The sequence below is a fragment of the Pagrus major genome, chromosome 3, assembly GCF_040436345.1.
Source record: "Pagrus major chromosome 3, Pma_NU_1.0".
Taxonomy (NCBI): Eukaryota; Metazoa; Chordata; class Actinopteri; order Spariformes; family Sparidae; genus Pagrus; species Pagrus major.
The window spans coordinates 13,363,265-13,939,980 of record NC_133217.1 but is presented as its reverse complement, the minus strand read 5'-3'; the positions used below and the strand labels follow the sequence as shown (position 1 = coordinate 13,939,980).

The window sequence follows — 576,716 nt, the reverse complement described above, 5'->3', positions numbered from 1 at the left end:
AGAGGGAGAGAGAGAGAAAATGAGTATTGCTTATGTAAAAGCAGCCAAATCCAGGTCAGACTGTAGATTCTTCATTAGGCGCTGCTTCCCTTTTTTGCCACTCAAATGAAGATTCACGTATACTGAAGACCTGCACTGCAAATATGGAACTGTAGCCATACATCTCATTAATGTCCATCCTAATTGGTGGTGAAATGATTAGCTGATCAGTCAATCCACCAATTATTCAACGCTTTTGATAGATTAATTGGCTGATTGAAGCCATTCATCATGCAACAATGCCAACCAGTCGCAGCTTAAAGCTTCTCAAATGTGAAATTTCTGCTTGTCTCTGATCATTTTCAATTCAAAATACTTTGTTTGTTCCTCAAGGGGTAGTTTGAGACAGGCTTGATTGTAAATAACACATCAAAAACACATAGGCAAATAATTTACATACATAACCTTAAAATACAAACATGGCAATGTTAGAAAGAGATGAAAAAAGACATAAAACATCTGGTCTGCTCCCACAGGTCGCCACATGAGCAGCGCCCCATCTGCATGTTGTCCCTGCAAAATGAATATCTGGGTGTGCAACTGATGGTCGGACAACACAGGCAGACAGACTGTAATATCAATTGATTAATCCTTGATTAAAAAAAAAGATTTATCAATAATGAAGACAAGCCTGAGTTGCAGCCCTCATCCTAACAGAGCACTGCCTGTGATTCTGCTGCGACTCTTTCAAATGCAGATTGAGTCTTTCGACCACAGTCTGGTGTCTTCCTGAGGCTAACACACTGCCCTTTACTTTACCTCTCAGCCCTTATTTGGGACTCTCTCACTTCTCAACACCCTGTTATCACATGGAGATCTTTAATTATAAAAGCAGTACTCTGCTTCACTAAGTGAACAAGAAAACCACAGGTTGACAGCACAGGCACTCCATATCTGTTGCATTTATTGGCCTTTTTTTGCAGGGTATCTCAAAATGCTGTGGAGAGACATGCCCTCCCATGTTTTATCCCGATTGGAACGTAGTCCTATACTGTTCACTTATTATGTTTACACTAAGTTCACTTCAACAAAAATACTTGGTTAGGTTTAAAACAACATGTTTGGATTAAAATACACTCTTTATACATCTTTTTCTGTGATTGGTCATCCTCACTGATGGTCCTGGAGCAATATTAATTATGATGTTGTAGGAGCAACGCCAACACAGCATCATCAGAATGCACACCATTGCTCGGTTGCTTTGGGTAAACACTTCTGTCTCTCTATGTCACTATTTTCAAATGTATTCAAAAGTGGAAAAGAAGAATGTAGTAGTGTGTACTATTGTGATCGTTTGGTAAAATGATATGAAAAAGACAATTTAAGAATGGTTAATGTGGTGTCAGAATCTTAGTTAGCTAGCATACATTCCTTGCATTAGCTTGTGAGTAGTCCACACATTCTAAGCATTTTCCACTCGGTAGTTGTGCATAAAGTGAGGATCCGTTAATATTCCCATCGGTTGATGGGGCATATATTATTGTAACATGGTACCAATAATAGCATTTCACTTCAGCCAGGACATGCATGGAAAGGCAAAAGTTCATAACGTGTTCTGAAATACTTTACAATTTTGATGCTTTGAATAAGTTTATTCAGTGCAAAGGTGGTAGTAAGAAGCAGATGCTACGCAGGAATGAATATGTGAAAAGCCAAGATAATAAGCACTAATGATATAACACTTGAGTCTGATTGGCGATAAACCTTAAAAAATTCAGGCATTGTATGAATAACGCATGAACATTTTAATTTGAATGTGACTACTTAGTAACTAATTTCATTGCTGTAGCCCTAAATGAGCACAGTATCATCAAGCGTCGTCTCTTGACGTCCTCATGAGAATTCCATCTTTCTCCCCTGAGAGCAGGCGTGACTTCAAGTCATCCTCTTGGTACCTCTCCAGCGTGTATTTATGTTGGTGAGATGGGGTATAACTGTGTTTATGACGCTATAAAGTCTTTTTGGCCAAAGCCCTCGCTGCCCACGGCGTGTCTTTAGGTCCGTCATAAAGCTAGAATGGGCTCTGCCCTTGGAAAGGTACAGTGAGCATTAGAGTGTGTGCGTGTGTGCACCCTCTTGTATATGTTAAGTTGATCATTACAGGAGCTCGAGGTCCAGCAGCTATCTTTACGGCTACAAACATCATTTGCACTTGCAGAAGTGCTTGCATATCAAACCCAGTGCCTATATAGTGAGAATGTCTTATCATAGTGTATTAACAGAGACTTCTCAATATCCTCCTACAATATAACTTGATATTTTTAATCGCAAAGTGTAATGGATTCCAGTGCTGACACGTCAAAATAGCAGAAAAACTTTTTTGCAGTCAATCCATCTATCTGCTTAGTATGCTCCCGACATATTTTCACCAAATACCACTAAAGTCATTACTTTGAAATCATAACGTCGGCCCTTTTATAGCTGCATAGGTCCCCTGGATGATGAGTTTTCAGAACATATAGAGCTGACTTGAGATGCGCAGCCAGGGACTGCATTATATAATGTACTGCAGGGATTATTTGAGTGGTTTTTGTGTACATTTTGATATTTATTTTGCTGCTGTGAAAACCTGACACTGGAATCCATTATACATAGCTGTCATTTCTTGCAGCAACAACCACCTTTGCAGACCTGAAGTGGCTTGTTATTTGACAGTCAGAGAGATTTTTTTGTGGCATACAGAGCTCTAAAGAGGACCCACTGCCTATGTAGATTCACCCCCTCCTAACCAAGTCAGGGATGCTTTTTCATGCTTTTACCTGTTAAAAAACACCACTCATCTTTACAGAAGACACCATTATCTACACCAGAGATCCTGAGACGGCAGTCATTTGATTGACAGCTCATTTGAACAGAATTGAGTGTCTATGCCCACCCTAGAGCCTACAACAGCCAACAAGTTATCATGTAGACAAGTGACCCACTCTTTCTTATTTCTCCTCTCTCCTGAGCCACTTACACACCAGCCTCTGGATGATTGAAAACACAATGAATCTTAGTTTCAGGTGATTATACACTAATGAAAACATAATTATGAATCTTACATAATCCATTTCTGCCAATAGATCCCCCTAAATCCTACACGCTGCACCTCTATGATAGCAGCTTACACAATTGTGCTGTCACGGGACTTTTATTTACTTTCAATTTTCTCTTTAAATGTCAAAATGAAACTTAAATCAAAGCGAATACACTATGCAAGTTTTTCTTTATGTCTGCTACCTGAATTGTTTCCTCCTCATCTTCTGTTACACAGTGGAACAACAGCGAAAAGGTCTTGCTGCTGTCAGAGAGTGTGTGTGTCTCTAAGATAGCATTTCAGGTTAATGACTGCTCATAGCTCACCAGCTCCACACAGGAGTCACAGTGTCAGGGAGCATTTCAACGTGTGAAAAGGAGCGAATGCTTGGACACACACATACACACTCACACACACACAGCACAGTAAGAGGGGGCAATGAAATGAAAGTGAACAAGGGGCGGCCCGGTAAAGTCGAGCAGACAAACAAGAAACTGTCAAAAGGATCAATTGGACTTTCAAGCATCTTCACAAGCACAAGTTGGTGCGGCTGTATGAATAGATGAAAAACTAACAGCCAGCACCTGCAGTCTAAACCGTGTGTGTCTCCAATTGCGTGTGCATCACAGTGTTTCCATGTAATGTACGTCAGGCTTGCCGCAAGCAGTCAGTTTCAGGTTGGTCTCATTACCAAGGTAATTCCTCCGGAGCAACAGCTCTGTAATGGCAGGAGATGGTAATGATCCTTTAATAGCCCTCCTCATTGCCCACTGGCCAGATCCTAAAACCCGATTTGCCTACTGTGCTCCCACTGAGCCAGGAAGATGAATAGAAAACTAACTATCATTATATCTGCCATAGAAATCATATCAGAACACCCATAATCTACTTCTCAGCTCCCTCCTTTTTGTCTCAATTTCAGTCTATACATCTCTTCTCCATGCAGCTTCACTCAACTCAGCTCACTTTTGATGCTCACTTTTCATTCTTTTTCTTGTCTTTTGTCTCTTTGTATCAAGGCTCAGTTTTCCATTTCTATACTTCAAAAGCAGTCAGTAGATTGAAGTCTTTTTTTAGTGGCATGTGGATGTAATGAGGGATGACCGAATGCGAGTTGAGAAAGCAGAGCAACTAAAACCACACTGAACTTGTGGTGCTATGCACCGGAAGGCTAGGCTAAGTTGCATAGCGCATGTTAGTAAATGGGCAAGCATGTCTTTGTGTGTTTCGGGCTAAGAAGGCCCAGTTCAATGCTTAGGATTGATAAGGATTCCGTTATCACCTCTCAAAGTTTCAAAGAAAACAATGGTAAATGTGGAAATTGATTGTGTGATTGTGCCAGCGCGGGCGTGTGCGTGTCCGACACCCCTGTTATCTGAAGTGAGAAAATCGAGAAAAGGCCAAAACTCCACACTAATCTCCTCCACATATGGTTGGGTTTCTCACATATCCTTGATAAGATTTATAGGGATTAGTTTGTCCCCCAAAATAGTCGGAGTGTGGAAAAATGGCTGTCTGGAGGGTCCTTTAATCTCTTAGCCATCGGCGCTGTTGACACGGCAGGCCGATACTGAGGAAGTGAGACCATTCCTCTGTTTGAATCGGAAAAACATCACTGTCCAGGAATTGGGCCTGCGTAGTTCAACAAGCTGTGAATGAATAGTATAAAGAACACATGCATGTGGCTGTAGTTGTGTTGTCCCTTGGGTGGCTCATCATTTGCTGGACAATCTTCCTCTGCCTCTCTCTCTGTCACTATGTTCGTCTAAATAATTCAGCCCGAATCCAGGCCAGTCTTTAATCAGATGTCAGTGCTTCCCCACACTGACGGCTGCTCAACACATTATCATAATCATCCGTATCTTCAGACTTGCCAGCTGCTTAAGTCTTGGGACACTATTCCCTTTTTAACTTAACTGATGCTTTACATGTTGTATGATATATCCGTGGCATCACTGGTGTTAATGCTTTTCAACTCTGTTAATCTGAGTAAAGCGACTGAGTCTGTCTCTAAACTACCCTTTTCACACCAGCCTGACAGTTGTTCAACTGACCTTGCAAAATTGTTACATAACAGTTTTTTTTTCTGCAGAAGCTTCAACAGTGTCCAAAGTGTGATTTTAATGCTGCAAACAGCAAAAAACAAAAACGCTGTATGAGATTTACAAAATAATGTCTTACTCTATTGAATGGTATACAGCCAAGTAAATCCAAGACTTAGAATATTATTTCATCAAAATAATAAAGTACAGTTGAACCAATATTGTTTTTTTCTGGTTAATACTGATATTGATATTGGAAATTAAAAAACCCTGATGATGATATGTTAGCTATAATCATTTAACAATAAACATGTATTTTTAATAAGGATCCTTTAAATTGTGACTACGGTATGCACTTGTGTTTTCAGTGTTCTCCTGTGGACAAACTATGGAACACTGTTTCTAAATCACTTCAAACATACTGTACAGCGCAATGTCTTGTTATTTATCATCTGACGTTCACACCATACACTCTGTAGCTGATCAACTTTAATCTGCCATGGACCACCTAAATAAACAGTTGCAGTCAGGGTCTAACAATCAATTTAATCCAGAAGACTTCGACTTAACATGAAATTCAGCCCATTTAAGAGAAGAACTTTTATACACATTAAAGCCCTTTTCACACCAAGAATGGATTTTCATCCTAAAAATCTGCATGAAAATGTATAAAAACTGATTTTATGGGTTCTTATCAACGTGTGTATACCACTGCAGAACAATTGTGCGGGAGGAACAAATATTCGGACGGACCACGATGTCAGCGTAGTGAAAATGGAACACGGTGCGCATATGTGGAAAAACTGAGATGATTTTTGCATCCCACAGGTAGAAAAATGGTGGAAATGGCTTTAACCTGGTCAAATGGATCTACGTAAGGGCTTTAAACTGTAGGTACTGGAGGCCTGTGCAAACTGATATAGTAGAAGTAGCCGAGTAATCTACCAACGGTGTGAAACTCGAGGTGTTAAGGTTCAAAGTTCATTCTTGATCAGAAAAATCTGCAAAAAAAACTCACCTCAGTGTACATTTCTGGCGCTTTTGATCAGATCATTGATGGTATGCTATGAATTATAGCAAATGCACATATTGGAGCAGACATTAGTGTTCAAGGAAAAACAAAAAAAAGAAAAGGCCCACAATTCCACATCCCTCTGCTGATGAAGATCATGTGAAATGATCGAAAGCTGCAGAACTAAATGCACCTTGAGGTGAGATTGTTTTGGTTAACACATTTGTCTTCAACCAAGATCGTTCGTCAGTCCTTATCTAAAGATATGCAGTCTTTAACATAACCTCCCACATTTATTGATACACATAATTGTCCATGAAGATGGTCGATATGTGCATTTTTTAAAGTTAATAACTTGACATTGACATTGATATACCAATGCAATATGCTGTAGCTTTGAAGCATTTAAGTGGAACCTCTGTACCTGCTTTGTATATCTCTAATCTATCGTAGCTACTGTACTGTTCTGTACTGTAGATGTCAGTCGGAAAGCTTGTATGGTACTGGCTGCAGATACAGCTAGCTCGCTAACGAGATAAAATGGCACCAAATTCACCATGGCTACGCTGCCTGAGGCAAGGAGAAGGCAGTGATGGAATTGAAATCTTATCAGTCGGCTCCATAGGGGATACAGTGCACATAGGGGTATGCAGACAGGTCGGGTGAAGTGATTTGTCAGGGGCAACATCTCCTGAAAACAGATTTGTTTGAGGGTGTCAATGTGCAATCTGTTGCACATGCCTTTTGTGTGTGCGTGTGTGTGTGTGCGCAGGCTTGGAAAGCTCAGCGGTATGCAGTTTCACCACAGTTGCTTGGCAGCTTCTCTCCTCTTTTAATTAGAGAAAAAGCTTCTGCAACAAGGGTCACAACGGATGGAGTGAGAGAGAGAGAGCGAGAGAGAGAGAGTTTTTGCATTGTAAACTAACCAGGCTCGTTCAGCCAGAAGAGATGCAAGAATCCCTGAAGGTTAGTTTTCACCTAATTTGGAAGCAACTCAAAGCTTTCAGAACAAAGAAAATGAAAAAAATCAACATCTTACTTACAGTATAAACTGTGTTTACCTCTGGCCCCTTGCTCCTTTTAACAAAGACTCTGGGCATGTTTACACCTTGCACAAGAAAGTTTTTTTCTGACTGTATATAAAAGCAAAGAGCATTGGAGAACGAACATCAGGCTGTATGAAAAATTGATGGTGGAGCCATATGTGGACCTGTATAGGTAAAGTTAAGGTAAAACATTAATGGGCAAAACTAGGTTACCATTAGTGATAGTGCCCTGTTTACTATAGCATGAACACAGCTGCTTGTATGGTATTTATGAGCGTGTTGTTTGGCCAAACATTAAGTGAACTCAGAAACCTGCAATTTGCCGCCCACACGCTGCTCAGTTTTAACCTGGAACATTGCTTTAGTTCCTCACTATTTGATGAACCCATTCATGTGCCGTAGCCCCCACTCCTTTGTTTTCCTTGGTGGCTTATCTACAGCATCAGCGTGACGCCTCCTATTTGCTCTCTGATGTCCTAAATTAAACACAATGGAGTTGCTCAGATAGCGTTAGCATCATTAGCAGCGGAATAATTACTGTGCACAATAGGCTGCACTGGTCTTTAGTGGCATTGTAACTGCTAGTTTGCTGTTCTTTTTTTGTTCAACCCCGCTCCTCTATGAGTCATCTCCCACCTCCTGTTTGCAACTTTTTGTTTTTCCTCAGTTCATGCTATTTTTCATACATCTCTCATCTCCTGCGTGCCGCTTCAAATCCCAAATAGTCTCCAGTTTCTCTAGGCTCCAGCTATTTCTCTCTGTATGTCATCCAGTCTGAGGAATTAAGTCTCTGTCCCTCTGTTACTCTCCCTCTCTCTTCCTTTGCCTTTTCTTTTTTTTTCTGCTCCCTGCCGTCCACTTTCATTGTCCGCCCGGTGCTCTGTAGCTCTTTTTCCGTGTTTCAGGTGTAAAAATTGGATGACATGTGGTAAGTTGTGGATTAAAGTGAATGTCAATCACCTTCTTTTTTATCCTCTCTCCCCCAGGCGATGCTCCCTGGTGGCTTTATGTACCTGCAGGGATTTTCCATTTCTCTCTATCTTTCTCTTTGTCTTCCTGCCTTTCTTCCATAACCTTGTTCACATACACCACACCACATGCTAATTGCATTCCTTAAATAACTGTTGCTCACACACCAAGTCAATTTCTGACCCATCCTCTTTTTTTCCCCCACTTCATCCCACTTGACTCTTCCTAGGATCCACATCTCATTTGTCTTTCCCTTTTTTCTGTCAATACCCATCCGTCTGTGGCCCTCTACAATTCCCTCCTTCACTTCCTGTCTTGTTATACCTGAGACCTGTGAAAACTAGAAGATGAAAATCTCCCATCCCTTTTACGTGATAAAATCACACAGAGCTGTGGCTGCAGCCAAATCCACTAAGCTCGTGAAGGGGAAAAAGAGCTTTGAGGAAGAAGAAGATTGGCAGAATGAGGAGAGAGAGGAGTGGTAAATTAAAGACGAGCCCCTTCTTTATCTGTTTGCACCCTAGGAAGCAGACTACTACAGAAATGGCTGATCACATAAACTGGCCTCAAAATGGCTAACAATTTCATTAGCACCTAAGAGAAGGCAGTTAGATCCAATGGCTGGAAGGTGTGATCTTATTAAAGTAGGTTTGGTCCTTTATTTTGTAAGTCGGTGGGCAGACTTAGGCAGATTTTTGGTAATAATGTGACCAGATGTGTCGCTGGGGCACCTCAGTTTAGATGAGGTCGACTTAAGTGTTTGTGGGTGTGTTAGGGGCCAACAGGAATCAAATCAGATCAATTTCTTTTAAAATTAGAGCAATCACCACCACAATATGCTGACGTTACCATTTGGAAGAGGAGACACCAGACAGGCTGCCAGTAACTGGAAACTGATCTGATGTTGCCAAGATGGAATTCTGGGCAGTGCTTAAAAATATAAATGCTTAGCCTATTTTTAAAATAGTCTGACTCACCGGACGTAGACTGTTGGTGTATAGCCTGTCAATGGACACCTAATTCAGGGGGGCATAAGATATTTCCCTCTTCCTTCCACAATGTGCTTGTTAAGGTTGGGTAGGTTTCTACAGTTTCACTCAGTCTTATTTTATTAATTATTTAGATGCAAAACTTTAGTATAAGAAAAGTTAAGTTGGAATGTTGAGAAATTAAAACACGATGTGTCACAGTTGACATGATGGACTGTAGTGCTGCTGTCATTCATGGGCTCTCATAACATTTCCTCTTGGGAATCCTCTTCGGAGCTGAGTCATGTGCGACAGCCGGTTTTGAAATCCAGTATGTCCGTTCCGGTGTTAAGCCTCAGTCAAAAAACTTTAGAAAATGTTTTAATTGGTCCAACTCCACTGCTTGTTGCTGTTTTCAAAATCCCTATGTAAAAAAACAACCTCCAAGCTAAGCAACCGCTGAAACGCTGAAATTGGCAAGTTACTTTAACACCGATCTGGGTGATAAATGAGTTTCCCCTGACAATATTTTGCAGGGGCATCGTGGCTGCATCCTAGGTTTAACAGTGCCCAGGACAATTGTGATTGGTTTAAAGAAATACAAAGATGCCAGAAGATTTTTTTATTTATTTATTTATTTTTCTCCAGGACTGAGCGCTGTGGAAGTAGGGCTGGCAATGCAAGACTAATTTTAGACTGCATGTCTGATTGTTGTGAAAATAAGGCTGGCAAGGTGAGCTTGTAATAGTTTTGATGCTTTCCCCCATTCAAAAATGTTTACGACACACTACTTTGGGAAAAGCTGTTCAATTCATGATGTTTCTGCAACCAGAATTCCGTTCAGCTACCACACTCCTGATGAGTTGCGCTATATACTGTAAACTTGGAGAGCTGAAGTCTATGTGCTCGGTGCAGGGAAAACCACTGGGGTGTTTGTACTTGTTTGTCAGAGCCTTGTGCTGGATCTGCAAGAATTACTGAGGATTCCACATTGGATTAGGCATCCATAATGGATGTGCTGGATGTTTTCAAAATGCTGCCCTATCAATTAGAGGCTGCAGAGAGAACACGGAGATAGCCCATGCGTCAGACGGCCATGAGGATTTAAAAAACGGGTAGATCCTCATACGTCTGGAAACAGTTACTGTATTTTCTTTTAAAAAAGATCTGCAACAATGGCAAATGGGAAGTCACTTACATTATGCAAAAAGGGCTCTGCTCGGGGATAAGCATCAAGGATTCTGCTGAGAGAACAAATCCCCCTTAACAAACAACATACATGAACATGACATCCGAGTCAAGCGCAGCACGTGTAGAGGAGGTTGGGGGTGTGGAGGGAGCTGTGGCAACAAACAAAATGGGAATGGGTGTGTGTGAGAAGTGTCAGGTTATAATCGCCATGCTCTGCTTCGGCATTAATATGATTCGAGGCGACTCGTCAGCAGGTAGCCATCTGCTGATGAATGAGCCAGTGATTGTGAAGCGTGAATGATGCCAATCAACTGAGGCAAGCACACCCGCCAGGGCTCCGCCTGAACTAACACAATGCTCTATCTGTAGTATCTAAATATACTGATGAGATGCTTGGTGGGTTAGGGTTAACCATAACTTTTTTCATGATGTAAATAACTGGATCCAAGCAAAGAGAGTCATTTTTATTATATGTATGCTGTTCCATTTTCGTCCCCGTTCCACCCGCTTGCGGAAATCAGTACACTTCACGATCAGATTTGGTCATTTACATTTCCTGAATGAGGCCCAATAGGTTCCCCCTGGTCCGCAGAAGACCCTTTCCATGACCAACACTTGAGAGTTGTACGACCAAACTGATAAAGAGTTCTCCCATTTTGACCTAAAATCAGTTTTTATAAACTTGTATACAAATTCTTCCGATGAAAATCAGTGCTTGGTGAGAAAAGGCTTTTACTGTGTTTTACTCAGTTGAAAGGGTGACAGCCTTGCACTGCCTTCTCTCTATAGTCTAAGTTACTCTCACCCAGATGCGCTTTCAAGGACCAAAAATTGGCACAATTGATTTTATTTGTAGTCGGTGGTGCAGACTTAATTCGGCTGGTACGTTTTAAAAGTACCGAGTTCGGTACCCAACCCCAGAGGACATAACTGAACCAATCAGTCCATATACCAGTGTGTTTATCCTTTTCCACAACAGGTTTATATTAGTGTATCTCCAATCCCACAGCAATTAACAGCTCCTATACACAGTAGAAATAGTTGAGAGGTGTCTACACATCATATCCTGTAGGTGCATTGACAGTGCACATATCTGGGGCTAAAGATTATTGTGGTTTATTGTAATATATTGCTACAGTGTGTTACTGGCCTTGTATGTATAGTGTCAATATGCTAGTACAATGAACTTTGCCAGTGATATACTTGACTGGCAGTGTGCCAGCTCCACAAGTGCCCACTTATCGTGGAGGTCCTTTCCTTCTTGCAGAAGGGTTCAGGTCAAACAGCCATTACCAATACCTGAGGGCAATTCACTTCACGTTTTGCCTATGTAGCACTTTGATCTAAACCAAATCACATTAGGCAACCATTAGGGCAGTAAATATGGACCGGTGTGGATATCAGTGAAGAGAGGCAGGGATAATCTGCACATCAACCCTTCCAGCAGACACATCAGTCTCACTTTTTTAAAATGTTTTTCACAGTTGCTTTATTTTATTTTTTTTCTCCACTCTGATCCAAAATAAATTTGATAGGTGACATCAATACAGCTGACACTGGGCAGGAAATGAGCAGCTGAACCTTGTGAAACTTATCAAGTCAGTTTGAAGGATGGAGTGAAGAAAAAAGGATGCCGGCTTCGGTATTTGGACACATCCTTGGTTTATTGCCCTGCTACAGTCTTTTCCATCCAAGGAATCTGTCTGCGCAACTTTGTTTACCCAACACTTTTATTTTTTTCCCAGTGTTGGCCCTGATAAGATGTGTGATGTAGAAGTACCGAACTTTGAGAAACTTATTTTCTATGATAGTTAAAAGGAAGGAAATTGCTTCAATGTTATTGTCTGGGGATACAACAGTGACTCAGCAACAAATACATTTAAAAAAGAACGAATTTGCATCATTGCTGGCACTGCATTTTAATTCTTAGAAGAAGAAGACTTAGAAGACCAAATCTGCAATATCCTCTGATACCATTTGGATGTGTATACCACTGGCTGGCTTAAAATCTTGTATTTGTGCAGCAGATCTTGGTTTAGAGAGGCTAACGAGACAGCAACCAAAAAGGTAGCAAACATTCAGCGCATCACACAGTTCATTTAATTAACTGGGGTAGTGGGTTATGCTGATTTTGACTTCAGGGGTAAAATGTTCCTTTATATGTTTTATGGCCATATTTAATGGGTAGTTAAGATAAGGTATAAAAAGGTCAGACTTTTTCAAAGGGAGTTGAAGTGAACTTTTAAAAATGATGAAAAAAGAAAGGGGGGAGAAGATGGTGGGGGGTGCAGGGGGTGGGAGACGGAGAAGTAGAGTAATGTATCATGCTGGCAGAGGTCAGGCAAGAGCAGGCTATGTAATTAGCTATAGAGGAGCTTGGTAATCATGCAACTAATACAGTGTTTCAGCAGATAATTAGTCACACTACTGTACCAGGATGTCTCATACACATACTGTATATATATAATTATTTGGTGCTGGGAGATATAGTTTATGCATATGCTCTAAAATCAAAGCAGCCCTATGTGTATGTGCAAACTGGTGCATGTGGGAGTTCACATTATCTTTACATACACACATTTACAGCAACAAAGCAAACACAAATAACTTCCCACCCCCACCATCCCTTTTTGTTTTCCTTTGGTTCCACGCCTTCTTCCTTCCGTCTGCGGTGCGTCTCCCTCCATCCAGCCGCCTCCTCGATGCGTTCGCAACACCCCCAGAGAGGGGGCTAATGAGGGCTAACGATGGGAACGCATGCTGCTGTTTCCCTTTCATTAACGGGTCCACACTTGCGCACCAAACACAGCTTTTCATCATCAGCAGTCTGCTATCAAGCGTCGGCTCCTCTTCTCCCTCCATCTATCACCTCCCCACTCTGTCTCTCACCCTTCACCTCTTTCATTGCTCAAATGGAGTGGCTTTTTATCCGCTTTCCTCAATCTATACTTATCTTCCTCGTCTCTCTTTGGGCTTTCTTTTACGACCACCCCCCTCTATGAATACTAACAGGTTTTAATGTGGTCCTTATTACGGCTCCATGTCATTTCAGTGGGCAGACAGAAAGTTTGTGAACCAACACATCTTCAATCGGACCGATGCCTAGAGACAACAGCTGCTAAAAATAGCCTGATTTAACATTTTACACACTATTTTTTTTTATCTATTACATACCTGTGCTTATTAAGGCATACAGTATGTCTACAGGGTCATGTCACTCCAACAGGTCTAGTTTTCTTTCACTGCTTGTGTCTTTCATGGCATGGAGGCTGCAAGTCATCTCACCTGGAGATACTTACTATGGTAAAGCGTTGTGTATCTCTGAATGTCTTTGGAGCAGGTTTAGTTAATGATTATATTATTTAAACCTTGATACTGCTCAGCCTTGCTTGTTTTTGTAAACAACCGATATGTTCACATTTTGTACATGTCATACGCTAACAGAGTTGGTGAGAAGCCAGTGACCACAGTTTAAGACTGTGAAAATACTGGATATCTTTGATGGTACGTTGGGATCTCAAGCCATGGTTGTGGCAGGCACTTTAAGCAAAAACATGATTTTTTCCAAACCCTTACCAAGTGGTTTTTGTCCCAAAACCTAACCAGACATTGAGCACAGTATTCTCACAACATAAAGAATCTATGTTGTAACATAAAGAAACGTAAAGCATTCAGGAGAACATTTTTTATTGAACTTAAAAGGTGCCATATTCTGGTCCACTGTCTAGCTCTATACTACATATAGGATTAGCTGATCTAAAATGCCTCTTTAAAGCAACATTATGTAGAAATTGGTATTTTGTGCAATTTGTCTTATAACTATAAGACTCTCCAACTCCTTTTCCTTGATGCGTATCACAGTATACGGTTATGCAAAAGAGGAGAGCAACCTGAGCCAAAACAGTTAAGAGAAGATGGACAGAAACAACCATGGTGTGCAACAGCTACCTATCTATTGCCTGGCTCTTCCTCACCATTTCATATGCCTCTGCATCATGAGACACATGGCTCATGTTCCATATCTGTACAAAAGACACATTTATGAGCTACCAGGAAAATGAATAAAACATGAAAGCCAGCACACAGGCAGCTGTGGCAGCTCACGGTGGCTTCTTGGCAAAGCTTAGGGAAGAGACAGCACTTCATGTTTGATACATGTTTGGCACAAAGAGCTTACTCTATTAACCTAACAGAACATCTCAGGGATTTTCGAAGCAGGTGTATCCTCAGCCCAGCATTGTATATTTTAATATTTGTCTGCAGAACTGGTAGATGCTAGGGCTGCTAATCAACACTATATTTCTAGAAAAGGAACAGTGGGTACTGGAGCTTAGTTACTGACTGTTTTTTGTGGACTTGAAATACCTTAAAGGACCTTCCACAGTATAGAAAAGTGTGGTCACTTATTTTTTTGTTCTGTAGACTTTTAAAGAACGTAAATTGTTGAGGAGGTTGCTGTGAGATAATGGATTAGCTGGGGTTTTGTTTTGCTACTACACTCAAATTCTCCGTGTCTGAGGGACTGGGAGTGTTTCCAGGTTTCTGTACAGGATTGGTGTCTAGCAGATGTGTGGATACAACCCTGATCACCACTGGGCTGCCAGTAGCCACACCAGCATCCACTCTGGCTGACGGTCATTGATGATTTCAATTTTGCTGTGTGATGCCTTTACGCTCGGCACAGTGCTGGGAATAGATTTCTTGCCTGTTGCACTTGCTGTTGTTTTTGGCTCAAATCGATTTGGTAAGCGAGATATAATGAGATCGCATCTCGCTTCGTTATCATTTCCCGGGAGGAGCGGCTCCTTCGCATGACAGCCATTTCTCCCGTCGACTCCTGCTGTCTGCTCTCCAGTCTTGCTCCTCTTTCTTCCTCATGGCCATTCTAACAGACTCTGCCTTTTTTTTCTACCTCCCTATTCTCTGCTCCTTTTTCCCTCGAGTGTGCATGCAACTGCAACTCTTTTTTTTTTTTTTTTTTTTGGTTTATTCTCTTTCATTAAAATTATCTTTCTCAAACAAATGTGGCAATTAAAACTTTCTCATTAAAATCTGTTTCTGTCTCGGCCCCTGAGGGCTTCAGGAGGAGGAGGTGGAGGTTCCCTGTTGCTATGGCAGCTCCTTACTGACCTGCTTTGTCTGTGGAGTTGCAGGTCAAGTGGCTGGAGCAACACGGTAAGAGGTTCCCATACCACTCGACTCCTGCAGATCCTATACAGCGTTAGTGGCATTTAACCGCTTACTCTCTGCCTCCACTATTCTTTAGTGTTTGCTTTTGTAGAAAACAACTTTTTGCCTGAAGGTAAAACAATAAATATATTGTATATTATCAGATTAGGAAAAATTAATCAAATTATTTGAAATTAATTAGCAAAAAGGGTCCAAATTTTCTGGTTCCAGCTTAACAAGTGTGAGGGTTCACTGCTTTTCCAATTGTCACAACATTATAAAAAAGGCAGACAGGAAACAAAACAAATATTTTAAAGACTGTCAAACATTTTGTGCTATTTTGTGACCTTTTATAATGAGAAAATAATCAATGGATTAGTTGCAGCCTTCACAGAAAAACAATTTGTTATTCATCTTATGATATATAATGCCTTATAACATGAATCTGCGGCTTCAAAAATTATGAAAAAAACCTCCCAAAATGTCATATCCTGCATTGATTATATGAGTCTGCATGAATAAACAGTGGGAAAACTAATAGTGCACATGAACAGTGACAGCAACCATGACTAAACAGACAATAAACACCACCTACAAAAACTAATCACCTAGTCAGACATACAGTTGTAGGGATCTCTAATAGTTGCTAACAAGTTTGGCTGCCCTTATAGTGCCCAGTTTAAACAGGCACTGGTCGAGGTACAATGATGGTATGTATTTCCGTAAAGATGAATCACAAACACATGGAGATCATGTTTGCTTATTTCCTCTCAATTTACACTAAGAAAACAGGTTGTGTGTCAAGGACACAGCCATAAGACTTTTCCACATACTACTTTTGCATACTCTCAACCTAACATTTTGTCTTGTCTCTTTTGAACTCCAAATTTCAGAGGAGGCATGAATCTCATTACAGATCATAAGTACAAAATCAAGAAACGAGAATTAATCAAACAAAGCAGCGAACCACCAGGGAACACTACAAAGAGCATGCACTGTATACTGTGGCAGCATACAACCACTGGTGAGCAGATTTGGTTAATTATCTGGGCCAAGCTGTGAAATAAAACTTTTTGAAAGTAAATATTGTTGATTTCTTCAAAAGAACGCTCAACAGAAAAGACAAGAAACTTACTGAAATACAATCTTTCAAGAATATTCAAGTTGCAAAGTATAAAAATATACGTGTGTTGAATTGTAAGATGTGCTTTTAGAGAGCTCAATCCAAAATGTACAAGTGACTAAGTATACCTCAGAAGACCACAGTGGGAGGTTCAACTGATAAACAGAGAACAGTTTTGTTTACTGTGATAAACAAATGAGAACAAACGATCAGTTTTGTGCTACGAGACTTTTAAAAGCCTTTACAAAGTACTGAGAATGACACGTGGGTGTGCTGCAAATGACACAGTAGTATGACACATAGTATACAGGTATCTACAGGTGAAAGGGTTACGTGCACACTTGCAAACAGAGGAAATGGAGGTTAAGGGTCTCTGTAAGCTCCATAGCCCTCACACAGTGCGACTTCCCTCCACTCTGGAGCTGTCCAAGGTACCTGCACATGTCACGAGCAGCTTCAGGTCACTGCCCGTGGTGCTGAAAGGTCAGGATCCATCTATGTATGCTACTGTCCTTGTTCACATCTGAGTCACAGCAGAAGTTAAGCCTGACAGTATGAATATAATTCTCCCGAGATGTGTCCTCCGCAACTTCCTTGTTGTTGGGTTCCCAAACATTCCAACATAAACTCTTCCAGTCAGGAATAATAACAGTCTTTTTGATCAGGAGCTTTAATTTTTAAAGTGTTATGTATGGCAGACGGAAACTGCCGGATCAAAAATAAAAATATAAATAAATAAATAGCTTAATAAATAAATCAATGTGCCATTAAATGCAGCAAATATCATTTTAAAAATGAATGTAGGCATTAATTTACATATAAAATGTAACCTCCATATTTTTTACCTTTGTATCCCCTTTTGATTTACCTTTCCAGTTATCATTTGTTTACATTCATTTTTTAAACAATGTATTTATGTATTATTTTTCCTTTGTGCTTTCTCCCAATTTATTATCTACACACTTGCTTATATCTGCATCTTTGCTAAACTTCAGACAACGTACGCTGCACAAATTAATATTTCTATATTAGCGCCAGATTAAACAACTCCTTGTGTTACGCATCAGCTGCAACCCCACTTTTATTGGCCATGTTTCCAACAACTGCAGGCAGCTGTTTGTAGCAAAAAAAGCCCTGATAACCCTGCTGCAAGCTACTTGCCATGCACAAAACACCAGACAAATGACTACCAAAATACAGAGGTAGTTGGTGGAGACTAAAGCAGAGCTAGAAGGTGAGTGAATATTGGAATTAATTTTGTCAGGTGGCCAGACCATCTTGAATAAAATGCTAATGTTGCTCTTTACTTTTTGCCTTTGCTTACACCAGAGTCAGAGAACTATTCACAGAACAAGTTTTTCTTATAATTTAAATAAATAACAGATATTAACAAGTTTTATTTAGATGAAACTTGTAAAAAATGACATTATCTTTACTGGTCACTCAACCCTAGCTAACATGTTTCCTAACAAATCATTATGATGATAAGTCCCATGTTACTTGAACACAAACACCTGTTAAGTGTGATGTGAACTTGAGTCTGAAAGGTACATTTCTTGCAGCCTCACAAGAAAGCATTATTCTGGCCTTTATGGCACTGCTTCTCCCTCCTACACAATCCCTTGCACAATGGCTTTCATATCAAAACACAGGCATACTGTACAGTCATCACATTTCTGTTATGATTTGCTTCTGCGCTGTGTTGCTGCAAACGCGGTGAGTTTGAGCTGGTGATTTGCTCATCATTTCGTGTCCTGGTCTGTTCCTTTGAATTCTGGGAGATTTGAAAGCATCGGCAAAGCCTTGAACACAGAAGCTGAAAATTCACTTTGATAAACATATATCTTTAGGCTAGATTAAAACAGAAAGCAACAAACCCGGCACATCGGGTGTCAGAGCGCAGCTCTTTTGAACATCCTCCAGTGGGAGTCATAATAAGCAGCCACCCCAACTTTCTGCATTTTGATTTCTCTCCTCACACTGTTGACACAGAAAGTTGGACACATTAAGGCTCGTCGGAGGAGCACAGCTTGTTACATTGCCATTTTCCTGCCGTATTGGGGTATCAGAGCAGATTACCTGAACGTAAGGATTTAGAATTGCTAAAACGAATTTTGTACAGACTCAACATCGTGACAAGGGAGAATAAATGAAGAGACAGCAGGCAAGAGAAGACAGCGAGAGAGAGAATTTTCCCTCATGAAGGTTTTTTCTGATTTGGCTTATTCTGGGAAACAAATGAAGGGAAATGATGACAGGGAGGCAGTTAGAGATGAGCTGTTTTTCTCTCTCCTCTCCTCCTGCACGTTTAGCCTGTTGGCACCTTGCACTTTTGACACACTCAGTTTTATTGCCATATTGTGCATGAATGAGCACAACGTCTGAGTATGTCGAGCATTCTCTGAGTATGCAGGGGCGTACGGGTGAATACGGAGCAGGGGTTTGGTTTGAATCATCCTGTTGTGTCTTGTGGGGATGCTTCATCAAAGATCATCAGCAGTCAGGCCTCATTCCTCTCCTCATCCTATGTCTGTGCTTTGCCTCCTTTCCATTCTTCGCCTCCACTTCCTGTTGCCTCGTTGTCTGCACCACATGCTGTGTGATGAAAGGCCAATCAAGTGGAAAAAGAGGATCCTGACATGGAAATAAAGTGCTGCACATCTCCACTTATCTTCCTGCTCTCAAAGCCAGTGAAGTAAAACTTGTATCCCACTCATGTGAAGAGAAAATATGTGAGAGAGAAAATGTAGATAGCCTGAGTGTAGCAGAATAGACTAGAATACAACTCTATAGCACCATTTACAACTCGCTTGAAACTTGTTTTCTATAATTTATGAGCTATGCTATACGGAGTACAGAAAGATTATAATGCATCACTGATGTCAGGCCCTCGGTGGTAAAATGCGCGCCTGCGCATCCGTGCAGGAATGAGTGCGTTTTGTATGTGTGTCTGTTACATGGCGGGTGAGTAGGTAAAGATGAATAAGGACCATTAAAGCAGCCAAGGATGTCTGCAAGGCTCCCCACCACGAGAGGCAATGGGTCCTCCCTCAGGACGGTCTTTAAATGTCAAACCCTCATGGCCCGTCTCCCCGTTCAGGGTTCCCTCCTATATCGTGTGATATTGCAGCAATAATTCCCATCATGGCTCAATTTGTGTCTCTATACCCTTGTAATAATCCTCAGCCTCTCTCAGTCATTTGAGGATACACTGTGGCGGTGCTACACTTCCTCGGTTGGATATCGGAAAAGTCTGACATTTCCCTCGGTGCATGTTTTCCACCAAATCAGAAAATCATTTGAAGAAATCAAATGAAAATAATTCCTATCTCACATTCAGGCCACATGCAATGACTTAATAGTTATCCATGGACCAGTGTCACTGTTGTATGCACTTTCATTGACTGGGTGGCATTTTGCCATGACATTCAAAAAGCCAATATTTGTCATGGAGAAAAAACACACAGATAAATGTTGAACTAATACTGTTAATAGGAAGTCAATGCCAACCATGAGGGATGTTATATCAGTGATTGGGATATTTTGCTTACAGCAAGAGTTCAATAAACACGCCCTTATTCAGTGTTGCCTGCAGCTTTTGAGTGTTTGCATCGATGTAATATGTGCCAACAAATCAATCTTGCTAAATCCATTAGTTTCTTTATTCCTCCCTCTGACAGTCATGAAGAAATGCTGTGCTCTGGTCAGTGATTAGTGATGTGCTGCAACATACCAAACACTGATCAATCAATCACTTCCTGGCCTTTTTTCCACCACGTTCCCTCAACCCAAGTAAAAATGTCATCCAGCATGAAAAATGCCAAAATTCTTGCTTCAAGGACATTTATGAGTGTGTGTGAGTGTCGTCATTAGACCATAAATGGCATTCAGCAGGGTTTCTGTCTTTGGGCGTTCTAGGCAGGGTAAAATTGCTAAAATGCTTGAAAAGTTTAATTAAATTGAATTATGGGGTAGTTGTGATGTGAGGTCACAACAGTGTCACCATTAGAAGTTGGACACTGACTTCACAGGGCTGCATAATGAGTTAGCATACTGAAACGAACCAGGGAATTGCTCCACTAACTCATGAACAGTCGTGCACCACCACCCGCAGATGTGAAAGAGTCCGTCAAAGCTGTCCAGTCCAGGCCAGGTGAGGTTAGCACTCCCGGTATTTTCAGTTCCTTTAAGTATTAGTCTTGACCTCATACTCCCTTTGAAACCCAGAGGCTTCCTTACTTGAATGCTACCCAATTAGTCATGGGATTTACAGGGCTACATTGCTAGTCCTCGTTCACTGTCAGAACTACAGCATTCATACATTTCTTGCAAATACTTTTTGTCTGTCTTGCACTTGTGGCTTTCAGCAGCATAGTGTGAATGCCTCTCAATTATAATTACATTTTTGGTGACATGCCCTCTTAGCACTTCTTACATATACTTTTAGAATTAAATTGCCTCATAGAACTGACTTTTCTCTCATTCACAACCGCACAAGGTTACATAAGCTTCAATTTTGCAAATGAAGGGCTCTGCAGTCAAGTTAGCACCAGTACGTTAAATGCAACATCTGATTAGACCTTCAAAACAAAGGCTCTGCAGTCGAGTTAGCAACAATACGTAATATACAAAACTACTTGGTAAGGTTTAGGAAAAGATCATACTTTGGGTTAAAATAAGTATATTCAGTCACGTAACATAACTCACCTTACACAACCTGCCTGACATCACTCACGTAACGTGCATGATCTCAGTTACGTTATTTACGTACATTAACTTACTGACGTTACATGAATTTAAAGCAAACTACACTTGGTCAAAAACGGGACGTGAACCTCCGTCTCCGGAGGGAAAGTCCTGTGAACGTCTCCCCCAGTCACTCCCTAATTTGGACTTTTCTAGGTCTTTACACAACGGCACAAGAGGGGAGTTTCAAGAAGTGACGCCAGAAGGGTACCTACAGCTTCACCTGGAAGCAGTCGGCCACTGACCAGGCTGCTGTGTTTGACCTGTTGGGAGTGAGAACAGGCTGAACACAACATAACGTCATGAAACACGATGAGACATGACAAAGCATGACGTGACATAGGTAACGCACATCATGACGCAAACAACCTTTCCTGTCACTTATATAAGGGAAATGAAGTAAAATTGAAAAGTCATGAGTCACAGTCATTAAATCTGTAATTCAGTGGCATTTGACTGTATTCCATGTACTTTCTACATCACTTTCTATTCATCCTCGCTGTGTGAACAGAGCTGCATTTCTTTTCCATGGGATATAACACTATTGTTGCCCAGTGGGCAAGATTTTGAAGGCTAGTTTAACAGCCCCTTTATTTCACAGTGAACCCGTCTTTCCCTGCAGGATATTAGCTTTTAAAGCCCTCAAGAGTGTTCTGCCTACCTGCCACACACACACACACACACACACACTATGGTCTTTGTTGTGAAAGGTAGGGAGAGGTGTGTTTTTTATTACACTCTTCATTCACAAATGACTGTTTCCCTTTTAATAATTCACTGCAACTCTATTTGTGGTGTGGAGATATCTTCCATCAGCTGCCGGCGAATGCATCTCCAGTATATCTCAAGTGTGTGTGATGGTGTTGCTGTATTGAAGTCATGCTCCTGTTCTCAAGACCTGCTCCAACCAGCCATGAATGGCTCCGAGGCAGCCTCTCAGAGCATGAACGATGCTCGCTATAGGGTGCATTAAGACGTTCCACATTTATGATCCATGAACTTCCCCACAGCAAAGTGTGTGATAAAAATAATAAATAAATAAAAGTGGGAGCAGGTGGAAAAAAAAGCTTGGGCACAAGCCTGGCTGCCTTTCATGATCAATGTGTTTTTGTTCAATAGGAACACTGGATGAAACCAAACAAATTTTTGTTAGCGAGGGCCATTCAAGTGGATATCTTCAGTGGAGGGAAAATAATGAGATACATTTCATTTCAGAGTTACTGTGCTTGTCAGAATCAGCGAAGTCTTTCAAAAGAGCTGCGTAGCTTAATGTCCTCATAATGCCCATTTGATGTTCAGTAGCGCTGTCAGGATGCGCCAGCGGTGCCGGCTACCAGTTTTCATTCAAAGTCTACAAAATGCAAAGATCAAAGCATTACTAATTTGAACAAATGGTCGGTTTGTTTTCACGCTATTTGTTCACATGCAGGGATCAATATGAAAGTGCAAACCACACTCGTAGTCATTTGTTATCCCCCTGCCAATCTGGAGTCAATATTTAACAGATATCAATAATTACAACCTTTGGAAATGTTCAGACGTCTGCCTGGACAATTACTGCAGGCTGCAGGAGAAGAAGCTTCAATAACACTTTTGCTCTCTATCAACTCATTATTCTTACACCACGCTGCACCATTGATTGTATTGACTTGCATGTTTTCTACATTTTGAACACCATATAAGAGCGTTTATAAAATTCTGATAGCCCGAGTTAAGGCTATTTTACTTTTATTGACTAAATATTAAAAAGAAAAGAAAAACACAGCTGGGAGGGCTCTTTAGTCTCAACCGACTTGATGTATAGACACAGGTAGATTTTTGGTTTCTGCTATAAATCTGAAGCCTTTGTCTGCCATTGTTTTACAAGAGTAATAGCATAGTCTTTTGTTAAGTGGAATTAGGGAAAAGTCTAAAGCGCCTTACCCAGACAGAGGGTGGCGAGCCATAATCTGTCAGTCTTTACAGGGCACACCCATGTGCACATAGTGGATTTTTCTTCTATTATCTCTCCTCTGCTTATCTACATAATTCATGTTAGTGCTTCAGTATTGAGGAAAGCTAGTGAATGCTCGGGAAAGAGGGCAGGTTCCCATGACAGCTTTCCAATATCTTCAACCTGTTTAATCTTGCAGCAAGTTTAGGCACCCACTAAAGTTTTATGCTTCTTAGATCTCTGTTAAAAGTGTTGTAAAAGAAAGCTGCAACAAAAAGAGGAAGAGACTTAAATCCACTGGCGGAATATAAGACAATACATTCAGTCAAGTGCCGTACTTTTAATACACATTTGAGGCACTTGGCGTTTGCTTCATTGTTTCCATTTTATGCTACTTTTGACTTTTACTCCACTACATTTCAGAGAGAATATATATAAAACCCTTTACTTCTATCTGACAGCTAGTTTTCACATTAAGATTTTACATGAAGATCATAAGCTGGTGAAATACAATGTATAAAAGATCAGACCAGTGGTTCCAAAACTTCTCGATTTGAATTTTGTTAGTTCCACCATAACCCCTTTATAACTTCTCAAATGTTTTCATTTAAATTAGAGCCTAAGAGGAAACATATATTTCATTAGAAACAGAAAAAATATAAAGATAGTCAAAAACAGTATCAATATTTCTGTAACAATTTTTTTGTGATCATCTCCTGACACATCAGATTTATCTTCTGACTCACTGGATGGAGCGTGACCCCTTGGTTGGAAGCCACTACACTGAAGGTTTTATTGATAACTTTCATTCTCCCCTCTTCCATTCCATTCACCGCTGCTGTTTGAATCATCTGACCCCACAAGTGGTCGCCATGCAAGCTAACATTAAACTACTAACACTAGCTAGCTAACGTTATGGCAGTACAGTATGCTGGGAGCATACTGGTTTTTTTTATTGTTTTGTTTTCTTTGTTTTTTTTCACAAACTGGCAACTACCAAGACTCTTGACCACATGATACTATCGGCTGACAAACCTTTTTAGAAGCTGGAACCAATTGTCAAAATTCTTACACTGGGAAAAAACAAAACAATCCTTTTGGATCCAACTATTTTAAAAAAATGATTCATTCACAATCATAATAATGTTTAAAGAAAAAGTGATTTTTTTTTACATTTTTATTCTGCACATTTCTACAAGCTCTGTAGATGTATTATTTTTTAAAAAGGATTTGTTTACAAGAGAAAGTTATCAATAAGACTTACTGTATAAGGGTGAAGGTATAACTCACTTCAGTCAGCTACTATAGTAAAATGCAGCATTGTACTGCAATGTATGAATGTGATATAACCCTATACTGCATCCCATTGCCCTCAGGCAACAGAAAACCTTTTTTCTCTTACTCCTACCTCAACAATTTGTTTTTCATTCCATCTCTTCAGAGCAGTATTGTGCTCAATGAATGGCCTATATATTATGAATACATACACTGAGATTCACAGGTGATGGATAAAGCAATGTTCTGTGATTGAAATAAGCCAAAACAAACAGTTAAATAGATCATTATGGTGACCAAAACTGTGCTTGCTGCACTATACAAATATTTATAAGAAATACTAAATGAAAACAAATGCAAATAGTGCTTATTTCTAATGTAGCTCACTTAACAATGTTCTGAAATCATCTCACTTTCCATGACATTTTACCCTTATACCACAGAGATGCCCTGAGGCAACACAAAAATCCCATGGTGAGGAAGGAAAGGTGACGGTTTTGATCATTGATACATTATCAGAGAGTCTCTGTCTTCTGAAGAATAGGATGATTTCCTTTTTTTACAAAAAGCATAACTTTTCTGCCGAGGAATATCATTATATATCAGTGGCAAGGGGACTTTTCCTGCAAAACAAGTGCTTTGCATTGTTACTTAAAGTACATATCACTTATAATACTTATGTACTTTTACTTAAGTAGCATTTTGAATGCAGGATCCTTACTTGTAATGGAGTATTTTACATCGTGCTATTGGTACTTTTACTTAAGTAAAGATGTGATCACTTCTTTATTAGTTCGATCAGATTTGTATGTGCGTCATTTTACTGCATCAGCATAGAAAATGAATCAGGAGAATAGACGACAAAAGAGAATGTGAGCACATTAAGATTAAAAAGAGAGTAAAAAGTTAGTCACAGTTGAGGCAGAGCAACAGAGCAACTCAGTGTGGTGCATCGTGAAGCAGAGTAATCTGAATTTCTGATGATGACTTTGGTTCTCGGGGGTGTGGGGGGGGGAGCTACAGCAGCAAAGCTAGTCATCTGCAGAAGACAGCAGCAAGGCAGTAGATCAGTGGGTGGAGCGGGGTGGAGAGGGTGGTGCACGGGAGCGCTCAGTGCGGTGGGGGGAGAAAAACATAAGGGGTGGAGAGGTGAAGTCGGGGTTCGGGCTGGCACACGTGTGTGTGTGTGTGCTCTCTGCCCTCAGCCCTCTCACCCCTCAGTCTCAGTGTGGGTGATTAGCCTGAGCAGGTGCAGGGGATGGTGACCCCTCTCTAACTGCATTTTGCCCGTAGTTACAGGTGCAGGGAGGAGGTACATATTACTTAGGCAGCAATGTTTAATAAATGAGCCAGTCTGACATGCTGTGTTTAGGAAATTGATTGCCTTACACTGACACAATGTTATTTGTTCGTTAGGTCTACAAACAATTATTGAATGAATGATGTCATGTTATTTGATGTTTTAGATGATTGTTTAGAGGTAAGTGTAATTAAACTGAATAATAATAGTATGTTCTCATGCTGGAAAGGTTTTTAGTTGACTGCTTAATAATTTGACATGAATGTGGTAATTAATTCAGTCTGAAGGACAAATGAATAAAAAAACAAAAACAAAAACAAACATATGGCCTGTAGTTTAGTGAACTAATTGACCAAGCTTTATTAAATACAAATGACAGTAAGAATATATGTGTTGTTTTTTTGTTATTTATGTATTAATTGTTGATGGACACAAGATTTGTATTCATGCAAAAACTTGAAATGATGTAGCAACTTAATGTTGTTACTAGATTTAGAATTTATCTAGTTTTGTTAAATTTGTTTATTTTTTTAATCACATTTTATCTTTGGATTTCTTATATTGTATATGTTCTACAGTATATAATATGTATTATATGTTTATCTCACATTGTTATAACAACAACATTTTTTGTGAAAAAAAACAAAAAACTAGTTGCACATATAAAAAGATTGTATTGATGCCTTATACTTGTTAGTTCACGCCTAGAATTACCCTCACCGCATATCCACTGGCTAAATGGGTCACCGGGGAAAAAAAAGAAAAGTGGACTGAATAATTTTTTGCTAATGTACAGTAGTTCTTACTGTGACTGTTAAAGGGCTAAGGTCAGTATGATGCACTGCTCAGCTTGTGAAAAAAAACTGTCTTCAGTGGCTCTGTCAAATCTGAAAAACTCAACATCCCAATGATGTCACAGCAAACTGTGGAGTTCAATGAAGTGTGTTTCTACTAGACAGGTCTTATACAGGCCATCTAGTAACATGATGGAAAGTGAAGGATCCAGGGTCTTTTGTGGCATGGCCTGCTTGGGACTAAATGTTTCAATAGCTCAGCCTCTGCTGCTGCAATTTTAAAGCACTCTTTTATTTTATTTTTATTTTCTATGTTTGCTGCTTCCATAAAGTCCCCAGCTTTGTGGAAGTGCAATAATAAATTCCTAGAGTGCCTCTTTAACGCATGCTATTCTGGTTCATTGAGTATCCTCACTAAACTCCATAATAGAAACAGATTATTAAACAACAGAAAAAGTGGTCATTACCAAATAGTTAATTTAAACAATAGCAGAAAGACAGATGTGGGAAACATTGTGCTGCTACAGCGTAGAACAGGCACCTCACCAGACAGCAGCAGCTTTAATTTAGATGAGCCAAACCTGCTGAGGGGAGATTCTGCAGAGCCTGTGTCAGTTCAAATGCTGTAAATCTGCCTGATTGGAAAGATTTCTGTAATTCAGGCCATTCAGGTGCAAATCCAGTCGGACTGGAGTTAGTTCAGAAGTTGTGGAAAAACTAACTGATTTCAGAAAACAAAATGTTTTAACTACTTAACCTCTCAAAGCAGAACAGCGTCTAACTTACATTTAACTAATTTTATCTTCAGACAGACAAGGATGATTGTTGAGAGACGATCCCATGATGATCCCATCGCTTCTTAGAAAATTTGCTTGATATTTCCATTTGCTGATAATAGCATGCAGTGGTATTTTATAATGAGTATATTACATAATGGCCTATATGCAATGTCCCAGAGTTACGAACACCCATTAGGCGTAAGATCATCCAAACATCGTCATAAAGCTTCCTCTTCTTGTATATACTTACCTTTGACCTTGATATTCAGTGACCTTCTTAAGAGCGGTGTTTTAGCCTTGAGAGGACTGTTAACAGTATACATGAAAGTGGAAATAAAAATGAAAGGCCCTTGTGTTTGAATGGAGAAAAATATCAGACTTCAATATTTATGCATGTCTCTAAGGCTTTCTCAAGAGTATTAACAAGTGTGCGTGTATACTTCAAATAGCACCGTGTACTGTGCTGCTTCGGTGTGTTTTTTGATAGAAAACCAATAGAAAAACAAATGGCCTAAGATACATTTTACTGTGCATCAATATAATAACATAAGATAGGTAAAAATTCAGCGGATGTGAACAGCAACACTGCATATTTATGTGGGGCAGTGGCTTGTATTCAACATAAGGTTTTGCAGGATCACTTACGCTCTCTTTTCAGAGTCCTCTAAAATACTGCAGGTTTTTCCCCCACGTGGAAAAGCATGGCTAACAAGCGAGAGGAGAGAAACCGTGGTTCATCCAAGGACTGGAATCCTCTGGGAGAGTAATTACGCGGATCGGGTAAAACAGGATTGTGGGAATACATTTAGGAATGTCTCAGACTAAAAAGAAAGGAGAGGGGAGAGGGTATTGTAAAGGGACAACAGAGCGAGTCACGTGTGCTGCAAATGAATCAAAAGTCAGTCTAATCCAACCGAGAGTTGAGAAACATTTAGGCGAACTGCCAGAGTGACAATCAACCATCATTAAATGAGCCTAAATTATGCATAGGAGTGCTTTTAAGAAACTGTTTTGACAGCTCTGTCAGAAATGGACTGAAAAAAGCAGAATCATTTTAACCCCATTTTTTTAGAAGCGCTAAAAGTACTGCTGCTTGATAAATGAGGGTTATGCAATGGCAGTGAAGTTTTGCCAATGGAGATGTTCATACATGTTGACAAAGTATCCAGTTTCATTAATCCCAGTGGAGATAGATTTGATGCCCCGCGCTCTTTAATGAGAGAATAGGCACAGTGATGTGGCGACGTGAATGAGGGAGACGATCTATGGGCGCTAACACGACATGGCTTTAAGTAGGGCGACGGGATGGGGAGAGCTGACTTTAAAGAGATCATTCTGATAAATAGACTTGATGAGGCTGGATGGTTGAGTGTTCTCTCCACGGGGTAAGCGAGCTGAGCCGTCATGGTGGTAGTTCTGCAGCTCTGATGAAGTGGAAGGGATTATGACATTAAGTTGGGAAAGCGTCTCTGATTTGGAGGGAGGTTTGGTGCAGCTGCAGCGTGAAGTATGTGTGTTCCTTCTGATTCACAGTAGGGACAGACCAATATTATGGTTTGATAGTGACCTTTTGATTTAATGCTGAGCAATGGCTAGAGAGATGATAGAGGTTAGTGTTTGACCATCGATGCACAAAAAAAAAGCCTAGTGAGTGGCTCCAAGAGGCTGCGTTACATTTTGATTTCGATACTGTATGTCTTGTGGGCAAGGGGGATTTTTGCTCCGATGATTGTGTTATAAGGGATGCCAGGAGGTCACCGGAAACATTAGCATTCATCCTCTGGGAATAATAAATATTCAAGGCAAAGTTCTTCGAAATAGATTGAATAGTTTGTGAGAAATCTAACTCCTTGGTCAAAAGGTCAACCAAAATGTTGAAAAATCTCCCACAATAACGCAATAACACCCATGAGCGCTCTTTCATTAGGTATTGCGTGACTGTTACAAAAACAATTCAATGGAGCAATTAATGTTCTGCCACCTCTGTTCAACGCTTCAATTAGGCAACTAAAACTAGTTAAAAGTTAAAGTTAGCCATTGATTGTCATGCTGGAGCCAGAGTAGGTGGACCCAAATGCAAACACAAAAAGGCAGGCAGGTAACAGAACTAAAGACAAGCTTTTATAAAGAAAGCTGTTCTGCATTAAGTCCAAAATACAAGAAACAAAAAGGCAGGCGGCATAAAAACAAAAACAAGGGGGAACACTGGCAGGAACACTTGTAGGAACAAAAGGAACAGGAGGAGACACAGGGACGACATGAGGAAACAGAACAGACAAACTGACAAAAAGAGAGGGGAAGACAAGGACTAGATTTAAAACTAAACTAATGAAGAGCTGGCTGACTGGGAACATGGCAGTGCTAACGAGGCTGATGTGGAGTGGACAATCAGGCCGGGGAGGAACACAGGAGGGAAACAGAACACTAGGAACACAGGTAAGAAGGAAGTAGAAAGTCCCAACAAGACACAAGAGGATATAACGACAAAATAAAACAGGAAATCACTCAGAAAAAAATGAAACCATGACACTGATGACTGGTGGAGGTGGGAGATCTCCAGTGTCAAAGTCGGCTGATTCCAATATGTCCACCCTCTGGACTTGTGAACTTAGCCCACGCAGAATTTAGTCAGACATACTATGATGTGTTCACTGTCATCCCATCAGGTCTGCGAGTGTGTGAGACCGCAAGGCTATATACGTAAGCCACACATTGACGGGCTTTAACATCACAATAATAAAATGCATTTTGGTTATCTCTAGAGCCTTTACTAATACTCATTTCTGTATTACAGTGTGGTCCAGGCAGTGCCCTTGACTAAGGCACTGGCAAAGATGCCTCAGTTTTGTGTATGAGCACGTCATTTTTTATACTTAGCTCAGACTGGTTTTCTGACGTAGCCGCCTTACTACGCACAATGAACTTGCTCATTTCCTGTTGCTGTTTACCAGTCTTTTTTTGTCTTATTTTTTCTTGTGAAATGCATTGTTCAATCATATCTGTATCTGCACTGGAGCTGATCTCCCCTAGTAGTACACAACTCAGTTTTTCCACATAAAGTTAGGCTTTTCTCAGCTTTCCCCTGAAGTGCCGCTGGGCACCTTTTAAATCTCTGTAGCTCAGTGGGTGGTGGTGGACTGCAACACCAGGTCCCATTCACAATGAAATGCAGCCTGTCACTGTGTTTTGAGTCTGTATGTGTGAACATTTATTTAGCGGTTTTGAGGCCAATTAATTCCATTCATTCAGCCATTTATTTTTAGTGTGTGGGAAGCTTTGGTTCTTCAATCAGTTCAATACTGTGAGGACAGAAGTCTGGCAGATGGCTAGGTTGTATTATTTGTACGGTATTTAAGTGTTTACTAATCCAAGACAGGGTTCAATATCCTGTTCAGGCCCAAATCCTGTTGTTTAGAATGAAACGCTGATTCTTTGAATGACAACAATCAGATTCAAAGCTGAATATCAGTATCAAATATAAGCAAGACCAATTATGGAGTTAACAGTTAAATCTAAGCCGAAATACAACTGCATAGTCGACAGGTTGTCATTCCCAACGGCAGCTTTAAGCTTCAAAATAACGCTCTACCTACCACTTTGGCATCAGTTTTGGATGTGGAAGTCTTTGCGGTAAAGTTAGAAATAATACATATGCAACGTCCCATTAGACTTTCAAAATAAAGCTTGCTGACAAACATTTCAGATATTATGACATGTTATGACTTTTGGACTGGTTATTAACATGTCAAAAGGTCAGTTTAGTTTAGTTTAGGAAAAGATCATGCTGTGGATTAAAATAACGAAGTTGAGTTCTACGTTTTAAGTGACGTCACTGAATTTAGTTATTTAAATACAAAGCATGATGTACGTACCTTAAAACAAATCAATATTGGCTCTCTGACACAAATGGGACTCAAACCACATTCTCAGGTGGGAAAGTCCTGTGTATGATCCATACAACCACACCGGCCACCCCCTGGTTAGGACTCCCACTCTTCTGCACAAGAAGAGGGCCACGCAAGAAGTGATGCTAGAGTGCTACCTACAGCATCATACTTTGGAAACCTGAGGCCACTAAACAGATGGCTGTATTTGACATGTTGGTAGTGAGAATGGGCTGGTGTTGCTCAAGCCTGACTTCCCATATATAATACTAATTGTGCTGAAATTGTGTCCATCAGTTGAATAGTCACTGAGAAAGAAGATAATCTGCAACTATTTAAATAACTCAGTAATAATTTAAGTCATGTCGCCAATGCCACATATTGGTAGTAGTTTCTGCTTCTCTGCCTTATATTATTAACAAAATATCTTTGGGTTTTGTGTGTGCGTCTCTGTGTGTGTATTAGTGAGACAAAATCTATTTGGAGGAGTCACCTTCAACTCGTAGAAATTGTGATGGAATTTTTTTTCACTTACAACATTATATAAACCCAATGATTAATTTAAAAAAAAGAATTATGGGTCAGCAGATTGATGGAAATAATCATTAGTTGCAGCTCTAAATACAAAACTATCCTGGTAATAAATACTGTATAGACATAAAGTATCATTCAAATGTCACCATAGAATGACAGACTGGTGCAGGCATGTCCCCTGAGAGTTTCAACATCATTCATTGGCAATCATGCTGAGTTAATTGCCATTAACCTGCTTTCTGTTTGCAGTGTAACCCACAGGCATTCTCTGCAGCGATAGTCATCCCAGGCAGACGTCTAACGGCCAACATGGGACTCTCCTGGTGTGTAATTGCTTTGCAATTAGCGCCCACTGTGGGCTATACGCTCCGGTGCTTTGAGGTAACAGCTATCAGGTCACATAGGAAAACGTGGGGCCCAACTTGGTTTTTACAAGTTTTAACTGCCGACAAATGCAGGAGAAACGGGGTGTGAAAAAGAACAGTAAAACAGTAAATAGAGTAAATCCACTCTTTTTTCTTGTGCTGTGCAATCCATTAAGGACTTTATGGGAGAATCTTTCATGGTGATTTCTTGATAGTAACTGTTCATAAACTGTGTCTTAGGAGGTTTTTTTTTTTCATTTATAAAGCCTCCATGACAACAGTAAAGGATAGGTTCATCCAAAAATATAAATTCAGTTATTATTCACTCATCCCCATGCTGATGGAAAGTCGGGTGAAGTTTCATAGTCCACAAAACATTTCTGGAGCTTTACAGCAAAATAGTGTTCCAGCTATCATAACTGAAGTAGATGGGGACTTGTTTTAAAAGTCTCCAGAAGTCTTAAGATCCCAAATTGATCTGATAAGACATTGTTTAGACGTTGCTCTTTCATAAGCCGAAATCTCAGCTCGGTGAGGGAGCGTTAGCGGGCATCTCATCTGACATGTCCCCTTCTACTTCAGTTGTTTAGGAGAACTGTTTTGCTGTGAAGCTCTAGAAATGTTTTGTGGAGAAAGAAACTTCACCCAACTTTCCATCGACAATATGGTGAGTAGATAATGAATGACATTTTTTGGGTGAACTGATCCTTTAATGATACAGTCATGCATGGATACTAAGGGAGCTCAAACACAAGGACATTAATGAATGACTGCATGGCAGACTTCAGCTACAGGAGAAAAAATGTTGGTTATTGCTAAATTAATGCTCAGTATGTGTGGTTTTCTTGTATCATAAAAGTATGTTAAAATCTTCAAAAAACTTCCTAACCATATGTGACAAACAGCTGCTCTTCAGTAGGGAGTTTGCAGAAATGTTATCATTCAGATTTAATGACACAAATGTCAGCGGGGCAGGAGGGACAGGCATTAGCAAATGCTATTAAGACAATACAAACAGATGGAAAACTGTCTGCCTTTCCATTTGAAACTTCACCATTAATCTTGACATTTAAATGAATGCTACTTTAGTGTAAATGAGAGTGGTTAACAACCAGTTGTAAATGTCCTTCCAATTGTTCAAAATGTTTTGATGAATATCATATCTGAGGATCATATCTGCAAAAAAAAACCTGATTAAACTTTAGCACAAAGACAGTAGAAGCCCAGAGCCCAGCAGGAAAAAAACGATTCGAATCCCAATCTCGTCAGGTGTTCAATCTGGCTAAATGAAGATGTGAAGTGCAGAATAGGCATCCGGCAGTTCAATCACCTAACACCCAGCCCTATCTCTAGCTTCGCCACTCTCAGAGAACATCTCTTGGAGGGAAGCTGACGATGTGAGTTTGCATCTGTGTGTGTCGGTGGGGAAGGATAAGAAGACTGAAGCAGCTATTCTCTCGGCGGACGCCATGTCTCCTTTCAGCGGCTTGACACTCAAAGAGGTCTCTCCTCTCTCTTTCCCCCTTGACACCCTCCATCTCTCGAACAACACGGACGACATGTGCAAATCCCAAAACACAGTTCCATTAAAACCTTTTGGCTGCTGACAAGGCCCCAGAAGATGGTTGACATGTGCTGCCTTCGGGGAGCAAGGCAGGGTTTTAGTCATGTCACCCTATCTCTCTCCTTTAAGTGAGAAATAACACTGAGAAACTGGCTGGCTGATGCTTTGTGAGACTCACTCTCATGTGTGCATACTAAGGGAACCCTCCAGTCTCACCGGTAATTGTTAACCCTCGTGAAACGATCTGTGACATACATAGCATGCATTCATCAAAATGCATATATGCTGCAAGACTGATTCAACTGACAGCTTTATTGTATGCATACTATTAGTACAAAATAATAAAATAAATCTGATAAAATCAGTTTATCATACATCTGAATGTATTTGATATTTTTGACGTGCTGAATTACATCCAAGTGAAAATGGATTTCTTACGTACACAGCTGTCATAACAACATGGGGGAAACAATAGGTGCCTATGAAAATGTTATTTGCCATGGAAGCCTGCATTAAATTAAAGACATGCTGTGTGATAAACAATCGAATCTTTCACAGAGTATTAAACAGTCAATCAAGATCTTTCTTTTTATAGTTCGTTCATGAGGCTGGCTGACTGAAATGTATTAATTCAGAAAAACATGAGCAGACATGACAATGAATAAATATCAGTGCATTATGTAAAAAAATGGAAAAGTACTATGCAGAAGACAAATGCTAAAAGAGCATCCAAATAATTAAGATTATTCAAAAGTATTTATACTTAGTTTGTACTACGAAAGCAAAACCATGCAAGAGTCACATGTAAAAATACACTTGTCTGAGCAGCCTAAACCACAGAACGGGTCATGATCTTATGGGTTTGTGTACAAATAGCATGCCACCGCTACAGTTTACAGTAGTCAATAGGGTGGTGTAGTGATGACGTATTTCTGTAGACTAATCCGTAAATTAGCATCGCCCTGGTTCCCTTGAACAATTGGATTTTCCATTGGATTTTGGAATATCGCAGAAAAAAAGCTCTGTGACAAACACGTTTATGATACCTGCACGTTTTGTTCAGCAAGATAATCTTCACAGATAAACACCACTTTTATGATTTTGAAGCCTAAATTAAATTGCTCAAAGTAAAAAGCTAATGTTAGGCTATGAACAGACTACACTGCAGTTGCATGATTTAAACGTCACCACTACTAAGCGTCTTACTACACAATTATTGTACGCATTTTCTGTAAAATTGATCAACCCACGAGTTGCTAAGTTAGAGTTATAATAATTTGTGACTAAGGTCGAAGTGCTTGTTTTTGCCACTGACGGGCTGAGGTTGATATTCTAAGTGTCCATGTAAATATAGGCCTTGGTTCTAAAATATCAGAATTCCCCTTTAAGGCAATGGCATGTTACATCTGCCATTTGGTGAGACCAGACTGAATGGGACAAAGGTAATTAGTCTGGGTAAATTTTAGTTTATTCATCTTTAGGTTGCATTTCCCGGTGCTGAGTTTTAGGTGCATCAACATCTTTCACAAAATGAACTCAACTCAACAACAAGTGCTTTATAAGAACTGCAGAAACATGTTTCATCAAGGAGAAGGTGTGTGTATGGGAGGCTATCCATCATGACAGAATCACCCCAGAAGCAGCAACACATCATACATCTCTCATGTGAGCAGTAAACAATACGTCACATCAACAGGAAACAAGTGTGGTTCTGTTAATGCGGTGGTGACATTGCCAGTCCCATTCATTCTGTTACCTGCCAAGTGCTCGTTCCCCTAGGATTGAGACTGTAATAGCAGACAGGGCCGGTCGTCATTAAGCCTGTTCCTCTTCCATGAGTCCAGTCATAACATTAAAGGTGTGATTAAGAAGTGCCTCAAGAACATGACAGGAAGAAAATTGGTTGGAATAAATCAGCCAAAACTTCATTTACATGAAGTAAATTTTCACACGCACCATAACCTGGCTGGTCTGGATGACCAGATTAAAGTAATACTAAGATTAAAGTATTCACATGGTTTTAGGAAGCCAATTTCCACAATAATCTGAGTTTACACCAGTAAGTATATATGATAGTTTACAGCCTAGTGCACAATTTCAATTCTCCACACAGAGCTCGCTTCAGCCATACTGTGTGCCGAGGCATGATCATATGGATTTCTTCTGCAGCTCCAAAACAATGGATACTGCTTGAACTTGATGTTATAATCCTGCTTGTATACAGGACCAAATAGTGACTAATTTCACTGTATGTCATTGTAGTTTAATTACAGAAAATCAAAGCTTAAATAATGTAAATGTAAACAGTCAAACAACAGAAAAAGACTGTAAAATGTCTGGAGAATAAACAACAGCAAGAAAATGTTTTGATGGAGACGGCAGTAATGTATGCTGAAATACCCCAAAAGCAGTGTGCATCAACCCAATTTTGGCACAAACTGAAGCTCATGACTTCCCAAATTTGTCGCCATCCAACAAAGCAACACTTTGTTTGAAGCCTGCAGCAGCCTTTAGGTGTGTCATTTTTCACTTTGAACAAAAAAGCATCAAGTTTCCGCGCTGTACATTAGGCTACTTCACTAGAGGAGAAATTTGCCTTGCAAATGCATATGGGTTATTTCCTGCTGATGTGCTGTCTCTAGGATTTATTTTTGCAACAAATCACTTGAGATCTGTGGAATTCTGCTGTGGTTAACTATTTTCCAAGTCAGGTTATTCCTCCCACTTGTGCATTCTCTGGATTTGTTACATTTGTGAAAAGGGCACATTACACTCTGCATTATTCCTAGTTTTAGTCATTTATTTGATTACTCAACACAAAGACACTGGGGCCTGTCTGTTTGGTTTCATTTGCTGATTTTTTTTCTTTGTTGTATATCTCCTCTTTGCCAGAAAGCAAATTGATTGTATGAATCAGTGTGAGACCGTTCACATTCGCTGGCAACTAGCTTTTTCAAAATGAGTTACTGCTTCATGAGTCGACATTACAGTGTGTGAGTTAAAGTTCATGTGCACCCACTGAGTGGAACTTGCTCTGAGCGGCATAACTCATTCTTATCCGCAATAGGATCACTTCCTCTATGGAGAACTACCCATCTATTACGGGTTTGTGAAAAGCCACACTTTTTTAAAGAAAGAGGAGCTGTGTTGAATTAGGAGCGCTGACAATGCTCCTAATTTGCATCCAGCAAATGGGCTCCCTGTCATTCAGCCAAGAACAAAGTGCATGGTATAAGACTGCTCCGACCTAAACTCAGTTTGCCAAGTGAAAAACACACAAATGTGCGCGCAAGCACACACACAAACATGTACGCATACACGTCATGATACCAAGATACAAGGATTGTAACACTTACCAGTGTTTGGGCAAATTAATTTATGTAATTAAAAACCAGACCAACTTCATTTATCCTCTTTTGTCTGCAGTAGTAAATTAACCTTAAACACACACAGTCTGAAAAAATCTGGAGGAGAATATATCAGCAAAGAGAATATATCAGCAAAGTGTAATCTGGCAGTGCTCTATTCCACACAGGCTTCACTCTTTAATGGGGGTGTCTGGCCTTCAGGCGCTCGTGTCTGCAAAAACCCTAAATTTGCATCTATCTATTCAGCCAATCAGGATGAGTCTAATGAAGCCTCTGAGGGGATGCTCCTTGTAAAAGGGCAGCCGTGACTTTGCTCCTTGTGCACTTTTCCTCAACTCTGCAGTGGTGGCAGTAGAGTCACAGATGAAGAGTCGACTGATTGATATGATATGGTCTAAATGGCCTGTCTCGGGTTTTCTCCCATTAGTGGGTTAACCTTAGATAATGAAAATAAAGTTAAAGTAAAACATGTTCATGTGTATGCAAGAATTTTTTTTAAATCTGTTTTGTTTTTCAGTTTAGAGTTTCCTGTTTATTTTGCAGAATTCATCCTCATGTGTCTTGTGATTTTCCACTTCCTATCTGTGTTTTTTTCCCGCCTTGTTTCTGTGTACACCTGTGTTTCATTTGTTCAGTAGCTCTTGTGTATTTAATTCCGTCTTTTTCTCTCTCTCTCTCTTTGGCAGTTCATCTGTCCCCTGCATCTCCTGCGATCCCGTATCTGTTACCCGGTCCTTATGTTTTCCCTGTGTTCCTGATTTGTTCCCCATGGCTTTTTTGTCCCCCGTTTTTGTAATAATCTTGTATTTTGTTGGATTCTTCATGTTGCCTTTTTGTTGCCAGCTTTTGTTTGCCTGCCTTTTGTTACTTGTCTTTTGGATATTTGGACTTTGGATACCAGCTTATCATTAAAGCTTGCTTTTGCTTCTTAACCTGCCTGTCATGGTGTCTGGATTTGAGTCCTCACCTTTTGCAAACTATAACAGAAATAAGTTTTCAGATGTGACTTTTTGCAGTAACTAGCAAATAAATAGTCATGAAACAAAATAAATTAAAAACAGGAGATTAAATTCAGCTCAAATTCCTTTACAAAGACATCAACATGAATCAACTCAACATATACATTTATTCTGGTGTAGACGATACTCTGCCGAAACACACTGAGTAAAGATTCACCCAGCAGTCTCTTCTGCTGATGATTAGAATGGGATGCAGTCCTTTCCTCTCACTCCCATGTAGGAAGAGGAACAACAACACAATACCTCCCTCTCTCCTGAATCCCTTGCCAAATAAAAAGGCAAATAAAAATCCATCTGATGGATTGATGAGCTATGAATTTGCCTGGAGCATCTGCGAGGGGTACAAGGGTGAGTTGCCAGCTGATGACACAGCGACGCATTAAGACTGAAGCACTTGGACGATAAAACGCAGTCACCGCGCCGTAGTCAGACTGCAACCATTCGCTGCAAGTTTTGTCGGAGTCAATTGACTTTTACACCCACTGATTTCTCATCTCAATCTTTGAAGTGGGTGGCAAAAGAGTAGGAGGAGGAGGGCCAAGACATCATCAGCCTCTCCTTACCTGCACCTCCTTTCATATACTCACAGAGAGGGGCTAATTATAATCCTTATCTCCCCACTGCCACTTTAAAGTGCCCCCATTGAGAGCTACCCATTGATACACAAATCAGTGATTGAAAAAGGGGCAGCCGCTATTTTCACTCATTTTTATAAAAAAAAAAAAGATATGACAGTATGCTGATGATATTATCCTTTTTCTCGTTCATGCATATCCAGATTAAGTGGGAGGTGACGCGGTGGCTGTCAGCGCTCTGTTTTTGAAAGCAGTTTTCATATTTACCCATCAAAACACTGAAAACATCGCCAGTAATGAGCTGTTCCTCCCTCCCAAGAATAAAGACCCCAGCTGTCTCAGAGAGCAGCACGTCCTCCACTCGTGCCTGCCTACTGTATAGTGGGCTGATGTGCGGATGATAATGCCATCACGAGGATTAGTGTCTCTGCGGAGAGCGGTCTCGCTGCTGTTGTCTCACACCCATCACTTCCACTCCCCGTCTCAAGTTAAAACAAAGCCTCACCATGAAACAGATGACTCATATCTTGTTTTCTTTGATATAAGACTTGACTCGGTGACACTGACAGAACCAGGTCTCAGCGTGCTGGTTGTATTTGAATGCATACATTTGCAGTCTACCTATGCACAGACATTTGCATTGAAAGAACCCTTCCTTTATTTCAAAACTGTTCCTTAGGTTGATTCCTGTGTGGATGCAGGGTAAAAGCACAGGCTCCTTTTGTTCCCTTTATGTTGCTTTGATTTTCTAAGAGATTATTTTCAGCATTCTTTTCTTGGATTTTACTTCTTAGCAATATTTTACCCCAAAGGGATGCAACATTATCAGATGGCTGTCTTTTCAGAGTAGGTGCAGGGAATTGAGTTAGACGTTTCAAAGACAAAAAAAAGTGCCTTTGTTACAGAAAATTCTCTTTGAGATCATAATGCAGATATGCTCTAAATTAGAAATGGTGTTTTTATGAAACTAAGCAATTGTATAACCAATAGAGACGTTATTTTTTATGGTCCCTCTTTCCATCTCTCCTCCTCTGATGACTGATTAGTGTTTTATCTAGTCCTGTTAGTTGGCTGCAATAGCAGAGTGGATGCCACTATCTGCCTGTCCCTCCAATCCCCAGCCTGCTGCCCCGCTCCTTCCTCTGTCTTGTCATGCCTTATTAATGTCTCTTTCTCTGACACAGCTCCTCGTGCACAGATTAGATGTAATTAACCTTTTAAAAGTAGAATGCCGACCGGCCATTACCTGTTTACACCTCTGCTATAGCACTAACTCTAGCTGTGTATTCTGACTCCCCTCCCTCATCTGTGATACACATTTTCTCCCTCATTTCCAGCTCTCCTTTAGCCACCACATTAACCCTCTCTCTCCATCTCTCTGTCTGTCTCTAGCCCCTGTTTCTCTCTGGCTCTACCTCGGCATGTATTTTTCATGTGTCCCTCACATGTCGGCCTCAAGCTGCAAGGCAGACGAACCTGGCCGAAACAAGCACAGAAACCGCAAAGAACACGAGATGATGGAGAAGGACACACCGCAGGATAAGTGTGCCAAAATAGGATTAATAGGAGTAAAAAATGGGAGTAATTCCTGAAACTGTTGCTCGACCTAAGGAGGACGAACACGGACCAAAAAACATAAACTCTGAACTCCCAGCTTGACCTTGCAACAAATGGAGTCTCACAGCCCAAGCACGAGTGACGGGGACAGAGATAATGCAGTATCGGACATCCTAACGATGGTTATTTTATTCATAATGGTGGCGTATATCACCTGTGACCACAGTGACACATTTCGCATTTCGGAGGAGCGAGTAGAGATTGAGGCGTCAGGGAGGGGATGACTTATGGGTCGGTCTGACAGGAGCTAATCATACTAGTCTCATACAACAACATGCAGGATGATAAAATAGAGGAGGGGAGGAGGGGAGGGGAGAGTCTTCATCCTTACAGATACACTAAGGATTGACCTTCAGAATAGACTCAATTAATTACGCAGACTCTTAAGCGTCTCCGTCGATTCACGGGGTGTTACTCCTTAATTAGAATAATAAGGCAATTAATAACAACATGGCTAAGGTCACTGCCCATACAATGGTGGACTACCATTTAACACCGTCTGAAAGGGTCGGGGTATGTGTGCATGCGTTGGTGAGGGGCTCCAGTATGCATATAAAATCTGCCCTCTCTCATCCCCATGTAGCCACTCATCCGCCCACCACTGCCACCACCACCCCCTTTTCTTCAAGCATCCCATTTCGCCCCCTGTAGCTGAAAGACAGAGTGCCCTTGCAAGGTAATTATATTAGGTTTGGTGATAGGGGATCATAAAACTTAAAGCACTCTAATACCTGGGAATTGGCTTTGGGTCTGGCCGTGAGTCATGCTGTTGTGTTTGATGTTGTATCAGGCCCGCGTTCCTCGCCCTGTTTGCCTCTTGTAAATTGCGCCATCATGCAAAAATAAATAGGCGGGCAAACAAATAGTCTTAAATCAGCATCCTTAGCTTTGTAGCATGTGCCGCCTTGCTTATTTACAAGTTGAGTCCCCGGACCACTGGTCAGGGTGATAATATTGAACTTTATGGCGACATAAAGCCTCCTCGCCTGCCTCCCTGCCAGCACCTCTTCCTGTTGTCCTCCTGAACCTTCCTCCCTCCTCCTCCCACATTCCTCACCTGAGCCTCTCTCCTGGGCCAGCAGGTCATAATAGCAGAGAGAAATCCTCCTCCCCAGTCCAAGAAGGGGGAGGGGGGATCAATAACTGCTCAAATTATCCTTCAGCTGCAATTAAAGTATAGCACAACAGCCCTCTGCCAGGCTCCCTGTCCCTCACCCTATTCTCCGCACACCCTGCGGACGCCATCCTCGTGTCCCATACCGACCTCCTCTAACCCTCTAATGCCTTCGCTGGCTGCCTTCCTCCACACACACACACACACTGACACACCTCCGACTAAGTGGTCCATGGCGGCCTGTGCACACCAAGGGTGATGGTTGAGTAATGACTATGGATTACTTCATTATACCTCCCCTAACAGGCTGGCGGGGTGCTTACATGGGGCTGCCTTTAACAAGCTGAATGGAGGGAGGGCACTGGCAAAGAGAGGAAACACTCCCAATGCTCATCCATGCTGCTGTCATGGATGTTAAACACCAATGCTTCCAACATATATAGTCTTTCTCTGTGTCTCCTGTTAAACACTTTTTCTGTTGCCTCTAATTGTAAAGTTTTTCATCAAAGTGGAAACGCAGGCAAAGATTCATTGTTAATCAAACGTTATCGCCTGTCATAATAATCCCTTCCTGTTATCTATTCGAACCTTCATCACAGGTCCAATAGTCCGCGTGACAGAGATGTGACATTGATCAATATCTTATCATCTGCGAGCAGACAGTAGCTGCTTCACCTTCCAATCAGGAGGAAGATGAGGGAGTGAGTGATTTGCCTTTTGCGACAAATTACTTTCTGTTTGTGGTTTCTGATTAAAGAGGTAATAATCAAGGAGTCCCATTGAAAGAGCATATACCGCACAACTGGGAGGACTTGTCTAATTTTTATTAATTTATTATTCAACTGATGTCCTGCTATTTTCCAATTAGTTGAACAAGCTCTCATTGGTTCGACTCCTTGTGAATGTGTGCTCGTCTGCCTAATCACCAGTCAATAGTTCTGACAGATGCTGTGCAGCCACAGCACAAAAAATAATGGCACAATATCCCATATACATGTGTAATTACATATTAATTATATAATACAACTCTCATTTAATATTAAAGGCACACTTTGAAATTAAAATACATTCTTAAATGTATTTCAAAATGTGCTTAAGAAGCAGCTGGAGCACTGAGACCTTCCCAGCCTCTGAGATCAGGTTGTTAAGATGTTTCTGGAAAAGCTATATGCAGGAGGATATTACATTCTGCCCTTGATCTGCCTTTATGGCCAAGTTCCTCCTCTCAACCCTCTCTCATCAAAGCAGAAGTCTATGTGTTTTCCTGCAGAATGTTGTACCCTGGACAAATTATGACGCAGATTTGTGTTTTGGGGCTATATTGAAGCCTGGATGGCCAGGTTTTCAATAGGTTTGTTCTAGAGAAACGGATGGAAGGGAAGCTCATGATGGGAAACCCCCACTGCTCAGTATGGAAAGAACAAGGATTTGAACACTGGTGAATAGGCAACCAGTGGAGAATGCAACCTGACAAAATTCCTTGAGAAGAAAAAGCAGGTTGTGATCATTTGCTGACATACTCTTGTACCTCCTCTGGCACTCACAACTATGGGAGTTGTTAAGTTACACAGATGTCATCTGCTGAATGGGGAGCTCTGAACAAAACAATCCATGGATGCACAGAATGCACTAACCAAGCTCTCACTTGTTTGACTTTGTGGAAATGAAAACGATACGACTGCAATAATGTGCATCTTATGTTCTTACATACGTATGCTGGTGACTGTAAACACCCTGACTGAGGCCTATGATTTAGACATTGTCGAATAATAATAATCATGTCTTGACTGTCTTGACTGTAAATCTGTATCCTCTCTAAGTGCAACATCAGGAATATATATTTATATATTGTGTGTTCCACAAGAGTAAAGTAATTAAATCAGGGGAGACTTATTAAAAGTGAACAAGTACTTACGGTGCACAGTTAAAATAAAATTTGGGGTTTGAGTCTTTGATTAGACTTCATTGTGGCGTCATGAAGCTGAAGGAGTCTAGACACTGGTGGTGCTGGTGGTGAATCAATGAAGAGAATGGATTGGATCTGAACGGATGTGAAGATGAGCGGGCTTCTGCATAAACTGGCTGCTGCAGGTGACTGGGGTGGAGGAGGGTTGCGACAATTCGCACTCAAATGACAGTTGACAGAAGAACAGATTTAAAGTTTGCCAGCAGTGATGTGATTGGCTGATTGAGTTCATAGCGATATTTGGTTGGTTTAACTGAAAGAATAAACACCTATAGTCAGCCCATTATGACGGAGGAGGGAGAAATGTAAATGAGTAGCATTGTGTCATTTCTCACATGCAGCTTCTGACTGCTATGAAAAGCGTGTTTGTAAAGCAAAGAGTCGAAAAAGATGTTTACCCAGGTTTGACCTCTGTAAATCTGTTGAGGTTTATTCACCGAAGCTGCCCATCACAGTGACATTCAGCCAGTAAAAATGATCTCTGCTAGAAGACAGAAAAATATAACATGGTCACCCCAGGGGTCTGCTGTTACCACTCGTCACAACTGGATATAATAAAACAATCTGCCGTGTTCATTCATGGAAATGTTAGCATATGAAAAGGAAGCTGAATTGCTTGTTTTTTCATGTTCCTTTCCCACAGTTGTAGAATTCTCCACTAAAATGCACTTTATCCACACAAAGTGGTTCAGCTCTTCATTCTTGTTAACACACCTTCAACTCTTGGCCCTGGCTTTTCCTACATTTTTTTCCCCATCAAATCCTCGATGAGAGCACAAACCATCATCAGTTTTAGCGCGACATATCTGTTTTACGAACTGTGCTTCTGTCGACTCTCTGTCAGCTCTACAGTAACGTTACCTTCACCTCCAGTGCTTTATCATCCTTAAGTTAAGTGACTTAATTTTTCTCAGTTAGCTTTGTATATATTTTTAAGAGCACTGTGTTTTTGGCATTTGTCAGCTAGTCACTTAGCCTAGCTACTAAAATAAAGAAAGGCACCGTCATGCTTATGAATAATGAGGCTGGAGTTTTAATGCCCTTCTTTTGCAAGACAGTGTACATCAGTCACTTTAATTTTCTTGCAGCTCCTCCAAGCACCAAGAGTAAAAAAACCTAGCATTAGCCAAGCCAAAACAAGCTAACGTCGGTGATACACAGTGGGTTATTAGCTGATGTGGGGAAATGTAACTTAAGACATTGAGGTATTAATCAAAATATTCAAAAAACTTATATAGAAAAATAATAAATAAATACTATTAATATGCACTGTGCAAGTAGAGAGTTGCAATGCATAAATGAGCAACCTAACCTACCTACAGTCTTTCTTGTATTGGCGTCACAGTTTGTGTGTGTGTGGAGATATTTAAGTATTCTTAATGAAGGAAAATCTTCTGATCCCTTGGATGGATCACCGAGGTTATTCACACACTATGTCCCACAATGCCGCATCAAAGTTCAAAGAGGATTAATTGTGGTGACTGGGGAGGCCTAGACAGGCATTTCATTTCTTCCTGGTTCTTACGAAATCCCTCTTTAATGATTTTCAGTTTATGTCAGCATTATCATCTTTTAATATGGAAATACTGTGCAGAAACGTGGCGTTTTCACCTAAGTTGAACCGGATTTGTAAAAACACACCGGCTCATTCCTCAGCTGTCATCCAGTTGCGCCGCAATACTGAACCTACTGACTCCGTCATGGATCCACCGACGTGTCTGACTTTGGCTTAGAGTAACTGTGAGTGAAAGTTTCCTTTGGCTATCTTGAAGCATCAAGCCGTAAAAAGTAAAGGGAAAACAACATCTCAGTGCGTCCTTGGTGTGTTGCTCACACTTCCTGCATCTTTATGATTTGTTTTAGGATGCAATAATCTGTCAATGGCATCTCTGTCATAGATGCCAGCTTTATGAAAGTTATGATATACATTTGTTAATTTGGTCACAGAAGTAATGGCTGTTTATTCAATTCTGTACTAACAGTATGTTTAGCAACTATCCTTGAATGACTCCATGTAGCCCTTTCAGTTCGATTTAGATTGATCACAGCTCTTGGACCACTGATGATTTGCAGTCTGCTTTCCTTTTCGCTGGTTGACAATTTGTCCTCATTGGAATTGTTATTGCCTCATGTTTCTTAAAAATGGCATTACTCAATAAGAGCAGTTCATACATTTCTCTCAAGTATCAGCGGGGTAAACAGATGTTTCAGAATGCCACAGAAAGTACTTCAGAAACTTGAAGAAAAAAACTCATCAGTATTAACCTGTTATTTTACTTTTAACATAATTCTATAACACAGCACTTTACCATTAATCAACCATCCAAAGCATCTTAAAGAGGAGTTCCGATACTTTAAACCACCTCCATGTTTGCATATTGAGGTTGTAAATGAGTAATTATACAAACAAATGTGTAACTAGTCCAGTAGATCACCTGTCAGTTGTCAGACGGGCTGTAATGGCAGCCATATAATCCTCGAAGGCAACTTGGCGAACAGTCTCTGATCGTTATTCTAAGTGTATGAAGACATTACGGAAATGATTCCAGATTAGACTAAGAATAAGTTTAACCAGAAACAGCCACTGTGTCTCTTATCAAGTACACCAGACTCAATTCACAGAAACAGTCATTTTATCATCGTAAAACAGACTTCATTCAAAATCAACAGAAACAGTGAAATGGCCTTGGTTCTCCTTTCAACTGTTCCAAAAATCCACCCACCCACTCTGGTTTGGATGAAAGAAATTCAAGTCAGAGAGTGGACATCAGAGAAGCAGCAGGGGAAAACAGTAGAGCTACAACAGAGCAAAAACAAGCATTTTTGACAGTTGAGGTTGCCCCCAAGGATTACATGGCAGCCATTGCAGCCCCTGTCATGGCTGCTGGCTGAGGCAATTGACTGGACCACTTCCCAAACTTTTTGTACCCTTTAAACATTTAGTCACCAAAATATGGAAAAATAGGACTTGGGTCTTAAAATACTAGAATTCCCTTTCAGTAACAGGTCAGTTGGTTGCAGTTTCTACTTGCATTGCATTGTGGGGAAGTTTCGGTAGCAAATCCGCCATAGCACCCGGACATGCTGGACCGCCTCAGGACCTTACGGAAAGGAAGAAGGACAGGAAAAACAGGGAGAGAGTACAGAGTGGCGGATGGGGTGCAGAATACAAGAAAAAAAACAAAGGACGGGGTTAGGAGGATATTTATAGGAGAGCCGGAAGAGGCGGGGATGAGGTGTGGTCATGCTCCTGAAACTCTGCTAGATAGCTTCAAGTCAGAAGAATTTCATAGATGGCTGCTTATTAATCAGACAGCACAAGGAACTCATTTTAATTTCTACATATCTAAGTTAATGTGTAATTTATCAGTGAATTCATGAATCATAATGATAGTCTTGACAGTGTAAATCTTTTACACTCTGTGGAAGTCAAGTGGTAATTCAGCAGTGCAGATTCAAAATGTGCAGCGAGGTTATTTTCAAGATAGTAACTGGATTCAAAATTAAGTGCAGAAGATGCTGTAGCTTATTGCTTTTTTCCAATATGTGTTACTGTTAATCTGTTTACCTCAAATTTATATTAAGAAGAAAAATTCAGACTGAAAAAAATGGAAGGGGATCTACAGTCCAGGTGGTATAAATGGGGCTGAGAGAGCAGAGGTAAAGCAGCTCGTGGAAACAACTTTCTATCTGCTGCTGGATCTAATGCTCTACCAACACCATTGAGGGTTTAAGAGGCCAGAATGTGTTCAGTCAGAAAGGGCTCTATGCTCACGTTGAGCTTCTCACTGATTTCCCTGTGCTCGCCATAGAGGAGGGTGGTGGAGCCATCGTGGATCTATTCAAGACCAAACCCACCAAGTCAAGGAACTTCTCTCTCTGGGGGAAGATGTTGAGATGTCATTTTGTGTTTTCCAGCTTCTGATGGCTCACCTCACAAGACCGATCCCTCTGAAAGGACAATCTATAACTGCAACTCCTTGTCTGATACTGCTTGGTATGTTAACATCATCAGATAGGCAAGCAACACAATTTTCTATTAAAGCACAATACAAAAACCAAGATATATTCTAATCTCCTTTGTTATAGGAAAACAGTGAGGTTTTTCAGTCAGAGTAATGCTCAACACATGAAGAATTTACTCGCAAGAACAATAAATTCCATGTCAATATTTCTGTGACTTACAACGTGGAGCAAGCCAGCATCTGACTATCATCACAGCATCACATGCTCTTTGTCCATACCATACAATTCATTAAATATGCATTTCTGTTGCATGATGTAAACAACGGCTGTATGTGTCCCCTGTGCCTTTTCCCCTTCCATACTGTGTGCTACATTTTGATTGCTCAAAGAGGTGCACCTGGCCTGGGAGAGGAAGTGCGTAAAAGCTCCTGTGCCAAAATCAGAAGGGAGAGGCTTCTGGATTGGAGACTGTACGTCTTGATGCCTCTCAGCCTGGGGTTTTGTACTGCTGTTGTGCTTTAACTGAGCGTCTTCTTGGCAGTCTTGATTTAGTATCTTGGTTGTTTGTCTTTATGTTAATAAGTCCAGTGTTGTGGAGTGTTGTTTGCACTATTAGACCACCAAAAACAAAAGCACATACCTCTCAACTGTGCACTGGAGATCAGACTGGAGATGACTCAAGAAAAATATGGCGATTATCCTTCAGCCAGCTGCCGCCTTAGTAGTTAAATGAGTTGGTATTGTATAGATAACTCCTCATTTCAACTCCAAAGATCAACCATTCCTGGTCTATGTACAGCTTTTAATGTGAACAAAAGGAATAGGTATAAACTTCAGCTCATAAAGGTGTGCTGCAGCGCTGCGTCATGCTCGCAAATTCAGTATCTAATGGCCTTGTACTTTTATTGCACTATTTTCAGCAATAAACCAAAGACATTTTGAGGGAGAAGGTTTTGTCTCAGGTTTTTGTGTCTTGCATGTGTGCGTCACGGTTGGCTGACTGCTGACCCGTACAAACTATGGTTCAGTTCAGGGGTCAGGGCTGGGTGAAGGACTGGATGTCCGAGAGCACGGTGGAAGCAGAAGAGACGTATTTTCGTCCTTCAGTGAAAAAGGAAAGAATGTTCTTTAGAGGTCAGAAAATCATTCCACCATGGAAGCTGTGGGAGGATGAGATGATGGAAACAAGCACAGCGATGGATGGTAGCTGGTGTGTCGAGCACAGGGACTGGGCTGGCTTGCTTGTTTGAGGTCATGATCTGGTGTTATTGAGCTACTGTGCCCTTGATTTGTTTCACAGGCTCACATGAGTGTTTTTGGACTTGGAGCAGCCTCTGGGAATGACTGGAGATGGAAGTGCAGCAAAGTGAGAGAATTTAGGGAAGGTGGAGACAAAACCTGGCTGCAGATGATCTGTAAGAATTTACAGTGAGAGTGAATGATGAGAGGCAGGTAAAATGGAAGATCCCAGGTGCTTGGTTACTTATTCTGCAAAGCATCTCAGCATCTACTCCATGGATTGGCACCATTTTTTAAGCAGACATTAATGGTTCCCTGATGATGTCTTCCAAAGACTTTGGTGATTTGGTGAATGTAAAAGTCAGAGGACTTTTTTCTTTAATGCCACCAGGAATTTAGCACTTTAAGTTCAGAGTGAAATTCCTGCATCACTATAGGATGGATTACCATGAAAGCTGGTTCACACATGTCTTAACTCCTAATTTCCATCATTCATGAGAAGCAATCCAAAAGACTTTGACCCACACTATTTCGTCTAATGCCATCCTCAGGTCTAAATTTCTGTTTGTCTGACACTTTGATTTCTAGCAAATTCCTGCAAACTAATGACATTGCCACCAGTCTCAGCTGGCGGGTCTCTGACTTGTAAATAGTGTTCGTGTTCACATCTACAACTGGGAAACTGATTTTTTCGAAAGCTTTGATTTATCTGACTTGGCATTAGATAATACAGAAGTGCCTGAAAACCACACAAATATGGATGCCTTGAATGAGCCAAACACCAATGCAATTAAAATAAATGTAATGGATATGGTGTCAGTTGCCAATTCACAGTATTTTACTGCTCACATGACAGTAATTATACAACTGCCTTGATCATGTGAACAAGGAATGAACTGAGATCCTAAACATTACACTTATTAAATATTAACATGCTATCATGATTTTAATGAGCATGTTAGCATGTTGTTAGCATTTAACTCAAAGCACCTCTGTGCTAACTACACGCTCAGAGAGGCATTATCAAAGTTATAGACTTTCTGTCTGTTTCATTTTTAAAGGCTATTTTGTCCACTTAGCCACCACCAGCATGTCTGTGTTGTATAAGAGCGTGGAGCAATCCAATTACGTTTGCAGTTGCTTGTGTGCATGCTAACATCATGCACTGTGTTTATCTGTATTCCTCTCTTACCAAAGCACTTGGAAAATTCTCTTAATGCGCTCCATTAATCAGATCAGCTTGTGAACTCACACAGCAGTAACTCAACAGGCAAGTAGATTGGTGTGGAAGTTATACAACATGTGTCACGTGACAGGTCTAATGTGTTTACCACATGATGTGCTTTTGTGCTGTTAATGTCAAATTGCTCTCAGTACTCCATCCCCAATTACACAGTACCAGAACACTGGCGTGAGGCATTGATCGGGCACATCTGAGTGTGTCTTAGCCACATGAAATTAGAGCAGAGTGGGAGCTTAATACTGATGCATCAGGGGACTTTATTCATGTCGAGGTTTTTGGACACATGCACACACACCAGCAACAATATTACAGAGCTGCTCACAAATATTTTCTTTGGAGCTCGGTCTTAGTGACTGTTTTCCACCAAAACTGCAACAATCTGAATTCCATCCATTGGTAAAAACATTGTTTTTCTAAACGTACTACAAGAAACTTTTGACTGGTTATGAAACAATATCGATTCAATACTGATGCCTCTACAGTATGTGACCTATATAAGCAAACAAGACCATCAGCGAGAAAATTGGCTATTTCTGCATAAATACTGTATGATAGTTATTCTTAAAGCTGTTTACCTGGTCAAATTCTGATTTATCCAGGTGGATAGGTCATTAGATAAAAACTGTTTTTCATGGCGGAGTGCTGAGGATGATTTGTGGGGTCTCACAGCTTGAGGAAAGAAGCTACTCTGTAGTCTGATTGCACAGTGCGACACTAAAACAAAGTTTTCTTTCTTTCATCGTTGTCAATAATTGTCAAGTTCCTTATAGTAGCTTTTCAGTGCAGAATTAAATCCTGAAGAATAAGTTTGTAAATGAAAAATAATAAAATCATATAGTGCAGCTTATTGGTGAGCTGACTAACAGTTTTGAGTATCAGGCATCAGTATGTCATTGATACTGTTTCATAACCCCTTAAAAGCTCCTTGTAGTATGTTTAGGCGTATGTTGTGTCTGCACAAGTTCAAACTGTATTTTAACGTATTCATGGATGAAATCAGTTCCCTCTGCGATGTTGCATTTGAATGTTTATGCTGTTCAGACTTTATTTTCCCCTCTCACTAACAGCTTGAAACTCCCCCGGTGTACTCACTTTTTAAGCTCTTCCTCCCCCCGGCCCTCTCAGACTCCCATTATCCTTCTTTACCCTTCTCCATGAACATGTCTGAGTATGTGTTTCTGCGCCAGTTAAATGATTTACTCTCTCCAGCGGCGAGGTCTCTCAAGATTGGCCCTCCTCCATGCATGACCACATGTCCAGTCCATTCAACATCTCTCTGTCCAGCGACTGAAGAAATGCTGTACAAGCGTTTCGCTTTATTTTCACAAAGCATTTTTACTGCCAACAAAATCGCTGCGAGTATAATTTCATGTTCGTCATCGATCTTGGCTGAGCAGGGGATTGAAGTCTCCAATGCTACTGTGTCCAATGGAGAGCCTACACGGGCTTCCCTTGCTGTAAAACATTTCATTGGTCAGTGGACGTAATCTGTGGCACTTTTGCCCTTCGAGCCATTGTCCTCAATGCTTTGTCTCTGATGCAATCACAGTAAAGGTTGGGTGTTCCACTACACGTGTTCATTGTGTTTTATGATGGCGTTGATCGCTTGCAAAGTGGTTCATTCTCCACAGGTGACTGGTGCTCGGTCAAATAGAGCTGCTACCTCACTACAGTGCAGCGTGTTGTGTGAGTGCATGTGTGTGCCAGTACATGTGTTTGTTGCCATGAATTTAAACATACTTCCAATAATTCCTTCTGGCCAAGGTCACTTTGGCATGAACCCAGGTATATGGTACATCTAATGCTAATGATTTCCTTTTAAGGCTCGCGGTATGCTGGATGCAACCTTCCTGTAATGTGCTGCAATGTGATGAGTTTCCGGGGAGAGTTTGTAGAGGGCGAGGGGATGCAGTGGAAATACAAAATGCATATTCTCCTGCACCGCATAGCCAGACGCTACATGCATTTATATGGGTGTTGTTGAATATAGCCATTAGTTTACTTTAGGTTTAGAATAAATATGAATTCAGGTCAGACCAATGTATGGCCTCAATCTCCCCTCTTGGGGCTTGGTGTCCCCGAGCAATCATCACATGTGTAGAACATTCATACGGTATTATTTAGATGAACTGTTTTCATTAAATCTGGCTTGACTTGCATTCTTATGAATGCATATTATATGTGATGTTGCCGGTGATACATTACCCTCAATGCTAAATGTGCATTCCAAGAATATTCTTGCAAAAACAAAGTTTCCAACTGGCATGCACCAATTTAATTACATAAATCTGCCATGTGATTCCTGTCACCTGTTTGTTTGTCGCCCCCACAATGAAGGCAGCGAATAGGAGATCACTTCATACTTGACTGAACACCGAGAGCCTTTTGTAATTAATGGTCTGGTTGCCATTAATTACCTCTACAAATCTTAACATCGCTCATCCTGAAAAAAGAACAAGAACTTCCAAGTTATTTAATGTGATCAATGATGTTCAGTCATCAGCACTCTTTAAACAGCACCAGTTGGCTCGAGACGAACCGACTTCGAACAGGAGATACAAACATCCCAACGTCGTGATGGGGGATGTGAGTGCCAACAAAAGCTGTAACAGATTGGTTTCTTTGCTAAATTGGTGCCATGCGTATCATATTAGGCCAATCAATCAACCTCAATGATGCAGATAATTAGAACATAAATGTATCAAGGTGCAGAGATGCCTGTTCGGGTGTAAAGCAGCATTACGGTAGTGTTAATGCAGTTAACTCCTCCTCTCCATCTCTCTTTCTGTCTCTCTATCTTTCCTGTGCCTGCCCATCTCTTTTCTGGCTGCATCCTTCCACCTAAACTGTTGCTGCATGCTTCTACTCCTCCGTCATCCTCTTCAATCACCAGCCAGGGCGCCTTTTAAAAGATGGAGGATGGGAATGTATCTGTGTGCACCGTTTTTTTTTTTTTTTTGAATGAGTGAACGAGAGAGGAAAAGAGACAGTAGCAGGCAGACAGATCTCTCTTGCTGATGCTGATCTTCCAAGTCTTATTTATGATTCATTGACCCCCCAGTGCTAATGCATTATATATCCAGCTCCGTCAATGAGAAAACTGCATTATTAATTTTGGTATCGTACACAAAAATGTTAACAGTTTGCTGCACATTTTCTTTCCTCCTATAACGTACAGAATCATCAGTCATTTTGTCCACCAAAGCTAACGCAGCATTTTGCGGTATGTCATTAAAATGCCATCCTCCTTCAGAAGGAATTTGGTATTCACTAAGTAACTTACCCCAAAAAATATTCGATAATATATTCTGCACGCGTTCAAATGTTGACAACTATGATATGAAACTTCTAGGACTTACAAATGCAGATGCAAGTTCACTGACCCAGCCCATTCCTAATCCTATAATGACCTGAAAATTATGATCCAGGACCCATCATCTGTGCAAGTGTGGGAGCATAATTTTGCATCATTGCATAAAAAAAAGAAAATGCATTTACTTACAACTAAATCCTGCTTTCGAGCAAAATACTCAGAAATAGACAGACACACAGACAGGCAGACACACATACACAAACATATTCTCCCTCTTCACTGTGAAGGCAGGGCCAATTATGCACTTCATGATCTGTGGTCAAGGCGCTTCTCAGACAATCACCCTAATGAGTTGGGCCGTCTCCAAATACAGAGAGCTCCATCACTTGGGGTGTCCACTTGTGAATCTGTGTGGTGTGTGTGTGTGTGTGTGTGTGTGTGTGTGTGTGTGTGTGTGTGTGTCTGAGAAAGAAGACTATGGCTGCAGATCAACAGAAACAGCTTGAAACTCATTCTGTAGGTTCCCCGTAGAAGGCGTTTATTTGCCTCTGATGACAACTTTCATTTTCAAAACAGATTTGAAAATGAAAGTTTACCTTTACACCAGTTGTCATCACGGGTTTGCAAACCGACACTGCTTCTTGAAAAATTATCATCAGAATGTGAGGAATTTGCAATTTTGACATTATGATCTCCACGTGTTGTGTTGCGGAGATATCTGCTGAAGTTAGCATGCTAACTAGCTAGCCCCGTCCCGCTCCAAAGCTTCTGTGCTAGCAATGTAAAAACTAACACTCTCCTGGTCCTTGAGCTCACAGTCGCAACTGCTAGCTGCACGGCTAACTGAGCTAACTGGCTAATGGCAGCTGCAGCTAGCAGCAGTTAGCATTTACTCTGGTGGTATATTGCCCCTTATTTGTTTTGAAAATGAATTTGACAGGTGGCCAATTCTAACATATTGCACATGTTAACTTATCTGATCAATAAGTTATCACTCCAGGATATAGGAATGCACAGAAGGAGATGTAAGATTTGCAGTTCTAGCTTTATTGTAATTGCATATCCTGTTTGGGTATTAATGCGTTAGCACCTCTGAAGAGAAGAGCAGCAGGACATCATTAAATGATTCATTGTCATCTAGACCACAACTGGGTAGAAACAATGATTTTTGTGTTTTCCTGTTTTCCCTCCTCAAAGAATGAGGAGACTATAAAAAGCTTTCAACTTGCTGTTAAATCACTGCTCCTGCAACCTTACATACTCATATTCTCTCCACATACTCGTTATCCAGGGCTTTGAGACGAGTAAAAGAGCCGACGTGTTTGTTTAATGAATATTTCATTTTTCAGTTAAATGGAGAAGCCATCAAGAAGGCATCGACAAAGTGCTGTAAAATACAAGTAGATGTGTGTACCTCCCATCCAGAACAGGAACGGCTGTAAACAGGAAAACATCACTGCAAAAATAAAATACTCAAAACACCAACATTTTACAGTACACTCACTCCTGGGTGATAAAAGCTACTGTCTAGCTTTAATGTTTTGTGTCCTTTCGGATGTCAATTGCATTTTAGTCTTGCAAGGCAAGTCCCTTGTGGTCTCATCACTCAGTGGTCTCATCACTCACTGTGGGGTAGCAAGGCTCAGTAGAATTTTGCCTGGGTTAGCAGCATTTTTGATCGATATCGTTGGAAGTCAATCATGATTACAACTGACCATTCACTAAACCCTTTCCTCAAATAGCGAATGTCCAGTCACAGCTTATCAATGGCAAGTCTTTATGACAGGCCCATCAAACTTCTCATACTAAAACAGTTGGCAGAGCGACACTTGGCATTCCAAGAGTTTGGAGGGTCTTTGTCTTTATCAAGCCTTTACAAAACCGAAAATACAACAGAAAAAGTGTCAGGAAAAATTTATAACATAACATAAGATGCGATTGTTGGCATGTTTCAAAGTACCTACAGCAGTAACCTAGCATTTCTTCCATGGTTTAAGCTACAATATGCAGAAATTGGTATTTTGCTCATAATCAGGGCATAATCCTGTTCTGGCAGGATCTGGGAGCTACCAGATTTAGACCGACACCTATTTGATAGGATCCAGCACCTCCTTTGTCACTATCAAATAAATGCTGTATAATATATAATGTTATCTTTCCCGTCCTTTTATTTCCCACTGAAGTTTCTCAAAAATCGCTTGTGTGTCTAGATTTCCAGGCATTTTAAATGTGATTTAAAAAGAGTGTTAACATCACGCACTGATACCAGGAGCATAATTAACTGTGCATGAGACGCGAACTAAGCTGGCATGCTGTTTATGCAGTTTAGTGTCTAAATATTTTGGCAGATGATCACTGTAAACCCCCCAAGTATGTTGGGCGTGTGAAATGATGAAATGAGTGTGGTTAATTTAAGATGTGTGTGCGTAGGTGTGAGTCTGCAATGTTGTCCGTGGTCCTGGAATGGACTGGAGGCGATCGATCAGACGGACAGACAAATCACATCATCTAGTTTGGTTTCAATGGTTCCCCCATTGAAGCAGTCCACAAACAGAAAAAGGGGGGAGAACGCTTGCAAACGGTAACTATAATCAGCTGTTCTTCTTCTTCCTGCTGATTTTAAGTGATTATTATGAATGCTCTGATTAATGAGTGTAAATAAATAATGCTCGGTTTGTTTTACAACAGTTTCAGTTTTGTTAACTGCAAGCCCCCAGGCGTTGTCCAATGTGCTCCAGGCACTGTGCATTTTTGATGTGTTCCCTGACTTTTTCACTCCCCCTCACCCTGAACTGCACCCTGTCTGCATTCTGGGACCTTTATAGTTACAAATTAGGCACTGTTCATAAAATTGTTATGGTTTCACAAAACTCGAAGCAAAAAATGCATATTCTGCCATTTTTTGACATGTGGCAGACAGAGTTTACTTTCTGGTCTCTTCACCTCTGTCACGAAGGCCGTCCGCCCACTGAAGTCAGTGCAGTAAAAAAGCAACCCAACTACTACTTTCACCAAACACATCAGTCTGCATCCTTAAAGTGACACATGCTGTTTAAAAATACAAACAATGAGTCATACATCTCACCTGGGTCTAGCTTGTCCAAGTGAAAGAGGTACAACTTGATAAGGTTTTATTTTTCTTACTAGTTGTCTCACCTGTTGTCTCTCTCCCTGCTTTCTCCTCAGTGTGCCGGCGAGCCTCTCGGTTTCTCCGAACTCCACATATGTGGCACACTGCAGTCATTAGAGTGTCTCTTATTTTTATGGATTATCTTTAGTACAGTAATTACCTGGTAATCTTGCTGTATACTATACATTGTATTAAACAGGTTTCAGTAAAATATCTTGGCCTTAGATTCCCACCTAAAATGGTTGAGAAAGTGTTCAAAAAGCAAACTCACATACATTTAGATTTATGGTAGCAGCCTACCATTTCATGCTGCTAGCAGCTTCATGCACTCTATGATCTTTTCACATTTAAGTTGTTGAGTAAACCTCTTGGTCACAAGCTGCTTCTACAACAACCAAGTCGTTTATGATGATATACAATTTATATGTTTCATTTAGCAGTGTTAACACCACCAATCCTCTGGTGCTCCAAGCTTCCAGTCCGGTCTAAGCAGAGCCAGCTACTGTAGCTATACGGCTAACTGAGCTAACTAACAAGTGGCAACTACACTCAGCAGCAGTTAGCGATTTCTTTAGGTCCATCAGAAACTCAGATCACAGAGAATTTAGGCATAGCCGCCAGCAGAAGGACAACTACTGTATAAACATTTCTCTGTAAATTATTCACATATAGCTGTAGGCTAGTTGGTAGTTTGTGACTTAGTGCGGGATGCACTTTTTGCTGGAGATCTTACCTGCTCACTCAAGTTACATTGAGCACGAACATGCATTCGGGGCGCAGAGTGACTGAATAATATATTTGGACAGGAAGTGAATAAGATCTCATCATTGTCATGTTCTTAAATAGATAGTCTGATCGTTTCATGTTGTTTTTGTGGTGTTTGCTGTCAGCAGTCAGATTTCAGAACAGCCTGCTGAAGTACGTTAACCTGACAGTGCCGTCATCTCCAGTAGAGACAGCATCACACCAACTCTGTTAAATAGTTAAACAGCTAAGATTTCTCTTTGGTTGGGCTGAAATAAATGTACCTCATACTTGGGCATTTTGAATACCCTTTGACAAATAAGAGCACAACATTTTGAACTGTGTGATGCAATGATCTCAGTTTCTTACACATGGATGGTGCAGCTGTTAGCAGATGGATGTTATTGGGCTAAAACTTCCTATAATGTCTCCTATCTCCAACTGTATAATTTCTGTAAGTCTACTCACCAATACCCTGGTCAAAATGTTGCAAGACATTTGCTGGGAGCTTTGGAAACCAATGTCTGGATTTTCTTCCATTTTGCCATGAGTACTGACAAAGTCCTGGCCATCTGCTCTGCTGAAATATTTAGTCATGTTCTGTTGTAACATCCCTCTCCTGGGCTCCGTAACAATGTGGAAATACCAAGGGGTGACGTGGTGGCAGTTTGCGAGGAAAAGGGCACTGCTGCATCCGCATCTGTGCATAATAACATGCTGATGTAACACACAGGTGTAAGGAGGAAAAAATACCAGGGTTAAAGTTATTGAATGCTCCCCCTCCCCTAAACAATCCCCACCGAGGTCCCCTTAGGCAAGGCACTGTACCTCCACCTGCTCCTGTTAGTATTGTGCCAGCCAGGCGCACATGAGTATGACTGCATATATTTGAGGTAGAGTGTTGATGGCAAAGAATTTCAGTGTTGAGCTCGTCTGACGTGGGAAGAAAATGTAAAAAAAAAAAAAAAAAAAAAAAAAGAGAAAGCTCAATATGATATCATTACATGCTGTGTACAACTACTGTGCAACATGAGTGATCAACAGGCCTGTTAATGAAACGATTCCAGGGTCAGAACTGATTCACGCAGCAGTGTGCCCGCTGTGTTTATGCATGAGTGGCTCTATCCACTCAGGCTTGTGTGTTTGTGTCTGTGTGTGTGGCTGTAACATGGATCTAATAAGCACCCTGGTGCTGGCATTTGAACTTGGTGTCGTGATTATTTTCAGAAAACATTCACAAAAGAAAACCAAATTATTCCATTCTTACCAAACCTCGATAATAACAGCAATAAGGTAATATAATAAAATAGGTATTTATAATCAATAATAGGTCAATCATATAAATACAGTACAGTTTCAGACACCAGTTTTGTATGGTGTGCAAGTACTCTACTGCCCAACACAACTTTGCAAAATTGCATGTTATTGGTAATTAGCAACAGGTTTGTGTCTTTAAAAATGATAATTTTTAAGGTTTAATTATAGGTGCTGCAAGCTGTAGTTAGTGATTTGTGCTTCCAATTCATTAAGGGCCTCAGCTGCAAACAGGTATGCAGAGCAGCCCAGACGTTATTACATTATTTCCTGGCACTAGTCTCTACCGGAAACCACGGGCACTCCGAGGCCAGAGAGTGACAATATCAGCAAAGCTTCTCATCAGGTTTTATGCAGTGTGAAAGTCCTCATCACTACAGACCATAGTCACATGGTGGCCATTTTCCTCTGACGTCACGCTCAGGGTGGGAAGCTCAATGGCTGGGATAATGTCATGCTGCTGTAAGATTATAATTATAGCTCAAAATATTAGTATTAATATGGCATTAATAAAGGTCGTTATGCAGTAGTAGTCTCTCGACCAGTGAGATGACCTCATAGTCACTACAATAACACAGTGAAAAACCCCTTCCCGATCAGGTAAGAGTGTGTCTATTAACACACATATTAATTCAAGGGAAGTAATTCATTATAATTTATGTAAAGCATTTGCAAAATGTGTTCAGTGACCAGCTAAACAGCTAAAATATCATCAGATCTGATGCACACCTTTGAAAAACAATACACTAAACATGAATTCCAAGTTTTGTTCAGGTGGAGGAGAAGTTTCCACACCAAAACTGCTCACCAAAAATTTGGTTGAATGCAGCAACTTCTTCTTTTTCTGCCTGTTGTACACAATGAGTCAAAGGCATCTGACCCTCAGTGTCTCCAACAAGGACCTCCATCCTATACAAAGTGCCTCAGGGTCTAAAATTCTTTCCATAGATTTTAAAAAAATAAATTCACAAGTTCACATCAGCTGCAAAGGTTTCAGAGGTCAGATGCGCTTGTTTGTTTGCCTCGTTCAAATGGTTGTTATATACACGGACCCGACAGTCGCTGTGATGTGTATTGAATGGAAAAAGGTGGCAAGAGGAGCCAGGCAGATCTACCAGAGAGACAGCCGGGGAGATGAATGAGAGACGTATTGCTTCCCAGATTAGGTTTGTTTTCCAATCATCTTCTGGCCATATACCATATTGATTAAAACCTAATAACCTCATAAGACGCTCTCCTCCACCTTTCTCATCCTCCTGCCACCCTTCCCTCCTTCCCACCTCCCCCCTCCTCCTCTTCCTCCTCCTCCTCCTCCTCCTCCTCTTCTTTCTTCTCACTGTCCCCAAAGAGAAACGACTCGCCCGGCTCCCCTCTTCACTATTAAAGAAGCGCTGACAGCAAATCACTCTTCCTGACCTCAAAGTTGAGCCTTTAATTTTGATGATATCTATCAATCATGACAAGGATATCAAATAAAAAAAAGGATTGGCTGGGTTATATATCCGACCCGCGATTAAAAGATATTACCTTGCAACACACACATCAATCTGGGGAGAGTGTCAAGCGGACAAGAGGGTTAGGAGGGGAAAACAATCTGGCAAGTTGACGACATTAGCTTTGATTGGTGCAACATTTGGCTGACAAAGCTTTGCATTTATTTAGGAGTAATCGCCTGCCGTATAACTCATATTTTAAACATTGATGCCTGCTTAAAGTTTCATGAAGGTGAATATAACCTTGTGGTTCATTGCATCCTGCCTCAGCGCTTTCTTTTTGCAATTGTTACTCTGCTAGCCTTACATGAGGCATGACTCAGTGTTTACCCTGTCGCCATTTCACAGGTGTCATTCTGCAGATACTCTCGCTGCCCATATCCCCCCCCCATCAAACAGTCCATGATGGGTCTTAAAGCATCGCTTAAAACTTTGACTCCTCCCATCAGCGCTCTTCACACCGTCTTCAAGGCCTCCTCCATCTGCACACAAACATCGTGACGGCCCATCACACTTCAGGAGCCTGATGACTGGATGAAAAAGAAAACAGTATTAGAAGGTGTGACACACACACACACACACACACGTGTGTACAGACATACAGACACAGAGGAAAATGAGCATAACCTTCCTGTGGGCTATATTTTACTGCTGATGGACCACTATTGGTTTTATGGCCTCTAATCATGAGTGATGTTCAGATTTCTCCCTTTGCTTCCTGTTGGCCCTTCATTCTCTTTATGTCTCTGTTTCTCTCTCTCCTATTAAGATCTCCTGCTCTCCATCTTTGTTACTCCCACTTTAATATCCAATAAGAACACTACAGAGAAGACTGTTGACAATGACTACGAAGAGAACACACGCATCCACACGTCCACCTCTGCCTCATACGTGACATTTGAGAACCTACGCTCAATTTCTTGGGATCATTTAATTTCCTTTTTCATTCCATGCCTTGGTTACAAGAAAACAAGTCTTGGTATATTAACCTTATTAGTGGTATTTGCATTCTAATTAAATGGGAATTTACTAGCCCAGCAGGGGGGATTAAGGAGCATGAGGACTACTGGGGCATGTGGCAGACGGCAACCTTTAACAAGGCGCTCGCTTTCATGTTGTAATGATACAGTGGTTGGTTGCCTTTGTAGAAATGCCCTGCTTCCTTCCATCTATCCACATTTGCCAAGCAATTTCTTCCTGTTTAACAGTTTCACAGTAGGGGTGTCACATAACCAAAGCCTTAGGTATGCCAGGGTCCCTGTTTCTCATATTGTTTGCCACCAAAAATCTAATCAAAATGTGCTTAATTTACAGCTACAGGAAACTTAAAAGCATTAATCTTATCGGACGCCACCTGTACACTCGAGAGTTGACTGTAAAACGTTTGTAGTTTCTTCAATGCAAGGGGCCGCATTGTTGGTGTTGTTTAACAATCTGAACAGCCCAGTTTTAGTAAAAGACTCATTGGTTTAAATGTGCCAAAACACTGCACAGTAGTTTAAAAGGTCCACTTAATAAGAAAAGTTCATTTTATAGTCTCATTGCCCAACTCGTGAAATACTGATGCTTTGGGTTTCCGAAGTCGTCAAATAATGACACTGTGGGATCAGGACCCAAAGTGTCTGAAGTGGACCTTTAAGTAAAAAGGAACTTTACTGCCCTGGTTATCACAGCAGCAATCATGTTATATTCTGTTCATGTCACACATCAGAAACTGCATTGATTCAAGCTAGGCTTCAGTCACACAGCCATAGGTACGCTAAGCAGTGCTCAGCAGTCAGCAGTAATCTGTTATAGTTATGTCACCTAGATGCAATTTCTTTGCTGTCTCAGCAGGAGTTGGACCAGAGATGTGAGACAAACATGGAGAAACATCTGCTCGCTCTGGGTTTTGCTAGCTTTGAGTAAGGGCTGGAGGGTCCTCATCAAAAAAGAAAGAATACTAGCTGGTAGGGGTGTAAATCAACAGTTTCATCACATTACGATATATCGATTCTTTAAAAAATGATATGATATTGGCCAAAATCACAAAGTTTGCCAGGGGCCTGCGATCAGTATGAAACTATATCATCTGTCCAATAAAGAGAATCAGTTACAGAAGAAGCTGCCACCACTTTCTTTTCTACTTCTGACCATAAAAGAAAATAACACATAAATAATTGTTAAAGGCGAGGTGCAGTTAAGTTTACTTTGAACTGACTCCACTAACAAACATAAAACATGTCAAGGATTTATTAGCTTATTTCAAAACAAAGGCAAAACCCAAAGATGATGATATGGATCGATGATGGATCGATCTTTTTTGCATTGATGGTATTAGATCGTTAATCTAACAGATATATGGATCTGGATCGATGGATCGTCCCTACTAGTTGGGCTGATAAATGTAGAGCCATGAAAGAAATGTTAATTGACTGTTTGCAACACCCTGAGCACATTGCCTTTTACTGACTGTAAAAGCAATAACACCACTAAGTACTCAACAGCAAACACTCAAGCTTGCAAGGACTGCTTTGGCGTAGCTCTCAGTATTAATACACTGTCACTATTATTAAATATAATTCTGAAAATCTGGCAAGTATCTTGAATACACTCTTAGTAAATATAACTGTTCTTATAAATAACTCAGGATGTTGTGACTGTGATGGCTGGTGGAGAAAGCAGCATGTTGAGGCGAGGGGAGATTCTTCATGTTGTCCTTCTCTGTGGTTCATTTCAGTTTCTCTCCAGCCCAAATGTCAGTCTTGCGTACATTTGGCCCCATATTGACTCTTTGCTATTTTGTTTCACTGGTTCTGTCAGGCCTGTCTTGCTGGTCATTTTCAGGCTGAGTGGATCACTGTATCTGTCTCCCTGATGTCCCTTGCTTGCCTCCCTGTAGAAATTTAGCTGACTTTAAAGAGACGAGAGGAGATCTGAATTGATTTGTTCTTGCGGACTGTCTTATTCTCTCAGTTTCTCTTCTACTCTCCTCGCTTTCCGTGTCTTGTCCTCTTTTGTTGTCTCTCTTGTGTAGTCAGTAGTCGTCTTTCCGTGTCTTCTCTTTTTTCCTGCTTTGTTAGCATTTTTTCCCTTTCAAACAAAAGAACAGAAACACAAAAGATGAGGGCGGACACAGTTCACCGTGGGCTTCCCGGGGCTCCTACTACAGTCAGAGTCGCTGCAAGTGTTTGTGGCTGAAGATGGCATGCAGTGTTTCTTGAAGTGAAGCAGTTATAGAATCAGACAGGAAGCTCACACTTAAACTCTTAAGAGGTCAGAGAACATAAGTGAGGTGAGCGTCAGATCAATGTGATCAATAGGAGCCAATGATTGCTTGGAATGAGTCCGCCTCACCTGATAAGTCAAGGACAAATGCATGACTTCGCTGCAGCTAACCTGATTCCACTGTGGAAAGGAATGATTTAAGATATATACAGAAGCTAGAGTATGCTACAATAACATATAAAGAAATATAAATCAGGCATTCAAGGCAACGGCTTGTGTGATTTCTTCTTTCCGCCTTCATTTGCAAGGTCTTGATGGGATTAGACAGTAGCCTGTTTGCCTTGGTTCACATATTTGACATGTCTCCTTTGTCCTCTCTTCTTAGTCCTGTTTTCTACGCCCGCTCAGCCCATATTGTCCTCCATAACTGCTAGCAAAGCCCATTTCAGACCTTGTGGATTGCTAAGCCTTCCATTTGGCTGCCTTTAGACCTTTGAGAACTGACATTCAATATGTAGTTCATCCACATGTGCTCATGCCTACACCATTGCTCAACAATTCATATTCACATACATATACAGGTAAAAATGTGCACAAGCATGCACACCTGGACCTCTAAATTTGCTGCACATGCTGTAACTGTCACCACTTGCCTTTTGGGAAAGTTGTGACCACAGAATAAGCTTCAGTATACTTAAAAAGTATTATTTGACTGACCAAATTTCTCTACTCTGACCCTGTTAATAAAACATATTTCTGAGACCAAAGTTTCCCTGCTGCAGACCTGCAATGAACATTTTCATGAGCCTTTTCTCTTACCAGCTGGGATAGCAACAGCCGGTAATGGTTTTGGTAATGTGTGTGTGTGTGTGTGTGTGTGTGTGTGTGTGTGTGTGTGTGTGTGTGTGTGTGTGTGTGTGTGATCATTAGAGTGAGGCTTGGGCCACATTATTCTGTCCAAACCTGATAAAGTCCAACAGAGTATGAATTAAGCCTGGCCAGAACGCAACAAGCGTGGTGCTGTTTTTATTTATTTATTTATTTTTTCAACTTGAGCTCAATGCAGGTAATGTAACCTCTTACGCGGTTGTTAAGATGGTTGTACATATGTAGACATATATTTAAAAAATCTAAAAGAACCTCTGGTCTAAAACTTTTGTCCAATATTTATGTATTTATTTATTCATTTTTTAAACACACAATGCTTTACTTTTCTTATAAGTACATGACTTACCAACTGCGTTTGGATACCAAAATATAAATAGATCATAATAATAATCATGTGGCATTTAAGTAATTTTGTTTGTTTAGCAAATGTCAAAATGTGTGTATAGGGGGCCCCTGAAAAAATAGTCTGCCTTGAGTAATCTGTCCATTTAATCTGGCCCTGCTGAGTACTCACGGCTCAGAATGCAGTCATGTTGACGGACTTCGTGGCTGGTGTGATCCCATCCCAAGATTGTCTCTAGTTAACTGTTAATATGATCTTTAGCTTGACTCAAATGTTCTTTGCCCAGTCTTAACCAAATTGTAGTTCTCAAGAACAGACTCGGTAGAAAGTGCGAATTTCGGCAATGGATGTAAAAGAAAAATGTTGTAATTTAACATCTGTGCCACATCAAGGTACTGATTACTTATTTCAGCCAGTCTCCCTCTTCAAGAATTCTTGTAGCATCCATGTGTTTGTTTCTCAGGCTTCCCGTCCCTTTTTCTCCACCTTTGTTTTCTGTGATTGTCCTGCTGTTACTCACTCACACTTGAATAGCGACCTGTTATTTATCTGCCTGCTCTCCAACCTAATGTCAAACCATGACATTAAATAACAAATCATTGATTTAAAAGAAAGAAAGACACGCGCGACGTGCAGTGAACCCCCCAACATTCTTGTTTGGAGCATGAAATAGCATCAAAATTGCTCTCACACAGAGCTATTTAGATACCGAACAAAAAAGCATCCCCTCTAAAACTGTTAGAAGAAATTTAGTGTGCTTGAGAGAGGCGTAATTGCACAGTGCAGTCAAAAACCTTTGGAGAGAAAAACCTGGAAGAGGAGTAGGGTTTCGTTATTTGCATGAGATTTTTAAGGATCATAGTTAGACTGTGTGTGTGTATGGGCGATATAATGATAGGGAGAAGTACAGCAATGAGAAAGAGGGTGAAAAAATGCTACCAAACCTTTTCCTCTCCAAGAACATGATTATTTTTTGAGGGTGGGAACTCGAAATGGAAGAGCTATGGAGGCACTGGGCCATGAAATTTTCATTTGCTCCTAAAGTTTTTTTTTTTTCTCTGCAAGGTTTCATCATGCAGAATGTATCATGCTCACAAACCAAGGCGGACCAGCGGGCGTCAAGGCTTCGCATAACAATAACACCAACATCCGTACTTGCCTGCTCTTCTGAAAATTCATTTCGACAAGTGGTCCACACTGCAGTTCTCATACAGGACCCACTATGTAACATGTACAAGTGAATGCATCATATCAAAAATAACCTCATCTTGAACTCATTTACCTTCTTCCTCACAGTTGTTTGCAGCCATTCTTCCTCTATCCCCCTCTCTCTGTGCCGTTGATAAACATATTCACTTTTCAAGTTTTCCATTTCAGCAGCTTTGCCTGTCTGGTAACTCTTCAAAGAGGTATGGCTTCTTTGTCCCCGCTTTAACGTTATCTGTTCCTCCCTTTGTGTTTGATCTGTTGCTGTTTGGAGGAGGCCATTCACGACCCACATCCACATTTTTTATTTTTTTTTACAAAATGTATCACGACCCTAGCCACTGAGACCTTGTGCTTGCCAAGGTGAAAAGAATGGCAAGTTGATTTAAAAATAAATAGGCGTTCTTTCTTTCATACTTCTTTTCTATGCACCTCTTTGATCTTGTGATGGCGCGTGGTGGATGAGTTGGCCTTGGCGATGACTACTCTGTTAGTTACCTGCAAAAAAAATAGGGTACAGATTTAGTGGTACCAAGTGATAATTAGACTACATCTGGCTGTAATCTAAAGATGAATTATTTCTTATGTAAGCACTCCACTGAAGGACACTAACGAATAGTAATGAGGACAGAGAGCACCATGTTGCTATGTGTGCACATGCAAGTGTGCGTTCATCCACGCAACAGTAACACGATACATTTATTAGGAAGAAAGAAACGGTGCAAGGTGAATGCTCTCATGTTGCTGCCCTCCTGCAAGTATACCAGCCAAACAGTTTCAGTGTCAAATGAAAATACATGTGTATGTGGTACTCATGTTGAATAAATTAGTTATTTGAGACATACCCAAATAACCTTGTCCCCCGAATCAGATAAAGGTTTCCGGAAATTGTTGGGCGATCATGCTTGACGAGAGGCTTCACTGTTGCATGGAGCTTTAGTGCCCTCAGATTGTCAGGGTTGGCAGTCTTGGAGAGTCTTTTCCAACTGCTGTGTAAAAACACTGCTCAGCTTCCTTAGGAAAACCTACTATACGCCAAGGTCCTAAGGAAAACTGACTAACACCCAATCCCAATACACCCCTTAGCCCTACCCCTCTGATTAGCGCCTTCCCGTATAGGGGTACAGTATCCCAATTCTTGTTGGGACATGAGGGGAAGGGTGAATGATGTTTTTCAGAGGCAAACTTCAAACTGAGGGTGATGTAACTGCACTTTCAATGTAATATGGTCATTGTCTTTATAACAAACATAAGACCATTGTGACCAGTCTCATGATGTCCCCTAGCTAGCTCACTAACATTACATTGTTATTGCTGATTTAGGCATAACAGTCCCACGTTTTTACGTATTTCAACGTTGCACCCCCCATGTTGCATATTGTTTTGTAGATCTGAAGAAGGCTAACGACCATGTTCACCTAATTATTATGACCCAAATGAGGCAGGTCAGGTATTTTAATGAGAATAGAGAGACTTACTTCCAGACATCCAGTGCCATGGTTGTAAACAGAGAGTTAAGAGCAGCTTAGATGAAGTTTTTCTGCAAGATTCATGGCTGTTGTCACCTTCACTGTTCTAGAGACAATGATTCGTAAGAATTTCTGCTTCACATTGTGAGAATTCAGTTGGGGTAGTTTTCACACTCATAAAAATGCTTGCTACTTACCATCCCCCTTGAAATGTTCTGAGCGCCACCAAGGAGAATCAGGGGTACACCTAAATGCTGAAGATACTCTTGCAGCTGGCCTGAGGTTACTTGGTGTCTCCCAGGAGGCGCTCAAGGAATTAGCTGGGGGAAAATGACATTTGGGCTGTACCTTCCTGGCACCTTGGCCGTGATCAGAATAAGTACATGAGTTGGCTGGATAATGGCTAAAATGACTGGCATGAGTTGTTCTATCCTAGACATTTTAGATCAACATCAAACTGTTAATTGAAGCTTAGAAACAATCAATATTACAACTTCACTCTGCGAAGTCTTAAGTAGCAATGGTGGCTTCAGCAATTTAGAGTGTCTCAAGTTATACAGACGGTCTCTTGTTTTCAGGTCTACCAAGACAGATCGTTTGCTGAATTAAAAGCACTGTTCCATCCCAATTTTAAATGGGTTCACACAACTAAAAACCAACACTCATTGAAAGAAAAATGTCAAGAAATGAGAAACCCAGAGGATATCAGTGCTGATAAAATAACCCACAATTAACATGAATTTTAACAAAAAAAAAACTTGTAATCATGTTTGGCACATGCAGACAATGCATCAGTGGAGGATGGTGCAGAGGAGTGGGAACATCACATTTGTCATCAGACAGGAGTCAAAGCAGTGAAAAACACTTTCATTAACCCAATTACCATCAGAGGCCATATTACAATGGTGAGGTTCACTCATTAAGTCATTGCCAACATGTTTTGATTACTTACCCTGTCTCTTTTCTCTCTTTATCTCTCTCCCTTGTGCTTTTTACTCTCTCTCTCTCTCTTTCTCGTACTCTCACTCTCTCAGAGAAAATGCATCTTATTATGCAAAGGCCAAGCTGTAGAATTAGCAAGGTAATAGATGTGATCCGCTTGCTAACCTCAGCCAGCAGTCATGCACAGAATTTCAAAGAGGGTCTTACACACAAGTGAGCTGCATATTGCTGTGTAGGGCTCGTCGTCACTCTGGTGAGAGCAAGCGTGAGTGTGTGTGTGTGTGTGTGTGCTAGGGTGTTGTGCTCAGCCACATATGTGTCCAACATCTGTTGCCATGGGACACAATTTAGAGGTCGGGGTCTGAGCAAATGTCATCTCTAACTAGAAAAGACATACCTGGGACGTTTTTTTGGAGGTGTACATTTGTGTCAATATGCTAGCCTCTGTTCATACTTATGTTTTGCACTGAACCATTGAATGTATTAAATCTTTAAACCTTCAATCTTTCCCTAAGGCCCAACCCCCAACCGCCCCAAAAAAGTCAGAACTGGTAAGATGTCTTAACTTTGGAGGATTTTCGTCAGCTCTCAGTCCACATGAGGTCATTCGCTAAGTGCAAGAATGTAAATGCGGGAATACACACACATGGTGGAGTAAGTTACATCCCCAGACAGAATGAAAGTCAATTGCGCTGGCTGCAGTGGCAGCTGTGTAGGCTGACAGGCACTCTTGCCCAGCTGGAGTGACATTGCTCCTTTCAGTTGCATATCAAATTCAAGGCTAGATTCTGATCAGCTGAGGGCTTGTACTCAATCTGCATAAAAGGCATTTCAAGCCATCGCAATGTGACTTTCGATGTGTGTGCGTGCGTGCATGGCGTGGTGTGTGCCATGCTGGTGAGCGTGTAAATGTGCATCTCTGTATGGCTGAAATGTTGGCTGTCTGTCTGTGTGAGTGTGTTTGCATGCGTCTGTGTCTGCCTGTGTGTCTTCCAAAAATGCTGATTTGCACGCTCGAAGGGAGCAGATTTTCATATATTTAAGGGCAGGCACGTTGCTAAGCTATGACAGGCTGAGGGCACTGATGCATTAGAAAAGCCTGTGTAAACCATAAGCTGACGGATAGTGAGAAAACACACAACTCACAGCTGTATTACACTCATCCCGTTTCCTGTCTTCACCTTGCTTTTTTCTTCTTAATTCTTTTGTTTTGCTTCCTTTTGCTATCTATCTATCTATCTATCTATCTATCTATCTATCTATCTATCTATCTATCTATCTGTCTATCTGTCTGTCTTTTGCCTGTTGATGTGTTATCTAGCTATAAGCAAGCTACCAGCTAGCCACTTATCTAGCTGCTAGCTCTCTAGCTATCTTTGTGGCTAGCTATCTGCCTGTCGACCTGTCAGCCTGCCTGTGTGTCTCCCTATCTAGCTATTGGCAAGCTACCTTCTGGCTAGTTATCTAGCTGCTAGCTATATAGCTTTCTTTTGTTAAGTCATCCAGCTCTCAAAGACTTCAAAACGATTATAAAAAGGAGAAATGGTTCCCCACCTCCATTCAAATATCTTCTTATCTTGCTCTTTTACTCAGTCATAGGACTTAAAATACACATTTGGTACTCTATTCTTGTTCAGAGGAACAAGTTTTGGAATTGGCTGAATAATGCATGGCGTAAAAACCTGAGCTATGAGACAGACGGGAAGGAGGGCGAACAGGGAACAGCACCGGGCCTTCTCCTTCCATTTGAGTCACCATGGGGCCCTTTCACCTTTTCTAAGCCATTTCTAAGCCAAGACCATGTGCAAACTAATCGTTTCCTAAATATTACTAATGGTGTGAGTTGAATAGTCACAGAATGGACACACTAAGAAAACAGGGAGCAGGAAATGTGCAGCCATAAAAAGAAATGATAGTGGAGGAAAGGGGAGTGGTGGGGAATTGAAATCTGGAGAACGCTGAACCTACGGATTGTTATCTGCAGACTGTAGACGGATGGAGGGGCAGACAGGAGGGGAGACTTTCTGCATGATGAAGCTTTGAACACCTATTGTTGGTTTTGGAGCAAGCAAAAGGAGTGATATGAGGACAAGCCAGAAAGATAAAGAGAGAGAGAGAAAGGGAGAAATGCAGAATGTGAGAAATGTCAGCTCTCCAGAGAATACTTGGCCTTGGCAACTCCTGAGCAATGCAGAACTCGTGTTTTGTTGTTTTACAGTAAAAGTTGCATTAAGTGGCTCGCAAAAAAGTACAAGACGACAAAACAAACCAAGTGCTCACAGTAACAGATGAACCAGTGACCTGAAAGTGACTGAAAACTGCACAGATCTGCAGGCTGGGAGGATGATTTTCACTGGGCTCAACCGTTCTAGCAAACCTTTCACATTACAGGCAACCATTAGTTTCAGTGTTAGTATTAAAATACGGCTGGATGGAGCTTTAGATTCCTGTATTTAGCAGTCACCAGTGTGTGTGGACTAGCACAGCTTGCTTCCAGAAGTAAACAACTCACCGCTACAGTGAAATCTCATTTTAAATGTCATCAAAACTGCTGCACTGTAAAAAGCTTGATGTCTTTTTTATCCACAGATCATCAAAAACAAGCTAAATTGTTTTTGCAGTTATCAGCCGTCTAATAATTAATGTCACACCTGGACAAAAAATGGAAAGGACATTTTTAGCGAACCCCGGGGGATTTCAAGGTCAATCAATTGGCCGACTCACCTCTCATGTCCAGGCTGAAATACCTCAACAACTATTGATGGATTGCCATGAAATTTTGTACATACATTTATAGTTCCCTGAGGATGAAGCCAACTGACTTTGGCGAACCTCTGACTTTTCCTCTAGCATCAACATTTGTGGTTTTGAGTGAAATGTGTCAACAAGTATTAGAAGGACCGCCATAAAATTCGGTACAAACATCCATGTCTCCTGCAGGATGGCTCGTAATAACTCTGGCGATCCTTCAACTTTCAGCTGTCCAATATCATGGTGAATGAATAAATGCCTGCAAGGCTGATGACATCAGCTTTTACATCATCGTTATACCTGCTTCACATCAGCATGTCAGCATTAGATGTTAGCATTTAGCTCAAAGCACCACTGGGCCTGAGTACAGCCTCAGAGCTGGGAGCATGGCTGTAGACTCCGTAGTCTTGATGTTTGAAATCCTTACACTCCATCTAAACAAATCTCTCCTCTTGCCTGCAAATGCAGATCCCCAAATTATGGATTACAAATGTTTATTTTCAGCACGAGCTAGCAATTGCTTTATGCTACTACACTCTTACAAATACCGAGTTGAGGTCGGACCACATGGTGCTTTACTCTTACATTGTCTCCCAAAGCCTGCATCACAAACAATGTCAGATTAGTGTTTTTACACTGAATAACATCCACACTCACATGGACCACTACCTTAATCCATCCAATCTGAATATTTAATGCTTTCATAGTCAGTGAAACATTCAGTTGTGCTGTGACACTAGACAGTGCATCACACAAAATCAGCCAGTGGATTAGTCCGCTGTAATACAGTGCAAATGAATATGTGTCCACTTAAGATGCTGAAGTATCACTTGGCGAGCCAGTGATGAAGAGTGGATTTGATTTTTGTTCTCTTTACGTGACCCTGTTTTCCCCCAGAAGCAGGGCATTGTCCCTGTCCTCCCTCCCATCCCTCTGTCGCACCAGGAAAAAACTTGGCCCAACCTGCAGGCGAGTGTACAGCAAAGGCCGTGAAACCATCCATCTATATCCATTCTCTCTCTCTCACTCCCTAAATGTGTGACAGAGGTCACCTTGGAACCAGACACTTTGTAAATGTACAGCAGAGGAGGTAGACACACATACACACAAGCACTCAGCCCTCGTTCTGTCCTTGTCCATCGCTAACCCTTCCTGTCTCTGTATCCTCAGAAATCCTTTCCTCTCTTCCTGCCTCTGACCTCCTCTGTCACTGACTTCCACTTTAACCTCCTCCTTGCTCATCTCTCTTCTCCCTGCCTCTAATGCCAGACAAGTAATGTCACACAGAGAACACTGGGAATTCCCCACGAAGCACAAGCTACAACTACAGCCGTGTTTCCATCTAGTTAAAGCATTAAAGATACATTATGTAGAAATTCTGCATTAAGATGTGTAAAAATGACTCCAGATTTTTTTTATATATATTTTGCTGAGTTTTATGTTTACAGTACATAATCCCAAATATTTACAACAATGTTCAAACTCAAAGAAATCCATGTTTACTCATGGTAGCAGTGCTTGTCATTTGGTCACCCGTGGCTACTTCTGGATAAGGAAAATGGTCACGACAGCTAAAGATTTTGATCAGCAGTGGTGGTTGTTACTACTCATGCAGTGTTTATCTGCCCCAAACAGCCTGTTTACTTTACTGTACATTCCCCATAAGGTAACCTTAGTGAGCAACGGCACAATTCAGCTCTCGGCAGGGGTGCCACGATTTAGAAAATCAATGAAAATGGGCCTTCTATTTCGACAATCGAAATCAATTGCAGTATCGATGATCGACTCAGAGGGACTTCATGGTGCACAGCTTAAATTCTGAAATCTACATCGCTTCCTACAGAAAAGGATATGTGCACCGAAAGGGATGCCAAGATGCAATCAAATGACAGTTGTTAGTTCAAGTGTACCAATAGCATAGCTGTCAGTGCTGAAAAAAATCAAATCAAAAATGTAATTGTGACCTTAAAATGGAAAATGAAATCAAATAGTGAATTTGTAGGATTGTGCACCACTAGCATTCACCAGGTTTTCTCTCTTCTTTTCCCCTCTCTCCTATCTGTAATGCTACATTCATTAAGTACATTTCCCCTCCAGCTCCATTTAGCAGTCAGATTGATAAACAGGAATGGAGATAAATCCACTCTTTAGTCCCAAAAGTTAAAAAGTAATCTCTGAGCTCTTCTCCCGTCGGTAAACGGCTCTGGATCATAGCAGAATCCGGTGTGGCCCCAGATATTTGTTTCTCCAGAAGGTCTGGCCAGCTCTGCACCCGAGTTTCTTTAAATTGTGCAGATTCAATCAACTGTTGAATAAAAATACTTTGATGGAAACATAGTTTATGACTAACACAAGTACCACTTTTAGTACTACTTATACTACCATTTCTACGACTATACAACCATCACTCCTACTGCCACAACAACTCCTGCCGGTGGTTCTATGACTACTTCTATAGTATCTACCACTGGCATTTCATCTCACCAGCTCACTGTGGGAATTGCTTCTATTATCATTTCAGCCATCCACTAACCAAATAGCACTTAATATTAACATAATATTATCATTTGTTGTGTAGACAGGCTGTTGTTAAACCAATTCTAACAAAGCTCTGAAGCCTCCCATTGTTTAATCTGTGGAAAACTTTTAATATGAAGCAGCAGAAGTCGCAGCTCTGACGTGGCTGTAGGAGAGCAATCAGGAGACACTGACGCAAATGTTTGTGAGATGATTAACATGGTGAGACATTTAAACAGTTTGTTGTTCTCTAGTCAGCAGCACGACTATATTTTAATCAGGAGAGATTTATTACGAGTGAGTTTTTATTGACACGTGCACAATAAAGAAATGCGCATAGTCTCCTTCATGACGTCATTGCATTTTAAGGGGGTAATGAAGCTGTGCATGATGTGGATACCTCCCTAATGGAGTCTAGACACTGGTGGTGCTGATTGGATGAAAAGCATGTCAGAGATCTGGGTGGATGTGAAGAGGAGCAGGGTTCTGGTGAGCTCAGACTTGGGGCACAAGAGGTAAATGGCGGTGGAGGAAGGTTGCAAAGCAATGAACTGTAATGACAGCTGACAGCAGCAGAGAAGAGAACAGATTTATAGTTTGGCAGCAATGATATGATTGGCTTAAGGAGATTGTCACATAATCTGGTTGGTTAAAACTGAAACATAGTCATCTTATCATGGCAGATAGAGAAGAGAGAAGAGAGATAGTCTCGCTAAGCCTCATGTGTTGCGACTCGTATTAGTGCAAGACACTGAAGGAGAAGCGATTAGTTGATTAATTAATTAGCGAAGCAACAGAAAATTAGTAGTCAACAATTTTCCAAAAATGAGTTCATTGCTTTTGTTAATTAGCAATCAGACATGCCAAACAATTTCTGGTTCCAGCGTCTCAGATGTGAGGATTTGCTGCTTTTCTCAGTCTGACAAAAACAGAGTTTAAGAGACAGAGTTTTGGACTCTTAGTCTAACAAATTAAGATATTTGAAGGTGTTATCTTCGGTTCTGAAAAATTGAGACAGACCATTTGGGCACCGGTCGACCCAGATACCAAGTAGATCCGCAGCAGGGCAGGTCAGTGTAGTTAGCCCCAAAAAGTGAGCTGGAATGACAATCTGACTACTTGACTACCAAAACCACTAGTCGACACTGTGCACTGTTGCAGACAAATCATTCATCTGAGATTTTAGCACACAGTGCAGTAACAGATGACATCATAATGCATCACAGCAGGCTATTTAGAGCTTTTGAGATGGCCTTCTAACAGAAGGCGGACATAACTTTAGTTCTTGTTGAACATGTATTTGTTTGAACAGGTTTTACTGTCATAAACAGAACTGAAGGTCTTTAGAGAAGGAAAGACTCCCACTTCCCCTGCAAAGAAGCTGTCGCGTTGACACTGCAGTCGAACAGTATCTCCAGCTCAGGCAAACTTGCTTGAGGTTCAGTCCAATCAGATAACGTCTCATTTGTAAACATCCTCTCAGAGTCAATCGAGGACTCTACTATTTCACCTACCCCCGGGTTGGTGCATTAGTTAATCCTTTAATTGCTGCATTTAAGACCTTTTCCGACCAGAATTGATCATTGTTATTGGGTGACAAATACATGATGAATATTGTGCAATTTATTGACTATTTGACTAATATATGGGATTAGTCAATGACATGACATGCAGAAGTTGTGAATACTGCAGGGAAGACTACAAAAACCTCTGTTGGTATCATTGGTATTACTTCACTCTCACAAGAGACATTTGCAACAATTTACAGGGACATGTTATATTTAAAATGTCAATGTAATGTAAGGACCTCCACATCCATCACTGCTCCTGATCACTTTGCATTTAAATCCAACCCTGTTTCCACCTTTAGGCTTTGATTCGACTCTTGCAGGGGAAGAAATTTGTTATTGTCACTCCCCAGTCTCCCTATTTGCAGGCTCAAATGTGTGCCGCAGGGAGTGACAAGGTCACCTTGGGTACTTTGGGTAGAAAAGTTCCCTAACGCATTTTCCTCTCAGTTAACCTTTGTTTAATCCTGGGTCAAGAGGGAATGCCCTGTCTGCTACTAATTTACCCAGAATGACACAACGGTGGACCCTCGTGACTGACAGCTGCTGTTCTCCAGATGGTCTAACTATTAGACACTTTATATTGTTAGTGCTCTTTTTTAGATAAATACAGAAAACTCCAATAGTAGTTTGATACTAGCATGCTTATTGTTGCTGTGTTTAATTCCTTGTCCATTTTTTTTCTCTGTTGTTCTAACTCAGATCAAACATGCTCTAATACTGTAATAAATTGAATCATTGACCTCTTGATTAATTGGTCGATTGTGTTGCAAAGAAAAGGACTGCAAACACAGCAAGTCTTCAAAGGTCATATGTGCACCTGTACAAGCACGCACAAACACACACACACACACACCGCACCCCAGGATCTTCCCGAGAAGGACAGATGCCCTTATTCAGCATCAGTTAACAGGCGATGTGTGAAGACATTTAGAGCAGCACATTTAACATCCCCACCTTGTCTCTCACCCTATCCAGAGTTGTTTATCTTCCGCCCTTGATAAAGTGAAGGGCCCATTGTCTGTGTGTGTGCGCAGGCGTCGTGTGCGTGCGTGCCATGAACAATCAGTTGAAACATTTCCCACAGTCCCAAACCAGATCAATTGACCTTCCACAGACATGTGAACAATGAAGAGTGATGGACAAAATGGGAAAGAGGATCAGCACTGTGGAACTGTGGAAGGAACAACAGGGAAAGGGAGGATGGCGGGCTAATATGCAGAGAGTAGAAGCACTGGAGAGGGATCATGACTCGGGAAAGATGACAGGTAAGGCTGTCTAAATGTGATAAGCAGGCTGAGCTGCTCCCGCTGCTGGGTTAAAGTCTGCACCAAAAGCTCGGCTTATTACTTATGAGTCATCATTTATGATATTTATAACCATGTAAAAAGTTAAATTCATGCCTTAGAAACACCAATTCACACTTCATCTTTAATTAGACTGCTAGAAACTTAAAGGCACTTTATCTGCATTTAAGATTCTTGGTCAGCTGTGGGGTGAAAGTTTAAATAGATTGGACTTCAAGATGTAAAATACTAACAACTCCCAAATGGGCACTAAGGAGCAAGATTTAATTTAGAATGGGGTTTCTGGCCACCTGGAAAAAAGTCCAATTTTCTATCTCTTTAAGCTTTAAGTGGCTACAGCTCCGGAGGGAAATATTCTGTCATTTTCATGCTAAATGCTATGTTTACCAGCTAGTCGCTAACTTAACCTTTCTGTGCTGAGCTGGTGATATTCAGTGGTTGAAACTTGTTATACATCTTCATAAGGCCGAGGGGAGCTGCATATTGGGGGTGATAATTCTGTGTAGGTTCATCACGACAGGAGACCATTTTTGTCATATTGTATTGAATGGCAGAGTGAAAACATTGTTTCTGTAAAAATAATTGTCGTAGTGCTTTGAGCATTTGAGTTTTGTCTGGCGCTCTTTTAATTTTGTCATCTTGTTGCGCACTCTTCTTTTGCAAAGGTATAATGGTTTTGCGACTAGAGAATTGGTGCAACCGAATGCTTATCTCGATGAAAAAACTCCAAGTAACAGTAGTGGATGGAAAGAAGCATTCCTTCACATTTTCTATTGCAGATTTTTTCAAAATTCACATGAAATTTGTGATACATGTGGATGGAAACCCATGCTCACGACAATACTGAAATGCAAATGTTTAGCAGATAGGATATAATGTTATCATGTTCATCATCTCATTTTGTTATTTACACTGAACACAAAGTTGAACTGAAGTCAGAGTATCATTCGTTAATTTGATATTCAATTGAGAACTTAAAATCAGAAAACGTTATTTCATTATTTGTTAATGAATGTGATACAAAAAACAATGCTTTGTTTTTCGTACTTTTTATCTCAATGCTCAGATTAAAAATAAGTAATTAAAAAATGGGCCACGGGCCAAATTTGGTTTTAGAAAGGTTAATTTCTTTGATTTGTTTATTGTGGCTTTATTGGCTCACACAGTATGTCTGGCTCATAAACTGCTCTGTTTACGGCAGTTCATGAGCTATGGCTTTGCAGGTAAACACACCAATCTCTGAGGCCCTTCTCCCGGTCTTCTACTGCTCCTCTCAGAGTCACTAATCCTCCAGAGCCGCTCTTTGCTACAACTGCAGTGTCTCTGGGTTTGTTAGTTAGAACGGACAGGCCGGATGATGGAAGAGGGCAGCCCACCTCCGCCGACCGGCCTGTTCGCTGTGGTGGTGTGGCAACTGGCTAATTATCGGCTGTATCAGCTCTGCCACTGGCTGATTGTTTTGTTAAGCTTTTTTGTCTGGATTAGAAAGGCAGCGTGAACCAACTGACCAGCCTACAGGCAGACAAAGCCACATGATTTGTGTGTGTGAAAATGGTTAAAGCCAATGCAAAGCAACTCCCACTGATAATGTATAGATAGCTTCAGGAAAAGGGCCAAGTTGAATCCTGTAGATTTATTTTAAGAAAGAGAGTAAGTCAGTTACAACAGTGAGAAGAGAAGGAAACCAAACCAGTGAAGAAGGCAGGGGGTGAAGAAATAGGGCTAGGGGAATATGAACCAAACCAGTGCCAGTCCCCAGAAAAGAGCATTTTTCAAACAAACCCTGAAGACAGTCAGATCTCTGCGCCCTCTCTGGAATCCCTCTAAATCTTCCCCAAATCCGACCTTAAAAGAAACTTTGAGGAAGTGTCGGCTGAGCTATGACCGTCTTATTTATCCCACGACTGCTCAATCCCTACAGGCCACGTGCTCCCGGAGCTGCTGAGTGTCTTTCCTATCAACAGCTGAAGAGCCAGGTCTGTGAGTTTAGGCAGATAGTTTATAATGTCTTTGTCAGAGTTACATACCGCAATGACACATCAGATGAATGCACAGGTGTTAAGTTCAAGAATCCATATTATATAAAGATGTGAGAATGTTGTATTACATAATAAAAACTTGTCCTTTTTAGAAATGTAATTTTCCCAAACAAACAACACCACTGTTCAAAAAGAGAAGTAATCCTTTAATGGAAAACACATCTTGCTGCTACCAACTGACACTTCCATGAAAAGCTTTTTATGTCAACAAATAAGAAGGTTTTGAATCTTGATATATTGGAAGTTGAATGACCCAGGTGTCTCTAGCTGTCTAACTGGATTGCAAGCACAAAGAACAGCTTCTTGTCATCTATAGCTTCTTGTTCTTCTCTCACCTCATTTTCCTCTCAAACTCAGACAAAAAGTTTCTCTGTTTTTTTTTCCAGTTCAGTCGGATGTGTTCTGGCAGGGTGGTCTTTCTCTGCCCTCCAGGTACTGGGCTCTTGTTTCTTTCATTCTTTGTTGTCTACGCATTTTTCTACATGATAATATGTACGCTTTCTTCATTCCCTGGCTTGCATGGTGAAAAAAGTACATGGTACATTTTACATATCCCCGTCACTATTGTGTATAGTGTTGCACTGTTTAAAATCATGCAAACAGTGGTAAATTGTTCAAATGCTCATTGTAAAGAATTGCAGCTTTCACTGTTAGATTAATGATGCAATAACCCATAAAATGCATTTTAATGTTGTTGTTAGTTGAACTACTCTACGTGCAATTGGGTAGTTTAAATTTTAACAATGCGTTATATTTTATGAGCTTATCGTGTATGCATAAAAAATCTGTCTTCAGCAAAATACCTACAGCCATTTTCCTTCTGGGTGTAGTGGAGCAAAAATGATATATCACAACATGTATATCACAATCCCATTTGTGATATTTTGTGGTCTTATTCTCAGATATGTTGGTTAATCTCTGCTATGCACCGTGATTACATTCTGTCATGTCGAGTTAGTAACAAGTCAAACTAAAAAAAAAACACGACTTAACAACATAACAATCCTCAGCAATGTCAGTCAGCAATTTCACTCAAGAGACCAGCAAATCAGTCCTTAAATCACAACGAACCAAACTCTCTTCTTTTAATTAAAAAAATCAGCACCAACTGCAACTCTCAGTTTGTTATTTTTCTTCTTTTGTGTCTGCATTTTCTGTATAAAACCAATCAAACTGCTTCCAGTGTTCAGTTCATCAAAAAAGAACACATGCACTAAATTTCCATTTCATCAAGAACGTTTCCATCCTTCTGCTCAACAATACTTGTTTTTAACAAGAAGAAGGAAAAAAAAGAGAAACTGATTTGTGAAAAACTCGAACACAAAAGCGCGTTATTGGCTGCAGCCGAGTCGGTTCGACTGTTCAATCAGTTTGTCAGGCAGGGTTTCAAGTGGCTCCCTCACTGTGGTGGTTTGGTGCATTTTTGTAGCTATTCAGGTGAAGTGAGGTCATTGGTAAGTTAACCAGAGATTTGACTACTTGCAACACTTATCTAACTTTGATTTCTACAGCTGACAATTTATTTCTATTGACTTAATGTGAAGTTGTGCTGACCACTGCTGCAAACTTTTTTCTGTTGTCATTTTTGGCCATATCTGTGACATTTAAAGATATACGGTAAAACACTGTTGTCCGGTGAAAGGTAGTAAAAGTGTTCAAGTGTCTTAATGAGATATGAAAGCATCAAACATGCCATTTAGATTAATTAAATGGACACATTTTAAAAAAAAATCATGAAACCATCTATGAATGGAGAGACTGTCATGGGTATATGAAGTTGTGTAATTTGTGCCAGTTTGTTCCTAGTAGTGGGAGAACGTGTGGGTGAACGAATCAGTATTCACCCATGGGCTCAGTGCTTGGTTTCAAATGATGATCCCAGACAACCAACAGGTGCTTCGCTAAAACACCAAGAGCATCACAAAGCTGGTACACTACGCAGTGACTGCCGTCTCCAGCTGTGAAGGTGTTGCTGACACCCAGCAGGGTGTCGTGACAGAGGTGCTCAGAGAGCTGCAGATTAACAAACCTGCGTCATAATGGCTGCTGAGGTCAAAACATCGGTCTTCGGAAAAAAAAAATCCCTCCTCAGTGTCGCACTCCAGTAAAAAAAAGATTTTTAAATGAATCTTTTTAATACATCCGATCCCTCGTATGATTTATGCAATGTCCCCTTTTTACATCATTTTGCTTTTATGACTGGGGATTGAGGTCATCGGGCAATAGATGGTCTGAATGACTTAATGACTGATCTGAAAAGGAAGCAATGAAACACTAAACTCCTGAGTCTATAAAACACTAGTATTTAAGACTGTTTCTGTTGTAAAGTGAAGTGGAATTCTGATTAAAATGACCAGCTGAGCATCAATCTAAAATTATCAAGAGTTATACATTCCTCTTTGGCTCTGCTTTATGGTGAAATTCAGGATGCAGTCATGATGAAGGATGAGTCACTTCAGTTCCCAAAGAAGCTGCAGTGGTGGCCGGTGCAATTCTCAAAAGAATGAGTTCATGCTGCAAAGGAAATTTCGCCAACCCTGATTTCATCTCAAAAAAAGAAAAAAGAAAAAAAAAGCATAATTGCAAACAATTATAAGTGATGAAAGTGCCTTGATGCTGGACAGTGCCCACAATGCTTACACTTAAGCGACATTTAACTTGTCACATTCACACCACAAACTATATTGCTGAAGCAGGAGTTAGATCCAGTTGTACACGGTGTGTTTCCAAACCCTTTTGAAGCCGCCTGCGTGCATTTTATTGAATAATAAAGTCCATCAGTGATTGTCTGCTCTCCATCAAAAGCTCAACTCGCTTTAAAAATTTTATGACACATTGTGGCGTTGCTTTCACACAGACTACTCCAGTCAATTCATTGTATCCATAACAGCCCACATTTCACTCAAACACTGTCTGTGCTTTGACGTTTCATTCTATCATATGAAGCACTCTATATAGCAAACAGCTCAATTGCCTTTATTGTTTACCAGGCAAGCTACAGCTACAGAGTAATACAGTGAGATCAAGTTTGAGTGCTGCCTTATAGTCTGGTCATATGTTCCAAGGCCGGATGTCAGCCCTGGTGGTTGTTGTGTAATGTTCACATCCGTGAATGCAGCATTAACAGATGGAACCAGTTCAAGTGCACTTCATGGGTACAAGTGAGTCATCTGAGGCAAAGCTGAAAGAATCTCCAGTGTGTAGAAATTGTTGATTGTTTGATTGCACTCACACCCTGTAATGAGTTTTTTCTGCTAATCAAAGAGGAAAAAAAATAAAATGCTATGTTGAAAATAAACTTTAAACACCAAATTAACTTGATCTTTAGCTCCTGTTTTTCACTGGAGCATAACAACCCAATCACTAGAATAACTGTTGGCAACATATCTTTCTACAAACCATGGATATGTTGCATTTCTTTATGCTGCAGTGTTTTTTTTTTTAGGTTTCATATTCAATTTTATTTTATTTCCACCACAAACATGACTGGCGATGTCTCGACTTCCCATCAAAAATATCTGTTCTTTGTCACCAAAAACACGGCTGGCCTCCACCATCCCCTCCACCTCCCGATTTGAAAGTCAGGTCATAAACAGAGTTATTGTTGAAATGTCAATATGGTGCATTGGCAGGTAGTGTGAACAAAAAGCAGTTCACAAAAATGTTAAATACCAGCGTTTTATTCTGGCGGCTTGGCTGAACAAAACTAGACTCAAGAGATGCACATGAATATGAATGGTTGGGTTTATGCCCTCCATTGTGCACTCCGTCTGCAATCCTGCCTGTGTCATTTTATGGTCCTACAGTTGGAAAGAAGTCATGAACTCCACACTGCTTTGTGCAATAGAGGAACATCAATGTCATCAGTCAATTTACACACTATTAACAAAAGCTGGACAAATACTGCAGCTGCTGTGTCAGCATTTACTATTGACATTATCTCTCACTAGTGAAGTCAGTCTTCCTCATGTCTACAGTCTGTTTGTTTATGTTGTGTAAATGGCCAATGTACATAATGACCTGCATCTAGCAGCTCATTAAGGAATCACATTGTAACCTCGGGCTCCGACACACATGATTTCTGCACACATTTGACTGCTGCGCTCGAGGGGTGATGCATAGGCTGCTCAGGAGCTAACAAAGTCAAATATTCTTTGAAATCATGAGTCACATCCCACATCTGTTCTCTGGGTGTTTCCAGACAGTCACCAAAGTGTCTTTATCCTCTCACATCTTCATAATGTGTGCTGTATCAGGGGCATAATTAGCATGTGAAACACAGTACTCACGAGTCATTAAACAATATTCTAATCAGGGTGGTTTAATAATACAATGTGCTGTATGTTTTGACAGGGTGTCAAGATTTTATATAAAAAGTGAAATAAAACATTTGTGATACTGCAGTGAAACTCTTGCTCAGATGCAGAAAAAAAATAAAAATCCTACATAAATGGGTTGTTTTTTTCCCCTGGTGATACATGTATCATCACAGTGCTGCGATGTGTCAAGACAAAATTTAGGTCAGCCACTCAGGGTGAGACACTTTGCTCTTTTATACCTTAGGGATGTTAAACTTTGCCAGACTTTACATTACTTAAAAAAAACGGTGCCTATTCTTTAAACTGAGCACTGTGCAGCTGAGAGGAGAAACACAAGAAATGCACAAAAAAGTACCTCCTGTCATAATCCACAAGATTCTTCTTCATGTATTTACTTGCACGACATCTTTGGTGCTCAACGCTGCGGTATTTTCTTACTACTTCTCCCAGAGATCAAACTAAAAGTAGAGCCGCTCTGATCTCTCGACGCCAAACTCACCACCACATTCTGGTAACACACTCTGTTCTTGATGATCACAGGTGATGTGACCGAATGCAGACTGAGCTGCATAATGACATGTCTGCATCTTCTACATCTTGTCACCAAACTTCTTCGCCTGTGCACGGTTCCATCTTTTTTCACCGACCAAAACTGACTTGCTAAACAAAGTCGCTCTTCCGGTATTGTTTACTCAGTTGATGAAGGTTTCCTGTTAATTAGATGTAACATCAGTGCGTGTTTCCAGGGCCATTCGTATTTACAGTATCAAGCTTTATCAAAGGTGTAAGAGAATATTTTCTGTGCACGCAAAGTTTCAGACAACCTCCCAACCAAAAGGGCAGCTGTGATAATTTCTACAGCTGCTTAGCAACAAACGTCAAGATGGGTCATAACCTGCTTTCATTTTCAACTTTTATGATTATTATTCTAATAAGGACATGCTCGAAAAATTCTTTGGTCATTCTACTCTTAAACTCAGCACTTCCTGTGAGCCAACACAGGCTGTGTTCTAACCACTTACCCTTCAAATATATCTCCCTTTACAAATGTAAAGGCGTTCCTCAACTGGCTAAAGATCGGTGATACAGAATGTCAATGGTCTTGCACAAACTGAAGATCAAGGTGAATGCTTTTCATACCTCTTTTTTTTTATTTTCACATGATGTTCAGGTTTTTATATGAAAAGAAATGCACTATTCACAGTGACATAAGTACTACTGAGTTTCTGTGGACATTGTGGCATTGACATTTTCGCAGTTACATAACGTGACATTTATGCCTACACATTTATATTTGACTGAGAAAGCGCCAGTGTTCACATGATGTGTTGAGGGACCCAAAAACAACAATTTACACCCGAGCCCATCAGTGCCACGTTACACCGCTGACTATACGTCACTGTCGTAAACGCACCCCAGGATTGTGTAGAACATGTACTTCTTTCATATACACAATCCAAACCCCCCCCGCCAATCATAAATCACAGGCACATCTGGGAGCAATGATTGATTTCATCGCTGAATAAAAGGCAGAATCAGTCTCTCTATTCCTCAGAACCCCTGCACTTTTTCTTGCTGTGCTCGCACTGCCAATCCTGTGAAGCTACATAGTAGACAGCAGCGGGGTGTGCGTCTGTGTGTTTGTGCATTTCTGTGTGTACGTCAGTGGGAGTAATGAAGCAGAGGATGGGGCTGACATGAAGTCTATCAGAAGGTGTCAGTTTGGGTTAATCCTGACGTTATCCTGTCTGTATACACTATGCATCACACACACACATACACACTAAAAGTATAAATGCACCAAGCTTATGAATACAACCATACACGCACACACACACACCTATGCCTTCTGCACACACTCCCTCACATCTGATAAGTTTGACATGAGAGTAATTGAGGAGGCCACTGTCAATTAACACAATTTTACTATCTCCCTGAGAGCAGCTAACCTGTCACTGCTTCCATCATCACAACTACAACAGAGTTAATCACCATTCCTGTGCCATGCTAAGTTTATTTTTGTTCTCTCAGGGAACGTGCTGCAAAAGTCTTTAAGAGGCTCTCAGTGATACATGGTCTTAAATACAATGTGCTCCAAGTGTTAGGAGATTTGGAAAGTTATAGGGGATGTTGTTAATCTCAGAAACAGCCAGTAAAACTGCTTGTTACACTTTGAATGTGTGGCTAGTAATGTGTATATTGTCCTCTATTATTGTGTGGATGAAAACATTTTTGATTCTCAATATCCTAAATATTATTTCCTGGTTTTAAAAGACAAGCATTATTGAATATTTTTCATACTTTTTCAAAAGCATGGTGAACAATGCATCGTAAAAACAAACTCTTACAATGTGTCGTCTGACCAAGTCAGAGGGCAAAGGTGTTTGTGGCGAGGGTTGGGCCGATTTAAAAAAAATTCAAACCTGTTTGATATAAGGTCTTAGAGCGGACCGGTAATACTGAATTTGACCACTAAATGTTGCACAAGACGCAGACGCGCTCAAGAGGAATACATAAATACATAGTAATACATAATACATACAATAAGAATCCAGCTAGGTGAAACTGGAGAAAAGATGGCAGCAAGGTACAAGTTATATGATGCTAGTTCTCTCCTCTTGACGTTACACCTGACATTACTAATGCCGGTTCAGTCGGTCGGCACAAAATCAAACCGGTTGGAGCTCCTACACCAGACCAGACTAATCAATAACCTACACAACCCTATTTGTAGCTGCTCTGAAGGATGGGTGGAAAGCCATTTGTCATGGAGAGGGGCAAGGTGCAATAATCATCCAAATATGGGGATAACAGCACACACTTCCAGACATTGTCTCATGAAAGGCAGTCACAGTGTTTCAGTCTGATGAACACACACAAAGTGAAATAGCTGTGTAAAGGATGAAAAAAGGAGCTTGAGAGAGAAGCTCTACCCTAGCTTACTTTCCCACCTCACTGCACTTATTGAAAAAGTTGCAAAAATTGCCAAAATTGACATCCAAGGGGTGTTTGAGGAGGGGGCTTCTGAAGTTCTTCTCTGCCATATCTGTCAGCATCAGCTCAAAGCTTTTCCTATAAAGTTTCACGTCTTCAGGAGGCAAAGTTGTTTCTTAATACTGTTTGGAACGATAGTTTTAAGCAAACCCTACTCTAACAAGACTAAAAAGTGCATTTGTTAGGATACATATTTGCACAAGTAAGTACTTATAGTGTGGCTCAGTTATGTGTTTTTACAATGTTGGCAATGTACGTTTCGGCAAAACCACGCATATGTTGCAACTACATTTCTTTGTGTTGCTACGTTTGTTTGGGTTAAATTTTCAATTCTACGTTGTGACAACGCTGTGCTTAAGATCTGGTTAGGTTAAGGCACAAATGGCACTTGGTCAGGTTTAGAAAAATATCTTGTTTTTGCTTTAAATACCTAGTTTTGTCGCCACAAACACACACAGCTGGAAAACATCCCGACTGGTGTCAGAAATGTTATAATGGTACATATGACACGTACAAATTTGAACATATCCGTTGTTTGCAGCAAAATTAACTACCTAAATTTTATTCTGGTGACTGGGCTTGATTTTAACCCTTAATGCATGAGTGTTTTCAAACACAAGGAAGATATATCATTGCCATTTCTAACATTTTCACAGCCATTATATTTTTATTATGATACACTATACTATCTTAGACACTAGGCTAATATGACTTCTCATAGACTGGCACAGATATTAATCAATCAAGCAACAAGCTTACTGTCATTGGAACATGGTTGTAGACACAGCATGCACATCTCTACTGCTTTGTGGTTGAGTGTGGACAGATGTGGCATCTCCTTAAGTGGGTATGTTTCTGAAGACCTGGCACCTCTTTCTTATTCTCCAGCTGTGGCCAAAACAGCCAGAGGCCAAGGTTTTCCAGAAAAGTTTGATAGATCGTTCTGTTTCCCAAGTTAGAGATTTGGACAGGAAAACTACTTTTGTGTTGAAAGCAGCAAGGGCGAGGCCAGTGAGGTAACTATATAAGGTTCCTGCGTCAGTTATATCTTCTCTTGGATGGTAAGTAGACCGAGCTAGCTTTGTAATTCTTGTGCTCCAGTTTTGAATTATCTGATTCCCAATGTTACACAAAAAAGATCAGTAGCCTCAGTTAAAAAGTCTCTTTAGTGCTGCAGTCATCAAAACCCTCCAATATCAAAGAAACTTATGAATGATCCTCAGAGAAAAACACTAGAAAAACAGAGCTTTTATTCATTTTTGACCTCTTTGCACGAGAACAAACAAATAGTTTGAAGAGCACTGGTGAGTGATTAATTGATTGAAATGAATCGACAAGACACAGTGTGCTATAGTCTCAGGTCATCCAACTGCATTTATTTGTCTGCTACAGCACACATATCTGCTCTGTGAATCATTTGTCTTCTCCTTTGAGAAAAAAAGAAAATCAGAAAGTTGCTGGTGTGGTCCTTACTCTTCAATATCATTAACAACACTCTGTCTGCCGATGACATGGCGGCTCCAGCTTGAGTTTGTTTACTTTGTCTCTCATACCCTACCATCCACTGTCAATCAAACACCAACACAGACACTTCCCTCCAGCCAGCTGAGACTACAAGGTACATCACTTATATTTCCCCAAACACTTGTTTTCTTCCTTTTAATAATAAAAATAGTTAAAAGTTATTGGTTTAAAGACCACAAAGGAGGTCTATGGCACAGAGGAATAAGGGGTTTGTTGTCAATAAGAAAAACATAGACTATCGTCAGCCTTATCTTAAAAATTCAGCCATGCAGAACGTGTCTGTTATAAAGTCTTAAAAAGTTCTTTCTTCTTCCTCCAAAATGCATCTGCTACCAACGGCCTCGGTCTCTCTTCCTCTCTTCTTCTCTGTGCCCTGCGGCCCTTCCCCACTTGGGTCGACATTTCCCAGCAGTGCTTGATGTATATCTGACCTTTGATGTTGTCGCTGCGTGTCCCAGAGCCTGAGGCCCAATTAAAGCTAACAACCCCTGAGGCCCTCCCACCCTCCCTCGAAACCCACTCCTTGTCTCTTCCGCCTCTTTTTGCCTCACCCATTACTTTTCCTCTCTTACATACTTCCTCTCGACTCGTCCCCTCTCGCCCTCTCGCCGCTGTGCACCTCTGCTCCCTCCTCTCCCCCTCATTTATGATTCTCCCCTCCCTCTCTGTTATCCCTCATCTCTCCCCTCTTTTATTTGCAGTGCAGCCCTAACACGAGAGTGCCTCTCTTGCCTTGCAGTCTCATCTCCTTTCTCTATTGTCACATGGCAATCTATCATTTATGGGCACAGAGATTCTGCTTTCCCTCCCATTTGGGTAATAGTAGTGCTGGAAACCTCAGAACTCCAATTTCAACATATTGCTCATTTCCTGACTTGATACACGGTCCGCTTCATGTGGAGGCAATATCCAGTCCTCATTTATTCCATTTAAAACGCATTCGCTAATTTCAACAAGCGCAGATGTTGTAGAGTTCCACAGCAAATTCACTGTGATGACTTATGGATCTAATTAATCAGTGTTTGTGAGAGTGTGATTTTCTCTTGTTGATCAGTGGCCATCATCGCTTTTATGGAGAACTTCAAAACAAACAGGATATTACATGCACACATACTGTCTAAATGCTAAAAATACAATGAAGTAATTTTTTAAAGCGCAAGTTAATACTATATCCATTTTACTACCGCACTACTTCTTCTTTCTATGTCAGTGTACAAACAGGAGACCAGTTTTCACTTTACTTCATCCCTTTCTTGCTTTACAGGCACTTTTCATGTTGTATATCGTCAGAAAACCAATGAATATATTATCAGTCAACAATTTACTGATACATTCAGTATCAACATTTTGCACCCCGCCAGGTATGCTAATGTTTTCTTATTACGTTGATTAAAAATGTAATTCGCCACTATGTTTATGTTGAAACATATTTCCTGTTCCTGATTAGTTAAATGTGAGCGTGGGCAGATATTTCCTCTAACTATTGGGACAATAGAGAGCAGTTCCTGAAGGGAACACCAAAGGTGTCCTTTAAAGTACTGTTGTTTTAAATGTTTACAGAGGAAACGCTGAAGACTATTATTAAACGATACCAGATAATGGAACAGTAAATATCTATTAGGGTTGTATGAGCATGTAAGACACGCCTGATAAATACCAATATTGTGGCTGCATTGACACACAAGATTCAACTGTGAGGTAATCGACCAGACAACATGCAGTCTGGTCATAACAGTAAATGTGTTTTGTTCTATTGAGTAGTAGAAGTAAATAAACAATAGCTTAAAAAGTAGCTACTTAATGGAGTTCAGCCACCACCACCAACAAACTCCAAGAACCTTCTCCACTCCGCACTAATGTGTGCAGGGCTGCTGAATTGGTAGGCAGTGGACCAAACCACTTCGATGCGTAGGGAGGAAACTATCTTTAAAAACACTTTGCGTCTCTAATTAGAACAAGTGTGATATTATTTAAAATTATGTTTACAATGATATAGACTATTGAGGGGGACAACTCTGTTTCTCTATTTGGATTATTTGGACATCTTGGCACTAAGTAGAGCGCATACCTCCGCCAAGGCGCCAAAAGTCCCCTTTAATTCAATAAAGCCTAATCCAATATCAAACTGGATAGCTCTGTATTAAAATTTGAAACCACTCGTAACTGCTTGACCATAATTTAAGCTCACCAGATCTATAACAGCCAACCACTAAGATGACAAAACAATGCAGATTGAATCATAATCTCCATTTTGTTGTAAAGAGAATAATAGATTTTTAATAGGATCTGCATCAAATGTATTCACTTGTAGATACCAGCCACCTCAACATGCCTGATTGTTGACATTGTTAAAGAAAGTGGGAAAAAAATTGGATCTGTCCCTTTATCCAGATCTGCGTGTCATGGAAATTTGTTCAGTAGTTTTTGTTTCACCTTTTACTTGATTTATTTCTAATATATGCTGTTAAATGTCTTCTGTCATATACCTTACATACATTCAAGCTGAATCTGGCTTCTATGTGCGTCACTCTGTTCATTTCCACAAGGGAGCGACTGAATGTAAGATAATCTCCCACATTTCTGATTCTGGCCAGAGGAGGGCGACTGCTGGCACTGAGCGTCAGGTCTACCTCCACCAGGTCCTGACCTGCTGTCCGCCTCGCTGTTCAATAATGCATGCAGACTGGTGACCTCGCCGACTCCCCCTGACAGTCATGACGCTGTATCTAGCAATCACTTGTTCTGGCAATGGTCTACATGGGGAGAGAAGGTCAATGCATATGGCAGCAGACATGTAAATGTGTAGGGGTCGCTGAGGATATAGGTTGTGTAAGAGATAAGGGTCTTCACTGAGTCAGACAGCTACAGAGATAAAGTGCTATATTTACATCGTAGATGTGCAGTACGGTATGCTACATTCACCAAGAACAATTCACCAAGCATGGGCTTAAGGCTTACAGAAGAAGTTAAAAGTTCAGACTTTGTTTCCTGTCTTTCACTCGTACATTTTCCCTGCTTTTCACAGCTCTCTCTCCTTGGGGAACGGTGTGAATTGAGGTGATTACAACGTGGATGGCTCACACCACAAAGAAGCTGTCGGACCTGAACAAAGCACCACTGCTTTGGCGTGTTTTATCCTCCAGATTACCATAATCATGGAGATGAACATAGCACATACTTACATTTTACTTTCAAAAGAGGTTGCCTGCTCTGCAATTTATGTGTGTATATATTTATGTGTGAGTACATATGTCAGACTCACCTACTTAAGAGTATAGAACTTGATCCCCTGTAGGAATCCATTGTTCAGTACTAGGGCTTTTTTTTCTTTTTTAATACAAAGCTATTTTCACATTTTCTGCCTGTCAAAATGCTTAAATATCACATAGCAGATTGCACACTGGAAGAAATTCCTTAATTTAAAACAAAAAGAGTTTGTTTGTATGGTGAAGAGTTTTCTGTTCTGGTTAAAATTTTAATTTAAAGTTCCCTTTAAAATAAAATGTGGGTTATGAGAGTCACCTACCATGAAATCTATGCAAAGTTTGTGGCTGCGTGGCAAAATGCAGAACACACACTATTTATATCCCATACATCACTTTAGGCCACAGCAGTCCAGAAGTTGCTTAGCCTAAGTGTGGCAGCTCACGGGATTGTCAGCCACCCTGTGGAGTATTACAACACAGGCTCATTCATCTTGCCCTGCTGCATTGTGGGAAGATGCTTTGCGGCACCGGTGGGGGGGTCAGGGGTGATGGATGCCGAGAATCTCGGGCGCAGTCAGAAAAGAGCGGCGACAATCTGGGCTTTCTGGGACCGTGTCACAGTGCACCTCCAGGTACGATGGCAAGAGCAGAGGGAACGTGTTGTGAGGGTGTGTGAAGGATTCCCGCTCAAGGGCGAGAGGGGAACGTCAGCGCAGTGCTGCTGGCTTCCCTCATGTCCCCTCTGTACCCTTCCTATAAAGGGTGCAACACCCCAGTAGATCTATTTAACAGCCACATTACAAAAACAGTACCAGAACACATTGCTATCCTGCACACACACACACATGCACGCACACACACACACACACATAAAAGACAAGCAGATGCAGACACATACAAGCACCTACCTGCATGAACAAGCACTTGCATGCATACAGTACATACAGAAACAGACTCTGTCAAACACAAACACACACACACACTCGCCGTAAGTTCCCCCTCTCTCTGTGACCCCTGATGAAGGAGTAGCGGAGTTGTTGGCAGTTCTTCATTGACATTCAGGATAGTGTGTGTGGGTGAGCGTGAAGCCATCTAACTACAGACAACCCTTACACATTCACCGGTGGCCAGATTGACTTGGTATTCCTCATGGCACCAGTCCTAAACCACTTACTCACATTAGCAATGCTAATGCAGGGAGGTACAGGAAGACGGATTCATCATATTTTTGAAAGTTAAGATAGGAACTGGTGGTGCCTTTCTTTTACAATAACAACTTCTTGGTGCACTGTAATTATTTAACAGCACACACTCATATATACCCACACAAGTAGCCTATATTGTGATGTGTGTGAAGGTGGATGCAATGAAAGTCCACTGGTAAAGCTAAAATGGATGAATCTCCGTGTTCGGCATGATGACATTAAAGGTCCACAACAACCTCTGTAGTCTCATTTAGCAACTTGTTAGCAACCGCCTTTTTAAAGAGACGTAAAAGCTTTTTAATTCACATGTGGTGCATTAACTGACGTATTTTATGCTGTAGGGCAAAGCGTGAAAATCTCTTCGGCTTGTGTTAACCACAGACCTTATTTTAGGCACCCATTCAAAAAAACATCAGGGAACAGCTCAGCCACAAAAAACGACACACACAACTACATCAGGTGGAGATCAGTTTTTTGTCAGCTGGTTGACTTTATACACAAATGTTACACATTTGATTTTGGTTTGGATCAATAATTGTGTAACACAGTGGCCGTACATCACATTCTTGTCTAAAGTTCCCCAATGTTAACTCTGAGCACATTCCCTTCTTTACAGTCTGATTTCTATTTCTTCCAAGTGAATAAATATTTTCTGCTTCTATCACAGATTGATGTTACAACACATTAAATCAATGATAAAACCACCCAATTACTGTTCTGTGTCCGCAGTGGTGTGTATGTTAGATATAGTTTTTGTTTGTATGGATTGAGCAGAACATTGGGTGCTTCTTAGCAAAGATTGAGCCCCCCTCTTCCTTTTTGAATGTTATACTCGAAGACACCACTGCTAATTTATCACACATTAAGCGAGCATTTTTCATGAGGCTTGGCAGATGAGCCCCCCTTTGAAACAAGATGTGAAATGTCACAAGCACACAGATGTCAGGGGTGTGCAATTACTTTTGGGCCCCTCGCACACAAGAGGATTGAATATTGCACATTGAAATTCAGCCAGGAGAGCAACCTCTATCATCAGATGCTGTGTGATTTGTCTAATTTCCCAGCCTTTATCAAAAGTCAAAGCAAAGGAGGCTTCCTAAGGCGAGTGGTATTATAATAATGCCCAGCAGAAATTGATCCAGAAACTCACTGTATTTGAGACAGTGGGAACAGTCCCAGCGTGGCCACTTTGACGAATAATTTGACAAATTATATTAGAATCTGAATAATAGAAGAAATGTCCAAAGTCAAATACTTGAACAAATCCAGTCCGGTAATGGTTCTTCTGTAATGATTTCTTAGTCCAAATTATAGTAATTTACACGGTTTAGTCATTAGGTTTTATCCAAAATTATTATTACAAATTGCAAGGTTCAGCATGTACTTTTCAAAGTCAACTGCAAGGCATCATTATGAAATGACAAATAAGCCAAGAGAGTAGAAGCAAATGGTAATTACCGTACAAGTGGTACACTTGATCACAGCAGGATTATTACATTATTTTCCACAACTATACTGTTAGGCTCAATTCTTGCCAGTATTTAACTTTCGCCAGGATCGTGCCATGTGCCTCACATGAACCTGTTCACAACTGGATTACATGTAGTGAACACGACAAGTCCCACGCAATATCTTATAAAAGAAATATGACAAATGTTGCTCTTTTCTCTCTCATGTTCGCCTCTCCCTATCCTCGTATTGAAATCATGTAACCAGAATGTCTACCCTCATTTTCACATCCTGCCTTTTTTGTTACATTACTCTGTGGCATCTTGCTGCTTTGAAATCCTGAGGTGGGGAAAAAAAAGAAAGAAACACCTTTGATGTTCCATTGCGAAAACTTCAAAGCGGAGTGCTTCTGTAATTGACCTTGAAGTAATTAGGTAGTGAATTGTTGATCCTTACATCAGTTTTTTACAGTATGAAGCCCTGCTGGTTAATACAGGTTCAGAGCTGTGCCGCACAACTGCAGTCACATGGACTCTGTCATTAAGGGTCAGAGAGACAAATGGTCTTTTATCTCTGTACACATGTTAACTCAAAGGCATACAGTATAGACATGAAGATGTGTGTACTTATATGTATAGAATCAGCAAACCATGTCTTAGTTTGTGTGTGTGTGTGTGCGCGCGCGCGTGCGGTGCTTTGAAAGTACTGCTCCTATTGACGTGGCCTCAGTGTCACTAATGAACCTTCAGGCACAGTGACAGGAACGAGGGCCAACCATATTAAATGTGTGTGTGTGTGGGTGGGTGGCTCATGCGTGTCCGCAAGTAGCGTACAGATTTGTGTGTGCATGTGTTTGTGTATGTGTGTGTGTGTGTGTGTGTGTGCGTGTGTGTGTGTGTCAGCGATATCTTGTGTGGCCAGTGGGGCTGAGGAGGCTGCAAGCTGGCGATAGCACCGGCCTCTGTTGTGCTCCAGCTAATCTACTGAACTGCGAGGCACAGGGGGGGTCAAGGAGAGGCTTCGTCCTCTCAGGGAGCTCGGCCCTGCAATCTAAAACGCACTTCCCTGGCTTTGTGCACTCCTCCTCCTCTTCCTCCACCAATGTGGAACAGAACTCAGGTGATGTGATCCCAGGAAGCCAGTCCTGTTGTTTTTATACTTCCTGTATGCTACATTAGATAATGGAGTGGGGAAAAGTTAGAGTTGTATGCAGCGTGAAGGGATAAGCCTGTCCTCGCCAGGAAAATGGCTGAATAGGTTGTCCCGGCAAGCAGCTTAGTGTGACCCATATTTACATCCATTGTTTGGTGGTGACCTCTAGCGGATGTAGTAATTATGATGGGAGCAAAGGAGGAAATGAGCAATAAAGTCCACACAAGGAGGAGGATGGGGTTGGTGGTAGGTGCAATCAAGCACAGGACCTTCACTCAGGAGGCTGCTGTGTCCCGCCCATTGGTGAGTTCTTTTAACTTAGAGGTTTTTACCCATGTCCATGGTTGGATTGTCAGCAGGATTACGCAAAAACTACTGAACAGATTTTCACAAAACTGGATGGAGGATGGGTTTTGGCCCAGAATAGACCCCTTTAACTTTTGGTGCCGATCCAGGAATTTTTTCTCACTGGCGATATACGTTTTTTTCATTAATTTCTCAGGGAATAATCAATAGATCTCGATGAGAAAAATCACTTAAGGTGCCCGGTATGAGTACAATTTGATGCAGAACCTTGATCTGGTGATCTTAAATTATAGTTAAGCAGTTATAGTTGGTTTAAACAGGGCTATTGAGTGTAATATTGGATTAGGCTTGATTGAATTAAAGGGGGTCGTTGGGCTTTCGTGGAGGTATGCGCTCCACTGAGTGCCATTCTACTTAAGGTAACTGATGATGATTAAGGGTTTTATTTTTCTTGACTGTCTCTGGATTTGTGCAATGCTATCCAAAAGCAGAAAAGTTTTAGTGGGATTGCAGTAAACTATTGCACTGGTAAATCCTGTGTGATTAGGAGGTAAACGCTACAGGCCCAATGATTGGTTTTGATATAATCAGAATCAGAAATCAGAATCAGAAACAGATTTATTGCCAAGAAGGATTTTACACCAACGTGGAATTTGTCTAGGTGAATAAGGTGCATACATTGAAGACAATAAACAATAAACAAACAGTGACTGTAATATATACAATATAAACAAACAAACAGAGACAAAAAGTGTGGGATGACTGATAAATAAGGACGGAAGATAAAGTATAAAAGATATAAAAAATATTGCATAATATGCATTAATGTAATGCAAAGATTCATTCAAATTTGGGACCTATTAGACAAATGAAATGTACTATTTGTTTCTTTTTATATTCAATCTTATTATAATGACCAAGGCTTCTAGCTTGTCAAATATTGGTCATTATTACTATGATCTGAATCCATCAAGTTGCTGAATACATGCCCTGGCAATTATTACACCCTTGAGTATGTTTATTTTTTCTGTCATATAGAAAAATGAAGCCTTTATTCAATCTAAACCTATTTTACACATTGCAGGGTATCCTTGATCCTTCCACTGCTCCCTGACAGGAAGTGGCATCTGCCATAGTTGCTGCAGCAAAGCATTCAGGCTCAAACGACGATCATTAAGCCAAGGTTGAAATCAGTCAAGGGCCTCTTCTTCTGCCCACTCCCTGCTATGTCTGCTGTGCCCCACAGGAGTACAGTTCAGTGATTAAAATGTCTGTAATTACTCCATCGTGTGCATGTGGTCGTGTATGTGCATGCAAGTGTGTGTGCGGGTGTGAGCATTCAGGAATGTGTGTGCGTCCACACGTTGTAGGTGTGTGTCCATGATACTGTTGTTAGCAAAAGGACACCTTCAATGTAGCCCCCACGGGGAGAGAGTTGTGTAAGTGCTCCCTGTGTGAAAAGTGTTGGATAATTTGACTCAAGGCATTGGCACCCAGAGAGGTGTGTAAGCAGTTTGTCAGTAGCCAAGTATCTGCAAAGCCTTTATGTGTGTGTTTGTGGGTGTGTGTGTGCGTGTGTGTGTGTGTGTGTGTGTGTGTGTGTGTGTGTGTGTGTGTGTGTGTGTGTGTGTGTGTGTGTGTGTGTGTGTGTGTGTGTGCGGGTGTGCTCATATGGCTTTCTTTATGCATGCATGTACCCAATCAGCCAGAACATTAAAACCACTGACAGGTAAAGTGATTAACATTGATCATCTCGTTACAATGCAGTGTGCTGCTGGAAAACCTCAAGTCCTGGTATTCATGCGGATTCCACTTGACACGAATCACCCACCCAAACGCTGTTGCAAGTCAAGTACACCCACTCATAGCAACTACACTCCACAATGGCAGTGGCCCACCCAGCAGGACAATGCACCCTGACACGGAACATGACAAATGAGGAAGAAAAGTTATTCATTTTATTATCTATGCACTCTAGTTTTCTGAGGCTTCTACTATGTGCTCTAAAAGACTTGTCTTGTTTTCATTCTTAGAGGGGCCAAGAGGCCTACACATCTTATTTTTATACCGAAGAAAGGCAGTGAATGAGTCTTAGTCAAGGTAATGCAATGTTCTGCTGAGAATCCTGGTTCTGGCATTTATGTGGATGTCTCTTGACACAAACCACCCATCTAAACACTACTGCGGACCAATTAGACCTCCAATGGCGGAGTCCAGCATCTGTGGGACATTCCAGAACAAGTCCAATCCATGGAGGACCCACCCAACAACCCAACGCTCTGGTGCCAGACACCACAGGACAACCCCAGAAGTCTAATGACCATGCCTTCACTGGTCAGAGCTGTTTTGGCTGCACAAGGGGAACCTACATAATATTAAAAAGGTGTTTTTAATGTTGTGACTAATTGGTGTATGTTCTGTGTTCATGAGTCTAGGCTACCCAAAGGCATGGACAGTGCGTGAACAAACTATGGCTCCCATTTAATTGGATTAACGTGTTTAACTTACAGTAAGGAAGGTATGTTCTCCAATATATTGTACACAATATATTTAATCTTTAACCTATCAATGATTTGCATTGTTTATTTTACTGTGTTCAGATAATCTTCCACAAGACAAAAAGCTTAAGGTTCCAACCTGGTCTCCAAGTTACCCAGATCCCAATCTGATTGGACACCGTTGGAAGTACAGGAACAAGTCCGAACAAACGATCTGCAGCCAACACCCTGGTGCCAGACACAGCAGGACACCCCTAGGGGTACTATTCCCATGCCTTTAGGGGTCAGAGACAAGTCTGATCCATGGTGGGGTCTCCATGAATTGGACTTGATCCAGGACGATCCACAGATGCCTCATCAGATTGGAATATGGGGAATTTGGAGGCCAGGTTGATGCCTTGAGCTCTATGTTATGTTCCTCAGGCCATTCCTAAGCAGTTTATGAGGTCTGGCAGGAAATATTGTCTGCTGGGATGGCTACAGCCATCAGGGAGTGCCGTTGCCATGAGGGGATAATTGGTCTGCGACTGTGTTTGGGTTGGTTGTACTTGTCAAATGGCATCCATATGAGTGCCAGGACCCATTTTACTGTAATGAGATGATCAATGTTATTCACCTCACCTGTCAGTGGTTTTAATGATGTGGCTTCATAAAGGTGAATATATTCGTTGAAGAAGAAGATAACACTAACACACAACACTAAGACACAACAGCAGCAAGGTAAAGTGACAACTGAGGGTAAGATATGTTTCTATTTGTCTGATCTTTACCTGTCACATTCATTTTAGCAGTTAAACTCCATAGAAAAGCCCATCTTTGAAATGGTCTAAAGTTATTACACTGAATGTCCGTAAGATTGTTCCTTGCCGAAGCCTGCCCATGAGCTGACAAGGTGGCAAGAGACAGACAAAGAGGCCTTGATTGAAGTGGCAGAGCTAACGCAAACATAAACACATTGTGATCGAGAGGTATTGTGTCAAAACCGCTCGTTTGTGTCAGGGTGCATTAAGATGGTAGTCGGCGCACAGCTTGGTTCTTTTGTCTGCTAAAATTACCCACCGGCTGTGTGTGTGTATGCTTGCGCAGATGAGGCGGGCTCAGTACGGCCTAGTTATAGACTGACAAGAGCTGTGCGACAGTACATTGTGACTCTGTACCTGCCCCTTATTGTTTTATACCTGCTGCTCGTCATCTTCTGGCGCTTTAATGTTTGACTGTGTTGTAAAAAATAATAATAATAATAATAATGTAAAGCTAAAGAGCTTTAGCTGTTTAATGCTATGTATTATACATTCTCTGTGTGGAGATGATAGTTATTTAAGGAATGTATGTATATCCTTAGACAAGTCTTGGACACGGTTTGTGAAATTGGCATTCTAAGTGTATGTAAATGCACATGATTTTCCTACGATACATATGTATGTTCACATAAAGCGGCATAAATCATCCATGGTGTGCAGTGTTACATTTTGAATGACATTGCAGTGATATTTGCAATCATTTGTCTCCTGTTTCTGTCTGCTTTTCCACACAAACACATATATTCACATACAGTCCAATCACCTGCTGCAGAGGAACTACATTATCATGCAGAGTCAAGGACACAGACTCTTCTAAGAGTATATGTAAATAAATAAAATGCATGATTTCTTTGTCTCTATGTCTACATACACATGCAATCACTGAGCCAGGTGTCCTGTTTGCACATTAGGATGTTTGTTCTATATTTAGATCTACACCAGTCTTGACATGGGATTGGCTGTCTTGTCTGTTTTGTTCCTATATTTCACCCTCTGTTGTTGCCTTCTCCCTGAGGTTGATAGTCATTAGCTGAGAGCCGCAGGAAAAACAGGTATGGTGAGGGAAAGAGGGACATAATAATGATGATGATGATCATGACTATCATGATCATGATGGCGGCCTTCAGGTTAGTCCACTTAAATCAGAGAGATGGTCCACCGAGAGCAGAATATCTATTGACGGAGATGAAAAGACGACAAGGGAGGGAGGATTTCTGCAGGTGCCTCTGGTGGGGTTGCCTGGTGGAGGTTGAAACTATGGCTGAATAAGGCAGGGACATTTTTTTATAGTGAAAGTAGGGCTGCACCAGATGTGGGCTTTATGATGCAGAACCATACAATAAAAGAATAATGACACAATAAAGAAATAAAATCAGTCTTAATGCAATGGTCGTCTTACAGTAAGGAAAATGCAGCAGGAAATGAATTGTTAAGTCCAATTGTATCTAATAAAGCAGATAAAGTATACAATGTGCTACAATGCTAATAAGGCAGATAAAATCCACATTGTGCTACAAGACTCACCCTCTTCTATATTAATCCAAGTGTGGGCACGCAGCACAAATAATCCTGTCACTGAGTCTGGAGAAATGAGATCTTTAATAACTACACTCAAGATGTTTTAATACATTTTGAAGGTCTTAAATTGCTATTTCAGCTGCGATTTTAAGTTCAGATCAGGGCAGAGAAACTAAAAAAAAGAGGAAGAGAGGGTCACACAGATTGTAATAGGCTGGAGAGTGGAACGGAATGGAAATGAGAGGATTTGGATGATAGGAATGAGAGGTGAGTAAGAAGTTTGTGTGAGAGAGAAAAAAAAAAGAAGGTAGTAGAAAGGAGGAGCGGAGTGTGTGAGTTCTTGTGAAGGATGCAAGCGTATGCCGAGGGGTCGTGGGTGCGGTGCAGTGGGAGCGATCATACCCAAACTGCGGAGGGATTAACGCCTAACCACCTACCGAGAGAGAGTGTGCAGAGATGGATATCAGAGAGAGAGAGAAAGTAAGGTGTATGTATAAACATGTTATATTGAGATTTTATATGGGCCATTCCAGGCACAGGTAGAAGACATCAAAGCCACACACCATTATCCCTTTATTATCCTGGCGTTGTTGTCGTAACTTCTCCCCTCCCTCTCTCCGCACACCTCTGCTGCTTCAGCCTCTATTGAAGAAACTGACAGAAAGATCCACATGGGCTTCTTTTAACACATTCATATTGTAATGAGGCTACAGATTAGAATAGGTGGGTTAATGTGAAGCCTGCCGGAGAGTAATGCACTCAATCAGAGAGATTTGTGTTCACCTCAGGACACCTCAAAGTAGCGGGTGAGAGTGAATGCGGCTGAGCTATCGTTATAAACACTTGCAGTGTTTTCAGTCCACCGGTCACATCCCTCATTATCAGTTACCACCCAAACTCCTTTATTTCCTTTCTCGTCTGCATCAGTCATTGTGATTTTACCGATGCTTTCAAGGAGATGGGGGTGTAATGCCTTGCGAAAAAGATGATTCTGCAGGACATGTGCACTTCCATCACCATGCCTCTCATGATTAGCTCATCATCGCCCCTGATATGTTGTCTTCAAGCGTTCACTAACCCTCCTTCTCCTCCGCCTCACTTTAACCTGATCACTGCTTCTACTCCCCTGATCCCGTCGTTTCCTGCCTCTCTGTCTTTCACCCGCATCATTATAATGTCCCTGCTCGGCATGAGAGGGAAACAGGGGGAGCAATTTAACCAATGACCGGCAGCAATTAGAGCCGCTGACCTGCTGAGTTAAGCGTCCAACTCTGCCCTTGACCAGTTCTGACCACACTGTGAACCGCGCTGCAAACAAACAGCAGGCGGGGGACCAGGTGTTAAACGATGATAGCTTCATATGTAAGTGCTGTGGATCAAGGTGAATGCTTTTAAGACTTTTCTTTTTCCACAGCAAAGGAGTCATGCATACATACATTAACGTGTGCAGACGCTCATGGAAAGCTGCAAAGCCACCAGCGCGCATTTGCGAGCCTGACAGAGCTCATTTAGCTTCGCTGCTGATGAAAGGGGAACACAGCCCCGTCCCACTGAGCTTTATGAAAACGTTGTGACAACGCAGAGTGATCCACTTAGGAGGTGCATAGTGCCCCTCAGGGGGTGGCAGCCCTCTCTGGTGGCTCCCTTTGCTATTGTAGATGCACTAAATGCTCCAGCCACGTTTCTCCGTGTTCCTCAAGGCATGCATGGAGGACACCATGCCGCGCTGGTGAAACGGTGCAGCTAGTAGCGAAGGAGTTAGAGAGCAAAGGTGGCTCTGTTTGATTGTGTGCATTTGTGTGTGTGTATGTGAGTAGGAAAGCTGTGTGTGTTTGTCTAATTAATTATGCCTTCTTTCTCTGGGCCTAAGGAAGTTTTTCCTACTTTCAGAGAAAATAGTCTCAATCCAGCTTGATGGACTTCTTTTCCCTTTTTTTCCCCTTCCTTTGCTTATTCATTCCTTCCTTTCGTTTTTGTGTCATGGCTTCTCTTCCTTTATTTCTCTCTCTTTTCTTTCATTTTTTTATGTACAAGAGTGTATATTTTTCATATGCCAGTGTCAGGATGTGTATACCAGCTTACAGCAAGCTAAGCTAAAGGTAAATTCTAGACTGAGTCACAGCGACACTGCACTAACAACAACAGTCACTTCAAGGTAGATGACTGGCCATTGAGTTGCATTGCAGAGTTACGTGAAATCAGCAAACTTGTCATTTCCAGCCATAACTGTAATATTACAGCTGTAAAACTGACATTTCTGCTGTGCTTATTTTAGGTGCTGTGTTGCTTTGCTAGCTTCTTTGATAAACCAAAACTACCAAACAGCAACATCTCCCAGCAGGTCAGGCCAGCTGACAGTTTTATGTAGACAAATATTTTTTTCAAATATTAATACATCTTCAGAGCTTGTAGAAGCCTGCAAAATAAAAGCATATCTTCCCTAAAAACATTATTATGATGGTGAACTTTACAGTGTGTGCCAGGTCCAAAATGATTGTTTTGTTTATGTCAAGACGGGTAATGGGTAAATTTGTTTGGAAACCTAATTGGAAGTGTTGTTAGTGTGATACTCACAAAATAAGTGTTTTGATGAGATATTAGTATTGTTTTATTTCCTCTGAGAGTCACTTCCTAGTTTACTGCTATGGTATTATTTTATTATAGTCTGTCTAATTAAGAATGAGAAGTCACACAGAGAAACACACAATGACGTGCTGTTGCGTGAAATGGACACTGGGTGGCAGCACGTAGTGACAGCGTCACTGGGACTCTTTCCAATGCATCGCGGAAGCGGGGCTCATAATCCAGATGAATGGAGAATGAGCAACAGTTGTCCTGCTTCGCTGATTTCTGTGTGTTATATTTCCAGGTTAGTAACTCACCTTTTCTGTGACTTCAGATGGTTATAAGTTAATATGAAGACCCAGTGATGTTTGGTCCATAAGCTAAAAGGTCGTTAAGTGTGTAAATAAAGTAAAGTGTCACAGTACGTCATGATTGTAGTGGAGAAAATGGCGTCCAGCGCCATAACCAAATGTTTACTTTCATTTGTTTCTTTCGGCTCCTGGGCATTTGTGGGTTATTATTGTATGTGTGAAAATCTGTTGTGTGTGTGTGTAGTGCATTGCTCAAAATGTTGAAGCTAATGCTAATGTGCAGTTTAAGATCAGCAACGGCTGTAGCCTTGGTGGAGGACACACACATAAATTGCCAACAATGCTAGGGTTCAAGTTAACGGGTTAAAGCGGCAAGTTATAAGCCAGCCATGCTTATTATTTCAGTTTGTGTTCATATAGTGTAAACGTGGAATAGTTAAACTGCAAGGGAGATTTATTCTGTTATATTAAGTGAGCACTTAATGTACTTAACGTACTTTATGTACAGTTATATAAAGAAAAGACTCTTTCTATGAGAGGATGAAGATGATGTGTGTAAGGCCGAAGTGCATACATGATTGATGAAAGACAGGTGACATGATTAAAAGGGAAAATGTTGATCTTTGGTTTAATACAAATTTTGACAAGTTTATTTCTTGAAAATAGGTAAAAATTGACATTTAATGTGAATGTTATCTAGAGATGGTTAATACCAGTGCTTGAATGCAGACAAAATAACAGAAATAATTCATGGTTGCAGTGTAAAGGTTAAAATGAATGTGAGAATAAAAATAATCCAGATGAATGGAGAATGAGCAACAGTTGTCCTGCTTCGCTGATTTCTGTGTGTTATATTTCCAGGCTCCTGTCAGAGGATTATCTATATATCTGTCAGTGGGGACCAAGCCGGGACCCGCTACAGATTCTTGGGGGCTCGTCCGGGATTCTTCGGTGCCATCTATTGGATTGGAAGCCGAGTGACGTCGATGACACCGCTGATCAGCAACTAGGAGGGAGGGCCGTATCATCCAGAGCCGACTGTGCCATCATCGAGCTGTGCTGCCAGCCGTGAGGGAAACGAGGAGCCATCATGTCGAAGGGTGGAAGGAAGAGCCTGGTGTGGGACATCAGGAAGGGCCTACTCACCTTGTCAGCTGAAGAGCTCTTTCGGGTTGCCAGAGCGGTGGATCCAGCGTTGGATGTAGACCAGTCAGAACTTATGGAGGGAGAACAGGAGGTATATTACGACCACATCAACTCGTTCATGTATAGTAAGCAGCTACTTGAAATAGAGGACGAGGGAATGGTCCAGTTGCTGATGTTAAAAGACGCTATTGATGATGTAGTGAAATGTCGTGATGATGGTATGTCACTGCTAAATGTAAAGGGTGATTCTGAGTTAAGTACTGTGCAGAGTGGTGAAAGGCTTGTTGACCTTGTTGGTTTGTCTGATGGTTCCGTCATTATCCAAACACCTCCTGAAATCACCACAGGCGCTCACATTCAGAGTCATCGCACACCCATTTCAGTCAGTACTGCATCACCTAGTGATATTGCTGCACCAGATTTAGGCTTAGTTAAAACTGCAATGTTAAATGCACCTGACACATCGAATGCTGATTTGCTTAAAGCGCTCGCTAGCTATGAAGAGCTGAGCAAGAAACTCATACAGTGTATACCAGCCCATGTTACACCACCACAGACACATATGCCCCCGCCCTCTATCCTACCCAGTCAGCCGAGCAGCAGTGCACCGGGTGAGCCTGTCTCTCAGTCAGCTCGCGAGGGGATGGTGTCCTTGAGGGAACTCAGCTACCTACCTAGGAGAGAGTTCAAAGTGCAAGGTGGTCAGGTGGGTGATCAATCCTCGGACATCAGTTACAATAATGTCTGCAAGCAAATCGATGATGGAATCAGGGAGGGATTTTCCGACTCAGAGATTGTTCGTGGGGTGCTCAAAATTATAAGACCAGGCATCTTCAAAGAGATGTTGATCAACAAAGATGACATAACGGTGACTGAACTCAAGGGGTTTCTCCAAACCCACCTAAGAGAAAAAAACAGCACAGAGTTATTCCAAGAGTTGATGTGCACAAAACAGGATGAGAACGAGACACCACAACAATTCCTCTACCGGGTGATAGGTTTAAAACAACGCATCCTATTCACATCAAAACTGGCTGACACTGACATTAAGTACTCTGCAGCTACAGTACAAGATGTTTTTCTGCATACAGTATACCAAGGCTTTGGACACAAACACACTGACATACGCAGAGAACTCAAACCTTTGCTGTCAAACAGTGAGGTCACTGATGAAATGATCCTTCGTCATGTGATGAAAATCACCAGTGAAGAGAACGAGAGAATGAAAAGACTTGGATCCTCCCGCCGACAAACTGCAACAAATGCACACAGCGCGCAGCTTGAGCCTGCTGGAGTAAAGAGACCTAGCCCAAAGTCAGAGAGTGTAGAGTCCAACTCAAATCAGACAAAACCAGATCCCCTGAGAGACCTCACGACCAAAGTAGAAGAACTCACCAGACTGGTTATGACCATGCAAAAACAACTTCAACAGAGGGCAAGCTCTGCCGACAATGATGGGATACCAGACACTGATGAGGAAGATGAATGGACAGGAGGGTATTGGTTGAGAACACCTGTAGTCAGAACGGAAAAGGATCAATCTGGACGTGGCAGACAAACAGCCTTAGAGGGAGGGCAAAGGTCGGTGTCAAAGCAGTTTCTTCCTGCAACAGTGCCTGTTCAGACTCCAAAGAAACTGACCGTGATCCATAAAGAACATTCTAAGACATTACTAAGAAGAGGAACCAAACCTATGGAGACAAACTTACCTGAAAGAGAGGATACACACACGGATGAGACAAACTTACCTGAAGGAGAGCACAAACAAAACATCCCTGTAAAGGAAAAAGAAGTGGAATTAGGGGAGGATGGATCAGAGACAAATGAACAACATGATGTCGTATACCTACCTCAGCCTGAAGAGGATGAACAAAATGACCAAACGGAACAAGTACAGATGGAAAGACTGAGTTCTCCCCTTCTAATGACTTTGCCTGCAGAAGATGAACACAGAGAGGTTAGGAGGTCAGCCAGAGAGAGGAGACAGAGGCCAGTGTTCACTTATGAGTCCCTGGGCCAGCCTTCAATACGAACTCATGTAGGTTACATCTCCTCACAGACTACACCAGCCCCCCGGTCTTTCATGCCACACATGACCAGACAGTTCATCTTACCTGCTTCTTACACGCCACAAATGTACATGCCTTACACATACTACATGCCAGTCACAACACAAGTTTATTAAACTTTTTTTTTTTGGGTTGTAACAAATGTCGGGAGCCATTTTTGTTTGTCGGGGTGGATGTGATACTCACAAAATAAGTGTTTTGATGAGATATTAGTATTGTTTTATTTCCTCTGAGAGTCACTTCCTAGTTTACTGCTATGGTATTATTTTATTATAGTCTGTCTAATTAAGAATGAGAAGTCACACAGAGAAACACACAATGACGTGCTGTTGCGTGAAATGGACACTGGGTGGCAGCACGTAGTGACAGCGTCACTGGGACTCTTTCCAATGCATCGCGGAAGCGGGGCTCATAATCCAGATGAATGGAGAATGAGCAACAGTTGTCCTGCTTCGCTGATTTCTGTGTGTTATATTTCCAGGTTAGTAACTCACCTTTTCTGTGACTTCAGATGGTTATAAGTTAATATGAAGACCCAGTGATGTTTGGTCCATAAGCTAAAAGGTCGTTAAGTGTGTAAATAAAGTAAAGTGTCACAGTACGTCATGATTGTAGTGGAGAAAATGGCGTCCAGCGCCATAACCAAATGTTTACTTTCATTTGTTTCTTTCGGCTCCTGGGCATTTGTGGGTTATTATTGTATGTGTGAAAATCTGTTGTGTGTGTGTGTAGTGCATTGCTCAAAATGTTGAAGCTAATGCTAATGTGCAGTTTAAGATCAGCAACGGCTGTAGCCTTGGTGGAGGACACACACATAAATTGCCAACAATGCTAGGGTTCAAGTTAACGGGTTAAAGCGGCAAGTTATAAGCCAGCCATGCTTATTATTTCAGTTTGTGTTCATATAGTGTAAACGTGGAATAGTTAAACTGCAAGGGAGATTTATTCTGTTATATTAAGTGAGCACTTAATGTACTTAACGTACTTTATGTACAGTTATATAAAGAAAAGACTCTTTCTATGAGAGGATGAAGATGATGTGTGTAAGGCCGAAGTGCATACATGATTGATGAAAGACAGGTGACATGATTAAAAGGGAAAATGTTGATCTTTGGTTTAATACAAATTTTGACAAGTTTATTTCTTGAAAATAGGTAAAAATTGACATTTAATGTGAATGTTATCTAGAGATGGTTAATACCAGTGCTTGAATGCAGACAAAATAACAGAAATAATTCATGGTTGCAGTGTAAAGGTTAAAATGAATGTGAGAATAAAAATAATCCAGATGAATGGAGAATGAGCAACAGTTGTCCTGCTTCGCTGATTTCTGTGTGTTATATTTCCAGGCTCCTGTCAGAGGATTATCTATATATCTGTCAGTGGGGACCAAGCCGGGACCCGCTACATTAGCAACAAGATATCAAAGCATCAAACTAAAATTTTAAATTTTTACAGTACCTGTAAATCTCAGTCATTAATGCTTTGTATCTCATTTCTTTAATGGGCAAGAAAATTCAAGTCTCTCCTGGCAAAACCTCCTGGCCAAAACAATGTCTGGCAGATAACCACCCTTGACAATGAGGTGCCTTTTCCCTGTTTCTGGTCTTTTTGCTGAGCTAAGCTAATGGCAGCTACATATTTACCATACAGACATCAGAGTGGCGTCTACCTTCTCATCTAATCATCGCCAAGAAAGCAAATGAGCATATTTTTGCCAAGTGTCATACTATTCCATGTTTTTTTTTGCTTTGCTTCTGTTTAGTTGAACGCTCATAAAACCCAAAGTCTTTGTCTCTTCCTTCCAGAGGACAGGAGAGTGAGATGTGTTCATCAAAGTTTCGGTGCGACACTTGTTGTGTGCCAGGAGGCACAGCGGTCACAGGGGGTGCAGGGGCACAGATGGCAGCGCAGGTGTGGAGATGCCACCACATCAAGCACAGTCATCAACCCCATCTAAACACACTCTGGTGTGCATCCATTTCCACACACACTCACACACATTTTGCAACGGATCCGATGACTTGCAAGCTACGACATTAAAGTCCCATCGTTCTGCATCTGTCTCTATTCTTCCCTACATCTGACAGGAAGCCGAGCTGTCAGCGGCGCTGTTCTTTTAATAATTAAATCCAAAGTTGAGTCGCAGTGGCCGTAGTTCTGACACATTAAACATTGATTCTGAGAGTAAATGCATCTTTTATCATAACATGTAACAATCCCCTCTGTCCTGCTTTACTTTCACATCACCAGTCTGGATGACAGCTTTCCCAGAGCAGAGATTTTTTTTTAGAGCGTTCCTTCTCCAGCATATCACTTGTTTGTTATTTGAACTGGCAAGCATGGAGGAGTAAGCAAAACAAGACAGCCTGAATGATACCCCGAATTGGTGTCGCATGGGAGAAGTTAAAGTGAATGTTTGGAAAGTGACAGCTCTCCTGCGTGACACTTAGATATTTTGCATTCTTCTTTGGGTACATATGTTTTTTGAACAATGGATGATGTTCTTTGTCCCTATTTTTGTCAAGGGTGTTCTTTTGTACAAGAAAACTTTCTTCAACCTATCCATTTACACGTTCCTGCCCATTCCTCTTTAATCTACATTATGTAACAATTGATATGCAATTCCTGTAGGTCTCCAAGTGGTAGCAATAGCAACAGAAGCTTGTCTCATTTAACATATTGTTGACCCTTCACCCTGGTAATGAGCAAATGAAGCCCTGTACAGTAATGTGTGTGTACTGATAGCAGTACTAGCATTTATAAACCACTGTACTGGATTAATTACCTAAAAGAGTGCTCTTCATGCTGAAATCCTAAGAGAACAGGGTGATTTGGTTCATAATGAGGCTCGCTCATTACAATGACAAGTCCTCACGGCTCATCAGTCTGACTTTGAGAAGGCAAACTCAAGTGACACTCCGAGTCTGCAGGCTTAATTTAAGCTTTTATCAATATCAAATTAACAATAAGAGCACAATGACAACAATGAGGTCTGAGAAGTTTAACCTCGTAGTTCTGGGGTTTCAAATATTAGTATTCTGTTCGTTTTCAAAACTTCACTCTGGATCCGTTCATCTAGTGTTTATTCGATTATCAGTGTGCGAGAAACAGAAAACCATCAAGGTAACACTTTATTTGAAGGAGTGTGCATAAGACTGACATGACACAGTCATAACCATGACCTGACACCTGTCATGAACATGAAGAAGTCTTTATGGATGTTTATGACTCTTGTCATTAAGTGTAACCATAAACATGTCATAGCAGGCCTAAGAACAATGGCACTCAGTAGAGCGCATACCTATGACAAAGCCCAAACAGTCCGCTATAATTTAATAAAGGCGCCTCCAATATCAAATAAAACACATTATGCCCTGAAAAAGGGTCATCCTGGATCTTTGCCTTTATCGAGATCAGCACCAAAAGTTTATGGGGTCTGTTCTGGGCCGATACACATCCTCCATCCAAGTTTCGTGGAAATCTGCTCAAACCAACCAACAAACAAACGGGTAAGGGTGAAAAGCACATCCTCCTTGGTGGAGGTAATTATCAAACTCAAAGGTGTTATTGATAACGTTCAGCAACTAAATGTGGGATTCCATCTTCCTCATGTCATGTGTGGTTTGTGTTGACACTCACTGTCATGAAACCATATAACTGTGTCACAAATATTTTTGTACGATGGTACAATTTGCATTTCAATTAAAAGTATTACATCTATCAAATAAGATTTATCCATTTATATATTTATTTAGACTTTAAAAAGTCCAAATTATACCACACACCTTGGTGGTTAACGTAATATGTAAAGTGGAAATCCACCATTACTTGACTTGAATACACTTTATGCAAATGCAAAAGTTAACAATTTCCCGCTAATAACAATCTTAGCAGGCAATGCCCTGTGAGTATGAACACATACTTTAACCCAGTGCCAACTGTATTAAAAATATGCACTCTGGTGTGTTGAACACTTTGCTTAATGACTATTAAATACCTCCTGAAAGCTAGTTGGAAACATGACACATATTACAAGTTCATGAAAATATATTGGAAGCAGCAGCGAAAGGGGAAAATGTAAGAACCGTGCTGTTTTCCTTTCATCCCAGCCAAGTTTCCAGGCTGAAAGAATAAAGAGAGAAAAGCACAATGGCCTCTAATTCATAAAAAAAGCCTGTTACAGGGTGCTGTTCCCAACTTGAAGCCATTTATAACAAACAGAAACCTGTGAAACTGTCCCTCCACCTTCATCAAAACTGGATTAAACATCCTTGTGTGACTGTGGGCGCTGAACACCTACAGAGAAGATTATGCTTTGCGGTTCACACAATGTTAAGATGTTCTCTTTTGTACTTTGTCAGTCAGCCTCCATTAAAATCTGCCTTTACCTTTGTACCTCAATCTTTCAACCTCTGTCTTTCTCCTTTCTGATCCATTTCTCCCTGTTGCGCCTCTGCTCTTTGTAAATATTTCCATCCACACCCTATATACAGTAGTGTGCCCTTTTGTCTCTATATGTATTACTGCAGTGTCACATAGCAACAGCAGTGGGTGTTATCCTGGAGTTTCGCTGTGAAAATAATAGTTATATTTCTAACAAGTAGACAGAAAAACAGACAGCTAATAAAGTCTTGCTGCAGTGTGTGTGAAGGTTTCACTGAATAATATAATGAAGTAAGAAGGTGCAGTCTGGACATCTGTTTCAAATAAGAAAGACATGCAGCATTTCTTGTCTTTGTAGCCATTTATCTAAAAACATGACATGTTTTACAAAAATGTCGTTGAAACTGTTCTATCAATATGCACAAAGTTTGTGGGTTAAGAATGCTTCTCGAAATGTCACATCTACTATTGCTCCACAGCTGTTCCAGATATGAGTTTCAACTCTTTATTAAGGAATTCAGTTCAAACTCAAACCCTCTCACTGATTTTAAATGTGGGCTCCCTATCCACTGCCCGCCCAGAGCTTCTTGAACTTCCGAGCTTGTTCCAGAAATAAGAAAACCTTATTCAAACCCACGCTGACATTTGCAATACGGCAAATTATAACAAATCCAGCTGTACAACATAATCTTTCTCGGCTGTTTCTTGTGTGGTTCACGCCATCTGTCAAGACAGGGGATCATAAAAAATTTGAACAAATGTTTATTTAGTGTTTCTATTTTTAAAAGCCTGCAGTAACAAACAGCATTTCCTAAATGTCCACTGAGGTTTGAATGCCACAATTGGCCAGCTAGTAGAATGGACACTGACAGAGGACAGATTGCACCAAGTAGAAGAGATGATATTTGAAGAGAGCATGGATAAATGTCATGGATGAGGGATCAACACTTACAATGAGTAACAGTACAATACATACTACAGCGCCATGCTGATACACCTGCGACAACAAGCTGTACACACACTGACATACTATTGTTAGATTGATTGTTATGTAATTATTATAGTCAAGTAATTGGAGCCATAGTTTTTTATTGCTGACATCCTCGTCGTTAATTTACTTTATTAGAATCATGTTGGGTTCAAAGTCATTTATCTTACCTGGAAACAAAGCCTGGGAACCAGATGTTGCATTTGCTCTGGCAGATGTGTCTGCCACCCTACTATTCAGACAGATTTCTGCCAGACTTTGCCTGTCAGGCAAATCTCAACTGTTTGTCTAACATGAAGCAGGTTCTCTATGATGACTAATAAAGGAGCTTCGCCGGTCCAGATTTAAAAAGTCACACATCGCATGTTTTCCTACTACGATTAGTTAGTACAGCTATCCAATTGCATCCAGTCTGCAGGTCCAGTCAGGCTCATGAAACTCAGATCAAACTGTCTAATTAGGCAGAACTGATCAATTATGAATCAGGATTCTGGTACTGCAAAGCCTGTTCCCTGAAATGTTTTCAGAAATATATTTTGGGGTAAAGCTATAATTTAAGAAAGTTTATGACCGGACCGCCATTTTTTTCAAATTTCTTTTGCTTGAAAATGGACCTAGAACCACCCCATTTGCATGTGTCACCCAGCCCTGCATCACACATTTCATTGCTCTGATTGGTTGTAGGTCTATCCAATTGTGTCCAGAGGCATTCTGGACTCAGCCGTTAATTAGGCTCCTTGGAAATCGAAAAGGAACTGAGAAGGATCATACCTATAAGCATTTGCTAATTAGTCTGGTGATGCCAGGCTACTTGAAATGTTTCTTCACCTAAGAAAAAACAATGAAAGAAACCCTCAATGGGAAACATCTGGGCCCAGGTGTTTAAATGTACATATGTCTTTTCCCACACATAAATATTTTAAAGGAAGAATGTGCAGTTAGACTTTTTTATTTAGGTTGTTTGCCAATTTCACTGATGTTTTATTAGCCTTCACCAAAATGATGCATTTATAAACTGAATTGTAATTTCTTTGTGAATGATGATTTTTGTCATTCTTTTTACTCATATTGGAGCCATTACTTCCCCGTAACTGATCTCTGCATTTGATCCTGAATTGCGAGGCACTTTGCAAAGTCTGTTTCAATAAGAGCTCTTCAGATTAATCACTGATCATCCTTCTGACATTTTAGAATGATGACTGAGACATTACTGTGATGATTGTTAACAGGTACGGTATATGCAGACACTATCAATAGCCACAGTTGTGTGTAACAGTGACACCTCTTCCAGTGCTGTTGAACTTTGCTGAAGAAACACAGTCAGTTAAACTACAGTGTGCTTCTAATTTTCTGTTCTTCTAGGTCTAATTAGTGGTGGAGCGGGCCCGTGTAGCTACTTACAAACAGAAGTTTATGTTTAATTATGAGAGTGGAAATGAAGCTTATGCACATGCTCCCATTTTCATGATGATTGAGATTTATAAAACAAACATTTGGTGCGCTCAAAGCTTTACAAATCTTAGGAAAAGACTGTGTACGTATATTTCTGTCTTTCTGCGCATCTTTCTACACATCTGGCCCCAGGACTTATCTGTTAATGTGTTTTTGTGTATGTGTGTAGCTAGCCAACAAACTGATACTATGAATGTCAGCATAAAAATTTTACTCTTGACCTCGGACAAAACAATCCAATTATAAATGTGAATTTACAGCCTTTTTTCGAGAGCCCTGATGGAAGCTTTCCATGATTTCTTTCATATTGTGAATGCTAAAAACTATTAAGTGGAGCCGTAAGGATGTTTTTTTCAAAATGCATGAATGGAAAATCATTCAGTTGTATCAATAGTGAAATAATCAGATTAGAGTCCAATCGGTTCAGAAATTAGCCTTAATTCTGTGGAAACATCCAGGTCCAAGCTCCAGATGTAATTAGCTTCTTCGAGTCAACGAGAGCTGTGACTTCCAATATGGCCACCAGAGGGTCCGTGCGTCTCTTCTGTATGTTTCCATGTTGCTCTTCTCTTCTCGGCCTTCCTTCCTTCATCCCCCCCCCCCTCCCCACACTGCCCTCGCCCCTCCACCTCCCTCCTCCAAGCCCTATTGATTCCTTCGATTGTGGCAGGTGATGGCAGAGTGTTGTTTGCCATGAGATAATTGTCTCATCATTGGCGCTGGGATGAGCGCTCCACTCCCCCCTGCTTATTTATTTATTAATGTGATGTGTCACCTGCTCCACGCTGAAGAGGGAGAGCCGGGCAGGTTAAACAACTGCAGAGCCGTCCCTCATCGATTAGCGAGGGTGGTGGCGGAGTGGTGGGGGGTAGGATGAGCGCTGCGGGGTCAAAATGCTGCGCTCAGAATACATATGTGGAATCAGTGGAATGGAAGACCGATTTACGGGGGAATGGGAGTGGGATCAACCTCCTCATGCTCGCTCGGTTATTCCAGTAATAAAAGCATGGAATGGTTTTATTACTGTATTGATTGGAAGAATTGTGCTGCATCGACTAAGTGAGGAACTAGACACCAAATACTACACTTTTTTGTGTCTCTAGGTGATGTGTTATTTCGCTCACTGGTGCTCATTACTATAGTGACTGACTAAAAACCAAGCAGCAGAGTTTAGTATTTCAAAGATTTATTGATGAACACACTTTGTTAAAGTCAATTTTGGACTGATTGTGGAGGGGAATCATATCATTGGACAGCAACCGATTTTCACACTGGTGGGATGGCTCTGGTTACAGCATGTGAGTGAGCGGATGCCGTAGCTGCTGCCGACTGGCAACATCCATGCTCTCTGTTCTGGATAGATAGCAGCATGGCACAATACTGCCACCAGCTACCACCAATCCCACCAGCCTACACCACATGTCGCTAATGCCCACCTACTGAGCATAATGTGGCTCATAGAGAGTGTGTTGCAGCCAGAGGAAACGGTTAGCAATATGTTTATTGCCCTTGGATTGGATAATCAAACTTTGTTTGTTGTTTCTCTTCATTGATCTGTCTGTTCCCTAAACTCAGTGACATTAGCTCCTGTACTGTTTCCATTTTTGTCATTGCCGGGTTGCCATGGTCACACACAAACTGTGATTGCATGATGAAAAACTTTGAACCATCATAAAGTCTTACAAGTCAGTACAAGCAATGGAGGCAGCGACAGCAACTGTTTGCTGTGTGAAAGCACCTTAAGAGTGTTAGTATATGATTATAATGCAATATAACCTTCGAGGTAGAGGTTTGTGGCAACAGGCATCTTTAAACACATAAGCTCCTGTATCACATATTCAGCCCCCCATTTTCCAGCAAGAAATAACTATGCGGGGTTGCCGTGGATCCACTCACCAGTGGAAGAGGTTCAGTTTGTCCACAGTATGACAGCAGGCAGACTTGCTATCCCCTGGCACTGAACCAAAAAATCTGTCATTCATAGTCCACGCATTCTACAGAGTCAGATTATTTTCCAACTTCATCCTCCTCTCTGTACCATCCACCATCTAACCATCGATTTGATCGGGTCGACTGCAATGCACTATGGGATGCAACTCCAGTGTTTTCAGAGTTATTGAGCTGGGTTATGAGATGCACTCTGACTGGTAACCCGAGATCCTCATCAAACTGCTACAGTTAAGCTGCGGTAATTTAACATATTGCCATTCATACCATTTGATTGTTTTTAGGACAACTCATTGCCATGTAATAATAGTATTTCTTTGAAATACAGTACACTTTCATTTACACTTTGTCAGCCACATCATGGATCTGATCGCTATCCTTCACGATTTTCGACAAAACACAAAATCTTTCGCAGTTTTGTTACATCAACAGATCAGCTAAGCAGTTAATAATGCACTGATCAAGCAGAGATAAATGCGTTGCCTCAAAATTATTTTTATTACAAATAACAAAATTATTTCTAACATAATTTTGAACTTCAGTCAATGTTTTTGTTTATACTCACCCGTCTAAACACACACGCGTTAACAAATTGGATCCGTCGCCCTTCAAATGCACTCCACTCAGAAATAGATTTTTATCAGTCTGTACCTTGGGACGGATGGCCATGAAATGAAGAAATTATCTAAACGACGCAACATTTCCCATCTGCTCCTCTAATATCTGAGAAACTGTTCTTGTGGCAGCTCCTGCCATCAACTTTCCCTGATTAAAACATTAACCACCAAGATACAACAAACTCCTCACATGTCCTCAGGCAAAGTACTGTACCTGACAGCTGTGACAAGAAGTGATGACAGTCTTAGTTGGCACTGATTAGAGAACCATTTTTCCACAGCATGTCTGCTTTATTACTATACATAACAGAAAACAGGATGCAGGCATGACAAATTAAACTTAGAGTGGATGTTTATCCTGAATCCATTGTCATACCAGAAGATCTTTCACAAAGTCCTTTTGAATTACAGTGAAACCAATCAGAGATGTTGGCTAACATTCCAAATGGCATGCTTTCTTTTTGCCACTGATCAGAGATCTTTACAGAGTGGTTTAGTTGCGGATTTAGCTGTGCTGATCCTTGCCCTGGGGTCGATCCAAGTGCAAGCTTTGGACACCAATATTTGAGTTGTTTTGGGTGGAGAGGGCAGGGAGGTTTCACAGCAGCAACAGTCAGACAAGTTTGAACATTGTCAAGTCAAAATTTGAAATTAAATATATTCCCAAAGCATAAATCTCTTTTGAGGACTGTCAATACTGAGGAATGGAGGTGGGTTAGCAGCATGAAACAATGTAAAATCTATATGCTAATGTAATCAGGACACATTATAATGCAAAATTGTAGTACAATTTCCATACCAGACATAACATTATAGTCCACGTTGAATGTTTAAACCAACACTGATTATATAAGGAGAACGACTCTGTAGCATTTTTATTTCTTTTATTGATTGAATTCATGAGATCTGCATTTTTTTACACTTTAGCATTTTTAGCCACGCTAACGATGTGTCTCTCAAGATAGCCATGTCTGTCGGTCGGTTGGTCTATCACTTTGGTCCAGACCTAAATATGTTAGCTATCTCAGCACAACTATTGTATGGACTGTCATGCAGTTGCATGCAGACTTTCATTTTTGCCCAGAAGCAAGCACGGAAGACACAAAGACTTGTTGGGTATTGAGGCAGCCCAGTCGCCAGGATAAAATGTTGGCCATTAACGGTTCTACAAACCACTGCTGCATTCACATCTGTACGTGTAATAGGCTTACGTACAAAATTGACATTTCTACAATAGGTATCATATCATGGTCACGTTTCATCTTTATGACCTGACTTTCATATCTGGAGATGGAAGGGATGGTGCTATGTTTCAACATTTGTAAGTGTGACACCACAATATATTTTTAAGGACAGCTTTGATGTCATCGTTTTGGGTTTCAGGTCAGCCATTTCCTGTTTTACTTTGTAGGTTTCAACATATCCGTGGTTGGGTTGGTTGGTTGAGGAACAGCATTGTTTATTCATGAGCAGACTCTAACCTACACTGCACATTTACTGCCACTAGACAACTTAACTGCTCACCCACCTCACTGCTTTAACTCCAGCACTGTTTGCAGTGAGCACAGCCACAGGTCTCGTCACTCTTTCTCTCTCTTGCTCAAGCACACACTTACCACGAGCCACGTAACGCTTGTAACACAATCATATGCATCAGTGTTGATGTAAAAATAGATCCACGATACTCACACATATCAAAGACAAACTGCATACTCCACAGAAAGTCTGGCTGCTCCTTTGCGGCTCGAAATTTGAAATTCATGGATGAGACGGTGTTGCAAGCATGCTGCCGATGTGCTGTTGAGACATGGGATTACTCTTGTGAAGTTGCGTTATGTTGCACGATACCAGCATAGCTTCAAAATTTCTTATCAACAACATATTATGTATCATTAAATTTGTCCAAGGAATAACATTTTTGAAGTCAGTATTTTTTCTCGAAGCCATTTAACTTTTCCCTGTCCAAGCTCGGTATGCAAAAATGTAAGAAATAAATCTTTTAAACACTCCAAGTCCATAACATTCTCTCCTGCTCTGTGAGGTAAACTTCTCCGCCAAAATGTCAAACCTATCTTCCCATCTCAGCATCAGAAACAGTTTGGGTTATTAGAGGAGAGGCTTTTCTGCTGTCAAGCAGCTCTCTGATTAGGGCTCTCTGCTCTCCGCTGATTGCTTGTGACAGAGTGGGTGAAAATATGCTTCCTGTCTTCATAAGAGTTGCACCCTGTCCTTAACACCATTTATGGTGGAAAGATGGGAACAGCATGTGAGCACCCAAAGAAAAGGACCACAAGAAAGTGGATTAGGAATCCTCAATGCTTTCTTTCTTTGTTACTGTTTTCACTCTCTTCTCTTCTCATCTTAGCTGCAATTAGAATGCTGCAGCCCACACTGAGGTCAAAGGTGAGAGGTTTAACAAATCAATGTCATTGGTACACTGGGTCCAATTAAGCAACACAGACAGGGTGGATCACTGATCATTTACACTCATCATTTCCATGTAATGTCTCTCTCTTATTACCTTGTTATGTCGTTTGTCCTCCTATATACTCCAGGGCTGAAACAACCCTGGTAATTGTCAATATAATTCAAGTAAAGTAATATTAATTGTAGTTATATTATCAATGACACAATACATACAGCTGTTTTTAATCCATAAGATAAAGAAAAAGGCCATTCTTGGAGAGCATGTGAAATAGAACACTCTTTTCAGCTTTAAAGTAATGCCGACTTTGTGGTTGAACTGAAATCTCTGATCATGTTTATCAGATACACTCTCACTGAGTTAAGCGCAGTGGGGACCAAAGAGCTTAGCAGGGTATTGGACAAGCAAGTGGTGAGAGAGCTTAAGTGTGTCTGTGTGAGTGTTAAAAAACACTACTTATGCCACAGAGTGCATTAACCCTGTGAGGAGCAGATGATTGTGGACGATTAAAAAGCTGAAAGATAGAGGCGAAAATGACATTCAAGCAAGGGAAACTTTTCTTTAAAAAAATTTATCTAACCAAGCACTTTTGGCTCATCTCGGATTTCTCCTCTTTCTAGTACACAGTCACGGAGTATCAGAATCAGTCAGGCATGAAGGAACGTTTGGTATCATAGCTTGAGAGGGAGCCAAAGCCTTAAGGCGAACTCTCTCCCATATGAAAACATTTTCGGTTAAGCTACTGCCTGTACAATCTGAAACTTGATGGTTTTGGTGAATCCTCTATTGTTAGTGTTTTATAACAACCCCACACTGAAACTGAATTAATGGGACTGCAAGAACCTTGAGCGAGAAGTAGTTATTTTTTATTATTTTCTCCACAAGATGTGTTCAATGTAACAGAGTTATTCAGGTCAGTCACTTCAACAAAACTCTAAAGTTTTACTCACAGTGCATCATTTCATCCAGCTCATGAGCATCTGAGTCACTATGCAGATTATTCACCATTAACATGTTATTCAGTACATACATCAGTAAGTGAATGCGTCACCATTCAAATGCCAATACAGTATCTACGCAGGTAAGTAAACACATCACTGTTACAATGCATTACAGTATGTAGATCAGTAAGTAAACACATCACCCTTCAAATGCCAATACAGTATCTACGCAGGTAAGTAAACACATCACTACTAAAATGCATTACAGTACATATATACTGTAAGTCCATGAACACAGCACTGTTCAGGAGTACTTCATTATGTACATCAATAAGTAAACACATCACTGTTCAAATGAACTACACCACATACACAGGTACATGAACATATCACCCTTCACATGCTGTACAGTATGTATATAATTACATAAACGCATCACTGTTCAAGAGTAATTCACAGTATGTACAGGTGTAAGTGAACGCATCACTGGTCACATACATTTCATTATGTGCATCAGTAGGTGAATGCAGCACTGTTCAAGAGTACTTCACTACGTACATAAGTATATGAACGCATCACCGTCCAAATGCCAATACAGTGTGTCCACAGGTAAGTAAACACATCACTGTTAAAATGTATTACAGTGTGTCATTGGTAAGTGAATGCATAAGTGTTTAAAACTGTACTCCAGTACGTAGATCAGAAAGTGAATGCATCACCCTTCAAATGCACTACAGTACATAAGTAAATGAAATCATCACTGTTCAAGAGTAGTTCAGTAGGTACATAAGTAATTGAACACATCATTCAAACGCACCACAGTTCAAGTAAGTCAACGCCTCACTGTTCAAATGCACTTTGGTATCAGTAAGTAAATGCTCTGTGTTCAAATGCATTTCAGTACGCACCGTTCAGTACGACATCAGTAAGTAAACACATCATCATTCGAATGCACTTCAATACTTCCACTCAGGAACAAAGTGTTGTACCTGTCTCCTCTGCACACTTGACACTCTCCAGCTGACATTCCGTGTGCATTAATATAAAATGTTGAACTTTCTTCAGAATGTCAAAAATGAGTCTGGATACGCTTTTACAACACAGACATAAAAATGTCACACAAAGAATGAATGAATCTCTGCAGAATGCATGTTAAAAACTCCTTTTGAACATGATTGTTTATCTGGTGTTAAGAATACCTTTACAGCTGCAGAGTTGGGTGCAGAAAGAGTTGCCCCAAATCTATTCATGTATTGTGTATTTTGTGTATTGTACTAATATGTTTTTGCAGAATTCAGTTTTTTTTTTTCTGGCAATGATGTTAAATGTATTAGATTTCATTAAACACACCAAAAACATTTCACATCATGATATGAAAATGTATTTGACAATCATGTACTGAGGTAACTATTTCACACACACTGTAGGTTTAATGTTGTGAGCCATTACACTTAGATTGTCCTTTGGCGTAGCGTATAATTCCAGCGTATATGAGCAAAAAGCTGTGGGTGCGTCGACAGGAAGCCCTGATCGCATCGGGCGAAATGACACAGGAATGGGAAAGGTTGAAAGCTTCATTTTGCTCTTGCGCACTCAAAGACGCTGCGGTGCTAATAAGAGAGAAAGGCCATTAAAATGTAATTTGGGCCTCGTGTTCTGTTTGAGCAGTCTGGAGGAGTGTACAGATGAGCCACTCGTTTCCTGGCAGGGACGCCGCGCACGGGCGTGTAGGCGTATGTGTGTCTATGTCTGTGTCTGTGTCTGTGTGTGTAAGCGTGAAATATTGATTGCTGATGCCCATTTATTTTTTTTGGGTCATCCTCCGCTCATTGACCTCTGTGTAATTACCTTTGGGATGACTGGGAGTGTTATTTAAACTCATGACACTCTGATCTTGTTTACCTCCCCTCCAAGTGTTAGAATCGCAATAAATGAGCTAATAATAGACCCTAAACACCATTGGAAGGTAACACATTGAAGATTTTCGAGCAATATGTCATTGTCTAACGAGCTGCAACCACCTGTGCTACGTTCTATGGCCCCTTTGAGGCACTTTGTACTTCTTTTTTTCTCTCTCTGCCAACTTTGATATATAACCTCTCATTTATCAACATGAAATGTATTGAGAGGCGAGGCCACGGAGTCCCAAGTCTGATCATATGACAGTTTTGGAGCCAATCATCTGAGCTACTTTTTGTGGTTATGACAGTTAGGATTTAAAATATTAATTTCTTTTCCCATAGCAGTAAATGTGCCATCACAACCAATCTCATATCAACGTCTCAATGAGTTAATCCTGAGTAAATGCAAAAAGAGTCTTTTAACTTGTTTACTCTTCCATTAATAATGATGTTTTTGCTGAATGATAATGTATAAATGAAAGATCTGGATTCTTCTTCCAGAGCCATTTAAGGAAACGCTGCCACTACCGTACTTTCTACCTCTCTGTAGTCATATCAGCTGTGTATTAGAACTTGCTAGGTGAGAAAAGAAAATGCAGCTCCAGTGCACTTTTCACACTCCCTGTGGGAATATTTAGTCTGTGGAAACAGACACATTTGGGACTGTTGGTTTTTGCTTCAAGTGATATATCTGTACAATTGAGGAAGCTTTGGTAGAGCACAGGTACTCAAGGTGTGCCTACATTGTGTAACAGTCCCTCTGTGCGACCGCAGAGTGACTAATACATTTTGTGTAAAATGCATCCCGATACAAAGACGTGACATTTAGAGAATACTAATTGCTTTGCCTGGGTTCCCAGTCATATTTAGCTGCTAAATTACAGTCTTTTATCATTAGCTCTGCCCGCCAATTAAAATGCAAATACCACCGGCTTCATGCAAAACGTTGTGCAGCCACTGATTTGCCGTTTATATTTTCAATTTAGGACACATATCAATAATCTAACCTATTAAGCGCACACTTCAAAACAGTGGCAGCAGTAATCTAATCAGCGGTTAAAATCATTTCATTGTATTAAAAGGACAAACATGACAGACAGAATTAAGTGTGAATAGACTTCATTGGAGCTGACACATGGGGTCATATCCAAACCACTCATAAAGTAAAAAGCATTGTGCCAGTAAGTGCAGAGACTGTAAGTTGTTGTTCCGACCAAAGTCTGGATCAAGTACTTTTTCTGGCTGAGGGCGGGTTAATCAGTGAAATCATCTAAAGTGGAGTCTGATACACAAATCTGCATCATCTCTCTGAGGTAATTAAAGGAACACCTCACCAATTTACAATCTCATTTTTGAGCATTATTACAAAAACATGTCTGTAACTTTGAAAGTATGTGACAATAAAATGAGGTGTAAGATATATCAGTCTTATTGTGTTGCTTTCCTGTGAAAACTATTTTTACCAGACAGGTTCACAGTTTTTACGTCCTGTTCATACTAACCATTAAGAGATCCCTTCAGCTTGAGAAGGTCAAATCAAGTGAATATCTTTGCAAGCTACTGTTCTTTCACTGCTTTACTATCCCTCTTCCTCCAGAGCTCAGCACAAAAACACCATCCAGGGATAGATATTTACATAAGTTGACTTATAAGGACTGATGAAGCCTTATATTATCTTCAGACAAATTTAGGAATATATTTTTGCACAGAATGAGGACAGTTTTGTCCACCATCTGTTACAGTGGAAGCTCATTAGGAGGGGATGTCGTCACAGCCGGTATGAACAGGAGGAATGATTACAGCAAGCAAAACCTGTGCATATGAGCACCTGACTATTGTTTTAAAGTTGTGATCTTATCCTTAAAATATTTCATATTATTCATATTATGTTATATGTAGAGTAAATTCTCCTACATTTTTGCTATCAAAACCATTTAAAAGATTGGGTTAGTAACTGCATTGTCTCAACTCAAACAGTTTTTATTACTGATCCTCAAGAGAAGCTAACTATGGTGCAGCAATAAAACATAATGCTTGATATAGGTATGATTTACCTTTAGTTGTGGAGTCCAAACTTTCATCAGTTGGACAACATTAATATTTTTTAAGCTGCTAAAAGGGAAACTCAGGTTAAAACATGCAAGAGTCAAAGTGACTACTTTTAAGGAAAGGCCCAGACTACAACACGGTCACGCAGGCTTGAAGCCAGGTCATTACAACTCAGCTACCATGACAATGAACACTGAGCTAATTGGGAGCCAGTGGAGCTGAGTGTTAGGGTTTGGTAAGGACCCAAATGCAGACACAGGGGCAGGCAGGAAAATGCAACAAAAAGCGAGCTTTGATGATAAGCTGAGCCAAAGTCCAACACGCAACAAAAAGCAGGCAGAGGAAAGTCCAAGGAAAAAAACTAAAGAGAAATACAAAACCGAAGACAAACCAGAAACCATGGAGAGGAACACAGAGGACACATGAATGTCCAGCACGACGCAACGCCTCTGGAAACTCCTGGAAAACTATAAAATCTAAACAATAGTCAGGTTAAAATGAAGACAGACTCTGAAACTGTATGGCTTATTTCTCGCTTAAAATGTCTTCAGGAACAGATTTCACTGAGTGGCGTTCCGTCGTTTGGGTGCAGCCAATGAGTGTTTGTGTGGTCGACGGAGGGTGTAGCCTGTTTTGGTCAAGCGTACAAAGGCCTCGCGTACCCTGTGGTCACGTACCTGCACAGAGGAACCAACAAAAAGTAAAGGAAAAACACAGACTTAAATACACAAGGGTGAGTGAACAAATGAAAGACAGGTGTACACAGAAAAAAGGAGGGAAAACAGACAAGAAGTGGAAAGTAAAACATGACACATAAGGATATAATCTACACAATAAAAGAGGAAACAACTAGCCAAAAAGACAAACTGTGACAGTGAGTGGTAACAACCATTCTCTGTTGTCAAATCATCTTGCTATTACCAGACAAAAAAGGATTGCCAAAAGTGGTGTATTATCCTTTGGCCATCGTTCCTTTGTCTTTTCATTAAATTTTGTTGGGTTTTTATATCAACAAATTCCATGAAAATTATTATTTTTCATTAACTCTCAAACAGGTTCAAACTTGTTTAATTTCAAAAAAAATTTTGTCCTTGCAAAACTATATCTATTAAGCACGATTTTATAAAGCAGCAGTGCAGGGGTTTGTGCATTCGTTAAGAGCCACATGATCCCTGACTTAGACTGAGGGAAATAATGGAAAATAAAAGCTCCTTCTTCAGAAAATGGATTGTAATTACTTTCAGACAACTCAGCAGATGCTTTTAAAACAGACATTTGTCTCCCACCAGTTACAGAGCGACACGTATGCGCACGGACACGCTCTAAATACTCTCACATGCACAAATGCAAAGTGCCTGTGGACGGCATTTAAATGCAGAAACACTTTGGCACCATACAGACATGTTAACCAGCATCCTCAGTCTCATATACACTGTCTCACTGGGCTTTAACCCTAGCTCTTAAAGAATGACTAAAAAAAGCTGTGACTCCTTCTCCTTCTCAAAAGCATAAACATGGAAATGGCGGTGCTGCATCCCTATGTAAGCAGAATTCACACTATTCCGGGCAAAGTATCTGGTGTGTGCTGCTGGATTAAGAACACAGAGTACATTCAAACACAGCAGAGCCTTCTGAAAAGAGTGAGAGCACTGAGTGTTTTGAGGCCAAGGCCACTTACAAACAGCTGCTTTGATCGCTTACAATGAAGAAAGAGCCTGCAGCCCTTTGAGTGCACTGAAATACATATTATGGCGAGACCGATCCCTCGAAGAGCAGAACATGCATTCAGCTATTAATGCTCAGTGTCTTCTGTGATTTGTATCTCTGCTGAACATACCTGCATACACCATATGTGCCCATATGCTCCACCAAAAGCAAAGCAAGCACATTAATGCATGAATAGGTTCTAAAAGGGCAGACAGCTCGTCTCAGCGATGCGGTTTCTCAGATGTAAACGTGTGCGCCCGTGGGTGCTGAGGAAGTGTCGACATGATATGGTAAAGCCTCACAAAAGACATGTGCCCACCTAAGCACACACACATTTAATCGTTTCATATTACACTTTTTTAGAATTACACCTGTGGGAACATCCTTTTTAACCTGACAGGAAAGAGCGTCTTTGGCAATGTATTACATGTTCCATTCCACAACATGCCCCATATTTCATACTGCATGTCCTCGGGCCCACATGCCTGCATGCCGTACATAGGTGATGTGATCGGAGATTGATATACAGATTAGCAGTTCATCTTTAGCGCTTTTGTTTCTGCTCTCTAACAGCCAGATATATATCATTTTCAATGCTTAAAGGGACAGTTCACCCCCAAATCAAAAAGGCATATTTTTGCGTCTGTCTGCCGTACTACGTACACTTTTGGAGATATCTGCAGTAGAGATGTCTTCCTTCTCTCCAATATAATGGGACCAGATGGCACTCGGCTTGTGGTGCTCTAGGTGCCAAAAAATACATTTGTAAAACTCCACAGAAATCATGACCCTGTTGCGCAAGATAATCCACAGAACTTGTCTGTAGTTTCATGTAGGAAAGTTTCTTTCTACCCCCTACTACCATATCCCTACGCAGAAGGAAGGGTTCCAACAGGCTCTCAGCCCCAACCTGTCAAATACGGCAGCTTGGTCAGTGGCCTTAAGCGTCGAAATATGACAATCTACCTACCCCTCTAGCGTCAATTTTGGACGTGAAGGGCTCCGCGGTCAAGTTAGCACTAATACGTTATGTGGAATGTCTGAGCCAAAAGCTGAGCCTAATCTTGGTTAGTATATTATATAGAGAGTAAAAGTTAGCCAACTACAACACCAATGCTGTAGTGATCTGGTTACTGAGTGTAGTTTGTTTTTTTTCAAATATATTCTTCGAGCACCACAGGTCGAGTGGCAATAGGCATCAAAATTCAGGCTAGTATTTGAGAGCCATTTTATTGTCATATCTGTGGATATCTGCAAGGAAGCACAGCACTTCCAAAATCAGCCCCCAGCAGGATGAAGCAGATGAAATAAAATAGCAGGTAGACAGGTGTTATTTTCTTGCAGATAAATGGAGAAAAAGCCAGATATTGTCCCATAGTACAATGATTACATGACTCATAGCCGTCTAGACCAGTGATATAATGTTAGCTGTTAGTTTACATTCAACTTTTAACAGGCAAGGATGAGCATGTCCTCCGTAGTAATTGAGTATGTTGCATGTGCGCATGCCTGCACGAGAGTTTCAGCGCTGCCACGGCACTCTCTCTCTTGATGGATGGTCATTTTCATCGGCTTGCTCATGCTTAATGAACCCTGCAGTTCATGTCTTAATTGAATGCTTTTATGCTCTCATGTTTGGCATCCCCCCCACCCCCCCAAGTCCCATCATCCCCTCCTTCTCCCCCACCCCTCCGTCCCCGCTGTTGTTTGCGAGGTAGGACGCTGACGGCTAATGAACAAAGGCTCTCTCACGCTTCTTACGAGGCCTCGGGGGCACACAAACAAACAGTGACGCACGCAGAAATACACACCTACTCAACACACATCAGAGCGAGGAGGGAGGTGGGGTAGAGGGAAAGGCCAGCAGAGTCACTTTTTGCAACTTAAAATGCTGACTTTCCTTTCATTGTGTTGGTTGCATCCTTTTCTGAGGAAAACTATCAGCAAGTTCATGGCGGGGAGCCGGTGCTGGAAATGCCAAGCTTTTTAAGGCCTAGTCCTCATTAGGTAATCTGTAGGATACAGTGTTTTGCTTGATTTCAACACACACACACACACTCACTGCCAGCTAGCAGCAAAGCCTGAGCACTTCACTGCAGAGATATTGCTGCACTGCCTTCTGTAAACTTTTGCTCTTTTATTGTTCCCTCTTTGTTTTCTTTTGTATCCGTCATTTTTCTGCCGGTTCGTGCTTCTCTTTTTGTCTCTCAGTGAGTCATCCTGTTTCCAGCAGGTCAAACATGGCTGAGTCTTCCTCCTGCACAGCATCAAAATCATAAATGGTGTCCTTGTCACATTGTCACACTTTTCAGCATCTTTTGAACATGAGAAATAATTTTCTTTGAATTAGTCCTCCTGTTAAAGGTGTTACCTTCTAAATGTGGCAGTCCATTCCTTACATTGCATTCACGACACAGCACCAATGTCGTTGGAATCATCTGCAAGTGGTCGAGAGTTTGTTACACTAGCTAACATTGCTAACGCTAGGTAGCTAATGTTAATGTCGCTAACACTCGCTAATGTTACGTAACGCTCTGACATTCTAATGTTAACATTAGCTGTGTTAATGTTAGCTCAATGCAAGACAGAAACTAGTACTCTTACTCACTGTTGTTGGTCATGCCATAAGCTGCAAAGGTACTGGTCCAGTGTGTCATCTGAAATATAAAAAATATTGGATTTGGAACTGGAGATGGAAATGGAAATGGTAAAGGCTAGCAGAGAGTGCTGTTTGACTTAGTGCCATTAGAGTCCCCTACATATATAATACATTCAAAAACAGACCGATTCTATAAAATTTGAGAACCGCATCTAAATTATGTCGAGCCTGGTGTCTCTGCCATCATGCTGCAGGGTTTGTTTGTTTTTTTATGTTCCTATTGCATATTATCATCGCAAGCTCTGGTGCTGTGTGCTCGAGTCTGAGCTGATGTTCTGTGGTTTGTTTGTTTTTTGGTTTGTTGGGATGTTTATTGTTTAGTCATTTGTACTTTGTACTTTTATTTCAAAATGTATCCATTTTCTATTTGTTGTAAAACTGAAAATGAATAAATATATTGTCAGAAAAAAAAGAAAAGCTAATGTTAACATTGTTAATGCTAGCTGATGAAAGCTTAACACTAGTTGGCTAAAGTTAGGGCAGTACAGGAGGCTATGCTTGGCTCATAGTACTGTAGATGTTTGTTTCTTTGTTTGTTTGTTTTAAAGGATATGTCCCCGTAACAGTGTTACACACAATGACCTTAAATGTTCCAAGCATTTGGTGCAAATCAGAACGGCAGAGGCCCATTTTCTCTGCTCGCTTGTGTAATTCAAAGAGAGATGATTGTCATGTTTTTATGTCTGCTGTCTAATGGTGTTATTTACAGTCCACAGTGGGAAAAACTGGACTGTGAAAAACATCCAACCATTATCTACTTTCTTTTTAAAAAGCCAGAAGGTTTGAGGACATACCCATTGGCATTGTCGGTGTCAGCGTATGAGAAACACATTGTCCCTCGGTGTTGTCAGTCAATTGCTGCCTCGCTTTTGAGGCTCTTAATCATTGCTGCCAGCTTCCAGCATCTCATCAGCAACTCCTCCATCTCAGCATCTCCATCATACCAATCAGTCAATTTGTCACGAGTCAACCACACCACTGAACAAAGGCATTAGCTGTAATCATTTTTAAAAAAGGGACTGTTTATCCATGTATTCAATGCAAGACTTGTCATTTAACATACATTAACACATAATTGAGGTGATTATTATGCAATATGTGCTCAGAAACAAAAGTAAAAATTAGCTGAGAGCTTGTTACGTGCTCACCAGCTGTTAGTAACTTTGCAAATTAGACTGGAGAGGGAGGACTCCCATTATATCACAAGTCAACTAGGTGCTCGAGTGACAGAAATACAAAGGTGAGATTGGCCAGATTCTGCGTTCTATTCAGCCAACACCTCTCTGCACGGAGCCGTCAACAGGGCTTTCTGATGAAAGTCAATTAACACTAAAGAGGCAAAGGGAACTATTATCAAACTTCTCATGTTTCTTAGGAAACTAACTTATAATTAATTTTCTTATTTGTTCACAAATCTAATACAAATTAAAAATAAATGTAATAAAAGGCACACTGTCCAGTGTGACAGAAGTGAGAAATTACGAGCTGAGCACATACTCATATTTGGAAAAAAATAACTTGGCATTTCAAACAGACCAGTGGACACTATTATGGATTCCAATAGCCCTTTCAGACAGACAAGTGATTTAAATGGTGTTCAAGCAATGTTATAAATGCAGGATCTTTTAGCTCAAAGCCAGCTAACACCGGCCTTGGCAAGCCATTGATTTGCTGGATTGTACGCCTTTATACAGAAATCCTGAGCTCTTTTGTTGCTAAAGATGCTATCGACATACTCGGAAATGTATGATATGTGTTGCGAATGAACTCTGTTTACTCTGATGTAGGAGTAAGAAAGGCAAAAACTTGGTTGGATCTAGACCAACTCCGTCTTAAAGTGCCAGATTCTGTTGTCTGTGTGAACAGGTGGGGAAGAGGTGAAGTTTATCCTTCAAGCTAGTATACAAGTGAAAAAGTGGTTTTTAGGTCTATTTTGGTTAATCATTCCCGCCAGGAGCCAAATATGATTTAATTTGCAGCACCGTTTAGGAAGAAATTATGGTATAGTTAAACTTTTGTTCATTAAGTTACGTTCTTTTTCGTACATACATTTTTGAGGTACCTGTACGTCACCTGAATACTTCTTTCTGCTACTACTCTGCTTTTCTACTCAAATGCATTTCAGACACAAATATTTTACTTAAACAGAGTGTTTCAGAAAGAGGGGGAAGGTGTAGGTGCATTTATTATTTTTTTTACTGCACTTACCTGACATATACAGCTACAGTTATTAGTTACCTTTCAGGTTGAAACCCTACATACAGAACATATTTTATATGTTTATATGATACACTTTTCGAGGCGCTGATATCCAAAATTGATTTGAAGAGGTAATTTTTACACGCTCAACACCAGTTGAGCTTGTGCAATCACTTCAGATGGGGTGCGCGCTGTAACACTTTTAGCTCAGCAGCTACAGGGAAGATGTCAGCTTTAATTCAAAAGGCATCTGGAGACAAACTGTAACAAGCCATTTGGGTTTTTTTTTTCTCCATTTTCAGTTGTTTGAGAAAATGCTGCAACACTGTTTTTCTGTGAAGCTCCAGAAATGTGACTTTTCACTGGCATTGGAGTGAGAGGGTGATTGTTTTGTGTGAACTTTTCCTTTAAACTATCCAACAGTCTTTGACAAAATGGAAGTTAGCTCCACCTCAAAGAGTTTCAACATTAAAAAACCATTTTCATGTTAATTATTCAATAATCAGATAATACAATACTGGGGCATCCAGCATCATCAGTTTCAGTATTCAGTTTTGTTGCTCATACTTTTGTACTTAAGGATTTGAATTCAAAGGATTGAAATATTTCTACCATCACCACTGCAAATCAGCAGGTAAAATGCAGCACTTAAGGAAAATACTCCTAATGAATTGTGGTCAGATTTGATGCGGTTTACCCAACAAGCTCTATAAATCATTTGTTTATTTTTTCAGATAATATGTGAGAGGTGGTCAAGTTTAGGCAAAAGGTTAAATGGTTTCTGAGATTTTAAATGGTAGACCATGTTGAGAGCTCAGGAGTAAGCTGACTTAAGGAAAGTCCCTCAGGGTTGTTTGCAAGGTTGCACTGAAGGTGGTTTGTTGAGGTCAGGTTTGGTGGGTCTGTAACAGAAGTTTTGAATTTGGGTATTTTGCCAAAAAAAGAAGTGCTACTGAAGGTGAAATCTCCCAGAACTCTTGTTCCCTTTTTATTCCTGTCACTATGAAGGAAACACTTCAGACATGAGAAGAGTGTGTGAAAGCGCTTCAGTCACACCATTTCTTGTTGTTACAAAAATCAGCTGCACCTGGGCCAACATTATCAATCCGAACACCTGCCACGCTGGCATCCCAAGTTGTGAGACAACGGCTTCCTTGTTGGTATTCAAATACGAGTGTCACTGTAATGACATGGATATTGCCAAGATGGAAGACAATTTGTCAGGCGCTCACTCAGAAAATACAGATTTTATTATGGAGATTGCTCTACAGCCTAATTGGCACAATGAGGTCAATCACAAAGATGCAGACATTTGTTCAGCCAGTTAACAATGGACTTTTGTAGCAGAGTTTACTTTTTCTCCTAAAAACTTAACCATCTTTTGTAGTCTTATTAATAACAGGTCCCGACCAGATTACATAACCCCCTCTTCGTGACAGGTGGTAATGATGCATGTGAGACTAAAGATATGCAAAAGAACAGATTGAATATCACAATAGATCACTGTCCGCTGAAGAATGAAGACAACGGCTGTGTTAATCGACCGTCAGACATTATATCTCAGGTGACATCACAGACATCACAGGCCCAAATTTAATGAAGCTTGGAGGGATGATGTATCAGCCCTGTGTTCTGGTCTTATAACACATTATAGTACTTGCCCTGCGGGGGGCACTCTAATTAAAGACCAAAATTTCAAACCAAACTCAGAGCTACTATCTGATCTGATTTTGATGAACATGGGAGGATGCTCCATCTTGGGCACTTTGTTTCAGAGTTTCAAAACACCTGATGAGGGCTCTAAAAGTAAAGTCAAAATATAAACCCATATTTCACAAACCACTTGCCTGACTGTAACATGTTAAATATGGAACACTGTTACATACCTTATACAGTGCTTTAAAATTTCACAAATTGCACATCTTGATCAAGCAATAGCATAAGATAAATGCTACATCATACATCTGCCTGACATTAATACAGCAGAGGAAGATTGGTTACACTGGCAAAATACAACTTTTTTTGCATTAAGTAATAATTCTAAAGTAAATACTGATGCGACAGCTGTTGGAGGGGGATGTGTATGTACCTTTATTTGTGTTAAAGCAAGTGAAGACAGGGAAGAACAGGCTTCCTTTAAGCATTTAGAGGGAGTAACAGCTTAGATGACCCATTGCTTGGTTAAATTAAATTGTAAGATATGGGAAAATGACACATGGGGAACTGCATTTCTTAAAATGATGTAAATGTAACTTTCTTAGAGAAATAGTTTGACAATTTTGACCAAGCACTTGCTTTGTTGTCCCCTGCTTCAAGGCAAAGTTAACCATCTCCTGGTTGAAGCCTCATATTTAGATTACAAACATAAGAGTGGTGTCAATCTTCTCATCTAACTCTTGGCAAGAAAGCTAATGATATTTCCCAGGACGTCAAACTATTCTTTTTAATTAGAGATAAAAGCAATATGGGAGCTATTCTGTAAACTGTGGTTACAATTAGTTGCAAGTAGACAGCGCGCTTTGCATTTCCCTGAAATCTGTTCTCTCAGCAGCGTGTCTTAAAGGTGCTAAAAGTAGCGTCGCTTGCTCATCTGCCAGAGGGTGATTTTTTTTAAATGACAAAAATGTTTAAGGCAAATGTCAGATTTGCACCACATCTTCTGAAAGTTTTATACCTGGCAACCTTTTCATATTTAGCAAAGAAAAACTTTTGACATTTGGGTGGAGTGCGATCGTTTCTCATTAAGTGGAGATCATTTTGTGACCTGACACCAACATAGAAATACAGCACAGCAACTTTGTAACAGTGCAGGAAAAAAAAAATCCAACAAAAGATTGAGAGCAAAGAAGTAGACCTCTGCTTCTTAATTTTTTACTTTATGTCCCGCACACACCCCTCCCTTTCCTCCCCCTCCAATCTCTTCATCAATCTCTCCACCTGAATAACAGTTGGCATTTGAGATCTGAGGGCGGAGGGAGGAAGGGAAGCAGCGCAGTCGGAGCTTCTCTAATTTCAATCAAATCAGTTGGAGTGAGCCCAACCTGCCGCTCAATGGCCTCTTATGGATCAATGACCTCTGAGCCTTGATAATCTCTTGAATTGATTGGTTGCCTCATTGATCATTACTCCGGCGATAACCAATCAAACATCTCCCCGGTGGAGAAACGCACGAATGAAGGCATCCCCGGACGTTTGGTCCCAAAGGAGACGCGAGTGATGTGAAGAAAATATATAAACTGAGATCCCCTTTGGAAGAGAATATCAAATCATAAGAGTGCTTAATATTTCACTCACTTGATGAAATATGCATTGTAGCCCAGAATGGAGGAAAAATGCAATGATTTGGATGCATTATGTATGAGAAGGTCCGCTGGCGAAAATGACTGCACTGTTGAATAATCGCCATTTCACTATCACCAAAGCACAATGAGATTTTGTTATTACTACGCATCACTCAATTCATTTGGAAAGTGCATACTGTTTGCATTTTGTATTTAGGGCCTTACTCGTGTGTGCAGAGCATACAGACGCTCACTAATGAACTACAGCACTGACTGGGATGTGCCTCTGCCTCACTTTTTTTGTCAAGTATGTTTTATTAAGGACCAGCTGCAGGATGGATGACACACAAACGCGTTCTGCATTTTCTTATGAGAAGAATCAAATACGCAAAACAAAACAAAAGTAAAATAGGAAGATAAACACTCTAAAGATACCCTCCCTCCCTCCCTCATTTCTGCTCAGAGCCAAATAAAAAGAATGCAAACTCAAGCAGTAGAAAATAATGAAAATCAAAGGATGGAAAATTGTAATGGACTGTCAACTACAAGAGGGGTGTGCATTAAGAGTTTTTTCTTTGGTAACAGATGAGGGGCAGCCAGAGTTTGTTAAATTGTGACTCACTGTTCTTTAGAGAGAACCGTATTTTCTCAAGGTGAAGCGTGCTGGTCATTTTATTGAACCACATTTTGTAAGTGGAAACGTCCTTCTTTTTCCAGAATGTCAAAATATTTTTTTTTAGCTGTAATCAAACCACAGAAAAAAAGCTGCTGCTGTGATTTTTGTAATGTAGACATGAAGTCTGAGGTTCCCAGTGTGATTAAGACAGGGTCAGGTTCAATGTGGATATCGAGAACATCAGAGAATGTCCTCTGCCTCACTTGATGAGTCTCAGTGTGGTTCAGTCCCAAAAAAAGCAGATAAAAAGTTAACGATAGTTGTGTGAAGCAAAATATTTATTAGGGTAATACAGGGAAGGGTAGTGGATCTTTATGATTTCCAGCAATGTCAATTTCAGCAGAAACACAATGACTTTGTGTCATCACACTGGCTGTCGTCCCATGTGGCCGCGTCTACAAGGGTGACCTCTGGCCTGAAAAACAGAAAGAGAGAGATTCAAGAGCACATGAAATCCAATGTCCAATGTTTTATACGCAATAATATGTAGATATTTATGAGTTTGACTTGAATTTGACTGAAGATATTAATATACAGTCTCTACTGGGTTATTTGATGTCATTTTAATACCCTCTGCCCTGGTCACCAAAAGCATCTTAAGGCTAAGATTATTGTAAAGTCCATCCTAAGATCCTCCTTAAATGTAAGTTCCCCAAAAGCGTCATAACTTAAGAAGCTCTTAAATGATCATAGTGGCTCTTTTGTTCTACTTTTCTGTATTTCTATTGGAAAACTGTTCAAAGTGAATGTATTTTTAACATTTTAGGAGATACCATTATATTTATAAATGTAACTTTGCTTGAAGTAATTTAATCGGTGGTTGGTGGACATCACTGGAGGCTGCTTATCAGATTACATGCAGCTTCCCCTGAAGCCAAGAAAGAGTTTTTATACTGTTTTTTTCACATCTGCAGTAGTGCTTCCCAACACATGTAAACACACTTTAATGTGTAATGTTGGTGGAGTTAGCCTTTAAGGAAGGCCTGAGGGCTGAAATGTCATTATAATAAAAGAGAAATGCATACGGAGGCAGAGTGTGTGAAACTTTTTTCCTGCTTTCACCACAACCCTTGGTGTGAGTTACATTTCTACTATCTAAGTTTATGCTTTTCTGTTAAGTGACATGAGTCAAATGTGAAATGAGTGATGATGTCTAAATTAGAAGAATTAGTCTTAATTTGTTAAAGGGTAACTCCACCAATTTCACAAATTAAAGACACTGAACGCTCAGCCTGCTTACTATACACTGGGCTTCGTTTTCACCACATTACTTTTATTAAATATACATATTATAATACTAGTGCTGTGGTAGGACATAGCACACTAAGGGATCATTTTAAATTGTAAGAGAAAGGCATTGCGAGCTTGTTTATGGTGTCCCTGTTGCAAAAGAGCAGGGTTTACACTCAGCGCAGAGCTGGCTGAATACCCAGCAGTCTCCTGAGCTGACCACTCTCAACCTTTCGTGACAAGCAGCCACAACACTAAAAAAGACTGAGGACAAACAACTGCAAGTGTAAAAGCTTTACAACTCACTGTAGACCAAGCAACAGGAAAATCAACAGTTGTGACATGTTGTTTCACAATAAAAATCCAAGGTCTAAGAAACAAAGGTCTTTGTTTTAAGCCATTTCCTTGACCTGTAGAGATAATGATAATAAGTGATAATTGGTTTGGTGCACATCATCCCACACAGTGTTGAATGTCAGAGATCAGAGGTTTGAATAAAGTTTATTCCAATTTACTTGTGCTGCTTGATGTCAGTATTGCAAATAATATGTTTGTCAGGAAGTAAATGAGATCGGATCCTTTCTTCATTTTACAAGGCTTCGATATCACCAAGCACAATTTAATTAACTGTATAAACTAGAAGTCGTGACATCATTGCAAAGAGATGTTGGCATGCTGTACAAACTTCTCAGACATCCTGACACAAACACAAAATAAGGAAGCCACACATGGTGTTCAGGCATTAACGCTGCGTCGCTTCCTACATGATGATATTTGCACACAAATCTTTTGGACGGGAATTTAAAAAAAAAAATTGCATCCAAAGCAGGAGGCTGGATTTGCAGGGCACAGGCTCCAGTGTTTACTGTGGACTTGTATACTCAGCTCAGTGCTTAACTCTGTCACACAAACAATGAAATGCTCTAGGCTCAAACAAACAAGTTTATCAGGGCGGTGTGCAGGGAGGAGTGTAATTTCATGTAGCATGTCTATCCTGGGCACGTCTCTTTTAAAGGGACCGTTTCCTTGAGTGCACTACTCAATGTTTTACAAGGGTGACTCCTCTCTGCCCTGGTTTAAACTCTGCATCCTCCACACAGCCAGATTAAAGAGATGACTGTCTGGAATTCCTGGAGATGTCTGAAGGATCCTAGTCACCTTCGATAACACTGGCAAGGTGGTATTTTTCGTTTGACTTCATAAAACCTTTACTTTTGCAGCTGCTATTTTCTACGGGTTTGATTACACGGTGTGTCACTCTGTGAATGCATGCAGTTAGAGGCTCTATACAAACACACTTGAGATAGAATACGTGATTTTGGATACAAAAGCCACATTCAGACAGAGTCGACTGTGGGAAAAAAGCAGCACATCCCACATCCATTCACGCTGCCTGTTGAAAGGCATCAGTGATTCGTAGAATGCGTATATTCTACCTAAATTATATGAGAGATTAAAATATTTCACTGCTAATAGCAGCCACATTTAATAACCACAAGAGCTCCATGGAAACATAGAAAGTACTCAGTACAAAAAGGCCTTGGCAAATAGCAAATTGATTTTCCAGCAGAAACTTAAACACAACAAAAAAAACGTTGGCTTTGAGCCACCTCCCTAAATATCATTCAGAGGCAGATTCTTCCACGCCTTATCTCAGCCCTCCTGAGTGCCAGCATTTACATTTGTTATTTCCCAGTTTAGCCTCATTTGTATTTGCTCATTTATCATAGCTGTTTTGTTGGAAATGCATCCAAGGTCTGGAAGTCTGGTCTTTGGAGGGAAGGAGGTCAGAATATGTGGATATTGTGCCATTTTGAAATTATCTAATTTGTGATTCTTGGCACAAGCAAAATGCTACAAGGAATAAACCTCAGCAGCATCAGCAGATAAAGATGAAGGGCAGGACAGTGTTTGTTTTAGAGGCTCAAGACATGGCTCCTGGGCAATAAGCAGATGTTTCATTCCGAGGTGTAAAGGAACTGACTGTGTGGCCTCATCTCGGACGAGCCCTTGATAGACAGGCGCTTCCGAGCGCTGTGTTCAGGTTGCCTTATTACTGGTTTCACTTTCAAGGGGAATAAGACACCACCATGAAAAGGATGCTTCAAACTGCCTTTTTCCCCTCTGCGTGTCAAAGACTACAGAAACAATTTTCCTGAAGTAACAATCAGAATATCTCTCTCAGCCTGCGCTGTATCCACAAGCAATCTTCGGCCTCTCTTGAATCAAGCCGTCCAAAAAATGGAGCTCAACTGTACAATAACCAAGCCCTAAACTACAAAGGGCTCTGCTCCCGTCTTTGGTTTCTGAAATGAGTTGCTTCTGACTGCATCCTGCTGCTTTTCAAGTCGTCTTTTCTGTGTGTGTGTGTGCGCGTGTGTGTATGTGCAGACTGAGATCTGCCTCATTAACATTCATGTATGCATTTGATGTCAAACAGTCTAAATATTTAAGACACTAGAGGGCAAAGGAAAGAAATCTGGGAGCAGTCACAATTTTCTCTGTTACTGATTGATTGTCCTCGCTGTTTGCAGCTTGCACTGTGGTGTAGGTGCTGCATGTACTCGGGCACACGTGTTCGTAGGAGTGATTAGCTTCGTGAACATGCCTGTGAGGGGCTGGTGGGTGTGTGGGTATGAGCAGGAGAGAGTCAGAATGATCTCATGAATATGTGTGTGTGTGCGCGCTCGCTCGCTCGCTCGCTCACGTCATTGTGCGTGTATGCGTCCACGTCACTCCGTGCGCTCGCGTCACTGTGCACTGCTGTCTACGTGTTTGTGTCTTTATTCACGTCCCAAAGATGAAATCCAAATAAAAAAATATCAAGGCGAGGATAACAGTTGGATACTACTTGGATGACAGGAAAATATTGGCCAGGCAGTGATATGCCTTTTATGCCATCACTTTGATGGTCAACAAAAATCCTTCTCTTTCTTGTTCTCACTTCCTCACAGACAAAAATCCCACACTGTTGTTCACAAGCACTCTTGCCAATACCCAACTCTCTCCAACACAGGCATCAGAAATACAAACTTAAATCAACTGTCTGAATTGGTATTCTACTGTTCATCTAGACCAGTGACTCCCAATGACAGGTCGGCTTGAGTAAGGATTTGTAGACACTAAGATCCAAGGGGTCGGGGCATACAAACTAAAAGGAAATCTACCAACTCTGGACCAATCCAGAAAAGATGTGATATAAGATGGATCGGCGATTTCAATGGATTTCCCAATAAGGGCCTTGTAGATGAACAAAAACAAACGCCTATCACGTCTCTCAGATGGAGAAGACCAATCAACTTTTTTATACAGGATGCAATGATTGGTGCTATAAACATCACCGGTAATAAACTTGAGAGCTGAGTGCTAGACAGCATCCAAGGGCTCAAGAGTAGAGGCAGACACATGCACATAAATCACGTCAGTAATCTACAGTATAAGAGAAAGAACAAAATGAATTATCAATCTAGCTACCAAGGCACTTATATTCTGTAATATTGAATCCTTGAAGCACAGTGGAGATAGATTTTTGCTACCACTGTCCCTTCTGGAGAAGAGCGTTCAATACAAAGTACACAGTTTAGATAGTGAGCTATAGGCTGTGGATAGACAGGATGAATAGTTAGTTAAAAAGCAATGGTTCCGCCGATAACAGTAGTTTGCAAACCGTCTAATCAGCGATGATTATCAGCCACACCGATGAATCAGTCAATTTATAATCTGAACCAAGCCATCAAACTTAATATCAATGCATCTGCCGGTTATCTGAGGATAAAAATGCACATGGCAACAAATGCAGAGACACAAACGTGCACATCTGTTGAGGAGACAGACGTAAGTAAGAAGGAGTTGGAGGTCACACAGCGAGCAGGCCAAGGTGAAGGTAGAAGAATAGAGATTAAAGAGACGGTGAGATCTAATGGGTCTAAAAGAAAAAAAAGAAAAACATGCCCCTCTTTTCATTTTCTTTCTTCCTCTCCTGTCCTGAAAATGGCACTGCTGAACCATAAAACGCTGCAGCGCTCACCTCTCACCCCGCCTTGTGTCTGACACAGATCGGGTTGCGACACCGATAGTCACCCTCAACGTTTGTTGTGGGGTTCCGGTTATCAACTCCTGCTGTCGTCAGCCTTGATCCCACATGCTCACTGGAGGCACACAAAGGGAGGCAGGGAGAAAATGGCATTTGAAATTCTGAGAAAATGGAACGGCACAAAGAGACTATTGATGAAAAGCATTGTGGAATTTTAGACAGATTGAAAAAGGTTGAACTATTTCATTTCAAAGACAATTTTTTTTTTGTTCTCGGCCTTTGATGCGACCAAAAAGAGCTTCACTTGATGATAGAAAACAGAATCTATTCGTTAGGTTCCTTTCTCATGAAATATCCTTCGACTGCAAATAATGCTGCAACAAAACTAACCTTCTATAAAAACACAGTCAATTGGACATTTGCCTCCCAGCCACTTTTTTTCTCCTTCATCTTTTAGTAATCCATTTCAGGTAAAAAAAAGAAGCAGGCCTACATTTGCTTTCTTTGTGCTGAATGATATGTGCACTCGAAGTGATTCAGTCAGTTTATGAAAGCCTTTTACATTTACCGATGTAAAACACATCACATCCTTTGGGCCAGAGGATTTTTATTTACATCTCTGTTTTGTTTTGAGGAAAGAAAAAGAGCATCAGCGACTGATGTGGCTAAATTAGGTGAGCAGAAGGTTTGCGGTGGAAATGGCTCTGCTAATGTGTGTTTCTGTTTAAGAGACGATTGCTTTCTTCAGATTTCCTTAATGTTGCCGTTACTATCAGCAATTCCTACTGGCATCATAAACACGCTGGAGTAAACACAATTCTCTCAGCCCCCATGCATTTAGCCCGTAGCCCCAATGTGTAGCTACATTTAAAAGGAGGCGCAGGTGTAGCTGTGAAGTGTGGACATCACTATTGCTTCTGACCTTATCTATAGAGATGTTAGAAGATGGGAAAATATCACTGCTCAGCTCCAGAATGTTAAAGGTGCACTATGTAGTTTGGGGGAAGAACTTTGAATCAGAGGAGAAAGATCGTCATTGACTGATTTGTTTTTATGCCCAAACAAACTAAATAAACAAACTCTTTGTTTTCATGACTGAATAAACTGAATAAACAAACAGACCTTAAAGGACAACACACTTTCATACTGTTTTACTTTGTTTATATGTGGCGGACCCTGCCACCTTTCTAGCTTCAAACAGTGTTCTGGGGACCTTATTTTCCTCTGAGAACAGCTTGTTTATTCAGTTCAGGAAAAAATAAATAGTTCTCTAAAATTCTGAGTTTGGATTTCTTCACCAAAACTGCATCATGCCCCTTTAAATTCAAATGTTGTTCAAAAACAACAGGTCACATATGTTTTTGGACTGTATGTTGCAACGTTTCGCTCTGGCACTTTTAAGTCGCTTATTTAGGCAGATAAGGTCAGATAAGGTAAGCAGCCTGTTCACCAGAATAAAATCTTGGCATTTTATGTTTCTGCAAACCACGGATATGTTCAAATCTGTACGTATCATCATATGAATATATCTACAATATGTGTCATGTTATGTTCATCTAACATACAGTAAATGTGAGCTGATTTCATGGTGGTGGCATAACAGCGTGGTAAGCCAAGGACCACTGTTCGGATGAAACTATTAAACATTTATAAAAAGATATTTGGACAATTTCCAGTCCACAGAATCAGGTAGGCCAAAATGTAATTTTTCCCTCACCCTGACCAAGTGGTTTTTGTGCCAAACTCTAAATGACCATAAGCACGGCCTTGTCACGACATAATATTGGAAATGAAAGCTAAAGCATAAACCCAAAGCCCTGTTCAGACAAAAGATTTGCGACGAGACGGGACGGTGCATCATCTCAATAGCAATGACTCAGTGCCTTTGTTCTAACTAACAGTTTTTCAGGCTTGTTTATAACTGGATATAATTTGTAGCCTCTTAAAATATGAATGAGTATGAGTATGAAACAGTGAAAACAAAAGGCATGTGCTTGAGTAAGAGAAAGCGAGCCGCCGAGACTGGCTGTGACTGCGAGCGGAGCAGAGGAACAGCCCTGAAGTTTTCAGTTTATCCGTAAATAAACATTTTAAGGCTTGTGTCATACAGAAACGGCTGTTACTCAACCGATTTGATGAGGTGATTTTTCTCTCTCCTCCATCCAGAACTGCCATTTTAACCAGTTGACAGTTTTTAACTGACTAAACCAGCCACTGGTGACCTAACAAGCTGAATCTCAGGCGACACCATCAGTCGAGCTGAGACGGGCCAGTTACACACACTCACAACATTTATTCAGCTTAGGTCTGGAGGTAAGGCCAATAGGAGTCATTGGCATTCAAGCCGTTGTGGTGACAGGACCCCACTGGGGCCATGAGGTCCCATGAAGCAAACAAAATAGACTGATAACACAATCTAAACAAGCAATGTGTCGGTGCTTGGATCCAACTTACCAACACAGAGAACAAAGAAACACTCCGCTTTAGATAAATCACAGCGAGAATGTTTTGGAATAACCTACGAGGCATCCGCCCTCTTCTCTTCCTCCTCTCCTACGCTTTTTTTTTCTTATCCACCTCATCACTCGCTTCCTGCACCCTCATCTCCTCCCCTCTGTCTTCAGGGTAAGGAGGTAGGTGGAGGCATTCCACATCACTGTGAGCTATATGCTACGTTTCGCTCAGGGTGCATGTTTATTCATTTAGTAAGTCAAGACAGGGGAGGAACTGTGCCAACCTCTCTCCAACTAAGTGGTGACTTCAAGGGACCTTGTGACCTTGTATATTTTTTATTTACTCCCACTTTATTCCAAGTGTAGATGCACAGTTTAGAATCCAACCATCTTTTTCCCAAGTTTCAGGACTTCAACCGTCTTGTAGCCAAAAAAATTCAAAGCCTCTCCAAAATGATCCGCTCCTTTCCTTTATCCCTTTTTTCCACTCATTTACTTCTCTGTTGTTCGTCTCCCTCTCTTTCGGTTCAACTAGGCAATGGCGCCATGTAAGTTTAAAGAGCTTTGTTAAATATTAATAATGGGTTTCATCGACTCAAATCTTTACTCATTTCACCACAACAAGGCATAGTTCTGCCTCAAAAAGAGAGGGGAGGAAGAAAAGAAGGCAGCGTGTAGCGTGTGTGTCCTTTGAGCAGCTATTAGACTGGATCTGTTTGAAGCTAACTGAGAAATGGGCCCCCCCGGCGACTGCTGTTCACCACACAAGGTGAATGAGGCCAGTGTCGGAGTTTCTTCTAAGTTTCGTACGCACCTATCAGATGTATGATACATCACAAGCAGACACATACAGATGCGATTTGCACACGGAGGCACCACTTAGCGCGATAAAACTGTGGTTCAGCTTTTGACTCAGTGATTACAAATTATGAATATTTATGACCAAGGGGCACATTTTTTAGGATGGAGTCATAATTTAGAGAACAATCAGCATGCAGCGGCTTTGAAGGTGGAGGCGACACGCAGATACGCTCGCATGCACGCAGAGTTTGGCGGAAAATAGGCTGATTCAGAGACTCAGAAACACTCAGAATAATGAAACCTGTGAGGTTTTTACTAAGAGACACGAAATGAGTGTCACCCTTGTCCTTTTGGGAGCTGATTTTGACAGTACAAGTAAAGGTGGCAAAAGTCAGGATGGCTGTGATCACACGGTTACATATAAAAGAACAAGTAGTGTAGGGTAATGAGCAGCTGCGATCACAGCCGCCTTCCTACCGAGCTCATGTCACGAAGATGATTCTCGCCACGGTTTCATTCAACACTGAAAATTCTGCTTTTTTTCTTCGGCTGCATTGTGAAAACAGTGGTCACACAGCTACAACGCAAAGGCAGCTCACCTTAAAGAAAAGGAAAACATTCTTTCAAATAACCTTTATGTCAGCTAACCATTCAGAAGTTTTGTTTGCCAGGCATCCTTCCATCCCCACGTGATTGCTCTCACAGCACTGAAAAATGAGTGAACAGCAACACGCCTTTCAAGAGATCATTATGTTACGTAATTGTAATCCACAGATGTCGCTCAGGACAGCTTTCATTGGAGCTGCTTTTCTTTTAAGAGACAAATTCACATTCACCAGAAATCTCACAAACGAGCACCTCAGGACATGGGGATAAAAAACTACCTGCATGGCCAAATACCCAAAGGTCGTTAAAAAAATGTGTGATTTTGTAATTTAGGTAAGTGGACCCTTGAACTGTGTCTTGAGCTTTCACTTTTGTTGGGCGAATTCAAAGCTTTGTACATTCAGTGGCTTCAGTGTGTGCTGCATCCACACTGAGCAAACATAGACGCAGGAGATAGACATTTTTAAATTATATTTTTTTCTTTTTCTCTTTTGCAGCACATCAGTAAATTAGTTTGAGCATTGTTCTGATAACTTTGGATGGCTGTTTATTTCACACACGGACAGAATAGATAACCATGTCACAGCTCGAGCCTCACAATTGTGAACTGCAACCAAAATTTTTATACCCCATTTCTATTTCCTTTGGGCACACACACATAACTATGCTAATTTGTTTGTTTTTGCCAATACGCAGTCGGTGTAGAAGCTGTCGTGATGTGAAGCCACTGCTCTACTCCACCAAAGTACACAAGGTGTAATTCTTCTATGACCTTATCTTTTATTTCTATTTCCACCACGTTGCCTCTGCAACAGTACACATTGTGACCACCACACAGTGTTGTTCAGATTGGGAGGTGCAGACATCAGCTCATGCACAAGCCTACAGTTTCCCATTACGGTCGCCCTTGGGTAGCTGACCCGAGGTCATTCAAACAGGAATAACGTTGAAGACTAAGTCACGCTCCCAAGTTAACCTCACTCACTGGAAAGCATAAAGCTGAGCCTATGTGCACAATTCGCCCTGCTATTTTTGCCAGCTGTTGTTGTTGGTGCAGTCCGACCCCTGGAGCAGAGCAGTGGAGCTCTTTGCTTGACAGATTTGGACAGAATTGCCAAAACTATTCAGTCATGTTTTTATCAGTTGAGGAGCATCCCAGAAATCGTGTCTCTTCATGCTTTTATTTCATCTGGGTTGTAATCCACTGCGGTCAGGATCAAGCCAAAGATTGCTCCCGTCTGCTAGTGTAACACAACTGCTCGGTTTTAACAAATAGTAAGGGACAAGAACATACGGGATCAGTTTTAGCTTGTCCTCACAAATTAACAGACTGTTTTGGAATTGATTTTAAGATTTAACTTACTACCTCTAAAACACTTCTTGGTTTAGCTCCCAGTTATAATGAATCGCTGTTCCCCTTTGAGCAGAGCACAGCTTCAGATCCTCAGGCAGGTTTCCGCTGGCTGTTCCTAAGTCCCGACTCAAGGATAAATTATATTTTTTTCTGAGCGCCGGCATCTATTTTCAGTTGTTCCAAATGAAGAGAGAGCGTCTGCGGCAGCATGCGGCCGCCTCGAGAAAAAATGCGCTGCGCCCAGTGTACTTTTTCAGAGCGCTCTGCCTTTTTTTGTGCGGCTGCTTTGAGCGCTTCCAGTTGAAAAGATCCAAACTTTTCAGAAAGGCACTGGTGTCCTCACCGTCACTCTTTTTCTGGCTACCAATCATATATTAAATGGGTGGGACTCATCATCCCTTATCCTGATAACCAAGGAAATGGAGGAGATGTTTGTTCAGGCCGTGTCTGTCTATCCTGAGCTTTATCAGACAGAGACTATCACTACAAAGATAGAAAAGCCCATTTGTGGGAGCTGGTTGGCCATTGACTGAATGTTGCTGGTGCGTTGTACAATATGACATGATACAATTTTATTGTCAGGTTACACTGAAATTCCTTTTGCATCCTCAGGCAGATACGCTCAAGATACGTTCACATACAAATGAAACATACAGTTACACATATGGCACACATCCATAAAAGCACATCGCACAGTCATGAAAATTGATTAATCTGAAATAATATCCTCAGATAGAGATCAGAAGAGATACTCTTAGCAAGTCTGAGCATGATTTTGTTGTGGGTTGCTTGAAAGGAGTGTGCCACAGGTTGACCAGTAATCTTCACACAAATCTGGAGTTGATTATATAATTTAGTAAGCTGTGGTCTGAGCCAATGTCAATCAAAACCAACTCACCACACAAGCACTTCAACCAAGCCTGCCACGCGCACTGCCCAGCGTTTTTCTGCCAGAGAGAAACATTATGTGGACACGGGCCCTAAAAATGACCCGGCTTCTCTCAGCTCACTCAGCTCCAGAACCCCCTGCTTGAAGACCTGAGGCAGCAGAATCACCGACATTTCTTGATGCATTTTATTTCGGATTTGTCTCATTGTTCTCGTCAATTTTATTTTTTTTATGCATTACTTTTATTTTTTTTGAAAAACAAAGTGCTTAACCATGTAAACACAAGGGCTGTATGATTAAAGTTTAGTTTTCTTTTTCTTGTTAGTATTATTGTGGTTGTTGTTATAAATCAACAAGGTCATGTTATGTTATGTTATTGTGACCAAAACACAAGGCTTGGTTTGCGTAGCTTAGTTCTCATGATTGGTAAAACAACGGCCAACATCGAGTATTCATGAGATCGTGAGCGGCTGTACCCCTGTGCCGTTAGATAATTTTGGAGGGGATGGGTTCTGCTGTCAAAAAGAAGATAAATTGTTTTCTTTTTTAAAATTAAAGTCAAGTATGTTGTTTATGACAGAGCTCCTGTTGTCCACTTCCAACTTCTGGTCAGTGCTCAGCACAAACTCCTGAAAATCTGACGTACCCATGATCTGATGGCCCAGCGACAACAGCCACAAGGGGGCACTAGCCCGCTATATCATTAATCCTCAAATTGAATGAATTAATGTTGTGACAGTCTCGGAGAGCTCGCGGCAGAACCCCAAAACGGCCTAAAACCAAGGTGTGACAACCATAGGAAGGAGGAAACATTCACTAGCTGTAATCAAGCCATTGTAAAACAATTATGTGACCACTCGGAACCCCTTCAGTGGTCCAACACATGCATAATGTAAACTTTTAGAAGTGGAAAATTATGTATATACGATGGCGGAGCTAAGCGAAAAGCCTTTGGTTCTAAAGCTCTGCAATTTTGCATCGCCTTGTGATGGTCATAGAACTTATTATTAAAGACAGCCAGCCTCCTTCTCAACTAGGACAGAACAGACACAACATGTGGCAGCATGAAATTCACTGTGACACCACCAGCTACTAGTGCCAACAAAGAAAAGAGGGGAAAAAAAGAGTAGGTGTTAGGCTAAGGGAATAAAATATGATGGAGAGGACGGGTAAGGAGTGGGAGGAAAGATGAGGAATGATCCCTGATTGTGCTTGTCTTATGAGGGGCATCCATCAGGAGTGACACCCGGACAAATAAAACCCTTTTTTCCACATATTCAATTATATAGCGCAAGGCAAGTTTTCACACACAAATGCACACACATGCACATGCCTTTACACACCAAAATTGAAAGCGCACATGCACATACACACATATACTCTTCTGATTCTCATGTGTGCAGCGTGTTCCAATCTTATGTGACTTATATTTAGCATCATTCTCACAGCGATTGTTTAATCTCTCCTGAGGAAGATTTATTGCACGACGGCAGCACTTTTATATGTAATACAAGCCGACAGTTTCATGAAATAAAATAAGAATCAATGGGGAACAGAGTCGCAGCTGCAGCGTGCGTGCAAAGACTCCCACGTAAATTACAGTTGGATGTAAATTCAGCAACGCAGATTTGAACTGGCTCCAAACTTCAGTGATGGGGAGGGGGAGAAAATGAGATTGTTAGCGGCCTCACCTGTTGGGGAGGAAAACGGGGACATCTGAATCCCGGAGGACAGTTGGCTCGATTTGCTCTGCCTCCAGAATGCTGAAAGAAGTGAAGAGATTAAACAAGCGATTAGAAGAATACAAACATGTGATTGAAGGATGGAGAGAGAAAGGTGGAGAAAAGGGCAGATAAATAATATGCATGAGGATGAGAAACAAGGAATCAGTGCTTAACTCTACTGAAAGGTAAGGAAGTGTCAGTGAGGAACAGGACTGAAGTATTCCCTCGCAGGCAAACAGTCTCACCAGATTGGGCGGCTTTGCCTTGGCAAAACGAATGAATAAGTAAAGAGATGAGTTCAGTGAACTGTCTGTGTGTAATATTTCAGAAATACAATGGAAGTGGAGTATAAATGTAGCAATATTTTCAGAAAAACAATTTGGACGTATTGCTTTGGAGAGTCTCCATGAAGAAAGCAAACACACCTTCACTGCACAGAAAAGTCCCATAAAGTTGTCTTGTCACGGCAGTATGGAGTCTTTTACTGTTATTTAAAGGGGCATTTCTTGTAAGAAACCGTACATTTTGCTTAGAAATCAGAACCTACTGCTCATATTGTTTGTTTCTTTTGGCTTGGATACCTATTTGGCCAAAATTGTAATCACCAATAAAAAGAAATACATTTTTGCGTTTGTTTTGTTTCTCTACAGTGGGGAAATTCTTGGTTCAGATCGACAATGGGCCTCACTGTAATTTGAGCGGGCGTGATACTAAAAATAGTTTGTGAAATCACTTTAGTTTTAAAAGCCACACAGGCACTTAACCAGCTGGAGGGCAGACAGTGTTAGCTGTTGCTTTGTGCCATGTGTGATTAGAGCATTTCCTACATTACGTACGTGTTGTACATTACTCTCTGTCGAGATTCAAATTCAAAGTCATTTCACAGCGAGGTCACGGGGCTACCCTTTGCTGTGAGCTTTGGCAATCTGCCATCACCACATCTGGACCCCTCAGTATACTGTGTGGCAAAAACAGCAGAGTGTCTGGGGGCTTGGAAACTCAGCAGGAGAAAAAAAGGAGAGCAAATATTATGTCATCTGCAAATTAGTGCTACCATTAGAAAGATAGGCTAACTAAGTATCTGCATTCAGAGTGGAAGCTTGGTAGCCTAGTTTGCTAGCCAGACAAAATTAAAGGTGGCATGGATAATATTCAGACACTATGTGGTATTACGCCTCCTTTCATTACATTCTCGTTGAAACACAGCTGTTGTTCGAATCATCTGCCCCCCAAGTGGTTGCCAGTTTGTTTTTGCGAGCTAGGTAACTTTAGGGCAGTACAGTATACTGGGTGCATACTGTAGAACTCAGCCAGTTTTACATTTTTTTCACCTCAAACTGGCAACAACCAAGACTCTTGATGCTGACTAAACGCAGAGACCACGTCATACCAAAGGCGTTATTCTATTGGCTGACAAACCTTGTTAGAAGCTGCAACCAGCTGTCAGAATTCTTACACAGACATAAATAATAATGTTTAAAAAGTTAAGAGCATTATGGGTCGATCCAAATGTTTGATATTTAGAGAGCCATTTGATTTGGCGCCCCCCACAGTTTCTGAATGCAAAACCACTGATATAAATACAAATCCCACTACAGACTACAGACAGAACTCATCACATCATAACAATGTTATGTGTGTAAAACATGTATGTTGAAGTAAACATGTATGTAACGCTGTGATCCTACCCTCTCACTGAAGTTAGATAGTGCAGGAACCAGTGATAGGGAGGCAGAGTGGCTGAGACTCCTATGTGCTTGGAGTCTGGCAGATTATCTTTTTTCTTTTTTTACAACCAACAACCTCATGAATAATTTAAAAGAAACTATAATCATGTAAAAATTCTGCTAGCAGCAGCTTTAAACAATTAACTTACAGTCAAAATCCTTTGAGCGCAGAGAGACAATGCAAGTAAAGGATTGGATCCACAGTATATTCGCCAATATACCATTAAATGTAACCTGTGTGCCATATCAGATACTGAGCAACCATTACAAACCAAGAGGGACCATTACCATTTCTGAAAATGACCAATCACAGCAAAGAGATGTTTTTATGTCCCTACAGGGACGATTTGCTTTATATACAGTATAGTACTGTAAGCAACAGGTATTAGTCACGTCCATACTTCTGTATTTAGGACTGCCAGGATATTGTTTATAATATCCCTCAGATTCATTATGCTGCTTAATGCAAAGTTTGCCATTGTTTTTGTCGAAACAACAGTGGTTTATGCCGTGTTGACAACAACTTCATAAACCTCAAGCACAACATCAGAGTAATTAATTAACATGCCATTATAATAAGAAAAAAAGTATATAGTTCATTTATTCTTATTGAACAGTAATTGCCATTAATCAAAGTTTGTTATATATTTTGAAGGGGTGTAAATTAATTAATCATGGAGCCACATTCCCACAGCAGAGATGAGCAAATTAGCTAATTAGAGCAGAGATCCAATAGACAGTTGCGGCAGAGTGAAGAGGTAATTTATAATAATAATAATAACAAAAATAATAATAATAATAATATGTCTTTTGCATTTCAGCTGAAGGGTACAATGTCTTGTGCTGCCAGGCACTCAATCATAGCACCATCCTCCATCTTTGAGCATCTGAAAATGCCAGATCGTGGGCGGGGGGGGGGGTTGATCCAAAGAGTGCAGTATGGAGAGTGAGCTCTGAAAGCCAAGAACCTCAACACTTGGCAACTTATCTTTAAGTAATTACTGTTGCTCAATAAATCAACACAACTAATAATATGGTCATTTTGTGCTTTGGGCGTAGGGAAAGACTTATTTATCATATCCTGTTGCGACAGTTTCTAGTTGTTTTGAGGATATTTTTGTAAATGTTTAGGTGACGCTCAGAGAGGTCGAAGGTGTCTTCTCCCAGCGGCTGAAGGGTTAATGTGCTGGCGAGAAAACTGAGAGCGGATTTCCTGTATATGAACAAACACACTGATATGACCCACTGATAACCAACCTCACTCATGCCCACTTCAAAACCAATCTATGGATCTTCCACCCCCATGAAAACAGTTACAGGAAGGACAAACCGATATACCAATATTCTTTAGGGGCTTTCAGGTACTTTATTTGAGATAGCATACAACCACACATAGAACCTTGTTTTGTTGCTAAGTTACAAGATTTTTCAACCTCCTTACCTTAAAGATCGCCTCAGCCGAATGAGTTCACATGAGTCGGCTCCACAGGTTTGTCCACAAATGGACACGCTGCTTAAGCAACACACAAGCGTACACAGGCGTGCACAATCTCCTGCATGAGCGGTTCGACTATGAAAACACACACACGCAACAAAGGAACTTTTTAGGCCTCAAAATTGAAAAAAACATGCCAGAGAATGCGGCAAGGAAAGTACTGCACTGGATCTTCGGGGGCAATCTCTGATCATATTTTATGATCTTTGTTTCACACTTCGCCTTTGTGTCTCTTTTTTTTTTCTTACCTTTTTCTGTTTGGCTCAGCCACACACTGATATCAAATATACACACACGCACACACAAACACACAGAGTTGAGGAGGGAAAAGGCCACCTGCCAGAGAATAACAACAGACCTGTGTAGCCTAGCAACAGCTCGGAGACAGGCTTATTAGCTGGAAGAGGAGAGAGGAATGCAAGAGGGAAAACTTTGGCCTATGTCTCTGCCTCTCACGCACTTACACAAGCTGAAGGGCGCACAGGCTCAAATGCACAAGCCTCATTCGCGCCAACCCTCCTCGTCCTCCTCCTCTCACATCCCTTCAAATGTGCCTTGTTTCTGACAATCCTACATTTGCAACAGACCGTCGATCAAGCTGCTAAACCAAACAGTTTGGCCACTCACTTCTTTTTCCACGTCTGCCAAGAGTGGAACATTTTTAATTGTCAATTTGTTGCTCTGTTTTTGTTTTTAGTTTGGATGCTTTGGCACCCAACTGCCAGCCTAGGTATGCCAACTCAAAATAAAGGGAGCTTCACTTAATTGCTCTCTGCCAGAGGCAGTATCTAATATCTTGGATTTGATTACTGAGACAGAAGAGGTTTAAATCAATGCTAAACAATGGTAAGTGTGGCTGAGTGAAAGGCTGGGAGGATGAAACACTCACAGACTTCAAGCGTATAGAGGGCCTCGGTTCTACCCGAGTGGCCATGGATGTTTTAGAGAGAAAGTCTAATGATTACTACCATCAATTCACAGCACATTCCTCATTCATACTCCTACCCCTGATATAAAAAAAGAAAGCTTTTTAACTTCTCCTTATCTGATTTTTTTTTTCGATCGCTCTCCGCTCTCTTTGCTGTAAATTTAATGGCAGAATATTTAGGTTATGGTCAGTGGCAGAACAAGAGTAGGTAGGTGCATGTGAGCTGAAGCCTGTGTGTGAGAGAGAGATACAAAGATTTTAAAATGTGTCAGTGTCTGAAATAGTTCTCATAACTTTTTCACACTCTCTATAAACATTTACTCGCATCTCTGCATCAGCTGTTTTGCTGCCAAAAATAAAACTTTTATAATGTCTCCCTCCATCACCGTCATGCACTTTACAACCTCTCTCTCCCCCTATCTCTCTCTCTCTCTCTCTCTCTCTCTCTCTCTCTCTCAGGCTTGCCTCCTTGCATCTCATTTCTCTGCTGACACCAAGAGACCCCCATATTGCCACTTGCACCCAGGGGGAATGTACATTGCAGCTTCAGTAATTATCCTGCTGGATTGGAAGTGCCGAGGCCAAAGGGGCAAGCCTCAGAGTGCAGTAAGCCTTGCTGTCACTGTCACCGCCACACATCGTGAAAGAAAGTGCAACCCGAATTTAAATAGGTCATAGACGGGAAAGGGCAGGGCGAGGAGAGATCGAGAAAAGATGGAGATAAAAATACGATGTTCTGCTTTCACACAGAGAGAAGAAAATATTCTCCTTACCTGACACTGCAAAGTCCCCGCTGAGTAAAAACAGCTGGAAAGTAAGCAGTTTTTTTCTTATCCCTTCATTTACTAGTAATTTTGAGTGCTTCATTCAGCTGTTGCCTGTCCAAGGTTTTTGGATAGTTAGTAAGAGACCCCCATCGGCTAGTTCTTAAATGTACGGGAAGGCCAAACCTGCTCTCATGTTTGAATGCTCAAGAGCAACAACCTTTGGCTAAGCTTAGCATTCAGCCCAGAAATACTAGTGGGGGGAAGAATTGACACGTCTCTTACAAAAAAAAGCCAGGTTAGATGCTCCTACCCATTCCAGCCAATGTCAGGGATTATGCAGTGCATTATATCCCGCTTATACCATGGTCACTCTCTGAAGAAAAAGAAAATAACACCATAAATTTGTATTTTCATGAATTTTGCCCTAATGATACCTTGTGCTGCGTTTGTCATGATAACAGGACGCTCAATACTCGTTCCTAGAGTGACTGGTGCGGTTTATCATTCATAAAGAAGATCATCAAGTGAATACTACTTAAACTAATATTATTGTTTATGCCACTTAAATAATGTTTCTAAAGCTTTGAAAGTGCTGCCAGTGCGTCAGTTATTAGGATACTTTTTTACCTACTACGTTCAGCCAAGCACCGGAGGCTTCGCCAATAATCGTTTCCCTGGTAGCCTCCTCATTGACCCCACCAGGAAAGTTTTTCCACAAGCAATAACTCTCTTTCCCTGACAACACCTGAAGGTTTGACTAATAGCTGGAACAATCATTACATCCCTTAGGGTTCTCACACAACGGAAACATTGTTCACTACTCCAGTAAATCGCACAAACCTTAAATACGACTTAGCAACAGGAGATGAACTAGTGTGCTCAGCTCATAAAACCCTTTAGCTCAGGTATTAGCCAGTAAGCTAACGTTGTGCTAGCAAGATTCAAACGCAATAACACTGCGTACAGTTGACAAACAATAAATATGATCTCAAGTTATGTTTAATAACAAGACTAGCTAAATCAATAACCAGTTTTTCGCAAACAGATGAAAGGCCATGTGTTATGTCGTTCCACAGGTGTCCATTTATCAGGAGTCAATTGACACCTTGGAGCCAATCAGTATCAAGTGTTCACCCAGACCATGATGATGATAAACTCAGGCCTCCTATCTGTCGAACATCTCAGTTACAGTTTAGTTTATTTTGCAGAGTTTCAGTGATGGAATGTTTTGCCATCTAATTTGTTACATTTAGCACCAGCACAATTTAAGAAAGCTGTTGAAGGTTTGTTTTTATCCCTGCAATGTTTCCTTATGGATTGTCTTTGTAAACAATCCACTGATTCCAATTTTATTTGAATGTGCGTACTTTTGTATATGTACGTCTGCTAACATGTGGAGAAATCTCAATTTTTGTCTTTTTTTCCCTGTCTTTTTGAATGGACTATGGCAGTTCTAGCATTGGAAAGTGCCCAGCTCAAGTCCCTCTGAGGGTCTACATGTTGAGCGTACAGACATGAGAGTAGCAGCAGTCCTCTCATCTAATTCATAGCAGGAAAACAAATACAGTTAAAGTGTTTCTCATAATGTTTAACTATTCCTTTACTCTTTAATGACTCAATATGTGCTTGATTTGTATAGATGATTGAGCCACATCACACAGGTTGGGCTACAGAAACCTAAGTTGGGAGAAATCAATATGCCAGTTGTGAATTCATCTCAAGAATATCAATATAACAACAAAGTGTGGCTCAGATGGTTTAAATGCCTCACACATACCCGTTCTTTCTCCCTGTAACAAGGTGGACACACTTTTTTACTGCATGACACTCACCATTGTTGAATGAGGCAAAACCTTCATTCCAGTGGCATACATTATCACTAATTTGCATTGCTAATGCAACACTGAACTTTGCTTACTCATTGTGCAGAAGATGGATCCCGTGGCACACTTGTTACGTGTAATTACATATTTACACCTTGCTGCTACAAAGTTACATGTGCTGCTTTAACAGACTGAATTCGAAGATGTTTTCCCTGCACCAGAAATTAAATGTCAAGAGTTTAACTGGTCCTCAGGTGATTGAATACATGCCAGAAAAATACAGTTATATCACTGTCCTGACTGCTTATTGTGATCTGAGAGGTGCTCAAATGTGTCAGTAGCTACCCTGAATACACATCTGTAAGTGCCTCTCTGCCTTGTTGAACTTATTACCCCTGTATTGTCGAGACCACAAAGTCTGTCGGCTGTTTGTCACAACCGGCATTTTGCTACTGAGCAAAAATAAAGTGTATATACTTTGTCAAATCTGTTTGCTTTCAGCTACTTTGTTTGAATTTAATTTGTGATACTAATGAACGATGAACGGTTTTCTACACTTGAGAACAAAAACAGCTTTAATTAGAATTACTTTGTCACACAACATCTCACTGGCTAGACGGCAGAGAAGTTGTCAAGGCTGGCCACCAGATATTATATTCAGGGGTATTTCACAAACAGTTCATTGGCTTAATGAGTGTGAGTATGAAAACGCTCAGTCTCATCCAACAAAAAAAAACACTACTTTTGGACAGTGTACCACAAAGTCCTACTTGAGTAAAAGTAAAGATATTGTGATATGACTTCTATGAATAGCACTTAAGTAAAAGTCTGTTATTTTAAAGATATTAAGGAACTTAAAAGTCAAATTGATAAATGTTTGTCAGGTCCAAAATGATTGTTTCATTTACCTCTGTGTAAGAATTCTGCAGTTGGTTCCAGCTTCCACCAGGTTTATTTACAAGTTTGTGGGAAAAAACGTAAAAATTGAGTTACACCATGCGCCCAGCATACTGTATTGCCTCACGATAGCTAGCATTAGCGATGTCAACGTTAAGTGTTAGCAATGTTAAAATTGTGAGAAACGTTAGCTATCGCAACATTAATGTTAGTTAGCTAGCCTAGGGGAGAAATGGAATGCCACAGTTAGAGCCTGAATGTTATCAATAACACCTTTAAGTATCAAAAGTTATTTTCTGGCAATAAATGTACTTATGTATCAAAAGTACAAGTTAAATTATTAGATGTCAATTATGCATAATATGTCAACATGTATTGTACCTATACACTGTATACTACGGGTCAACCGATTATTGGCCGATATTCAGATCGTATTTTCAGCACTTTTATGATTATCTGTAATTGCTGACAAAATGAAATAATTTAAAAATGTGCTACTTTGGCTCTGAGCGAAATGCAAACTGCAAAGTAACTAGAAAATATAGTCATCAAATAAATATAGTGGGGTTCAAAGCACAATATTTGCCTCAATGTAGTGTAGTAGAAGTAAAGAGAAGCAGAAAATGAAAATACTCAATATAATAAAATACAATAGCTACAAGTTAAGTACAGTTACCTCAAAATGCTGGTAAAATCGCTGGTACAGCTGTATAACAGCTTTGTCTTTATTCTAACACCACAATGGTGTGATAAGTCTTTTTCTTGTGGTTCACTTACAGTAAAAAATGAAAAGAGAGAGCTCGGTGGCAACAGAGGCTTTGTTGGATTGAGAGCCGGGTTTTACAGAGCCTCTGATCAGCTGTGAATGTTCTGTAACTAAGCAATAATGCAGGATAAGTAGAGCTGTGATGATGTGGGTCACTGCAAAGTCATATACACTTCAAAGCAAATCTCTCCCTTTATTCCCGATTTAAGATCTGAACTCTGTGAGTGCTGTTAAAAATGCATGTAATCAGTAAGCCATTAAAAAGTAGGTTATCAGATAGATGTCGCCATTATAATTATCCATTTTTAGGATGTATCACATTAAACACACGTATAGAATATACAATAGGTAAGAATACAGTGTGGCATAGAAAATAGTGGAAAACAGCAATGTAACACAGCATACATATTCAAATGTATATTTGTAAATCAGCTCAAATCTCAGGAATATATTCACCTGATTGATGGGAGGATGGCCAGGCCTACCAAACCGGTTTGGGTTGTGGGGTCGAGGGCCCTGACGCATAGTCGCCACCATTGGGGTGGCTGTCTGATGGTTAGGAGTCTGAGCGGAACAGTACCTGGCTGTAAAAGGACAGAAGAACAAAGGATTAAAGAAATAGAAGGATGAAGCTATGAGAAACAATATTTTGTTTTTTTGGGAACTTGCCTTTTTAATACAATCTTTTATGCATGACATACTATAAAATGTCTGCCAGTGAGGATCAGTAATTCTCTAATTTCACTCACTCAAATGCCTTTGACTTTAAAAAGTGTCTGCCTTTATTTACCTCAAAATTGAGGCTAACTTGCAAAGTTTCCTCGGTGGTAACATCACTGAAAATTCTGAACCCTTTGTTAACTTGTCACTTTGTACACAGAATTTGGTATACTGCATGGTCCCCTCCCAAATCCAGCTATAACTGACTGGCATCAGATAAGCAACTTCTCCGGAGCAACAACTGACTGGATCATTCAGTTTAGATAATGGTTTCCTCATTGTTAGACTCATAATTTGACAGGCTGACTGTACACAGACATATCTAAACTAATTTAAAATTTCTGTGATGTCAAGACAAATTTGGTGATTGACAAGAAGACAACGGGTTTCATCTGCTCAATACAGTCAAAATTGTCTCGCAGCATCTTATTTGCGACCGGCAGCAGGAGGATTTATGGAAAGTATGTTGTGATAATGGACAGCATAACCTTTCCTGTACAATTCTGTGCTTTAAGACTGTCCAGAATGCTTGTCTGTGTTGTAAAAATGTCACTTTATTATTTATATCAATACCAGACCACCTCAAACGGTGCCAGAGATCTGCCAGTGTTCACTGTTGAGCTTGATAAAAGGCACACATTAATTAATGTCACAAACACTAACACTACCACTGGTGTGAGATAGAGACCACCAATCACCTCAACCACAGCCTCATTTGTATCCAGGAAATAACCTAAAATATCACAATTAATTTGACAATGATATATTGATGTTTAAAAGTGCTACAGAGAAAACCTTTTAAAGCACAGCATGTATAAAGGGCAAGAGAACATGCTGTAGCCATCAGCTTAGCTTGTGTTGCAAAATAAATGTGCCCAACCGGTGATGATCATGATGAATTCTTCATGCTGCCCCCCGTGAAATTTAATACCCACTCCCCTGCACACACAACACACACACACACGCACGTTGGATAAAGATGCCAAGGTATAAACTTACCTTTGGCTGTGTTAATGGTAACTCTCTGCTGAAAGGTACAAGGTCTGGCTTTCTCCTGAGGGGCAGCTGCTTGCTTCATGCCCGCCTTGGCAGCGCTTGCCCAGGTCCTGGCATTAACACCCACGCCATCTGCACCTGCAACTGCAATATGCACAGCAAGAGGGCAAGGATTAGCACTGTTACCCATTTCACATGCACATCGTCTTGTCTGGCCTGTGTCTCGTTGCGTGTGATGCAGAGGGTAAGCTTGACAGGACTGTGTTATGTTCTGCTGTAAAGGAGTCCCCCCCTCTCCCTCCCTCAGGGTGTCAACAAAGTGCTACTGAATCAACGGGGCTATGCTATCAGAGAGTAAATACTATCATATCAGCACTAACTGCAAACGGCTGGAGGAGTGCCAGCAGTATAATTCGCATATGCACATTCATATAGCAGAGCCACCTTCAGCTCCTGTTGTGCACCTGTTGAGGGTGGAGGGAATTCAAACAGAAACATAATAGAATCATAAAATTACCTCCACCAGGGAGGTCACGGCGGCAATTTTCCTCTGACCTAACTCAGGGTGGGAAGCTTAAAATGTGGTATTGCTGTGTTACAGGTTGCAAGTTGTGTAAAAGCAGGGAATCCAACAAATTATCATTTCACTGCTCCCTGATTACCAACTACAAGACAATGGATAGTAAAAATGCTGAAGGACATCAGGCCATATTTCGAGGCCAAACAACATATTTGATAACCTAAGCTAATGTCAGACAACAGCTAGCATTAGCATTGAACCACTTCCTGGCTAATATTACTGTTATAGGAAAGGTGGAAATTAATGCTAAAATATCAGTATACATCTTGGACACATTTATTTAAACCTGAAAGTGAATCACACTTGCTGTACTCAAATGGTAATGTTAACTAGGAAGAGGCTGAATGCTAACATTACTTGTTGTCTAACGTTGGGCCATCAAATATGTTGTTTTATGTTGAAATATGGCCCAGGTCCCTCTGGATTTTCACTATCAAATGTCTTTTCAGTTGCTGATCATTCAGGAAGTGGTGAAATGATAACAATTCCTTAAATGTATACAGCTTCTAACCTGGAACACCATAACAGGACATTTGAGCTTCCCACCCTGAGCGTGACCGCAGAGGAAAATGTGAATACGGTATATAGTAGCCAAAAGCGTTAGCGTGGAATGTAAATTACACTCCTCACCATGCAGCTACGTGTCAAAGTAGCCGACTCCATCTGCCAGGGTCACCGGGAACTCCCAGTAAATGCAGGCGATTAAGTGATGAGAAGGCTAGCCAAACGCTGCCCGAGCAGGACCTGACGCAGCATCCGAGACCGCCGGCTGCCAATTTGACGACAGGGATTACAGTACCTAGGTGGTTTTCTTGCCGGCTGTGTTCACAATGAGCCCATTAAAGTTACAGCTACAGTTGTGCTTTTGTGCAGTAATCAGTAAAATCTCACTGCTTAAAGTGGAAGATTGATTGATGGGTGGATGGCATGATATTATTTACATTGGTTGGTCCAAGCTTATGTAAGTACACTTGAGGTTTAGTTTTACAGGACCTGACTGGATTTTGATAGAAAATACAATCAAATGAATGTTTTGGGGTTGGGTTGGGTTTTATTGGCACATGTTGTCGAATAGGTCTGGAACATGACTGTGGATATGATCTAAAATGGTTAAAAGGCATTCTTCCTTTCAGCTCGACTTTAACTTTGTTTCTCTTTTTAACAACCAATTTGTTTTTTATCAAATCATTTTTTCCAAGAGGCTAGTTGTTAATAATTGCAAAGTTATGATCTCAGTGCCAAGGCTGTAGGAGGTACTGTATGTACTGTACGCTACTAAAATTAACACAGTGTACTTGAGTTGTTGTTGACTTAATTCATATCTGTGTCCACTGTTCTGTTCTGCACCAACAGTCAGTGCGGAAAGGCTCACCGTGTAATTCACTTTGCCTCTGCACAATAATCCCCTCATTATGAAAACATTTTCCCACTGAGTCATCCGACCGAGGAAGTACTTCTCTGCAACGCCGATGCAGAGTCACACTGTGTTAACACCTACACAGAGAAACGCAATGTTTGCATGTATGTGTGTGTGTGTGTGTGTGTGTGTGTGTGTGTGTGTGTGTGTGTGTGTGTGTCTGCATGTGGGAGGACAAGTGGTACAGAGCGCTGCCCCCTGATTGATAGGGTTGTTCTGATTTAGCTGTTTCGCTATTGACACGACTATTTCAATCAAGAAGTAGGTCTCAACTTCAGAAAAAGTCAAACAGAGTAAAGGATGCGATGAGGGCAAAAAAAAACAAAAGAGGCTCATTAAATGAGTTTTTAAAATGGCTCAGGGAAAAATGTTAAAACTTTGAGAGCTGTACTGTTGCAAACTTTGCACTAAGCAACTTCTGCCAGGGACAGGTGCTGCTGCCTCTCCTCTCCCTTAAATTAGCCGAGTATGACGGTATCATTAATATCAATAATTGATTCTCAGACAGGGATGGTTGTGTGTGTTTGTGCCGTTGTTGCTCCAGAGGGTATTCAGAATGGCATAAAACTACATTAATGATAACCAGATTATTTATACCAACTGATAGAAGGAGAGGCTTGTAAAGAGCCCAGCTAGGCAGAGACACACGGCAGATTTATTACCTCCAGGAGGCGGCGGATTGTTGGCCTTCACTTCCTCACAGCTGATGGTTGGAGACTTGCGTTGGTTGGTCGAGCCAAATTTTTGAAGGTCCAGCGCAGATTTCTGATCTACTGCACAGATGGAGGAGACCTCGTGGGGCACATTTTCCATCCTCCTCTGATGGGAAGCCCCACTCTCTTGGCGGTGGTTTGGTGGGAGAGTATGCCCTTTTTTCCCCTCTGCAGCATTGGCCTCGGGAATCCCTCCACACACTACACCCAACGCTAAAGGTTTCTCTGGGAGCTGGAGAGCAGGGAAGTCAGCCAGTAGGTCAAAGAGTATGTTCTGCGTGTGGCCTGCTGGTGCTGCATTGGTTTTTGAGTTTGCCTGAGTTGCTTCTGCTTTGTCTTGGACAGGAGCCTGCACTTGGGCGGTCACGCCGCTTGCCAAAGTGTCAGTGGGGATGTCATGTGGGTGGAATGAAAGGGGAATCTCCCACTGGCCATGCATCTTCCCTGAGGCTGGAGGCTCTGTGGGACATGGTAGAATGCCAACCTTGATGGTAGATAACGGAGGAAAGGCTTTCTCTGGGCTAGAACACAGGGAATCCTGCTTGCTGTCAGAGCTGCTTCTTAGACTCTTCTCAATCTCGCTTTCACATGTGTCCTTAGGTAGCTTGGAGAGAAGCGGAGGATCTTCCTTCTTCTGCAGGAATGGGCTGTGGTCTTCAGCGGCAGAGCAGACGGGATTTCGCGACAAAGGTCCGGGTTTAGGTGCAGAACTTTGTTCTTCTTTTCTGCTGTTGGATTGGGTGACTACAATCCTTTGTTTATCTTCTACATCTCTCAGCTGACATGAAAGTGATTTGTTAAAAAAAGGAATGATTAAAACCCTTAAAAGCAGAGGTTAACTAGCTTACAGTAAAGCAACAAATGAAACAACTTCAGCCTCCAAAGTCACCATACTCACCAAAATGTTTCTCCCCTTTGCAACCCCCTCATTCTGTTTCATCTCAACTTCCATCACAGGGCTCAGTACCCGTGCAGGCTTGGCAACATGGGGATGTCTGCGGCCCGAGAGATAAGAGCAGGGAAGGATGGCGTCAGTGTGGTATTGCTGCTCGTCCTCCTTACACTTTGTGCTCAGACCCAAATCATCTGTCTCTTTCTGCCGCTCCTTAGCCCTAGACAGGAAGAGAGGCGCAGACATGTGTGGGAGTGTGGCAGGGTTAACACATCTTTTATATTTAACAGGCCATCACACCAAAACTGCTGCCACTACAAGGTTAACTGGCTCACGCCGTCTTGTATGGTGCACTTTTTTTCATTGCAAGTGAAATGTGTGAAAGCGTCGTCAGATCGTTTTACAAGTCTCCAATATAGTCGGGCATTTTCAGGAGTTTTAGAAGCAGTTGACATTTATTTTAGAATCTGATCAGTGTGGTGATTATGTAGTATAAAGTAAAGGTCACTCGTATCATGAACATGCTCAGAACAGGTTAAACTGAAGGCACTGTAAGAGGTAGTCGTTTTTCATCCATCACATTTTAAGATGTCCATAGGTTAACCAGTTGATATGGGTCACCAAAATGTCTTTGTTACATTTGACCTGACTTTTAGTTGAGCCCAACAACATTTTGCCTGATAGAGTGTGAATCATTGGGTCCGTGGCACCATCCTGTATGTGTGGTGCAGCACCCGCTTCAAACCATGACTTTTTAATGAGGCTACTCTTTAGTCACCAGCCTGTCGACTGCCGAGGCCATGAAGCGGAACAGACGGCCCGGTGAGACCCGGGATGCTTATGATAACGGAGACGTCATGGAAGCTCCGGTTGGCCGGCGAGCAGATGGTGTACATTAACATTATACAGTGGGTCTGTGACCGCACAGCAGCCCACCTGATCTACACCGCAATGTTAAGATCTGGGTTAGAAAAAGGCCTGAACTTCTCATCCATCCTCCTTTCAATTCATCTTTCCATTTTCTATAGGTCTTTCCAATTGAGGCAAATAATGTAATGAATTTTAAAAAGAAATGGTAGGCATGAGAAAAAAGGACACATAGGCATAACAAACCATTTGGTGGAAGAGAAGCTACAGGTCAAAAATGTCTGATGACCTCTACATTTGATATCATTACATGTGTTGTAGAAATTTATTGTAAAACATGTGTCTCTAATGTTTGACATTTATAGCCGCAGTGAGAAACTCATAATCCAATATTAATGAGTTCTAACAGCACTCAAACTGCAGACATGATGGGGTATTTGAAACTGAGAAATTAATGAGTTTTAACTACGGATGTTAGATAGACACCGTAGGTAGGCAGATAGATAGAAGTTTCAATTGTTCCAAGCCTACACAGACACACTCCAAGGAATACAGTCGAAACATGGAATAATAAACCCAAAGCCACTATATTCTAATTTTTGATATGAGAGTATTTAGGGTTAGGTTCACCCAAAACGGAAAATTCAGTTATGATCTTCTCACCCTCATGCTGGGTGAAGTTTTGTAGTCCGCAAAACATTTCTGGAGCTTCACAGCAAAACAGCGTTGCAACATTCTCCTGAACAACAGCAGAAGAAGGGGACTCCATACAGCTCGTCCGCTGTAATCCAAGTCTCCGAAAGCCCCAAGGTCACATCAGGACAGGTGATGTGCTAATGTTTTTATTTTAGCAGCTACAGTGAAGATTTCATCTTTAAAAAAAAGGTGTAAATAACATATTTTCAAGTCAGCTTGGATTATGGCAGGTGAGCTATATGGAGCCATTTCATGTGTTTTCTCTATTGATTTTTTTACGCTTTAAAACAAGTCCCCATCTACTTCAGTTGTTTAGGAGAGTGCTGCTTTGATGTGAAGCTCCAGAAATGTTTTGTGAACTTTCCATTGGCATGAGGGGGAGTGGATAATGGCTGCATTTTTATTTTTGGATGATCTTACCCTTTAACTACTATATTATCACATTCCTGGGAAGGACAATGAGATGATAGCACACTCAAGAACAAAGTGAGTGTGGTGTAAAACCCTTTAAATTACTTTTATTGAACCATTTTGAGACTGATTCATTGACACACTGCAGCAGACTAAGGTTAGGTAATGTGATTCATGGTGTATGCCTGCTGTAGCCCTCCTGTCTGTGTTGTATGTGGTCTATCATGGACAGCTCAACCTTACCGGTGACTTGGCTCGCTGTCTGGAGCAGTGTGATGTTTATCCTGCTGTCTCTCAGGTGCACTTTGAACTCGACCCAGCTCCTCCCCGGCCTCCTTCGCTCTCCTCCAGATGTGTCGGCACACCCGATCATAGTTGTCGTTGGGCACGTGGGGGTGGATCCAGGTGGAGCGCGGAAAAGGCGCAAACGCACCCAGGAACCATTTCGGAGTCCTGTGCTTCCGAGGATCTTCTTGAGTCATCATTTTCTCCCGGTTGTTCTCACGCATGTGCTTGTCAGCGTTTGATTGTTTATTTTGAACCATTTTAAAACTTTTTTTTTTTTGAAAGAAAACTATCTGTTATGATCTCGCCAGGCTGTCATAGCAACCGGATGAAATTTGAGAATGATGATTCACGGTGGATTAGACCATTTCACTGTTTCAGACGTTGTTAATCCGACTTCATCTCAAATATTCCCTGATTTCGCTTTTTTTAGCGGCAACAGCTGACAAGAGGAAGTCGTTGTTAGCCCATAATGACTCAAATCCGATTTATTTATAATATTCAAACATGCAGGACTACACAAACTTTAACTCTTTGGACTGTCCTATAATTAGCCAGCAACCATTCACATCTCCAGAAAACTGAATATGTCCCTGGAATAGACGCAACAGTGCGTGTGTGTGTGTGTGTGTGAGAGAGAGAGAGAGAGAGAGAGAGAGAGAGAGAGAGAGAGGGAGGGAGGGTGCTGGCAAAGTTTCATTTAGTGGTCCCGTGGGAGGCATATTTATCATCTCCATCATATGTTGCGGGGTCGAAGGGCCAACGCGCATTTCATTATCCCGACTGTTTCCACGCGCGGCGCATTGCGGGAAAACTAATTACACCGGTCATATGCAAAAGTGGAAAATGGCATTCGGATTTAGTGGCGAGGGGTTCCGGCCTGTTGAGCATCAATTTCACGTGTAGTGAGCAGGAAGTGGACATCTATGTTAAACTGCTGGGCGACCCGGTGATTGGCCTTAATGGATGGGAGAGAATGGCCCCTAAATCTCACCGTAACAAATTGGAACAAGGCGGATCTAATGCGTCATATATTATTATTATTATTATTATTATTAGAGGATTATGACTTAGTGGGTGAAAAGTTGGTGATGGACCCTTTAACTCAGTGGATCATGGTGAATGAAGTAACTTAGATATATCTGCAGGCATATGATGTGACTGGAGAGGGTAGGTACTGAGAGAGAGAGAGAGAGAGAGAGAGAGAGAGAGTGAGAGAGAGAGAGGGAGGGTGAGAGAGAGAGAGAGAGAGAGAGAGAGAGAGAGAGAGAGAGAGAGACGCGCAGAGAAGGAGCAGGTCTGCAGTCTGAATCTTGGCGTCGCACAGAGCCGAGACGACGCTGTGGTCAAGCGCTGCGATACTGGGAATACTTACATACCGCATATTTCTCTCTCTATATACAATACGATCACTGACTGCACTCCAACGCTGGTCGAGAACTTCTAAAAACGAGGCGATTTTTTCTTTCCCCCCACACACCATCCTTGGATCAGGATAACCTGTGCGGCTCTCCATCAACACCATTCGTCGCTCCGCTCGTTTGAATCCATAATGACGAGTTTAAACGTGGATTATCGGCGCCGCAAATGTTGTTATTAGCGGGAGATCACTCAGAGAAGGACATATAAGTGCTGCGGGACGAACTGAAGGAGAGATCTCCTGGGTTTTCCGACGTCCTTCTGGTCATATCTACTGCATATGTGGAGCGGACGAGGGATTTTGGTGCTTTTCGTCTTGACGCGTGCGGGGTAGATCGGTGGCCACTTGAATCACGTCTCCCCCCTTCTTTGCTTTGCCTTCCCTCCTTTTCCTCCCCCCTTTAGGTGTGAAATCTACCCTCTCAGACAGAGACTCTGAACCCCTCGGTGCCCGCATGACATGGTTCAGTCCAGCTGCGAGATCCGAGCCTCCTCCATGCATTGGGATTTTTCTCAGCGCCGACACCGAGTGAATCTCCCTTTTTTGACCATCTGAGAAGTATCGTGCCTGCCAGACCAGATAAGAAGACCTGCCATGACCGCCGCTTCCAACCGGGACGGAGCTACGGGACTTGCGAGGAGAGCGGAATGCGCATGCAGGAGAGGGGACGGAATACGGATTTTTGCTCTAATGAAGGCGGGAGTGCAGGCGCACCATTGGAGCCGGGTGCTGTTCTTATATATGGGGCTGCTGGCCGCCTCAGTAAAGGGTAAGTCCCCCCCCCACCACTCATCTGTACAGCTGAAGGCATGTAAAAATGCAGCAGGCTTTACCCCCACTCCACCGCCCACCCTCCTCCACGATCTCCCCCACTGGCTGAATGCAAATCAGCATCAGCAACACGCACTCCATCCTAAAAAGGCGCATTTAAGGATCAACCTCGCCGCGATGCCGCTGTTCCAGCAGCGCCCAAAGTTATTAATAGAGGAGAGGTGGCTGGATGGGGAGGCTATTTTGGTGACAGCAGGAATGGCAACTGAGCCGGTGTCTGTGCTTGAGTCTGTTGGTGCGTTTCAGCACAGGACTGTGTTGGCGGATGTGGGGATGTTTGGAGAAAAGGCATCCTGTGTGAGTGTTGCTTCCTTGAAATAATAATAAAAAAAGCAGGTAAATCAGTTGAGGTGGTTGATCATGATGCTGTTCAGAGTCCAACAGGGTGTGTATGTGTGTGTGTGCTCGCGTGCATGTGTGTTAAGAGTGTGTGTGACTATCCCCCCCTCCCCACCACCATAAGATAAACATCAATGAGCAACATTTTGTGTACAGTTTCTCTCCCTCTCTTTCTTTGTGGCTTTGTGTGTGTGCGTGCACAAGCGCGTGCACGTAATGGGTGGGGGGGTTGGAGAGGGGTAATTAACTGACTCTGGGCTTTCTGTCCTTGATTAATTGCGAATGGAAGTCCTGCAACCGGAGCTGGGCATTCAACAGATTATCATTACTATTAATTTACTTTCACGTCTTCGCAACCCCTAATGTGTTCTCTGAGAGGAGAGACTCACTTACTGATCCGTGATTTTTTTTTCTTCCCGTAGCCGTGGACGTTCACCAGTAAAAAAAAGCTCGTGGTATTAAGCTTTTCGGGGAAGAGCCGCATTTTTTTTTTTTTTTTTTTTTTTTTTGTATATTTTATTTTATTTTTTTCACATTTGCCATCCCGAGCAGGTCCTTTTGGCAAAGAAAGCCAACCGTTTCATCACTGTCTTGGCTCCTCACCACAGAATGGGCCCCCTATTTTTAGCAAAAGCCAAGAATACTGCCACGGCCACAGTCCTGAATTTGACAGTGAGTCATGGCTCTGTGCTCGCCCACTCATACCTTTTCGGTCCTGACTGCACACAATCCACGAGTGAGTGGGAAACCGGGCGCATTTTCAGCCTCACCAAAGCGCAGTAGGCCCGTGCGTCGTCTCATACTGCGCTCTGAGTTTGTTCCACGCACACGTCACCCCTTACACGTCTCCCACCGCCACGCAACTCCCACCTCTTGATCAAACTTGTGTCGTGAACCGCGCAGCGATGATCACACTGGGCTCGGCTCCGCAATGATGCTGACAAATCTCCCTCCACTTTCCCGTGGAGTAAATCTCATTGCTTCTCTTTTCGTTGGAAGCTTCTTGTTTTATTTGCGTCCTGGGAGCTTTTTTTTTTCTTTCTTTTTTATTGCCCACTCTCTCTCTACTTTTGGAGCCAGCAAAGCGACTCTAACTTATTGCACATATTTACGAAGAGCAGGGAGTAGAGGCCAGGCTATCTATCTGTCTCCCTGTAACATCGTTTACTTTAAACGCAGCCGGTAAATATGTTTGAATATGGCACGCTGAGGTGGTCCGGCGCGTCCCTCGGTGCTGCAGCCACCAGCAATAGCCCCATCCTCCCATTGAGCGGCACCAGAGCCTCACACTATGCTGAGAGGCGGAGCGGAGAGGGGGGAGAGGAGACGAGAGAGGAGAGGACCCGGGGTCCGTGGAGTCTCTCTGTCCCCTCCTCTCGTACTTTTAGCAGCAATACTTAATGACCAACAGAGGCTCATGCATGTTTGATGCTGGCCAAATTAGACGACTGCTCATTTCCAGGCCATGTTTGATAAGCATCACAGATCTCGTCTCAGGTGTACGACAGCGCTTTAATACCGCCTTCATTTGTCAAGCAGCCTTACTTGAAACAAGTTTCAGCCTCCCCTGTGACCATATTATCGTTCCCAGGAGCCAACACTGACAAAGAGAGAGGGGTTTTTTTGACAAAGAGCTACTGGAAAGGGTAGTGCGCTCTCTCGGGATAAAAAAAAAAAAAAAGAAAGAAAAAAACCCGCTCAATAAGCGATACTCAACCTCCATCCATTTAACGCACAGAAGAGATAATGCAAAGGCCGGAGAGGGAAGAGGAGGCAGATTGAGGATGACGTGTCTTGCCTTTTTGGTGCGTGTTTTGGCTCTTCCCTCTTCTCCTCTCCTCTCCCCTCCTCTCCTCTCCTCTCCAGCTAGGCCGGTATTAGATCACTCGTCAGCGGCGCATGAGACAGTCGCTCAGCATGTCCATTTACACGCAAGATCACTCCGTCGTCCTCTGCTCCAAATCGCCCCCTCCACCACCACCCTTTTTATATAAAGGCACCGCGTCGAGCTCATGATGCAACTTGCGGTAACGTTATGAGGACCGGAGGGCTTGATGCCCCTTTCCTTTTTATCTTTTTTTTTTTTTTTTTTTTTTTAACTTCGTGACATTTGCTTGTATTCGCGCAGTCATGAGGCTCCTCAAAAAATAGACAGGGCCAAAGAGTGTGTGTGTGTGTGTGTGTGTGTGTGTGTGTGTGTGTGTGTGTGTGTGTGTGTGTGTGTGTGTGTGTGTGTGTGTGCGTGTGCGGGAGTCTAGGAGGGAGTGCACGGGCGGGTGTTTGTGTGTCTCCGCGCAAATAATGCAGCGAGGACAAACCTTGGTATAAAGTCGTTTTTGAAGTTCCACAAGTAAAAAAAAAACAAACAAACAAAAGACAAACTTGAACATTTTAATTTTCAAGAGCCTCGGGCGCACTAAAAGGCCGCGGACCTCTAATTGATTCGACTTTAAGTGGGTTGGGAGCACCTATTTGGAAACACTGCTGTAGATTATTAAAGGGGCGCTGCGTAGTTTTATGAGAGGAAATTCAAACTCAGTTTTTTTTTTAGATATTTACAAAAATTAATGGGGTTATGATACAAACTCCCAGAACATTGTTTGAAGCTAGAAAGGTGGCAGGGTCCGCCACATATAAACAGAGGAAAGCAATATGAAACTGTGTTGTCCTTTAAGGTCAGGTTGTTTATTTAGTCATGGAAACAAAGAGAGTTTGTTTATTTAGTTTGTTTAGGCATAAAACAAATCAGTCAATGAAGATCTTTCTCTTCATAGTGCACCTTTAAGTAAACTGTAGAGTCTATTAGCTTCCATCTTACACTTTTAACACAGGGATGGTCGTCGCTTTGTGATACTGGAATTAAATTATCCATAATTTAGCAGAGAGGCTCCAGTGACCCGTGTGTATCCTCAAACACTCACTGTACGGTGACATTTTCAGCACCCTGGACAGCGAAGGGCGCAGCTGAACCTCATCCCATCCTCAGCTGAAGTTCTCTCTCTTCAGCACCGCGGACAGCTCCCCCAGCCAGCAGCCTCAGCAGCAGCTGCTCCTCAGCAGAGGCTGAGCCGGCTCCATCAGTTGGGATTCCGCCAACGTTTTCATGGTTTTAAAGCATCAGACCTCAGACCCTCGTTTGAAAAGATCGTATCACAAGGTTTCTGCTGTTGGATTTACACTAAATTTAGTAACTGTTCTGGCATTTAGGTACTGTGATAGTGTCGGTGCAGGCTACCGATAACTTCACACTGAGAGAAGTTCAACTACAGGAATGCTCGCTGAGGGAAAAATTTAGTTTGGCCATTTACAGCTACTTAGAAAAAGAAGTTCAGACTACTCTGTAGTCAGAAGGCCCTGCAGTCCCCTCTAATTCAATCAATCCTAAGTCAATATCAAACTCCATAGCCCTGTATCACTCTCAATTTTAAACCACCCATAACTGATTAACCATAATTTAAGATCACCAGTTCTGTAACAACCAGACAATGCAGATGGAATCATAATCATCAAGTCGAGCTGTTAAGAAAAACACCTTTAAAACCATGTTTAGATCACATCCATGGTCACCGTGTGGACATGATCAACAACACATGCCAAAAAAACAACATGAAATCCATTTATTTCATCCAGTGTTGAAAATGAACAACATCTCAAAACATTAAAGGAAGTGAGAAAAAAATCCCTGGATCCGCCCCTTAATCTGGATCCACACCAAAAGGTAACGGGGTCTATTCTGGGCTGAGACCCATCCTCCATCCAAATTTCGTGGAAATCAGTTCAGTTGTTTCTCTTCAATCCTGTTGAAAAACCAACCAACAAACAAACAAATGGACATGGGAGAAAACATCTTGGTGGAGGCAATAATACACAAAAGTCACATACCAGCAAAAAATTCCATTCAATTGACTTTATTGCAAAAGTGCACACTTGTTCAGAGGTCACATTACACTGAAGTGATGCATTTTTCCGAACCTACCAGACTGTTCCACTTGTTCTAATGCTTGTCTTTACCCACTTAGTCATTATACCCCCATTAGTGAAGACTGTTGACCAGTAATCTCATTGTGTTAGTATTTTGTCAAAGTAGCAGTCGTCATCCCTACAATATTGTTGCAACATCGATATCCAAGAAGGGCGATTTTTTGATGTTGTTGCCCCATATACACATTAATGAAGTGCTTTTGAGGATATTTTTAAATATTGAGATATATATCATGTATCGCGATATGATCTTAAATATTGTGATATTATTTTAAGGTCATATATCCTTGCCCTACCCACTACTCATGGGAAAGTGCAAGGAATGTCAGCTTTGTTTTTGTATACAGTCTCCGTCAGTCAGACATGTGCCTTCCAGAAACTAGAGTCCAGGTTGCAGTATTGTACCAGTCAGGTGACTCCTGAAATAGCAACAACTTATCTGCCCATTTTTGAATATATAGAAACATCAACACTTATGTAAAATTGACACCTAATATATTCAAGTGAAGAATGCATTTCTAGCGGTCAGGAGGAGGAAGATGAGGGCAAGCTGGTCGAAAGATCTCCGATATCAGTCGAGAAGTAATGGTAAAATAAAATGAAACTAATTTCTTTCTTTTTGCAGTGCAAATTGTTTGTAGTTTTAAGAATTTAACTTGAATAACTTTCATAAATTAATTTAGAAAATGTAGCTGATTTAATTATACATAGTTCACTGGATGTTTTCACACTCATACATTGTCTCATTAACATCGCATGCAGAGCTTAAATTATCTCTCATCTGACAGAAAATTAACCTGCACATGTTTTTATAAGTCATTTGAAGCTTCTCACATCTGCTTCATGATATATTAAATTAAATGTATTTGAACTTTGGACTGTTAGATGGACTGGTGCCATTTTGAAGATGTCAACTTGTGCTTTAGGAAGGCGTGATGGGAATTTTAAACCCGTTTCTGACATTTTATCAATCAAAGTGATTCATTGAGAAAATATGTAAATATGTCACTCAAGGATTCACGTTGTAAATCACCATCATGGAGGCACGGCGTTGCCTGTTTGATAAATGTTGGCATGTGAAGAAGCCAGACTTGAGGTCGTCTTAGTGGTCTTGTGAACACACTTAAGAACTCTTGTATCGACTCCCTGTAAGTCTTAGAAACGTATGTGTCTTACATTTCCCGTAGGTGTTTTCATGATGAGTATACGGGCCTCTCACTTCCCTTTTTGTTTCCCCCACCTGTCTGCCTGCTACTCTCAATCTCCAATCCTCCACTATACCTGCACGCTCTGCTGCTTCCTATCTCCCATCTGCTCTCTACATTCACCGTTGAGCAATAAAGGATGGAATGGGAGCCCGAGAAGCAGATGACATTATCTATTTACTCAAAACAGAGAAAAGTCCGGAATGCAAAGTAGATGAGTGTTGCAAATGTTACTTTTTTCCCCTCTATTTGAGTGAAGAAGAAAGGTCTGTGGAGAGCGGCGGTAGAGATAAAGATGGAGATGGTAAAGAGGCGGTACGAGGAGGGGGAAAAAAAAACAGCAGGACAGAATGTACTGTTAGGGGGAATGAGAGGCGGAGAGGGGAGACGACTGTTGGAGAGGAGGGGTGATAAGCTGACACCAGCTGAGTGTCTGGATCTGGGCCCTAGTGATTTTCCTCTCTAAAGAGGAGAGGAGAGTAAATGATGTACTTGGAGGCTTCATTTTCTTATCAGGCATCAAGCAGATTCCCATTTCAACAACTAACAGCGTGTAAGTAAGCTCGTGGGCACGTGCCTGTGTGTGTGTGTGGACGAGTCTGAGTTGCCACCCCCATTCACTCCAGGATGATTAGACTAAAGTGTTGACAAGCAGGTCATTAGCTAGCTCAAAAAGGGCCACTGAGAGACAGGAAGTGTGTGTGTGTGTGTGTGTGTGTGTGTCCATCTGTGTGTGCTTCGTCCCCATGAGCACCCTCATTCCCCCACCCACCTGCTGATGTGTCATCCCTCCCCTCTCCTCTCTCTTTGTGTCTCCCCCTCGGACCTTCTTCTTCAATCCTCCTCACTCTGTCCCTCCGTCCATCCCACCACCTCCCTCCTCCCCCATTTTCCTTCTCCATCCTCCTCTCTGGTGATTCACACTGTCATCTGTCTCCAGATGGCCAGAGCTCTGTCACTGTGCTTCGTCACACTGATCGCACAGCCACACACACTGACTCACACACACACACTTGCGCACACTCGCTAATTCATGCACACACGTGTTTTTCCAGCGTACGCAGCTTCATGACTTTCACACACACAAATTGGACACTTAGACCTCACGAACTTATATCCAGATGCACTTTTTCGCTGAACATCTCCAAGTGGCACTCAGTGAGATGATGAGGAACAATCCGACAGCTTCCTCTGTCTGCTAAACACTTAAAAATGGTTTTTCGAGTTTGACGGTGCGACTGCAGCAAAGCAGCTTGCCATCATTTAAACGATGACGCATGCACATTCAGAACGAGGGATTTGTATATCTGGGGGCTCCGGTTGTGAAGTCAATAGTTCAAATTCGGCACAAGCGGAGAAAAAACCTGGCGGAAAACAAATGGGTAATATTCACTTCCTTCATAAGTGACTCTCAGCCTGTCCCTGAGCACGGCGTTAAATTAATAAATGTACATTTTGGCTGATGTACTTATCCAGGGAATATAAATTTAGCACTCCTAGTCCTTTCTGGCAGTACTCATGCTTCACATTTACAATTTTCCTGAGCTCCTCTGTTAGACTCGTCGTCTGCTGTTAGCACTTTGGCATACTCAGGTCCATTGAAGACATGGATGGAGAGGTTATGGCAATGTGCCTTGCTCAAGGACATATTAAAGGGGCAGTCCATGCCCCACCATTCACGTTATAACACAGATGTTGTTCGAATCATCTGCCCCGTTAAGTGGCTGCCAGTTTGTGTATAACATTGTTCACACTAGCTGCGAAAGGTTATCGCTAGATAATGTTAATGGTGCTAATTTCATCTAGCTAACATTAGGTCAGTACAGTCAGTATTTTTTCCACAAACTCACATAACATACACACATAAAAAATGTTACAGTGCTTCTTCTAGAAGTATCTCACTTTTCCTTCCCACATTTTCCCAGTAGAAGACAGAAGACCAGCTTAGCTATACTGGCCAGCTCCCAGATGTGAATATGTACAACAGCTGTACGGCTGCTACAAGGCAATATATATCAGGAAAAAGATGATACTCTGTCAATCTTCCCAGGATAACTCCAGGTGGAAATAAATAAATAAATAAATGATATAAAAAATCCAGAGCTTAGTGTGTATGAGCTCTCTGAGCCTCGATGGAACGGAGCTACAATGGAGAAGTCTCAATCTTGATTCAGATTCTCGTCCGCCTGTTATTATCAGACACGGGAATTCTCTCCAGCTACTGTAAATCCCCACAAAGTGAGAGACAGATGTAGATGCCCGGTCTGTCTTGTGTAGACACAAAGCTCAGGCAGGGGTTTCTTTAGCTTCCTGATTTACACTGTTCTTATCAGATATCAGTGATCCCGGAGATTGAAGATTAGATCTCAGGCAGGAGGTATCTTGTCCTTGTCCTTGTCTTTTTTCCTCTCCTGTACCGCTTCACTCTTTATTCGACGTATAGGCAATCTGTCAGTGGTCTTTTTCTGGGAGAGCAGCAGAGTCATCAGGTGGAGAGAGTCAGTGAATGCATTCCTGTTCTCGTAAGGTCCATTTTGGAGTTTAGCAGCTTAAAGCATTTTTACTTAATTTTCATTTGCCCTTCATGCTTTAAAGAGAAATAATAATTTATATCAAATTTTGACAGGCTTTGGTTGAGACATTTACATATTCACAAAAGCTTGATATTTTGGAAGATACACTTGTTCTATTTGCTTTCTTGCCAAGAGTTGGCTGAGAAGATTGATACCACTCTCATGCATGTGCGGTAAATATAAGGCTATAGTTAGCCTTAGCTTAGCATGAAGACAGGGCAAACAGGGGGAAACAGCTAACCTGGCTCTGCCCCAAGGGATCAAAATCCATCTTCTGGCACGTCCAAACATCACTAATTAGCATGTTACATCTCGTAAGTGTAAAAAAAGTCGCAAAAAAGTTGTGTTTTTTGGGTGATATGGCACGGGACTGTGTTTTGGGTTTGTCACCTGTCTAACAAAAAGAACATTGATTAAAAAAACTGACTGAACATGAGAGCCAGAAAGCGAATCTTCTTTATCTTTTGAAGTCCCCTTCCAGCCAAAACTGTGTTTTTCTACAGAAGGATGTTTGAGCCTCACTGTGTAGAATGATGTATGCGCCGAGTTTGACAGTAGAGGGCTGTTTTCACATTAATTTCCAAAAGTGTACGTTTTCTCTGTACTCTCTTTACAGAGAAAGTAGAAGACATCTTGTTGGAAATTTATTTGCATCAATGATTCTGAAATTTCAAATGAGGGAGGAGGTGTTAGAAGCCATTTGAAGGATTTCTAGCGAGATGATTCAACTTTTTATATCCCATCTTGAAACATGTCTGGGCTGGATCTTTGAGAAAACACTGTTCTAAAAGTTGTTTGTTCATAATGTTATCAGTCAGTCCAAAGTGTGTCTGCCAGAGTTAATCACCCTCAAAGTGTCTGGTGACCGGACAAGTTTAACCCAACGAGGAAGTAGTTATCTGCTGGCTCACATTACGTGTTTTGCTTCCACGGGCAGAATAAATTCCTAATGAGTGGAAATGAGTGGAAAGTTTCTCCTGATGTCTTTAGCACTGAAATAGATGCAAGTACCTATCAAGAAATGCAGCGTCACAGGAAGGCATGTTAGAAAATGGCAAACCTGACAAAACATTCAGATGTGTCCGAAATGTCTTATATTTGGGCTAAATGTATAAAGTCAGCCACTCTCTGAATGTAATTGAGGAGTGCAGAGTCAAATGTTCATTGAAAAGCTTTGTCAGAATTTTTGCGCAAATTAGATGCAACCTTCTGACTGGCTTTAATGCAACAGAGGCGATATCTGCTTTCATTTTGAATAAATTCTCATCCATTCGAGTGATGCACGCAGGCCCATACATTGCGGCCGTGGTCTTCAGCTGACACTTGAGCCTTCCTTGGGGGCAGTTAGGACCCGAGTTGAAAGGTGAAAGCGCGCTACAGTAAGCCGAAGTGTGGCTGAGTGATCGCCTGCTGCTCATCCGTCTCTCAGTGATAGATGGAATAGTCCTGCTGGGACGGTCATGACCTGACCTTTGGATCAGTGCTTCCTCTTGGGTTTAATATAAAATCCTCAGAGGGGATCACACGCTCATGAATGGTCCTCTCATATAACACACATAGATCAACATTCTTATCCATCTCATACATTTAACCCACCCATAATTGCATTAGGCCACCTCCTATCGATGCTATTGATTATCCAGAAAGTGTAGTTTTCACTTATTTCTTGTGTGATTTAAGTGCAAATCTGTGCCAGGATGTAACCAAGATTGGCTCTTCAGCTTAGGTTTCAGTCTAACATAACTCAGAGAGCCCAGCTGTCACATGTGAACAGAATGACAATGAGGTGATAATTGACTTTCACTGTTTCACACATTAGTATCACACATAATTGTGCTTTTCTTCCCCATAAGTAAGAGGGAGGCTGGAAGAGAAAACTGAAACTATTTGCGGCATGTTCAAGCGTGTGCGTTTGGATGTACTGTACGTGCGTGCCTGTGTGCTGGCGTGTGTGCATGTGTGAGATTAAGTGTTGAGGCGGACTTGAACGATACTAAATAATTGAGGAAAGGGATTTGTCTTTGTGCGTTCTCGTGTTTTCCCGTTGTCATGGGAACAACATACAGCTTCTGTGACAGGAGCGGTGAACGAGGCTCTTTGAACTGCACTTCACTCTCTCCTCGCTTTGTTTATCCCATCTTTTACTCATCAATATGTGACTACCCTGAGAAGTTAGTGACTCCGGGTCAGCTTGTAAATAAAAACAGATGTGGACTTCAGTCAAACATGGGCAGATTTATTGGCGCAAGATTACAACAACAACAAGACGCTTAAAGAAATGCTTTAATTAGATTAAAATCACACAGATGGTCCCAAAAGACGAACATCAGTTGCCTTTATGTTGACACCCAAAAAACCCTTAAGGTTTCGAGAACACAGATGGACCTCGTGGCACTGAGCCAGCAGACGGGGGAGGCCAGAACCCTACCTACAATCCTGCACAACCGTCAAAACACACGTAGCAAACTGAAGGGAGGTGAACGACAATTGCCACCGCCATGCAGGTGGAGGGAGAGCACACTCATTCAGCAGACTCTCCATAAGATATACCAGCCGCATCCTGTTAAAAGAAAGGGTTACAATATTCTTTGACCAAAAGAGCTACAAATAAAAAGGGCTAAATTAAATCCAGTTTAAAACTACCCATCTGCTTAAACAGGATGTTAAAACAAATGGCAAAAATTAAATAGACAAACGATAACTATAATGCATAAAAGAAAAAATGAAACAATGTTACAAGAAAAGAAAAAGCTTTGGCAGGCTCCTACAATATGAATGGAGATAATGCTATTTGAAGACACATGCATTCGGGGGATGAATAGCAGGTGTTAGAGTTAATTTAGCGTTGTTGCAGTGCCAACTCTTCTCCAACATTCTGTCTAAGCAGGCACACAAGACGGTTATTTTAAGAACATAAAAAGCAATGGTGATTAGAAACTTTAAAAATGATAAAATACCTTTCATCAGCCATGTGATGTATCTGCATACCCAGTGTGGCTTATCGCACGTAGCGTTAAATAAATATATAATTATATTGAAACAAAGAGCTGAAAATGATTCTTATTGGTCCTCTTCAAACAGAGGTTTATTACAACTCTCTTGTTTCATGGAATAATTGCCATTGGTTTGCTGATGTCTCTGTAGCTACCTAATGTTGTGCTGTTATTGCTGATTTGTGCCAACAGTCACACATTTCGCTGTGTTTCAATGTTGCATTCCCAACCTATGATGGTGTGTGACGCCTGAAATTTTTACTAAAGTCCAGTGGCAAAGTTGCTGCACTTGGTTCTGCTCCTCTAATATCAGTGCAGACTGGCAGGGTAGGAGCAGGGGCTGCTAATGTCAGCCTGGTGGCTGTTTAATGAAGCGGTGTTCTTTGTTAAATGATGGCTCGATTGATAGTGTGAAGTTGTGAACATATTGCGAGCGTCCGTGCAATCTATTCAGTGGCAATGTGATAACACCAGGATTGCCACGGTAATGCAAGAGAAATCACCACAGCTGCAGACGGCACACTGGACATATGAGGGTGTTGAGGTGTTGTCCCATTTCAAAGGGGAGATTTCCACCTCTTCCCCTTGTAACTCTGTTCTGAGGGGCAAGGGGGCACTTGAAAATGAGGGGTAGGTCTAGTAATCGGACATGGGGCTGAGCCTAAGACTAAAAAGAACTCACAAACATACTTCTTAGCGGCTTGTCTCCCTACCGCAGTGCAAGCCGACTAACTGAGCATGTGACTCTCTTGTACTTTGCCGAATAGAAAACGGTGTTTCCAGGTGAGGGAATCAGGGCAAACAGAGAGAGAAAGGGGCAAGGCTGAGTGGGAAGCAGGGCTGCATTCAAGTGCTCTATCACAGATACAAATGAGTGCACAAACACTCGAACATGAAAACGCAATGACAAACACACACACATGCACATTTCTCCAGGCATCTCGCCTCACAGTGTTTTGTGTGGGAGGCCCATTTGTATCAGTGCTGAATAAACTCTCCCACAAAGACAGGGGTCTTTCTCAAAGGGAAGAACATCAACCGTAACGTGCCTTTGACTCTGAATGGGCTATTTTCTATTGATTAGCTTGAAGCCTTGGTGCGTGGGTTGCTGTGGAGCTGTCTTGTTCACACACACCAACTTACCATCGGGCTATTTAAAATGACATGATGAAGAACGCATAATAGTATCTTCGTTGAATCAGTGTTTTAACAGTGTAAAATGCTTGTGTAGTTTTAGGGACGGGCTGAAATGGTGCAAAAGTGTGTAGGTGGCTCTATGCTGGTGGGTGGCTGGGCTGCAGGTCCTTTTGGCCCGCATGATGATACTGCTGGTTAAATATGACCCAGCTGGAAGGAACTGCCTGGCTCCCCCCTTCTCTCCCTCGCTGTCTGAGAGAACACATGCTCCATTGTGCCTCTTTCCCCAGCCCTGATAACAGTCAGCAACATGCACTCATGCAAGTGGGCATCTCTGCATGCGTGCCTCGTCTTCGTGTTAGCGTGCCGCCGCCTTCTTCGCCGTTTTAATCTCTGGCTACATTTCTGCATGTGGGTGTTGTTTATTTTCTCACCCCACACATTTCATCCTCCAGCTATGTTGCTGTGACAATGTGTTTTTGTGTGTTTTGCGCATGTGTGTCTGTGCTTTAACTATGTGTTGCCATGGGCATCAACCAATTATTGAAAGAATAAATGTTCTCAGCATGTGATGGACACGTGTGCGTGTGTGCATTTACATACGTGTTTGCTTGAGTGTCCTCTCTGTGTGTCTATGCACAGATCATTGTTTTCCTTCACACACTGATGCAGCAGGAGGCCACTCCAAGCTTCGCATTTGCCCCATTAGGGCGACGCAGGCTCCATTTTTCTGCCCTTTTAAGGAAGCAGCATTTACCATTCAGCCCAGTGGAAACAACCTGATGTGGGGGAGGGCTAAGTGCGAGCAAGCCTATCACAAGTGCCTTCCACTGCATTTGGCTTGTCTGTAATGGCAGACAGTGTCGTCCTGGCCCAGACATTAGCCTAATGTATGGAGGCGAGCGGGATCGCTGAGCTCGCCCATTTCCATTTTAATGGCGGCCATCTAGAGGTTAATTCGGATATGATGCGGTCAAGGCGCGCATATGCGCTGACACGTCAAGAGACAAATAGTGGTGCTGAGAGGATCTATGGGGCGGAAGGGTTTATCTTCCCACCAGGGAGGCAGTTACTGGCACAAGCACACACACACATACACACACACACACACACACACACACACACAAACATTTGGTTGTTTGAAGTTTACTCATGGGAAGGGCTATATGTGATAGTGGATAGCTTTGTTACTCGATACCCCAAGGGACGCTTATTTAGTTTGAAATTATTCCATGTTTGCACCACTGGGATGCTCATTTTGTGAGGATATAGCCCCTGATAGACCTCATGTATGAAGGCTTTATGGTTTCTCTTGAGAATAAGGGAAGAGCTGAACTCTGTATTTTAGCTATGCGATGACTTGGAATGGGCGGTTCATGGTATATATCTTAATTTAATGGCTGAGTGCATGGTTCCTGTGGCACTGCCTTACACAGAGGCTACACTGAACATGTAAAGTGTGTGGGCCACTCTGGCTTCCACTAAAGTCATTGAGACTGGCTACACTGTGTGAAAGCAGTGTGCTAGTGGTGTGTATGTGCCGGGGAGGGTCCACTCAACAACTGTAAAAATAGGCCTTTTAGACAGAAATTGGTCATAAAGTGTCTTTTATTTTGTTAAATTAATCTTCTGCTATACAGAAAATGACTCTAGCTGGCAGTGTGGTTTTGAGAGTTTATATTATTACCCTATTTACTGTTTCTGTTCACCTGTGCCCTTTGATTATAGCAGACTGGAGAGATTGCAATAGCAGACTAAATGATAGGGAAATGATTGAAGTACATGAAAAAAATAAAAGATGACCCCTCGTACAGCTTACTAGACATTAACTTACCCATATGACATAAACTCCATGAAAAGTTGAAGTTTCATAGTTCTGCTGGGTCCCAAAACTGAAGACACATCCCCAAAAAAATGAAAGCTTGCCATCTTGTTTTGACCTGTGCCTCACGCAGCCCTACACAGGATGTGCACTGCCAGTTAAAAGTTACATTCTACTGCACATTGCTCTAAAAGCGGTCCGCGGACGTGTTCATTAGCCAAACTGTTAGATATGCTGCACGTGTTATGTTAACAATTGGAGGCAATTTTCTGCTGCATTGGTTCAACATTTTCTCACATTGCATTTATTTACAATAAACACGCTGTGCCATGCAAAGATACGTTGATATTCCAAAGGACCTCTCTCAGACATCAAACAATGAGTTTCATTCTCCTCAGCTGTATTCAACGTGCACTACATAAGGCACTTCTATTATTGACTGCAGGAACAAGATGCTCTCTGCGTCTTTGTCTCTCGTCCAAAGACAAATTTGAATCGTAGATGAGGGGAGCAGACAGACGCAGGGAGGGACAAAGAGAGTCCAGAAAAAGGATGTTTGGGGTTTTGTATTGCGAGTATTGTTTGTGTATTTATGGTATTATGTAAAATGTGATGCTGGGATTATGTTCGCCCAGATGAAATTTCCTCACACCGAGAGTCTAGTCGGTGTAATTGCGACTAAGCAGAGCAAGATATGTGACACTCTACTCACCCAGGGTATTTGGATTACACTCATACATGTGCAGACAACTGATACCCCCGTACGTAGACATCCGTGTGCACACGAAGAAAAACACACCCACGCACACACACACTGCTGAAGCCTCCCTTTAAATAGACCTCTAGGATTCGCTAACAGTGCAGATTAAGCACTATCTTGCTGTGAATGTCACGCTGGCTGTCAGCACAGAATGGCAACGAGATGCAGAAAATAGGTAAAAAAAACCTCTCCCCATATATAGTCTCCCTCCTCTTTCCAACTCATTTACTCCCATTGGCCGTCGCTCTTCCTCTCATTGACCTTCTGACATGTTCTTCCTGGCGCACTCTCAATCCTCCCTCTCTTTGCCTTCCAGCTGCTATTTTTTATTCCCCCCGAGTTCGTCCCTCATCTCACCTTTGCTTCGGTTATTCCTTGCGTCATGTCTTCCAAATCTATTTTCTTATATGTCCATACATTCACTCAGCCAGTCAGACTACAGTACTTCGTGTCTGTCTGTCTGCCCCCTCCCTCCCTCCCTCCCTCCCTCCCTCCCTGCCTCGCTCTCCTCCTGTCTCCTTCCTCCACTCTGAGGGGTTGCTGTCCTGCCGGAGTACAGCACAGTGACCATCGATTCATCAAAGTGTCACCGTGCACTGCTGCGGCTCTGTATGCCCGCTACTGAACAACTGCCCTGGCGAAGCAAACAATATCTCCTACACACAAACACACACACACACTCACACAGGTAGAACCTGGAGTGCCGCTCCAGCAAGGTCGTTGCTCTCCCTGTACACCCGTCTGGCGGCGTGCACACCGGATATGGTCGGTGCCAAGTGGACGCTGCCAGTGGGCTAAGCGGTGGACAACGTATCTGTTGAGCATCTACAGATATCAAGCGTGGTTAACATTCCAGTACAAGCCAATACTAATAGTTCCCATAGAACGTCATAGCAATCTTCCTAATTGCTGAAGCAGCGTATTCGCAGCTGTTCCATATTCATGATGCTTCACCTGAACTTGCACAACTTGAGAAAACATGACCTTCTACTTTGCCGGTGATCCAGTCGGGCTAAAACAGCATGGCCAGCAGTCTGTTTATGGGGTCTTTATGGCGTGTCAGTGGGGTCAGCTGCAGGATGGGCTCTACCCTGCAGATTTACACTGAGGGGCTTCACAGTAGGTCAACAGCTCCCAGCAGCTAATTTCATAATGCACCCTGGGCGAGGCTTAAATAATTCAGCCGAGCCTCGAGTGAAGGATCTACTTAATCAAAGGCTCTGGGTTTTCAAAGAGCAGAGAGAGTAGACTTACAGTACCTCGGTTTACCTCAGCTGCACTTGTTTCTTCTTCTGGTGGTTTTTAATGTGAAAATCAAACTCGTTTTGAATCGGCCCTTAACGCTCACAAGAGTGCATTCTCGAGTGAACTTTGATGTGCCTGTTTTTGTCCGATTCAGGTCTAACCATGTTTTTTTTCACTGAGGATGAAATGTTGCTGGCCGCAGCCAAAAAAGATGCGGCCTCTCTCTAAAAGCACTACCTTGGGTCTTTCATCCCAGATCGTGTGCGTCATTATCGATTTAAGAGTCGGTCACTTGGCACAGGTGCTCGCACTTTGAAAATAGAGCTCTGAGGAGCTCTGGCAGACTCAGTGGTCTTATTCACTGTCATGTTGTTGTTTTTTTTTCTCCACTTAATTGCACCGGTGGAACACGAGACACCTGCTAGCCCGCCTGGTTGATCACCTGTCATATATCAATATGTACAGCACGTCGCTTCTCCTTGTAACACATGCACTCAGATGATATTCAGCTGCGAAATTTATTCCTTTGGTGTCCTTTTTCTTTTCGCAGTAGAGGGTTGTTACACCCTTCACATGTTGAGTTGCCTGTTGGGCCTCAGGAGTCACTGAATCATTCCAGTCTTCTGGCATTTCAATTTGATCCTGAAATTGATTAATAGCAATTCAGTTGACTTAACCACCCTGGTATTGTTTTGTAATTCAGCCAATCCCTCACGCCCTTACTCATTGCCTATGTGCGAGAGGTTCGCAGTCCACTCCGACCCCTATCAAGCTCTGCTATCAGGCCGCCGTATGGGCCATTGATTGGCATTTGTCTGATGGAGGCCTCGTAATGAAGGCGATGATGAGGAGATTATTGACCAGGCTGTGTGTATGAAAATCAGGTAGGAGAGGTGGATTTGGAGCTTTTACCTGGATATTAGTATTGACCTGATGGTAATTGGGAGGGTGGATGCTCACTTGCTGCGCCTACTTAAAGGCTTTAATGAAAAATCAGATGGAGATAGCTCTCGCTTTGTTCTTCTCTCTTGTTACTGGTTAAAGATAAGGATTACACACAGTGACGCAATCTATTCTATGCAATATAGGTCATGTTTAGTTCAGTTTTTTCCTAAGAATTCACTTGCAGCATCATACACCTAACTAAAGAGCCTTCAAGTGGCCGGGGTACAAGTGCTCACACATTAGCATCTTTTGGAAGAGGTCAAGCGCACATGAAGCGCTGACGAGTGATGGCTGAGAGAGGCCCCCGCCTGTTTTCCGGCGAGACAGGACCCCAGGGAGTCAACAGTGGCATGATGGATATACTGTGACTGGAGATGCTATTATCCTCCTGCTGCTGGTGATGTCATCCAGACAGTCTGGATCTTTACTTTCTGACACTATCTCCCCCTTTTCCCTCGCTGGAAAACAAAATGTGATACCGTTTTGCTGTGCAACGTGGAGAAAAGGCTAATATTGGTTCTGTTTGTTTGTGTAGCAGCATGTAAGAATTCATAAACACCCTGATGTGACACAGCCGCTGAAATCTGAAAGGAGACATATTGTGCTCATGGTCAGGTTCATAATTTTATTTTGGGTTACTGCTAAAATAGGTTTACACGCTTTAATGCTCAACAAAACCATCAGTTTTCTCATACCGTCCTGTGCTGCAATGCTGAAACGCTCTGTTTTTGCTCCTGTCTCTTAAAGGCCCCCCTCCTGAATAAACAGTCTGCTCTGATTGGTCAGCTTACACATGCCTGAGCCAGCACCGCTAACAGCAACAGAGCTGCTTCACTTAATTAATTATTACATGCCAAACTGGTCGCTTGGCATAAATTATGCAAATGTGTGACATGGTGATGTATTGTGATGTCACAGAAGTAAAGGCGGGACTAATGATGAGGCTTTCAGGAGGAGTGTTTTCTGTGGGAGAGTGGAGCTCCCTTTGGCATGGACTTTGGGCTTTTTAACTTTCAAGAACACATGATTACATTTACAAGAACATATATAAAAAACACTAAAGGAAAGGAAAAAAATAGATTATTGCTGCAGCAAAAACAGGGTTCACTCGTCTGGCTAACCAAGGATTATCCATGTCCATGCTTAATTTTTTTGTCATTCCACCTCCTTTTCCACTGAATTTTCTTAAACAAAATAAGCTTTTATTTATTCTGGTGTCAAGTAAGACTGAGAGGAATATAAATCGCCCCATTTTTCATCTTTTCTTTTGTCTGTTGCCTTATTACCTGTAAATCCTTTGCTGTCTTTTTTAGACTAGAGTCACATTTTCTGAGTCACAATCAGGACAGATTTGTCGCTTTGGGGTTGTTCCATCTTCACAGAGCCCACACAAAGTAGCGTGGAATCTGTATGTTTCACAAGCATTCAATAAGGGATACACACGTTCCCCCCCGGAGGGATTTAGTTTTACATGTTTCAAAGCATCAATGTGTTTACTGATGATTCTTGTTTTTTAATGCCCTGTTTTAATAAGCTCAAGTAAAATAGCTCGTTCTGATGCGTTGAATTATTCCGCACATTTACACAGTTATGAGCATGGATATAAATGAACAGGAGGAAAAATCATATCTACTGCGATTGTTGCATTGTTTGTGTTGTTGAATAATGTGGGTTATGCAGATAGCAGATGTCCACCAATTATACTCTCCTAATTACATTTTAATCAGGCTGCATTATGATTCAGGTTCGTGAGTGGGGCAAACAAAGGGAACATACAGACCATTCGTATAAATAGCATGTATTCTTGCATGACATTCTAATTTAGTTCCTCTGTGAGTATATGTATTTACTCAGTGTGACCATCGCTGCACTTATGTTCTTCAGCTTAGGGAAATTAATTCTGGACATGCTGCATTCCTCCTGTCTTAGTTCAACAGCGACAACACATGAGGTTATTTATGGTGTGCGATTGTCCAATTTATTCACATTGTATTGTCTTGTCACCGCTCAGTGGCAGGCTGACTGCTGGATGCTTACATTTAGCTGTCTGGAAGAGGAAAAAATTAACTTTAACATTTTTTTTTTTCTAATCCGAGGAGATAAGCATCCTCTTTTAACTAGAGGGCGAAATCCATACATGCACATACAGACTTTTACATCCACAAGATACAAGTGCAGTCACACATCAGTCAACATTAGAGATTAATTACAACTAAATCCCTAAGATTGATTAAAAGTCTCGGCTGTGCTCAGATCAGTCGAAGACAAGTTGTTTAGCTCGGGGATTCAAAACACACACGCTCACAGCTCATCCAGCGCCAGCTCTGCACTGATAGATGGCAACACACGCGCGATTAAAATTCAAGATTGAAGGCCGTACGAGTGGCTGCCGACGAAAATGCAAGACGAGTACAATTAATGTTGTACTCGAGTGTGTCTCTCTCTGTGTGTGTGTGTGTGTGTGTGTTAACTCTCCTGTCCCTTCATCTTCTCTCCTCCAGCTATGTCATGTATTAACGTGGGAACCTATTACTAATGTGGTGAAAGGGCCAGTGTGTGAACAAGTGTGTGACGACGGAGGTGGTAGAGGTGGGGAAAACTGGGAGAGGCTGAGCCATTTAGCATTGCTATATTAATGGCTTATGCTGCACGCTGTAGGTGCTAATGGATGTTGCAGCAGTTGGTGCAAACTGTTTGACTGTGGGTGTGCATCTGAGTGTGTGTGTGTGTGTGTGTGTTTGGATTTGTATAATACTCTGCTCTTGTGTTTATTATGTAGTTTCTTACTCCTTACACCCTTTTAATAAGTGCCTGTTTCCTTTTCTCCTCACAGCTCAGAACTGCAGTTACACACTACACAGTCCCAATGGGACGATAGAGAGCCCCGGCTACCCTTACGGTTATCCTAACTATGCCAACTGTACATGGGTGATTGTGGCGGCGGAGCACAACCGGATACAGCTGGTGTTTCAAGGCTTCGCCCTAGAGGAGGACTTTGACATCTTGTCTGTATATGACGGGCCACCCAGCCCGGGGAACCTGCGGACACGGTAAAGACGGCCCTAAATTATTTCTGTGCATGTGTTGGTTTCTACGCTGTGACTTGAATGCTGCTACACATTTCCATAATATTGTCACGACAACATTTTCTTTTTAAATGTAGTCAACAGTTTGACCTTACAAGAATATTTATAATTTGCTAGGCATTGTCAGTGAAAGGCTGTGCATGTTGCAAGGTTCAAGGTGATTCATTTGTTATTGTATAACACAGGGTTGCATAAGAAAATGAAGGTTTGATTTTTTCTGCAAAACTTGTCATATATTCCTTGATATGGAAATCATTCCTAAAGATTTTAATTTAACAACAACAATAACATTGTAACTCCCAAACTGACTACCATTGATTATTAGACACTTTCAATAAAGGGCATGAAGTATTGATTACATTGTTGGCCTATCGTCTAGATTAATTTATCTGAGAGGGCGTTCTTTTAAATGATCGCAAACATCAACAAGAACAGAGTCAAATCTGTTAAGGAACACAAAATGTCTACATATTCATGCTACTCTTTGTAGTACTAGCAGTTCATGAGAGTTCCACATAGTGCTCATGTCCCACAGGCATAACAGTGGGGGGCAAAAGGCTGAGATCTTGGAACGCTGTGATTTTGACAACAAAAAAGGCAGACAGGGCAAGAAACACAAGCATTCTGACAAGCAGTTTAAACTAACCCCGAGGTTAGTCAAACTTATTTGGAAGAGAAAATGAAAGTGAGCATAGATATTTTTCAAACTGTTCGTTGTAAACATCCATCATAGGGTGGATATACTGTAATGGAGCATGCACGCAGTGAGGGCTTATTAGTGACATTTCAGGCTCACTCAATGGTTTCATCTCCATATAAAGTGGTAGCTAATCAAACTCTTGTTCACAATCCGACCACACATCTCTTGCACCATCAGATTTTGTCACAGTGATGTCACTGTTTTCCCAGATCTCAGCAGCCCGTTTTTTTTGTTTGTTTGTTCTTTTTTAACATTACATATAAGAAACAATTCTGAAAACAGTCAGAAGATTAATCAGTAATGAAAACAATCATTACTTACAGCCCTAGTCCAAGGCTATAACCAATAAAAAAATGTCCAAAACCATTCAATAAGGACCCAGGTTGTAATAAATGTGAAAATGTCCTTTCCAGAGTTATTTGGACTTAAAGGTATTGATAAAGGTAGTAGACTGGAAACTGGAAAAGAACCAAAACTTTAATCAAGACTTTAATCAGTGATGCATTCAGAGGCATTTGAAGCAGATCTGTTGGTGACTAATACAAGACTGACTGTGTTGACACCACGACAGCATCCAAGGTTATTTAATGGGATTCTGGGCACATCTTGTGCTTCAAAACTACAAGCAAAAATGCAATGAAGCTCTCTTGGGTGTGAAGACTCAAACAAACAATTTCTGAATCAACAGACTCATCCTCCTGTACAACTGTCAATTTAACAGCCACAGAGAGAGGGTTGCCTTGTGCTAACATCGAAAAACTGAAACATTGGCTGTCTAGTTTGCAGACCTTCATGCTCACTAAGTTTACACATTTTCAAGCAGTCGGGATTTTAGACGTAAATATGGCTCGGCGAAGTCGCCATCTAATGAGCCAGACTTAATTGTTTAGCTGCAATTAAAAGACACCGAGCTGCTATTCACTGATGCATTGTGTTTCAGGATATTATTGCTCGCAGTCTGAAATCTATCAGACCTCTCGGCAGTCCTTCACTTACAGGCTAACTTAATTAGCGACAATTTCTGAATCTGATCAGTGGAAGCCACACCAAAGCTGCTTTAAATTCCTGTCACCTCCTGCTATGAGCTTTGGCCTTGCAAATAGTTTAAAGCATATGTTATGCAAGCCCCCCGGAGACAGATGAGAGAAATATTCTTAAGGGCTTTAGTTATTGACACTGTTTTGAGCCTCTGCCGGCCTCCCCTCTCCCTCTCTCACCTCTCCTCTGCACCCCCTCCCCTCCCCTCGTCTCTCATTCTGTGCCAGTGGTGCCTCCACTGCATCTCCCTGCAGGAAGCGAATGAAAGAGAGAAGAAAATCCATTATGGATTGGTGTTGCGCTGTTCTCCTCAGCCTTTCTCCTGTTTGGACCTCTGGGCTCTGTTGTATATTGATGCTCCAGCGGGATGGGGGTGGAGGGGTGGGGGGGAGCGTTCCACTCTCTCAGTCTAAGCGCTTTGAAAATAAGTGAGGGGAAAGAAAATGAATTTGAGAAAAAGGAGGGGAAAGGGGGGATTGTGAAAAGAGAGAGAAATACAGAAAAAAATGAAAGAGACGGAGAGGCAGTTTTGAAGAGTTTGTGGGGAACACAGATCTCCTTTAGATTCTGCTCGTGTTGGCTCTGACCCGAACTTCTCTCATTTTGTAAAAGGCATTTTGTAAAAAGTGAGACCTCGAGCTTTATCTATGAGTGAGCTTGGCAGGGCTGGGAATAGGCTGGAAGCAGCTCTCACCTGTCAACAGCAGTCTGTCAGTACAGGCATGTATATTTACACTCCTACACCGCACACACACACACACACACACATTCATATAGGCACATACTCACACAGACAAAGATGCACGTTTGATAATTCAGCCCTCCCTCTCCTCTCATCTCCCGCTCGTGTCAAAAGTAATTTTCTTTCCATCTCTCTTGCCCCTCTCCCTCCGATTTCTCCCTACCTCCCCTCATTTCCTCCTCACCTATTTTTTTAACATCTTATCTCTTCTGCCTGTTCTCCATTTTGTGTTGTGCATGCTGCGTTCACTGGATTTGAGTGGGCTTTCATGTACACCACGCCATAGGTTTCAGAGCTCGGAATATTTCCTTTAATCTCGAGTAGTCATCAAAAATGAATGTTTTGACTCTCCCCATGTTCAAATGATCACCTTTGATTTCTTTTTCAAAGCTGTCGCTTTTCTTCAGATTTGTTTATTTATCCATTAATTTATTCATTGCTGTCACAGCAAAGCAGAGGAAATTGGTGTTTTCGGGAGAATACGGGCTTACAAATCATCAGCTTTATATATGTGCTTGTGTTCCTAAGTATATATGCACCTCGGTGTGTGTTTAGCGAGTGTGTGTACTCCTGCAGCAGTTGCTTTATGAGTCACAGTCCCTCCTTAGGAAATACATACATGAGTCAGTCTGTTACTGCAGCACTCCATTAAACGGCTGATCCCAGCTGACACCTGTGAAGCAGAGAGAAAATCAGGTGTTTGAAATGGGAAAAAAACAAAAAAAACAAAAAGGTATATACAGCGATACGTGCTCCAAATTGCCAGCGCAGGCTGCTGTCGATATTTGATCGCTGTTAATTAAGCAGAGCATTCATTTCCAGAGATGGGGTAGTGATTAAGTGGTTAAGTGCATCTTTCACCCTGAGTGTTGTGGAAGGTATCAATTACTCTGAACAGGGAGAGGTTGAACTGCAGCGAAAACTTACCTCAGGGTGAAATTGGACTGAAGTAGTTCAAACGTCCATGTCAAAGTTTGATCCTTTCCACATATTTGCATGTTTTTCTGTTGTTTAAATTAAGGACATTTTTGGGGGGCCGTACACACTCTTTGAATCTGGATATAAAATTAAACCTAATAAACTTTTTGTGATCATTCAGATGAAGGTGCTCATCGTACCACTGGTTTTATTGTTACTGCAAATAAGGAGTGGCCTGTGTCTCACTCTCGGCCAGCAAGAGATTGTCGTTCTTCTGTTTCTTTGTATTTTTCTTAACTTTAGACACCTAGGCTAGCTGTTTTCCCCTGCTTCCAGTCGTCATGCTAAGCTAGGCTAAAGACATCCAAATTATATCTCTCTACTTATGTAATTCAAAAACACAAGATCAATATTGATCTTCTAATCTAACGCTCAACTTTTAGAAACCAAATGAGATTAATTCCCAGAATCACCAGAAAATCACCAGAATTAATGTTAGCTAGGTACATTTCTGCAAAACCAAAGATAAGTTTTACGTTTCTTTATATTGCAACTTAATGTTTGTTTAGGTTAAATTTTCTTTTTCTCTCTTGTCACAACACTGTGCTTTTGCTCTGGTTAGCATTAGGAAAACATCATGGTTTGGCCTAAAATACCTGTTTAGGTCTCCACAAACACAGCTGGAGATGGCCCGACTGCCTGTGAACAATGTCTGGCTTCTGTTGCCACAAACATGGCTGGAACTTGTCCCAAGTTCTCCTTAAAAATACCCAGTGATGTCATGCTTAAAAAAGTTTTAACAATGTGACCCCTTGTCAAAAATATCCAGTAGTTTCACACTTGGGAATGCCGAAAAGCAGACTCGATCTCGATCGGTCTAATTGCCTATAAGTCCACTACTGTCCCCTCCACCTCCACATGTGAATGTCAGTTAATGTGACCATGATATGGCATGTTTTGTAAAAGTCAATATGTTACATAGCCTTTTACACGTAGAAACTCGGATGTATCTATGGTTTGCAGAATCGTTAACTGTTAATATACCCTGAGGAGAGGGTTGTTAACTTAGCAGCTGACCATTTTCCTTTATAGATTGTTTTCCTATCTACCAGGAAGCAATTAGTTTCCATATATTTAAATAGAATAATAAAATAAAATTGCCATGACTTATTTATCAGCTTAAGATATGTCCTCCTTGACAGTTTTGCTGCCTTTTACTGTTAGGTGAGTAGAAGGTGACAGGCACACCGCTTACTTTGTCTCTTGTGGTGTATGGAAGCAAATCCCCCAAAAATCCAATTCCAAAGAAAACAATAGATGTTTTGAGAAGGGTCCTTGGACAAAAGGAACTTTTTTTCTGTGAATTATCTTGTATTGTAATGGTTATACAACCTTAACATAAAAACACAGACAGGCTAAAAACTAAAAGTGAGCTTTATTAAAATCAAGCCAAAACAGTCCAAAATGCATAAAAACTATAGAGAGCAATGCAAAATAGAGGACAAACAAGAAGCCGTGGAGAACAAAGCGGGAGCACAGGGGACACACGAGGACGGGGGAACAGGCGCAGGAACACAGGAGGTGCAGGAGTCAGAAAACAAACGAGCTGACAAAGAGTGAGGGGGAAACACGGGCTTAAATACATAAGAAAGAGACAAAGACAGGAAGTGGAAAGTCTCATGAGGATATAACTACAAAATAAAACAAGAAATAACTACACCAAAAAAACAAATCGTGACATATCATTACACAACTGTCATTTGGTACTATAAAACCTGTTATGTAAAATGTTAATGTTGAGTGCTCATTCTGTGAGTCAGTTATTGAACCGCAACCTTTTTTCAAAATAAGAGACCTTGAGATTCACATTCATTCACTCAGGGAACAACACAGCCCTTAACTGATAGTTTATGCTTGAATGCATCAGTTGAACAGACCGTTTTCAAATGGCCAAACTGCATTACCCCACAACAATAGCGCAACCTGAATATAAATTTAAACAATTGTTGAATATTATAAAAAAAGGTTGGTAAAGTATGCATGAATTGCAGTTGCAATTGTTCTTTAATTTCCCCCCTGTCTGTCCTGTCAAAATTGTCAGTGCTAGCAATGGCTAATTACATTTTTAATAATTCAGACAAATGACCAGTTCAGTGATTATCTGGTCATTTATCTGCTGTAAAATTAATATTATGGTACTTTGTCCCGGACAACAGTAACCCTAGTGTCCTGGGTTAAACACAGCCTGTGGTATTGGAGCACAGTAGTCACAGAGACCTCCCCATGACTGAAGCATCAGCCAACTTGACCTCAAGCAAGAACTGAACCTCTACCAGCTCATTCACTGTCACTCTATACGACAGCATACATTTCTAACTTGTAAAAGGCAATCTTTTTTTCACTTTTGTGTCACATTTCACCTTGTAACTGCCAATTGGGGAAAACTGAGTACATTTCGGCAGAGGGGAAAAAGCTATTGGGGAGTGTGAATGCATCGCTCTCCACATGCCTTCCTCTCAGTGATGGAGTGATGGAACGGAGGGACTTAAGTCTGGCAGTCTGACAGAGGCGGGGAAGTGAGAGGGAGAAAGAGAGAGAGAGGGAGGGAGGAGAAGGAGGCGTGGAAGGGACAGATTTTCAGCCTGCGGGCTCGATAGGACCTAAATAAGGAGCACTAGTGCATGGTGCTGGGAGTGGCATTAACACTACAGTCGGCCCTCGGTGCTGTGAGGTTGGGGTGTCACGACATGAGTTTGTGTGTGGATGTGTGTGTGTGCTCAGACTGTGCTTACAGAGCGGGATCTGGTGTGTGTGTACAGCCCATCCCAGCAAGCTGATTCAGTGTCAACAAAATCAAGGTTTATTGGAATACAGATAAAATAAACACCACACTCACAAACACACACTCTCAGACACACACGTTTTTAAGCACAGAGTAAATGGCAGTGGGCTGGAAAACTGTTTGCCCTGTAATTTCTCAGACGCGTCAGGTTTTTAGAGATGTTTCTGCTTTTTGGCAGGCACTCGAGAGAGCACAAGTGCTTTTGCTGTATATGCATGAGAGGAAAAAAAATATTATAGGCGCTTTCATATTGCTTCAGCTTGTAGTTCAAAGTTTTTATGTGAGCGTGTATTTTCTATCTAAAAACAGACCACGAAAGCAGACTGTAAAAGGAATACTGCCAAATGTTTGGAAGATTGTCTGAACGGTCAGATGCAGATCCTTTAAGCGACAAAATACCCAGACAGAAACACGGCTTAGATGATAATCAATTAATTGACTAATTGGTTGTCAGAAAGTTAATTGAAAACAATTTTGATTGCTTGAGAAACTGAAGTGAAAATGCCAGACAGTTTCCCAAATGTGACGATTTGCATATTTTCCCTCTTTTATATGTAAATCAATTATTTCTGGATTAGAAAATGTTACTTTGACAAACCAAAAAGCAACTCGAGTCAGGAAATTCGAACATTTTAGAGCCTAACTTATTACATGAACCTGCATTAACTAATCTCTTTGTCCGTGTGTAAGCTGACATATTCAGCTTTTAAACCTATATATATGACAACAGACCATGGAAGTTGTTGTTTGCATGATCCCGTTGAAATAAATCTAAAACTAAAGCCATAATCATTCCTTTTGCAGTGGAAAGGTAAGGCTTATGTGTTTGGCTCCAATGCTCCAGCATGTTGTACAGTAGGCTTGTAATGAATTTGCTGCGTTTAATGCGAGGCAAGTCATGGTTACAACGTGTGGTGGCAAAGTGAAGTAGAGGAGTAGAGAAGCTTTTTATGAAACAGTTGAAATAATTTTATCAGGCATTGTGTTTTATTGACTAACACAGCCTTTAGCTTAGGTTGTACAGCTTTTAGGGATATGAAGCATTCTTAGATAATCTAGAAAACAAGCAAAAATAGAATGTAGGCACTGGGGGAGTTGCAGATCAAACTATTAAAACACTTTTGCTATCTGCTCATTAAAATGAGAATATCTCAAAAACTGAAACATGTCCATAGTTTGAACAACATATGAAGGATTAAGAAATATTTTGTTCATGATTCTACATTCAAAATTGTGTTGGATCAATATGTTTTGTGCATTTGGTAAAATTAGATTTGAAAAATGTCTTGTTGATTATTATGGTTAAGTGACTTACATGACCTTTTATCTTAGGTTGTATGGATTTTAAGTATATGCCACAGTTGATGAGGACCCAAACACAAGACACACAATGGCAGGCAGGTTGAAAACAAAAAGCGAGCTTTAATAACAAAGCTGTTGCCCAGAATCCAAAGTTCAAATTGCAAGCAACAAAACTGTCAAAGAGAGGCTGCGGCAAAGAGAGATACAAAAAAACAAAAGAAGTACAAACCAGAAGCTGGGGGAACACAGGCAGGAATCCACAGAGACACCGTGGACAAAATAGACAGACTGACAAAGAGAGAGGGAAAGACAAGAACTTAGATACATAAGAGAGAGAAGACTAATACATAGGGTAACCAAAAAAGTGGGAAAACAGACAATGATAGGAAGTAGAAAGTAAAACATGACACACTAGGATGTATATACCAACATAAACCAGGAAATAAATACACCAAAAAACCCAAACCGTGACAGGATATGACGCATATGAAGATATGCTGCAAGAAATGACATCACAATAAGCAAAAATGTCTATGAAGGCACTGGTGGACCATTTCTATTGTTCAGTTCAAAGGGATAAGTTGATATGACAAGCCTGTTAGCAAGCAGTTGCCTTTTTTCCAGCAGATATGGAAAAACATTTGCCTTTACTTAGAGCCATTTGTGTTTATGTCTACCTAATGAATGTAAGTCTGTAATTAAATCTCCAAGTAGTTTTTTTTCCTCTCCCTACCATTTCCTGAGTGAAAAATAAAGCTGCTAAATGCTCCACTATATGTTCACCAGCTAGTTTATAACTTTGATAGCTTAGCTGTTTGGTGCCGGGCGTACAGGCAGTTTCAGAGCTACCTGTTGCATTGAATCTATTGTTAATCTAAAAGCATTTATTATATCTGGTGAAAGATTATTTAAAAACCTTCTGATTTATCAATAATGTTAAATATTGTTGGTTGCAGCTGCGCACCAAAATCATATATGCATACGCAGATCATTGAGTGCAATATTCTTTGATATATCTGCAGTTGTACAAAAATGTAACAGGTTTTTATTACACTGGTGATCCACAGCATTATTTTTCTATCATATTTCTTTTAAATGATACCAGCTGCTTACATAAAAGGAGACAATTGTGTATTATTTAACGTTCTGAAACACTTGTATTGAGCTCCACAGCAGCAATAATTTCTCATTTTATCACTTTTAAGTTAAGTCACCTACAGAGACACCGTAATGGAATGCTAGCATGGGTCTGTGAAAATTCACTCTCCTCCTCCCCTCCCTGCATCAGGTGTGTAAGTGTGCACCCCAGTGTCATACATACGTGAGAATGAGTTCAGTGCTTGAGTCAAGCTTGTAAAGAGTCAATGTCTGCGGGTCACGGTGAGAGTGGGCGACATACAACGGCACTTCCTGCCACGGCGATAATTCTTCTTCTGTGAAGGCCTCTGCCATCAATCTCTCACGACCTATACTTTGGAAAATGACTCCAGTACGTGAAGGCTGCGGCGGACACGTGTTCAATGCGTGTTTGTATACACATGTTTCTTCTTTGTCCGCTCATCCCGAGCTACATGTGCGTCAATGCGATGAGTATCGAAATGAAGGAGGAGTGTTTGATTGAGTGTGTATGTGGGAGGAATATGGCTTCAAGGCTGCAGGGTTTTATTTGTTTGTGGTTTGTGGTCATGATTGAGCACCTTATTCACCAGCATCCACACAACACATACAGTTACATGCGCCATATGTAGATTTTTTATTTTTTTTCATACGCTCCACCCGACATGTGCGAGCAGACACATTGACGCAAGCAAACACGCATACACACGCACGCTGTAGGATTTATGGTTCCTTTGAGTCCTGTGCTGTTAATGGAGAGACTGCCACTTATCAACGCCAGCTTTAACGACAGTCCGCTAAAAACAGGGGGAAGAGTGATAGTTTGTTTTTCATCATCTCGTGCTGGGAAAAAGTGAAACGATGTGGAGATTTATGACATGTGCTCACCTGTGAGGCAGAATTATTAGGCCCTGTAACCCCAGATTAGAGAAATAATCAACTAGATGGCTGTGAATTTATATCCTGCATCCTGTGTATCACTCATTGTGCGTACTGCTATTGACAATCTCCCATCCCCGGGCCTATCAATGTTCTTAACAGGATACACTTCAGCAGCGGCATGAGATGAAATGTTTTCCCGCAGAGATAAAAGATTAGATATGCAGTGCACCCTTCAAAAAGATGTGTCGTTTGTCAGCCCTTGTGTGCTTGTGCCGCACGCTCCTTTGAGACGGAGGAAGGCACCAAATGTTTTTGAACCTTCGGAGATGACAACAAGATCACTAAGAATAGAGGTATAATTTGCCCGTGCAGTGTGACCAACTCACATTTTAGCTATGTGTTCTCCACAAATAAATCACATGACTATAGTTTTAGCCTTGAGTTCATAAAATGTCAATAAGAACCTTAAAGTTGAGCTACGTAGTTTTGGAAAAGAAATTCAAACTCAGAAATGTACTATTTACAATACTAATGAGGTAATAATACAAGCTCAGAAATATTTATTTTGTCCATAACTGAATAAACAAGCTGTTCTCAGAGGAAAATAAGGTCTGCAAAAATATATTGTTTGTATTTCCCAGACCCTGCCACCTTCCTAGCTACAAAGTAAAACAGTATGAAATTGTGTTGTCCTTAAAGGTCAGTTTGTGTATTCAATTTATTGTCATGAAAACAAAGAGAGTTTCAATAAAGATCTTTCTCTTCTGATTCGAATCTATCCTCCAAAACTACATATTGCGCCTTTAATTCTTGACTATAAGGAGATTGTGTGTGCGTATTATGTTAAAATGAGAAACTTGGAATTACTGTAAGTCAAATAATATACTGGTATCACAGCAGTTCGGTGCAAGAAACTGGTAAAAACATCCTGATGTGATCAGTGATGGATTATAAATTAGTACATTTACTCAAGTACTGTACTTAAGTACAGCTTTGAGGTACTTGTGCTTTACTTGAGTGTTTATCCATCTTTATATCTTTACTTTTAAGTATGACTTTTGGGTATTTTTTCAAACACTAGATGTGATGTACTGCTGCTTGGATTACCAAGGACTGATTTTGTTAGAAAGTGTTGATAGATAGATAGATATGGTTAGAACAGCAGCAGAGGCTCAGGATTGCTGCCCACATGTGAAATATTTCCAAAATTAGACTTGGCCAGATCCAATATACTGAGTCAGTAGCTATGTTTACATAGACAATATGACTGAAGAAATCTGGTTAACTGTTTGCATGGGATGGAATAAACACAACAAAAGAGATGTTATGTCATGCATTCATCTTCCTCGTTGGATATTTGATCCCCTTTGCCATGTTTGATCAGCTCCATGTCCTGATGATGGATGGATGGATGGAAAAATAATCAGGTTATATTGTTTACATGGGACAATTTTTATTTTCAAAGGTTAATGAAAAGGTTTAAACTACCCTTCTGTAGCCAATGATGTCTTATTGAGAAATTTTGGGGAGCTACAGGTCATACAATTAAACCTGCAGCAACTTTATACAGCTAAAGTTTGACATTTTTATTCTGAATCCTGCTCATATGAACAGGAAACATCAATGTGCAAAGTAATAGCCCCACAATAAGACATTATGATGAATCCAAACAATAATTTGTCATATATTTCCCGACGATATGACATGTTTGGATATATGTTAAACAAAGGCACACATTGAATTTGTAAATTGATAAACACCACCTAACAAAGGGATGGTGGGAGGTGGATTTAATGCTTTTCTCTCTGCGGAGAATTCATTTTGTTGATTTGCATGACAACTTATGCAAATCATGTCAGTCACAATTTCCAAATTACAATACCTAAGGCACTGTGTAACTCGTGAGTGCGCATGTGCAGCAGCTGAAACATGTACAGCATGTTGTCTGGATTTATCACAGCCAAAGGGGGAAGAGCAGACTGGAAGCAGGCTTGTCATTGATGTTTTTCACTGCTTGCAAGACTTCTCTTTGTTTCCAGTAATTTTGAAATGATGAGCTATAATAAAGTGGTGTTTATAATTTACAACAATGATGATACAATGACTTGACAATCTGTAATTTTCGTGGAAGAGGGAAAATTCTGAAATGAGAACCGTGTCTGTTGTGCCAATATTTCACATTTTGGATAAAGAAGGTGGTGGAAGCAAAATCTGGTGACTGTTTAGAATTAAAATACACAATAATCTTCCTCGCCCATGGAGTAACAGTCGCTATGTCATATTGCTGTATGTATATGTGGCTTGTCTCTCCATAGATTAAAATGCCAAAAAGTAATTTACCATTGCTCTAAACGGAGGCACCACTAATCTACAGTTCATCAGTTTATCTGATGAAAAAAAAAGCTACTTTTGCTTCTGTGTTTATTGCAGTGATTCGTTGTTCAGCATTTGATATTCAAAGTGTCAAACTCAAGTCATAGGAAATATGCTTGTGCTGTTAATACTTAATACTGCCTCTGAAGCATATAAAAATGTTGATGTACACATATCATATTCATGCACTCAAGCACTTTCCAAACATTCATAAACATCTCTGCAGCCTTAAGTGTTTGTAAACATGACAGTGATAAGCTGTAAAGTGCTCTTTCATTTCGATGTCCCTTCATCCAAATAATGTAAAACGTTCTATCGTTTTGTTGTCACGTTTGCTGTTAATCATTTCTTGCTTGGAAATGTAACTCAAATATCTGTTGGTCCAATATTGGAAACAGATTATATTTGTTTCTTTGCCTGAGTTCCTGGAGACAGCCTCATGCAGGGCATGGTAGTGACTTGGCTCCTTCAAATAGTGTTTTCCTCCGTAAGAAAACATCCAAATTTAACATAAATATGCCTGCAAGCAGTGATTCCAGGAGAAAAACAAAAACACATCAAGCCAAGCTCGTAGCGCGAGGGTATGATGATGACTTCTCTACCTGCTGAGCAATTTCAGTCACGACTGGAGGAAGAACCTGCAGACCTCCTCCTGTTTGTGCATTCACTGCCAAATATGTCACAGGCAAATAGGGTGAAATAAATGATCTATGTCTGCCAGCGAAACTGCAGGAATATTAAAGCTATTCAGTCATCACTGTGAGAAACCAATCAATAAGCTACTAGCTGTCTGGGACATGTAAGCAATGTTATAACAGTCATCAGGGCATGGACTTGAATATTCCCTTCTCATCTTTGGATTTTAACCTGCCAATCTGGGATAACATGTCAAGTGTGAATGCTGTATTGCGATTGGGATAAATGAAACATTCATTGTTTTTTAAACTTAAACCACAGTTTTCACAAATTCAATGTTTTTCTAATCTTTCAAATTCTCTTTTTATACTCACAATAGAAAAATCCTAAAAGCATATCTTTACACATGTAAACTTTGTAGAAGAAAACAGCCGACAATATATTTGACAGAAGTACTTTTACTTAAAGCATCTTTATGTAGAAATTAGCATTTTGCGCGATTTGGCGCCCCCCACAGTTTCTGAGTGCAACACCACTGTCGTAAATACAAATCCCAGGTCTGACATAATGTAGGTGTTGAAAACTTGTATGTTGAAGTAAACATGTATGTAACGCTGTGATCCGACCCTCTCTCTGAAGTTACATACAGTAGTGCAGAAACAAGAGAAAACAGGGTGGAGTGGCTGAGACAGAGACACCAATTATACTATATATATCATATTGTTGGACTGTAATTATAGATGTATTATGTTCGTCACTTTAATGCTGGTAGACGTGGAGGTAATTTGAACCACATGATGTGTTTAGATTTAATCTATTATAATACAATTTCATAATTTATTAGCTGATTTATATCCTGTATTCGTAATCTGAAAAAGTACATTTACCACTGAGATATAGTGGAGTAGAAGAATAAAGTAGCAAAAAATTTAAATACTTAAGTATAGTACAAGTGCCTCAAACATACTTGAGTTAATGTACTTTCATACATTTCACTATTGCAAGTTGGTCTTGACATAAAAAAAAAGCTTTGTTGATGTTTCAAAAGGTTCAAGAGTTACTTTCCAAAATGCAAATCCACATTTGGACGTATGTTGTTATTGATCTCAGTCAAAGTACCAATTTTCAGAAAAATGTGGTTCTTTGTGTGGCCACAAACTCACATGGCAGAACAGAGACACAAACCAAAAACCAAACAACAGAAGGACAGCCAACAAAAACAATATGGTGGCATGGACCCTTTGGTATTTTCCCCCCTGTAACCACACGCCAAAAACAGAAGAAATACATTCCCTTTAGCTGTAATCTATGGGACCGTGAAGCACAGACGTTCTCCTTGTGCACCATTTGTTTCCTGGCTTAGGCAAATCCCCGGCATATTTTTCCATTCTGTGTTGATTCTACTGGATTTTTTTTTTTTTTGTTTTCTTTCCCCTCAGTGTTGCTGCAGTCACGTTTTTCTTCCTTGATTTCACCCTTTCCCTTTGTTTTTTCTCGTTCATCCCTTGGAGACACAGAGCATAGCAGTCTAATTAGTTATCCAAACACCTTGTGAAACGTGATAATGGATAAAGCACACATATTGTGCGCGGGCACTCGCGCGCATGCAAATACGTAGACACAAGGCGTGCCGTGTCAAAAGGATTTGCCTGGCATGTAATTAGACGCTTGTTGCATGTGACCAGTTGCACTTGTGATTATTTAGTTATTGGAAAGGTGAAGGTTAGCGCCCCGTAATCTCCTGTAAACATACTGCCATCGATTTCATCGTAAAGGAATCAGTTGATAGATATACATGCAGTGTCACAGAGATGGACTAAAATAGAACAGATGTATCCGTTCTCCATGCCAAAAAACACCTCATTTTTGGGGCATTAATGTTGGGATCTACAAGCAGAGAGGGGCTTAAGGAGAGACCATTGACCGCATACGGAAGCAAGTCCAATGTCATATAAGTAACTCGGAACGTCTGAGAGCCTGCAGCTAATTCTACATCAGTACCAGTGCTGTACTTCACTAACACACACACACACACACACACACACACACACACACACACACACACACACACACACACACACACACACACACACACACACACCACTGCCCCTCTCCTCCCTTTCCTCCTCTCTCTTTTCCCCTGCTGTCTTCCTCCCTCTGCTGCTCTTTGATCATCTTTGCCACGGGAATGAAAGAAGAGCGACGGGTAGAGAGTAAATAGCATTGGTTGGGCGCTCCATCGGTCACTGTGTCCCTGTTAGCCCTGCTGGCTAATCAGATCTACTGCCCAACCTTGTTTTGGAGTTTATTAGTGGCATCCCTCTGCAGAGCGAGGGAGAAACTGAAGATCACAGCGAGAGCGAGAGGGAGGGAGAGATAGAGGAGCAAAAGATAAAATGTTGAATAGAGATTCAGAGCCTGATGCAAACTCTTTTGAAGAACCCTCGACGGCTTAGATTCAACTCCTTGTAGTGCAGGTCTGCTCAGTGCACACACTGTACAAGCAAACATGCTACTTCTTCTTGGAGTCGATACATGAACAATCGATGAATTACACACTACATGACCAAAAGTATGTGGATAACTGGTTGTTACTCCCATATGTGACTGCTGGAAATCTCATTCCACAAACAATAGGCTTTAATATGCTGTTATAGTACCATACACTGCTCCGGAAAGATGTTTCACAAGAGATTTTACACTCAGGCTGCAGGGATTTGCTCTCATTCAGTCACAAGAGCATTAGTGAGGTCAGGTACCAATGTCATTCCAAAGGTGTGTGGATGAGATGAAGGTCTAGGATCTCAAAGCAAACTCAGAGAACCAATTGTGCGCCGACCTGGGGTCTACTACTGTGATGTTGAAACAGGAACTGTTGCCACAAAGTTAAAGTCAACAACTGTCTAAAACATCATTGTATACTGTCGAAAGGTTTTCTTTTTTTTTTGGAACTAAGCATGAAAAACTAGCCCATGGTCCTAGAATCGCTGCCCACATCTCAAATTTATTCAGGGGTTCAAACAGGTCTGGTGGTTTCCCCGTTGGTGGGAATCAGAGCGCTGTTGGCAGGATTTAGATTGTTTACATTATCTTTGACGTTCACCTTAAAAATGAAAATTCTACTCATCAACATGCTGATAGAAAGAGCTTCACAGCACAACAGCATTACAGCATTCTCCTAAACAACTGAAGTAGATGGGGACTACGAAAAACGGCTCCATACAGCTAGTCCAGCGTCATCCATGTCTCTGAAGCCCTGAGATACTAGATTGGTTTGAAAAGACACTGTTGCACCCTTTTAAATGCCCAAATCTTCTCTGTAGCTATTTATTCAGAAGCGATAGTGGCACTCTGTCCAAAGTGGATGCATAAGCTTCACCATGCATCGAATGTGTAAATATTATTTTTTCAAATCAATTTGGGTTTTCAGGGCTTCAGGAGACTTGGGATACTCTGGATGAGCTGTATGGGGACTTGTTTTTCCCTGTCCCCATCTATTTCAGTTGTTTAGGAGAATGCCGAAATGCTGTTTTGCTGTGAAGCTCCAGAAATGTTGTGTAGACCATGAAACATCACCTGCGGCATTTCCATCGGCATGATGGTGTGTAGATAATGACTGGATTTTCATTTTTTTGGTGAACCTATCCTTTAGCTATAGGCACCTAGCTGAACCATCGGAAATAGCAATGGAGAAAAAATTGCAACGGAAAAATGGCAACAAAAATGCATGCGGACAGTGGTGTCCACATACTTTTGGCCATATACAGTCGTATAGAATGAGACAGATGGGGAAGATAAGTCACAGTGAGAGGGAGAAAGATACAGTTAAGAAGGAAAAGCCTGGTGAAAGAGGGATTGGGTGTGTGCTATACTAAGTGACATGCGGCTGGGTTTGATTAAATAACATAACCTTTAAATCTGAGAGATTCCGGGAAAGGAAACATTGCTCTTGGCTACCTCGTGACACAAGTGCACATTAGTGTTTGGTTTGTTTTCCATTCTCATCTTGCTGCAGTCCTCGCACCACCACACTTAGCCAATTCTGTCTTTCAATGCATCAATATCTTGACGCTTGTTAGTCTGACTCATCAGCACATTATTGTGTGTTATGTAACCTGTTTATCTGGGCATGACTGGACCTTCATGCTACTACTGTTGCTCTTGTTTTTTTTTTTGTTTGCATGGAAATGAGTCTTTACACAACAACTGCGATTCCTAATACAGCTAACAACAGTAGCACAATGACAATCAATATTCATTTGTGCAGCACATTAAAAGCTGCTTTCAAACACCCTCTAACCTGTGATAGCTGTACATATTTTATTTTTATTTTTATTTTTAGATCTATATTTCTATTTTATTTTATATTCTTATATTTCTTATTTCTGTCTGGACAGAGGGAAACACAATTTCAATTCTCTGTATGTCTTGTACATATTGCAGTTTTGACAATAAAGTCGACTTTGAACTTTGAACTTTGAACTTTGATAAATATTTCTCAGAAAACAGATAATAGACAGTATAAAACAGCACCTTATAATGGCTTCTTACAATACAAGACAGATATTTAACTAATTATGAAAAATGCTGATGGCTGTATAATGTTTGTGTTCATTTGTGTGGGATTTCAGTTGTGTCTCTTATGTCTGTCCTCTCTGTCCTTGATCATTTACTTCACCCATGTGTGTCATAATTGTTCCATTTACTCGTCGCACACACACACACACACACACACACACACACACACACACACACACACACACACAGGTGCAGGCACGTAAACAGCAACATTTCTCGTGGCTACCACTTAGCTTTGTCACATTCCTAGGGGCAAGAGAGTGGCACAACATTGAATTAGTTTTATTTTATCCCTAATTGTTTTCTGCCTGAGGATTATTGCAAAGCGATTTGTGCGGAGCAGAGGGAAACACAGTGGACGTGTGGACGTCACCTTGTTTCATTTGTCAGCCTTGATTTGTTTGCTGTAAGTGTAATTGACTTACGTCTCCACAAAGGGCGGAACGAATGAACAAAGAATGCAGCTCTCTTTTTACTTCCTTACCTCCGCTGGCAGAGTCTTCGTGTTGTCCATGAGGCTTCTAATTATGGAGCTTTTAATGAAATCTATCAGGTCCATAAACGCACATCTGTCAGCAAAACGACATGTTGTGAAGGATTGAAGTATTTAGATAACTATCTAAGCACTATGCATAGACTTGCAAAGGGGATTGTGCAGACTTCTGTGCTGCCTCACAGGTATCCGTGGTGTTGAGCAGATGCAGATAGCATCAGGGCAATGTAATACACTGTTAATGGAGTGCAGATCGCTTGGAGATAAACCAGTCACATCACTCACTCACTCACTGACCGGCAGACACTCCAGGGGGAGTAAAGTTGTGTGTGTGTGTGTGTGTGTGAGCCATAACTCCATACAGTACTTACTCCAACCCTGAGGTGTAATTAGATTCAAGAAACAGATATAATTTAAGACGATGGAGCATTTATCTCCGGTAAAGCCACTGGCGCACTCTTCCAAAACTCCTCCACTCATTTACACGCACGCATCCTTTAATTTAGCTGCCGATGACTATAGCAGTTCTGCACGGCAAATGACAACCAATCAGTCCTGTGTTGCCACCCGTGTCTTTTTACGGCCGCAAAAATGAACACAGTTGATGAGTAAGGCTCTCCATCACTGTCCTGACACTCTAAATGATTCACTTGTTTTCACCGTTTGCATTGGTTCTCTCTCTCGCTCACCCGTGTTTGTCTCTCCGCTCAGGAGTTCACGTCCCATCATTTGCTGTTTTAAGTTTTCATATTTTGTCTCTTTTTCGAACCCCACCCACACACACACACATGCACACACTTCTATTCAGCTGTTCCTATTTTCTCCGGTGTATTTCATCTGTTCAAATCTCCTCAAGTCACTGCAAATATTTTTCTCCACCCACTCCTACCTTCTTCTTCCTCCTCTCACCTTCCTTCCCACTCTGCTTTTTCATCATGTATCAGCCTCTCTCCCTCACCGACTCCCCCCACCTCCCCTTCTTCTTTCTCTAGAGACACTGGTTTGTTAATGACTTCACTGCGGTTTGTCTCTCAGTTGGCGCTGACTGCGGTTGATTATCTCGCCATCAGCATTCGGCGTCAGAGACATCTGAGAGACTCCCCCACCCTTGCTGTTCAGCCCGCGATGCGCAAATACCTTTAGATGTCACGCGCGGATGAATATTAAGACAGACGGAAGGAATTAGCCTGCTCTATTCAAAAAGATGTCAGTCTTGTTTGAAATATTGATGGGCTGAGGGATCTGTGGGAAGCTGCGTATGAGATTTACAAATTGTAGCCGCCTCCAGCGATGTTCACCTTTTGTTGTGTGGAGCTGCATGGGTTCTGGACTAATATGATGGAGATGGAGAGGGAAGAGCCAAAACTAGCAGAGGAAATGAAAAAAAGTGGCTCATTATTACGCACACTTTTAATGTTATAAGCATGTCAGAGGTTGTAACGTCTTCCTCTCCTGCAGAGCTACTTACCACCCTGATTATTGGTTACACGTTCGCAGGATTGCAGATTAAATAAGAGGAATCCAAATTGAAATCGAGAGAGCTGAAGGCTAGCCATAAAACTCTATCAAGGCCAGATCACGCCCTTGGGCAAAGTGACGCGGTACATTACAGCTTAGCCAAAGGAAAAGGATAAGACGGCTGATAGAAATACAGTGTAATTGCTTGTGAAAGTCTTCCTATTAGTCGGAGGAATCAAATCGTTTGTGTGGGAACAGGGTGACATTTTAACCTCCACTAGGCTCCTCGGTCAGCTTCTTTCACTGTTAAGCAGAAACAGTGATGAGTCATACACTGATACACACACAAACACACACACACACGCACACACACACACTGAAGTCTAATTTAGCAATGGAAGAATATTTTCCTTTTGCCAAATCCATACAGTGTGTTTGTGTGTGTGTGTGTGTGTGTGTGTTGCAATGTCGGGCCGCTGAATCTAAGCATCGCCGTTTTTTGTGATAGGCAGTCAGTGGAGAGTTGGAGCTTACAGAGCACAACAGACGCATCAGCCTCTGGCCTTGACCACTGACAAGTTATAGCTGCACAGGGTCCCATATAGAGAGAGTACACACTCACACAAACACACATAAAAACACACACATGGTTCTTCACTCTGCACTTCATCTCCCTCCACTCCCTGTCTCTCTCTTACCACACATCATTTATTGGCTAATGTCTCCCCTCTACTCAGCCATCAAAATCTTGCTGCTGTATCTATTTTTCTTTTCTTTTTCCCCCTCCCTCCACTCGTTCTCTTCCCTCCTTCTGGGGGGAAAATCAGCTGTATCAGCACTGTGCTTACCTTCCACCCTGAGAACACACACACACACATTGACTGAGTGAATAAGATTAAAGGACGAGTGACCTGATTTAGTCTCTGTCTGTTTACAGCTGTAAACACGCATATATTTCACAAACACACACACCCTTACACGCAAATGTTCAAATGAATAAAACTGCTTGTGTGCGGTCGTGTGTGTGCGTGTGTGTGAGCATGATTCCCTGAATAGCTTCAGAGCCGTGACTCATCCTCACTCAACTCAAGCTCATGGTTGGGGTTCTTTTTTTACATTCCCACATACTGATGATGTTTCTCTCACCTCCCTGCTTTTCATATCCTGCCCTCCCTCAAGCTGCTCCTCAACGCTGCCATCTCCTCATTACAATATCTTCTCGACTTTCCCTTTGCAGTCATCTTTCTGCACATACGCTCTCAGTGTGTCGCTCTCCCTCTCTGGTACAGATGGGTAGTGGTGGGATAATTGGAAGCAGAGGTTCTTCATTGAGAAGATGCTGAGGCCAGTCAGGTGGAAAGCCCTCTTAATAGACCCCTGCTCTGTCCGTGCACACGCACTCATGCACTTATGCAAACCCTTACGCACACATACAGCATACACTGCGAAGTGTGGATGCAGCCATGCGCATATATGCCAATTCTTCTCCTCAGAGGCCCTCAGCTTTCCATGCGGTAGGATATAGCCAATGATTTTCCATAAATATGCTACTTCTTTTAACTTCTCTCTCCTTCTGTCTCACTCTCTTTCATCCTCCCTCCATCAATTTACCGCTCACTTGAGACACCTGCGCTGCAAATCCATTCTTTTTGTATTGCTCAGTTGCAATCATATCTCGCATCTCTTCTCCGATAACAGGCAATCCCCCAGCTGGCTTTTTCACAATACCGGCTGCACGCCTCGGATTGCCACAGCCCATATCACATTGCAATATTTAATCTCCCTTCGCATGTCAAGCCAGTTTCTGTGTGTTTTCTGAAGGTATCCATTTTGTTTTCTCTTAGCCTGGATGATCGCCAGATGATCGCGATTTGGAATGCGTCAAGAAATCCCTCCCAGTTTGTAGACATCCCTCACCCTCCTTCCAGCCATCATACCCTCTATCAACCTCCCCTTCCCCGCAGTGCGCCTCTGAACCAAGATGGCTGCCGTCCAACTCAATTTGCGGTCAGCGAAGGGGCTATTTGCATGAACATGTGTCCCATCGTTTAGCTGATATCCCACCGTGACAATCTCACAGAGAGGAGTGAAATCATGCATATATTAAAGTCCTCTCCCCTTTTTGGTCCAATTCATCTTTCCCACACGGGTGTTTTTTGCATTTTTTTCCCCCACCTCCAATGTGGTACTTAAGGATTAAGTGAAACACTGGGGCCTCTCCTAACTCCGGGAGATAAAAAGGGAGGGATGTAATAGATTGTAAAGAGTGGGATACACATGCAGTGAGAGAGTGCATGTGGGAACATAAAGTGAAAATTAAAGTGGCACTTGGGAGGGAAAATTTTCAGGATGAGCTAAAAGTAAGGTGAACAACACTGTCCTTTATTAGAATCTGTAAATCAGGGATCTATAGCAGGCACGCACACACAGTCACGTCCACGCAGAGATGAATCAACCAGTGGTGACTGGCAACAAATGGACAGTGGACACCTGTTTTATAATTAGCAGTGTGTATGTGAGTGCTGCCAGTATGTGGGTGGCAAGCATGTTAAATGGATCTAATAGCTGAACCTGGTAAAGCTGCTGCTGAAAGCTAGTCCTAATAAGACAAGGCTCATTACTCAAAACTATATTATTTGTTTCCGACATCATTTTAGTACATTGGTTATTAGTCAATCACCGGTTTTATTTGCCGCACTACTAATTATAGTACTTTAATAAACATCTCCAAACATGGTGATTCTGTGTGCCGTTACCTCAAATCAAGATAACTTGACAATAGCTTGAGTGGGTTATACTATTATGACAAGGATGTCAAAAAGCAGTATAATTATTTTTGGTTGATTTTTATTTTTATGATCAGTAAAGCCATTAGTGATGATATTGTCATTTAAACTAAGATTATATATGACTAAGACTAGCAATTTTAAACTTTGGTATGGTGGGACCCTCTGATAATAGAGGATAATTACAGATTTTTATTTTGAAATTGAAAACAGCACTTGTAGACTGTGGTGTCAATTAAAACAGGCACACCAAAGGAAAATCCATCCCTGATTTTAACCGATCCAGGAGGATTAATTAATCTCAAGTATTACAAACTACTGTACCAAGCTAAATCATGGTGACAGTGGCTGGAGATATCTGAAGCACCAAATAAGACCCTTGATAGCCTTTTTTTCTCTTTTTTTTTTAACTCGGCCTAGTTTCACAGACTGAAAGGACAAGCTACTCCTCAGCCGACCCTGATTCAGAGGTGGAAAACTTAAAATATTCAGGTGACATTCTTAGCTAAATGTTTAATTAGGAAGATAGCAGCTGCTGCTACAGTACCTTGCCAGCACAGTAGATATGTTTGGGGTATCACGCAGTGAAATGACGCAGTTGCAAACTGGGCTACCTAGCTTAATTTAGCTAAAAGTATAACGTGATAGAGCTCGAGAGGGAGACTGTAGTGCATGTAATCTGAATATAACGTCACACGCAGCGCCAGCAGAGTTCAGTTGAAGGTTACTGTAGGTTAATTTAGCGATTTGGCTAACTCCCGAAATTGTTTCCCTTAGCTAGCTTGGTTAATTGGCTAACAAGCTACAGCTGGTGAATACCTGCCGCAACACGCCACTGTCACCTACTGAACTGAACAACTGTACGGGAAGTTAACGCTGCTACGAAGAACAAACGCTGTTTAATTGCTATTTAAACATATATTATCGCAATGGACATAACGCTGAAGTCATAATGAAATATATATGAAGGTAAGTTTCATGCAGCATTTTGGTTGAATTGTGAGTTTGACTTTTAGCCTCATAATTTTCAGCGTCAAATCAGCCTACAGGTTTTTTTTTTTTGTCCATACAAGGTATTATAGCTTAATTTTTGACATTGCCAGGTTATCTAGAGACGATACTCAAATAATGACCACTCTTACTAAAACATGAGAAGAAGGAAGGTAAGATGTGAAGGGTATTATTTTAGGGACAATTCAACTTGATTTTTTTTTGTTAAACTGTTGTTTATAAAGCCTACTGACATTGAAACACCTATACTGTACCTGTAATTCAATCACTTTAGCATGCTATACATGGCAAAATAAATAAATAAATAAATAAAGTTTTATAAGTTTCACTTTGAGGGTGAATGACATTGAAGTTTAACACACACTTAGAACCATAAGGTGAAATAAATTATCTGTTTATTTTACAATTTGTGTCAGTAAAGACCAGACAATATCATCACTTTGTGCAACAACAGACAAGCACACAAGTACGGAATAAAAAATAGCTTAACTGCTTGAAATTACTTGAATTACATTTAATTTGCTTCTTAAATGTCTTACACAAGTTCAGTCAAGTGATATATCTATTAATCAGGATCTAGACAAGAGCTGTAGATCTTCCACACTTTTGTTTTTGTGTTCACTGTGCCTTATTACGTCCTATTAAATGTGCATGCACCTTGGCTGCAATAATTTAGGCAGTGTTTTGCCTTTGGTCTGCTGTCATGGACCTGAGGCATCTGTGCATCATGCACACCTGGGTCACTTGGCCACCACATCAAAGATCATGCATGCATATCTAACACATGTTGATACTGTGGTAGGGATTAATTAAGCATGTGTCACCATCGCCTGTGTTTAGAGGATTATATGTGATGTTTTATAAATCATGCTGTTTCAGACACATGACACTGATGAATTCAACAAAACCGCTGCGCTGCATAAAATGTTTTATCTTAAATTCATATTTATAATTAAACAAACACTGAGTTGCTCAGTTTTGTTGGATCTTAAAACGTTGCTAAGTTCCAAATAATCACTGCTGTTAAAATAGCTTTTGCAAATATTAGAAGAGATATGGTTAAGGAACAATGCTGAATTTTATTTTTTCCTAAATCAAAACTAGGATCAAATGTGCCACTCTATCTAGGTTAGGACCTCTTACTCTGAGGAGTTTGAAGTGGAAAATGGAAACATACAAAAACTTTTTATATTGCCCACATAGCCACAAGTGGATTATCAGAATTGCACTGTGACTGATGGTGAAACAAGCCTTAACATGATGTCCTACATGAAAATAAAACCGAGCACTTAAGAAACCTTGAGACATCACTGGTACAAATAAATAGCAAACATTTTCTGTTCAAGTTGAATTGCTCATCCAAAAAGTACTGGATGGTTATGAGAGATAGCTGTTGACTCAGACTCTGACAATTTTTATGTTGTTTTCTGTTCAACTGTTTGTTCATTCCCACATCCACTGCTGTGTTTCTAATTGACTGAGGACACATAACTGCAGTTACTCTGTCTTCGCTGATGGAGAGAAATCTGTTGAGCTTTACTGTCCTGTTGAGGTCTTGGCATTTTAATCATTTGTGTATGATTCAGAGCCTCGTTATACAAAAAGTTATCCTTGAATGCCTGAGGGAACAGCTGGCTTGATGGAAGTGGGCTTCATACCTGACCTTGCAACCAACTGTGCTGTTGATTGGATCTTTTTTTTTTTCTCTCATCTGACCGTTATTGTCCTTCTGTCCATTTGTTCTCAGGTTAACGGGGTTCCAGCTGCCTTCACCCATTGTGAGTACAGGCTCCAGGCTCACACTGTGGCTACTATCTGACTACGCGGTCAGCGGGCAGGGATTTAAAGCTGTCTATGAAGGTAACTAAACTTCCTTAGTTGTTTGTGATCCATAGGAAAAATGATCATGTTATATCTTTTCCTTGAGTGTAAATGATGATGCGATTCATTTAAGCTCAATGCACTTGCGCAATAAGCTACATAGGTCACTTCTGAGAATTGTGACATTTCTGTCATGCTACCCCGTAATTTTCAATATGGAGGGAACCTTCAGCCACTTATGTTTGTGTGTCATAGCTTAATGGCAAAGGCCTCAGTGCCACAGAGAAACACAATCTGTCAAATATCCTAACAAAGTGAGAAGGAGAGAATATGGTGTGTACAATAACTCAAATTATAGTACAAAAAGCAGCTGTGTACTGATCTAAATGTATCAGACAGCTTAATTTAAAGGCATTCTTTCCAGCTAGGTTATCATCTCTCCCTTCCGTGGCCAGGACCTTTATCATGGTGACATGGAATGCTTTATGACCCATGGCAAGATGATATTAATAATGGCACGCTTCAAACCCACGCAGGAGGAAAGGCAAGCTCAGGGAGGGGAAGGAAATACAAGAGAGTGACTAATTAGGCTAATTACCTGACAGGAGTTTGTCAGTCTTTTTGAGATATTGTGAGTGTGTGGATGTGGCTCGATGAAGCAACATCAAGCGACTCGGGAGGCCTATGACCACATTGCGTGACTAGATAAAACCAAAGACAAAAGAGCAAAGAGACTGTTTGTTAACTCCACTGGGAGGCAATTGGGGCGTTGTGTCTTTGTTTCTCACTAGTGGAAACAAAACTGTCAGACTTGTCTAGCTTCTGACCTTGGATGATGTAATTGTCTCTTGCTGCAAATGTTTTTTGTAGAAACTTTTATAAAACAGTGAACTATTAGTAATTTAATGGTCCACTGTGAAGGATCTGTTGGCAGAAATGGAATATAATTACATTTATGTTTTCATTAGTGTATAATATAAAGATTTTTTTGTGTTTTTGTTACCTTAGAAGGAGCCTGTTATATCTACAGAGGAAACAAGTCCTCTTCAATGAAGTCCGCCATGTTGCACTGCCATGTGTCTACAGTAGCTCAAACTGGACAGACTAAACACTGGCTCTAGAGAGGACCTTACATGTATTTAGCGGCCCCCGTATGGGAGGGTAAGACAAGGGGTGTTCACTTGCAACCACACAGCTTGATAACGACAATATCAGGATCAGCCCCAGTCGGACTTTACTTGAGTTACTGCTTCTCCTCCGTTTTTCTGTTCAGTCCATGGCACACACATACACCATAAAGCTAAGTGAGTAATGTAAAATAATGTAAATCTTAAATCTTTGGTCCCAGGGAGACTGGTATAGGCATATCAAGCCTGTTCACCACCAGGGTATATAAGTGCAAAGCCATAATTACCTGTCACCCACCTCACATGACACTGGAGAGACCAACTGCAATGACCCGTGCCACATGGGAAGAGAGAGAGGCCCTGCTGACACGTGGTGCTGCCCTCTGGGTTAGAGTGAATGTTAATTGGAGAGTGAGAAATACAGGAGATATGCGAAGCACAGCATCAGCTCACTGTAACTAAGTGGATGTAAGACCACCCACAGTTGGCCTTTATAGCACATGATTTACACACATGAATCTTTGCATTATGTTCTGTATTCCTCACATGACGTGATACTGCATCCTTTTTCTGCTTCTTTTAATTCTATTCTGCTCTGCCTTTGAAGCTCTTTGGCAATTTCCTCATGGCAAACATGGGTTTTTCTCTGTACCACTGAAATCTCACTGGGGCTGCCTGGCACAAAGGCCAAAGATAATGAACCTCCATCCTGTGGTTAGACCTGTTTTATCTGGTTACTGATTCTAATTAGCAGAAAGGTTTAAAATTGGCTGGATGGTAAGAGCAGCCCAGGTAAATAAACAATGAAATACATTCTGTGTGTATTCCATGCTGGCCAAAACTAAATTCGTTTTTCAAAGAAATATTCCACAAGAGCCATTTTCTGCCATATTTTAATGTCTGAAACATTTAACATTTAGAGATTAAAGGAGATTTAAAGTTTTGATTTAAACTTTGCCCAGTTAATTTCCACAATAGAGCTTTATTCTCCTTTGTATTATTTGGCAGGCTTGTACTTGCTGTCAGGCAGGAGTAAAAATGAAGTTTCAAATAACTTTTCTGCTATTGAACTACCCAGGAAGCTGTGAAACACCAAGAAGATGTCACAGAAGCGGCTTTGTGCTGCTTTGTATGAAGTCAGCTTGACCAGAAGCCACTGGCATAAAGCCACTGTTATGCTTTGATTTGATTAGTTCATAGTCAGAAATAGTGCACACTGGTCAGCAGGAAACAAGTTTGAGAGCAGGCAGTGACCAAAGATTATACATAATGATCTCACTGTTTCATCTTTTAGGAAGTTGCCAGTATCTGGTGGCTGTCAGCTAGTAGTTTTATAATGTTTTCAACTAACGTGTTGTCTTGTATATACCCCTTCAGTCATTTCTCACAGAGAGTTTTCCATGTGGCTTGAGCTCTGCTTGTCAGATGACCATTTTCTCTTTTGTTTTTCTCTGTCTACACAATTGTTATTCAAAGCAGCCTGTTACTCTTCATTCGAACCAAATATACTCACAGACAAAATAGGATCATAACCAGTCTCGTTTTGTCTTCTCTTACTGCACAATTCGCCTTTTTTCATAGAAGTAAAATTTGATGGACAACCACAAGACTTTTTGCATAATGGAATTCTACAGATAGCACAGCGTATTATTGCGTGTCTATGGCTCAGTCTAAGAATAGCTACACTCCTTAATGGACCAAGTTATACCGTAACCAACCTGTCAAATGACGTGTTGACATGTGTTTTCCATATTAATGCTATTTGGTAGCACATCAGGGTTTGTTCCTTTTGCCCCACACAAAGCAGTGCAGGTTGAGCGTGTTATGTGTACCTCAGGGAAAGTACATTTTAAACTTGAAGGTAAAGAATGCCAGCTGTGTGTAGGTGGGTATTAACCAGACTGCAGCTTGCTTGTGTCACAGCTGTGATGCAGCTGTCTCATGTCTCTGCCATGGTTCAAAAGTGTGTCTGAAGTGAGCGGCCAGATGTTTAGCTTTGCTTATTTTTACACTGGAATCATTGGCTTTCATCTTTTCTATAAGCAAATGTGTAATGCATGTAATTTAGTTGTTTGTGTGTTTGTGTGTGTGTGTGTGTGTGTGTGTGTGTGTGTGTGTGAGTGTGAATGAATATGGACAGAATCACAGTCACTTCCGTTTAGACAACTGGCGGTTGACTTGCACAGCGGAGATATGTGATATCAACAAACTTGTTAATTTCTGTTGTCACTTCAGGTGTAACAGTGATCTGACCCATCTGATGTTTCTGCTATGCTTGTTTTATGTTCTATGATGCTTTGCTAGCATCTTTGATATCTCACCAATGGTCGGACTACTGCTAGTTGTGGGTAAACTCAAGTTATTGTCTTTAGTCTGTGGCCCGACAAGTAAATTAGGTGTCCATCCTAATTAATGAAAGGGTTAAGATATTAAAGTATGAAACATGCACTTTAGTTGACTGAAATATCTACACTTTGAAATGACATCATTAAAAAGCAAACTAAATTGTATGTAAGCCAGTACACAGACTATGAATTTCATGTCTCTCTTTCTCGATAGTTGTTATTTTTTAACGCAGTTTGTTACGCTTCATTTGAGACAAATACTGTGAAGCAGACTTGACTCGTAACCAGTCTGTTTTGTCTTCTCTTATTGCAGAAGTCGCCCTTTTTTATATAATTAAAATGGAGTTTATTGAAGAAATTGAGCAGTTTCTCCACTTTTCTTAATCGTCTACTCCTCGAGAAAACATCTGCAATTATGTGGTTTGTGGTTTGAAATTTAGGCTATTATAGTTAAGACAAAAAAATGTTGGAATTAAGCTTGCTCCGTTTGTTTTATGCTTTAAATCTTGCAGAGTGGACAGGAAACCACTGTCCTATCTTTAGCTGTTGTTATACTTGCTCATTCCATATGACCTACTGTCTAGCCAAAAGATGACAGCTGTTGTTCTTGGCTTTGTAGTAATAGAGTGGTTGCACTGTTACACACTGGGAGGGGATCAATGTACCTCCGATTATGGTTTTGTGCATGTATGTCTGTGTGCCCTACTATCTGTCTGAGTAGATGCCACTGAGTATGTGTGTGAGGCTTTTACTCACTTGCTGCCATTTTCTCAAATGGGATAAATGTCTTTTTTTTTCTTGGCTTGATTGGCTTTTCTCAGCACAGCTTTTGGCAGTAAAGCCTCAGTATTCTACAGGCTCCTTTTTATTAGGACTGTGCTTACTGTCCACCATTTTGGTGTCAGCCCATCTCGTCTATATTAGATATCTGTTCTGTTTCAGCCCACACTGCAATAAGCCTAAGTGCTGCACAGTCCATCTCCCCAACACACTGCGTAATGGCCGAGACCACTCTGGAATCTCTCCCCTCTCATCACCATGGCAACCACCAGACTCCTTTTTTCTGTCTTATTCTATTCGCTCTCTTCTCCATCTCTTTGCAAACTCTTTATTCATGTATAATCTGTCACTATAGAGAAGGAGCTAACGGAGGCAAAGGGAATTAGGAACGTTTCTGAGCTTCTGAACTATCTACTGGGAATAGAAGAGAACTCTTATCTGTTCATGTCTTACTGCGTTCCTTGCGCTCCACCATTGCCCGTTTTCTCTCCATCTTTTCTCTTGCCTTACTTAGTCCTCCTTTGCCCTTTTCTCTGCTCTACGTCAGATCGCAACCTCCGCGGCTCTTGTTTTGTTGCCTCCCCCCTAATGTTATCACTCATTCTCTGTCTCTCTTTTGAATATTAAAGTACCGTGATGATTATTCAGTCATGTGTCGCCAAGTTTCTCTTCCGTCTGTGTCTTAGTTGCATATTCAATGTGCCTCCCAACTGGGTCAGCTGAAGAAAAAAACACAGCCAGCTCTGCCGCACGACTCAAGCTGTCTGCCTCCTCAGCATTAAGTCACTGCAGGTGTCTGAAATAGGAAGAAAAAGACATACACGCAATACTTCATGAAGTAATATGTATACTTTTTTTTTCAACCAGTCTTAGGGGTCTAGGGTTAGGAGTCTAAGGTTAATTATAAATGCATTTAAACAATGTAGTTGGTTCCATGTTGGTATTAACAAGAGGGGGTTTCAAGTAGGGAAATCAGAGTAAAATGTGAATCAGTCAGTTAGTGGAAATAAGAGGTTTAACAGTGAGTCACAATAAGCAATCTTTTTTTTCTGAAAGTGAGTAAAGGAGCAGTCTCTCCAGTCACACAGCCTTCTCCCGCGTCCATCAGATCTGATCTACAATAGTGTCTCTATCTGCTCCCTACCCCCTTTCTCTCCCTCTTTCCTATTAGCATGAGAGAGAGGAAGGTGTGGGGCAAGTAGATGAGGGTGATGAGAAAGCAGTGGAGCATGAGTGAGTCTAGTGCCTAATTGAAAAATGAGGCTCTTCCCCTTAAGTCAGGGAGTGGGCCAAATGAAGGTGTGATGACAGAGGTGAAAGAAGAGTAGAAACCTGGATCAGATCCTACAGCTTTAATGTTCTATTTTCCCTCCACAGGGGCTATTACACATTTCACTCAAGGATGCATTATGGCCCTGTTTGTGTGTTTGTGTCTGTAATTTAAAGGGAGGGCTTGAGGGGCTTTTATAACCTGCTGAGCACCTAAGAGATACTCAGATGTTGATGCTGCTAGCTCTGATAAAATTGTCTTTGATTAGGACAGATGCACAAAAGTAATTGTTTGCCAAATAGCAATTTACATTGATTGTTTGAATCATTTTGATTACATATTCAGCATCATTCAGCAGCAATATTATAGTCCTGTCCTCTCTCTATTGATGTTATACTGCTCTCTCACAATATTAGCAAAGCAGTCCACTTTTATGATCAAATGTGACCAGTAGCCTTAGGCATAAAATCATCATCACTGTGTAAGAAGAAAACAAACAACAAAAAGAACATTTAACACAAGTTTCTATAAGACACAAAGGATATCATGCCAACTGCGAATGATTCTCTTATTGTTTTAGTTGTGTGCATCCCTATTTGCTTTTAAGAAACAATATAGTCATTCTTCATATAGTCTACATTGATGCATTGCCCTGTTATCCCATGTACATCTCCGAGCTGAAATGGAGCTCTTGTTCAGTTAGTAAGCACTAGTTTAATGTGAGATTGGTGCTTCTAGAGGTTTAGCACACATATGGAGGTTGTTATGTTGTTTTTGTTGTTGTTATGGCAACAATCACAGGTTCAGCTGATATGCAGCTTCACTGAAAATAAAGTTACTCTTAACGTAGATGAAACAAGGAAACACTGATAATGAGGTTATGTAATGTTATAATTGCAGGTTTGTACTGAGAATATTAATCTCAGGTTTTCATGTATATTTTTAATTTGCTATACAGAGAGGTTTTACTACAAGTATTCCACTGTCTTCTCGTTGGATTAATGGGACAAGTGAGGAATTAATGGGCTACTGCATTACTACTAATAAACACTGTAATCAATAAACTTTTCTGCTAACTAAAGAAAAGATTGAATACATTTGATCCTTATACAGTTCCTCAGCGAAACCATGTTTCAACTCAAAGATTCATCCTAAATTTGATACAAGGAGACATCTAGTGACAATCAAGTGATAGGACACAGTTATTGGGTTTCAGCTAAAGGCACTGAGGCTTTTGGGAACTTGACGATTAAGTTTAAAAGATCATGTGACTTCTTTGCACAACATGTTGCCAGTCTAAACTTAACTTATACTCATAACAGAGTGAATGACAAAAGCAGTAGATCTCTTCAGTTTAACTTGAATACCTCACGAGAGCACACTGATGTTGTGTGGAATGGTTTTAGTGGAGAATAATTGACCTTAGGCTTATATTGAAACGTGTAACTTTAAATCATTTGCAGGTAACTTAAACATTGTTTCATTACTTTTTAGTACTGGCATTTATATAGACCTGTGATTCTATGCTACAAAACATATACCCTGTAACTGCTGTTGTAGTTTTCCTCAGTACGGTACAGTATTCATGGTAAATAAATCGCTTGAATATGTTGGTTGAGATTGCTCTGGCAGAAGGTCAGGGACCTGAGAAGGCCACGGTCTTTTTAAATGCCAACATGGTATCAGGCTGCTGGCAGCCGCATTAGGCATGGACTTTGTTAAAATGCACAACTAATTCTGTGGAGTAGATACTGTGGAATACCGTATATATTATTATAATACAGTAAATATGTTCAGAAGTCATCGCAGACAAGCAAAATTCTTTTTCAGCCCAAACACTGCTGTCTGCTGACACTGTAGCTCTTTCCGGTTTAAGCAGGTTATGAATGGACTTGTACACTAGTTTGTTTGTGTGTGTGTGTGTGTGTGTGTGTGTGTGTGTGTGTGTGTGTGTGTGTGTGTGTGTGTGTGTGTGTGCATGTGCATGTGCGTGCATACATGTTTGCATGCACATATGCACTGCAGTCTTTCCTTAGCTATGAAAACAAAGTGGTTGATGCCACTATATCTGCATGCTAATCAGTTTTTTTTCTCTTCCTCTTTGTCTCTATAAACTGAAGTTTTATTTTTTATTTCCATTGAGTCTTAATGATGTTGGAACTGAAGAAACAGTGATTAGAATATAGACACATGGGAATAAAAAAAAATACTTCTATTTATTTACTATTTATTCGTTTGTCCATGCACAAGGGGGATGCACAAGTCAGTCTTGGTACTGTTGACCACAGTGGGAATTCATATCAATAATGATGGCTCTCTTCCATTAACTGTAGTGCTAATGACCATGACCACACAATACATACCTGGGCACTGTCATTGGAACACATTTATGTAATTCAGCCATTATTTTTGTTACTAGTTCCTCCCAGAGAAATGTCTGTTACAGTGAGTAGGTGTTGTTTCACAAGCTAGGTCACTTGCTTCTGTGTCTTTGCTGTCTGTATTGAATGGAAATAAACCTCTAAGAAGAAGGCTTATTTGTTTCAGCATGAAGTGAAAGCCAATCAATGGAATCTTGAGTGAAAATAAAAATCTGACAGAAATGAATCTGCCCAGCTGACGAGTTCAGCAAGAGGTGCAAATATCGAATGGCATGAATGAGTATTGGTCATCAAGTCCCCAAATGTCCTGTATTATTTTCAGATCAATCTGTCACTGCAGTTGCCATAGCAGCGCCAAAGCCTTTTGTAAAATGGGTTATAAATGTCAACCGTGTAAGTTCTGATCGAGCCATGAACATAAACCTACTGTAAGAGATTAGGGCCATGTAGATGCCTCCAGACTTGGCCACAGTCCATTTTTTTGTGTGTGTTTGCAGGCATATAAAAAGATTCAGTTTTTGTTTATTGATGTCTGTTCTCCCACAAGTAGTGACTCACTGCTGTTATTTCCATGAAAGCATATGTGTTAAATCCACACCTCGACTTTCTGCAAACAAGACTGATATGGCTGTTTTCCTGTGTGCATTTTCATGTCCACTGTGACTAACCAGGTCCAGAACCTCTTGATCCTCTATTTGTCTGCTTAAAACAAGGCACAATTCAGGCCTTTTGAAGTATTTTCATCAAATCCCTATACAGTGTTTCAGAGAATTAATTCGACAGTGCAACCTCGCAAGCCTTCTATTAAGCCTTCTAACAAAACTGCAATTTCTTCCATAAGCATATTTAAACCTGACGCCTGTAGTGTTTATTTTTCTGAGGCCATGCTGCCTGTTGTTATGGTTATCTATAAAACACCAGCTTAAGTAAAACTTCTGAAATTGAAATGTTGCTGCAGTTGCTGTAATTGATCGAAAGTGCATCACAGTTTTACAGAAAAACAAAGAAAATTTATTCATTTTCTGACACAATAGCCTCAAAAACCCTGATGATTTTGGCGGGACTGTTAATTACACACCTGCCCTCAAACAGCAGAATGCCTTTGTAATTTTGTCACCGAGCGTGCAGGTCCAATGTAGTTGCTGCATTAATCAAAACCTGCTCCTAGCAACAATTGGTTCCTTTATGTTTATTGGATGTGTTAGATCACGTGGTTCAGCTTTTGCTCTGTTGAGAATTTCACAGTGACAGGCAGATATACTGTAAATGGAAGAAGCCAGGAACAAGTGCTTCCTATTAGAATGGGGTTCAAGAGCCTGAACTTAGCAAATGTTAAATGGAAGCCAAGCTACCACAGCTGTAATTTTACTGAATGTATTTACTAATTTTCTTGTAAAATGTGGGCTGTCTGGCACGTCCGGGTAAGCAGAGCTTCCACTCTGGCAGATTGTAGCTGTTATTAGTGTCTGGCATGGGAATCGGCCGCCAGCGTGTCTGACCGTTAAATGCTTCTGACACCTAATTAATGGATGATTGTTGTGTGGCAGTTCTCCGTCAGCCTAATGAAGACTGTTTCGGCTCATACCCATAGACACACTTTGTCTGGCATGCACACTGACTTTCACAAACACACACTCTGAATCAATACTCCAATGCACCAGAAACATTCAGGCAACTCCTAATAGTTGTTGATGAATTTTGTGCAGCTTACCCATAGTGCATTTGTATTTTAGGCCTGTTTTTCATCTTTACAATTAAATCATTTAATTGCTTTTTATTTGCATAATTTAGGATCATTATTTGCAAAAGAATCTTTTCTGACTATTTCTCTGTATCTCTTATTCTAGAGACACTGTGACAACTGAACAAAGCAAATAATTCCTGCAGTTGTCAGAATGATGAGTGAAGCAAACGCCAGCTCCTTAGACCCAGTTAGATTATAATTATGATTTATATTGTCCTTATCTTAAAATGACTCGGTTAGAGAGTGATGTTGTTGTTGAATTCCTTCCAGCCGTCTCTTTGCCTACTTCACATTATGTTCATATTTGATACCAAATCCCACATCTAATCCTTTTTGGGATTATTTTTTCATATTTTCTTTATTCTTTTTTCTCTTTTTATAGAACTGACATGAGCTAAGAGAGCTCTTGACAGTTCCCATTGCCCCACAAGTCATTGCTAGGCGTCTGCTCTGCACAGCACTGCAACACACTCATTTTTTTGGGTCTCCACCCTCATTCCTTCTTGCCCTCTATTTGTTTTCTGGGTGAATGGGCGGCAAGACAGGGTCTAGTCTGTGGTCAGGACAAGTTGTTGTTTTGCTCTCCAGATAAGAGATGGAAAACAACACTCCCACACTATAGCTGCACACAGACGCACGGACACGTCTGCACAGAAGACATTTAAGCGCACCCATTCACACAAGTGGACACAGGAGTGCACACTCAAACATAGCATGATGCAGCTGCTGAGCAGTGGAGCATGTACAGAAAGGTCATCCATCCCTGTGAACCCGTGGCTTTGGGGGAGTTTGTTTGCAATGCTTCAGAGCAGCCAAAGAAGTGTGTGCATACGTCCATCCATTCCACCAGTTCTCTGTAACTGCCTGTGTGGGCAGCTACACAAGTATTTCTTGCTAGGGATGACCCCATTTACTTAAGTAAATGTGTACTTATTGACAATACCATGATCATTTAGAGAAAGAAAATCCAACCATCTGCTTATTTTGCAGATAGTTTTAGTTGATTTGGTAAAGCTCAGTTACTCACTGGCTTGAAAATGAAGGGTGATTGCATGGCATAAGCTGTGTATATTGTAGGGATAGACTGATTCTCAGAGCTGATTATTTCTAAAGTGTTTTGTTTAGGATTGGTTTGTTTGCGAATAAAATAAAATAATTTAAAAATGCTCTAGTTGATTCTTGGTTCAGCCATCTCTCTTTGAATGAGACCACAAATTAGTGACTACAGACAATGTCCCACTTACAGCATTAATTGGTTACATGTCACGAGTAATAGCCCATCACCACTGAATAATCTGTATCTTCAAAATAACTTAAGTTATATAAATAAATGTAGTAGAGTAAAATGTACAAGTACTTCAAATGTATATTCATTCCAAATATTGGTTATAGGTCTCCTTAGGTCATAATTTAGCAACCAGAACCCAAATGCAGACACAAACACAGAGAATGATGCAGCAAAAAGCTTCATTTAGGCCCTGGGAATGGAGGTGAAAAGCCTTGCAGAGCCGGTGAAGTGCAGAGAAACACAGGGAAAACCCTGGGGCATGGCTGAGACACTTCACCAAGAATCGGTATAGGTGTAGGTGTCTGCCCTGAAAAATAACATATCAGTCATCCCTATTATATAAAAGAGTTTTTTTACTCTACTTTATGAGCAGTTCTTGTGTCAGACATCTGCAGTCAGAATACAAAACTGAGTATAATGTACAAAACAGGGATCAACATTTATGCATAGCCACCAATGTACTTCATGCTTTATTCATAGTGTTTATATAGGCTACTTTACAGGTCCACTTAACTATGTGGATTCATCATCTAGGAATAACATTTGAGCACTGTCATTTTGACAATTGCCTGTTCAGCTCTCCATATTCATGCTGTTTACCACCTACTCACTTTTTTCTGATTGTATTTTTTGTATTAGTTGTATAAATTTGAATCTCTTTGAATAACTAGAGACATAAAAAAATAAATAAAGGAGTCACAGAATGGAAAACAATCACCATACTCGATAGAAAAGACAAGCAAATAAATATCAAACATGAAAAAGTAGCTCAACACTTTAGTCAATAATCAACATTAAAACCAATGATTAATGAAAACAAGTGAGCTCATTCAAAGGAGACATTCCTACCGGTGTTTCTCTCACAGTTTGAGTGTGGAAAAACATGCAGGCCCTCTGGAAATGTGACCCTGTGGTATGAGGATGTTTGACCAAGTGCCTGAAGCAAGCAGCGTGTGTGTGTAGTTGCGTGCGTGTCGTGCGTGTGTGAGAGTGCATACGAGTGTGACTTTGCACACACTCTGAACACATGTCCATGGATCGCAGCAGAGGAAGCCTGTCCCACTGTGGGGAAGCAACTGAGGTGTGAGCAGTGTGACAATGGCACAAAGTGACAGACAGACTGAGGCAAATACTAGGGCAGTGGGTGGGATGTGTTGACAGTATTGTGTGCATGTCTGTGTGTACGAGCGTACATGGTTGTGTACATTTCTATACTGCACATACTCTACATACAAGGTTGTCTGTTGTGCAGTCAGGAAGAGTGAACATTGAGGTGTTTCTCCCATGGCTCTTATTTTGGCTCCTGAGAAAGGCCTTCGCTGTTCCCTGCTGTTTCCACACTGACAGACTACATACTGACAGGGCCTACCCTCACTGCATCCTAACAAACAGAGAGGGAGATTGTGAGGAAGACAAGAGGGGAGACTCAGGAAGAGAGACATCTACTAGTGGAGAGGGGTTAGCCACAGAAAGAACTGAGAGGGAGAGTGTATGGAAATGGAGAAGAGGAAATATAGGAATAGAAAAATCGAAAGAAAAAGAGATGATTGAAGTGTGAGAGAAATAAAGACAGTGATGACTCACAACTGTGAGGTAATGGATGGAGCTATGAGAGTCTTCTTGCTCCACCCTGTTGTAGATTCTTCTTTGCGAAAAACAGGTCAGATGAACACAAGGAATGCCACACGGCCCATTTGCTGCACAGTTACTCATGCACAGTGCTCACCCCTCTCCACAGCCATGCATTTTTTAGTCTGTGAGCTCATCTCCCCAAAAAGCACCAGGAACCTGAACTGCTCTCACATCTGCTCTCACATCCTCTGACATAGCTCTTTGTTATTGGGTTTTGACTGCATGAAATGTCACCCGGAACACGTCGTCCCCTTCACCTGTTGTTCTTTTTTTTTTTTTTTGACTTTTCCAAAAGGTTGCTAGTGTTGTTATTCCTCCACTGTTTATATGTGGTATCAGTCTGGCACACTAATTCTGCCACTTTATGAAAGTGTGTAATTAAGCACCTCGGTCAGCTTCTTGTAAATGTCATCAGTTCAGCTCTCTGGATCGTAGACTTTCATGTAATTAATTCCAGCCCCATCAGTCAACTTGCTGGAAGTAAGGGTGATAGTTCATCTTTTGGGCTGATAAATCCAGTGGTATATACAATGTGAACAGTAACTTCAATAACAATAAGTGAGTGAACTCTTTAATGAAATGTTTTTTCAACTTGTAGAGCCTTGGATGTGGTGTTGGATTGAATCTAGGGATGTAACGGTTACCGGTGTCACAGTAAACCACGGTAAAATTCCCGACGGTGAAGGTTACCGTTTAAGTTTTAATTACCATGGTAACCGACGCGGTCGATAACCACGGTGTGGGAAAAACTCGCGAGATACTTTATCCAAGTCTCCCTACGCAGGCGCAGCGTGCAACGTGCGCTTGTTATGTAGTGAAGAAGACATGGCGGAGGGAGGACGTGATAGTAGCGACCCTCAAGGCATTTTTCCGCCTTCAAAGAGAACCAAATCTGAAGTCTGGGCATATTTTGGTTATTATGAGAATGCTCAGGGACAGCTGGTCGAGGATGGCAGCCCTATCTGCAGGAGCTGCAAGAAGAAAGTTGTTGCGAGGGGCGGCAACACATCCAATTTACTTACTCATTTGCGCGACCATCACCCTCAACTGTTCAGTGAATGCAAGGTAAATTAACCTTAAGCTCAGGTGAATGATGTGTGTATGTTGAGTTTTCTCTGTCTAATTTGCTGTCACTAATGTAAACTGACTAGATAGTGGTATAACTGAACGAAGTTGATCCGTGTTTTTGCACGTTATCTGAACTGCTTATTAATTGTAGATTTCACTTTTTAAAGTCGACCTAATAATTCCCCAGATATTGATGCAGAGCTGCAGTGAGGAGGATTTGAGACAAACGCGTACTGGGTGGACTGAGTTAGTGAATGCAAACTGACTGAGATGACTGACTTTCATCTCAGCTCCGTTCACCGGAGCAGCGTCCACCTGTGGCTCAGCAGCCATTTGACCAATCAAATTGACCGAGTCCATTGACAACAGACGAGCAAGCGGACAAAGAGACAGACAGCCAATATATATAAGTAAATATATAATACTTGTGGATTATTTGTAGAATAGACTATATATATAGAATAATCTAAAATGGCGAATATAACAAGTGTCTAGATAGAGATAAGAGCCAAAATAGAGCGTTCATAATTAATTTAACAATAATCCTTTTTGTTTTGATCTAAAAAATTATCCAACCTGTTTCTCACAAAAGTGACATGATCTAGATTGTGAGTTTTGTGATCTGTTGGTTGCACCCTTAGTATTAAGTAACAATGACAGTAATAATTAATAATGACATTTTCTATTCATTTTTTCACAGAGAGGGTCTGCTGGCCAATCGAGTGCTACTGCCAGTACATCTCATTCTACCTCTGTAACGCAGACATTACAGGACGCGTTTCAAAAACAGGCTGCTTATACCCTAACCCTTTTAATATATAATAAATCTATTTAATTATAAATCTTGGTGAAATTATTTCAATTTATCAGTGTATCAGTGTTTTTTCAACATTTTGAAGACATTTTAAAAATGCCGCGGTATACCGATAACCGTGATAATTTTGGTCACTATTACCGTGGTGTGAAATTTTCATACAGTTACATCCCTAATTGAATCGTCTGTTTCTCATCAATGTTACTCTGTCTGTTAAGTGTAATCTGATGTCTGAACCATTTGTATCTGAACCTTACTTCTATCTCTCTCTTTCCCGTACCTCAATTCTTTCTCTCTTGCTACATCCCTCTTGCCCTAAACAGTCATTTTTATCCTTCTCTCCCAGCCTCTATCTCTCATCAGGATTAGCCTCCTTTGCTTGTTAGCGTGCTAGCTCTTTTTCTCTCCCCGCACCCACGTTTGTGTCTCCGTACAATCCCTGTTTTGTGTGGATTAGTGCCCGTATTGTCCTTGGATTAGGGTGTCATTGTTTCTGAGCTGGGTGAGGCAGGAACGTGCTGCTGAATATGCGTGTGAGTACGTGTGTGTGAAGTATGTTCAAATCAGCATGGGAGACCAAGGTTATGAATCTCCCTTTGTACACGGAGCAGCACAAAGTAGAACACTTTGTACTGCTCTTTGACTTCTGTGCTCTTTTCTTGTTTATCTAATTGGCATTTGTCTTCCTTACTGCCAAGTGTCGATGCTAGGTGTGAACAGTATGGTTGAAAAAGCCTGGAACTTGGAGCCAATTAGTGTCCACTTATGCGTTGGTAATTGAAGGCCAGACTGTCAGAATAGGTAGTTCTTGAGGGTGTGAGGAAGATGAGATGTGCTGTGATTGTCATGTTTTCATGTCATGTTCAGCCAGTCATCACAGATAGACAGACAGAAAAGACAAGGAGAAAGGGAGAGGGGGTATGAAACTATTAAAGGAGGTATCTATTGATCGCATGGCGGGGGTTCTGTGTTAGCTCAGTGTGACAGAGACACTCAGCAGGTGGGAGGCACAGGAGGTCTGTGGATATGCTGTGACTATTGAGATGCAAGGATTTCCAGGCAATACCATATCAGACTTCTTATCTATTGTTTGTGACAGTAAGGCATTTACTGGCTTATTTACTCTCTCACTGGTAAATCTGTGTGACAGTTTATTGATCCAGAAAATGTTCAGCTGTTGAGAGTTAAAATGTTATTCAGAGAGACAGTATATAATCATCTTATCTTTCGAGTCAGGTATTTTATGCAGTCTTTTGGTTCCCCTCAATTGCTTCTTCCCAATTAGTTTGATTGGAATTAAACTTTTTAAAAGCGTAAAGTGTGTTTACTGAAGACTCCAGTAGGGGCGACTTCAATAAACCCACATTTATCATTAAGCAGCTGTGTAATCTAATACATCATTAAGATTGCTTTGCATGCATGTTAACGTCCATGATGAAATACCCAGTGACGGTTATGAACAGTAAGTAACCAGTGTATTCTTTCTCATTGCTTTAATTGTTATCAACCAAGTGGCTCCTTCTTGGCTGCTGTGTTTAATCATTTCTCTGTTCACTAGGCCGCTCGAATGTGCAGCAATTCATCAGGCCGGACTTATCGATCAGCCTTTGCCAATTCCCTCCACTCTTTCCTTTCAGACCTTATCGACTGTTGAGTATTCACTTGTTAGCCGCCTAAATGTTAAAGGTCACATTTAAAGTCTAGTACATTTGTTCTGGGAAGTTGTGACTGTATTCAAAGCAACTGAGAGTCTTAGTCGTATAGATTTTCTAGATGAAATTATTAAACCTGTCAGCCTGCAGATTTAATTCAATTACCGTGACCGTCAATAGACACATATGTTTGAAGTCATGATTGCTGACTAGATATAGGATTGCTGATTGTTCTGTATTGGACTATGAATAATTCAGTCTGTACTGTGATTAATTGCACTGCTGAATCTTTACAAATTGCGCACACAGATGCATGAACCAGGACAAGAAATGCGTCCGAGTAACACACAAGCACTGCATAACATGATTCCCTCAACACAATCACTTGGGTCGGTTGTGTTTTTACTACTACTTCATCACTTATAGAGAATCAATGTTTGCTGAACTCAGTTGCATTTCCGCTGTTTTGACGTCAGCAGCGGGGAAACGGCTCAGTTGACTGGAGGGAGGAGAGACAAGACACAGACTGCACTGAAGTAGACAAATGTCTTCAGGAGTCACACAGAAAACTGGGCTACTAGCTGATTTGTGTTTATTCTTGTGTTGATTTTGTCATTTGTCGATGAGTGTATCTCACTGTCTGCCTCTGTGTGTGCCTGACAAGCTCTTGCTCAAGCTCATGGTGCAAACTCACCATCACTGATGCAGAAAGCGAAGGCACACCTATTTATTTTGTGTTTGTCTCTTACCCATCATTTGGCATTGCCGCGTGCTCTATTTGAGACCTTAATTCACAGTTTCTCTTCAGTGTAATGAGGCAAAGACTGGGAACAAGCCGAGGTGTTGTGTCAAAGGGAAGATTTCAGGCTGAGCCATCTTTGTAAGAGTGGGTGGGAAGTATAATTGCCATCTTTTGTGTGAGTTAAGAGCGGAATTCTGCTTAGTTTCATTCAGCTCTGTTTGCATGGGTGTGTAGCTCCTGAACAATATGTTTTGAGTGACAATGAGGTGATCATATGGTTTATTTATGGGCTTGGATCACCTCCAAATGCCACTTGATTTAGCTGCAGCACAGAGCACGGAGCTTTCTTTACACATTAGCACAATAGTATGTGTATGGATTTCAGTACTGCTCACGTTTCATCGGATATTGATGGGTCTGAATTATGTATTTGATCATAATCTTTCCTTCTAGACCAAATGAATTGGTCTCTGCCACAAAATAAGTGTTTTCTTTGAAATGCTTAAGTTAAAAGGAAATATAAAGAATGAAGCAAACATTGACTAGAATGGCACATCCCCAGGGAACTATACCCCCACAGTAGGTCTGGAATCAAAAGAAGAAACTAGCTTGGGGAATACAGGGTGGGATTTGAAGGAAACTGAAGGGAAGCAGTAATACCAGGAAACGTCTCCTTTCACATCAAGTCACCCTGGTTCTTTAAAGCCTGGAGGGGGTAGAGGAAGAAAGGAAACATGACAGAACATGCAGATTAGATGTTTTCACAATATGCATCATATAGAGATTGCCTGAAGTGAAGTATGATATAAAATGGGGACATTTTCAAATATTGTGCTGGTGGAACTGTGAGGTTAAATATGGGAGAGGAGGGCAAGTTCTGATGGATTATCATAATGTGATGATAATAGTGAGTTACAAGTGAAAAATCTATAATGGGCTCAACAGAGCACCAGCCATGTACCCTAACACAGCAATCAAATGGATGTTATAATTGCATGACTCATCCAATATAACCACAGTTCAATAATTGGCCAAATGTAACTCACTAAAGTATTATAAAAGACCTAAATACAGCTCATTGGATCATAATTGCCGGGTTGATGAGAGAGGCTGCCTTAGACATGGAATAGATCTAAATGGAACAAGTGAAACGACTCATACTGAAGGTAGAACAGTCCAATCCTAGTGGGAATCCTCTCAGAACCATGCTAATATCAACAAATTGTTTCTTAGTGGTCTTTCATAGCTCGTAAACCAGAAACCAGGGTTTGTGGTTCTCTGCGAATTTAGTTTACGTCTCTTGTTATTTTTTTCAAATGGTAGGAAAGGCAGCTGAAGCTCCTTCTCTATTAAAAATAAACTGTAATGCATTGCCAGCTGTCATACTGGCAGATCAGGCACTTGGTCTAAAAAAATTGCGAGCATAAGAAATAAGGATGACAGAATAATTTAACTGGTGAAGCAGAGCGTACAGACTAAAGGCAGTGCTGTGAGTTAGTGTTGAGCCAAAAACAGAACTGCATGGAGTAAAAAGGCTTCACTTGCACACAAGATAGTCACTCTATAGGATTAAAATACTTTCACTGACCTTTTGACCATGAAGGTTTTTGCTAATAATAGCAAGTAGACAATAATTTATAGATTTGAAATTGCATATAGGCATTCCTTTTTTAAGTCGAAAATAATGTCAGTGTCTTTTTTTAAATGTATTGTTTGATATTTTTTTTGCATTTAAAAAGGAGAATAAAAGTATTTGCGGAAACATCAGAAAATGCTCCTAGTAGTGTTTTGGTGTTACACTGTTGGAAAAGAGAGACAATGTAAGCAGACTTGTTCTGTAGCCCACATGTTGTGGGCAGACAGTGTGCTGTTAGTGGTATTGAAGAGTACACCTGCATCTAACTAGACCAAAGTCACATTAGTATGTACGTTTACACATGTTTAATGTAGTATAAATACTTCATACAAAAAATGCTGCTGTCAGTGAGATGGTTGTTAGCAACAAGATTTGCATGCTAGCATATGCATGTATGCTAGCAGGTTGGTATTTCCCTCAGGTTAAGACTTTTTGTGGTGGATGGACCCATGGGTGATGGAGGCGTTGGACTGCATACTACATCGGGGCATCGGAAGTCATTGCCATTATTCAGCAAAAAAGCACATTATTCAGAAGTAAAGTAGTGACTTCATATTCACAGTCATTGCTGGGTGTCTTTTTCCATTTTTAGCATCGCAATCCTGCCTGTCAAATTTTTGCCAGTGGTTGCCTGACTTTGGACATGGCATTTTTGTGACTGAGCAAGTCACTTACTTCTTCATCCGTCCAATATGAATCTGACTGTCTTTTGCTTTATTATGCTAATCCTGTCTAGAGTTCTACTCCATTTTTTGTCTCTACTATTTATACACGACAGCTCACACAATATCATGCAAACAGGAAATTATCAGATGTCCATATCAACCTGATAAAACATATCAGTACATCACGGGTGGATATGCTTTCGATGCCAGTGCCACTGGTTTTGGATCAAAAAGATGTTTACCTGCAGCATTGGCTGCTGGTTTCAGTTTGTAAATCTGTGTGTGTGTTGTCATGGCAAAATGTGGTCCTGGGGACACCTATTATAGCAGGAACTAACACAGAAGCAATTTTGCAGTGGTTTGCCAGGTGTTCATATGTTTGGCTGTTTGTCTGTGGACAGATTTTGTGATGCAGGCTGAGTTCCAAAATGGTCGTCTGAGCAAGGATGCCAGAAATAGGGAGGTAGGAATTAGGTAAGTGGCCATTGGCCCCACACTTAATGCCATTTTGTCTTAAGTTGCAAATCATGGAACCCAGTTCCAACCAATCCCATCTTCTCTGGTGCAGGTGGTATTGTCTTTCCCTTCTCTGTCGCTATTGTTGTCTGTCACAACGATAGCGTCACAACCGTGCAAGATGCAGAGAGAGAAAGAGAGAAATGCCATGGTTAAATAACGGTATTGATTAATTTTTTCAATGCATCTTTGCTTCATCAAGCCATCACTGCTCTATTCACTGCACAAGTCAGATAACTTAACTTGATGGAAAACTAAAGTGAATTGAAAGAGACACAGTTAATGGGATGTCAGTCTGAATTGGCATTTGACCCGTTGACCAGTCAAGGTGAGGGATGCTTCTATGCAATTGTCCGGAGGATACTTGTTCTCATATGTGTGTGAGGAATGCTTTAGCTCCATTTTCTTAACATGGGATATATGACATGACAGTATAAACATGCCAACAAAGGTCGAAAGACAACCTGGACTGGACTGGATTTCCAGGTTTACTGCATTCTAAGAAAAGAGTCGCGTTTGTTTTCTCAGACTCCCCATAAACCTGCACGTTTACGCATCAACACTTCCCCTTCCACAAAGTCTTCTCTGGCAGGCCTTTACTGTTTCCAAGGCAACCTGCAGAGCGGGGGAGAGAGAATTGGCTGAGGGGAGGGCAAAGAAAGACTAAATACAGAAAACAAGATAGCAGGGTTTGAAGGCCCAAAAACAGGACCTAAGGATGGTGATGTTGGTCTGACTGTGAGGCTTGGGTGAAGACCAGGATCATGTTAACTACTACCAGTTGGATTGTCATCAAATTAAAGGAACTTGGGGCAGGATCTGTGAAATTATAAACATGCATTTTAAGATTTTTAATGCTAATGGGTGATGAAGCGTTCAAAACCAAAAAGAAAGAGCCCACCCACGTATCTCTCCATTGCCTTGAACAGGCTGTGTGCTGCATAATGTAATGCAATTTGGGCTCGAATTTCCCGCGCAGTCCTGCGGACGTGACGTCAGATGACACTGAATGCGCGTCCTCGACCGGCTTTCGACTTGGATACAGGAAGTAAACAAACGCGGCGGACCCAAACTAGTGTTTGGGTAGTAATGGATTCTGCTACAGCCAGCAAACGACCCACCACCACACAAAGTCCACTAAAAAGTCATACTAAGAAGAAAACAAAGGTTTTATCAGCGGCATGTTGTGAGTCGAAACAAAATTACGAGCAAAGCGGGCTGGCACCTGAATATACATCTGATACGCGTTGGACTCATGGAGGCAGCTTCAACTTGAATTGGGACTGAAAACAGATGCTGACATGGCTCATTTCCTAGTAACCAGGTAAGAAAACATTACAGGTCATGTTTAGAGCTTGATTTGAAAATCATATGAGATCACCGAGGACTCGGAGTGACCTAACGTGCAAAGTAGCGTTAGCTGCAAACATGTAACTTAGTCCACCGCTGTGTAACACTGAATAGTTACAGACTGCGCATTTTCCACGGTCCTTTAGTCTGAAACCGAATAGTTAGAAATATGTCCCTTTTTATATATGGGACCGAAAGCCCAACCTGTTATCCGGGAGGTGACGTTGGCAGCTGGATGTAGCCACAGGCTAACGGTTTGTTTGTGTCTGTGTAGCAACATTAGCCGCTAACACACCAATCCCGTATCAGAGACGATATTTCTGTCCCTCACTATGCCGTCTTTGCTTTTGCCCGTGCCTTTCAGGCTGCATCAACCGTAACTGTAAATCGCTGCGCTTGTGTGTCGCTACACACAGCGAGCAGCTTCCCAGCTGCTTCATGTGTAGCGGATAAGACCAACGCAAAGGGGTAGCCTCCTGCGTCAGGTATCGACGAGAGGGGCACTTGACCAAGCTTTTTTTTTTTTTTAATAAACACTTTATTGAACAACTTTCAGTTACAGTCATAACATTGACTTGGAAAAAACAAAACAAGTCTGGCATCTCACATTAAGGCACTTGACCAAGTGTCAAGCGTCTGACGAATAGGGATGAGACGGCATCAGCTGCACTGTTGTGAAGAGCTCGTGCGCGCTCCCACGCCGGCTTGGCTGATGGCTGCAGTTACCCTAACAGCCGCAACGGCCGGCGAGTCACTGTTGAGTCTTATTTCTTGATCCTGCCCCAAGTCCCTTTAAGTATGGATATTCACTTCCCTAAAAAGATGAATGCTAATGCTTTTTGTGACCTGACCTTTCCTTTAGCATTGCTCAGAGGCAAAGATATTCAATTTCAAATAAAAAAACTCTGGAGCACTTTCTTGAAAATTAACAAGGGATGCAGTGATTTCACAAGATGATACCAAGCACTGATTGACACCATCACCCATTTATGAAGGTTGCGTGACATGACAGCTCCCTGAAAGTGAAGCCAAAACATCTCAATTGCCCCCTGGTGGCTGACTGCAACATAGGTCATAAACTCTGTCCCCTCCATGTTTGTAAATGGGGGACATGGGCTGAGCGAAAAACTCAAAGTACTCGTTCAGTATTTAACATTCAACATCATTTTTATAGGCCGTTATTATTACGTAGATGTACTTTGAATTGTTTATTTTTCCTGATAAGTTTATTTTTAATTAGCTGTTTGATGCTATAAGATGGCAGTGAAAAGTCATGATTGACAGCTGAGTGCATGTTTGAGTCGGTGGGTGTATTGGCAGGACCTTGATACTCCAGCTTCACCCACTACTGATACTGATGTCCCCATCACAAGCTAGCAGCGTCTGAATCTGAGTAAATTTGGCTTAATTTTGTACATTGCAAGGAACTTCATGAAAAATTGCTGATTGACACCAAAGCTTTTTTCCCCCGATATCAAAAATGTATAAACCTCATGGCGTTGAAGTGTAATGTAACATGCATGTAGCTACACGTAAATTATGTGGAGAAGTTTGTACACCAACATTCCCTTTGACACATTTAATTACCTTGTTCTAAAAAATTGAAATACCTTGCTGCACTGTTTATAGGATATTACTCTGTCTCTAATATACATATTGTTTGACAGACTTTAATATTTTTATCTATTTGTTATTGTATTGTAGATGAGTGTTTACAATGTACAGCGTAGGCAGAATATACTGTCTGAGCACACCATCATTATTATGGATGACACACTGCGATAGTAGGGTATATCCAGCCATCAGCTAATAAATTTACAGCTCTTTGGTAAACCAGTACGGTTACTGCTCACATGTAATCTTCTTGATTTTGGATATATCTGGCTGTGTGCCCCTTTATGCTCGAGCTTGCAGGTGTGACCAGTGGATTTCTGTGATTTTTAGTTTGAAAGAGTAGTGTCAGTTCAGAGATAAGCCTGAAAAGCCAGGGGGATTTAGATGCTTCCAGCCAGACAGAGTCAAGGCTGTACACAGATGTGTTGATCTCTCTTCTCAGCTCCCCCAGCCCTGCCTCTCATCTGTCTTCTGGTCTCTTATGCTCCCCGATCCCTCTTAGTTTAGTCTCATATATAGTGAATGGCTGCTGAATGGCACATTATTCCGTTTTGCAGACATTGTCAGCAGCCATCAATTCTGTATGAGCTCTCTTTCACACCTCAGCACCTCCCACACAGCAACTGGTCCTTTTTGCTGCACTTGCTGTGTTGCGTATTGGAAATGCGGATATGTAGAGTCCATTCCAGTCTCTATCTGTGTGTGTGTTTGTGTGTGTACAGAGGTTCAAACCCTCATTGTCACGCCAGAATGTTCTTTTGTTGTCAAGTTAGACAAGCTTTATTCGCAGCTAAGCTCAAAATCAGACAGGGATTTTCAAAGCTGGCTCTCTAACCCCAAACCATTCAGGCAGCGTCACACAGTGCAACATTAACGATTACCAACACACTCAGGTATAAATACACCTTTACACACACATAAACACACTCAAATGTGATTACAGTTTACAACTTTGATAAGGGCTTTCCCCTGCCTACCTAAATTTAAGGTGGCTTAAAGTGTTTATTTCCACTTCCTTGAAAACTTTAGAAGCATTATAGGAGAGTAGCGCTTCAGAGAAAACCACACAGTAATTAACTTAAAAGATGTGATAAAAATGTGATAAGGCATTTTTAGTGCATGATGTCTTCGGATGTTAGGATTCCAAGTATCGCAGCTCTGGCTTGTATAAGCTCAAAACATACCATAAAGTGTTCCTCTATCTAAAAGGACTTGTTAACTGATTTTTTTTACCGCTAGACTTCCTGAAAATAGGGAACTTTTATGTCACTTAAAGGTTAAACAGGGACATACACACAGTGACAACAATGAGGCACAGGAAGACCACAGTTCCCCATGCACACAAACATAATTTTTCTCTTTCAACCACACACTGAGGCATTGACACACAGAAACAAATGGAGGCAATTTTCCCTGGTACAGACCCTATCCAGAGAGGATACAACATGTTGTGTAACATTATTTTAGCCCACAACTAAGATCATCTACCTACCATGGATCCTTAAGTCAGCAGTCATATTTAGCCTACTTATAACCCATAAGGTTGTTTGATTGATGTTTAAAATGTGAGTTTAATCAAAGGTCAAAGATTATCAATTATAATCATCACATTCTGACTGTTTATTCAGTCAACAGGGCATAACGTAGCTATTACTTTCTTTATTGATTAACCAGACAATTAATTTCATGTTTATTAGATAAATCATTTAGTCTATAAAGTGTCAATAAATAGTGAAAAGTGCAATTTCTCAGAGCCCAAGGTGATGTCTTCAAATGGCTTCTTTTGTCCATCAAACAGTCCATAACCCAACTAAGACTCTTCATTTACTATCAAAAGTAACAAAAAAAAGCAGCATTTCCTTTCATTTAAAAAGATGACACCAGCAAATGCTAGTCAATTGAAAGAAAATACATCGCAATTTTGCTATTTTTTAATTATTTTGATAGTCGGTCAGTTGTTTCAGTAATTTTTTAAGCAAGAATATGCTGGTGACTAGGTGATTGATTGAAGTGTTGCAGCTCTTAAGCCAATGCAAATTAAAATTAAGGAAATAATCAGTTGGAAGATGAGACACAACAGTTTCACACAGGTATCCCTTGACAATTTAAACACCATGATTTTTGTTCTGTCAACACTTAGATGTAAATTGTGATTATTTTTTTTTACTTCTAGCAGTGTTTTGGAGGGGTCCCCAATTTGGTTGTCTCATGCACAAGCACAAGGACACACATTGTGTGAATTTACACAAGCCAATGATGTCTCACTATTTCACTGATCTAAAAGTGGTGGTAACACAGCAAGATATGCAGCGATGTGGCAACAAAGACCGAGAAGAAGACTGCTGGCTAGCAAACATGGATGTGATCAATGCAAGTTTCAAACTTTTAAGAAAAGTCAGCTTTCCAATGGTTTTATGAAGAAGAAAAAGCATTCATCACATTTGTTAGACCTCAAGTATACACAGAAAGAAAGCATACTTCTACTTTGTCTGTTGAGTTCTTTGCAAGCGAACTTCTTTTTTTAAAGTAGTATAATATACGTAATATACCTACACTCACACGTGCACACACTAGACCGTAGGATGCTATCCATTTCTTAGATGTAAAGGAGAGTTAATTTCTGCATTCCTCAGGCTCTCTAACCAGAAGTGATGGCAGTTGCCAGCTTTTGTCCAGCCCATGTGTAGGGAACACGAGGCATTGATTGAATTGCTGCTTGACAAAGCAGAAACTGCTTATTGAGCTAATGCACCTACGTGTTGGGATCGATCTCGCAATGTCACTTCCAACTGCCTAGCAGAAGACAGAGAGAGAGAGGGAAGAGGCAGAGGAACAGGAATGAAAAGTCGGAGGAAATGGGAAAGAAAGATAGAAAAGAGTGATGTGAGATGTACTGAGATGAATACAAAGATGGATACATATCTACAGAGAGGTAAAGGCAGATTTTAAATCTGCAGTGAAGTGTGTTTGACTTTTTTACTCCACCAAGATGAGAGTCACTGTGGGGTCATCTTTTTAGTGTTCCACTTCCTTTTGCTTGAAACTAATTAAGAGCAAGGTGCTGCAGAATGTAGCTCCTTCCTATTGATGACAGTGCTGTTTCTCCCAGCATCCCTGCAACTGTTTGTTGCTTACCATCTGTTTATCTGCATCTTCGTGTCCTTCTCCTTCTCTCTATCTTTCTTATTTTAAAATATGAGTCAGTCTCAATCACTGCCCCAAACAATTCCATAATTTTCCCCCCTTAGATCTCATCTCTCATCTCATCAATGTTCATTGAAATATGAAATTTTAACCAAGGTTGCGGTGGCTTTCAATTGGTCCCTTGTTGCTCTAACTTCCGGGGGAAACATCAGATCATACGTTGGAGAGTGAGGAAGGAAGTTGGCGAATGTGGCTGTATGTAACGTGAATAAAACTTTAAACATTGTTTCTTCCATGAACATTTCTGCCTGAGTCACATCAGATAGATTGTCTTCAGCAATAGTGGTTGTTTAGCAGTGCAGACAACAACACCCATGATCCCATGGTATTTCACAATGTGACACTGAGAGTCCTATAGCAGCAGAAATTACGTGCTATGCATTTAATTGCTTTTCTTACTTAAAGATGGATCATTAAAGATAAAATACAGATTGGAAGAAAGAAAAATCTAATCTTAGGTAATGTTAGACAAAAAAAAGTCAGTAAAAGAGCTTACATGCATTATATACTGCACCTCCACAGCACACTTCAAGAATACTTGCAAATACTTTTGCTTTTGTGTTACACTGTCAATCATCTTCTGCTGTTTGATGCGTGGCAGACAGACTGATGTCGGATCAGCTGTATTGAGACAGATTTATTTCCCCGACTGTCATCTTCACACATTTTTCTCTGTATCTCACACTCTCTCTCTTTGTCTTTAATTCTTCTCTTTCTTGCCCTCCCTCTAACCTCTAATATTATTCCTGAGTTACTTCAGGGACTTGGTTCCTCCTTCAACTAGAGCCTTCCAAATTTGAGACACAATAAACCAATCTCTTCTTTTTTTTATCTTTCTGCTTTCTCACCATCTAACCATGTGCAGCAGCTCAATCCATCTATTAAAAATGGAAACACTTACTTACACGAAGCCTCTTACTACAATGTGCTAAGAAATTCATGATCTCCTTATTTTCCAGCATAAGCTTTTTTAAAAACCATTTTCTGACAAATGGGTATTACAGTATGCACGGGTATATACCTGTGCCCCTTTGCCTGTGAGAGGATGACAAATTGGGGAACAGGCTTGAAGACTCCCAGGAAGAGAGAGCATCAGTCATATTAGGGTTAAAGGTCATCCCACAGCAGACGGGCTTCATACCATCTCCTTCTCCACTGTCCTTTGTCCTAGTCACCAGCAATGAGAGTGTATGAAGAGAAAAGGGGAGGAATGCAAGCAGATGATGTAAGGGATGGATGGCGTGATGGATGGCGGGGCTCCTGGCTCTCAGCGTGCATGTGCTTGGGCGTCTACTGTTAGCCAGTGGAGAGGGATGCATTGATGGACGAGGAACATCCTTTGCCATTTCAGCAGTGGAAGTGCTTAAAGCATCCGGGCCCCAGGGATGGGCCATGTCACAGTCCCCCATCCTGGTGACTTATGGACCTGCCAGACAAACACCCGAGGGCTGCTGTTGTGGGTTTGAGCATGGGGGGTTGGGATGCAATAGTCCACGTCATGACAGAAGCCAGACCCCCCTAGAAGGAACGCACCTCTTTGTCTTCATACAGTAACCACTCCGTGAAGCTGAGGTTTCCAATGAAGGCTGCAAAGCTTGTAAAATAATTTGTGAAGTAATTCAGATATATGAAGGCGTGTGCAGGAAAGGGAATTAATGGAGAGTAATGTGAAGTCGCCTCGAAAATATTTAAAATTGTTTTCTCATTATTTCTCTCAAGCTCCTTGGTGTGTGTTTGTTTTTTCTTTTTTGTCTTCCTTTCCATCTCCCCTTTTCATACTCTCCCTGTTTAGGATTTAGCCTGTAGGAGTAAATAGAAGAGATTGTGATAAATGAGTTTAAAGCACACAGTGCAAAAAGGCTGGTTGTTTTTTATACACTGCTGCTTTGGTTTCCTGATTTTAGCTTCATAGATACTCAGTAGGGTTCGCCTGCTTTATTATACGTAAAAAGAGACATTACTTCTGAATGATTGGTATTTTTGTCTGCTACAAAATTCTACCACTATCAAATCAGTTTTGGAGGGGAAATGTCACTGAACAAAGAAAAAAAAAAGAAAATCATTTTTAGGTGTATTATGCATTATGAGTGCCTGCCTTGGACTATTATAGCGAATACTGTCAATGTTTTTTTTACCTGTGATGTTTATTGGTGATGGACAATGTGAATGTATACATTGTGGGATAAAGCAAATTTAGATTCTCAGGCAAGTTTAGAAAAAAAAAAAAAAACAGCCTCTGCCTCTTCAGTGCTCCAGGCATCACCCTGTTCTGGGGATTGCACCAGTAATGGCACTTTTAGACTTAATTTACTGCCCAAACTAATAACCTGAAATGGAGAGTGTGATGAGAAAATCACTTACATGCACTCACTCTCTCTCTCTCTCTCTCTCTCTCTCTCTCTCTCTCTCTCTCACACACACACACACTCACACACTCACACACTCACACACACACACACACACACATATATATATAATCACATGTATGCCCATACTTGCACATCTCTACTCTGACAGTGCTGTGCCCTCAATCAGTTCTAATGCAATGAAATCAGTCATCCTGTTCATCTCTATTTCTTTTTCTCTCCTTCTCTCCTTCTCTCTCTCTCTCCCTCTCTCTCTCTCTCACAAACCTTTTCCCTGTCATTCTCACAGCCTTCCATACACCTTGCACACAGCATCTGTCATCTTCTTCAGTTTATTTCCCACCCCAAGAATAGGCTGTTCTCACAATGGACATTTTGACTTACCATAGCAGGAAAAGCGCAGGTGTCACTAATAACATTAATGATGGCTCCATTCCATTTAGGCATGCCAGTAATCCACGCCAGTAAACCAGCATGTACAATATGATGGGCCTGGCACCGGCTCACCAAAAAGGAATGCAGCCAGTGTTAATGTTGTTAGTTATACCTGTGTTTAACAAGTAAAAATGTTTGCCGTGAGAAATGTATCCATCCCCACACCTCAACCCATCCTTCCATCCTTTGATTTTATCCCAGCTGACCCTCCTCCCCCTCAATCTCTAAAATGTTGCTCAGATTCTAACTCCAGCTGTGTTGATCCAGCCTTACATGGTCACAGCCACAGGGATGAAGCAGTTGCCTGCATGCCACCAGGGCCCCCTGCCTCCATGCTGCAGCACTGAAGCCTCAGTTCCAGTGGCTAATATGCTAATCTGACTGATTCCTTGCGTATATGCTAATATAGCAGTGATGGAGAGAAAGCTGTAATAATATGGCATTGACTGGTCACAATAAAGGCTATGGCACAGTGGAGCCTGAAAGTGACAGGTCAGTCTGTCAGCAGAGTACAGGATTAAGCCAGAGGGAGACTCCACAAATATTAACCAGGTACTGTTAAAGGCAAATCAGCACTGGGTCATTTTGGAATGATCGTAGATGTCTGAGCAGGTGGTCTACCTTCAACAGATGATGGAAAACACCTACTGTGCTGTGAAATCACTGATTAGGATGTAGCTAGAAGTACATCATGCAGCTGCAGTCTTCTGCCCTAAGTGAGTCATTGCTGATTTTACCCTTTAAAACCCTCCTCAAAAAAGTAGGGAAATATTCACATGTTTTGCTGTCTACCGACAATGCTGATATTAAAATTCTAGATTGAAACTATTTTGCGTTTGTATATTTTTAAGTTGAAAATCCATGCAACAAGCTAGCACTGGATTTGGTTAGCCAATCAAAAAGCAGTTTAATCAAAGAAATAGATTAATGTAGAATGGAGCTTTTTTTTTAATGGTGAGAATTAACAAAAGTCCATTACCCCCGAAATCCCTCTGTAGACAAACAGAAATTTGAATACTCTTAAGTTACAGTCTCATTTTTGAATAACAGAGTATAGATACTGGATGATGCAAACTTTATCTGACATTTCATATTTTTGCTAATTTGTATTTTGTCAGTCAAGAATGCCTTTTCCAAAGAAGGGGACTGACAATGTGTATTGGTGAGACAGCAGTAAATTGCCTTTGTTTTGGACATTTCTGCTATCTGTAAAGACCTCACCACCCCAAATATGAGCACAGACAGTGAGAGATAGCGTCACTGACAGCCTACGCTCTCTCTGCTTCACAGCTAAGGTAACCTTTGTGAGGGATACACACACATACACACATACATATTCAAAATCAAGCACTTAGAGGTCATGTTTGTTGTCTGATGAGCAGACTGGACACAAACTGTTTGCAGTCTATTTGTTTACCAGCCAGTTAATTCCACAGCTCGAGCTCTGCGGAATGCACTGCTGGGTAAAATGATTGATCTGTCCTTGTTAGACCTTGCTGTAAGGATGTTTCAGCTTACTGGGCCAGAAAGGGGGAAAGATAAAAACAAAACCAAATGCTTTTTTGAACTTTAAATTAACTCTGCGTTATAGCATTTTGTTGTGTGTGACATGTGAAAACAAAAAGATTAAAAAGAGACAATTCCAATCATCTTCACATGTCATCATATAACTTAAAGAAAAACATAAACATATATATGTGTCATAAACATATATATGTGTATATATATATATATATATATATATGTATATATATATATATATATGTGTATATATATATATATATATATATATATATGTGTATATATATATATATATATATATGTGTGTATATATATATATATATATATATATATATGTGTGTATATATATGTATATACACGTGTGTGTGTGTATGTACATATATATATATATGTATATACACGTGTGTGTATATATATATATATATATATATATATATATGTATATATATGTATATACACGTGTGTATATATATGTATATATATGTATATACACGTGTGTATATATATGTATATATATGTATATACACGTGTGTATATATATATATGTATATACACGTGTGTATATATATATATATATATATATATATATATATATATATATATATATATATATATATATACATATATATATATAGCTAATTGTCCATTGGGCTGGTTTTTAAGATAAATATTTCACTTTGCAGCCAAAATAAGCTGATTGCCTTTGAAATGTGATAATCCTTTGTAAGGCATCTTGAAGCTGGAGACATCCGATAAAAGCAAGAGTGCACTGAGTGTGATGTTGAGGTGCCAGCAAGCTGTGCTGCTGTATAGGAGCCATTCTGTCCTCTCCGGAGTTGAGCCCAGCCCCTGTGGTGAGACTGAGTTTCATCCAAAGTCCAGCACATGCACTGGCCAGCTCCCTCACTGTGTGGGAGTGTGTGACTGGGACTGGGTCTGTAAGCTGGATGACAAGAGTGCGCGTTAGTGTAAATCATGTTTGGTTTGTTCCAGTTTTATTCATACTGTCAAGATTTATTGTTTGAAATGCAACAGTATCAACACCTACTACCTATTACACATCTAAAGACTTTTGTGTTCGATGTACTATAGGCTTAGCAGTTGTACTGTACATCACCAAAGGGAACAGACGCTACAATACAGCGTCTTTTTTCTGCAAGACTGAAGCAAGAGGTTCAGGATCAAGAGATTGGCTGAACTTCCCTTGAACTTGTTTTGCATAATAACACACAATTAGACAAGGGTCTGTCAATACTGGGCTCACTTATTTGCATGCAAGTACATGCTTTGACAAGCTGTTATGGTCAACGTGGCATCCATAAGTGACTCAGTGATGACAATGAAGCACTTTAGGGAGAAAGAAAAAAAAAATCAATCTATTTCAGCGGATAGACTGTTTAAAAAGCATTGTGTTATGTTGCATATCACGGTACCTTCATTGACTATAATTGTCTCAAAATCCTCCTCTGGTTTGTGGCCTTTACCAGCACCAATCCTGAACTGTCTCTGCATGGCCAGGAAAGGAATTTAATAGTGTTTTTTTGAAGTAAGTCATTGGTTGGGTTAGATATGTTGTCACGAGCAGATGGCAGTGTTTGTGTTTATGTGTGCGAGTGTGTCATTATATGTCAGCAGACTCCTTCTGTACTTTTCCCTTATTTTCTGGCTCTTGTCACCACTAACATGACGTAGACTTTACCACAAACTGCCTCATTAACGGTCGGTTCTCCCCCCCATCTCTCTCCAGCACTGCCCAGCTACACTTGTGGTAATCCTGGACAGCTACTCAATGGCCACCAGCAGGGGACCACGTTCAACATCGGGGACAAAATCCGCTACAGCTGCAGCCCAGGCTATGTGCTGGAGGGTCATACCACCCTGTCCTGTCTTGCCACTTCAGCGGGCACTGCTGCCTGGGATTTTCCCCTTCCCTACTGCAGAGGTATGTAGGAGGGACAGTTAACACCTGTCTGTCATCACGGGTCTTTAGGCTAAAAAGTATTTTTGTCCACAAATAAACGTACAATCACATATGATTTAAGTGGCTTTGTAGGAAAATGTATTACTCTGCAAACTGACAGCCAGTTTAGAGGTATGCCACAGATAATACAATTTAGTTTGATGAAATGACTAATGTTATTTAAAAATAGCTATATTACAAAAATAAAACATTTGGTATAATCATAGGGGGATTTTTTTAGCATCAACTGTAGGGCTGGATTTAAAAATGACAGTTCTGGGTAGTAACAACTGATGGCTAGTGGCTAAAAAACATGAACCTAGGTAGTCCTTCCATTGTTTATAAATGTGACTCGCACAAATGAAACATGAAAGTCGACATGATATTGTACCCTCTGACTCTGTGAAACCCTTTAAAATCATGATATTGTAGATGACAACATTGAGCTTGTTTTTGAGCTGATTACACATGCCTCCACATGACCTGTCAAGGTTTTCTGTGGTTATACTGCTATCTTATTTACCATGACAGGACCTCATGTGTTCATGCTCCCAGTCAGGTGCTTGTGCCAGTTGTCCTTCCCTCACAGTTAGCGAGCACCCCTGCGGCAGCGGCACCTGCTAGTGTGTGTTGTCTGACCCAACATGACACAGTTCTTTAAAATAGTTCACTTTGGGCAAATGTGGTGCTATTGTAACTAATTTTGCAGGATTTTACTTTGTAAAGGCTAAAAGTGAATTCTTATTTTTAACTGAAATGGATGTACATGTCATACACATAAGAGTCTAATCTGTATGTGTATGTCCATTTGCTGTGCCCATGTGTCCATGTGGCCAATGGCTTGTGTCAGTGTGCCTGCTGAGCAGAGTGCTGAGACACTGTGCCATCTGCAACCAGGCCGGGAGTCAGGAAGCCCACATAGGAGCACACATGGCTGGGCACCGTGCGCCAACACAATCCCCACCCATTCAATCACATGCAGACATGTGCACATGCCTGTACTTCACATCTATGAATACCAAATTATCGTGTGCGTTTCATAATCTGTTCTTTGCAATATCTTACACTTACAAGAAACTGTCAACAACTCCGTCATCTCCCTTTTCTGTCATTTCTCCATGATTCATTAACAATTTTCTGTTCAGACCCAAAGCACTTTCATTTTCCTCCTCCATGCCCACCCAGGCTCCTTACTGAAAAAAAAATGCTTAGGCAGTAAAGGATGTGATTATGTCACCTTTTCAGCAGAAATTACACACCAACAAGTTTTAGAAACTGGCAATTTTGCCTGCGATTAATTTATGTCTCTCTGTGCCACATAAAAGTCAACATGCACACCTGAGTGCTCCTTCATAATGCATAAGTATTGTTAATGTCACTCCAATTATAGAGCCCATACAGTATGTGTAAGAGCAGAGCTCATGCTGTACGCTGGGAGAGGGGGGAGAACTTTTTGGCACAGTTACCATTCTGGACTCAGGAGCGGGCAAACGTGCCAGCACTGTTGGGCCATAGATGATAGCCAGCCACTGATGGCACAGATAATGTTTTACATCTCCTGTCTTAATGCTCATCAATTTCTTCTCTTGGCTATAATCTCATGAGTATACTTACACGTGATTTCGCATCACTCAGTTATTCGGTTTCTGACACACTCTCCTAACCCCAATCTGCTCAAAGTCCATACCATCACTCTCACTCTCTTCTCTGTTCTTTTAGAATTATACCTCCCATTTTTAGTGCTGCATATCTTTCCAGGAAGGCTGACTGCTGACAAGTTCTAAATGTCACTGCTTATACTTAAAGCATCACATAAGCACACACATCTATTTATCTTTGGTGTGGGTGCATGCTTTATTCTTCCAATTACAAAAGCATTCAGATTTGTATTGCCATTGTGTCATATTATGTTCTCCTATTTAAATATTGTTCATATAGTTTTTTTAGCTTTTGCAGGGTTTATATTTGGTGTACATCAAAATGCATTTTTCCAAAAAGTTGGAAAGCTGTGGAAAACATAAATAAAACAGAATGTGTGTTTTCTTTTTGACAAATGCTCTATTGAAAAGAGTACAAAGACATTATATTTAATGTTTCACCTGATCATCTTCATGATTTTTGTAAATACATGCTTATTCTCAATTTGATGCCAGCAGGACATTTCAAACCAGTTGGGACAGGAGCAACAAAAGAAAAAGGAATGCTCTAAAAACATCTGTTTGGAACATTCCACAGTTAAACAGGTTGATTGGTAACAGCTGATGGTATCATGATTGGGTGTTAAAAGGAGCATCCTCGAAAAGGCTCACTCATTCACAAGCAAGGATGGTTCACCCCTTGAAACAGATGATTGGTTCTAGAACAGTTTGTAAAACCATTGTTGGTAAACACAGTTCAAAGTTGCAAAGGATTGGATTCTGTTTTTATTTACATTTTACACAGCATCCCAACTTTTTTGGAATTGGGTCTTTTCATATTAAACATTAATGTTTCCAGTTCTTTCATGCATTGCCCATGCTTTCCCATTTCTCGGTTACCATGACACTCGTAGTAGTAGTCAACCATGGGAAGCATCCTGAAATCTACAGTTGACCCCACTTATTGGGGTGTTGAATTTTTTTTGGGTTTCATCCAGTCTGTGGTATGGTCATTTTCAGTTTTCCCTTGTCATAGAGCGCTTGCATCCACCAGTGGCAGCCACAAAATGGAGAGAGCGACATAGAGAGAGTCAAGGTGAAGGGGAGAGTTTGGAGTCAGAGACTTCCCCTCAAGTGTGAAGAAACTGCCCTGTGTGGAATATCAATGCACCTCCTCATCCTTTCTTCTGTCTGCCTTCTACTTCCTGTCACTCCCACTGCAACAATCACCTGTCACCCCTCTCGCCATCTCTCTCTTTCCTCATTGTCCACCCTCCCTCTGCACTTTTCTCTCTCTCCTATCCTCACTTGTCACCTGTCATCCTCTTCATCCCCTTCTTCTTGCCCTTCTGTTGTGGTTTCCCTCCTATTCAAGTTCACACCTCACAAGTTTCCGCTCGTCCGTACACTCCCTTGCCCTCCCTCAGGGGGGTTGCCGTGGTGACAGGTAGGATGGATGATAGACAGGGCCCGGTGCCTCTGAGCTCCTCCTCCCCTCTTTGAAACACCACACACATTGAGCCAGCTGCCCGCTAATGAATCCCACACCGCCCTGACACAGAAATACACACATCGACACACATAATTTTGCGAATGATAATACCATGAAGTGTCATTCAAAACTTCTTTTGATGTGTTCCCTCTGTTCACCAGTCCATACTGTAGCAACGTACACACACCCTGTTTCAAAGTCTGTGTTTCTTCAAATTCCACACAGGAATTGCAGTTGAGAGATCACATGATAGTGTTCAAAGCTGTAATGAACATATCAGAAGATGGGCAGGGGAATTATCCTGGCAACACATTAGATGCATGCTTTGTTATTTAATGGCCTCCTTAAAGCAGTCTTGAGGAGGGAAGGGATGCTTTGATTAACACAAATCTGAATTAATCAGAATTTAATCACTTGGCCCCCTATGTTGCATTAGGTTGCATCACACACTCTACCCAGCTCCCTTCCGACTGTAAAAGCACTGTAGGGCATTTTGAAATCCTGTGACTGGTGTCTCTCTGGCCTATGGCAAAAATTGCAGACAAAGGAAAAATATGCTGTAACTCGTTGCACATTTTCATGCTCCTGAATTAGAAAATCTGCACTTTGGCTTGTGGCAAAATGATAATTTGTGGCCAGAGAAAATATTATAAAATATTAAAAATGCTAAAAAGCAGACAAGGTTTCTGGCAGTCCTTCTCCCTCAAAGTTACCCCAGAGTTAAGCCTATGTGACATAGTTCAGAAGACTTTTCTTGCTGAATCATTACATCCACTTCATCACTATTATCAGTCATCAGCATCTCTGTCATCCCGATATGTTTTCAAAGCGGTTTAGCAGCTTGATAATAATTGAGCTTAATCTGTATCTGTCCAATTAGGTTACTCTTTTTGACATTTTATGCATTTAGGTAATGCCTACACACATCCAGTGTATTTTTGTCTGGAAATTCTGGAATTTTATATAATATGTGTTGTGTTACTTTAAGAGATCGCTTTATTATGGGTCTTTTGTAACCTCGGTAAGTGGTTTTATATCTGTAGTTACTGTATGTACTTTTTGCGCTGGAGTTAGGCACAGATATGGATCGGACATAGTGAGGTTTGATTCACCAACATATCGTTCTTTTTAAATGGCTCTTAAAGTGAAATGAATTAGCCTGATTTGCAAGCAGAATCACAAATCCTGCTTCTGTATATTGCATTAGAGCCTTTTTGGGGTGTTAATGAAAAAAAGGAAAAAATAATGAACCAAAAGAGTCTGTCATGAGTCAGTGGTGGGAGAACAAGACTAATGATAGACACCATGGACAGGTTTAACAATGACATTTCAGAAGATGGTGAGTCCAAATGAAAAGAAGTCTAAAAATTCTGTCCCTGAAAAACTCTCTGTAGTCCTGTAACTGAGGGCTTCCAAGGGACAGGACAGTTTGTTAGAATGAGAGTGATCTTGAATACAATGAGTGTTTTATATGGTTAATGCTGTCTTATGTTTGGGCCACTATGGTACTGAATAAGCTTACAATAGCCAGTCAGAATTTGAATTGCTTAAGGCTCAAACCTGACCTTTATCTGCGGTTAAGCTGCAGTCTGTGTTTATTGCCTTTTACTACCTTGCCTCCCCTACTGTTCCAGTTTGTCCATACATTTTCAATTATCAGCGTTTATCTTTGTTTATGTTTCCCTCTTTGACTAACACAACTGTCTCTGTCCTGTGCTCCCTGCAGCAGATGATGGGTGTGGCGGAACACTGCGGGGCCAGAGTGGGGTGATCACCACTCCCAATTACCCTGCCGAGTACAACAACAACGCTGACTGCACTTGGACCGTGCTGGCCGAGCCAGGAGACACCATTGCCCTGGTTTTCTCTGACTTTCAGCTGGAGGACGACTATGACCTGCTGGAGGTCAGCGGTACTGAGGGCTCTTCACAGTGGTGAGTAGTCAGCCTGCAGCGTCTTATTTGGAGAGTGAGCTGAGCAATGGACAGAAAGTCTACTGGTGGTACCACCTGCCCACAGGCACTTTTGCAGATGGAGGAATGAGCTGGTTAAAGTCTGGCTGGAAGTGTGTTTATGTTGAGTTGGTCCAGTGGAGCTGTGTCTGAACCATAGCTGTCTGAGATGTCTTTGAACAGCAGAGGAACAGGAATCGATTCAACCATTAGGGTTATCAAACATTGAGTGCTACTTGTAGTAAAAGAAAATGATAATACAGGGATACTATTTCATAGCCGTTTTCCTGTCAGGGTGTATAATGTGGTTTTAAAGAGTAATTTAAACACTCAATCTTGGTCACACACTCTTACTCATTCTCTCAATTACACGGTTTCACACAAACACACATGCTCAGCTCTAATGATGAAGAGGTAGGATATCCTGGTGTCAGTGTGGGTCTCTCACCATCTGTGGCAGCTCCTCCTCTCTCTGACAACTCTCTCAGCTCAGGAAGTAATTAGTGAGCTCGATTACCACCGCCAGCCGTATAGTGTTGTTTTACCCACCCTCGCACGCACGCGCGCACACACGCGCGCGCGCACACACACACACACACACAAGCAGACACACACAGTAGAGCCCATATGGACACAAATGGACATGTGCACATAAGTATTCACACTTTCCGCCAGACTTCCATATATTTGTGCTGGCACTCTAAGAACTTGTACAAACAGATGTACTCTTTCACACTCTCTCTCTGCCACTTTGTCCCTCCCTCACTCACATGGCTAATATTAGCATGAAATGTATACGTGGGTTGAAAACAGGTGGATGGATGCACCTGTTATACACCAGGAGCATCCACCGCACTTTCTTTGTCTTAAATGAAATATAAAAATGCAGGTTCAGTGTCAGGATCATGTAGGAGATGGGGAGTTCTGATAAACACAAGAAGACACAGGAGTCTTTGAAGATACAGCCACAGGCAGTTGGCAGGATGGGACAAGGGGGTAGCAGTGGCTTAGCTATTAAACACTTGAAACATGGAGACACACTAGAGTAATGACAGAGGGATGAGGAAGTGTTGATAGAGGAGCCAGGTTCAGAAAGAATATATGAGAAGTCATCTTAGAGTGAGATGGCCCCTGGAAACTTGTGTCAGTTTCACTCATTCACTCAGTAGTTAAGCGAAAACACTTCCTGAGAAGAACTTGATTGACTGTGAGCAGTTTTAAAACCAAGAATTGTGCCTTGTAGCCTAATATTAAAGTCTCTTTGAATCTCTGCTTGGTCAACTGAGAGTTGATCGCTACCCAGACTCCCACAGACGGCAGCCTGACTGTGCTTCTTTTGCACATTTTTACGAAGTCATCAGCTTCATGTCTCAGACTTTGATTTGCTCTCTGTTGTCTTGTAGGGTGTCCAAATCTCTACTGAGTCTGTCATCTTTATGGTGATTGTTGCCGGGGGCGCCTATGGTGGTGCACCTGCGTCATGGCTGCACTGTCTTTAAGAGCAAGGGAAAACAGTGGGAAGAAAGTGACGAAAAGAAGGAGAAGGGCTATTGGCAAGCTATGCAGAGTGCAAGTCACAGTTGATCATGCACATTGCAAGGAAAAGGCAGCACAAGGGACAGAGGACACGGTGCAGACATGCTGGCTTGCTTCTATTGTTTAATTTTTTTCTAGTCATGCTGGCTTGGGTTTTATCCACATAGTGTTGACTTCAAAAGAGTTGCCTGTTTTCTCCAAAACATAAAAACTTACCAGCCCCTTTTCAACACAATAACTCTATCCCTGAGGTGTATCTATAATTTTAGAGTTGGCAGGGAGGACCAGGGACAGACGGAGAGGGTGACAGGGTCAAACAGTAAGAATCAGCCAATACCAGAGGAGAGGAGTGGAGAGGAGGGCAGAGAATGGACGTGGACGGAAGGAACTTGATAGATGGGTTGAGGGATTATGACTTCCCTGCTGGTGGGCAATTAGAGGGGTCAGGTGGAGTATTATGACGCCATTGACCTAAAGCACACGTTCTCTTAGTGAATAGCTTGGTGAGCGGTATACTCAGTAGAGCTTGATGATTGTGCTCTTTCTTTTACTTTGACTATATAATTGGACCGATCTTCAATTTAATCACACTGGCTTGTGCAGGGATAAGTTATGGTTAAGTGCTGTTTCTGTTTTTCAAGTTTGCTATTAACTGAATGAGAGCTTACAATCCTTTTTACATGGAAAAAGGCATTACTTTCTGTCTGCTGATTATTTTCACAATTAATAGATTTACCATGTAGTCTCTAAAATGTCAAGACAATGAGAAAAATGCTAATCACAATTTCCCAGAGCCCAAAGTGACATCTTCAAATTACTTATTTGGTTAGCCAATAGAAACTCTTCATTTACTTTCATAAATGACAAACAAAAGCAACAAATCCCAGCAAAGAAGCTGAAACCAGCAAATATTTGTCTTTTTTTTTTTTTTTTTTAAATGCATGAAAATGATTAATCAATTATCATTTTGGTTGCCTCTTAATTTTCTTTTGATCAAAATCAATAGATTAATCATTGATGCTCTAATCTCTGTCAGAAAAGGCATTAAATTCATACCTGGTTTCTTGTTTATTCTCTCAATTCTCGTCAGTAATTCTTTATAATTTGCTTCTGAGGATCATATAGAAGACATGAAATGACATAAACTTGTGGCCTGACCATATAGCAAGAATGGAAGTGAGAGTGTGCTTTTACGATTTCATAGCTATAGAGTCTGTATAGTGTTGGCATCCCACCAGCTCACTGGACACTTAATTTAAACTATGGGGAGCTCTAGGAGCAGTATTGATTGATACCTGATGGACAGGTTGAGTGGTCCAATAGGAGAAGAGAGGCCAGGGATCACGGTCACCCATGCTTCCCTGATCGATCCACAACAGCTCAAACGAAAGCAGGTCAAGTTTGCATGCTCCCTGTTGTCTTGTTGTGTATGTGTGTCTGTGTGTGTGTTTTGTGACAAAGAGAATGAACCAGAATAAACACCATCAATCACCATCGAGAATATCACCCCTTTGCATATGCGAGTCTAATCTTGCTCACTTACATTCTTGTTTACCGTACCATCCGGCGCTTTGATTGGCGGCTCTGCAGAGTTAGCATTCTGGGAGGCAGCAGGAGAAGACAGCCTTGAAGACTGACTTCAGGAGCTGAGATGTGTATGTGGATTGAATGTGGCAGTGGGAAGGGCTGGTAAAAACGGCAAGTGAATTCTGCCTCTGCTCGGCATTACCCTGATAGGACTTCTTCGGCGTTGCTTGCCCAGGGGAACACATTACTCTACCATTACACTGTTTGCATCCACATTGATTTTCCTCCCCATCACCATCCACTTTGAGGCAATGTAAATAACGCCTGACGCTCGCCAATTGCCAGATGCTCATTCGCCCGCTCGCTACTAAGTGGAACTCACAGCTATTTGACTTGTAATTTTCTTTGGCGCTCAATTGTTTTGCAAAGCACTGTGATACATTTTCATCTATCCGTAGTGCTCCCTTGAGATGTTGAAAGCAACACTTGCAGCACCTTTGATACTGTAAATAGTATAATAGAATCAAGTGCCTGAATCTGGAGGTTGAAAGCACTATTAATATTTGCATTACTTCCTCAATAATTGAAAAAACTGCTGCATCACAGGTCAGTGATCACACTATTTTTACAGAAAGTGTTCCCAAACAAAACTTATGTCTTAATTTTCCGTTCTAGTAACTTTTGCAAAACTCCATTTCCCATGAGAGTTATCTGTTCTTCTTCTTCTGTTTTTTCCCTGCATCTATTTCTGACAACACAAAGCTCCCTGGGTAAATGCAACTTATTTCTTCCTGTTAGGAGATCTGAGAGCCCAATGAGTCTTGATCCCTCTAGGAAGCCTCCCATCCTTTCCCCTCTCTCTTTTAACCCTCTGCCCTATGGACTTGACACACTGACATTTAGCTAGCATATAGATTATCCCTTCAGTGCTGATATGTGTCATCATGTCCCAACCCGTGGAGGGAGCACGTCTGTGTGTGTGCAAGTGAGACAGAGAGAGATAAAGAATTGTTGGAGGAGAGTACAGAACACTGGGTATATATTGATTGGCTGTTAGGTTGACTCACCTGAGAGTGAGTGAATGGTCTTCGGAACAGCTTTTTAAGTCCAGGGGCTGTTTTCTCTAGTTTCCGATGGGACTAACATCAATAGGAGCGTGTTTCATTTTTGTGGAGATAAATGCCTCAACTTTTGTTTTTGTGTTTTCAAAGAGATCGGTAAAAAGTTTTTCATGTCGGGGCTCATGAGATTTAAGTTTACTGCAGCACAGATTCAGTTCTAATTTATCTCAGATGATCTATTGGCAGATTTGTGTGCAGTGGTGCGTACACATACATACAACCATTGGAATGTGCGTATCTACTCTTATTCTCAATGAGTTTGTGTGCATGCTGGCTGCTATTCTTGAAGGGGGTGACACACTTGTCTCACACACTCCCCCCAGACTCCACTGCAGCATTGATTATGACAAGCAATTGGCTGCCACATGCACTTTCTTTTAAGTATTTCCTGTAGTAAAACAGTCTCGGTGAGAGTGTGTATGGACGTGAGTGATTGTGCAACATTTCCTCTGACCATTGTTTGCCTGCCAGCACAAGAATAGGTGGTTGCCCACCTGCGCTCCCCATAGTCCCCTGCTAAAAAGCATAATTTATTGTACGTTTGGGCACTAAGGCAGTTATTTTCAGCCAGTGAATACAGAGTATTGGCAGCGTATGCAGGGGCACTTTGCATAGATGTGTTTTTAAATGATACTATGTCATGGTGAAGTGGGCGTATATTCTTGGTGTGAATGTTGAATACATTTTTTATCCATTTCTTATGCTGTGGCCTGTTTCTCACAACACAGACTGGTGGAGTAAAGGAAGCATTTCGCTCTGGAGCTTTACCGGTAATTCACCACAACATCACTAGTCTGGTCACGTAGAGGATGGTCTGACTCTGGCGTTTCTCTCCCTATCGCTGTCTCTCTTTATCTTTTTTTTTTTCTCTCTCACTCTCTCTCTCTCTCTCTCTCTCTCCCTCCCCCTCTCCCCCTGTCCCAGCTATGTGGGTGTCATAAAGCATCTGAGTGGATAGTTTGGTCTGATTGTCTAATGAAAGTCTATAGTCTTTCATTTTACATTCTCTAGTCATTTTCTCTAAGTGGTGCTCTCATCATAAAATCCACAATCAAATAATTGAAACCAAAAGTAAACTAATGAATGGCATGCTTTGTGTTCAGTAAAATTTCCCTGATTCCAGAGTTTGAGCTGAAGGTATTTGTGCATTGTATGTCAGAAGATTTGCTTTTGATTTGTGCATTCACAAACACCGGTTACTGTTGACTCATGTATCCCCCTTACTTTGCATGTCTGTTGCAAAGGGGATGATGCGCATATCTGAAAGCCCACAACTACACTTCTCTAAACTATACAATGAATAAAGCTCGATGGAAATGCCACACGGTTGATGTGAGGCATAGTAATGAAGCCCTGACGCACGTAAAGGATCATCATGTCAAGACAACAAAAAAAAGATCTCCCACATCGTGCTGTGAAGGGGTTATATACCAGCCGCATCTTTCAAATTCTCATACTGTTCTTGATCTTAATCCCTGTCTGTTTCTCTCTGTCTTGTACATTCTCTCTTTCTCCGTCTATCTCCTCAGACTCTCTAGATTCATCTACCACTTTACCTTCCACTATTCTCCACCCTGCAGATGACTTTCAGACCTGCTTCTGTTCTGGCTGAAGTTCTCAAAAGGCGATTTGTGCCTTCTGAGCTCTTAATACCATTGTAGACCATTATTTTATTTTAGAATAAATAATGAGCTGGTGAAAGGATTCACCTGAATATTAGATAATGTCTGGAAAGAAGTTGTCTCTGAAACCAGCTCTACCAGTTTTTAATTTGCCTGATAGGTAGCAGAACAAATTAAAAAAAATGTAAGAGGTCAGCTCTTTTTTTTTTCTTCAATTCTTTACCTCCTTTTGCTGCAGCGTCAGCTTTATGCATCTGAAACCATAGTTTGGCTTATCGGCCTGTGCTAGACCAGTGGATCAATAGCTGTCTTTGCCAGTCTCTCCACCACGGCCCCTCAAAGTCTGTTTGTTTGAGTCAGGATTTATTAACAGCAGCACTCGGTTGAGGACTCAATCTGCAACGTGCCATCGATCAAAACTTCAGTTATGATGAACTTTGCACCACCCGCCAAGAAATGCTCCAGCGAAACATTATCTCCAACACCTGGTGCTGTGCTGCAGATTGGCTCTCCCCAGAATTCCACACTTTGTTACTCCTTCTGTCGCATTGCTCCGGCTAAGAGCTGGAGAGGAGAGCGGATTTACAGTGCAGAGAGCAAGGTTAGCAAAAATGGGCCAAAGCTTACCAATGTATTCCATCAACCTTCCAAGCTTGCTAGTGTGTTTTTTTTTTTTGTTTGTTTGTTTTCTCAAGGTAAATCCTGTTTCACTTATACTCTTAAACCACAGCAAATGAAAAAGGGAAGTCATTCTATTCTTCCTTATTACATATCATTAATTGTTATTGATCATCTGTGTTGTGTTAATAAACAGCAGGTGCAGCAATTTATTTGGCAATATTGAGTCCTAACCTATAAACTGTCTCCCTTGAGGCAAGCAGCCTGGATAGCAATGTGTCTGTGTAAGCATGTCTATTCATGTGTTACCTCACCCCGCCATCCCAGTGAGACCAGAGAACACGCTGAGGTTAGAGGTAATGGCCCAGATCATGGTGCCCTGAGTGGGTGTCTCTTTAGTTGTGTTTACTAAGCACTGCACCATTGGGATCCAATCTGTCGCTTTTAATAGTCCCACAGATGCACTAATGGCTTATGATTTGCACACAGAGATGTATTTGAAGTTCTGCACATTGGTGCCCCGGGCCTACAAATAGATCGAAGGCTTTTTAAAATACATTATTTCATTAAACATTGTTTCGTATCTGCATTTCATCATGTCCTCATTCAAGAACTTTGACACTAATAGTAATATCTCTGTACTGTACCATAGTACTTTTATGACAATTAGAAAATGTATTTGTGAATACTTCTCTCATCCAAATGTTGTTACCATTTTTGTCTTCATCTATAGTCCCCAAAAACTCTTAATACTGCCCTTTAGGACACTGGAGCATGTAGATTCTTTGTCCCCTTGACTTAACAATGTTGTCTTTCCCCTTATATTGTTTGATTAATTACTGTATATTAAAGGAGGAGCTGCGAAACTGTTAATACTGCAAGTCCATGTATCAGCTTGGCAGTCAAAAACACAATCAATCTCTTGTTCCCTTTCTTTCTCTGTCTTTGATCATCTGTCACTTTTGTGAAAACAATAGTTATACATGTTTGTTGTGCTGCATCCACTGTTGCTTCATCCCACAGCTTGCTTTGATCCTTTAATTCACTTCCTGGGTCAAGTGCTGCTAACCTTAAGCATGCTTCAGAAGCTTTTTGTTATGGTGTGATCAAAAGAAAGCAGTGGCTGTATGGAAATTGACTGTGTGTGCCTTGCTTGGTCAACATCACTGTTTTCTAGCAGATTTGTACACCTTTAACCTTGACCTCCCTCCGCCTTTCTTTGAGAGTGTGATTGGGCCGACACACTAAGCTTCACAGGGCTGTGAGGGACGTCGCACCAGTCAATTAATCAATCACGGTAATTAACCAAGATGGAGCAAAAGGAAGAGAGAGGGATGGGAGGAGAGGCTTAGAAGGAAAGCAACATATGAAATCAATTGGGCAAAAGCACAGTGCACTCAGTGGTCTGCTGTAGAGGACACTGGCTACGGCAATTAGATTGTAAAAGCAGGGCAGTGAGGACAAGTACACACAGCCTTTTAATGCCAAGTCATTGCATGCATTGGATTGTGTTAAGCTGTATCTGCGTGTGCATGCACACAAGGTTCTGCTGCACTGAAAAAACATCCAACAGGTCCTGTAAGAAGTCCTGTATTCAGTCTGAAACTTTGAGTTTTTGTCCTGTTGTAGAATAAAACCCTTCAACTAACCAAAAGGCAGTAGTTGGCTCATTTTTGTAGGGGTGACAATGGCCCTTCATTCAAACCTGCTTATTCACCTTCATTGTTTTACTGGCCATGCTGACACAGATTACAAACCTTTTCTTATCAGCTAAGGTCAAATTCCCATACCAGTCAACATGATAAGGAAACAAATAATAGATACAATAAAACATTTCCAAAGCAGTGACATCATGACATGATAAACATTTTTCTTAAAACATGCCACATTGTTCTACATTCCTCAGTGAAGTTATCTCAGCACATCACTTGTTTTTGCTTTCGTTCAAACAAAATATGTAGACAGGTACTCAACAAAATGACTTTTAAGGTGGATCTTTGGAGTGTGGCCATGCTGCAGTAACAGCAGGACATCTTGTCCCCGAGCATCCCCTGAGTGGACGGAGATGTCACTGTCTGATTTGGGTCACTGCTCAACCCCAAAACATCCCCATTCTCCGTCTCTAACCTCCCTTTTTCACAAAACAACTTGCAAATATCAGAACAAAGGGCACAAACACACACACACACAGTGCATATGTGAGCTCTGCTGTGAAAACTAGCCATCTTGACAAGTAATTTAACATGACAACATCAGCCAAGGGCGTCAGATAATTCCCCGTTTTTCCAAAGCGAATCATCTTGCTTTTGTTGAATCAAGCACAATTGTGTTGGTACTAGCAGAGTGATCTGCTCTTTGCAGACAATGGCGCTTGTTTCTCCTAAATCCTTGAAACAAGTGAAACTGCCATGGATGTAGAACCAACTCAAACCCACTGGAAGTACAAAAGAGTCTCAGTCTGATTTTGAAAATGAAAAACTAAAGAATCATTCGATGTGGCATGTATGCAGCAATACAGCCAGGTTGCAACCAAGTGCCTTTAGTCTTATTAATGGCTAACTCATTCCAGACTCCTGGGAACCTATAGACGACTGATGCAGCAGACAAACAGACTGAGTCATTCTCACCTTTGAGAAGAAATCACTCACACAGTCTTCCTCTACATGCTTCGATACTCATGATCGTTCATAAAATTTCCCTGTATATTAGGGTTGGAAAGCTCACATTTGTGGCTAGTAATGAAAGAAGAAAAGACCATTCAAGAGAGAAGAAGGAGGGAACCTGCAAGGTGAAATAAAGCAAGGACGTGCTCACTGGTTTGGAATGTAATATATCTTAATCTTCTTTGAGACAGCAGGACAGGTTGCATGCGTGTATGTGTGGGGTTGTACAGTCAGTATGTGTTCACTTCTCACTGTGAATGCGTTTGTGTATGTGAAGAGTTGCAGTGACACACCCCACCTTTTCCTATTCATCAGACAGAGACTGCTTTTTTGGATAAGGTGACACTAGGCCAACCTGAATATATTTACAGAGGAACCTTTATGAACTCTGGTGAACGTGCCTTGACCGGCAATTACAGGCCGCACAGCAGCGTGCCTCCATAAAAACTCTTCCTAACTGCATCAATAAACGTGGGGAAGCAAAGGTTGACAGGCAGTGTTGGTCCTCACCGTAAAAAGCCTTAGCTCCTCTTTTAAACATATAGAGGGACAGCTAGTGTCTCTATTCAAAACATTTGGAATGGAATTTGAATGTTAAACACTACGTATATTATATGTAGTGTGCAAATTGTAATTGTAAATGTAAGAGATTACATTTTAGTCATCCAGTGCAGACACAATATTTTTGAGGTTGTTCAATTATGACAAAACATTTTAATAAAAATGTCTTTCCAGCAAATACAGTATACAACATAAAACAGTAATTAAAACAGGGGTGAATATACAGATGTTGCAGTAATAACAACATACAGAAAGATTACATGGGCTACCTCACTTTATATTCTTATTCCAGTTGCCCTGACCCCACATCGATTGCATACTATTATTGGTATCTAGTGCGCACAAATTAATATATTGTGTTATATTAGTTGTGAACTTTTGCTCACAGGATGAGAAGCCATAATTTTTCTTCACAATACTTGTGTATGTGGTAAGTTTATGCATCTTGCATTATTCATTAAGAAATGCCACAAACCCTGAAAACCTGCAATAACCACAAAATGTATTAACTTATAACATTATAGGTAAAAAGTTATTTCATTTTGTTTTCAGCATTGTATTCCTCAAGGCTATTGAATTATGATTTCATTACATTGTATGTTTATTACATTATTAGCAGTTCTTTCATTATGAGTTGTTTTTTGTGGCTCAAAGGCTGAGTCACATTTTTTCTTTCTTTTTGAATAACCAATTATACTCATAGCAGACGAGGCTGTTGCTTGTTCAGGGGTTAAGTCATAGCTAAAGTGATATAGTGGTTATGTGATCCATTAGACCCCCCTCTGTAAGTGGGTTTTTGCTTGGTAGAGATTTTTGGAGAGTGCCAGAGAGGTGTCAGCATCATATTGATCCCACAGTGCTGCAATCTTTCTTAATACCACTTTCCCCACAGACACAATAAGACAGAAGCAAAGACAGAGTGACAGACAAAAAAAAGCAAAGTTTTATCTTGACGAAACTCTCACATAATATGTCTGTGGTGACAGAACTTTGCGAGCACACTAAAGGACACTTTTTCACAAACTGTACTTGTAATTGTAGTGACCTAAAATGCTTTACTGTTCTTATGGAGTCTTTTCTCATCAATGTTTTGATGCCAAAATGAATGAGCACATAAACACCAAACATGCCGTTTGTTCTTGCATACCTAGAACTGGCTATCATCTTCATCCTCCACCAACATGTGCACCTCATATACTGCTGACATTGTACGCTTCTGTCTTTTTCAATGCTAAGGCTGCCTGCTTGCCACCCTTCCTGTTTTTTAATTAGATGGTCTGATTAGACATTGACAAGAGGGGTGGGCATGGGGGGTGAAGAGAAAAAAAATAATTAAAATAGGGATTAGTCTGGTCTGGGACTCATGCAGACAGAATTAACGGCTTGCGCTGCCTGCCTCTATCACTTGCAGATCAGTGTTGCTAATATCACAGTGTTATTAGCTTCACTATCCTCCCCAACTGTGTGATAACGGAGGATTACGGAAGGTGCTGCAGCCAGTGAACCGGGAAAAAACAGTGTGATTTGTCTTACCATGGCTAATTAGTGAGATGTTTGCATGGGTGATATAGATCAGCTGAGCGTTTGACAGAAGGCCAGTGTCTGGGGCTATATTGTACTTCAATACGGAAATGCATATGGAAAACATGCAGAGCTTCTCCTCTCATGTGCATTCGCATAAATAAACAGAAACAGGTATTAAGTTACACTTGGTTATTATGGTATGGAAGCAGAGTGGTCATGGCAGGCCTGGGTCCAAACCATGCCCTGTGAAGATGATTTCCCCTCTCTGTTTGTTCACACTGCTCAGTGATGTTAATTAGTGTTGCTGACGTGCCCTGGGTCTAGGATACTGCATAATGGAGCGCTTTGTTTGATCTATTGGTGTGTATGTGTGCAGGTTGGTAGCATTTATTATATGTCTGACTTGCAGTTAGGTGTCAGATGTTAGAGCTGTAGGGCTTCCAACACGCTGCTCTGTCTTTCTCCATGTGAACACTGAATCATGTTTTCTAGAATTTGTTTTCGATTTAATGTGAATTTGTGAGGGGGACCTTTGTGTAAATAAGACTTAACTGCATCTTTCTCATAGCTCACTTTGTTCTTTTGTCTTATCCGTAATATTGCATGCACAGAATTCTGAATGCACTTGAAAATAAAAAGATTAGCTGTTTCTTAAGCAAACCTTGATGATGAAATTGCCTTTTAGCTGCTGCAGATGCACAATGCATATCATGTTGGACAAGGATATCTCTGTGAAATATTATTGGCTGTTTTTTGTGGTTAGAAAAGTGCTATTTTGAAGTGACTGGGTCGGCATAAAGTAGTTTTGGTGCTCTTTTGAGAAATTTTGTTTCTTTATATGGTTATTAATTCTCTTTTGCATTGTGAATGAAAATGAGGTCTGAACTTTAATGCATCTATTCTGATAAAGCAGAAACATTTTATTCAAAGAATATGTTTCTGGATAACCCTTGACACAGAAAGCTGTGATCCTTTTTCTCTTTTGTGGCCCTTTTTGTCTGAGTTGCCTTTGCTTACACACTTGATCCTGTTAGTCGAGTTTTAACTCTGAAGAGTATTTTTATGTTATGTATCAGAGATGAAGAAGAGGCACCTTTGCCCTTTTTAATGTGCTATAAATAGTACCATCAGTGCAAGGCAGATGCATAGTTTTGCCAAAGGAGTATTGTGCCGTTTCTTCTCTTGGTGTGGAAGCCACAGGGAGGGGAGTGGGAGGGTTGGCTATTTGCTTCAACAAAGCTAATACACTCCTCGTTCCTCTGCAACATCCTTCCTTTTTTAAATACAGTGCACTGACACAATCTTTCTTTGGACATGCCCCCCACTTTCTTTCCCATCCATTACATCATATACCATTCTCATCTTGGTTTTTCATCTTTTCTCTATCCTTCATAACAATGCTTCCTTTGAGAGCACACTCATCCTCCAGGATCCTTAATTGGCCTGCTGTAAGTCATTCTATTATATTTATTACTTCATTAAGCCATATAAGTTGTGGCTTCCACTATACGTACTGCCATATAGAATATACAATGTACAGTTTCATACATTTGTAATTTTATTTTGAAATATTGGTAATCTTCAAGTGAATAGTCTTTTCACTTCACTCACAAGGTTTGAGTCCTAATACAATACACTGAAAGGGAATTGTATATGAATATTTGGCAGTGTTCTTCTCTCACACTAGTCACTCCATCTTTTCTCTCTTTTGCCCCTGTGCCATGTTCTTGGCTCCAACCCTTGGCCTGGTTAGGGCTCAGGAAGCCCCACAGCAGATTAGCTGAGGCTTTAGCTGTGCTCCTGACATCAAAGGTGCAAGGAGAGAGGAGGGAAACAGCAGAGGAGCAGAGACACAGGACAGCTAAAGCTGGCACCAATGTTGTAAGGGGTGAGAGCAGGACATGGACCAAGGCTGATCAAAAGTGGTGGAGGATGAAGAGCCACAAACAGGAGGGCAGTTGAAACAGAGAGACTGTTTTAATTAGTAAAATGAAAGGAGACTAAATCGAGGGGAAGTAAATTAATGGGTACAAGGTATTCAGATCAGACCAAGGTCAAAAAGTGTTTGTGCAACCACATTTCATTTCTTATTTTGTACCCTGTCTGCCAAAGCTGCCAGAATCAGATTGATTTTCCCTGTCTAATAATGCCAATTGAGATTCGGACAATTACAATAATGGAACAGAAAGTTGGTTTCATAAACTTTTCTTTTACCATCTTACCCTAGGCGAGTCCAATAGTGAATCCATTGTGCACTACAAGTAGATATAAAGCAGAGTTAGTTAATTATTAACATTTAACAATTCTACCCAGGTCATGGAGTATACACAGTGGAATATAAATACTAAATGTACATTACTCCCCAGAGCCATGCGATTGATGTTGCTTCTCAGAATTAAACTGGATTAGAGATGATGAAAAATGTATCATCCTGCGGGGAAATTTTGATCATTATAGTTGGAAAGACATGCATATATGATAATTTAGTAAATATAGAATAGACGACTATACAAGTACCCTACAGTACACTACACAGCACACTACACTCAATAAAACCATAACCTCAACTTTGAACCTCAATACCCAAAAAACATGCACCTTAATGCTAGTCAACAGTTTGTGTCCAACGTTCTCTTGCACAATACATTGTAGCTGCTTATCCAAATCAGCTAAAGTATCATCATCACTTCATTTGATTGATATATATATTTTTTAAAGAAAAAATAAAATAAAGATCATAGGCATGTTTACACTATTGAACTTTAATTTTGTTCTTACTTCATCACCCTCAGGGGTTCTGACCCCAGACTGAGCCACAGTTTTTATAGAAATGTACAGTGGGCATAGTATTTGGCGGAAAAGGATGTATGAACCAGCTAGTGGGGATGTGACAGTTGCTGTTGCATTTTTTAGTTTTAGTACTGACAATATGGGCGTATTTTTAAAGGTTTAAGAACGTATCGGTGTTGGATAGGTAGTCATTTACCTTGCCATTTACCAAACCTTGTCTGTAGTTGATTGGCACAACGATGTGTAGATCATTATGATTAAATGGTCAAACCAGGTTATGGTTAAAACCAGGTTGGTTGTTGAGTGTATGTGCACAGTTTGGAACTGTAGCATGCATGTCCTGTGTGTATTTACTGTTTATCACCCTGACATGCACAGAAGCAATTCCCGAGGTAAGCCTGATTAGAAACAGAGGAAAATGTTTAATTGTTGCAGTGTTTTTAGGAAAACCTGAGCTCTATTAGTCATCACTGGATACAGGTAGTGGATGATAGTCACTCATAGCATTCACCTTTCCCTGAGGCGCTTCCAACCAGGCATGTGTTCACAGAAGTGGTGAATTTGAGGCTAATTATCAAGCACACACTGCTGCTCAGGGAGCTTTGTGGCAGATCCCAAGACGGAGGAAGTGTGAGCATAAAGTCACGCTCACATGCATGCACTCCTGCACACGCCTACACACACAAGAGATATATTTTTAGGGTGATATTTTGGTGCTCATGGGCAGGGCATTAAAGTCACACCATTTATTTAACTGTAGCTAATTGAGTCCAGTGGGATTGTTTGTTGTTATTGAGTTTCCGTGAGCAAAGAAATGGTGGAGGAGGGAAGACATAACTTTACTTGTATATGCATGCATCTTATGTAATGTTGTTCACAGCCTCAGTCAGTTTCCATTTTATCTCTCCAATCCAGTCCGCAGAATATAATAAACAGTAGAGTTATAAATAAATTGTCACGTTTGAAATCTAACAAATTTCTGTTAAACATCATGACATTAGCAAATGAACATCATGGATTTTATTTTTAACCTGAGACCACAAACAAATCCCTGCTATTAAAACACAGTATCAGTCAGTATTAGTTAATGGTCTCCATTGGGTATTACCTCTGAGATGTCATATCATTTAGAGATGTAACATTAGTCATTGTTCAGACAGTTCGAGACAGATACTTACGCTTTGCTCAGAGTGATGAAAAACCTTTTGATTACTTTTGTTCAAACAAACAGGCTGGCATTGTCATATTGTTTGTCTATACACCTTGTTTACAGAAAAAACTTGGTCCTTGTTTGGCATCCTCACAATATGAATAAAAAAATGTTAAAAGGAAACTTGAGAGCTAACCAGTAGAAGTACGGTGGAGTGACAAGCAAGGAATTGCAGTTCCTATGGCTTCAAATAAAGTATTCCCTATTCCCAACCTTCTTTTCCCATGCGTAGAAGTGCTTTTAGTGTAAAGTGTCAGGCAGAATCCATTTTTTTTGTGGGCAATTACTTTGGTAACTTTTGGAGGTCCTGTAGGAATAGAACTGGACTTAAACTAGCCAGAAAAAGATGTTTTTAAAAAATAATAAATTTTCTGTAAATATTTTACTTCACAGTTGCTTTTTGCCCAAAAGAAACCTCTCCCCTGTGGTAGTAACAGTGGTTGAAACGGGTGGGTGAAACACCAGTTTCAATTTAAGCAGCTATCATTACAGTAGCATAAGCATAAAATAACCACTGTACTGGAATGCACTTATCAAAGGCAAATTGTCAACGCCCTTGTCTTTGTTAATTATCCTCTGGTGACTTTGACCTTTTTCACAACAGGACAACAGAGCCAGGCATGGCTCTTCCTCAGGGCCTTGTCCCTCTTACTCAGGATAGCAACATACAGTACTTTACCCCGTGTGACTGTTACCGCAGGCTCTCTCTGTCAGGCAAAGACGGATGCTGATTGACAGTTAACACAAGGTCTCTGTCACAGTAACTATAATCGCATTCACCATGGAAAGGCTGAGGCATACTCGGTCTTTGATGCCCTGATGTCCTAGAGGTTCTTTTTACCATAATATAGTCTTGATATAAGGGAAGTACATGCTGTACCATCCATGTACTAGATGATTCTATGGATTTTTCTTGCAGTGTTTCCAGAGGTGCTTCAACAATTCACACTAAGATTTTCTCTTATGAATGTGGTTTTCTGATCTGGTTTTTAAGTTATCAGTGTTTTATTTCTTGGGCTATGTTTTTAATTTCTCCACACAATGCCTTCTAGTTCTAACACTCCTTTAAGTCAGAGGATAAGAGAGCTTGAAGGAAGATTTACAATACTGTTCTTGACCTGGTTTTGCGTTTGCATTCCTTTTTAGCTCAGCTGTCAGTGATGACACTAATAGACAGGTGTGGGATATGCAGAAATCTGGTTGCTCCCATGCTACAGAGTGGCTAGTTATAGTAGTTACAGCATCAGCTGATATATTGCTATAGAATTGTTAGTTACCATGCTGCTTTACATTACTGTTTTGCCACTGATTGTAAAGAAGCACATTTTGTATTATTATTATTATTATTATTACTATTATTATTATTGTTATATTTTTTCATATTATTTGCTGAATTGTACACTGAATACTAATTTAGTTCCCATCCAAGCCACTCCATCTACACGTCCACCACACATCCTATTTGATTCCCCTTAAGTGCTTCATGCTTTGAGCTCCAATATTAATGAGAGTCAAATTAATGACAGTGCGTACATTGTGCTGCCATTAGGTTATTCCTGTCCCAATTAACTGGTGTTACTGCTGTCATTCTCATTACGGTGCCTCACCATTTTAAATTTTGCAGTTGAAAAGAGTTTCCATAATTGTGCACACTCAGTGGAGCTGTTTTGAGTGTCAAATAAAGTTTGTTTGCTGTTTGTTAAGCAGATGAGTGTTGCACTTTAAAGCTCGCTGCAAAATGATATAGTCTTAAGTGACAAGAATGGAAGTTGAGTGACATGGTGCACAGCTGGCAGACAGCTGTCGCCAAACACCGGTGCAAACAACTACAGCTGTACCTGTGCGTGCATGTAAATGTCTGCATCTTTGGATACGTGGTGCATATCTGTATTTGTGCACATGAATGGACCAGTAACAAAGGATTTTGTGGCTTTACATGAGAATATAAGAATGAAGGAAAGACTTAGTAGCTGTCATCAGTAAGGTCTGTTCTGTTCTTATCCCTGTACATTCATGGAGTCATACAAACTTTGATTAAATGTACATTCTCTATCAAGTTGATTTGCCACCCAAACAGTTCACCTCGAGGCTCCCAGAATGATCCTGCTTCTGTTCGTCTTTGTCTTTACATTGACTCTATGTGCATTCCTGTTGCATCTAAATATCACTCTGCATTGAAAAACATAACTAAACAGCAGCTTTCACCACCATCTGCTGTAGAATTGATGTTTCATGGCTGCCCCAGGGTTCTATAATTTTATAAAATTAAGCCAACCAAGTTTGGTTGCTATTGTCCTATGACTCTGTCATAGCACCCCTCGTTGGCATATTCTTTGATTAAGGAATGTTGAATGTGTTGTGTACACATCAAACACACCAAAACCCCCTCTGTCTTCCTGATTAGGAGATGAACTAAACGTTGGGATATTTTCTGTAGGGCTGAAGAAGGTAGGCAGCATCTTGATGTGTGAGCGTTCAAACACAAGTGTTGCGGAGGGCCACAGAAGGTTGGTGTGGGTTGCTCAGAATAAAAAAGCTATATTTAAATATCTGTACTCTTATGCACTCATCACTGCCTTGTCTATTTCCACCCAGAGTGGCATTAACTTTGTTTTAATGTTACAGAGAAGAAAAACCCAACTTTATCCCCTCTAGTGTTTTTCTCCACTCATTTTCCTTCATCACTTGTTCTGCCTGGCTTGCTCACTTCCAACTGGCAGGCATGCTGCTGATTAATGTGCTCATAATCACCACAGAGACAGAGAAAGGTGATTAATACTAGTCATTTAACATAGTTAGAACCTCCACAGAGAGTGTTTGTCTCAGTGTGTCGCTGACTGTGTTTGTGTGCCTTCCTGGTCCAGGTTTTGACGTGTGTGTGTGTGTGTGTGTGTGTGTGTGTGTGTGTGTGTGTGTGTGTGTGTGCAGATTTTCATGTGATTGTGTGTGTCTGTATGTGTGTGTGCGTAGTGTACTGTACATGTCACAGGAATGATTTATGTGTTTCCACTCTAATGACTCTCGGGTAATTGTTGTGAGATGAAGGCATGTCTACACCTTTTTAAATGTGTCATTGTATCAGTGGCCTGCAGCCTGTGGATTGAGATGGAATTCAGGGTTTCCACTTGGATTGACAGAGATCTACTCTGAACTGACGGATCCTTTGGGACAGAAAACAGAATTGCACTTGTATGTCGTTAACCTCCTGGGCTTACTTCATGCTTCATGTATATGTGTGTGTATATCTATCTATCTATCTATCTATCTATCTATCTATCTATCTATCTATCTATCTATCTATCTATCTATATCTATATATATATATATATGTGTGTATATAGATATAGAGATAGATAGATAGATATATATGTGTGTGTATATATATATATATATATATATATATATATATATATATATATAATGGCTACAGTATATTATTATGGAATAATCTCTGGGGTTTTGCAGTCTAGTCAGTGGCCACCCAGCCTAATGACATTGGCTATTAAGGCTTCATTAATCTACACAGTGAGGAAATGGGGATGGGAATGATGTGTCTGCCCACATAATGCAGCCACTGCAATGTCCTCCATGGACCCAGAATCTATATATATATATATATATATATATATATATATATATATATATATATATATATATATATATATATATATATATATATATCCTACAGTAGAGAATAACTTGTCAGTGACAGCGGAAATGCATTATGTTTCCCTCTGAGATTGGCCAAGAGTAGGGGCATGCAGCATAAAACACACAGACATATGTACAGTGCACATACACACACACACACACACACACACACACACACATGCATTGTAATTATGACTATGATCATTGCTATCATCTTCATTATCATTAGCAACATACCAAACCAATGAAAAATGTGCCTTATTAAAAGTTCGAAACAAGCCCAGAGTAAAAATAGCCAAAGTGATGCAGTCATTGTTCTAAAGCTTGCATTATGTATAGTTTTTTTTTTTTTTTACTTATTAACAGTAGTTAGTTTTAAACACAATCAATTGCAGTCGTGGACATCAAGAATTGTTTTTCAAATGACCCACTGCACATAAGAATGAGTTGCTTTTCAGCACCATACATTAATTAAGAGAGATCAATAGGATACTTAGTTTTCCTTCTTTAGTTTGTGAAACAACTTCTGATGTTAGCATTAACAGAGCGCACAGATTTTTAAATATATGTATTTCATCATCCTGATATTTTTGTTTTTACAATGCATAAACCCTTTATGTTTACCTCTTCAAAGTAGGACCCTCTAATATGTAGTCAAGTGTTTTGCACTTATCTCTGAGTGGGTAATTCATCTTTGAAAAAAGGAGTGACAGTGAAAGGAGGGATTTAAGGCTGACTTAGCACCAATTTCGCTTCAGATCAGTGCAAGGTTGGAAATTACACAACGGACCTCAGCTGAACTGCAATTGCAGTAATTTATTTTTGTCAAGAGACTGGTGAAGATGGATAATGTAAACAAGCAAATGACATGTCCCAGAAAATATTGCTGAGAGGCAAAGTGACCCACGGTCAGAGTTTTGCATCTGAATTCTGTGCAGGCAATTACTGTTCACTCATACAAAGCTATATTTAACCAGTCTGGAACAGCAAAAACAGCTGTAACAGGGCCAGTACTGACTCACTCACTCAAAAGTGCTATGCATGCATAACAGCATTTTATGGTTGATGTATAGTCCCGTTTTTGTTTCACATAGCTGTGATCATAATCTAAAAGACATTAAAGTAAAGCACTCACACACCGTCAGAGAACACCCTGACAAAAAGTAATGGCATCCGGGTAATACTTAATAACTTTGGCTCTGTCGCACACACACTCAAACATACACATCTGCAGTATAAACAGTATTGTGTACGGTTAAATTTCCTTGTATTCTGTTGGTCATATAAACTCAGGTAGTTAATGGGTGCTTTCTATCATGTGCATCATAACAGACACCTGCAGTGAGCACAGGCAGTGGATTTATCATGTCGAAGGTGAGGGGGGTGAAAGGTCAGCGCTGACTCAGAAAGAAGCAGATGGAGAGGCCTCTGTTAATTGGATGGTTGTTTTACGACAAATCCGTCACGGTCATGGGTGATGTATAAGAGATGCCTCTTCTCTTCTCTTCTCTTCTCTTCTCTTCTCTTCTCTTCTCTTCTCTTCTCTTCTCTTCTCTTCTCTTCTCTTCTCTTCTCTTCTCTTCTCTTACCACTTTACTTGATTGATGACTTTAATATTTACCTGCAATATCCTACTCCCAACATTGGGCCAGGAACGATAAAAGAAAATAAAGCAGAAACACTTGAAAGAGATTAATACCTTTTAAAGCTGAATAAGGTATATAACCATAAAAGTCTGTATGAGTGCATGTTATCTCCCTCGAATGGTTTTAGACTGGAAGACCAATAAAGGCTAATGGAAGAAGAGATCAGGCTCTATCAGCTCGGGTGAATATCTCTGCTCTCTGCTGTATAATGGAAGAGAACTTGGCCCACTTCCACTTTGCCCAGATAACTTTAAGGCTTAATTCTACCTGGCCCGTTTGAAGTCAAATGTAACACGTGGAAGAGGGATCAAAGTTTGCTTTGAACAGATTGAAGCCCAAATTGAGCCAATGTGACAAGAGTGGGTATACATCATGCATATTTATTCATCTGTATATGTGTGCATGTTTATGTTTGTAAGTTTGAGCAAATGTTTGAGAACACCTGCCTGCATTCAGGTATGAATGTGTATACACCCCAGTCAGTTTTCTTAGCTTGACTTAGGCATATATTAACTTCTCTGAGAGGCTGTCATCAAAGCTCACATCTCAGTCATCTGCCAGCCCACAATAGTTGTTTGAATACTTTCATTTCACCATCCCTCTCTCAGCAGTGCCAGCCATCTGGAATTGGGATTGGCATGTTCTGTTAGTCCACTCGTCTGATCAAACTTTTACAATCCGTTCCCCAACTGTCTGCATGCGTATCCACTTCTTACCCTTAATAGTTTATAGCCCCTAAATGTAGGACGTAACAGGCACACTCTTCATGACTATTTCAGTTCTCATCCTCCTTTTCTTTCTTCTGATTCTTGTGTTTGAGAGGGAGAAAGAAGGAGCAGATAATACTGAAAGTGGCATCCATTTGCATTGCGTATTGTCCCAAAAGTAGGCACAGAGCAGCGGAGTAAGACAGAGGGAGGGATTACAGGGAGAGATGGCAAAAGGGAGAGAACAAACGCTAATCTCTAAAAAAAAACTAACTCTGAAAGCTAGACAAAGGGCCAGCGAACACAGCCGTAGAATAAAGGCCTCCTCTTTCTTTTTTGCATCCCATACTTTTCAGTTCATGAATTAGGAAGAATCTTTGAATGGGTGCACAATAGAATGGCTTTGTCAGCGACCCTCAAACTAATTAAAAGAAAACAAATACATGAAGCTCCTGGGGATAAAAAAAACTGTGGGTGGACAGCAGGAGGGACAATGCGGAAGAAGAGGCACTGAAAATAAAGGTTGTGGTTGAGTTTTGGCAGCTCCGGTGCCTGGATGACTCATCCCCTATGTACTCTGGAAGCTACTCATCTCTTGCCTGTTTCTTCCTCCCACCACGAAGCCTCAATTGCCATTCTCCCGTCATAGAGATCTCACAAGCTCAGAGAGATGGTACTTGATCAGTAAAAAAAAACTTGAGAAACACAGTTCTAAACTTTTTAAAGAAATAGAGAAAGATTTCTTTAATACGGCCAAACATTGAGTGAGTGACACCACAAGGGACAGATGAGTCTAGATGAGATGAAAGAAGGGAGCAACTGGGACACCAGATGTCCATCTGGGGTTCATCCACTATCCTTTTCCAGCCTGTCCGAGTGGCTCATTACCACATGCAAGACAGCCAAACATGTGGCTTAACAATCAGAATCGGAAAATCACTTTTACCTTACAAGTTGAGACAATCTTTAGGTTGAGCCTTGAGCTGAAATTAGCATAAATAAAAAAAATGAGGAGGACACTAGAAATTAGAAGATCACGGAGAAAGATTAGAGAAAGCAATTAAAAACCTTTTAGAGGCAGTTTGCATCACGCTGACATGAAAACTGAGGTGATTGATAATTAGATCGTCCCATCTAAAAGACCATCACATGATGACTTGACTTTCATTATTAACACAGAATAACATTAAAGACTGTAATTTGTGTTCATGACCTGGCTGTGTTGAGTAATCATGCGAACAGAGGAGGCTTTTACTTTGCAGATCTTGGCTTTGACACCTCACTGTAATCCAGTTGTTGGCTCATTTCCCGAGTCGGACTCAGCCAATGAGCTGGATTTTGCAAAGGAGTTATTTGAGTGGTTATGTCATATGTGACAAAATCAGTGGTCAGAAATTAGCTGAATGGTATTAATTCATTTCACCTGATGCAGCGAAAGCTAGAGGCTTTAGAAGAGAGTTTTTCCGAGAGCCTCTGCAGGCACAAACTCATGGCAGAGACATACATGTTTGGTGACTAGAGGCACAGCCGTGATGCTGGTGCAGTACAGCACAATCTGGAAAAGAGGCAGAGAAGGAAGATCAGCATCAAATCAGCTCCTCTCATCCGCTTTTAAAGCAGCAGACAGTTTGCTAATTGGCTGGAAAAAGCAAACTTCTTTGAGGAGAAAATAACCTCAGAAAGCAGAATTGCGAAGCACAAATATACACCTCAAATATGCCTCTAAGAGCAGCAAATGTCCCTTTTTAAAGTTAGATTTAAATATCTCGAGGCACTGCATGTCCGGAAGATAGGTAATGATGCACACATCGAAAAAAAATTAAAATCAGAAGACTCACTACATCTACATCACCATGTAGTTTATCTTTTCCATGCTTGTTATACATGACCTGTGTGCAGTACATCCCTCCTATTAGATCCCTAAAAGGATCACTCACATGATAGCTTCAGAGTTGTAATCAACTAAAGGGAAAGACATTATATCTTTGAGTATTGTGAATAATAATAATAATGTGAATAATGTTGATAATAAGCCATCCTTCACTGCATTTTAAAATGTGTATTGATAATCATTTGAATGTGCACTGGCTGAAATTTTTATATAGGAAAAAAAGACCTCACAATTCATCATACATGAAAGTGTTTATATGCTTCTGGAGAGGTGACCTTGTGGCTTCCACCAATGAAAGCTATATACATTGCTCTATATATATGCTTGGTTTTGTAATTAGAATTGGTCTGAGTAGGTGGAAATGTGAGCAGAATCTCCTGCCAAAAAGCATTCAAAAACTGCACTGCACCACCTGATCTGCATAATCACAACCTTAGTTGCTCTACTTTATCCACCTCAGTGTGCGGGGGAGCATTTGGATCCTAGAACAGGTGCAAACACAAAAAATGGCGGCCATGTTTGTGCTTTTGACAACTTAGCACTGGCAAAAAATAGAGTTTAATTCTTCTTTATTTCTGTTTAGAGAGCCTTTTCAGAGTCGATCTGAAAATATGCCAGAAAAGGACTGATGACTAATAATAGTAAAAGATAAAGAGACCATTGTAGGAGAAGTGAGAGCTAAAATAGTAGTTGTACATAGGAGTGGGTGATTTAGAGTAAAACTAGAGTGTGTGGATAGTAGCCACTGAATCCAAAAATGAGTATGGACATGGTAGATGTTTTTTTTAAATTTTTTTCGCTAAGCACTCTGGTGTGGTAAAAATGGCTCCCTACCATGAATTTTCTGCTGTTCTATTTTCTCACACTTATTCTCTGCTGATTTTGTATAAGGGTTTGCAAATGGTGCTGAGTAAAATAGGGTAAAAGATAAACCATTTGAATTCCTCGCAAGTCGACCTTCAAACTAAGCATAGATGGATTTTAATCGTCGTTATAGCTTTGTATATTTTTCCCACTTGTAGTTAATTAGCTTGCTCTATACTTTATGTTGACCTTTATGTACTGCACTACCCTTTAATATGTGGGAGCCTTGGGGCTTATTGTTTTAAAGGGAAAGTTCTGACTATGCACTATTCAGTGCCTTCATTATAAAAAGTGCACGGGAGCAGATTGTACAGCAACACTGGTTTATATGCCATTTAGTTTTATTAATGCCAGTAAGTTGCTGTTGCTAATGGCCTCTATTAAATAATGTATGCATTTAATGACCACATGAACCTCAAAAATAATATAAAGTGATGAACATATTTGGCATTTCCTGAAAGCAGTAGCAGTCATTTCAAGTAAGTATATTTAAAAGTGGTACATCATCAGAATTTAGTTAGATTTTACAATTTATCAATAAAAAGTTTGGGAGCCAAAGGACTAGACAGATTAATGTTTAAAAAAGCCAAATAATCTTATCTTATAATGCTTTATTGTGCCTGCATGATGTCAATATGCTGACGACATGCTAGCGTCTGACGCATCTCACATTAAAACATTGTCTGTTGAAAAATGTTCACCCTATTGCATACTATGCATGGACCTGCAATCACACACATTCACATATAAATACAAACAGATGCATGCAAAAACCCACAGATGCGTCTCCCCTAACATAACAATGTAGTTATTTCAGGATGCTCTGTTATCAAGGGAATACAATGTGCCGGCTGTGTTTGGGGGATTTGACAGTGTTGCCAGGTTCAATATCATTAGCGTGGTTTCACCTGTCTCCTTGCATACTGCGTCATCTCAGACTCACTCTGAAAAACTAACAGCTCACATACACAAACCACAATGGGGTATACAGAGAGAAGGGGGAAAGACAAGGGAGAGAGAAATGCCAAGCGAAGCATGGATGTCCATCTTAAACTGACAGATGATCTGATACTGGATCCTCAGTTCTTGACATGATTAAAACAAGTGAAAAAAGCTGCAGTTAGGATGAGATCATTTAACTTGCTTATTGATCTCATTTCTTACATTAGGATGTTCACATTTGCTTTAAAGGAATAATTCGACATTTTCTAGAACACACTACTGTACTTTCTTGCCCAGAGTTAAATGAGAAGCCAGTCTTCTCATCTAAGCGTATTTCCTAAATTTTTAACTACTCTACTTTAAAAATGGGAACGAAATACAACAAGAAATATATAACAAACTGTTGATGGGAATTAAACACATATTATGTAATACTTTGTATTAACAGTTTGTCTAGTCATGTACCTACTTTCCCCACTTTGACGTATCATCTGATGTTCCCTGTGTTTTTCCGGTAGTTATAGTGCCAGAAAAAAATGTCTAAACACGACTAGAGTCGTGTTTAGACATTTTATTGCTAAATGTTACATATTACATGTTTGAACCTTACTATCGTTCACAGCACATAAACATGGTGTACTTAGACAACCTCTTGTAGACAACAACACATGTTAGTCCTGAAACAGTATGGGTCTTTTGTTTGTATTTAATAGTTTCTGAATAACAGTGTAGTTCAATATCAGGTTGGGGCTACACAGGCAACACCAGTTAGTTAGGGAAAATATGGGAAAAAATCCCGATACGATATTTTTTTTCATATCAGTCGATATCGATATATATCACGATATAAATCAAATTACTATTTTTGTCAAGCTTAAATGTTCTGTTACTCATAAGTGAGTTGTGAAGACATCAGAAAGTTATTTTTGATTTAAATATGATGTATTTTCTGTCAGAAGTTGAACATGACAGATGTACTGAAGACCATTTATTATTATTGTGCAGTGACACAACTCAAATTCACTTGATTGATTTGCACATAAGAGGGGCTGAATATTAGAGACGCCTCTCAGTATGATGCGTGCCAACACCCACTACCACCTCAGTAATAAGCATGATGAAGAATATTAACTTTCTGAAAGTGTCAAAGTTTTTTTCTTTTTTAATAATAAACTTGTAGATAATGTAGGATTTCAAGCTCAGTTTTTCATATTTATATGAGCTGACAATACAATTAAGGTTGGTATGTAATTCTGCTCCCCAACTTACCAACAGCTGAGTGAAGTCGATGCCCAAAGCACTGCAGCTGAGTCCAGTTGTTAAGTGATGTGGCCTTCACTATATTTGCCCCACTATCAGTTGTGATGCAGACTTGTTTGCCTTCACTCAGTCCCCAGGATGCAAGCGCTTCTGTCAGTCCTGAAGCAATGACTTCACCTGTATGGTCGTCGGGAAAGTAGGCAGTTTGAAGACATTTGCTTTTCAAATTCCAATCTTGGTCGATGAAGTGGGCAGTGAGGCTCAGGTAAGATTCAGATGTGCGACTTGACCACATGTCCGATGTGGTAGCGAAGTATGACACACTTTGCAGCTCCTTCTCAACCGTCTCTCTGCACTCAGTATAAAGCTTTGGAAGTGCTGTCTGAGAGAAGTGTTTACACCCAGGGAGTTGGTAACGAGGGTCGATTACTTTAATCAGCCGCTTGAATCCCTCATTTTCGACCGTGCTTACTGGTAGCATGTCTTTTGCAATACAGTAGGCTATTGCATTTGTGATGTCGCTATGTCTCTTTGTTTTTTTGTCATAAGGCATGACACTGGAGAGAGCGGACTCCATGGTCTGCTGATGTTGCTTCTCAGGCTTTCCCCAGGTTGTTTTCGGGGGGGCATTAGCTCTTGCTTCGGTCTGGGATTGTGCGTGCTCTAGTGGGTGGCACTGCTTCAGATGGTAAAAAAGATTGGTGGTATTCCCTGTCTTTGTGGGAACATGCTTTTGACACAATTTGCAGTGCACGCTACTCTGTTTCTTGTCCGACTTTAAATATCCAAAGTACCTCCACACTACCGAACTTCTTGGGCCCTTCCTTTCGACTATGTCTTCAGCATTTGAACCTTGATCTGTTGTTGGGTTGTTATTTTCAGTCACCTGGTTGCTTGAGTTCTCGCTCACGATCTCTGTTCACGGTCTCCCACTGCTAACTCACTAAGGCTGCTGCAGCCCAAACAATAGCACTTGTGCTGTGTGCATCAACCTAACTTGACGTGACTCTATTCCAGCATGATTGGTTCGGTGTGGCACTACTAAATTATGATTGGCTATTCTTATGTCTGTCAAAACATGGATGAATTAATTTTATCGAAATTGTATCGACCGTGTCTCATATTTCTATTGAGGAATAGTTATTTCGCGATATGTATCGTTATCGTTTTATCGCCTAGTGCTAATAGGAATTGCTGTTGTCTGACTTGTTTCGTGAGCTTTGATGGTAGTGAGCAGTACACGTACAATCACAGTATGTTTTAACCTTGAGTAGGAATTGTTTAAGGTAATACTATGATGTCTTTCTTTCCCTTAACATTTGTGTCCGCTAACTGCCTCTTTACCTGGCTTTTCTTCGTCACACTGCAATGGTCTTTCTCACCTCTTTCTCTCCGTCTTTACTGCCTCAAGCCTCTGTTAGAAGAGAAGGATGATGTCCCTGTAATCGCCCGAGGATATTATTGGTATTTGTTTATTGTTGTGTTTGATAGATCTACAGGGAGGACTCAATTATCAGTGCCGCTTTTAAGAGTGACCTTGGAAACTCATTTGTTTTTCTCCCGTTAACCACAGACCCAATACCGCCCGCAGACGATTACCCCACTGAGAAGTGCAGACATGTTGTTTTGAGTTGTGTGATGTGATTGATGGTGTGTCTATTTGTGCGTTTGTGTATTAGGATGAATGCATGTCTTTGGCAACCTTCCTCGATGATGATGGCCAAGTGTCATGTCAGCAGAGTTTGACAGAAGAGAAGAAATGGAGAGAATAGCCACTAGTTTGACAATGTCTGTATTTGTCTTTTGCTTCATCTTAGTCAAACAAGTAATTTGTGCCTGTGTGGGTCGTTTTGTTGAAAGCAAACATTCAATAATCTAAGCCATTAGGCGCTGCATGGTTTCCTCATCAGCATTGTTCCTCAGTCCATTTGATAGCAGTTCAGTCCTATTGCTTTGCTCTCTGTGACTTTGCCTACGTCCACCTTGACTTTTTAAACAAGAGTAATAAATCACACTGACGCTGGAATCAATTGCAGAACAAGTGGCACTAAATTCTTTACTTCCATGAATTGAGCGCTTGAGTTTATAATTCTGTCCCTTTTTTACAGCTTGTCTGTATGCCTGTTCGGCTATTATCAAAATATCTCCAAAAGTTACTGTTGCATTTTTAATCAGTGGAAAGGTCATGGTGCAAGAAGAATGTTTTATACAGATTAAGTCCAAACCAGCTTTTAGGATGAATTATTGGGGTCACCCTCTTAAACTTTGAATAGGACTGCAGGATATGGTAAAAACAAAATCATATTGCAATTATTTTGACAAATATTGTGATTAAATTCATGATTAGAAGGAATGATTGTTATTGTATCACAATTTACATTTTCACTGAAAAAATAGCGATGATTTGACACAAACCACATTTTTTACATCTGGAGAACAAGATACTGTATGTTGGCCAGGGCATCTCTGCAGTACTACACTACTTCATTATGATGCTGTTCTTTACTTATTTTACCTTCAGCAAAAAAAACTTAAACCAGTTCTTTGCCTGACCTCCTCTTTCTCTACACACCACTCTCACAAATATTTTGAAAGATTTTCGCCAGGACCTAAACTTTGCTGATATCCCTCACAGAAATGACAAAGTGTTTGATGTAAATATCATGTCCATATCAAGCAAAGCTCACACTTATTCACTTGAGACTTGCGCTGTTGTGGCTATTATACATTTCTCTTTGGTGAAGGAAATGAAACTGCATGGCAGAGGAGCCATTAAGGTTAGGTTTAATTTGCATGGGTATTAAAATCGAAAGAATATGTCCTCAAAGCACTATCACCCCCATATATTTATTGTCTTTGAAAAAGAGATCTGAGTCATGATTAAGGAGGAAATGCGTGTTTGACGATTGGTTATAGATGACAACATCATGGAAAGGTCTTATAGAGTTATCTCCGAGCTTTAGGTTGGTTTTAACATCTACTGTATTTAGAATGTTTTTTTTACAAGACTTCAATACAAACGTGTTTACAGGAAGGTCCAAGATAAGTTTGAAGAAAAGTTTAAAAAAAAGGAAAAAAAACATTAAGGGAAAGGGAGCCAAGATGAAGGCTGGTGCGTTGTTCTTCCCAAAAGGAAATTTCTTTCAATCAGTGTCCATATTATATGTTCTGTGAGGGCAGAAAATGAGTTGTGGGAAGAGGAAGAAAGGAATCCCTCAGAAGATTTAACAAGGCTTTCTGATGGGGCCAGAGGTCTGTCCATGAATAATACATGAGGGCTTAGAGAGGAAGAAGAACAGACATTTTGGATCTGTTGGACCAGGGTGTCTCAGGGAAAAGTAGGCATGTTGGCTCTGATGGGTCTGCAGTTTTACTGGCATGGCCTGCAGAGGTTTTAAGCACCTCTGCAGTGCCTTGTTTTTGCGCTTAGAGCTTCAGTCCAGTGCAGCACAGACCCATGAGACATAACTGCCTAGGCCTCTCTTAATACTTTAGCCTTAACTTATAGTGCAAGGTTGATGGTTTTTACTGCCTGGGTGGTTGTTGTTTGAAGAAATGAATGAACAGCGTAGAGAGTTCTTTGTTGTTTGAAGCAGGGGGCTCTGGTGGTTCATGTAAACCTCCAGTGTATGTCTGCTCTTGGTTGCATCTGAAGGTCACAGCAACAGCTCCACTGCCAGCACTTTAATACTGCCATTCTGGACTTAAGGGTCTTCCACACTGATTAGTTTTACCTCTGAATGATGTGGCCTGTAGAAAGAGAGAAGGGGAGATAGAGAAAGAATTTATTGATGCCTGTTTACTATGAATGTTTGCTACTGGTGGTGTGTGTGTGCGTGTGTGTGTCTGCATGTGCATCTGGATAGGCTGGCCTGTGCTATAACTCACATAGCCTCATTAAAATGCTCAAAGTTTTGGCTTTAAAGTCACTGTGACCCTCGGTCTGCTGTAAAGACCAGGACCTGCATACTGAGCAGAGCTCTGATTGATCTGCCTAAGTAGCTGCAATTATCAGGGACAGTCTTCGTCCAGATTCGGCCACGTCGCCGCCGCACACATAAAAACACCCACACATGACGGTCATCTGACGCTATATCTCAATAAATGAATGCGCTGAGCGGTGATTTAAAGTGTTTGATCTGAATGCGGGGCTAATCACCTTTGACACCTAAACTCCGCCCATCACTGATTATGCATAGAGTCATTTGACACCGTGCCCCTTGAACAGAAAACAGATGACATGAAACGATGAATATAAAGCAGAAAAAAAAGTCCCATTCCACGGGGGAAAGGTTGCTGAATTGCCTGATGACGACGACCTTTGTTCAAAATCCTGAAAGGCATTAACAATTTAATGAGTCACATCTCATCATTATGGAAAGCATCTCTGTGCTAGTGTTACATAAATGGATCTTGACTGGTCCTCCTAAGACCTTCAATCATGATATGTCAGTGAAAAGACAAGTCTAAGCAACATGGATTTTTGCAAATCTAACTTCAGACACCCATAAATCGGATGTTGCCTGTAAAGTTGTGTAACTATTTAACCATTTCAGGTCTTTAGTGAATTTTTAGAGCATGCAATATAAATGGAAGTAAAGAGCTGCATGACAACCTAGATGGTTTTTCAGAAAGCTATGTGTGGCATTGTGTGGTTCACAGCTAAGTCCCCTGAAAACCACTGGCTGCCTACATCACCTTGCCTTCCCCATAATACGTTTCTTGGACAATCATCAAAAGTCTGACTCAGACTGAGGAGCTTTGGGGCCTGAAAATGGAAACTGATTTAGCCCTGCGCTCTCAAGACAATTCCGCATAAAATCTAATATGGTTGGCTAGACCGAGAGAGAGCAGGAACTATAGAAGTAACCACAACACCCTTCAGGAGACCAGACCAGCTCAGTAGTTCTCCCCATGGTCACTTTCACCCTAAAACTTTCATGTTTTCAGCAAAGCAAGGGCAGGCAGTGAGAAGGGCTGAGGGAGAAGTCTCACCGAGTCAAAATGAAACCTATGCTGGTCTGTTCATCCCTCATTCAATATTTATTAATTACCTTATCAGTTCCTTATCCTCGACCACTGCTGCTGTTTATCAAAAACTTAAGTCAGTATGTAGCTTGTTTGTTGTGTGGTAATGAAAGTTGATTCCGGCTCAAATTGCTCTTTATTTCAAAGGGAAGGTTTCATTTGTCCCTACAGTGAGAAGAGGAGTAACACAGCTGAACAGAGCAGTTTTCATTAAAAATTTTATGCAGGCTTTAAGGCATTAGATTTAGTACCCAGGACTTTGAGCTGTCTCAGGACCAGCTATGTACTTAGAGCCAGAGGTGATTCTGACACTGCCAGTCTGAGTAGCACCACTCCAGATGTGTGTGTGCCAGACACTACATGAGTCCCCTCAATGCTTAATCTTTCCCTTTCTCTTAAGTGATAAAACATCTCCTGAGGCATTCCGACTCACTTTATCAGTCTTGCACTCGCTGTTGTAAATCACGGCCAGTGTTGTACAACATGGCTGCACATGTCCGCCTTATTTTCATCTCATCATGCAGCCTCCGGGCCACACTGAAAGGAAGGAGAGCGTAATAATCTGATCAGATAAATAACTTAATTCTTGATATGTTTAAAAACATTACAAAAAGCGGAAGATATCAATAAAGACAGAGTGTGTATGTGATTAAAGTGATGTAGGATATTTATGTGCAACCCCCAAGTCAGGGATAGTAGTGGAATAATCATTGAATGAAATGGACGACCAAGTCCCCAAAATATGTCCCAGGAGCTGCTAGTCGAACAAGTGAGTTTGGGCCATGTACATACATGCAGCACACAAGTTGTACACTCATTGTGATAAACACCTTTACACACACACACACACACACACACACACACACACACACACACACACACCTTCACACTCGACGAAACACACACACTTTTCATCTAGCCTTCGGGCTTATTAAAGGAGTTTGTTTGCCCTGTAGGAAATAGAGTCGACCCCAACTGTGCTCCTGACCTTGACCTTAACCCTTTTGTGACTTGAAGATAACTGTTTAATTAGTGAAGCTTGCTTTGGTGGAAATATCTTAACCAAGGGTTGGGGTTATTGGCTTCACTGATGTACAAGTAGGGGGGATGTCATCCGCAGCAGTTGCATGCTGAAAGCAGCCATGGGAGACAGGAACATGAGACAGGACTTTAAGTTTCTTCAGTAACATACTCTCGCTTTACACTCTGCTCCATTTTCCCTCTTTCTGCTTGCAGTGTGGCTGAAAAAGCTAAATCACTGACATTTTGATATGTCATCTCTCTCTCTGTCTCTCTCTCTGTCTCATTTCTCCCCTGCGGTTTGTCCTTACCGCTGCCCAAAACTTTTTTCAGAAGTCTTTTCTGCTCTGTTCGTTTCTCCCTCTGACCCCCCCAGGTGAGCTTGTGTTCAGCTTAACAAATAAGTTGAGCTACTGTACAGTGAGGCTGTTGCCCCACTGCAGCACGAGCTTACTTTATAAACGAAGGATACTCAGTTTTCATCAAAATCAAAGCTAATTCTGACTGCATCGAGAAACCTACATGATTTTTAATTGATCCTAAGAGAGCCTTACAGTGCAGTCAGTTACATATCTCCACCAAACAACCTCAGTAGACTACATAGCTTCAAAGTACATCCCTGTCTTTTTGGTTGGAGCTGTATGCTCAATGTTTCATTATTTTGCCCCTGCAGCATCAGTACACAACATTTTTTTTGTGCTCAAAGAAGAGTAGGTATTAGCTTGCAAAATATGTCTCATACCACTTTTCCACTCACTCTTTCAGTTTTAATCAAATTTTCACTTTTCTTTCTTTTTACTTTATTTCTCTGCCTGTTTCTTTTCCCAGTGGTATTAATGAAAGCTGGTTGGAGGTGTACAGCAGTATGTATCTACTCTAGTGTAGCAGATATGTAGGGTTGAGGAGATGAGGTGGACATAGTTGGTGAAATGTAATTTACAGATGGGGAACTGGAATTCATGTGAATGTGTGCCACACTATGTGGGTGCACATACTGTACGTGCGTTTGTGCAAGTGTGTGCGTGCCTGTATTCGTTTCTCTCAAGATAAAACATGATGTGTCCCCAAATGACTTTGGCTTTAACAACTGGAGAAGTGCCTGGTAAGCTCCAGCCCTCATTAGCATACAGATCAGGAGGCACTATATTTGTGAGGTATAATTCACTATTGGACTTCACTACTTTTCAAAGCAATAAAAGGAGTGTCCTCCCTCTGAAAATGCCAGTGCTGGTCTTTCTCACTCTCATTTTTTTTTATCAGGCCACAGTTTGGTTAAGAGTCGTTAACATTAGAGTTCCCTTGAGTACCAGACACTCCCTTTAATAGATCTTAAAGGTGAAGCATTTTAACATCTCGAAGACATGCCCACATTAATTTTGAAACATTAGTATAATTACCATAAACAAACAAGACAATCAGCGGAAAGACTGGCAGGTTCTGCCAGCCTCTATAATATACTGTCTGCCATTGAGCTTGACTTTATTGGAAATCTGATGGATTGTATAATTGCTTTATGGCACAAAACAGAAGCACAAGCGAGTAGTCCTTTCTTTCAATGGCAGTTGATGGAGTGAATAAAAGATGATAGAGAAATTACTTTTTATTCTCAAATAACACTTAAACACGTACACTAAATCATACAAATAAGAAAGGTTGCCACAATACCATAATTTTAAACTTCGAAACAATACTAGTATGAAAAAACAAACAAAAAAAAAGATACCCAATACCCCTCTCAATACCACGGCCAAAAGACGAAACATGTCCAAGGCACATCAAATATGGTAGTTTTTTCTTTTTTTTCCTTTTTTTCTGTGCAACAACTTGGACAGGTACAGAAAGTCACTGAAGTCACCACTTACTGTTTTCGGTACACAAGACAGTGACATGGTGAACTGGCGGCTCGATTACACATTTTGGTGTGATACCAGTTTGTCTGTGATGCTGCCTTGACAGACTAAACAAAACAAATGTACAAATCTGACTCCATCCAGCAAACAAGTGTGTCAGTGCTTAGAACAGCGCTACAGAGGGAATTGGTGCATACCTAGTCTTTAACCTTAAAGTAATTAATGAGTGTGCAGGGTATGCTTAATGTTTCTGCAGTTTGCAATCTGCTACCTACGCATTTACATGTGAAAACACTAATGTGCCAAAACACTTATAATCTAAGGCACTTTTCACTTTGTCTCCTTGTCTCCAGGTTCACTGGCCCCAACCTGCCCTCACCCATCATTAGCAGCAAGAACTGGCTTCGACTGCACTTCACCTCTGATGGCAACCACAAGTTGAGAGGTTTCAGCGCTCAGTACCAAGGTAAGATAAAGAGAGCTTTTGATATTTCAAAAGGACAATCATTAATATTTTACCATCACATCAAATTCTCAACTATCTTGTGTGCCAGGTTTAACTTTTTACGGAACGATCAGCAAATATTTGCTGTATTTCCATGATACTTTATTTAAATATTCTTGATTCCCCCAAGGTTAAACCTTAATATTTATGGCGACCCGCTGAACTTTTCTCTAGTGCCAAAATCAGCACATAGTATCCACTTTTACACAAGAAATAGGAAGAATCTCTCCATGTGCTTTCCTCATGATAAAATGGGATGCATCTCATAATCTGAGAGGATGACTGCTGATCACATTCATGCTCTTAAGGGAATTAAGTGTCAGTGACCTTAGTGAGACACTAGTGCTTTTTATATTTGCACAAATATTAAGACAAAAATGGAAGCAGTACAGTAAAGGGAAAACAGCTAGGAAGACGAAACTCATTTGTGTTGTTTCAAGTGCAAATAAGCTTACATTTCCTTGGATGAGGATGATCCGCCTTGTTTCCAGATTTTGCCAGTTTCATCTGCATTGGCAGCATTTGAAATTATTTCACTGTTTTGGCAGAATAGTTTGTGATTGCTATCAGAAAAAAACAAGATTTGCATGCTCATTATTAGAGATTAGACACAAGCACACACAGTCGCACACAAAATCCTATCTCTCCTGCATACCCGTTTCCCATCTCATTACTCTTAGAGGTTCAGGGGTCAGCTTTGAGAAGGGATGAGCAAGCATAAATGATTAGTTCTTCCACAACAAAGGTGATCTCTAAGGATCTCACCTCCAGCTATCCACTGGAAATCTCAGGGACGATGACAAAAGAGAGAGAGGGAGAGGGAAAGAGCCTGTGGGTTTACAGGTTCACCGTTGGATAAATATGTTTAGAAGATCAGAGAGAAATGGGAGACTAATACTTTAATTAGATTAAATATTAACTCCATCTCTTCCCCCCCCCCCCCCCAAGCCATTCTCATGATGGCAGTTCCCATCATTCCACAGCAGCAACAGCTTGTTGGAGTGATGACATGGCTGCTGATTAAATATCGTCTTTGCTCAATTCATTTTATTTTCTCGTTCAGTTTCTGTTATTTTATACCGCACCGGAAAACCACACCCATCAAACCCTGCACCTAATAGCTTAGTTCCCTGACTAGAATCATGAGAATCCCTTTCCTTGATTTCTAATCTGGAAACAAAGGAAGAGCTTCTTGATTTTCATTCCAGACACATGATAAACAAACTTTTTGACACATGGCTCAGACTTGCTTTGAATTGCTATGCAGCTGAAACTGAGCAAAAGGATAAGAATCACATTTGTGCAAAACAAGTAAAGTTCCATTGTCAGGAACCGTCAAAGTAATTAAATGGGATGAGTGTGAAGGGGTGCACAGACAATGCTGATGATGTTTTTGAAAGTGATGAATAAATATGCATTTAGATGAGCCTTTTACTTTGCTATGATGGCTTTGTTGTTTTTTCTTTGCAATTATCAACACATTCAATAAATTAAACCTTTTCTTTTTATTGTATGTGAATGACTGGTTTTGCTCCTTATATATACCCTGCATTCTAACCCTAATTATCTGATGAATATGTTATTCCCTGCACCGTTCTATCCACAAGATTGCAACAAAAGTGTACATTGTTGAGCTCTCTCCTTAAATATTTAACTCTTATGGACTAACATTTAACATATATGTTATAGATCCTTTAAAGTTTGGTTTTATTGTCATAAAATGTTTACTCATTTTCTTATTTGGGCAGGACAATTGCTTTCTCAGAACTGCTGGAGTGGGCGTGGGGAATGATTTATGGTACAATATATACTATACTGTATCTGCAGCAGACATTAAGGCACTGCTCATATGTGTGGGTGTCATTATTGCACTTTCTGCTGTCTTATATGTCTCTCTGCTCCATTTTCCTACACAGTGAAGAAGATGACTGAACTTAAGTCTCGAGGTGTCAAGATGTTGCCTAGCAAAGACAACCACCACAAGATATCAGTGTGTAAGTCACTAACTGTTATTGTCAACAGTATTTTCTAAATAAACTAGTATGAATTCAGTGCAATATATTCTGTGTTGTCAAGGGAAGAAATAACTCAAAGAGATTAAAGTTCAATATACTCATGCAGACTGAGATTTACATGGCATAATATGACAAAATGCAAAACATCTCTCACTTATTGTAGGGCTGGACAATATATTGCTATTATATCGCTATCGTGATGTGAGTTCATACATTGTCTTAGATTTTTGATTTCATGATATGGTGTAAGTGTTGTCTCTTCCTGGTTTTAAAGGCTGCATTACAGTACAGTGACGTAATTCTCTGAACTTTGCAGACTGTTAGACTTGTGCTATTACTTTCCTTTACCCATTTTGTCATTAAATCCACATTACTGATTATTAATCATCAAAAACCTGATTGTGTTAATGTATTGTGAAAGTACAAATAGCCGTTCTTACAATATCAGTGCAATATTGATTTTGAGGTATTTGGTCAAAAATGCTGTTATATATGAATTTGTCAGCCAGTCCTTACATTTATTCTTTTGAGGAGATTTCAAAATATGTTTTGTGGCGCAAAATAGTCAAAATATTGCAATATCATTATTATTAAGGCCATATTACCCAGCCCTAAAAGAAAGCCATTTTTTTTCTTCTTAGAACATATGCCTTTTGCCCTTATCCATCTTGGGTGAAAACCCTGACAGTGACACCAACTCACTTTTCTCACAGCACTACAGACAGATACCATTGACTATCACGGTAAAGTCCACAGTACCGTTCAGGGCTAAAACATTTTTGCTCAAGGACAAAGCAGCAGGTAAAGCTGCAGTTGGAACTGAACGTTCTATTTCATTGTGCAGAATTGCTTGAACAAGTGACTTGGGGCTCAATACAAGTGAAACAAAGATCCTGGATAGTGAATGTGCCTGTGAAATCCACCAGTCTTAAAATGTAACAACAGCTGTCTGCACAACTTGTATTTCAGTGTATTGGAATAGATACCTGGAGAGTCTTGTTCAGCTTTACCTGTCCTGCTCTTGTTCAAAGTCATGTAAAAGTTTTTTTTTTCCTACTTCTTGGCCAGAGAACAGGGTGAATGTTGACTGTTGTAAGAGATACAGACACAAAGGACACGCAATCTGTGCTAGAGATGCAGTTCTAATAACAAATGGACAGCAGTAATTACATTGGTTTTTCTTTTCACCATGGCAGTCTTCCTTGCCCTTGTTCTCTGTTCTCGCTCACCTTCTGTCTGAGTTCACTGTTCATTATCCCATCCAGCTTTATTTGAACATCTGTAACATTAACAACTTGACAGCCATGAGTCACTGGACTAGAGTGGCACAGAGAGATGGATGTAGAAGGGTTTAAGAACAACCTGTTGAACAAAAAAGAGGTGCATTAATGGTAATCCTGTCTCAAGGCCATTTACAATTCATTTTATCCACTTCTGCCTCCCACTTTATCTTTTGCTTTCAATCCCTATGTCTCTCAGAAAAAATAACTTTTTGCTTCTTTTCTTTCATTACCATTGCTTTAATGCTTTTCATTTTCTTGTTACATTCTTCCACTTTACATTTTCATGTCACCAGTATTTTTTTTTTTTTGTTTAGCATTGTTTGACCAGACCACTAATGGAAAGAATCGATTATTGCTTGCATTTTTTCCTATAAACTGAAAAATTAATGAAAACGTTACTATTTCGACCTTGGCAAAGGATTAGTCTGTACAAATACAGCCTAGTTTCAGCTGTAACATGCAAACATATTGTATTGATTCTTCTTTTTCACATCTAAAGCAATGTTTCCCAGTGTGCAATAACGAAAATCTCTCTCAAATGAGAAAATTATCAATTAACACTGATCTTGAAAACTGAATTACTTCAATTTTATCTATTTTTTATCTTTATCTCTCTTTCCACATCAGTGTTTGCTTCTATAATCAAATATTGATGTGCATAGAACTCTTTATGATATCTTTTAGATTACTGCATCAAATGCCGGGGTCAACCAATTGTTATTTGGGGATAGTGCAAAATACAAGATCTAAGTAAGCCTGACAGTCACAATTACATTGTCCTCCACTTCTGTTTATTCAACAGTAACTGCTTTTTCTTTCATTACCTCTGCTGACACCACTGAGCCTTGTTTTACATTCTTTGCTGTCTTGCCTCAAACTGGGACTGTGGCCAATGAGCAGGTGTCACATCGCTTCAGCCCTGCAGACCTTTGACCCCTCTCAGTCAGTCAGATGGGCTTTCCTGGTTGGCCAAGTTTGTTTGACACCTTCTGGCACTTTAACTTCCACTGTTTTGCACCCAGTGACATGACTGAATAGAGCACCACCACGAATATGTACTGGCATAAGATGTACTTAGATGTTAAGTAGGGATACGGTCAAGTTTTATGCCAAATGAACGTTTAAACCAAGGTTAGGGTTAGGGTTTTTGGTTAGCCTTGGATGATTTGCATTTGGTATATGTTACTGCATACACTTGTTGGGGAACATATATTTTAATATATGTCTGCTTTATGTCTGGGCCCCTTTTCTCAAGCTTCAGATACCTCATTACAGTGTCCCTTTTTCCATTATGTCTTATATGATTGTACCTGTTTGATTGTTACCGGTTAATACACTGAAACTAAACTAAACCATATATGCATAGCTTGTGCAATGCACTGTTATGTAATGATAAGGAGGCATTAAGTGAATCGTGACCACCAGATGGCAGGTAGTAAACAACAAACAAACTTATAACAATGCACTTTAATATACTTTATCTGCCTTTAAGTTCTTATGGGAAACTAGTTGTTAAAGACCTTTACATAGACATCTAGACAAACTTTAGTAATGTCTTTCTGCATGCCAAATGGAAATCCAGTAATTCTTCTTACTTGAGTCAGAGTGTGGTTAGAGTACCATCTTTATTAACCATTTTCACACCGGACAGGTAAGTGTTCTTCTACTATCTAGTGAAAATTTTTAACTGAGGACCTTCATAAGTCTTTTTGCAAAACAATTTTGATTAGACTTTCCTTTGTTAGATAATCTGTAATTTCTTCATCTTTTTCTCCGTTGTCTATTTCCATTAGTGTCTCAGATGGGCGTAGCGCAGGGGCACAACATGTGTCCAGACCCAGGGATCCCAGATCGAGGAAAAAGAAAAGGCTCAGACTTCAGGTAAAAGCAAGTGAATAAAGATTTTAGAAACAGTTAATTAAGTGGGAAGTACTAACTGAAAAGATGAAAGATTCCTGAACAAGAACATGCTGATTGACATAACGTTAATGATACAAAAAACTAGTTTTGGTTAGAAAAGATGGTTATCATGTTCCCTCACTTTCCTTTGCGATTACACTAGTTGGCTATATTAGCTATACAACTTGACTATATTGGCAATACAGTATAAATTTAGCTGGGTTGTGAAATAAATGTCAGAGTAATTTCTATCAGCACTTTGTTGCAATTATTGCATTCATTTATGGATATGACTTTTGTCACAGTTCTTCAAATGAGTAGCTTCAACCTTCAACACAGTTTTCTAATTTAATCATCAAGGCCTAATTAAGTCGTGTAAGTGGTACAAGGGTGGTCTTTGCTGCTAAGTTTTTACTCTACATTTATTCTAGTATTTAATTTCCAGTTCAGTTGTCTTGTCCGAAAATTAAATAATATCACAATTTTAATTGGTTCTGCTTCCTGTGTGTCCTCAAAATAGATTTTTTTTTCTTTTTAATTTGGTTTCTTAATGTTTAAAATGTGCTGTTTTTTATAATGGGACAACTTTCATGTATGTCAGAAATGGCTCAGAATTTTAATTGTGCTTTTTTAAAATCCAGGCCCAAATAATTTCCAAAGTTAACTTTCTTAATAATTTAACTTTTTTCACAGTTGAGTTTCAATCAAGAGTGAGCTGGGAGGACATTTTGGAATTTGAGGACACTTGGGTGCAATAACAAAATCAGGGGCTGCATCTTGAAATGTGCTCTAGCATACAGCACATTACCCAATGTCATGCCCCATAAAGCCACTGCAGCCAAACCAGATAGAAAAATGTGTACACTTTAACAAACACCTTCCATTTGAGCCACTGCACACTAATAGGCTGCCTCTGTGGGATACTGATATTGCCAGTGGGATTATTCAGTTTCATTTCTGTCAGAGCTATTGTCTCTACCAGTGGTCAGCTGTAACACAGACAAATGGGTAACATCCGTCTCCCACAATGCAGCACTTTTGGAAGTCACAGCTGGGAAGTCTAAGAAAATATATGTATTTTTCCCCCATGAGTAAACATATTTTCCTGTTACTCTAACCTCACCTGCACTCTCAGCGCTAAATTGTTAATTTTAGAGAGCTTTTTGATGCTGACGAGTTTGTCCCTGTATGCAATTTCACTGCAGGCGAGGAGCCACAGTGCATTTCTCCTGCGACGAAGGTTATGAACTGCAGGGCTCAAAGAGCATCAGTTGTCTCAGAGTGACGGACAGCTATGTCGGCTGGAGTGACGATCGGCCCATCTGTAGAGGTAAAGACCGACCAATGAGTTGTTCATCTGTGCACGTGTATAATGGAAGTAGTCCCAGTGTAACCTTCATTTATCTTTTCATAGTCAGGAGCCCTGGTGTTGATGTATTTGCTTGTGAGTGTGCTGTCATTTTGTGGGTATGCCCAGTCCATTATCTTGTCCACTCATTCAGTATTCACCATTTTATTATGACTGGCCTGACTTTGACCTTTGGCCAGCATTCCTTTAGCTTCCTGCTGTTTAGCCATGCCGGCACAGCTCTGCCCATCACTCATGTTTTCCTCACTTCTGACCATTTTGTGACAGGCAGGAAGAGCGGTCAGGCTCCCTGTACAGTGTTCCTGATGCTCATTTGCTCTTCAGTTTCAGTTTTCAGCATCAGTGAACTGAATTAATCAGAGTAGATTTGATTCATGACTTTTCCTTTTGCTAGTATAATTGGTCCAATTGATGAGTATCTGACTTACAAAGTGTATTCATCAGAGCAGGACTTATTAATGTTTTACTTTAAATTACTGGTAGTGTTCCCTTAGAGCTTAAAAGTAAAAAATTCTTAACCCAATATTCAGAAATTCAAATTAATAAGACATGTTCAGCATACCAGTTGTTACTTAAGTACTTCAGTGTAGTAGCTCCTACTGCAAAATGTATAGAGTAATGCTCCAAACTGTTTTTATCCTGGTTCGGGGGTTGTTTTCGGTTTCAATTTAACAGAGTCCTGATTATCAGTAGCAATCTTAAAGCACTCAATACAGACTGAGAAAAATTGTTAAATGAAGTATCTTTGGACAGTGCAGGGCTCGTGTTAGTAATGACTTCTGTACCTCAGGTTGGCAAAAAAGTATTAATTGCACGTTCAGAATGGCAGGTGTGGTGTTGGTTGATTATCTCTTTCAATGATTTGACAGCACCAAATGATTTGTCATTACGCCAAAAGGGCCCTGTAATTACAAAGTGCTGAGTGATGACTCAATAATTTAGAAGTAATTAAGCCAAACAATTCTACAAAAATTCTGAGGGCAAGATGTGGATACATCACAACATCAGAAAATGCATTAACAGAACAGCAGATATGAAACTGTCCTTGAGGTAAGTGTGTCAGTGGTAGGGTAAATATTGTGATTTTCATTCAAATAGATCAATAGAGGGAATTTTTATCCACATTTAGGAAGATCTATGTCAGCCATTTTGTAACATTTCCCCATTAGAGCTTTTGAGCACCCTAATCTCCGACACTTTTGGCTAATGTAATCACCTGCAGCATTTTATCCCCCTACCTATATGCTTTTGTTGTAACTCCACTTAATGTATTCTCAAAAATCTAGCTTTACACAGACACCCCCGCTGTCTTTGGTCTTGGACTGATCCAATTGTACTAAAATTAAATTACAGCGCTAAGGAAAGGGGTCTCAGAAGGATTATATGGGTGGGGGTGTTGACAGTGCTTTGTTTTATCTAAGCTACCGTCAGTCACCTGCTTTTCAGGTTTTTTGTTTTGTGACATCAAACACAGTGATGCAGGCTTTGTACCGACACTTTTGTCTTCTATGCGTCTTTGAACTAAAAAAAATAACACAAAAAAGGATTGAGCCACGTTTGAGCGCAGGCCACAGCATCACATTCAGTTGTTGTTTTCTGTTTTATGTGAAGAAACATCCAAGATTGACATAACATCCACAACAATGTCAGTGAAATTGCCCTTTAAGAATATCTCATTCCATCATCCTCACTTAACATTTGGTACTGTGCCTTTGTTCTGCCTCAATGAAGATTAAACATCATCCCGAAATAATTGAAGATCTGTATCCTGAATTAGCATTAGTCATCATTTAATTGAACAGCACTATCATTAGCACAGGAAAAAACTTCATTTCTGGCTGCAAGTTCATTCTTCTGAAATGAAATTCACTCTTCATTCTTTCTGGTCACACCGAGCTTCTGCAATTCTTCTTCGTCATGGACTTGTATTGCTGGGTGGCCTGCTGCACTTTCATGTCTATCACTGAACACAGAGTGTAGTGTATCAAGCACAATGATCCCCGTGATTAAAAAAAAAATAGGAGGGGGTATGATAGCGTCAGTGGACTTCCTCACTGCTGTATTATTTTCATTAAGGTCACCCTCACTGTCAGCACAACTCAAATTAATTACTTTATTCTCCCCTTAACTTCGCCAAAGTTCTTTTTACATTTTAATAGGGGTGATATGGTGGGAGAAGGGTGGAGCATGGAGCCACTGAGTTGGGCTCAAACACCCGAAGGACCTCTCTTAGACGTAACTCATTAAAATCTGGGTAGCTCTATGGGCCCTTTTCAAAACTTTCAGGTTATCCCCCACGTATGTACACACGTACACACTCACTTCTCTTAAAGTAGTCATTAAGAATTCTGCTTTAATTTGAAGGGGTGTTTAACAGTTCTGCCATGCAGACACCCTCAGGCTTTGATAGAAAAGTCACATTGTCCTTTAAAGCTTGGTTTGCTAACTGCTCACCTACTTATTTCAATGAGTATTAAGGTGTAATATTTAAATTGTCTTTGGTTATTTTAACCATGCCAAAATTCCCCTTACATACACTATAACATGTACCCCACCTAATTGCAGAGGATCATTAAGTGAGACTGATTATCTGTCATCTACTTTGTTATGTTGTTGTTATAAATTAACCTGACAGTATCTGTGGGGAAAAAAAAAAAGATCTACCCAGTATATTCTCGACCTGTTGAAAATCTCTGTGATTTATGGGTTTGATTGAAGTTTTCATTAGTCCATTTTTCACAGTGCCACACTAAATTGGCGAGTCAAGTGTTTAGAGGGTGCACAGCAGCTGATTTTGTTTAGATGGATCTCTAGTTTATAATTTGATAATGGTTTTATGTTATAATTGCCAAACAGCTTCAACTTCCGGGTCAGTTGTAAACCCCTATGGGAGTTTTTCAAGAGAATACAAAAAACAAAAAACAAATACATGATCTTTTATACATAATGCACAAGGCAAGAAATCGCTAGTATGAGTAATAAGAAACCTTAACAGGTGGAGGTGGAGGCTGAGCAGGTTTAGGGATGAATCGGCACAGCTAGCAGCCAAACAGTGTCAAGACTAACACATGCTTTGTCTTTTGTGGTTTATAAATGAGACACTGTCTTTAAACAAACATTTTTCCTCTCTGTGTCTTCTCTTGCAGCACCAATGTGTGGAGGTCAGTTGAGAGGACCAAGTGGCGTCATCACGTCTCCAAACTACCCGGTCCAGTATGACAACAATGCTAACTGCACTTGGGTCATCACATCCACAGACGCATCAAAGGTAAAAGTCATTGAACCTCAGAATTAAGCAACAGTGCAATGCTAATTCAACTTTGCTGCTGTGATCTCCAGTTTCCAGTGGCATGTTAAGAGGCGTGTTTAGCTGCCAGCAAACTGAAAAGCAGTTGACTGGTGTGTGTGCACCTGTCAGGGAGCAACTCCACAGGAAACTGTCCTCAGACACACTGAACTCATTTTATACTTTTGATAATTTCTACAACACATTTTGGAAGCTGTTGAACACACCGTATGACAGAGGCTCTCATAGAGAAAATGTGAGCGATAAGGAAAATGAAAGAGGGGAGAAAGAACACTGGAACAGAGCCAACAGAAGACAAAGAGAGTTGTTAGAAACACCTGTGGTGAGGGAGAGAAGAAAAGAGTTGAAATGGACAGACGAGTAATGGAGAGGTTTTAAGAGCATGCTCAGAGGATATCTTGACAGTGTCATAGCCACTCTGTTCCAACCACTGACTTTGGAGTTGTGTTCAAGGCCACCCAGCTGCTTTTCTGCCAAATATCCTTCTCTGAACTCGAACAAAACGGTTTTACAAATCTGTTCTCCGATTGCACTTCCCCCGAGTGAAGGAGAGGCTATATGAGGTGAGAGGTAGGCAAAGGAGGTAGTGGGATCCAATGCTCACCCACCCTTTGCTTGCATGCATACAAACACATGCATAGACACCCTTGGGTATACCTGGCTGGCAGCCTGCTGAAACAGACAACGGTACTTTGGACTGTCTCTCGCTCCGTGTTTAGTCCAGATGAAGATGGAGCGAGGCTGTTCATTCTGTTTAGAGACATAATGGCCTTCTATTCTTGCCTCTGCGCATAGGCCCAGCCAGAGGAGACGTTAGGTCAGGCAGGAGACTGAGGCGGAACCGCAAAGGGAGGTGGGTAGGACGCGACGCGGCTCTTCTAGACCTAAATGCAACCTTATGACATGATGACTAATGTGGGCTCTTATCAAGTGTTGCTCCTCCATAATGTCCTGAGGGTACTAAATGCAGCTGTTTTTAGTTCACAATCTTTTAAGTGTTTATCCATCAGTGTCAGGGACAGGGGGTTGTTTGTTCTGAAACAACTAAAATGTCAGACATGCCGTCAGAGATGGCAAACTGTATTAAGTGTATATGTATATGGTGGCTGTGCTTTTCTTCTTTTTGTCACTTCCTACCCTCTCTGTGCCTCACCTGTTGGCTGGCTGATGGGAGATGAGTTTGTGGTATGAAACTATTTATCGAGTGATCTGACCTATTTTGCCTACACACCATCCATCTCTTCTATCCACCTTGCAATTTTCATTAGGCGCTGGGTTTAACATAGGACAGAATGCAATTTGCATTTATATAAGCTTTTTCATTAGGCCTGGTCCTCTCAGTCCTCTGAAAACATTAGGAATTTGGCGGAAATCAGTGGCAGCCAATTTGAAATAGGAGACAAGGACAGTCCTTGCTTTACTTTTTATTTATATATATTTTAGTCTCCCATATTGTCCTGCTTTTTGTCTTTATTGATCAACATTTTGCATAATCAAACCTTTTTTTTGTTTTTCTGCCTTTGCTTCCTTCAGTGAGGTTACAGTTATTGTTTTTCTTACCTCACTCCACTTTGTCTCCCACAGCATAGAAATGAGATGTAATGAATAGGTCTGTTTTTCCCTCTGTGTTAAAATCCAATACATAAATCTTTAAAAACTTCTGTGTCACCTTTGTAATGCATATTTTCACCTTGTGGACAACCTCAATTCCCCTGCCACATCTCCTGATGCACTAAAAGTCATTGTAAGTCTGGCTAAGTGGGCCACAAAGACATCTGTAACCTGCTGATTTGATGAGCAAAGAGTCAGGGTCATGCAGACCCTCTGACAGGTAATCAGATATTTGATTAGTGGGAGAGGGTTTATAATCACCAGACTGGAAGTCAGATGTAGCAAAATATACACACACATGTATACACACATCATGTATACTTCCGACAACATCTCAGTGATTATTTACACAAAGAGGCTATAAAGGTTGTGATTGGATGAATTGAGACTTGTAAATGTATGTATGCATTAGAAGTGATATCAGCTGATATTGACCTATCACAAAAATATTGGTATTTGCGTATATGGTTTTTTTTTTTTTTGCAGAACATAATACAGAAAAGGATACTCTGGGTTACTTATAGATACTAAATAACTGCTGAAGTTAATGTTTCGCTGCACTAATGTGGACCACAACGTTTATTGTTAGACTGCAAGATATCCTGTCACCATTACATATCTTTGTCAAAAGAGATGTTAGCTGATATATTGATACCCTGGCATCAGCCCCAAAAATCAGGTGTTAGTTGGGCTCTAGTTTGAATATATAAGAAAAAAAAATCAATCGCTAACAATAAAGGATAGATGTTTTACATGTATTATACACAGCTGTCACATACATGTGAATATAATTGTGCCAGACACATATGCAAAAGAGATTGAAAGATGATGGATGGATGGATAAAGGGATGGAAAGTCACAGATGGAAAGGGTTCTCTCCTCTGCACCTGGTGTCAGGAGCATTCAAGCATCTGTCGTTTACGGTTGTCTTGGCAATGTCCCCGCTATTGTCTAGGTGATCAAGCTGACATTTGAGGATTTTGACCTGGAGCGGGGCTATGACACCTTGACGGTGGGAGACGGCGAGGTGGTGGGAGACCAGAAGACCATCTTCCACGTGTGAGTGACTCCTTCGACCTCTATCTTTTTGCCTTTAATCCTCCCTCTGTTCTCTAACTTGTGGCTTTTACTCCATGCCGTCGTCTCCGGCATTCATCTTACATTTCTGCTACTCATGTTCTATATAATCATATTCTGTTTTGCTTTCTCTTCCCTCTAAATCCTTCTTCTTTTTGCCACACATGCCTCCACTTCCCTGCAGCCAGCAGTAACCCTCTTTCTTTCCTTTAGCCTCCAGCCCTTTATCTCTCTCTTGTACTGTTTCTCTTTCATTTCATCACCACCTGATGCAGCAGTGCATGAAAAATAGATACCACACCACATTGTCAATCATCACTCCTTTCAGTGTTAAAAAACAAGATCACAGCCATGTGGTGCAAGCATTGCAAACTGCATATTGATGCCCCCTAATGGAGTTTGCGCTAGCAGATGCTCCATAACAATTCACAGGATGTTGTTATTAATTGTGCTGAAATTTACCACCTTAATAAAGTTTTTATAGATCAATTTTTATGCGAGGCCGCCTCGCCTGGGTGGGAAACTGGGAGTAGGTGGGAGATAAATGACGGAGAGGTTTGTGAAGGGAGGGTTTTTCACTTTAATATTTTTGTGTACTTGCTTACATACTTGCACAAACACTGAAAGTGACCTAATCTGTTCAATTAAGAACTGCCTCCGTCCTTATCGCCTCCTTTATGATCTGAAAGCGAGCAGTTCTGTCATTGAGATCGGATGCCCTCTTGCACTCAAACAAACAAGAGCAATTTAGGACCAGAGAATATACTGCAGCTATCAGCACAGTTTAACTCAGGACTATATTTTGGGAATCAGTGGTGCAGGCAAGCGTGCGCAGGGTGTAGGGAATTATTTTTTTCGTAACATTAAGGTCAGAGGCATGTGACCCGACTGCAGCGCAGTCATAAATGTGGTGGTTAATAGGCAGTGAGTCACAACCAATCAAATCCGCTCTTTTCCTTCACTTGAAAGACACTGTGCACTGACAGCTTGATAATGGAAGAGAACAATTTGGTGTGAAACTGCCACAAACATTTTTCCCCACAGAGAAAATGATGTCCTTGTGTGAGAAGGACATAACTGTCATGAGACTACCTTAAACAGGCCACAGGCAAGCATAGTGTTTTAGACAGTGATGAGCTTGAACATTATATGTTTACATTACATTATATAATTTATTATTATTATAACACACTTACCAAATTTGCAATTTTGGATGTTAGAATTGTTCATACCTCACACCTGTGTTTATAGAAATTAAAGAAAATTAAAAGAAAAATGCTGGTTGTTGTTCAGCTTAATGGAATTTAATTTGATACATTAAGCGACATATCATCTGAAAAATGGGTTGCCAAGCTTTTAGTTTTAGTATTGCTCACAGGACAAGAAATCGGAGATGCGAGGGTAAAATTCCTATAATCTGGTACACTCTTGGTGCTTCTAGATATCGCATCTTTCCTCCCAAATATGTGTGAACAAGTTTTGCAGGAACTCATCAAATTACCAGAAGGCTGCAGGAAAGGGCAAAAACATGGACCTGACTTATCTAGACACTCCTTCCTTACTACTCCCACCATCCTCTGTGTGCCATCACTAAAATTAGAACCCTTAATCACTTACTCTGCAGCTACACACTTCCTAATTAGAGTTGGGTGGAATTACTATTCAAATAGGATTAAATTACTTCTGTGGCATTGACTGATCTTGCCTTCATTTTCCACTTTCTTGTCCCCAACTGTTTTGAATAAAAGGGTTAGAATTTTTAAAAAAAAGGCTTCTCAGACTGAAATTGCCTGCAACAGTTTTAGAGCGTATTTCTTTGATGAGAAAAGTCAGATAGTTTAATTTATCACTTCAGGTGTTGTTTTGCTGCTTGCATTAAGTTTTTTAATGATGCAGTGGAAACAGGGCCTTTGGCTATTAAAGTGACACCATATTCACTGCAGTAAGTGCAAGCACGGCTTATAATGATTGAAACGACTGATTTCACACAGATTTGACACACCTTGCAGACAAACTATATGTAGCACAAACTTAAAGTATATTGAAGACAGTCTTTAAATGTATTTCTGTTTTAGGAACCTGTCCTCTTGTCTCTCTTTTTGTAGCCTGTCTGGCACCACCACTCCAGACCTTGTGGTTAGCACCAGTCACCAGATGTGGCTCAATTTCAAAACAGATGACACCAGTGGCTCCCTGGGCTTCAAGGTGTCCTATGAAGGTAAGGATGCTTCAAACACTATTTGTCAGTCAGTGGGATGAGTGCTGGCCTGCTCACAGCATTTCACATTTCACTTCTAACCACACATAGAATTAAAAGGAAATTTCACTACATTTCATGTGGCAGTCCAGTGAGTGTTGGTGGTACATTTAGTAAATTGGAGCAATAATTCCGATATTGACTGAGAAAGGTGACTTCTCCTGCTCACAGAGCTGTGCAGGCAGTGCCTACATGTACCGAGATGCATTCCGTGTGACTTTCTGACTCCCCGCCTACTGAGCACATTAGCAGCTGCTAATCTAAGTTACACAAGGCTGCCAAGCAAGCGAATTCCTGCAGTTTGATCATTTCTTTTTCACACAGGAAATGTCTACCAAGTAAATTTATATACAGCAGCAATATACAAACCCACATGAACACACACTGGCGAGGAACAGAGAAGCAGAACAGGCTTCCGTATAACCACAAAGCTAATGCTAACTGAGCTAGTGTTGCAGTATATAAATACATAACATAACATACAAACAACATGACACAAAACTGACATCCAACCTACTACTCGTTATTTTGTTTGCTGTAAATGAGGCTTAATGTTCACACAGTTTCTCTTGATTGTATCTCAATATTACAACAGCAACAATAGTTAAGCAACATGCCAACGCTTATTTTAACAGGCTGACCTACAAAACAAACCATAAAACAACATAAAACCTGGCAAAACTTATCCTTAAACATCTTCCAAGTTTGAAGGTGGTTCACAGACAGCTGGTATCAATCCATTCTTGAGGTTGTACAGTTCCTAGCCCTCGTAGTAAATGTCACACATCTTTGAGCTTTTGCAGTCCGAGTGTCTACTGGAAATACTGACTAGTGTATGTGTGTGTAAAATACACACACATACACTAGTCAGTATTTCCAGTAGTTTTGCAGACATTTCTGGCACATTTCCATAGAAAATAAAGTTTATGCACGGGGTCTTGATAGGTAGTTGAAGACTTTCGTGCTCTTGCAGCCAACATCAGAAATTGCCTTGCTTGTTCCCTGCTGGCCATATCCTCTTGCTCATCTCGAGGCATGATACAGCTGCAGCCTCAGTCTCTCTCCATTGCATTTCTTTGGTCGTCTCTTCCATAACATCCTCTGCACATATATTTTGGGATGCAATTTTCGCTTTTGGAAATGTAGCTGAATTACAAGCAGGAGAACTCGGCTCTGTCTTTCAATAGAGCAGACACTAAGGAATTAACTACACTACACCACGCTGGCTACTAAAAATTAACTTCATTTAACATCAACCCTGATTGGGCATCCACTCTTTGTTAGTCATTTGCCCTTGTGACTCACTGTTCAAAGCTGACATCATGGACTCTGACAGAACACATTTTGCTTCAGCTGACTGTTACTTTGTCCATCCCTGAAATCCTCACCCTGAGTTTTAGTTTGAAAATCATTGGGGTCAGAGATGCTGCATTTAAGACTTTTGTCATGAATCTTAACAGCTAGATTACAAAGCTCTTAAATCAAACACATACTGTACCAAGAACTCTGTCAGTGAATGAAGCCCCAAATTGCTGGTTCCATTCCAAATATGCACAAATTATTCTTTCAGATGATTCAAGCCTTGAGTGCTAATGAAGCAGGACAACAAAGGCACTTATTTTGGTAAAATGAATTGTCAGTGAGCCATCAATGCAACAGATAGCTTGTCCTGTTGCCTAATCATGCTGTGTGTATCTGTGCGGGTATACTCTAATGTGTCTATGTGTGTGGGTGCACGTGTGTGAACTTTAAAAAAATGGGAATTAATGTGTATGTGCTTGCATGGATGTGTGAAAACGAGAGAGATTAAAAGGAACGACAGCGTGAGCTTGTGAGTTTGTATGTGTGTGTTCTGTTTGTCTTTGTGTATGTATTTGAGTGTGGGGAGTTGCCAGGGTTCTTGTTATAGATAAGTCTGCCGTTTGCCTCTCAGAAGCACAGCGAGTTCTCTCCCTTGCCCACAGATGCTTATTTTTCATCAGTAAAAATAACAGAGAAAGTGGAGCAGCATGCTGAACCAAAGTGTAATTAAAACAATGAGTTCTACTTAATGAAGGGGAAGAAACGCTTTGAACCACTTCACCTCCCAGATTGGAGCACCCAAAATCTAATTTGCATTCTCAATTACTTGTATTTTAAGCCTGATCATCAAGTGTAATTGGAAACACAGTCATACCAGTACACACACTCCCACCTCACTCATGCATTCGTGTGTGGGTTGCACACACTCTGCTGTGGCCTCAATCTTTCAACTGTAATCACAAACAAAAAAGGTGTTAATGCATATGTGTAGGTCTGAACCTAACCACTGTAGTACTTTATACTGACACTGAGCATGTGTTACATGAAACATTTGGATTTATTTTAGGCCCATATGCAAATAGATGCACCAACATGACACAGAGGTCACGTCGTTTGTATTTTTTCTACAGTAAATGCAGTGTGTTTTGAGGCTGTACCAAATAGAGTTTATGGTTGAAAGTTGAGCATGTTGTGCCTTTTGCATTGGCTGAATAAAAAGGGCCTTAAACCTGTATTCTTTCTAATGACCACAAGGGGACGACTCCAGTCCAATCCAATTGTATGTAAGCTTATGAGAAAATGACGCTACTTCTCAACTGATTTATTACCACAGTAAACAGTTTCCTAATTAGTTTATGATCTCAGTCACTATTTTTAAGTCTTTGGCAATACAGCATGATGCTCATTTTATAAATCATGGTCCGATGTAGAGTAAGGTAGATGATTAAGCAGGGTATGCTTTAGGGAGCTGCTACTTTGTGATTTTCAAGTCGCTACCATGGCATACCATGGCATCCTTGGGTTCTCAGTCAGATTTAGTCAGGATATCCTCCCCAGCTCCACCCTCTTATCCAAATACAGTCTCTTTTGGCTTGGATAAACCAAGATGGCGTCAGCCTTAATGCCAGGACTCGTCCACAAACCAGTGAGTGACATCACAGTGGATTTACACTTGGCCCTCTGATCATCAGGCTGGTACCAACTACTGATTGTTGCTTATAATTACTATATTGCCACCTACTCATTAAATTAGCTCCACTTGTTGTAGATACTTCACACATTAAGCTTTAATTCGGTGATGGAAATGTCGAGCCTGTATTGGCCATTGACACATTAAATGCGATATTGGGTTATACCAATAAACTTGACTATTACGGTCCTTTTGTGGTTTTAGGCCTGAGGACATTGCAATGTAGTTGTTGACAGTAATGCGAGTCTGAGTCCCATTACAATGCTTGGATTACTCTGGAATGTCAAACACACAGACAGGGACAGCAAATACGCCATTACATCTCTTCATTTATTCATGAGAATCAAATGCGTTTTCATTCTGTCCTGCCTGCTCTCTTACAGAACATACACAGAGACACAGACATACATTCACAAACATATGCATGACAGCAGATATACACATGAGACACATGTACATACCGATGTACACACACACACACACATACTTCAAAGGGCTCTTATTTATTGCATTCATTTCCCTCAAGTTGTAATTGTAGGGACCCATGGGGTAGAGAGTGCTTACTTGAGAGAACGAGTGCAGTGAGTTTGAGGTCTTCAGTGAGTCAGTTATAGTGACAAAACAAGTCATTGTATAACTATGTGTGTGCGTTTATGCATTTGCATATGTATGTATGTATTTATGCATTATTCTGTCTGTCTCATAGCCAGCAAGTTCCTCCCAATGCATTTTTGTTGGATCTTAAACATTTCCTTCATATCGTTTCCCCTTAATTCTCTCAGGCTCACCTCAAAATTGGCTTTCAGCATTTCCCCCTTTTAAAGGTGACTTCCACGTAAGATCAATGAGTTGTCTTGTGAATGAGGCTGCCTCAGGACAGCCATACATCCAAACAGCAGTGAGCTCTAAATATGTGTTCTAAATGATGATCATCATTAGGGCTGAGTATGGATTTATACCCAGCATCACCCCTGGTGCGGTTTAAAATCGTATTAGGCCCTGCCATCATTTCCTGGATGGATGAGCTTATTCGCTCTCTGTGTTCCCCCATCCGGATGCCTCGATAGGATGCCTCAGCATTCCCATCTGCAATGTGCAACCTCGGAAAAGTAGAAAGAAGAGTGAGCAAAAGAAAGACGATTGCATAAATCTTGCAATAATGAAATTGGCGTATGTGGTTTTAAGGAAGAAGGATGGTCATGGAGTTCTATGTGTGTGTGTTTGCGTGCGTACCTGAAAGTGCTCAGGTTAGCTTCCGACACAAGTGAGAACGTTTGTCACGCAGTAAGGGGAGGGATACATCTGCAGGAAGGGAGAGAGACAGATGAAAGAGGTTTGCAACATCACTGAGGGACACTTTGGCAGGATTAAAAGACATTAAAGACTACTTAGTGGCAAATGAAATTATACTAAAAATGAATGCATGACGAGAAAATAGGCAAATCACGTTGATTTTAATGTCATAAAGTGGAGAAGCAACTCCGTCTTGCCAGTGTCTCTTTGCTGAGTCATTCATTGTTAACATCCGTTCAGTCTTAGCTGAGGCTCCAGACAGGAAGAATGTCTTTGATGCACAGTTTCAACAAAGCTAGAAGTAATGACCAGACCCATGACACACTATAGCTGGGGATGCATTACCCAACTGAGGTTTCTGTCAAAAACATGTGCCCTTGACAGCAAGCACTCTTTTAGAGGTGTCACAGTGCTGTGCAGTTGCAGAAGGTATCTTTTTTTTTCACTCAATGCAACCCCCACAAGTGGTTCAAACGCGGGCTCTACTTCTAGAATGACATAAAACAAGCAGGATGAAATTTGGAGCAAAACTAAGTTAATGGAAATGATTATCGGGAATGAAATCAAGAAAATAAACAAAATCACATTTTGCTGATGCTATTGTTACTTCACTAAAATTGAACGATCATTTTTTATTAGTTGCTTCTCCTATCATTGTTAATCACTGACAAAGGTTGCGGGGTGCGTGAATGTTTCTCAGCTTCTAGAGGGGGGAAGTGTCCCACTGTCCTAGACCAAGTGTGCCTGACCAAAATCAGAACTGGAAAACAGAATTCAATAATGCACCACCACCTTGGCATGCATCAGCTGAGCCAGCACATACACTATTTAATCAACATGCTACAGATTGTGTCAGAAACAAATAAACAATATATATATATATATATATATATATATATATATATATATATATATATGTGTGTGTGTGTGTGTGTGTGTGTATAAAGTAGCTTTAAGAGTATGATAACTAACAAAAACTAGATCTAATCACTGGATGTACTTTCACAGTAACATCAATGGTTTTAACATTCCTAACAAGCTAACAAGATGCATGCAAGAGGGAATAAAGATGTTGCTGTAATGCTTTTTTAAAACGATTTAGGCTAACCATTCCCACTTAGCTCATGTTTTCAAGAAAAGCAAGGCTGGACAAATCTAGCACCTATCAGTGCACTGAATGTGCAAGGATTAAATCGACATTGATCCTCTGGTTGGATGAAAACGTCAGGGTTCCTGTAATAAGTGGTGGAAATAATGTAGAGTACATCCTATTCATGACTTTGTTTTCCATAACGTGAGGATTTATTCCCCTATCCCCGAGGAGAGGAGTGTGGGGATATGTTGCTGGAAGGCTTCAACATCCAACAGTCGAGAGTAGGCTGCAGAACAGCATCCTATAGAATGATTAGGGAAGGCATTTTTTTTCCTGTCGATGCGTATGCACATAAATTCACTGTTCTTACCTCTAGAGTCAGCAAAAGAAAATAAATATAATGTAATGTAAAATGTGAATTGAAACAAATACATTAGGACTTTTGTCCTGGCACAATAGTTGCTTGGATAAAAATCGCTTCTTCTCACTAACTCTGTGTTGATAAACTAAACCCACTTTTTCCTGAAATTGTAACAACAGAGAAAACAGCACTCTGTGGTTTGTTTTGATTTAGTGTGAGGTCCTGCATCTTCATATCACTTATTACCTATCTGGTTGTATCTTGTCAATAACTGCTGGAGGCTGCAGCCAGTAATAACCTTGAGTTGATGTCTATTTCTTTGCACCTGCCCTCCCTCTAATATTTATCTAGCATTTTTTAAGGAAAACTAGAGAGAACACACTTCTCATCCACTACAGGGCCACTCTGGTTGTCAAGGAAGCTGAACAACACAGTTTTTCTTTATAAGATAATATGCACGTTGAATAGAGGACATTCAGAGAAGTGGCTTGTGTTAATTAAATTATGACCTTTAAATTAATATCTCTGTTATGATTGCTGATAACAGAAGCAGGTCTTTGTTTGTATAACCAGCATTAATGTGTCTCTGCTAGGAAAATTGATCCATTATTACTGTGAGTTTTGCATACTTAATATTCTTTCCTGTGTGTTTATTTTTACCTACACAGAAATTGACCAAGGCAGTTGTGGAGATCCTGGAATCCCAGCTTATGGCAAACGGGAGGGGACAGGTTTTCGTCACGGGGACAGGCTCTACTTTGAGTGCCTGCCTGCCTTTGAGCTGGTGGGGAAAAAGAACATCACCTGTCAAAAGAACAACCAGTGGTCGGCTAAGAAACCAAGCTGCGTTTGTAAGTTCTTGGATGCCTTATGGTATTCAGATTCTACATGTGCACACATGTGCACGTGTGAGTGCATACATATGGATGTTTTCGCAGACCTGCATAATAAATGGTCAGATTATCCCTACAGTTTGCCTAGCAGAGGCTGTGGATTTTGACACAATAGGGGCGCTTATTAGTTAATTAACGCCATGAAAGACAAACACAGAGAGTGAGAGAGTAAGAGGGTGAAGGGAAAAGCAAAAGAGAGCTGACCATGCAGATAATACCCAATGTTGTATTATTTATAGATAAAAGGATGGACAAAAAGCTGCAGTATCTTGATAAACATCACTGAGCTGAATGACATAGAGGATGCTGGCAAAAGAGTCACTTTATCCACATGGCAATAGTAAACATGGTTTATTAAGTTAACATTTAATAAACTATATTAGTCATGGAGACATAATTCTGTATGCTTCCCTTTGTCATTAAAGTTGATACTGTTAGTAAGATGATCAAAAGAAAATGCAAATCGCCAACTTATGATATTTATGTATATCCTTTATTCATTGTGACGGAACACAGTGTTTGTGCCTTTGCTTCAAACCCACACAAAAATAATCTGACCATTCCTGAACCTCACCAACCTTTAGTTACTGTTGTTACCTTGGGCAATTTACTTACGTCAATTAGGTAGGTGATGTTCGTTTAGCCGCCTACTGCACTGTATACAATAGGTAATAGTTTCTAAGGAGACATGGAAGAATTAGTTGTAAACAAATCACACATGTGTAAAGTGAAAACCTGAGATAAAGTCATAAGGTAGAGATAAGTCTCAATTGAGACTGAGGATGATAATATTTATAACCAACATTGCTCCAGCACTGCTGAGTAAACGTTTCACTTTGTTTGATTTCATATTAAAAAGGCTAAAACAATCTTGGCTGCAAATTCTGGTAGTTCTATTCCCACAACTGGACTATTTAAAACTCTTGTTCATATCTTAGCAATTAAGACTCAAGTTCTTACACATCCCCCTACAACCTGTTTCTTTAGTTTAAACTGAAACATCCCTTGCTGCTGTCGCTTGCAGTTTAGTTCAAGGTTGTTCAAATGGAATTGTCTTCCACACAATTGCGTACAGCCCCTTGCCTTAAGATGGTAACCTACATACATTTTGTAAACTCGGTTTTTAATAGAACATCCCCTGACAACTAATACATCCATGAACCTGGACGCGAAACAAATCAGCAAAGTGAGGTAAACCTTCTCAAAAACTATTTAAACTAGTCGGTGTTATAATAATGTGAAGCATGACTTATCCTTTTAATAGCCTCAAATTATGTAGAAACCAATTACAATGGATACATGACAAATTTGACAGCATGTCCAGAATTCATGACGGTCCAAAGGTGGTCTGTTTGTCCCATCAAATGTCAATAATCTCAGTGCTGCCATTTTCATTTGACTCCTTAACAAAGCATATGCATGGTTAGCCTGCCAGACAACCATGTACAAAACAGATTCTGTGGGCTGGCTTTGCAAGTTAGGCTACATTTGCCCAGTAGCATCAAAGTACTGTGCTGTTGCCCTGTAAGCACATCCATTAGCGCAACTGGGATCAAGTGACAGCCTTGACGGTGGCCAGGGACGGTGATGAGAGCATTTTTCATTTTCATTGCCATCACATTCCTTTCAGCTAGACATTGATTGGAAACAATGAATTTTCTGGTTACATGTCAAAATTTGTGAGGCTAAGGCTTCTTCTATTCCCTATTTCAGTACACAGGTCTCATTTAAACAAGATATTGCTGCTAGTGACTCTCTCCTCAGAGATAATGGTGGATAAATGGTTCCCTTTTGCTACAAAATAAGTGACATACACAAACATATTTAGTTTTATGATGTTATTGGTGACTTCCCTTACGTTCAGATATATTTCCTTCTCATTACCTTCATTTCCATCGAGCCCTTTGTGAGCCTAAGGATAAGTTACTGACATTGTATACATGCAGTATGTGCTTATGCTACAAAGCAACAAGTTGGTGGTTATAGTTGTGTCTTATGTATTGCAACTTACTCCATGATCTGTCAGATAGTAGTAGTAGTAGTAGTATGTGGGAATTGGGGTAGAATTTTACTGATTCAATAAAGTGTATCAGGTCATATTCTTTTGTAGTCAGCAAAAGTAAATGGAATTTCCCCCATGTTTTTCAGCCTCCTGTCAACACTCATTTTATATTGCTTTGTTTGTTATTTCTTTTTCTCTCTGTCTATCTCTCTTTATGACTCCTATAGTTTCCTGTTTCTTCAACTTTACCACTCCGTCGGGGGTGCTGCTGTCTCCCAACTACCCCCAGGAGTACGGCAACAATATGCACTGTGTGTGGCTGATCATCTCCAACCCCGAGAGCAGAATCAATCTGGCCTTCAACGACCTCAGCATGGAGAAACAGTTTGACTTCCTCTCCATCAAGGATGGGGGAAAGGTAGTGTTGAAATACAAGCTGTTGTCCTCAGTTGCTTTGAATAGCTCTGCAACTTTACCTATTGACCTGCCTATCAGTCATTGTACGTGTCAATAGGAGAAGCAGCCTGCGCAATTAAGCTTACAAGCTACAAACCTCCTGCCAGCCTCATTGGACTTGATAGTCATTTTATCTGTCTAATTCCCTGTAGGAGATGTTCACTCTCTGACTTGTTTCCCTTTTTAGTTCATGATACCTTTGGTCTCGTCAGAAAATCTTTATCTGTTTCTTGTCAGGCGGAGTCTCCTATCCTGGGTACCTTTTCTGGTGATGTCCTGCCCCCCTCTATAACAACCAGTGCCCATGTGGCTCGACTAGAGTTCTTGACTGACCACACCTACACAGACAGAGGCTTTAACATCACATTTACAAGTAAGTATTGAATGTTAATCCAATGGAGATAAAGTGAAGTCTTTAAAGCTTATCACAAAAGCCTACCCTGACTGGATATTGTGTATTCTAGATTGTTTGTGCATGTGTACAGTATATGTGTTTATCTGTGTGTGGGTGTGCATGCAAGTGGCCTCATGAATCATCCGCTATATCGTTGCGCCTTGTCTCCCGCACCACATAAACTCTTCCGCCCATCAGCAACACAGTCCTTACAGTCGCACAGTCATACAGAGAAATGACAAAAACCCTGTCTTTATTGTCTAAATAGAGACTTGACATCTAAATAAAACCCAAACAAAGTTGCAGCATCCTTACCTGACAGATACATTGCGGCAGTGCTCATTATGTTCTATTCTGGGTAGCTGCTGACTTCTGAGGAAATTCCAGATGGGTTTTATACTCTGACGCAGTACACTTTGGCTGCATGCTGGTAAACCCATTTCATGGATATACTGTACCGTGAGGCTTTGGCAGCAGGATTTTTGCATCCATTGCATATGTGCTGTTGTGTAATTAGCCTGATCTTTGCATTCTTCCACAACTCAAAATAAATATCTCTGTACAGAGCGTCTAACCCTAACCCTATAAAGCCACAAAGCTGGCCCATAGATAGTTGAGGTACCGCTTGGAGGTTTGTCTCAATAAGACTTGGCACTAAAATTAGCTGCAGTGACTCACTTTAATACAAGCAATAAAATGTTATTTTTTTAACTTTTTTAGTTCGTTGCCTTCATATAGTCTAGTTTGTAGCTCTAGCCCCTCATTCATAGGACTTCCTCTACTTGAGAGAATGTAGTAGAAATTACATTAAGTAGACGTTCTCATCTAAACCTGTCTGTGTGCTGAGTTACAGTCAGGGACACTACCATTAGCAGCAGAAACAAAGATATTTTTGACTTCTGGTTAACTTCTAGTCTATATAAGGCTCTCCAAGGAGATTATGTTATATTATTCACTCCTGTCTGTTTGCTTTTTTGTTGGTTGGTTCAGGTATATTAAGTGGCTGGTATCTATGAGTGAGTACAAAAGTGGACTGTTGGGCCTTGGTTGAGGTATGCACTCTACAGAGTGCTATTCTAGTGTTTCATAAGCCAGTATGTTCCTAAGTTAGGTTTGTACGAATCGTCAAAATGATTTACACTGAGCATCATAGTTATTGTACTGTAACTAAGCCAGTGATGTACAATGCAGGGCAAAATGTTCCAGTTAAAGATCTCGCTAGTGAGCCTCGGTTCAGGCTGTTCAGAATTTTCTGTTCCCATCTCTTAGTAGTAATTATAGTAGATGTGTATTATTATTGTCATTTCTGTAGATAGGCCTAATAACAAATTTGTTTTCAGCGGCTCTACTTTGTACCTGCTGTGTAGTTGCGTCATGTTTTTTGACAATTTTTCAGTAGACTAAAATCTACTTGCCAATTTTTTTGTGATTTTTTTTTTTTTTTTGATCCAGTCTACTGCAACAGCTGGCACGTAAAATGAAAATGTCCCGATCATAGATAGTTCTTAAGACTATTTCTGCACCAGCTAAAATATAACATATTTCAGCTTACCCATAATGCCTTTGAGCCCTGACTCTAGCTCATTTGCAGACATGCCATCAACCCAGCCCAGGTGCCTCTGTGAAGCCGCAATGTGGACAACACATGGCAACTAATGCATTAATTAGCAAGTTAGATGAATAAATAAATAACCAATGCAGCGTGGTGAATGAATGTCAGGAGCAGTTAATTGAAGATGACGGTTAGTTCCTGAGAACAGTGTCATCCAACTGCAGTGTTTTTTAAGGGGGTTGTGGGGCAGAGCGGACAACTTCCATCATTCATGTTAATTAAGGACATGCCAAACTGTATTGAGGGGATTTTTGGCACATTAATAAATAGGATGATCGTGATGGATGAGGTGTGGCTGGCGCTCTGTTTAGGTCCAATGGATACAGAAGAGGGATTTATCAACACCTACATGTGTCACCAACCCGCGCGTGTGTATACAAGAGTGAGTGCAAGAGAGTAAGTGAGAGAGATATGGGCGCAGGTGATGTATTTGTTTACATGCCTTGTTCCAGGGTTATGCGTCTTGTGTGACTGTGTTTTATATGTGGCCTTTCTAACTGGTTCCTACTTGGAGTTTCATTGAGAAACCAGATAGATAAAGTTTTCAGGATGTGTGAAAACAATTATCCCTGTTTGTTTACTCCAACTATCGTTCAGCAGTGTCATCTGGCGCTGATGATCTGCATACGGTGTGGTTTCCCACCCTCTGGAATCACTGCAGCAGGGAGAATCAATGTGACTCACTAAGTGAAACAAATTTCTTCTCGTTAAATGCTGGCATTGCTAAACGCTGACATTAGGTGGGGAAAAGTTTTGTCAAGAAACTTGGGTAATTATTTTAGGATCTTTGCACGGACAGTGTGACATGTGACAAGGATTAATGAAAGCAGAATTACAGGTGGTCTTTTATGTTTCTTGTTTTTGCAACAAGATGACAATTTGTTTCCTTTAAAAAGCAAAGAAAGGGTTTTTGTTTTTTTTCAGGTAAGCAGTTTTCCTCACATTTTGTGATTTTATGTTATGTGACTTAGTGAACACTATCACTTAACACCTATGTCTTCTCCTTCACTAACCATACCTCCTCTCTGCAATTTCAATAGCATTCCGCCACAATGAGTGCCCAGATCCAGGTGTGCCAGTGAATGGGAAGCGGTTTGGTGAGAGCCTTCAGCTGGGCAGTTCCATCTCATTCCTGTGTGAGGAGGGCTTTGTTAAGACCCACGGCTCACAAACTATCTCTTGCATTCTCAAGGATGGCAACGTGGTGTGGGATAACGCAGTTCCCCGCTGTGAAGGTGTGTAAAGAAGTGGTTCCACTTCATGTCAGCCGGATCTCTGTTATCTAAACTTAATGTTTTAGCTATAACCTCCAACAAATGTTGTTTTCATCAGCTGGCATGAGGTGAAGCCTCTTGCTGGGGAAACATATGGTTGCATGAATTATCATATTAACAAAATGAGTGGGATTTATTCTATAATTCTTATCCAATATCACACAGCGGGCAGGTATGTTTGAGCTGGCACAGCTAGCTGTAAATAGAGTAAATATAGAGTAAATATGCAGAGGATTTAAGTCATTAGAAGGAAGGTGTGCATATACCCCCCTTCTCAAAGCATTTGTCCCATGGTCTAACACTGGGAGTATGTTTGTTTTAACACTCACTCTAGCTAGTAAATTCAGCATCACTGCATCTCAGGATTGTAAAGAGACACAACCAAGTACTGAATAGATTGGTGTTTATCAAAGGGAAGACCAGAAATCAATCTAATCAATAATGTCATTGATGTAAATGTTAGGGATCACTAAGATCTAAATAAAGATTGCTTGTGATTTCACAAAAGCTTTGTTTTTTCAAACATCTGATGCTGCAGACTTGCTGTGCTTACACACAGATTGCTGAACCATTCCTTTACCCCCCTCAACTCAATATTCAATAAACTATTTCCATCAAACCAGCAAAGACTAATATATCTGGCGATGCTAAGATAAAGACGTTACCCGCTGTGGTTCTTGGACACCAGCAGAGTGTCACACCAAGCTCAGACCTGGCTTAGTACTCTAAGGGGCCTCATTGGGTGCACTATTCATGATACGCAAAGGAGAAGCCATTATTAAAACATGTCACTTCCCCCTGTGTGCCACAGCAGCTTTGTATTCCTCTGAGACCATCTATCATACCCCTGCGTTTGTAGCGTAATGCGTTTTATAGATGTCCTTCAGTATGCTGAGTTGGCTGATTAAATCATTCCACTTCAAAGGGAGCGAGGAGCTGGCACTGTAACTAAGCCCTCCACTGTGCCTGTGTGTTCTGGTTAAGGATAGGCAGTTAAAGAGACGTGCAGCAAAGTGAGCAGTAACAAAGCTGAGGGTATGGGACAGGGCTTGATGTGCTCAAGTGTCTTTTGTGCTAGCGATCAAAGATGTTCCGTTTTCTGAGTTTGATGGAAATGACAGCAGAACCTTTATAGGAGGGGTTTGATGACAGATTTAAAGACAACAACAGAGGGGAGGAAACATGCACATGGTTGTGTAACGCATGACACAGACACACGTGCAATAACAGGTATGTTGCTAGGAGAAATGGTTAACCTTGACGTGAGCTGTCACCACTTTACATTAGTTAGATCCTGGCAGTAAAAGAAATGGGATGAGCCCTGGCTGATACATGAGATCATCTCTGGACATTGTCATACATCAGCTGGGAAAGACATGCATAATTCAATCTCTATCTGCTCGCTCTCTCTCACCATCTTCTCACTCCCTCCGTTAGCCCCATGTGGAGGGGATCTGAAGGCTCCCAGTGGGATCATCCTCTCCCCTGGCTGGCCAGAACTCTATAAGGAGGCCCTTAACTGTGAATGGATCATTGAGGCTCCTCCAGGCTACCCCATCAAGATCATCTTCGACAAGTGAGTCACCCAGATGGCTGTCACATCACCGTTTTTTTCTCTTTTTTTCCTCAAAGTAAGCTCAGATTTTTCATGCTTCTACCTTCTCACAATTTCCACATGTGCTCACATTTATCCCTCTGCTCTCTATTGCCTTTTATAATCTCTTCCTGCCACTCCTTTCTGGTGGTAATGCAGTAGATCTAATGCACATCAACATGCAGCCCCTACTAAGCTAACACTATGTTTTATTTAGCAATGCTCATTAGTGCTCATTTGATCCTTTCATTTGATACCCCCCTCCTGTACATGCACAGATATCCTTACAGTTCATACACACAGATGCACACAAAGAAGCTGAACTAGACCTACGAGTTTGTGAACATACATGCGTGTATGTAAGTGGAGATGCTCCGTCAAGGGGAACCAGAGAGATGGGGGAGCAGGTAATTTGTCCTGATGTTTGAGAGAGAGAACATACAGTCGTAGGATCAAATATTACATTAGTGTTTCACTAAGGCTCATCCTTGTGAGCCCATCTTGTCCTTGTCTCAGCCACAATGGCACAGCATGCAAAATGAATACACATAAATGTTTGTTGCTCTTTAATTTTTATGTTACATCAATAAAATATCACAAACCACCGCTTCATTTAGATGACACGGTTCTGAAACCATTTATTCATGGCTTTGAAGATGAAGTGGCTCTGGCAACAAAGACAGAAACACACAGATAGCACATGCGCGCGCACACTCACAAACATGCTAGACAGATGCACTCACCAAAGCGCGCCAAATGTCTCCACATTTTCTAAAAATCACCATATGAAAATTGGAAGTGATACAACATAGCTCTGTTTTCATGTTGAAAGCAGAACCTTCAGAACTGACCAAAATCTCCACAGTATTGTCAAAATGAATATCCATCTGAATGAGCTTCATTTAAGCATCAGTCTCTTCTTATTCAGTTTGCATGGAATCCAACTTTTTGGATTTTAATTGAGGCCAAATGTCTAAAACTATAAAAAAAAATTTGGGAAACTCTACACTTCCTTTTAGTTGGTCTGATTATTAGTTGATCCCTTACATATATGTATTTTGAAGTAAGGCACATGTACATTTTGACACAGTGCCCCTCTCTAAGACAGGTAGTAATAGAGAACCTGCATTAAATCCCTTACCAGTTCAATTTTCAGATGAAGTGGTGCTTATTCCCAAATTTCCAGAAAAAACAGATGACATAATACAAGTAACATGTGCCCTCAAGGCAGTTTTTCACTTTGTCTGGTTGGTAGTCCAGCCTTGCATTTACCATTCTGTTAACCCAACCTGAGATGTATCCACGAGACTCAGACAAGATAACTAAGCACATATTCTATACTAACAGTTTTATGTGAGGACTTAATGTTTTCATTTGCTTTTTACCAACACTTCTAATTTTGTATCTTTTTTTGTGAAGCATAAAAATCCTAATTCAATTTATTGCTGTATTCTCAGGTTCCGCACAGAGGTCAACTATGATGTGCTTGAGGTTCGCGATGGACGTTTTCCCTCTTCACCTCTAATTGGTAGTTACCAGGGCACCCAGGTTCCCCAGTTCCTCATCAGCACCTCCAACTTCCTGTTTCTTCTCTTCTCTACTGACAAGAGCCACTCTGACATCGGCTTCCGCATACGTTATGAAAGTAAGGGCTTAATGCTTGTGAGCAGTCAAATCTTCACCCGAGGATACAGGATAGATATACTGTAGAGGACGGCATTATTTACCAATGCTTCACGGAGCCTAATGGAAATTAATCTATCACAATACATATGGACCAAATCAAGAGACAACAGCCATAAGCCTTGTTCACTGGACTAGTAAGAGCCTTTCAGTCTTGGTTGTAAATAAAATCTCTGCAGGCTCTCAATTTCAGCATGAATACATTCTTATTAGAACACCTATAATTAGAAAGTAAATGGGCTGAGATTATTCTGTCAGATATCCCTGCCTTGACACACATTCTCACTCTTCAATCCATAGACACTGTCAGACACGCACGCACGCACGCACGCACACGGACAGACGGCAAGACAGACAGAGAGATTTCCCACACACTAGTCTTCACTCATGCTGTAAATCCAACCCTTAAGTCATCCTCGTTTCTACCTGTGTGTCTCACACTGGTAACTTGTTGCGCTTTGTCTGTGGTAAATCTCGGCAAAGCTTCAATAATTCACTATGAGCACTACTTAGGCAGAAACTATGCAAGGTGGAGCGGAAAGAAGTGCAGAAACTTTGGTTTATTGGTCCATTCCTGTTGAGAAAAGGATGTTCAAGTAAATTATTTATCAGGGTTGCTTTGAGAAAACAAATTGCTTTTCAACATTCCTTGACCTCTGCTTAACCTATTGAAAACAGGATATAATCCTAATTACACTGCAAGCAGGGGGATTAACACTATATGTGTCATTCTGTCTTTGATCATGTGTGTTTTTTGTCCTCTCCAGCCCTGCAGTTACAATCGGATCACTGCGTGGATCCCGGTATACCTGTCAACGGACAGCGGCATGGCAATGACTTCTATGTGGGAGCTTTGGTGACATTTAGCTGTGAAGCAGGGTATACACTTAGTGACAGAGAGCCATTAGAATGTGAACCCAATTTTCAGTGGAGCCGCCCCCTGCCTAGCTGTGATGGTACGTTCCATAATATTGACCTAGAAATGAATAGTCCCCTGCCAGATTTCTTCCTATTCATAAATGGGATTAAAGCTAAATTCATTGTTGCATGTTGCTCCAGACGAATCATGAGAAATCGTTTTGAGCACTTTGCTTCATATTGCATCACATTTAGATTACTATATATTCCTGATTTATTATAAAATCCATACAAGATAATAATATTTCTTTCAACGACTTTTATTTTAGACTTTAAAAGTTTCTGCCTCATTTCATCATAAATGTTTTATATGTTCAGTGGTGACGTTACCCTTTGATGTTTGCCTGTTCCGTCATCTGTAAATGCTTTTATATTTAAGGGCAGTATTGATTTTTGCCCACTCTGTAATGATATTGATGATACCACTCTGTCCTTTTTATGCTATCTTGAAGGGCACCTTTTGTAAAATGCATTTTACAACATTGTAAATGCACAGACAAGTTTTGCCATTTTTGGGGGAAATTTTATATCTGTCTTCATCAACTTTGTTATGCCCTCTCTGATTTTGACTCTCCACTCTCCTCTCATTTCTCTCATTCGTCCGTCTCCCCCTGTTTCTATTCCCCCTGTGTTGCCAGCATTGTGTGGAGGCTACATCCAGGGCAACTTTGGCACCATCCTGTCACCTGGCTTCCCTGACTTTTATCCGCACAACCTGAACTGCACATGGATAATCGAGACCTCCCATGGCAAAGGTTAGCAGAGAAATTCAGCGTCAACACATGCAGCAGTCAAATTCAATTTCCCTTACAATGTCATTTCCACCCACTGAGTGGCCTTTTTATTTTGCCGAACAAGCTGTCTCTGTAAGTCTGGAGCGCTGAAAGGCTGGCCTAGGGCTACAGCGCCATGGGAAGACTCTCCACTCATGTCACCTTTGGTAGAGCGCTTACATTAAATTGACACAGCCTTATTTGTGGATGTTCTCTCAGCATGGGTGTAATATATTTCATAAGTAGAGGAGGTAGACAAGGAATTGATTCAGCACGGATTATGAGACTTAGAATATTGTGTTTCACATTAACATGAAGACTTTAGCTTGCCTCCAGTGAATATAAGATATTGTCATGTGATCACCTGTTATATTGATGTTTTTCTAGTTTGCTTCGCTAATGATAATTTTAAAGGGGCACGACAACAATTTTACACATTAAATGTGTGAAGTGTGGCTAAGTTGCATTGAGGGTCATCGCTAGATTTTGAAAGGCAATCCACTGGCTGAGTATTGTGCTCCTTTATCACTGTTGGACTCATTATGGACAGTTCACAAACAATTGATCAAAATATATCAGCTTTTCTATTCCATGCATTCTTCTTCCTTTTCAAACCCTAGTGCCTACATTACCCACAATTTAACAAAGCCACTGAGTGGCCTGATGAGGCAATTCATCAGATTAAATGCAGCTCCCTCTGGAGCCACAATAGGCTTCATACTACGATTTTCACATATGCAGTAGTGGAGTTGCACTATAAAAACAGTGTAATTCAGACAGCAAATGTATTGCTTACATTTGAAATAGTTTGGTTTAACTGATGATTAAAGTGTCCAATCAGTCAATGTCCCCACAGTGCATGACAGGGGAGAATACTGTAAGTAAGTAATTTAGGTCTCTGTCGCCCAGTTGTAGCATTTATGAAGCGCTTTTGAGATTTCAGAATATCAAGATATATATATATATATATATATATATATATATATATATATATATATATATATATATATATATATATATCGTTTATTGCAATATAGCCCAAAAATGTCACAATATTACATATTGCCCAGCGCTATAGCCTGGTTTTCTTTGTACCCTCTGCAAGTTCCAATAGTGCTAACCCTAGACTAATCTGCTATTTCAATTTAGAAGTTTCAAGAATAGCTTAAAAACATGATTAATATAGTTAATTCCAGACAGACATATTGTGCACTTGGCACTGAAACAGGAAGCTGTTTTTATTTAAATCTTCACAGATTTTAATGCTAAGCTTCTAGTTTCTTTTACAAATGTATGATGATTTCTTATACTCCTATTAAACTGTTGCTCAGAGGTAACTTTGTCTCTTTCTACCTTTTCAGTTGCCAGTCAGGTTGAACCATTGGACAGTGTTTTGTTCTCCATGTATAAAACTGTGGTAGATATTTAAAGATATAATGGAATGTCTGCTTTGTGCTTTGACGTGGTGGCTGCCCTGAGAGGCCTCAGAGCCCTTCACACTTGGCATGCTTTATGTTGAGAGGCTCCATGGTGTCCGGAGGTACAGAGAAGATGGGTCTTGGAGAAATTCCAGACTCCCCTGATAATGGAAGGGACTTGACCTAGAGTTACACACATTGTCTGCCTCCTGTCTGGTGCTGTGATGATTCAGTGTGACGTAGGACATACTGTTTAAAGCTGAGTGACTCTGATGTTACTTGGCTGGTATGACTGCCTCCATGTATATACCAGCTTCTTCTGACATCAGACGTGTGTTGTCAACTTATATCAAGTCAGGACATTTGAGCTGAACAAGTTTTATTAATATAATCAATCAAGATTGTCTCAAAGTAAAAATTTTTTGACATAGAAACTTTGATACAAATAACATCTATTGGTGAAAGAGAGTTTTCAATTACACATTCAGAAATATTTAGTAGTCCTCTGATCTATCTGACTGTACCGAACCCTAACCCTTTTGTGGCTGGTGATTCCAAACTGTAGAACGATGGGAAAACCCATGATTAAACCTAATTTACTCGTGCAATGGCAAAAAGACGTAAACAACAGCTCATTTAAGTTATGGATCTTTCTTCCTCTCTTATTTAGGTGTCCAGTTCACCTTCCATACCTTCCATCTTGAGAGCCCTCATGACCATTTGTTGGTAACAGAGAATGGCAGCTTCTCTCAACCCCTGTGGAGACTGACAGGCTCCACACTGCCACCACCTCTAAGTGCAGGCCTTTTTGGAAACTACACGGCTCAGATACGCTTCCTCTCTGACTTCTCTGTTTCCTATGAGGGATTCAACATTACCTTCTCAGGTAAGAATGGATTCTGTCATTCAAACTACTAAGACCCGAAAAGAAGGATGGCTGAAAGTGCTGCTCACAGTACTGAGTCAGACTAATCATTCAGCGGAGACTGAGAGCGACAGGTTGGGGAAAAGAAATGAAAGGTTACACATTTAAGCACTTAAGGTTCGTGTTGAGAGCGGACGCCTCAGGCTCCTGAGTATGGATCAGAGACTTGCTGTGACCTTTTAATAACAAGAGTCTGTTTCCATGGGTTATTGACACAAACTGCCATGCTTAGTTAGGAGGCCACCTTAGGCAAGAAGCAAATCATAAGTTAAGTATGTGGACTAGAAATATGTAATTACAACCACTTGAGAGTTATTTATGAAATGGTTGACATCAAGAGAATTGATTAATTTTAAATTAATCAATTAGGATAGAGCACAGATGGCCCCCCTACCTAGTGAGAGCATCATTTCACTTCATTTGGCTCTCACAGATTTCAATTGATTTGAACACCAAAACATAGTTTAAAGAATGTTAAAACAACAGTTTGAAATACCAGATGCCACCTATGTGAAAACATGTTAGGTTTGCAAGAAGATTAAAAACAAAGGCCTGAATGTTCAGATGTAGGGTTACATTACGATGGCCATCCATGTAATACACATGATGAAAGCACATGATGTTTTCTAAATTTGAATGAGTGACATTTAGCGTCATGTTGTTTAGATATGATCTGGGACTTGGAGGACATTTGATTTATTTAACCATGGTTTATCTTCCTGTTTATCTGTGGAAAAGTACTTGTCAACCTTTTAAAGCATGGCAGAATTCTTAATCAATTCAATTTATACTTTCTCACATCCAAGCATCATAAGACATGCTACTGGACTGGGATGTGATCTTCTAGAAAAAAGAATAATACATCTCTAAATACATCTTTTTGTTGTTCTCTCTCTGTTTACCAGAGTATGATTTGGAGCCATGCGAGGATCCTGGAATCCCGCCTTATAGTACCAGAAAAGGCCTGCAGTATGGAGTAGGCGATCCCCTCATCTTCTCCTGTTTTCCGGGTTACCGACTGGAGGGTCCGGCAAGGGTGATCTGCTTAGGGGGCAGGAGGCGGGTGTGGAGCTCCCCTCTGCCAAGGTGTGTTGGTAGGTGGTCACATGCTTTATTTTGGCTTTTGTCACTCCCCCACCACCCCCCTTACAATGCCATGTTGCCACATTAGCCCTTTCACACACACCCACTCATTAAGAAGAACTGTCAGTCACATTGGAAAAATGAGGCATTTCCCTTTCAATTCTCCTAATTTTCATCTCTCCATCCGCCCACGTTTTGTCTCTACATTGGACAGTTTCCCAGAAACAGCCTTTTTGACTTTGTCCAAATTATATAGAGCAGCAGCCCTAATGAGGATGACATTAAAAAGCTGAAATATGTTAATTATTGATGTTGCTCATTGCTAATGCCTGGGAAACATGACGAGTCAAACTGCAAAGATTTAGGTCAGTGTGTTGGTTCTATGATACACCAACCCTTGAGAGCTGCATTAGTGTGTTGATATGAAAACACATGTATCCTAATAATCCTAATGATGGATAAAACACAGACCATGACAGTGATCGATCTAGATATCTGTCCTTAGAGTGGCTCTTTTCAGTTTATCCACAGCACTGTTAAGTAATTGGGGAAAAAACTGTGAACTGCAAATATTTCTACCACTTAAAGATTTTGACACTCTATTGGAAACCAGTAATTATAGTTTGATAAATACAATCTGGTGAAGTCACATTTATTTTCTTTACCTACACCAATAAATACTACCTGATTGTTTGTTTTGAGTGTTTAGGCATGTGTAAAGTAGCAGTAGCAGCAAATAATTTCCTTATAAAACCTTGTTAACATTAACCTGACTGCCTCGTTTGCGCCTGTTCTCACTGCATATTTATCCGTGAAAATAAAAATGCTAACTTGTAGTTTGTTGGACATTTTTGCCTCTAGATGAAGTCGCATCTTTAAAGGTTGCCACATTTTGTTATTTTCCACACCTCTGGCAATCGTATTCAGCCTTATTTTAGAAGAAGTGATACTTCTCCATATACCTCGCAGGCAGTCCCATCGCCTCATCTCATCTACCTCACTGCATTCATGAAGTAAAAATTCAGGGTACATTTGTGGTCATTTGAATTCTGGCAGCTATTTTTCTATAGAAAACTCGGTCCCCTATTTTACCTTTTCCCTGATATGATTCAGAAAAAGGCATTTTCAAATGGAGCTGAAATTACTGTTAATCATATTCAGATTGCATTGCGATTATGATGATGTGCACCTCAACATTCAGGTAAAGTCACTGGCCACATTCCTCTCCCCATCACCTCTCCCATCTCCCTGTGCATGACAGCATGAATAAATACACTCTGAGTTTCAAGCATATAGCGATTGACATGTCCTCTGCTCTCTCCCATACCACCACTTTCTCCTTTCCTCTCTCTTTCGCTCTCTGTCTCTGTCTGTCCCTCTGCTCCCTCTCTTTTTCTCTAGCTGAATGCGGCTCATCCGTGACTGGCATGCAAGGGGTGCTGCTCTCACCCAACTACCCCGGTTACTACGGCAACAACCACGAGTGCATCTACTCCATCCAGACGCAGCCTGGCAAAGGCATCCAGCTACGAGCGCGGGACTTCAGGCTGGAGGAGGATGACGTGCTCAAAGTGAGGGGGTGGGGGGAGTGATACCCTCCCTGTGTGTGCGTGCCTCGTTAGCATATTTGTGTGTGCAGATCATCTTAATTCAGACGCTTCCTCCCACTCTCCCTCTGTCCCTTTCAGGTCTTTGATGGCAGCAGTAATAAGGCTCGTCTGCTGGGGGTGTTTACAGGCAGTGAGCTGCTAGACGCAACCCTGAACTCCACCTCCAGCTCCATGTGGCTGGAGTTTATCAGCAATGCGGATAACACCAGCAAAGGCTTTGAACTGCACTTCATTAGTGAGTAACAAGTCTTTCGCACAAACGCACACACATTTCTTTACATTCAACATTTATATTTTAGTAGAGTTTGTTTTCTTGTATCTCATTTTCCAATCCTCGTCATGGCCACCATCACATAAAAATCCCATTAATGGTTATTTCTTCAATACCCTCCTAATCCTTGTACTTACACTCTCCCTCTCTCTCCAAGGTTTTGAGCTGGTGAAATGCGAGGATCCAGGTGTTCCCCAGTTTGGCTACAAGCGTGAGGACAAGGGTCATTTTGCAGGGAGCACTGTGTCTTATAGCTGTGACCCAGGCTACACCCTGAAAGGCCCCGAGGTGCTCACCTGCCTGAGGGGGGAGAGGAGGGCGTGGGACAGCCCCCTCCCACTCTGTGTTGGTGAGTCAGACGAAGTAGTTGGAGATCAAGTGTATCATTGCTGTTGGGAGCAGTTTTTCTTTATTTGTCAAAATAATGTTGATTCTGCAGATTGGGTGTTGTGTCTTCCATTACATGGAAATATGCGTTTGTTACCAGTTGTGCACAATAGATATCGGCCAGATATTGGGAAATGCATGTTATTGGCTGTATATCTGTATTGGTGAAATTATACCTGATAAAAGGTGCCAATAATGTGAAGCCAATTTGCTTTCATTGACTTAGCAAGCCTGACATTTATACACTCCAACATAGTAGCAGGCAGCATGCTCCTCTAAAGTTGTTGCAACCAACCAAGCACGCAGTTGTCCCATGCATGGCCTCAAGCTGCTGCACCTGGGTAGACTCAGGCAGTGTAGACTAGACAGCAGAACATGCTGTCGCCGGTGTGGGCATTGTTTACAGTTTTAGAGGAACATGATGAGGGAAAAAGTCTGTAAGTTTAACACAGATCTTATTAGAGCTGAAGAATATCAGATAATCCATTTTTGCTCACTAAATCTTGGTCTTACCCTCAGGTGTGAATAAAGTGAGAGTTAGGAATTACTTTTTCAAATACAAACATTTTCAATTATTGGTTATCTTATCAATATCTGCCATGAGAAGCAGGTAATTACCGATTTTTGTGTCAGCTGAAAAAAATCTATATTGTGAATCCCTAAATTAACATCATGCTGTAAAAGTTCTCAGATTTTTTGCTTAAAGCAGCTACGAAGAACATTTTTGAAAATGAAAGAAATGTAGTAAAGCCTTTTGTGATGTTTTGTTATTTCGTGCTGGCATCACAGTTTCTTATTACCTTCCCTTACATCACAATTTATCATTTTATGCTATGTTAAATTCCACTAAAATATCAGGTTGCATAAAGCAGTATTCTGTAGTATTACATTATATTACATGGGTGATTGCTTTACTGTTTGGCAAACTGCTAATCCTAACCAGTTATAGTTTATTTCAGCCGAACAACAATGTCTGACCCAGTTCCTCATCCTAATAACAATGTGAATATGCCGGCGCAGGTTTCCAAAAAGCCCTGTGGTTTTAGCTCTGCTATTTTGGGGCATCCATTTGGTTGCTTTCCCAGCACCTCATTCAGTGCATTATCTTGTCGAAAATGACTGTACTCTATTTAGCTCCACATATTCCTATTGCATCAAGGTTGCAAAGTCCCCCTTTTCACTTAAAATAAGACTCTCACTCTCACATCACTAACACAGCAAGCATACAGTATAGACAGGTTTTTAACCCCTAGATGTATTAGATGGTGAGACTTTCAATTATTTGATGATATTATTTGTGGAGTTCACCGATAGTTCACTTATCACTTGTTACCAGTTGACACAAACATGGTAGAGCAACAGTTTTGAAAATAATAATGCGTGACATACATACATACACATACCGCCTATATGATGTCATGATAACAAACCCAAAGCAATTTTTTGGATCTTCTCTTGGGCGACATTTTGACAGAGTGTCTCAGACACCAGCCAGGAGCTCAGTGAGGAAAAACAGGCAGGATGGTGTTCTTTGACATCAGCCAAGGTGATTAGAATAATATTGCTAGGCTCCCGTTTTAACCCAAACTGACAGGTAATTTCATGTCTGGGTACAAAAAACGTCCAGCATACTGTATATCTCTGAACACGTTTGTCCTCCCATGCCCTTTTCACTGCAGATGATAGCCTAACAGCCGGAGTGAATTTGTGAGGGACTGCTTCCGTTTGTAATGGTGGGATTATTTTCTAGTAGCGGGGACACACTGAACACATATGAGGTGGGTATGGCAAGCAGGGGGAGGAAGAAGAATGAAATTCAGTTGAAAACAGTAGGGAGAGTTCATATCCTCAAAGTCACTGAAGAGGAAAGTTGCAAGGTTGAATGCCTGAGCAGCTTTGTATTTTATCGACACTTGATATGGCCGTGCATATCCAATGTGTATAATCATAAATAAATGTCCTTTTTTATAACTAACCACGTTTCTGCATATTAATGTCTAACTGGCTGAAATTGTTTTTAGCTGATCATATGATCATCCACATGCATGCTTTTTGTAGAAACGGAAATTTAAACTACCTCAAGAAGAGAGGGAGACAAAAAAGAGAGGCAGAACCTGAGTTGATTTAAAGAAAGATGTATGTGGAGACATATACTGAAACTCTGAGAGAGTTACACTGCCATGGCAGCACTGTGCAGTAGTTTCTGAGGTCATAAGGCTACGTTTTTTTTTCTTACTGTGATAGATCACCATCTTCTCTTTTCACTTTTCACATGAAACAGTAAGTTTCTTCAAACAAGAAAAGCACAACAGAGGGAAAAAGCTTGAAGAGAGACTAAAGCCTCAGCAAGACTACCAAGATTAATATGCTCATACTTTCTTTTTTTTTGCATTTTCCATCTCCCTTCAAGACAATAAACGCAAAAATATAAATATTTTTTAGGGAAGTAAGCATATACTCTTTTTTACAGTTTGTGTTTATGTGTGCATGTGTGTTGTTTTGTGTGTTTGTGCTTTGACAGCAAAAATGATCGGAGGCCAGCACTGGTGATTATTGCAGTTTAAATGTATAATGCATGAGGGCTGTGGAGAATGTGAAGGAGGGAGACAAAGGGACGATTTATTTGCAAACATAAGGAAAGGCATGTTCGTCAAATGGAAGCTGACATAATGTGTTTGATGTGTATGGAGAAAATAGCAGCTTGTCCCTGTCTGATGTATTGGCATGGGAAACTGAAGTTTTACATCGCCAAAGTAAGTGTATATATTGATGAAGGTTCTCAGTCATCCATGTCATGCTAATTCTAAGTGCTGTATCGTAGGCAACTGGACTTGTCTCCAATGGATAAGTATAAAATAATGATATACTTACAGTTAAATATTTAGTAATAATTATTAAGGGTGTCACGATTTCGATTTTAAGTCGAAATCGATCGAAATTAATTCACAATCTCGAACTTCGAATTAAAAAATGGAATCGTCGATGCTGCCACGCCCCCATGTCACGACTGGTCGGCTTGCCAAGGGGAAAAACACACGTGTTGAAGTGCTGCGAATCAACCTCCTCTAACTTAGCTACTAGCTAAGCCAGTAGCTATTAGCTACAGCCAGTCAAACGATAGCATGGTGTTACACCATTCCTGTTCGGCTCCCGGGCCGTGGTCGGGAAGCACAGGGGAGATGAGTTCCTCCAGGGCCGAAGTTTTTGTTTACCTTCGCGGTGAACCCCCTTTCACGTGTTAAGCTGGTCGGGAAATAATACCAGGGAGCTTTGCTGTACCTTGAGGAGCCGTCACCTTTATTCACAGCCAAACTGCAGTCTATATTGTACACTTTATTGCTGTCACTACTACTGCTACTCCTTTCGCTTCTCCTTCCTCTCCCATTCATTCACTGTCCGCACGTACGCACGCTCCCTCACTCTCGCTCGCCCACTCACACCTTACGCACCTTGTATATGTCCAACTGTTCGGAAATAGTGTGTTAAGACACTTAATTGTTCAGAGAAGACTATGGACATGGCTGTTTTTATTTTTTTGTTTGTTTTGTTGTGAACTTGAATGTCATCTTCTGTGAAGAAGACTGCAGTTACAAAAGAGAAACTAGATGGCAGGTTATTTTGTTTAAGTTTCCAATTGACTGAAGATATAAGTTATTGTTACATTATGCTGTTAATAAATGTTTTAAATTTGACACTGTAGTGTGGTACATTGCGAACAAAGGTCAGATATTATATTGCATAAAAGTCTAGTTTAAAAATGGCATAGCAACCTGTGCTTTAAAAAAAATAAATGTAAAAATCGAGAATCGAATCGAAAATTGAATCGAATCGAGGATTTGGAGAATCGTGACACCCCTAATAATTATTAAATAATAAGTGTCTCTGTTTCCCTCTATGTGTGGTTGCTGGATTATGTTAAATAAGATCCTTACTTCCTTCTAGCCTGCCTGTCTGTTATTTTGTGTCTGTCATCATTGCTGTATTTCAGTACAGGGCCTGGATCTCACAGTCATCGCCATCATCATCAGTGTGATTCCTCCATTTCCCTTCTGTTTGAAGGATCCATTTTCCTCTCAGGGGAAGGAAAAGAAACAAGAACACTTTTAACCCTCCTCTTGTCAGCTGAGATGACCTCAAAAATGTGAACAAAAACACTTCAAGTCTGATGTTGTTGGAGAACTTTTTTTTTTTTTTTTTTTACTTTTTGGATAAGGGTAGGGGTTGGTAATTGAAAGGGGGGTGGGGGGGGGGGTTGAAAATTGCTTTTCAGTCACAGTGCGTTTCTGGTGGCAATTCATTACTTGAGGCTGAAAAGAAACTGTTCTTCCCTCTGTTTTGACAAAATGTTTTGGCCTCTGATTTTGCTTTGTAGTTCCACTGATGTGTGTTTGTGTTGCTGTCAATGTTTTGAGAGACTGGGCTTATGTCGGGTCCTACTACTACTACTACTACTACTACTACTACTACTACTACTGCTACTAGTGGACTCAATGACATTCCTCTGATGAAGAAGTGATTCATGACGAGTCATCCACTCTCTTGGTAGCCCAGTAGGTGCTTAGATTGGCTGTATGGTAAACACATACAGTATATTTCTTTTGTGATTGATACCTTGAAATAAACTAAAATATCTTGCCATATCAGTCAAAACGTCATCTTCATAAGTTTCCCAGAACTTGTCTAATATATTGAATGTTGTTCAGTCAACAAGTCCGTCAACAAGTCCATCAACTTTCAAAGGCAACAGGATGAGATCATTGGTTGGGATGGTGGATTGCTTTCGCTGAGCCAAAGAGATCCACATTGAGTATATTGAGTTGGCTGCTCTCCCTCCCATCATTCAAATTGCAAACAAGATGATGAAGCACATCACATTTGAGCATACGACTGCTATGTCAATAATTAATAATGATGAGAGGAAACTGATGTGATGCACTTTACTGGAAGTGGGATGATGCAGTTTCTGGTATGTTAAGTATGCTAACCTTGCTGTATTCTTTTATTAATTTGACTTTCAGAATGTCGATGAGCTTGTACTTATTTTATTCTTGTACTCCTGTTCATTGTTCACCTCTTTAATCCTCCCATTGTTCTGTCTTCTCTCCTCCTTCCAGCCGAGTGTGGGGGCACCATCAAGGAAGAGCCTTCTGGTCGTATCCTGTCTCCAGGCTACCCTGCTCCATATGAACACAACCTGCACTGTATGTGGACTATTGAGGCTGCCCCTGGAAGCACCATCAGGTCTGAACAACACTCTTTGTTTCCTTTTTTCATGCTTTCTAGTTTTCTGATTACATTGTCCTTTTCCAGGCTTTCTTTCAATCTACCACCTTTCAATATACTCTCAATTTAGCCACCCTTTTTGCAGTGGTATTTATCACTTTCACGGGCTGCTGTGTAATCAATCTTCAGTGAGCTGCTATTGGCCAATAGTTGAGTTAGTACTGGACAAGGTGAAATGCCACCTCAGAGCCTCCAGATTTGAGACTACACCAAAGAAAGTCAAGAGTTTTCAGTTAATTTTGGCTTTTATATGTTGTGTGTTCTGGGCTTTACTTTCAGGCAAAATCAGGTGATGAATACTCAGTGATAGCTGGACAATAACTGGACAATTTAAACTATTTAAGGTTATTCTCTTGCACTATTCTGTATTTATTTCCTCTGACATATTTTGTACCGAACAATATTTTCTGTCCAAGCTGCCTACTTCAGCTTCCACCGCCTACAAAGATCTCTGCATGCATTCATGGGTGCATACTTTTATTTATACATATATTAATGCAAATAGTACATTCAAGTATGCAAATGTTGGTTTGTGTATGTGCTCTGTACCTTGCAGAGAAGATAACAGAGATGTTTGGCTATTACAGCCCCCTTATTTTGCCAGTGTTACTAGATTTTGCATGAAATGCAGTTGAGGCAAACAGCCAATTATTTAATTACATATTGATTAGAAATAATTGTTAATGAAAGCCCTAGCTTTTCTTTACCTCACCTACTCTCACCCAGAATGACGCAAATAATCCGAAGCCTAGCTGTTAGACCTGCTTATATATGTAAGGCGAGGCTTTGCTGAATTCTTTAAACCACATTGCAGCATCGCATGTGCTGAGATGGTGTCCTTGTAGATATGGAATTCTTTACCCTGGTAGTGTCAGTGTTGTTCTCTATCCATCAAGCTACTTAGGACTGCAGGCACGTTAAGACCACTGTCTGTCATATATCAGCATGCTTATGATAAATTCCATGTTTTGGCAGCATTAAAATGGATCACCATTAAGCATGGCACAAGTAAAGTGCAATAGAATATAGTAACAGAATATACTGTGTTCATGCACTGTCATGAAGCAGCAATGTAAACTAATGTAATAATCTTGTAAGCCCAGATACTTGAAGGAACTGTGCTATTCAAGGAGAATACTGTTAAATCCATAAATATATGTGTAGATATAGGAACATGTGGAAGAGGCAGAGAACACAATTGATGGTTTAAGTAGGACGGCTGTAATCTCTCTCTTCGCATAAATTGGATTAACTTTCGAGAAAATCACATGCTCATCATAATGGAACATTTACGTATACTATACTATACTATACTATACTATATGTGTACGTCTTAGTTGTGTTGCTCTGTACTCCCGTACAATGGAATTTAAATAAAAGGACCAAGATACTGCGTCTTTAAATTAATTAATTTAAAAGACATTGTAACATTTTAATGTTCTATAAACATAGTTCACCATACTTAAGAGACAGCAAGTACTTTCACAATTCAATATTAACATAATAAAAAAGTAATCATATTATTGTGTGGTTTATGTCTACAGATGTCAGCAGAAGTATATGAACCCTGGGTATGCTTTGTCAGACTTGTAGGACGGCCTGTTGTTGCTTGTTTCAGGCACTTATTAACTTCAGTTTGGTCAGTGTTTCACTTCAAATCCAACATGCTGGAGTAAATCCAAAGCAATTAAAACATGCCCTAATACTTTCAAACTGCACTGTGTAGTTTTTTTGTTCAATGCGCCTTATCATTTTGTGTGATATCATAAAGTTCTGTGCTGTTGTCAGGATGAATCTATTTGCCAGTACATGCTGTCCCTTAGCATGCACATCTGACATTCTCAGGTCCCTCATGATTGCTAGTTTAGGTTCATTAGCGCCTTCACTACCTCTGGGTCCCCGCCATTCCTCTGCAAGGTATGCTCCATATCCATGCCTTTGATCCTACCCACGCAATTCATTATTGAGGAGAATTTGCAATGCATTAGCCCAGGGATTCCTTGTATATCAAATGATGTAGCTGAAGGTAGCACACTAATCAAACCGTACTGAGATTGTGAGAGAGACCAGGAGCTGTGCCGAGTGACAGTAGACATCTGAAAAGCCACAGACTGGTTTGCCGAAAGATATTGATGGAGAGTATAGGTGGGAGGCAGAGAGTGGAATACAGACGTAAAGAGATAATAACAATGTAAAAGGAATAGAGATGATAAGGGAGGCAATGAGCCATTTCACCGATGGAACATTCACTGGGTACTGCTCCGGAGATCAAAGGAGAGATGTAGGCCACATGGTACACTGAGCAATGAAGCCATAAGTATTCATCTAAAAAATTGTATTTAGTAAGAAGCATGCCCTTTAATTGGAGAGTGTGTGGGTTACAACACTGGACTGCAGTTTTAACTGTTGTCACAAGCCATCAATGGACTGTCACAATGTGCAAAGAGTGGGGAGGCCACTGTAATCTGGCCCAAGGTTGAACTCTACAGTCTATAGTACAGTATGTCCTTCATGGGGGTTACTGTTACTTCTATCTTGTCTTTCTCGTACTTATGTTGTACTGTTATATCACAACATACTGTATATAAATACATTCCATTGAAGATCACACAGTGCTACGGACGTTTCCAACGACATTTAAACAGAAGTTTAAAGTTACTCGACTAGTCTAAAAGTAAGAAAATAACCAGAAAACAGGCAACATTGAGCACCGTTTAATCTATGAGGTTAAACATAGTTTGAAAAACATTGTGTATAAACAAACTATTTAATACCGTTAATCACATTATTCAATAACTGTACTGTACAAGTGTACTTTAAATGCAGCTGAAATGTGTGGCACTAACATGACAACAACTCACTAAATAGAAGCTGACAAATAACATTTTCTCAAAGCACAATCCAAATAACTGAAAATCGAAAATAAAATGCCTGGTTATAACAATATTTCAGTGCAGATTATGGTAATATATAATATAAATGTGTAAATTGATAAAATCACAAAAATGGACAAGTATTTCTTGTGCTGACAAGGGGGAGAAGAAACATTTAATGGCCTTGTCGACTAATGTGCACATCCCAACTTACAAAGTTTACAGTCAAACCAAATTCTCAGCGAATTTCGACAGTAAAGTTGATCTCTTCACCCAGTGACAACTCTTTCTTGAGAGTGGAATCACAAAAAAGGTCTTTAATGTCATAGTGTCTTTGTTGTTGTTCTTTGTTCACTGTTTTCAGGGCAACTCTGGGATTTATATCTTGATACAAATGACGCCTCTTAAAACTTCCCGTTCCTCCGTGTTGGGGACCTAATCAGTCAGTGGTGGGTGAGATCCCCTGCGATGATGTAGTGAACATGGGGAATCGTAACGCCCCTTAGCTCCATGTGTGGAAACCAGTTGCAATGGTTTATCTATGCACCAGGCGGATCAGTGATGATGGAAGCTGAAGCATTACTTCAGCGTGAAATCAGCTGTTCTTACTTTATCATAGGCATACAGTATTTGATGTGTGTGAGAGAGTGTGATTCCCACACAGAGCATATTTACTGATTATTAGGCTACCATATCATGAGGTCATCAATATTATGCTTCAGCTTTCTGTTTTTCAACAGTTCTGTATGAAAGTGAATGCAATATGGCTGGGGAATTAATGATTTAACAGGAAGGAAAACATTGTGTGTGCAGCACTCGTCTGAGCGGCTGACTGCGCTAACAGTGTCTGCAGTGGTACTGGGACAAACTATTATAGTGTATACAAGAAAAAAAAAACTTTTTTGACTCTTATACTATAGTAGCTTGTCGCGTTGTTGTTCAATCATTAATTCCCCAGCCCTATTACTTTCACTTCCATGCAGTACTGTTGAAAAACAAAAAGCTGAGACATAATATTGAAGACCTCATGATATGGTAGATAATCTTGAAATATGCTTGGTCCATGATCATATTTGTATTTTAAGTATTTCGTTTGAATATTTCACTAGGTGTGGGTGGTTACAAGACACATGAACTATTTCACGGTTAGGTGACACATTTTCAGCAGAAATGATTGTCTTTGCACTGTATAATTTTTCTGATATTTTTTATCAGAAATTCCTCATGCAATGGCGGATGATAAGAGATGCAATCAGTTAATAAAAGTGTGGTCGCAAACATCCTCTGCATATCTTGGGAGGTGACAGAGGCCAAACACATCGTTAGCATTACAGGTCATCTCTTTGTTCTTATTCAATGGACATCCCAACAGGTCTCCCAGCCCCCCACATTCATCTGGCGGTTGCAGGGCTGTTGAAACAACTGGAGAATTTTGTCAGCGTGCGTCCACAGACACAAAGAGCTCAGACAGATCTCCAGAGTGAGAGTCGCCATGCACGTTCTCTAAACTCCGAGAGATGATGGGAGACAGGATGATGACACGTAGCAAGAGACCACGGGTCAGGCTCGTACCCTGGGCATCTGCAGGGTGTCTGTCTATGGGTCGCACGCTCTACCAACTGAGCCACTGGGCTGCATCAGAGAGAAACATTTTAATCAGAAGAGAAAGATCTTCATCGACTGATTTCATGTGCTTGAACACACTAAATAAACAATGGTTTTTGCTCGTTCATGTTCATAACTTTAGGGCTGCAGCAGGTAAAGGATGAACTAATTTTAATAACTGTATATACTGCTGGGTGGCTAAACCTATAATGATATAACCTCACTACAGCTTTAGATTATTGATAAAAAATATAAATAAACTAAGTAAAGTAACCAGCAGGGCTAACGCTAACTAAACTAACAAAAGCTTTAAAATAAATGTAGTCAGATAAAGGGGGATGCTCAGTGGCTGGAAACCGACTGGGAAGTGGCTGGCAGTGGGATGGGTGGGGAAAATCGAGGCGGCTGTAACTGTAAGTTCATCAGGACTGTCTGCACTGTTCAGCTGAAGGACAGACTTTATTCAAATATGATGAAATCTTAGCTCTAAAGTATTTTTAAAAAACAGCATACTGTATGTAATTTTATCGGGTGGATTTTTGCCTTTAAGGAGCTACATATACCACCTTTCAAATGCAATGCATCCTCCATATGTCATGCTGTATGACAGAAATAGTGCCCCTCAGTCTCAATTAAATATGCACATATATTTCACTGGGTCTGCACAGCCCAAAACTGTGTTTTATTATTACGCATTTCCAGGTTGTTCCCGGTGTGTGTTTGAGTGTGTGTGCGTGTCCGTCCTTTTTAAGGATGTATTTTAAAATTGTGAACTTGGATTTTGGAAGTAGGTTGAAGTTAGAGACAGGTGAGGGTAAGGATAGGCTAGCACAATGATGTGTGTCTGTGTGTGTGTTCTTTAACCTCTAGTTTTATCTCACTGATTCATTTCCCAATTTCACACCTTTTCCTGCCTAAAAAATACTCGTTAACTCTTCTTTCATCTGCGCGATAACGCTGCTTACATGTTATTACATCATGTGCCTTGCAGTACATGAACTGGACAAAGCTCTCTGTGACCACAACTCGGTTAGGGTGTCACCTCCCATGTGTTGTTCATGCTGTCTGATGTGTTTGAGAGTTTGAGTTTTTTCAAAGCCTGTGGTGTGGCTGTATCTCAGCGTTGAAGGATGATCCCACAGGGACAGTCCCACGGAGGCCACATCCACACATATTGATGATGGTAGCTCTCAGTGTGACATTGCTTTTACACACACAATCTCAATTAGCTGTGAGAAAGCAGACAGTTGGTAGCGTATGTTTTCTCTACATCTCTCTTCTTGTTCCTTCCCTCACACACACACACACACCCCTGTAAACCCCTGCATACTTACTTATTTATCATCTTCAGGCACACATACACGCACTGTGAAGACTCCCCACAGGACTTGTGATTGCAGCAAGACTGTTTTGTATTCATATGAGAAAGTCTCTGCTCTCTGGTTCTCTCTCTATTTCTCTCATATGAATACAAAATAATTAAGGCAGAATAAAAAAAGACCTGAGAAATCTTTTCCAGGCCTCTCTTCTTCCATCTCCTCACGGCGATTCCTCTGACACTTGCTGGAGCTATTTTATCTTGTTAAGAAGAGGACAAGTGTAAAGGAGAGCCCTTAGCTGTAAACTTCAAAACATGGCTTCCTACGATTCCACAAAATGTTAACCACACACGGAGACCAAAATTTCCTTTTCCTTGGTGAGACCTGCAGTGATTCCGCTTCTCTCAGCCTGTCGTTTTATTCGTCCCTCATAATGGACTTTCCCAACCAGCAGCTAACACTTCTCTTCCTAGCTCCTCTGCAGTGAACAACTCAGGATGACTAGCTGTGTGCTCACACACACATTTTAAAAGCAGGTTTGGAGTAAGAGTAAGAAAAATAATTACAGATGACCAGGAGGATTGGATCATTGAAAAGAAAAGTGTAGTCTGCATGCCCTGCATGTGTTCTACCAAGACAGAGAGGGTTTTACATGCCGCTATCAATATCTTTTCTTTCATACTCTCTGGATCTCTCTTATCGTCTGACCATCTTCTCTTTTTCACTATCTCCTTATCCCACCCCCCAGCCTTCACTCCCAGGAAGTGACAAGGAGAGATAGGCTATTTAGATCTTGTATAAAAGGAACCAATTATCCTAACATGCAGCCCACGTCCATCCTATCCATTGGACCGCTAAGCACAAATCCCTCCATCCTTCAGAGCTTCCTCTGCTCTCCATCAACCTCTTATCCTCCCGCCATCATCCTCTTCTTCCAGCAGCCCAGCAATGATTAACGTTGGTCTTGTTTTTGTTCCCTCCCTCACCTCCTGCTTTCCTTCAACGTACCTCTTCCTTTTCCACCCACCTCTCCATCTTCCTTTTAACACATAAATCTGGAAATGGAGCACGATGCCATTCAGTGTCTGACAGTCCTGAAGGTTGCATTAGAACGTGAAAGCCGTCAGCACACGAGCGCCGGTCCAACACGTGACCGGTGCTTCATTCTGACATTGCTCATGCAAATCCCCAGAACCATCTTTTCCACTCACTCACATCTTCAGTGACACACACACACATGCTGTATATACTTATGCACATTGATGCATGAAGGCACACGCAGGTACACATATACACTTTTGTTTTACTCATGCTGGCAACTGTTGTGCAAACACCTCAGCATGTCCTGTCTAGGGTATGGAGAGGTGGAGCATAGGTAAAAGGATCATGGTACCTAAGGGTTTCATAACAGCATTTGCATAACAAGCATGCCGACTGCCTGAGGCGCTCACATGACAGGGATGGAAGACTTTGAGCATAATCTTTGGTCACTGGAAGTGAAAGGGCTAGCCACGATAGTAGTGGGTGAAAAGTAGGTCACCACTGTAACTATCACTAAAATTCAGGACTGGTATTAGATTTATGTGAGAAATTGTGCACATATTGACTATTCATCTTTGTATGAGACGTTTGGAAATGAACACTAGAGAATATCAAACACTTTTTTTTCTTTTTATTCATTCAAAGTGTCACTTTACTACCACAATATTAAATAATTTGTTCTTACTTTATTCATCAAGACACATTCTTTTCCAGCTTTGTCCTCCATCATATGTACACACAGATACATAACTGGGTTCTGGACAACTGCAGATAATGTAACTCTAAATATGTAACTAGTTCACATGATCTTTGCAGAAAAGATTTAACATTTTTAGCCTGAATTTGATGTATTTCTGCTGATTTAATTCAACGGATTATCAAAATAGAAAAACAAAAAAAAAACAGTATGTGGCATCTGCAAAAGGTTTGGCAGCTGGAGAACAGCCGTCTTCTGCTGGTGCATTTTATGGTCAACTGCCCTGCTCATGTGCTCCTCAGCAGTAGTTGCTAAATAATAGTCACTTTTACTCTCGCATCTTTGAATTAAATCCACTGAGTAATTTTACACCGATATGTCCAAGCTTTAAGCTCTTGCAACTCTAAACAAAAGAAATGAGTGTCTTTTCTCTTAATACACTATCAACTCTGGTGTTTTATTCTCTGTGTCAACAGCTTGGTTGTCATGTTTTGTAGCATAATACACAATATTCACAATGTGCAATTCAAAGTGCCACTCATCTCAGCAGCATTTAAAATATGATTTCACAAGAAAAAACATCTAATTTGAAATTTTAATTGGTTGTCTGTGAAGCCCACAGTACTGAGAAATAAACAGCTTTAACTTGCGCTCTCTTCTCTCTCCTCTAACAGCTCATATGTATTGCTGTTTTTTTTAAACAATATTATTATTTTCATTTAGCTTTAAATGATCACTGTATATCGCAGTGTATTATCTGTGTTTCAGTGAATATTAACAAGAAAACTGTGAGCAGAGGAATGAGTATGAAGAATAGGATTAGTATTTATGCCAGGTCTTAGATGATGAATGTTGGAAACATGTGATGCGCTGCTTTGCAGCGATAAGGAGGTTAATGTGTGTACTGTATGTATGTGTGTCTCTGTTACTACATCTGTTTCCCTGCCATGGATGCCTATATGTGGCCTTGTAATCCAACTAGCCTCCAAATATACCTATCAGTGTACATTTGCGTGAATATGTACCGGTGTGCCTGTCTGCATGTGTTTGCTTTAAGTTTGTTTCTTTCACAGGCATTGTGACAGGACTTGTCAAGTAGGTTATGTACAGTATATCCACGCGCACACACAGCACATTGTTGAGTAGCCTCTGGCTGCTGCTCACACATCAGACAGTATGGGAATCGGAGTCTGACACCAATTATGCAGAAACGGTAGGAACTTGTTGCTAAACCCGACATATCAGTGGGTTGCTGTTTCTCCTCTGCATCATCTGTAGCTTAAGGCTGTGTATGTGTGCATGTATGTATGTGTGTAAAGGGATGAGGATACTAAAAGCACAAAACGTACCATGGTTTTCTCCGCATGACTAGGACAGAGATTACCATTCAACATGTTTAAAATGAGAGAATGAAAAAGTGGCTACTGGGCAGATTTATAACAAGCTAAGCTTAGGCCTATGGACAAAATAATAGAATAAATAGAACACTACAGACTGCTCTCTTAGAAAAAAAATAAAATGCTGCATGAGTATTTTATTAGTAAAAGTGTTGTTTCCTTTCATTGAAACATGAGGAGAAGAACAGTATCAGGAATTTGCTTTGGGGCAAAATGGTTTGGATACCTTTCCTTGTTTCATTTTGTGTCAGAATTTGTTTTAACTACAGTACCAGGATGATGGTGGTGTTCCCCTGTGAGGTCATATTCACCCAGTGCTATCTCAGTATCTTTGTGACACGCATGCAAGATGTTACACTCATCCAAGGAGAGCGTTTGAAGAAACATTGTTTTCTTTTGCTGTCGTGCATTTGGAGAAATAACACCTGTGTTGTTGTGATAAACGCTTTGAGTGTGAAGCAGGTGAGTCAAGTTCAGTTCAACACAATTTCAAAAGTTTCCTTTATTTTGAGCAAACCTTCATCTGAGTGCATATCACATTGTAGTCATATTTTGAAGGCATGCAAGACAGCAATGTGTTTGGGAGAAATAATCAAAGGCACAAATGAAATGAGCTGATATACGGGCTATATTTTTTTAGTGTTTGCCCCAGGATAATGCTGCTGAGAATACTGTTGTATTCAATTAAGTCCTTTATATCGAGTGGCCCGTGTCAACATTACCACCAGTCTCCCATTTGTTCTATACTACCTCTTTTTATCCCTTAAGTCTTGCTGAGCCTGTCGAAAACGCATACTTACACATGCTCACATGTTATTATGAATCCTCTGCATTGAGGCTGCCACACACACACACACACACACACACACACACACACACTAATGCCACACACACACAGACACAAACACATGCATTTCACATCCAGTGGACCACCAGCTGGCTGACAGCTGTCTGTGCCAAAGTGAAGGGTAGATATTTTGACAGCATCATCTTTCTGATGTCTAGACTGAAACTATTAAATGCCGTAGCAGACGTATCTGCTTGACTGACATTGTGGAACATCCATTGAATGCTCTAGATCCGACGTGTGTGATTCACTTTAAAATGCTTTTTGTTGCCCTCTTTTATACTTAAAACTTAAAACCTTAACCGTGTTATTGTATTTCCTCTATTGTTATTGTCTGCTTTAATCACATCATTAAATTGATTGATTCTTTTGACTACTCAGTAGTTTGATTAAATCCATTTATTTCCTCCTCTTCTGCTCTGAGTCATCTTTTTTTTTTTTTTTTTTCACATTTTGGAAATTGTGAATCGTATTTCTTAATGCCTAGATTATTATTTTTTTTTTACCTTTCTGCCTTTTTATGATATTTAATTTTAGTCTCCATATAATATAAACAAAACATTTAACATTGATAGTAAGCTTTTGGTAAGACGATGATGAAGAAGATTTTTACAAATCCCCCATAGTCTGCCAACATTCATTATGTGACTGAACAATCAGCGGCTGGATTTTTCTCTTGACTAAAGCTATTAATGGAAGAGCTGCGAAATATGGACTTCTGCTACAATTACCTTCCATTAAGAGGAGCTTAGATTGGTTTGAAAAACATGAATTGCAACCGGAGGTGGCAATTGTCAGAACTTTTTCAGTAGGAAAATGAATGGCTTTTTGTCTGCCTGAGTTTGCTCTGTAAGGACATGCACAGGGGTTAAAGCCTCATATCAGAGAGAGTGTTATCTATCAACTGCCATGGCCTCTCAAGTATCTTGTCCTTGTCTTTGACAGTCTGCATTTCCTGGTTTTCCACACGGAGGAGGTCCACGATGTGCTCCGGATCTGGGATGGGCCCCACGATGGAGGGGTCCTGCTGAGGGAGCTAAGCGGCTCAGCGCTGCCGCCAGACGCCCACAGCACCTTCAATACTGTCAGCCTGCAGTTCACCACAGACTTCTTCACCAGCAAGCAGGGCTTTGCTCTGCAGTTTTCTGGTGAGGATGGAGGGAGGTAGGGTGGTAGCTGGGTGTAGAGAGACAAAATTCACCTCTCACAGGTTTAGCTGTGAACTATTACAATAATAACCTCTTTTCATCTTTTAAATGAAGATCATTTTCATGTCATTTGAATAATTGTGCCTTCTCTTGCTCCTTCAGTCTCTACTGCAACCTCCTGCAATGACCCGGGCATGCCTACCAACGGGACCCGCAGCGGTGACAGCAGGGAGCCGGGGGACCATGTGGTGTTCCAGTGTGATCCTGGCTACATCCTGCAGGGGGTCAAAAGGATAATCTGCACTGAGATCAATGGCCGCTTCTTCTGGCAGCCAGACCCTCCTACATGCACAGGTATGGCAATCATCAGATATGGCTAATGATGCTACATGGATTATAATCCAAAATAGCCTCCATTGCTTCTGCTGATTGAATACAAGTGATTGTAAAAAACATTTTTTTTTACAACTTTGATTAACTAGCCCACGCATTTTTTAAGGAAAGACGTCATGTATCTAAAGTTTCCCTGTGTAAACTTTGTGGTTATGAGATTTTAAATGACACAATTAGGAAAGACAGAAGAGAGCATAGGAATAAAAGTTATCTTATAAAGTATATTATGCCCTACAACCTGTCTAATGCAGTCTCTTTTCAGACTTTTGTGAAACAGGTAGACAATACAGATTCCTAACGTGATTACTTAACAGACTCCTTAAGTGAATCTTAAGTGCCAAACCCGATTGCCGCATTCCCTAGATGTCTCCTGAAGTCACTGCAGCAGACAAAGAGATCTGATTATTCTGTTTCTCAATAACAACACGGACCTCTCAGTCAGACTCTTCTACCTTTTCATATCTGATCACACTTGGTCCTGTACAAAACAATGTAAATTAACAATGTAAATCAGGACCTCATAATTAGCTGCCTTGTTTAATTAGTGCTTAGCCTAATTAGCTTTATCCTTTTGTTTTCATGTGAGGTGTTGGGTGGGACAGTTACAGGTGAGATCATGGTAAGCAGTGTCAATGGGCATTAGCTATGTCTCAGTTAAGCGTCTTTTATGACTACCTGTGGGGAGGCTGTATACCACATACAAAAGGAGACTATTAACTCCTAGTTTTTATGTCATTTTCTACCACTATTCTCGTGTTTTTAATGCTATAAATTGTTTATATTAGCAAGTCTATCAGATGGTTGACAGTAAGCTGAGTTTAACAATGTGTTACATAAAGTTTAACAAAATCATAGAAGGCTGTGTAAAGCAAATCTTAAAAAGCTTTTTTTATAATTGAAAACAATACTTTAATATGGATATGAAATGATAATCTATTTTAAGATTTTTGTGTTACAGAATAGGTTTTTTGGATGAATTATAACATTATAACATTTACACAATTATAACATGGCTCACAATTGGTCTTCTTGTGTTGTTTATAGCTGCATTTACTAATCAGTTTCCCTCTACTCGTAGCTCCATGTGGCGGGAACCTGACAGGTCCCAGTGGACTGATTCTGTCACCGGACTATCCTGAACCGTACCCCCATGGAAGGGAGTGTGACTGGACAGTTACTGTCACACAGGACTATGTCATCGCTCTTAGCTTCAACCAGTAAGCTGCAGTAGCACACTCATTGCAACATGTGTGGTTGAAGATTTTTTTATTATTGTTGTATACCTATTTTATAAAACAGTACACAATAAAAAAAACTGAATATTCAATCAGTTCACCTTATGTGATAAAATAATGAATTTTCTTATTTTGAAATTATGCCAATCAAATGTGTTGTTACCTTATTTTATGTCATGATCTGTAAATGTTTATGTATATTTTATTTACACTTGTAACCAGGTTCAGCTTGGAGCCAAGTTATGACTTTTTACATATCTACGATGGGCCAGACTCCCTCAGCCCCTTGCTGGGAAGTTTCTATGGCACAGACGTTCCAGATCGCATCGAGAGCAGCTCCAACACGCTTTTCTTGGCTTTCCGCAGTGATGCTTCCCTCAGCAGCAATGGATTTGTGCTGCAGTACACAGGTGAGCACCTTTTTGTTTCGAAAAAAACAGCGTATTCCGTCAATTGGACATAACAATCAAGCTAGTGGAAACTTTGATTTTGTCAGTCTACGTCTGCTTGTGTAAGATATTTTCATCTTCAGCTTCTTAAGATTCTCAGCAAAACAGTACATTTTAAATAGCATGTGAGACTCTATCCCCTAAACAATTCATGTTTTAAAATTCTTCCTCTGGCAGAGTGAGAATGGATTTACCCTCTGCTGCTTATCGACCTTGCAGATTGTTTCTTTTTAACTTTCTCTTGTGTCTAGTCCAAAGCGAGTGAGATTAGTTGTGTGAAAATTGCTTCAGAGAAAAGATGGGGTGTCTGTGCTGCAGCATCCTGATCACCGTCCTCCCATTTGTGCCACGGTTTACTTGGGAGTCATTATTGATCTGTACCTCCTCTGGTAGCAGACTAACACAAAGAATTATGAAAATGAAAAGCCGACAGCATGTGTGCTTAAGCCCTTTTTTGATCAGTGCTTTGCAGCTGCACAAAAGGCCTCTCATAAATTAGAGCAAACAATGCTCATGTTGAAGCTTAGCTGACCGCAGCATGCTGTTTGGGGGACCCAAATTTATTTGCTCACGTGAAGTGCTCTGTTCCTGCACACATGGTGCAGAATGATCACAGACATCCTTGAAAAAGGGCCAGTTGGTTTAAGAATAATGCAACACACCTGCATTTTCAGCATTTGGGTTACAGCCTCACTGGGGCAACGCCTCAATGCCTGTATGTTAAAGCCTTTTTCCTAACAAATATACAGACACTGAACAAGCTCTAAATTAGACAGCGCATCTTCGTTAAGGGCTTTGCTTGAGAGAACAGTGTTAAATCTTCCTAAATCTCCCAGCCTCAATTAGAGCTGTTTAAGGTATCAGACGGTTAACCAATTCCAGATCGACCCTGAGCTCCTTGTTTCTTGGCTGGCGTTCAGATGGGATTTGATCTGTATAAGCAATTCAACTGATTTCAGAATGCTACCTGTTAATGCAATGCAGCTCTGTGATTCATTTGCAAACTGTACATAAATAGAGAAAAGCACAGCTTTTTGGTAAGACAGTGTTACAGAGCGTACCCCGTAACTCACTCCCAGCTATATTTACTGCAGTGTGTGATACAGTGTGTGATATTGTATGGCCAATCTGGTAGAGCAGATGGACTCAGTGTGTGGCTCAGAAAAACTCCCTCTCCACACTTCCAATTCTCCACACTAATGAACCATAACCAAATAATACATAAATTACCTCCTCAGTTTCAGACAAACAACATGGCACAGAAGCGTGTTTGGCTGTGGGTTTGGATCTATTTGGTGAAGAAGCAGCAAGTTGACGAGTTGGCCCAGCTAGTATTTGGTCAGCCCACTGCTGAAAATTGCATTACAAAATCTGCCTGAGGTGCTGTCAGCTTCTTTACCGAGCAATCGTTATGTCTTTCTGTTTCTGTGTCTCTGGCCATGTCTGATTAGGCTCTCTGGGGAAATATGTGGGCAAAAACTTTCCATGCCTGAGCCACATTTGAATAACACACATAGACACAGACGTGGGCAGATACACACAGCAAAACCCCCACACATACTCATTTCTGTCTAACCCAATACCTTCACCAACTCCTCGGCTCATTTTCACTTCACATCACATCACGTAAAACTCCTCTGAGTATTTTACAAAACAGATGATGCCACTCGTCCACTTTGTCTCACACCTACAAATGTCTCTGGGCACCATCTTCACTGAGCTGACCGACCTTCTCACCGCTAGCTTGTGTCCAGGGCCATTCCACACCAAACGCCTGCTACATCCATCACGCCTCCGCTGTCTCTTGCCAGGTGTGCCGCTTTAATGAACGAGGTGGCAGGGGAAGGCTTGGGTCTAAATAAGCCCATGAAAGGGCTCAACCTGTCTAGAACAGGTGCCCTGGGTGACAGACAGACTGACCACATGCCTGGCCTCAGCACTCTGCTCAGCCATGAAGGGCAGCCTCCTGTCTGGTCAGCAGGTCCCCAGCTTTCAGCTTAGAAACTAGGCTTCTATCCACGGTGCTGCATGTGCATTTTACTGTCAATAAATTATCATAACTTTATTTAGACTGTGTTATAATTACAGGAAATATACTTGTTTTAAAGCACACAAATATTTTGCCTGATTGTACACAACAGGAGGAGGTTTTTGTCCATGGAGCAAATTGAACTCTTCTCTATGTGACAGATAGTGGAACAAGAAAAAAACTAATGTAAAAAACCATTCCAACATTCTGGTCCTCTTTTATTAAAGTTAAAAGACCTCACAACAAAGTGGTCAGGCCTTTTGTAAATACCAATGGGATGAGAAAGAAGTAAAGGTTAGTCTAGACCTTCACAAATAGATGCTTTTAAAATATGAACATTGTTAAAGTCTTTCCTATTACAGTTTGCTTTCAACTAGTTGGTGTTGAGATAGTTGAGGCTCTTGCACATATTTCTGTCAGGCACTGAATTGTAAGTGGAATTTTTCCTGACAAAAGAAAACGTTTGACTCGCCTTCTCTTTTGTATGTGTGCGTTAACTCATCAAATATTGAAGTTTGCTGTGAGAGTGGACTGTGTTTAAGATTGAGCTAAATTGCTTTGGACATTTTTCCTGTGTTTATTTTAGCTGTGACGGCGTGAAGTGTGCCAAATTGACAGGCCTCCTCTCACATGCACATTTTCCACCTAAGAACAATGTGATGGTAGATTGAGCGGGACATCTTTCTTACGACCTCAAGAGCAGTGATTGATATGTGGTTAGATGCAGCGAGTGTGTGTGAGTGTATGTGTGTGTGTTGCGAGAGAAAGCTTGCGTATGTCCATTGTCTTCTCTAGTTGACTGCACAGCGAAGCGTTGTGTGAGAGGCTGTTGTGTGCAGTCAGCAGACCTTGGGCCAGAGCAATGCCACTCTCAATCAGCTGCCTGTCTGTCTCCACCGCCATACATACCTCCAGCAGCCACAGATGAAAGGGCACCGTCAAGGGCTAGAGAGAAAAGTGGCAGTCAGTGAGATATATTTACTGGGAGAGGAAAGCACAGAGTAGCGGGTAAAAAAAGAGGAAGTGAGAAATCAGAGAATATCAGGAACCTCAGGCAGAAAACAATTTCGATTCCAGTTTTGCCGCCGCAGCTTGATGCAAAAATCCTTTTATTAAATACCAACACGCGCTCCCTTCTGTCGCTGATTTTCCACTGTGTTACCTCTCTCCACAGAGAACCCCAGGGAGTCCTGCTTCGAGCCGGGCCTGGTGCGCAATGGGACACGGGTGGGCACCGACCTCAAGCTGGGCTCCACTGTCAACTACCACTGCGACAGTGGCTACACACTAGAGGGAGACCCAACCCTCACTTGCATCATGGGGGGAGACGGCAAGCCGAGCTGGAACAAACCCAAACCCATCTGCATTGGTAAACACTGACATCTGGAGACGGTTGTTAGGAACACAAACCACATCAGTGTTTATAGATTTATCACATGTAAACATGCATATGTGATTATGCGTTTATTGCACAGAGCTATGTCCTACAGGTATATGTATAGAGCTGTGTGGGTTTTGCTAATGTTAATAGATGTGAGGGTTTAGCTTTAATATAATCTGCAGTTTGAAGAGAGTGCCTTACTTTGCATATCTGCTTCTCACACTCACGACTAAACCTGCATCATCCCGGCTGTTCGCTGACATTCCACAACACGGCTAACACGCTGTGCATGATGTGCCTCGTAAAAAACACTGGTGAAACATCCTCGATGCCACCAAATCTGGCTCTCTCGGTGTGAAACCTGACATGTAACCTGACAGTTATGTGTCAGGTGGAATATGTGCTCACACCACACACATTTTCACACAAGTAAAACACACATTCACGTACTTGGGATCAGCACAAAAATACAAGTGGGCGCAGAGCATTTTTTAGGGAGCTTTAAGCAGGTAGAGGAGATCCAGGCCTCATCTCACCTAGACTAACCCAGAGGGACACTTGGAAAACATTGCAATTTCACTGTGGCAAACACCAGGGACATCTTCCACCCAAAGCCCAATCAGACAAGAAAAGTAATTTAGGAGTAATGGAACAGAGGGGATGGGAAAGCAGGCGGTAGGGGAGAAATGGAATCTCACACTATTGGCTTAGACCTTCCTCCTCCGTCTGCCCTGTGTCTTCATGTCTCATCCCTGCATCTCTCTCCAGCTCCGTGTGGTGGACAGTACTCTGGTCTGGAAGGGGTGGTCTTGTCCCCTGGTTACCCTGGCAACTACAGTAGTGCACGAACCTGTCTTTACTCCGTGGTGGTGCCAAAGGACTACGGTAAGCTAAAGAAGAACACTGTCACTGTGTTGTGTATTTTTTTATTTTTTTTTATTGTCAAGCAGATTTTTAATTGTGTGTCCGTGAGTGTTTACAGCAGGGTAATCATGTGTGTTTAATTAAGATGCAATTATTCCAAAATACACAAAATGCCTTTCTCAGGCTCAAACTATGCCTCACTTAACTACATATTCTTTCACTGTGGAAACTAATGAAAGTAAGAGGAAAACCTTTGAGCTTTTTTTCACACCTGAATATTCTTAGTGACAGATGCATACGAGAAAACAAGTTTGGGAGAACCCCACACACACACACACACACACACACACACACATTGAATTCTTTACTTGCAATTAAAATGCTTTAGTAACAGGTTTGCTGAATACTTTTTTTCATACGTTTCAACATATAGTAAAATCAAACAGTGATTGATAGTTCCCTTATCCATCTGTCTGTTTGCCATACATACATTTTCATGTTACTTTGGTGGAGCCATTTAATCTCTCAAACTGTAGGCAATACGATGTGTCTTATCTATGTCTGTCTTTCTCCCACACACACCAAAAAATAATTGGTGTCTGGATCCGGCATCCTGAATTTTTTCGACTTTTTGGCATTTCCATCTAAAAGGTCACAGCTTGCCTCCAATGTGTATCAGTGATACTGTAGGAGCAGCAAATTATTCAGAAAGCACAACAAAGCACAAGTGTGACACGGCTCAAACATGCAAATACAGAAGCAAACACGTTACACTTTCTTACCCATAATGTCCCATTGCTTCACTCTCTGTCTGTCCTCTCTCTTTTTATCTCCCTCTTCCTTCTGTCCCCCCACTGTCTCTGTAATGAGTTATCAGCATCAGGCGTCTCTAAGGGAAAGCTCAAGTCCTATCATTGTTAAATTACACCAACCGGCAGTGACTGGCATGTGTTTGGCTCTGGGGTACTTCAACCCAGTCTTTTGAATGTCCAGGTCATGATGCCTATTCAGAGGTCCGGCACTGCTCCAAAACAACTGGGCACCCATCCTTCTTGGACCCTGTCGGCAACATATTTCACTGAATGGAGTCAGAGCGAGAGAGGAAATTGAAATAATTAAAGTCCACATTTGCATTTTCCTGGAAAATGACAGCAAGGCCCAAGGCAACGCACTTTGTCGTGCAGAGTCAAAATTGCTCTTGCTTCCATTCTTGCCGCTTCTCATTAGGCTGATGCACCAGCCCTAATGATAGGCTATTTTCCTTAATGCAGAGGTTGGAGTGGGTGTCATTGCATCCGCTGGCTTCTCTTATTGTAGATGGAGATGAAGAGGATGTACAAATGAAGGAAACAACTGTAGTTGAGTAGAAGAAAACAGGTGCTGAGTCATATTCAAACAAGTTTAACTTGTTAAAGGTGCTGCTACTTAATGGAGAGCACTAGTCCCCACTTCCTCTCTCCCTCATCCTTGTCATCCTTTTCTTTAACCTGAATTATTCACCATAAGTAAACTAGACACAGATTAGATGTGAAAAGGCTGAATATGTTCAGGCAATAGCAATAAAAAAGATGAAAGCTCCATAGTGGAGCTTTAGCTGCATATTGTGCAACAGATTGGCTGCCATTGCCAAAGCCTTTCATCTAGTGACAAGCCATCAAGCCAAGACAGGATTGCTGATCTACTCGTGTAATTTGGTTGATAACTGCCGGTATTATCCAGCTCGCTTTAAAAAGACATTTTGAGTGAAATTGCTGTTGATAATATTCTTTTTGAATGTGCATTCAGCAAAGTACTTTTTATGAATTTTCTGTCAATTCAAATGGATTTTAGAGTTTTCAGTATGACTGTGATGCAGTTGCTAATTTCAGTCTTCATCTGATGTCAGTTTTCTCTCTATGTCTTTTCTAGTTGTCTTCAGTCAATTCGCCTTCTTCCAGACCGCTCTGAATGACATTGTGGAGGTTTATGATGGAGCAACACAGCACTCCCGTGTTCTCAGCTCCCTTTCTGGAGCACACACAGGTAAACAAAAACACACGCATTAACATGTGAGCATGCATTCATGTTTTCTGGGGCAGGTATCATACTCTGGAAAAAAGCAGCAATTAACATTGAACCAAGGGTGGGCAAAACATGACTGGTCCACACTTTTGTTTCATATTCAGAACCAGTGTGTAACAAATCAGTAAATGTGATCTGACTGTTTGATCTCCTGGCCATTATTTTTAGACATGAGAGGGGACTGAATAAAGTTATTGTTGGCTTCGCCCCATCCCTTTCATAAGGATCCGGTTAAACCCAGAGTCAAATTGCTGACACAGGCAGAGCTGGTGTGGCTGCAGGTGGGCTCCAGTGAGCTGTAAAACAATTCAGCAGTGACAACAACAACTTAAAGAGCCACAGGGATAACATATCAGCAGACAGGCTCAAGAAGACTGTCATGCACATACACAATGAACCTGAATTGGTATCACACAAACACACGTCAACTGAGAATATCAGAATATATGCGCATGCAGTTATGTAGGTAAACAAGTGCACTCTCTCTCTCTCTCACACACACACACACACACACACACACACACACACAACACACACACTTGTATGCCAGGTTCAAGCCAGGGAAATTAGATTTCCTCACCCCTTTTTATCAAGAAAAAAAAAACAGTAGCATTTAGTGTACCCAACATTAGCATGAAAACCGAAAACAAAGAGACCTACTCAACGCTGCATTAACATCCCGGCAAATTCTAGCATAAATAGCATAAAGCTATGGTTATTACATTAATAATATTGGCTGAACTTGCTTGCAGCTCATTATTCATACAACGGTCTAAATCCTTGCCAAAAATGGCTTCACAGATCCCCTTTCCATACAGTAATTATCCTCAACTAAGCACCACAACGATGGCCACATGCCATAACAATTTTATTTTACCTTTATTGATATTATTTTAAAAAAAGAATACCATATAATCTAACTAGAACTAAAGAATGACAACAAAAAAATTAGATTTGGCACTATTCACAGATTAATTATTCACTGTTTAAACTTCAGTTATGTTGTAGTCAAGTCTACCATGAAAAGCTATGGTGTATTACTGGGAAGTTAATTTAAAAGCACAAGAAACATGAGAAACATCTTAGGCTACTCTCTTTCCCAACCCAATGCTGTGACCTTAACCCTTGCTGCACAGTGCTAGATCTTAAACTAATTAATAATGATTAATTCTGAAATCGAGTCATTACCATAGCTCTACGCCCTAACTCTAAAGTAACTTTGATCTTATTCTTGACCTTTATTTGAGCATGATCTTAACCTTACTTCAATCTTTAATCCTGCAAATAATTTCCAAAATCTAAAGTATAGCAGAGTGCAAGAGCAAAAGTGCAAAGGTGAAGGAGAACGAACCAGCTCTGTTGGAACAGTGTTGCAAAATCACGGATGTGTGGATGTGAACAATGCAACCGCTGTGTTGATAGGCTACAAAAGAAATAGTTTGACTAGGGGAGGTGCAACCTTTAGAGAGGGGTCGGGTTAAAAGGTGTGTGAGTTGAGGGCAGCTCTCCATCTCAGCCTGCCCTAGCCCTGTGGCTTGACAAAAGCAAAATGATTACTTTGGTTTGTGTCCAGGGCAGCCTCAGAAAATCCAGTTTACAGCTCAATAAACAGGACGCTATATTAACTGCAAACTCCTGGCGGCAGGTTCACAGAGCTCTCTAACCAGGCATGGCAGAGCAGAGCTGACACACTTTGGCAAAGGAAGAGAGACTTTTAGTCCACACTCACATGAATTAGGCATAATCCAGAAGCGTGCACCCGTATCTGCCATACAGATACACTGAACATCTGCGAGTTAAAAAGCAAGAGACTTACGCACACAGTCTAAATATACAAGCTGTCATTATGTGCGTACAGTTAATTCGTATTTTGGTGGTTGGCAGGATGTTATTTGTCAAGCATGGTCAACAACAGCAGTCAAAACACCTGTTCTGACCTTGAAAATCATATTAGATTAAACTAGTCACAGCAAAGCATTCAACAGTATGTTTTCTGTTACTCTCATGCCTGGTGAGGCAAATCACTCTCAGCAGAAAAAGGAAATTATTGTCAATTGTCGGAGTCAGGGATGACAACGGAATAAAAGGTGTGATAAAATGAATGATAAAAGGTGCAAATGTAAAGGAAATGGTGTGCAGGCACAAAGGACAAATGGACTGGATCAAGAAATCAAGAAGACTAACTGTATTTTAATGCTATTTTTTTTTTTTTAAATTGATTTCAAGAAAAAAGACATTTGTCACTCTATTGGCCATAATTTTAGGTTTGCCCAGGGAGTCCATTTTAATTGGACTACATTTAAGTTTGACTACTTTTATCACTAATGTAAATTTGCTACTTTTTTTCACTGCTGATGAAGAAATGCAAGACATTATTCATAAAATGTAAAAATTCACTTCCTGTTATTGCCAATGGGCTAACTCTGCTTTTAACTCTAAACCTGTTTGAATCCCTCGCATCTTTCCCCCACGACTGCTGTATCTGAACCAGGTACTCAAACAACTGCACACTGAATTTTGACTATTGACTTCCAGCCAAAGTCACATCCCTCCTTGTATGTCTTTCATATGCAAGCATAGTGGATCACATTAAGGGCAAACTGGTTTGAAGCTGGAAAGTGGCCAAAGTGTTGATAAGATACCCGCTGACACATGTTTGATCCGTCTGGATGAATACCTGCCCCGCACAGCAAATTATGAAACACTGTTGCCACGATAGCGCGTAGCTAGGTCTTCATCTAATAAACTACCCAGCATGCCTTTGGGACCCAGCAGTGGAACTTGAACAATGCATTAAGAAACTGTGCCATTGGAGCTACCTCAGGACACTGCACTTAAAGGCGTAGGAATAGTCACACAAAAAAACATGAGTGAAACATGCATGCAAAGGATAGTCACTGACAGACAGACATGCAGACACACAGATGTTGCCTCTGGGGTTAAGCACGTCTGCCTCCCACTACACTGTGACAGCAAGCAGACACAGAGTAATGAGATCCACTGCAGAGAGCCAGTCAGCATCACACTGAGAGAAAGACAGAGAGGCAGAAAGAGAGATGCTCACACTTTGTATCATGTTCGACGTCAGTCAACAAATAGTCTTCCACCACAGTAGATGCATCATAGGGGTTTTCCTTGTGTTTAATTACACTGGTGATCATATAATAAAATATCCCCTTTCTAAGGATTTAATTTATAAACAGAGGTTCTGCAATGTTCTTTGAGGAATCATTTTATTCTTTATTTTTTGCAACCCCATAAAGTATTGAACCCCTACATTTCTGAGTGAAACGCCCACAATCCAATGATTAGTTTATACAGTATATATAGTATCTGGTAGAGCACAAACCCCACAAAATACTGTACATTTCAGATAAAAAAACAAAGAAATATCACACACATAGACCAAACACAACAAAACACTAATGAAATGCTGTCTGCATAAATCAGTTTTCATATGCTATTTGAATCAAAACCTGACTGACCAAATGTGCTGTTTCAAAAAACTGGAAGCTACAACGACCAAAGCTCAAACACCCTTGGTCTTGAATTTTGACAGATGGACAGCCACTAAGCCCTGGTCAGGACTACACTGCAGGTGATAAACCCAACCTCAAGTCATTCTAGGAGAGGTGTGATCTCTGCAGCTGGTTCGAAAGCACTAAAGAGTCTAACAGCAACATTTTAAGTCAGCTGCTGATTCTCCAGTAATGATTTAATAATTGGTACTGTGAACAGAGAGTTACAATAGTCCAGCTGGGACAAAACAAAGAAATGAACTGTATATTACAAATATTTATGATCAGGGAAAAACAAGAACTTGACAGTGAGCTAGATGTTGTTTAAGGCTCATATGATGATCAGAAATAGCTTCTAAGCTCACAGAACATGACTTGATGTATTGTTGGCAGACTGCGGTCTGCTGTACCTGTGACACAATGCTATCAGGACTCAATAATCAGGACCTCCATTTAGCCACAATGTAGCTCAAGGAAATTGTTGGCTATCCAATAAGTGTAGCAGCTAAGAACAGTCCTGTTTGACAGTAAAGTAATAGGATAATCTTAATAACCACCATTCATTTGCATATTGTGGTATTCCTTAAAAAGACCACTCAAGAAAGTTATATTTCCATCACAGTAGTTCCTTCTGTGAAAGTTATTGTCACCTTGAACTGCTCTCAACAAAACAACAGATTTTCACTGAAATCACACTCACACATTTTTTCCACATTTTTCACACTTTTTCCTGATATACCGTACATGAACATAGCTCCTAAATATATCCATACTCAGACCTGCAGTATGTCCTCTTTCACACAATCGCTAGTCCCATGCTGAAGACATAAATTGAGTCCCTAAAATAATATCCATCCATCCATCCATCCATCCACTCCCAGCTGACACCCTGGATAAGTCGCCAGTTCATCACAGGTCTCCTAAAGTAATAAAACACTAAAATTCACACTTTAATTTACACTAGATGGATGCTGTAAATATTAGATTCTTAGCTGCGTAGGTGATTACATGGCAATTAGGGAGCTAAAAACTGTGGAACATACCCACACAAATATAACCTGAAGGCAGCACTTTGCTAAAAAACATTACAAACACTTTTTTTAACTTTTCCCCATCGCAGGCGAGTCGTTGCCATTAGCAACCTCCAACCAAATCCTGATCCGCTTCACCTCCAAAGGCCAATCCAGCTCTAGAGGATTCCACCTGGTCTACCAGGGTAAGTGTGTAACACAAACTCTCAAAAGCATACACAAACAAATCCCGCTGCCTTGTTTTTTTCTTTTTTGGATTCTCTCTGTTCTAACAGCCGCAGTTCCCCTCCAGTATATATTACTTGCTGAGTGATTTCGATAGGATTCACCAGGTTTCAGCTGTGATGTGCTTGTGTGTGTGTCAGCAGAAGTGTGCACTCTGGAACATTAACACTGCAGAAGTATAGCAGTCTGTTGAAAAGGTTGTGCTTAAACTCCCCTGCTCCTCTATTTCCCTAAGAGGGACTTTTCTCTTGAATTGTTTTTTTCCTTAAATAATGCAGTGTACCAGAAATGACATTTGCTGCAAATGTCCAAAGGCAATAGCAGCTCTGGAGAAAGTTTAATGAATAAATAATTATTTTTTGTATTTTATTATAAGTAAGCTGAGGGAAGCACAAGGCAATAAAGCTGAATATAATATGTTGTATTGTATTGTTGATCATTCAGACAGTCACATCCATTATAACTGCTTTGACAAATCACTCCACTGATCAATCGGAGGTTCTTGGATTATCCTACTAAAAAGTGAGTTTTTTGAAAACTAATTTTAAAGTTGAGAATAAACTGATCAGTCAGTGACAGAGAGAAGTAAAACAGCCTTATATTTTCTTGGAAATGTCACAGAGAATGACTTAAAATCCACCTGTAATCACTGTGTCTTTCACTCTTTTTCTCCACAGCTGTGCCACGGACCAGTGCTACCCAGTGCAGCTCAGTCCCCGAGCCTCGAAATGGCCGGCGTATGGGTAACAACTTTGCTGTTGGCGCTGTGATCCGCTTTGAGTGCAGTCCAGGTTATATGCTGGAGGGGTCCAGTGCCATTGAATGTTTGACAGTTCCCAATGCCCTGGCACAGTGGAACAGCTCCATACCCAGCTGTATAGGTAGGGCATGAATACTCAAATACAGACAGCAAACAGACTCACTAACTAAGGAACATACACAATTCTTTGTTTGTTTCTCTCTCCTTCTTTCTTGGTTTCTTTCTTTCTTTTTTCCCCTTCACTTTATTTCTTCACTTCTGTCTAGTCCGTCACACTTGATGCATTGAGTTTCAAACTCTCGTTACTCTGACACAGATGTGAGCTGTCAGCTATTGCCTGTAGCAATGCAGCAAGATTCAGCCACGCGGCTCACAGGTGGCAGGCTATGTTGAGGGTCGCATATACACACAGACATCCACACACGCTCTTATGGAGATATCCACGTGTATATACAAAGACACACACTCTCACACACTACATACAACTGTAGCAGATGCTCCTCTGCTGTCACCAGATGTGTGAATGTGCAGAACAAGCTGGGAAGACAGTGTTTGAAGACTTTAAACACTCTTTAGGAGTGTTACAGTTTACCATTCTAGTTGTAATTTAATGATTTATGTTGAGTGAGTCCTAAAATCAAATTTCTCTTAAAATATACAAAAAATATACAAGAAAAAAATCTACAAAAAAAAAAATCACAAGTTTACTTGTGTGATCATCATCCTGACACTTGTTTTAAGAAAATTCCTTAATCCTTCTTGCAGAATCGCATCTATGTTTCAGGAAAAAAGATTAAGGGGGAAGATTAATATTAACATATCTTTTTATAGTAATTTCATGCAAATTTATGCATGCTTGTATACATATACCTAATCTTGCTCTCCCCAGTCTGTAGCCATGATACATTTGGTACACTACTCAGTTTTTTTTTTGTTTTTTTTCCCCCTGCAGTTCCATGTGGAGGCAATCTGACCCATCGGACTGGCACCATCCTATCGCCTGGCTTTCCTGAGCCGTACCTCAACAGCCTCAACTGTGTCTGGAAGATAACTGTTCCTGAAGGATCAGGGATCCAGGTTTGTATAACCTGGCATTAACCTACCTCCTCAAAAATGGCTTAAGTCTATGAGTAAATCTGAGACATATTCTGTTAACAAGAGCGTAAATACTCTACCCATCAAAAAACCCAATATTTATCAATCCAGATGCAGCCCAAGGACGTAAGGGTATTAGGGTAGAGGTCCTCTTCCTTAAGAGATTAAAGTAGATGCTGCAATACCATCAGTTACATGATCATTTAGAGTTTATTAAATTGGGCAAAGAACAGCAGTGCTATTTTTAAGGCTTTTCTCAATGGAAAAGATATTTTTGCTCTTCTCCCATCTGGCTGTGACAAAAGCTTGATTTACCAATTTACCAACTCCCCTACTATTGATCTGATTCGTTGAAGTTAGCCTGTGTTCGACGGTGATGGTTGGTCCAGTCACCAAGTATTTTTGATGATAAGTACCTGCCCTTTTCCAAACTGTTACCACAGATTGCTTCCCCGAAGGTTCTGTTTAACAAGTCAGAAAGTCAGGATACTAGCTCATGATGAACAAGGGTGAAAACCGTTTAGTGTTCAGATCAAAGATTTTAGATGTTATAAGAAGCAACGGACTGTTTTGAGAAGGAAAAGGGAAATCCATTAATGGCAAGTATACTGCAGATTCATAAAAATGTAACCTTGCTACACACCAGATATAAAAGAAACAGGGAGGCTGAGCTACAGTGACCAACTGTATGAGCTCACTTAAAACATATTGAGTAACCCCCTTTTAAAACAGTCTCTGTCCAGGCTATTGAAGGCACTTAAATATATTATTTACCTGTCACCTTTACAGCTCTGCACAGTCTTGACAACAAGCTCCTATGTGGGAATATGTTTTCAGCTTACATGGGCTAATGAACAGAGCTACCCACAGTATATCAAGGAATAGCATTTAAAGTTTTCAGGGCACAGGAGAGTTGCTAAATGATAGTCTATATGCTTAACAGAGTCTCAGAATTTAATTTGGCAGATCACTATACCAGAAACTTCAGATAGCACAAACTGAAATAAATTTGTACATAATTGCCTCTTCAATTACTTTACTTTCCATTCTTGGGAGTTAATTCGGTTTGCATATTCTTATTCTTTGACGCGTGTGTGATGGAACTCCACCAGGAGCCTGGGCAGACGTCCCTGCGGATCTGCCTGACGGAAAGTTTTTAGGCTTATGCTTCAGCCTCTGTGGCTAATGACCTCAGTGCCGTCCCTCATCTATTAGCTCCTCTACCTCAGCTGACTGTCCTTGCAGGTCAAATACACAAGGTGGCCCACAGGCACACGTGCTGCACTACATAATAACATCGCAATAGCTTTGAGGTGAATTAGCCCAAGAATAAGAACAGAGAGCTGACTGCACTGTACTGCACTGTACTGCACACCCTCTGAATGGACCCTTGAACATTTGGATACCTGACTGGAACCAGAATAGTTTGGTAGTGATATATGAGAGTTTGTGTTCTTTAGGAGACCGCCACATACCCACACTTCACAGCAGACGGGTCACAGCCTGTGACCAAAATGTGATGTCTGAATCCTCCTCATACCTGCTATTTCTATTCCACCTCATCACTTTCAGACCTCTTTCTTCTTCCCCCTGTTGCTCCCCTTGTACCAACTAGCAGAGACACATTAGATTGGAGTGTCACGATCAGGAAGAGAACTTAAAGGAGCGGGATGCCTCGCTGGCACATTTGCTGCGGCCCCCCTAATGAAAGATCAATCTGTGATCTGCGTCGTCTCCCCAGGATGCGCCAGAGCCGCTACCGCCCCTTTAATTGGCTCGTATCCGATCTATAACTATCAGAGGCAGAGGAGAAGGCTGAGGAATGGATGTGAGAGGGAACTGAAAGGAAGGCTTGGAGAGAGCAAAAAAGAAAAAAAGCAAAACTCATGTACTGTTGAAAAAATGGATACATTTCTTTCAAGGATATAGTAGCCTAAATGGCAGAGTGTGGCCTCTTTCACTCATTCTTTATTTATTTTAATTTGTAAGGCCTCTGGCAATTAAACAACTTTGGTTAGTGTTCAAGAGCAAAATCAGTTTCAACGTTCTCTGCAGCTATTACACAATTTTCTTTATTACAGTGCCCACCAATAGAACACAGCCTTTCAACAGGTTGTTTAAGGTAAAGAAAAGACATTCTAATGTCTATTGCACAATGGCTGTTGCTTTCATGAGAATTCTGAACTATTGCTATTTGTTAAGTCCTTCAGAGCTTTTATCATTTTATTTTTACCTTTTTATTCACTTTGAACAGCATACAATGGAAAAAGAAAGGTGTATTTAGTCATTTGAGACTACCTATCAAGGCACGCTAAACAATGTTTGATCCTGTGAAACACTGAATGATAATGATGATGATAGATAAGAGGATTTGCAGGTGTTGTCCTGCACTTAGAAAAAGCTTGTGTCCTATGTCAGGGCTAAGACAACAGCCATTTTATAAATGAAAGGGGTTACGAGCCAAATGGCCATGCTTCTTCATTCATAAATCTTCAATCCTTCAACCTCACATTTGATTTCCCAACACATACATATCCTTGACCCTACTGTTACTGCTCTGCCTCCTAAATCCCATCCATTTTTTTTTTTTTTTTTAACTCTTCCCTGTCTCAGATCCAGGTAATCAGCTTTGTCACAGAGCAGAACTGGGACTCACTGGAGGTGTTCGACGGAGGAGACAACACTGACACCATGCTTGGCAGCTTCTCAGGTATTGCTGTACATACAGTCTGTGTTTGTGTGGGTGCATTTATTTTCCTAAATGTCATGTCATAAAGGAGATTTTTAAAGCCCATATCTATATCTGCCAAGAGCATTGAAGCTACCTAATAGTCTACTCAGTTCTCACAGAGCAGCATGTGACCTGGAACATATACTATATTTGTTAACCATCACATGCTGTATTTTAAAAAGAGCCCCTCATTTGGCACAGTTGGAAACATTGCTAAATTAAATTCAGAGTAAATGAAGGCAGCCAGTGTACTCTTGGGAAATTGCCTTTCTTCCCATGGCAAAATCTTGATATATTTCTACGATGGTTGGCCTTATTTGTGTGGAGTTACAGTGAACGTTTGTTTACAGTATCTGTGTTACTCTTCTCATAGTGAGGATAACGGAAAGAGAATTCTCCTTTTGTTTGTGCTTGGACTCAGACCAAAAGTAAATGTTAGATGTACCCTGAAGTAAACAGATGAAAGAGAAATGCCAGACTTACAAATTCAAGTTATTAAACGACCAATTTTAGGTCACACTGTTTCTGTAGAAAATGCTTCTTTCTCTTTATTTTCAGCTGCTTACATACAAATGCCTCCCTTCCTTTTCTTTAAAAAAGTGTGAAGGCCACTTTGTTATGCATCTGCTTTCCCAAATAACCTGATGCACCCATGAAAAGTCAGGCATGCATACATTTTTGCTGCATGCATGCAGAGACATACTCTATAACTCGGCTAAAGAAACAAGCTTTTAGATATTTGCCAGTAGCTTATGCAGTTAGTTATGGTTAGCCTATTCAGGAGATAGCATTGCTAAACTCCACTATTAATCTTCTCTCCAAGGCACCACGGTCCCAGCTCTCCTCAACAGCACCTCCAACCAACTCTACCTCCACTTTTTCTCTGATATTAGCGTGTCTGCAGCTGGATTCAGGCTGGAATACAAGAGTAAGTGAGAAAACAGTTCATACCATCCTGACCACATGTTTCTTGCTGGCTGTGTTTCTCCTTGAGGTGTGACATATTTCCTGCTATGTTGTAGTTACATTTTGAATTATAATTTAACCATGTACTTTATATTTCTGTATAATTATTAAATAGGCTTTATTATTTTCTCTCTCTGACATGTATTTTTATTTATTCTTTGTGCCCTCAGCGGTGTCTCTGACCAACTGCCCAGAGCCTGTGGTTCCTATGAATGGCATTAAGGTTGGGGAGCGTCTTCAGATGAATAATGTGGTGTCCTTTCAGTGTGAACCTGGATATACTCTACAGGTAACATCTCCCAGCTTCTGATATGATTTGCGCATAAATGATCATGAAACTATGTTGCTTTTTTCAGTGTCACTCCTGTCAGTTTTCCTTTTCTTCGGTTTTCTGCTCAAGCAGTGATAACATACTGTATCACAGTAGTGGATAAAGCAGACTGTCAGAGAAAATAAACTGCAGTAGACTGGATGGCCTGGATGATGTAGCATTTAGGCATTTTAAAAGTTCATCTACTGACTGTAACTCATAGGTTTTGGTCCAGATTGACTGTGTTCTGCATGTCTCTGCACAGGAGACAGTTGGTGACATCTGTGGAACACACTGGATACTGTGTTTTCCACCAGTCTTCTCTCACTGTTCTCATCCAGAAGTATTACATTTGACTTATGTCACTTCCTTCTTTTTGACTGGTTTTGATTTACATTTCTTAACTGTAATATAGACATTAGTCCAATAGCTCTGACAGCGTTTTTGTAAAGTTTAATAGCATCAGAATGAGAAGCAGATTTTAGCTATAAAATGATCTTTCGAAAAATGATTTAAATTACTTTTTTTTTCTTTCTCGTTTACCAAAGTAATTACTTCATATGTAATGTGATTTATCATGGGAAGGAATCACAGTCATCCAGAGCTCCGGCAAAGATTTATTTCACCCATTTCCTATTTATAATCAAATAATATTTTCTATTATTTCAGGGAGCTGAGGTAATGCTGCTAACTTGCAATCATGTAAATGACCAGAAATTCTCAGAGAATTTGCACTAAAGGCATTTTCCAGGAGTATTATGTAAATGTACCCAGATATAAGTTAAATTACTTAAATTAGAGTCAGCATTAGTTATAGATATTTATTTTTTTTGGACAAGTTGCATCAGTCATATTGTTAAAACACAGATATCCAGCCTCTCCTTCACTTTGCATCACACTGCACCAGGATTGGGCTCACTGCAGACTGCGCCCAGTTTAATGAAATTGCTTTACCACAATTATTTTTTAGGTACCTTGTTGCTTCCTTCATTTATCTACTAGAAATTCTATGGTTATGATTATGACCTTACATATGACCTAAATTCAGGCCACAGATATAGGTACATAAAGTAAAAGGAAATCAAAATATCATCCCTCAAGCTTGAAAATATCTGAAGTCATTATCAACCATTGCAGTAGTAATCTGTAATGCCTCTTTTTTAAAAGTACATAATAACAATTCAAAAGTTTACACTTGCATGTTGTCTTGGTGTCCGTTTTTAACCCATCCAGTATTATGTATTACAGTAGGTGCCCTAATTTCTTTGTCATTATCAAATGTTTTATATTTATGGTGAATTAGCTTTGTAACTCAACTGCAGAGCTTTCAAAATGCAGTGTTTCTTATTTTGGAAGTACTGAAATATATGAGATCGCCTCTCTATGCCTGTGATGCTCCCTCTCTATTATTCCCTGTCACTTCAGATGGATTTAGTGATTTAGTCACTGCATGAAGTCATGTGGAGACAGGCAGCAGGTTCAAATAACTGGAGCAACAGATGAGTGGCAGCGGGGAGAACAAACTAATCAATCTCCCGTTCTTTGTTGCAATTTTTGTCTTTGTGTCGTGCGTGTTCATTCATTGGCGCGTGGATGCTCGTGTAGGGGAACTCGCATATCACCTGCATGCCTGGAACCGTCAGACGATGGAACTACCCACCTCCTCTCTGTATAGGTAACAATACCTTAATTTCCTTCATTTGGTTCCATGTCCTTTTATCTTCTCTTCTATGTCTACATCTTTTCACGGTCTAACTTTGTTCTATGGTGAACATAAAAGCTAACTATTCCAAACAATATGCAGAACATCTCAGATCAAGGTCCGAGTGTAAAGTCTCAGAGATGTGTGAAAACATCTTCTTCATCATCATCCTGTGAATGAATGCATAATTGAATTACCATTATCATATGTAGATATGCTGCCTACAAATGGAAGTCGTAAGCTCACGGTTATGCTTGGCTTTTAAGTTTAAGTCGTCGCTGCTCTGCAACAGCATGTAGAAGCCATCAAGACTAACAATTTTGCAAGCTAGCAAGCGGGCAACATTATGTAGGAAATGCAAAGGCATAAAAAAGAATAGGCTGTTAGGAATATCCACATTTTCCTCATACATATTATAGATTTACAAAGAACATCTCTATACTAAAATTATATTAACTTACCATCCACCAAAATATAAACTTCATGGCCTCTGCCAAATCTGAGAAAATGAATAAACATGTTACAAGTTGTGAACTCTGAGCTTTTAGAAAATATCCACTTATGAGGCAATACAGTAGGTGACAAACTTTTGTACATTTGAGATTTCCAATATTGTTTCACAGCTCATACATGGAAACACATAATTTGACTGACATAACCTAGCTCTTGAGTCCATCAGCAAACAATGAAAATCGGAAATATAACCAAAAAAGTAAAAGCTGAATGCACACACTGAATGAAACTGCATTCTCCATTTTGCACCTTCATTCCTCCTTTCTGTGAAAGTGCCTTGACAAACGAGTCCCACTTATTGGAACAACCTACTATTGCCTAATTAGTTCCATCTCAGACCCTGATTCGTTGAAGTAGAGGGAAGATTCATCGTGTTCGCAGGCATCAGCAGTTTCCTGATTACCTCGGGCATTTTGTGCTGCTATAGGATAACATTTAACCCCTCACTCGTTCTTCACAGAAACACACTGGTACAGCACCCCGAGTTTCTCTGTGTGGTTTCTCCCTCCTCTGGCTTATATCCCCTGTTTGTCCCATTTATTTCTTAATCTTCTTCACTGTGTTTGCTTTTTTCCCTTACCAGTACTTCTGTCTGTCTATTTCTCCTTGAGTCAGCTAATTCTTTTACCACTAGTTTCAGTATCCTTTCATCTTTTTTTTTATTTTGGTGTCAGGATCTCTCGCTCTTTTCATCTATCTTGATCTCATCATCCCTTTTACTTAGTATTTCCATTCCACTTTTTTCTAATTTTTTCTTTTCTTTTGAAAAGTCCTTGATTTCAGTCAAGACATTTACAACATTTATCCATCTCTGGTTTAAGATGAAAGGGTTAGAGCAGCAAAAGATACACTCTGTGGCACCTTGATACCTCAAGTAGAAAGTAAATAGCTCCAGAGTTCCTTAATAGTGACATAAAGTTTTCCATTTGATGAGATGGTACGGAAATTTAAGTCATTTTTACATCACTTCATTCTTTAACAGCATTTTCGTTATTAATAATAAAACTTTAACCATATTTGATTGGAGAAAGGAGACATTATTATTTTAATCTGAGAGAGTCACTGTTTGCAGATGCTAATGAAATGCTTTGTCTGCTTTCTTCCAGCTCAATGTGGTGGAATCAGGGAGGAGATGGAGGGCATGATTCTCAGTCCTGGTTTCCCTGGCAACTACCCCAGCAACAGTGACTGCACCTGGAGAATCTACCTGCCAGTTGGTTATGGTGAGCATAATGAAGAGGCTCTTGCAGGCATTTCCACACTCAAGAACCTTTAATTATACAACTTGTAGAGCTGGATGTGTGTAGGTACATATCCTTAAACTGTTTAGATCCGAGATCCTGTGCAGGGTTAGGTACAGTGTTCACGCAGCTCCTCAATAAGTCTAAAACAAAATTAAGGAAATTAAGGTCATACATTTTCTTTAATTTACCCTAAATTTGCTGTACCTAATACATTTAAAGATGGTGCATTTAAGGCTGATGGGGAAGTTGTCACGCACAGTAGCCTACCATAAAACTTAGATTGGTATTAGACAATGAGAGACACCACCATTAATAGAAGCTTTATGTTACATGTACATCGTGTTGGCTTGCTACAGAAGTTGGCGTCTGGTTATGTATCATACTTCTGTTATTATCAGTTGTGGTTGCTAGCTAGCTAACAAGCTAGGGATGAGCCGAGATGGGGAGATAGAGTAGATAGACACCCAAAATGGTATGAGTATGAACCTGAAAATGAACATAATATGGGACCTTTAATTTATAAATGTTAAGGTGTTAAAAAGGCCTTGAAATCCTTGACTTTCACTCTAAAAATTGTGCAAGAACACTGTGGTAGTATTTCAGGAAGAGGATGGCAATTCTGTTATCAACTTCCTGCTACCTTTTTCTCAATATTTGTCATTTCTTCTTTTCCCAGGAGCCCACATGCAGTTCCTCAACTTCTCCACTGAGGCCAACCATGATTTCCTTGAGATCCGCAATGGGCCCCTTGATACAAGCGCAGTAATCGGCCGATTCAGTGGCCAAGATATTCCATCGTCCCTCCTCACCACTTCTCATGAGACCACAGTATATTTCCATAGTGATCATTCACAGAACAAACCGGGGTTCAGATTTGAATACCAGGGTAAGAGACTAAACAGGATCATGTGTAGAAAAAGTAGTTAAAGATGCAGAAGATTGGAGCAGGAAATAATGATCAGCCTTAGGATTTTCAAAAATAGGTTTGTATATATTTATAATAATGAGCATAAGCACTAAGACATAATTTTGTTAATTGTAAGGCTGAGGCTGTAAGTGTTTTTGAGTCATTTTCTTCTGCAAAGCTGGATCAAATTAGTAATTTCTTCAGTGTGGCTGGGGCTTTTTGACTGCTCTACACCACCTTTTTATGTCACAATTTCTAAAACTACTACTACTACTAGGTCAGAGCTATTTCCCTCAACTGACATCATATAATCACTGTAAGAATGAAAGTCACGGAGATGAATAATGCCTTGTAGCAGCGAAAAATCATCTCTTGGAGTGTTGCCTTTTTTTCTTCACATTCATTTATGTGCAATTACTGTCACTTCACTGGGACATGTAAAGCTATAACATTACTGAATTAGCCTGAGAACAGACTGTGTCAGACTTATCAGCCCACAGAGCCAGTAAATTCCTATACCTATAAATCTTGGTATATAAAAGTGTTGATCATTTAAAAGATTTCTTCACCATGTGCCAATAAAAGGCCTGACTGCATATCCACATAGCTGCAAGGAATAAATTGCCCTTGTCTGAAAATGCAACAGGCACACAAAGTTTGTATTTTGTGATTCAACAAACGAGCCGGCAAATCGAAAGGTAGCATTATGCATTTACATAATTATGTGTACATTAGCATATAAATCAAGCATTATATTTGCAAATACCCCCCTTTTGTAGCATTTGCATGAGTTATCTCCTACAAAGGGAAGCTGTGATCCATAGAAATCAATTTCTTTAGTCATATTTATATCCTGGCTCTTCAAGGCTCACTGGCTGGGGGGGGGGGATGAGTACAAATTATTTACCCACACTTCTTCTGATTACTGCATCATACTCCTCCGGCACAAGTCAAACCGCCCCTGGCATTTTTTTTCTCCTCTGAAACCTCTGTCTGAGGAGGAGGAGGAGGAGGAGGAGGTCAGTGGGTGGTTGAGCACAAGGATGAAGAACAACAGAGAGATGAGAAAGGGGAATTAAATATGGAAAAGAAATAGTGGAGAAAGAGCATTTACATGTTGAGGGAAATTTGTTGTTGCTGTGTGAATTGATTGCTCGCTTCAGTCAATTGCTAAGAACCTGAAGCACACAAGTGGTCTATGTCCGTACAGCAGGTGGCCACAGTGATCTTTAACCTAATAAGCATTTACTGGCAATTACTTTCTGATTTACTTTAAATTACAGTATTTACTTTTTTGTGTGGGTTAATTTTAGAACTTACATGATTGTTATTAGAAAAATGAATTTCCATTGAATAGACTGATGTATGTTTCTGTTCCTTCCCTCAGCTTACGAGTTACAGGAGTGCCCTGATCCAGAGCCTTTCCGCTACGGGGTGGTGGTGGGTGCCGGCTTCAATGTGGGCCAGTCTATTTCCTTTGAGTGTCTGCCTGGGTACCAACTCATGGGACACTCCATCCTCACCTGTGAGCACGGCACCACCCGCAACTGGGATCACCCTTTCCCTCGCTGTGAAGGTAAGGGATGTGAGATTTGTCATATCAAAATCCAAATAATTTGCAAATTGAACACATTTCTTAATCTGAACAATAAGTACTCTTAAAAACTAGTGGCGGACTATACTGCCTCATGGACACAGAACCAAAGTAATAACATGATAACTTCCTGTTTAGAACGCACTGAGCTATTACATCATTAGTGTGAAGTACGGCTATGGAGATAATGATTACCTATTATGAATAATGAAATTATACTGAATTATCATCCCCCGCTAATGAGGCAAAGCATTCCTCACTGAAAATCAATACTGTGCTATACAGGAATGGAGACAAATAAAAGATGAATAAAAGAGGGGCTAAATTGAAAAGAAAAGTAATGGGTGCTCTTTCTTTTGCCTCGTCCTTGACCCACATTCTCACGCTCCAGCTGTCGATTATTCAATGAGGCTGGCAAAATTACAGAGGGAGGTGATGGCCATGACACCGGAACTTTGAATGGGCGAGCAGGGAGATAAATGTGAGGGAGAAATGGAGCAACAGAGTGAAAAGGCAGTGAGAACGGAGATAGAGTTTATTCTCTCACAGCTTTTTTCTTTTGTATAGGCCTTTTCAATTTTCACAGAAGATTATTAGGCGAGAATTCTTACCTGTGTGTGTGTGTGTGTGTGTGTGTGTGTGTGTGTGTGTGTGTGTGTTGGTTTGTGCAGGAAAATGAGTATTATATCAAATACATTTATATAATATTAATCATATTGCAGTAGACTGTATCCCAGTACACAATGCAAAATGTATTTATATAATAATGTATGCAATTCCAATACATCTTGTACCAATGCAATATGCTGTGATAATATACAGCATTTAATATACACATAACAGTGTAATAGTGTGTATTTCAACTTCTTCACATATATTTACATGTTTTTGTGTGTGCATTTTAGCTGAAAATGACAACATATATGTGAAAAGTGTTTGTGTGTGTGTTTGGGCAATGTTCTATGCATTTGCTTTCTAAAATGACCAGGACAAGATAGCCTGATGCTTCTGACTGTGAGTGTAATTACATTGGCATTAAGGCTGTGACCTGGTGCGAGGAAGTGATGTACCAGGAGATGAAGTGATTAGAGATGCTTCACTGTTAATGGCATAAATATATCTTAACACACACACACACACATACACACTGCTGCTTTATTGTTTTATTGACATATTAGATTTAAACTTACTGCAAATGACAAAATGTCTCAGTTTTCAGTAAACTAAATGTATTTATCTTTGTAGCACAGCTCCTCCCAGATAATACTGTGAATAGCAATGTTGGCAACACACAACACAACAGTGTTTACATGGATTTTCCCCGGAGATGAATGAGCTACACATATACATGTATTTTGTCACCTTACCTTTAATTACCTTCTTGTCTTGGCATCAGCATCACACCACCTTGTGTCTATAAAATGCTTTGCTCTATGTCCTTCCTTTTTTTCCACTTTTCTCCTCACTTAACCTTGGCTGTGTCATCTCCTCGTCCTTTGTCATCCCTAATCCATTTGCTATATTTGTATACAGCATATTGTCCTTTACTGTTTACCATTTTGTTTTTAAGAAAAATGCAACACTGTCTCAAGTTTGCAGTTCCCAGCTAACCCTTCAAGCAACAACACCCTCTTTACACATACGGTTTAAGTAGCTTGCCAGTTGATGCCATGAGCCAGAGGTCCAACTACATAGAGTGTCCTGGGTTTAATCAATTGTCTGATCGATAGCTCATTTAACAGGTGAGCCAGGAGCAGAGTGGCCTATCAGCCACAGGGCTAAAGCAGGCATCTGTATAGCATGAACACACATATAACCTGAGAGAGAAACAGAGGGATAAAACATGCAATCTCTGCTTTGGGAATGATTGCACACCCATAGGCATCCATGGGTGTGCCGTTAAGCTGGATGCTGTGTATGGGTTGCTTGAGATTTCTGCACTGCTGCGATTACCACTCCTTCCTGATTTTTCCCGCTCCACCATACGGGGTTTCTCTAAGGGAATGTTAAGCTTTGTAATCGTTAAGTTGGTTAGAGTTCCTGAGGAATGTTTGAAATATGGTTACGGTTTTCAATGCATGAAGATTTGAGGCTGGATGGGGGGGGGATCTTATGTCTGAGTGAGTGTTAGTGTATTTTTTTAACCCCGATATATTTCACATTAGTTGACTTGTGAGGTAATGGTGCTTTCATTACTGACATCCACATGCTGTTTTAACTTTCCTGTTCCCGCGCACACATGCATGCATATCCACCCCTTACACGCATACTGTACAAAAACACACAAACCTCAAGAGCCCAGTCCACACTAACCCCTTGCCTCATCTCTGCACTCTCTCTCTTCACCCCCAGTGGGAAAGGGTTGAGGCCTTATCTTAGCAAAACACTCCATCCAAGTCCCCACTTGCTAACAGGCTTTACTGGCTAATCTTTAGCTCAGACAAGCGCCTGGGCACTCGACGAAGAGTGAAGGAGAGGGGGAGAGAGACACTGAGAAGGGAAGCGGAAGAAGATGGGGATGAAAAATCCCCTATTTTCACCGATTGCTGCTGAATTATGAATCTGTCCTGTTGTATTCCTGTCCCACTGATATAAATATATATATATATGTATATGAAATATATATATATATATATATATATATATATACACTCTTCCTCTCTTTCGCCCTTTCCCTTCCCTCCCTCAGTGCCATGTGGTGGGAACATCACATCAGACAATGGGACCATCTTCTCCCCTGGTTACCCAGAGGAGTACCCTAGCTCAGCGGACTGCTCCTGGCTGATCACCGTGCCTCCTGGATTCGGCATCAAACTCAATTTCACCCTGCTTCAGGTTCATGGGCCACACGACTTCATCACTGTCTGGTAAGAAGAAGTGATTTGTTTGTTTGATTTGTTGAAGTTTCTTTTATTAGAATACTGTGTATATTTTGAGCCTTTTAAAATACCTGAAGATGTTAAATTTTGTTTGTGGGTAAGCTGAAATTATATTTTCACCAATTTTCTCATAATACCATCATCTCAAGGCCAAACTCCAAACTTCATGTAACAAAGTGCCATCAAAATGTATTAATTTACTTGCAATTCCATTTTGTCATTATTATCACCTCTGCATTGCCTTTAATTTCAGTCCCTTTTTTCAATGCCTTGTCACCCACTACTTTTCAACCTGTTACTCCTCCACCTTTTTTCCATATCCGCCTCTACTGCATTGCAGGAAGTATCCCAAACCCTTACAGGTAGTGAATGCAATAAGCCATGGAGGATCAATCAGAGCAGTCGGTGGAATATGTTTCCCACCTCTTTAAATAAGTGTGTGTAAAAAGAAGAGAGAGGGAGACTGAGAGTAGGTTTTGGCTGGTGGAAATATGTGTGTGCTCTTGTTTTCTTGTTAATGTGTGTGTCAGGGCGTTTATTTGGAAGGTGTATGTCTTTTTGCCTGACTGGGTATCAAAGGGTAAAGCTTCCTTTCATCACCTCCATAATGCATGGCTAGGCCCTGCCATATGTGCAACCAAAGACAGGATTTTGCATGCATGATGGTTGCCAGTCCCAGTTGATCCCCTCTCCCTGAGACAAGCTCCAAAGGTCCCAGCTCTCTGTGAGACCGGAGATATGACTGGCAGCCAACCTGGCAACTTGACGACCACATGAAAAGTCCACATGGCGTCGGGTGACATCTATGTTTTACGGAGTAGGCTGCTTATAGAAATCTGTGTGAAGATTCTTTAGTCTGTGGAGAGTTTGTGTCACAAAGTCGACATGGCCGAAGTGAGCCAAAATGTCTATTTTCTGTCATATTGTTGCTCTTCTGTAAACGGCCCCGGCTGTGTTGATCTTTCCCAGCAAGCTCATGCAGCGCCAAGATGGGGACTATCATGTTCCCCAGTTTCCAGTTACCACCGCTGTGTATCTATCCACTGAACTACTGAGCCAAGGAAATGGGCCCCGTAATGGCGGCTTGGCCAGAGTGCTGTCAGGCAGCAGTCCCTAGCCAGCCGTTTCCAGAGCTGCTTGTAATCTCCCATGCCCAGTCTGACAGCCAAAGACAGATGGTTTTTAAGCTGAATGGTTGCGGCAGGAATCTGGGAGCTGGCTTAATCGGCCATGGCCACGCCAGGGGACTGCCAAGGCTGGGCCACAGCTTCCAGAGACACTCCCATTGGATAGCAGTTAGCAGGGACGGCGCAATCCAGACCTGTCATTCCATGCTTATCTGTAATTTTTACCTTATTTCAACATAATCACCCAGAGCAGCCTGGAGTAATTGCTTTGGGTATGATGAAGTGAGCAGCTTGGTTATACTCTGCTGCTGGAAGCCGCTCGACTATAATCTGGCACGTAGTGTTGTTTGGTTTTCTCACTGATATGCGTCACAGAGCCACGAGGTGTTTTAGCATTGGATAAGAGGCTGCTGACAGAAAATCTCCATGGTTAATTATCATTACTTTCCTCAAGTGTGATGTTATATTTGAAGTAACAGTTGACCTGTGACCTTTTTTTCCCTTTAGGGATGGTCCACAGGAGACAGCCAGGAAACTGGGAGTGTTCACCGATGGAGAGCCCAATGATCCGCCCAGTAGCACATCCAATCAAGTACTGATACGTTTCCGTAGTAACACAGAGAAGGGTGGACTGTTTCATATCAACTATCAAGGTATGTAAAACTCACTCACTTGATCCTTATTTCTACCAGATATTTTGCACATATTCTGTGTTTGATTCCCTCCATGTCTTTACAGCTTACAGACTACAGTTCTGCCTGCCACCGCCCATCATTCCTAATGCAGAGATCCTGATGGCAAGCAAAGAATTCAAAATTGGTAGGTGGGAAACACTGTCACAAAAGGACATATCCATACACATATAGATGCGCACAAGTACTGCTGTCAAGGCACTACTTTGGTATTACATGTTGGTCCCATCCTGACTTGTGGAATTGTTAAATTCACCTTACTTATTAACGGTGTTGGGGGTATTACTGTTGATAACTTCAGTAATCACATTACAGTTACGAAAAAATTATCTCGTTACTTGCGCTTCTTTATGGGAGGACTGAAAACACAAATCAAACGTCCCTTTCTATGCGTGCTTACGCAACGCTCCTTCGTTACGTGACTCGAGCAGGAGCAGAAGACGAGCGAAAGACGAAGACGAGGAAGGAGAGTAGAGGCGACAGAATGGAAACATCATTTGAGAGATGGAAATTCGGCCACTACTTCGAACTTGTAGAAAGAAAAGAAAAAAATTTGACTGTGAAATGTAAGCTGTGCCCGGGGCAGAAACAGCTATCCACCGCTGCCAACACAACCTCCAACCTGACCAAGCACCTGCAGCGGCAACATGCTAGCATGAAGCTAGTGGCTGCTAAAGATCAGACCGAGAGTGATGCTGAAGAGAAGATGCTGCCGAGTCCAACACCAACAAAACAGGCAAGGCTTGACTTTGAGCAAAAATTAGCAACAAAAGCATCTTGTTTAATTTTATAGTGTTAATTGGCAATTAAGGTATGGTGCATCTCAGGTGATGTCATGGAGTAATCCAAAAGTAATGTAACTAGTAGTGTAACTAATTACTTTAAGCAGCGAGTAACAAAGTAAAGTAAGGCATTACTTTTTTAAAAAGTACTGTGTAATGGATTACTTTTTTTCAGTAACGACCCCAACACTGCTTATTAACTTGACTGTCAGTTTGCATTGCCTCAGGTTCACTGACTCAGTTATTGACTACAAATCTCATAAGGCAGTGGTAGTGAATGCAGACTCACACCTAAACTACATAACCCAGGGAGTTTTGAGGCTGCAGTATAAATGATTATGACAAAATAATGAGAAAGCCAGAGGGATTTGATGCAGGTGCTCTCATTCTCTCCTGTAGAAGACAATGGAGATTATTTCTCCTTATCTGTTTATTTGCATACCTCCTCGACTCATTATTATTCAGACACACAAAGGCAGCAACACTAGTGTTTCATCTATAGGATCCCCAGTGGGGATTTATTATGGTACTTTTCCCCACTGTTAACTTTTTCTTTCACTGAGACAAACATTAGATCATGATTACTTCTGTCTCATATCCAGTATCCTGGCAAAGGAACACTGCTGTGGTGTATGAAAACATTGTGGTTTGTATCAATCATATGGATTGTTGCCACCATCTCTGAATCGTCATTGACTGAACCTCTCCCTTCTCCATTTCTCTCTGTTCAGGTGATATAGTGCGCTACCGATGTCTTCCAGGCTACCAGTTGAGTGGAAACAGCATTCTGACCTGCCGATTGGGGACGCACTTGGAGTTTGAAGGGCCTCCACCCTCATGTGATGGTGAGTGATTGAGTGAGGCTTTAAACCTGAAATATCGATGGCTGAACGTGGCTGACAACAAGATGATGTGGTTATATAGGCAGAATAAGATATTCAAAAGTCTAAACACACCTGCAGCACAGTGAGCCAACATTGAAACAAAAGAATACTGCAGGACGAGCCTTAAAACTCGGAAGTGAGTTTTGGTTCTGGATTAAGGTCTGTGGTTTACATAGATTTATGGGATTTTCATGTCTTGTTACACAACATAAAATCTGTAAGAAAATACCCCGTGTATGATTTTTTGAGCTTGTATGTGTCTTAAAAAAGCAGTTGCTAACAGCTGGCGTATTGAGGGTACATAGGTTGTCAGGGACATTAAACGTCTATACAACAAATATGAGACCTCATCTACTCACTAGTCTGCCTTTATAGCCCTGTTGTGTTTTCGCTCGCAAGCTATTCTAACTCAGACTTTCCAACTTGTCGGTTTATCCATTTATAAGTGTGCACAGGAAGTTTGTTAATATGTTAAAGTGCTGTAGTCCTTGCAAAAAATGTCTTCTGTCAATCACAAATTGTTTCATAAATAAATCACAACACAGGCCAAGTTCTTCTGCGACTGTATTTTCGGCAGGGTTATAGGTAGGCAATATAGTTTTCCTCTAATCAGAGACTTGTGCACTACTTTTAGTTTTGCCTTATTTCTGGATCCCATGGGTACTCTTTCTGCCTGTAGTCATCGAGCCGCAGCCACATATCAGTTTGGTAGCCTTTTCCATCTCTGTGGATGATACTTGGCTCCCATGAGGCTGAGGGTGGCTGTTGTAGTGCTGTCTACATGCTGAGATATCGTCCTCCCAAAGGAATCAATGAGTGCAGTGTTCCCAACACACCGCATCATCATCATACTGCATGTTGTGTGTGATACATTTCCTCTGGGCTAGAGACTGGGTGCATATAAGGGTCCCACTGTTTTTCTCTGCTTCAGAATATCATAAAAGCATATATCTTTCATTCTTCTACTTTCTGTTTTAAAACATCTTCATTCCTTTTTTTGTGTCTTTCTTTATCGTTGTTTCACTCCGGGCTTTTGATGTACGAGGGAGAGAAGGCAAAATTTGATAAATGCAAGGCGTACTAATAAGGAAAAATATACAAATGCTCTCAGCATGAGGTGAAAAACAGAGGGAGATAAAAGGGTAAGGCTAAATAAAGAGGGCAACAAAAGGGAAATAGGAGTCATCTCTAGGCCAATAATGAAGATGTGGAACAACGTACCGGGACACACGGTGAGAGGCACAACATAGGGGACTGAAAGTCTCAAAATTCAAGTGAGAACAAAGGAAAAGGGGACATCCAGAAATTTGTTGTCTCTATTTATTTTTACCCCTATGGAGTCCTGTCTTTTGCCAGCTAACCCTGGTGAAAGCATCCACTGATGTTGCCATTCACAGGTTTTTGAATTGTGAAAACATCATGCTTTGCACACAGCGTTGCCTAGCTATGCTAAACAAATCTGTGTGTTGTTTTGAAATGAAAAGTTCAGCAACAGTCAAATGTATTTACTTGCAATTTGCAGTGAATTTCAGCAAAGTTCAGTACATATGCACTTGTGCTCATGACTTGTGTGGCCTATTAATTGCTCCCCTATTGCTGAGAGACACATTATACTGGGGACAAACAGTTCCATCAGAAGAGCTAAGGGAGTCAGGAGTTGAGTGTGAGGAGGCCGAGAGTGTTGAGAAGTGAGACAAAAAGTGTGAAGGAAGAGGAGAAGATTGGATGGAGACAGAAGAGCGTTGAAAATAAACAAATAGGAAGAGAACAGTGTGAGATTACTTTGAACAAGCAGAATCCTTAAGGAAAAAGACAAACATCAGTCTGGAAAAGATGGAAGAGAGACTGCTAAATGAGCAGAACAACAGCAGAAGCAGAAGTGGGAGCAGGACAGGAATTAAAAAAGCAAGGCTAGAGAGAGAGACGTAGTTGGAGGACAGTGAAGAGACGAAGTGCACAGCTCATTGAAATGCAGGGGACATGCCGGCTGCAGCTGCACCTATCAAATCACCACTTCTAGCTCTGACAAGCACAACCCTCCCCTGCACGTCTAGCTACCCCCCACTCAACGGCACACTCACACATGTACTGTATAAACACACAAACTAGTCTAGCATGTTTTTGGGTTTCACAGCAGTGGATGTTGTCATTGTGACGGTCTTCCAGAGAACAGCACTGGAACCTACAGCTGGTTCTGCAGTGTTGTTTGCTCGGCCAGTATCCTCTCTCATCCTCTGCACTCCCTCCTCCCTCGCTCACCACTTCCCTCCCCTGACTCACTAGTGTCAGACTTCTGTTCTTACGTAACACATGTACCCTTTATTCCCCGTTCTTTTTTGTGCTTTTCGGGGGCTGGTTAAAAACACATCGACAAAGTGTCACCAACAGATGTCTATCTATACCCTAACCTGTCTTTCTCTGTCTTTACATTTCTTTCAAAACGGACATACAGGCCAACAAATAAAAGCCACCACCTCATACACAAACTCACTCTTGAGCAGAGTCCTGCATGGGTCCAATTTTGGAAACCCGCACCAGCCCCGCCCGTCAATAAAGGGACCCGTTACCCGACCCGTTATCCGTCATTACATAAACAGCACAGACACAATTCACTCCATTTTAACCGCTTTATTTTTTACCTTTGTGATAAAGGCTACAGACAACATCAATTCAGCGGCATTGCATATAAACATCTTCCGTTTTGAATCTTCAAAATAAAATCATGCACCAGTCCGTACAAGTGCGTTGTGCAAAAGGAAAAAAGAAAAACATACCACAGCCAGACCTCATTTTTCCTTTTGGAAATGAATCTCTCAATTGACCCAGCAGCGGCTTTCCCACAACAAGTCTCTGCGTGTTTTCTCAGGGACGAAATACCTAGCTTGCGGCGCTCGAAAGCTAAAACTTTTTTGCACATCTTGCAGACGGCGTAGCCACTACCTACTTATTTTCTTGGTCTTGAAGCAAACCAAACTTTTCCCAGACGTCCAACTTGGCCCTTGATGATGTATTGTCCTCAATTTCATATTCTCCACTCGCCAACTTCAATTTTATGTCGTCCATTACGCTCAGCAGCTAACTGGCGTGGGCGGCTCAGTGACAGTGGCCGAGACGTTGTTTATTTAGCCGGAATTAGTCAAGTATCACGCAAGTGTCAAGCCACTGCTTTTCACAATAAAATGATGAAAATAGTTACCCGCCGCCCCGCCCGTGTTAGTTCAGTTCCACCCGTGCCCATACCTGTTAATTTATACGAATATATTTTGTAACTGTCAGAAACTGTTTTTGTGGGTAACCCGTCGGGTACCCGTGGGTACCCGACCCGTTGCAGGACTCTGCTCTTGAGTATTGTTGCTAGTCACGATGGCAAATGCGTTTAGCCTCCCTCTCATAATTCTTGCCATTGGAACAACCGGTTGGTTTGTTCAGTATTTGATTTGCCTGCCATTTGATTAAACTGGGTTGTATTGGACCTGCAGTCCTTAACTAAATCTGCTGTCTGCTGAGACCACAGGGAGTTCCAACAACACGTTCAGAAAGCAACAGCATCAGTGCAGTGCAAGTGTTGCTTGAATTCATTAATAAAACACAATGAGCTCTGATGATTCAGAATCCCTGTGTTTATCCCCCAGACAGATTTCTGGTTAAAACCTGCATAATCACCCATCACATTAGTTTCCCAGCTAGCTAGCATTCTTCATCCCACTCATTCCCTTTTGCCTCCCTCGACGCTCTGTCTTCATTTCCCTATTTGTTTCCTAGATTTTTTTTTTTTTTTGACCCAGCCCCCTTCTTTCAGCCCCAGAGAATGGATTACAGCTGCCCCTTTTTCACATCTTCATTGTCATCCCCCAACTTCTCAGTGGGTTAGGTCCTGATCCACGCTAATGCTTATGTTGTGGCCCATCCCCTTCAATCAGCTCGTTATCACTCCTCAGCTTATGCTAATTAAATACCAACATGAGTAAAGGCATCTCAGCAGCACTACAAGCTTGATACATGATGGATTTATGCACGTCTGTACTTGCACTCTGGAGTGCACAGAATGTGCGTGTATGGATGCAGATGTGTGTGCATCTGTGCTTGTCTGAACGTAAGCCTACCACCGCATTATTTCATTGGGAAGCTGTTGTATACCATGAACAATTTATACACAAACAGAAGGGGATATCTCACAGATTGCCGTTCCTGCTCCCGGTTTATTCCATTCCTTGTCTCATTAAAGTGAAATTTAATTTTGAGCCCTATCAGTGCTGATCTCACCTTGAGTGTTGAAGCTGCTTTTTTCCAGCTGTCAGATTTGTCCCCTAATACCCTTTTGTTTACAGCCAAACAGAGTGATGCTTCATTTCAAAGTGGATTAGTTTAATAAGTAGCAGCCTATAGATAAGAGCCCCTGCCTGTCTCTTTCCATCAGCTCCAAGACTAGCTGAAAGCAGTTTTGAAGACACGTTGGAGCTTTCTGAAAGGTCACTGACAGCATACATCTCATGCTCAGAGAATTGATTGTTTAATGAACTTCACTCTTAGATTTTATATGCCACTTCCAGGTGCAATCAGTTTCACTATCAGTGATGGATTTAAGCTGTTTGACTCACACCCACTGAGGTGCTGGAGGTTGTAAATGATTTCACAGGCTTGTTGAATGTCTTTTTGGAATTTGGGATGAGCATAGATTATTGTCACTTCTTCCAAAGTTAGATGCAAAAAGTACTAAAATTGTAGATTTCTAATTTCCACTTCATATGCAGCATGATGGTGCTATTATTGTATGTGTCACTGTTCATGCTGCCGGAATTGCATTCTCTGAGATCTTAATCTCAAACAGCAAATTAACCCCCATTTCCATTTGCAAAATGTTCCCTTAATGTTTTGAGTCAGTACAATAATTTTATTTTCCCACTACTGTATGCTGCTGAGTAACAACTACTGTTTCTTGGGGCACCCTGGTGGCCGGAGAGTTTGATTCCAGCTGGGGACTTTTGTTGCATATCATTCTCTGTCTTTCTTTCCGCTCATTGCCTGTGATCTTTCTCCTGTGGCTGATTTAATAAAGGCATTAATAAGCCCCAGAAAGTAAAGTTTATTGACCTGTGGTAAACCACACTTGCAGATGTTAACAGGGTTCAATGGTAGTGGGGTTTTTTTTCACTTGCCCGACATACAAATAGGTCAGAGATCCACTTGCCTGAAGTCAATTTTTACTTGACCCTTTTATCTGCTAGTGGTTATGAAATAACAACAAAGACTCAAGTTAATTGTCATGTTTAATTTTATCTGCCTTGCTCTCAAACTCGTGGCAAACTGTGCAATACATAGTTGGAGTTTTGCCGAAATCCTCCAACACCACCCAACTAAACTCGTGTTTCCAGGATAATTAAAAATATTCACTTGCGCTTCACGTCATAACAACTTTGGCCACCATCATTTTTCTGTAAGTTCACATGTGCAACTCTCAACAGATAAAAAGGAAAGGAGATGGCTCAATCCTGTGGCAGTTTTTTTGCCCCTGTTAATCTGGAAATCCTCATTTTTTGAGGCCTAATTTAGTGTTGGCCTGCTTGTGGCAACATTTGTATGATATATGAGTGACATTATCTGAGGTTTCCTGAGGCAATTAGCCCCACCTGGTTGACCTGCCAAGCAAGGTAAAACAAATGCTAAGAATTATTTGCAAATGTTGTTTAACCCAGGCTGTCTGCCATATTTTTTTTCCTGTAGATTTGATAATCTCCTCCCCTACAAACACACAGAGGGGAGGTGGAACAAGCCAAGAGACACACTCACAAAGACAACAGTGCATTGACACAAACACATGGCCTATTAGCATACACAAAAGCAAGTGTGTATACCCCTACACACACTATCCCACAAATGAGGCGCTGTTTGAAAGTGATTCAGAGCGTTCAGTATTTCACTACTGTAATGAAGGACCCACTAGTTCCAAGTGCTGCTTCACCCTGAGGCAAAACAGGCTCAGGTATTACAACTGGGGCATTTACATCACCAGCTAAATTTGTTGTCACACTTGGTTGACTAACACACTCCTGCACAAAATGTACCTGGTCACATGCACTTTGAAGTGTTTTTTAATCACATTTGTAGCATCTTATGGTGTTTTTTTTTAATCTGCTATTATTGCAAGTAAAGCCTCTGGCTGGTGTTTAATGAGGTAAATGTATGTTTTTTTCTGTGAGTTGAAATTGTCTTTTCTTAATTGTGAAGCTCTTAACAATCTGTTGAGTTGAGCTCCAGCACAGCTTCAATGTTAAATCAGTTCAAGCTGTTGTCAATGCATGTCAATGTAGGCCCTTAGGATTCTTTGTGATATACATTAGAATGCAGAAAACATTTACTTTATATAGATTTATGGTACCTTATTTAGCTACAGACAGCAATCACAACCAAACAATAAAAACAAATGGATAAGTTTCTCTGCTGTGGAAAGAGTTATTTCACACTCTACCTCTTCAGCAGTCAGCCCCATTAGGTGAGCAGCAAGAACAATAGGAGGGGGAAAAAAACATGTCGCAGTTGCACTGTGTCGTCGTTGCAGCATCGGTGTCCTTTCATGTTGCAGCTTTTTCTGGGGGGTTCCACTGTGTATGCCGACAGCTCTGGCAGATTAAGAGGTTGGCTTCACAGCTTCACAACAGACAGGAATGCTGTGTAACGTCTGATAATACAGACTGAAACCACTAGAAAATGTCAAAGGGTGTCATGGAGATGTCCCACAGGAATACCAATCGTAGGGAGGAGGGGGGTGAGTTGAGATTGATGTGGTCTGCCCAGACGTGCCACAGCTATAAGGCTTCCAGGCAGATGTGAGCATCAGCCGCCAAGTTAGCATCACATATGTCACATACTGACAATGTGCAAAGAGGAGGGAAGATGCTCATGGCAGGTCAGTTATATTATATAATATATAAGCCGTTTTGTGGACTGACTTATCATTTGACAGCTTTGTTTCCTGCGACAGCATCAGGACCAGAATGACAATTAGTTTAGCGATGCTTTTAGTCGCATTGAGTTGCCTTCCAACAACAATATGGATCTAACCAATCCAATTTGTGCTTCAAGGTAAATTAAATTTGATAAAAAGAATGAACCATTTAGGACTTGTGTGCAATAATGAAATCACCACAGAAAAGTAAAACAAAAACTTACCATTTTTCCGAGAATTCAAACTAATCAAGTGTTTTTTTTTTTCTTGTTTTGTTTTTCAACAGTGACTTGTCCCATGAATGAAGTATTGACAGCGTCCACGGGTGTCATCATGAGCCAGTCACCAGGCAGCGGTTTCCCCCATTTTGAGTCTTGTTCCTGGGTGGTCAAAGTAGAACCTGGCTACAACATCACCTTTACTATTGAACACTTCCAGACCAGCCGTCAGTTTGATGAGCTTGAGATCTTTGATGGTGAGCCACTGTAACCAGAACTGCAAGGATTTGTTGACTTACAGATCAGTCGATGCAGAAAATATTCACCAAACTATTTAGATTCATCTATAATCTATATCTGTATTTTCTCTGTTTTATGTTGTATTCAACTGAAAAGCTTTCGATTTTGGACTGAAAACAAGACATTCAAAGACATCAGCTTCGACTTTAAGAAACTGGGATGGACATCATTTCACCATTTTTAACATTTTATAGACCAAATGAATAATTGATTAATCTAGAAAATAATTAACAGATTAATAGACAATGAAATAATCATTTGTTCAAGAATAGTTGAACTGAGCATCCTGTAACATTCCTGGTCTGGGCGGTGCTCACTATGTATACTATTCAGTAGTCTATTGACTTTAGGTCCCTGTGACACCTCACCCAACACTTCCTCGGCTAATTACTTTATTTCACAAATATCCACAATTAAAGGCTGAAATGAGCCAGACAGCTGAATTTACAGTTCCTAACAAAGCTTTCCACATCTACTAACAGAAAATCACACAGGCTCCCTTTCATGGTGACAGATCATCTACATCTGTCTTTTACATTTGCATGTGATTAGAGGCAGAGTCAGCACTTCTGCCAAGCTGCTCTGAGAAAATGGCGGTGGTACACACCACTGTTCCTGATTAGTGCTTTTTATCTGCTGCTGAGTGAAGGAGAACAGACATTTTCTAACCTAAGGGTTGCCAAGCCAATTGTGGAAAGAAATCTTTTTTTCTGCAATTAGCAGCTGAGAAAATTTTTATTTTTGCCACAATTCTAACAAAATGCACAAACCCTCAAAAGCCACCGCTTTGGGAAAATTGTGTTAATGTAAAAATTCAGATTCAACTAAATTAAAACTTGCAAAATGGGAATATTTTTTGGGGAAATTACATCCTCTGTTCCATAAATTTGCATTTACAAGAACATGATATTTAAATTATTCTTCAGATTTAAGTGTTTAGATCACAAGGAATCATTTTCAAGACCCAGTGCTGGTGGTGGTCTACATATTGGTGCTCTTATTCTTTTGCACAAATTCATAAGAGTTTCAAAGTTGGATTCTTAATTGTCTTCTCTTCAACCAGGCCCTTCCAGACAGAGCCCTCTCCTGATTACCCTCAGTGGTAACTATTCCAGCCCACTGAGCATCACCAGCTCCAGTAACAAAGTCTACCTGCACTGGTCCTTTGACCACACTACCAGCCACAAAGGCTTTCGGATACGCTACTCAGGTGAGTCAAGATCAGGCATACACTACCCTGAAGTCACAAGCTTTTTTTTTATGTTAAATGTGAATTCAGTGGTCCATTTAAAATCGATTTACTCTGAGAAATTGATGTTTGGCTTTGTCGCTTCTGGACATGGTTGTACATTCGATCTCATCAGAGGTGCCTTTGGTTTACTGTGTCAACAAGACCAAGATTTGGGCTGCCAACTGCAGCTGAAATAGCTGGAAATATGACCCATCTCCATGACAACCTAACGGGGGTGGCAGGCATGTGCGGCGCTACTCGCTGTGAAGCACAGGCCGGGGAATTAGCAAACACTGTTTCTTGTATTGCTTATTATTCTTCTGTTTTGTCCTGCTCCCATGAAGGATCCGTTGGTATACGACACCTGCATAACTCGCTGTGAATAATGACTGTGTAAATATTTAAAAGGCTCCCTCCGTTCTGTATCAACACCACTCAGCCAGATTGACTAATCGTCTCTCTCCTCCTCTCAGTGGAGCTCTCGTCTCCCCAACCGGATGTTCTGTCGTTTTTCTGTACTTTTCCCTCTTGCCATTTTTTTTCCTTAGCCATGATGGATTTTGCCATAGCAGGCTAAGTGACAGAAGGACTAAGTGATGGCTGAGAACCCACAAGTTGCCTTGGTCAATATGGAGTTCTGTAGTACCTTAGTGGGGAGGAAGTAACAGATGGTACGGGCATATCCATGTATTCTGCTGTGTTCTTCATCAGTTCATGTTTTGTCACCATGGACCTTGTCTCCATCACCAACAGTTTCACTTGTTTTCTGATCTATATATTTGCCTTATATTGGATTTCCGTGTCTTATAGCTACTGTGTGATTTTAAATTGTCTTTTTTTTATTGTTTTTGCTTTTGTGTGGACCCCAGGAGAATTAGTGACCACTTTGCAGAAGGTAATGGGGAACGGTATGAAGAAGAACGTTTTTGCAGACATGTCCTTCAGCTACTCCCCATGTGAATTGTCTATGCTCCCCATCCAGAGCCATCCATTTCTCTTATCACCTCATTTCATAATGATTCTTAATGCTTATATGTCCCTCCCTTTGTATGTATCACCATCTTCCTCCCATCATCTTTCTCCTCCTCTCTATTATCTATTCCAATCCAGTCACCTGCCAATGTGGATCTGATTCCTCTGAGCTGCAGGGCTGATTGCAGTGAGACAAGCTTTATACTATAACAGGCAGAGAGGGGGAATGAGCGAAGTACACAGAAAGAGTGGCAAATGAGTTCGACACAGATAGAAAAGATGAATTGAACTCAGGAGCCGCCAGTCACTGTGACTGACAGGAGGAGGTCTTGCAAAGGAGCGTACAGTAGCTCAGTTGGTTTTAAATATCTTTGGTTCTAAACATTGGCTTTTCTATTCCTAACTCATGTAGCAACCAATTAATGTGAATCCATCCCTTGATGATTGTGGAGAGGACAAACTCGATTGTCACACTTCACAAAAGCCTGAAGTTCACCTACTGTGTATCATCTACGAAGAAATCTTTCTTAGTGAATCTCAGCGTCATATTCCACATAAAGCCATCTCTTCAGTGCCACAGAATGGTCTGTCAGCTCACTTGAAAAGCCTCACAATCTCTGTCTCACTGGAACAATTTGTGTGAGGCAACAACATCTCATTAATGCTGAATACATATTACACCGCTGGCATGGCTTTAAGTTTTTATTCTGTAAAGGAGTTTTATCTGATTGCACGGTGCTAAAAATTCCCACAGACTTTGAAAGAAAGGCCATTCCCACTGCCACATGTGAGTGGTTTGAGGGGGAATTTGCATTTTTATAGGACAGTAAAGTGGTCACAGTGATTAAGTGTAATGGTTAATGTGCTTTTTTTGTGTCCATGGTCCACTTCCATCCTAATCTCTCCCCACAACGACTACCATTTTCTATGTAAATAGCCACATCCTGTTGCATCACACTATTTACTTAAATGTTTTCACATTGTGTGTTCTTTTTCTATTCTCCAGCAGGTGTGCACTGATGACATGTTATTGTGATTACCTCATTCTATGGGAACCATGGACCTGTTGCCGGCTCTGTTGGGGATGATAAACGATTATTGCAGCCACCAATTTAGCCAACAAACAAAAACAGATACTTTCTTCCTGTTATTATGTATCCATCACTTTTATGATCCTCCTTTGCTCCTGCTGACAAACTCCTGTTTCGCTTTGTAGAACAATAGTTTCCTTTAATCAATTTTCCTTGTCTCTAGTCTGCAGTTTTTGCCTTAAAGAGATTGTATTGTAGTGCTTGTATTAATACATATCCTCCTTTACCATGCCAGGCGTAGAAGACAGATGCAAAACAGATCTTGGGCTCTGTGCTATTGAAGGCACATTAATCCTTCACTCCTCAACAACTTGCATCATCTTGCATCATTATTCGGATTTTATGCTTGTTGCACTCAATTTTATTGGTATGCATATTTATATCTGTACCTATTTCTTTTCTTTTTTTCACAGCGGCCTACTGCAGCCCTCCAAACAGTCCTGTTAATGGCACAGTGCACAGTCTGACAGGCACTAAGCTAGGCAGCACCCTGCGTTTCAGCTGTGACCAGGGCTTCCGGCTCATTGGCCAGAGCAGTGCCTCATGCACCCGGACTGCACAGGGGATCTACCAGTGGAATGCACCAGTGCCACTTTGCCAAGGTGAGGGCCCGATCACAGCAGCAGGTCATGAGGAAGGATTAGAGGGTTGGAAGTTGTTCAGAAAAACATAGATGCAGAAATTTAACAGACTAGATTGTCTTATTTTTCTTAATTTAAGTGAGACAGATATGCTTGGTAAAACAAGATGAGACAGGATTATTTCACACTGCTAATGTAGAAGAATTTTCTTAAATTAAGTTACATTTCGTCACGTTTCATGCAACTCATATCATTGGGACTAAACTCATTCAGCATTTAGTCACACTTTTCAAAAGTGATGAAACAACCGTCAAGCTGTGCAAAGAAAACAAGATTTTAACACTTGTAGCTTAGCTGGCATGCTGAGTGAAAGAAGACATTTTTGTAGCAAAAGTATTTTGTAAGTTCAGTCATTCTGATTTAAGTTGATTGAAAAAACTATCACTGAATCCATTTGCTTTGGATCAAAGTGTGATTTCAGCTGACAGTGTGCCATCACCGACAGCCCCTCAGCCTTAGGCATGCTTCAAGGAAGCTCACTTCACTGTGCATCAGAATGGCTTTGATGATAACACTGAATCAGATTAATAATATTTGGTTTACCTGGGCTGAATTGTTTGATATGTCAGACTCATGGGTTAAAGTCTCTGCTATCTGCTTGTCACTGTGCTATTTTCTTTTTCAGTGATGGATAAAAAAATAGCAATTATCTACTCTCAACTGAGATTGACACTTTATTGGAGTTGGAAAGTTTTTTTATTTGACAAAAAACCCCAAATGAATAGGATAGCTGATCATGGTGTATTCCTGTGTTCATATTATTTTCCATTACAAAACCGTGAAATCTAAAAGTCCTACTTTGAAAGTCTCGTTTCCAACCAGATTTGTTAACGGTATTAGCTGAAGCGTAAACTGAGAACAGCAGGGCAGCCATTCAGTGTCTGGTCAAGTCTGCACCAGGTGTAATCTCCACATGAATTGCATGTGCTCTCTCTAGACTTGATTGTTTACTATTGTGCAGATGGCAGCCCGAGCTAATGTTTACTGCACATCAATGGTGGCTCTGGGAGTGTGTTTGTACAGGAGCCCATTGTGAGCGAGGCACTCTGCATACAAAGATGGCTGTTAAAATAAACTTTGCTACCTGTGCTTTCACTCTGATGTACTGCATTTTTTGGTCTTACCTTCTGGCCACTTCCCTCTTTTCCTTCCAGTCATGTCCTGTGGGATGCCAGTGCCTCCGGTCAATGGCAGTATTGTGGGTCAGGACTTCTCTCTAGGAGCCAGGGCCACATACAAATGTAATCCTGGATTTCGGCTCGCTGGGCCTGTCACTACATCTGTGATCTGTCAGGAATCTGGGAGGTGGAGCCCCATTGAAGCTCCTCCCAGATGTGTTCGTGAGTATTTCTCTTATTGCAGTATTTTCACCTGAACAATCTCTCAAATTTGGCATACTACTGTGATATTTGATGTTAAACCAGCACCAGACTGAGTAGATATTTGACTTAATTATGTTTGTTTATCCTCTGATCTTCCAGCGGTGACCTGCCCCGACATCGGCCACTCTGCTGTGGAACATGGGAGATGGAGGCTGATTTATGGAACTCAAAACCAATACGATGCTATAATGATGCTCATATGTGACCCAGGATATTACTACAGGGGTCAAAGGGTCATTCGCTGCCAGGCTAACAGCACCTGGAACTACCCAGATCCACGTCCAGTCTGCGACAGTGAGTCGACACTACACATCACATGGTTTAATATTTCTACAGTTTCTTAAATTAAAACTCTCATTCACAATAAGAAATTGAAAATCATCCACCAGAAAAAAGCAATTTGTCAAGCAAGAAAAAATAATTGCATCCAAATGTATCTTATTCCACTGTGATATTAGGAGGAGAATATGATTAAATAGGCACAAATCTTTTAACCAAAACAAAATAAATTAAAAAAACAAAACAATTTTTCAAACAGAACTCAAATGAAAAGTTTTGATTGTATTTTACCATATGGGTGTTTTGTAATATATATTATTTACTCATTTCAGTCATCTCCTGTGGGGACCTTGGGACTCCACCAAATGGCAACAAGATTGGAACGCTGACTGTGTATGGAGCCACAGCTATCTTCTCCTGCAACACAGGGTATACTTTGGTGGGCTCTCGGGTACGAGAGTGTATGTCCAATGGGCTTTGGAGTGGATCACAGGTCCAGTGTTTAGGTGAGATCTTCAGCACCCAAAAATGATACAACTCCTGCAATTTGCTCCAAAAGTTATTTTAAAGACATAAATCTGACTGTGAGTTCTTCTTCCTTCAACCGTAGCTGGCCATTGCGGCACGCCGGAACCCATTGTGAATGGACAGATCATTGGGGAGAACTATAACTATCGAGGCAGCGTTGTGTATCAGTGTAACCCAGGATTTCGTCTCATTGGGGTATCGGTGCGAATCTGTGAACAGGATCACCGCTGGTCAGGGCGCACTCCAGTCTGTGTCCGTAAGTGCTCACAGAAAATAGTTACCTGAGTTAAAGTTAAAGCTATTGGTTCTTCAAAACTTCTTCGATGAACAGTGCAGGGCCCCACACTGACATTTTCTACTAGTAGAAACACAGGTGAGGTAGGTAGCCTCACCAAAAAGAAACAAAATCCCAAAACATCAAAGTTGCTTCTTTCTCAGATTAAAAGTGTTGCTGATCAATTATTTGTAATAAGTGCATATATTACCTTGGGATGATCTTAATAAGCTACCAGCCACCGATTCAGCTTGATTAGACTGAAACCCTCTGGTACTGATCACCAATTTATTAAAGTTATTCAACATTTTTACAGCAAGCTCCTGCACAATCTGATGCATAACATAAAGTGTAAAAAACCCTTTTGCCTCATGTCTCATGTTAACCATGACATTATCAATGAAAGGGCAATTACCCCACAATATTGCACTGTATTCTTCTATAATATTGCTCATTTTACTAGACTTGTTTTAACAGAGGTCAAAAAAGAGACATGCACCTGCAGCAGGGCCTCTGGCTTTGGAGATTGGATCACTACTCAGCATCGACCTTCAGTGTCGTGTCTATACAGCGTTGTTGTTGTTGTGACATTAGTGATTCAGGTGTTTGATATTAAACAGAGTTCATTAAACTGTTCTGCCTGTGTGTCATTTTCTCCTTTGGCTTTCCCAGCCATCACATGTGGTCATCCTGGCAACCCTACCTACGGAATGACCCAAGGAACCCAGTTCAACTTAAATGACGCTGTGCGCTTTGTCTGCAACACTGGATATGTTCTGCAGGGTGCTGTAAAATCTGCCTGCCAGGCCAATGGGCAGTGGAGCAACGCCCTCCCCAGGTGTAAAAGTAAGTGTCAACTAGATGCCAAAGCTTATCAGTCAATGCATCTATGATTTGTGGACAACCTCATGCCTTCAAATGAATGAAAGGATAAATTCAAATGGGCAGCACAGCTTGGAAATATGTGCCTGATCCTGTCAGGAGGCAGTAAATTGTTTTTAAAAAGCAATTTCAGGCCACAAAGTTGTGCAATTTGTCAAGTGAGCGAGCAAATTACTAATATGAGAGAACACTTTATCAAATAATTTTCTCCTGACACCTCCATAATTTCAAAATCTGTATGTTCATACATCTTATACAAATTCACACCCAATTCCAAAGAAGTTGGGACACCGTGTGATAATTTTCTAATCTTTTCTGATATATAATCAATTAAAAACAGTACAAAAACAATATATTTAATGTTTTATCTAAACAAGGCTTTGTAAATATATGCTCATCCTGAATTTGATGCCAGGTTGTCCCAAGTTGGGACAGAGGCAACAGCAGACTGAGAAAGTTGTGGAATGTTCAAAATTCACCTGTTTGGAACATTTCACAGGTAAACAGGTTCATTGGTAACAGGTGAAGGTATCATGTTTGGGTTTAAAAGGGGCTTCCTCAAAAAGCTCAGTCGTCCACGTGGAGTGAGGTTCACCACTTTGTCGAACACATGATTGTATAAAGGATATTGCTACATGGGCTCAGGGACACTGACTGATGTTGTCAAAAACTGTATCAGTGTGGCTCTCTTCTTGTGTTCTCATCCATTTGTGTGGGTAGGTATTAAATTACCTATTGTAATGTGCAAGGTCGTATCTTGTGTGACCAAAGATGACCCCAATCACAGAGACAGCGAGATGAAGCTCAGAGACACCCGGAGGGAGGAAGAGTTTAAACGATGCATATTAGGGGAAATTGAAATGAAAAACCAAAGAGAAGCCTGGATTATTTAATTACCATGGTCTCAACTACATGGTCCATGGAGGTTCCGGATAATATTTACATTTGATGTTATTTCCTCTTAGCCTAGCTACCTCTGCTGCACCCTAAGGCTCACCTGTCTGTCAGGGAAACAAACTTGGTTAATAACCATGCAGAAGCAGCCAAAAACAATCACAGGGTCCTTGAGCTCGTATGAAAGACAGCAGCCTTTGGAGACCCGCACCCCGGCTTTTGCTCAGAATAAGAAGTACCCTGCTCTGCTTTGAATAAGCGAGGCAAGGACTTTTAATTTGGCAGTGTTTTGCGACAAGCGATGTATCTCGTCGCCCACGTCTGTCTCTAAGTCCCCACTAACTGAGGGCTTTGTGACAGGCACAGAAAGGGCGCTCGCAAGGTCGAGCCCTGAATGTGACAAGGCAGTGACAGAACCGGTGACGGATTGACTTATGAGTTTGTTTTAAATGAGGAGAGAAAGGATTTGGCCTTTTTTTTTTTTTTTTTTTTTGAGACATCTATGAAGGGATGAGGAGGTTACAAGTCTCACAGGAATATTTCTTCAGTTGTTAAAAAAAGAGGTAGCGCATTTGGCTGCTGCATGCATAAGCAGGCAAGATTTTCTCCCAGACATACGCCTTAAATCTCTTCGCTCCGATAGTGACATCATATTAGCATTGGCCTTGTTTCCATGCAGATGCTGAGATGCATTTTCTGTGAGCCTCTGTATGTGTGTGTGCATGGGTGTGGGCGTCTGTTCTGATGGCACATTATCCCCACTGTTGATGCTGAGACATAAGTAGCTTAGAGGTCTTTGTGTCAATCAGATTTATCACCTTAATTATAGCATTCGAGACATATTTGGTGAGGTGTGCTCTGCTGTCTGCCATGTACTTCCTTCCTGAGTTAAAAAGTGTAAGTGCTGTGATGACATCCACTTCATCCATCTCACCTTAGCCTTAGCTAAGCCGAACCATCTGCTTTTCTTTCGGAGGGAGAGAGAGCAGCCAATAGATACAGAAGGCAGCAAAAAGAAAAAGGTGAGGGTGGGGCAGGAGTCAGTCAGACAAAGGTAATAATTTCCACAGTCCAGATTTTAACTACAAAAGTCTGTAGGTTCCATCAATAATGCAGGGAGTAGGAGAGCACTGCCGGCCCAGCCAGTCTCCTATCCCTCTCTAATCACCACCAATTTGAGTCACAGCAACAGAGCCACAACACCACCTTCGTTGGATGACTCGTGTGTGTTTATTTGTCTTTCAGCGATAAAAAGGGAAGAGACACTGGACAGGGAAAAAAAAACACACTCTGACACACCACTTACAGGGCCGTTACTTGGCAGGAGACCAAGAGGAGGAGAGGGTGACCGGGGTCCCCACTTCTGAGTGGAACAGAGATGAATTACCTCGCCCTTCTTCCCCTCTCACTTTTATTCTTCGTTTCCCTTTCATCCTTTCACTTCCTCTCTCCCTACCCACTGGGCCACACACACAAATTTACCAGGAGGTCAGTCGTTTTTAGATGACTGTTGGATCGCTTTTGAGCCCCAATTGCCCGAGCACATTTTTTCAAAGCTGAATTTCTGAGCCTGGAAAATCTCGTGCTGTAGCAGCTCCACCGCTTCAAATACACTTTGTAGTGTTATTATGCGGGAAGTTGTAAATGATGGCGCCACGGGTCAGCGCTCTACAGGAAGGAATACATTATAATAGGTATTTTGGGGGTGATTTAGCTGTGCTGGCCAGCTCGGGAGCATGAAAATGAGCGAGCTTTTAGGAACATTAGCATACAATGGGTTCATTTTGGCTGTGGCAAAGGCACACTCATGGGGCGAGACTGGCAAGGCAAACTGGGGCATAATGGCTGCGTGGGCACTCTCAGGCAGTGTTTTAGAAGCCATTAGAGTTTTGGCATCATAGTACACATTTAGTTGTGCTTCACAGTATAAACTAGACAGCAACTGTTAGTCAGTGTGCTCAGACTTTGTTGAAACAGTGTAAGGTTTGGTTTGTGTCTTGTATCTGAGACGCTAAAGATGAATTGGTCCTGGTGGCAGTCATAGCCTGACATTCTGTCATGAATTTTAATATATTCTGCACCATCAGGGCCCCCTTCCTCTCTAACTCTGTACAGCACCCCCCTTGCTGTCCCTCGCTCCTCACTCATCCCTCATTCTTCCTTTCCCTAACTCCCTCCATCTGGTGTTAAACTGACATGGTGCCTCTTCTCCTGTGAGCTCCCCATCCATCACCATCTCTGCACCACAGCGGCTAGCAGGAGACTGGCTCTAATGAAGCAAATGTTTATTTCCGGAGTCTGCCTCCTACCTCATTTGGATTGGGATGGATGGATGGATGCTGGATGGCTGGAAGTAGAAGCTGAGGAAAGGAATGGACAAAGACAGAAAATAAAAGCAAGATAAATATCACTGCGGGTAAAATGGTAAAATGTTCACGGTCTGTGATACAGTCAATATTAAAATATAGTTTATTACGGTAATAAGACAAACAAAAACACCTCACTTGTTGTTCTTGTCATTTAAAACATCTAAATTTAGTGATCACAGATACAAAGGTTCTAATATTAAATACAAATGTACAAATGTAAAATTGAACCTCAAACGCTTACACATCATTTTCTCTCCGGCTCCTTCACCCTTTTCCCCTCTCTGCATCTCTTTTTCCAGTTGTCAACTGCACAGAGCCAGGCCATGTAGAGAACAGCATCAGGCAGGTACTGCCCAGCGGGCCACATCGCTACAGCTTCCAGACCACTGTGTCGTACCGCTGTAACCCAGGCTACTACCTGCTGGGCACCAGCTCCATCTCCTGTCAAGGGGACGGTACCTGGGATCGCTCCCTGCCCAAGTGCCTGTGTGAGTACCTCAGGGTTTGGTTGTAAGGGCTGCTGCTTGTATATTTTTTGTATATGCTGAAAAAGAAGACGGACGAACACAACACAAATGCAATGTCACCCTACACAAGTAGACTGTTAGTGTTGCTAAAACAAAGCAGTATATTCCAAATGTGCTGTATTTATCACTTCTTCACTGTTGGCCTTGCAGCAGTTCATTGGTTTTCATTGGTCTCTCTCTCTCATCTCTCTGCTCTGATTGGACAGTGGTGCTCTGTGACCGCCCCAGCATGCCTCCCTACGCCCAGATCTCAGGCGATCGTCGGACAGTAGGCTCAGTCATCCGCTACAGCTGCATGGGCCAGCGTACCATCATGGGCAACACAACACGAATGTGCCAGCTGGACGGCCAGTGGAGCGGCTCGCCGCCACACTGCTCTGGTACGGAAAACTACACCCAGATTGACTGTGTGACGGTCGGAAGGATAAAACTCAAGATAACCCTCTTTTGTAAAAGCTTTACATCTTAATGTTCAAGATGAACTTCAGTTATAAGATTGTAACAAGCACATTCGAACTTTGAAACTTTGTGCTGTTCTAGCCCTTCTCATCATCCCTTGTTTAGCTTCCTGCTTGTAATACTTTATTAATTCAGATGTATTATCAGCACCCATTCACGCCAATGGCCTCATAATGCCAGGCCAACAAATAAAAGGTTTGGGTGGCAGCTGTTAGCAAAGTAGGTGGACCAAAGATGGAGCTCAAGGGCAAAGTGAGTGTCCTCCATAAAACCTGCTTTAATCTGCTCCTATCAGGCTAAGGAACATGGCCGCCCACACCTCAGCTGGGTTATGAAGCACTATAAAGACATGAGCCCCCATAGACTGTCTTCCTTTACAGCGATATGCTTCACGACATCTAGTATACCTCATACACATGAGAAAGGCCTTGGGGGGTGTCCTCATATGCAAATATGCATAGGCACATTCACAAATATGTGATAGAAACATGCAAAGACAGAAAGTGGCAGAAATACATAGACTAGTGCACACACAAGCCAACAGTAAAATAGCATGCTGACAGTTTAATGTTACAATTCATGACATTCATATACTGTATATCTCCGGGGATGGCTAGTATTCTCTAAACAGGCAATAAACACAACCTTTTTTTAAAGATTTGCCTGGCTTTCTTGGCTATGTGCAGTTAAAGAGATTTTGACCAGCGCCTTGTAAAATGAGGAGCGAGAGCAGCATACAGCAGTACTAAACTGTTTGTGATTGTTTTAAATTGAGTATGTGGAATTATGAAGCAAAATATATGTCGGGATGTAATAAATAAATGAAAAATAGTTTGATATTGCACATTTTCTGCCTGTTGAACATATAGACATAATGAAAATGGATTTATATTATTTTCCTGTTGGATGGCAGTTGGGTGGAAGAAGGGGTCTGTGTTTCTGTTGTAATCCCGAAAAATCACATTTTTATTGTTTTAATATGAAAACATCCCTCTTATGTTCTCCACATGAGCAATAGCGTCATTGTGAAAAATATTTTTCAAATTTTCCAGGCGATTCTGCCGGGCTTTGTGGAGATCCAGGTGTTCCTGTGCATGGTATCCGTCTGGGAGAAGAGTTTACAGTAGGCAGTGTTGTCCGCTTCAGCTGCGAGCCCGGCTACATGCTGAGGGGTTCACCGGAAAGAACTTGCCTGAACAACGGGACCTGGCTCGGCACCCAGCCTGAGTGTCATGGTAAGGAATACATACATGTACTGAGTGTGTGTGTGTTTGCTGTCTACTCTGGCAAACATGGGATGGTAGGAGGTGATGATGGATCCCATTCATACAGCAGTATCACACTGCTCAGAAAGTTTTTGCCAATGTGCTGCAAAAGTGATGCAGCCAATCATCAGACTTTGGTTTCATGGGGATAAAAATGGTTTTCGGCCTTGTTTCCTCATCCCTTCACCCTAAAATACGGGAGGGTTCATGGGAGTTCTGCCTTTAATGCACATGTGTTGCGTGTGCAAACCAACATGTCCTGTGGCTGTAGTTTTGGAAATATGAGATACTGAGATTGTTGCTTGTGGCTATCTTATCCTTACCTAACCTAAGTTTGAGCTGTGTGTGCATACTGTACTTGGTTGTAAGTCAAGTATCTTCACAGTGGATGTTGCACTCCATGAAGTCTGTGCAATATCAGCAATTCTGTTTATGATTTTTATAGATAGAATTTCAGGATGAGGAAGTGGATACATTTCGGGGTCTGGAGAGGTAGATAAGATAAATAGGTGGATTGGTGTGGCATCCACTCATTTGTGTTAAAGATGGAGCTGAGCTCCTAGGTAATGCTCTCAATTTAGCTGTCAATTTGGGATCCAGCTCTCACTTGTGTCTATGAGCTTTGGGTAGTGACCAAAAGAGTGAAACCCTTTAGGCACAGGGTGAGCAGCTTGGATATCAAGGAAGAGCCTTGGGTAGAACAGCTGCTCCTTTGCTTTGAAAGCAGCCAGTGGAGGTTGTTCAGGCTTCACATCAGGATGCCCTCCTCAGTGTACTGTGGAAGGTTCCTGGACACGTCCAACTGGAAACCCTGAAGCAAGACCCAGAAGACAATGGCCAATTTTATATCCCATCTGGCCTGGGAAACCCCTTTGTATTCCTTATGAAAAGCTGGAGGACTTCACTGGGGAAAACCATGTGTGGCCTACTGATTAAATTAATACCTCTGCAACCGAAAGCTGGTTAACTGGTGGAAAACTAATGGATGGGTGGTCTGATGGACTGCTTAGGCGCAGTAATGAATGAACACAATATTTGACCATCTAGTAACATGTAAAACAGCTGGAGAGTTATGATGTTCACTGTACTCCTAACGCAATATGGGAATCGAGTTTATCACACATCTACATTTAATTTCAATAACTTATTTCTCTGGTCTTTTCTTTTTTGTAACCTTTTTTTCATTCCCTTTCGTTCTCCTTTTCTCACACTTTTTCTTTTGTTTAATTACTCCATCTGCATTTGTTTTACAAACCTTTGCATGCATATATTTTTATTATAATTTCTGGGGTAATAGACACCCATGATTTTCCTAAATTAGAGTTAGTTATGGTTTTAGTGAGTGTTTTAGAATGTGGTTGGTAACAAGTATTTATATGTAATTATCTCTACATTTTGATGTATTTTCAGGGCTAGCTGATCTCAACAAATCCCACCACTGAATTGCATATTTTAAGCTTCCATTCACTCAGACATTAAGGATTATAATAAAGTTACAGTCACTGATTGTGTAAGTAGATGCTGCCTTCGCAAATGGAATGAATGACACATTGCAAATCTGCATGTGTGTGTGCAAATTTAAAACAGTGATTGACAGAAACCCAAGACCACAACAGAGACTCTTTAGATTAAACAACATAAGGCTTTTAATTATTGTCCTTGTGGAACATTGCATCCATTTTGCTGCCGACACATGAAAAGGCAGATTCTCTGAAAGTGTAATTTGCATCTGGTCGATATGCGTCTTAAGGTCAAACACTTTCCAATATTATTACTTAGACGGGCAACAACATTACAAACAATTAAAACACTTGATGTAATTCTTCTTTTCTCGTGTCAAACTAGAAGGAGAATGTTAAGGTTGATATCAAGAGGTGATCTCGACACTTTAGTCTGAATTTAACTTGATTTAGATTATCATTAACTAGAAATTGTGTTTTATTAATATTTAACAATATTTTTGCAGCTGTTTTAGACTTTAACCATCTAGTTTTGGCCATCAGAGTCATATTGTCATAGTCATTTTGGGTTTTAAATTCAAGTTTTGAATTAATAACATGTCGTTCTTTGCTCTTGGGTTTTTTTGTGTTTGTTTGTGTATTATAAACTCCATTTTTGATTGTGCACAAACAGCCAGCTTGTTGTGTCCAAGGTTTTGTACTCATCTCCCAGAAACACTCAAGTAATAAACCGTCCATAAAGTTCCAGTTTACCACCTTCAAGTTGGCAAGTTCTCTCTATACCATATGTCTTTTTCCAACCCTTTTTTTTACTCTCTGTGAACACATAACCTTTTCCCTCTTCCTTGTATAGTGTTTTATTTCGAGAAGCTTCAGCCTGTCCCAGGCTGCTTTCGCTTGTGCTCTTATGAACACACACAAACACCCAACCCCTCTGCACACATCACCACCTCCTCTCTCCCTCGCCTCACTTTGTCTCATTCCCTCTCTAGTGTGTGGTATGCCCACTAACTAAGGTTGCCCACCTGTTCTCAGTTGGCACTGACTTCAAGGGCCAGGCCACATCTGGTCATTATGGGAGGGTGAAGCCTCCTGGGCTCTGAGGGCCCAGGGCAAGCTGGAGACTGTAATGAACAGAACCATCGCTGGTGGTCGGACAGACACCAAGGGACTTTGTGAGCAAAGGATTTGCCCATCAAAGTTACTTATGAAGTAGGACGCAGGGGAAGATGATGACAGGTGGATGAAGAACAGAGGGAAAGGGAAAACAAAAGAGTGAGGAATACATTTTGACACATGAGTGAGTATAAGAATGTAGTAGAAAACCAACCTGCAGTTTGTGTAATTTACACAATAAGTCTCATTAAAATGTAGAATATAGAAGAACAGGATAAAAGTCTAGGACAAAGTGTTTTATAAAAACGGAAACCTTCATCATTTCCAGAAAATACAAAAGATTTTTGTTTGGCAGATGATTGCCTTTCTTTTGATGACTGATGAGAAGTTATAGGTAAGTTTAAACAACTATTACTACATTGCTGGGTACAAATATAACTAGTTTTAGGCATTTAGTTGGTGGGAGGAAAAATGAAAGAAAGTAAGAGTGTTTAGTTTATTGACCTTTCACCAGTATTACAGGTTCATATAGATATTTGGCATTAACATTTTTTAGCTCTTACGTCAACACATTAATACTAAAATGGGGCAAAATTTTACATTTGCTAGTCTTAATCTCATATCACAAATCTGAAGTCTAAAATCACATATAGGCGATTGATGATCACCTGTATTTCTCAGTTCAGCATTTTGGAATAATATAATATAATTATATATAATATAATGTCCTCCAGGGGGGTTGTTGAAGTTGGTCTTAAGCATCTTTCTGGCAAAGTCAAGACACAGTTGAGTGCATCTCTCAGCTAGAGTACCAAATCTAGAAGCCTCTGGGTACCATGAGTTTCTCTGGCCAAGTATAATTTTCAGGCCTGTTTCTGCTTGCTTTTTAGCATTTCAGCCTAGTCTGCAGTCTAGGAACTTTGGTCAAATTTCTTTCTAAAAATGGTTTGATGAAGCAAGGGCTGCTATAGTACTGTGCCAACACTGCTCTAAACCTGGACCCTTCTCCCCAATTCACCCCCCACACACATACAGACGGATTACAAATTAAAGGGAAGACTTAATATATGAATGGAGAAGAATACCAATCAGTGTCTCTCTTGTGCTGTGGGGGGTATTTTACTGGCATGGTTTTGGTTCGCTTGCCCCCTCAGAGGGAAGGGTCACTGCAGATCAATGCAAAGTTTTTCTGAGTGATGATCATCCTGGATGGCAGTGCTGTCATCCACATGGTACAAGGGTCACTGAATAATTTGATGAGTATTAGAATGACATGAATCCTATGCTGTGGCCTTTGCAGCCACCAGATCTCAACCCCATTGAACACCTATAGGAGATTTTGGCAGCACTCTCCATCACCATCATCAAAATGCAAAATGAGGGAATATATTTTGGAAGACTGATGTTCGAATCCTCCAGTTGTGTTCAAGGGACTTGGAGAATTGATTCAAAGGCAGATTGAAGCTGTTTTGACTGCACATGGTGGCCCAAGAGCTTACTGTGATTTCTTTTTTAGTCGCCCATCTGTAACTAACTAACACTTCCTCCTCTGGTCTCTCAGGAATTGAATATTACCTAATCTTTTTCTTCTACCCTCTCTTTTTCTTTTTAAGTGATATCCTGTGGAAACCCAGGAACACCAAGGAATGCCCAGATACTGATCCACGATGGCCTGACGTTTTCCAGATCCATTACTTACGCCTGCAGGGAGGGCTACTACTCTACTGGCCTGCTTACCCGACACTGCACTGTTAACGGCACCTGGACTGGCAACATGCCTGAGTGCTCTGGTAATTAACAGCTCTCACAGAGAAAGAAATGTAGTGCATCTACGTGTAGTGCTTAGCTTTTTGTCCATATTTGAATAGATGCTTTTCTGTTTATTGGCTTATACACATGTCTGAGTTGTGTACCTGTCGGCCTCTCATGTTTATTTGCATTTGAACACTAGATTAGACTCAATAGTTTCATACATATCCAGCACTTAATACAGGTAAATAGGTAATATAATGCAAGATATTTAAAGTAACACAAGCAATGCAATAAAAAATACATACAGCAGATATTGTTAGTGATGGATGATTCACTCACTGACGCAGTAGGAGGAAGTTGGAGGCATGGTCCACTCCTTACAGACAGCCCTTTATCGTCACAAAAGACACACATATGCTGTACAGAGCCAGGAGACCCTGGCAAATAGAGGTCACTGAAAGAACCAGTTTCTTCTGAATGGAGAGGATAAACCCGAAGCAGCGCCATTATGGATCTCAGACCTCAGTAATCCATAGGAGTGAAAGGGTACATTTTGACGCACTTTGGTGGAAAGACATGTGAATGGGAGCACTTTTAGTTGAATGATTTCTACTGATGTGTAAAAAAACCTGTATGCTGAAAAGGGATTTACTTGACAGAGGTTTTGTGACAGTTTCCTCTCTCTCAATTTTAACTTGCTGTAACTGAAATGTATACTCAATAAAACATTTTACTTAGCTTCCACAGTCTTGTCTACCAAGCCAGTTACAATCTACAAATACTGTTAGGCAAAAGGAGAAGTTATCTCACTGAATCACAGTCCTAGGTGGTGGCAAACTCTTACCAGCCCAGTCAGATATGTAAGTGCTTGCTCAGTCAAGGGGAGACACTACATCTCCAAGAGGCCCAGTTTCCTCACCCTATTGGGACTTTCACTGGGATGTTGATCATATGCATTTAATATTGCCTTATTGTCCCAAGGCAACTTTCAACTTGTCCTTCCATGACCTGGATTTTTTATCTTAGACTTTTACAACAGAGCAGAGCTACAATGCTGCTGAGTCACACAGTGGAACCCTCACTGTTGTTATTCAATCACACTGTTTTCCCCGCAGGATGTAAAAGTATAATCAAGGAGAAATGTGGTTCATTTTGGAGCTTCAGGGAGCTACTGTACAAGATTTATTGCAAGATTTAGTCTCTCTGTAGTCTAAAAGCTCTAAACTCGGGACAATCAAAGTACAAGGACAGTTCTTTGATATAAAACACTTGAAGTCAAACTGTCAGTGATGGTGATTGAAGATGAGAGGCATAGTAACTAATATTTTAAACATAAATTCAGTCTAAATATATTGTCCAAAAGTGGTTGTCCATAAATTAATGAAGTGATTATTACCTGCGAAGACACATCAGTGATGTTGCTTTTCAGATTGTTAAGTTTTGTTTGTGAGGTGAACTGCTTGGGTAAAGTGCATATAACAGTTCATTAACTCTGAGGCTCCATCCACTGTGCGATGTTAAATTGTTTGTTTACTTACTTGTACGTGTATTGAGTACATCAAATTTCATCAAAGCTCATCAAACAATATGGCTCAGATATGATGAGGTTACAAACTGTGTCAACTTTTTTCCTGTTTCATTAACCTAAACAAATGTCTTCATTATTGTCCCTGTACTCCACTACATCTGTTGTCATTGTCAAATTGTATTTCCCATTTTCATTTGTTCTTACTTTTTTATCCTGTTGTGTGTCTGCAGTAATCAACTGTGGTGATCCTGGAGTGCCAGCCAATGGGGTGAGGTTGGGCAATGATTTCATCTACAACCACACAGTCAGTTTCCAGTGTTCTCCTGGTTTCACCATGGACGCTGACCGGGCTTCGACTCTCATCTGCACCAAGGACCGAACCTGGAATGGCACCAAACCTCTCTGCAAAGGTAAAATTGTGTAGGATGATGTGAATTACAAAACGGTCATTAGATCAATCTAGACAATGGCATAGGCTAGAATGAGTTTTAGATATATTGTTTTTACGAGAGGACATTACACTCGGAAGCATGATTGGTGTTTCTGGATCAGGCTTATAAGAGCTGACCAATCAGACCAGACTAGGGTTTTTATGGGATGGGGGGCCTCATAGAGACAGGCACTAAAACGTAGTGTTCAGACAGAGAGTTAATAGAGTGCTGCATCAGTAGACAGTATGAGAAAAATAATAGGCTTTTTGAACTTAAGAGCATGTAAACATTTTTTGTAGGCACCAAAAAAAATATGAACCTGACTCTGTCTCCTTGTAGCAATTGTATGCGGTCCACCACCCACCATCCCTAACGGACAGGTTGTTGGTACAGACTTCACCTGGGGCTCTAGCATAAGCTACGCCTGCAACCAAGGTTACCAGCTGTCCCTGCCCACTGTGTTGACATGCCAAGGCAGCGGCAACTGGAGTGGAGAGAAACCCCAGTGCTTCCGTAAGTGGCACCACACTGGAATGCCTGATTGCATTACATGTCAATGATATGTTTCTGACACATCTCACACCCCAGCATGTTTAAGTCTCTTGTGTAACATTCACCTTCCTTGGTTAGAATTTAATTAAAACACAACGTGGTTAGTAGGTCACCTCACATTTATCTCCTTCTTACATCTTTGCAGCTGTGTTCTGTGGAGACCCAGGGATGCCATCCCAGGGGAGGAGGGAGGACCGAGGGTTCACATATCTCTCCTCTGTCTCCTTCTCCTGCTATCCTCCCCTCGTCCTGGTGGGCTCTACCAGGAGATATTGTCAATATGATGGCACCTGGAGTGGCACACAGCCCTCTTGCATAGGTAAGGTATTGAATACAGTACTTGATGTAATCATCAGAGCAGTGACATGCAGGCAGGAGTATGGAGGTTGGTTGGCCTGTGGACTTTTTATAACCAGAGCACAACACATTAAGTACTATATATTGTTACTTTCATGTAAGGCTTTATTACAAGTAACAGTGTAAGAGAAGCCTCCCATTGACTGGCTTGCATCTGTCCCCTTAAGTTCTCTTTTGTAGTCCTGATTGCCTTTTGCAACCAATAAATAATGCATGCAGAAACATTTCACCTAGCTAACAAGCTGTGTTGATTCTGTTTTTCTATTCTGATCAGAAATTAATTAAAGCAACCCAGAACAATTATTTCACCTATTTCAGAATAACCACAGGTTTAGTCAATTTCTTCTTTACTGTGTAGACATAATTTAGAGAAACTGTAGTTTGTAGCAATGCTAAATTGCTCCTTGAGTCACTTTCACCAAATGTGTAACACACAAGGTGCAATTTCCAACATTGGATCAGTTTGTCTCCGGTTAGTTTCGACATATTTCACATGCAGGACCCATTGAGGACTCACAAATTCATCTGCAATGTGCAAGTGCAAGTGCCCTAGGGACATTGTGATGTTTGAATTGGTGTAAAATATGCACACATGGCAACAAATGACCCATTAACAGTTAGTTAAACATTAATTCATTATAGCAAAAGAGTTACCAGTAACTCCACTACACTAAAAAAAACACTAAAATTTATAAGTCACTATTATAACAGCCACAGTTGAAAAACCATACTGCCTGGAATGTGGGAAAGGCTATACTTAGATTTAGTGAGATTTAATCAAATTAAAATAAGCTATGGCCAAAATTGCTTCACATCTTCTCTTGTAACACGTGTTAGTTGCTGTAAATTCACTAAAAGGACCGGTCTCTCAGGCTTCTTGTTCAACTTCTAGATTTGATGATGGCTGCACTGAGACCGTTAGAAACCTCTTACAAATGACAAGCTCCATTCATTTTGTAACATTCTTTGTACTCAAATGAGAAATGGTACTTGTCACCCTGGCCTACAGTCTTAGAAACTAAGATATAATGACGGTGGTACATCTGTGTAGTTTTGTGATGGTAAGAATTTAAGCTGAATGGCATGTCCTTACTTGTCCTAACTAATTGTAGGCTGCAAAGACAAAATGACACTGATTTACTTTTGAAGGAACAATGTGCAAAATGTGCAATTGACACATGAGTTGATCCATTTAGATGCATATGTTGTCAAGAGAAAAATTATATATATATCAAGAAGAAACACATTCTTGCAAAAATGTTGCAGCAGGGTGTGTAACTCATAAGGCCTGAAAGTTTGTCATTATGTCATAAGCTGGTCTGAGCAGGGATAGAGAGTGGGTTCACATCACTAATAAAACACTTTGTAGGATGTGTGTGTGTGTGTGTGTGTGTGTGTGTGTGTGTGTGTGTGTGTGTGTGTGTGTGTGTGTGTGTTACACACGTGTATGTGTGCATTTTTTTCTGCATACGGTAATTTACGGCCTTCACTCCTCCAGTCAGTATTTCACACTAGAACTGTGAAAAATATACTTTCCCCACGCCGTCTCTAAGGTGATGGCATGTTATATTAAATATTTTATTTAACTTTATTTTGTGTGTGCACGTGTGTGTGTGTTTTAGATCCCAGTCACACGACCTGTGGAGACCCTGGCACTCCTCTCTTTGGAAATCAGAACAACAGTCAAGGCTACCAGGTGAGAATATGTGGCCACACAGGAAATTGAATTCATATATTGAACTAAAATCAGGTTGTATCTGATGTAGTTCCATGCGGTAGCACTGAAGACATAAAAATAAAGCTTGACATGTTTTTTCTTTATACCTATGTACCTTTACTACTGTATCATGCATTAGCCATGATGTGGTCTACTAGATTGCAGCAATGACTACCTTAATATTGACAAGAAAGCATAGCACTACTCAGCGCAGAGCCCTTTTTCCTCTGATATCATAATCATGTTAATAATGTTGAAACTGTATGCAACAGAATCAGTTGCTTCTCACACATTGAGGACAGCAAACTCCTGAGGGAAACAAGGAGACTGGACCACACCAATTGATTTGCAGCCTATAATTGTGCAACCCAGTGTGCAAATCAGTTGGTGTGCTGCAGTCCCCTTTCTTTTTTTCAACATGTTCTTGTTGGCTGAGAAGACTGTATTATACCCCACAGTCTCAGTTAAACAAGGTGATTCATGAAGATTGAATAACTTGTGTCAGAAAAATTCATGTTTCTTTAAAATCATGGTCACTTACAGTAATCTATTCCGACCTGGCCATCACCATTAATGTGTTTTCCTGATAATTTGTCCAGAAGAAGAACTGCAACTAATGATTGTTTCCATTATTGATTCATCTGCTGATTATTTTTTAGATTAATCAGTTGATCTTTTACTGTATGGAATTTCAAAAAGAAAATAAGAAAATCCTCTCAACTGTGAAAATGGAACCAGACAACCAGACTTTCATTTTATTATTTATGTACAATTAACTGATTAACGTTATGGTTGCAGATTATTTTTCTGTCTAAATGATTGATCAGCTAATCATTGCAGCTCTAGACAGAGGTTTCCATCTGCAACACCATGACAGTAACAGTAAAGTTAGTTTTAAGACGGTAAAAAGCCAAATTAATATGAATTTTCATTCTAAATAAATATCAATCACCTTTTTAGACAAACAAACCCAAAAATAAATTATTTTAACAATTTGATTAAACTGCCACTTCTGTGTGTAAAATCAGCCTCCTGTTATGAACAGTGTGTATGCTGCTGGTCCGGTCCACATCCTGACATGCTTGTGTGTGTCTGTTACAGATCAGCAGCACTGTATTCTTCAGCTGTAGGAAGGGCTACTTACTGCAGGGCTCCATTTCTCGCACTTGTCTGCCCAACCTCACTTGGAGTGGTTTTCAACCTGAGTGCATTGGTAAGTACAGTCTGCTCATATTGCAAAAAATATATGAATAGTGAAGTGGAAAACTGAACCTTGAACAAAGTTTGCTTTACTGAAAATCTGTCGCTGACAAATCCCATATATGCTTCCTTGACCCCACACCTTTACCTCACCTCTTTTTGCCTTTTTTCTCTTCCACCACATTTCTTATCTGTTGCTCCTCTGATCCCCTTTCCCTACACATCTCCCAACCCCACTTTAACCTGTCTCCTACTCCCTTCTTCTTTGGTCTCTTTAATCCATTTCTCCAGCACACCACTGCAGCCAGCCAGAGCTGCCAGCCCAGTCTGATGTGAGAGCCATTGAACTGCCATCCCTTGGCTACACGCTCATCTATACATGTCAGCCGGGATTCTACTTGGCCGGTGGATCAGAGCACAGGACCTGCAGGTCCGATGGGAGCTGGACAGGGAAACCACCTCTCTGTGCAGGTACAAACACGGTTATAATACATCCAGAAGGGAACATGGAGATATTAACTATGCAAAGACACGTAGCACCTATTTCACCTTTGCTGCTGCTTAATTTTTTACATTTTGCACATACTGTAGATACATTCACCAACCCTTGTAAGACTACAGCTGTGTGTGCATGGCCTCCCACTTTCCCAGGGAGGCATGCAGATGTATTAAACACTTAAAACATTTCAACTTATACTTCTAATAAGCAGTTTCCATTAGCAGTCTTCACTGAAACCACCAGGGCCTGTACTGGCTCTGGATTCAGTGGTGACTCAGGTTGGGAAATTGGGAATTCAGCTAATGTTGATGAATAGCTCTGTTAACACTCGCTTATTCTCAGACACATGCCAGGCTAGGATGGCCCATCCATCACACGATTACACTGCATGGAATTACAGACACACACACACACAGACTCAAGCACACACACACACACGTGCAGACACACAGGCTTTAAAACATTAACAAGGGTGCAAAACCTGATTAGGCCAATGCATCCCATTGATTAGGTTAGCAGAAGTACCTCTTATAAATGGTGAGGCGGTGTTAACAAGGTCTAGCAGACAAATAGACTGCCATTAAGGCACCCCAAAGCATTAGGCCTAAATACATATAGGAAAAAAATAGAGTCATCTACACACAATTATCTAGGATAGACGAGTGCTAATGGGTTAAAGAGGGAGGTGAACTGGAGGGGGATATCCACGTGATGGATTCCATGCCAAGCTGAAATATAGAGGCTGATGGGTATTTTTAAGGCAGTGCCATTAAGAGTGAAGGAAAGAAAGAGAACTGGCCTTAGCGCATACAGGATATTAACAGCGCCTGTGGGCGCAGTGATGGAAGGGCAGCTCAAAAGACTGGCAGCTAATAAAGAACAAGGCTGTGGGAGTGTGCGTGCATGTGTGTTTGTTTGTGTCTGTATACATTCATCCGAGGTGATGTTTGTGCTCATAAACTACCATCAGTATACCTGTCTTTGTTTGTAGCGGCGTGTAAAGCCCTAGTCACTCTGTTTGTCCGTGTGGGTGTATGTTTACTACTGTGATGTAGTCCCGCGGCCCCGTGTGAGCAGTAAGGCATTATTAAAGTGCTTCCCCTGAAGCAGCCAAACTGTGTCTCTGACTTAGCCGTAGCCCCCAGAGGGACAGCCAGGCTGCTCTTCAAAAGCATGAGTTGAGTCCTGTCGCAGGCAGCCCCTCACTCTGGCCACCACAGGGCTTCTTAGTCGTGGAGGTAGACAGGAAGTGCTGATGGTGACATGGTCCTATTGTAATTACCCTGGAGCTGTTGTGTTTTATGAGAAAAGTGGATCTTTTATTTTTTATACTTCCTGAGGAGTACATTGTACCTGTTTAGAGGAGTAACTTGTAAATGATTTTTTCTTCAGCTGATAATCGCCCAAGTGGAAAGAGCCCAGTGGGGACAGTACAGGAGCCACCCTCCAAACTTCCCGGTAAGACAGGTCCTATAACTGATTGTTTGTTTTATCCTATGTATGCAGTTCTCAGTGGGAATCTTAAGATTTTAGATCTGTACAGCAGATAGGAACCCTCCTCAAAAGTTGTTTAGTTGTGCTTTACTTTGATTCACTATCCAGCTTACCATCTTCATCAAAATGATAAATCCTGGCACATGGCACTTTGTTCTGAACAAAAACATACTTTCCTTGCCTCTTCCACTCTTCATCTCTTTCAGTCCCTGGTGGTGTATTTGCCAAAAACTCTCTCTGGAGGGGATCCTATGAGTACCTGGGGAAAAAGCAGCCGGCTATGCTCAGCATCACTGCCTTTGAACCCTTCAGCAACCGTGTTAATGGGACACTTATCGACCACAGTGGAGTGGAACTCAAACTGGCCGGTTGGTATACCAAAACCAGAAGTCACAGACAAGACCTCACACACATACACACACACACATGCACACACACACACACCCTGTATGACCATATCATCACATCAGATATCCATTTCTCTGTTGGATGTTATCCAAGCAAATAATTGTCTGATAAATTCAAGTGCGGACAAGGAGCATGAAATCAGTGTGGTCCCTTTATGAAGAAGATCGTCTGCTGTTTCTGAATAGCAGACATTTTATTTTTTCCTCGTGGCATAATTGCTGTGCAGCTGTGGTCATTAAGACACAAATTTGCATCAGTAACGGCTTGGACACTTCACTCCTCTGTACCTGGATGCTATCAGTCTTCATCACAGTGTAGTGAAAATTAGTTTCCACTGGTACAAATTGCCACACTTCCCACCGAAAGTAATGTTGCTGAGTCATACTTAAAGATTATTGTTGAGTTTGCACAAAAAATAAGTTAAATTGCATTATTTTAAAATCATTCAGTCGAATCTTCACAACAGTTTAACCTGTTAAGCCAGAGCGGAGCCCAATTGGGCTATTTTGTGAGCACCTAGGGTAACATATAAGTGAAATATATAGTTTGGTACCTGAGAAATTTTAAATGGCACAGATGGTGCCAAAATGTGCCAAAATGTTCCAAAATGTGTCAAAATGGCACATTTGGAGATTCTGCCTGAGTGCTCTGTACTAAAACCTCTCTAATCACTTTATTAGCATAAAAGCCGGCAGAGGTAATGGTCAGATGTTTTGCTATGGTTTGCTAGAGATTTGGAGCTGCAGCTGCATCATTCTTCAGGGATATTCATTCGAAAATTGTAATTTCTTTTAACAATCTTTCATTTATGCTTTGTGCCAACTTAATTTACTCAGACCCAGTGACATATTTACTTCTACTTACACATCTGAACAAATATTTCAAGTGTTCCCTTTATTATGATGCCTTGATTATTCAAATAGACCTTGAAGTTGCAGAGATACACTCTGTTAATTATTGAGCAGAGAGACAAAATAGAGGCTAGTTCTTAACAGGTTAAACAAAAACGTATTTTATCCCGCATTGGTCTCAGATAAACAATCTGGCCATTTTTGCTAACCTTTCATAGCCTAGTATATCATTCATTCTTTCAAGTGTCATCATATTCTATAGTCATGTAAATGTCAACAAAATCCATGAAAAAGATCCTGTGAACAGCCCAAGTGTTGTACAAAAACTATTAAAAGCATCAGTGAGTTGCACTATTGTACTGAAATGTTACTTCATTATGAGAGACATGGTATTGTATGTGACATAGATCATGGTATAGTATGCTGCTGTAAATATTCAGTAGTTCACCAAATCCATAGCTGAAAATAGTCACCAAGAAAGGCACTATTTCTCTTTGTTTGAGTAACATTTGGTGAATAATACTGCTGGTTTAGTTTATGTTAGTGACTCATTCCTTAAGATGGAGTAACACGTTGTTTAGTTTTTTTTGTCTTTTAATGGGATTCACTGTCAGTATCAAAAATGTTACAAACTACATCCTTTAATTATGTGTTACAACCTATAATCTACCTTCCTCTGACCTGGACTAATACAGAAAGTGGAACATTGTTTCGTTTAAACTTTGCTAGGATTACAGTATGCTGTATCACAAATGAAACAAGACTTTTAAATAACTAGATTACATACATTCATTATGTATTTATTTATTATTTTTGTAACTGGGTACCATTCATTTTCCCTTGTGCTCTCACAAAGACGGTGAAAGGTTTTGCGATCAGGGTCTTTACTTGTCTTCCGTGATACTCTTAGTTGCAACGTTCCACTGAAGTTAGCAAACATTAGGAAACCACAGTTTGAAATGCAATGTTTGCTTACAGATTTTATGTAAATCTAAACTAATGAATGAACACATCCTGGATGTTACCAGTTTGTGCTGGAATTTAAACCCTTATATTACTGCTAAAGTTATACTTGTATTTGAGCTTCAGTCAAGCCTGAAGTGAGATGTTGTACCAACAAAGACAGGCTGCTAGACACTGAGGAAAGAGTCCACACAACATGAAGGGGGAAGTGGAAGCCATGATTGGAGGATGAATCAGATCTAACTTTTGAATTGCTTTTGTATAAACGTTACAGATCTCTATTACATAATCCTTTTCGGTTGGTCTAAGTGTGGGTGTTGCTCCAAAAGCTGAAAACACTTTTTGTTTTGTTCTTGTAGGCACATACAAGAGGGAGGAAGCTCAGCTGCTGCTACAGGTCCACCAGATCAGAGGCCCTGTGGAGATCTTTGTCAACAAGTTCAAAATAGACAACTGGGCCCTAGACGGACATGTAAGTGCACGACCCAGGGTCACGTTCAATACCTGCATCACACTCATACATACCAACACACAAACACACACCCCTTTATTGTGAAATATGCACAAGCACACATACACACTAACCTTGTCACTCTGGGGAGATGGAGGGCCCACCAAGAGTTTTCTCTTTAATTAAAATGTCAGTTAAATCATTGCCTGGTAATCAGGACTCGACAGACCCCCCCCCCCTCCAGTCCTCTCTCCGATATTATCCCCCAACCCCAGGCACCTCAAATGCACGCACTCTCCAGATATAATTAAAAAAGCAGATCACGGTATATATGTATGTGCGGTTCACATGCATGTTTTCGCAAGCCTCACAGCACAGGAGTGTTTATGTACAAGCGTGTTGTGGAGTTTTCCTCTTGTGTGTGTGCGGAGTGGCTGTGTGTGTTTATGTTTGTGCTCTTGAGCAGAAAACGTCATATTAAATGTCAGCTATAAGAGCGCCTCTCAGTCCTTTGACATGATATTTCATTTTCTGTGTGCACCAGCTGCTGACACTTTGATGATACGCTCCTTTGTAAAGAGTGGATGTGACACATAAAGTGTCTGTCTTCCATTCCTCTCTCTCCCTAGGTGTCCTACATCTCCTCATCCAACTCCTTTGTGTACCAGGGATTTGTCAGAGGAAAAGGCTTTGGCCAATTTGGTCTCCAGAGACTGGGTGAGTGAGCTGACCACTTAGTTATAGAAACCACAGTGAGCCCGTGGCCCCATGGGGGGGGCTCTATGTCTGTGTTTTGTTTTTTTTCCCCCTGTCTGGATTTCTATCACAGAAATCTTTCACTTAAATTATGTGTAGTATCCTCAAGCTTAGCTGCAAGTGCTTTCACAGCAGTAATATGCTGTGCTGGATTTATCATTTATTTACTTTTACAAATGTGAAAACACTTTTGGAGGATGTGGCTGTGAATCCAGCGCGAAGAGGCAAACACAGTTCACAAACATGATTAATAGTCACAAAATGACATCCACACTCACACATAACACAACACAGCTAGACAAAATCTTTCCTCTGGGAGTTTGTGGGTAACGTGTTGATGCCTGTGGAGTCTTTGCCGTATCAAGCAACCCCACGTCTCGCAGTTTTGATACAGTAAATATCAGCGATTCTCTGCTGCATGTCGTTCTTTGGTTCTTTCAGCGGATTCAGCTCTGCTGTCATAGGTATGGAAGATTTTTCTCCCAAAGGCTGCAGCTATCCATATATTCTGCTTCATGTTTGTGACCTAGAAATCTGAGCCATGTGATCCTCCGCGCTCTGATTTTTTGCTACATTTGGTATACAGGAAAAAATCTTTACATCCTGCCTCCATGGATCTGAATGGCTTCTGCAGTCAAGCAGATATGTGTGTGTGAGATGTTTTTCCCACATTTTGATGCATCTGCAACTGCAAACACTTTCCTATCCTCTGTGTGAACCAAATAAGGCAAACATGGAAGATAAATATAGAATATGCAGGGTTCTATCAACCTATGTTGATGTACACTGGAATTTTGAAAAAGCAATTGGAAAAAGATGGAAAATATTGGTTTACTACTGCCACACACTGTTACAATCCAGTTAAAAAGATCCATGCTATGTGTGAAAACACATTAATTAGTCTACTGTATGTAAAACATTAAAGGGAAATCAGAAAAAAAAATGCCATCATGTGCAGAAAGACAGATTTCTTTATCATCAATGTCAAGTTTTCTATAAACTCCACATGTGTAGTTTCAATTATTAAACCTCCCATCAGTGGTGGTTAATTAAAAATAGTCTTTTTTTTTCCATGTAGCAGCTTAGCCACTCACCAAGTGTCTGTGTGTTGTGGTTGGGATGCTATACATGAAAGAAAAACTGTTATGTTGTGTCACTTAAGCTAAAATGTTCTACATTTAGTTTTTTTATACCCTATTCCAAATGTGACACAGATTATCTAATCCATGCAAACAGTTAAGCAGATACAGTAAAGCTAGTGCTGCTGCTTTTGCGTTTTCTTTTTGCTAAGGCTGGTGATGATTTCATAGGAGTTCAGCAGCTTTTAAAAAGCAAAGCCCAGATTGGAGTGGCTTCCATATTGGCTGTAGGACAGACTGAAGAGCAGAAGTGCAGTTACAAAAACAGATCAGATATGAGCAGGAATTTGGAAGTTTAGACCAGTTTAGAATTAGTGTTAACACAGACTGAGCGTGTGTATGTGTGGTGAAAGTTGTGTGAATGTAGCGAAAGTGGATGTGAAAATCTGCTGTAATGAGAGAGGTGCTTGAGCAGCAGGTGCAGAGCACTCCCCACCACCACCGCCACTCCGCCACAGCACACTGATTGAGCAAACAGCTCTTTATTAATACAGAAGAGTGGAGCTGGTGCCAGGGCATTCATGTGTATTTGTGTTTAAGTGTGTGTGAGGAAAAAGCGGATGTGAGTCTGGGAGGAGGGGTTGGCCGTCTTGGAAACGATCCTCCTCAATTTGTTGAGGTGTTTGTGTTTTGTTTGAACTCTGCGGTGGCGTAACTGCGAGTGCAGTTTTGCCTGCTTGAGTGTGTTTGTGCATCCGTTTTTGTGTGCTCGTGCTCAGACAGCAGGGGGTTGATTGGCAAACACCACAAAACCCACTAATTAAATTCCTTCTTGTTTGTCACTCGTCCTTTATTGGAGCTTTTTTGGCATTCTGTGGCAAACAGGTGGGCTGTCACTTCTGCACTGTTGCTGTTGCGCACGCACACACCACCATAAATTACAGAATGAATCTGAAATGACTTAATAGCTGTCGGCCTTTGATGTTAGTAATTAAGAGTCATTGTTAGGATAATGGAACTTGACGTTCCCAGGGGGGAAAATGAAAATAAAGCATTGCAATAAAGTTAAAAAAAAGTCACTTATGTGCTCAGTCGATTATGTATAAATGGAGCCTTCCTGTCAGGCCTCTTCAGCTAATACAATTCCTATAGCTTCACTCTGCTCCTGTTTATTTGCTTTTATATTTTATCACACATTCTTGACAGGAGGCAATCATTTCCCTTTTATATCTCTTAGTTGTGTAATTTGTGGTTTTTGATTATAATGTCTGCTGCTGAAGTCATATTGTACTGAAGTGATGCTAAAGCAAAGCCTCAATGTCTCATCTCGTTTTCCTCCAGAGAGTTTAGACCCCGGCAGAGACAACCCAGGCTACAACTTTGCGTCCAACAGCAGTTCAGTGGCAGCAGCCATCCTAGTGCCTTTTATAGCCATGATCATTGCAGGCTTCGCTCTGTACCTCTACAAACACAGGTAAGGGTCACACCATTGATATATTTCCCCATTCTTATCATCTTCAGGTAATAACAATAACATTACCCTTGCTTATTGTTGTTGTTGTTGTGTTGTTGAAATTTAAATGCCTCTGTAAAGTTAGCTGTTTCAAATAAGAATCTGACTTATTTCTCTTGAAAGTTTTGCAAATTTGCATTCACCCTCCAAAATGCATTAAAGTGACATGGATAAGGTGTATGTTGACCTCAGAATGAGAAAATCGTCATCTGTGATATGGAGAGAACCCTTCCCTCCCTCCCTCGCCTAGAAAACTAATTGGTTCATAACAGTGAGACACAGTGAAGTAGTCAGCTGCTCGATACAGTGGGTGACTGAGCGAGTGATGAAGAATAAGTGAGCGAGCTCAATTTGCACATGGAAATCTCACAGTGCTGATGTGACTATTAATAATATGCTGTACCAGTACAAATCAATATAGCTAAATCCATATTGGCCAGTTAGTCGATTTATCAGTCAGTTGATCGACAGAAAATTAATTGGCAAAATGCTGAAAACTAATTAATGGTTTAAGTTATTAATTCAGTAAAAATGCCAAAAATTTGCTTGTTGCAGCCTCTCCAATGTGATCATAAATTGATCTTTCTACTATTTTATATCATTTTAAGTGTAGTATTTATGTGTTTTGTATTGTTGGTCAGACAAACTTGGCAATCAAATTAGAAATTAAATAATTGACCTTGAATTTTTCACTATTTGCATATTTGACAATAAATCAATGAATCAAAAAATGAATCAGTAATAAAAATAATTGTTAGTTGCAGCCTTAATCCATATTATGACACATCTTTGCTGTGTACTTGATAGAATGTTTGGTCGAACCTTTTCATGAACCGATCTCACGGTTAATTATATTGATGCGTCTCATTTCAGAAGAAGACCCAAAGTCCCCTTCAATGGTTACGTGGGCCATGAGAACACTAATGGACGAGCTACGTTTGAGAACCCAATGTACGACCGCAACATCCAGCCCACTGACATCATGGCCAACGAGACAGAGTTCACAGTCAGCACAGTGTGCACAGCTGTATAGCAACTGCTTTCCTCCACAGGTGAGAATCATAAAGTAAGGACTCTAGCTCAAGCTTGAGGCATCCTTGGCTCCACATTTCTCTGAAAGTAAATGAGGTTATCACCTTGTGGAGAGCTTGAGCTAATCACACATACAAGGCATCAAAAGTGCTGAAGCAACAAGACACAGATTCTCAGCATCCAGCTCCAAACTAAACCTTTTACACCGTCCCCATAGAATTTTTTGAGGAGAGAATAATCTGTGATTGTTTTTTTTCTGCTGCGTTTCCTTTGATCTGTATCTCTTGTATTAATGAATTTCATTTGGTTTGTTTACACTTTATTGAAAAAGATAGAATACGTGCGTTTTTGTTCATTTTGTAAGACTGACCAGAATATTCCATTAATGCTTTTATCTTCTGTCTTTTACCCTCATCACTGTATCCATTCTTTTGGTCATTGCTTACCTTTTCTTCTTTGTTTATTTCCCTTTAATCATCTTTTTTTTGCTTGCTTTTCTGTTTTCTAATTTCTCTTTTCCTTTTTCTTCTCCTTCCTTGTCCTTTATTCCACACACCCATCACCCCTTACATTCATCCTTCGATTTAGTTAGGGGAGGAGAGGTGCACCACATCTTCGCCTGCCTGCCAACCAACAGAGGACATCTATAGTTCCTTGAACGGAGGGCAAGACAAAGATTATTTTATTCGCTGAAATACCTTCAAGAAACATCTCCAGTGGCATAGGCTCTTACCCGCAGGAGACGAGAGAAAAAAAAAAAGAAACCATGTGAAGACAACGACTGTAACAAACGCCAACAACAAAATGCTTTTTGTAACTTTACATGGTTTCTTGATCATTTTTCCATATTTTGAGGAAAAGCTTCCTCCTGAAACTGCAGCTGGCAGGAGTGACGCTGGAAGCAAAGCTGTGATGACTTTTCTCACCGCCCTCCGCCTAAACCCAAAGGGAATTTTGCGGTCAACTTTAAGTGAAGAAAATTGACCTGTAGCTAACAGAGATCTCTGTGCAAATGAACTGTATGGTGGACAGCCCAACGTTGGCCTGTGTGAGTCAATGAGGGAGAGAGTCTGGACTGTTTCGATTCACTCTTCTCTCTGTTTTTCATTTGCTTTCTTTTTCTTTTTCTTTTTCTCTCTTTTTATACGCTGCTTGCTTTCTGTGATGAGTAATCGGGAACTCTGTTTTTCCCCAACTGTCTGCTCCTGAGGCTGTTTGAAAGGTTTCGTCGGAGGCCTCGAGTCTCTAGCTGAGGATGAATTAAAAATTCAGTAGGTTTTGAAGGCCATGTTGGAGACACACAGTCTATCATTACTTTTTGAGCTTGACTCAGTCCTCCTTTTTTTTCCTCTTTTTTTTCTGAAGCAGGGATGAAATTCTGCTTGCTGAGGCAGCTGTGTCCAGAGCAGGGGTTAAAAGGTAGCTAGAGCTGCAGAAAAAAGCACTTAGTGAGTGTGTAGAGAGAATTTATGTGTATCTGTTAGTGAGAGAGAGAGAGAGAGAGAGAGAGAGAGAGAGAGAGAGAGTGTGTGTGTGTGTGTGTTGCACGTGTGTGGTGGCAGCATCTGCAATCTACCCAAAACATCTCTTGTCTGTTTTGGCCCCAAAGAAGATTCCACCAAACACATGACGGATAATTTGCTACAACATTTATTTTACTTTATTTTAAGAAATTCAAAGGATTGGGTTTAGGATTATCACATTAGCCTTTGACACCAACAAAATAAAACAAACACTGACAGTGTATAGATCCACCGAGAAAACTAAAACTGAAGGCAGGGTCAGAGTCCAGTTCCATCTTGCATTTGCTCTCTCTTTGTTTGTAGTGATTCATGTGCAATCGCATTTTTGTGTCCAGGAGAGTCTGAAAATAACGTGTGGATAGACAAATCCACCTCTCCTAAATCAAAATGCTACATAAGAGGCAGCACTCTTAGATTTGCTTTACATTGGTCATGACCTTCCTGCCACTGTCGCTCTGAGGCACTTGAGGAGAAAAAGTCATTGGTTGGGTCAAAGTAGGGATGGCAACTATGATACAGTATATTTCCATGGATATATAAAGACCTTGGGATCACATCTTTTTTTTGTTTTTGTTTTTTTCTCCTTCATGTCCAAAAATCAAAACATAGCTGAAGCTTGAAATTACAGAGCAACAAATGGCACATTCTCTTTGGAAAGACTGTAAGTCTGATGTCAAATTCTCCACTTTGGACTTTCTTTTTAATCCTGGATCCACGTTCACACGTTTCTACACCTTAAAGGTGGAACATACTGTATTTTCCCTGAGATCAAGATGCGGTATGTGCTCCCTACGCCTGGCCTTAGGGTAACAAAGATCAAAGTTTGGTCATGTTTGAACTCCCTCAACTGTTAAACTGAAGGCACTTGAGTTTGGAGAATGGATGAGTCAGTGATCTGTTCCCCCTGGATTATATTCAGGTCTTTTCCTCCAAGTAAACTTCTGACAGCTCCATCCTTTTGAAAAAGAGCAGTGATGCTTTGTTTAGTCTTTGCTCGTCGTCAAAAAGGTGCAGAAGGCTTCTTCAGAGCCGCGACAGCAGGGGAGTTGGCGGCATACTGATTACTCCCATGCATTAAATTGGAAATGATAAATATGGTACGGGAAAAGAAGTGTTTATGCCTCTAATGCTAACACTCCTCAAATCTGTGGCACCTGGGGAGCGATACACAGAAAATATTGTTTTGAAAGTGCAACACAGGAGGGAACTGTCATCAGAGATAACAGCGGGACTCCACCTTGGTTTGTGACACGTCTGAGGAAAAGAGAGGATTTAAACATTAATGCTTTTGTGACCCTAACAATCTGTGTGTATGTGTGTGTGTAAAATGTATATGAGCGCCGGAGTTGAAGGACGGACACCTACTGGATTTACTGAACACCCTGCTCCCAGCTATTTACCATTTACTATCCCCATACCTGGGTATCCTGTGGATGCCTGAGAGGGGTGAATAGTGCTCAAATTTCACTGCAACAAATTGAGCCATTACATGCAATTTGCTTTAATTTAGCCTTCCTTCGCTGTTGAACCCATATCCAATAATGAATTCATCTTACCATTATCACTGACAGGACAGATCCTCCATTATGTAATGTTGGACTTACAATGTTGGACTAAAACATCCATACTTCTTTGATTTACTATGTACTGTTTGGCATCCTTCTTTTAAGTGTTAGAAATTTGGAGGAAAATAGGAGTTGGATATAAATAAATATATATACAGCAAAGTGGTTTTCACAGTCAAGGTCCACCTCTGTACAACAGGTTTTATAATGAAGTCTTTAAAATCACCTACAGTACATAATTTCCCTTAGAAATCCAGGCCTTTGAAACCAATCACTGTATTGTTCCTTCAATCAGTTTCGCTGTGGGTTGGTAATTGCTTTTACAGTTTTATTACTTTTAAAGCTCTCGCTTATCTCGACGGTACAGATAGAATACTGCCCCTTGCCTGTTCTGGTCGTGAATTGATGGAAAAGGAAACGATTGAATTACCCGGGAGATTTCACGGGGAGAGGAGCAGTTGCACTCACATTATCTCAAAGACATTGGTACTCAGTTCTCATAGTTTTGTGCGGCTGTTGCATCGCGCATTTCATTTTTTTTTCGCTCCAAATGTTTCAGCAGAGGTGATGGCTTCATTACATTCCAGTTAGTTTCTGTCAAGGCCACTCTGAGGTGGTCTTTACCCTCCATTCATTCCTCCCATGGCAACGTTTAACACACATACCACAACATGTTATTAAGCTGTGTTGAGTTTTAAACAAATAAACAAATAAATATGATTAGTTAGTGAGATGTGATATGACTCCCCTTCTCCCTAGATGGAAGCGAATCTATTTGACTAGATTTAGATTGTAGATTTGGACAAGTATGATACAGAAGAATAAGCTCACATATCTAAGATTGTTTTTACCAACAAGGGCTCAGTGTCAAGAAATTAAGAAATAGTTTTAAAGGGCCAGACTCATACCTTTTCCATGTTTCTTACCTCCTCCAGTCTCCAATAAGCACTTTACGTTGATTATAGTGCCTTGGTACAACCCCATGATATGATGAACCAGCTTGAGTGGCTCTAATTTTGTGTTCAGGAAAACAAACCTCACTATTTCTTTACAAGGATAGGAGGATTATAATGTTTCTTTTTTTAATGTCAGATATGACATCAGAGCTCCTTTTTCTGGGTTTCAGTCTGCCTGTACAGCCCAAACACACACCTGCTGAAGAAACAGGAAGCTCTTTGCATCTGTATTTTTGATCTTGCAGGAAAAAAAATGAGCTTGTTAGTCTCATGTCAGAGAAACCTTTATTTGTTACCCCTCCTAAACGAGCAATGAGCTCATTAGTACTGTAACTCAGTGTGCAAGGATTCTTGGATTTTAATGTGTTTGTCTACATTGAGTGTTTGTGTTGTTATGCATGTTTTTGAGAAAGTTACCTTTTCAACCAAAGAAAGTTATCCACATTCAACCAAATTATAATTTGGCAGCATTCTAAAAATGAAGATGAGCAATTTAAATCAGTTCTCAATGTCATTTCATTTAGTTGCACTAGTTAGAAAAGTTTTTAATGGGGAGTAAGACATTTTCAAAAATGCTCATATTTTGCTTAAAATGGGAGTTTTCACTTAATGGGCGCCACATCAATAGAACTATTTTCTTTTTAACCCATCTGGGTTAGTCCAGAAAGTTCTCAGAGAAAGTGCAGTACAGTTATGAAAATGAAGATCAGTGAGTTCTGGATGGAGCCGTGTTATAAGAGTTTGAAGAGAGTCTTTTCTTGATAGCAGCTGGCTACTTCCTGGTTCTCTTTGCATATTTTAAGACAGAAACTCTGCTCATCCTAGGTTCATTTTCGTTATCAGCCAGACACAGCTCTGAGTCCTCTCCTGCTCACCATCTCTTCTATAATGAAGCACACCACAGCTATGTTCTTTGAGTTCCCATTGAGTTCACTGAATTTTCTCGCAGTCAGGGACGAGACCAAAAGCTTCCGAATTTCTGTCTGCAGCTAGAGCTCTCACTTTTCAGCACAGGCCACAGCGTACGTGTATTGAAAAACCAAGCAATCCATCAGTCATGCTGTGTGACAGATCAACTATTATTTGTAATCTCCCATCTTTCATTGTCAACGCATATTGACGGATACGACAGAGCCACACTTACTGCTGTGTTTTTCAGGCCCATTCCATGCAGTCTGCCTTCACTATTCAGACCCATTTCAGTGTGTCTGCTAGACTCCGGCATGGGAGAGAGGGAAAAGGCTGTTGTGTTTTGCAAAGCTACAGAGCTTAGATGGATTTTATTCTTTAAGTGGAGATAACGATGGACTGTTAGTTTCATGATTTGATCAGATCGGTGGAGTTGTTACTGAAAAACTACTGAATGTATTTCATTTCACTGAGTGCATCAGAATTTATCTATCTATACTGTGTTCAATATCTGTAATCCCACAACTGCTCCTCTGTTTGTGTGCAGTAATGAAGAGTGTGTTGCCAAAATGTGTCATCCTTGGAGTAAAAACAGAATGTCCAATTTATCTAGAGTATAATATAGCAACATATTTACAGAGAGCTGCTTTTTATTACCACAGACTTTATATTCCTGTATGCTTGTCACGGCAGCAAAGTTATTACAAGGTCCCATGTTTTCTTTTTCTTCTTTCAAACATTGTTTCATGCCAGCCCAGTAGATCTCTCGACTAGCCTCTAAATGAGACTAAGACTCATGACAACCCATAGCGCCTAAGCAAGATCAAAGCGGCCCTTGAACGCCTCAAGAAAACAACAAAACAGTCAAAGACAAAGATTCAGTGTCGACGTCTTGCTGTACACCAAAAGGGTTACCTGTAAAGAAATGGACAAACATGGACTTGAGCAGACTGTGTGTAACTACTGAGAGAAACTATGGAGGGAAAGTGTCTCTGAGAAAAGAGAACATTAACGAATAAAAAACTTTTTTTGTACAGAGATATATTTTTATGAAAATACATTTGTAATATAAAAAGAAAAAATGGATTGACATATATGTAAATGTTTTTCTTTTTCATTATTGTAGTACAAATGCTAGTGGGGAGTATATGAAAAATCTCTATATATAAATATATATATATATATAAATATATACAAAGAAAAATAGAAACAAAGGCTTTTTGTATATGTAAAAAAGATTGTACATAAAAGTTTACATACATACTGTACATATGTAAGACCCACCATGGCTTGTCTGCAATATATAAAATGTATTTTATCCGTCTGTATATGATGCTTTGCATTGTGTCTAAGCTTATTCTACTTTCTTGAACTTGAAACTTATTTTGAAGGTTTTGGAATAAAATATAAAACCTACTCTCCATCGGGGTGTTTATTGATTGCATGCATTTATCCCCTCAAGCCTGAAATCTATTAGCTAATCATGAACAATTACATCAGGGCAATGTGATCCTGCCACAGCTTCTTAAATCTGGGCCAAGATGTCTGCTTCTACTGGTTACGTTGGAGTTTTTGTTTCTCCATACAATATACAAGACTCATATCCTTTGTGTAAGGACATGCCTGCAGACTTAAAGTATACTGTAGTGGCATCCTACATCTGCTCTTGGATTCAATATGTGCCTGTTGACAGGTCTCTGGCACAAGTAAGACAGAAAGATGAACATCATTTCAGTATGTTGAAATAATAGTTACCATTGTAAAGGTTTAATTGTATACTACACAACGTTTCTCCAGGGTTGGGTTACCTCACCTATATGTAAATCTATTATAAAAACCCAATTCGCACAGGACTAGTATCACCTGAGGACCTTTGGTAATTTGTAATATTTGCAGCGGATGTCTGTGATCTCAATCCCATACCAATCCCTGATGTCAGTTATTTGTAATGTAAACATTCCAGCTGATAATATTTGCGATATTTTGCAACGCAGAGATCTTGTGATAATATAAGTCTTGTGCAAATCAGCATGTCTGTGATTTTGGTTGTATTTCCTTTATAACACCTGTTTTATGTTTTCAGACAACTGAACAATTATGAAATTTGATCTTGGCTCATAATATGTTTAACAGCAGTCAACAGTTGTGCTTTGAGATCACCTATATTGATGTTTATAAGATGACAGAAGGGGCAACTAAAGGTTGTTATGAATGTACAGCCACAAGGCATGCCTTACTTGATCTAAAAAGCTGAAAATGTGTATTTATGCTTGCAACACATGCAGAAAATGGCCAAATCAACACTAAACTATATTAATGATGTGGCTCCAGTAGAACAGACACTTTGATTCTGAAAGTTGATATGATATGAAGCCTTGACATCACATCCATGAGATAATACCAGTAAATGCAAGTAAAAGACAAACTTCACTTCACTCCTGCAAATGTACCACACGAAACACAAACATGAGGTGGTAATTTTTTAAATCACATCAGGCCTCCTGGTAATACTACTCCCATGCGAATAGAACATAAACTTTTCAATTTCCTTGGTAACAACTAGACTAACTAGTGATTCACTAAATCGGGTTGCACATTAAAACTGAGGACATGTTTCATACTTTATAGTAAATACTTGAGTAATGTGTAAACTGTTGCTAGGGAACATCTGTCACCGAATCAGAAGCAACTATGTAAACAGTAAATCACGGTAGTATCACAAGCTGTCACAGAACTCACAAAATTTATTTTGAAGGGGGTCATAACATAAAGTGATTTTGTGGCACATTATACAGTTTTATCTTTGTGAAGTGTTGTTGAGATTTTTTTCAAGTTAACAAGTTAGCTAACTAACAACATTTTGATCAAGGTTTGGGTCAGATGTGTCTACCATATCCCATAGGCCTTTTTCACTGGGGGCATATTGACACGTCACAGAAGGAATATCACAATTGTAAATGATAAAATGAACGATATGTGTGCATGATGCTGTAACTGTTTTACCACTGTAACATGGAATACTGAGCAGAGCCATCATGCAATCAGGAAATAACTTCAAAAGTGTAACTGGACTTTTTCTCCTGTGACGAGTTACGATGTCTGCTGAAAATTTGGCCTATTACCGTAGATGTTATACTCTAAATACTCTAAATGGGTCTCATATTAGCAAGCTAGTATTAGCTTTGTCAGTAGGTTCACAGACATATAAATATTTAGTCACAACTAATGAATACTTTACTCATTAAATACTTACGGCTAAACTACGGATGCATCAAGATCCAATAGTTTGTTCAATAACTTGTATAATCGAAGGAGACTAGGAAGCATCTTATTGGTGACCACAAACCAGATGAAGAAACCACATGGGACTGTGTTGGTGTCTATAAACATTGCTGTTCAGTCAGTGACCTGTGACCTGACATGTTGCAAGAACACAATCAATTTGGAACCAGATTAGATTCAGAACATGCCGCAGTAGCCTGAAACATTGATAAGTGATGGAAGTCTTAATCGGTTTATATTACTGCAATGATTGAAAAGCAGGTGCAGTAATCTAATACTGCCTTTATCTCGGTATGGTCACATTATTAACGTGCACGTTAACACAGTGCAAGTAAGGAGAGCAAGATCAAACAGAAACATTAGAAAAAAAATTAATCTATAAAAAACTAATTTTTTTTCTTTTTTTCTTTTTGCATTTAGCGTGACAAAATGGAAGGAGACCAGGCTCGAACTGGTGGTGCCGCTGTTAATGTTTGAGCTTCTGAAAATGTTGCGTTTTCAAAACACAGCAGGAGACAGAAAATTAGATTTTAAGAGCCTCAAATCTCAGCCATTAACTCGCCAAAAAAATGCATTGTTGATCTCAACATCACAGTCATAAAACAGTTTGGGCTTGTCTGCGTTTCATCATTTAATGTATTGTATATTGTGACAGTATAGACATAAAAGCACGCCTCCAGAACTGCATTTAGTTCTCATTTTCACTGCAGCAAAGTCGATAATGGCAGAAGAGAAATGCCTCGCAGCCCTTTTTGTTTTTGTCTGAAGTTAAGCTCTAATAGCCTGCTGAGAACATGCCCTTATCTTCTATACAAATATGGAGTGTAACACCTTGTGAAGAGGTTGAAAACAAGAGCTTTAATTGCATAAATTATTTTTTAATCATTCTTTTTTTACCATATTATCATTTTCTTTTACCTTCACAGGTCATTTTTGTATGTAAGGTACTTTTAATCACTTTTATGAAGTTAAGGAAACAGGAAAGTGTCCTTGCTGTGTTACCGTGTCATTAAACCTGTAGTGGAACTTCTCTGGTTCTATATCACATGAAAGATTTGAACGACTGCTCCTGCTGTCTCAAATAAGTGAGTGCATGTGTGTGCGTTTAAGTGTGTGGCTGTGTTTCACCCGAGCATTGGCAAGGTTAGAGCCTTTTCTTGATTGATTAAATCAACAGTCATACACGGGTCATTAGTCACTCCTGTTCTCGACCAGGTTTCCCACAGCGATTAATCAAACCTTGTCAAGTTGCCCTGACCTGCGAGAGTGTTCCTTCACAGCAGCCAGTTAGCCCTCCGTCCTCAGGACTGGACTTGAAAAAATGTTCATGGCCTCAGTGTTTGTGTCCCAAGTCAATGCTGGAGTATTAACTTAACCGCTGCTCCACTTCATCACACACTGACGATGCAGATCAAAACCAAGCCATTGATTTCATTTCCAGGCTGATAAATCATACGTGCCGCCATCTTACCAACTTGAGGCGCTCTCTATGATTGCCTCCTCATCGGATTAAAATCTGATTCTGCTCAAATGCACTGTATAATGGTTTATCCTCATGATGAGGTCATTTGTAAGATCAAGTGGCGTGCTGTGGTGAGGATCCTCTCTTGGGTTTCTGGGTTGGGGGTTCATCAAGTGCCTTATGAATTCCTTGTTGCTCTGGCTCACTGTGAATTATTCGTGCTTCTGTGAATCAGTAAGTCCTCTGATCAGACAGTATCCTCGCTCTCAAGAGTCGATGTGATATCGACACACACTCTTTACCTTGTGAGGTAGTTCTTTTTGCAAGATCATGTGATCTCACAAGTCCGTCTTGCCAGGCATCAAGCTATGCACTTGTGGCCAAACCACAGTGGATCGGACCATCTTATGAGGAACTACCGGCAGCTATAGGTGTGGTTTAGGTGTGACGACCATCAGGAGAAACAACTGATCATTTGAAACAAAAACAACGGCGGATTCTGAAGAGTTTAGCCTAGATGCTCAGGCACAGGTCTCAGTGTGTCAGCCCTGCCATGACCCCTCACCCTGTCCAGGGTTTTCCCCGCAACTCACCCAACGTCAGTTGGGATTAGCTATCGCCCCCTCAAGACCCTCCAAGAGATAAGCACCTCTAGATGATTGAGATAATGGATCATATTATACCATCCAGCATTCAGACGCCAGTCCAACGTCAACATCAGTTTTACTGCTTCTCTTTCTCACCGTGTCACCCAAATGTCTCCCCCAGGCCTTTTAATATCAATGAGGGAAGTTCTGAGGAAAAAGAACGAGAGAGAAAAAGCTTTACAGAGGTCTCGGGAGTTTCTTTGAGCGTGGAGATGCGAGACGACAATTATCTTTGTCACTTTTATCGCTGCGCTGAGTCTGACACATCACACTGACAGCCATACACTCCGTCGTCTTGCCTGAGACGACAGCTTCTCCAATTACCCAGGTGTCCGGCAGCCATGTCCCCATTGTTGCTTTCTTAATAAGAGGAGCTTATTACGCGGCACTGAAAAACAAGACTGTACACCATTTGGGACGGAGCCAGTCCCCATCTCAATTTAGTATATTTGAACTATTATTTACGCAATTTCCTCTCAGAGAGGCTATGTGTGTTTTTTCTGAGAAATTATAGATTGAGTCATTACACATTTAGCAGGCTGATTCGGCGTGTGAACATGCAAATCTTAATGTCTTTGGTTGTGCTTATAGTTGCTTTTGCACTTATAATCCTGTGCATTGGTTGTGGATATGAATCATTTCTTGCACCACACACATTCCCTTTTTCTAATGAGCGTAACCACACTGATTTGGGGAAATATCATGACATTATTACAATCTGTTTTCCTATTTTTTACCCATAATTACTTTCCCTGTTTTTGTTGATAGCAAGGTCAGAGGGGGCATCTCTTTTGGATCAGTCCACTCAATTTCCTGCTAGCCCTTGTTTTTACTGTGTCAAGCCGGGATATTCGAGGCGACATCAAAGCAAGAGGGTTTACCCTCGCAAATCCCCCCAGTGTGCTGGCCTGGGCCTTGGCTAATATCAGGCAAAATCCACCCTCTGCTGTCCCAAAAGACATTGGACCAAGGATGAAGGGATTGACTGATGAGAGGAAGTATATATTTGCTCTGTCAGTTGAATTTGTCAGCAGGGGGCTGGCTTACTTACTGCAGTCAGCGCACCATGGGAAGGCTAACTCGCTGTAATTATAAGGAAATATCGCTGGCAGTTCTTCAGACCAAGCTCTAATCTGGGATTTCTGTACTTGTCATGAGCCTATAAGAATATGAAGGTGCCATTTCTTCAACTTAAATACGAGAAATCCCTTTTTAAAATTCAATTAGTATAGTCAACTTTTTCACATCTACATATCTCTGTGTTCTCAGTCGTTACCCGACTGAAGCTGCAAACTTGTGCAGGCAGAGAATGGCGAAAACAATAATCTCTCCAGCCCTTCTTTGTTCCAAATAACACAGCGGTTTAATAAAGAAAGAAAGCAGAGGGAAAAAAACAGACTGATAATGTGCTTGTGAGTCTTGGAATGAGAGAAAAACTTCTCATTATCCTGAATAATGAATGAGTAAAAAGAAAATCTCAGCTTCGTGATAACAATCAACAGAGAATCTCCAATTACCACCATCCTTGGCTCACAACAATAGGACAATAACTAATAGGGAACTGTCAGGCCTCTGTGGCATGATGTGATAATAATAACCAAGGCTCATCAGGACGAGATGCACAAACGTGGAAGCAGACTTGATTCAACTCTTCCTCTCGTCTGCTGTTTCTCATTCTTCCTTTGTCTCCTCCACTCTCTCTTTCCTCCCTTTCAGTCAGCTTGAAACAAGCAGCCATCCCAAGTGTGACTGTCAAATTGATTCATTAGCACATTTGTGTAATTATCAGGGTAATTAATGTTGAATCGGGGTGTAAGAGAGCTATTGATGAGGCAGCTAAAGAGATGTTTTGATTTTTCAGTTATTTTACACTGAACTTGTTACGACAGCCTTGAACAGATATTTACTTATTCATGTAATTTGCTGTGTATGGCAATAAAAAGCAGTCAAATAAATAGATATCTTATTCCAAATCAGTTCCCGTGATGATTAAAAAGTACAACAGACTGCTGAATGTTGGCCTGAACATGCCCTTAAAGACCTTAAAACCTCAATTATCAGCGTTTTTTTCCGATAACATGGTGTCAAATAAAAATGTGAAAACTATGTAACAATGTGAAAGGGGTCGCTTGTAGTGATAAACCTGAAGAGAATTATCACCCACATCAGCTTGGTGTTAGGTCTCACTGCTCTCATTCTTCCTCTGCTTTTAGAAAAAAAACATAAAGTAGCCAAAAAATGAGGTGCTGCCAGTTTAAAATCTGTCAGGCCTGAACAGTGGCGCTTTGTAAAGTCAAATATCAAATGAAGTAAATTGGCACTGTCAAAATGACAGCATTATATAAACTTTCACATCACCATTCAAGGGCTTTATAATCATGGTATTCACTCTGACTTAATTCTACATGTTGAAAAACTGTGCCCGACTTTTGTCGATCATGCCCTTCAGATTTTAATGTTTCTGCTGTTTTGTTTTCCCATCATTACCCAAGATCAGGGAACCCAGTCGACACTCTTATTTCTTTATGTTCAATTTTCAGTTTTATCTTGTGACAACACTGTGTGCTTATGGTCCGGTTAGGTTCAGACACTAAAACCACTTGGTTAGGGTTGGGAAAACATTAAAGCAGCTTTAAATACTTGTTATGGTCACCTCAAAAACAGCGGGAAACTGGCCCGAGCCTCCTCACCTGTAGCTCCACCACCATCCCCTCCACCTCCTAACGTGAAGGCCGGGTCAAAAAGATGTCGTGTGAACGTGATCTGACATGTTTTGTAGAAATGTGAACGTATCACTGAATTAGGATATTGTTTCATATACAGTATGCGTTTCTTTACTATATTTATTACAACTTTAAATGAAAATATGTAGAAAAATTCAATAAAATGCTGAAATCTGAAAACTTCTGAACTGTTTTAATGCATCATCCATAGTTGAGCTATATTTGTTCTTCCACTTCACATTAAATTTCAGCTGCTCTCAGTGCAGCTGAGATTAAATCTCATGTTAATTACCTATAATTGTTTTGATTCAGAGGTCCTCAAATTGATAATTGCATTTAATTGGAGGCCTTTACATGTTTGTGTAAAACAGCTATTAAAAATGAGTTGACTGTCGGTGCTGACACTGAACAAGAGCAGCCAAAGGTCCAGAATACTACACTACAGGAGTTACACCTGAACTCACAGCTTCAGGTAAAAACCTTTAAAGCTCTGTCCACGTGCAACAGCCGCCAGGCCCAGACCCTCCATGACAGAGTCAGCAGCCCTCATCCCTCCAAACGCAGCCAGACACAAAGCTGCATCGGGCCAGGGATTAAGAGGAAGCTGGCTGACGGTGAAGAGTCTGACCATCATGACAGAAAGAGGTCCCGGAAAAAGCTCTGCCTATCCATGCACCTCAAGCAGGAGCAGATGGACCCACAAGAAGAGGGTCAGAGGAAGCTCTGTAGGTAGATCCTACAGCAGCAGACATGATTCTACCCACACTGTCCAAGATCAACATGATCGCCGGAGAAGCCCAGCTGAGCACCACAGCCACAGCACCCATCTGGCCAGCAGCACCCCCAGCGAGTCCATCTCGTTCAGCTCTGAAAAGAAAAGCTGTTGATGATGATGATGTGCAGCAAAGAGAAAGAGCGTCTGATCCCGACAGAAAGAGGTCCATGGTGTGTTCAGAAGACAGAAGGTGGAGGAGAAGCATCTTTCAATGATTCTACTTTCACTGTGTTCTGACAATAAAACATTGAACTAATTTTAAGCAAAAGTGTCAGTTCTATGATTCCAGCTTCCCAAATTTCCAAATTTTCTTGTCTTACAATCTTGTAGACTGAACATTTTAAGGATTTTAGGAGTGATGGTCTGACAAAAAAGCATTTTGAAGTAATCACTGAGCTCTGGGTAATCTCATTTCTTACATTTTTACAGAGAAAACAATCAGAGAAAGCAATCCACAGTTTAATCAGTATTACAAGTAATCGTTAGTTGCAGCACAAAGTAATCGTTTTCCTTAAGCAAGCAAAATCAAAATGCAAGTTCAATGTTGAAGCATCAGAATTCATCAAATTACAAGCTCAATGCTATCAGCCACTAACTATAGTAACAGCTAAACAGCTGAAGTGATTGTTGACTGGTTCTGCATACAGTCATTTTTAAATATTCTTGAATGTGTGATGTGCAAATACAACCCTCAACATCTGCAAATTAGTCTTGACATTTTAACACCCGCATGAAGGCAGCATATTTTAATCTTTTTTCTCACGCTTGAAAGTGTGAAAAAAAGTGTAAATAAGAAAAAAAAAACAGCTCACAGTGTGAACAGTATCACAAACCATCTGTATCTGCACACCTACAGTAAGAGGCATGCTAATAGAGATTAGTCAACCATCGCAGGAAACTTTTCAATGGGTTCATCGCTGTCACACAACGCCCCGACCCAGCAGGCTTTGCTCCTTGTGACATTTCTGACATGGCGAGGGCCTGTTCATTCAGTCAGGTAATAAGCTCTCGACAGGGAGGCACCACTACAAACCGCGACGGCCCACTTCACTGCCAGATTGAAAAATAGCTCTGCAAACAAGACTGTTTCCAAAGCCATGTTGTCATAGCAACGGAGGCACTCTGCCCCCTCATTTTAATAGCGGCAATCTCAAGTGACTGATCTTTATGGCGGTTTAGGGATATTTTATAGCAGGAGAGGATACTTGTTTCTACCTATGTATCCTTTAGCTTGAAGAGTTTTGGTTCTTTGAGTGATAACACGTCTGATTATCTGTGACATGTCAGTGAAGTGTCTGGTTCATCAAACACACATGCCACTCTGCTAGACATAGCATATCATCTGGCTCTGACATGCTGCTTTCACTGTTCCCCTTCAAATAATCACTGAGGGAGGGAAATCCTAGTTTCTGCTTTGATAATAGTTCTTTTAGTATTAAAGGATAAAAATCAACCAAAACTAAAAATATAGTCATTATCTACTCACCCCCATGCTGATGGAAAGACAGGTGAAGTTTTGTAGTCCACAAGCATTTCTCGAGCTTCACAGTAAAACAGCATTTCCAAAGACTTTTTTTTCCTTTTTGGTTGTTTATTTATGTTTTTAAAAAAGTCCCCATCTACTTCAGTTGTTTAGGAGAATGCTGCAACACTATTTTGCTGTAAAGCTCTATGAAACTTCACCCGCCAGTCCATCGGCTTTGGGGTGAGTAGACAAAAACTGATTTTTGGGTGAACTTATCCTTTAAATGTTCAGCGCTGTATGTACTGCATAATGTAGCTCAATGCAAACGATGTCTCACATCTCACAACCACCGATCCAACCTGAATTGTGCATGAATTTCAGAAATAAAATCAATACAGCTGTCAAAAACTCTTTTCTAAGTAGTCTGTAGCTTCTCAGTGTGGCTGAATTGAATTGTATTTGATTGGCCTTGGAACACAGTATATTGTATCAATTCAAATATTGCTTTTGTATTGGATTGTGATCACGTAAATAGCTATGCAGCGAGTCGTCTGAGAGGGAGAAAGAGAGAGACTGCAATTTTAAAAAGTGTTCCCACAATTCTCCAGGTGACTATAGACCTACAGTACTTGACACCTGAAACAGCTGACACTGTGCTGCCTCCTGTTGTTGTTTCCCTCTCAGTGATTGACCCCATCATTTCTGCTCCAATTCAGTCCTCATGTTCTTCGCACAATACAAGACTTAGCAGAAACGGGATGGCGTACAGGGGAAGTAATCAGCTTTGTGTGGGTCAATAACATGACACATGAGTCCATTGTTAATTCTTGATGTGCACTTCTCAGCACTTGTACTCCCTCGCCCCTTCGGAGTTGGAGAGAAGATAAATTATGAAAGAGGCATCCATAAAACATGTACTTATTTATGGAGATTAGGGGATATTTAAGACACCTCTAATTAAATTCAGCTGATCCAAGGTGTTTTGCCAAAAGTCCCTGTAGCTAAGGCTTATTTCAGTTATTGTAATGAAAGCGGGGCAGATGGGAGCGATAACAGAATAAATCAGTTTGCATGTACAAAAACATGTTTGCCTCTGGTGTTACAAACCCTCCTCTGTAACCCCATGCAGGATCTTATTGGCCTTATTGTTCTGTCTTCAACGTATTATGGATGATATTGATTGAAATGTTTTTCCTCAGGTTACTGTCCATCACTTTGACTCTCTGCTCTCCGTAGCCAAAATAATTATTGGATGAATAGTTTAAAATCCAGCATGGTTTCAGGCAGACGTTATTGATTTGTTTTCTCTGCATATGTTTGCAGATACAGGCATTATGTGCAAACTGTCTTCATCTCACTGAAGATAAGGCAATGAAATATTTATTTTTGCTCTTCTTTTGCTGGTTATTCTCCATGTTCATCTTTGCATTTTTCATGGCAAACTATATCTTTTTTTCAGCAGTGTACACAGTGTGCTCATACATAAATCTGTAAATCAAAGCGGCCACAGTGAAGTGGTACGGAGATCAGACGTTCTCTGGGTAAGTAGATTCACCATGTTGGGCCGTTCGCTGACTTTTTAAATGCCAGGCCATGTCGATGATGATTGAAAACTGTCTTGATTGTGTTCCAGGTCAATTTGCAGCCTTACCTCCAGCTGAGGGAGCCAAACTATGCAGCAATGCTGGCCTGTGTATGCACTTTGATGCATATTACATCTGATTAACTCATTTCCAATTACGTACACTATCTTTGAGAGTGACAGTTTAATGTGTTTACACTCCTCTCACATGGCTGAACCCACATCAATAGAGCCAGACGTTTGATTTCTCCACTGCCTTTAAACTGTGATTACGTGTCTCTCTCTTTGCTCTTCTGGCACTGACATCGAAAATGTTGATGACAGATTGAGTCCAGTCCAGAGACTCCTGCTGGATGCTAGTTTCTATAGTGATTACATGACATTTGGGAAGACAGATATTTCGAGTTAAAAACATTTGTAGAAGACTACAAGTACATCCAATGATGGTTTATCCCCAACATTTTTGAAATGTGTTATTCTCTTGGCTTTCTCGCGAAAATTCACAGGCTGCACGGAGACTCGTAGTGGCACCTAGTGATGGCTGTGAGGCGATGAGTGTATAGTGGCTCCATTTAGGCACTTGAGAGAGTGCTGCAGAAAATGCAATCAACTACACTCTCTATAATGAAAAAGCTCCCACAGGCAGCTGCTTTTGTGGGCGCTGGTCGAATAAACACGCAACACCAAATCCCGGCGGGTGCGACGCCTGCTGGATGCAGTGCTGTGTTCAGCTTCTCGAGACATTTGTGAAATCAAGTCAATCCACTTCAATCACACCCTGTCACCAGTCAGCCTCGGAGTGGATGGAGCAGCGGCAGCAGCACCACTCAGATCCTGCCCAAGTGTGGGCGAACACCCCTTCACTCCACCACATCGATGCTTGAAGGTAAAGGCACATTTCATCATTTATTTTATGAAATGTTATTGTGTTTCTGCAGAGAGGGTAGGCAGCAATTTCAATCTCTCTACATATATTTCAACACTTGCGTTCCTGTGGTTGCGTTAGTGCTTAGCGAAAGCCTCCAGATGTGGATTTCCTCCACAACCCTTGGAGATCCTTGAAGACAAGTTGGTAAGACCCTCTATCATGATTTCTCTCACTACATGATTGTACCCCCGATTTTTTCGCCCACAGTTTTTGGAAATCACTGACAAAAGCATCAGATCAGAGGCAAATCGGCGCTCACTCCCGTGAGTGATGACAGCTACGTGTGAACTTTTCAAAGAAGTGATCCAAGAGCTTGCAAATGGCTCACAGGTGCCTGAGAGATGTCTACCAGGCTAAGTATCTGGTCGTGTCGGGGACGGGTCACAGAGCCATGCAATGCACTGCAGCCTGTGAGAGCAGACACTCTTCTGCTGTTATCTGCAGGAGATCTCTGAACCCAGTCTAATCATGTGTCTGTGTGTTTGGACGGGGCACACTAATATAGTTTCTATCAGAACGGATTAGCATTCACACTTTACACACATGTAAAAGGTTTTGAAAGTTGAAAAGGTCAAAGTCCGCACTAACAGAAGCTCCTCTGTCCCACAGAAAACACTGTTCCTCAAACGCCTTGTCAGTAGTCCCACCTCTAATTCTGTGACTTTGTGACATCACACTATGTCACACATTTCCATAATTTATGCCTGGCGACTAGTTTGGCACGTAAGAATTGATTAAAACAGCTGTTCTGTTGTTGGCTCAGGCATGTGTGAGCTGACCAATCAGAGCAGACTGGCTATTCGGGAGGAGGGGCCTTAAGGAGTACATTGCTGCAGCATTGGACAGTATGAGAAAACTGATGTGTTTTTTGAGCATTAAAACATGTAAATCAATTCTAGTAGTAACCCAAAAATAAAATCATGAACCTTAAAATAATTATAATATGCCTCCTTTAAATGTTTTCAGTTTTCATTGCAAAAATGTACCTACTTCCAACTCTCCCACCCACTTTTATTTTTGTTTTCTTCCTTTCTCTATGCAAATCAGACACAAATAACTTGGGCCACTTGTTTCTTCTCACTTGTTTTTTTTTTTTTAAGGAAAAACCATTGTTTGGAGACCAGACAGACTCATCAGGAATTCATTGCGCTTAAAGATCTTGTAATGTGTGACCATCTGTCGCTTTTCAGTCACATATTGTGCCAACCACAATGATTTTACAATCCGCCATTGCTAGACAGAAAGTTGTTTAGTAATCTGAAGACTTTGAAAGTCATGTGCTGTGACCCCAAGCCTTCACTGTGCACTCACAGAGGGGTACAGAGACAATGTTGTAGTATGTCTCCTGTGGCCAGTATGAGAACTAATTTTTTAATATCAAACTTTAAGAAATAAGAACTAATGACACATTGTAGCCATTCATTAAAAAATAAAGAAATAATCTTAATGAGACTTGTAAAAATCATAGTTTAATTGTAGTGGCATAAAATGAATCCATACAGTATTTTATTATCCTCGTGAAATTATTGGAAACTATCAGTCTGTATGCTTCACACCACCTAAAGAAACACTTAAACCTGATGAGCCAACAGCTTTGCTTTCCAAGCCTTTTATTATTACTGTATAGTAGTCAGGCGACATGACAGCTCCTGTGATATTGTAATTAAAGCTACTGACCGATGACTGCAGCCTAATCTGCTTAAAATGACACACAGGCTCGGGAGGGAAGTTTTCAGATGCAGCAGCATCTTTCTCCTTTCTCAAAGCACTTTTGCAACCAGCTACCTGATCGAAAGTCATTACCCGGAGGACAATAACGTGGTCACTAACTTTACAGCGAGCCACGCTAAGAGTTTATATGATGTTTCGAAGAGAGGATTATAAAGCAAGCCTTTAAAATGAACACGTGGGTCAGATTTTACCAAAGATCAGTGATGCAAAAATGAAGCGAACAAAACTTTCTAGAACACAATCAATACATATATTGCTGACCACCCACACACTTTTATGTTTCCAGTGAGTCTTTTACCTTGTTACAGAGTTTAAACCTGCTAGGTGGACACAGTGAGGAATACATTTCAAGTGGATGTAATGTGAGCACTGCTCTGAGTAATGATTTTTTAAATGAAAATTATTTCTAAAATATCCAAAATTACTCTCTTACTTTTGGATGAAGCCTCACACTGAATTCCTGGGTCACCATAAACATTGTATCATTAAAAAAACACAAAAATAAATTATCATCAAGTGCTCAGATTAAAGGTTATTTAGATTTAAGCAGAATATTATGTAAATTTCAGACATTAGCAAATTTTGTCTCTTGACATTTAAAATAAAGTCACAGTTGCTGTTGTATGTGTTGCACAGCCGGATGTGAGATTATTTTCAGAGAAAAACCATCTCGGCGAGGAAACGTAGACTGATTGCACATCAAGGTCAAACGGTCAGTGAAATCCTTTTCATCATTCCCCAGCTTTTGCCTTAATAGGCTGTAAACAAACCTCAGCTTGGTTCGGCCTGTGCGGCTTGTTTTACAAAGCAGTGATACTGACTTATGTGGATAATCACCAGCTCCTTTTTAGTTTCAGATTTGAAAAGGTTCTGGGTTTTATTCAGCAAAGTTATGCAGATAACAAAGTAATACTGCTTTGTGAGACAGGCAGCTTGGTTTCTATGGCAACAACACACAAAAGTCTCCAAATTATGTAGGAAAATAGATCTATTTGTCAGCCTACACAAAGTTTGAGCCTTAAGATCTTTGTTGCAATACCAACACAAGAAACTTTTACATCGACACACAATTTCTCTGTCAATTATTTTCTCGATTACTGATTCATCGTTAAATTGGTTCATAAAATGTCAAAAAAATGGTGGAAAATGTTGATCAGCGATGTCCGCAGAAGTCTTCCTTTGCCCCAAAGCCTAAAGATATTCAGTTTACTGTCACAGAGAAGGAAACAAACCAGAAAACATTCTCATTTAAGAAGCTGGAATCTGAGCATTTTGACTTTTTTAAAAAAAATTAAAAAAATTATACCAACAGATTTATCGATAATCAAAATAGTTGGCGTTCATTTAATATTTGACAACTAATTGATTCAATGTTGGAGCTCCAGAGTAAAACATGCCAACATGTGTGAGTGTGATTTTCTTTCATCTTTGTAAGCTATTCATGACTGTAGGCACACGTACAGTATGTCCCCAGAAACAGAGCCCAGATAGATGCCGGCTGTCAAAACATGCAATAGAGGACTGATATTCACCCACTCCCACGCCTCTCTGCTCGCCTTCCAGCTACCTGTAGTGCAGCGGGTTTCCTCATCCTGCTCTCTGGAGCACCCTCACTCAGTCGAAACCACAAACATGCCCAAGGCCCTCCTCGTCTCCTGTCTCCGACTGCTCTCTGTATCGATGACAGACGCAACCAACAGAGAGATTCTCAGTTAATACCAGGATTTGGCTAGTGAACACTGAGCTGGACGACTCAACTGGACATCAGGCTACAGTAGAACAGTTAATTTCCCTCAGAAAAACCAGAAATGAAACTACAGGCTTGGATCGCAGTGCTACAGGACAACGGATGATGAGTGAGGCTGTAACAACTGAAATAAAGCCAATAGAACACAAAATATTTTAATGACGGGGAGGCCCCAACATTTGTAAGTGTGACACTTCTGAATGATATTTCAAGCTAAAACATGAGCCTAACCCTGACCGAGTTAGGCTTTTTGTGCCTGAACCTAACCAGAGCGTAAGCACAGCGTTGTCACAACGTAAAATAGAAATTTGAACCCAAAGAAACGGACAGTTGCAACATAAAGAAATGTAAAGTTTCAACATATCTGTGGTTTGCAGAAACGTACATTCCCAACATTTATTGTGTTGACAGTAGCTGCCTTTTTTGGCTTTTGAGCTGCCACCTGTTGGTCAAGACAGAAACATACAATAAACCCAAGTGTGAGAAAAAATGCCTCTGTCTACTGTTGTTCAACCATCATAATGACATATGCTTGTTTTTTCAACACTTGGCAAATCTCTCCTCCACTTCCCTTTTCCCATCTTCTCTCTTTGTATAGAAGCCATTGTCAAGTCCCCTTGTGTCTCAATCCTCACTCCAATCTCAGACCTCTGTATTTTTTCATCCTGTCTCCTGAAGCCACAAAATGTCCCTCACTTTTCTCCCTTCCATTTCACCCCCCCACTTTTTCTCCTTTTAGCTCAACATCTCATCTCGCTCTCGTCTCCTCCCTGCCTCTGCAGATGCCACCATCTTATCATCTTTGGCCTCTAGATTAGATTTCCTACCTATTGGGATGCCACGGATGCCAGAGGGGAGCAGTTAGATGACTCTCAGATTGCTGGCGGGCACACATAGGCACTGCGCACATGCATGTTGCACACATACGCACACACGTCCGTCATGTCATATACAGACATCGCTCGCCGGGGATGAATGTGTCATTCATGTATAACTATGCTGCCTGGGGCCAAACTGTTAAGGAGCCTTGACGCTGCTCATCATCTGGGAACCTGAAAAGGTACAAACACGCACACACACAAACAGACACACACACACACACACACACACACACACACACACACACACACACACACACACACACACACACACACCTATGCTCTGTTTCCTCTGCTTCCATTCCTTGTTCAAAATCTTCAGCCAGAACTTAAGAGCATCTCACATGGATTAGAATCAATCACAATGATGAAACCTGGTGGTAACAGCTCGACCAGTGTGGCCGACGTCATTCAACAAAGCAGACATGAATGAGGTTTTTGTACTTCCTTTTATCTGTCTTGTACCCTAACGAGAGTCACTTTTATCTGGAGTCATGGCACAACTGACAAAAGACCAAAGTGATGGGATGATTCGTTTGTAGTCAAACGCGCAGGAGGGAGAAACACATTCCTCCCAAAAAAAATCCCCAAATGAACCCAGTTAGGTGGCCACAAGTTTGGACCGCAGCACAAAAATGACATTCTGAAGTCGTAGCTCGATGTCAAGTTGGTTGAATATGAGGTAGCCCGACTCCATGTGATCCAAATGTTTCATTTCACAGTGAAGATTCATTTGGCAAGTGTTGAGCTGCTGTGCATGAGTCCATCCCAGCCTCTCTGCAGAGCATCAGAGGAAAGGAGCCACATCAGTCTCTCAGGTGATAGATTGGAAATCAAAGTTTTAATCATACACTCGGGGCTGTTGCCTGGCAACCGGCCTCCCCTTGCTGAACTTGTCTGTTGGCTGAAGAGAAGCAAAGATGAGAGAAGAAGATGAGCTGATGTGTATGACATGTCTAACTGAATGGTTTGCAAGGGTGGAGGCAGTCATATTGTTTTTAATTAGCAACAAACACAGCGAAGTAGAATTAAAAAAAAACAAAAACATGCTGTTCAGTTTTTTTTTGTACACTGTAATCAGTATGACCCTCGCACAAACTCTCTCCACAGCGCTGCCTTCTTTTTCTTCTGAGTTACAAAGGAAAGGAGTCATCATTTTACCTTTTAGAGCAGAACAGCAAAAAACGATTTCCTGTTTCTGTTAACAATAGAGACCGGTGCTTTAAACTGCCTCTTAGAAACCGTGCAGTAGCCGCACGTCCCACATTAATATGCACACTGCTGCCAACACATTTCTGAGCATTTTCTTCTGTCTATCTGCGAATAATGTGAGCAGCTAACTGTGCATTCTGTCCATGTCGATGTAAAAGTACAGAGAAGTAGACTGAAAACATCTGTTAAAATCAGGTTTAGATCCAGGTTTAGAAAAGCTGTCCACTGGTCTAGCATGGCACTCTTTTTTTCACTTTTTTCACATATGCAGTAGCACTCTTGTGTTATATGACTTAGTTGTAGCAATAATTAAATGCATTAGTTTTAGTAATTTAACGTGTCCTACCCTTTGCCAAAGTGTCCCAGCCCCCTCATGATCTTTAATCCTCATCAGTCTAGCAACAACTGAAGAAACGGTTTGGGATGATTTTGAAAGCATTAACTTCCTTTTTCGCTTGGTCAGTGAATAATAATTCAGCCTCTTATCCTTCTGCAACAAGAAGAGACAGCATTTGAATCAGTTCTTTTGTATGTGTATGTGGCTGTCCTTCGTATTGTGGAGGATTTTAGTTAAATAATATTCTCTGTCTGCGACTGGAATCTGCATTTTAAAGCCCACAGTGCACAGGGATCCAGCTGGCAGGCATTTATTTGTGTCTCAATCCTTGTATGATCTTTGACATTTAATATGACATCTGACATGTGTATGTTGCTCTGCTAGTACAGCCTAAGGAAGGCAACGTCAATCAATCCACAGGTTGGTCAGTGTGCCCACGCATGTTAAGCAGAGGTTTGAGGATTCATGGAAATTGGTGGATCCCTATATCATTCATGCACCACTGTCAGCTTGAATTTCCTCTTGACTAACTGTGTGATCCATGACAAGCTATCTCACAAACTAATGTCTGTCAATATTTGCCATCCCTCGAGCATTAATCCAATTCTTTTGAAGGGCACCATGAGCTTTCCTCCAGTGTTTCCTCCGAGATTGTTCATGTTTAATAGAATGACACTCCTTAATGTTATCAAGTGCGCGGCCTTTCCTTTGTTAGGGTTGGAAGCAACAAAAATTAAAGGTGCAGTATGTAGGAATTTTAGTTCAAAACATTAAAAAAATAACTAAAATTATCAAGAGAACATGAAGAAAAAGGTTTAATAATAAAATAAAAAGACTTGATATTATGTCAAATTGAAAAAATAGACTCAAACTCTGCTGATTTGATCAACGTGATTGACAGTTCATTTCAAACAGTATTTCTCTGATCATAACTTTGGCTACCATTCATCATTCAGAACACCCAGTTGACATTTATCTTGCATCATCTGATCTCTGATGCAGCCTCAAGGCAAAGTTTGTAATGCTTTTGAAATCAATTTAGTGTCCTTACATTTATGGACAGACATCCTTATAAAGTACTTGCCAAGAGTTCGTTTTCAAAAAAAAACCCCAACCTATTTGTCAATGTTTCAGCGTCTGACTCATGAATTAGTCTGCTCACCTTGGTTTAGAAGGAAAAATAATTGCATTTTTTTGTCCACCCTGAGCCTCAAAATCACAGTGAAAGGATAAAAATGACTTCATAACTTTCACTAAACCTCTCAGCAGTCTTGCCAAACAAAAGTTTTTTTCTGTCTTATGAATGTTGTAATCATGACAAATAATTCCAAATGCATCCTAATGCTTTCTTAGCCTGCACCTCATCAGAGTGTAATAGTTTTCGTATGTAAATGTTGGTTATGTGCAGTCCCCTGATTGATTTAATAATACTCACATGGATGTTCCTGTGCTGACTGTACTGCATTTAAATTCTCTCAGGTAATTTAGCTCAACTTCCTTTTTGTAATATTTTACCCTTCGCACGGTAAAAGTTAAGCGTGCTGCCATTTGGTGATGGGTTGAAGGCTGAGCAGCTCATTGTTTGATCCCGTAATGTGCTCCACAAATGGGCTTGCATGGGCACAGATGGATGTCAGAGCAGCCCAAACAGAGAGTCGGCCCCTGCAGTGAAGATCTCTGAGCAGTTTTGACTATCAGTGGATCGCAGCATTTCTGTTGCATTCCAAACGCCCCCGAAATTACAGTCAATAGTTCATTCAAAGTGAAAATGTCTTTTATAGAGGTTTTTTGCTGTGTTATCTTGGAGATTTCTGCACTTTTCACATAAAGCTACACTTAAAACACATCCTCTCTCCTCTCCCTGCTTGCTAATGCTCTCAGCTTCTTCTACCCCCCTGTATTTCATAACCTTTTTGACCGCCACACAAGCAAACAACACATCTAAACCCAGTTGTTCCCAAACTATAGCAGCCAACTGATATTTTTGTTCTGTTCAAATTTAAAGTTTTCAAGGTCTGAAGACACACTTCATCATGCATTGATTCTGATGCTTGAAGACTTTAATAACTTCGATAACTTTGCCGTCTAAAGAGAAGTATTTTGCCTCTAGATATATCTTGAACTGGCACCAATGTTGCATTAAAAGGTTTTTTCTGCAGATGAGGCATTCAGGTGCGGAGCAGCTAGCTTCCCCTCTCCATTAAAAGCAGTTAGCCAAGAAGTTTACTGCATACAATCAAATTTTATTTCTGCTGGTTGTTTTAAACTGTATAGAGGGCCATCAGCACTTTCTGAAACTCTGTTAACAGTGACAGATACTCTACAGTGTGTTGCATTACTGTGACAACCGGCAGCCCTGAGCTGTTGTCATCAGTTCTGTCTCCAAGACATGACTACATGTGTAACAGGGCTTTCAAAGGAGAAGTTCACCCAAAAAATGAAAATGCAGTCTTAATCTTCTCACCCTCATGTCGATGGAAAGTCAGGTGAAGTTTGGTAGTCCACAAAACATTTCTGGAGCGTCACACCAAAACAATGTGGCTTGAAAAAGGTTGTAAATAACATCTTTTTAAATTATTTTTGGGTCTCGGGGCTTCAGTTTAGCTGAATGACTGAATTTTCACTTTTGGGTGAACTTTAATAAATCTTTTAATACTAAACTAGATGTTTATACTCACTTTTGTTATATGTTAAAACTATATAATATGAAAATGTTTTTTTTTTTTAATGTAATGAAACATTATTCCTACTTTGGGAACCACTTATACTGTAAACAGAGCTGAGGAACCAGCATGTAATATAGAATATTTGAGTATTAACCTGCTTTTCCTGGATGTACTGTAACAGAAGAGATGCTGGATGACTCAGGCCTGATAAGTTAGACCTGTCATCCACCCCGTTTTGTACACACATCCCTCACATCGACAGAAAACAGACAGGATGGGAAAAGGGCAATAGATGAAAGTGCAGATGCAGCAGCCTGAGTTGACGTCCTCATTTCTTCTCCCCCAGTCTGTTTGATTACAGTAGTGTCAGGGCTGGGCCCTCTTAATTGTATTCAAGATCACCGTGTCTCCCTTTGATGATGCGAACGTGGGAAACAGAGGGAGAATCAATCACAGGGCACTCTGCTTCTGCTTTTCAACACAAAAATGTGAAATGTGCAAACACACACACACACACACACACACACACGCCTGAATATTATTCTTTTTCTTATCTTCAGTGTTGGCTATATGATATTCTCTCTTTTCTCATTCTGCCTCGCCCTCACACATGTAATCACACACACAAATCCACAGCTCTCCCTGTCTCATCCCTTACTTTTTCAAGGTTTCAAAAAGCTTGAATTTACCCCCTGTGAGAACCCGCCCCTCTCCTCATCCCTCCTCATTTTTCTAGCATGCATCGCACACACACTCAAACACACACAACCAGCAAACATGTATTATGTGGCTTTTGTCAGCGTGAGCCGCAGTGGAAATGAAGCTGTGCTAATGTGTTCTGTCTTCTGTGTGTGTTTGAGTGAGTCATGTGTCAAATGTGAAGTGTTCTGTTACGGGGGAAAAAAAAAATGTAATGAAGGTGGTCCTGCCAGCAGTAAAGAGGATTCAGTACAGGGTAGAGGTGCAGATTCAATTAGCTTTGTGGGCGCCATGAAATGATGATAATACAGGCGGGTAATGTCAACAAGCATAAAATCTTTCTATTTGTTTTTGCGAGAGGGAGCTTCCCTCTCCCTCCTTTCTCTTTTTCTCTGCGCCCTGCGTGCTTTGTCCTTCACGTATGGTGATAGTTAGGGTCACCAAGGCCGTAAATCGCTGGTAGCGGGACGCGCAGCCAACGCCATTCATCAATGTAATTAGCGTTGGGCATACGACCCTGCTGCTACGGACATGGCTGCCTGCTCTCTGACAGGCTATCTACCAGTCTCTCATCCTCCCTCTCCTTTTCTTTCTTTCCGTCTCTTAGGTTGCCACCACAAAAGGGGTGTGTACACCTGTCACAGCCTTCACCTGCTCTGTTTGATTACCTTCCTGCAGTAAACACTTGTGTGTGTGTGGATAAGAGAGGATTTCTGGGTGCTAATGGGTGTGTATGTGTGTGTGTGTGTGTAGGGCTACCCGAGCAAAGAGGGAGCAAGCAGGCCGTGGTATTGTGACATTTGTTCATTTGTCATTTCGGTTGAGTGGTGCAGTAATTACTGCCACTGGGGGCTCGCTCTTGTGTTTGGAGCTCGGCCGGAGAGCAAAGAGTGCTGTCAACGGGAAAACACAGTGGGAGAGTTTTGGAAAATGCGAGGTCCCTGGAGGAGCCGCTTTGCTCCGTCTCCACATTGATAACACACCAGTTGTGCAAACAGCTTGAGTAGTTGCCAAAATTACAGTAATTTTTCAGGCGATATTTAGGTGAACTAGGATCTGCGGTTCTACAATTTGAAAAGCATTAGACATGCTCATTCTGAGATGCCAGCACAAATCCAACACGGTACACACAGTATCATGCATAGAATTGCGCAGAGATGGAAATCAAGAGGAAACAAAAAGCCAGAGAGGATAAGAGCACGGAGGCATGGGGACGGAGTATGAACTCTTCCCATGCTCTCCTTCCACAAAGCCTCTTTTGTAAGGTTGCACAATGACACAATGCTTGTTATGTCTTTCATCCATTTCCTCCTACGTTCTCATCCGATGTGTGTTCCTTCCTCTAAGTAGGTGCTTGTTAATTGGTCTTGGCTGAAGAGGTTACGAGTGTTTCCAGCTCGCAACACTGAATATATGCGGCTTGTTGACTTCAAGTCGCACTGGAGTGTGCGTTCAGAATACCAGAATGCCAAGTCCATTAAAGTGAGAAGGGTTCATTTGTCACGGTTTCCATTGGTGTTGCTGTAATGATCAGGTATGTGGGTGATGAATGGCCTGACCTTTACCTCCCCCTTATAATCAAGTGTTCCTGGTAGATTCTCGCGCTTAATTTGTGGATGTCTTGGATACTGACACAGTCTGGTGTGCAATACCAAGTGTTGAGGAAGTGATATGGATGTGAAAAGCTTTTAAATATTTTAATGCATCAGTCTGTCTTTTTATGAGTTGGAACTAAGCAACCATGACAAGGCACAGCAGGTCTGTGAAGCTTTGGATTTCAGCATGTGCTGTAAGTGATGTGCATGCGGCTCCAGTAAGAACTCAATTTCATATAAAGAATTTAGAGTGACTCTTTTTTTATTTACTTTCCAAAAGAAAGAAAAAACCACAAGAGCAAAAGTTTAAGGAAGTAAATGTTGCGAATATCAGCATGCCCAACTTACTACACTGGAGCTTACCATGTACATTAGTAACCTAGTGGTATCTTCAAACCCAGTGAGCATTACATAAGCTAACATTAGTATTATTGGATTATGTTCACCCCCTCATGGAAGAGCTCTGGTATTTGAGGTCATCATTTCACATAGTGACCAAACCGTGCAGGTACGTTTCATCACATAATGCACAGCGGCCTAAAATACGTTTTTCCTATATGCCTTCATTGTGAAAGCCCCCGACATGTCATATTTAACTTTCAAAGTCTGATCCATCTGATCTGATAACATATGGAAAGTCTAGAAGAGCAGCATGATTACATCATTTTATCCCCACCCATGTTCCTCAGGGCTAAACTGGAAGTTAGCTGGCTCGACCAGTGGCAGTCTCTAGTGCGCATATAAGCCCAATAATGCGGAAGCTATGCAGACAAGCTTGGTAATTTTACACCCACTGGTAACTCATTTGGCTTCATGCACCACTGAGCAGCTACCATGTGAACAAGCCCCATCTGTGATACTGTATCCATTTCTCTATATACATTCATGGGAAAATGGAGCTAGTCTTTTAGCATGATGTCGGGGACAGCCTTCCATTGCGAAACCCCTCCATTCCGAAACACCCCCACTCCGAAACACTGCTGTTCCGACCCTCCCCCCAAAACACACTGTTCCGACTTTCAACTTCAAATTACTTCCCAATAGGGTTAGGGTTAGGGTTAGGGTTTCCTCAATAGCCTTTTCGGAACAGCGGGGTCTCGGAAAGGCGGGGTGTAACCCGTGATGTCATGTATGTAGCCCAGCCCTGGAAACACCAGCTACGTTTTTCAACCCATTCATAGAGTTAGGCTGGAGATATCCTTGCTTTTTAACAACACATTTGCGTAGACAACCGGTGACGTTGCTCACATACTTATACGTTACGCATGTTACTGGAGGATACCACTGGATGGCACGCATTAGCTTGTTGCCCCATTGTTGTCTCTGCTGCTGCTGATGTGCTGACCCTGTCACATCCTCACACTGCCCGTATCATTCATGTGCGTACTGCATCTTGCGAAAGCATACGGTTTATTTTTCTAATGCAGGATATGAAACAGCCATCATGTGAACTCGAACATGTTGTTAAAAGCAAAAATATCTTCAGCCTTAAGAGTTTATTGGCTAGATAGCCACAGCTGATAACTGCTGGCAACAGATGTCTTTTCAAACAACATAACTGACTAGAAATGCAAAACTGGCTCATGTTTTCTTCTGTTTAAAGCCTATAACAAACATATAATACCTTTACAGGAAGCTCCTCGTTTTTTTAATGTATGTTTTTACACAGTATTTATTTTTTTTATGTATGGATCAACTGTGAAACGATACATGTACAAAAGACATGCTGTGTCTGTAAGCTGCAGACTGTGTTTAAGCACGCTGTGTTTCTGTCGGCTTAAGTGCAAATTTATTCAAGAGATCTGATTTTCACATCAGGACCCCAAACAGCAAGGAAGGAAAGAAGGAAGAAAGGAAGGAAATGTTGAAATGAAGCTGTTTGTCATACCTACTGTGAAGGCTGTGACCGCCACACAAATCATGCTTCACCTCCCCGTCGCTTCATCACCAACCCATGTCATGTATGGATTTGGCAGCCGTGGATGACTTACAGCGGTGGTTGAGCAATCAATGCACATTATGGAGTAAGGTATGCTGTCAAGACAGGTCTGGAAAAGAGCTGTCATGCAAAAGACGGTAAAATGAATAATACGTCGCATATAATATGTAAGTTTCAGGCATGTAGAAGAACACATACCGTGTTAAGGCTCACACACAGGTAGTATGCAAATTAACAAGGATACTGCTCTGCCCTGCAGGCATTGTGCTATACCATGTTCCTCTCTAATTCTGTCATTCCACATGATTGACCGTGGAGTGAAACACACTGGGGATTATGCCCCGTGTTCGATCGTAAACGGGCAGAAAACCAAGGAATCAGCATGTGTACAGGCTGACTGACAAGTTCACCATTATCCCGGGAATAAAAGTACCTGGCAACAGCACAAAAACGGATATCAAAGAAATGCATGCGTGCAGAGGGTCTGTCCATCTGATAAGACTCTGCTGGAGAATCAAAAGGAGGCTCCTTCTTTTTGAAATCAAATGTATGTAATCAATCAGAGGCTGACACTGTGCCGAGTTTCACATCCGTCCAACCTCTTCTGTTTATTGCATTCGTGTTGTTTTTGTTTTAACATGAATATACAGACACGGCATGTACAGACACACGCACACAGCGGCAGGGGGTAAGTAAAGTAGCAGGCGAAAGCGCTGACAGGCTCGGGTATGATAGGGAGAGAAGAGGGAGGAGAACAAAAAATTGAGGAGACAAAAATAGGACAATAGAGGATGTACACAAAGCTTAGATTCTCTTTCCATCATCGAGACAGAAAGAGCTGACTCAAAATCTATTTTCCAGACGTTTCCACGCACAGAGACGGAAAAAAAAACCCCATTTGCATTTCATTTCAATAATATCTTGAAAGCTTTCCCCATACTAAGTTATGCCTAGGCACTCATAAATAATTAAATCATTACACTAATGACTTCAAATACTTCAAATAGCATTCATCTTTTTTTGTACTCGCTTTACGAATAATTGGAATGGAGCACAAGTGTTTTTTATATGATTTTTTTTTTCACCCCACTAAAGTAAGTATTTGGGGCAGCTGAAATGTACTTCAAGAGGAGTGCTGCTAAATCTCCGGCAATATCAAAACAGACCTGTTAACACTACAAAAGATGCTCATTATTATGGGCACGGAGCCAAGAAACAATATGACTTTGCAACGTGCTTTTCAAATGTCATTTATTCCAGCCCTGCAAGGTGCTGTGATGTGAATAACTAACTAGCATAGATCCAATTTCAGACATAGCGCTGCTCCTTCGCACATCAGCCCTCCTCTCCCAACCCTTCACACGTCCACACACACACACACACACACACACAAACACACACCTTCTTGCGGATATTACACAGCAGAACCAGGTGACCTGCTGATTTGCTCCCCGGTGCCTGCAGAGAGCAGGAAATGGGGGGCGCAGAAACATGCATACTAATATTCAGGAAAATGTTTCGATTAAGTGATTTCCAGCACTTTGGCCTCAAAAAGCATTCACATTATTTCTCTTACAACAGGGACTCATGGAATGACCTTTCAGGTCAGTAAGTGATCATAGGAAGCAATGAAAATGATAGGGAGCTCAAGCAAATTTATTGATTCGTTCATAGAAGATATTGATTTGTTACATAATCACATAAATATATCACCACACCTTAACTCTTGCCATTTCTATCGCTGTATTTTAAAAAAAATTCATTGTTATAAGTGGACTGGACATGAATCACTGCAAAGTGTTAAGTTGTTTTTTCAGCCATGTAATTCAAAGGATGGAGCTGTCTATCTGTTGGGCAATCGTTCACTCTGGTCTAGACTGAACTATCTTAACAGTTATTGGAGGGAATTTAATTTTATCTGTTGCCTTGAGCGCTACTGAAAGGTTAACATTTTAACATAGGCGGAAATTACGGGGGGACGAGATGTCCGGACCTCTCTTACTGTCTTGTCCCCCTCAATAACCCATATTATTGTAAACATATAATTCTAAATAACATAATAATATGCATTGAAAACAGTTGTGCTAATTAAAAACACAAAAACAATGTGTTTTTAAGTTTTACAGACTGGTTTCCCCCTTCATATGCCTCAAAGTGGTTTGTTCCACTGCTTACCAACCTGTACATCTACATAAATAAGCTTTGGTACGAGTGTTATGGAGCAGTTTCTGGGAGTGTGTCGATGGTGGTGGCTGACCTCTAGTAAGTTGTGTCTTCGCATAGTTAACTAAAAACAAAAGATGCAACTCAATCGTCAGAATAAATGTTGGCAAAGTAGCCTAAGTTTCTGCAAAACCACAGAAAAGTTTCCTTATATAAGTGCCTCTTTTGGCCCCCACAATCAAAGCTGGACATGCCAGTACAACCCTGAAGTTACTAACCTTTCAATTATCCAGTAAAAATTGATAGTAGTTATCAGTGTTTCCTTTATATAGGTTTAGTATAACACATAACACATTACATTTAGTATTACAGTTAGTAAATGTTAGCGTGATCAAACGCTATGATCAAATCTTTTTTAAATATCTTAAAAATCTACCTTTGTTCTGGCTTTTTTCATTAGTCTCCATCCATCCTTATCACTTCCCCCTCCTCCATTCACATTTCTATTTCTTCTGCCAAAGCAGCCAGAGGTTTGGATAAAGCACTGACTTGCCTTGGGGCGCTAACCGCACACGCTGACCTCTGCAACCCATGCTTCACAGATCGCAGTGCCAAGCCCTCGCCACCCCACACAGAGACAGCCCTCAAGGGGGAGAGAAGGGCTGGCTCTCTGGCTCTCTCTGCCTGGCAAGCCTGCGCTGGCACAAAGGGAAAGGGGAGGGTTGGAGGCCTGGACAGACCTGGGTCCACCATTTTGCCCATCTGCTGTTTAAAAGCCCGTAATAGCAGAGTAGCATATAAATGTGAGTCCTCTGTGGCTTGTGTTCACCTGTTCGCAGTGTACAAATTCTGAGTCAGAGATAATGAAATGGCAGACTAGACTGCAGTTTTGTCAATATGAGAACAACATTGGCCTTCATTAAACAGTTGATATTGATTAGTCAGAGTCACTGAGTTACCTCATTACTGCAGCTGAAAATGTAGAAAATACTTAAAAGATATTTTGCACATCTTGTCTTGTCTTGTCAAGCACTGTTTAAAAAATATTATAATGGAGGTATGTGGCAGTGCAAGAAATAGTTTGATGTGCATGTCTAATGTGATTAAATGGAAATCATTTTAGGAAGGTTCTTTGGTTGTGTAATGTAGAGAGAGCAGTTATCAAAAAGAAAGTCATTAAAAGGCGATGGTTTTCACATATCATGTGTGACAAAGTAGAACTTGAATTTAAGAACGAGTTACAGGTGGTCTTACATATCGCACCTTGAAGTTGTTACGCCCAATTCCATCCTTGTTCCTGCTAACTATGTTGTTGTCCTAAAGAATATAGACATATGTTCCATTGACACACCAGCAACTTGGCTTTATGGGCAAATATGTGATGTAATGTAACTATTTCATGGCTGGGCACATTGGCTTGTTGTCATCCCGAAGTTGCTCAGTTACCGGGACCTCACTGCACCTGGCTACCATTCACCAAGACGCTTGATTTTGATGAATTCCCTGAATTCGTTGAAATGTCATCAAGAATAACTACCTGTAGAAATCTGGATGACTGAGAATTTTCATACTGATAGTAAAAGTCTTTATCTCATTTCCCACTGGCCAAACTACATTTCCTTGATAATTAATACATGTGGACTGCATTAACATCCAACCAATTCAAACAGTGCTAAACCATGCATAAAATCTATATCCGCTCCCTTGTGTGTTTGAACACTTAAGTCATGTCTCTGTGGATGTGACAGTGTGTGTGCAAAGCCTTCGGACACCCACCAGTGAGTCCCCGCGATCTGTCGCAGCACTTGGGCAAAATATTGGACTGGGCAGAGGGAAAAATAAAACAAAGTAGAATTTGCATTACATGAGTCGTACATTAAATATTCATATGGAGAAGTTTTATGGACCCAGAGCACAGCTGCTTGAAAGGGATTTGTTAAAGGGTGAGGTGAGGGGAAGGGAAGAGGGTTCACATGCACAAGCCTTCCTCCCATGTAATGCATTTTCATAAAAATCTATTATGGTGTCTTATTACCTTCCAGAGGTACATTTGATGCATAAATGAGCATTTAAAACATGAAGTGCCAGGGTTCAATTGCCCTTGTCCCATTGGTGATAGTCGGGAATTACTCTGCAATACTGTATAAGCTCAGCTTTCCCCATACACACACACACACACACACACACACTCTCATACATTTTTACATGCTGGTCACTGAAGTAAAGGCTGCCACTGGAATAAAACGCTTCATGTTTGAGAACGTTTAAATGTAACAATGACTCAATGGGCTTTCAAATGGCTGTTAACCTGCTGGCATACCATAAAAGGCTTTTGCAGAGAATGTCTCGGGTGCGTTTAAATGCAGCCAGTGGGAACATCACAGCACACCATAAAACTGTGAGATACTTGCTGAATCATTACACCATCTATTCGCTTAATTAATGTATTGTAATACCGCCATTGTGAGGATTGGTGTCTGCAGTTCAGATTAACAGCCATTAGATAAGAAGAGTCTGCCCAATTTCTGAATTTACACCTCCTAATAGTAACAGTATAGAACACTAGACTATGTGGGGGTATGGAGGACAGAAACTGCCAAAATCAAAAGTACATAAATGGCTTCATAAATAGGTAACTATGCCATTGAATGCACCAAAATAATACTTAAAATAAATGTAGGCATTAATAACTGTGCTGTAGTAGCTATTTTTTATACTGTGATACTTTCTTAACAGAGACATTGTCTCTGTCTCCTGCCCAGGTACGACAGATGTAAACTAGCTTACAGCTAAGTCTGGTACAGCTAAGAGGCTGTGCACTGCCCCGTCAAACAAACAAAAAAAGAACAAATAATTTTATAAAATGTGACATGAATGGATATTTCTGTTTTAATTTGCTTATGTATTGATTCCCCTATCTATTTAATTTATTTGACCATTTTATTTATTTATTTATTTATTTATTTATTTATCAATCTATAACCTTGCAAAATGCAAACGGAAAATAATACAAACATAAATGCAGAAGTAAATGCATACATAAATAAACATAAAAACTGATACATTCATAAATTAAATGATAAATTAAATGGGAAAGTAAATAAATATGGGAGATAATACAAACGGAAACAAATACAGGAGCAAATCAATCACATTTCATATATTCATTTATGTCTGCATTTACTTCTAGTGTTATTTTTGGTGTATTTAACGGCATATTAATGTATCTATTGAGTCATTTTATTTTACTTGTTTTCTTTTTTATTTCAGCAGCTTTAGTCCTCTATATGTAGGGAAACTCTGAAATAAATAGAAGTGAATAAGTGAGTTCAATTTTACAAGCCAATAAGTGTATATACAAAAACTGCCTCCAGCAATAAAGGGGATATTGAGGAGAACAAAAATAAAGCTTGAGGGCTGATTTCCATTATAAATGAGTCATGTACAATAGAGACACAACAACAGTGTAAAACATTTCCAAAAATTAGAGGCTTGAAATTCAGAATCTGTATGTTGCGCTGATGTGTGTTGCTTTGCTCTGTGTACCAGTGCAGTTCTCACATAAACTTTTACATTTATTATGTTGCTAAATAGAAAATGTGTCCTGACTGTCAGTGTAACTTGTTTTATATCTCCACTTTAATCCTTAGTGGAGTTATGCCACCAGTATAACAGCTCATATTTAGGGAGTAAAATTCTCTTGTTTCAGGAAATAAAAGTAATACAACTAAACTATAAAAAGCACACGAACAGCACATTTCAAAACAAAACCTACCTCGGGTTAAATGGGTACCAACAATTTTATACTACAGTAAAGAAAAATGACTGTGAGCTTTTGGAGTCCACTGTATACCGTCTATTTTTATGTATAATTGTCCCCCATGAGCATTGGGGGGCTTAGTATTGCGGTTTTTACTGTAAAAACCCTTTAAAACTGCCAGTTTTTACTCCTATCTTGGCTCCACAGGCCCCAATAAGTTTTTTGTGCCTGTGTGAAAGTGTGTAGAGTCTGTGTTAGCGTGTGTGTGTAATATGTGTGTGTAATGCCTCGCCCTTCAGTAGCAGGTGTGTTTTAACAAGCTAATCAAACTGTGTCCACCTGTTTTTAATTCGAGTGAGACGTTATTTGAAAGACCTGTGGGCAGCTGGTAAAGGCCGAGGATTACACTCAGCAACTGTAGAACACATGGCTTCGCCTGGGCGAACGCACACCGCCTCGCACGCACAGATGTGCACAAGAGCAGACACACACACACACACTTTATATTTGTTCCGCATTACACTGCAATCCAGCAGGTTCAGGGGAACTGTAATGAGACGAGCTGGTGCTTTGGGAATGCTTATTACGTTTTGTCAATAACTGGCTTTCCGTCCAAGTATTTTTGATCCAAAATATGAATTAAGAGGGATGAATGGAAAAGGCAAATCTGATCGCACGTCTTCGTTATCACCAAAAACAAGTTTTCAGTTTGCTTGAGGTAGAAATGAATTTGGCAGTTGCATTAAAATACATTTGCTGAATTGTTATTCATATTGCAATGTTCATCGTGACCTTGTCATTCACTATGTGCAGTCAGATGTACCAGACATCATAACTGTGTTCGCCGTGAGCCTTCGTATTTGAATTTATCCGTGTGTATTTTAAAAAAAAAAGAAATACAGCCATTGTAACTGCCATTGAAAAGCAATCAAATTAGCCACCAGTTGTTGAACAAAAACATCTCCTCCATGCAAACCGTTTTCTTTGTGATACATTTTCTGCCTTTATTGCTATTTTATTTTCTACATTTCAAAGACTCACTTAAAGTTCCAATGAGGTCAAAAAGTGTTTTTATCACATATGTATTGTTCCGTATCTCACCTATACAGCAGTATCAGGGCCAACAGTGGCAAAAGAAAAGCTGTTTTGATTGTATTTTTAATGATATTTTAGAGTTGCCATGGACGTATAGAAAGAAGACTCCTGCAGAAGAGTGACCTCAGTGATTACTGTACAAAATAACAACTTTATTCAGTGATTTGGGTGACACTGGGTCATGTTTTATGGAGAAAATATTTTCTTGCTTTTCCTCTTGTTCTCCCGGCTGCTCTGCCTTGAGAAACTCTGGACAGATGGCTTTACTTGTTGCTAAAGTAACTGCTAACAAACATACTGATAACCAGGAACTTCTCAATGAACACATCCACACCGAAGCCGTAGCCTCCGAGAACGACAACAAGAGCTTCCTGGTAGACAGATACGGGTAGCTTTGTTGCTAAAGTAAGTGCTAACTGCTGCTCTATGTAGTAAGCCGCCGTTAGCTCTGTCCTTGCTAACTCAGCCCCAGGTTGCCAGGTTTGGAACCTGGCAAGAGAACAACTGGAACTGTATTCCCTTCAGCAAACTAACCTCTGTCTTCTTGGAGGCGGTGTTTTTCTGTCCTGGTCCGACCTCTGGGAGCTGCCAGTCCTACGGGAGTCAGAGTCGGTGTTGGTGACAACTAGCATTCTACTAGCTGTTTCATGGGGGCTTTAAAAAGTTTGCTAAAAGTTAGGCTCTGGCCACATTAAGTCATGTATGCGTAATCGCACGTGTGCATGCATTTGATTGTTTGCATATGATTATGCATGTATATGAGAAACCACAAACACTTAATTCCGTGTCTCTGCTTTGCCAGGCCATCTCTTCCTCTTGTCTGCAGTATTGATTCATTCATTTCTTTTGCATTTGTTCCTCCATTCTTCCTGCACTCCTCCTTGCCCAACCCATTCTTATTATTTTAATGATGACAGACTTATGCATTGGCCGGGTGCATGTAGAGTAATTATGGGGAAATGAACCTGCGGGATGCACGGGCCATTGACCAGCATATTGACTTTGACTGCCACCACAAGCAATTAAACTTAAGCTGCTCTGCGTCTATAGAAGCCCCCACCTTTTTCTTTATTACCAACCCCCAACACACACAAACACACTCAAACTGGATGCAAGGTCGCCTGAGAGCAGTTAGTCAGCATGTTTTTTTTCCAGGGCTCCAAACAAACCAACAGAACTGTGCTTTCTAAGAATTAAAGCCAAACATCCAGTGCATGCAGTAGTGAGGTTCTTCCCACCTCTTTTCTCTCAACACCTCGCATTCACGCACAATTCTTTACCACACATGAGACAGCGCTGAGGCTGACGTGATCTCGTCCCTCCCCCAGTGTGGTCTTCTTAGTCCGAGAACTCGACAACTGTTTTGACATGCCTTTATCAAACACGTCTGCCTGACGGCCGCCAGCGAGGCACCGACAACAGGGATATAATCCATCTGTCGAGCCATCTTTGAGTCACACACTGCTCATCCAGTGGGATGGGTGTGGAGAGCTGTGAGTGCACAGCTATGGTTGTTCTCTCAAATCAGTTTTAGGAGGGGAAATAGTGAGAAGTTAGTTGACCCAAAGCTGGAGGGATTGAAAGTAAAAAAAAAAAGGAGGTTAAAAAAAGGACATGCAACACTCAGAAAAGAAGAAGAGCTCAGTGGAACCATCTGTGGTGCTATGACTCATACTCACAGATTGAATCTATTTTTAATCACTATATTCAAAATAACAAATTTAAAGTGAGTAGTTATTACTCAGTTAGCCTGAAAAGACTCAGCAAGTTCATGAGGTCCTTGCCTGCTGTCAGGGTTCCTTACAGGACCCTCAGTTGTTCTAGCTAGAATCACATTGAACCACCTATTTATCTTGGAGTTTCACTTTTTTCTCTCAGGTCCATGAGGTTCTACATAATATATTTTTTTTTCACTTTGAAACTTTGAAACAAAAGGAGTTCTTACAAGTCCAACAGGGGGAGTACAGTGCTGCTGCACTGGACAGTATGAGAAAACTGCTGTTTTGTTTAGCACTAAAGCATCTAAACCTATTCTAGTAGTAACCCAAAATAAAATTATGAATCTGAAAATAAGCTTAATATTTCTGCTTTAACAAAACTCCAAAAACAGTGAAAAAGAAACAGAATGAAACAGTAAAATAAAGCAGATGTCTTGGAGTACAAACAGGGATACAGCAGATAAACTACAGAGATTCAGTGCCAATGGAAAAGCCCAAATATATACTTGGTAATGTTTTTGTTTTTGTTGTAACATTAGCTGCTATAAGGAGAATTGTAAGGGTGCAAGGTATGCCTATTGACTATTATTAATAAATGCTTTGAGAGCTGTTTGACAACCCCTTTAACGGTAGCATGTGAACATCAGCACAGATACATTCCCATTATCATCACTTCAATTTGTTTGACCCCTTGAATTGGCACTCAAGAAAATGCTTGTGTGCCACTGAGCATCACTTCTTGTCATTGTCATTGTCCATTCATGTCAGAATTGTAAATTCTCCCTGCTGGGATTGTATGAAAGATGTAAAAATAGAGGCAAATGTGGCCCAAAGCATCATTTCTGTGCTCGCGATTATCAGATGTGACAGATGACAGGGAGCTTTACAAAGCTAACAGCTCAAAATCAAAGCTCCTGTTCTGTTTCTTTTTTTTATCCATGCAAACGGGCATCAGGACATGATGTTTTCCTAATATTTACGCATTGTGTATCATCACCATGTTTGTGTGTGTGGGTCTGTGTGTTTTGAGTGTGCACATTTCCTCATTGGTACACATTACAGAAACATTACACACAGTCTTACAGGGACTATATTTGAGTGCAGAGTTGCATATTTTCAGAAGTATCCCCTCCAGCCATTTCTAGCCCTCTGCCCTTCTGAGAGTCATTCAGAGCAGTGGATTAGTGTTGGGTTGACTGTCAAACAAACAGCCCTTACTCCAGACTGGTGCTGTGGCTGTAACAGACCCTCCTTAGAGTCCTAGGGACTATGAGCACATATTGACCGAACACCTGAAGGCTTAGATTTTAACTGGTTTCTGACACTGTCGGAGGGGAGAGGATGTTCAGCTGTTGAGGCCTGCCACTCAACAAAAATTAAGACATTTATTGGGTTTTGTATTGGTCTGCAAAGCATTTCAGTTCAATTACTACACGTGTAAGTCACAAATCAAGGTCCAGGGCTATAGAACACCATTACTTAGCTACTAATGTGAGATATTATTTTATCAAAATAAGTGTTAAATAGCTCTATATTTCAACAGTAATCACTGTAATATAGTGTTTGGTCAGTAACCAATGTCGTTGGTATTTCTGATATCCCTGCTCACTTTATCCAACAATTAAGTTTCACAAAGTTATGAGAAATAATTTTGAGCGGAACATAAATGTGTGCACCAAAGTTCAGGGTTATCCATCCAATAGTTGTTGAGACATTTCACAAAATGCCAACAACAAGAGTCAATAACTTTCATCTTCTGGGGGCTTTGAGCATCTTTACAAAATGTCAATAGTTTTTCGGAGTCTGGACCAAAGTTGTGGACTGAGCAACCACACGACAGACATGCCAACCCATGACTCATGATGCTAGCATGGCTAAATATTCACTTAATTAGTTTATTCTTTTTATCTCAAAGTGTAAGTCATTGGTTATTGGATCAAAAGTTCAACAATATTCACCTCTCAATGTAGGAGGGTTTTTTAATGTAATTTAACTTGTTAACTTTCACACTCCTAATAATAACTCATAGCTTTTTCCTACTCCTGATCCTTTATGCGGAGATACAGAAGGGAGACAGAGTTGAGCTTATACTTAATCACAGCCATTCTCATTTGGCCTTTCAGTAAAGCAATTATCTGTACAAAATTTCCAGCAATCCATCAAATACTATTTGAAATAATGCAGTCGTGACCGAGATGGTGGAGTGGCTGACCAGCCGACAGGCCAATATTAACATCCATAGAGCTGAAGCATGGGTAAAAAGTAGGAGAGTAAGGAAATCATCTCAAACACTGAGAGGCTTAGAGTCTTCCCTAAAAGTTAAAGATACGATATGCAAGAATCCACAAGTTTACTCAAGGTAACAGTGTGTTGCATTCGGTCGCCTGTTGCTTCTTCCAGGATAAAGAAGTCAGCGAACGAGACTAAACTTAGTATAAATAAAACTTTAAAACATTACCTCATCCATGAGCATTTGTGCCTGAGTCACGTCAGATAGATTTTTATCAGCAATGGCAGTTGTTTAATGGTATGTTCACCACCAGCGAAGTGAGTTTGACCGCAGTATAATTTGTGTTTACTTACAACAATCTCTGCTGCAGTCAGGCTGATAAACACCAGGTAAAACCAAAGATAAACCCACTTTTTAAAGGCCCATTTTGTACAACAGTTGATTGTTGAGTCTCATTCCCAACTCAACCCAAAGACCTGGGAAACCCAAAACATCAGTTTTTGATGATGGGAATGAGACTCAACAATCAAGTATCTCACAAATTGGACATTTCCTCTTAAAAGTTGAAAAGTAATCTCTGACCTCTCCTTACATTTGTAACTGGCTCCTGATCTGAGCAAAATCTGATGTGACTCAATGTTTAATCCTCCAGAAGGTCTGGCTATGCCCCCATCCACCCGGCCCTATCAACACAGCACTCGGCAAATGTCTTTTGTTTTGTTTTGATAGAGAGACCCATAGCAGCAGAAATTACCTATCATGCAGTGAACACATAGAGTAGTCCCCTGAGGCCTGTATCACAGATCAAGATTAGCAAGCTAGATAACTATCATTAGTTTCAGCTGAGGTTTTAACTGACTTTTTTTTTTAACTAACAGAAAGAAAGACTTGAACAAAAATACTGCATTTACTGTATTTAAGTGACAGGTAATAATGACAAAGAATGAGCCTGAAGAAACAAGATTGACTTACTGAGTTTTTGCAGCTTTCACCTGTATCGTATGATGTTCAACAGTGGATGGAGTGTTCAAACCTGTGATGGAGATTGTTCACCTGTCATTAATTGACCTAAGTGTGGAATTTTTGTGTCAAGATGACATTTGATGAGTAGAATGACGCATTTTCCAGGACTACGAAGTCCAAAGAAAGCCTGACTCTGTTGTATTTACTTTGTGATACAGAACCCTAGAAGTCCTTGTAGCTGTTGTTGCTGACAGATGGAGCTCATGTCTTCAAGATTGCTGCAAGTCTTGCAACCTTTTGATCGCTACCGAATCTCCTGACAGTGGAAAAAACACGACAACAGTGACAGTCCTAAACATTAAAAAAAGAAAGACTCTTTTGTAAGGCAGCTTCACAAATGATATACATTCACCTTAGCAAGTATTACACAATATGCACAGCAGGAACATACATAAATACTTGTATACCTAAAGTTTGTTAAATACTGCCATCATTACCATCAGTGCCAACACTTTCATGTAGCTAGTATTATATCTATTTCTAGGGCTAAGGTAGCATGTCAGAGAATAATCACATTTGAAGAGTAATTAAAGTCGAGGCCTGGGCTTAAAGCACTTTTAATTGATTACCCTGGATTCTCTCTGAAATAGGTTAAATACTCTCCTAAAATGAGTTCCATTAGTCTCTCGCTCACTATTTATATTCTCTCGCTCCTCTTATTATCCAGCCGAGATGGTTGTGATTAAATTGCCCTATACTGTACCACTCTCGCCTCTGCATCTCCCCTCTCCCTTTGGCTCATCCTCTCGCTCTCTTTCTCTCCCCTTGCTTGATATCCCCCTTGATCAGACACCCAATAGTTTTCAACGTCACCCCTCTCTCTCTCCTCGCTCTTCCATGTGATAATGCGGCTGCTGTAATGCATTGGTGGACTGCATCCATGACTACATGGCCACGGACCCTTTCACCACTCTACACTCACCATGGTTGATCTGTTTATTGACTCCCTTTTCCCAAAAGGCCACAGAAGTATTGGACTTCTTTTTCCAACTTTTTTTGGAAATGGATCATATTTCATGAAAACACCTCACTACACCCTGGCTTTACTTTAAGCAAGTCCAACAATCAAATAAAAGCCAATACAGTGAATTTTCAACTGACTCTATCCGTTTCCAATTTGCCATTGGCAGCACTTTTGGGAGGAATTTCTTTAAGACTTTTTTCCCCTCCTCATACCTGGCACTGTTACCAGTGTGAAATTCCCATTCATCATAATAACCAGTGTTGAGTGTTCATTTATCAAGCCCTGAATGCCAGTGCTTTACAGTGGCAAGTTGAGCCAAGGGGATTTACCTTCTAATGACTGTTATAAAACCTTGTCATTATGAGACAAATTAGACGACAAAGGAGGGGAAAACAAGATGGCCAACAAGCCCCCACTTCCACCTCTCCTGTGGGAATTTCATAAGCCTTAAAACATATTCCTTACAAGCAAGGTGCTGCTTTTCTGCAGTTGATTGCATTTCACTCCCAGCAGCCGATAAGCTGTGAGAAAAGTTCACAAATCAGCAGGTTTTATATCTTTGACTCCATTTATTGTATCTTAAATTGGTTTTGCTTCTCAAAAAAGCATTCATAGATCTTTGGGTGATATAAGTTCATCATCAGTATTCACTGTATTACTTGTCTTTCGGCATCCACAGCCTCTTTCTGTCTCTCACTCTAATTCTTTCTCACTTCAGACCTTGTGACTGGAGTAATATATTAATGCGATGAGTCTCTGGTGAGGCACCTTCTCCAGAAGACTAATCTGTAATGCATGCCTGTTTGAGCTTTATGCAAGCCAACATGAATTTGCCCAAAATGTGATTAATACAGCCTCTGTGTCCCACAAGGTACCGTTTTGATGAATTAACAAATCGGGGGTGAATGTCTTCCATTTAATCACACTGAGAGATGAAATGCTGGACTGGTGAGGCAGGCTGGGTGAGTGTATCCACAGTAATCTTTTACCATCCATATCCCAGCTGAGATGAGGCACAAGCGATGACTCGACACCCACTTTGGCTTGATAGAAATCCAAATGGTGAGAGTCTGGTCTGGTCTGGAGAAGATCTAAAGGAAGTGGAAATGGTTCGAGCATTTGCCACGGCAGTTGTAATCTGTTTGCTGTCAAACTGAAGTCTGTGCCTTGTTTGTGCCAACCGGAACTGTGTAATTTGTAATCAGTCTGCAACTTGCGAAAGCAAAGTGTGAAGGGAAGCAAAAGAAGAAAAAGTTGTGAAGGAAATGGAGGAAGAGTTGAAGTTTAAGGAAGATGGGAAAAATAGTGTAACATGAAAGAAAAGGCGAAAAGGAAGTGGAAGATGATGAAGTGGGAGTACATGAGTAAAGAAGCTGAAATGCAAGGGGCAGTGCAGAACAAGTGGAGGTTGAAAAAGGAAGTAGAAGAGGGAGTTTAAGAAAGAAATGGAAGGAGGGAAAAAATAAGTGTTGGAAGAGGGAAACTATGACAGGCAAATAGAAAAAGGGGTAGAATTAGAGGGAGGAAAGTAGGGGTGAAAGTAAAATGGGACAAGGAAGATAAAATGGAAGTTGAACAGGAGCAAGAAGTGGAAGAGGAAGAGGAAGATAAAGAAAAAAATAAAAGGTGGAAATGGGATACTGTATGTAAAAAGAAATGGAAAAGGTAGTGAAAGAGGAAGTGAAAGAAGGGGTGGTATTGGAAGATGAACCGGAAGTTAAAATTTAGAAAAAAGATGGACGAAGAGGTGGACAAAGGTTTAAAAGGAAAATAATAGGTTGAAGAAGAAGATAGGGACTTGTGATGAAAGGCAGCAAGTGATGAAAGGAGAAGAAGAGGAAAAGGAAAGGGAACAAGCAGGAAAAGGAAGAGAAGATGAAGAAGTAGAAACAGAGGTGGACAAGGAAATAGAGGAGGATGTCAAAGGATAGGAAGAGGAAGAAAAAGTGGAAGATAATCAAGATTTAAAAGTCAGTGGCAGGGAAAGAAGAGGAAGTGAAAGTTGGAAGGAAATAAGCTGAAGTGGATAAGGAGAGAGAAGAGCAAGTGGCGGAGGAAGATAGAGGAAAATGAAAAGGTAGAAATGGAATATGTAAAAGGAAAGAAGAAGATAAGCTAGTGGAAGAGGAAGTGAAAGAAGACGCTATAGCGGAAGGAGAAAGGGAAGTTAAAATTAAGAAAAATAAATGTAGGTAGAGGTGGAGGAAATAAAAGAAAAATAAGAAAAGAGGAAGATAGGGACTTAGAAAAAGTGACAGAAGTTAAAGAAGAGAAAAGGAAAGGGGAGTGACAGGAAAAGAGGATAAGAAAGAATAATTGGATGTGGAAAGTTAATAGAGAAAGTAAGAGTGGAAGTCAAAGTGGCAGGGGAAGAAGAGGAAGTGGAATAGGAAATAGCAGAAAAACAAGCTGAAGCTGGAAAAGGAGAGAAGCGCAAGTGAAGGAGGACGATGAAGAAAAAATGTGGGAGTGGAATGATGAAGAAGAGGAAGTGAAAATAAAAGGCAATGGCAGAAGAAGACGTTGAAGTGGAGAAAGAAGTCTGACATCTGACACGACGGACATCGTACAAACTAGAAATCAGAAACTTTGTGCCGAGAGGCGGACAGATTTTATGAAGTCAAAGATCTTCAGTAAAATCAGCATAATTGATCACCGCTGATCAATTATTCTGAGGGCCAAGCCACTTTAAAAACTGATGAGTTTTTAACATAGTCGGTTGAACTCTCCCACATAAGGGCTAAGATGCCAAAGAATAGTTGGAGGATAAACTTGTGTCGTAATTCACCTCGTACAAATGAATCTCCATCATAATTTTAAGCTCTCCTGATACTCCCCAAAGTAAAGCCAGGTTGTTTTCTTCATTTAGCTCCCTTTCTCTGTCTCTTGTCTTATTCCATCTATCTATCTATCTCTCAGCATGTAAAAAAAAACACGTAATCTCTGAGGACAACAGACCGAGCACTGGATAGCACGAGGGGACACAGATGGGTAGAGAGACAAACACTTGCTTGAAGCCAAAACATTCCTGATCTCTCTCCCTTTTTACTCACAGTTTCTCTCTAACAAGCCACATGTACAGTAACTTATGGTTATGTGTGCACAATAGCTGTAGCTCCGAGAGTTAGGATGACTACTGACACCCCAATTAGTGTGGAAGTGTGTGTGTGCTCACAGCTGTACCTCTGGTACTCTGTAAGCAGTGCAAACAGACTCACCATGCTGTGCCCCGGGCTTTTGTGGATAGAGGGGGACAGACCTCCCTCAGTGGATCTAAGACGCGTTGAAGCGGCAGGAAATATGATGACAGCTCTTCTTTGGCTTTTAAATATCCTACACATGGCTGTAAAATCAATGTAAGGTATTATATACCTGGATAGAGTTACATTAGGGCTGGTTTTACTCGTAATGAGAGGTGATTATAGTATTAACAGCTGTAGTAGTCAAGGATCAATCTTAGACATGGATTGGTCTTTAGTTAAGATAGCATCTAAAGCTCTGTAGGTAAAAAGAAAAAAAGAGATCAAACTCAATTTCCATTTTCAGATTACAGCAGGAAACCTGTCTTATCAAGTCTAAATGATAGACCTGGTATTACATCTCCCTGGATTTACTCAGAAACGTTCAGCATGTGCTCATGTATCCACTTTTACACACATTTTCTGTGTGTTTTCCTCTGCATGATACATTGTAAGGGCGTCTTTCTGTGGAAATATTACTCTTCTCTTCTATTCTTGGTTTTCGGAGCAGATTAATATTAATAATGCATCCACACAGAGCTCTTTTATGTGAATATTTTCAATCTGTTTCTGTATAAAGTAGTATCTGTGGCTGGGTCTATGGGATCCTGATTTCCTTTTCTTAGATGTCTGTGGTTGGAATTAAAGGAGACTGTGCTTTGCTGGCTGCCCGCCGTAGATACCTCTCCTAATGCTTTGGCTATCTCTCCACACACGATGGGTATTTTTAGTGGCCGTTATCTCTTTATGAAACATGAGGCGCACTGCAGAGGCTTACGTTACACACCTCGGATGCTTTGGCTTAGGATAATGCAGGCGTGTGGACCAGGGGGGGTGGAGGAGTGTGTGTGGGAGGGGGGTCTGAGAGTGGAGAAATAGAATTATTGACTCCCTCAGAGAGTCGGAGAGCTTTTGGCTGAGTCAAATCCAGCGTTTTTTTCCCCCCCACAAGCTGTGAAAGATGGGTGAAGGGTGGATTGGGAATGTGGCAGGGGTAACGGCGAGAGGGGGGAGAGCATGTTGAGAGGGAGGGGAAGACGGACAGATGGATGGATGGGTGGAATCTTTGCAAGAGAAAGCTCTGAGGGCAGACTCAACTGTCACCTGTCGTCTGCCAAGCTGGAGCTCATAGCTTAGCTTCAACTTTTTCCTGCTTTGATGAGAACTGTGGCTTCACAGCAAACTGAGATGTGCAGCACAAACTTATACTGTCACATATACACACATATATACATATACAGTATATATGTGCGTGTCCTGTTGTTACAACCCTTTTATAACACAGTAAACAAGAAATATCCCTGCAGTGGCTGAATGCCAACACTCGGGCTGCGAAGATAAAGTGCAGGAAATCTCTCCATAAATGAGAAGCTGCTAAATGTCCCACAGTACTATGAAGGGTTTAAGGCTGATGTATCAGAAAGCAGCATGTAAGAATGCAAGAGCCGCTTAGTTTTCCCAGCTCTCATCTCCATGAACCAACAATCCTGCGGAGCCTTTTATAAATAACAGATTCAACTAGCGAACCCCATCTCTTAATCAGCGCAGCGAGGCCTGACCTCTCGTCTCCCGCACAGTCCACGCTGATCTCTAAACTGACCGAGATTTTAGAGGAAGATGTATCAACTTAATTACAGTCTGTTGTTCATCAGTAATATCTTTGAGGAATTTTTATCGGGGATTAAAGCACTTGGTAGCACAGAGTCTGCCCTCCACAGAGTGACCAACAACCTTTCTTTTAGCAGCAGATGTGTGTGTGTGTGTTGCATTTTGATTATGCTCGATGTCAGTGCGGTGCTGTGATTCCATTTTGTTTGATTGGTCTCGTGGATAAACTGCAGATGTTTCCCGACTGAACATTTTGTACCATGATAGTTTACTCACCTTGATCTTTTATGTATGAGGTGTGGGGTTTGTCTGATTGATAGCAGGTTTCACTAGTTAAGGCAAGGCTGGCTTGTTGGCCAGTCCACCCCTCAGCCCTTGGAAATGAAAGTTTGATGGACTGTTATGAAAAAAAATTTGGACAGATAATCTCTTTTTTCAAGCGGATGAATTTTGATGACTGTGACTCACCCCTGAGTTTTCTTCCAGCACCACATAATAAGAATTATATCTGCTAAATATTATACTGTTAGCATTGCTATTGTGAGCACGCTGACATTTGAGCATTTAGCTTTAATACTGCTGTGGTAGAGTAAATTATACCCTCACAGAGCTGCTAGCACGGCTGTAGACCAGTAATACTAAACTTATAGCCTGTGGGCTGGGTGGCCCACTGACCTTTTTCTAATTCATAATGAAAATAAGTTAATTCACACTTGGATTTTTTTTTTTATTAGTTTACACCAATTAATACAAATTCAGTAATGTCCCTTGGCTGAGAGGTGAGTTGGTTTTGTATGATTGGATAAATTATGCCTTTGGGGACCGAGAGAAGGCCGATTTGTGCTTAATGGCTTTGCAGCCTGAGCAAAGTGAAGTTAGTCAGTGAGCTATGCAAGGGAAGACAGCTGTTAGCTGTAGAGGAGCAAAACATATGCAGAAATTAGGATAATTCTAGTCCCATAAATCAGTATTACAAAACAAAACATTTCTGCATTAAAATGTCTAAAAACTACAAGACCTTTGTTATCTATTGTGTTTAGTTGTGTGCCTACATTATCCTAAATGTTTCCCACAATTATATATGTATAAAGATTTGGATATGCTATTCCTTCTGTCCCTGGTGCACTGTACATTTTAAAAATTGACTTCTCTTTAAAAAAGTCATTACTTCAAAATTACCAAGTAAAGTAGACTCATAATTTTAAGTTGTTAAAATGTTCTAGCTCGTACAACTTAAATTTAATAGTCTACTTTACTTGGTAATACTGAGGTAATCAGTGTCCCCATTTTTTTAAAGTAAGATCACTTTGTCAGATTTTACAGTGTAAAAACAGTTTATGTTATGGTATATGGTTATAAAACATTTCAACATCTGAGCAATATCTAACCTGACACGCCAGATGGTTTGTTAGACGGAACCATCAAAAAATACTTGTGTGACTGGACGTACCATCTATCTATCATCGTCCATGGGCTAACTTCACCCGATCAGATCAATAGTTAGAGATCAAACTCTTGTGGAAGCCCTTTGAGAGAAGAGTGAAAAATGTTTTTCCATCAAGAAAAGCCTTTGATTTCGTTCTTTGCTCTCTGTTCAATTAAATATAATCTGTAGTTGTGATAAAACTGATGCTATCCGCTACGCTAACCTCTTGAGGAGCCGCCATTATTGTTTTCAAACTGCCAGTCAATTCTCTCACTGGTCACCACACCTAAATTACGCATAGCTTCCAGCTGATTTGTTTGATGCCTCTGTGATTTCAACCTCAAACACATGTCTTGAAGCCTGGAAAGATGGTTTGTGCGATCACATGATCTCGGAAATATAGCTTCCTCCCAAAGTGGAAGTGTTTGCATGATGGAAGAGGTTCCAGCTATGTTTAATGTTGTATAAACTCTTTCAAATTTACAACTAAAATGGTGCTGCAGCTATTAAACTGCCTGCCAAAATGAGTGAATTTACAGTAAATATAAAGTGAACTCATCCATGATGCTATTTAACATTTAAATTAAGGTGTACATGTAGCAAAAAAGTCACAGCTACCTTCTGTCAGCAGCAGTTTTTTCAGCCATCATGAAAAAAAAAAAAAACCCTGTTCAAATGTACTAGTAGTGGCGCTTATTTTAGATGAGACACTGCACCTTTGCACTGCGAGACAGCAAATAAGGCAGCAACTATGGCTCCCTGCTGTCTCCCTAGAGGTACTGTGGAGGCGACTGAGAAGGAGAGGACCCCAGGGCATACCAGGACACGCTGGAGAGAGGACAATCAGCTGACCTGGAAGTGCTTAGCTTTCCCCCAGGAGGAGCTGGAGGACACCGCTGTGCAGAAGCGTGTCAGTGTTTCTCTGCACGCCTTGTTGCCACTGCAGCTCTGTGCTAAATAAGCAGGTAGACAAGGGACGGGTGGGGAGATGAAGGACTCTCTGGGGTTGCTGAGTCCGAAATGAGTTGTGTTTGTTGTTTATTCATTCATCAGACCAATTGTCTAGATGATATACATGTAATTTTCACATTTGTTTGGCTAGCTAAAACATCTCTTTATGTTAACATGATTGTAGTTGTAAAGTGACTTAATTGTCTCTCAGGAACAAAGATAGAAGTGGTGTGACATATCTGTTCTGAGGATTGCAAAACTTTGCAGGGATGAGGTTTGGGTGGATGGATGGGTCAACGAAGTATGCAACCTGAACACAAAATGAAGTTCTCATTGCATTTTGAGAGTCTTTTCTTTTCACCTTGACAGCCAAGTATTTCCCTACCTTGACAACGGAGGGTTTGTTTGAACTAAAACACAATCTTTTCATTATCTTAATCAACTTAGTTTTGTGCCTAACTTAAACTGGCAATATAGTGTTTTGCTTTAACTAATTCTGAAGTAAGGTTTAAACACCGGAGCCCCACAGGGCTGTGTGCTCAACCCCCTCCTGTTCACACTCGCAACCACCATCATCAGCATAACAAACAATGATGAGAATTCATATTGGGAGGAAATCAACAATCTTACAGAGTGGTGCACAGAGAACAATCTACTGCTCAGCGTCAGCAAAACCAAGGAGCTGATTTTAGAATGAAGGAGGCAACGACACACATCCATGTCTACATCAGTGGGGGTGAGGTGGAGCAGGTGAACAGTTTAAGGTTCCCTGGAATCAACATCACCACCCCAACCAAACGTTGTTCACCCTGCTGCCATCTGGCAAAAGATACAGAAGTATCCACTGCTGTGCCTCCAGTCTACGGAGCAGCTTCTTTTCTCGGGCCTTCACACTCCACTCCATAAAATTGTTTTTTTTTTCTCTTATATTGCATAAAGGGACTTAAACTCAGTTTCGTTGTTAAATGACAATTAAATGAACCTTTAACCTTTAAACATTTAAATGTTTAATGCAAAATGTAATGGCTATAAAATAATGAATCCATCAGCATTTAGATTGGTTCTCTATAGACCTTGCTTTAAATTAACACTATTGTCTGACACCAGACACAAAATCCCCCTGAGAAAATGAAGGCTGATTTGCGAGGCAGCCTGGCATCATATCTATCTGTTTTCATGTTATAGACTAAATGAAAAAAAACTCATGTTTTGTCCTCTGTTGTTGGTAGTTGCTACTCTGAGGAAAACTCTTGATGATGATCTTGAGAAAGGTCAAAACATCAATCTTTTTAATAAATCTATCAATGCAGAGGTGAAAAGTAACACAGGAATTGACTCTTTTTTTGCTGGAATTTGCTAAAGCTGCGGCAACAATAATACCACGCTATGGAGACGCTGGATTGTTTAGGAAGGCAGTGACGAATTACTTATTTTGTCATGTAGTTAGCGGACTAAGGTCAAAGGTGCATATGACATTGTAAAGTCTGACTGTGCTGCTCAAATCCAGAAAGTGGCATTTGTTGCTTGCCATCCATGTCTTTCCCTTCCGATATCTGGAAGAGATACATTGCTGTAAAACATCTTACTGTATCTCACAATAAATATGTTCTTTTTTGTTTGACAGTTATCTGAGGATGTAAGTTTGTATTTTACAAGAAACTAAACAATAAACAGAGCATGCTTTCCAAGATAATAAGGAGACCTAGATTTAGAACAGAAATCAATGTCCAATAACTGTAAATGACACAAAATTCTTCATTAAGGTTGTTCCATCCTTCGTACAGACTACCTCACCTTTGCCTAATGCTTTCTATTACACAGGTGGCAGTTCATGGGCAGTTTGGGATCGACATTGCGCTCGTAACAAGAGGGCAGAAAGTCCAGTAGTGGAGCAGCTTAACAGCTCCACAAAGACCTGGATGTTTGGGCTGGGAGGCAGAAGATCAATGGTGTAAAATAGGAGAGAATTAACAATGGTTGCAGAGCAAGGGGAGGACAGTCTGCTTTGACCTGGTGTGTGTCGAGACGACAAGCTTCACCCTGACGCCCTGATAATCGCTCCAGTGGAGGGGGATAAGGCTAAACGAGAACGGCTGTGATAAAGTAAAAGCTCCCCTGTGTCTGAAGAAAGAAACAGTTGCCAAGGAAAGCTACGGGTTATATTTAGGACTGGGAGAGTTAAATAACATTGAAAACCTCCAAATCTGAAAGGAAAATCTTGCTAATTTCTTGTTAATAATGTTGTCTTTTTAAATTCTAATCTATCAACCAATGAGTTGAAGAAGATTTACAGTGTTTACACTCTTCAAGTAACTTCTAAAGCTCATCTTTCTCTGCTTCTAGCTTGCCTTTCTTCCCGTCTTTTTTCTGCTCCTTCATTAGATTAACATTGATATTCATTAACACCTGATCTACCCTGTGTGCCTGCGCATCAGGCCTGGCACTGTGCCTTCATAGGAAATCAATGGTATTTTCCTTCATCCAGTAGGGAGGGCCTACAGTACGTCGCTCTGCCTCCACATGCAGCAGTGATTAACCGGCTGGTAAAGGAGGATATACAGTGATTCTTAAGTAAAAGCTGAACAACTTGAGACCACACAAACATCCATGTAGAGGCAAAATGAAGATGTAAAAAGATGAAGAATTGGTGCAAGAAGAAGGGATGAAGAGGGAGTGAGAGAGAGAGAGAGAGAGATCACCATCTATCATCTCTCCTCTCTTCCATTACCGATCAGGGAGTGAAGGATGATGACGAGTTGGCCAATTTCCCCCAAACTCCCAGTGGATGCCCTTGAAAGTGACAAATTGCCAGGTTAATTGTGTTGGGGTCAGGGCCGTTCGGAGGGAATGAGCCACTTTATTTGGAGCAAAAATCCATAAAGGGAGTTCATTCCCAATCTGCGCTGTCTCCGTTCGGACCCAGTGAGGGATCGCCTCGGTCCTCATGGGAAGGCTCCTAAACCATCCCATGTGAGTACAGTGGATACAGTTTATGACAGGGAGGCAAGCCTGGAAATCAAGTTAATTTTCTGCAATTCAGGGCCATGACAACTGCATTTCCATTTGACAGGAAAGATGTATTTTTTTCTCTCAAACTATCCACCCCAGGGATCAATCGTACTTTTCTATCAGTTGTAGATGAGGCGGGGGACATGTCCATCGGAGAACTGTTGAGTTCCTGGAACAGCGCTCATCCCTAAATTCAGCCACCTGCTCCTTCCCCATCGTCCCTTCGATCCACCTCTTACCATCCGGATGCATTCTCAAATTTCAAAAGCCAGACAAAAAATTGGACTTCTCATTTTAAGTACATGCGAGGCTGAGTAAGGTCAGAGCTGAGCCATAAAGGAGCGTGTGTCGGCATACCGTCAGTGGCAACTATGAGTAGAGATTTTTTTATTTTTCTGGGCAGAGGAAAACGAGTGGGGGTCTGTGTATCTGAAGCGAAGCCAGCTCCAGCATATCTGCCACACTGAGATTAGGGGGAAGAAGAGGAGGCTTTCATATAACCGACTCTCCCTGTGGCGGGACTTGGGAGAGGCTGCAAGCGAGGGCAGGCAGGCGGGCGGTAGCGCTGGCTGGCTGGCTGGATGGATGAGAGAGGCGAGGGATTTTAAGGGAAATAACATGGGAGCTGGTGCAGAGGAAGAAAGTGAGAATGAGCTCTCTTTTTGTTTCTAACTGTACGAGGAGAGGTATGCATGAGGGGAGAAAGAGCGTCCTCCAGGACGGTGATAATAGGTTGCGGAGCGCTGACAGACCTCATCCTCTCCCTCCGCCCACTCCCTATCTGTGTTCCTTTTCTTCCACTCTGTTTCTTTCTTTCTCATTCACACTCTCTCCCGGTTCTTTCTATTTATCTAGCTCAGTTTCTATGGGAGCAGCCAGCCAGAGGAGCCTTGAAGTCGGAGAGAAGAAGGAAGCAAAGCCAGGTGTGCAGCAGGGACATGATGGGCCCCGAGGTTGGGCTGAGAGGTGAGGGACAGACACTGGAGTGTGTGACAAAAGGATGAGCTTCACTGCTAATGACTCCCACAGGGGAGACCAGATGCTCAGTTTGCAAAGGCTTTACACATGCACTGCTACCATGCAGGATCAACTCATTGGTGTGGTGGAGCGTGCACACAAAATACACAAACTTTACAAGACTTTGACATGTGGAAACACAGGAATGCACACGCGCAGACACAGCCACATATGAATACTCTTCTTTCTCCCTTGTGCACACACGCACAAAAGCCTCTCTAAAAAATCCTCCCCTCACTCCTTTTCAGCCTCCTCTCCCCCTCCTTCCTTCTAAATTCATCTAAATTTCTGGAAAATCCTTCGTCTGAGTTCGCGCTGTCCTCAATTTGCACTCCGGCACCATGAGACATGATGAAGGGTTGCTTATGAATTCAGACGTTACATCCCGTCTACTCAGTTGAATTTTTGTCCGCCGCTGTAAAAGGGATGTTTCAGCACAATAAGGCATAATCAATAATACATTGGACAGTCATCTGTGTTATACCGGGAGATTTCTAACAACCGCCCCAGTGCTTGAACAAAGAGCAGCTTTACTGTATGGCAATGCATGTGAGCCCTCTAGTGTTAAGCCATCTAGTTTCATGTACATGAAGGAGGATGAAATAACAGCAGCAAATAAAGGTTTAATGCATGTTTGTGTCCTTTCTTCATAATACTGCACCCTGTAGGTTGTGACGCATAGCCCACACACTTCAGCTGAATGACTGAAGGTTCTTCTATGTTTTCAATAATGTTACACACAATATGAAAACAGATTTTTTTCATTATCTCGGACCAAATGCAATTTTCCTGAATCAAAACCTCAAGGCAAAAAAACATATTTACTTCATTCTTCATCCATTCATGTGGCATGTGAAAAAAAGACATTTAAAATGGCATGAAGTCCTTGATGTTCAATGTTCAAATTACCATTCAGGTGACATTTGCCCGCAGATTTTCATGAAAGAGAGAATTTCCTCCGCTTTGGAAGGCTTGAAACCCCTTAAAGGCCCGGACTCTGTCTGGTGAATAATGTGATATTAAGTAGATGTGACATTTTAAAAGAGGCTTTAAAATCCGAGCATTGATCAAATGCAGGGTGACAAGCATCATAGCTCAGTTAATGGCTTTCTCAACGAGACTTTCCAAAGGTTCACGTATAGACTGAGGGTATGTCATGGCAGGCTGCCATGGATTCCTCTATATCTGCGTTTACATGTACAGTAAATGGCCATAATTCAGCTATTCATTGTAATGTTTGTATCACAGTACATGAGCAATGACCTCACGCATTGTACACAAATCACACTCAGCCTCAAATCAAAGCCATGCATCAACAGGAAAGTTAATTCCATAGTTAAATGTCCCTCCTGAGAAAACAGTTTAGTCAATATAGCGAGCTTATGGTGGACCTGAATGGTGTGATTATTCAAAAGAGACGCTCTTCTGTAACAGGAGGTATGAAATATCATTTCAGTGTTACACAGCTGACCTTGGTTTCTTGCATTTAAGGGTCCATGCTCCATATGTAATTTACATCATCTTCACATTCACATTCAACACACTTTTCAGCAATCTGACATGATTGCAATGCAATTTTCTTTACATAAATGATGAGGTGTTGTCTATGCTTTGGGAGCCATGTCAGCACTCTGGAAAGTGAGGGACAAAGACATTAACAGGACTCTGACAGATTTCGTGCCAGGAGTGTGGTAATTATACGACAGCCATCAGTAACTAGTTGGGAGTTCAGTGAGATGTAAAACTTAAGTTATTATTCATCGTTTTTATACCATAACAACAGTGTTCTTTTCTCTCAAACTGTATTATTGGCATTTAAAAGGAACATTCGCTTCCACCCACTTCTACAGCTGGTCGACCCTGAACAACCGGGAGAACATAGACGTCCTTCACTTTTGTTCTAAATCAATAGAACGATTTGTGTGTACATTTAAATACACAAAAATACAAAAAAAAAAAATATTCAGTCAATAAGTTGAAGTACATGATGTAAAACTTGTCAACATGACGTCGCTTATCATGACGTCTCTGCTGGTAAGGGCTGCCCTTATGTGGGATTTGTTAGGTTTGCAAAACCTGCAAAACAATGCTCTCCTTCGCGATATGCTTATGAGCAGAGTTTAAACAACATTGGGTTTCTTTACATTTTTACATATGCGCAGATGTAAAAGAAGGAACGAAACCGGATTAACAGTATACATGCACTGAATAACACAGAATATTGGGCAAAAACTAGGTGTGTTTATCGGATTTCTCATAATCCAATAACGGCTTTTATCCGATAAAGCATTACGCGTTATGCTGTTTAAATGACCACTTGAATAATCAGGTAACTCGATAAATCAGATAACTATCAGTTTATTGGTGTGCATGTTAACTTGCTCATTGTCAGGCTAACTCAAGCAAATTCACAGAATGAACTATATTTAATGTACTAGGTAACATTTTCTTAGTAGATAATGATTTACTCAGTCAAATACATTTTTGTAATGACTGTTTTTGCCTGATTATTTAGACATTTACTGTAGCAGGGTAAAAAGTTAGCATGCGTGTGAAATCTTTGCATGAGACAAACCAGTTTTCTGTGTAATGATGCATTACTCATACTCAAAGTTTAAGAATATAACATGATGAAGCTCCAACATTGTCAAACAATGTCAAAATCAGAGATCAAGTTATTCCACCATGTTGAACGCTAGAGTAAGCGGAACATTTTGAGTACAAGAGGACCGTTTTTTGCATCCTTACAAGCGTCCTGGTGAATGTGTGAGTGCGTTTGCACACGTGCATAAACACCATTCCAGTCACGTGGCGGAAATCAGTCCTGGCTCCAACAGCAGCTTTTAGAGGAGTGAACCCACTCAAGCCTGATCATTAATCATTGTGTGTAGGACTGTGTATAGGTGCGTGCATATACAGCACCTGCCTGCAACAATGTGTGTTTGTGTGTGCATGTGCTTCCTTGTTTTTTTTTTCCTGCAGTCAGTATAAATGAGTTTAAAAACAGGGAGGTAATTGATGGATTGGACAAAAGGTCAGACTACAAGGGCATGGTGAGACTGCACTGGAAAAAGACCGTTTCACCTCTGAATGTCTCAAATCAATCACTGTGACTGAATACTAAAAAAGAATGCATGATGAATTTTGGTCTCCCATTTAACATTAATGTGGATGGTTTATTATATTTTAAGTTAATTTAATTTAAGAAGCAGGCTTGTCAAAATAAATCAAATGTTGAGTCCATTATGACCAGAGTATGTAAAATATAATCAATTTTACATCAATGGGAAGCTTTGAATATGGGCTCCACTAAGCAGAACACTTACACAGTTTTTAATCTTCTGGTTTATTGGGTGGATCCTGCATATTTATTAGATTTTTTCTGTGTTTGAAGGTCCTAGTTGGAGTTGTTTCTTGTGGTGTTGAGAATTGCACCATTCTAACTCAATTGCTGTTGGCGACCAGCTGAAGAGTTGGCCAATTGACCGCAATTAGTAGCATGTCCAGACCTCCCGCTCTGATTGGTTGGCTGGCAAATAAAACATTTTGTGTGCGCTGTATGAAAGCCTAATAAGAGACAAAGAGGACAACAGATGAAGCAGATTGCATTGGGATTGGAGCACAGGTTGAAATGAGAAGAAATGAGCCCTAACTGTGAAATCAACCGTCTTTTGATGCTGTGAATTTTGAAAAGAGACACCATCTCCACACCAAATGTGGAGCCTCTTGAAAATCAGGGAACATCACCAGCAAGCCGAGCGAGTTTGACTCTCAGCACAGTTTGTCTGGCAAACTGCCGTGCTGTGTGAGTGTTGTCCTAGAGCTGCTGTGGGTTTTTACGCTGCCCACATCCCTCTCCACTGAGACCGGCCCCCTCTTTGCTTCTTCGGACCACTGCTGGCAACGGGACTGAGCACTCAGTAGATCTGGAGAGAGACATAACAGACTGCAATTCCCCAACTCCCACCAGGAAAGTCACTCTAAGATTAATGAGTGTTGCAATGTTTGCTAGCTTCATGTTTGGCCATCAAAAACTTGGACCAATAGGCAACTTCAAGGAATGCAGGGGGGGAGTTTGGATCTAGTTTTTTTAAGCTGTGTCTACATAAAACATCACTTTTTGTTTGTCCTATCTGTATATCATCAAATATTTGTATTCATTTGATTTGAAAACCTATGTATGCTGTGTCGAAGGTCACAGTATTTCAGCAGAAAGCGAACAGAGGGTGGATATGGTAAAGAAATAATGAGCAGGAAGAAGAGTGCAGCAATACAAGACTACCACAGATCAGGCTTGCTGATTTATTTCCTCTCCCAAGACAATGTTGTTGTTGTTTTAAATTCCTAGGTTTCTTATGAAAACTGCCTCATTAGGCACATAGAAACACATTTCATTTTGTCAGGAAGGCGCCCGGACAGACAAGTCTGTGGCAGGAAATGAAATAAATATGGAAGGAGTGGCAGGAGTGAGTGGCTGGGTTGACATTTACTGTGATTAGCGTTTGTAGTGCAGAATGCATTCCTGTCATCCTCTGATTCACCATCTTTGTCTCGTCCTCCTCTGCGATCCCTCGCCCTCAACTTTCCCCTGCTGCATACAGATGTCCGTGACCTTTAGCTTTCCTGTAGAAAAATATAATAATGGGAAAAAAGAGATGTGAATTCATTGAACAAACTGAAGGACTGGAGAGGAGAGTCGGGCTGATGCCAGATGCAGATTGTAAAATCATACAAATCCAGATAAATTTGACTAAATGTAGACCGATGAATAAAAATAAGCATCCAGAACTCCATAATAAGGATGTCTGAATAACTCATTTGAATGTGTTTTTTTTTTTTTTTTTATATATGTACCACACCTGCTTGTAGTGCAACATACTGCAAACACTTTCGATCTCCTCCAGGTACATCCAGAGTTCCCCTCCATCAAGGGCATAATGGTGCGATCCGCCGACTGATAATGTTGGTGTGATCCTCAGGTCGGCCGGCTTGGCGCCAGAGCAGAACAGCCTCTCCCAAGGCCCATTACAGGCTGCTTAATGACCACACTGATGACCCAAACTTTGGGGCAGGCTGTCCTCACTCTGCCTGTTTAAAATAACATTTCACTCTCCTCACCAAGGTTCACTCTCACTGGCAGCTACAAAATGGTGGATTTAGGTTTTCTGTCTTTGTGGTGTTGGCACGAATTTTCGTTTTCCAATTAGAAAATGAAAGTGTCGCAGCATACTTTGTTCATTGTTGCTCTGCCCTCATTAAAAAAACGGCTTTTAGTTTTCAAGAAATACTTTTATAACTGCTGCATATCCCTTTTTTTTCACTTCTTAATTGAGGAAAAGGGTGCAGGAAATGTCCTGTACCCTTTGCATAAATATTGTGTTGACCTCGGTGCATGAAAGCTCCTAAATGGATATGTTGTACTGATATTGTCCTTATTTATGTAAAATTACTAAAATAAAGCATCATAATATTTAAGTATAAGCACAATATAATGTAATAGGCAATAAGATGCCATACAGCTTACTTTTATGAGAATTTTCTTAATGGTTTCACAAATTCAGTATTACTTATAATGCAAGTAAAAATCTTCAGTCACATACTTGAAAAAAATAAAACAAATCAGAATAATTCATTTATATGTATTAATACTTTCTTCCAGTGGCGGACTCAGCATCTTTGAGGGGCAGGGGTGAAGAAATAGAAAGGGCACCAGCTGTATGCAGTGGGGCACCAACTCGCAGAGAGGGCATTCAAGAGGGCACTTTATCATGTTTTATCTATCATATAGGGGCATCCAAGAAGGCACTTTCGAAGTCAATCAGTGCTTTCTTCGTTACAAATGTGAGTACAAGTTGTGCCTGTGGGAGTTAAAGATATAATATGTAACATTTTCACTCCAAAATGTTTGTAAACTACTCAACATTTGTTCTATATTTTGTTGAGTTGTGTACTTACATTATCTCAAATGTTTTCAACAATGTTAAAACATAGAAAAAGATTTAATCTTACTTAAGGTAAAGGTGCATTTCACTGGTCACCTGTGTCTATAACTTCTGGTGAAACACAGGAAACATCAGATGATACGTCAGAGAGTGAGGAGGGAAGTCGGTGAACGTGACTAAACGTAACATGAATAAAACTTTCACACGTAACCTCGCCTGAGCACATCAGATAGATTTTCATCAGCAATGCCGGTTGTTTAACAATAAAGACAACCACTCCCATGATCCCACGCTACTTCACAATGTCATCAAACTACGTGCTTCGTTGTCATGAGACTCATTCCAGATGAACTGCGCCTCGGCTGGAGAAGCGGGCAGACACAAAAAGCTTTGTTAAGGTCGGACAGTTTTTCCAGCAGCCTACAGTCTGAACAGGAAGTCACATTAACACTCACATCCTGTTAGATCTTATTCTGATTTATTTAAATGTTATCACCAGACCCATATATCAGTTTGTACGCAGTCTTCAATTGTTTTAATCATGACAGGGCAGCCTAATAAAATGCTACACAGGCAATCTGTTATTTCTGTTCGTGGACCGACCTTCATTTAACCTCCATTTAACATGACTTCTCCTGTAAATCAGTCTGCTGCTGTATATAAATCAGCCAGGCAGGCATGTCTCTCTCAAACTACATGAATACATTAAAGACATTAATAAAAGACAGAAGCTTTCATTATTGTCAGGGCATCACATCTGTAGGCTACAGATGTTTTTTTTAAGAATCCTTACATCCCACTAACCAGAAGTTTGTGTTGCTAAATACTTCAATAACCAATTCAGTTCAATGTTAATATACAATTGACTACAACTACCTATGATATTATGTAGGAAGTTCATTAGCAGCCAGCCACACAGTTTTTATTCTGTTAACAGAATACGTCTTAATGGTGCAATATGTAAACATTTTGGTTTAAAACAATCAAATTGACTGAAATTATCAACATTATGTGAAGAAATAACAGTTTTCACAATATGTCAAATACATCTCTGTATTGTGTTGCCGAGATATCTGTTGAAGTGAGCATGCTAACCAGCTAGCCCTGAGTCTCAAATCCTCTTTCTTTCAGCAGTCCAAAGGTTGAAAAGCGGCACTCTGGCTAGCTGCACAGCTAATTAAGCTAACAGTTGCTACAGTCATTAAAAGAATACAGTTAGCAGCAGTTAGCTACTGGTGATATGCTGCCGCTATTTGTTGGGAGTTCAACAGGTGGATAATTCTTACATATTGCACCTTTAAAAATTAGACAAATACGAGCAAAAATCTCTCCAATTCAACAAAAATGAAAGGTTTCTGTATGATGTCATAATGTTGAGTCAACATCTGCTGTAACCCTATACCCTGTATTTTACTTGGACACATTTATGTGTTACTGCCATGTATGAAATAAATATCACTCACTGTTAAAACAACTTAAATATATCCTTGCAGAAATTGAGAAATGAAGTACATTGAATAACATGTCATCATGAGCCACGCTTTGATCTACTTTTGGGAAAGGTGTCGTGTAAAATGAGAGAGCTCTGACTGAATGAAAACGTGGTTTTTTACTAATTCACTCTGTATCAGCAACACAAACCACTGGCCCAAACATTGTTCTACAAATACAATTTTTAATGGCAAATAACGTCTCTCATTTTCAGGCTGCTTCCTTCTGGACTGACGCTATCGTTATTTTTGGGCAGACAGTCTCCTCGGTCTACAAACAGACAGCCATTTTCACAACCACATACACACTGTCACTTCCAAAGCTGCTACACTGTTATGATGTCCCAGAGACATCAGCGTCATCCTGCTCGCTGTGTGTGTGTGTACGCCGGATTACAGTGAACTCTCTGATCTCTTGACAGACGTGGCTTCACACTGTCAAAGCAGCAAATAGATGGAGGCGCACACAAATGCAATGCACGCCTGGATACTTTCATTGTATGTTGAAACATGTATGTGCATATCCAGATTTGGCATCCATACGCACAGACAGATGGACATGGAGAGCGATATTCTGTCCACACAGTTTTCCTGTCTGCACAGTCGATTGGATTGTAGACATGTTGGGAGCAGTATGACATCCAGTAATTATATCCAGCCTGTGGGGCTGAGTGAGACACAAAGGACGTTCGCCTGTTTAACAGAAAATATCCAACATGGAATTCTACCTTCAAAAATAATTTGTGCTCATGGAGTGTCTACGACCACAGTGTCTAGAGTATCAGAAAGGCTCCTGTTTTGCCATAATAAGTGATTTGCTCAACATTTGATTAGAAAGATCTCAACAACTGTTCCTGTTTTTTTTTTTTTTACATGCACGTGTCTCATTATGTGAACTCTGACAGGCTTTAAATCATCTTTCCGAAGAAAAGGTGTTAATTATTTGGCTGATTTTGAAAGATGCAGTGGTGGAGGAATCCTCGGATATGAATTTAATTTTTGCTCTTTCACGGCCACTACCAATTTCCCTCACTCTTTATCTCCCTGTCCCTCCCTCATTCCTGGGCTGCTGTGACATCTTGTACGGTGACTGGAAATGACGGATGATCTCTCTGAATGAGTAATACAATCAGAGCCATGGGGCACCGGAGTGGGGAGAGATGGAGAGAGAGAGAGAGAGCGAGGGATGGAGGGAGGAATAGATCAGCCGGAGATATGGGACTGAATCTGGGTATCTTAATTTAGTGGGCCATAATTAAAAATCTGTTTGCCAGTTTTTCCCTCTCCCTGCTCCGCCGTCCCGCCTCCCCTTGACAATTAAAGATTTAATCACCATCTGCAAAAAAGGGGGCTGGGAAAGTATGTCTGACCCAAAACTCAGAATGCAAGATGATGCTGCTGAGGGACAGCATTTGGAGAACTTGGACACTGTTTATTTGCCGTCCATCCTCATCCAACCATGAATTTGTTTACTGACATAATTACCGATATAATGAGCCACTGGAAGCAGACACTTGTGGCAGTATTTGCTTTTTGTATTTCATATTTGGTTACTTGCCAGGATGTAAGAACCACATCAAAGCTTTTGTAAACTGTCCTGGAAAATACAAGCAGATATTTTATTAAAATAACACCTTAAACCTGAGGTTATTAACATATCCATTCAGTGATAACTCTCTGTTATGAGTTTAAAAAGCCTGAAATCATTCTAAATTTACATTCTGCAGCAGCACATTTTGTCTGTCCAACAGACCAATCTGCACACAAGCTCAAACAAATAGAATATCAAATGGGCTTCAGTAGTGTGCGCTGGGAACAGTGTGTTCCACATCCAGCTCCAAGTCTGTTTTTTTTCTTTCAGATGCATCTCGATACCAACGTCAAACCTTGAAACATAATATCGCACAAACACACCATTTCCAGTTGTAACTTTTTAGCTCTCCATGCAGACAATTACCATTTCTTTGGAATGTAGCCTCCCTTTAACTTGTGGAGTCGGGGAAGAAAAAAGCAGCTCTGTTATTCAGACTCTTGAAATCTCATACGACTTGTTTCAATAAATCAACCTCCCGGAGTGTGCATTTGCTGGTGTTATTGAATCTTTCTTTCTGATCTTTCTCACTAATAACATTTAAGAGGAAATTGTTCTGTTGGCTAAGCGTACTTGACAACACAGAGAAAATCATTTGAGTTGGTATATACTCGAGACGTAATGTTATTCCTAATGATCCTTTGGCATTCATTGTTGCCGTATGAATGCTGAGGAGCCCTTCAGAGGATAAAATAAGTGAAGAGATTGAAGAGTGAAGTTATTCATACTTAAAGTAAGCAGCAGTGGGATTTAAGTGAGAACAATGTGGGGATTTGGGACTTATATTTTCTTTCTTCTACCTGGAGAACCTTCTTGATTTAGCAGAAAAAGTCTAGTCTGAAGTCTACCCTGATTCAATTGATTGTTTTATCCATCTTCATAAAACGAGGATCAGCTCAGAAACAGATTTTATTTCCAAAGGCAGCCATTGGATTTGCTGTTGATCTGAGTTTTACTTTTTGCTTCACCTGAGTTTTCTCTCTTTTCAGCATGTCTCTTCTGTGCTTTGGTGCCGTGGACTGACTTTAAGCTGCACTCGTCGCTGGCCTTGGTTTTTTCATCACATTTGTCGAGATGTCAACTATTGAACGATGCCAACAATTTTTGTGCAGGTATTCATTCATGGGTCCTTGAGTAGCAATCATAAACTCTTTATATTTTTCAGGAACACTCACTTAGATTTAGCTGAAAGCACTGCTGGGCTTAAACAGGAACTTTTCAACCAAAGCCAATTTTCAACCAGCTTTGTGTCACTACAATGTTGAAAGCATATGCAACTGAATTATGGTAAATTTCTCTCTATTTTGCCTGCATCCAGAGCCCTTCACTCTTTTGCAGGCAAAGTGTATCATCTGGAGGATTTTGTAGGTGCGCATTCATGCACATAAAATAATTGGATCGAGAGATCTATCTTGGATCGAGTGAGGAGCATCTCACCAGATTCCGATCAAAACTGGGCAGTACTGATAAACTATAAAGTTTATAGTACAAACCAAGAGTCTGTTACAGCACTGCCTATATCTCTCGTGTGCTGTAAGCTGCAACACAGAAAGATTGTGAACAGAAAGTGGCCACCATATTGTCTCTGGTATTGTGAAAATATGATATTTGAAATCATATTTTAGTGTACTGTTTAGATTTGTTATGATATTGTTGGTTACCAGCTGGATGCCTTACTGTTTCCTGTTTCGAAATGGATGTTGAGCGAAAACCAAGCACCGCCAAACTGTTTATTGGTCCAGTGCAATGTAGTGCATTCTGGTTGTTGTAGGTTTTCTACCTTTTAAGCAAAAGGGTACACCACAGCTCTTTTTTTTTGTTTTCTCTGGTCATGTAGCACACATTTCAATAATATTTACTTCTTAGCATGGCTTACGCAATCCAATCGCCAGACTAAATGTTGGCAACGTACATTTCCGCAAACCACAGACACGTTGAAATTTTCTGTTTCTTTATGTTCAGTTTTCAATTTTATGTTGTGACAAGGAAAAGATCATGTTTTGGCACACCTGTTCCTGTCTGGAAATTGTCCCGATATCTTGTTAACAGTAGGAGTGGTCAGTGGTCTCTCATTTGGCAGCCATCTTGTCTAGCTGTTCCACCATCACAATCCAATCCCCCTGCAGACATTGGGGTCAGCATGGAATCTGAAAGTAAAAATGATATTTCACATATTTTTAAAATGTACAAATTTGATGTATTCCTGGTTTACAGAAACGTACAATGCCAACATTTAATTCTGGTGACTGGGATGGCTGTCAGCATTCTACACACAGCGATGTATCTGTATCTTTCCTGAATCTCTTTTTAAATATTCTATTTTCCAATAAGACATGTAACATTAAAAATTGAATAAGCCAACCTCGAGCGGGTCCTAATCTGCCAGTATTATAGGGTGTTCCACATCTGCTGCAGTGTAAAACATCTTTTGAGCTCGCACACAGAACAAGGTCATGTATGATTATACACCAGTGTGCTGGCAGGAGTGTATCGGCAATGTCTGAATGCATCGGATTTGATCCTTTTCACAAAAACAGACTCTAATTAAGACACAGGCTTGGCTCAGTGTGGCACTGTCAGATAATAAGTCACACTCTTTATCAGGCCAGTGGATGAGAAAACAAGAAAATGACAAAGGAAGTAACAGGGAAAGTGTGTTTGTTATGAAGACAATTGAAGAAATCAATAGGTACATTCAATATTTGCTCACGTCGCCTATTTTTGTGCTTTAAGTCTAGGACAAACTAAATCCCCCCTGTACAAGACGACTTTATCTCAGACAGTCTGTAATTAAGTCACAAAGTAGAACTGTCTGGAGTTATCTATGGGGAGAAGGTGGGCAGGGAAACTTTGAGACGGTGACATATCATGAATTACAACTCAGTCTATTTCCTTGCCAGCTCTTATCGGGTTCAGAGACCTGCTCTAAAGGGGAGCTTTAGTTTCGTGTATCAGGCCAGTGCTTAATGGAATTGATGGCTCTGTATCAACTTTGGCCCAACAGAGGGGAGGTGGATGGGAGCTGGTTGGACTCAGAGGAGCTGTGCCAAAAAACAGAAAGTCTCCTCAGCCACTTTGATGATATTGTAGTCAAGTAGCTAAATTATGTGGTTTAGGACGACTGGGCAGATCATTTTACTGGAACATTATTTTTTGTTTTTAACATGATAGATGTTGGAATATGGACTTGAATAGCACGGTCACAAAACCTTTTGATTAGGAGCCACAGAGGACAGATAAATAGAGAAATGACATGATGGGAACGAGGCAGTAGATGCAGGGATAGAAAATTAAAGAACAGAGCGACAGAGAGAGAGATGGCATACGAGTTCAAAGATATATGTTGTCAGCCATGGTGACCTGCCGACTTCTCTTGCAGCGAGCTAACAAGCCAGCATCACTTTTAGCCCAGTGCCCACAGCAGGAGGGGGTCGGATCGGGTAAGGAGAGGCAAATTATATCCCCAGCCCAGCCACAGACAGGGGCCCTTCTGATGGCTTGCATAAAACTCTCATAAATGTTTGATGTTGTTTACTGTGCAACATAGTATGAAAAACAAGTCTCATCACACTGAGTAAGCCTCGCCTCTGCTGAGAGCCTCGGGATACGCTTCCAGTAGCACACTGCTGACAAGGGGAGCGAGGAGCAGTCGGGAAACACAATGAAGAGTGATGGGAGGGACATTTTGCTTGAGGAGCATGCTTTTTCTAAATGTGTTAAAGACAATATGAGTGTGGAAGTAGAGTAATTACATTCATAGGACAAACTGCTGAGACTGTGGAGGTTTAGTTATATGCCCTAACAGAACACCTAGCTCCAGGTAGTCTGAAGTCAGGTATTCTAGTCTCTTTCACTCCTTTAATTATACTTTCCTCTGCTTAAACAAGATAAAAGCCTTCGCTGTGGGCCATCAAATCCCTGCCAGTCGACTGAAAAGATGTGTTACAAAGAATGTGTCACCAACTTTGCGTCAAGTCCAAAGATGCCAAACATCCAGACAGGAGAGGACTCCGATCTAGGGCATGGATCGACTTTACAGAACTCAAACAGTGCAGTGGAGTTATGGAATTTTGCAAGGCAAAAATATATTTAACAGACAGATGGATCAATTATACATCAGAGATTTAAATATTTCACAGTCTGGATAGAGGAGAGGGTCATTCATTTTGTAGCTGATCTAATCTGAAGAATAATTAACCATGTTTTGTCTCATTTACTTTGTCTTTCTTGCATCATCCAGGCTGCAGAACTACAATGTGCAAAACTCTGCCTTTGTGTCTGTCTGAAATTACTTTAATAGTCCCGACCATCTGGCAGCTAGACACTCTGAGAATAAAGTTCAATAATGTACAACACTGTCTGTGATTCGATTTTAAACGAAAATACAGAAAACGGTGAAAACTGAAGAAACCCAGTGGTTCAGTCCTCCAGCAGAGGTGCTTCTGGCAGTGTGCTGCAGGTCTACAGTTCAAGAGGTGACTCTAAATTGGATAACAATGGACATAAATTAAATAATACAATGAGCAGGAGAGGCCAAATGCTTAAACAATTAATACAGAACTACACAGATGTATATACAGTAAAAGCATTAGTCTTATTGATTTGTAGACAAGTTGGTGCAACAATAATAAATGTATCTCCTTATTATCTAATGATTTTACATAACTGCCTTGCACTAAAGAAATAAATGTTTGTTGCAACAACATAATAAAACACTTAAAGCTATTCTACTTGTCATTTAAACAGCTGGTCAGATTTCGACACTTTTTATTACGCTCTAATTAGATTGCAGTGTTTGTTTGTAAGCTGGTGGATTAAAACCGGAGTCAGATTGTGTGATGTACCTCATTTGTGTCGCATTCATTCAAACTGAAGTATCTTCTTATGTTAATTAAAGCACAAACACATTTTATAAAAGTGTCTGTTTCGAGCAGCCACCCAGACCCGTCGCAGCAGTGGGCTGTAGCACCCAGACAAAAGATGTTTTATGCGCAGTACTTGCTGCTACTGACCTTAAACCCAGACTGAGCTCTCTCTAATTGTGCCACCGTGTCTATTTGTCCGACTCTGTTAGCATGTACTGGCCTCCTATATTATTTTCTTCTTCCTTCGAATCAGTTAGTCAGAATTGTTTCCCTGTGCCAGAACTGGGAAAACACCTTAAAAATTAAACAATGTGATGCGCGCGCGCGCACACACCCACACACGTAGAAATCTTGCAAAAGTGCTTGCAGAGTAGACAGTCATTTATTTTTAATAACGATGTTGCTTGCGGTTTGTTGATGCCGTAATGCTAGTCAGTTGAGCTTACTACTCGTGGTGAAGTGAAAAACTGTACCGGGTCAGTAAGTACAGGCTGTAATCAGAGCTCTGAGTCTCTGTGGTGTGTTAGTAGGAGGCCCAAATTGAGTGACAGTATTATATGAATTCACAGATAGACATATCAGAAAACCATATTCCAAAAACTAATGAATATGAAAAGAGGGGTGTAATGGAAGGACAGCAATTTGACAGCATTGTCCATTAGTAAAGGTATCTGTTCAGTAGTCAACTCTCAAATCTTGCATTGTATACTATTTTTATGCTAAAAGACACAATAAAGACAAATCCAATGAGCCATTTGTGTGTTTCATCATCTTGCGCTGCCGTCAGTGTTTTTTTTGTTTGTTTGTTTTTTAATACGTATTCAAGATTATTTCATGAATCGCCTGACAACAAAATGCCAACTAGGCCCAACGTTACAGGTCACTAACAATTACAATAAAAAATATATTAATTATTCAATAATGATTATAACAATAATTATAATATCCACTTCTGGTGAACATCTTTTTCCTCTGCACGTCCAGGGAATCTGTCAACAGTACGGTCTCCGACAGGGGCACTCTTAATGAAGCAAAGGTTTGTGTATTTTCCAAAGTTAGAGTTTGCCACTACTCTTGGTGCTGCTAGTTCTTCCAAATTACCAAGACATTGCAGTAGAACGTAATTTTGCATAGGAAGTAAAGGTAAAAGTAGAACAATCATTAAATTCTTAGGACTGGTTGCAATCAAAGCGTGTAGATTTTGTAGGGAGATGCCGCCACAGCAATGGTGGTTTGTCTACTACCAGTACATCCACGGATTTTTAGATATAAACTTGTTCACATTTCCTGATCACTTAATGGAGACCTGTTATGCTATCTTGCTTTTTCCTTTTCTTCAGTGTGTCATATAGGATCTTGTTCATGTAAAAGGTCTTTGAGTTAAAAAGTCCAAAGTCCATGCCATCAGAAAACACTGCTGATTCCATTGTGACACCCAACTACATCACCATGTTACACATTTGCATAATTTATGGCTATATTCACTGTAGAATTGAAGCAAACTGGAAAATGAAAACAAGACAGAGCCAACCGGCGACATGTTGCGCAGTGCAGGCTCTGGACAGAATGAGAAAACTGATGCATTTCTTGAGCATTAAAACATGTTAACCTATTCTAACAGTAACCAAAAATAAAATTATGAAACTGAAAATGAGCATAGGCTAACATGTCTCCTTTAATATTAGCAACCTCAGTCGAATACACACTCACAGACCTGTACTTCATAAAGAAAAGGTTGCAATTACAACAAAACAGCAGACAGATTCAATGCAAAGTTGGAAAAAGGGCCCTTAAATTTGTATATTCTATTTCTCATTGACTCAAGGCAAAGCAGCTGTGCTAAAGTTACAGGTAGCAGACTGATTAGCACATGGACAATCTTATATGGCACAGAAAAAACACATACAAGTAACATTACTGCTAAAATTCTACATACAACAGCCTGCTAACATTAGCTACATTACCCAATCTGTCATAGGTGTAGCACATAGGGACAAGTACGGCTACATCATGCTCATCTTGTTCTCATATGTAACACACTTGATGACACACATTGCTGTGTCATGGCAGTTGCGTCGCTATGCATGAATGTTTCATGGCCACACGTTACCTTTTCAGTTATAGATTATGCCATGAATGAGGCAGCAGTCAACTGAGCAAAACAAATATGAAGGAAAATAAGTTTTTGAGCAGTGATTAAAACAAATTGATGTTAGTGATGGACCCCTCTGTACATCTCAAACAAGTGGATGCGGCATGAAAAATTAAACACAGGCACTTAAGCGAGCTGAGCCAAGCAAGGACATTCACAACAAGCCATTAAGCTTTCAGATTCCACTGAACATTGCTAATAAGTAGTCTGGCTCACACAGACCACATGGTGCAGCCAGCTGTGACTGTGTGGACATTATAATACTTTTTGGGCAGTACCTTAGTCATTTAATGATTGAATCAAAGAAATGCTTATAATAGAATCAAATAAAGATGAATACACTAAAATTGCTCTGTGAAGCCTTTCTTTTCATTTTACAGAGGACACCAAGTGTCGTGTCAAGCAACACTAGCCCTCCTATTGCATGAGGAGATTAATATTGTCACGTCTCTCCTCATATCTCACATCCAGTGGAAGGCCAAGTGAAAGAGGTGACCAAGCAGTACAGTCGTCGTGCAGTCAAGAGGATACGTTTTCAAATGGACAAGGATTGCGTTTGTTTTTAGAGCCCTGAGGCATGGCAGCTAGGTCTGAGTTGAGTATGTCATACTGAGATTCCACTGAAACTGAGATTTGTCTGTGCAGTGGAGTGGAGTTAAAAAAAAATAACACACACATGGGTCACTGTGTCTGTATGTGGTACAGTGAACTGCTGATGCATAGCCACTCTGTGTTGCATGTTTTAGATAGTGCCTGACAATATAGTATAATGGTGTCATCAACATGAATATTCTCTTTTCATTGTTTATTGTTCTGCATGATTCTAAATCATCTCAATAAGTTTTGTAAATCAGTTTTTAGGGTGACTGTAACATCTGTCCAGGGACTACAGAAAAACAGCCTGCTGGCTCACATCATAATTAATGTTGCTCCAGGACCATCATCAGAACTAACCAATAGTGTTGTTTTGATGTCAGAGCTTTGTGACTCATGTTGGTGTTGCTCCTGGAACATGATTATTAATGTCAGATCAGGACCATCGGTACAACTGAACAAAACAAAAAGCAGGGTATGGTTATAGTGTTTGAATGGCTGAATCACAGGACGTTCACCCAGTAGACTGGGTTTTGTGTCACATGTGCAACTTACTGCTATATATTTTCATATTGCTGAGCAGATGCCAAACAATTCTCTGAAGAAGGCTCTGTGCCGAAACATATTAGTATCTATCTATTGTGATGTGAGTAAAGTGAAATATGAGTAATATGACCTCCCTGACAGAAATTTGAGATGTGCTGCCTGTAATGGTTTTTGGAATTTGCTCACTAGGTTTTTTGGGTCCAGCACTTGGGTCAGCACAATTGTTGAAGCGTAATCTCCCTTTTCAATTGAGTTGTATTGTTGATTTTTTTTTTTTTTTTTTTACTTATTATTTGCAGTTTTCAGTCTTCTCTTGCAGTTTGATTAGGTTACACAATGACTGTGTTAAAAAAGAAGCTGTGAAAAACACGTGTTTGAAAGGCTAACTCATCCCATCTGCATATTTTTGCTTTCTTTCTCCTGATTCGCAAAACTATGACATTACAAAACATGACTGGTCAAGTGCAGTGATAGCCCTTGAGCAACATTACTAACATGTCATATCACATACAATTAGTACGATGGTTGATTGTGGCTTTCCAGGGGTCTGATTAGTGCAAAATGACAAGGCAAGAAATTCAGCCTCAGCTGCCTGTGTTTGATGCTAATTAGCGGAAGTTAGCTGCTGACATGCTAAAACTAAAATGTTGAACATGGGAAGTATCAGAATGTTTGAATTGTCTCTGCAAGCTTGTTAGCATCCTTATGTTAGCATTTACCTCAATGCACCACTGTGTAGGTTGACTGTGAAAGCAGTTTATTACGACCCATATTTATATTTCTTGTTAGGAGGCGACCTCCTGAGGCGGTAGGAATTATTACAGCAGCAAAGGAGGAAGTCAGATGAAGTATTGAGCGATACAGTCTGTATAAGGCCGAGGTTGGGGGTGGATGGCTTGGTTAAACAAGCACTTTCACTCAGGAGGCCGCTGTCTGTGTCCAGTGTGTAACCAATAGCCAATGGTTATTTTAACTTTGTCAACAACTTTAACTTTGTTAGAAAAAAACGAGGAATAGGGTTATACATAAAGTGATTCAAGCAACATTGTTGTTTTAACCCAAACCACAATGTTTTCCTAAACCTAACCAAGTAGTCTTGTTGCCTAAACCTAGCCAAACTGCAATCCTAGACAAAGGGCCGGTATGCCTGTTGCTAGTACGCTGCACAGTCATGTTGTTTTGGGAAAGGTGATATATCTTGTTTTGTAAATCAATAGCAATCGACTTATTTTGTTGTTTAGAGCTGCTAGCAGGGTTGTAGACTCTTGTTTAACACTGACTTAGCAACCGTCTCTGTTCCTTGTTAGTTCTTGTGTTCATGTCTTCGGAGTTTGGGCTACTGAATTCTAGGATTTTTCTAGATTGTCTTTTAAAGTACTTCACAATGACATTTTGACTTATTATCACAATAGTATTCTGTCAGGAGATACTTTCTTTGACCCTCTCTAAATCGCTTTCCCAGCCTAAGTGGAAAAACTGGCTAAACCTGGCTGAAGTGGTGGGTGTCCTGTCACGCTACACAACACGGAGAAGGGGTCTGATCAGAATTGACACCGGGAACCCTGCTGCACTGCAGGGTTAGTGCTGCCATCGTAGTGTGCTGCCAAGGCCTGGGTTGGCAGATAGAGTGCTGCCCTGAGTATACAGAGTTGTTTCTGTGTTGTTTTTTGCTTTTGACTCCCAACTCATTTCTTCAGGCAAACACTGAAACTTGACAGCGTGGGCGCATGAACCTGCAAATGATATCTGCAGGGGTTTGGACTGGAATATTGTCAATCAGAGCGGGCGAGAAGATGAGTATAAGATGCTGTGTGAGTATGTGTTTGTACAGTACATGTCTCCATGTCTGTCCCTGTCTGGATTGATATATAGAGTATACATATGTCTGAGCATGTCCTCTTCTCTCTGCCTGTGTATGTTAATATAAACATAATACATACATGCATCTGTCAAGTTTAAACATGAAGCCTTCCACTGAGCAGCCAGGAGGGGAAAGCAAGAGAGAAGGAGAGGAGAGGCAGAGCATGCGCAGCCTGACCTGCAATGAACTGTTGCCTCCTGTTGGGCTTTCATTTCATGGTTAAATGTGGAGTTAATGGCTGGTCTTACATAGTGGTAGCTTCAGTGTCTCTGACTCAAGCCTCCATTGAGTCCCTGTGGCCCAAAAAAGGATTCTGCCCCCTCTAAGTGGCAGAGCAAACAAAGACAAACCTACGTAGACGTTCATTATAGTTCACTCACTAAACAATTAACTGATGACTGACTTACTGCCTTTAAAAGGGGCAAAGAATTTGAGTCAAAAAAACGTTAAAAAGCTCAAATAATCAACAGAATGGGAAGAAACAGCAGTTTTGAAATTATGATGTATATGTAGGCTATTGTGGTGCAGAGATGTCTTCTGAGGTAAGTATAGTAACCAAGCAGTGTAAACACCAACACTCCCCTGGCCCGCAAGCTCCCAGTTGGAGGCGTGGATTTCACAGGTCTGCATGGGCGTGAAAGACCTGAACCTGGCCTGTACCTGTACTTCTTATGGATTATGTAAAATATGCTTATACACTATCTGCCAGAGAGTTTCATGAGAAGAAGCTTCCAGGAAACAAAATATAATGCCCGGAAGGGTGCCCGACCACATACCGCTGGTGCCCTTTTTTATTTTTTCCACCCCTGTCCCCTAAACATCCTAAGTCTGCCACTGGATACAAATCATATGGGTGTGTCCCTTGGTGGATGTGTGTCATGGTACCTGGCAACCCAACCCAGAGGCAGAGGGGAGCTTGTGCAAACCCTCCGCTTTGCTCAGTTTGCCACTGAAAAAGGATAAAACAGGTTCCAAAAGGAAGGAATACACTTCTGATTTTCATTCAACTTTCCCCTTCTTGACATTTGCCTCATGTCTCACTTGCTCGTCCTCTTGCCTGAACTCTGCAGACTGTAGTCCTGCATCAATTAATCTCTCATCTCCCTCCTATTGAAGGGTCTTCCTGGTTCCTAGACACACACACACAATGAATTGTCTGACTTTTTATCGCTTTTTTGTAATTAGTTTTTCGTTTTTTTCAATGTATTGTGCTGTGAGATGAGAATCTCAGACAAATATAAAGCTATTTTATTCTCCCATCCTTGTATTTATTCTGTTAATCTGTGTAGAAGTATATGGTGCTGGGGGTTAGATTTGGGGTGTTGAAGGTAGGCCATTTGCCAATAAGAAAATCTCTTTTTCACAGCCTAATTTACTATTTCTTTGCAGGGAGCAGCTGCTAGGCAGTGGAGCCTCAAGAAGTTACTGCTCCCAGTAGTCTGGCTTCTGGTGTCAATCAGTGAGCTTTGGCTGGTGGATTGTGTTACCTTTGGACAGGCTAGCTGGATAAATCAAGAAAAAACTTGCTGACCGGTAGCTTCTCAAAATCCCCAATCACTCTTTATCCATTCTGCCTTGTATGACCTTGATCGTGCCTGTACATAATGTTCTGGAAATTGACAGCAGTGAAGTTCGGAGTTGCCATATTGGGAAAAGGCAAAGATGAGGGTGATATAGACAAACAGGTATAGCAGATGGTTTATTATTATGAGATGCTGCAGTACCATGTGTTGGTATTTGGCTGCAGTTTGTGTTTTTTTCTTTTTTTTCCCGCAAATCACATAAAGAAAAGAGGAACAGCTTATTACAGGCCTATTCGGCGACTTTTTTAGAAGGGCCAGATTTGCAAAAAAGTAAAGGGCTAAATGGCCAGACTTTTACATTTCCTATGGAGAGGTAAAGTCACGCCCGTCCTGTGGACCATTATGGGACATTATTTCAGAAAAAATATGTACCGTATGGTAGTGAATGAGTAATCTTTTGAAAACCATCAAATGTGAAGGCATCATGGCACAGTTCAAATGGGATCAACAATTTATTTTTCTATCCCCATCCGCGATTTCTTTCCAAAATAAGGTCCAGTGGGGCACACCGGATGGCGGGACTTCGCATCTTCATGTCTGACCTGTAACACTTAACACAATGTGTTAAAACAGTGCACTTTTTATTTTATTTTAGTCTACTTTGTTTATTATCATTAATAATTAAACATCATATTTACAGAAGTACAGGGTAAAAAAACAATGTACCTTTCTTATCATCAAAGTAGGTTGTCAGTTTGATTCTCTTGAGTATTTTTGGGCTTAGCAACAGACATAACAAATGAAAAGGCTAATTAGCCTACTGACAGAATGATCAAAGGGCCACAATGAGGTTTTAAAGGGCTGCATTCGGCCCACAATCCACCAGTTGAATACGTCTGGCTTACTGGCTATAATAAGCCACTCGTTTTGTGCTGGTTTAAACAAAACACAAGTGAGCAAAAACTTTTTAACGTTTAATCTTTTATTGACCATTAGCTTGCCATTTCAATGCAACACATCATGCTGCCTTTCTATTTCCCTGCTGTGCAGTGCAGGCCTTACTCATGAAATATGACACACTCAGATGCAGACCAGAGCCAGAGGCAAAAAACTGGTCTGAGATGTTGGGTAGCAGGAATGTATGTCCCACCATTCTAACAAATCCAATTAATACAACGTTCCACTTTCATCACATAGCCCTTCATTCATACATTCAGCAGTGGTGAAGGGAATACTTGCTAAGCACTTTAAGCTCCCCCACTGCGACTCCTCTGATCAATCACTTCGTACTGTAGTCACCCCTTGGTACAGCAGATGTGTGCACTTTTTAAAAGTAACCTAAAATAATTATTCTAATGATTTTCATCAGTGAAGAGGGAAGCAGTTCAGCATGAAAATGAGATGTGAGATCTGGCGAGAATGTGTTTTTTTGAGCAAAGATATGCCTCCTGGATACATCAAGAAATAGAGCTGTAGAGTTCTGTGTGTGGGAGGCACACGTATAAAGCCAGACAATTGGGAAAGAAGAAAAAAAGTAGCAAACAATGTGATAAGGGCATGGACAGAGGCAGTGAAAGCCAGGGGCAAGAAAGAGGTTAATATGACAAATAATTGGAGAGAAGTACAGCCACGGGCAGTGTTATTAAATTGAATCAGCGGTGGATGTGAAGACTGTGGGTTAGATTAAAGGTAGTATGGGGTGTTTTAAATTGGTTGCCAAATATCCAGCCCCCAAAATATGAGAGGACAGTGGGTATCTGGAGCAAATAATTTCAACAGGGATGCTTGCATCTTTTGTACAGAGAGTTCCATTTCTTTCGCAACACGAGGAGAGCAGTTCAGAGTATGAGAGGACAGGATCCTGAATTAGATGGAGAATGAATAATTGATGGTGCCACAGTCGCTCGCAGACACACGCACCCAACACACATGCTCACACACTTGCATAAGATATCTGAACTAGCAAGGATCTGCATCCTAAAGGTCAAGAGGGAGTTAGGGTTTTCTCCTCGTCAGTTACTTAAGTTGAAATTAAATATTGAGTTTCTCAGGGGGAGAAGGCTCGATATTCGGTTAACTGCAGTGCGGGTTGAATCGGCCTCTCTAAAAGAAATGACATAACCCGCAAGGAAAAAGTCCCCCTGCATGATGGTAAATGATAAAAAGACCCACATGTAAAATGTATCAGAATATTTGAAAGAAATGCTAATAAGTTACAATAGAGAGCAGAAAATAAAGTAAGCACGTGAAAAAGGTCAAATACGTTTAAAGGCCTCGGTGTAGACCATTCCTGCATATGACGAATGCCACTCCAAGGCCTCGGGTTTATCCGTCAAACACATCATAAATCCAGCATGCGTTTGGAGTGGCTGTGATTTAGTTGGCCATGGTTTACCCAGCTCTGCATATAATAACTTGCCTTAAAGAGCTCTAAGTAGACCAAAGAAATCCAGAGAGAGAAGCCCCTGTCTCTCATCCTTGTCATCTCAGCCGGGACGAGGTGTGTGACTGATTGCGCAGACTTGATCGACTACTTTGCATGACGTACAATCAGATAAAATGGCCATCACTCGGGCTCTATCACGCCATAAATCACCACTGAGATATGGAGGAATATGTATTCTCTTTCTCCATAAATCATGGTTATCCCTCATCTAAGAGTCAATTATCTAACGCGCAACAAATGGCTCGGCAATAACCTTGAAGACTGGGGATACACGCAGGGAGGCCGGCTCGTGGGTTGTTGAATCTCGTCTGTTTTGTAAAAACTGACCATAACACTGCATTATTTAAAAGCTGTTTGGGAATGGATTTATGTTCAAAGTATTTTTAAGAAGTTTTACTTCATATGGCCTATCAGAGTCCGGCAATTCATTTCCCTGGGAGAGAAATTTACGTCTGTTTTGATGAGTAAATGGATGCTATTTCTATTGCTCTTGTAATGATGGCCCAGTATTTTATTTTCTCAGCAGGGACTTAGTGAAGGAACGACTAACATTACATGAAGGCATTCAGTGATCAGAGGCCACCCTCAGACGCTGCACTGCTGATCTGTACTTCAAAGACAAACACATTTTCTTTTGTAATTCAGCCTCATCTCTTGTTAGAGAAGTCCAGAAGAGAAACAAGACATATCACAGAGTATATTCCCTTTCTATGCCTTGCTGATCCTCATAATTGCAAACATATGAAAAGGGTCACAGGAAAAAGAGATCATCTTTGTTCTTTTACAAAACATTTGTTTCATTTGAACTTCACAGCATATGTATGTTACTATAAAAGTCCACTGACAGTCTTGGGCAATAATTGGTTGCTTCATGCCGAGGAACTTCTCTCTGCTCTGGTACAAAAAAACACATAAAGTCAACAGAGATAAAGTAGCAATAGTTGCCCCCACACAATTATTGTACTCCAGCCATAAATATTTAGTTGCCTGGAGAGTTTGCAGTGCAAAGGAAAGCTTTCCCATCTCTGTGTATTCGTGCTAGTTTATTTGATATTATATTTAAATAGATTCAGATTTGCATAAGTATTTGCTTTGCAGGGTGTCTTTAAGAGTTGCTGTTTCAGCCTCTGGCAAATAAATATGTAAAGGGAGCCAAAGCAGAAGAGTCACCTTTAATGGCTTCAAACACAAGAGAGCATTTTGAGTTACACTGTAAAACAACTAGAAAGATGCAAACTGTGCACCAAAATAACTGTTTTTTTTTCTCCAAATCACATAAAATCACATGAAATTCTTCAAAATGTTGCTTTAAACCTCAGCTGAGAGGCTGCTAGTAGCCGTTAAAGTACACATGTTGTTTGCTCACTCCTGAAATTCTGGCAGATGATTCTGATTCAGATGATTCAGATGATTCAGATGACTCAAGGTGAGGTTTAACAACAAAGTCAACTGCGGGTCAGTAGAAGATTCTGGAGTGAGTCACCTTATCAGGCTTTTATACTCACCTCAGAGGCCCAATGGTTTCAAAGACTGTCTGTGTTCTTGCTTATGGTGTGTGAAATATCTGTGTCTTTCATTCTATTTTCCTTTTATTCCTGCCTTTTCTCTCTCCTAACCTCACTGTCTCTCACAGCCATTTCCACATTTCTCTCCCTGTTCCACTGCTGCTAAATGGACCTGTGCAGAGGATATTCTCAGCTCTTTCCAAGGCAGGTTTACTCTCCAGATAAAATCTCACTGCCTGTCCGTGGGTGCTGACCTCTTCTTTGCCATGAAGAAAATCTATGTGTGTAGCACCTTTCACCCACAAGGCAATACAAAGTGTACATAAGACTTAAAAGTGCAGTATAATAAAAGATTACAATATGCTAAAACAGAATAAGACAGACAAAACAGTAGAATAGAGATGACGGTTTAGCTACAGTGCAATGCAAGATATGAATAAAGAGTCCCAGATTTAACTCAATAAAGTGAAGTGGCAAACAGGGAAGTAAACACCCTTTAAAAAAACAATAAGAGTTTGAGTAGTGCTCAACTTTTCTAGGTGTTTGTTCCAAATATCTGGTGCATAAAATGGTAAGATGTTATAATTATTACTATTATTATTAGATTAGATAGGTTTGCCAATGAGACCAGATGAGGCAACAGAAGAAGCACGAGGATGGAGCCCTGGGGAACTCCAGATGTAGTTAGTAACTACAAATAACCAAAAATAACTGTCAAATAACATTCAAAACAGTTGAGCACTCTACCAGAAAGACCCCAGTCATGCAGTATAATGTGGTCAACCATGCCACATCTACTAGACTGACACTCATACCATTGTAAAGTCTTCAAAACCTTATCTAGAGCAGTTTCTGTGCTGCGGTGAGGTCAAAATCCTGACTGGAAAAATCAAGACAATTGTTTTTGACCATGGTGTTAAACTGTTCAAAAACATCCTTTTCAGTGATTTTACTTAAAAAAATGGAAAGTTTGATATGAGCTCATAATTGTTCATTAGTGAGCTGTCTGGATTGTTCTTCTTTAAGAGCGGCTTAATAACTGCAGTTTTAAGGGCCTGTGGGAAATAAGCTGAGAGAAGCCGACTATTTGAAGAAGATCTGATGCCCTGCAGTTAAAAACATTTTAGAAAAAGCCTGTAGGCAGAATATCAAGACTGAAGGAAGAGGATTTTCTCCCAGGCTGTATGGTTGATAGGATCAACTCGTGTCATGTTAATTGAATTTGTTTTAAGTGGCTGCAAGGACAAGACCCTATGCTAGATAGCAGGGAAGGTAGAGCTTGTCAGATTTTCTCAATTTTGTCAGTAAACAATGAGTCAAATTGTATTTTCTGGTGAATTGAACTTCAGGAGTTCCTGATACAGGACAGTTTTACAGCTGTAGAAAATTAGACAGGTGCATTGTTATTGTTTTTGGTAATGATGTCTGAGAAGCAGCGCTTCCTTTCGTGTCTCAGTTCTAAATTATGAATAAGTCTCTCTAGATGTCATAATGAACCTGGAGATTTGTTTGCCACCTGCATCCAGTATTTCAACACTCTTTTATGATTTTATTTTTTTTTACCAGCATGGCATTTCTCCATGGTGCTTTTTTCTTACCAGAGACTACCTTTACCTCAGTGGGAGCAATTGCACCAATAAAATTTGTAATTTTAGAAGTGAAATTATCTACTAGATCACTGACTGAAACCCAGAGGGTGACGGGGTGGAGGAGAAAGCCTGAATAATTCACTGGTGTTTGGTGGTAGAGATATGAGTCATATTTTTTGTGATTGTCTCTGTTTGAACATTTGTGTGTGCTGACATAATCATATCAGTAAAACACAGGAAATTATCAGAAAGACCCTTGGAGATGATTAAGTCCAGAGTGTGTCATTTATTGGTCGTTGGCTCTGTCACATACTCAATCAATCCAGAATACAACACAGTTCTTGAAAAGAAAAATCAAAAGAAATTATTAAACAGAATGTTAAATCCACCTCCTTTCTTATGCACTTGTGTTCCCTCTGTTGATCATTGGCAGCAATCCACAAAAAAATTGACAGTGAAACAGTTCAATGAAACCCTGCTTTAGTGCTTATGATTGCCCTCTGCCAATGTCATCAGTGCCCACATGTAGATTGATATGATTTAATTTAATTTAATTTGCAGGAGTGTTTATTTATCAGTTTAGTAATTTTCTGTTTAATGTCCCGGACCATAGCACCTGAAATCCAGCATGTTTTAATCGTGTAACGCTTTAGTTTCTGGCACTCTGCATGATACTCCGGTGTCCAAATTAATCAGCAGCCATCTTCACTTCTCCACTGTAGCTTTATTTATGGATCAAACCAGTTTTCAATTTGCAACGCCAGGGTTGACTGTGGTCTGTTTGGCTGTCCGCCAGATGTGCGGGGTTGTAGTTGGCTGAACGGAATCCATTAATTTTGCCCTCTGTGGTAGTGCAGTCTTGTACCAGATTATCACAGCTGGTAGATATCCCATTCATAGCACATGACTTCACAGATTTAGTTTCAGTGATTCTTGGGAAAGTTAGCTGTCTATCTACATCTTGTTGAGTTTAGTTTGGATGAGCTAACTCACCTTGCAGAGGACTTTGGCAGAGTGTGCTGGAGTTCAGGAGACTTCTCAGTGTGATAATCCTCGTCTTGAGTACGGTAATCTTCTGTAACAATTTGACAGTCTGTGGTCTTATTCTAATGAGAGAGGCACTGAGACACATCTCTGTCATTAGTTCACGAGGGTAATGTTTGGGTCACTGTGGTAAACAGAAGGCAGTTCAGAGCAGATGATTGCAAACCCAGAGTTCACATAGCTTATCCTCTTAGTAGGCCACTCTTCCTCATCGTCTTTACCTCATGTCCATTTTCTCTCTATCCACGTTAAATTTAAAGGAATGCAGTGTAATTGTTTATATGGCACCTTTAAAAACAGAGTTTAAAAGGGCTTTGACAATCAAGCAAAAGCAGGAAACAGTCAAGCCGAATACAAGGAAGCCTAGTCCAAGGCGATTTAAAACAAGAAGGCAGGACAGAAAATGTAAGAACACAAAAAGTCGATAGCACCAACTACAAGTAAAAGGAATAAAATCAATAAAACAGGCAAAATCACAGAAAAAGAAAGAGAGAGGGGAAAAAGAGTAATGCAAAAAACATCACATCAATTAAGAACAGCTAAAAATATTATGGGCAGTAAAAAGAATAAAGGACAATAAATAGATTAAAGAAAATAAATACAAGCAGTAAAGGACAGTAGGAAAATGATGTCAGTGACCCTCCCATCAATTAGGCAACTCTACAATTACTGGTGTCCTCCAGATGTTTTACTCATTATTGAGTCAGTGGGAATTACAAGTAAGTTTGTAGAGAAATGACTCACAGACTAATTTGCAACAACAAAAGGGAGTGTGAAGTAGACTGCTGTGCGGGTTACAGATGGATGGTGGCCAGCCTGAGAAAAGACTGAGAGAAGGTGGGAAGTGGAAGAGAGAAGGAGTTGGGTAGATGTGTCGTGCATCAGTGAGGTGAGAAATTGCAAGAGCTGCACAGATGGCATGCTATCACCTTCATCAAGCTCTCCCTCCATCAGTCTTCTCTGCCCTGGCACCAATGCCACATGACATGACCTCTTCATGTGAGCATCTCTCCGTGTTAATCCTCAGCATTTTCTGCTCCAAACATCTGCATGTACTGACTCTCTAGGGTTAAATCCTCTGTGCACTGAAGTGGTGTTTAATGTTTGGACAAAATACATGAAGTATCGATTGGAACAGGGAGAACAGAGTATTTTTTATTTATTTTTTTAGCTTTAAGCCTTTTTCATTATTTAGATAGAATAGCTCATAGAGATGACAAAAAATCTGTGAGAGAGAAGGGGCGACATGCAGCAGAGGGCCACAGGTTGGAATTTAACCTAGGAAGCTGCTGAGGAGTCAGGAGAGTTTAATGAGCAACAATAACAGTACCACATATAGAGAGTCAGAATTCAACAGAAAATCTTAAAAAAAAAACATCACAGCTAAGGCAAAGTGTTTATAAGGGGCCCTAGTTGTTGCCACACATGCTTCATGTTGTAAAAATACATCCCACAGAAATAAAAAAGTTGTGTTTTAATAAAGACAGTTCAGAATATGGAGGAAAAACATATAGTATCATGTCCTACAGTCATTCCAAGTGGAAAAACATGTCATTTAATTAAAGTATTTGCTTTTATCTGATTTTCACGTTTTTTTTTTATTATTATCAAAATAAACTAAAGACATTTTTTTCAAAAGAATCCAGGCTTCCCAATAAAATCTCATTCTAATTGACAGACTAATCCTGTTTTTGTTATCTGAAATCTGCTGTATTTAGATAGCTTTCATTCAGGTTCCTTAAAATGGTGCAACAGCGCCCCTCTTGCCATTTATGGTAAATCCCAGTCAGTTTGTGTGGTGACACATGGTATTGCCCTGCGAGAGGCAGTCGTGTCAAGCCTGTTGAAGTGATGCCAGGTGGAAGTTATCGTTCCTTAAGTTAAATGTCAGGTCATCTTGTGTGGTTTGTGATTGTTGTAGCTTGTGCAGAGGTCTGGTAGTTGCTTGTTGGATGTTTTTCATCTATGGCTTGGATGTACAAGTTATCGTCCATCTGTTTAATGAGCTTTGATAAGTAACATAATTAAATTCACCGTACATGTGTGCTATTCTTGTATCTCATAGATAGGAGGTGTTTGACATGCTTTGACATGTTTTGTACGTATCGGTGCATGTGATGTCTGCATTTAACATTGATATGACACGTGTCAAACAGCACCTGCAAGAACACATGACAGAAGTGCCTATTTAGAGAGCCTGTTCAACTCGGTGAACTCACTTTTTTTTCTCCATGTATTGCCACTGCTTATCTGTGCATTGATTAAGAACATGTAACTGTTCTGATGTTTTCTTTACTCCTTTCTTAGCTGCATTTTGGGGATATAATCTTTCAGACCCTCCATCTGGAGTCCATTATTCAAGGTTTACGGTTCATCTATTTATTCTAGCACACAGGGTTGCACAACAAAATGCTCGTTGTAGTCCTTTTATGCTAGGCAAGACGTTTTTTTTTTGAGAAATGTGACAGAAAAGTTAAGGAGTCTTACAGCCTGAGGAAAGAAGCTAGTCTGTAGGTGGGTGGTGGTAGAGCAGAAAGTATTTCTGTGTCGCTTGCCAGACAGTAGACGGGTGAAGAGGCTAAGTTTGGGGTGGTTGTGTACAAGGCATCTCACTGATATCACCGATGGTCCAACAGTAGTCTGGGCGGTTTTAATTTAGTAGGCCACTCTTAGAGAAGTGTGATGACCATGACAGGTTCTTTGTGATGTTGATTCCCAGGAACTTAAAAACAAAAACCCTGAAGGAGGTCTGGGGTCTGTTTACAAGGATTCCAATGTTATTATATGATTACTATTATTATTATTATTCCCCCTTTATTGTTATGATCAAATGTTTCTGAACCTTTTTTGTACGATTGGCTGTGTTCTATTTAAATGCACATTAGCCACAACCTTGTGTGTTGCATGCATTAGGCTATTCAGGTTAAACCTCTGGACATGTGTTTATGTCCCGGTCTAATCACAGTGCAGGAAGCACTTTTTAAGAACAGCACACCATCTTTAGTTAAAGGGCATGTTAACTGCTTTATGATTGATGATAATCCAACAATAAATGAGCTATTTGTTAGGGTTTGTCATCGATTCGATAGAGAAAATGCATAGAGGTTTAACCAAGAAAACAACTGAAAAAGCTCCAAAGTCCCATCATCCCTCCTGTCTAAACAAACATTCAGCCCCTCACAGTTGACACTATCTATAGTGTATCTACGATGCAGAGGAAGCCACAGATTGCCCCACCTAACTCTCCCTCCTCTCTTTCTTCACTCCCTCTTTCTCCCCAGGAGAAGAACAGATGCGTAGGCAGCACTAAAGCAGCAGCTGATTGTGTTTGTGATGTTTATCGCTCCCCTAGCTGCCGAAGATTTACAGTAAATATCTCTTTTATTGCTCACATAGGGCCCTGCATTAACACCGATGCACCAGTTCCCCTCCTATATACCTTTGGCCACCCACAGTCGACACGACGCCCGTAACCACAGCTTGTATCTTGTGCCATATGCAGTGCTGACTTTACACGAGGCTTCCTGCGTGTGTGTCATATCATTAATTGCAGGATCTCACAATGACTCGTAAAATCCCGTTAATCGTAAATGTACCCAGCAGTGACTACAGAAGCCTTTTTATTAGTTTTTGTTCCTTGCAAACAAACTTTGAGGAAAAAATCAGGATGGAAGTGATCAATTAATAATGATAATAATAATAATAATAATAATAATGATGATGATGATAATAATAATAACTTTATTTGTACAAAACTTTTCAAAACAAAGTCCTTAACCAGGGCTCCAGACTAACTTTTTCCACTTGATGCAAGGTGCTCCTCCACTGACTGGAAAAGCCTGGTCACCTGTTAGGCCCATCCAAACCAAGAATGATAACTATAACAATAACAATAACTATAACAAATTGATTTTTTGAAAAATCATTCCAACACAGCTGGTCCTCACTACAACTATAACGCCGACGACAACATCGACAATGGCGAAGATAATGTTGGGATCACTTTCAGAGCAGTCAAAACAAAAATAATACAGTACTTCATGTTCACAACTTATTAAACAATAAAATATAACTAATATTAGGCTGCAAATTACACTAAACATCACTTTAACTGAGACACGCCATCTATGGCACTGATAGGGCCTCTGAAGTACATCTTGTTCGTAGTAATTAATGTGGACATACGAAATTATGAATACAGTTTGACAGTTTGGATGGCCCTTTAGTCTTGAGCCGGGGCTTAGGAACAGCCAGCAGAGCCCTGCTTGAGGATTTGAGGCTGCACTTTGGCTCAAAGGGGAGCAACAATCCAGCAATATACGGTTGGATTATTCTTCATTGTAACTGTTAAGCACCATATTATGGAAAAGAAAGGGAACCGTTGCCTCAGTTCTTGCCAGCATGCATCCACTTCCATCAATAATGGCATGCATTTGAAATCCTGTTATCTGTATTCAGAGGCGGAGTGAACGTTAGACACAATTTGCACACTTAAATGCAACCTGCTTTCAGCCGTGGATTTGGTAAAGTGATACAGAGGACTGGGAAACATGAGTGAGCTGATGAAAGTCATTAAGGCGGGTTTATATGTATAGGCAATGTGTGTTAAAGGGCATACAGGTGTGCATTATTTTTAGTGTACTACTTTAAGTATGAATGATAGCCATGCTTTGTGTCCAATTACTCTTTTGTCTCTAGAATAATAACACATTTGCCAGTCTGCCAGCCATTGAAATACAGTTTGTTACAATGCTATCTGATGAAGTGGAGGCGGTTGAGGATTATGTGGTGAAATCGAGGTGCTCCTCTTCCTCTTGGCATCTGTTCAAGATAGATTTCTTTTCGTGGATCACCCATGTTTTCATTTCATGCTTGTGGCCACGCTTCCATTTTAACATTACCCCCTCAACCAGTCAGTTATCATACCTTGTGGATCACAGGGAGGATGAGTTGGGGAGAAGGAAAGGGCTGGAGGGGGGGTTGTTCACATAAAGGTGAATGATACGGAAACTATCCGTCCCGAGTGGAAGAGAAATGGTAGGATTTGTTGATGGAGAAAAGGATGTAAGGTGATGGAGGGGTGATGGAGGGATGAAGTGATAAAAGAATGCAAGTCGGACGAAGGGGGATGTGATGGAATGGCGGCCTCCTGGAGTCCAGGTCAACTGCTGAACTCTAAAAGCACCCATTTGATCATGACATGTCAAGGATGTGAGTAGAGGGAGAGCGAGGGAAGGAGAGTCGAGGAGAAAGATGGCACAACAGCCAGAAAAAATGCTCATCGTTTGGCACCGGATTGAGTGATCCGTTTCAGGAGCTGGCGAACACGTGTGTGTGTGTGTGTGTGTATGTGTGCGCGTGTGTTACCTCCATTTCATGCACTGTCTCGCACCCATCACTCCTTATGGGTAGGTGGTGTATTGCTTAGCCCATGGATTTGACGGACGGCACATCAGTGAGCCGCATCGATCTGAGGAGGTTTGGTGGGTAGAGGTGAGGGGGGGGAGTTGGAGTTTGGTTGTCACAGACAAGGAGATGGAGGATAGTATCAGGCATGCAATCTCACAGCCAGGGACCCCGGCGTGGAGGGATAGGTCGGGGCCATCCATCTCTCTGCATTACCCTCAGCTGCAAGGACATTAAGCCAGAGGGATAAGGGTCTGTCTGGGGGTGTTTAGAGCTACGCCTGGTTATCTCTCTGTGGGGACCACAAGGCTAGAAGCCAGTGTTACAGCCAGGCAGATGGGCAGTTTCTCTGCTTTGAAGTCTGTCAAAGTATAGAAGGCGAGGAGGGCGAATGGTTACAATGCTTTTACAGGCTTTTCTCAGTTTCACTGTGCCTTCTTGTCCCCACTTTTGTGCGCAAACAATTCAAGTGTATATAAGGTCAGTGTATTTTGTGATATTTTTACAGAGCCACTTTCTCTTCTTCAGAAATGGTGTGTTAGTTTTGCTACATTTTCAAGCTCAAGGCATCCATTTGCCTGTTTTGTAGGGAGTAAATATTAACCTTATTTGCCATCACTTTCTTTTCTTTTATAAAGCTGCTCATAAGATTGAATACTTGCCTAAATCTTTTTCTGGAAATATGTTCAGTTCAACTCTGACAAGAGAAGACAGTCTTGTCAACATATTTTAAAGCCTACTTTAATACTTGTCGTATCTGTTTTTTCTTATGATCTTGTATATTTTCTTTTCTTATCTGTGACATTTCATGTTATAGGATAATGACTTTTTTTTTACAAAATATTTGTAGTCAAAATCATACTCAAATTGTAATCAGTAGTTGATTTTTGTTTGATAGCACTGATCAAAACTTGGGGCAACCCGTGATACGCCTTCTAGGCTTTCGGCCTCCCTTGGGTATTTTTATGAATGTGGTCTTGTTAATGTTCTCCTCCGTATGCTATTAACTAAATCTAATAAATCACGTCTTCTTAAGAGAAAGATTGGATAACAAGCTATTGATCTATCGAGCCATGGCCATATGAATGACAAAACATTTTTATCTGAAAGATTTTAGAGAGGAAAATGAATGGTGGTGGATTAGTACTTCTTAATTTCACTTCTTAAGGCTGATTGCTGCTTGATTAGACAGTGAAGACAATCTCGCCAAAGTTAGAGTTTGAGGTATAGTTGTTGAAAAATATACAGTATAGTGGAAAGAAAGTGTGAAGCTTTAAGAATTGAGACAGAGTCTGCAGTGTCACATCTAATCAAACAGTCATTAGTCGTTAGTCACTAGTCATTGCTGCTAACAGCATTATGCTTTCCAGTGCTAATTTTTGTTTCACTACCACAGAACAGTCCAGTGCTCTAATTTAAGGTTATACAACACTAAGAGAAAAAAGTAAAAATTAATAGTAGTTTTAAGTCTTATCCTTGAGTTGTAGCTGCCCGTCAGTTCTGAATGATTTGTAACTTATTCTAAAGTTCAGTAATGAAGAGTTTAAAAAAATCTGATGAGCAGGTTTTACTTTGAGGCTTGTCTGTGGGAAATGGCTTAAAACTAATGAATTGTTCAAATACTTCAGCCAACAACGGAAGAGCAAGATGAATGGAATTCAAGTTGGACTTAATAAGAAGGACAATTACTGATTCATCTAGCCTTTAACTTTTTGTTCAAAATGAAGCTGTATCCTGTATGTAACAGAAATGTCATTTGACTTCTCCCATCTGCACTTTCAAAGTGTAAAACGGCTGCAGATGTGCAACTTTTCCCAGCAGACACTAAGACTGTGTAGACAAATGAGCGAGCGAGTCGGACCGTGTGGTGTCCCTGTCACAAATGAGTCTGAGGCCAGTCTGGTGTGATAAGACAGAGATAAAAAGCAGTGCTGATGGGGCCTTGAGGACCAGCTAAATGAGACGGGGATACGATGCGTTATGCACACTGTTTTTTAGCTCTGAAAGCCTGTCTGGCAGTCCCCGCTGCCTGGCTGGACACTCCCCTGGTGCCATGGTGTGGGACTCCTCCAATCAATATTGTATGCTATCAGGCTCAGTCATTACTGATTAGCAGACACACAGATACACAACACACTGCCAACTGTACAAATGCTTGTGCATCTAAGAGAAAAGCAAACAGAAAGATGAATGTCTTTAATAACTGCCAAGTATCTCTAATGAAGCAAACTCACAGCTTGCCCACCCATTCAAGTTATGTCAGTGTACCCAGTTATTTCTTATTAAGCTAGTTAAGCTCTGAAACATCAGATACACTGTAGATCCAGTGATGAACATTATCAACCTACTGTATGTTTCCAGCCTTTTACAAAATCATAAAGAAATAAAATGACTTAATTTGTTTCCTTTTATACTGAATTTCCATTCAGGTCAACATTACATTAATGATTTGTTGAGTGGTAGCAATTTTCTGCTAAAGCACTTGATAATTAAACCTAAACCATTTGATCTGAGGATGAGGATAAACAGTTTTTTTTCTACATTATGGACAAAAGCATGAATAAAAACATTAATTTCAAGTCACACATCGCTGTTTTTCAGACTCAAAAGCATAAGCATCATAAACCTCCCAATGTCACCAGTTACTGAGGATGTTGAGACATCCATAATGAGCAACAGATGCTGACTCTGGTAATTGTGATTATAAACGTTACAATGGCACAGAGGCAGCAGATGACCCTTTTTATTTAGCTAACATTAAAAAAACATCAGCATAAATTCGGCATCATGTGCTTTGGTAGGGTTACTGAGATGAACTGTAATCTAATTTTTTTGAGTAGATTAAAGATATTTAAAAGGCCCAGTTGGTGACAAATGGGTTCAGAAGACCGTGGGAAGCATCAACTTTCTTTTCCTTTTTGTATCTTTCATATTTATTCTGCAAAGGTTTGTGTGTATCTCAGTGACAGTTTTTTGTATAATTATTTAACATGACTTGATGCTGAACTTTCATATTTTCAGTTGTTTTGACAGCGACGCAGCGGCTCAGGGAGCAGTTTAAATATGCTTGTTTTATGATTCAGTCACATCTTACCTATCAGCAGTGACTAAAATCATTTTCACTGTATCGTCCCCAACAAATGAAGATGACAGCCTCTCTCCTGACTCTCTGTCTTTCTGACACACAAGCAAGTCCCCCCTCACATTTAAATGTACATGCATTCACACGCACACAAACAAGCTACACACACACACTGTGAGACCAATGAGTGGAACAGGGACCCATCTATTTTTTTTCATGGTGAATTCGGCTCCCTCTGAAGGCAGTATGTGTTCATGCCTGTTAGTACTTTATGTACAATTTTCTGTTTTTTGTCCTTGCAGCAGGTTTCTGTGTGCGCCTGCTGAGTGTATTCACTTACATCACACTGTCTCAGTGTGCATATGTAAACACAGCTGCTTCTGTAACACAGCATGGCTCCATGTGATCCAAAGAGAGCTTCAGAGCTTTGATTTCCCAGCAACACCAGGGGATGGCGGACTGTCATGAGACCCCTACAAAGACAACACCGGACCTTCTTGGTCTGGTGGATGTGTTGTTTGGATAGAAACAGACAGCCACTGCTGAAGCCCACACTGTCCTTAAAACTATATATGTGTGTGTGCGCGTGTATGCCAAAATATTCACGCACAAGTTCTACTGTTTGCCCTCACAGAAGCAAGGATCTCCGTCACGTCAATACCAACATGAGCAGCCAAGATTTTAATGGGAATTTAATCTCCTGCCTATTTGTTCTTTCTTTGGCACTCAGTATATTTAGCTTGCCTGCTGTGATTCAGTAAGGAGAGAGGCAGAGGATAAAACAGGAAGTTCATTTTGATCAACTGAAAGACAGCTTATTAATGGGAACAACAGAATAAAACAAGGAAGGAAGGAAGAAAGAAAGGAAAAGACAATGAGATGGAAAAAGGGAAAGGGTATGTGAGGAGGCAGGGATATTACAGAGGTAGGCAAGGAGCTGGAGTTGAAAACAAATGTTCCCACATATGAAGTTCTCCAGTTCATCTCTGGCTCTCTTGACATTGTATTTCATCCTATTTCAGCCCTTCCACCCGTACCTCTCCACTAATGCTTTTATTATGGCAGCGCACCCCTCTCTTTCAAGCACTTATATGACACACAGACACAGACACAGACACACACACACACACACACACACACACACACACACACACAGACACACACACACACACACACACTCACAACCAGAACCAATGATCCTTTCCTTGGCCTCTACGAGACCAAAGACCTCTCTGCTAAGAGATAACGAGTTCCCCCTAGAAGAGCGAGCGAGACAGGGTAGAAGTGAGATACAGAGAGATGAGACCACTGATAGGGGGGAGAGAAATAACACTCAGCAGTGCATGACTCCCCCAGTCTTCCTCTGACTAATAATGTTGTCCTTAAGGTGGCAAGGGGTATTCTTCCTTTAGTTTGTCTTCCTCCCTTTCTACCTCTCAACCCAAGGATACACCCAGCTGCCTGGTGCTCAGTAGTGTGCCTCCATGCATGTGTCTATATGTGGTGGAGTTAAATTAATTTATCTAGATTAAAATACACATACTTTGCCAGATTTCACCAAATACATTACAATTATGCATGTGCCCTCTAAGGTTGGCCAATGTCTTACATTTTTCAGCAGCTCGCACTCGTTCTTTGGAGGCAGACCATTAAATTAGAAAAATAAAATGACAAAAATCAACCCCCAAAAAATTACAGCCAACAATTGACTTGGCCAATAGCCCGTTAATTCACTATATTGTGGCAGTCTGCCACAGTTTCATAATGAACTGAAATATTTTTCACTTCTCATAATAGCATAAATGATGTCTGACATTGTTTTGCGATGTTCCTTATGCAAAGCGTCTTTTACTCCCAGTCAGTGATGTTTTCAGTTATATTTCCTTGTTTTCTACATAATGTAATTTCTAGAATTTCTTATTTATGTTGTTGTTATTTATGATCTAGCCTCTAAATTGTGCCTGCAATATGCCCCAGATTTATGCATTTTACTTAAAAATGTACCCCTAGAGTGTCTGCGGTCTGCCCACCACGGTCTCACGAAACATTGTGGCAAACAATGTAGCCAATATACTGTATTAATCAAAGTGCCCAACCCTCGTGCCCTCTGGTTTTAATGTATCAAATGAACTGTTTGGCCACAGTGGTGCCATTAGTGACCGCATGCACCAGCAGGCAATGCACCTGAAGTTGTCAATGCCAAAACAATCACGACTCTTGCAAGGTATGTTAATCTGTTTACCTTGGGTGGGAGCTGGATTTGCATGTGCTTATAATTTGGCCAAACACAGAGTGGTTGACCTAGTCAGCTCCCTTTGAGGAACTACTGACCACTAGAGAGGGCAGCTAAGGGTGTGCTTTTGAAGAGATGACCAGCGACTGTTTGAAAAAAAATGTAGCGTACAGAAGCTGTCGTAGCATCAGTTATATCAGAACTGGAGAGCATCTTTCATTGAAAGTAAAGCGAAGAACACAAGTGAAAAGATGTTTTTGCTCTTGTCTTCACTGGCTTTGGTGAGAGTTTAATTTACGAACTGGTGATAACTCTCTTCTGCTGTTGATCTTATTGGTTGAAGTTAACCCAAGATAGATAGTCATAGACAGATATTTTGTCCAATCTGGACTAATATTTCTGATTTTTAAATCCCACATTTAGATTGCAGAACATGGAGTTTACAACAGACCAGCCTTGTATTTTTATCAAAATATAAAAATCATGAGTTACAATATAAGATGATTGAAAATGCTCTTTTTAACAGGTAGGCTAGCAATCAATCGCAACCCCCACAAATGATATATTACATTGCCAACCATATAGTGTAGCAATAAACCACTATGTTGTATTTCTCAGCAGTGGCTCATAAAAAGTCTGCTTTAACTCTGACAACATGTTATTAAATGTGAAGTAATCAATATTGTCATCTGCGTGTATATACTGCAAAATCAACTTGTCTGTCTGAAGTGTCATCCGTAACTCTGATAGCTGACCGTGCTGCAGTGATTTTTCTGATTGAGGCTCCCTGGAGGCCTAGAGAGGAATATAAACCTTATCTCTCAATGCGTAGTTATTCTGTCATCAGCTGACATCAAAATACGAGGAAGAAATAAACTAGTCTTGCTACGGTGATACAGAAAACACAGGGAAGTATTGTAGACATAATATACTGTATGAACCCTGACCCGGTAAGCCAAAATACATACTGGACCTAAGACATACAGAACAGATATTTTCATTCTCATATTAATTTTCACTCTGGACTCTCTGGAGACTTTTGGTGCTTCTGTTTATAGACCAGATTTTACATTTGACCAGACAGGCTGGTCTTCTGTGTGAACTCGCTAGGCTGCAAACCAGAGGGCTGATTCTGTTGCTGAAATTACTTCTATAGGACACAATTTATTTCCTCACATTTAGCTCATAGCTTAAGTTATCTGGCAGTGTGTTTCAGTTGTTGCTGCGGCTTTGCATAATATTTCAGCAGGAAGATGTTCCTTTGTTATTCTGAACTTTGAACATCCACATGTACACTCAATTGTCTGTTTAGGTTCACCTGGCTAAAACTAATTCAGTCTAACACCAGAGTCCTGCAATAATCCAACCTTCACGAAGCATATTATGTTCCGTTTTGTTTAATTTTTGCGTTTTTTCCCCCAACATTTGTGGATTTCACTGGACAGCAGGAAGATGTTCCTTTGTTATTCTGAACTTTGAACATCCACATGTACACTCAGTTGTCTGTTTAGGTTCACCTGGCTAAAACTAATTCAGTCTAACACCAGAGTCCTGCAATAATCCAACCTTCACGAAGCATATTATGTTCCGTTTTGTTTAATTTTTGCGTTTTTTTCCCCCAACATTTGTGGATTTCACTGGATGTAGTTTGTGTTGCTGTTGAATTTTACTGATTTGATTTCTTTAATGTTGTCCTCCCCATTAATATAAATAAGGGGAACCAAAATAACAGAGTCACCTCTCTATACAATGCAAATACAATTCAACAGCACCACAAACTTCATCCTCCAAAATGATCGAGTTGAATCCACACCTCTCAAAAACATTAGAACGTTTGTAGGGGTAAGATTTATTGCCCAACCTTACCTAATAAACTCGCTGGGTGTAAACCAGACTATGAACTCTTCCATAAAACACCCTTTTCCGTCCATTAGATGATGGCGCCAGATTGAAGTAGCTGTTAGACAGTAGAATATGTGTGTGTGCGCCACTCATACCTTACCAGGGGTCTCCCTTTTGTGAATGTTGCTTTGGCAAAACAGAAGGCAAATCCCACTATGTAAGCAAACTTTGGGATGGGTACACACATAAACTGGAGAGATGAGAAACTGCGACTCCAATGCCAGTAGGATGAAACTTAAGAAAAGGTTTGGAATTGATGGCATTGTGTAAAATGAATTGAAATATTACTTCTCAGATATTATATATGGAGAGTTTATTTGCAACAGGATTGAGCAACATTTTTTAAAAAGTAGCTATCTTTGCAGAATAACCCAACAACTGTTTGATTGATATTCCCTTCAGCGCACACAAGAAAACATGATTTAGGAGAATAAATACAAAAGGAGATATCTGTTTTTTTTTTTCAAAAGAATCCCTCAGTTATGTTGTAGAGATTATTCGGGGCTCATATCGGATCTGTAATTATTAAACAAGATGTTGGTTGCACCGAATGGTCAATGAGATAATGGCCCTTTCATTTTCAATTACAGTCTAGTCAGTAATTCCCATACCTGAACTTGTTACGCAATTGGTTATCTGTTAAGATCCAATTAAATGGCAGGGTAAAAAAAAAGGCATGCAATTACACTGCGTAATGAAACACGATGGCTGCTTTTGCACTGTTGGAAGATTTGGCCAATGGAAGACTTTGGAGAGAATAACTGGCTTGATGAATCTCTACATAAGGTTTCCTTGTACAGTCGGTGTAGGCAAAACAGCAATTAAATAAGTGCAATATGCAATAATGTCCAGTTTCCCAAATGTAATCCATGCTTTTGACTGCACTCAAGTTGCTATAATTTCACAGAGTGAGATTGTATTTGTTTTTTATTCATCTAAACCATTTTAATTGGATTCTTGCCCAAATTATATTTGATGCAGGCGGGTACTTACTAATACGGGGGCTTGGGTCAACTCATTCATTTGAAGAAGCAGCAGTGTTGGGCAAAGCCTTGAGCATTGTTGTGTGTAATGGCTGGCTTCTAGGTATGGATGATTAATTTGGAAATTTTAAATCAATTGCAATTTGTCTGTGCTGCGATGACTAATCCATTCACTAACCTTGCATGAGATGGTGGACATCCCTTCGAGCCACAGCTACTTACCCCATTCTGTAACCCAAAGAGCGCAGAGGAGAGAAACTGTCATTGTGCCATTATCAGACACCTGTTGTGGACACACTGCCTTGATTAAACTGGCAGGAAAAAGTCTACAAAAGCTAATAAAGGTTTGCGTCGTGAGGCCATGTGCTGTTCTTCATAATATGGCGCAGCCAAAGAATATGGCTTTACCCCCTGACACTGCTGGCTTTGCTGGCCCTATCCCCGGGCATTTGAGCTGGCCATGCACCAGTGCGTGGATGTGATGTGTCACTTGTAAAGAAATAATGTATGGCAAAAACATCATTTATTAAGTTGATCTTTCAGTGTATATCTTTTATCACATGAAATATATGATTGTTTCTTTTAACTACTTGGCAACCTTGTTAATAGAGTTGATGGTATCCCTTGCACTGCGTACGTGCTGATACTGGGACTTAGCATACTCATTAAAAGAACAATAAGAACAATAGAAAATTTAGCATTTGTTTGTGTAAACTAGAGCCCACCTGATATTGGCTGGACAATATTATTGGCCAATATTGGCCTATCACAGATATATCTGTATTGACATGCTTGTTGTCTGATATGTGCCTATAATTAACACTTTTTTTATTTTTAGACATTATAATGCAGAAAAGGAGACTCAAGGTATTGAAATCAGCCCGAAAATGGAGTATCTAAAGCTCTAGTTTAAACAAAACTTGACCGCATTTGGTTTGCTTTCTTTTTAAACAAGGGATTAAAATTTATGGACCATGGTCACTCCACTCAGGAGGGATTCATCCATTATTCCTGCAAGTCACTAATGAAGGAGGTTGAGCTCCACTGTCCACTCTCCCTCAGTAATGGCACAAACACTCACACTCACACATGCCTTTTGGCTTCTACTTTTATGTCCGACTGCTTCTTTTTTTTATTTCAGAGAGGGTCTGACCTTTCGGAGCCAGGAGCATTCATTGCGTCCGCCACATGCTGCCACTCTAAAGCATTTTTGGCATTACTCACACTGTGTCCACCAAACAATATCCCTTTCTTTCTTTTATTTCAATTATTTTCTGTTGTCTTCATGCAGTCAGTATGAATTGATATTAATCAGGAGCAACAATGGGTGTTAAAAAGATGGGACCAGAAGCTTGCTTGTGTGCACTAAATATTGATCTGATTTACAGTTTGCATGAATGTCTCAAACTGATTTTCCATCATAACATTTCTGGGTGTAAGCACTTGTCCTTGTTTTGCTCATTCACAACCTTTGGGTGTGAATCCTCTGCATAGGACCCCAGGTGTCTTGATGGTGCCCCTGAAAAGACTGCGGACACATGAAACTACTTATGAAAGAAGGAAGGCCACACTGATGACGGGCTCCACTCTCACCACAAAACCACCTCCTACTCCTGATATTAGGACCAACTGACAGTGTCTACCGGAAGGGTGTCATCTTTTTATCAGTCATCCTTGCACCTTATATTTCTAAGGCTGCACTTCCTGGTTGAATGTTATACATTCATTTATATTGTAGACATCGTAACTGACAGGTTTACTTCATAAAGGAGGTGCTCTTTTTGTAACCGCAACCCCATTATCTACACGTCTTAAACTTCCCCTTCTATAATACACTCAAGATGTTCTACATCTAGCGTCTGAAAGATGAGTTGAAATACTTTCAAATTGTTTCATCACAACTTGACAGCTGATGTAAACCAAGACCAAGAGTTTCTTGGAAAGTATTGTGTAGATTCTGCAGTTGAATTGTAAGTTTTTATCACACCTGCTCTGCACTGAGAGAGAATCGATTGGTGATAGCTAATGGATTGAATTTGGAAATTGGGAGAAAACATGGAATTCAAATTACTTTGATGAATACTAGAGTAATCAAACAAAATTTTACACAATGATCACTTTGCTTACTAAGTCAATTAGCTTTTACCCAAACTGAACCAGTGGATAATGAAGTTGGCCTGCATGCTTCAGATGTGTGTTTCATTGATGTGTCCAGACTTTCATGAAATGTGCTTCATGAAAGTTGTTCTTATTATTGAAGATATCAAGATTTTTATTTGCACACTGTTCGCAGCTCATTGTCAAACCAAGTTCAGCCGCTTAACATCCCAGTACCACATGAGTGATACTGAGATTGTAAGATACATCTGCTGAGCAGTCGCCAGTTGGAAACAATTGGATCTAAAGCAAATTATTTTCTCTGCCTTGTGTTATTCACTGTTTGTAACAAAGGTTGCTAACCCCAGTGAAGAGGCATGTAATAAGATAGAAAATAACTTTCTTAGTTTAAACCAAGGTAATACAAGTTCCTCCATAACATCTGACACCATGTCACCATGTTGGCTGACTGAGACCAACACACACACACACTTACTTACTTACTTATTTCTGCAGTACAATACAGGCAGTGAATAGAATAAACAGCCTTGAACAGTCTTCTTATTGCTTTTAGATAATGTTACGAGAGTTTATGTGTATTCAGTGACATTGCTGAAGTACGCAGACTGATAAATTATTAACAATACCTGCCTGCAGTGTTGTTATTGTACAGAGAGAATTGGCTGCTGGCAAGTGCTGCAGGCTTTGAGTGTACAGGTTAGTAACTTATGGTATTTCTGAAAAACAACAGAAACTATCTTGGTAATGCTTTGCATAGCTGTTAACAAAGCTTTTATTTCCAATGAATCGGCATGAAGTTAGAATTTATTTCTACGAAAAATGTATTGGTCCTTCCAGATTGAGACGTTGTGTGGAGGTATTTTATGATCTTCTGATCTAGTAGTTTGTTTGTGGAATTCTGACAATGTAATGGAAAACAAATCAGTGTTGAAATTACAAACTAATAAAAGTTTGTGGAACAAATAGTTGTTGTTTTTTTTTCACATTTTCATTACATTACCAGACCAAGTGACTATGTTTAATCTATGATTATAGCCAATTTATTTTTAGTGCTCCATTTAAACAGTCAAGTGCAATTACTTTCTGACCACCATCAACCTTTTCTTGACAATGTTTCCTTTTTTAATATAATGCGTTTCATGTCCCAAAACGTAATTAATATTAAGTTTATTAATATATTTTATTTGGGTATTTCTCTCTAAATAAATTGCCATTATTTTGACAGCCCTCTTATAATTTGAAGAATAAATTGTCAGTGCACTGTTAATCAATCCAATTTTGCAAATGTTATGAACAGATTAATTGAATAGATTTCTTGTTGCTCATGTTTATCAAAATTGTTAAAAAACTAAACTTTCAGCAAAGTAAAGTTTGTTCATGAGTACAATGCCAGAATAAGTGAGAGTTTCTTGGTGGCATTTTAAAAAGCTGCAGTCAGCACATATGTCATTCTTGTAGTATTGGAAACACTGTGGGATTAAGTGCTAAGAGGGAATCAGGTCTATAAAAGTTGAAATTTCTTTGAGTGTAACGGGAAGGTATTTCAAAACACAAAATACATCACCAGCAGGCCATTTTATTTAGAAGCCGTTTAATCTAGAACATTTTAGTGCAGAAGCAATTATCATTAAGACAAGCATGTTCAACGTAAAGATTACAAAAACATACCCAAAGAACTTGAAGTTCCAGTGACTACTGTCGCCAATTTTACTAAGAAGTTTAAGGAGACTGAACAGAAGGATTGCTCTAATGCCCGAAAGAATCAAAGAACACTTCAAAATAGATCCAGGCAGTTTATTAACTTAAAACAGTTTTAAATTGCGCTATCCATCGCTGTCTGAATCCGTCACTGAAGAAGACCCCTAAAGACCCCACTCAAGGCCCGACTGGACTTTGCCAAAGTGCATGTTGACAAGCTATAGTCCTGCTGGGAAAATATGCTTCAGACAGAACAAATAAAAGAACATCATGCCTCACCACAATGGATATATATGTAAATGATATGAAAGATGTATGTATGTATGCGAAAGGAAAGTTAATGTGTATAAGAAATAAAAATTACATGTATATATGCGAAAAGAGAAAGTATAACTGTTAGAGGCACAGAATGAATTCTGGCTTGTCATATTAATAGGTATAATTTCTGTTAAGAAGGAGCTCTGGATGAGAGCTCTGCTAACATGAGACTGGAACAGAAAAGGGGCAAAAATTGTAATTTTCCACTCACGGCTGAGACAGGAGGTTTTAGATATATTCTATTGCTTTAAATATTAATGTATGGCTGGAACAAGCAGTTTGAGGCAGTACAGTTCAGAATTAGACAAGATCAGGCTGCTGCTAAGGGGCATGCTTAAGAACAGATGAAGGAATTCAGCACTTTTAGGTGTTTCAAACTGTAAATGCTCACACTGTGCCTCTGATGAGATCACAGCCGGGTGATTAGATAAGTTGTAACTTTTGAAATAATATAAAGGACACTTCTCTTTGATTACACAGTCAAGAGGCTGGCAAGGTAAAACTTTGATTTGAGGTTATTATGTCCCATCACTCTCTTCTTTCAAGCATCTGCTGTACTTAAGAAGCAAATTGGTATCTACAATTGGTCCTTTGGGGTGAATAAACTTAGTTATAAGGCAATATTGGAACAATATTAATCTTTTTTCCTTAACCTTTAGTCAGATTCTACATGCACTGCTCACTACTTTTGTACGAGTCTCAGCTGCACACTTCTTGTTTTCAGGAGGTCAAGCATTGGACTGTGCCCCTGAAAACAGAGTTTTCTTTTTGTCCTTGTTAAGATCTTTGCTCTAAAATGATCTGCACCTCTGAGACAGCTGGTCCAAGGGAAATCACATCCTGTAGATTAGTTTCAAATCTCCCCCACTCCTCGGGCAATAAAATTTACAAAGATCAGCCAGATGGTAGCACTAGATGAAAAAGTGTCTGAAGAAAACTAAACAAGGTGGGCAGTTTTATTGCGTTTATGCAGCCACTCGTCGACATTGGCCAACCTTTAGTGCCACTCTTAAGCTTTGGAGGGTTACTGGGAAACTCAGGGTCAAAGTCACAAATGCCTAGAGGCATTAAGTCACACCTCTGACAATTTATAATGTTCCTTATAGCGGTCCCAACTTTTAACTTCGAATGAAGCTCAGAAAAACTTCTCAGGCTGAAGAACAATCAAAAGCATCAGCAATTAACGCAATGTAAAACCGAAGACGATATATCGTCTCATATGGCGATAAAGATTGAATATTGATAAACTGCTCATCCCTAGTTGAACTTATGGGATTGGACAGAGACAGCACCTCTAACCAGTATTTGCGATGTCTGATCAGGCCAAACCGAAACATGATTTCCAACATTGACCACAATCCACAGATCAACAGCTTTGTGTGTTCAAAGCAGAGCTGTTTTTGTCTTTTTAAAGAATCCGAGCAATACATCTACTATACAATGAGCCTTATTCTATATTGAATCTTTTAACATTCTCAGCAGAGCTGCCACATCCTCTCCATAGAGCTGTTAAACTTTGTGCCCTGTAGATCGACTGTAGCACCACCTGGGAACTCCTTGCTCCGTGAGAACCTCCGGTAATGATATTCTTGCATTTAGCTCACTTATTGCATCCAAATTAAATTTGGGAAATGTAAGGGAGTGTGGGAAACTGAGAATATAAACTGCATTTACCGAGCTCTGAGCGTGTACATAGTTCTTACCAGTATTTCCTCAAGCAATCATTCATTTTAATTGGGTAACTACAGGGCCTTAATGAGCTCTAATGTTGTTGAATGGCTTGCCTTCCTCGAGCACCTCTCAGCTGTCATGTGAGCATGGGGCTAGGTTTATCTCCCACTTCAAACTGTTTATGTCACCTTCAGAGAGCTTTCATATTCATATTTTAATGTCATAATACCCTTAAAGGGTAAAGCAGCACCGACTCACAGTGGGCAGAAAATGTTGCTGTGCAGCTTCCTGTGTGTTAGATACTCTCTTGAGCACACTGGATGTTATCAAAGGAGGAATTTCAGCTTTGCCTGCTGATAGGAACTTCTGACGGGACATTATTCACAGGGATGGGGCCAGAAGTGAAACATACTTGAAAGTTAAGCCTAGAGAAAACAGCAACCCAATCGCCAGAATATATGTTCGCAATAACTTCATGAAAAACTTCATTTTCTTTATGTTGCTACTTAAAGTTCTTTAGGTTCAATTTTTAGTTTTATGTTGTGACAACGCAGTGCTTCTGGTCTGGAGGGGTTTATGCACAAAAACACTTGGTTAGGGTTAGGTAAAGATCATGTATTGGCTGAAAATATTTTTGGGTTAGGGATGCACCATATGGAAGCACAGAGGGAGATCCTCTTTGCACTGTTTTTAGCTAAAAACAAGCTGATATACTGTAATATACTGCCTCATGCTGTCTGATATACAGTACTTTATAGTGTCTAACTGCTGCATTAAAAGTCTGCAGTTGAAACAGGAACATTCCCAGAGTCATTGAAAGCCACATTACACAGATTAGATTAGGTTAGATCACCCAATTTAACATGTTCACTTCCTTTGGATTTAAAAAGCTACCGTCACAAAAATTAAATATGAAATTTAAATGCTCTGTTATTCGTATGAGGCCATCACTAATATCTCCTCAGAATAAGAGTTTAACTATGAACAGGTAACTGTGAGCTCATCTGAGCAGTTTCAGCATCACAAAAATTAATTAACTGAATTCATGCGACCATTCAGACATTTTAAATGTCCCCCGTGTTCAACTGAAAGTAGTTTTGCAGCTCCTGTTGAAAGCTCCTGTCACTATCGTCTAACAGAGATGAGCTTGACTGTTTTCGGAATGCTCTGCACTTCGTTTGCATGTAAAAGTCAAGTCAAATGCTGTTTAAATTGTCCTGGAACTGTAAAGCGTAGCAGAGCTTTTATCGCGAAGCAGCAAAAACACCTGTTGACTTTGTTACTTAGGTAAGTGACTGACTTTAAACTGTGCCATATAATTTGACGACATCTTTTTACATTTTAGCATGTTGTTTGTTGGCAGATCAGTTTGAAAACAAGAGGAAATTGGGCAATAACAACATTCAGTCACAAGTGAAGTGGTGAGGTTCTCTACATGATGGAAATTAAACATTAGTGACTTAAATGTGATATATGATGAGGTGAAGTTTTGCAGGGCAAGTTTAATTTACATGCAGAATATGCTTCCCTAGCAACTACTACTAGAATACCACTGCTGGTTTCAAAGCTTCATGGGCACTGGCACTCGAGATACTTTTGGATACAACATTTAGACTTGAAACAAGGGCCTGCTGTAATTTAGTGAACAATTTTTGCTCTGTGTGAATGACCCAAGATTATGGCAAAACACCGTTAATGCACTGACCTGATGACTGCCCTGCTCTGGCTGTGGTTATTTCAGGATAAAGTACATTTCCACATAAAACAAAATGTCCCTGTGGCCTTTTGACTGTACAAACTCAGACCACCTTTTCTCCACGAATCGATATGCACATTATATGTAATGTCAGAGATGTTTTAAGAGACAGCACACCACTTAACGGTGCACTATGTAGTTTTGGGAAATACATTTTAATCAGAAGAGAAAGATCTGAAGATCTTTGACTGATTTTTGTATGCCTAAACAAACAAAATAAACAAACTCTCTTTGTTTTCATGACTAGATAAACTGAATAAAGAAACTGACACAGTTTCATGCTGTTTTACTTTGTTTATATGTGGCGGACCCTGCCACCTTCCTAGCTTCTAACAGTGTGCTGAAGACCATATTTTCCTCTGAGAACAGCTTGTTTATTCACTTATGGAAAAAAAGTTTGTATTATTACCTCATTAATATTGCAAATATTCCAATTCTGAGTTTGAATTTCCTCTCCAAAACTACATAGAATTTTGAATAGAAAAGTCTGTAATGCCGGAGATGGCGGTTGAATGACACATATCCTGCCTCTTCCTCCAAAACACACATGCACACAACATCATCATCATCATTATCAGCATCATTTGATGAAAACAATAAGGAAATGAGGGCATCATAGAAGTATCAGTCCACAGGGAGGATTTGGGGGGGAAAGTAACAAAAAAAAAAAAAAAAAAAAAAAAGACGATTCAAACCCATGCGGATTTAGTCGAGAAATCCTGACTTTCCCTCCCTCTCACATTGTTTGATCCTGGTTCTTTGCACTCCGTACGTGATGCGCAGTCTCCATCTGAGAACCGTTTTGTTAATAAAGGAGGAAGTGCTGTGTCTGCACGGGCCTTTGATAATAGCTGAAGGCAACTCCCTCTCCTGGGTGAGGCATTAATAATATAGAGGAAGATCCAAGTGGAGAGGGAGCGTTGTGAAGTGTGTCACTTTTTAAGCTTTGAGGAGATCTGTAGTGATATCACCCACTGCAAGGCAAACTTATAGTACCCCTGTCACCAAGCAGCTGCAGTCCAGTTGTCTGTCTCTCTCGCTCTCTTCTCAGAGTAGCCGGGAGTTTGAATCTGTGTTGTCTTTTCAGACATTTTAGTTGGAAAATTCTAATTTGCTTCAGTAATGTTGGAGAGAACTGTGGTTTATCTCTGTTGCTCCCCATCCATCTCAGCTTTCATTGTAGGATCTAAGAGACACTTTGTTGTTTGCTCACCTCCCCAAGAGGCAAGATTTGCAAATATTTGAAAGCCAGACTGTGAGTCCACACCTCAAACCAGCATTGGGTAAAATGTATTCCAAATACTGATATTTGCACCTATCATTCAGTGTTATTTTAATAATGCAATATTTACTTTAGCAGTGATCTGAATTGGTAAACAGGGTCATACAAGGGATTTGAACGGTCAAATCATAATTATTTGCCAAATACCCGGTGACATTGACATAATAATAATTATGTTTGTACATCAAAACCACTTGGTCTAGCTATTATTCACATGTCGTAAATTGTGTTTGTAATAGGGTGCAAGTGGGAAAAGTCAATTTAATCAGGCTGATGCTGTGAGACAAAAGTTTGTGTACGCATCACTGCTGTGAGAGATCTAAACTACTTTCAATAAAACTCAGGAATATGGGCCACTTTTCTAAGAAATGTGACGTTGGACCCCTGAAGTTTAGATTTCATTTAGCAGCATGTGGTCCCCTTTGCCTCCAGAAACCCAGCCTGCTACATCCCACAGTTCATGCCTCTGAAATCAAAGGCACACACAAGAGGTTTCTAGGTTACCTTATTCCATTTTTCCATTCCATTTTTTAATTGTGTGTGATCAGCCAACCTGAAGTAAGTTGGCTAATACTTTAGAAGATGTGATGTGTTTGATCATAATTTTGAGTCTGACAGGGAGGTGACTGAAGATTCTAATGTCTTGTTAGTCAGAATGGGAAGGCAGATTTTTCCCCACTGCAGAGAAATGAGAAGCTGGGCATAACAAAGCATTTTTATGTTTTCTCAGAGAGAATAAACTGTATTCACAGCAGTGTTACTTTGAGCCAAGACAGGAGGCAAATGTCTCTTTTCCTTCGATAGACTGTTTTTGTTTCATACTTTCTTGGAAGTGTTATTTAATTTTTATGCCTGTGTAGTCGAGGGTTATTAAAACTATCTTTCTCATTTTTTTGTTTATTGTGTGAATGGATGCTTTGGCAGTTGTTCGAGTCTTGTCTGCAGCTGCGAAATAAGTAACTGAAAGCAAGGGAGAGTTTTTTTGGGTGAGGCTTTGCAAAGCCAAAAGCTGGGAATATGTCAAACATTGGAAGCCCAGGTTTGCATGTTTTTCATCTATGTGTATCTCTGAGAGTGCAGGTGCACAGGTTTTTCTTGTGCACACTTTCATGCGCTTGATATTGGTGCATGCCAAATCACAGCGTTGTACCGGTGTAGCCGAGTTGTACAGGCTCTCTGATATGCCAGTCATGGATGAGATAGTTAGAGACTTCAAAGTAGCTCAAAGTAGCTCAGAGTCAGCCTCAGTCTTTAGGCAGCCAGGTTCAGGTTTACCTGACAAGCCTCTTAAAACACATAATCCTGTTAATTCACAATGTAAGTCTGTTTGCTGCACAGTTCTCATCCACAACTAGCAGCTCAGCCCCTACTGAGTTTGTCTGAGACGAGTTAAGCTGGAAAGTCTTCACAGGGAACATTACCTGTGTGTATCCGTGTGAGTGTGTTTGTGTGCACGACAACGAAGGGACCTCAAAGATTGTTTTCGGACAGGCATATTTTTGGATGTGGTTTTTTAATTAGCAATGTGGAGTGGCACAGTGACTGAGGTCAAAGTGTGAACTGTCAGCTCTGTTATGAGTCTTTTAAGTCGTGTGTGATTAATAATTAAAAATACTACAGCTATTCTTCATTGCTTTCATTTTCATAGTGGCACATTTATACACAAGATTAAGTTGAAAGTTAGCAAAGGGGAAAAAACTGTCAGTATTTGGTTTTGTCTTTGGTGTTTTTCTTATCAAGAAATTAGGTGGTAATAATACAAGACACAGCACGATGTCTGGTTTCGGCTTCAATTGTTCACGTTCCCTCTAAAGTAAGTTGGGGCAATTATAGTAGGAGTCTCAACTTTTTATCTGTTCACTTTAAATTCTTGTTAAATTATAACAAATCATGTTCTCTGTGTCTGTGTGTCTGTGTGTCTGTGTGTGTGTTTCTGTGCCACAAATTGATTCGGAAAAACTATTTATAAAAGAAACAAATGCAGGTGCATGCTTGTGGTTTTTTATGTGCCTTCCGACATGTTTTCTCCATTCAGTTCCACCCACGATGCAGCATACCTCTCTCCACCAAGGGTATTTCTTAACTGTATCACAGCTGCCCCTGCCATGAGTTATGGCGCGCCGTGATTCATTGAGCGATTCTGATGAGGTTATGAGCGAGCCAAGGACAAAGTTATCTCTCCCCTGCCCAACAGAAACACTGAGTTTATTAGCCTTCCAAGCAATAGCCCTATTTTTTTTTTTTTTTTATCTAATCCTTGGTTCCTGCACATCACACTGCCATTTCATACACAACATGCATTGGGTGGCAGAATACATAATGTTGTAGTGAGTCAAGGGGAAAAAAATGTAAAGAGGAAAAATCCATTATAGAGCTGCCTTGACTCACGGAGGCTATATAGTGTAATTCATCCTGAAGCTTGTTCAACTCGAAATGGCCTTATTTACAGAGTTCTATTACAACAATAAGAGGAAAAAGAGAGAGAGAAAGAGAGAGAGAGAGATTGCATGCCGATGTGTGCGTGTGTCTGCGATTTGTGGGGAATCATGTCCAGGGTGTGTAATTGAATGACTGGAATGGCGTCCTCCTCCATCCTCCATTATTCCACCTGAACCGAGGGCAGAGAGGTAGAGACGGGGGAAGAATATTACATGGACCCCCGAGGCTGATGGATGGATGGACGGATGCAAAATAATGATATTTCTCCACTCTTACTGGAGAGGCAGCTCAGTATCCCATCAGATGCCGACATACAAGATTTTGTTGCTTTAAGTCACACACACACACACACACACACACACACACACACACACACACACACACACACACACACACACACACACACACACCTCTACTACCTTCAGCAAGTTTTCATACCTAAATGGCAAAATAGGCATTTTGGTGTTGTTAAAGGTATGCTTACTACCCTACATGGAGGCTCTTATACAATATCCCTTGTCAGCCTATGCCTCAAGGGTCACAGTTATCACACGGTGACCAGTCTCGTTAGAGGCACATCTGGCAGGTTGATGTATTTTCGACCACCCTTTTGTGGCTGGAGCTGAAGGTCGTGCAGGAGAGGAATAGAGGAGGCTGAATGGGAAGGAAGGTGGTTTGTTCGATGTTGGAGGTCACACAGTTCTTCAGGTTGTAACAGGAAGGGCAAACACTAAGTTACTGGGACTAGTTGATTTGCAACTCTGGTGTTGGTCAGATGGTTTGAATTAGGACAATGAATAATCACAATATACTGCAAAGACATTTCTCAAGAAAATGAAATGCGTGAAGCAGCAGAGGAGCGAGTCGGGCATCATTTGTGGGTGAAAACAGCGTGTGCAGCTGGAATATTTTCGCAATTTACTCAGTGGATTGAGGATTTATTTCGATCAAACCAGAGGTGATTGTTAAAAGTCAAACCAAGTCTGTTTCGGCGACCTTTATTTTAGAGTTAGAATGAAGTGTGTTTTGCATTAAACTCTTCTTAGTTCAGTAAAAGAGAGAAAGTAGAATTCAGACTTTGTGTGGTTGTGTGTACTTTTCTGTTTAGTAAGGAAAACAGATGTAAAAATATTTCCTTTCTTGACATTTTGTGAGTATTTTGCTGATTTATGAGACAACGTAGCAAACTTACTCTTTTACATCTCCCAGCTGAACCTACAGGGGCTATTAGACCTTTTGCTTCTTGCAGCACAAAGTGGTATAGGGAGCACAGTACCTGACATAAGGTCAACATTGTTGTTTCTTCACACTCTGTTGTAGGTTTTTTTTAATGTTTTAAGCTAAAATTCTTGCCAGATCTTACAAGTTGCTGGGATTGAAGGTGAGTGTGCCACTAATGTCAATAATATTACCTTATTGTCCGCACAGGTCGTGAGCTTAATGCTGTCATAACTGTTATAAATCACGGCCACAGACACGGAAAGACTTCATACAGTGGTCCCACCACAGAGGCCTCAAGTGCAAGGGGCTCCTTTGGTATGTCAAAAACCCCTAAAGGCAGAAGTATAAAACATGTAGTTGAAACTTCTGCCTATCAGTTTCAAAGTATAAAATTGGATGGTTTAAAAATGATGTAATTCAAGAATTATGCTGTCAGTGCACTGACCCTGAGCATGGGAGGACAGGAAGACATAATTAAAGTGTCACAACAGGCTGGTTACACCATAGTATGCTGACAAAACCACTAAACCATGTGAGAAGGAAGGCAAGAGAGTGTTGTGTATTGTATAGGAATTCACAGGCATGCACGCAAGCACACATACGGACAAATATATACACCTAGCGGACTTATGATGTGGAAATGACTTATCACTCCTCATCTGTTTCATCACTGGAACACATTCAGACTGCACACATCACACACACATGCATGCATGTGGCTACAACTCACTCCCACATTCGCTCACACACACACTTGTTTGCCTCAGGAAACACACCGTCCTCCACTGTCTGTTTATGAACTCATCTGTTTGCCGCAGACAGGCAGGAGATGAGGACATTTATAGTGCGTTGCGGTATGGCCACGTATTCGACATAATTAATCTGCTGTCTAATTTGCCCTCAGCACTCCTGACGCATCTTGTCATCTTGTACAGCCATTTGATAACATATCATAAAACTGTCTGCTGTTCACAGCCATCATCTGCTTCATTTGTAACCTTTTGAAGTTCTCAGGAGGTTCTTTGTTGTGAGGTTTTTCAAAGCACCTAGACACCGAAGTGTCAGATGGTGTTTGTTTCAAAATTGACTGAAATGGAGCCTTATTAAGCAGAATTATGTAGAGGACTTGTAGTGGAGAATAACCATCTGAATGTGTCACACGTATACTGGAATAATTGAACAGGAGGCAGACAAACCTTGTGAGCTTGTTTGCGCGCGAGCTCATGCACAGCAACGAACAGACTCATGTGGATGTGTGTTTGTGTGTTTTCCTGTCGGTGTGTGTGTATGGTCTGCGTGACTCCACCCACAGAAACCTTCACTTTTCACCCTGATGGGAGTCTGGGATCAATAATGCATCAGCCAACAGATGGGTGACTGTCCCTCCTATCATTTGTTGCCTCTCCTCATCATTTCCCCAGCCAAAGTATTAGAAAACAAAGGTGAAAGAGGGATACGGAGTCAGACACAGACAGGATGACAGAGGAGAGAAATAAAGAGGCAGAGAGAGTGGATGAGCACTGCAGTAGTTCTCCAAGGGTTACTTCTTCAAAGACTCTAACAGAAATGGAAAAGTTTTACTTTTTATTTTTGGATCAAAATGTGTGCCTGTATTGTGGTATTTGTGAGAGGAGAGTTGGATGACTCTCTGAGCAGTTTGAAAATGCCTTTGAAGGTCTTATTTCTGCTTCACATATGTCTGATTGGACAGCGCGCCCCCTAACTATTTTGCTGAGAATTACGTGAGCAGAGCCATCACTTGCTTTTTTTTTAAAAGCGATGTTCAAAAGATATTCATGGTGAGTGTAAAGATAAAACTGACAGGTTTACAAGGACAGCTCAAAATTGCAATACAAGTTAAGAGGGAATTCACTAAACTATAAATCTGGAGACATTTAAGAAGGATCTAACACCGTGGAAAAGTGTGGGAAAGCACTTTCCTGGGTAAGAGCAGGTCTCTCTTGAGGATCATAAAGTCTACCCAGTACATCAATGGTCTTCATACTTCCACCCATCCACTATGTCGACCGCTGGTCGTCCCTCAGGAAATCATGGTACATCTTCAAACATCCCATCTCACATACCCCAGCTGCCATATGTGTAGCCCTTTGCAATAAAATAGACAGAAAATACAGGCATGTACAGGTAGGCATCGAGCTCAAGGGTAATTTCAGCCAGAGGAAACTCTTTGTCTTATTTATTAGCTCTCCATAATGTCCATTATAAGAATAGCGTAAGATGTCTCTACATGCATTAGTCTTAAATATAGAAGACAATTTGTAAGTTTTCTGTCCCATTGTGAGTCTCAAAAGTTGTGACTGGACAATGAGGTGACCAAATGCTGTTGGTCACTGTTACATCCCCCATAGGTGAAGGTGCAACTGATGAAATGAGTTAATGTGCTGTGTTGCTCCTCTGGCTCTGCGGGCCTCCCTTGTGCTATTTACTAGTGAATCAATCTCAGTTCATCTGGGGGTACATAAAGGCTGCAGAGCTTATTTTGTAAGCACATGGCACTTATATATTGTTGTCAGGTGTCAGAAAGGTTTTCTATTTGAACAACTACCTTCTTACTTCGTACGTACCCTCTATAACTACTTTTTCGTTGATATTCATTCATTCAACCTTTATTTAAATTATTTCAATGTTGTCGAGAATACACTTAAAATAGAATGAATACATACAAAAGGATTAACAAGAAGAACACGCCACAGAAGATGTATCCAACTATCTTTAAAGATTGAGTGATTAAAACCCAATCGGTAAAGTGAAGTTCATGTGTAAAATCAGCGTAGAGCCCCTTTAAGTTGTGAAACATGGACAGTTTTACTATAAAGCCAATTACATTAGAGTTGGGATTGTAAAAGTAACAAATTGAGCCTTGAGCTGTAGCACATAAATTCAGTTTCCCCCTCTCAGTCAGAATGACTGTAATCAGATATGATTGGCATCACAGCTACACATGCAAAACCTTACTAGCTGAGTTAAAAATGGGAAGTGAAGCAAAAATAAGATCTTACCACTTGATGCACTAATTGGTAATCAACATCTTCATATTTCATGAAATGTTTAAATGTAACCAGAGAGCTCAAATCTGAGGATGTTGATGAAAGCATCAATTTTGAAATGATTTTCCTTTTTATTTGTTGATATAGCTCAATACGCAGGCACATTTTGTCATCTATTTGTTCAGATTATTCTTTTCTTAAAATTTTTCTTTGCTTTCTTTTTTTTCTCTTTTCTTTGGCAGTCTTTGATGACCAATTGTGTGACCACAGAGTGCTGCTGTGAAAATGTTCAACAAAGGATGGAATAGTCCCCAGCATTATGATGAGAAATGTCCAAAATAAATCTGTGGCTACATTGAAATCGGTCAGTCTTTTTCTCCATTCCTCAGAAGGTGGCATTTTGGAAACACAAAGCCTCTGCAGAACATTGACAATTTGAAGGCTGAAAGACTCACACTTAATCGCTCCTCTTCAAACGGAGGAAATTCTTGTCAGAAAACCTGGAGTAACGAGACATTGCAGAGCCACGGGCAAAATGCTGATTGGCTACAAGTTTGAGATGGAATTCTCAACACATGCCCCCAGCAGCAGCCCCTCTGGCTTCAATTTCTGACCTGATATAGTACAGTCAGACAATATATGGCTATCCGAATTGGATATTATTTCAATTAATGTAAATGTAGCCTACTCTTGTCTTATTCAGAATGGATGTAAAATATGGGATTGCTCAGACAGGGGTTAAGCTTTACCGCAGGGAGATCCTCTTGTATGATGTGAACCCAAGTGATATTTTAGTGGGTGAGGCAGTGAGCTTGATCTTAACTTAACCTCTCCAAACACTCACCCAGAGGGAGTTCCATGGCAATGCTGCCCATAGGAGTTTTGTAGCCCTTTAAAGCCATTTCCATGGAAATGCCAGTAGCACTGTCAATCATCCATGAGTGGGTCTGAATAAGTATGTAACTCATTTTGCTCCCCTCTGTACTTTCCCAACCTCATCCGTTTGCCTCCGTGGGGGTCAGATAGACTCGTACTCTTTCACCTGTTTCACTCCTCCATTTTGCCCTCCCTCCTTCCCTCCCACGCCCTCTCTTCATCTCTCTCCCTCTCTTTCCCCCTTTAGTTTTCCAGAAGGTAAAGCGTGCGCAGTTCAGATGCTGATGCCAGTTGGTGAGTGTGGCTGCTTTAACATATCAAAGGTGCTGTGCAGGAAGAAAGCTCCTCATTATTTCGACGGCCAACATCAAGCAACTGTGCATTTGTAAACCACAAGGGGTGGGGGGTGGCCGGGGCGTCGGTGGGGATTGAGTCAACACACTAAAGTTAAGTAACAGGTTTTGAAAATATGACTAATCTCTTTTGATCATGGTGCGTCAGAAGCCCAACTCACAGTTTTTAAATATATCTTTTTCAGGGCACACATGAGGCACATGGACTCTTCAAGACTTCAGTTTTGGAACAACCTTGATATTCGCACATTCGTGACTTTGTCCTTTTCTTGTTCACTTTCTGTGCCTCTCTCTTTTCGCCCACATCTTGCACTGGCTTGAAAGGCCGCTTGAACTTTCTGTGTTTTTCTTGTGACTTTTTCCTCCCAGCCTCTCTGCGCCTTTGTGTAGTGTGTGTTTGTGTGTGTGTGTGTGTGTGTGTGTGTGGTGATTCATTAGCTCTTCTTGGTAAAAGCTTTGGGATGAATTTTTCCTGCACTTTAGAAAGATGAGGAAAACTGTCTAATTCGTTAGACAAACAATGGCCTATTAAAGGTCCCATAGATGAACAAAAAGAAAAATGTGGCTGCATCTTGCAGTAAATAGAATATTTTATTTATGATTACCACAATATCCCACACACAAAAAAATCATTACTGCGCAGGCACAACACACACAGATGAACATGGACATGGGCAAACACATTATTCAACAATCTTTTGGCAGAGCAATTACAGCTGGCATGCTATCAGTATTTTCACCTTCACAGAGGTCTCTAGTTTAACCATTGTGTCTAATTGACTCCATGCTAGTTAATGTAATCTTATTCATAACAGTGCTGGGGGCTATACTGGTCGCATTGCACTCAGTGGGACATGGCTCGAGATGGTGTACGGCTGTGTGTGCATGCGGGGTATCTAGCATGGGGCAGCCACATAGTGATATAAATTACAGCCCCAGTACCAAAATCGTGCTGCGATGTGCACATATGACCAGACACCTTTCTCGTTCCCACAGGCCATGCCACATGTTAACATGAGTAAAACACCAAGAAACACACATCTGAGGTGTTTACTAACGCTACAGGAAGCCACTTAGATGGTGAGTTTTGCATATGGTCCCTCCCTCTCCATCTGACCGCCGCTCGAAACAGACAGAGGGGATGGTATGGCGACACATAAGCTAGGAGAGAAAGAGTGGGGAAACACACGGATGGAGGGATGACGGATAATGCCACAGCACCAGTTAAATGAGAGGGGATGGAAAGAAAGCAAAAAGACAAGTGCTCGGATTAAATTTAGCTGTTTATCATATAAATGAAGGGTCGTGTTCAACTGAGCCAGGGGATAACAATCAATCGTTTGGCATGCAGATCTGTCTCCATTTCCTTGCCAGTGCCAGCCATCCACATAATTCCACTGTGTGTCACATGCAAGTCTGCCTGCATCTATTTGCTCTGCTAATGTCCCTTGTTTCATTTCATCACATCTGACATCCTTGGTAAGAGGTGAAGAGGTGTTTTTCCTTGCATCAATGCCTGCTTTTGAAAACACATTTTCATTTTGTTTATATATTTCACTGGTTAGGCGCCAGAACACCCAATACAGGTGGATAATTTACATTTAAAGAGCGTTCCACAATTCATTTTAAAGCTGATTGTGGGAGTGGACACATTGCCCAGTGTGGAATCCATTTGTTGTGCACAGACAGCCCTAACTGCAAAAGCTAGATCATGCACATTCAAATGAAATCAGGTTATATTAAAGGGTTGGTTGCTGTCCAGGTGCTATATGCTCAACAAATGTGATTTGTCTGGGGGGGGGGGGGGGGGGGGGGGGTGCATCTCATTGTTGAAATATATAGTCCAGACACCACTGCGACCATGATGGCTGTGTGTAATCATCTCTCCATTTTCCATCATAAATGGTTCTGGGTTGCAGAGGCAGCAGGCCAACTGTCCTTCTCCCCAGCTGTATCCTCCCATGGCGGTACCTGGTTAAATAGGATATGTATTCCCTCTAGTGCTTCTGGACCTGCCCCAGGGTCTAGTGTGACGTGCTTGGAATTATGTTCGCAGCAAGGAGCCAATATAGGCATCCTGATCACATGCCTGAAGCACCTTAATTGGCTTTTTTTTTAATCTTGAGGTGCAGCAGTTGCTACCTCCTTCCAGATTTCTGAGCTCCTGACCCTTTCCATGCAAAGCAAACTTGAATTGAAAACAGTGAAACCTGGTTCGGATAGTCAAAGGGATAAATCCTAAACCCACGTCGAGACTGCAGCCATCATGTCAGAATTCACGGGACACTGATTGTCTGCAAGTTTCAAAGCATCACAGATCAGTCAAACCTTCTGTTCAGTGTGCAGTTTTCCTCTGATATCTAGTGTGGCTCATAGCGAAAGTGTGGTTAAGCGAGAGAGACAGGGGGTGGGACAGTAGCTGTGCTCAGAGCAGACAGTTTTTGTGATCGGATCTCAAGAAGAGGAAGGTAATGAAGTTGTCTTGTGGCACTAAATTTACAGTGTAGGTTACAGTTTGCCCATGAATAAACACTTCCCATGTCTTGCTTCACAGCTGCTTGTGAAGGAAGAGTCTTTAGGATTACAAACAGCAGCACACTCTGCTCTGCCTAGGTTGCAAAATGTAGATAAATAAATATTTATTCAGTGCCCATTTTATTTGGCATCAACCTTTTGTTGAAAGGTGGATGGATTAAAGTGAGAGCGTGTCTGTAGCGTGAGACATGCAAGTGAAAAAACATGTTTGACAAGCTGGCAGTTGAGCTATGGAGGGATAACCAATAGACCGGAGACTCTTAGACCAAGTTAATATCCGCAAATCAAATTCTGAAAGAATAATAATAACTGTTAAATCAATTCCACACAGCAGTCCAATGCAACCATTATTTTTCACAAACCCCTCTTTTCATATATAAACACTTTTTATAGAGAGACTGAATATCTAGTCTTAGAAAAGTGTTTGTAAGCCGCCCATCAGAAAAATACTGTGACTGTGCTGAACTTGCTTCATTACCCATTGCCCAGACTAGTGCTGTCTGAGGTATAGGATACACACGGACAGACACAGTCCTGATCAATAGCTATCCGACATTTCATTGCTTGGCAGGCAGAAACACAAAGGTGGATGAAATAACAAGTTTCATTGTTTTGAGTGTGCACATAGCCCGTCAGTATCTCTCCACATGACTTGCATCATCAAAAATCCCTAAAAGAATAAAGTCCTCTTCTTCTCTGATATTCCTGCTTGGGGAACGGGCTCCGGTCCCAGCTCCAGAACTGACGGAACAGACCCTCCGTTTTGCATTTCAGATCTTACCTCTGTGCCCTTCCACTCGTTTGCAGCAAACCTCATCCTCCCTGCTGCTCTTTGCGTTCTTTAGTCTTTTGTCTGCCTGAACTGCTCCAACAACCCTTTTGTCCAAGTCTGCACCCTGCACTCTTTTACTTTAGAGGCTTAACAATTACAAATCATCTTGAAAGCGCCACAAAGGGGATATTATTGAAGATGAATTAAAGTTGGCTGTTTTAGGAGTTTCCCTTTAAACTTCGCTAAGGCAAGGATAGAGGGATTAGTAACAAGGGATACTAATGATGCACGGCAGGGAAGCCCCTATGTAGTGATTTGTGACCTCTGCAGAACTCGATTATGGGCGCGATTTTATTAATCCTGCTCTTTAGCATAACTTCCAGGTATTAAACCAGATACATATCACACTGTCACAGCATGTGTTTTCATAAAAATAGGAATGTCAGATATGCCGCAATAGTGCTCCCTGTGATTGATGGGTGCTGTAGATGTACACTCATAAATGTGTATGCTTAGACTTACACCATCTCTAACCTCCAACACTACCCCACCCACTCCCCGTTCCCTTCAGATGCATCAACTCACAACTCCCTAAAAAGTTATTTTTTGTGACTTTGCTGTCTGCTGAATACAAAGTGAAGTGATTACACGGAGACCTCCCACTGCTCTCAGCAAACTGCAGCTTCTGTAACTCACACTGGCATGGAGGCTTGGCACCGGCTCTGCCTGGGTATAGTGCCCCCCTCCCTGTGCTGTCATTAGCATACAGGCCATGTCTCACTGACTGCCAACCTTTAGGCAGTGATTCCATCTTGTCGTGATACGCAGTGAGGGAGTGCAGTAAAACTGCCATGCTGCCAGGTTCTGACGGCTACAAAATTGCAGGAAGGCAGTGAAAGGGAAAAAGGGGAACAAAAAAATAAAAAAAATTACAACCTGCCTGGCAAGACGTCAAGAAAGAAGGGGGACTGAACTCGCAGAGGAGCTACTTCACCTTATTCTCTTCTGTTGGTGTTGTTGTTGGGAGTTATTGATGTAATTGACCAGCCTAAGGACAAGGTAAAAATCTATAGTGGAAGAAGATTTTCTTTTTCTCCAAAATGGAGGCATCAGTGAAGGCAGCCAAGTTCCACTCATGTGGTGTAGGTCATCTTATTGATTGTAAGTTAACAGTAATTGAACGAGACTGGGCTCTGTTGTTAAGAAGAGACATGGCCCTTAGGCTCTGGCTCGCTCGTCCCGCAGGTAGTCCTGCTCTGCTGGTTTATGGCCATCAAAGCAAGAAAATCTGAAGTTGTTTCTATCCAATGCTGGCCCTAATCACCTCTCCCTCTCTGTGTGCTCTCCGCTGATTTATATTTTAACCTTGGGTCCTCATTTTCCTTTTCAAGAAGCAGACAATATTTAGCAAACTGATCACCAGCAACCCCTATTTGAAGTCTTTAACCCTGCCTGAGGGCAAGCTGTGCAGCTTTCATAAAAACAAGTTTTCCAGTCAGATAAGCCTTGATCATCAAGAACACTTTCAACCTGCAATACTTAAATGCACTAATTATGTGACCACGTGTTGTGAAGAAAAAAAATCTACGAGGATTCAGGCAGCCACTGAACTTTCCACCAAAATTCTTTTATCTCAAATAATTTGCATGCGTTTGCATCTGTAAGATACCATAACCTTCAAAAGACACTGAGCAAATGCAAATCCTCAGTTTTCCATCTTCTGAAGCACTTACCCTAATTACCATACACCAAAACAAGTGTCGCAGACAGCCACAATCTCCTGTGTTCAACATCATCTTCTTATCCTTTCTCTGTCTCCACTGTTGTCAGGCAGAAAAAGAGCTAATGATTCTGACTGTAGCTTTTTAATGGTTAGAATAAAGCAAAAAACTAAATATCTCTAAAAGGTTTATGCTTGGCTAAGGTTACAGATTTGGTGTATTGGTCAGTAAACCGACATGGTGAACAAATCATGATGCGCATAAAGCATGTGACCTCAGAAATCTAAAAGTTTTTACTCCACTAAAGAGATATAAAACGGCAGTGGATGACTTGTGGCCTTGTATCTATGTCATCTTCTTCTGCAGTGGTTTAAGGACATCCGACTGGAGAATTAGCACCACCCGTGTTTATCTTGATGAATGAACGCTCAATATTTGCCTAATGGTATTGGACGGAAACATGCACTAACTGGCATTTTCTTTTGGTAATTTTCTGGAAACTCTGTTCCAATCCTTCCTACATTTAAATGGAAACCTGACTAATGTGTGATGCTCACTCTGCTGTGGTGCTAAGGTGATGAACATGAGAAGACAATGTTGTCTGGGGGATCAAAACCTACAACCTGTGACATGTACACAGCCACAGAGGACACCACAGTAGGGCGTTGTATCATGCTGTAGACCATTGTCCAATTTGTCCTGATGATTATTACCTCCCTCACTTCCTTAAACTTCATACAGGCAATGTTTCAGATGGTGCCTGTGCTCACAGCTATGAATAATATAGGCGTTTGTCATGTCATTACTCTAAAGGGTGGGGGGGAGTTCTATAACTGGTCAGAGAATAAGAAGAAGTTGGATAATAAGAAAGGGTATTACTTCAGGTCAAGTGTTGATAATAAGACTTCCTTGCTAGGGCTAACGTAATCAGTTCTTATATACTACATGATCAGACCAGTGACTGGAGAGAATATAGACTTTGACGAATTTGAAAAGTGAAGGCCATGCTGATATGCCTTGAACTGGCATTCTTTCAAATGGCAAGCATTTAAACTGCGCTGGTTTAAAAAAATTAAAAATAAATCAATTGTATGTACGTTTATGAGAAAATGACCCTCATTCTAGCTTGATTTATGACCTTGGTAAGCAGTTTCTTAATGAGCTCATGGTCTCAATCCTTAGTGTCAAGTCTTCTTGAATACAGCATGATGTTCATTTGGTAAATACAGTTCCATTTAGAGTAAAATATATCATAAAGCTGTGCATGCTTTATAGCGTGCTGTAGCTACCTTGTGATTGACCATTTGCTTCCACAATGTGTCCCTGGATTCTCAGTCAGATCCATTTAGGACAGGGGTCTCAGTGGCTCGGAGTTGTTCTTGTTTGGCTGTGAAAACCAAAGATGTCTCTTTCCAAACCGAAAAGAAGAGTGGATGATGAACACAGACAGTTTCAAGAAAGGTGGATATAACAATATTTTTTCGAACTTGAATAAATGCAAGCATGTGTCCAGGCCTACTGATGCCCATCTTGAAGGTGTACTTAGGGTTTCAACTGTGACCTCCATCAGGGCAAACGTGGCTCAGCTGTGTGAGAAGAGGCGCTGCTGAGTGTCTGGCAAGAAATAAAGTAGCAATCTATTCAGGGATTTCATTTGTTAGTTCAGTGCAAGGTTTAAATAAGTTATTTACGATATAAGTAAATAAAAACAATAAAAAAAAGAAATGGATGGAAACTGCTGTTTGCATTTTTTTTGTTTGTTATGTATGAGCAAATATGAGAAGACATGCAAATGTAATAAAGAACGGATGTATTCAAGGATTGCATTTGTTAGTACAATGCAAGGTTCACTTTAAAGAAGTTATTTATGTGGACAAATGTTTTGCAATAACTGTTAAGATTTTTTAAAAAATGTATACGAAAGGGGGTTTGCATTTTAGTATTATTCTGTTAATGATAGAAGTAACACTACATTTTCAGAAATATTGTGCTTTCTTGTATTACCGGAACGCTGAAGTGGCCCTCCTAAGAGATAACAATACCAGCAGTGGCCCCCAGCTCATCTGAGTTTGAGACCCCTGATTTAGGATATCCTCCTCAGCTCCACCCTCTCATCCAAAATGGTAACTTCTAGCTCCAATAAATCTGGAAGCCTCAAAGCAGTAGTCCATGAAACAATAGACGATATCACAGTGGGTTTACACTTGGATCAAACAAGGAAACTGTGGACAGCGTCCCAGTGCTCCTTCAGGCCCTTATCAAATTATTTTCACAAGCCGGCTGCCTGTCACATGTTCAACAAGTCCAGGTATTCCTTCAGCCACAAATCCGTAGAGAAGCAGTTTGCTTGATGCTCCTTCCAGTTTAAAAGAATTAGTCTTCCAGTAGATAAGTTTAAAGATGGAGACGGTCAACAGGGACTCTGAAACTGTTGTCTGGTTTTTGGCCTAGCAGGCATGCTATGGCACATACTGGGTAATTAACAATAAAAGACTGACATTAGGGATATAACTTCCACAACTTGACTTTTAATATAATTCGGCCATGTTAATAATCTGAATTTCCTCATGTCTAAAGTATTCAGGCCTTCACTTTTCCTCCATCTAGCCCTGGTCTTGACATAGACGATCAAACTATTCTCTGCGTTATGCCAAACTTTGATCAAGCTCGCTTGCCACTGAGTCAAATTAGCAACTGTAAAATGATAGGATTTGGCCTCATTTAACTATCTGATAAAAAGGCAACTTCATACGGATCCCAATCCCTCCGTTTAAAGTAATTCCTGCTCTCACTCCAACCCTGAATTTAGAAATAGGATGACTCATCATCTTCTTTCTGCCAACTCAAATCTGTTCACTCTATAAGCATACACACAGACAGACAGGGACAACTTGTATCCGTTGACTCCCTCTGCATTTTGACGTATCAGACCAGCAGGAACAGGACTTCGCATTCTTCCTTTCAGTAATGCAAAAGGTCCTCTTGAGCCTCTACACTACCTCTTATGTAGCATTTAGAGAAATAAAGTTCTTTTGGATTGCAGCTTGTGCAGAGAAAAGGAAAGAATAATGTCTCTATTATTATTTTCTGTTTTCATTCTCAATCTCTGTTACTGTTGTGTTTCCAGCCTTGCCTTGAGTATCTCTTGTGGGCTTGTTTTTCGTTGCCCATTGGTATTTTTCCATATACAGCACAAGTGACAGCCTGGTTCTACCCGGTTTAACTCGGCGCGGCAAGGATTTGTATTTCTGTCACAACTGAGCTACCTGCTTGAAGGTGTGTCTTTAACTAATGATGCGCTTGTCTTGATCCCTGCAGTACTATCGAAGAATCACTGCTAACAAAGTGGCTCCGCTAATTTAGTTACAGTTAAGATCTGTAAGTGTAATAACAGTTACAATCACGTTAAAAGGCCCTCATTGTCTAGTAATTTTAAAGCTTTTATTATGAAGCAATATTACAGAAAATGTTGCGTTTTCACCAGCAGTAACCAAACACGACTCCTGAAACACGATGAAACACAGCAGATGTTTGAAAGCACAAATATAACAAGAGAAACTAAAGAGATTCAGTTAGAAGCTCCAAACGAACTCAGAGCTGAACACTTTTCTTTCTCTCAGGTTTCCTGCACAGACATGGGATCCATTTGCAATACACACTTGTTTGAGGGGGAGACAGGTGCTTGTTACGGGTTGGCGGCAGCTGCAAAATATCACCGCAGCCAGCCTGGACGCGGGGCCGGTGCGTCTTGACCCTGCTCCAGAGCAGATCCATCACGCAGCAAAACTGGTGATGGAAAAGCCAATCGGCACGGCTCACTTTGATTCTGCGTGACGGACAGTGCTGGTGGAAAAACGCCACATGTCATCATGCCTCCTCAGCCATGTACCATACTTGTAATATATGGTATAAGGAGATCAGAAGTAGAGTTATTTTTGAGTTCCAGAGATCTATTTCTCAAAATGTCTCACAGGGTTTTACGGAGACGAAAAAAAGACGACAAAGAATTGCAGGTTGTATGGACGATCTGACCAACTGATGTTCAGTTGGCTTTGCTATGAAGTCGCTTCAAATGGACATAATAGCAGACAGAGACATAGTTGGTCAAAGGTTGTATTAACTCAATGCATATTAATACAGGTGATTTTTTTTCCCAGCATTACACACAAATGCTTTTTCTGCTTCAGATTTGAAAAATCAGTGAAGCGGTACTATATATAAGTATCAGACCACTAGCTGACCATAGTCCCAGTCTGTGCCTTTGTGTCCTCACACACGCTGTGGCCCTTTAGTCGTTTAACCAACACACCCCACTGCCTTGTTGCATTTTTTATTTAAGCTTTCAGAATTTTAGGATAAAAGTAGTCTTAAAGGAGTAAGAGCAACAGAATGGATTTTATCATCAGCTGCGCTTTCTGTACACAGCCCTTGAGCCAAAGACTGAGTGAGCTGACCCAGCTAAGCCAGTGGAGTTTAGCTAGGTCAGAGGAAACACCTGCAGCAGTGAGCAGTAACTGCCGGGCCGGGCCGCCTTTTCGGACTGAGGTACGGTCGTGACGGCTATTTTGCTTGTGTTTATATGATTGTGGCATTTGTGTATTTATGCAATTATAAGACTAAAAAAGCTAAGAGATCCGGTGGAATGTAGCAAGCTTGGCGCTCACACGTCTCCCTGCTGGCCAGCTGGAGCTACAGGGTAGTCAGTGTAGTCAGGCAGTGCATGTTTCTTCGTATGGAAAAGTGGGCTTTGGACAGAGGCCTGAATGACATGGGTGGGAGTTTTTGTTGAATACTTCAATCAATGTTACTAACGCCAGCATTAAATTCCATGAATAATTTATGTAATATCGAGGGCTGAACGATGTGCCAAAAAAATCATATTGCAATTATTATGAAATGACAATGGTGTCATGATTTTCAGTGAAAAGTCATATTTGTATTTTATTGAAAAAAGATAAAAGGAAGATGATATGATGATGTGTACCAAACAAGCATGTTCCCTTTTATCTGAAGACTATGATTTATAGGCTTAAGCATCTCTGCTGCACCACAATGTTTCATTTCAAATGTTATGACACATTTTAACTTTATCAATGAATTGCAGCTCCTGTGATTTGGATATTGCACTTGACAATGATGTGATTAAGATAATATTTTGATTCAGCCCTGGTTATATCTTTTATCCATGTTTGGTCAGCTCGACAACCATGCTCTAACAGCTGAATACAGAAAGGCAAAATGTGGCTGAGTGTCGAAGTTTTGATAGAATTTCTGACTCGGGAAGTTAATTTCTGTCGTAGTTTGGCTTTCACTTGTTTCCAGGGACACAGAGACAAGTTTTTCATGGGCCATTGGTCTGATCTAATTTGGTGGAAGAGAACACTCTATGTCTAAATTTGTCACTGCGGCCACCAAGGTTGGCATCAAAGGATGGATCACTGAGCAGCACCCCTGTCTCCCATATCAATTTCAAACCGAACCCTAAAATACTCCAAGTTATACAGAGGAGAAGAAAGCGGCGATTGTCGCTTTCTGTATGTTCTGACCCGACGGTGTCACCTAGATGAGATTGTGTCGAATATAGAAAGTCGTGGCTGGCTGGAACACGGGGGGAAACACTTGATGAAATGTCACTCGCTACACTGTACATCTAACACATTGTATGATTCACATATGAATCCAACACTTGAGCCATGCCGTCAGAGCTTAAACCAGCAGACAATTATCCCTCAGCTTTTTTTTTATTTCCAGTCTACTACTATTAAATCAACCAGGCGCCTTGGGATTCACACAAGGGCTCTGTCACTTCCTGCTCGCCATGCAAATGTGCGAGCTGCATACTTCAAAAAATAAAGACCAATTATGTCAGCACCTCTAGGCGCCAATGGATGCCCAATCCTCTCTTCTGTCAACTGACAGCCTTTCAGGGCTGTCAAATCCACCCGCTAATCAGCTAATAACACCAACAATTGGTAATTAGGCATCCCCAGAGTAAGCAATTAATTATCAGTTCACAACGTGCCTTCGCCCCGCTAATAGTTTGGTAAAAAGACAGCCCGCTTGATGTTATGTTTAATAGTCATAAACTTTTATTGCCTCTCAAACACGAAGAGTCAATTACGTAGGCGAGTGAAGATGCCTGCTACAGGCCCTGCTGGGGAGAGAGGTTGATTAAGGGTGTTAAAGGCCCTGCAGCTTTAAAGGGATGGATGGAGAGTAAATAAACGCAGAGAGATAATTAAAGATTTGGCAGAAAACAACAAGCTTTATTTTCTCTCTCTCCCTTTTCTTCCTCTCTGTCTCTCAATCTTTCCATTTTTTATTTTCCTCTTGATTTCACTCTTTCTCTCCCCCTCTGTTATGATTGTTTATTTTTATCTGGCAATATCTGGAGAGTCTGTGCTATTTTATTCATTGGACTAGTTTTTGTTTCTTCCTAATGATTGAGCGCTAGAAATCTTCATCTGTTTGGGGTTTTCCGGCTATTGCTAATGGTCTAGCTGATGGCTACATTAGAGCCCCATTTGTCTTCTTAGTGTTGTTATGGACAATTTCAGAAACTCTGTATCTCATGATTCCCTGTATAATGAGGCTTTTTCATACATATGTCCTGGCTCAGCTTTATTTGTTTGGGCTTGGCCAGTCAGCCCAGTTGCTAGTCTCTTAGGTTCAACTCTGCTTGGTTAAACTGTGGAAATCAAATCAGCGTGGCAGAGTTTGACTCAGTGTGGTCAAAAGTACCAGTGAAAAAAGCCCCATGATATTCACTGGGGCTGACTTCTGTCATTTACAATTCAACACCGTCAATTAAACATCTTATTTCTCAGCATGGATGGCACAGTGAGGAAATGTTCCCACCATTTACTAAACTTGACTTAAACTATATAGGCTGGACTTTGCTTATACTGAATTGGAGTTTTCTTTCTTTACAGTTCACAATCAGCAAATTAATTAAGTTGTTTAGCTATTGAATTCATCCCAAAATGATATACTTACTATCAAAAAATCTTCTGGTTGGTCTGTTTAATTTAAATTTTTTTTTATTTATTTTTTTTTACCACAAACCAACTGCAGCAGAGTTAGCTTGGAAATGGATCAAGACCCAGATTTTAAGGAATTTACATACACAAAAACGTGGTAACTTAAATCAGGCCTACCCCAATATCAAACTCAGTAGCCCTGTATCACTGTAAATTCTCAACCACTCAAAACAGCTTAACCATAATTAAAGCTCACCAGATCTAGATCTCACCCATAGATACCAGCCGCCTAAATACACCAGATTTTTATCATCAAGAGCCATGCATTATTCCCTGAGAAATTGACATATCTGTCAGAAAGCACCCTCTCTTGCAAAAAGTGAGAAAATAACTTAACTGGGTCAATTCTGGGCCGAGACCCATCCTCCAGCCAAGTTTTGTAGACATCCATTCAGTAGTTTTTATTGTAATCCTGCCGACCAACCAGCCAGCCAACAAATGAACAAATAACCTCCTTGGCAGAGGTAATAAAAATAAGAGTACAGCATGCATCATGAATGATCAGCAATGCAGCAATGCTGTATGTGTGCAAAAGTAGATTCAGCTTAAAGAGATCTCTTTGCCGTTTGGTCATTATATTGGTTGCACACAGCACAAAGTATCTCTTATATACTGTATCTTTTCTACTAAAGAGGTTGTCTAGAAGGCGTTAACTCAACAAAATACAAAGCTTTTCTGTACATCACAAAACCAAGCATTTTTTACTTCAGCTACTATAATCATCTGACAATTAAGTATTACTGGGTCTGATTAAAATTACTACGTCTGCTTTGTTCACTTGATTAAGAACGAAAATGCCACTGACAAATAAACAATCATTTAACAAGGAAAAGCATTGAAAAGTTTGAAATCAAGTGAAAATCATCTGTTGGCCATCACTACAGGAGCCAACATCTCAGTGCAAGCTCAGCCGACTTTCTGCAAAGTTGACCTCAGCAAAAGACACCAACATTTTAAGTATTCATTCATTAAACTTGCAAATTGCTGCAATTACATGCGTAGTCGAGGTCAGAGGTGTTCTACAGTCAGATTTGCTCGCAGTAAAGCAAACAAAAACACAAATCTGACACACTTCTGACCTGTCTGTGTTACGGGTCAACATTCCCTGTTCCAGTTTGCTGTCAGGCCTGGAGCATATGAAAGCGCTGGAAAAGGGGACTTGTGGAGTGTCGCAGCGCTACTCAGTGCCATTAGTGGTGCGTGGCTGTGCTGTGGCTCTACCCTGCTCACAGTGAGTTATCCACCTCCTCCATCACCCTCTGTCTCAGCAGCCTAATATGGTCTGGGCTCATTGTGGCATGCAGCACACCGTCCTGCCTGGTCAGCCATTAATACTGACCTGTTTCCAGGCAGCACTCTGGAATTAAGAGATGGAAAAGCATGTGGAGGATTCTTTTCAAGATGATTTTCAATTTGTTTTGAACAAAATCAAAGTTGCACAGAGTTACATTTCCATGTGTGTTTTTTGAGGACAATGCTGAGATTTCTGCTTTAAAGTCAACAGTACAGGTGTATGCACATGCAAATGCATGTCTGTCTACTTCTGCCTTTGTTTAGTTTGTATTTTCTGTCGGTGTACTTACTTTGAAAATATTTTTCCTCCTGGCAGTCTTCAGGCTGTAGAAACTCTTCTAGAGATTAGTCCTGTGAGTTTCATAATGCTTTCGCTGCCTTTTTTTTTTTTTCCTTTTGCAGAAGGTATTATTTGAGCTTTTCTCACTTTTGTTGCAGGGTATTACTTTCGATATTGCATCAAAGTTCATCTAATTTGTTGTCCCAATTTCCCTTGCAGCCGTCAGTCAATCATTGGGGAAATGTTTCAGGAGAGCTCTAAACATGAGAGAGGAAATGAGCCGAGACGGATACGCCGAAAAACACACCGTGGGAGATGGAAGCAAACGAGACAAAGGCAGAAATCAGCTTGGAAGGATGAGAGAGGGAGAGAGCAGAGAGGGAGACGGAGAAGAGAAGGCAGGTGAGCTATGAGCATGCTGACCTTCCCCCTCGCTGTCAGAATAAAATAAACCCAGCAGCCCCTGCCCCTCTAGCTGGATCAGACTGCCAGTCCATCAGCCGTCCCATTAACATGTCAGAACAAACAAACTAAACCAAAAAACACAAAGCGCCAGCGAGCAAGAGGACGGATGGATGGATGGCTTCGCTTGGAGGAGGACTGGCTGTGTGGCTGTGTAGTGAGAGATGTACTGCTGAGCATTGTGGATCTGTCATCTGTCATTTCTCTCTGTCTCGCTTTTCTTTTTCTCTTTCTGTCTGCAAACAATGGCACAGCCATGCACCAGCACCCGCAAAGCCCGAACCACAGAGAGGTTAGGAATTCTATCCATCTGCATGCCTGGGATATAATTCAAGATTTATGAGGAAGCGTCTCCTGAAATGTTATTAGATTCTTGCGTCTTTTAGTCAGCGCAACATTGAAGTAGGTCACATTTTGTGGTCTTATGAGCAGCCCGAAATTATGCTCCAAACACTCTTCCCTCGTCTCATCTGCAGTTCACAAGGTGCAGGAGATGACGGAGGGAGGGAGCTGGGCTCGATGACTGAGCCTCTGCGAGCCAGGATGCAGATTGTCTATTTGTTTATATGTTTGGACTTTTAATCTTGTCAAGTGGGTTATAGAGCACAGCTGTCGGTATACAAAACCAGTGGGGTGGCTGATCTAATACATTGGGCTCTTTTTACCTCCCTGCATGCCCCCCACTCTTTTTCCCCACGTCTGCCTGTCTCTGTAGCCCAGATGGATCTACAGTGGCTCCTGGTGGAGCTCTGAGGTACTGTGCAGAAGGATCAGGGATGCAGTGGATGTGTGAAATCCTTGACCTAGTTCCTCTTACTTGTCTGCATCGCAAGTCTCTTGGTAATGAAATCAATGTTTGGAGAACTAGTAGACCTTTCTGAAAAAGAATAGCGGATGAAGGAGTCTGGAGAAGCCTTTTTTCTCAGTTTGATAGATTATCCCAGATCCATTGATTCTGAGTAAGGGAATATAGCAGAAATCTGGCACTGAGCACAACCGCTTTCATGGATTCTGGCAACTGGGCGAGCGTTACGTCATAAGAGAAAAACTCTAACATTCTGTGCTGTAGAGGTGGAGAAAAAAAAAGAGAGAATTTGAAAAAATCTATCCAGAAGGGTTTTTTCCATGTAGGGAAGCCTACATGAAACAAATACTGCACACCAGGTTTTCTTCTGTTCAATTCCATCTCTTGGGACGACTGCGGGAGATATGTTGTTCGTATAATAAGCCCATGGTGAATGCAGTCCTGGTGAGAGATTTCTTTTTCTCACATGCAGTATTGATTAAGTCAGTGTACGGGTAAAAATTCCTGCACAGAACATTAGGTCCTTTAAGGTGCGTATAAAGTAAAGCTTTGGTACACTGTAGGGAGTGCGGGCGCAGCAAGCCATCATGTTTCTCAAGTTCAGAAGCAGTCCACCCTTCATTTTTTTCCCTTTTCACTCTATCTCTGCTGACCAGAGGGGGTCTAGCGAACCTTTCACAGCCCCGTGGAAAGGTACACATCACACAGTCTGAGAATTATTTAACAGGACAAACATATGGTCATTGTTTATGCTCTTGGTGTTAGCACTCAGGGTTACCTTGGCTGTACTTGTCTTATCTTACCTCAGTGTTTCTGCTGGAACTCCATATGAATGTGTCCTCATGTGAATTACTTTGAATCTGCAACAATAGCTTCTTCACTCCCTTTTTTTTTTAATTCATACAGTATCTCTTCCTCCAGAGTCAGACTGTGTACATACAGTAAGGGCTTAGAAACTTGCCAGCTTAATGCTTCCTGCTGCTTATTAGTTAAAGGAATAGTTTGACATTTTGGGCAATAAGCTTATTTGCTTTTGTGCCGAGATTTAGATTAGAAAATCAATACCACTCTTGTATCTGTACTGTAAATAAGAAACATTTACAAAAAATCTATTCCCCATGCTGCTGTTGGTATTGGAGACAGTAAGCTGTTCATCTATTTTCGCTACTCCCAATCCAGAAGAGAGATCTCTCTTTCTCATGAATCTGTCCCGGAGTCCCTGTTCTGATGACAGCACACTCTAAAGTCTGGTTAAACTTCACTAGAGTCGATGCGGATGATGCACGTTGCTACAAGTGCAACAAGTCTTTTACATGTACGGACAGAACCACAGGCACTCTTTCCAAACATCTAGCGAGAGTGCATCACGTACATCGGAATGGACGGACTGCCTAGCTTGTAGGTCATCTTTCGTTTTCCCATCCACCAAGTATGTTATATATGCTAGCTGCCTAGAGCCCACACACAGTTAAAGTGTGCAAACATGGTTCATGAGCATGAAAAGTATAACCATTAACTTGAATATGGGTGCGTTCATAAATGGTTGAAACTGGAACTGTGCATTTCTGAGCAGAGCACTCAGAGCGTCCTCTGTAAGGAGGATATTTTTGGTCATGATAAAAAATTAAAAGTTCAAACATACAAAATTCACAAAAGATCAAATTCAAATATTATTTTATGACACTATGAGGAATAAACAAAATGAAATTTAAAAAAGCATTTTTAAAATGATTATTTGAAAATGTAAAGTGAGAAAATGAAAAAAGTGAAATTTGAAATGCAAAAGCTTAAATGGAAGTGTTCATATTTGAAAGCTTGAATGGACCCACATAGTGTGGTTCCCCCAGCAGCATGTGGCCATTTCCACCCCTTGGGCCTGCAGCAGGTTAGCTTAGCTTAGCATAAAGACTCAAAACATGGAAACACAGCTAGCCTGGCTCTTTCCAAAGGTAAGAAAATCCAACTCCAAGAACCTCAGAAGCTAAACTAATTATCACATTGTATCTCATTCAATTTGTATCAAAGCAAACAAATAAAAGCAGATTGTTTAAATGACTGGGTGAAGTAACTCTCTGGAGTCTTGTCATCAGAGAGAGTCTGGGAAGTTACTCTACCCGGCCATGGAAGAGTCTGCTCATTAACCCCTTGTAAAACCTCAATCTGTTATTTCATTTCTTGGTTGAATGGATGAAACTAACAACGAATCATGTTTGGGAGCTTTTGTCTGTATGTGAATCAGCCGCAGGTTGTAGCTTCATATGTATTCAGCATGAAAGGACACATGTCCTTGAGGTGCTCCATCTCTCGCTTTTTTATCAGTGTTTTGCCTCTCTTTTGGACGTTGATTACCATGGTAACATTAAAAGCTCTGAAGCCTTTGTGTAAGCCTAGAGGTGTTGCAATTTGAATGTGGATTTTAAATCGAAATTTGATCAGATGAGCTTTCAGTTGTGATCATCAAAAACATGAGCAGACAAAGAGATGCACTCCAGCATTTTCCCTCACACCTGTCAAAGCAGAACTCCGGCAACAGCTCCTGCCTTACGTCAGCCTTACAGCAACTCCGAGAAGACACACCGCCTCAAATACAGAAACACATCTACTTAACACAGGCCAATCTGTTTGCGTTACCTCTCCGCCATGTAGCGACCCTTATCTTTGCTGTTGTGTGTAATTGTTGTGGCAGTTATATCACACTGATACCATGTAGCTTATCTTTTCAAAGGAGAATATAACAAAGTAAATGTAATTCCAACAATGGCATAGCAATCAGTTCTGAATTTTTTTTTTTTAAATCGAAAGTTTGATCAAATCGTGACCTTATAATTGAAAGACAAATCAAATTTGGAAAAATGGATTTTGAGAATATTGAGATTGCTAGTAAGCCCTTGTGTTTCCCTTAATGAATCACACGTTGTTTGCACAGCTGTATGGTTCTAAAGGGTAAACCCATCCCTCACGGCATCTTTCAGACCCCAGGAACAAGTGTAGCCCTATTCTTTATGTCACAGAGAACAAAAAGTATACATTAATAAATAAAAACTTGAAACGTAATTTCAGCGTGCCGAAGATAAAACACCCTCCTGATATGGCATTGCAAGGGGTCAAGGCAGTGCCAACCACGGCAGGGAGGTTGATGAAGAGCCCGCAGTTCTCTGACAACTTATTTTCGGTGGGTTTATCCGTCAACCATGTTGATTCCATTAGCTGGGACCTGACAGCGAGCGGCTGTGCTCCAAGCTCTATCAGTCTCACATCAGAAGCTAGTGGGAGAAAGAGAGATGGAGAAATAGGGAGAAAGAGACGGAGAGAGGTAAATAACAGCTGGTCCTTTTACTGTATATCTCCTCTTCTTTAGCGCGCCACTCCCTAAGCGATCAAACAGCGTGATGCGGCATGTGAATCAACAACGTGCACAAACAGTCAGAAGATTAATAGGAGCTTAATAATCTCAGGGTGGAATTTTGCTCATGAATGTGATGACAAAGACGGTGAGAATAAAGTTGACAAGGATGATGAAAACGACCATTATGGCAGCATTAGAGACCAGCAGCATTATTCCTGTCCCGCTTGAAGTGGGTCAAAGCCCTAATGCTTTCTTTGTGAATGTGACAAAGTGTAAAGCGACTGCCGCTGCTGCCTTGTTATACCCTTTTCCCACGCACAGCCACATAAATCTCCTCCTCATTTACTGTTCACACGATTGAAATTCAATTCCCCGGAAACGGGTTCCAAAAAGACACTTCAGGTCCGGCGAGTTATCGGTTTAGGCAATACCCATCCCCATTTAGGCCAAGCTGAATGAGATCTGGGGAAAAGGGAATGGGGTCAGGCTGCAATATTTCATCTTTAAACCAAAGCTCATATTTTTGTCTGAGCTTCCTCACTGCCCTGCTGTCTTCATGAAGGCATCGGATGCTCAAATTTACTCCAAGACCGAAATTACCTTCCTTCAGTGTCACCTCCTTCTCCTGCTCTCAGTCCATCAGCCTCGACTTGTTATTACAATTTCCCCCCACAATGTGCTAGGGATGGATCTATCCAGTGTAATGATGATGGAAGTCACACTAAACATGTCGGCGGTGTCTGTCACGGATAGCGGGGCAGCTTTAACTACGAATAAGGGGCAAAACGACTGAGAGAGAATGAAACATTACTCATTTGGGGGGTAATGAATTTGAACATGATTAAAAGTCCTTTATTCTGTTGAGCTCACACCCAAACAATCGGTGCTGGCAAGAACTTGCTCAAAGTCAGGGTTTGACAGAACAATTTGTATGATGCCTGAGAACTCATTAGCTTGAGAAAGCTAATTAAAGCTTTCTGAATGGTTCCTTGACCTGTGAAATCTGCAGGCCAGGCAACCGTGAGAGAAGACAGAACAAAGGAGAGAAATCTTGATTAAAACTCAATAGGAACTCACTACTGGAATTGATTGTTTAAGCACATTCCAAGTCATGGGGGTTGGACATACGTGAGACCTAACTGTAGTCTGAGCAGCAGCTGTTGAGAGAGGCACAGACCAAAAACACATGTTGCGTCTGTGAGCTCCGTCTAACTGATTAATCAATATGAGAGGAACAGACAAGTTTGGATTACAGGAAATTATGTTTGATTTAAGATCTGCAGATTAACCCTTTAATTGTCCCATCAAGGGAATTAGGGGATTTATTCTTTCAACTGACCACATAGTTTTTTGTATTATGTATTATTATATTTAATATCTGCATTATTATTATTTTTTTATGAAAGTAAATTGTAAGGTATATTTGTTACACATCTCTTTTTTGGACAAGAGTAACCTGTAAATCTTAAGAAATATTACATTTTTCAATAAGTAAATACAACTAATGTTTACATTTTTAAAAAATATAAAAAATGAAACTTTTAAATCATGCAGAAACCGTACCCTATAGTTAAGGGGTGCCAATAGTTTTTTTCCCTTGGAGGGCCAAAACTGTTTGCACTGTTTATACTGTTTTGTATTGTTAAGATGCAAATGGTTTTCCCTCAATTGACTGACTTCATCCACATTGTTGCTAACTGTCAGCTGTGGCAGACAGCTACATACATTATACATTATACATATATACATCATAAAAGATGATAAATAATTAGGGATCCTACATATTGAAAAAAAATGTATCTCACAAAAAGTAATGTCTATGTACTTTTGCCAACCCTGCTATAGTGTAATACAAAAACTACAAACAAATTATCTAGTCTTAGTTTAATCAGATCAGACGTTTGTGTGGTGTACCACCAGAACAATAGTTATTTTGGGGGATGATGATTTTTTAATTTTTTTTATTTGTGTTTGCTATACACTTCAATGTAGACATGGCCTTTGCCCATGAGTTAAACTGCACCCAGTGATCAGACAAAGTTGTTAAAGTGCACAACTGTTAAATTTGACTTTGTTATTGCCAATGTTATCACAATGATATTTGCATGATCAGTGACTGTGTTTTCATTCAAAATCACAAAGAAAACATAATCTCAACAAAGAATCAACTAAATCATCTGTCAACAGTTATCATAAGAAAATATTGAATTGGAAAATGTGTTTTTTGTTAAACATTGTTATCAGTACTACTCTTACCATTATTTAACATTTGCGCTAACGGCAGGATTTGAAAAGGAAGAAAAATAGACTCAGTGCTTATTGTCCGCAGAGCGGAGAGCAGTTTAAGGGACATTGCTGAAATGTATCAGATTACATGCAACTTCCTCTGGAGCAACAAAAGGCTTTATACTACTTTTTTTTCCACAAATGCAATGTAATTTACAAATAGGACTCATGCTAACCTCTTGATTCCACTGGGCAGGCTCCCTGCTACCTGGTGTGTGCAACGCTGTTTTCTTCCATCCTCCACGCAAATTCATATCCCACTGTGAGCGTTTCAGAAGCGGAGCGTCATCCCTGCCTGATGTTGATGAGTTGGTCGTATCGTGTTTACTTCATCATTTTAGCTTGATTTTTGTGCTTCTACTGTGGTTGAGTAGGCAACACAGTTAGATCATTTCATTATTTGTATGTTTTAAGTGTGTTTAATGTTAATATTTCCAACTGTATAATCCGAGTCAGTTATTTTGAAAATTGACCGGATGCACTATGCCGTTTCGTTGTCTGACTTTCTGTCTGGCTCGATCTACTCTGTGCAGATTGACGTGGCTGCCATCCGCTTTCACCAAAAATAGACTTGTTGAAATGTGCTTTGGCGCAGCCGGTGGAAACATGAGCATTGTCTAGAGCGGCCTTGATCTGCTCTGGCGGGCAGATCTTGGTGGAATCTGGGGGTAAGAATGATTTTTCTGACCTTAACTTGGAAAGTATTTTTTGCCTAACATCCCTCAACTTGCTCAGGATGACTCAAGCCTGGTTGAGTCTACAAACTCTTCATAAAGATATAACAGTTGAAGTTCTGCTCTACCGAACGGCTGAGAAGACCAAAAGCAGCTTGAGGTGTGTGATCTCCTAACTGCATTGTTGCTGTCCACCATGGGCATCCCTGTGACTGAATATATTTCCAAAGTTGCTGGAAGGGTCAATCACTCTTAAAGCAGATGTGTTATGAGAATTTCACTTTGTAGAGTTCACTCTAAGGTAAATCCTTGCAGAGTTAAAGATAGATGATGTTTTATTCAGAGACCCCTGCTCTGACATTTTAGAAACAGTACAAAGTGTGGATGCACAAAGCAGCATAAATTCAGCCATGGATCTTCCCAGAATGTCCGTGCTTTTAATTTCTGCATGACAATTCGTCTAGAGACAAGAGACCACAGCCGGCGGTAGCAAATGGGAAAATGGGAGTGCCGGTAAAATCTCCTTGACCTTGGCTAAATAGGGGTGGAAAGGAGGGACAAAAGAAGTGAAGAATAAGAAAGTAAAAAAGTGATTTTTTTTTCCTCAAAGGGTGAATCCCACAGGTGTTCCTCTTGTCTGACCTCGACCAAATGAAAGAAAATGGGCTAAACTCATCTTGGCGCCTGTAGGAAATTCGAGTCGGAGACAGAGAGAGCAAAAGGGGAAAAAGGAGGTTAGCGCCCTCGGTGGAATCAGAGACAGTGTTCCCCTGACTGAAGGCTTTGGAAGAAACAGACGTTCACGCAGGGGATTGTCTGGCAAAAAACTGGGATCATGATCTGAGGTACTGCGATGCATTAAAGATTTCATCTGCTGCTGGGCGCTGTCATTTCAATGTACACAAGCAGTTACAGAAGTTCTGTTGTGGGCAAAGTAAAAGTATTGTGAGCTGGTTGCTCCTACCAGGTATGTTTTATATTCAGGTCAAACACAATGTTTTAGTCCAGAAGAATCAATAACCGTTAAAACTGTGGAGTAAACTGCAGGAAAACAGTTTGTCTGTTGAAATTGCAGACTGTGAAAAGCACTGAATGAAGGATGGAAACCGACCCAGAAAAAACTTCATAGCCTGGAGAGTCAGGGGACTCTTTTTTGTTTTTTTTGCACACTCAGCCTTCTTTATTCGATTTCCGCATCTTTTTCATCTCTTCTTATCATATTTATACTGTTTTTATTCTCTCTCTGCCCCTCATTCTCTCTGCCACACACAAAAACACACACGCTCGCTGTGTGACGAGTTCAACATGATCTTTCATTCAGGCCGGCGGCTGGGCTTAATGTGGTCCTGGGCTCCTAGGTTCCCTTCAAATGAGTTTTTCTATTATGCTTCTCCTCTCCATCCACTGCAGGGCTACTCCCTCACAGCCATGTGGTCGTGTGTGAATACTAAGAGCTGCCAAAAGTATCGACATCAGTGTGTGTGTGTGTGTGTGTGTGTGTGCGTGTGTGTGTGTGTGTGCGTGCGAGAGAAAGAGAGAAATGGGGTTTGCTACAGGCTTGCATGCTACTGTAAAACAAATGATTTGTTAGGTTCGTTTGTTCTCCGGGACTATATATACATCTTTTACTGTGCTTGTTACTACTTCTTCTATCTAACAACCAAGCATAAGGTCTGAAACGCCCCCCTGAATAAGAAAGATGAATCCCCCCCTAGCACAGAACTTCGGCACAAATCACACTCATTGATCATTTTCCCTCTTTATCTCCTTTCTCTGATTGTGTGTTCTGATCCCCGTCCTGTTGCTCTGCTCATTAGCATCTCTGCAACCCAGCAACTGATTACCCAACGCTGCGCATAACTGAGCTCAGCACCCCGGCATTGATCATAGGTCTACATTTATAAATACAGAGACTCTAAGGCATTATCATATGCACATATAGACTCATATCTCAGGCCCGCAAGCATGCACATTCCTTCATGCGTGTACTGTTACCTTGAGTATGTTCTTTGCTGGTGTTGAGGGATACAAATGAACCCAGTACTCCTTTCCTCTCCCTCTGTTAGCTTGACTTCCCATTGTTTCAGGATCAATAACCACACAATCGAATGAATAACAAATAAAAGAGAAACAGTGATCTGTGTTTGCATTGCTCTCTCTTCTTTGTTTCCTTCCTACGTTTTCAGAGCCAAGGAGCACCTCAGCAGATTTTTAAATATATTCCCGAAACAGCTGTAATCTCTACAAGGCATTGAGCGCTGAATCCGAAAAGCTCTCCAGCATGACAAATATTCTGGATGAGGGCAAATCATCTATACGCGAGCAAGCTGCTTCACAAATCTAACTCGCAGTACTGAAGAGTGCTGAAATGTGTCATCACAGATACATTTCAAGTTCATAAGCCTATATTTGGCAAGATTTTCACTGATCATTATCATCTCATGATCCCCCCGCGCAGTATTTTTTTTGTTATTATGCAATCACAGACAGTGTGACACAAACAGAATGACTAAGTAGAAGGAGACTGTGGCGATTTGCGTGTGTCTGTGTGTGCACGTGTGCGTGCGAGAGTGCATTACAGAAGGGTAAAAAGATATGCCAAGTGTGGAATAATGGTTTGGCATGTGTGAAAATGAACACAGTGATTGGGATTAATGACCTTATGGGAGCCTAAAGTGGGCATAATGAGCTGGAAAAGGCATATTCTAGATAAACCCGCTGGAATGGTAATGGAACAAACTGCTGGAGTCAGGGCCCAGTGTTGAGAGATGTCGATGCTAGATTTAGACCTGATGGATTTCATTTCTGTGCACCTTAGGGTGATGAAGCTCTCTGATACTGCATTATGGCCAGCTTTCCTCATACTCCTGTGCAGCTCAAGTGTTATGTTGCTCGGTATCAGTCACACTGTATAATATAGACTGCTAATGGGATTTTGTACCATACCGAGCTGTACACATAACGGATGCTCCTTTGTTCGTTGTTGATTATCTGTAATGGCATAAAAGTATCATTTTTGCTATAAAGCATTCTTTTACAACCCAGTCTCTGAAAAAAAGTCACATTCATATAAAGTTCTTACTTGTTTGCATCAGCAAATAGGTTTTGTAGGAAACTTGACTCAACTTTTTTTATATATCACAAATAATTTTTCACATTGAACGTAGAAATCAAACAAGAAACCTATGGCCCTTGCTGCAAAGTCTCCCTCTGACAGCAAAATTTCCAGTGTTTAACTACAGCCATGACATCCCCAACTTTAAATAAGAACAATTTATATACTACTATCTGATTTGTAAAATATGTTTTTGAGTAAATTTTATTGCCTCTGCAATGTTTTTTTTACAATCCCACAAGGGTGACATTGTTATACTGCACAGAATTCATAGTGAGGGGTTCAGGAGAGCAGAAGACTCTGACACCAGAGGGGTTTGTTTCAGGCATACCAAGGAGGTTGGAGGTTTAAGCTTGATTTATACTGTAGTATTGCATTGCGGGGTTACGGCCTGGCTATGGACGTAGCCACTGATCGCTCCATCAATGGGTGAAATCCACCGCTGAGCTTTAAATCAAAACGTACACCTTATCTACAGCGGGACTCCCTTGTCTCGACTGTAAATCTAGCTTTAGGCTACTAATGTGTTTTGTATAGAGTTCTCTGTTTGGAAAATGAGGTAGATTGAGGTGAGTATGGATCTACAAATCAAGAGTTATTTTCAATGCATAGTTTTTATACTTGGCAGCAGGCTACAGCCAGTGCTGTCAAACTTATTTGATGGATAAGATTTGAAAAGTCTTCCTCGGCAGCTGCCCCGTGGCTTCTTTTCACTGTCTTCTCCCTGGTTTGGATGTTTCTTTGAGACGTCCATCTCGGCTTGTGCTGCCAGCTCTTGGGACAGATGTTTCTGGTTGTCACTCATGACGGGGTTTCAGAGGGCCTTGAGAGAGCTGGAGGAGGGAGTAGCACGAGAAGTAAGTGAAGGGTTTAATACCGGCCCTCTGGAGGGATCACCTGTTCAGAACCGAGTGGTGGGGGGCCAGAGGAGGAGTGAAATTAAGTGTGAGGAGGAGTGAAATGAAGCAAATAAAGGAGTTTTTTGGTGAACATGTGTCATGCACAGCTGCTGTCTTGGAGCCTGCCGGCGATGCTTCAGGCTTTAGGTCTTGACTCTGGACAGTGCAATCCAAAGGGGGTCAGAGCGGGAAGGAAGGAAGATAAAGATTCTGTGGTGTGGAATAGAATAGGGAGGCCATAAGAGCATAATAAGGCTGCAGAGTGATGGAAAAATGTTAGTGCTGCACAAAACAGAAATCCCGTTCCTACACAGGCTTTGTCTCACATTCTGAGATCACACATCTCTTCCACCAGCCCCACCAGAATAATAGTCTATGATAACTTTTACTCTTCAGGATCCGACATCAGTATGGGTCCACTGGGACCCGACTGGTGAATTTATGGGGCCAGGTTAGTGAGTGGTAAGGGAGATGACTCTGGGAATGAGTGGAGGGCTGTTTAGGTAAAGCTTCAGTTGCTCTCCCAAAGGTCCTCTTGATCATCACACTTGCCCCCTGGGGACTATGACTCAGTTGAGTGCTCCCCTGCTCCCGTCACATGCTCATCATGTCACTGAGAGAGATGTGGACGCCGGGGAGGAGCACACACATGAGAACACACACTAGGACCCACAGTTCCTCTGCTCGTATGTGATTTTCCTTGACATCTGGGTCTGTTCCCATCACTCTTATGTTCACGTCATGTTGGTAAATGGCTCGGGTGTTTGTGTATGTGTGTGCACATGTGAGCACTTTATGTGTTTATGTGCCATATGTCTTACAATGTTGGTAAATGGGCCCTCTGGCTCTCCGGGGCCTGATTCAGCTCCGACAGAGAAACGACCATACTGACCGTGAGGATAAACCAATGGTCCTTACAGATGGATGTCCGCACTCATGGTGATGAAAGGACTTCATGACCTACATCTAAACCAACAGTGAACTTGGGGGCTGGGGAGTCAACACTATGTTAAGAGGGTTTTGTTCCCTTCACATAGCCATGATACCCTCACAAAAACACCTTGAACCTTAAGACGCCCCAGGTGTGATGATCTGTGCTTAATCAAAACCAAAATGACAAATATTTGCAAAGTGATCATCATCTTAAGAGCACCTTTGTTTTGAGCAGATTTATGCCATTCAGTCATTTTCAAAAGTAACTAGATATGTTTTGTTGTTTTTCTAGTTAACTGGAAAGATGATGTAACTATAGATATTCCTAAATTACAAGTGGAGGTGTGCTGTTTTATACTTGGTTTTAAATGAGTTGGATACTGGGGTGTTATGTCCATAGGGGTGGCTACTGAAACCCGGTATTAAAAGGGTCCCTGGGGCAAAATTATTTTCTTGATAGGCTTCAACGTTGGTGGTTCTGTTATCTGTATTTTTTAAAGTTGAATTGATTATCATGTTACAAATACACACAAGCACAGCACGCTAGTTCGGCCAATAGCTAATTCTTACAGACAAGCTAAAACAAAAGCTATCTCTATGTGATCTAACTGTTGTAGCTTAGAGTGCCACGAGACGGTATCTTAAGATTTGGCAGATTCTTGGAAACTTAGCGGTTGGCTGAGACAAACCAGCCCATCATCCCTCTACCAGAGGTGCCTGCAGGCAGTGAATCATCCCTGACTGTCTGATGTCTGTGTTCTTCCTTCTTCTTAAACTTCACTCAGGGTTAGGGTTAGTTTGATGTCAGGCATATTATTTATTTTACTGACATTTCAGGTTTGTTTCCAGTGAGACATTATTGAGTTTATAGTGATTTCCCTTGTGTAAACAAGATACCAGGTGTTGTTGTGAACACGATTTTACTTGTTGCTGCTCTTGAAACAATATAGTTGTGTTTAAAACATTGAATCATATTCCTGTTCTGAATGTATTCTTTTTTACATATATTTAATACATACATACATATATTTATTGCCTATCAGAAACCGGTAAGGTATAATAAGAGTAGTAGTATTGATGAAATCCTAACAATACCTATCCCCAAACCATGTGTGTGTGTGTGTGTGTGTGTGTGTGTGTGTGTGTGCCTCATAAATCCCTATATTATTTGCATTTGGACTGGTGTAACTCTTTATCATCCTGCTCCAGCATGACAGGACACCCACAGTTTTCTGTTCACGTTATTTTCTACTTTCCAAACAAGAGAGACACAGTAAATACTTCCAGGGGTGTGAAGGAACTACCTTCAACCTGGCAAAATAATGGGTTTTAATTAATCGAGATAGTGTTTTTGCATGAATGTAATGTAAAGTAAATAAAACCAAATCCACAATGCAGTTCTTGTCAGTGTCTACTCAAAGAACCCTTCATCCAAACCGAACCAAGACAGTCGAAAATGATCATATATTGGAAACAGTGCGGCTCCCTCGCCCTTATCAGATTGAAAATTAATAAATCTGGATCCAACTGTCTGTAAAAGTGTTTCTTTAACTTGAAATCAAGGCTGTGACTAAGGCTCTGTTTTATTATTGATTGTTGTTATTGATTCTTTCCAAAAATGGCAGTTGAGTACAGTGAGGCCAAATCAAATTCATCAGAAATTCTCATGCAGAGTGTGCTGACAGGCCTGATTGGATTTACTGTGGATGCACATCTCAGGCAATCCATGTCAAACACACGATGTTTTTCTTCGCTTCTGTGCCTGTCTTCATGTGCCCTTGGAGAAAAGCCAGGTTTCCTCAAGACCCCACCTCACTCATTGCTCGATTCCAGCACACACACATACACACACACACACACACACACACAAGTAGAACTGAGCAGTTTGCAAAGTGACGGGTACTGTGTGTGTGTAAGAGAGAGAGTCAGAGTGTTTGTTGACCCACTTTCACACAGTGAGAGAGAGGTAGAGCTGTAAAAAAGTTTCCCCCCCTCCTTCCTTCCTCTGGTCTACCTCCTCTAAGTCGCTCTGCCCTGGCATCCTAAGGATGCAGCGGTGGCTATGGCAACGCTGCAGTAGTGAGTAAAGAAGAGGAGGCTTCTTCTTCTTCTCACTCGCTCCTTTTCCCCCTTTCCTCTGTATCTCTCGTTTTTTTATTTATTTCTTTTTGTCAGCTCTGGGCTGTGTCACAGGTATTCATCTAGATGTTGTCTTTATAATGACACAGATCCCTGTCATCTGATCTGTTTAGCATGTCTTCATTGGGATTCCTCTCAGCAGCAACCTTCTCATTTAGCCTAATTTGGATCAAATTTCTTTTCTACACTCTTCCAGTGGGCTGGGTGTTATAAAAGCCAATGGTAAGATCATATTAACTTTACTTCAGCACACAAAAACAGTTTTAGGAGGCAAACACATTGCGTCACGCTCCTCACTTACAGGAGTGACTGGGGGGTTAGTCGTAATGGCTGCCACCAGAACAGGATCCTATTAGGATGCTGTCCTGTGCACCCTGTTGATGTTAAGCGATGTTGTTGTTGTGCTGTTGACTCTCTTTTCAGCCTATTCCTGATTCCTAGATAACACCTCCTCTGGCCCTGTTCTTCCATTTGCTTCTTATACAAGTGTGTTTGTGTGTGCCTCCCATCTCTCTGGCACAGTCCCACCGCCCCTGCCCAGCAGTTTGAAGCTGAGGACTCCTGGCAAAGACAGAAGGGCTTTTGGGACCTGCAGCCGTATGAATTTTTCATTCACTTCCCTCCGCCAACTCTCGCCCCCTCTCTCGCTCTCACTCCTCCTCTCCCTCTCTCTCTGACAACTATTGTCTCTCGCTCGGTCTGCGATAGCACACCTGGTACCCGTACAAGCAGGGGCAGTAAACACAAAAGCGTGCACCTACACACACACACACACACACACACACACACACACACACACACACACACTTGCTCAAACACAGCATGTAGCCTGCAGACAGAGTAAACAGCTCCCAGACAACAGCGCTTGGTATTCTACGTTCCATTGTTCTGTTTTTTTTTTCTTTTTCTCTTCCACCGCCCTCTTCTTCTCGGGATCCCTGAGGCCGGGCATGTGGAGAGAGGGCAGAGGAATGCTGAGGAATCCTTTCTGCAGGAGGAGCGAATACACACTGGAATTGCACACATTTATATACACAAGGCACGACAGAGTAGGGCGAACACTCAGCACCACTGCATCAGCTAGCACGCAACCTAGCCGAGGCAATCCTCACAAATCTGTTACTTGTCGTACTTAGTGTTCACTTTGTGGTCACGCGGAGGAGTTGACAGATTTTTAAAAGGAAGACGCTAGCATTAAATCCTATCTAATCTCAGATAAGATGGGCAGATGAAAGAGTGAACAAGAAAGGAAGAATCAGAAAGGTTTTCACTTCTGTCATCTACATCACTTCTGCATCCATGCACACACAACAGAATAAAATAAGACTGCATAAGACAACCTGACATGTCCTTTTCATGGGCTAGAAAATAGAGCTGTCAAGTGGCAGTGGCACAGCCCAGCCATTGAACCCGGACAGATCTCTCAAGCAGAATTGCCTATCAGAAAGCACTCGAGCCCCGAGGCCATGACATTTTAGATCTCAGCTCCAGAGACATTTAAGATCTCAGTAGGTGACATGTTACCTTGGTCTGCTGTCTGGCGCTCGGATGTATATGACTTGGCAGGTCCAAAAGCTCCAGGTAATGTCAGACGTGTGCAGATATGTAGTGTTATGTTATTGTGGATGGGGTTTCGTGTCGTCTGCGGTGGCAGCAGAGCCTCTGTGTGACGGGGGGCTCCTCTTTGCGTGGATCCTGTGAGAAAGTGAAAATGGTTGCCTCCGCACACTTCTTACGCTCTTTGAACAGTCAGAAGATTCCCCTTGATCAATTATTGATCAAAGCCATTACAAAGCTCTGCGAAAAAAAGTCACAAGTGGGTGGTGGTTTTGTGGCGTCCATGTGTATGGGAGTGTATTTCTGTTTTTGTGAGAGTCGAGAGTGAGGGGCATACAGAGAGGGAGGGAAAAAAGATGAAGAAACCAAGGTAGAAATAAAGGAAACGAAGATGTGATGCTTATCCTCAATTGGCTCCACCAATAAAAATCAGATATATTTGAGCTATTTTCAGATATGCGTGAAGGGATTGCATTGGTTCTTTTGGGGACATGCAACTTCTCTAGCTTTCCCATCCTTTATTTCTGTGCTGCAACATTTATTTATGAATGGAGTTTTAATAACAGAAGTCAGTATCAACAGGGAAATCCTCTCTAAAATGGATTTTGATTTTGAGTTCTACAAGCACAGATTACTGCGTTCCTAAACTAGAAATCACAGCAACAACGAGACTAATAATATCGTCAGGTGACACTTCACACTTGACACTTTTTCAGTCCAGAATTTGTGACCGACTCCTTGCCCTTATTGAATTTCAAGATATATGCCATCCAAATTAGTTTTATTTGAACGTGGGGCTGAATCAGAACATGTTTCTATATCCTAGTAAATCACAATGGCTGCTGTCGTACTGTCGTAGGATTTGTTCTATTATTAACTGACTATGGAGCGGCTCCAAGACCTGTAAATCATATACTGCAGTCTTGTCTTTCTGCGGGCCAGCTGAAGCAGAAACATGGTCAAAAATGTGAAATGAACAGCTTAGAATAATGGTAATATTATGGATGGGTTTTTCTTTTTACATTTACAAGAAAACTCACAATATGTAGGTCGAGGGAAGAACAGATAGTTTCTTTTGCGGTGGAGCAAACCTAACAGTCAAACACAGAAGTAACAGAACGATCAGTGCTGGGACAAAAGGTTAAACAGAGCAGTTGTGTGTGGGTTGGGTAGAGAGAGCACATGCTTTTTGTGTTGTGTTTAATAAATAAGAATATATCTGTACTTCTCTTCTATTGTCTCCTCGGGATCTATTTTTTTTATTAAGGATATTTTTGTTCTTCAGTAGAATTGACCCCATGAGCATGGTCAGATTTACAGTATTTTACTTTCGATATGGAGTTTGACTTACAACATAAATGCCTTTTGATATGCAAGTTGTTGATGTAGAGCCAACATGTAAGGGGATGTTATGTTAAGAGTTGCAGTGATAATGTGAGCAGGGTTGTGACAATAGCTAACATGTGAGTAAATTAGGTTTAAAAGGCCTGATCAATTTCTGAACATGTTAACATGTATTATCCGGTTTCATACATGGTGTTCACTACAGTGGACTGATATTTGGAAGACATTTTAACCATTGAGATGAAGTACCATGTCACAACAACCAAATGGCGGACCCCAAAAGCCCTGTCACTGTTCCAGCTCATAAATATCTTATGGTGAAGGGGAGAGGAGATGCACCAAGTAGCTCTGGAATAACTGTTGAATCCTTGTATTCTCAGGAAACCAAACAGTAAGAAGAAACGACCAACCAAATAAGGTGTTAGAAATACTTTTATCCATGATTCAGTAACATTATTTCTTGTTTCCTCTCGTGGACATTATGCACCAAAGGGTATTTCCTTCCTATTTAGATTAAGCCTAATTTTGTGTGTTTTATTCAAAATTATGATTAAAATGACACTTGGAACAGTTTTATTAAAGAGCACTAATAAATAGTCTTTGGGTTTTATATGAATATAGGCACATTTTTTTTAAATTGGGTCTAATGGGTAGAATTTACCCTTTGGACAGATGCATTTTCAGTCACAGAAAAAAGAAAAGATATCATTGAAAATCTGAATAAAAGCATTCCTTGCATCTTAATTGGTTCGTTATTTGTCTGGTTTTCTAGGGATAAAAGGATTTAACAGTTCAGAATCACTTTATACTGTAATGTAGGTTGTCAACCACAGTGGACATTTACGTAACTCCTTCAAATTGATACGTATTGGGACGGGAAAAGATATTGGCATGATTAATTAATGAATTCATGATTTAAACCAGTTAACTGGTTTTTGGAAGTCATATTTCCTGCATGAAAGGGTTAATTAATAGCACAGCATACATACAGAAAGAGACAAGTTGCAATATCATATATTGACTGCAGGCGGCACCCAAAACTGTTACTCTCCTCACCTGTAGGTGGTGCTCATCAGCATGTCTACACTTGGCAGCAACGGTTGGATTCAAAGTACAGGGGCTTCGTCTAAATGTCTCAGCGCAAAAAATCATGAAGGAAAATGTTAAGTGAGAATGTGTACACTTCACACATTAGCTACTTCAGACCATCAGGACACATGGCTGTCTGAAACCAGGTGATATCATGAGGTGAGGCTTCAAACTGGTGTGGCTGTAGTTCAGCAGTTGAATGACATTAGCTCGTATTGGCTTTGAGTGCGTTCCGTCAGAGGAATTGTGTCCCTGTTTCTTGTTGTTGTTGGACTAAAAGTGCTGCAAACTATCCAGTATGATCTCTTTGAAACTGTAGCCATATACAGTATGCTGCAAGTGGTTTGTTTTTTACACCTTGTGAACAACATTAAAAGAAAGGGCAAGCACTATTTTTAAAAACAGCTGCACAGAAATAGTTCTTCAGTGTCCTGCCTCATTTCTGTGCCATTCTACAAAGATCTATAACCTTGGAAAGAAAGGGAGCATTATGTGAGTTTTGAGAATTGACTGAATGAAGCAAGGTTCACCTGAAAGCTATGAGTTGCTTAAGAAGACTAAAGGATTGTACTGTTTATACCATCTTGTGTTTTCCATTACTGTGTGAGGTTCAGCTTTCCAATATATTGTAGTTATAGCAGAGGGCTGGTTGTAGCTTGCTAAGAATATCTCTTATTCACAAGTTTGATGATGCATTACCTTTGCTAATGACAGACCACCATTCAGCCAGCTCCACTTGAATTTTCTTGGAACCTGTATGGGAAAAATAAGATTCCAAGAACTGAGCATCGAAACATGTCAACAGCCCTTGAACATGGTTTTTAAGTGCAGCATGGTGCTTAAGCCTCTGGTCATGGAAAACTAAAGCAGAGCAGTCGGTTTGTTAATGAAATCAAAGCACTCAGCTGTTAATAGCAGCGAGTGATTATCAGCTCCTAGCCTTTTCTATTATGATTGGCAGTTGTAAACTCAGACACCTGTGATGTCGGACTATCATCAACAAACTGACACCCAACATGCCCAACGACACTGATTACAAAGATTAGATGTTATGAAGAGTGCCAGGGACTCATAATGACAATTGGCAGTGTGCATGCGTAGAATCGAAGAAAACAATTAACCTAGCAAAGATAATGGAGCCAAATAATAGTTCATAATATTGTAACATCGGTATTGGCCCATATTCGCCTCGTTGACTGACATTGGCCAATATGGGAGAATAAGATGGCATTCACTGATATCAATGTTTTGTTTCCAAGTAAAAGTAAAAGAAGGACATTCCAGTCACATTTGCTGACGTGATCTCCTTGGTGAGAGCCCCGAGACGTCTTTTAAGTGGAGGCTGACATGGACCATGGTGGTAAAACAACGCTTCGCTCTCATGGAATCCCATTTTCTGCATCGCATCATCACTGGGTCCAAGATATAAGGACCGCTACATTGAAGTGGATGTTAAACAACACACACCAGCAGAACTTTTACACGTAACTGATAGATTAGCCGGAGCCGGACATGGGACAGAGATGTGACGCACATTGTAGAGAGAGCTAGAGCAAGTGAGTGGAGGGAGACGGCACAGGCCACCCTCCATTACATGTTTGGGGGATTCTGGAGGAAAACGGACCAGAAAGGCAAAGTAGGAGGTCATTACAGCAACTTAAAAGTTTCTTCTATACTAAATTTGCCTTACTAATTGCTCTTACATTTATGTTTAATTTCATTGTTTCACAAAAAGAATGTTTTGTTGGGCTAAGTACTGAGAAAACTCTCTTCATTAAGAAGGAGGTAGCTGTATAAATGGCTAAAAAGGATTTTGAAGCAGTTATTTGTCAAAAGGAGTCTTTTTCGTGGAAGAGGGTTATATGAAAGGTTTTATAAATTTGTATGATTTAATTAGTGATCACTGCGTAATGGAGGGCCAAATTACTTTAAGATATTTCAGTTATTCTTTTCTTCTTCTTCAGTATCAGTTATCAGTTTTCTATTTACCTATTTATGTTTTATACATTCATACTGCATATTTGTTACATGCTTGAACAATTGCAGGAGAAAAATATGAGTAAGCTCTGACTAACTTAAAGTAACATATAATATAGATTTGCCTTTTCATGTGGTCATTTTGTTAATTGAATTTTCAGAAATGTAGCATGTATTGCTGTCTGGATATGAAAACATTTCCAAGAACTGAAGTAACAAGTAATATATTTTTTTTTTTGATAAGTGGAAGTTTTAAAACTTCCACTTATCAAAAGGGCAGGAACAAACCATTTAATCTATATGATGCAAAAAGAAAAAAGGTCTGTACCGGTGCATTACTGAGGGACTGAGGTTGTTTGATTGAATTCACATCTGCCTGTTGATGTGTGTTTCGGACTCTGATTCAAGCTGAGTACTAATGGCCAATTCAAGCAAATTACAGCAGTAATTGCAGAGCTCTTGGCATTTGGGCTCATGAGGAGAGAAACCTGTTCTGACTGGCCCGGTCGGGTAGCGAACAGAGAGGGACAGAAATAGACCAGTTTGGCAGATATCCACTTGTGTTTGAGGGACTGGCTCGCTCTCAAAAGTCACATTTGAGCAGCCTTTACTCAAGAACAAAAGGAACAATTATCATATTCAAGTCTGCCTTAATTACATAAAAACTCTGCACCTAATGAAATGATTGCCAGACACACAAATCTAAATTAAACGGCAGTGTAGTGCACAAAAGAGCTTTTCCTGCCTTTGGTATGTGATGCTTGTGAACTTCTGCTACAGGTAGGCTTATATCCTTCAGCAAACATTTCTAGCACAGTGCCAAGTTTTCCACGGTGACTCCTCTCACTGTCAGGGCTGTGATGGCTCCAGAAAGCAGCTTCTCTGTTTTCTGCCCACATACAAGAGGACCTGGCCAGACACACTGCCCGGGAGACAAGCTGCCATTTCCACAGACTTGAGCACCGAGGTGCACGCAAACGCACCCACACAGAATTCTCTACATATACAGATACACCTGTGCATGGTTTTACTGTACACCTATGCAAACACAGGTTAATAGAGACATACAGGAGTTTATACTGCCAATGACTGGAAACATCCTAGGGTTAAATATCCAGCTCTGCCCTCGGTATGGTTCTGTAAGTAGTGCATATTTAGCACTAAGATGGAGACAGTCAATATAAATTATTCAGTTATTGTTTTAAGTTAGCGTTTGTCCCTTTCTTAATAATAAATCACAAGTGCACTCAATGGTCAAGAGAGCACTGACAACTTTTCTGGATATTTTTCGGGGTTGGAATATCTGAGGACTGAATGAAAACTTACTTGAATAGATTCTCCGCTACAAGGACACAGGCAATATACATTAGTCCATGTCTCCATACTGTCTGACTTAATGCATCTGCCGTGTTTGTAGCTCTCAGCCACAAGGTCACTGATTCACATTGGAGACATACATCCTTGCATTTTTTTATGTAGCTACTGTGGCTGATGGTGTATGTGGGATTTGTTCAACATAGACCACAATGCCCAAAGTTCATTGTAATGAATAAACATGTCAGCCAGAGCAACAGTGGTTTGACTTTTTTTTTGGACTACGATAGAATCTATGGCATCAATGGTGGAATATAACAGTCAAGCACGTGCACCCACTTCAGACAGGATGCACGCTAACACTTTTAGCTTAGTGGCTACAGTAAAGATTACGGCTAAAAGGGTGTAAACGACGTTTTTTCATATCAGTTTGGGATCTCAGGTCTTCCGGACACTTGGATTACGCCAGACAAGCTGTATGGAGTCATTTTATATTTATTCGTTTTATTTATTTATAACAGTCCCCATCTACTTCAGTTGTTTAGCGGAATGCTGCAACACTGTTTTTCCGTGAAGCTCCACAAGTGTTTTGTGGACTACAAAACTTCACCTGACTTTCCATTGGCAAGTGGAGTGAGCAAGTCTCATTCACAGGTCGTCAAATACAGATGACCTGGAAATGAGACTCAAAAATCATCATCTCCCTTCATCTTTAATGCATCTATAATGCTAATCCAGCAATATAAAAATGTTCTGAAACCATGTATATTCTGATGCCAAAACATTGTAATTTTACTCTATTAAGATTTGAATGCATAATTTTACATGAAACAGTATTTTTTAATGATGAATATTACTAAATATTAGGAATAAACTAATTCAAGCTTTGGCTAAACAGATAATACTTGTTAACAAAATAAATTAATTGTCATTTATTACCTTTACTTGAGTTTAGTACACCATACTTTTCCTTTTTTAAAAGGCAAGGCTGCTTCTTGCCTCCTAAACAACCTTGAATTCCTTGAAGCACTGACTCAACTAGATTCTGGAAACTTTCCACAGGGCTCTTGGCCCATGCTGACTTGATAGCATCGCACAGTTCCAGCAAATATTTCGGGGGGCACATTAATGCATCTGATGGCACATTATCCTGCTGGAAGCATCCATCCGAAAAAGACTGTATTGTGGTGATAAATGGCTGAACTTTGGTCAGCAACAATATGCGAGTACACTGCGGAGTTGAAATGAGGCGCTGTTGGTCCTATGTGATGGGAGTTGGTGAACAAGGTGACATTTTTTTTCTTATTTCAGTTTTCAGATCACATAATAAGTAGCGTTATCTTGCAGTTTTAGTCTATTTGCTTTATGCAAGTAAGGTGTTCTGAGACGTCCCTCTGCACATCACTGTTGCCAGTCTACATTTGCGGCCTGTCAGCCAGCATGAAAACATCTTTCAACTCTCCTCTGACCTCCTTCGTCTTATGATGCGTTTTTGTCCCCAGAATTGCCTCTGCTGTCGGGATGTTTTTGTCTTGTTTTGTTTTGTTTGCGCTGCTATCCTCAGCAAACTCTGTAACGCGTTAATACCCCAGTGTGGCGGCTGCTTGTCAGATGCTGGAGCCGACGCGTCTGTAATGATCATACCATATTCAAAGCGACTTAAATCTCACGTCTTGCCCGTTCCAACATTTAGCTGAACAGCGACTGAGCCTCTCAACTCTGTCTGCCTGCCTTATGTCTTATTTACACATCACTCAGTCTGGGAAGGCATGCTGTTTGCATAAAAAAGGGAGGAAGGACGTGAGAGTATTTTTTTTTTGAGGAAGATAGAGATGAAAACAGAGGGAGGGACAGCCTATAAGCTGATATGACAACAGAAATGTGTGACAGTTCCACTGGTGTCAGGTTTCTTTTTTACTGATAATTGGATCCCACCTCAACTAGAGTTACCGTATATCTCATTATGTGGCAGTCAGCTATGACTTTGATTCTCACGACTTCACCAAGTTCCCTTACAAACACCTATGAGAGATTCTGCCCCCCCCCCCCCGCCTAATGTCCTCTGTGGCCTTCAGTTAACCATCTGCTGGGAAAGAAGCACATGGCAGAAGATGTGTTAATGAATGCATAGTTATATAATCCAAACCTGTGGTGGAGGGGAACGACGGAGAGAGCAGCGAGCAGCGAGCGGCAACCAGATCCACATCTCTTGACAAAGCATAAGAGAGAAAGGTAAAGGGATTCTTTGTGCCACCAGTGCCCCCAAGTGGCCTGAGGTAGCATCCACCCCCTCCCCACCCCCCCTCCTTTCTTCACCTTTTCAAACATGACATGACAACTGCTGCTTTGCCTTTTCTCTTTCTATAAAGAAAAACTCAGGAGACATAGGAGCTGATGAATCGCACGTGACAGCCTGATATATGGATGGTATTGCTTTTTCGATGACCACTGTTAAATGGGCTGCATGCTGACACAGTAAACCACAGAGCAAGGACGACGATTACAAATCAGTCCCCGGCCCTCCCTCTTTTCCTCCTCCTGCCAAAACGCCATACCTGGCCCCTGCCCTGGCCAGCCATCATACCCCTTATGAATCAAAGACACTGGAGCAGAAGTAGGGAGAGACAAGGACTTATGAGCACTTGGCACTGCCTCCCCATTTTCTCCTTTTACTCTCTCTCCCTCCCTCCTGCAGTCTGTACATTTTTCTCTCCCCTCTCCTGTATTTATCTGTCGAGCGGGTTGGATGGTCAGTCCTCAGCCGAGGTTTAAAGCACCAGCGGATCAGAAACTGCGCAGGTTACACTCCATTCACGTCAGTTATACTGCACACAGCAGGTCAACGTTTATGAACATGCATGCATAGCCACCCCCTGTCCTCTGCCCTTCCACCCAACCACAAACAGATTCCTCTTTTATTTATGACTCTTTAAACTTGAGTTCAGTTGCTTTTTAAAGACTTAAAAGAGTGTGAAACAGCTAGTCTGGCCTTGTCAAAGATAACAAAATACACCTACCAGTAGCTCTAAAGCTAACTACAAAACATGTTATATCCTATTTCTTTAATCAGTACAAACACTGCCACATAAGGGCGATTATGTGGCAAGGACTTCCTGTTGCTTTTCAGTACAACCACACACAAAGTTGATTCAGCCCATCCTCTGAAGGAAAACCGCTGTATAGGCAAACAACTTAGTAGAGAACCATCTATTAGATAGGTATCTATTGTTAGGTGGAGACCTCTACTAGCTATAGTAATTATGAGGAGAGCAAAGGACACAATAAGAGCAACAAATTCCAAAGTAGCACAGGACTGTGACTCGGGAGACCGCTGTTTGTCTCCCGTACGAAATAAAAAATCATTAATGAGTAAATTTAAGGCACTGTAATTAATCATTGATATATTTTATTTTGTTATATTTTATTTTTCATTATTAATATATTTAATTCATATATTTTTTTAATGACCAATCACAAGTATACCGAACATCGGTTGCAACTTTACAATAAACAGTTGCTTAATTAATAATTTGTAAACCATTTCATTGTTTGTCAAAAGTGAAATAACAATTAACTCAAGTTTAATTAACTATAATTTTACCATTTAGTAATGATGGTTATTATAAAGTGTTACCACCATGATCTTTTCCTTAAACCTAACCAAGTAGTTTTTGTTGCTAAACCCACCTCTCAACATTAACCACTTGAAGACAAAAGTCTGATCGGATTCACCTGTTGCTGGTACTCTCCAACGGTCTCGGTATGAGGATGTGTTGGGCGATTAGCAGCTAGCTTACAACTAAGATCTGTACAGTTGTACGTTGGTGTTCAGGGCTAATAAACGGTCCGGCTGTCAAATAACTGTCTGAGCACACAGTCACACTACAGATGGATGTATGGATTATACAATTGAGATATAATGTGTGTTGAGCTTTAGAGTTAGGTCTATTTCATTACCCTCAAATGAAGTCACGCTAGCTGTTTTCCCCTGTTTCCAGTCTTTATGCTAAGCTAAGTTAATTGCCCATTGGCTCTAGTTTATCATGTGGTATTGCTCTTCTCATTTAACTCTAAAAAAGTACATTTCCCAAAACGTTAAAAGATTCATTTAAGCTTCAAAGTTAGTCACTACAGTTTCCCTAACATTTATCACTATTACATACACTGTATCTGCTTGTTCCATTCGTCCTTTCAAGTCATTGAGTAAAAAAATGAAACCCTGAACGCCTTCAAAGCAAATGGAAGATTTTACATGTGTTTCGCATCATTTTTAAAGCGGTTTCTGTGGGTGTACAGCATATTTGGTATGTTTGAAAAACCTTTGGATCTTCCTAGAATTCTAAATTAAGTCTGGTGGGATTGAGCAATGCTTGTAACAACAGAGAGTTGTCATGATGGACCTGCCAAAGAAGAGCTTCAGTATTAGATTGTAAAACTGGTTAGAGTGTGCGTGAGGAGCACATATGGATGAAAGTCAAAGCTCTAGCTCTATTTTAGACATTCCTTATTTGTAAAAACAATGCAATATACGATTCCCCTTATGGCCACCACTGTGAGAACTATTATATACAATAACAGTCTGTCACAAATATTGATCGTATCACAACACAGCTAATCTAAAGCTACCATCTGTGCCTCTGTGTCTACATATAACCCATCCAATAAACAGGGACTGGGACAAGTAGAGAAGCACTGCCGTACAGACTCTGGTCTGCTTCACTGGACCTGAACACAACCATTTCATCTGTTGAGCCAGCAGGCCAAATCAAGTGGTCTTTATTAAAGTCGCTTTGATGGATTCACCCCTGGCCTCCCCCGCTGTGATCTATCGCCTGTCCGGCCCTTGGAGGTCGTAATAAACTTGTTTAGCAACGGGGTCACTGCATGCCAGCAGAGCATGTGCGTGTGTGAGTGCTTTTCTGCTTGTAGAGTGTGTTATGTGGTAGTCACGACCTGTGCGGTGTACATCCATAAAGCTGCTGGTGCTGGATACACTTATGATCATATTTGTAGTTTTCTCACAAGTTTTACCATGATTGCATCATATATTTATACACAAACATTTAAGAAATGGTCAGGCTCAGTAGAGGCATTGTTATCCCTTTGAGTAGTTTATCTGTGATGAGCAGCTCCTGCTTATTTCTTAATAGAGTAGTAAATCAAAGGCAGTTGTGTCTGGAAAAGACCCTCAGAGATTCAGTGAAGCCATACACAGAAAAGCTATTTATTTGTAAATGAACAATTTCCTGTTATGTTTAGTATATATGTTTTTGTCCGTAATCAGAAAGCAAGTATTTTTGTATTTCCAAGTATCTCCGAGACTGACTTGAATGAGCAGGAGCTGTCAAAACACCAAGGCCTGGCTCAGTTCGTTAGCCCAGTGTTTCATTTCTGCGGCTGTCTTACATTTGCAGCAGTCACGAATGAATCACAGTCAGGAGTTGCCTTCGCGAAGGAGATGAGATCTTTAAGTGTTCTGTCCGTCCGTCCTTCAGTGAATGAAGTGCAACAATTAGCAGACAGTGTAGACATGCCCAGCCCACGTCCTTGTGTTTTGTCTTCCAGATAGTAACGGCTGCCGTCCCCAGCGTACTCCGGGACATTCAGGTCATTGTTAGCCGAGGTGAAACCCATCCGCTTTCTAATGGGCACCACAGGGACCAGTGTTATTGGATGATTCATCAGATCAATGGCTAGGAGTCCTCATCCAGCATGTGCAGCTTGTTGGAGTTTATGTAGCTTACATAGTAACAAGCACCTGGCGCTGTGGATTATAGGCACCAAAGACCATGTACAATTTTATTGTTTTAACAAAGTAAAAACTGAATTTACAACATTGTTTCCCAGATGCTATTACAAAATGTTTCATTTTTGAAGGTAAATCACACCAGTGAAAGTGTATGATGTACTTTTATGAGCAAAATCTCTCACAAATAAAGTTTTATGAGAGGTGTGCCTGGAAAGAATCAGGGATATTTCATTCTGAGAAGCCCTTTGGAAGATGCAGCAGAGGGCAAAGCCTGTTATTGTTGCTGCGCTTTATGGTGTTGTTTTAACAACAGTGGGAAACCATTGAAGTCACTGCAGGTTATCTTATATTGTGTATGGGTTGAACTACAGTATTAAACAAGTACTGATGTTTTACAATCCGGTGATGCTACTGGAATAAAGTTACAATCAGGGGCATTGCATAGGATATTTACACCTTAGACATAACATGTATCTCGTTCTTCAGGCCTTTATTGTGAACTTTATAGTAAAGAGTTTAATTAGTTGACTTGAAGACGTCCTAAAAAATTTATTAACAGACACACACACAACATAAGTTCTCATACTTTAATATAAAAATAGGTATTGATATAAAGTGTCTTTAAGGGTTTATCCCTTTATGTTTTAATTTAATTTTGGGTCATATGTAAGTGCATAATTTGATTTGATAAGGTGTGTTTTTATCTCTAGCAAAGCTCAAACCCTCTATCTCCTTCCTCTCTCGCTGAACAATGCTTATTAAAATATAGCCTGGGCACTTTTGTGAGTAGATATTTCAGGTGAAATGTCTCACTTTGGAAACCCGGAAACCACAGTCTTTTGCTAAGAGTCTGCACATGTCCCCAGGCAACTGCTCGGCACTCCTCCAAGACGTTCGAAAACTGAAACCACCTGGAAAATATTAAATTTTCTGGATATTGTTCATTAAATTCATCAGAAGTGACATTCACTCCATGTGACATCAGGCGGTCAGAAGTTTGCCGGGCGCACCATCATGGTAGTCTTGGTAGCCATCAGATTTGGACCCTTCCAGTAGTACCACTTAATGCCATTGTAGCGAACAACGCTGGACGAGGCGGGGTAATAAATGCCATTCAGGTTGGATGGACCGCAAGCCTCAAACCACCAACCTGCAGAGGAAATATGTCAGTGAGTTCAAGGCGAAACTCTAAATTCATTGAATTCAAACTCATGAAATGCACACCCTCACACACACGTACAGCTGTAAGTCAGCAGTAACTTTATATTGGCGCAGAGCGAAAATGAAATGCACTCTGGGACATTTACAAGGGGGTGGGTAGAAATATTTAACAAGATGGGTTATAAGGAGAGACAGATTGAGACTGAGGTGGACGAGAAGCAGCAGTTGGGGGAAGTCGCGTACCTCCAGATGCGAGCTGGGAGCACTTGCAGGTGCAGCGGTCGTTGTCTCTGTCCTTGGTGCTGAACTGGGTGCCGGTGTGGGTGAGGCTGCTGGTCCGTCCAGCTGTGCCACTGAAGTGCTCGGCATGGAGGCTGGATTCGGGACAGCAGAAGAAGAATTTCAGTAAAAAAACTCAGCTGCAGGCACTTTTATTCATAATTTAAACTGTGTTGGGCAACTTCACTTGCTGGCAGCTCCGACTGGCAATGAGTGGCGACTGCCCGAAAACTCTTTGAACTTGAATTTCTCTGAAACCATCTAATGTTATGTGTAACTGTAAACTGATCACAGCACAATCATGTTTACCAATCAGCCAGTCTGTGATTCCTTAATACCTCAAGATACCGGGGATGAGATAGGAGGAAATGTTTAACTTGGTTAGTCCAAGTGTCTTTGGTTGGAGCTGCTGTTTAAACATTTTTCTCTCTCTGACTTGCCTCTGGCAGTGTTGAGCTTCATGTCCTTCAGACTTCACAAAAATCAGTTCAAAGTTCAGTTCACACAATTTAAAACGATCATGTTCACATTCATAATTAACAATTTTGAACAAAGTATTACAGTATTAAAAGGATTTCGATGAAATTATTACATTTACTATGCCAGGAAAAACCTTACCACCCGACCTTGTCGTCGACAATCCCGTTTACACTTTAATATGTCATATACGACATACCAATGTCTCTGTAAAGCTGCATGTTAGGGACTTAGCTATTTTTTCGACCAAACCGTGTTAAATCCATAATGATAAATCCAGCACTGTGATTAATTATCCATTTTCTGTGATTAAAACAGTTGCTGTTGTTAGCATGATTATTAGATGTTCACTGGCTTTCCCATGATGCCTTAGGCTGCATCTGTCGACCAATCAAAAAGGACATCACCCACTACTGGATTTGTAATGAATTAGAATGAACGTAGAGCGCTCTGAAGATGGCTTTGTGCTGAAATGCATTAGCGTTTATCTATTGCGATGTGAGCCAAACAAACAAGTGAAATGTCCTCCCTGACTGGAAATTTGAGATGCGCTGCCCTTTCATGATCTTTTGTCTAGTGCACTTAAAAATCTCATTGTTGAAGCACAACCTCCTTTTTTCTATTGTTAACTCTCTTAATACTCAGTTCATCGTTTTCCAAAAATATGACACGTTTAGGGAACTTCTAGCATGTTCACTCACAACACTGGCATCTGGACATACCTGATGCTAGAATAACTTTGGCGAACAGAGCAAATAGACAGCATCTTAAGCTGGGCAAGATCCAATGCTCATCTCTGTTGTCATTATGAAGTTTTTGTAAAAGGGTGTACCTTTTCGATAAAACTCCTGCCAAGTGCATAAGAGTGTGATATTAACAAAAAAGACCTGTATAATTTACCTCTCAATCAAAGAATATAACAATAAGTCAAAAGTTATCAAAGAGCATATAGTTATAAACACTTGTAAACCACTGGAGGAGATCAGAACTGTTTTATCTGATGTGCAATACTTTTCAACACAAGGTACCATCTCCCCTAGGTCCTTATTGTTGCCAAGCAGCAATACAAAAACTAACCTAAAGAACTTCTCATTATTTTCCCTCCATGCTGTGCTTTGTGCAACAGCCCAAACAGTCTGAAAGAAATCTCTGCCCAACTTAAAATTGATTCGCTCAATTATTTTCATACAGCGGCCCAGCAGAGTCTGTGTGTGTCTCTGTGTCAGTTTGTTCATTTGTGTGTGTGTGTGTCAGCTCTGGTTTAAAGAGAGTGGACGAGGAGGTCAGCCCTGCTGTCTAACCTCTCCTCTGCCCTGTCATTCTGTCTAGTTAGTACCGGACTCTCCCCTGAGTTATGTGACCCCCCTCTGTAGCCCAGGGCACGCTGTCTGTGATGACTAAATGAAGAATCCTCCCCTTGAATTTGTAAGTTCACAGGGCAGGGCAACACATCACGAGGGGCAGCGAGAGGAGAGTTTGAAATGACAGTGCGAGGGACGGGAATAATGATGGCACAGCAGAGAGGCCGGAATAATAAATGAGGGGGGTGTTCTGTTTAACAACTTAACTTTTCTCTTCGTGATGGATTGGTGATGCAGAGAAAATTAAAAGCTATTAAATTAGACAGGATGGCAACCACAGGATACAGGATATACTTTTAGAAAGAGCCGCTCTCCCAAACATTTGCATTAACCATAACTTCCAGATGTGTCAGTTCATCTGTTCGCCTAATACTGCAGACCACAGGCTAATCCTTTTCAAGGCGACTGTCTTTTCATTGTTATCGTACCCTTTAATGACAAATATACTGTTACATTAAAAGGAATGCCTACCATTGGTTTTGGTATAACAAATGGCTATTCTTGGCTCCCTCAAAGGGGAAAGTGGTCTGTCATACTGATGATTAATGTATGAATAATGTTTCTGAGTTTTAGGTTAAGACCTCGTTGCTCTGGGGAGCGCGCTGGATGCAGCTGAGGAGGAGGATTGCTCTGGCTGACTGGTTGCACAGCACCACAGCTCCGGCTTGGGAGTTATAATATAAACCAACAGACGGAGCCAGCATGCTAGTAAAGCTGGTGCATATTGAACTAGTTACGCAGAACATGATCTCAGAGGTAGCAAGCTACAGAGGTGATTATATCCATTCAGGTGCTTCACCTCACACGGTGTAGCCTCCAGCAAAGTTGTGAAACATTCCGTTTCATCGCGCTAATTATGTGGAACAAACTCAGGCAAATGCAATTTGCTGCACTATTAGGGATCTTGGAAGGCATACACCCACATGTGATTATGGTTTGTCATCTCTCAAAGCATCAATCTCCATAAACTTATACAAAACAAGGGTAAATTCCTGTGAATTTAAATGAAATCTAAACTGAACTATTTTTGTCTGTTTTGGAGGAAGCACAGCTTCAGCACACCCACACATAATCTTGTTAGTGATTGCAGGGTGATGGCAGGGGCAGGTATTGCCGAGCGTTCCTGTTATACTCCAGTGGATGTGGCTCCCCTTCGGGGATTTTCAGGGGCAGCGGTAGCCGCGTTGATGGGAAAAGAAAAATGGAGGCAGGCGAAAGTGGCTGCGCGCCCTCCACTGAGCTCATCATTTTGAATGACATTCTTAAAAGTGGTCCAAGTGGTTCCTTAACTTCAGGGTTCGAGGATAAAAAAAATAAAATAAAAAAAAAAAGCTTAGAGAATGAGAAAATGTGAAGGAATTTGAACTGTTGATAACAGCTTCTAATCTGTAGTGTTATTAACAGCCAGAGGGAACGCAACCAGTGAACAGGTGTTACTGCATCGCAATTATGCCTTTCACAATAGATAGGCTCATAATATTACACTTTACTGAAATTATCTAACTAACCCTTACCTTCATTATAGTCCTATTCATGTCTGATTTCTTATAATTGAAGATTTAAGTGTATAAGAAGTGTTTTAGTTTGTCATATTTTGTGCTATCATTCACTGATTACAAAAACACTTTACCAAAAGTGTTTTGTAATTAGTGCATGGATGATTTAATAATTCAAACAGTGGCTTTTGATCTGAGCATTGCATCATTAGAATCCAGAGTAAAGCAGGCCTCTTCAGTTATAAATGAGAGTCGCATTTCATGCTGTCAGGTTACCTGTAGTTACTCTCCTCTCCGTCTATGTAGAAATGTTCGTATTGTGAGAAGGCTTCGTTCCCCTCTCTGTCTTTTAGCTGGACGTGCAGACTGTATTCCTGGGAGCTGGTCAGCTTGTGGATGATATCATTCCCCAGCCAGTGTTCCCCAGACAGCTCTCCAAAGCCCTGGATTAGACACAAAGAAAGAGAAACAATAGAATAAGAAAACATTCTAACAAGGGAAGACATTACCACGGGCCTGCCAAGGGTTTCTCAAGGTAATATGAAAATAGACCTCAATTTAAGAAGTCACATTCATCATTGTGATGGCTTAAGACAGTCCACTGAGTTTATGGAGTGAAATACTCCACTCCCAAAGCAAGGGGGTCGGTCAATTGAGACTTAATTTGCTTTAATATCCTACCAATGATCCATCTGTTTGTAAAATAAAAACTGGCTTCTTGGCTAACCCATTGTTTGAACTTAAGAGCTGGACATGAATTTAAGTTTTCTATCTCATTATTAACAAGGTGGAAAGAAAACACAGATCACTCATGCAGAATAAACTGTAATATAGCAGAAATATAGTGTAAGGAGGAATTTAAATGGCATGCAAGTGAAAAAAAAGATGCTTCCAGTAAAAAGAGTATACCTAGAAATGAATTACGTAGGGGAAGTTCATCTTAATTATTACATTATAGAAATATTACACTTATTATTCACATTAGACAAAATATTTTGTGTACTATGGAAATGTATCCAGTGTCTTGTTTCATTAATACTATGGGGGGTGGATGCAACAGACATTAATTGATAAAAATGGAAGTGATAAAAATTCATGTGAATGGAAAAATGGATTGATAAATTATCAAGTGATTTATGAATCTGAAGCCGATTTGATAAATAAAAAAAAAAAGTTGTGATATGATGGAAACCGAGCCGCGTTTTATCGTTTTCCCCATTTCCCCTTTTTACATCCATCAATCACAACACAAAGATGTAATATCATCCAAGGAAAGTGGCTTCAAGGCTGGAAGAAACAAAAAATGTTGAAATTAAATTTTTGTTACTTCTGTCCAAAGTGTCAATCAAACACCACACCCACTGACTAATTGATGGAGTTTTTGGCTCTTGCTCTGGAGCTTGTGGTCATGGTGACAGATAATTTCTCTGCGCTATGACTGGCTTTGTAGACAGTCGAGCACCGAGCAGTTTGCTGAGAGAGCATGATTTTTTTTTTTTTTTTTATATAGGTCAGAAGTTACAAGAATTGCTTGCCGTAAACAATAAATGTCAGTTCATATTCATTTAATCACTTTCATTATTGATTTGTGAGGATTTTAATCACTTCCATTTTTGTCAGTTATTTTTGTTACTTCCTCCCTTGAGGACACTTTCCTTAAATGATAAATCACAATTTTGTGTTGTGAATGTTGACTGATGAATGTGAGACAAGGCAATGTTAAAGCATGGCTCTGTTTTCATCATATCATAACAGCTGTTTCAATCAAATCTTCTTTACATTACTCAAATCACTTGATAATTCAGTATTCCATGTTTTCATTTCACCCTTCTATTTATGTAGTCACATGTGTTTTCATCACCTCCATTTTTATAAACTATTTTTTGTTGCTGCTTGAAAATCAGTTGAAAATTTAGCAAGTTGTGATGCCTGTGACTGTGGACCATATAGTTGATCTCCTGCCTCCATATAGCAGCAGCCACTGTGGTATATATACTGTATATATATGTATGTGGTCATAATCCCTCATAGCTATACTATACTTTTTATCTGAGCCTGTGAAATTATAATGTTAGCTAACTATAGCTTATGTCACATTAGCACACATCCAAACGGTGACTGGGACTGTCAGAATCAATTAAGATGATATGCAATATCTTTATTTTAATTTACAGCAGTTTGTCATTACAACCAGTAGTTGTCATTTTAATAAATTCTGTAATGTAGGTACAGTATAATCACAAAGTTTGAACTGCTGTAAATTTATCTGGGGTTTTTTAGACACAGACATATTTTTTAATTAGTTATACTCTATGTCTAATATAATTTCTTGTATTATTGATATATTAATGTTATTTTTTACACAAGTGTACAGTTTTCACGGTTTACTTTGTTGCCCCCTTTGGACAGAGCCATGACCCTCTCCCACATAGTTATGACCCCAACACTGTATGAGAGCCTTAGGACTTAAATGGTGAACAGTACTCTCCAGCGGCATCATGAAAAAATCAATTAAGTGAAAATCTTTCAGAGGAATGCTGTTCATTCGACATATAGAACTGCCATTCAAGCTGTTCTGGCATCCATTCTGGCACCCATTACTGAGACATTTTATGTTTTAGATAATGTTAGTTTTTCCTTTTTACCAACCATTTGTAAGTTAAAAAGAGGCTGAATATAAAGAAACAGGTGTTAAAAAAAGAAAAAAACAGAGATGTCAAGGATATACCCGCAGTGTTGATTGTAAACAGATAGAGCATGCCATATGGGCAATGATGGCTTTGACAGAAACAGGTTGCTCCAGGGAAATCACAATAACACGCAGAGTTCTATTCAAAGACATGCTTTAAGAGGAAGGACGAAGAACAACATTGGTTAATTCATTTTTCCAGAGGGCTTAGAGTTATTGCTCGGCTGACTGACTGGATTCACAGTGTGAAAGGATACATATGTTTACTGACAGTCAAAACCATTAAGAGTTATGACTTGTATAAGTGCATTTTCAAGGCAAAATAGTGAGCAACTGAACTCTACCTCTGCAGATATTAAGAGTCCTTTGTTCAAACAGAAGGCCCTTTTCTCCTTGTTTACCTGTGAAATCTAAGTCACTCTGTCTCGCTGTCAGACTCTCTGTTTGTTATTGGTCTTAAGTGAGAGTGAATATATAGCGAGGGCCTTGGAGCATTCATCATTTGACCAGCACGTCTGGGTGCAACATTTGATCAACACTGGCCGCGGTTTCTGAGAATATAGAGTGTGGACAGAGGCAGTGAAGCATTTTAGTACATTCGTTATCTGCCATCTACAGGGCCCCCTGTTCTCCCACGCCCCAGCTGGAACCAAATATTTATCATCCACTTGTAAAAATATTGTTCTTCAAAGGGGTTTTTAAGTTTTTCTTCTTTTCAGTTTTTTTTTTGGGGGGGGGGGGTTGCTCTCAGTCTCACTCATTTCTGTTTGCAGTCCTCTCTGCTTTGTCATTTCCAACCCAAGCTGTGGCAATTGATTTGTTGGCGTGGGTGAGAGACAAATTGCTACTCTGCTCAATCCCTAAACTAGCCTCACTCATTTGTTCTGTGTGTAATTTAACACAGTCGAAAGGGCTCGCAAGCGTGTGTTTTTCTCTATTGTGCAAACGGAATATTGATTTTATTGAGAAAACTTTGTGATGAGATAAAAAAAAAAGAAAGCATTACCTAAATGTACATCCAAGCAAAACAAAAGCCAATGGTGTTAAAACATGCTTGATTCAGCCAGAGACATGGATCAACTTCATAGTCTCTTGTGTACGATTGAATTATATCCATTTGGAAATGATGTTACTTTCATCAGTGCACTCATTTCCCTACACAGGAAAGCTATTGGGATCTTAAAGATAAAAACAAACAGTAGTACTCTGCGGATCAGTGAAGTGTGTGTGTGTGTGTGGGAGTATGACAGCGAGAGGGAGCGAGAGCAGGTGCAATAACATGGGGGGTGGTAGAGAACACGAGGGCGGCCAAATACAACAACCGCAGGTCACCTGGGATCACAGGCGAGCCGGTATCCCACGCCTCTCCTTGCCAAACCACCCGTGGATCGTTATTGGAACCTCCTGTCCAGTCTCGCAATGCTGATCCATACTACCTATACTGATGATCATGTACCCTGACCTGTGCACAACTCACCATTTTGTAGTCCCTCCAGCCACGATGGAAGTCAACGGAGCCGTTTGTCCGATGCTGCAACACTGTCCAGCCGCCACCTCTGGTCTTCATGTCACAGAACACCTGTGGAAATTAAAGCAACATCGTGTAAAAAAAAGTTGCATAGTGTACCTTTAAAGAAACAGTAATTGATTGTTTTTGCCACCTTGATGCAGCATAACAACGGATAAACACAACACTGACATATTATCATCTAATAGGAAACATTTGCCACAATAATTTTGCACCAGATGCTGAGCATTACTTTGGAGTTGCGTTTCGAGCCACCTGGCAAATGTAAGTCCAATATTTACTCTCCGTTGGTCTCAACCAGCTGCTGAGGGAAATAGCTGGCTGTTTAGCACCTAAATGCCCCACTGTGTTACCCAACTAGTCGCTAACAGTGGTTTGACGCTGGGTCGGTGATGTGCAGTGGGTATATCTGTTTTAAAGTGAAAAACAGCTTTCTGCTGTGGTTGGAAAACAAGGACGGTGAAAACTGTGAGACTCAATACAAAATATTAAAGTTGCAGGCTGTAAAATCAAAACAATCAGCTGAAAGATGCTAAAATGCTCCTAAAATCTGAGACTTCTCGGGGGGGATTGGTTGATAATTCTCTTTTATTTGGGTCCATCAATACAAGGGACCCTTACCACATTACATATAGTTGTTCACTGTTTATATAGAAATATTGATTTGTGCAGCTTTAAACTATCAATTTTAAAGTGATACTTTAGCTATTGAAAAAAATCTATGATAAATAGTAAATTTATACATTTTTTTCTTTATATACAAAGAAAGAATAATATTGTTTTAATCTCAGCACCATATTTTGAAACAATATCAAGCCTTTTCCTGTTATTTCCTGCTGCACATTAAACAGATCCATCCAGAGCTTGTGTGTCAATAAACAGGGATTAGCTCAAGATGTCAAGATGATCTAACAGCATCGGAGTTTGTCTACAAGTGGAAAATTGAGAGAAAATTGTCAATAGGGGTGTGTGGGGGGGCAAACATTTCAAGGTGTCACGAAATGATATGACCCAGGTGGGAAGGAAAAACGAACATATCAGCATGTTCTCTCTTCCCCTTGTGTGGGGGGTTGAGGAGGAGGCATCTGTGTTTTTGGTTACACACACTGTTTTCTGTCTTACTTGGCTGCACATTTTGTCATATGTAGATATGTTTGGACGAACAAGTAGGAATAAGCAGGAATGGGAATGTCATGTAGTGACAGAATTTGAAATTTAGACCTGTTAAGGGACTTGTTTTACATAATCAAGGTGTTAACCTGGACACATTCCAGCTTCCCTTTTTAATGACTGTGTGAATTCCTTCCCTGGTTGGTGAGATTGGATTTTCTGTCACTGAGACGCTTCTCAATCGAACAAGAGTATTCAGTCTGCACACCTTGAGGCTCAGGGTGGTACTTTGTCAGTTTGCTCAGGCACTATGTTTGAATTTCAATCTTGTCACCTTAAATTATAGGCATTGTCAATGACATTTCTGACTCGATAACAACCTCAACAACCTGCAATGTGGATAATTACTGAAACAAAATTGATTCGCTTGGCCGGGTGCTTGAATGTTGTCCACCAAACAACCGCCCCGACCTGTCTCAAGAATAATGCAGTATAGATGCTGGTATGTGGACAGCATCCCAAGGGGTCTCTCTATTTCTACATCTCAACTGGCTATTTTCTGCTAGAAATGAAATGAGCATTTCCAGCTCTTTCCCAGAATAGGAAAACTAAATCAAGGTCAAAAGGCACTCAGATTTTTTACCTTGAAAAACAGAGCACAGACTGGCAATGTGCTGTGATTATCCTCCTGCACATTAAGCCAACGCTCTGGCCTTAAATTCTTCACGCTAAATACACATACAAGGTCTTGAAATAGAATTTCTTAATTTAAGTCATTTGCCAAATGTGGTCGTTACTTTGATTTAGACCAGATCCATATTTAATCCTCCAAATTTACTCATTACTACTATTAGCCAGCAAGAATTTCAGTTAGAGCCAACCCCATTACAATAAAAGCAAAAATCCAGACGACTTAAGCATTATTATGATTTTTTTTTTAAAGATAATGCTGCAGTTATTATTTTTGTAGGGCTTTCAGGGGATAACATAAATACTACACAATATGTGCTTGGAGAGAAAGCCCTAATGTGTTTAATTTTATGAGTTCTGTGCATTGGTGACTCTCAAAAGCATGCACAACAGAGTTATGAAAGATTAAAAAAGACGCTGATCCAGAATATAAATTATTTGGCTTATAAACATCATCATTATTCACCACCTTGGTGATTAAAAGTTTGATAGATCTCATATAGGCAAATCTGCATTAAACACATGTATGTGCTTTTTGTCTCTTGTCCAACTGAGAAAGCCCACTCGCTGCTCTGAAAATAGGGCAATTTGTATCTGCCCCACTTTTACACAGCCACCCAGATTGCCAGCCACATTGGAATAAGATGGCATAGATTGAAAGCAGCAATGATCTGGGGAGAGCTAACTTGCATCAGTGGAAACGCGCGTTGGCCCCAGTTGGCAGGAAACACATGGCACCAATGCCTAACACCTGGCTGCTTTGCCCACAGGAAATGAAGAGGAAGCACAGGAGAGAAACAGAGGCGATGGGAGATGGTGCCAACCAGCAAACTAGACTGAAAGTAATGAATAACAAAAAAAACGTTTCACTGTTTTCTTTCCTTTTCTGTGGAAAGCTCTGAGTGTGAAGATCTGAGCCATGAATGCTAGCTGTGATTCAAAGAAAGGATAGCCTGCTGGTGGATGCCATGGTTGACTTAGCAAGACTAGCTACTTCAGGTCAGCGGAGGTACCGCCTAAGCTTTTCTGACTTTGCATTCAGCAGCACACACTCACTCACCATGAAGCCTGCAGGGCATAATGCTCCTGTTGCTTATTATTTTAGCTCTCAGTAACCCAGCATGGCATTTCCATCAACCTCTATACCAAAAACCCCTGCAAATTACCATTACTTCAGAGCAGTTTGTCCTCACAGAGTCTCCCACAAAAAATACTGATAAGCTGCCTGAATGTCATTGTGCAGTGAGTGTGAGCATTAGATTATGCAGGCTGGGCAAAGTGAAATGATTACAGCGCTGAATGTGTAAGACAAATGGGATAAAATGTCTCACAAAAAAAAGTTTCATGTCACAGTCAGTTAGGTGATATTTGCAAGAAAAGGCCAGTGACCTTTAAAGCCTTACTACCTTGACAGTCTGAGTCGAGTTGGGGAGGCGTATGCTATATATTCCACTCTCTGTCACTCCAGATCGCAGGATCTCAGCGCAGTCCCTGACACTAAGCTGCTCCTCCTTGGGCACGTTGGAGATTTCTGCAAAAAAAACATGCAGGCATTTATTTACAGATGGCAACCTTATGGGATCTGCACACAAATCCTAACTCCATATGTGAGTTCTCTTGTAATGTTAAGCTCTGGCTTAATTATGCAATTTCTGCGGTGCATGCATGAATGTAGTCTAAGATTTGAATTACAAGCTGCTTTATTGGTGCAATTATTCTTTTTTTTTTTGCACTGAGGCAGTAATGATCCATAGGAATTAAATAAATAACTGTGCGCTACATACTAATGAGTGGGTGCTCCGTCTTTTATTTAATATTGACCAATATTTGTTGATCTCTTTCAAGGCTGCAGACTAACTTATTGTTCCACCTTTGCAGAACTGTCATAAAAAGCTATTGTAACCGTGAATGTAAACCGTCCTCTAAATCATGTAATTGTTTCTTTACATTGTCATTATAATCAATAGTTATTATTCACAAGTATTAGCATTCAAGACACTTTTACCTCTAAATCAGTTGAAGTACTTAAATATAGTTATTTACAGTGAACTTGTTGTTAAATCAGACACTCCATAGAGTAGTCAAGCATCCTACTGGACTATCGCACCCTGTAACAAAGCTGAAACTGTTTAACATGCATTGATAGATTGCGATGGGTAATGATGAAGAAGGGAGTTGTTATTGCACTAATCTAGTACTGATGTAAAACACAATTTCAAATATGGGAATTGGCTAGGAAAGACATAATGGAAAACATGATCTACTAATTAATAAATTACTTCAGAGTAACTGGAATAATAAAAAATGTAGTTTTGTTTTTTCTGCCAATTAACTTGTAAACTCCAGACTAGCAGGTGACGGTAATGTGTCTATAGAGATGCAAAGTCCTTCCCCTTCCGGTGGACTATCTCTAACTGCGACTTAACTTGCAAAAAATATCTTTTGAATTGAAAAACATCACATGTTTAATCCAGTTTGTTAACCGCCATTGGTTAAATTAAAAGAAGTAATCTGCGGTTCAGTGTTTAACTCTTGATGTTCCTCTGAACAGAAAATCTCATCTGTTATCTGTAAACTGTTAGCCAACAAACTGCAGGATTATGCTGCTCACCTCCTGCTAACAGCTGTCTGGTGCTCCCCCCTGCTGATTTCAACACGGATTGTTGTTCACAATGTAGCATTAACAGGGAAAAAATACTGTGCAAAAATATCAAAATCCAAAAGGATGCACCAAACTGACTATCAACAGGGGGTTGATAGTCAGATTGGTGCATCCCTTTGGATTTTGATATTTTTGTCATATTCTTCTTAGGTCTCACACTAAGTTGCCAGCCAGTGATAGTAACTATAGCAACAGCATGAATAGAGGAGCTCTGTTGTAGTAAGCACTTGGTTCATTTTGTCATTTGCTAAGTAATAGCTGTACATATATACATACATACAAAAATCCCTTTTGTCCTAGAGGATGAGTCTCGAGCCCTGATCTCTTTTATACCCAGAGAACATTTGTCTTACAATAAATGCATCTTTTGTTCTAATAGTACAATTTGCTCTTTCAAAGACATTTAACCCCTCAGCCTTACCATTGCAGTGGTTGACCATACCCAGCAGCTGCTGAACAGTGTCCGTGAGCACGGCCTGCTGTTTCTGCAGTGAGGTGCTGTTGAGCGTGGAGCTGCCTAGCTCACCCTGGAGCTGACTGACCAGTCGACTCTGCCTCTCCAGAAGCTCTTGAAGCTGCTGCTTTTCACTCTCCAGCCCTTGCAGCTCCTTCCCATACCGAGCCTCCAACGCTAAGAGCCTCTGTTCCAGAAAACTACCATAGACAAAAAACAAAAATATGATTTTGTTTGAAGACAGTGCACTGGAGAAAAGTAAAAATCAGCCAATCCAAAACATAGCATTATATCAAGCATTTAGATGCATATTGAAGGGGTGGCAAGGAAGCAGGAAGAAAAATCCATTCATTTAGGATTTACCTTGCGCAGCAGAGGTTGCACAAACTTGCACATTTACATAAGGATGACTAATAGACATCAGCGTGACAGTCTCATTGGGCTAACATCATATAAACACCTGTACTGCAGCAGCATGCACAGATGGGCCTGCATGCTAAGCCTCTCGATCACAGCCATGAGGCAACCGTCTGACAGTGTGTGTGTGTGTGTGTGTGTGTGTGTGTCTGCACAAGTGCCACACCCCCGCCTCCAAATGAAGATCATAAATCCCCTCAGCCTGATCTTTATGGCTTTGACTAACGACTCGGCAGCAGTTATTTATTGAAACAATCCAGCCACCCAGATTGAACAAGCTACTTTTCAGCCCTGTGCACACGCGGCCGCTGCACTAAACGTGTATCCATAATCTCCCACTTTAGGCAGCGACTCAGTATGGGGCCTGGAAGGCAAGATGGATCAATTCAAATCATTTTTAACATTGCTTCCATTTCATTTTTGCTTTGTGGGGGGGAACGCTCAATACTAGCGGCAAAGCAAGCTAACAAATTGTTCTCCATTATGTGTATTTTACTTTCAGGAACAGTCAAAGTGTAGACAGCCAGTATGAAGCAGCCCAGCAATGTTTAAACAGTTAGGAGGTTTGACAGAAGAAACCATTCTGGATCACATTGCATCCTGGGCAATTAAACTGTTATGCTTGTGATCATGTGCTATTTATTATTATTGTAATATATATATTACTATTTGACTGCTCTCAAACTCTGTCCACAAAATGTTCCGCTTCCTGCCAATAGTATTTTACATGTAATGCCTGTGAAAACAAACATGTCTCTGTGCTCTTTGTGGTTGGCTGCAGTTCAAAAACTGGCTCCATGCCCTCAAGGATCAGCAGCAGTAGCCCCCTACAAGCACTGCAGTCCTTATTTCCCTTTTATACCACAGCTGCCTGGCTGCAAACCTACTCTGACCTTTCCAATTTCATGCATCCCCGTCATGGCGCTTACCCTTGTGAAGATGTATTCATTTATTTACATGTCAGAGCCGTGACACCGACTTGAAGGACGAGGGCCAAAGGGCAGAGCTGGGCCAAGCAGGGCCAGATGTGTAACAGGTGTCGGAGCTGGGGCACAGTGTTCTCCCAGTCACACTTGGTACAGATGGATGGAGCGATAAACAATCAGATTTAAAGAGAGAAAACACCCGCTCCCTTTCATGCCGCCCAGCACCCTGTCCTTAACCCCTGCTGGCCTTAATTTGACCTCGTGTTCCTAGAGAGAAGAATGGGAAACCACTCCTAACATGCACTGCCTATTCACTGGCAAACGCACACACACGCTGACACAATACGCATTATGTTGTTGTTAAGTGCCCTGTTTTTCAGATCTGCTGGAGTCATTTAGTCATTTTCCAGCTGTTTTGAAAAGGACAAGTTTCACACATGTGCGTGTACATATGCAGTATGTTACATTTTTGAAGACCTCGATATTTTGCCACCCAGTCTCAAGTAGCTTTTTCCTGTGAAAACATTCTTTGGTGCACAGGAAGAGATGCCTTTCATGTTTCCTACAGCAGCCCCGCCAGCTCATTGGGAGTCAGTGAAGACAATGAAGCAGCAAAGAGAAAAATAGCGCCACCTATAGCAACTAAAACCTTACTTTCAGAAAATCCAAGAAAAAAGACAACACTGTGGTAAGCAGAGTTTTTGACTGATAGGTAATCTCTGGACGTGTAAAGCAGGACTGCTCAAAGGTATAATTTGTTATATATATATATGGCTGGAATTTGAAGGTAGCTCCAAAAACATACAGTAGGGGGCAGCATATCACCAGAGCATATGACAACTGCTGCTCTTTGCTAGCTATCCTTGGCTGTAGTTAGCTACCGTTAGCCAATTAGCTCATGGCTCAGTTAGCCATGGAGCCAGTGGCCCTAGAGTTTAGAGATCTAGAGACCTGGTTGTATTTTTCTGTTTAGTGAGGAAAATAGTAGTAAAAGTATTGCTTTTCTTGACATTTTGTGAGTTTATCGTGTTAATTTATTACACTAACACCTGGCATATATCTGCCAACTGAAACTATGCAGACTCTTGCCAATACAAAGCGGTGTTTTGAGACAAGACGGGCTGGGGCTAGCTGGTTAGCATGCTAACTTCAGGAGATGTCTCAGCAACACAATACATGGACGTCTTTCACACAGCATCAACACTGCTGTTTCTTCACACTCTGTTGATAATGTCAGTTCTTTTTTTGCTCCGTTAACATGAATATGGTGTCAAAAAATTAGGGGAAGAAAGGGGGCTCTAAAATTACCACTTAAATTCACAATTATGGCTCTGAAAATGCAGTGCCTATACACAGTGCAAGACTAGCAGCAAACCAACCATTGTGAAGTGTGTTTTTGTGTGTGTGTGTGCTCACCTGTTTTTATCACTGAGCCTTGAGATCTCCTGCGTCTGCAGGAGAATATGTTTCTCCAGCCGGTTGGTGAAGAGCGAGTACTCGAGCAGCTGGATCTCCAGGCGACTCGTCTGGTTTAGCACCTATAGATTGATTTAAAAAAACAGAAGAATAACTCCATCACAGTATGTGCAGGTTGGAGAATAGATAGGAGCGATGAGGGGTATTGATGGGAGGGAATAACAAAAGGTTGCCTTCCTGCTGATTTCATGAAAAGCACCCTTGGGGCTAAACAATGTCGCACAAGACATCAAAAGGGCTCATAAGGCTCATTCTTTGATCTGAGAACGTGAACTTGAGCTCATGTGCACCTGTGACATGTTTTGAAGTCGCAGATGCTACAAAAACACAAAGCGACTCAGATATTTGCACAGGTTGTGGTTTCATATCGACTTTGATAAGAGAAAAAGAAAGCATGACAAAAACAAGCCAATCTGTAATAACAGCGCTGTAGCATGATTGAAGACACATCTGTGTTGTGCTACTGAGTTTTATGTTTTAATTGGCTTGTTGTCAGGCGCCCAGCTCAACTTATTGTGTCAATCAGAGCTGGCGGATCCAAATACCAGCTGTTTAAAAGCAGTTGCCGCCACCTTTGGGCACGACTTCTCGGTGGGTTCCATCTGATTTACATTTAATTAGGTGCTTCGCAAGTGACATCATTTGTTTTTGCATGGGTGTGACCCGCACAGTTGTTCATTTGGATTGGCTGCAAACCAGTTATCTCAGGCTCACTCAGACGCTTCCTGACGGGCTCACCTGGGTCTCAACGTCTGTCAGTTTGCGGGTCTGCTCGGCTGATTGGCTTAGGAGGTTGGTTCCCATCTCCAGCATGGCAGCTGTCTGGGTGTGTACCGCAGTTCTCTTCATTTCCTCCATCCCAGAGCGCACATTTTCCTGGATGAAGTTCTCCAGCTGTAAGGAGAACAAGCAGACGTTGAGAATATTATCCAGGATGTCAGATTCCCTAGTTTCATTGTGGTGCTAATCATATTTTAGGAGGAAATGTCCCTTTTCGCTGACAGCTTGATGCAGTGTGAAAGCAGCAACCTTGGAGTCTTTTTCAGCTTAATCTTTTCAGGTACAGTGATGGACTCATGGAATTTAGTATCCCAAGGCTACCTGCGGTGTCTCGCCACCCATCTATCCATCGGCAGCTCAACCTCAGGCAACCCTTAGATTAATAAGATTATATATAGTGTTTAGGAGTTTCACTGCGATTTCAAAAACAGCAATGATATACAGGCTGACTTTGTGATATTCATGTGCAGGACTTCAGGGATAGTCACCTACACTCTGTAATCAAT

At 40.7% G+C, this 576,716-nt stretch overlaps 2 protein-coding genes across 2 annotated transcripts in view; one reads left to right on the top strand and one right to left on the bottom strand.

Moving 5' to 3' along the window:
• Window positions 1-163,464: 163,464 nt before the first annotated feature.
• csmd2 (CUB and Sushi multiple domains 2) lies at window positions 163,465-405,057 on the top strand. Its single transcript, XM_073463092.1, has 71 exons — window positions 163,465-163,639; window positions 183,535-183,751; window positions 208,410-208,522; window positions 240,381-240,575; window positions 245,449-245,656; window positions 280,059-280,171; window positions 282,127-282,204; window positions 285,302-285,389; window positions 286,613-286,737; window positions 289,923-290,044; window positions 292,650-292,753; window positions 294,877-294,989; window positions 301,436-301,618; window positions 303,890-304,080; window positions 304,356-304,491; window positions 307,165-307,359; window positions 308,836-308,974; window positions 310,450-310,637; window positions 311,443-311,631; window positions 312,232-312,348; window positions 314,455-314,670; window positions 315,615-315,803; window positions 317,194-317,363; window positions 317,481-317,637; window positions 317,831-318,022; window positions 323,175-323,301; window positions 334,068-334,270; window positions 334,433-334,624; window positions 335,742-335,880; window positions 336,121-336,308; window positions 339,551-339,745; window positions 340,526-340,642; window positions 342,530-342,643; window positions 347,321-347,416; window positions 348,134-348,337; window positions 349,169-349,293; window positions 351,925-352,021; window positions 352,866-352,970; window positions 353,179-353,297; window positions 354,924-354,993; window positions 356,640-356,756; window positions 357,454-357,663; window positions 359,072-359,260; window positions 361,968-362,145; window positions 363,792-363,937; window positions 364,023-364,103; window positions 365,490-365,603; window positions 372,872-373,060; window positions 374,167-374,313; window positions 376,811-376,999; window positions 378,193-378,378; window positions 378,520-378,714; window positions 379,032-379,205; window positions 379,310-379,483; window positions 380,174-380,347; window positions 383,946-384,134; window positions 384,380-384,553; window positions 385,685-385,867; window positions 390,087-390,263; window positions 391,984-392,163; window positions 392,524-392,697; window positions 392,882-393,055; window positions 394,716-394,789; window positions 395,912-396,023; window positions 396,302-396,481; window positions 397,902-397,967; window positions 398,210-398,371; window positions 400,585-400,697; window positions 401,306-401,393; window positions 403,853-403,985; window positions 404,898-405,057. The coding sequence occupies exons 1-71, from the start codon at window positions 163,465-163,467 to the stop codon at window positions 405,055-405,057; spliced, it is 10,806 nt and encodes a 3,601-aa protein (XP_073319193.1).
• Window positions 405,058-559,688: 154,631 nt separating this feature from the next.
• The window catches only part of angpt2b (angiopoietin 2b), a 21,753-nt gene continuing 4,725 nt past the window's right edge, over window positions 559,689-576,716 (bottom strand). Inside the window, exons 2-9 of the mRNA XM_073463357.1 lie at window positions 576,169-576,324; window positions 575,371-575,492; window positions 572,579-572,811; window positions 570,902-571,026; window positions 567,645-567,746; window positions 563,755-563,921; window positions 560,109-560,239; window positions 559,689-559,854 (exon numbers count right to left, since the gene is read on the bottom strand). Coding sequence (XP_073319458.1) covers window positions 559,694-559,854; window positions 560,109-560,239; window positions 563,755-563,921; window positions 567,645-567,746; window positions 570,902-571,026; window positions 572,579-572,811; window positions 575,371-575,492; window positions 576,169-576,324 — 1,197 coding nt within the window. The 3' untranslated portion in view covers window positions 559,689-559,693. The remainder of the gene's footprint in view (window positions 559,855-560,108; window positions 560,240-563,754; window positions 563,922-567,644; window positions 567,747-570,901; window positions 571,027-572,578; window positions 572,812-575,370; window positions 575,493-576,168; window positions 576,325-576,716) is intronic.

Excerpts from the sequence above, each read along its gene's own strand:
- csmd2 (XM_073463092.1), top strand. The coding sequence starts at position 163,465 with ATGACCGCCGCTTCCAACCGGGACGGAGCTACGGGACTTGCGAGGAGA. Across the intron at positions 339,746-340,525 it reads ACCCAAACCCATCTGCATTG|CTCCGTGTGGTGGACAGTAC; the intron begins GTAAACACTGAC and ends ATCTCTCTCCAG. Across the intron at positions 384,135-384,379 it reads CTCCCTGCCCAAGTGCCTGT|TGGTGCTCTGTGACCGCCCC; the intron begins GTGAGTACCTCA and ends CTGATTGGACAG.